The sequence below is a fragment of the Copidosoma floridanum genome, unplaced genomic scaffold (genome assembly GCF_036245765.1).
Source record: "Copidosoma floridanum isolate Cflo_tuat_1 unplaced genomic scaffold, Cflo_Japanese_pri ptg000029l, whole genome shotgun sequence".
Lineage (NCBI taxonomy): Eukaryota > Metazoa > Arthropoda > Insecta > Hymenoptera > Encyrtidae > Copidosoma > Copidosoma floridanum.
Window position 1 is genome coordinate 2,173,787 of NW_028321906.1, and position 549,421 is coordinate 2,723,207.

At 35.5% G+C, this 549,421-nt stretch overlaps 13 protein-coding genes, 1 long non-coding RNA gene and 1 other non-coding gene across 15 annotated transcripts; 6 read left to right on the plus strand and 9 right to left on the minus strand.

Moving 5' to 3' along the window:
- Positions 1-23,308: 23,308 nt before the first annotated feature.
- On the plus strand, positions 23,309-23,381 carry TRNAF-GAA (transfer RNA phenylalanine (anticodon GAA)). Its single transcript has one exon. It is a non-coding gene; the product is annotated as a tRNA-Phe (tRNA).
- A 32,870-nt stretch (positions 23,382-56,251) lies between these two features.
- On the plus strand, positions 56,252-419,414 carry LOC106644186 (protein trachealess). The gene is made up of 16 exons (XM_089596061.1): positions 56,252-56,332; positions 56,679-57,127; positions 103,362-103,394; positions 231,377-231,424; positions 242,974-243,003; positions 383,202-383,440; positions 401,275-401,351; positions 401,504-401,593; positions 406,083-406,275; positions 409,219-409,340; positions 409,664-409,857; positions 410,274-410,380; positions 413,035-413,182; positions 413,268-413,392; positions 416,237-416,613; positions 418,437-419,414. Exons 1-16 carry the CDS (start codon positions 56,252-56,254, stop codon positions 419,412-419,414), a joined length of 3,291 nt encoding a protein of 1,096 aa, XP_089452187.1.
- On the minus strand, positions 60,814-63,268 carry LOC106644190 (alpha-1,3-mannosyl-glycoprotein 4-beta-N-acetylglucosaminyltransferase B-like). The gene is made up of 6 exons (XM_014359591.2): positions 62,768-63,268; positions 62,483-62,529; positions 61,430-61,740; positions 61,226-61,356; positions 61,045-61,152; positions 60,814-60,981 (listed from the first exon to the last, which is right to left on the minus strand). Exons 1-6 carry the CDS (start codon positions 63,248-63,250, stop codon positions 60,964-60,966), a joined length of 1,098 nt encoding a protein of 365 aa, XP_014215077.2. The 5' UTR covers positions 63,251-63,268; the 3' UTR covers positions 60,814-60,963.
- LOC149373663 (uncharacterized) lies at positions 82,712-85,870 on the minus strand. The gene is made up of 3 exons (XR_016293330.1): positions 85,812-85,870; positions 83,069-83,113; positions 82,712-82,998 (listed from the first exon to the last, which is right to left on the minus strand). It is a non-coding gene; the product is annotated as an uncharacterized LOC149373663 (long non-coding RNA).
- Positions 129,935-131,621, minus strand: LOC149373664 (uncharacterized). The gene is made up of 3 exons (XM_089596000.1): positions 131,436-131,621; positions 130,784-131,354; positions 129,935-130,267 (listed from the first exon to the last, which is right to left on the minus strand). The coding sequence occupies exons 1-3, from the start codon at positions 131,506-131,508 to the stop codon at positions 130,051-130,053; spliced, it is 861 nt and encodes a 286-aa protein (XP_089452126.1). The 5' UTR covers positions 131,509-131,621; the 3' UTR covers positions 129,935-130,050.
- On the minus strand, positions 144,785-146,471 carry LOC149373665 (uncharacterized). The gene is made up of 3 exons (XM_089595999.1): positions 146,286-146,471; positions 145,634-146,204; positions 144,785-145,117 (listed from the first exon to the last, which is right to left on the minus strand). The coding sequence occupies exons 1-3, from the start codon at positions 146,356-146,358 to the stop codon at positions 144,901-144,903; spliced, it is 861 nt and encodes a 286-aa protein (XP_089452125.1). The 5' UTR covers positions 146,359-146,471; the 3' UTR covers positions 144,785-144,900.
- Positions 159,660-161,228, minus strand: LOC106644189 (uncharacterized). The gene is made up of 3 exons (XM_014359590.2): positions 161,160-161,228; positions 160,509-161,078; positions 159,660-159,992 (listed from the first exon to the last, which is right to left on the minus strand). Exons 2-3 carry the CDS (start codon positions 161,036-161,038, stop codon positions 159,776-159,778), a joined length of 747 nt encoding a protein of 248 aa, XP_014215076.2. The 5' UTR covers positions 161,039-161,078; positions 161,160-161,228; the 3' UTR covers positions 159,660-159,775.
- Positions 174,510-176,196, minus strand: LOC149373666 (uncharacterized). Its single transcript, XM_089596003.1, has 3 exons — positions 176,011-176,196; positions 175,359-175,929; positions 174,510-174,842 (listed from the first exon to the last, which is right to left on the minus strand). Exons 1-3 carry the CDS (start codon positions 176,081-176,083, stop codon positions 174,626-174,628), a joined length of 861 nt encoding a protein of 286 aa, XP_089452129.1. The 5' UTR covers positions 176,084-176,196; the 3' UTR covers positions 174,510-174,625.
- Positions 189,549-191,119, minus strand: LOC149373667 (uncharacterized). Its single transcript, XM_089596004.1, has 3 exons — positions 190,934-191,119; positions 190,282-190,852; positions 189,549-189,765 (listed from the first exon to the last, which is right to left on the minus strand). The coding sequence occupies exons 1-3, from the start codon at positions 191,004-191,006 to the stop codon at positions 189,549-189,551; spliced, it is 861 nt and encodes a 286-aa protein (XP_089452130.1). The 5' UTR covers positions 191,007-191,119.
- On the minus strand, positions 206,586-208,272 carry LOC149373668 (uncharacterized). The gene is made up of 3 exons (XM_089595998.1): positions 208,087-208,272; positions 207,435-208,005; positions 206,586-206,918 (listed from the first exon to the last, which is right to left on the minus strand). Exons 1-3 carry the CDS (start codon positions 208,157-208,159, stop codon positions 206,702-206,704), a joined length of 861 nt encoding a protein of 286 aa, XP_089452124.1. The 5' UTR covers positions 208,160-208,272; the 3' UTR covers positions 206,586-206,701.
- On the minus strand, positions 223,711-225,397 carry LOC149373669 (uncharacterized). Its single transcript, XM_089596002.1, has 3 exons — positions 225,212-225,397; positions 224,560-225,130; positions 223,711-224,043 (listed from the first exon to the last, which is right to left on the minus strand). Exons 1-3 carry the CDS (start codon positions 225,282-225,284, stop codon positions 223,827-223,829), a joined length of 861 nt encoding a protein of 286 aa, XP_089452128.1. The 5' UTR covers positions 225,285-225,397; the 3' UTR covers positions 223,711-223,826.
- Positions 419,415-467,025: 47,611 nt separating the features above from the next.
- LOC106644183 (uncharacterized) lies at positions 467,026-484,982 on the plus strand. The gene is made up of 6 exons (XM_023390984.2): positions 467,026-467,435; positions 475,291-475,423; positions 480,239-480,470; positions 481,044-481,517; positions 482,460-482,716; positions 483,797-484,982. Exons 1-6 carry the CDS (start codon positions 467,351-467,353, stop codon positions 484,623-484,625), a joined length of 2,010 nt encoding a protein of 669 aa, XP_023246752.2. The 5' UTR covers positions 467,026-467,350; the 3' UTR covers positions 484,626-484,982.
- A 26,900-nt stretch (positions 484,983-511,882) lies between these two features.
- On the plus strand, positions 511,883-513,351 carry LOC111643281 (regulator of chromosome condensation-like). The gene is made up of 4 exons (XM_089596063.1): positions 511,883-512,233; positions 512,339-512,702; positions 512,782-513,054; positions 513,136-513,351. The coding sequence occupies exons 1-4, from the start codon at positions 512,024-512,026 to the stop codon at positions 513,315-513,317; spliced, it is 1,029 nt and encodes a 342-aa protein (XP_089452189.1). The 5' UTR covers positions 511,883-512,023; the 3' UTR covers positions 513,318-513,351.
- A 5,097-nt stretch (positions 513,352-518,448) lies between these two features.
- LOC149373670 (uncharacterized) lies at positions 518,449-522,279 on the plus strand. Its single transcript, XM_089596064.1, has one exon. It carries the CDS (start codon positions 518,449-518,451, stop codon positions 522,277-522,279), a length of 3,831 nt encoding a protein of 1,276 aa, XP_089452190.1.
- Positions 522,280-522,947: 668 nt separating this feature from the next.
- On the plus strand, positions 522,948-529,991 carry LOC149373671 (uncharacterized). Its single transcript, XM_089596065.1, has 8 exons — positions 522,948-523,130; positions 527,411-527,503; positions 527,580-527,798; positions 527,996-528,375; positions 528,522-528,726; positions 528,823-529,344; positions 529,436-529,791; positions 529,877-529,991. Exons 1-8 carry the CDS (start codon positions 522,948-522,950, stop codon positions 529,989-529,991), a joined length of 2,073 nt encoding a protein of 690 aa, XP_089452191.1.
- The last annotated feature ends 19,430 nt before the right edge of the window (positions 529,992-549,421 follow it).

Here is a 549,421-nt window from a genome sequence, read left to right on the forward strand (position 1 = left end):
TGAGTTACTCCGAACACCTTAATCGAACAAATCTACTCCGTATCTCCATCAGATTCTACACTAACTTTGTACTTTGCTTTGTACTTTAATTTTTTTTCTTCAATTGCTAATTTTTTAGACTGCAATTGTAAAAAGGCATCTTGTCTGGTTAGCAGCTCCTGGTATCTACGTTTTTTTATAGATTCTTGTGATTCAGTAAGATTTATGTTGACTTTGGTTCGTTTAACTTTTTTATTTTGTACTTTGTCATGATTGCCATTTTACCTAAAAATCAATATAAAGAGAAGTAAAAAATGTATATTATTTTATTTAATAAAATTTATGACTTACTTATCTATAGAGTCATCCAAAAATTTCGTTGATTCCTCTTCATCTAAGGATTGCTCCCAATCTTGAGTAAGAAGATGAGAGGGATGGACTGCATGTTTCTTACCGAAAAGATCTTGTATTTTACTAGCAAGGAACATTAATGTACATAAGTAAAATTGTTAACATTTATTTTTAAATACTATTACAGTTGATTATATTCTTATACTTAAAAAAAGGAATGTCTATTCTTCCTCTTCCACTTTTTTTGGGCCCCTGGTTGTCAATTTTTTTTGTAATCTTTTTCCAATAATTTCGTTTTATTAGCAATTTTTTCATCAGAAACCATATAATTTTCTTGAATAAACGTTTCATGACTTGTTTTCTTGTACATTTTTTATTTACTCAATTTTCACTGATCACAAAGATGTTGATACTGGCCAAATAAGTTTAGCAACAGTTTTACGCTGTTATCTGTTCACTTGAAAATTTTAGACTACTCGAAGAAAGCTTGATCACCATCTGTTTGGTTGTTATTAGTTGTACTATATGTACTAGCTTGATTTGAATTCGTCACATCACTGAATACTGCAACTGGACTTGAAAGAGTTAACAACGACTCTGCAGCTTCCTGTCGTAGATTAGCCGGTTCAGAATTACAAAATGCAATTGGAGATTCTTCAACTCTGATCCAAGTCTCGGAATCAGTAGATATATTAGAAGCATTATTTTTTTTACATCCTAAAAGATTGATAGATCAGCATTTGATTTTAGAAAATTTTATTCTTTAAAGAGTACTGATATGTACCTACCCCTAGCAGGAGGGGGGTATACGTAAAAGCCCATCAGTTCAACTTCCCGATATTGAGAGAGACAATTATGTTTCAAAATTCGATCATCCTCAATATCATATCCACATTCGCCACAACGCAATTTCATTAGAGTCTATGGTGAATTCGTAAATGCTTAGCTAATTTCATTAATTGAAGCATAAAAAAAACACTTACCGTTTGTTTTTCCATTTTAGAAAAAACTTGGTAAAACTTTAAAACAAAAACTTTTTTGAGAAACTTTTTTTAAAAACACATATCAGCTTTTTCACCTCGTAACTATACTAGAGCTGTCGACAACCATTTTATAATTCGTTTTTATGAATCATTGATTACTATTAAAAATAATATAGGTAAGCTGGATCTTACACGGCTATCCACAGGCGGCCTGAGTCAAGTGCACTTGGAGCGTCCGGAGCGCTCGGAGCAAGAACGCGTGTTCGGGCTAGAGTTCGGAGCACTTCGAGCGCTCCAAGCACTCGGAACCTCTTAATCGAACAAATCTTCTGTTACAGGCAAAGCTTGCAACGCTTAATTTTGGCGTCCCTTCTTTAAAACCTTCAAAAGCATATTTGATTGATCAAAATAACTTGAAGCTTCCAACCAACTAATAAAACTAAAGTCTGTAACTTTTTTTTTAAAACTGTTAAACTATTCATTTTTTACTTTTAAATAAAACTGATGAAGTGATCAATCAGCAAAAATATCATCTTACCTCTTTTATAGAAGCCAATTCCATGCTTGTAAGACGATAGATTACTTAACTTGGTTGTCAAGGAAATCAAATCTTCATGCAAAATGAGTGGTTGGAAGTATTTACATTAAACTTGTCTCTAAATAGAATGGCTAGTACCGGCACTTAAGTGACATTATATCTAAACTGAACCCTAACAATAAGAATATATGCTTTATACAATCCAGTTCTTACTACGATCCAGGGCAAATAGCATTCTGTATGGTTGGATAGTGTTTGAAATACTTAATTTAAAAGCTATAGTTAGTAACAACTACTCCACATGAATACCTAATTTTAAAGTATAAAAATTGTTATGTATTTTAAGTATTGAATGACTGATTAAATACTTTTTAATGTTCTTTCTTCATTACATCATTTTTATATTTTAATGTACAATCTACCAAAGCTTGTACACAATGTCACTTAAGGGTTCATTTAGTTTTAAACTGACAGAATTACGAAAGATCAAACAATCGAGAAAACTGTAATGAAGAAATTGATTGTAGATTAAGAAGATACTTACATTAGCAGCAAAACAGAATAAAGCGAATTACTAGGCTTATGTTTGCACAATAAAAAGGGGTTGTACATATCCTGAGTTTGACTTAGATCCTGAAGACGACCAGATATGTAACATTTTTAGTGACTACGGCGTTTGACTCCATGTCGTTGATGAGTTAGGGTTCCCAGATTTGAGTTTAAACAATAAAGAGGAATATTTTGTGAAATGGAGTTACCTGTTCTTACTATTAATATTGAGATGAGTAATGTTCTAAACACACATAACTGTACAGAAACGAAACGATTGTGCTTATTACTTATTTTTTGTAACTTTCACGGTCTTGCAACATTTGTGCAATTGCTGCTTTGCCATGGTATAATATTTTATTCAACATTATTCCGTGGTTACAGAGAATAATTATATTTTATCTTCACTCTCACACTCTTATATAACAAAACAAAATAGTTAATATTTTCATTTAACATTCATTTGTTCGCTAAAAACGTTACAACAATTAATCAGGGTATGAAGGATAATTTACAATCATTGTAATGGACAAGTAAAGAAAAATAACGTTTGAACCAATGGAGTATCAGAAAAATCTTATGACTATGACTTATGAGCATGCCTCTATGACCAAGGAGAAATCGGTGACAAACCTAATAGGTAAGGATGAAAACGAAGAGTATCGTAACATGGAGTATGATGTACGGAATATGGAATTGAGACCATCAATTTCTCCAGACTTTCTTTAAATTTTACGATTAATATATTTTCATTGATATAACGTGTTATTAAAAGCAATATCTACAATTATTATTAAGATTATATTCTAAAAGTTATATCATTGTTATGAGAGTTAACTCATGTTTCTCATGGAGTTTTTGAATATCAATTTATGTGTAGAGCATAAAAGAATGATGAGAATCAAACTACTTCTCACTATATTTTAAATAATACATTAAATGTTTAAAAACAACTGTTGTAATAAAAGTTTACTCACGATTCTTATGGAGTTTTTAGATTGTTATTTATATGACAAAATTGATTTAAAAAAATAAAACATGAGTCTACAATGAGAGTACAACTACTTTTCATGGTTCTTCTTTCTTTCTCCTCTCACTTCATGAATGTATCTTTAATAAACAAAATAATTAAAAAGCCATGTGTGTAGTGAATGTCTTTTTTTAAATCAAAATTGTCAACGTTTTGTCCCTCTAAGAGGCCTCTTCAAGAAAAATTAACAGCCCCGCCTTAGTAGGTGGCTCTAGCAGTTCCCACAATTCATAATTAACATCCAAACTTCAACTTACATATTTATTCAGTAAATGTTTCAGCCACACTAAACAGACATATTTTCAAAGAATCTCTTCCCACCAAATATAAAAAAAAAAAAAAAGTCCCAAAAAGTACTATCTGTACCCCCTTTCGACACCTTCAATATAAAACAAAAGCATGTCTATGGGTCCCCATGGAGCCTGCATGCCCTTCATGGGGATAAATCCTAAGCGGTCTTTACGAACTATTTCTATACATGGACGGTATTGTAATATATGTGGTTTCATTCCAGAAACGTAAAAAGAAGTCAAGAAAATTACTAGGCCAATTAGGAATAGCAGGACCAATCTTCCAGCCAGACAAATGCATGTTCTCTAAAATAAAGGTCATTTACTTATGACTCATCATCTCAGAGAGAAAAGTCAGGCTGACTCTAAGAAGACTCGTGCAGTAGCTGAATTTTTCGTTCCTAAGACCGCAAAAAATATGAAACGATTTTTGTGATTAGTAGGTTATTATCATCGCTTTAATCTAGATTTTTACAAAATTGCAATTCCTTTGAATCTATTATCAAAGAAAAGTGCCTCATTTGTTTGTCTAAGTCCACAGACAACGCATTTGAAAAATTCAGGAAAAATCTTATGTGCTCAACCTCTTTTACAATATCCAGATTTTATGCGACTCTTGATTATAACTACCGACACCTTTGATCTTGCCCTAGGAGCCAGCTTAAGTCAGGGAGAAATTCGTAAAGACCTACCTATTGCTTACTCTTTGAGAAGTTTCAATTGCATACAAATCAAAGATGTGGCGTCTCACATCTCTCGCGCTTCAGGCTCCACTCGCCAGGTGGCCAAGCCCCTCATAGTTCGCTCCCGTCAAGTGGCAAAATTCCTGCACGATTACTATATAAGCGCGATCGAGATAGTCTAAGCCCACACCCCTTCTGTATCTAAGGCAGGGAGCACGTCATCAGCCTTACTGATGAGTCCTGGCGTGCTCTTGGGACGAAACACCTTTTTCTCTCTTATAGACGACCTCTTCGATTTCTATATTGGCGATCCTACCCTTCGAACCTGTACTCTCACGCATCTCCGCATCTTCCACGCCGGGTACACGCTAACGCAGCTAATCCCCACACGATTCGCTCATCGCACGAACCCATTCACGCACGACGGCAACTTGCCCCGCACCACACGATTGCGCTCATCGCACGAACTCGTTCACGCATGGCGGCCACGCGCCCCGCATCTCTCGCAACGAAGCGTGGAAGACCCGGAGATCCAACGAGACTTCTTCTTAACATCTTTCTCCCTCTCATGCCTTCACACCCTCGACTTTCATATCGTCACTTCCTCCTGGTAACACCATCGTCGTGACTAGGCGGGGAGTGATGTGGCGTCTCACAACTCTCGCGCTTCAGGCTCCACTCGCCAGGTGGCTAAGCCCCTCATAGTTCGCTTCCGTCAAGTGGCAAAATTCCCGCACGATTACTATATAAGCGCAATCGAGATAGTCTAAGCCCACACCCCTTCTGTGTCTAAGGCAGGGAGCACGTCATCAGCCTTACTGATGAGTCCTGGCGTGCTCTCGGGACGAAACACCTTTTTCTCTCTTATAGACGACTTCTTCGATTTCTATAAATATACTACTGTTGCAAAGTAATAATTGTAATACGTTCACCTACTAATTTTTTATCAAAGATTTTAATCTCAAAAACTACTCTTACACGAAGAGAGTAGCCGTGAAAGGCCGCGTCACGAGCGGTCGAATAAGGGCCGGGTGGAAGCGCCTTTTTCCTCTCACCAAACTTATTTTTAGTTCGAAAAAGAGGGAAGTAACGGAACGAGAGGACAAAAGTGGTTCTCTCGTAGACGGTTGGCCAGAAGTTAGAGTTCGAGATGAAATTTCATTTTTATCTCAAGAGAAAGCGCGATTCTCTTATTATAATTTGCCCTCGTTGATAATTTGAATAAGTGGGAGAACGTAAAATCGAATATCATAGTTCTGTTGTCATGTCAACGAAAATTAAATATGTTTTGTCTTTTTTTTTTTTTTTCTTTTTTTGCAATGCGAATGACTGCTGCGCTCTTTTTGTTCAGTTTTGTTTTGATTTTGCAAGCTGGAGCTATTAACTTTAAAAAACGTTTTTATCTGTTTAAAAGAAAAAAATTAAAATATCTTCTCATCCAAAAAAAAAATCGTCATTACCTTTCGATTTTAAGCTTCTTAAGTTGAAACAACTACTACCAAAAAAGAACTACTTACTATGGTTTTTACTGTGACACATTTGTTACCTTATTTATAAGAACAAAATTTCACCTTCGTAACTGAACTGAGACTCACGAATCGTGAGTAGCGCGTTGGAAAATCGAGTTACATGAATATGATTAAACTATCATTTATAAAGTGGGACAAATTAACTCCAATGCAAATGTACTCTTGCAAAAGTCAGTACCCCCGCCTACTCTTGATTGCCCCAAAGACACCCCATACAAAACTAAAATTGATGGGGCTTCCTACATCGACCCCACAACACCAATCCTTTTTGGCACTCCCACTGGAGAAACTTGACTTAACACACCCACCAACGAGACTACCACGGAAACAGACATTTTAGTAACAGGAAGACACTCAGACTACGAATGGTACGAATGTACAGCCAACTAGGATCAGGCCTCACCCACGCTTTGCAGTCAATAAACCCTATGATTTTCCCTACCTAAAAAAAAAGGTAGTCGTAATGCGGGATCGAACTCTAGCAAGCGAGACTAAACCAGTTTCCAACTACAAGGATCTGTTATGACCTCTACCTAGGGCAGTTAGCCCAGTGGCATGAGAATAGAAGGGCAGATCGTAGATGGTGGTGGGAATCAGGTTTGCAGAGAAAGAAAAGAAGAGGAGCTTATCTTGACCTTCGCTAAGGACAATTGCCCCTGTGGGATTGGGAAGAAAACGAGGATCGGAAGAATATAAGAAAAAGGAAATAGTGCCAGGAAGCCTATATAAAAAAAGAGATGATGCCAAATCGAAGCCATAGAAAAATTTTTGCTTAAAAGTCCGTAAAAGAGATAACTGGTACCAGGGAGCCCATATAAAAAAATGGTGCCAGAGTGCCCATAAACGAAAGAAATTGCGCCAGGGAGCCGACAAATAGTTTTGTATTTAATGAATAAACAATTATAAAGAATACATTACGTAAATAAGAAAAGTACAAAATATAGCTATTGCACGATATGCTGCCAGGCTTGCTAGTATGAAAGTACCCGGTTTCATCAAATCTTCCTATTATTTTGAATCAACTATCTACTCTAAAGAAACGATATATAATACTGGAAACCTAATTGTAAATCTACCTAATTTACCAGTAGCCCAATAAAAGAACTGAAAAGAAAAGAGGGAGCTGGCAAAAATGGTTGTAGCTCATCAGGATAAGGTGGAGACATAGAGGAAGTTTCAATTTTAATTTTAGAATTATCAATGCTGATTATTTTTTGTTCTTCCTTATTGTTTATAACTTACTAGTGTTGGAACCTCACCCTGCCCTTCCTTAAAAGATATTTTATTTAAAGAGTGACTCCAAAAATAGCTCGAAATTAGCCCGTTTTTGCAACCTCGAGAATTGTCCCAAATTGTTTATCAAATCATTGTTTATCGTTTCAACATTTACCTGGTAAATTTTTAAGAAGGGATCAGCTTTGGTTTATTAGACATAGGAGGTAGAAGATATTGAAATATTACTAATGACCGTATAAATCAGGTTTACAGTGAGTCTCACAAAATAAAATGTGTTTTTGCGTAGCTTACCAAACCACTATATTATTATGTTTTTTGGGTCGCTGATTCCGAATCCGAGGTCAGATGACCTTCTTAACGGATGGTTCAAGGTCATTTAGAGGTCAAATCTGAATGAATCGTAAAAAAACTCTGAAATCACCTTCAGATAAGTTTTCATAGTCACTGATCACGCATCTGAAGTCAGGTGTGCAAAATTTAATATGCCTAATCAATAATTTCATTTGGAAATAATCAGAACAAAATATTGTTTTAACGTCATAAACTACAAAGCTTTATTTTTCTATAGTTATAGAGACATTTAATATATCTGGGTTAGGAACCCTTATGACATTATATTGACCGTATCCCAAATACCATATAATAGTAGCAATGTGGCTGCAGCATCCAACTGTCCGTGAACCACTCTCACATGTGCAAAAATATTCGATGATAGCCAGTCTACCTCTCTTAGCTCGATCAACAAGTACAAAAATATAATGGCTTTCCACTTCTATAGCGAGATTTCATATGTGCTTTTACGAGCAATGGATCGATAACGTTCATGCCATACTTAGAAAAATCCAAGCCTGCAGTTCTATGTCTTGCATAAAGATTGAATTTCTGTACTAAAAATATATCTTCCGCCACATGTTCGGCGTAGTATGACATGGCATTTTTTAATTGATAAGGGCCTAGGCACACTTCATACATATCGTCCAATGAAAGCTGAGGGAACTGCATTAGCGAATTATTTCCTTCATTATCCAAAGAAGTGAAAGCAGTGTCATCGAATGGAACTTTTTGTTGAGAAAGATTAAGATAAGTGACAATTACTTTTAATTTATTCGGTACATTCAATCTTGATTTCATAGTTTCCCCAACATTTTCATATTCATCATCAGATAGAATTGGTTTGTGGAATAAATGAAGTAACGCGCATGCAATTAATAGGTAATCAAAGTCATAAGACAGTGTAGCATTTTGAGCTGATACAGCAAGCAACTTGAATTTTTTTTTAAGTCGCCCAAATACTTGCTCAATTATCCATCGCACCTTCGTAACAAACCTGGCTAGATTAGCTTCATACGTATCGTGTTCTTCAGTTTCAGGAATATATGCTCTAAGCTTTTTTTCATCTTTTAAAAAGTCCATTACATCTCTAAATCCATTATCGACTAAGACAACATCATTTTTATAAAGCATAAATTATGGCTCATCATATCTTTGAAAGCAATCATTCAAAATCTGTGCATCGTTATGGTTCGCGTTAAAAGGACCCAAGACAAATAGTATACATCCGTTTGGCGTGCATCCCACCATGGGTTTAACAAGTGGCAATTTCTTTTGTTCACTCCACAACTGCTTTTGACCAGCGAAGTTTTTTGATTTTTGAGCTATCCGATAAGTGGCATCAAAAATAATACAGCCCTCATCTTCAGGTATATCGAACAATTCTTTTGCCAATTGAGTATTATTAACTATTATGATCTCAAAGTAAGGGACCAAATTTTAAATTAAATCATTTCTTGCTTTTACTAAATGGTTAGAAATTGATGAAATACTTTGGTATCCAAAGAGATAAGCCAATTGTTCATGTGAAAGTGCAGTACGAATTTTACTCAAAAGAATAGCTACATCTTTTGATTCACAGTTCTTAGTGAATTCACATATTTTATTGAATTTATTCTTTTCAAATCCAAAAAAAGACTTAAAAGGCCCATCTGCCATAGTCTCAAGTGTATTGACATCGAATGTAATACCCACATTTTTATTTTGGTTCTGATAGTATTCGAACATGATATCGCTTACAAACTTTTGCTGCGTCGGTGATACTTCTTCAAATATTTGTTTTACTAAAGGTCAGTAATCGACATCATTGAAATGTTCAGAGCACATACGGGCATTAGGCTCAACAAAGAACTTATAATTCATTAAAAGGATCTCACGTTTATTGCTAGGAACAGCAATTAATTTTGATAGGTTCTTACACCCAAATGTACATCGATTATGAGAGTTTAAGCCTTTTCTATCAATGTACAGATCTGGCAACGTAGAGTAAGTTTGAATGCCAGAATTTCTTTGAACACAGTCGTAGCACAGTTGCATATTTTGCTGTCCATTGGAATTGTTTCTATAGCTTCAAGTTCTAGATTTCTAGTATTATGAATAGTTTTTAAATTATTGATAGCCAATAAATTCAGATTGTTGACACAAAAAAATTTTTCATCCTTTGATTTCTTTTTATGCTCACAGCCAAGACATGTCAAAGAGTAAGGCATTTTTTAAAATGAATCGTAGACTGCAAATAATGTAAAAACATATTGGAAAGATAAATTGAAAGGGTGATTATTTAATTACAATAAAAACACAAAAGTCTTTGACTATAGTACCTGTATGTATAGTTAATAGTTATTAGTAGTGTAATTTATACATGTTAACAGTTTAGCTTTAATTACTTTAATGTATCTCAGGAGCCCATAAGATCAACTCTCATATGATAAAAAATTATGGATCTTAATAAATACACATTTCTGTATAAAATTATTCTCAAAGTCAGATATAGAGAAGCTTAGACTCAAATTATTTGAAACACTAGTTATTGACTTAAACTCAAAAGAATTCTGAATAATAACATTAAGGTCTGTATACAGAAAATTGAAGAGGCGACTAAATAAATGTCAATGATAAAATTAAGTCTTGTACATAAAAAATCAACGAGTCACATTCCTCGACCAATGTAATATTCATTATAAATCAAGTTCATCTTGAGCTGTATTGATTGCAATCGTTTGCTTTTAATGAATCTATAATTAATTGTAAATTAGTATTATGTTCTATACACAATTGCGAAAGTTGCAGCCATGAGAATCAGTGTTGGAATCTAGTGTATTCTAGATTTGGGAATTTCATTCAGATTTGACCTTCAAATGACCTTAAACCATCCGTTAAGAAGGTCATCTGACCTCGGATTCGGAATCAGCAACCCAAAAAACATAATAATATACTGGTTTGGTAAGCTACGCGAAAACACATTTCATTTTGTGAGACTCACTGTAAACCTGATTTATACGGTCATTAGTAATATTTCAATATCTTCTACCTCCTATGTCTAAGGAACCAAAGCTGATCCCCTCTTAAAAATCTACCAGGTGAATGTTGAAACGATAAACAACGATTTGATAAACAATTTGGGACGATTCTCGGGGTTGCAAAAACGGGCTATTTTTGGAGTCACTCTTTTATTTTACAACTTGGTCGAGTAAAAGGGAAGAATTTCAAATAATTCATTCCCTTCTCTAAAAGAAGATTATTGCATTTAATTTATCTATTCAGCTGGGTCTTTAGAGTCTTACCTGTAGATCTATCACGTGGTAACAACCTTCCTAGAGGGCACTGGTAGAGCTTGGTTGTATCTAAACTGCCAAGAGGTAGTCTTCTCTTGCACTCATATTTGTGGCACAACCAGTATCTATAGTCCAGGGACATACCTCCCACCTGGAGGTAGATCATGCTCTCCTCAGTAAAGGGCTTCTACCTGGCATGATGCAGCCTTTCTTTTAGGTGTACCAGGCCACTGGGCTTGGCTGAGACCTCCAGGAGGTTGATCTGCAGGTCTGTCAGGTGGAAATGACCTTCGTAGATGGACTTGGCAGAGCCTGGTCGTGTCTGATCTGCCAGATAGGAGTCCCAGAGGGATGGGCGTAGTGATACGTCCACATTATGGGGTTGTACTTCACTGTGCATCTGCTGTTCAGCCTTTAGTGCGGGTGACCCCTTCGTGGGTGAGCATGCTCACTGGGTGCTGATCTTACCAGCTGATATACCTATGCAATCAAGTACTAGTTCTAGGGGGGCTGGTGTTTCAAATCTTGTAATTAGAATGAAGAAAGTGTAAATAGCCCAAGTGGAAATTACTCAAGTGAATGAGTACCAAAAAAAATAAAAACTAATAATAACAATTTATTAAGTCCAGATTTGAAAGTGTAATAAAGTTTTATAGATGTTATTATTAGTTAATTTTTTTCATCACATAGTAAATTTTGTTTTAGAAACATTTAAAAAGTAATAACTGGGGAGAACTTTTGTAATAAATTATAACTATCCTAAGTTTGGGTTTTTAGACTTACTAAGAAGTAATAGTTGATAATAATTATTTATAAGAAATTATTTTTATAGTATTATATTTAATATCGGAAAATAATTATAAGAAAACATAAATAATATAGTACATAACGCACCTAGTAAGCGAGCTTCAGAGTGTCGCAGATTTCACGTAAATCAACGTGGTTAATGTGAAATCTAGCGCATTTCTGAACCTCTGAACGTGGTGGGTATTCGCTCCGTGCATCAGGTTGGAGGGGATAAAAAAAACGACTGCAGCGCTGTAGGTGAGCAAAGTTGGCAAACCCGTACCCCCATAAATCGTACAGTAAGCGTTGTCTTATATGAGAAAAGATATTATTTCATTTAAAGTAATTAGTTGAGAAATTGAAGGCGGAAAAAAAATGTTATTTAGCCAAACCGGGTCCATAATACGGATAAATAATTTTGCTAGGCACTTCAAATCACCCGAAATTTTAAAAAATGGGTTATTAAATATCATCTGTCATATAGTACACAACACACATACTTATCTGTAATGTTGTATACGTGAGAGCAAGAACTCCAAGCAGTCGACATAGGCTGCCGCTAGCTGGATAATCTAAATCAGTGTTTACGTTTACAAAGTAACGAAATGCGTACGAGACAGTGCTGCGTTGTTAATTGCAGCAAAAAAGAAAAGCAGGGGGTGGTGCTGTATAAATTCCCAAGTAGACCCCACGAAACAAAACAGAAGGAGCTGTGGATTAGGGCAGTTAGGAGACAAAAGTTCGTACCTAACCTACGGAATTTTTTTTATTATTATTATTGATTATAAGTAAAATTATCATGAAAATTTTACAGTCCTGATGGCAGTTTGTGACAGCCTTCATCAAAGGATGCAATTTGTAGCTCCCACTTTATTGGCAATGCAAAATCAAACATTGAAAAAAGTCCCAGTTATGTTCCAACTATTTTTCCCGATATTTACGGAAAAAGGAAAATAGATAGTGATGCAGCCGTTGGGCGGTAATATTACTTTTTATTTTATTAGACTATATCTGTCTTACATACTAACTAATAATTTAATAATTAATGCTTAGATTCCAAAGATTTATGAAACGGCGACGCACAAGTATAGTAAATACTAAAGGTAGCGGTGGACCGAATGTAAGTCTTGATCGAGGTCTTGATACTATTGATATTGATGAGCCTAATGGAAGTAGTCATTTAGGCGTGGATACTGTAGTACCAATCAGTTTTGATTCCCAATATTGTCAAGTGGACTTCCTACCAGACATCAGTATTACAGAAAACACATTTGTTTATAATAGACTAGTGCACGATAATATATGTCACGCTGAAACTCAGACAGAGTTGTGTGTCCTCAAGCCGAAAATTTATTCAAGTGAAAAGAAGAAGTGTAATAAAAAGACCAACACACCAGTAAAAGAGTTTATCGATAATAGTGCAAGTTGTAATTTCGATAGTGACACTAAAACTGGATTTGTGGGAGTAGAAATAATTAAAAGCAATCAAGAAATGATTGATTTTGCAGGTGTGTCGTTAAATACTTTTAACCTATTTGTTGACAAACTATCTCCTACGGTTGAGCATTGCAAGGTATCGAAACAAAACAGAATGCTCATTTTTTTCACTAAATTAAAAATGCAGCGGATAAAGGTGTTTAACATACTAAATAAGATACCTACAAACTTATTTAAGTAAATTGATAACATCATTCATGTTTGCTGTATACTTGTTAATCTGCAGCCTCCTATAATAGCATCTCATATGGATTAACGTTATTTTATGAATTATTAATAATTTACTAACCCATGAAGGATTTTAATGATCCATCAAACATTTTAATAAAACGACTTTCATAACAATGACCAAATTATTTATTTGACACATTTATACCTACACAATATCTATGCTACACATAAATCACGTACATTGTCACACAAAGGATAAGCAATCTTTACATTTTTGTCGTACTTTTAGCTTTGGCTTGCATCAGGTACACGTTATTTCCTAACACAGTCTTTAAATTAATTTTCTCTAGTTTTTACTGTGACCCAGCTAAACTGAGTCCTTACCTGTAAGTATCAGAATATAGTACACAACTCACATGTTAAATAAGTTATTGGTAACATTTTTTTCTAATCAACAATTTTTGAAATTTTTCATGTTTAATCCATTAAAAGGCCTAATTTTTTTGCATACTCCAAATTGTTTTTGACTTAAGTACTTATGAACAGCTGGTAAATAATGTTTAAAGTAAAATCCTTCACAAACAGGAACTACTTCGCTTAAAAATTTTTCATCTCTGGTAATATTCACACAAACTGAGCCCATCGATGAGAATACATACAGATCACATGAACAAAGCCCTGTTACATAAATCTGAATTTGGCACTGAGTATAGTAAATGGAATTTCTATTCACTTCTATATTTCCTTTGTAAAATACTAAATAACTCACATTACATGATTGACTAGTTACATCAACTATGCACTCTTTTTCACAAGAAAAAGGACACTTGACTTCCACAATTTTTGAAATACAACCGTCCTTAGTTACTACACTATCAACACTGGCACACAACCATGGTTTGCTCTCACAAACCAGCAATCCCAGATGTTTTATATCAACTTGGAAGAATCTTTCGTATTCAGTTATTGCAGCTTTTTCATTAGCCTTGCCATATTTTATGGCAGGTGTCGTCAAAGATCCACGTGATGTTGTTATCATGTCTTGTACAAGAGACTCTTGTGTTTTTTTTTCAAAGATTTTATTTTGTGGACATCAGCACTAGCGGTTATTCTAATTTTCCTTGCCTCGAACCAACTTGGGCATTGCGATTGAGCTACAGTTTCTTTACACAACAATTTAATTTTATTTTTTGACATAACAATGTTATTTTCATAAAACGTAAATAAATCTTTTGAAATATTACAATTTCCATTTGTATATACTTGTGGCTCTTCTTGAAATATAAAAAAATTATCCAGACAAACATCTATAATATTATGTTCTATTGAAGTAAATACTATTTTTATCACAAAATTTATAATAGACATCATAAAATGTTTAGTTTTGTCTTTTTTCATTTCAAGAAAGCTTAATTTCATGATAGAATTATCTTTTAAATTTTCAAGAGTAAAACAGACTTTATCAACATCAGGTGTTTGCTGGGGAGGGGGAAACATTTCCTTAAAAAAACATCCCTTGGAGTATTTTTTACTCCCAAGTTGCTTTGGAGTGGGTTTTCCCCAATTTTTCTCAAAATCAGTTTTACTCAAGCTATCACTTGTATTGATAAAATGACCCCTAATCCGGCAACCAGTATATAAAAGGAAATCTCCTTTTATTTTTTACTTTTCAAAGAGCAAAAACCAGCCAAACTTGTTTATGAAAGTCACCTCAAAAAATTTTTTTTTTATTTTCTAGACACTTTACTGATAGTATAATGCATAAATAGAGTTCATAGTAGTACCTTAGGTAGCTTATAATATAGCTAAGGAATTTTACATAACTGTTGGTGAATCATGCAAAATTTGATAAAAATTCGAGAGTCTAGGCAAATTACTCATAAATTGACTATTATAAAAAAAATACTATTTGTGCTTTTAATTTGAGAAAAAAATCTTACATATCTATGTTTAACAATATAACAAATTATATGTCTTATTAGCTAATGAAGTTACATTTTTAAAGCATGATTGCTTATTTCGAACATATTTTAAAAATTTTTTTTCGTTGGTTTCTGACTTTTGCACATTACCTCTGTGAGAAAAACAGTTTGAATGTCGGGTTTTCCGGCCACTTTAATACTTTTTTTTTTTTTCTAGAAATTTCATATTTAGTGAGGAACTCTTAATTTTTTAGATTCTTCCTGAATACCATTAATCATATATGACCACAACCCAATCTCTAACTTTAAAGTCTCTACTCGATTGAAATGGTGTATTTCTATACCCTGTATCAATTTGATTTATATTCTAAAAATTATTATTATTTACAGCTCTTACAATTAGATGATGTTCACAGACAGATAAAAAATTATACATGAACACAACAAATAATGAAACGTCAGCTCTTTCTTCAAATTTGACCATAAAATTTGATGAATTTTCGCATTTTCGCATTTCCGTTCAGGGGTTTCAAATAATCAGGAATAACTTTATCTATTTTTAGTATTCCTTCTTCCTCCACTATAAAAGTATAAATTTGACTACCAGAAAAATGAATAAAACTAACTATGTCCTTATAAAGCACACAAAATATTCTGTCCAAAAGTAACGTAATCATTGCACATCTGTTTTACCATTCCGCCAATAGCGTCTGCAGCGCTTTTACCATGGCCAGCAGCTGTGAAATTCCAAGAAGCACTTTGTAAATTCAGTTCATTACAAAAGTATCTAAACAAATAATAATTAACTTAATTTTTATACTTAGTCATTGGACTATCCGATTAAAAATGAATTGTTTGTGAAATAAATTTTTTCAAGAACAGGCATTAATAAAGCCCATGCACGCTATGTTTGCATCGTGCCGTAAACAGTCAGACATTACAGAAAATGATTGAAAAGTCAAAGTGTTTTAATTATTTTTGTAATAATAACCTCCTGTTTGCAAAGACACTTGGTTTTTGGAAGCGCCAAAGTGTGCTGTTTGAATTTCATCGTTGTACTTGCAATTAAAATTCTGTGAAAAGTGTACTACTAAGGAAATTTCATACCAACATATCAACAACTAAAACTTTTTTTAAAGTAAAATTTTTCTTTGAACCATTGATTTTTTTGAGGTTAACGAAAAAGCAAAAGGTAGGTAGTGTACGAAAAAACACTTACAGCTGGGCTCACCTTCCCTACACAACTATACTGTGTATGTGTATTATAGAAATGGAAGACCTATTCCCCCATCGTCTGTAATCCAACTCGTGATATATGTCAACAAGCTGAGCACAGAGATCGTGCTACTTGGTATTCGGCTCGCGCTTTTCATTACCAGAGGCTCGTTTCCCGTATCTCCACTACTGCAAACAGCCTAAATCTACTCTTCTCTTTTACCCCTTACTTTCTTCATTCACCTTTTTTTCTCTCTCTTATATGCCTTTACTTTTGCATTTTTTCTATCATTTGCTAGCACGTTTTTTACAAATATTTTTTTCTCCTTTTCATCTGTGCCCTTTGCAAGCATTTTGAGATTTTTTTCTTATCTTTATTTTCTCTTTGACTAGTTTGTCGATCATTCTAATAATTAAATTTGATGATTTTTATAACGTGCACACCAATAATAAGCTTATTGTGATTTTTATGGACTTTAAAAACTTGGACTTAGTTTCATGCAATTACCAACAGTAATTTCATCTAAAAAAAAAAATAAAGTAAAATAACGCTACTACTCAGTCTTTCTAATGAATTACTGACGTTTTTAATACATGTCATCAATACACATAGGTTTTAATATTTTATTAGACGCAAAACAATCAGTTTACTAATACTCTTGTACATAATATATTATGTTTCGTTAATAATCAAAGTTAACAAGACTTACAAATAACTGAGCAAATTTATTTTTGAGTACTTTGGTCATTTTTGTAGTGTAGTCAGTATAGTGAACTGAAACTGCATTGTGAATAAGGTTAATTAACAAGCCATTGTTTGTTGTCATTTAATTAAAAAAAAAAAATTGTGTTAACTATCTGTTTTAAATTCTTCGCTCTTTTGATTCATGTTATTAATTTTTTAGTCCAAATAGAACAATCAGTCACAAAATCCATCGCTGTATATCTTCACTGCTTTATAATAATTTCAATTGTCTACTTATTTGAGTCATGTTTTATGTGTTATACTACTTGTTAATACAAAAAGATTCTAACATAATCATTAGAACTTAAATTTTTCATGAGATATCAATATACTGCAATTAGATATCAGTAATGTACTGATTTGGAAAGTGAAAGCAAGTCAAAAGTAAGTTAAGATCAGTAGGACTGGACTACTCAATAACTAATTGTTGAAGGACTGCCATACTAGTACAAGTGAAAAAGAATAAATTAACTTTATCCAAATATCCAAAGGAACTAAAGTAAATACTACAATTTTTCTTTATTTTATTGGACTTGTATTACTACGTGTACGTTTTGGTTACTATGTGTAAGCGAAATGAGAATGATGATACCAGCAGCAAGAGCATGATAAGGTTAACTCCAAGAAGTTTGCATATCGTGTGTGATAATAAAAAGAGAAATTAGGTCAGAAAAAAATAAGAATGGTTTATGATATTTTTTAAAACTGTATAGTTTTGAGAGTTCGCTTTGTTAACAAATATTATTATTAATGATAATGGTACATCAAAGTTGTTAAACTTATTTTTTATCCCAGCAATGTTTTTATATTGTACGAAATTTGGTTTATACATTTTATTTGATGCAATTTTTATTTCAATGCCTGATTAACATTACACGTTGTAATAACAAAAACTTTCAGATCACATAGTGTTTTACATAGACATTATTTATTATACGTCAAGATAAACTGTAAATTTTTTTTGTGTAAACAATGCAGCAATAAAACATTCCTTACCATATTAATATCCACACATCCACCCACCCACCTACCCACACACATACACATACGCGCTCGCGTATTATCAGAAACAGAAGAATCCAATAAGTTAAAGCAGCTGTGAAAAATGAGTTACGGCTTTTCATAAAGATTTCTCACACCTTGCACGCCAACATACATACACAATATCAAACTCTTGTCTTCTTCTCTTTCCATATGTTGGTGGTGTTCTCACGCATGTACGAATAAGTAGAATTTCGAAGACGAAGGATTCATGCAATATGTTTGCCCTGAGCCTGTTAATTCGATCTTTGTACCTTATCTGGTCCCCTTGTCTTCTTTGACGCTATGTGTAAATTGTGTTCTTCATAATATTTTTATTTATTTGAATTTGCTGGTAATATGTATAATTTAGGCTTTTCCATCATAAATAAATTTAATAACATTTTTTAATTTTCATTAAATATGCTTTAAATTACTAAGCTTTATAAATGTAATATTTACGTGGTGTAATATCTGTTTGAAAAAAACTTTTTTACCCTTTTTTTCTTTCTTGAAAATTTGTCCATCCGTAAGTGCAGCCCTGTCAATAAAAATTTTATTCATGTAGACACCTCGTTTGATCTACATGGAAGCTGTTATTTTAATAATGTACAATAGCTTAGAATAGTCAAAGTTTTACTTCTAACAATGTGGTTTGAAATCTCTTTTCTTGCAGTACAAAATAATTGAATAAGAGAGGGAGAAATTTTTCGTGGCAGGAAGTCTGAGTTCAAACTAATTTATTGATGTACAGGTGCTGTTGGAAAAAAGAAACATCCAATAGATATTATAATTGTTATTCTCATTAACATTCAATAAAAATTAATTTAAAAAACTACTAGATGTATTAAAAATTTACTAACTATATCAATAATATACTACTTTTTTTGAAAATTACATCGATTTGGTTTGTTAGTATTCAAGAGTATAAATTTTGATAAGACAATTATCATCATGAAAAAAAGTGTAAATAAAGTAGAACAAACAAAAAATTTGTGTATCAGAGGAATTGTAATGCAAGTAGCATAAATGTCATTACCAGAGTTATCTCATTAAACTTCGTTGAGAGGTTGTGTTCTCCATTTATTTTTGTTTTATAGTAACACGTTTGATTACTGGATTGCGGGTAAGGCCGTATGTATACGTATAGAGAATATTGCAGTGGTAATAGGTTAAGTTCTAAGGGGCTGCGGCGAAAGACTCTCGCACCTTTCTTTTTATATCCCCTCGTAAAAAAAACAGTAAAAACTCTTGGACGTGCGAGCTCCTTCCTATTCATGGTTCTTTTTTGCCTATTTTTTTCTGCAACTTTTGTCGACGCCTTATTTTCACAATACTTGATTCATGTGAGATCCTTTATATTTTTCATCATCTTATATCGTGTTAGAACTATTTTATCCCCCCCTCTCCTCTTTTGTATTTTTTTCCTTACTGTACAAATTGTCAAAAATATTTAAAGTAAATAAAAAAAAGAAGATCTTCAAACTACGAAAAATGTACAGAATTGAAAAGGAGTAAAAAAAACAATTTTTCAAACCTTTTATTTTTTAAACAAACTAAATACTAATTAATATGAATATTTACTATTTATTAATAGATCTGCTATTTATGAATTAATCGTTTACTAAAAATAATTTAATATGCAATAAAATGAATACCACAGTAATACGATAGTAAAAAAATTGATTCAGTAAGCACAAGGGTGATGAAAGGTTAAAAACAAAATTTTTTTATTATAATTGAAATCTCTTTATGAAATCAATTTTAAGTGTCACACAGAAGTCGTACAACAAAACAAATGAAGTTAAGGACAATTTGTATTCTTATCTCATTAATAATAAACTTACGCAGGAATTCCTTGTACCGTTTGTGACTAATTAAGGAGATACCTCAGCTATAGAGTACCAACCTAGAAATGTCTGAAAAATTTCACTAGAAAAATGTAACAATACTTCTCTACCAATCTTAGTGCTGTATAAATGTTTCGATGAGACGCGTAGGTGACGTATGACGTACGATCATAAGAGCAAACATGACATGAGTTTTTACTGGAAAGAAAATTGTATATGCTAATATCTCATTCTCAGATATTATAGACCGATATATTAATAATAATTTAAAAGGTATTGAAGATTTATTTGGAGAAGATTCCAAAGGAATCATTTGTGTAACCAAATCACAACATGATAAAAGCAGAATGAATACTTTTATGAAAGAATTATTTGACCGAATACTAGATTGATACGGAAGTAGTATTATATTAACACTCAAGTCTTCAACAGTCTGTAATTTTTTGTTCAAAAGTATTTTTTATGTAATCAAAATTATTTATAATTAATTAAATTATTATATCATTCAAGTGTTACTTAATAACGTGCTTATGACGAAAAAAAGAATTATGTTTTGCCAAGCCAAATTTTTTGGAGTTACGTTCGTATTTTCCGCCAACAGTGCCAACGCAACATGGCATCAAAAGTAACCTAATTCCGTGAATGTCATTAATAATTGATTGATCATTGAATTCAGCGGTGAGCTCATTGCTTTGCCATACTTTTTTCGTATGTTTATTTATATCCTTCCTAATTTTCATTAAGATCTGTTCGGTAACTTTCGAGATATTTATAAAAATGTTCATAATCTCCACTTTTTTCATAAGAGTGCATATTAAATTTTTCTCTTTAACTAACGAACCCAGGGCAACAAAAATTTAACGGTGTATTCTATATTTTTAAAGCATCAATTGTACAAAGTTTGAACGAAATCTATTCGGTAACTTCGTTGCTAAGGTACCTCCTTAAAACGAGCATTTGTACATTTGATGCTACTGTAACATATTTATTTTGATAGCAAATTATTGTTTATACGGGTTGGTATCAACATCTGTCTTTACTTTTGAACTGCCCTCACTCAATATAAGTTACGTAGGGGTGAGCTATCTTACTACACTGGTGTTATCGTATCGTTCTGAAAGTTCTAACCATACCTAGTCCTCGTGATTTTTTAATACACTTACTCACTCCATAGTCTGATTTTACATAAAATTACTATCGAACTGGGGGCTCTCTACTAAAGAAAAACTTAGTTCAGCTTATATGTACGTTATCTTGTTAACTATTTCTATAAGTATTATTTAAACATGATACAACAACGTTCTAGAGGTCCGTGGGTTCGATCCTCGGTAAACGTAGATTTTTCAAAAACTATTGGCATCAGAAAAAGTTCCCACATTACCACGACCATTTCGGGGCGGGTTTTTCCGTGGCACTTTTTCTGTCAGAGTGAATCCATGGGTTCAACGCATGGGAGGGTTGCTTGGCTCTGAGTACACATATATACAGTCTTCCCTTGCGTTGAGAGCACGAAACTGTAATACTGAATTCCAGCAAGAGCTTGCGTTTGGGCTACGAAATATGACATGTGACCAAGCCAACAAGCACATATTTATAGCTGCGAGGCAAGAGCCGCAATGGCCTAAATGCCTAGGCTTATATTATCTGAACTGAAAATCCAAGGAGCGTGACATGGGTGAATGCAAACCAGTGTTAGGATCTAGGTAGGGACTAGTGGATTTCGATACCAAGCACGCTGGGCATAGATTGTGTGATTGTCATTGCAAATGTATACAATACCAACTGTAGTAACGAAAAATTTATTCAACGAATGATTTACTACAATTAGTACGATATGAAAATTACTAATTACTGAAGATTTGTGACAGCAGGGAAGCGGATACCTGAGCACCACGACGTTCCACATATTTGCATAGATAGTAAAAGTAACTGAGTTGTTTTACTACCAATGGGCTTAAAGAAGTCGACATCTCGCATTGTCTACTATATTTATATAGTGTATTCAAGTTTATGCTTCGCAAACACGTGAGAAGGTGGGAGATAGGCAGATATGGGGAAAGTTTGAGTAAGAAGAGAGAGAGAGAGAGAGAGAGAGAGAGAGAGAGAGAGAGAAACGGATGGAAAGAGAAATACTCCAAAGAAATCGGACATGATACTTTATAGCATCGTGGTATAATTAATTTTTGAGTTGGTCAACTAAATGAGCAGAGTCAAGGATCTTATAGAATTCAGCTGTAAACTGAATTGAGATCTATCAGACTTGTTCATCCTTGATTAGCTCACTTGACGATCATATAGCGGCTCCATTACAAGCTTTGGTGCTTTATGGAAATGAGGATTTTAGGATAATCTGCTTATGATCAGCTTAAATTAGCTTTTTGAAAAAGCGTGAGATCATAACAAATTCTTAGTGTGATGTAGAACTTGCTGTCGTCTATAGGTATATTCCATTTATTCGAGCCTTTGTCTTTTCCTCACAACTTCTTAGCAATATTGCCCTATATTGGTTCTCCTTGTGCATGCATATTACGTACATTATATATGTAAGTGTGATTATTCTCTTACTCTCTGTTTGTTTTTCCTGCTATCTACTTAAAGACATACTACAGTTAGATTGCTATAGAAAAAATGAACGGTTACAATTTATACCTTTTTTAATATTTCAAAGAAATTGGCTGTAGTGGTTTTGCCATTTCTATTTATTATATTACTATAACGTTTTAGCCAGAACCGAACAACAGATCGTCCAAAGCTTTCATTAGGTACAACCTATAAGAACGAATAACAAATTTTATAGAATCAAAAATTTTACTCTTCTTATTATACAGTTTAAAAAATAACTGTTTGAGAATCATATTTTTTCGGAAAAAAGACATTTACCCATTTTATCCGTCTCTTGAATTAAAACATCGTACACGTACACCTTGGACTTACACAATTTTCTAGCAGTGCAGATTTTATTTTGCACTTAACCTACGGGCTTTGAGAAGTTAATAAAAAATTCTCTAAAGCACACGAACCCAACATCGTTATTACTAAATTCAAACACCAAAACATTACATACATTATTATTTAGTCTGTTAAGTAAAAAATATCTGTTTTCATTTTCTGTCAAAAAAAAAATTATTATTGAGACGTTTTGCCAGAATGTTTTTTACGATTATATTTTTAAATATGAAAGTTATGAAAAATATTAATTATATCCCTATTTTAAAAAAGAAGTAAATTATTCTTAAAGAAAAATGTTATGTTTAGCTTTACAGACGTTAAAAAATAACGTGTAGCGATCGTCCACTTTTGTACGTCTAATAGGTTACCCTACTCCGTCGGCCGAAATAGCTCAGTTGGGAGAGCGTTAGACTGAAGATCTAAAGGTCCCCGGTTCAATCCCGGGTTTCGGCATGAATACTTTTGATTTTGCTATCATTTCGTTTGTATTTATTCTGGTTATTAAAAAACGTTCAATTTCTGATACAGTTCAGAAAATGATAGAAATTATTTTATACTACGTACGTAAATGGCTCTCATAATTTTTGTAAACAATGTTTGTTTTGATTATTACCATCTATGCAAAATAATACATGACTAATATTGTCCCTTTGCAGGCATTGTGGCTATCTTGCTATTACTGCTTGCAATAATTAAATCACTGAGTTAGTATGGAGTATTATCATGCTAGTAAGCTATATGATATTCACAACAATGGCTTTAGCACTTCTCTTCTAGTACGTAAGGAAATGTTTGCAGTATTTTTAGTAAAGTATTATTTAAAATCCAACTACATTTACAAATACGTAGATACGCTTGTTATTCGGAGCCATCGATTAGTATGATATACTAAAATTTCGTTCGTACTTTTGAGAAGTCTCAGTTGTTTACTAGACTATTTTATGAAGGCGGTATTTAAACATCCATTTTTATCGAACATCGTAATCCTAAAAATCAATGCACTTATAATATTATAACTTTCTACTTTTTAAGCATGACTTATGTATTAGAGTGACTTACAATTTGTACTAGAAATAAATGTAACCTCCTATAAATAGTTCTTTACGTGTATAATAAAAATTTTGAACCAAGTATTTTCTGTACATACAATATATTGAGTTGTAACATAAATTAAATGTGTTTGTATTTCTTGTTGAAAGAAACTTCAGTATGTTTCCGATAAACTTGTAATTATAAAAGTTTTACTCAATATCTAGTTGATTTCATCACAAAAATTATGCTTTGATTATAAGAAAGGTATAATAAATTTTCTAAAATCAAGGTTATGTGATTACGATGTGTAACTCATTAATACAGAATAAAGTTTTTTTTACTGGATTACCATGACAGCCTACTGAAATAGTCACTGGGGCCACCCACTCACTACCTACGCGTTGAGATTCTTTGCTGACACCTAGTTACCATTTACCTAACCGATATCATACCTATTACATTATGGGCACAATGGGAATATCTCTGGTGAAGCAGTAGTCACATCTTTCCAGTTGAACTGGCACTCCCTACACCAATGGTGCATCGGATCTACTCATCACTGCAGTGTAATATTTTCCGAGAGAAGATTCCATATCTCAGGACCGTCCACTTTTTACTGGTAAAGCCGGCGCTCTCTGATAAAGCATCGTATCCAAGCTAATGAGCATCTCCGAAGAAGTTCCATGTTTTAGGGACTACTCCTCTCTGGTAAGGCTGGCGCACTTCCTTCCCAGCGCCTGGTATCGGATCCGCTAAACCATACCTATAATAGCACTAACTCTGTTTCGCATTTACTCAGGCCCAAAGACAAAGAAATTTAATTCAGAATGAGAATAATGTACTAATATTGTATCATTGGTCCAGACACCAGAGGAACAAAAAGATACCATTTGATATTGCAAGCGCGGCAGTGCTCAAGTACAGTACCTCATTACGAAAATATGATCTATATAGTTTTAAATTAAATTTCTTGTATGAAAGGATGTTGGTGTGTAAAGTATGATGTGAAGAGTGTAAATTCTTATTTAGTGGTTAAAAATCATATAGTGATGTAAGAGCACGTGATACTTTAAACTAATTTACTGTTTACTTTCATTTAATATAAGAAAGGGGTAAAGATCAGATCACACAGTGTTGAAGTATTTTTTTTTATGATTATATTTTCATTTTCTTACATCAATAACTGTGAGGTAAAGTTCCATGTCATTTCGAAAAAAGTGGTAAAATAGCAATCACAGAAATTGCAATGATTTAAGTGTTTTAATGAGGCCAACTGTTATAAGTATAAGATCGTATTTTAAAGTCCAATTTTGTGTGTTTAAGAATGGGCTATAAACATATGTCATGTACACACTTTTTTTCAATAATAAACGTCCTTTGAAAAAGCCAGCTGAGGGTCTCAGGACCCCCGGCAAAAGTGAAACTTCTAACTCAAATGTTATTAAACTCGATTTATATCGACACAGTCAAGATGAGCAGACAGTCCACCCAACTTTTTTCCAGTGTATCATTCTGATATTCACTAGACGTTCGTTTAATCTACAATTATACTTCCTTGTCTTGTTCGAGGATATCACTATGTGTAGATGTTTAGATATACGAACGCTTGTATATTATGATATCATTAGATCTTTATTAAATCTTAAAGCAGGTACACAGTCAAGAATCAAATGCTATATTACTAACATCACAAATCTAAATGTAGTCTTACCGGCTAATGACTAAGCCTCAGTCTCATGTTTAAATGATATTATGCTTATTTAGAAGGCACTGTTCCATCTTGTAATGGGTCCATAATTAAAGTTGAATAATCTAAGTATAAGCAAGCCCAAGTTATTACAAATCAAAGAAAAAAAAAAAATGTTCCGTTTAGTCTTGGAGCATTATACTGGCACAATCGTTTTCCATGTCCATAATTGGTCTATTATAAAATTTAAAACGTCTGAGAGTTTTCTGATCATCCCACAGCATTTTTGATTGCTCTCACTTTTCAATCCCCGGTCATAGACTTTTGACGTTAACCCATGACAAGTTCAATGAGCTGTGAAGCCTTCGTCCACGTCTGCTCCCTATAGGACTGTCTTAATCCAACAAGCTATGGAATCTCTAGGGACTGCTGTATAAGGAGCTTGAAACGATATCAGCAGTTGATTGACAGAGCTTCTGCATTCTGTAGTCTTTTCCAAATACACTTTCAAGGTATGTAAAATGCAAAGAGCCCTATTTTAGAAGAGGACGAAACAGACAAATGGCTGACAGACCCCAGGCCTAGAAGTTTTGCTGAGATCCAGCACCCTGATCTCGACCCGATTACTAAAAAATCTTATATTCTCGATCTTTACCAAGGCCAGTGTGTGAGTTCTGAATGCCGAGCCTAAAGCGAGTAGCATAGTCAGCTTATATGTCAGAGTTGGCAAGGATAACTTCTCCACTGAATTCCATTGCTCCAACTTCCTCAGCAAAATCCCCACATTCCATGTGGACGAGTATCTGGGAGCTGTAGGTCTGTTCCTGCATACTTCTTTAAAAAATCTAGACAAAACTTCCGTGCCCCTTCAACTTTCCGAATTAATTAGCAGCGATGCTGCTTTATAAGCCAATAATGTCTTGAATGCCACCCCTTTCTCGAATTGAATGGTCAGGAAGTCCAGCATCTCGCTAACCTTTGTCTAACACAAATTCAGCTCTCGAACCAAGCGAAAAATTCACTTCAATCGTACTAGAGCTCCATTGTTCTGCTTCCACGTGTCATCCACCAAAGATGCCAGCAGGATTTCTATAGTATCTTTTCCTAAGCCTCTAAATTCGTAGGCTCGCTGGATACAATCCCTGCCACCAGGATAAGATTTTCCGCCAGTGGGTGCTCCAACTTCCTGCAAGGAGAAAGTAATAATTCAGAAGACGGCTCCAATCGAATAAGTTTGCTGCATAGAAGGCGCTTATACAGCGTGATCAATATTGTACATAGTAGTTTTAAGATTATAAGTTATAAATCTATTGGCAATTGAACTGTAATGCGAACGCGGGTGCTGTATTAAAAGGTGAAATCTTTTTTTAATTTTTGTTGGTACTTAGATATCCAGTAGAAAACACAATCGCTTGCGTATTTTGCAGCTTCAAGCATTGATGGAGACAAGTTGCATCATTCAAACTGTCGGAAATTTAACAGCTTTTAAGTTTTAACTGCTTTCTCAACACTAACAGTTACAAAACACCAGGACATTTTTATTCGTTTTTTTTTAACCCTGTGCTAAATCACCATAGTACTGAAGAAGTTTCCTTGCTGCAGTCACACATCTCAAATTTTGCAACTGGTATAATAGTTGAATGCAATAATCAGTCAATTTTTCATCGGTGTGTCCATACTCAGTGAAAAGATTTCAGCCAATTTTTACTGGTAAATGTTTAAATATTTACTGAAATAGTAGCTATGAGAAATCGTTGCATGCATAACCTGAATTTAAAAGCTTACTGGAATCCATTCTTTCATGTGAATTTCAGGTAACGCGAACTAGATCATAAAAGTCAGCTGTTGTCTTGTGCCTCGCCTATTTATTGTATTCTATAAGATTGACTTATGTGAACAAACGGACATGAATCACGTAAAGATCACGTATGAAGAGACTTCGTATCATTTACCAACCAAAGAGAAGAAAATCAGCATACAAACGATCTCAGCATACTATCCTAATGCTACGGGATTAACTTACGAGGCTAAGGGGATTACTTATGGTGTTGAGAAATTTGGAGATTTTTTTGACTTACCACCAGGAATAGCAGAGTTTAATGTCGTATGCCACACGGAACTGTCTAAGCATTAGTAATTTATGTTCTTAAAAATGTTAAATTTACGCGTTATTTAAACTTCTTTCGTGTTACGTTTTGGGCAATGGCTTTTGTACCGAGGATACATGATGAACTATATCTAACGTGCTATTCCTTTATGTTGCGGACGTTCAGCAGTCACGCTTAGAATGTTTACAATTATAATAATTGATGTCAATTTGTTTTCAGACGTAAATAAATGTAAACATGCACCGGAAACTATGAGTATTATAAAGAAACATATGCAAACAAAGAAGAATAAATCCTTAAAAAAAGTGGTAAATTATTAGTTTGAATGTGTACAAATGTTAACATTTATTACATGTGCTAAGTAAAAATATAAAGATTATTTTACTAAAATTAATTTTAGGATGAAAGTCAAACAAAAGATGTCATTTTTGGTTGGAAACACGAAGGAGTGAACGATAAAAAATATAGACTTATGCCAAACGCATGGCACAGTAAAATCAAACTACAAGTGGACTTTCATTATATCTACACTGATATTCTGAAAATGTGTGTCAACGAATTACAAAATGAAGACAATATCGGTTACTTTAATGGAAGTAAGAAGTGCTAAGGAAATGACAAGGAACATTTTTTTGACGATTTCACTGATTCGTAAGGGTGCCCTTGCGATTTCTGGAGCTTTTCCCACAAGATTAAGGTATCCAATGGTCAGCTCAGATTGTACTTATTTACATTAAAAAAAATCGGTCATGTACCACAGAAAAATGAATTAGCTTCAATAGCACTGGCAAACTGCAATGTTAACCATCAAGGTTTCAAACACGGTATCCAAATGCAAAATGATGTAGTCGAGAACGGACTGACGGAAAAGAAAATTTAGTGGCCAAAAGTTTATGGGACGGTTTAAATTTGTCTGTTTCAATTGTTCAGAGAGATGATATTAATATTTCTGGTTTTGCAATTGGTGAAGGAGCGTTTATAAATGTTTATCAGTGTACTTGAAATCACACAGAAGTTGCTGTTAAGGTCATAAGACAGAATTTCAAAGAAAAATATCTGAAACGGGAAGTGTCGATTATGGATCGCATACGACATCCTAATATTGTAACTTTGTTAGCTGTTCATTCAGATGCAACTCATTCCTACTTTATTATGGAACATTTTGGCAAATGTAATTTAAGAGATGCAATATTTAAAAAGCTATTGAATTTTCCTAAAACTAACAAAGTTCATATGTCAATGCAAATGTGTTCTGCAGTATCGTATCTTCATAAATCCACACCACAGATTTTACATAAGGACATAAAATCAGAAAACGTCCTAGTCAGTGTTGACAATAAGATTAAAGTGTGCAACATGGGCCTCAGCCGGATTGAAGATCTGCCAAAATACTTATTAACAACAGCTGATATGCGACCTCGTGGGACTTTATTATACATGCCACCTGAGTTGAAACTTCATAAACAAAGCGCTACAACACATTCTGATGTATGGTCTCTAGGGTGCGTGATAGTCGAATTATTCACAGGGGACATGATTTGGCTTGACATGCGATTCGAAGTACTTGAAAACATCATGAAAAAGAAATTGGAGCCTGACATGCTTCAAGTACGTTTGCAGTTATGTTTATTTTTACAAATGTGTTTCAAATATCAACCCAGTGATAGAATATCTTCGTGTAAAATGTATAAAAAATTTCAAATTTATCTTGCGCAGTTAAAAGAAAACTGTAGTACTTAGTAATATTATCCTAATTTTTTTATCGTAATTCGTAATTTTTTTTTCATTCTAACGCGTTAACTATAGATAACTAGATATTACGCAATTAACTCCGAAAAAGTGTACTTACACAAATCAAAACTAATTTGGATAAATATTTTTGTAACAAAAAGAAAAAAAAACTATGCACATGTATAACAACGAATTTTAAACGAAATCGAAGGAGAGTGTGGTACATTAGATGTTAAAAGTACCTTGTTTTATTCATAAGTATCAATTTTCTTTAACTTAATTTTTACATCGTTACTTGTACGACGAACATCAACCACTATCGGTACATTAGGCGGTAATCATATAAAACAGAAAATAATGTAATGTGCTGGTGAATATTTTGTAAAATAAAAATGGTATTTACCTTGTCTGTACCACAAAAAAAAATAAAATTCTGTACTTAATATGTTTATTGCATTTACAGGTCCATACATTAAACATTGTTTATTACAAGCTTGTTTTCTCGCAGAAACGAAATCGTTGTAGACGTGTATGTTACGCGATAATTTTAACAAAATACTTCCTATAGTTATTCATGCTCTTGTTTTACAATCTCTGCTAATTGAAACCGTGAACTTGATCCACATACTTTCTTTTTTGGAGAGCGAACAAACAATTACAGTATTTATATTATCTCAGAGCTATAGTACAAGGTAGATATGCCGTACTATAATTCTAAAAAAAGGTGAAAAAATAGTTTCAGAGGGGATATGGAGAAAAAAAGTTATGCATGCACAGTGCTATCCACATTCTCCGTTAATTTGATGTACAATTCAATAGCTTCATCAACATCTTTTGGTACAGTTTCATCTGGAAAAGCTTCGTCAACCAAAGTTTTTAATTCAATATTTACCAACTCTGGTTTTACTGTGAATTTATCACGTAGCTCAAAAATTGTATCTCTATCGATTTGTTTTCGAAAATCATATGTACCCTTCTCTTCTGGTAGATAGAAAAGAATAATTGGCTTTCCGCTTACATGGTTTTGTTCCCTTTGTTGTCTGATATGATGCTCGTTCTATAACTGTTGAGTTAAAAATAACTCCTGTTCAATTAAAGTTCCGAAAGAGTATCGTAAACAGTTTTTATGAAATTCTGAGCCATCGAACAAATTGTCTTGTGCCATACATTTGAAAAGTTGAATGAAGAAATCGGCTAAATGTCGTCTCATCTGTCCCCAGTAAGATTCCATGCGCTGATTGTGTACGCTTTTTCCTTTATAATAACTTCTTTCTCCAAATACTGGGTCATCGTGATTTTGGCGTAAACAAACTTGATTCTTGGTATGCAGTTGTGATATAACACCGTATTTAAAAAATAATGAGCTGTTACCTGTGGATCATTATTTGTGTTCGCAACATTGAGCCACAAAAGATACCTGGAGTAACCATCGATACATCCATGTATCGCAAATCCAAACGGCTTCAACTTGTCGTAACCGTCTACATGCCAGATGTAATTGGGTCCAGGACTCAAGTACTCCCGGCGACGAAGACGGTTACGCAATCTGTAAGATAAGCCTTCAGGATGGGTGAGTGTCTTTTTTCCAAAAAACTATAACTCCGAACCGGTAATTTTTTAGAATTGTTTAATAAAGATGAAAATTTTATAGAAATGTCAAGTGTCAGAACACTTTATGTAATATAATCTTTATTTTTATATGAATATTTAAAACAACATTGTTTTCATAATATATATTTAATGAATTGTTAAAGTCAAAAAAACTATTATTTAAACAACTATTTTGACAGAAATGCTATAGTTTTGAAATTTTTCATTCACAATACTTATTCTTAGAAGGTTTATATTTGAGAAAAAAATTTTTACGGTAAGTGCAATCAAAAAAATTCCGTTTTTTTTTCGAAAAAAAAAAAGGAATTTCAAATCTTATAAGTTATAAAAATTTAATTGCACGAACTCACTTTTAAGTAAATTAATTATAAAGAATGGTTCACAATCAGAATATTAAAAAAAGTGATGATTCAGAACATATCATAATAAAGAATTTAAAAAATACGAAAGGTCAACATTCCGAATTATTCAAATGGATAACATACAACGTAGGGTTGCACACACTATTTATATGAATCATTATTTGCTAATTTTTTAAGCACTCATTGCTGCTAGGTATATGTATACATTTTTTAAAATTATTTTATTTTATTCATTTCTGATAGGTATATAAAATAATTCATCTTATAAAATAGTAATTTTTTTCATACAGTTCATGGCTACTTTTCTTTGAAATATTATACCTTACTTATCTTTCTCTCGTTAATTGTATACGATTTTGGAAGTTGATTTAAAAGAGTCCGAAAATTCGATGTTTTCAATGCTTAAAGCCATTTATTTGTAAAGAATAGCTGATTAAAAAATTCTAGAATAATTCACTGCATGTTATCAGCTTATATGTCTCGTCTGGCAAGGCTGGCGACACAGGTGGTGTGAGCAGTTGAACACAGGGCAAGGTATAGGTGTTAATAACCTAACTACTGCGCAGGCATTAATTACTGCTCACTCGACGGTAATTAAAAAAAAAAAAAAAAAAAAAAAAAAGACTGGAAAATTTGCGTGCTAAAATATTGTAACATGTTGAGTGACTCTTAACGAATCTATCAATTGATTGGTGTAATTGTACTGTGCAGTTTTATGAGCTTAATTGAAAATAAGTGTTAGCAACACTAGAGAAAAAGCAAAATAAAATGCAACTTGTACTTTTTTTTCAGCATCTCATTGCTCAGCCAAAATAAACATTGTTTAGTATTTACATAGAACGTAAAAATTACTCTCATTTTTTACAATGTCTTTATTCGTCCTTAAATATTCTAAGTATTGCCTAGCTTTTGAGTACTTTCAGCTCTACGTTTATCATTGTTACTTCCAGGACATGATAGTTTCATGAAAAGCTCTGCCCATCAGCCCTGCAGCCAATGCGATTCACTGTATATATAGGTATAGGAGTAATTCGCACTTTAACTAAACAATCCGCACTATTCTGTTTAGCTGAGTTTTATGTAATTTAGTAAAAATTTATAATAAATAATTAAATTTTATTTGTAGTTTTATTTCAAAATAGGTGTTATCAGATGCTTTTAAAAGACTTAAAAAAAATTTTTTTTTAGTAGAGTAACTGGAATATCTCAATAAATTTTATAGTCGCGATTAAACTTATTGCGTGAATTCAAACTTTGTCCCACAGCCCTCGCTATTGTGCATGATGACGTCAGAAGTGAAAATACCTTTCCGAGAGTGGTCAAAATCTAAACCAGTCGCCACTCTCACCAGAATTAAGGAACATTGTAAATTGTTAAAATTTGATTTTTTTGTTGTCATATTTCATTTTAGTGAACAGTTTTGTTGGTATTTAAAAAGTGCAATATATTCTTTTCTAAAAACCAGCCGCAACTTAGTATAATTGATAGAATATAAAAATTTGTTGACCCAAAATGCCATTTGCGGCAAGATTAAAACGCATCTTATATCAAAAAATCGATAAAAAAAATACAAAAAATCAAAACTAAGCCACAACTTTTCTCAATTATTTTTTTTTACAATAATTTATTTTAAAATTAAAGTTCCGGCAATTTTTGGATTTAATAAAGGTAAGAAATGACTTTTCCATACCGATCATCTAACGTTTATCTAAGGCTGCAGTCACATGGAGCACAATAGAGCGTGCAGGATAGAATTGTCCCCATAAGCGGCTGTGTTGAGTCTATTGCGCTGCAGGATAGCCCTATTGCGCAGCGCAATTGACGTAACACAGTCGCTTACGGGCCTGCACCATAATATCTGTAATGTTGGTGGACAACAGCTCTGTGCTTTGACAGTTTTGTGTTTATGTACACCCTTCGAACTTTCTGTGTCGGCAGATATAAAAAAACAAAACGTCAGTTTCAGTGCATGTAAGTGTACATCTGTCAAAAGTTGATAGAAGACTCTGAAAATTTTCAGAGCATTAATCTGTAGTGAAGTATAAAGTTATTTTTTCTCATCTGAGAAAAAGTGGTTATGCAAAGTGAAAATTTGATTATCCCATGTACTAAACATGGCTCCAAATCATCGGAGAAAGACCCGTGAAAAATTAAGTGCCTCTCAAAGATTTAACAATGGTCGAAGGTATCATGTAAGCCATCGTAGAAAACGGGGGAATGTGTTGTAAGTTTTTCCTTTTATCTTTTACAGTTTAACTTACGAAAGTGTGTCTTGATATTTTAATTTATTTGTTAATGTTTTATTAAAAAAAAAAAAAAAAAAAAATTTAAAAAAATTTTTTTTTTTGAAAGAGATAATCACTCTCCCCATACCTTATCAAAAAGCTAAGACTAGAGTCTGGCCAAACAAGCCTTTTATCAGCGCCAGGGCGTCGGCAGGCTCAAATATTTATATGTGTAATATCACGTATCTATTGTATAGTACTACAATAAAGGTTATAGTATGTTTGTGAAGCTAAAACTAGCCTCAAACCTATACAGCCTCACCAATAACCAATCGGGCCTGAGGGGTTAAAACCTGCTCCATCAAGTTCATCACAAATTGCATGACAAATATCTTCCAGCTTACCTTCTATAATATTTTTTTTTTTTCAAACCAACTATGTTCGAACAACGTTCAATACTACTAACTGATTTTTTGATCCCGTATTCCTTTTGTAACAAAGCACAAATCTGTTTGTTACTCAGATTCATATAAAAATATTTCTTTATAATATCATCCATTCTGCGGAAGAATCGAAATCTCTACATGTGTATCTACTGATTATTGACAGTAGACCTTTGATACCGACGATCATTTATTAAACACTGCAATTCATGACAACAACTACAATAAATTTCATTTTTAACACAGCTCTATGCATCTCAAAAAAAAAAAAAATGTTACCTCGTGAACTTTATGTGCGTAGAACTAGTCGAGTAGTCTACACATCAACAGAAGATGAACTGTACTCCAAATATCAGTGTACGTGCGGCTGCAATTATTTAGATGAGCCTAGACACCAATACATAGGCAAGGCACAAGACAACAGCTAAATTTTATGATCTCGTTAGCGTTACCTGAAATTCACCTCAAAGAATGGATTTCAGTAAGCTTTTAAATTCAAGTTATGCATGCAACAATTTCTCATAGCTACTATTTCAGTAAATATTTAAACATTTGCCAGTAAAAATTGGCTGAAATCTTTTCACTGAGTATGGACACACAGATAAAAAATCGACCGATTATTTAGCAGGCAGTAGAGAAGCTTGGCACGATGTAACCTGGCTTTATAAATTCTGGAGGCTGTGAAAAAGGCACGAGTATTACAGTAAGTTGAGTGCTGTAGTGTCAGTGATAACTACACTAAAAAACTTCTCACCTACAAAAAGTAGAATCTCGATGCTCGAATCCGCATTGTCGAAAAATATTATGGACGACAATATATCACTGTGCACCGCTAGACAACGATAGAGCAGTTAATAAAACTATCGTAGATTGTTGTCTTACAGAAGCTGAATTGGATTCATTCATACAGGAAGCTGCAAGAACATGAACGAATTCTACCTTACCGTAAACGTAAACTAAATATCCTCTTACCTAACAATTAAAATATCGTTGGTCAGATCCTGAATAAAAGTAGACTGTCTGTACCAGCAGCGTTGTGACACCGTCGAGTAGAAATAAAAAAATTGCATTCAACTATTATACTAGTTGCAAAATTTGAGATGTGAGACTGCAGCAAGGAAGCTTTTCCAGTACTATGGTGATATAGCACAGGGTAAAAAAAAACAAATAAAAACGTCCTGGTATTTTGTAACTGTTAGTGTTGAGAAAGCAGTTAAAACTTAAAAGCTGTTGAATTCCCGACAGTTTGAATGATGCAACTTGTCTCCATTAATGCTGGAAGCTGCAAAATAGGCAAGCGATTGTGTTTTCTACTGGATATCTAAGTACCAACAAAAATTAAAAAAAGATTTTACCTTTCAATACAGCATTCGCGTTCACATTACAGTTCAATAAGCCAACAGATTTTTAACTTATAACCTTAAAACTACTATGTACAATATTGATCACGCGGTAGGGCAGGATCAAGACAAAGAGAAAAGTGCAAAGAAGTATCTCGCCTGACCTTAATATTAAGTCATCGTCACGAGCCACGCTGAGAAAAGAGAAGTGTACACAAGAACTGCAAGGTGCAGCTAGCGCCACGGGTGAACAGTGAGTCATACGAGCTTCCGTACGCTTAAATTCCGGAAACCAGGACTGGGAAGACCACCAGGAAACCACCAGAATACCTCGAGATCTCTTTGCTCTGACTTTTCTCAAGATCTTAGTCACTAGAGCCATCGATGGAAAAGCCTACTATGATTAGGCACTCCATGGAACTGTAAGGGCGTTAATCGCCCATGCTCTCGGATCCCTTCCCAATGAACATCATTTTCAGCATTTAAAATTAACTTGGGATGCAAAAAGGTCGATAGAAGATGTACCGAACGAAATGCAAATTTCTTCGAACGCTACAGGTGAAAGTTCCCATTCAGTCTCCATTTTGCTTAACCTGGAGCACTCCTCTGCTGTGTTGTCCTTCAAAGCCACATACTCTAAAAAGACATAACATCTTCTCATCATGCACCAGAGCCAGAGATCCTTAGCTAGGCTGTGGAGATTCTGATGTCTGGTTTCTCCCATTTTGTTGATATACGCGAGGGCCAAAAACGCTGCTTTGATCTCTAGCCAATTTATATGCTTTTCTCTATCAGCTTCAAACCAAAAGCCATGAGCCTGACGATGACCACAAACGGCACTTCATCCCAATGAGGAGGCATCCGAGAAGACAACCAGATCGAACCAAAATTCTTTAATGCTGTTGTCAGATTTTAATCTTTGATCTAGCCACCATTGAATCTCCTCCTGGGCGTTCCTTGTCAAAGAGATTTGGAAACTCCTGTTAAAGCCTAGAGACAGTAAGGCCTCCGGTTTAAGGTTCTCTAAAGATTTATAGAATAAGCAATTGTACGCTACCGCTGAGCAGGCCGAGACCAGGAAGTCTATTGAACTCATCAGTTGTTCCAAGGAAAGAGACATAGTCTTTAAAATACCCTGAAGGTTATTGGTCAACTTGATCCTCTTATCCTCTGGTAATGAAATTTTAACCCCTCTGTATTTGTGCGCCTCGATCAGTAGTTCCTTTTAAGATAGCCCATAAAAATTGTTAGCCAATTTCGCTTCCCTTTTGAGATACAGCGTTTTTTCTTATTTTCAAGGGTTAGGTTGTCATAGTATACATATTAAGTACTTATGCACGTTGTTTTACGTACACTAATGCATACATATATACGTATAAAAGAATAAATACGAAAGGAGAACAATTTTTACTAAGTTTTTTTGAAGACTTGGAAGAAATCAAGCGACGTGTTGTGTTACATTTGATTTTCACAATGCAGCAGTAAGTATAGAGTACTATAGAAAGCAAATTTATATCTCTACTAGCAACCCCCCGTCTCGGCTTGGCCCGAGACTTACTAAATAAAACACCGTAGTGTGTTGACATGTATTGTAATGTGAAACATTTTCGGTTAGAAATTTTACACATATTCCTGATACACCTCAGAACAAAAATCTTCTTATTGAAAACATGTTTTTTTCGGAATCCATATAGTTTATTTCGTTAAATAATAAGGTATAAAAATTCAAAAAAATAATTATGCTGAAAAGTACCGTGCGTTCTTTATGCCATAAATTAATCGGTGGCCATAAGAAGCCGTTGATTTACAGTTTCTTCCGTGTAATTCACGAAAACGGCTATTTTTTAAAGCTGTTAAGATTTTAAACCCCCAAAAAATTTATATTAAAAAAAAATATTTTTTCTCATATCACACAACTTGATTACCAGAGCAACAAAGTCCTGGACATTAAACCCTGAATTTTTATTGCCACAAAAACACAAATACATTTTCTACTCATTAAAAAATCTGAAGTAGGATCTTTAAAGATTTCAGAGATTGCTGTAAGGGTTCAATGAAAAGCTGATCTCTCACGTAATGGACTCTTTAGTTGTCGATTTTGACGCTGCTGTTTTAATCTCGATAAATTGTCTGCGTCAGTTTCTTGACGCCTAAGTAAAATTGTATTTATTAGATACACTTGAAGTTTTTCTTCCAATTTACCCTCTTGCGACTTTAGGCATGCTTAAAATTTTTGTGACCCCTAAAAGCTGTTTTCTGTCAACTTTGTTAAGTTCTAATATATTTGTTGGCATGGTAAGGTAGTTCGACGTCCGATGGCCCTTAAAAGGACCAGTGAGCTGAATAAGTGAACTCCTTCTTGACTGAAGTTAGAGCAATCGTGACTGCCTGGATACCGCAAGGGTGATCTTCTCTGTCCTGCTGTTGAAGCCCCAGACTGATCGGGAGAAAAATTAATAAGTCCGAAGCTTTGGAGCTAGTTGCAGTGATCTTTCCCAATGTCATGTTCCCCATGTTCAGGATGGCCGTAGACCTAGGTCACTTGCCCATTAGAGAAGAGTGCCGTCAGTAACCAGGTTACCCAGCTGCATGACTATCATCTATATTTTTAATGCAACTCGATGAACTGCTGGTAGATGTCAGCGGAAATTTTTCGAGACGCTCTGGCCTATTATAACCATACTTGTTTAATTTTGTTGCAGGTAGCCTCAATTTTATGTCAACGCCGCCTAGTGGATCCTACTGAACTAAAGTGAAAAGCTGGCGTATTTTTGCAAAACTTTGTGGTTATTTATTGCTATTGTTATTAAATTTTTTAAGATAAAAACTATAATGAAACCACCTAGGAAGTGTCAAAAAAAAGAGTGCATAATTTTAGCAAAATTGGTTCAGTAGTTTTGGTGGTTAGCGTTTACAACGGTTGTAGCGACTTTGCTTTATATGTTAGTAAGATATATATATATATATATATATATATTATAGTGCTTTACGTGCTGGCTCCTATAGAGTGCACTACTGAGGGTATTTAGCACTTGGGAGAAGGAAGAGAAGAGGGGTTGGGGGCCTCCTATTACTGGGAGGGGGGTAGGGGGAAATTAGGCAATTATGCTGCAAGGAGATTGCCTAAGCTCTCCTCGAGGAGCATTGCGTAGTGAATAAGCACATGTGAAACTTCGCAGAGGTACTTGCTCGAAAAAGACGCACTCTGTCCGGGAATCGAACCGCGATCTCCCGGATGCCGATTCAGGACCTTGCCAACTGAGCCACCGCGCGCTTAATTCAAATACTTAGACAAAGCAACTGTGGTGCACATTTTTTCACGCAGGAATCGGGCCTGCATTCATGAGCACTTAAGTTTTCACGCATTTCCAAAGAAAAGCAAGAATTTACAAGAATAAAATTGTTATGGAAAGTTAGTGACAGTTTTTGTAAGAAAAAGACGCATGAAAGTATTAAAAATAGAGAAAGTAACTCTCAGCAGTAGAGTTTATTTTGATTATTCCATTGGCATCGACTTTTGTGTAGAAATGATAATGTAAAATAGTTAGTTAAAAATAAAGTTAAAGCATGTAAAGAATAGTGTAAAAATATATTGTTTCAGACAAAGTTAAAAAAAGATGGCTCTAAAGTACAGCCATTCCATCCTTGTATATTTCAAAGAGAAAAAAACAGTGTGGTGAAAATGGTTAAAAAAAAAAATAAAATAATGAAAGTCTGAAAAGTGATAGTGATTTTGAAAGTGATTATTCAGATTTTAAAGGATTCAGTACAGACAAAATGGGTTGTAGTGTATCATACAGTGTATTTTACGATAAGATTTTTAATGGTTACACTAGCAGCAGTATGATACTGATCCCTAGATGGATCCAATGGATTATAGAAATTCACCTACTATTAAAGACAGTTAGATAAGTTCACCGTACAACGTATCTATACTTGTTCAACGGGATACTGCTCCAATTCAACCAGAGTTGAGTGTGGTTGTATCGTATTAAATAAGTCGGGGCTGTTGTTTCAGAAAAGTACACAAGCACACTTGACATAAAGTATCTTTTTTGTATTCTGGAAGTTGAATTTCATTAAAGTCATTCTCTTTAACTGTCTTCAATTTAATGATATTTTCTGTTCTTTTATTTTTTATCAATAATACTGGTCATTCTCTTCATAAGTTGCTTGCACATAAAATGAACGTATAACTATGTTATATAATGTATATTTAAAAATTTGGTTGCAAGATTATAAAATTTTATTAAGATATTTTATACATTACTTGAATTTGGAAATGGAAATCACTTTTCCATTCTCATGAAGAATAGTACCCCACTTTAATAACCTTTGCCCCCGTTTTTAGACAGTATATGTATGTTTTTTAATGTTATAAGGACATATATACGTATCTTTATATTAATAAAAACTCTTGTTATTGAATCTTTATCAAACGTGTAATATATTCTTCAATTTTTTCTGAAAAAATTCTATTGTAAATCACGTAATTGTCAATGGCTTCTTTTACACTACGTGTGACAGACTATAAAAGACAACAGTGCTCTAATCGCCCTAATGCAGGACTTTTATAGACACCATCGTCTCCAAAAATATCAATACAATGTGCCTAGGAAAAAAACAAATACAAGAAACATCCCAAGCTCATGTATGAACGGAAATATAAAGTACCAAAGAAGCATTGAGGAAAAGAGAATGAGAAAGAGGCAATAAAAAAAATTGATGTGAGTACTGTGACATGTGCACACGTAATAGGACTGCGAATCAAGAATACTTGGTGTAAGTATATGTATACACACATACAAATATACACTCATCGTGTTCATCTTTCTATACTTGTTCATTCTTCTCACACACGAGTAAGGGAAAAAAATGCTGCAATCAGTGTAATGACTCCCTGAGTCTCGATTGATACAAACACGTGAGCCGACGACTATTCTTGCATCTCTCCTTTCTCTTTCTTTTTCGACGCAAAGGAACAAGATTGCAGGCAGAGGTCAAAGGTTTCAATCGATGTATTATTACGACTCGCACCTACTACAAAGGCACCGGAGCACCGGCATATTTATATAATCAAATTGTAATATATTTTTATCCTTTAAGATACTAACACAAGGACGGTAAAAAAAGCATGTCACCTTTTAACTTTTTTTTTAATGTACAAACGTGACTGACCTGGTGTCGATACTTTGCTTCTACAACATAAGATACAATAATGTAAAAATTATCTAGCCCGTATGGATTTCTATGAAGGGGGCATTGGCAGAAAAACTTTTTTTTTTTAATTTTTCATTTTTTTTTATTTTTTATTATTCCTTCCCTTTCCGGTAGATTAGTGTTCTAGAGCAGAATAACAAGCGTAGTTCTTAATGATTAAGCCATGAGCAGTATGAAAACATCGGTAAAGCTATGGATTAACAGGTGTTAAGAAATGGTCTTCTTTCCTAAAATAGACAAAAGTGGCACTTTCTCAAAATGTGACGGTAATTTATATATTAAAATATTATTTTTGTTAATGTTAATTTCAAACTTCCCGTGCAAATTCTTACAGTACAATCGCTTTTCCGACTTCAATGGGATCGCCACTGACGTTATCTACCCTTATTTGCATGGACTATGTTTATAAACCTACAAAAAAGTTAAAAATTTGACAAATTCTTTTTTGTGACTGTCTTTTTTTTTTGTGCAGTTGAAAAAATATTGAAATTGGTCATTAATGACCCATATAAACTAATAACATGGGTATAAAATAGCATAAATCTCATTTGTAAAAATCGTGAATCATGGAATATAATCAAATAATCATCATTCCCAACGTAAGCAACAATTGCACCCTCTTGGGCTGCCGTGGCAATTTGAATATTGAATTATTAATTTACCAACTGAACCATTATAATAGAAATAGGATTAATGATTATAACAAAGGTAATGAATATTTATAACAAGAGTAATAGTATACTTCCTATCTAGGGCAGAAAGTACATCTTGCGCGCCTGTAGGGCGCGATTATTGTATGTTTGTGCTTGAGTTAAGAATGATATTTTTTGTATCGAGGTCGCAAAGTGTAACTTTGTGCCCATAAGCACAGATTCTGCCTGCTAATTACTTGTCACTCTTTGGAGGGAACGAACTTTGGGTCTGACAGAGTCAGAATGTTTATTTCCACCCATGGGCAGAAAGTAATTAGCGGGTGGAAAGTGTCATCTACGGAGAAAGCACCGCGCTCGAGGGATGAAAATATTAGTAACAATAATACTTTTTCTCAGCTGTACAAAAGGTTTCCAAGAATTCAGGAGTCAATTTTCTTCTGTTTCAGAAATTCTAAGGAGTTGTAAGCATAAATGATAGCTGGATATAAAAGCACTAAGTCTGGTCGAGAAGAAAGTTAGTTACAGTTTACCTCAGATTTAACCTGAATTTTAATCTAGATTCAAACCACGGTAGCTTACAAAGCTTTGTCTGGCGTTTCCTCACCATGTCTATGGATGGTAAAACTCTGTATTATCTTTTATAACGAGTTACAGTAGTCCAAAGTTAATAACTGCTATTCTAAGTAAAGGTTCAAGGGCCTAGATATTATCTACAAGGCATTTTTTTGATACTGTATGTATAACATTAAATAACAAGACTTGAATATAATTATAAAGTAAAACAACGCAGTATTAATGAGAACAGAAAAAATTCTGAGCTCAGATAAAATTATTTGTTTTGTGGTTATAACCCTAACGAAGAGAAAAGATAATCGTATGTCAGTTTTTCAAATGAAACTACTGATATAAAACTTAAGCGGTTTTCATAATACGTGATTGATAATGATTATCATAAATAATTTGATGAACAGGATAACTAGAAATGTGAGGCTTCAGCCAAAAAGATGCTTTGATCCTGTAAAGGTGTTTGGTTCTGTATTTCGTAGAAGAGTGCATCATAAAAATTATATACTAAATATTAACAAAAATCTCATCATATTAGTATTAATTATTTATGCAGCCAGTCATAGTAGAAAAATATTCCTAGAAGAAATTGAATATATTTTTACACAATTTAACCTGTCCAAATTCGATTATTATTATATAATAGCAGGAGACTACAATGCGAGACACAAATATTGGGGTGATTTATACGCAAATTTGTGGGGTGCTTTTTTAAAAGAATAGTTTGATGCAAACACAATTAATTACAAACTCACTATCCTTCTGCCCACCAAATACACATTTGACAAGGGTTAATCCAAGCCCGATTTGTGTAAGATAGACTCGAGACTTGTGGTATCTAATTTCAATCTAATAATTCAACTATACCAGTAATCCAACTAACAACAAGCAAGTAATATTCGTAAAAACTATTTATACATTAATAAAACTCAAACAACTAAACCATAAAATGTCAGTGGAAGTTGATAAAGTTCCCAACATAGATCTTAAAAATCTTAATTTAAAATACATAATTAACCATACGATCATCATTAACAACGTCATAAATAACTCATATTACCCAAAAGCTTCAAAAATAAAAAAAATCGTCCCAATACTAAAAAAAAAGAAAAAATCTTATGGGCTTAAAAAGTCATAGACCCATAAGCCTGTTACCAAGCATAAGCAAAGTCTTTGAATCATCACTGCGAAACGATCAACTTAACCACTTATTTCTGTGAAAATGATAAAGTACAGCCAAAAAGTAATTTGAGTTTAAATTTAAAGATTCAACGGTTCATGCACTACATAAAGTTGTATCAGACATGTCTACTAATTTAAATAAGCACAATATCATAGCTGCCTGCCTAATCAGTATCAAATAAGCCTTTTACTTAATATGGATAAAAGGGTTAATTTTTTTAAATGATCTAGAAAAAAATTTCCAGAGCATTTAATTAACATCTTATCCAATCTGCCCTAAAACAGAGAGCTATACACAACAAACTTTGATAACAAAAGATCTAAACATGTCAATGCTCTCATATTCTTTAACATCTATGACAGTTGCTTAGACAAGCTATTTGACTTAAACCAAACATAAAAAATACGCTACTTTTTTGCGGATGATTTAATTGTATAGGTAAGTGCTGACACACCGGATGAAACAAAAAACACTCTTGAGTCACTAGTAAACAATATAAACAATTACTATACTTAATAGTTTCTAAAAGTCAATCCCTCCAAATGTGAGATCATTTTATTTAGACGAGACACAAAGTCGCCTAGCAAGCGGAAAAAGCTAATTGGAACGATTTCCAGATAGGAATCAAAAAGGATCCAAACGAACCACCAGTTATTTCGCACCAAAAATTTGTTACTTACCGAGGGGTCAAGTTAGACCATCTGATGCGCATGCCTGAACAGCCACCTTTTTGGCTCATCAAAATTAGCAAAGCTTTCTCGGCTCTGGGCAAGCTGTTCCACAATAAGCATTTAACCTCAAGAGTAAAATTCATTTGCTACATAATACTTATTTGGCCTATACTTACTCACATATTCTACTCAATCTGGTTTAATCAGAGTGCATCCAGTGTGGAAAGAAGAGTATTTGAAAGAAAATTCCGCAGAGTTTGTCTAAACACATATCGTAAATCTGAATATGAATACCAAAGATTCTTCTCAAACAAAATTTTATATGATAAGTGGGAAATACCTAGAATTGATATATTTATGTTAAAAATCATAAAAAACTATTACGTAAATTGTAACAAAATGCAAAACAACGAAATAATTGAAAAACAAATAATACACTTAGATATACCATATCTTGAAATCTGTGAGAAAAGTGGTATATCAGCACCTGAATCATTTATGCTGTTAGATAAATAAAAGTTAATCCAAAACGAAAACAATATACGTATAATAAACATTCCAGCGCTCAAGTACAGTACCTTATCATCCAAAAGAGATCTAAATGACAAGAATAAAGACAATATGAAGTACTGATAGTTATGCCAATAAATGTAAATAATAACTCAAAAAAACATATTTTGTACCTAGCATTTAAGCCCAGATTTTATGTAAAAAATAATTGTGTTAATGTCTGCTGGAGCGAAATGTTAGGTATGAAGTCTGTAAATTTATTTGCATGTAGTGAAGAATGAGTGCGTGATCCTTTTTTACTTCTAATAATAAAGGGGTGCAAGCCCAACTCATAAATCATCAAAGTGTTTTTCGAGGTAGATAATTTTTTCACCTTTATACATCAATAATTGTAAAGCAAAATGCCTTGTTCAATACTTATAAATGTTAACAAAAATTAATCACAGAAAGCAAAACGATTTCAATGCCTAAACAAAACCATCTATCATATAAAATTTGTATTGTAAAGTCCAATTTTGTACGTTTATGAATGCACTATAAACATAAGCCATGAATACTAATATTTGAATAATAAACGCTCTCTACAAAAAAAAAAAAAAAGTAGGCAAGTGCTCTTCCACTTTTCTCCACTTTTCTACGCCCGCAGAGTGCGCTTCCACGCAACAGTCCTAACGCTGCGTGCTGTGAGTTTAAGAAAATCTGTGGCCAATATCACACTATTGGCAGCACTGCTTAATTTTATCTGCTGGGTGCATGAGAGTAGAGGAGAGAGCTGGCGCCACTAGTCACTTTAACAATGTATCTTATCGACTTTGGAGGTCGATTCGTCAGTAACGGGCACTTTTATGTATTATCTTTCTTCCATAACATTTAAAATGGGCTTAAAGGGTAAAATGAGAGCGGCCAGTTGCACACCTGACCTATACACAGCAAAAACTCAACCATAAGAACATCTCGTAACGGATGAGCTGGAAAAAATGTGCATTTGAGCATTTTCCATGAGGGTTGAGATACACATGTCTTATTTCCATTATTTTCTGGCCCATATTTATTGGTAAAGCTATAAAATAAAATAAAAGAGGCTAAATAAAATCAAAATACATTAGGTGTATCGACAAAAAAAATTAATTTTTAATATTTCAAAATTCAAGCATGCTAATCTGAAGTAAATACTATCACGCTGCCGCGTTACTGGATTTCGTACTCGCAATTGTATTATAATTACCCATGCAATAATTTATACGTTCTCAATTCTGAAAATTGTTGTATTCTACTGTAAAACTATCGGTAGGTGATGAGTAAAAGTAAAATTTCTATATTCGTTGTCACACAGAAAACAGCTGTACTAAATATCAGCCAAGGTACTCAGCCTGATAAAAAAATAATAAAGAAATTTTTATAAGTATTAAAACTAAAATATTTTTTGAAAAATAATCCTGCGATTTCAAAATATCTCTGCGGTGCTGAAAAAAAAAAAAAAAACTAAAACGATTTCTAGAATTTCACGTCACGATTGTTGAAAAGTATCCCCTGCAAATTGAATATGACGAAGACAAAGGGTACACCTCACATCCTTTGGTAAGTTGTAAGAAAATTGCGTAAGGATCATCACAGGACGCAACAGAGTTGAACGGCGTGGCGGCGGTGGAATCAAAGGAAAAGACACGAGATATCCGTTCGATTACCTCTCAGCATTTGAGGGGGATGGGAGAAAGCAACAACAATAAGAAGAAAGGGACAATTGGTGGAGTCCTGGCTGAGCAAATTTCCCGCGCTCAACGTGAGAAGCTACAGCAAAGAAGAATGAGAAAAAAAAGACGGAGCAGATCCGTGCGTAATGGGCAAAGTTCGTTCTAATTCACAATTTACGAGGGACGACACTTGCCGGGGCTTGAAAAAAAGCAAGGGTGACTCTAAAGGAGTGAAGACAAGAGGTATTATTTTTATGGCTGGCAACCCCTCCGTACCTTCCACGTGGTAGCAAAATTTCGGGAGCTCTCGGCAAATGGGCCATATCGTTGTCCCCGTCGTCACACAACGACTTTGGTGGGGCTCATCTACCCGACTCCCGCGTCTCCTTATTCCTCACTCCTTTCTTACTTTACGTTTGTTTTAAATTTTATTCTGGGTTTGTGATTTTTGAGCTCTTGATATCTGCATTTTCTTTCGTCAAATGACTATTGTTTTTTTTTTTTATAAAGATTCATGTTATCACATCCATTTCCATCCAACAAATCAGCTATTGATAACATTCCTATGACAATATTTTCGAACAAACAGCGTAATTAACGTCCTGTTCATTAGAAAAATGAACGTAGGCAAAGTACTTTTTTGATTAAAATTTAACCCAACTTTTTTTAAATAATAGCAAAAGTAAATCAATCATTACAAGCGTATACATACATTTATCAATAGTGACTCATACCGTTCTGAATACACTTGTTAAAAAGATTGGGATGTTTTTTGATACTTATAATAACTAAAAGCAGTACATCCTTTAATTTATCATGTTTTGAATATGCAAGGGATAAAATTCATTAGTTATTGGATTACTATTAAAGGTTCGTAAGGTAATTATACTAATTTACTCTTGTTCAAGCCTCTGTGCTAAATGTATAGGTAATTAAGTCCTAAACAATAACGCTTAATGACAATATCAATCAGTTTTCGATACGTTACGTAAGAATTAATACGAGTAGTGACGGGTTATGACTCACGTCATACAACTAGTTTAATAAATCTTTAGTGATAATTTTGAATAGGATTTTATTGTTTGATTGAAAAAGAATGTTATATATTGATAATACATTAAAAATAAAAACATGGATAAGTATCGTTGAAATAACATTCAAAAACTTCATACCAACTTATGCCCTAAACGTATCACGAAACTGTATTAAAAGTATATTGATGTTATGTGTAGCTAACAACTTCATAAAAAAATAATTCAAGCAACTAAAGTTCTCTGAGTCGTACGTTGTTCAACAATAATTTACCTGCCAGAGTAGACACTTTTATGCATAATTCTAGTAAAGAAGAAAAAATTATTGGAGCGGTTCCTTTAAGAGTAGCGAAAAAATTCACTCCCTTAGCCGCTGTTGTTTTAACAAGCAACTGTGTGCAGCATAAGTAAAGTGGAGCGTATACCCCCGCGATCTTACCCCAGAGGAAAAGGGTTAAAACTGCTTTTGTTCTAGCTGTAAATTACCAAGAGGGCATTTTGATTAAATTTTTTATTGTAGCGCTGTTACAGCCAACCACCCAACGAGAAGGAGTGAAAAAAGTGAGGAAAGGAGAGTGCGTTCGCTTTAATATGGTGCGAGAATTTTTCTTTCGGGTGATTTAATGAGTTGTGGCGCTTTTATTTATGTTTCTTTTTTTGCGAGTGAACGTGATATCTTACACAGCTTGCTGAAAAGCTTGGAATTGCCATTTTTATCCGTTTTGAATCGGAATATTTTATTTTCTTAATTTGAAAGTTCTTAACATATTAAGTTATTGGAGTAAGCATAGGCTTTCTACAACGCTCCTAATATATTTTTTTTGACTAACTTTATTGTAGTGATGTATTTAAACCTTTTTTTTTTTTTTTTTTTTTTATTAATTAGCTTTTTCTAACTTCATAAGGAAGTGAATATAGATTACATTAAAGTATACCTATGACTAAGTATTAAGATTACATTAATTAAGATAGTTACACAGAAAAAAGCAAGCTTTAATATTTGGTTCTATTATAAGACTGTACACCATGTTAGGTAAATAAATATTTATCTGAGCAAGATTTTTTATGAGGTTTTGCCTATGATTATCATAAAAAGGACATTGCCATATTATATGATTCATATTTTCAGGTGCAAGATTACATTTACAAAGAGAATTAATAATAAAACCAACTGTTGACAGTGATTCTGCCAAATTTAAACGGTTTGCTCTGATTCTATTTATAGTTGTAATCAATTTGCTTGAAAATTTGTTATGCCAGAACCATGGTTTTAAGCTGTATGTATAAATATTTTCAAAGTAGTAAGCTACTTTATCTAGTCCGTAATGCTTGAGTGTGCTGTTAGTATCAGACAACATCCTACTTTAAAAAAACTTCACGCAAGTCCGTGTATGGCACAGGTATCTTCGATAACATCTAGAGTATTTATTGTAGTGATTAGCTAAGCAAAATCGTCAGTTCTTCTATTTTCCCAAATGCCAAAGTGAGAAAGACTCCAATAAAAAATAATCTCATGATTAAGATACTCAGTAGTATATTTGTACAATTTATCTTTTAGAGAAATTATGTAACTCTTAGTTTTCACAGTAATGTTGGGAGAGCTTAGTGCTTGAAGGGCACCAAGATAATCAGAGAAAATTGTGGAGTTGACAATAGTACTATTTACAATAATATCAAGCGCTTCATTTAAGGCACAACATTCGGCAAAATAAATTGACGCCAGTTTATCAATACTTTTAGTGACCGTTTGGTTGAGAGAGGGACAAAAAGCTGCAGACCCTACAAAATTGTTTACTTATATCCTACTGCCATCAAAGAAAATACAAGATAATTTAATATTACTGATAAATTCTGTGAACAAGGCACTAGAATTTTCGGTTTTTGTTAGTTTTTGTCCAAACTCAGATATAACTACTGGTTTATAAAAGATGGCTTGATAGATAATACAAAAAGGGTTAAAATTGGTGTCAAACAAAATGTATTTACCCATAATCCTTTCAATTTTAAGTTTGCGATGAGAGTATACTTTATAAAAGTTTTTTTGCTTTTTTACGTCTGGGACGCATGATTAGATAAAACTTTTAAGAGAAAAGTCCTAGATGGTTTTAGTACAGTTTTAATCTTTAAAAATTGATTAACAGTAGCAATAAATAAGCTCAAAGTTTTGCAAAAATATGCCAGCTTTTCACTTAAGTTCAGTAAAATCCGCTAGGTGGCGTCGACATAAAATTGAAGATACCTGCAACAAAACTAAACAAGTGTGGTTATAATAGGCCGGAGCGTCTAGAAAAATTTCCGCTGACATCTACCGGCAGTTCATCGAGTTGCATCGAGGATATAGATGATAGTCATGCAGCAGGATACCCTGTTAACTGACGGCACTCATCTCTAATGGGCAAGTGACCTAGGTCTACGTCCATCCTAAACTCTGAACATGGGGAACATGACATTGGGAAAGATCTCTACAACTAGCTCCAAATCTTCGGACTTATTAATTTTTCTTCCGATCAGTCTGGGGCTTCAACAGTAGGCCAGAGAAGATCACCCTGAGGTATCCAGACAGTCACGATTGCTCCTAACTTTAGTCAAGAAAAATTTTACTTAATCAGCTCACTGGTCCTTTTTAGAGCCATCGGACGTCGAACTACCTTGCCAACAAATATATTAGAACTTAACAAAGTTGACAAAAACAGCCTTTAGGGGTCACAAAAATTTTAAGCATGCCAAAAGTCGTAAGAGGGTGAATTGGAAGAAAAACTTCAAATGTATCTAATATTAGTACATTACGTACCTAGTTCGGAAAGGCTGAATTGACGAACCGAGAGGTTTACGGCCCGAGGCGAAGCCGAGGGCAGTAACGAGGTTCGTAAAGAAGCCTTGACGAACGAGGTTCGTATGCTATTTTACAGCCTGATAACCGAAAACCAAGCGTCGAAGGTGCAACTTTGAGGTTAGAAGGCTGTAAGTACAATTTCAGGCGTCAAGAAACTGACGCAGAAAATTTATCGAGATTGGAACAGCAACGTCAAAATCGACAAATAAAGAATCCATTACGTGAGAAATCAGCTTTTCATTGTACCCTCACAGCAAACTCTCAAATCTTTAAAGATCTAAATTCAGATTTTTAAATAAGTAGAAAATGTAATTTTGTTTTTGTGGTGATCAAAAATATAGAGATTAAGCTCCAGGACTTTGTTGCACTGGTAATAAAGTTTTGAGATAAGAAAAAAAAGTTTTTTTTTAATATATATTTTTTGTAAGTTTAAAATCTCAAGAGCTTTGAAAAAAAGCTTTTTTTGTCAGTTATACTGGAGAAACTACAAATAAACGGCTCCCTATAGCCAACGATTATATTATGGCCTAAAGAACGCACGGTACTTTTCAGCATACTTATATTCTGTTTAATTCTTACAGCTTATTATTTGACCAAATAAACTGTATGGATTCCGAACAAATATATTTTTAATAAGAAGATTTTTGTTCTGAGAAGTGTCAGGAATATATGTAAAATTTCTAACTGAAAATGTGTCACATTACATGTCAACACACTACGGTGTTCCATTTAGTAAGTCTCGGGCAAAGCTGAGACGGGGGGCTGCTAGAGGAAGATATTTATGGGTGTGCTTATTTTATACCCTAGAGCTATTCTTATGGCTGAATTTTTGATCTTTTGAATTTAATATTGATCTTTAAAAAATTTTATAAAATAAATAAAAAATCCATAGCCAATAATCGAGTGAACATAACTTCCATACAAAATAATTAAAACTTCGAGGTCTGACTCCCTCCAAGTGCCGCATAAAAATTTTATCTAATTTAGAGATTTAATACAGTTTTTTTTAAATCATTGCCCAAGATAGTCAAATTGTTAGAAATAGTTTTAATTAAGTTTTCTAAAATAGGCTTTACTCTCTTAACACACTAAAATTTAATGTACACAGCAATGTCCTCCGCAAATTGAGACACACATACATTTTTAGCTAGGTTAGTTGTTATTTTTGATACATAAATTATATACAAGAGAGGGCTTAAGAGGCCTCCTTGAGGAACACCTTTGTGGCATACACTGTTATCATTACCCGGACAGTCAGCATGGATGTATCTTTCTTGAGTCAGGAAATATTTAAACCTTGTTATTACGTAAATGATCTTATACGGTCGTTTTAGAAGTATACTTTTTTTTTATACTTAAATATCGAGTCATTGCGTATTATATGTCCAGTAGTCATGCTAAATAAAACATTTAATTACAAGTTTATTAACATAAAAAAAAAATTAATAAATAAAAATAAAAAGATAAAGCAGTTCAAAAGAAAGAGAATCATTATTTGTATATATTACAGCTTATTAGTCCAATATGCCACTATACTACTACAACGTAAATGTGTCTTGTAGTTTAGAAATTGTGAAGCAACCTTAGCTTTACTTGGAAATTAAAAAAAAATGTAACATAAGAAAGCTCAACTATGCTTAAATAAACGTTACTTAATATAAAGACTAATAGATATATAAAATAGATATGAACAAAATTATCCAAACATTCAGTTTTATCTGATGAGTGATTGGATTGTTTCTTGAGAAAACAAATGATACTAAAAAAAAAAAAAAAATAAAATAATAGGATAAAAATGTGCTACACCTGCATCGTAATGGAGTTGTTTATATAATTTAATATTCTAGTTTTATTTTGTTAACCTTAAAAAAATTAGAGAACCCTGTCATTAGAGAACAAGTAGTGTTTGCAGTACACATGACCGAGAAAAAGAGATGGACTAATGAGTACTTCTTCAAAACACTTTTTCGATTTGTATCTTATTTATCATAGGCAAGATGGTCATCAGTCACAAACAGTCATGGTAGATTAATAATAATTTCTAAGGTATTATAAGGTAATCATTTCTTAATTTCAATGAATATAGGGGAAATACTATGATTTAAATGAATTAGAAAACATACTCTAGTCAGTATACAGGTAGGTTAGTTACTAGGACATGGAAAAATGAGATTGTGTTAATCAGAGCCGTTTTGCCGTTGAAAACTTTTCTCCTTTATGAGTTAACGAAATAAGATACAAATTTTTGTGTCACCTTAAAATTAAACCTAGAAAGGAGTAAAAATTCTAGATTTATGAACCATAACCTCATTACATCAGAATCTCTTGAATGTAGTGAAGTCCATACACATCATTGTTGGTGGAAGTCACAATTAATAGAGATTAATTGACTAGAAGACAATGTGTTTATACTCAGCATAATCAACTGTAAATTGTGAATTGTAAAGAGAAAGAGAGATAAAATGGAGAAAGAGAAAGAGATTTTTTAGTTAATGTATGACGAATTATGTAAAGGTCTAAATGGCAAGTTAAAAATAAAATTTTTAACAAAATAGATTACACAAATATACTGTGTTATATCATAATAAATTAGGTATAGTATATCACAATAATGTTAAGAAAACAAGAAAGTGCAAAGTAGTTGATTTATTTAAACAAAACAAAAAGTCTCTTGGAAAATAAAATAATCAATGAAAATAAAGGTTTTGCTACAAATTGCCGCAAAAAATTTTTTAACTATTTAAAACAAAATAAATGTAAAAATTAATTACTTTTTAAATATACAATTTCAATAATGTATCTATTAAAGAAAAAACTAATAAAAAACGTAACAAAAGTGGCCAAGATTGTTGAGATAATCCTTGAAAATATGATCTAGTAAAAATACTAGTTCTCTATAGTCCACATCTTATATAATTAAGTGACTGCATCAACATTTGTATCAGAACAAAACTAAGACTATTTTATCTAATTATAAAAGGGAGATAGCGATTAGTATTGAATTGAAGGTTCGATTACATTGAATTAAATCTGAGATCTTACAAAATGTGCTGAAGTTAATTATAAGATTAGATGTCAAACTAACCTTTGGCGCGCCTCGCGCACCCTTTAAGGCTAATTTAAGCAAACTTGCGCTTAACTCTGTGGACGTCACCGCCTACTAATGCCGATTTAACCTTTACCATAAAAGATAGAGGCAATGAGTAATCACCTGTGGGGGGGGGGTAGGTTTAAATAAATGAGCACACTTGAAATAAATAGTAATGTTTTTTTTTTCCAGACTTATTCAACTTTATATTCATTCTTACATTAAACAAAATGTCAATACGATCAATATATTAGTAACTTATGTTCCCAGAGATGATCGTCAGAATCATAAAAAAGCCAGTAGTTTTACTTAGTATAATTAAAGAAATTAAGCAATCCAAGATAATTTGAAATTCATGCGTAAATATCAAAATGAATTTTCGATTCCAACTTGAAATTGCCAACACTAAGAATAATTTTGGCTGTATTCGCGAATCATGTTGTCTGACTCTAACCGAGCCTTTTGCAAACACAGCGTTTTGCATATAGAGGACGAGATGACTAAAAAAATTTTCGCACTGAAATTTCTCCTACACACACGTCTTAAAAATGGTTTACAAACCCTGTGGTTGATGATCTAGAGAATTTAATGGATAATGTCTTTCACTTCACGAAGCTCTCCCCGCAAAGAGGGGTTCTCGCGACTAAGCGATTCGACACGATTAATCGTCTACATGGAAAAGGTATCAATGCATCTATATTTATTTTATTGTTGGAAGCATTGAGTTTTATGGAAGGACTACTAGCTAAATAGTATTCAAGACCTACCAGATTTGCTGTACATATACGACTGTATCTGAGAGTATTACAGCTGTGTTGTTTGTGTACGTAGAACACCAGAATACGGACATTGGTAGTAGTAAATTTTGCAACACCGAAAAGATCTTTGTACAATTTGGCAAAGCATTTGTGATATCCCAATACTATATCGGTTACAAATTCACTTTATATTGAATTAAAGACAAGAAGGGAGAGGGAAAAATTTACAAAACATCCCCATGCGTAGTAGAAGAATAATTTAAAATTAAGCCATTCATTCTCTACGTGATTGGTTCATGCTGAGATGCACCAGGTAGTTACGATTTAATTCATGGATTACAAAAATAAATGGTTTCTGAATCATAACTAGAAAGATACTTTGTTGTTACAAAATGCATTTAAAATTATGAATTCATGAACAAATTTGGACAAGAAGTACAGTGTTAAATAAGAAAATGATGGTAATAACGCTAAAATGTATACATTTAGTACGTGACACAGTATCTTTTTACCACGATAAAATTAGATGTACTGCAAAGTAAAAAAAATTTAATGATCAATCGTTCAATACCATTTGTTAATTAAAAAAAACTACTTGTCGAAATATGTATGATTAAAAAATATTTTTAACAAGTGCGTGAAGTGCACCTTATCTGTATCCAGTACAAACAAAACACGAAAGGAGATGAAAGAGCCAGCAAGTTGCTCAACAAGTGTTTTTGGCTTAGGAAAGCCTGATGTTACAGTGTCACTTCACGGACTGCAGTGTATTACAGCTACAGCAGTATAGGCAGTAGAACCAGGAGAGGGTGTCACTGGTACTCCTCCCTCCTACAGGTATGGATATGGACTCGCTCTATTCTCTCCGAGCTCCCTCTTTTACCCTTCCTCCGACCAGAGCTTCTTCACGTAGAGGCAGAGACAACGCAATGCCTCCTCGTTTCTCACTCTTGTCACACAAGGGGTCAAGCTGAGTTCTCATGGAAATTTATTGAACGGGGTGCGCTCTCTGGTGCATTTGTTGCTTGTTTCTTTTTTTTTTTTTAGTTTCGACACAAATCATCTACTTATATCCAATTATGAGACTATTTTTGCAAATAGTCGTTTTCATACCTTCTTACCTTGTTTTTTACAATTGAATGTTAACACATACGATAATTCCTTAGTTAAGTGAAGATAAATTACGTTGACGAATGTTTTCATCTTGTACTATGCAGGAAAAAAAATTGATTCTTGTTTATTTGAGTGTAAAGACTCATGAAATTGTATAATGTACGAGCGCTTGATCGTTATTGACCATAGAAGTGAAAGTGTACCAATTGTGTCAGACATCAGATCTCGCAAACTCTCGACAAGTTGAATTTCAAGAAAATTACATGCAAGTTCAGCTTTCCGTATGCAAATTATTGTCATAGTTATTTTGCAAAGTGGTAAGGTAATATCAATATATTTATTATCGTAACAGAATTGGAATCCGGCGTCACTCATCATTTTAATCAAATAAACGGTAAGGATACCATGTCTGCCAATTATGCAACATGCATATTTTCTCCTTAATATGGACAGCTGGATTATTGTATGAATTTCTAGAAGCTCAGTTGGCCAACTTCATATTTAAGTTTTATATACTATTTATAATTTTCCTACTTAAAAATTCTTACAACTATATTAAATAACTCATCCTTGTGAGAAGTGGAGAATTGAAAATCTCTGATTTACTTAAATTAGGGATAAATTATAAATAATCAAGTATTAAAAGGTGCAGACAGTGTATTTTCGTAAAATTTTAAAATGAAATTGTGAAATTAGACATAATTGAAGTATAAAAATCATCTAAAATCAAATAACTTTGTAATCAGATTTTTGAAATCAAAAGTGCATATACATAAAAACATTATTTTTCAAAACATGATATACATTTTATTGTAGAATTTCAACTGAAAAACTTTTTTCTGCAAAACTTTTACAGATAGATATAAGCTTTTCAGTTTGAGTCAATGACCTGACACAGACATACTTACTGACAATCCTATGAAATGCACATGGCATAAAAGCTAAAAAATATTGTTTAGTTGAAAAACTAACGTTCAATCAATTTCACGCGATCCACTTATCAAGAAAAGTCGCAAGATCTCTTCAAACCCTCGTCGATTTCCTCCGGTGTCAGTCAGTGGTATCTATAACTCTCGAGGGTTCGCAGAGAGGGCTCGCTCAGCACCGCTGGCGCAGCATCCTCCACTCGGCTGTCTGCGTGCAAGTAATGCTCGGCGGTGGGTGGCGCGCGAATACGCGCGCGCGCCCTGCATCACGTGGTCGTCTCAATCCTCTTTCTCCATCTCTCTTTCTTCCCTCCCGAGAGCGTGCGAAGCGCGTACAGGTAGGTACGACGCGAAAGTGCGGATCAGAGGCTCCGCCCCCGCGAGCAACTCGTCCCCTGCAGCGTCGCCACCGCACTCACGCGGCCGTACCGGCATCATTCATGGCCGAGCCAAAGGCCGCGCCGCTCTCTCTCTCTCTCTCTCTTTCCTCTCGTTGCAGGCTCCCCCGCTCTTAGTTATCTGACGCAGTAGCTAGCTGTGGCGATGCTGCGGTACGACAGAGCGAGCGTGGATTCGCGAGGCGACGCGTGCGCGCAAAGTTCGGATCAGTGTCCAGTGCGATCGGTAAAGATCGGTATGTCCCCCGGTTGAGATTGTGTGGTTTTTCGGTGTCTAGTAAAGTGGTACTCGTCGATACTGCGTTTGTGATGAAAAAAGAGCAATGTTGATGTTTATCTATCCACGCGAGAGTTCGATCGGTATCGAAGCAGAGTGCCGTACGTTGGGGTTTAAAGAGTGACGTTGCCGATTCGAAGCGTGGCGTGGAAGTGTATATGAGAAGGGAAAAATAGTTGAAAAGTGTGTGCTCAAGGGTAAGCATTTTTAAATAGTGCCTTACACTGAGTAGTAAACCAGTTGAACCGATCTCTCTCGAAAAACGAGTTGATCGGCCGATATTTCCGGGTGGCAGTCAACCCCATCCGTGGTGGAGGGCTGGCTGATGCATCGGGGTGCGGATGGTGGCGTCGGTGCTAGAATCAGTGGATCTGGAGGGGTAGGTGGTACCAGTGGTGGGATTAGCAACAACCCAGCAGGAAGTACAGCTGTGGGTAGCCGATCTCTCAACCTCGAGCTCGATCATCACCACCACCACCCACACCACCACCACCATCATCATCATTACTCGCATCAATCGGGGGCGACGACGGTGGCTGCTGCAGCGATGACCGGCACCGGGTCGGCTGGTGCCTACTGGGGTGCCGTGCTTGCCGGTCATCACGCCGCTGCTGCCGCGGCGGGTATGATGCAGCCACCCCCTGGTGCCGATTACGGGCCAACGCCGGCGCATCATCCGGCTGCCCCCGGCCACCCCACCATGCCAATGGATCTACATGTGACGCAAGCCTTTCCCTACTACAGGTGCGCTCTTCGTCTTATTTTGCATTTGTTTGTGTGTGTGTGCTTTCTCCTTGTCCATAACTAAGAAAGAGGAAATGAATTACATCGTTTTTTTCGTTGTGATTTAGTCATTAAACCAACTATGAAATTAACGCTTTCGGCGAGCATTGATCTTTAATTATTCTAAGTGCATCGACACTGAAATTGTGAAAAACATATTTTTAATGGTATGATTCATTTTTTGAAAACAAAAGGATAGCAATTTGATATTTCTTTTTGGTAGACGTTGCAATATTAGTATTATCATGTAGCTTTGACATAGTGTTTTCCTGTTATCATTTTATATGTTGATAAATAATCCATACGAAATACCTACTCTTGAAAATCTTTTTCGTCCATTCAGTGAAAGATAATTAGGTGATGTTAAGAATTGTAATTGTTTACAAAATGATGTTGTCAAGTCAATAAAAAGTGATTCATGGTAACTTGAAAAGCAGCTCATATGAAAAGTTATGAGAAAAGAAGTAAAAATAAAAACTTAGTGTTTGAAAAAAGCTTGAAGTCTTTTGCAATTCGTTAACATCACTTGTCCATAGGCATCACAATAAGTAGAGGTCGATATTTTATCTACCTTAATCAGGCTGTAACTTTTGAATATTATACCTAGCTAAGCAAAATTGTGCTAATTAAGAATAAATGGATCGAAAAAATTTTACTTTGTCCAAGTGCATATCGGCAAATAATGGAATGTATACTATTTATAGTTGATCTACCTCGTTCTGTGATGAATCTAGAAAATATGAAAAAATTCTTCATCCATTTAAAAGTTTAAATAACTTTTGTTTAAAAATATTAAATTAAAACAGAAATAAAGTGACGTAACAAATATGCAGAAAGAGGAGTATATAAAGTCCATAACTTATCAAATTTCGAAAAGTTGTTAAAACAGCTATATACTTAATTTTAACAAAAAAAAACTATTAACTACTCAAAGTTGCTCCAGTATCTGGTAATTTATTACGCTGGGACAACAAGGCTGCAAACTTTACTTTTATCTCGATAGTACTAACATAATTATAGATGAATCATGACCAAAAAATTATGACATATAGTTGTCAAGCTTTATCGATTTTGTCAATTTTCGTTTAATTTTCATGAGAATCTCTATTAATTGAGAAAAAATTATGAACTGGAACTATACATCACATTATATTCTCAATAAATAACACTCTGTTACTAATATTTAAAAACCCAAAAATGTATTGCTCAGTACTTTTTTATCATCGCTCAAGAATATCCATATAAAATTTTAAGTCCAAATATTAAGTAGAAATAATTCTAAAATATTATCTCACCACGTCTTGTATCCCTGCTGTTATTGATTAACGTTTTCATAGCCTTATCTCTTGCTAACAAATATTACCGATCGTGCCATAAAATAATGGCGTCAACCATGTCACACCACCTAAAGACATAGTCAGGTTCAGTAACTATAATTTATTAAAGTCAACCAGCATCAGCCCTCTTAATTACCATCACTCACTTGCAATCCATATCATCATCCTAATAAGTTTTAAAGCGGACATGCGACCAATGTAATGTGTTGATCACCTCGAAAAATCGTCGGTTCACCACACGAACCAACACATCGTCTGATTATTCTAATAGAACGTCTCGAATATTAGCATGACAGTTCATTGAGTAAATCGTACTTGTCGCTCTATTTTTAGTCAACGGCAGCAGTTACTCCGACTACGGCGAAGCGCACACTTTGCCTCGTCCGGTTGTTTGCGGCTCTCTCTCCCTCTCTCTTTTACTCCTTTCTTTCTTTCTTTCCTTCTTTCTTCTTGATTTCACTCTGGCTACATTTACTTTTGACAGTTTCGACTGTTGTCAACTTGGATGGACAAATTTTATGAGAAACACTTGTTTGGCGTAGTTTTAAATTTAATTATTGCGGGAAATACACTCAAACAGTTGGAATCGGTATCTAGGGTTGGATCTTATTTTACCAATGGATATCTGACAATCAAATACTTATCTTAAGAAATGTATGTTTTTTTCGGTGAATGAGTTGGTATTAGGATATTTGTGAATATTAGTCATGTTTAATATTTTAGGGCCTAAGACCTTGTACAACGTAAGTGTCATTATTGTGAATATAAAAGGATGTTGATAATCATATAATTAGTGCGAATTGAAAACACACACATATCCTCTTGGATTTGTTAGTGGTTGTGATGGTTGCATCTGACAGTCGTCAAGTGGATGTTGTTTGCAAGATATGAGCTGAATGTTTTTTTCTTCCTTTAAATTCAATTTTTATTTCATCTCGTAGATGGGTGTAAGCTGTTGATGTGTGGTATTAAATATATGCATCATAGTAGATTATTGAGAATATATGAATTCTTTTCTTTACTACAAGATGTATAAGATCGTACTGTTAAACGAGTTTAGACCTTAACTCTTTATTTTTGACCGCTGCCCAATATTTACCCAGTTGTAACTTGAGGGGTACCATTTTACCTCATAACTTGAAAAAAAAAACAAAAAAAAAAAAGATTTAAAAAATGGACTTTAGTAACAAACGAAAAATTAAGTAAATAGCACTCGTAATCTCGTTTTTAAATTATTCCGAGCAGTAGCCACCACAAAATCCTATAAAATTAATCCAGAACTGTTAGTGATTGGAACTCGAAAATTTTAGTTGCAGGAGAAGTTTTTTTTTTACGGTGCCTTGTCTTGGGACATCTCACTTACTCAAATAATTAATAGTAAACAATTCTTTTTTACTTCTTGTATTCTTTAGAAAAAGTTTACAAATTTCAAGTAATACCTGATAATACTTAAAAATTTTTAGATTTTTCAAAATACATTTAATGTACTCTTGACATCGGCTTGACTTCACAAATATTTTTATCACTTGCTATTTCTTTGTATCATACTTCACGAATTTGCCAAATGAACAAATAAATCGTGATTAAAAAAGTATGTGAACACGTAATTCATTCGAGTCCTCAAAATAAAAAATCTCTTCCCTTAACTATCCTTACATCTTATACGATATTTTGTTGTTGCTCGAACACTTAAATCTCACTTAAACACACGTAACAGTAATCAACAAAAGATTCTACAAAAATAGCAATCACGCTCAAAATCTCGATATCTTCGTTCACTCAACATTTCGTTCGATACTAAATACACAACCAGTTGAGTGTAACAAATTGCAAAAGATACGTGATTCTCCGAGCTCATATACTACCAAGTCAGGACCAATGCGTTCGCAGACGGAATACAGAATACGTCCCAAACTGTCACAGAGGTCCAGCGAGGAACTTGGCTTGCACACGCGTCAGCTGACAAGTGTCAGCCACCCTGGGCTCAGAAAATGCGCGGGAAAAGGAGAGGAGGCATAGAAAAAAGGAGCAGAGAGGGGCGCATTATCATTCCTAGCTCGTGCGGGTTATTAGCATCCCGCTATCAATTATCCGAGCGCGTGCAGTACCGTCGCTCGTTTCCCCATCTTCTCTTTCGGCTCCGATCCCTCTGACATGCCGGCATGGCTTCCTTTTCTCCGATCTTCCTCCTTCGACTTATATGAGTTGCGGAGTCGCGTTTGATCGCACACACACACGTGTTTGCGCGCGCGCGTGCAATGTATTTATAAAACGAAGTCACAAGCCACTGCGATGCAGAGCCGACACTCTGTTTGCATGAGCAGCTTACGAATGGCCTGGATAATGAGTTGAAATGTTGAGTTGAGATGTTGATACTCGTGAATTTTACCTGGTAATTCACATTGGTCCTTTGGCTAACATCCGAGCTCCAGCCCATGAGTGACTATGATTGAGCCAGGTTCAGAGAAACTTTTTAGCCTGCAATTGTAATGAAATGTAAGATTATTGTCTTTCACGTATTATGGCAAAAAGTTAATTTACCTTTAATTTCTGTATTTTTCCTGATAACGAGGAATGAAGTCCAACGTGTTGAAACAGGGATGAGCTGTAGCTGAGCCATACTTTTTCCTTGGCTTCCTGACACTTTTTCTAAAGACATTAACATTTGTGAAAATAAGTGACTGAAACAAGTTCAATGATTATAGTGCAAGTTCTTACTCACCCCATCCATGTCGAAGGAACAAACTTTTACGGTTAAAAAGTAACTTATCAGCCAATCAACAGGCTGGTCATTGTAAAATATTGTAAAAAATTGAACCAACCACGGTAAGTCTGAGGTTTTGAACAACTTTCCTGCAGATTTATTTAATTATGAAATTATTTTGAAGCTGAGACGATACTAATTGCGATTGAATTTTTATCCTACCTATGAAACCTAGCTCGCAAAAATCAAGAATATACCAATCCTGCTTCATATTGGTTTTTTGTAAAGCGAAGGATTTCATTGTCCCGATATAATTTTTTTTAGATACTATGTCATCCTCCAATTGCAAATAAAAGCTTCCTTTTGTCTGAGCATACGACATTAGGAATGCAAAATCCAAGTTTTGCTTTGATCTCCACATGACCCGATTATGTGAATCTCCTAATGTATCGCGCACTTTCGAAATATCTGGATAATACGATGGATTAGGTGAAATCACTTCCAAAAGTCCTGATTTTAACTCGACCGGAAACCTGTACGACAAAATCGTATGATTCATGTTTATTGTAGATAGTAACTTGAAAGTTATATTTGTTTTTGTAGAGCTTTTATACAGAGTACATCAGAAATCTGTCTCTTGAGATGTAGGTACTTATTATTATCTTTACATAAAGAGAAAAAAATTAAACCAAATTTAAGTGTGGTTTAATTTTCAGTATTTCCGGATATTCTTCCCAACAAGTATATACTTAAAGAAAAACTGTTTACATTAATACGTTTGAAATATTCATGACTTGAGACGAATAAACGGTATAACATAATACAAAAATTAATTATTACAAGTAAAAAGTCATAACTGAAAAAAGTACGAAACATTTAAAGTTGGGAAGTTATTCTGGCTTTATTTACAGATATACACTCACTGAAACTAAAAAGTATTTAGTCATAAGCCGTACTTGTTGTAATGAATCACACGACTGAATTTTTCAATAGCAAACAATTTCAGTAATTTTTTAACTAACTAAAATCTACATTCAAGCAATAAACCATTTCTTGTTTTTTAATTAACACACTAATTTAATCGTTTTTAAACCATAATTGTAAAACTCCTAAAATTACTAGTTTTTTTTTTATATTCATACGATCACTATTTTAAGGTTTAATAGATTCGTCACAGATAAAATTACTTATTCACAGTTAATAAAAGCGTTAACATTAACCATAAACTGTTTGTTATACTGACAATTTAAGGCAATCATACTAATAATTACTTACTGTAGTTCTATTTCCTTTGCTACTCGTTTGACATATTTCTTGTCAGTCTAAAAAAAAATCAAAGTTTTAGGAAACACTTACAAGTCATATGCAATGAATTATAGTAATAACGTAAAAAAAGAGACTTAAACGAAAGGAATATTAACTATTTATCTACACTTTTTGTAAATTTTTGTAGATAATCCATTTAAGAAAATTGGTAAAATTGAGATATTAATATCATTTATGAAAGAAAAAAATTATTTTAAAAATGAAATAAAACATGAGAGTAATGTAAGAACTCACCTCAGCTATAAAAACTATTATAAGCGTGTCCGCCATTTCAGTAGAATTCATGTTACCCGTTAAATTTTTGAGAGTAGGAATCAAGTAATTCTCCTTGTCCCGTCTGACATGAGGTATCCCAAGCACCATGCTTGCACCCGACCTGCCGCTACTGTATATGAGGTTTGGTTGCAGAGAATTTCTATCTCCAAGCAAATGAGAAAAAAGACTGTATGCCGTGGGCAGCCTGATGTTATTCACATCGTGGTTAGAGTCGTTGGAAGAAATACGGGCTTCCAGCAGTTGGTGATTTACATTGATGAGATAATCCACTCGATACGTAAGCTGCTGTATGTTCCTATATAGGTCCTCTATCGTGACCTGCAGGTCAGGTTTGATGTTCAAAGACTTTAATGGTGATTTGTATTGGCTAAGCACAAAGTAGAGTACAAAGAAGCAGCCCAATATCACTATGCAATATTTCAATCCTACTATTAGATTCATCGCTGAGCTACCTTTTTCGTCGTCGTTCAAGCATCGACGTGGTTATTGCTTTGAAGCTCAACACTAACATGGTACATTTCTGACGATTTCTCAACATTAGGAAACTCACACTCATATTATCATCAGCGTTGAAAGCTATAACACGATTATGAGCTCTGAGTGGGGCTTTTACTATTTAGATTAGAAAACAATTAAGCCTACACTGGCGATTCAGCTGACTTTCTTATGCTTTTCGTACATGTGTTTGTAACTTTCCAATAGACAATACTGATGATGAAAAAAAAGTCAGGTAACAATCATAGTCATTTAATTATATTTCTTTTTCCTCAAATAATGTTTATGATATCGAGTCAACAATACTTAATACTGAAACTAATTAAAAATTTATTTTTAATTTAAAGCAGAGTTTAAGTATACTTACCTTGATACTTGCACGTCAAAATGACCATTTGTAGATGCTTTCGATTTTACATCTAATAATAAAATTATACTGTTTAATCATTTGTTGATATTTTTTGATAAATAAGTATAATGTAATAATACCACAGCAACCATAGTATTTTTTACCTCTCCATACGTTAACGAGCAAACACGGTGATTCCATTTAGCCTTCTAATAAAGTGTATAATAAATTAATCGTATGTGTGTTGAAATTTTTATTTGAAAATCAATCTTTGAAATAATTATAAAAATATATCGCTTTTATAGTTTCTACATTCCATTTAAAGCTATACTATCGATAAAATCATTTTGTCAAAGAAAATATAAGTTCTTAATCCAGATAAACTTGATAGTTAAATGATACTATAACGTTAATTTAATAAAATCGATACAAATAGACATTTTTTAGAAGTTAGTGATAAACGATACAAGTTTGCAAAGTAATATTTTTCATCAAAATTCATGAACGAGCAAGACATCATTTGAACTTTTAAAATAATTGTATATACTACTGCAAGTGAAAATTTCCAATTTTTCATACATACCATAAAATACAATAACTTTGTAGATCAGCGCAGTTCTAGAAGGTATCTAGTCTGTCTTGGTTTCACCACTGACCTAAAATCCGTTGGCATTCAGAGACCAAATGTGCAAAGCACCTCGAGACACTGCAGCAATAAATGTTGCACGATTCACTAATAAACATCACGAACGTGATGAAGATAGCAAAGAAATACGTGAGAGACCGCGTCTTTGAGAATTCGAGCCCACAATGCTGTACGCGTGAGGGCACGTGGAGTCCCTCGTTTGCATGCACCGAGAGGTACATATTATTATTTTCTCGGCTGATGAGAGGTATTACCGCTGAATTTCGGCCTCGAATTGAATCTTTATGAACGATAATTACGCCCGCGAGATTTCGGACGGACGAGTCGAGAAGGATGGGGAAAGAGGGTTTGGTACCTGTGGGTTTGTTTTCGGCAATTGCAGGGAGTGGCTCCTAAGGAATGTCGACTCTCATGATAATTGCAAATTTCATTAATTCAAAGGAGCCCTTGTGCGTTGGTAAGTGATTTTGCATTTCGTAATTTAAATGTTTATGTGTATACATTTATGGTCGATATAGCCAAGACCGAATGAGATAGTAAATTTTAGAGAAAATAATTTATTGACATAAACAGCATTCACTTTTTTCTTAGTTATTTTTCTATTTATGAGTTAAGAAATAAAATCGATTATTTTATAAGCAGATGGTTAATTTTAAAATTAATATACTTGGATTCATACTTATTATTTGTAACTTTAAATTATAGTACTAAATAGTTATTCAGTCAAGTAGTTTTTAATTTATTGTATCAAGTACACAATAAGTCTTTAAAAATGAGATGTAAGTTGATTTCCAAAAAACATGAAAATCTCTGATAATTATGCACCATTTTTCAATAATAAGTTTGACAAACCGAACTATGAGTTTGAAATTTCGAAGCTGATTTCTTATTTTAAAAAATCTTTAGATGATCGTCTACATTACGAGGAAAAAAATAATGTAACTTGTATACTCAATTAAAAAACGATTAGAAACTAGTGGATAAATATATGGATAAAAGATTGAACCAAGTTAATAGTTAAAAACTACAAGTTTTGTGTTTGATTGTTTTCCTAGAGTATTTATAATAAAAAAAATGTATAATCTATGTAATGTTTTCGTCTAAGTTCCAAATGATTTTTGTAGCTTGTAATGATTTCGTGACATTATAAAAGACAAGGTTTAAAACATAAAATTTTACGGTTTTAAGATTTACGACATTTTTATGCTACTTTATCGTAAATTGATAATTTTATCCTCTTTACTGAGCCAAAAACGGTTGTGTGGCTGTTCTCAAAAATCGTTTGCATCGTAAACAATCCATATAAAATCTTAGAGTACAATCTATAAAATATAAGAGGTGCACTTACTTAAAATATTTGTATTCATCAGTTAGTTTTTGAAAGATAATCGTATACGCCACAAGCTAATTATGTCTCGCTAAGATCTACAACTTGCTTCTATAACACACATGTGCAGTCAATCGTCGATATGTGAAATTTCAGCAAATAGATGTATCTATTTTTCTTCGCAATTTCACGTTAAAGTGTCTGACAATTGGTTTATCATAAGTACAAAATTATTTGTACAATTTGAGTTTTATCAGTTAAAAATTTGATTGTTTATATTAGAAATATAATTATGTACATTATTCACTAACAATGTAGCTCTTCATTCTGGCTTTTTACTATTAACACAAAAAATACGCATGTATGACCATCCAATAAAAAAGTACAAGAAATTAAACATACAAAAAAAGTACAGCAGACGAGCGAGCGATAAATAACGCTGAAGTGTATGTTTTTGTGACGTGAGCAGCGTCTCGCCTGCGACCGTGACAAGTCGAGGGCATTAGCTACGCTTGCCGTCGAAGTCTGATGGACGATACTGCAAAGCAGACAAGATATAGCTTTCCATTGGATTCGGCCTGCAGGGCTCTGATACTCCGCTGTGGACAAGCTTCAGGCTGCTACGCAAAGCTGTCCATTTTTAAACTGAATCCATAATGAGCGAACTCAGGAGCACTCTTTTTTAAGAGAAATAAGTAACTTGGTATGTGGGGTGATCAGTATTTTAAGAATAATAAAAATAACATTTTTGTAAAATATCTGTATGTACCTGTGTATTAGTGTAATTATAAAATAGAAATGTTGCTTAATTCAATTTTCTAAATAGTTGCGTGTAAGTTAGCATGAAAAAGCTTTCCTTTTCATTTGAAATCATCTCAATTAGTTTTGTCTTAATTTTGTAGTAATGAAAAACTATATCTTTTTTTTCTTAATTTGAAAATAATCTCTTATTACGTAATAATTTGATTACCTAATGAAATTAAATATTAAAAAAATAAAAGTAATATGAGGTGTTAGATTTACTGCAAATTTCTGGTAATTGCATCTGACAATTTTCAGAAAGTTAATTTTTTTTCTCGAAAAATCATTTTTTTAATCCTCATTTCCATGCATACTCTAAATCTTTGTTCTAATCACAGAGGAAATTTCATTACGACGAATTCTCTATATTGTATGTACTGCACAAGAATAAGTTTCCAATGCACAAACCGTACCCAGTCCCATTAGACAAATGAGTTCAAAATGAACGAATTCCAGTCATTATCCACCACACATGGTACATATACTTATACCCCGGTACCAAGCACCGCAATCTCACCATCCTGCGACCAAGCATAATTACCATTCAATCATATTATCCCCCTCAAGAAGAAAAAAAAAAAAACACCATTCCCCGCGACCGCAATCTTACCCCATGTATCTACAAAACCCAGCCAGAACTCCTCCAGCTCTTCCTACTTCCTCTGTGCGTACGCACTCACACAAACGAAAAACGGCAGGCTGGATGCCCCGCTCATGCCTCTTTTCGTTCCGTATACCTATCGGTGCCCACTCCACTCTCGGCGGCCTGCAATCAGAATTGATTATAGCCTGCCGAAAAGTCCGCCCGAGCCATACCCCCGCACAACCGCCTGTATTATAATATACGATTCGCCTCGCGGGCCCAGCTCTGCACATCGCGATCCACGCCTGGCTCTACCTGCATCCGCACACTTGTCTTTTTGCTCGCGCCTTTGAACCATGCTACTACCTACTGCTGCTGCGATCTCGGCTTGGGATCGCTGGTCGAGCCGATCTTTCCAGGTTGGATACATGGTGATCTGCTGGGCCGTGTATTAGACTCTAATGGCGGTGATAATTGCGAGGGTGGATGCAGTGGGTGCGATTATTTCGATTATGGAAAAAAGGGCTGAGGAGAAGGTGTATGGACTTTGGTGCATTAGAGAAAGTATGTATAAATCACATAAGTACGTTGCACTAGGGGTCGAGGTAAAAAATAATCACTAATGTGTGGATTTCTCGGATTCTATTAAATGTCTTCACGATCTAGTGCTAGTAAAATGTTTTATCAGAATACTGTCTTTAAATATCCAAATTTTATGAGACGTTCAGTCACATGTTGCAAACGAAAAAAACTCTTTTGACAAATTTATTCTTTTATTCTTATAATCGATTACTTGAAAACAACTATGATGGTTATACATGTCATGAGTACGGTGCAGCAATAAAACACTTTATTAGACCCACGAGATCTTTTTTTCAGGGAAGTTTTTAAAAAACCATTTTTCAACTACTAACTGTACGGAAAAAATTTTGTTTGTCCAACCAAAATTTGGTTGTGCAATGCACTACTAAATTTATTTGTCAACATAACAAAAAAAAATTATTGCTATAACTAGCTTATATTACTTATTATATATTATCTGTAATTAACTTATATGAAATTATTTTTAATAGTTTAGTTAGCAAAATTTTGGTCCTGTATGGTTATATCAAGCATATATCTAAGTAGAGATGTTATCAAGATCAAATGATTGGTAGGCTTACTTAACATAGTTCGAGTATTAATCTGTTCAATTTTCCGAGGTATATTTACTTTCTTACTACAAACAAGAACTGGGGCTTTACCTGTATTTTGGATGTCTCTATAAATACAAATAGTATTATCTAAAAATGTCTATGAAATATTCATAAATGACCGAATTAATGCCACAATATTCATTGAAACAGCTCTATCGAACCTTCTAAGCATCTTAAATACAAAAAAGTATAAGGTCATACCAACTCTTGTTACGTATTGACACGAATTTAGTTAACTATTGATTGTCCTACACGTTTGGAAAAAATTTTGCGTCTTCTTTTTTTTCAGAAACAACAAATTTTATTAATGACATTATAAGGACTACTGCACATTTATATGCGAAATTTAGCATAAATACAAATCGTTACTGATACGTTAAGCCTCTGCTCACTCTGACTTATGGAATGAAAATAAATAACATAGTTCAACAGTTACCATGAGAATATCACTGACTGACGACAATTTGGCTAATGATTTCTGATACTAAGGCATAAAAAATGTTATACTACTATCATTGGAGATAACTATAATTTATAAGTTATAATGAAAAATTAAAGTACATTGAATTACATAATATTTGTTTTTCAGTCTTAATATTTTAGCTCTGGATCACATATAATTGATCTAAAACTCAATGAAAATAGCAGTTTAAGTAAAATCATGATTATAGGACAATAATTATTGGAATTTGGAATTTCTATTAAGAAGCCAATGAGATTTAATTATGCCTTAGCTTTTACTCGTACTTGTTAAGAACATTATTTTGATTTTGATACTCGAAACTCGAACTAACATTTAAAAACTACAATCAATATCCATCAACTTTACTGTTCGTCACAACTTTTAAATAATGAAGCTCTACGAAGTAAAGTACTTGAGGTTTTTTTATCTTTTCCCTTAAAAGGACATACACAAGTTCTTGAGGCTTTCAGATTTGACGTTATCATTGTTAGTTAATGATGCGTAGCCTATCGATAAACTTGTTAATCGAATTATTTAAGCAAATTTAGCTCTAAATTTTAGATTACATTTATTCTCTTGATAGGAAATTATCATCACTTTAAAATCAGAAAAATACATATATATTCAAAACTGTACTGCTTATGATGGAAGATCAATAAGGCTGATTTTGATAAGTAATTGTCAGCTACGTGGGCTCACTTTTTCCCTGTATCTCTTAACATCTTGCATTGAAAAAAAAAACTTGTAAACCCAATGCAGCAGCTCTTGCGCGTAGGCTCAATAATCGAGCGTTCGATCAAAAGAAGCATGGAAAGATCCACATCGATTGGCCAGGCCCTAGCCTCTTGCGTTAACGTGCCATAAAGTCTCCGATAATTTGACAGTGATTTCGACCGAATGGTTTCTGCACGCCAAACTTTGCCAAGGAGGCGCTACGTACGCTCGTTAAGTTCTCAAAACGAGAAGCTCCTGCGATCTCTTTCTGCGCGATCGGCATCGCTCGGTCTTTTTTGTCCGCTTTCTTCGTTTTCTTTACCGCTTCATTCCTCCCGCTTACCACTTTTTCTTTCACGTGCTTTCTTTTGCTTATTTTCGGTATGCTGAGTTTTTTTTTTTTTTTTTTTTTTTTTTTTTAAGGCAACCTCTTCGCTTTAACGCTTTCTTCGAAAAGCCTGTTAAATGAGATTGGGTAATTTTGATCAAATTTGTATACAAGCATTCAAAAAAAAAATCCTGTGGTCATCAAACAACAAGTACACTTTACTCGAAATAATATGGGACGAGTGGCACTACAATTTATTGTAATTACTCCTAATAACATCGATTCATTATCAACACAGTTTTACAATGCGAAAAAAATGGATCTCGAAACAATCACGAATACACTTTGTCGCTAAATCATCAAGAACCCATCGCTCTAGTTAGTCGTTTACAACTATATTCCCAGAAAATCATCAATATTGTTTCAATACATCTTACAGAGTGTACCTCGTCACGAAAATACCGTTTCGTTGAAAACATCTCGAAAATCGGCTCCGTAATCAAAGACATTACACGGCCCCCTACGGCCCCCTATTTTTGTGCGGGGCCACTTAAACGCCGTTCAACCGATCGCATCCCCCTCCTCACACCCGCCCTCCATAAAAACAAAATATAAGCTTGAGCCGTGTTCTTTTTTGCTCGCGCATGCGTGCCTCGGGCGTTCGGGAGCACGAGCACATAAAATCTCCCCACAAGCGTCGTCGTCTTCTTACAACAGCACGTGCCAGAGGCGATGCAGCATACAAGTAGCAAGAAAAAACACAAGCACGCGAGCAACCTTTACCGTGGTCCTGATCGACGTTCTGCGCGTATATATGTGACCACGCGGCCGTCTCTTTTTCGTACTTGCAACGTTTTTGGCAGCTATGGCGGTTCTGTAAATCATTTGCTTCTTGTGTGTCGACTACCTGCAAAATCGCGCCTATCCAGAGAGAGAGGAGGCGATGGGTGTGACGTGCAATTTTCTCGCTTTGACAAACGTAGTAAACGCGCTGCGGTACGTCGGATGACAGACGTTCGTGAGCTGCGGGAATTTGGTAGTAGTTAAGGGTCATTTTTTTAAATCATGAAAGAAGCCGTTGGTGGAACGAGGCATGGAAGGTTCTTTGAGTTCTTGTTTGTATTTATATACGTGAAAAATAACCCTTTATATCGGCCCAACATGTTCAGTTCCAGCAATTGTAAAATAGCAACGTTTGATGAAATTCATAGCTGAAATGTAGTGATTTTTTTCTAAATTACCAAAATTTGATTTAGTGTAATTTAATTTTCTTCAGTGTTATACCTAACACTTTTTATTGTTTTCTGGAACCTTCTTAAATTGAAATCATAGTATTATCAATATGTTTTGGGTTACTTGATGAAAATCCATTTTGTAATTAAGTTGTTAATTGAAAGTAAGATCCATTTACTTATAAAAATCATTGTCAGTAAGCTTCCATAGTTCCCAAATTAAACGCCAGTAAAGATGCGTTTTCCAAGCAAGTTTCACGCACAGGTCATGCAAACTCAACCGTTACCAATAAACGCCTTGCCTCCGACAAGCTATTAATACTCGCACATACCAATGACTGCCCAAGAAAATCGACAAAGTAGCATTATAGATATCGACGATTGGGAAGCCAGTTCGCCGTACATGTAATACATAACGGTCGTAGCACCACTCGAGCTGCTTCGGTAATCTATTACCCCAGCGCACCCCAGCGCATGGGGAGGCGCGATGACCCAGCTTCCTCCTGCTCGAGAGTCTGTATAATCGCCTGCCACACACGCGATCGACCCGATCTGGGAGGTCTTGAACTCTTCGATTCACCCGCTCTTGAAAGTGTACGTACTCGTGCTCAGGTGCACGCTGCAATCAGTCATGTGAATAACGCGCGCAAGCAGCTAATGCAGCCCGTGCAGTGAGAGATTGCCGATCGCTCCGATCGGTCGGGATAGCTAAAGGATAGACGGCCTCAAACCGTATAGTTATGGGTGGTCAGAAACACCTCGATCTCACCTGGGCTCATGGATTAAGTTAGAAAGAAGTCATACGGCCAAATGATCCTGTAAAAGATTCTTAAAAAATTGATCTTTATCTGATCTCTCTTTGTTGATAGTTAGTTGGTAGAGAGGTGGATTTCCTCTCTTACTAATGCTTACTAATTAAAGATTTTGTTTTTTCCCTATTGGAATATTGTAGCATTTTTAGTTTGTAGACCAACTATTTTAATTCAGATCTCAGTTATCTTTACATTATCTCTATGATTCTACATATTTGTACTTCATATTCTAATATGCAGAGGGATGGATGTCGGAGTTTTCGTGATTAAAAAATTCCACTGTCTCAGTTTTCTACGGGTAAAATATAGTTACAACTCGGAAAACTTGATTTATCGATATTCATTTTCTAAAGTGTATTACCTCTCTCTTTCTCTCTTTTATTTGTACAGCCTCGTAAAAATCTCATACGGTACTAAATAATACAACGTAACGGTAGACATCGTTGAATTGACTTAATGGCCAGTCAACACCTTCCTTTACGCCGATCGTATGCTGTTAAGACCCACGTGGTAATTTCCCCCCGTAGCGGCGATCGTCCGTACAGGGACCCACTGCTTGTGCAACAGTACTCGAGAGCCGAGTGTCTTTTCCGTCAAACGTATACATTTACGCGATATGGGTGCAACCACACACGTCTTACGCAATTTTTACGAAAGCGCGTTAATATTGTTGGGCGCCTAATCAAGAAAAAAGGCACTATAGAGGGTTTACCCGTTTGCTTTGGCCTTGATTTCTCGACTATTATATGAAAAACGTGGAGAGATGAATCCTTTGTATGGAGACTCCTACTCCAGATGAGCTGAATGAAACAGAGGCTGGGGTTTATGGGCAACATTTTCTCTCGGGTTTTGTATATTTCGCCATCACTCGATTTGTCCACTTGCTGTAAAAGTTAGTAAGCAGCTCATAAGTAACGTAGGCGTGAAACGGCTTCCATTCGCGATGTTTGGCTCAACAACCAGTGTTTAGATCTCGCGGATAGACCTGAAAGCTAGGTGATTTGAGATTTTCATAGCCCTACAACAGGTGTTCTATTGGGAAATAACCATTGCTTTTCATCGCTGCGAAACGTTTATTGTTAACATCTATGAGTACGACTTTGCGTAAGAAGATTAAAAGAAGCAGTTTGGAAAAATCATCTAAAATAATTGCATGCTCGATAAAACGAGGCTTGACAAATCGACGTCTCGTTGATGTAAAAGCTCAAGTGAGAAAAAAAGTACATTGCAGTGAAGCGAAGGACAACGAGTGGATCGCAAAGTTAATGAAAAGAGTGGAGTGAATGTGCACTGAGCCAAGTGCAAAGTGCTATGAAAAAAAAAAAGGAGCAGGGGTGTGGAGTGGAGAAAAAAATAGCCCCACAGCCCCAGGGACGGAATGCGGGTCCACGTAGACAGCTTAGCATACTTTATTTGATTTTTTCGTATTGGATAATAGTCCCAGGTAATAGGGTACACGCGCGCGCGCGCGCGCTATGAGGAAATTCTGGCACCCTCGGCCTCCAAGGAAAAAGCGTGCACAGCCACTCGAAGACCCGACCGGCACTGCATTAACGAATTTACATTTTTTAAACGGGGGGCAGCCCTCTCTTTTTTTCCTCACCCCCACCCTCCATGCGTCTTACACCGGCTGCTGAGAAACGGTGTTTTGAAACTCAGAGGGTGATAACTTGCGAGCCATTTGTTTCCGCGCGGGGGAACGAAGCCTCATCCCCAGCAGAGGATCACGAGCGCGAGTTCGCGAGGAGCTCTGGCTTGCCATTCTTTCTCCGGAGCTCAAAAATTAAAAGGCCCGTGGCAATTAATACCAATTGCCGGAGGGAGGAAAGAAGCGTTCGTTAATTTGCGAGGGTGATCAGTGGCGAAGGCTCTCTCGGGGGCCCGGGTATTTGTCAGGATCAAGATTCGGCGTGTCTTTCGAGGTGAGGTGTCGCGGTTGATTTTTGGGGGCCGAGGGTTGTCTTTTTTATTCCTGTTAGACTTACAACCCAAGGACACTGAAGGGTGCTATTTTCGACTCTGGTTCAAGGTTGGGGAGGAATCTTCGGGAAATGGACTATTTATGGCTGCCATCTAATATTTATGATGCGCGCGTGGAGCCGGGTGGGGTGAAATATTTGGTTTGATTGTATGGTTTCTTTGATGTTGCGCAGTGAAGGTACGAGTATCTATAAGACGCTGTCGCATTTTGATTTGTAGAAAATGAGATTGAGATTCGTTCAATCCTTTTTGCTGCTAAGATAATGTTTGTCCTGTTGTGATGAGCTCCGTAGTGTTTTGGATGGAAACCCATTAAAGGCAAATTAACCAAACAACGTTCTCGGTGAGAAATGCATCTTAACCACATAAATCCAGTAGAATTTTTGGGTGTATTACAGATGTCGTAATAAATATACTTCAAAATAAATATGATTTTAGTCCTTTGTACAGTAAACACTTACACGAAGAATAAAAATACGAGGATGCTTGTAATTAATAATAACGACTAAATATTTTCACAGCATTTAAAACTGCGTATAATAGCAAGAAAACTCGACATTAAGACTATTAAATGAAAAAACAAGATACAGTGTAAGCATCAAGACCACTCAAAGTAAGGGCCACAATAGGTATATGCTCCTTGAACAATAAAAGGGAAATTTTATGTTTTAGGAACTTAATTAAAACAATAAACACGTGAATAGCTTATCTGTTCTTAAGATTATCAATTCAGCATGGTAGATACAATAAGTCATTTTAATCCCATTTTCAGTTGATTTCCCCATCATAAACCTTAATAAAAATCATTTTCAATTGACTTTTTTCAATTTATGACACTTTCCAATGAATACTAAGGTTTTGTCAAAGTCAAACACATGGTTCTAAGTACTTAAGTCCATAAGAAGTTAACCCAGAAGTCTCAGATGGATTCCTTACGTCACAGGTCTCTGAAATTCGAATCCTGAACTTACTATCACTGTTTTTAATATAGCAAACATTGAAAACCTTGGGTAGTAATACTCCATCGGTAGTATGTTAAATTTTATCATACTGGGGTAGAAAAAAAAATGGCAAAAAATACATCCTCGACTTATCAGCAACGCAAAGCGATCGAGTAGCAAAGTTTCGCTCGAGTCCAAACAACTTGCACGAAGCTCGGATGACAAATCGCCGGCAACAAACAAATAGACGTCATTTGTCAGAGCCAGCGAAATTATACAAATCAAAGAGGAGCGATTTATTAGGAGCCCGAGATAACATGCACATACATGCTCGATCGTAAATACAAGGGAGATGCTGTGTACCGCCGAGAGAGCCAATATACCCCGGAATCGAGCATATGCTTCATCTAATCACGCTGACTGTAGCGTACCATTATCAGATCGGGCGTCGGCGAAAAGGAAAAGAAGAAGGAGGAGAAGGGTGTCGAGGCATGAACCCGAAATAAAGAAATAGGAGGTTGTGTTGCCTCGAGAGAAGAAAAAGTGAGAGAGAGAGAGAGAGCGCCGGCTATACATATTTAATGAGTTGGCTCGACAGTAGGTACATATACACAGTCGTGGTGTGTCTCCGCGCGGTGTACGTACATGTATGCGTAGGTACGCGGGTAAGTAAGGAACTCCGGTGAAGAAGACTCCGCGGAATATTTTTATTCAAATTGTAAGGGTAACGGATGGTGGTGGGGAGGGGAGAATATCAAAGAAAAATACGCCGAGAGCGGCTTTCCCGCATGCATAAACGTATAATCCGCAGAAGCAGATGCTATATGTATATGTGTGTACTGTGGGAGAGGAGGGTGTCAGGGGGTGAGATAATGTACAAGCTTCAAAATCTGCCTCGCTCATTATTACTCCCCCCCCCCTCCATGACTACTCCCCCGATCGGTATTGGACTGTGCTGACGGTTTTCTTCTCTCCCTCGCCCCTCCCGCTGTAGTCTTTCTCGCGCGCGCAAAAACTATACGCTCTGCGGGGGTACGAGCACATGTACGTACATGTATTTACATTACGGACTCGAAGGCTGCGGTGGTCTTATCTCTTATCCGTGGGGGGAAAAGGGGGGCTGGGAGGATGCCAATCGAGTGATGTATGTTTCGTGGGGGGATCTCACGCAAAGTGGATCTTCTTTTCTCTCGCAGGCGGGAAGGTTCGATTCGCCTAATCGGAAGAGTAACAGGCACGAGGCTCTAGTGCTCTTTTATGATTCATGGGGACAATATTTTAATGAGGCGAGGCGGGACTTGGCTTCGATTACCTTACATGTGTATTCAACACCTGTTTGAGCGTTTTCGCTGGTATTTTTGTAATGGCTTGTACTGCAATTGTACTTTGTGATTTTTCGTGATAACCAGTAGCTACTGTACGATATTTTTACAATAAAAATCTATGGATGAAAGTAGGATAACATTTATTATGCGAATGTACTGATAACTATACATATTACGTTTATCAAAGCAATATTTCTAAAGTATCGTAGTATAAATAATGCATCCACCATCCGTATAAATATCTGTATTATAGACTCTTCGTAAATCAGCCTTTTCCAACATAACATGTTTACATACTAGTACGTGCATGTATGATTACGTTGTCCTGCATTCATAACTTATTTTTTTTACTTGAACGATAATGATGAGTGGTTTTTATTGAACAATTAAATACTTGAGAAGAAAAATGTTTATAAAAAAAATAATAGTACACTATTTTGTTCTACAAAACTAGGTATGCCAACGAATTTATATTGACTGAGAATCGTTGTCCATCAGTAAAATTGACATGAAGATAAATTTACTTACTCCATCTTAGGAAATATCTCATTCATTCATTTTCTAAGACTAATAAAGATTAATATACATATCAAATTTACAGTAAAATTCTTACTTTGACTACGATACTTATTATTTACTGTATTATTTCAAAATGTATGCATTGAGAACGTTTTTATGATAAAAAAAAAAAAAAAAAAAAAAACATTTTACATCACAGTTAAGGATGCACAAACTTCTCCTTACGAATGCAATCATAGGTACTTGAATGAACTTGTAAGAGAACTCACGCTACTCGCAAGATACCTATTTTTTTAAAATAAGGGAAAAAATAATAAACGGGTTACTTGTACCACGAATGTAACAGCATGTGAGAGAGTTACAAATCACAGCATCATTGTAACAGCATGTACAAGTACATATCATGCAGTAGTATGAGCCTCCAATAAATATAAAAACACATTAGTTAAAAAGAACGTCGAGATTCGAGTGCGTTCGCATTGGGGAATAATAATAGGGTAGGCGCGGTGCAGGAGGATTACGATGTCGCAGCTGCCTCGTATTTCACGTGAAATACAAACACGCGCTTTCTTTTGGGCTTTTGGCGATGCTGCGCGGAAAAAGATCTCGAGGTCTCGCGCTCTACAGCTTATTTTGCGTTTGTCGGGAATTGCCTCTTGTGAAGAATGATTTATTACAATTCGCGTCCTTAACTCATTTGCTATACTATAAGGTTCATTGATCGAATCGAGTACATATAAAAAATATATATACATATTTTTTTTTTCATTTTTCAAAGAAAACTGTCAATTATTTTGTTAATATGAGTTCATTAGTTTATAGTTAACGTCCAACAGTTGTATAATGAATAAGTTAAAATGTCTTTTATTAAAGTCTAAGTTATACATGTGTGTAAGTAAGTACAATTACAAACATACAAACCTATGTTTGACAACTGTAAGTGAATACAAATTTTTTTGTTCTTTCATACAAATTAATAATTTTCTTTGCAATTAAAAGCTACACCTGTTGGTAACTATCGTTTGAGAAACTTTTTGTGAACAAATTTTTTTTATCGAATGGAGGCTGTTGTTAGAGCACGTAAGAATAAATATGACGTACATAATCAATAAAATATTTCTGCGTGTGCATCTAATAACGATATAGATAGAAACACAACTTACTTTAGCATTTTAGTCACATCGGTGAAGGAATAGGCATTTTGAGAATTACATACTTGGATTTATGTAGGGACTTATCTGGGGATAAAACAAAATGTGCAAATATTCAAACTGACCCTCAACGTTTTCCTATTATATTTTGGGCTTGAGTATTTCGTGTCTGTACTTTGATAAGTAGCGGACGAATGACTCTAAATAGTAGCTTTAAATTTACTGTTTTTTGTATTAAATTGTGGCGGCAAAACATAAAATTAATCGCCCTTAATTATGAGGGTTACGGATTTTACGTTTACAATTACTTATCAGTATCCTAAGTGTCTATTATTTTGAAAGTCAAGAGAGAGAAAAAAAGAGAAAGCGAGGGAAGGAGATCGAGAGAGATATTAAGAATTTTCAATTATTGCTCAACAGAAGATCAGTAATAAGTATAATTATTATAACAAAGCTGTTATATTATAACTATTATTGCAGAAGAACGAAAGCCAATGCACAATTATAAAACGGAAACCGTAAAATGCCGTTGCGTAATAATAAGTACAAATAGTTATGTTTCCATTTAGACTATAAGAAAAAATACCTTCAACTACTATGATTGTACGACCAATGTTGTTATTTCAATATTTCTTTCCTCCCTGGAATGCACACTGAATCAACGAATAATCAAATAACACCAAAATGATGACAGAGGAGCAGCGGCCAGTATTTCCAAATTAAACACGAAAATTAAAAAATTGTGCAAAACCAACAGCGAAGTGAAAGCGATGATTAGCACCAGTCGATTTTTCACGAGCCATCGAGGCTCAAATATTTGCTCTGCTCGCCCAGCCGTACCTGATAAACAGAGAGACTTGACTTGACAGGCGCACCGAAAGTGAGCGAATGTCATAGATCTTGTTGGGAGGTGGCAAACAAGGTGGCGGCAAGCTGTACGTTAACTCTCGACGCAAGCCATGATTCAGGTATATTATTATTACATGCTGCTCACAGCGTTAAACTTGATTATAAAATTCATGCATGTGGTTTTTTATATTGAGCTTGTAATCATGCCTACCTATGGTAGGCTCATATGATACCAATTACCTTTATGTGGGCAAGTTGGACGTTTTCATTTCTTGATAGAAGGGCTGGCTAAGTATCTGTCTCCGTTAAAATTTAATTTCATGATTATACAGTGTTGATTTATAATGTTAATGGTAGTGATAAGTCACTAGTTAAACATAATAATTTATCACCTGATGTTATAGTATAGAATAGTAACTTCTATGCTGATGGAATACGATTATCCAAACTTCAACCGTATATTAATTTTATTTGATTCAATTGGTAGACATTACGATTAAAATACGCATTTTATGTGGAGAAAAAAAGCTTTATAAAAATGCGTTACCTAAGAACATAGTTGGAAAAAGACACTGGTCATATGGCATTTTGTACACGTGTAAGCAACGCAATATAATAACCATGCCTAAATCGAGATATTAAATAGGTTTCATAGCTAGCTAGAATGCGGTTCTAATTATTCGTATACATAGATATTCTGGAATGCTCAGTAGCACAATTGTAACCAAGAGGCAAAATTAATAAGGTCAAATGTAAGATGCGGGGGCGTCGAGAGGTCAAACAGCTCCAAACTTAGTAGAAGCTCATTACTACTTAGCACTAGCTATACACACAGACATTGCTGATCATTATTTATTTATTTTTTTACTTTTTTATTAGTCGATATCCGTATCATTTGCTTCAATTTTGATATTAATTTCTCACCTTTACATCATTTCATATCGTTTCATTAGTTCTAGTGTTTATTGCTTAGGCAGTTAGTTTTGCAGTCAATATCATAATACAGTGTGTTTAATGGTGCTTTTATTTAAGAAAGCTATTGACCATGTTTAAAATTAAAAAAAAAAAAAAATTAATACATCAGAGAAAAGAATTTCACCCATGAATCATGCATCAAGTAGCGTATTTGTAAGAATACTTAGAAGCAATTTTACGTAGTAGATTAACCCGAAACATCATGCACACAAAACTTTGAATATTTCTTAAGTATTTTTTCAACTTATTGAGTACTTTCATCTAGATCTCCTATCATAAAAGAATAATTATTACACTACTAAAGCTTTTTTATTCGTTGTATGTTTGGTTGAAACAAATTGAGTGGATTTTTTGGCAGAATTTTTCAATTACATTTCATTTCGTCGAAAATTAAGATGGAATAAGTTTACGATAAGAAAATAGTTGGGAGTAATAATATTTTGTTAGTTATATACTTTTTTATTAAAAAAAGTTTTTTTAATTATTGCTGATTTATTTATGTATACTTAATGATGTATTCACTCAATTTCTTCAAAAAAAAATTTGCAGAATTAGTGGCAACATAAATCCGTTAAAGCGCATTCAACATAACTAGTTAAAACATATTTTTAATGAAAATTGTGAAAAAACGGTCAAAGTCATTAAGTTTTATAATCTACACCCTCATAAAAACTTAATAGATGTTACATTAACTATTTTTCTTGCCATATGCAAATCATAAATCATTTTCATGCTTTATGTGACCAGTTGATATAGATATCAGGTTAAAACTTTGAAATTTCCCTATTAGGGTGAGATTACATGAAGTCTGGCAGTCTGCAGACTGGCAGAATCGCGCTAAGTTTAAAGTATGTTTCAATATCAATATTTAAAACCTGTTACGCAAGCAAAGAAATAATTATCGTAATACATTTGCATTTCTGTATTAACTAATATTTATGAAAAAAAAGGCGACAAAAAACGTTTTGTCACAGTTACATATTGTTATATGTATACCAGGTTACATCAGTGATCCTACTGACCGACTGTGCGATGTTAACATAAATCTATAAAAAAAGTTATAAAATAATATTTGACACGTTTTATTGAAAATGAAATTGATTGTAACTAAGCCTTTATTCTGTTATGACAATAATTACAATTTTTTCTTTATTTTACTAAATTATTCTGAGATGTTATAATTTAAACATAATTTAAACTTAGCGCGATTCTGCCAGTCTGCAGACTGCCAGACTCCATGTAATCTCACCCTTAACCATTACAACTGTAGAAAAACTCCTACGTAAATTTAAAGTTTTACAAGGTTTAAAATTAAAAATTTTTTTCATTTCTAAACCACTGTTAAATGAGTAAATGTCCTAAAGACGAAAAACATTACTAATAATATTCTAAGTGACTTGACTAGTGTTCATAAAAAAATGTCCAAAGAAAATGTTCAAGAGTACTGTCTCACAGCAAAAGAACTCAGAAAAGTCGGTTTTTAAAGATACGAAATTGTATGTAACATTATTAGGTAATGATTCTATCTTTAAAAAATGATGGCTCACGTGATGAAGCCTGTTTATTCGTCGCGTGATTGGCTGAGACTGATCAAGCGTGGGTAGATTTGAAAAAGAGATTTTTAAAAATCAGTGAAAAGTCATTTGTATAAAGAAAATAAATGTAATTAAATTTCGGGGATTGGCGCACGGAGCGCGCAGGGGGCGCAGCCCCCTATTAATTTAAAAAAGTGATTTTTTACCTGTAACACCTGTAATGGCAAAAAATTGTGTATTCATACATTCTTCCGATGCTTTATTAAAATTCTACAATACATCTGAGACTTAGGCTGCAGTCACATGGAGCGCAATAGAGCGAACAGGATAGGAATTTCTCCATAAGAAACTGTGTTAAGTCTATTGCGCTGCAGGATAGAGATAGACCTGTAGCGCGGTGCCACAGAATTAACACATTAGCTTATGGAGAAATTCCTATTCTGTTCGCTCTATTGTGCTCCACGTGACTCCAGCGTTAGTGTACCAAGCCATTTTTTGAAACATTGCTCTAGAATTTCTGATGGGGTTACATATAAAATTAATAATTTTACACGTATACATTTCAATGGCGTTATCATAATAGTTGGTAAAATTAAAAAAATTTTACCTTATATTCATTATAAACAGTTCAATTATTGTCTACAAAAATGATATGTAACTTGATAGAGTAAAAAATTGTACCATCTCAAATGTATGATGTTTAGACTGGATAAAAAAATTTTTAGTTTTACCGGATATTTGTGATCAGTGATCCAGTGAATTAAAAGGTATACATGCTGTAGCTTTATGAATAAAAATATAATTCTGTATGATTCTGGTATGAACAATAGAAAATTCATACTCCAAATCTAGTCAAATAAACCATGGACATTAAAAGTAGTATAATAATGACATGGAAAATAAATCACATAACATGCATGGAACTCGGATGGAGGTACAAATGTACAAATCGTGAATTTATTAATTTTGACTATTATTTAATATTAGTGACAAAAAAAACCTTGAAGTACTTAAACTAAAATTTTTTCTAACAATTTTCTAACTTCAATCACTCATCTGCAATAATCATAAAAAATTTTTCAAAAATAGCTACCTTATACATTATGAAATCACATCAGGAATGACAGAAACATTTCGTGTATTTATGTAAAGTTGAAGCGAAGCCAGATATTTATAAAAAAAATTGTATAGCCCCTCTGTGCCTTGGCCTTTCTGGATAATATCTGCCGGCGATTCTGTTGTCCTGGACGATAAGTGACTGGGAATGGTTTCCAGTGGGAACTAACCTTCTGACTAAGTCGTACCAGCACATGCCGACTGGTCCTCAGGAGAATTACTCTTCAAATGTTACGAAGCTAACCGGTGACTATTAAGCCATTGATGACTCTTTATTATTCAATGATGGGCTCAGGATTCACTGTTATATGATTGATGTTCTTAAAAAAATTTGTATAAAGCCATTGGAATGATGAGTAACTGTAGTTTTAACTGATGATTCAGATCTGCTAATGAAGATGTAAACAACAATCTGGATAATCCATGAAGTTTTATGATTAGGACAGCTGAATTAAATAGATTGAGACGACATACAAATAAAAGTTTGATCCTGTAATATTATATGGTTTCAAATAAATAGTCAGAAGTTAATTTATTGACTTTCTTTTAATCTTCAATTGTTTCATAAGCTTATCATTCATCACTTGGTAAGAAGATGAGTTTTCATAATTTGTAATAATTACAATGAAGATGTATGTGTGATGTTTGCATCATCAGCAGAGGAGGTTTGCGTAGAAGTGTTGCTATAATTTATTGGTTTCATCGTTACTTTTTCTTTAACCAGACGTGAACTGATGTTTTTATTACTGATTATTACTTCTTTTCTCATGTTTCTTTCATTTCCCAATAAATTAGCATACTCCCACCACGTATTTTTTTCCTTGTATTGTGGATAATTGTTATCAGAAGAACCTTAAAAAAAAAAAAATCAATTATACAGTATTTGTTACTGAGACAATCTAGATATTTATGACACACTTACAAGTATTTAGTTGGCTCACATATCTCAGGTTGGTAATGTTTGAATCTGAATAAAATAAAAATTATTAATTGGAATCTCCAAAAATAAAAATTTAAAGTTTTGATGTGTTACGTGGGTTTTGGGGTGTTTGTAAGGAAAAAGGCCCTCCATTACGTTATAACGTCTCTTTGTTACTTCGATGAGACTTATTGGTTTACTTTACGTTGACCCGAAAGAGAGTATTGATGTGATTGACGACGAATATGTCTGGTAAGATTGCAGTGGTTATAAGGGTAAAAAGTACTAAAGGATTCAAAATCAATGGATACAATAAAAACTGTTTTTCATCGGTAATATGCATCTAGAAATAAAAAATAGACCAAAACTAGGAAATCCAGAAAATTATTATGAAAACTCAGTCAAGCATTATAATATAGTCACGTTGCAATGTGTATACACTATAGATTGCATTTCCAAAGTATGCAGCATGCAGAGCTGTATACAGTATAAATTTCGTGAATCATGTACCCTACAGTTTGTTATGAGCTTGAAATTTGTTTAATATGAATTAAAGGTAATGTAAATTGAGTAGTATTTTTTTATATCAATTAATTATGCATGGGTAAACTTGGAATTTTTTAAAAATAATTTCCACCTTTGCAAATAGATAGTCTCTTCAGAACTTACTAACTACAAAAAATTTAGATATTCAATTGGTCTCAGTAACTTCCTTCTTTCTTCTTATCCCTCTGAGTTCTTGCTATCGAAGTATAGCTAGATTCGTTTGGATTTAATCAAATTACTATAATAATAAAGTTATGTTTAGAAAGAATAGACAAACTCATAAGCGGGAACAGAAAAATTTGATCAATTAAAAAAAATTTGATGCAACGCAGTACGCGTAGAAATGGTAGAATGCTCTCATTATCTCACATATGAGGATAAAAATAGTAGTTGTATATTATTCTAAATGATTTTCTGATCACCAGCCAATTTTATCATAATTGCTTATGTCACTATCATTTAATTGGTTTTATTTGTTGTCTCTCCGTTAGTAATTAAATTTCAAAGTTTAAAAGTTGAATGCTTAAGGTGCTTGTGCCCTAAAAATAACTTTTATAGATTTTCTTAAAAGTTTTTCTTTTGTTGGATGAAGCACTAATACAAACTTCCTCTAAATATAAATGAGTTGTACGTTTTATTTTCGACAAAAAATTCTCTAAAATACGGTAAAAACAGTTGTGCATTGTTGTCTAATAACGGGTACCTTGTAAAAAAAAGCTCTGGACTATTTTCAAAATTATTATCAGAAATATCAATTTTTTACAAAGTGTCCAGAAAGCTCGTAAATTTCCTTCCACGAGCAATTTATGTCGTCAAATCGTAAGCAATCGAGAATAGAGATCAATCTTATGATGTTGACAACTCTTAGTACATAAAAAATACAAATTGCCTCATAGAAACAGTAAATTTCTAAAAACTGTTATTGGATAGGCCAATTCTCAAGGGCAAAGCATCTTAATCTACATGTGGTCTTTATTTCTCTTTGTCTTTTGTTATCTTTAATCAGCCAAAGCATATTTTCTTCTAAATCTTTTTATAGCTAATTTTATCTAGTCTTACAATTTTTATTTAAAATATGCTATAAGCCATCTTCGAATGTTTATATATATTTATTACTCTTTTTTTTTAAAATATAATGCAACGTGCAAAAACGAATCAAAAGTTCAGCGAACCATAAATAAATGTCCCTTTATAACGTTTAGTTCTTAAAATATTCGTTCAGCCTAAATACAATGAAAAAATTTGAGCTCTTCTATCTTATCTTTTTCTAGATTAAACATTTTCATTAGGCATTTATATCAAAATACTTCTTTTTTTGCATGTGTGCATTGTAAAAGACTATCAGAATTAAGTGGTATCTATTAGGAAAGATGAAAAAAACTGTCTATCATGGTATCATAGTTGTTAGAGTGTTGGAAAAAATTTTAAAACAGCTATGGCAAAAAGTTAGAATAAATAAATATATAATTGTCAGATCTTCTCGTACCAAGCCTCCTAAAAATTATTCTAAAGATTTCTGAATTTTAAAAAGGCAACTGATTTACTGTAAGCAATTAATGAAGTATTTCGCCCGTTATATCTGTATTAACAATTGATTTTGCATGATAAGTTTGGTTCCTTCTTTACGATCCCCGATTTTCAAAATTTTAAATCAAATGTTTTAAACAAAATTAGGCAAAAGTTAAATTTCTGTTTTTTTGTATTAACTTTAAATTTTTAAACGAGAAATTTACATGTTACCTTGGGTTATAAGTACAATTTTTGTTTTTCAAGCAAATAATCCATGTTTGCATCAATAGTTATTGTATATCTATACATGCCTTTGCAAGTGCTTCTTGATAAGTGATTTGTAGCTATGAAGATTTTCTTAAATAGAAAAGCTACACAGTGTAAAGGAAAAAAAAGAGAAATTGGAAGAAGAATTCTAATATGTTTGTATTATCTAACAGATCTATACATTTGTTTAAATTAGATGTGGTGGAGTACTACACCAAGTTAACCAGCAACATCAGTCGAGCTTACAATACATTTTTTAAACTTTGTAAAGAAAGTTGGTTCTCAAAGAAATTTTAAAAGATAATTTCTATTAGAAAATAAAAAAGCCTAAATTGGTAGTACATTTTATTCAATAATTTACTTAATGCAGTTCTTAAATAAGAGATTCAAAGTATTTGCAATAAAATAATTTATTTTTACTAACCGTTGCCGTTATCCATACTTAAGATCTTCCAATTCTGTGTGGACAACTAGAAAAGGTAATATGTACTGACTGCTAGGCAGGCTATAATGTCGAATCGTCATTAAAATGGGTGACAGTGTTGAGCATGCGTGTTTTCCAAAGAAAGATACTAGTAATCTAAGACATTACTTAGTTAAATTCAAAAGTCTAATTTAAATGTTTCTTAACTCCAAAATTAGCCTAAATAATACAAATAAAATAAGACAAACACATTTAAAAGTATTTGTTTTTAATGTCGAAATTTGTACATTTATACTTTTTTTTTCGCGTATGTAATTTTATTAAAAAATTCACGTTTCTTTAATCATCAAACTTCTATTTCTTTTAAATGACAAAAAGTTACCAAAAATAAACATCATCTTGTACTAAACAAATATTTTTACATCCACGTTATTTTGGTAATTTCGAAAAATTTATTTTAACCATGCTGAGTAACATCCGGAACACTTGATAGCCTCACATCGCATACTACTTTTTGATAATTACAGAAATACACAGAAGTTTCAAAAATAGCTTAAGAGTCACAAGGTGTACAGATAGTGTAAAAAGAGTTATAGTAGTGCTAGTCAGATATAGTTGGTGTAAACATAAAAATACCGAAGAAAGCAGAATTCAACACAAAATGCAGACAAAAAGCTATTGACAAAAAGTCAGGTAATGAAGATTCATAAAATAAAGACAAAAACACAACTACGAGTGCTTAAAACAATAGAATGAACATGATTTAATAAATTGAGAATACTGGATTAGATACAGGGAAAAATACGCAAAGGTTGACTTTATTTTAATTTAGAATTATGCAACAGCATAGTATGTATAATAATAATTATTAATAACAATGATAATTATGTTCCAAACGTAAAAATGTACTTTTAGGCAGAGGTGCAAATACGTCCAAAGAGTACAGATAACAAGATAAGAGACGTGCAAAGTAATGCGAGAAGCATGTGGTTTTCAAAAAATTTAGTAATATCAATTTTAATTAATTTAAATACGACTGCAAGAGCTAGATCAAGGCAAAATAAGATGAAAAAAAATCATAAAATTAAAGTTACGGATACATAATTGTAGATACACAGATGCCGAGCCGGAAAAATAAAAAAAGACAACATCTTCAAAAGTATGATGTATATAAAAATATAATACTCAAAACTCAGGAGTATTGTCGTACTTGCAGTGAATAAGAAACAGTGAAAACTTTAGTGGAGTGCTTAGCCGGAATTTACGTAAACACAAATTTCACCACTTTCTTTATCTGTACTATCATTAGTACATGCATAGGCCAGAAAGTAAACTATAGCTATCGTTTGTGTGGCTTATAATTGCTAGCTAAACCAGAGGTGAGGCTGGCAAAGACACACAAGCGGTGGTAGTTTACTTTCTGGCTAATTCTTACTAACACAGAAAATACAAACTTTCAGTGAAGATGGACCAAAAAATATTACAACTGTCTAGGTGATGATGTTACTAAACAAAGCTGTAAGAAAAGTTTTGGATACCGTGTGAGTGTGTCATATATATTGGCATATCTACATGGAATTTTGATCTCGTTAGAATCAGTTCTGAGATGATTTGTGTTAGTACAACTGATTTTTAATGTTTGCTAACCAGCAGCAGGTTGAGATAGATTTGCCTTTTTCTTATAAGAATATTGAGAGCATCTAGGGCACACGAACAACTAACTTATTCGCTGTAACTATGAAATTGCAGCTTACTTTCCGGTGTGCAAGTGTTACAGTCATTTTTACAACAAAAAGCAGACATAAAGTGTCCCTGATTATGTTTTTGGCTATATACGCACTAATGAAATTCTCAAAGTTTCATTCTTAAAAAGGGAAGTTCATTACACTCCTGAAATGTTGCAATTTCTTAAATAAATATCAACTCGAAAGGATCTAGTGTGATAACTGGTTTTCTTTACTTACCAACCTTACATCCTTTATAGCCTTTGTCTTGTTTTCAAAGCGTCATGAGGCAGGTGAGTTTAGAGGAGGGAGGGTAGGCAAATCATAGGAATCAAGGCTAAAGTATATGTCTCTGTTAAGGTACTATTGTTGCCTTTCTCTGTAGTTATGAAGCTTTTGGTGGGTGTTTAAACTTAATTTTAACATTGCGTGAAATGAAGTACATTATTAAAAATGTTATCCTTTTTTTTTTTTTTACTAAACTTACCAAAGTACATAATTTTTATTGTTTGTTGTTTTCGAAGTCAAGTCACATATATAATAATTCAAATACTTGATTATAGGTTGGCTATATGTTATTTGATAAGATGTAAGAAGACGGTACTATTTTCTTATGAAATAATTGATTTTGATTTCTCAAACCTTAGATTTTTTTCAAGTTTTTAATTTTGTTTTTTTGTAGACACTAAATGAAATAAGATAATCAAAGTAAAATATTTGTATATTAACAATACGGCAAGACAGTGAAATTGTGCCAAATTGTTGCCTCTTATTTGATTAAAAATCCATAACTTGCAAGTTAAAGATTGCTAAATGGTTCGAAATAAATTAATGAACCAGTTACATGGTCACCACTTTGACAATTAAATCGAATAAAATTGAGAACTGCAGACTCAGAAGAAAAAGAAAAAAACAGTAGATCAAACTCTAAAAACTCACCCTTCATCGCAAACAAAATCTGAATCAACTTACAGATTAATTAAGTGCACCAGTTTTTCTACAAGCAAGCCATCGATAAGCATATCCTGCCGCATCTTACGTTTTTTCTCCCTCGACTAAAATGGTCTTCTCATACGCAGCCCCAAGTCTCAATGGCCCCTTTTAATTTGCTTTCAGTTCAACGGCAATTTCAATTGACGACCCAGCGGACGGGCAGGTATATCGAGCGCGTAATCGTTAATTTGTAGGGACTACAAATCGCGCGTGCGTTCGTGGAATTTGTGCTCGAAGATGTCGATCGTGCCTCTCTATTGTGACTTACCGATTTCTCGTGTTTTTGCCGAACGGGGAGACCAAACGATCGAAGGAGAGGATTGGGGGGTTCGAGGTAACGATGCTTCTTTCTATGCGCAGCTATACAGCTGCCTCCCAAGTTTTCCCGTACAAATTTTTTCATCGAAATGTTCAGAGTCGATTCATAAAGCTCGCATACATGAACCCACGCACACGGACGCACGTAAAGATGCGCATGAAAGCACGTATGTAAATGATTTAAGTAAACTGAACGATATTAATTTACACGCAAAAAAGAATCTTCCATGATCTTATGACGTTATAAGTTGTTATGCTAATTTTTTTGTATTCAATCTCAATTAATATACTTTTAATGAAATGTAATTTACAATAAGTATACAATGTGAGGACTGGACGCAATAATGAGTCTAGCATTTATTAAACCTTCAATTTATTGCCCACAGCGTCACTATTTTCATAACTGGCAAGCCAAACCACCTAAAAAAAAAGTATAGTTTTCCAAGTAAAAAGAAAGGATGATCTAAAAAATCCATACCCGTGGGATTGCCAATACACCATTATAGCTATCTTCGGTCATTCTTCAAACTTTTTTCATTAGTAATAAAATCCTTGAAGTAATAAAATTCATAGTTGTAAAGGTAACTGAAAACATCTGTACCAATGAAGCACGGACATGGCAAGCCGGGAGATCGACAAAAAAAAAAAAAAAAAAAACATATCTTGGTGCATTCAGCACCACTTATAGCTATACAACATACAACGACGTCAGGTACATGATATCTGTATACGCCGCGCATCAAAGTTGCGGGCGGGTGGTCCCATGGAGGGTGGGGGGCGTCCCTATGAATAATACACGCGCCAGGCACAATTAGCTCGCTCGTATCCAATTTAATCGACGAATTATCAACCCTTCGGGGAGACGCACCGCGGTCGCAGGCAGCTTCGTAATACAGTCCACGCCAGGCCCTTTTTGCCTCTCCGCAGCTCTGCTGCTCTCACGGAGCTGGACATCGTGCGTGGTAGTATACGATCTCTCTCTCTCGGTCTCTTTTTTTTCCACTCTCGCAGCAGGTAACCGAGCAACAGCAGGAGCGCTTTTCCCTTCGCTGTTTCTCGGCTGCTTTGCAAAAAGGACCCACGAGTGCTCTCCGCGAGAGAGGATGACCCGATGTAGGTGTGCCGATCATCTTTTTCTTTCCTTCTTTTCATTGGAAAGACATCTGAATGCTCTGGGGTACGCGTGTATGTGTGTGTGTGGCTGAGGCAGAAAAATTGTCAAACACGAGTCGAGTCATATGCTCGAGGAATATATTTCATATTTCTCTCGCGAGATGCGTATGGTGCCTGAAGTATACCCCACGCGAGAGAGAGGCTCTAGGGATTTTAGCTCGGATGTGAAAGAAATTCGCCCTGCTTGCCGCAGCCATTTATGGTTTTCGTAAGCGCAACGTCAACGTATGATTGATTTATTAGCTTCGCATTACTGCGATTTGCACTTATGTTTTTGTCCTCTTGCGAGATTATTTCGATTTTTATCAGTACCCGGTTGGAAAACGTATTTTGAGTTCTAAGCCAGCGAGACGTGCACGTGATACGCCAGGTCTTTCTCTTCATTTGATATGTATGATTGGTATAGCATCTTTGTGTAATATCTAGTAAACTTGAGTCATTGATATGAAATTTGTGTTTATTGGCAAGTCAACTAAATCTACGAAAAAAACCGATACCCCCGACGAGGACTTTACCCTTTTCCTAAGTCTGGACGAAAATTATACCCTTTTTTTCTAGCCCCGATGAAGATTATTCCATTTTCTCCAAGTCTGGACGAAGATGTTGACCTTTTCTGGAGCCCGGATGAAGGGAAATTTATTTAAGCTCACCCTAAATTTGTATTTATTATTAGCTATATTGGCTGCGTTCACAGCAGCGAGAGCTTACTAAAAGTCGAGGGGGTTAGCGTCTAGCACGTTTGCATGAACTAATAGTTCTTGGTATACTTTATAATAGCGAATTGGAGGCTCTATACCCCTTTCAGAGTTAGCACGTGGTGATTGCTCTGGAGGCTGATTGCATGTGTTAGTCTTCAAATTTCCACAGCTTTTCAAGCTAAATTTCTAACAGCTCAGCTCGCAGTTCGTCAAACATATTTATGTAGTGGTTTTTGTCCTCAGTTATTATAATAAACACTTTACAAAATCTTTTTAAAAAGCTCATTCTCTTTTTTTTTTCAAACATTTACTAAAACTCCAAACACTGAAGCCACTAGACCTGTTAAGAATAACGAAATAACGATAATGTGTTGTTTTTTTATGAAGGCGTCCGTAGATTCACATGTATGTGAATCTCAATATGAAGATATAAAACTTATAACTTAAACACTTGGACACAAGTATCGCGAAATCCTAAAATATTTGTTTTAGGGAAAGTGTAACACAAGAGAAGTCAGTAAATAATATTTGGATGTTTCTTTAACTTAGTTTTCGTCAGGACACGAAAAAAGGATACAGTTTCAGCCCAGACTCGGAAAAAATGGTCTGGTTTTCGTCCTGACTAGAAAAAAAGGGCATAGTCTTCGTCCAGACATGAGAAAAGGGCATAGTCTTCGTCTGGGACCAAAAAAGGGCATAGTTTTCCTCCAGATTAGAAAAAAGGGCATAGTCTTCGCCCGAGACGTTGAAAGGGCATAGTTTTCGTCCAGGACCAATCAGGGCATCTTCGTCTGATGCGTCGATTAATTTGAAATATCAAATTTTTCTTCGTTTCTTTTGTATCTCAGAATGATTAATCTGCATGATTTTGGAGTTTGACTTTATCATTGTAAGAGCTCTAAAAAAACACAGCGTACAGATTTTACGTACAATTTTTAAGAAATTTTGTATTAGCTCTTGCTCAAAATGTGTGCAGATAAAGAGGGCAATGCGTACCCTCAAGCTAATCAATGATTATAGGTAAACTGCTGATACATATTAAAGCTGTCTTGTTTTTTGACGGAACGAGTGCCCTTGCGAACGCCAACCTGATACTGTTTCTGGTGTTATATCCAAATAAATTTGAGAGAGAAGAACAAGAAGATACCACTTTTTGGGAGATGGAACGGACGAGAGGCGATGTACTGTAGGTATCAAAGATTGAAAGATCTGACTATGAACGGTACAATGTGACCGATCTTTTTGTGTAGCCAATGTGTAATTAAATGATGTTGTCTGCAATCTAAAAAAAAATGTTAATGTGCGGTTGAAATAAGAGATCCAAAATATGTTAGGAGACATTGAAGGTGTCAAAAAGCTTACTTGTTTGATGAAACATTCTAAATCAAAGTATTTTTCACACTTTATAAGTACTTCTCAGAAAATTCTAATAGTTTTTTGAAAAATGACATGAGAAACTTTTGGTTTTTATTAGGCCAAAGAATATTGAAAAATTTTGAAAAACGAAATTTTCAATCACGAATTAATTTATTAAAGAGATTGCAAACGTTGTAATAAATAAAAAAAAGAGGAAACATAGAAGTTTAGTACCTCAAAAAATTGTATGACAATCTGAAATATAATTTTCATTAACTACCGCTAAAGTTTGTTTCAATTGTTTTCAAATATATAGTGTATGATTTCTGCTGTTACTCGATTTTTCTTGACAAAAAAGTTCTAAATAGAACCTTTTTAATAATATTATTGTAACAATTGGGTACATCTTCACATGGGGCGCGTTATACAGAGAGAGTTTTAAATATTTTAAATGACATTTTACTTTTTTGACTACTTGTAGGAATATTTTCTTTATAATTAAAATTCATGATAAGGTTTTGTTTTAAATTGAAATACGCATCATGTGTTTCCTTTTACATATCAAAACGTTTTATAAGGTACCTTTAGGAAATCGTCATACTGAATCTAATTTAAGTCTTTACAGGTATTACTATAGTTAATGTTGATAATTTCTTATTAATATAATTATTACTATTATCTTGATTAGTATGATACAGATTCAGCGTGTTTATTATAATGTACAAAAATTTATATCGTAAATTTAAAAAGACTTATTTTAATTTATAAGACCTGAAAAGTTATTTTGATACCAATAATAGAAAACATACAAAAATAGTAAGTACATCTTTCAAGTTGAAAGTCATATGCTTATGTTTGATTAAAGATTAGTGTATTTTTTAGTTACCATTAATATCGTATCTAGGCTAATGTAACTTCCTCAAGATGGTATTAATTATGTTGTCAAACTATTTTGTCTGCTCTTTTTGGCACCTCGTCAACTAGAATAGAAAAAAATAGTCGTAGATAATTAAGAAATTCGTTACATTTGCAATAATGCACACAAAGTTTTTTATTTTAGTGTATACATTAGTAAACGAAACGTATTACTTACTTGTAGTAACGATAGGCCAGTTTAAAACTAGATGTTACAACTCCTATCACGTTAAGATAGTTCAAGAAGGATAAGTGTTCAGCTCTATATTGTACGTTCTAATAACCAGAGCCTTGGCCGTAGAGATAATACAATTAATTTTAAAATTAGCAAAACATGTTTAATTATTTTGTCCTTAACATTTAAATTTTTTTCTGTCATCAAAAATAAGCTTTACCCATTTTTTTATGCAATGTTGTTTGTGTGGTGTTCATTTTTAATGAAAAATTGTGTGTGTATAGCACTCTACCACATCAAAGAAGACGTAAAACATGCGTTACGGAGATTATTAAGATCAGTTTTAAATGATTTTCTGGTTGACATCACTTAAATGTTTGCGCACATGTGAATATGGTAATTGAAAACTTAATTCAATTTTGGAAATGTCCTTTCATTTTACAAACTTTTTCAATCATAGTATTATTCAAAGTAGCATGCTACGGTACTGCTGTTCTAAAAAGAAGTATTTAAGTTTAACAAAAAAATTTATGGAAACACAGTTGATGAAATTAATAAAATTTAAACACTTAAGAGTATAAAAGTAATCATCGAGAGTGTTGAAAAAGACCCTCATTTTAGAATTTTTTATTATACAAGATCATTTTCGATGTAAATCATTAGCTGTAGAAAAAATTGTAAAGAAGCGATGATCCAATCTGTGGCTGCACTTTTTCACGTGGTTTAGAAATTTCTAGGAAATTCATTCGTTGAAAGTCATTGCACTGAAACCTCCTGTTCCTCGTGTTTAGATCGACGAAGTTGAGCAAAAAAAACATTGTTACCAAACCTCTTTACGCCCCTCAGCTCGATAATTATCGTGCAATATGCAATACAATAGGTAATTTTTATGCACTAAATCATAATAGCCATGCACTTTCTCAACGAACGCTTTTTCTACGGCTTACGTGTACCGCTTGGTCGATCCAATCGGTCCATTTGCATCATGCGTCCGATAAAAAAAAGGCTGTATACAGTATTTGCCTGAGCACCGACACTCCGTATCCAAAGTGTCACATGATTTGGACACTACAGCAACGAAAAAAAAGGAGCGATACTGCGACCGTTGAGAAATACCCTTGTTCACGCCTTTCGCTTACACTCTTATATTAGTTTTTTGGGATATCCAAGCCTGAATGACTGCGGTCGCCGAGGTCTCACCTTTCTTTCATTTGCATATCTCCGCAGCGTCTTCGAGGAAGACTCATCACTGATTTTTTCTTCTAATTTGGTTTACTCCCAGTTACAGCTTAATGTCCCGAAGGACCCATAAAACTTTCTTATCAATCAACTGTTTTATGCCAAGCGAGGAATTTTCGAAAAAAATTTTGCAAGCCAAAAGGTTCAGCCATTGCAGCTCCAAATATTTGATAAATACTGAAGTAAGGAACTAGAGAAAGAGAGAGAGAGAGCAACGAGTATAATACTTAAGAGATGTCAATATTGTATTGTAAATTTCTCGTGAAAATGGCACATTTTTTAAAAAATATAAAAAAAATTTAACGACAATCAGGAAAACCGAAACAAGTTATTGTGAGTTTCAGAAAACGTGTAAGAATAGATCGTGCGCTCCCACCTGGTCGGTGTGTTGGTTCCGCCCTTCTATTCATTGAAAAGGCGAAGCGGCACGAGCTCCAGCATTCAAAAACGAATACGTCAAGCGGAGCGTGCAGCACTTCACATAAATCCGCAACGAAAGTTTCGTGCGCCACGTTACTAAGCATGTCGTCTTTAATTGAAATCCCGTGTTTTTTTCGCCAAACTCCAATCCGCTCCGATACTCTTATTTGCCATTCCGACCTCTCCCGTCGTCTGATCGACGTTTTTAGCGACTACAGCTTCCAGATTTCCGTTGAAAGTGTGACCGATACCTTTTCTCGGTAGCTGCACCACTGCCATGGCCGCGATAAGGAAAATAGTCAGCTATTCGTTCTCCACTTTCGTGAACGACACCACTGGAGCTCCCGAACACCCTCGATACCTTTTAACACTACCCATGTACATATATACCAAATGTAGTCTCTCACGCTATGAGTCGATTTTGGTACTCGTTTTGGTACCTCTGCCACTGCTTATTTGTGGGTGTACATGGGTAGCTTATTTCAGGTTGTATGTGGACGAGAAATTTATAACTATAATATTTAAGGAAGGTGTACAGCAAATTTTTCTAGCTTCACTCTTGTACCAATGGATGATGCTGTGAGGAACAGTCTGTGAAGATAAATGTAAGAGGATCGTAAGAGAAGGTCCTAGTATTTCTTCCACCTTAAAAATTACGGGGAAATCACAAAGTTTTCGTTAATTTTCAAAGAAGGCTTGGACAAAGAGTTAAATACAAATCTTGATCTTACATGACATACGTACTTACATGCAATGTATGCTTGCATAACGTTGACATGACATATTTTTGGACTAATAAGTAACCATATTTTTAAGCACATTCCCAATATTTTTTTAATATTGTTAACTTGGGGTAGTTAAATCTTAGCTGTGCAAGTCACATTAATAGCTTATTGTATTCGAATATTAACAAATAATATGCTCTGGTGTATAAGCAATATATTTTTAATTGAAAAAAGCAATCCACTAATAATACAACTTAACTTCGAGTGTCGTAATAACGGTTTGACTGCAGGATAATCTTACGTACACTTATGACAATCAATCAGCTGTATTCACTTCAGCCGAATCGTTACGTATACCAGACGTGCGCGTTAAGGACACGTAAGTATGCCGAAGACATTACTTGATCTTTAATTAGATGTGGCTGTTCCAACGTTGGCTATTACATCACATGTTACCTTCAGGGAGAGTCAAGCGTTGGAAGACACGTCTACACGTTTCAAAGTTGTGATTTGCTTCCATGGCTCACTTTGGTAACCATCCCGTTGCGACTATTGGAGGGTGAAAAATCCTTTAAAAATTAAGGTAATTCTTGTATGCATAAAGTAGGTTTGAGTAATTTGCCAAGTATAAGAAAGCGTTTGAGATTTTTCAAGGAAATAGGTAGTGTTAATGTTACATCACGTTCCCAAAATTCTCAAAGGTTTTTAAATGATCAAGACACCTTATGTTTTGGGGTTGTATACCGCTTTCAAAAGGATCTTTTGACAATAAAAAAAAAAAAAACCATTTTTCCTTGGTTTCAATCATTAAGGTTGTTGCCCCAAATTCCAATCATATAAAGAAATAAATTTGCATTTTTTCATTAATGTAAAAATTATATTTTTTCTCGCAAGCAGCTTCGATAACAATAATTATTATTCGTTGAATTTCATTACTCTTCTCACCTTACCGAAGAACCAACGAAGTATGTTTGTGCAGGATTAAACAAACTGCTTAGCCATAGATTTGCTCGAACGACGCGTTGAAAATACTTTTCAACCGCAAACGTTTTCCTAAATCATTAAAAGAAATCGATTAGCACTCTTTGAGAAAAAAGAAGTTGCATTTGAGGTACAGGCACGCATGTATATAATGTTATACATAAATACAATACAACGGGTACACACAGTGGCAGGGGTTCGAAACATCGATGAGCTACTGTTGCTACCGTACTAAGGAATGCCTGTCATCGCAAATCAGGGTTCGCCGGGCAAGAGAGAAAAAGAGGAGGCGAGCTGGAGGGAAAAAGAGTCTCTCTCGAGCGAACGGACAGGAAATAAAAGATCAGTCTCCCTCGAGAACGAGAGAAGAGCAAAACCGAGTGAATTACTCCTCTTCCTCCCACTCTATTTCACCCTTTCCCTCTCTCTCTCTCTCTGCTCTCCTTTGCGGATCATCAAAAACGAGAAGGCCAAGGAGAAGAAAGACGGAAAGAAAAGAACGAGAGCACGAGAGAGACCGAGCGTCCCTGTTTTGCGTCTTTTTCCTTATCGAACTATCTCCTCTCCCTCCCCCTCGCGCCCCTTTTTTTTTATTTAATAATTGGAACGCTCGGTATGCCAGCTATATCTGTTCCTCGAATCCACTTCCATTTGTGGACTATACTTGCACCACTTTGATGCAACGCGTGTGTGAGTGCATGGGTATTCGTATCCGTACAGTCGTTGACACGCAATTTACTGGAGACTAGAGGCTCGTGTGTATATTTGTTGGACTGACGCGCTCGCCTTGTTTTTTTTTTACTTCCCGTTTCTTATTGCTGACAAGGATCCAATGGACACATGGATTTAGAGTGGGAGCATAGATGCATTTGTCCAGTTCCTTTTTCAACGTCTCGGTTTTTCTGACTGGATAGTGCACGCGTGGGTAGCAAATATGTAACTGATAAGGTTTCGCAAGGGGTTGATTCAGTGATACGACATTTCTGCGTTACTTTTAAGTGCGTGTTTATTGGCAATTGATGAGCAATTTCAAGCAGAGATGAGGTTGATACTGTTTGTAAAATAGGTTTCATTGTAACTAGAAAACATCGGAATTATTAATACATGATGATTACTAAGATGATTGGTATTACCAAGTTGAACATTACACAAATGTCCTTGATAGACATAAGAATTATCAATAGGCAAGTTTTCATTCGTGTGAACCGAGAAAGCTTCATTGCTTTTTTTTATCATTGCTTCCGTTGTGTGGAATTCAAAAAGCGAGGATCTCCCTTTACTACGCAATCATCAATATTATCGTAATCTGTCATCAATCTCTGGAATGAGCCGTGAGCTTTGCATCGAAAACGTCCCTCCCACACCGCCTATACATTGTCGATCGCACTAAATCACAGTTGTCGCCACGCGCAGTTATTACGAATCGGCGTAACCACTGCGCGGCAATTTTGTCGAAATTTAACACATTTCTTTCAACGAGCATAGACACAGCTACGGGAGAGAGAGGCAATAGGAGATACAACCAAGAGACACACACGCTCTACGTGTCTTTGGCGTAAGTACAGTATACACACGCGATTGGGGTTGGAAGGGATGAGAGGCAGGTTGGCGGGGTGGGGATCAGACATTTCGCGCAGCCGGCGTTAAAGTCAAAGTTTAACTTTACACCGTGTCCCCCCCGTCTCCCAGGGGGGGAAGCATGTGGGTGTCTGTTGAGGGTGCGGGCCCGCGGAAAACGTGATCGCGCCATGTGTGATGCAAAGCGCGTCCGCCACGTATTATGAGTACTTGTAAAGCACGTAATCGCGCCATCCATACCCCGTATCCCACCCTCTCGCGTACACTCACACACACACACACACACTCGCGCAGCTTAAGGAGGAAAACTTTTGTGTTTTCAGGCATGGTGGGTACCAATGTCTTGTATAGTTGCGTAGGGACTTTCGTATCGGTTTCTGGATAGTGCAATAGTGGTGGCAGTGGTTGTAGTATCTGGTCAAGAATGTAGATAGGGATGAGGGGGGTGATGGGGTAATATCGGATCACTATATAGAATACTGAATCCTCCGCTCGTACGGCTTGAGTGTGGATTGTTGTAAAACATCTGTTGCGGATTGCGATTCCTGATATTATCCATTCTATAGCTAGGATGAAGTTTTTCTTTATGACAATGTTGTACCTTTTTTTTATTTGCTTTGGTTTTACTTTTGTCTCGAGGTCTATTGGACATGTACGTTGTTCGAGTATTGTATACAATGATACTTACATCTTCATTTTTTTCGATGAACTTTCTTCAGAACTTAAATAATATCCAACCACCCGGAGACTCTTAATTTTGGGTCAATGGCATCAAGGCAGTACACTATCGATACTGCACTAATCAACTGAGAACTTCACCTCAACGGAAATGCGTTAGTACATCTATATGCGTTGTATGTATGGATATAATATACCCGTGCATTTGACTTTTAAGTTTATTTATTTAATCGCAAATTGAAGATCTCACAGGTACCTGACAAGTATTTTGTGCTGACCAAAATCTAATTTACATTTTTACCGTCTTCTTCGTGAATTTTCATAAATATCTTGTTGATCACTTTTTTGAAGTACAAAATAAACCATCGTCTTCCGTAAGATTACTTGTTAAAATGATGAGCAGTAAAATGCCCATAACTTTTTCCCTACGCACTCTAGCTCCACAAAAATTTAACTACAACATTTTTGGGTACTCATAATCTAACATGTTTAATTTCATTCAAATCTCATAGGCCAATCAATGTACGACAGTATTACCTAAAATAATTGAAAACATTCCTTTTGATCAACGGCCAAAAAGTCTATAAAATTTCACTAAACTTTTGAACTTTTGACTGATCCAACTTTGATTATTTTCCAGACACGAGGAACAAAAGTTTTGAATATCCTATCCATACCTCCAAATGATAGTTTATTATTTCATAGTACTCCAAAAATCATTGTTTAACAATACCTAGCAAAAAAAAAGAACAACTGTGATGAGTGTCGGTTGTGATAAACGTATACCATGAGCTACAAGACACCTTAGAATCCCTCAACGACCAGAAAGCACGTTAACATCAAAATTAATTTGTACATGAAATAAGTTAAACATTCATCTAAATTTTTTGAAAAAACTCAACGAATACTCGCAAGACCTCAAAAAGCAAAAACTACCCGACTTCTCCACCTGACGCTGTCTCATACCCCACTACCGATGTACGGTCCTCGCGACTTCCTGAACGACATCCGCGTGGCGTTCCACGCGTGCAGATATGCCGCAGTAGTTTATTGCTCTTCGGTACATTGATTTAATGCGCTAGTAATTGGGCCGGCCACGCACTCCCAGCGATGGATGTTGGGCAAAGCCGGCCACTTGCGGGAGATTTTCACACGCACCCACGGACGTTTCCAGGCCAGCTGCAGCCGTTCGTTGAACAGAAGGAGCGGAGGGTAAGGAGGACTGGAGAGTTTATTGCCGGCTTTATTGCCGCGGAGGCGAGGCGTCTTACTCTCCTCCGGACTCTCGGCTGGACAATTATTAAAGTGCGGATCATCGCACCCTCGAGAGGTAGGTATGGTGCGCAGTGGAGGAGACGGACGTGGGATAACGGCCGCCGGGGATGTGCTTATACTATACATATACACGTTGCGTACCGCAGCGGCGCGACGCTGCTGGCTCGCTAATGTGTCTCAGTGATTTAATTAAAAGCTGTGTGTTTGTGTGCACGCGTTGGATAGCGCGTTGGGTCGGATCGATTCTGGAAGAATCATCGGGTTTTACACCCGCAATCAACTTGGATGTACATCCACAGGGAAGGAAGAAGCTTGGCGATTAACGATTGTTTTGGATAGGGGTGGTTTTATCTACTTTTTCTCGGTGTTGAAATGTCACTGACGAGGTCTTTTTTTCAGAATGATGGCTTGGTTACCGTTACTAAGAAATGCATACACTTGAAAATGTTTAACAATCCGCTTTTCAAATCAATTATTTGGCACTTTTTAAACCTCGTTCACTTCGTTAACTATAATACCAATCTTAGAAAAAACTTTGAGTTTTATTTTGATTTTGTAGCAAAACAACTGTTCTATAGTCCTTAAGTCTCAAGTAGACACTAAATGTACCTTGAAATAATTTCGTAAGCCCTATTGCTCCAAGTGTAGTTTTTAGTTATGTACGTAACTTTTTAGTCAAGGATCTTATCATGTACATCTTGTTTTCCCTTATGTGAATTTTTACTTCGCAAACTCCAGTCCAAGCACTTGGACCAATTCTACTAGTATTACAAAAACAATGAAACCTTCTTGTACGGATCAATCAAATTCAAAGTTGAAACGTGGAGAGCAAACATCCTTTGATTATTCACCAACTACCTAATTATCCATACCATAAAATAAGCAAAAAAAAAAAAAAAAAAATTTATTAAACAATATAACGAATGCAACGAAAATTCTCGTTAAAGAACAACCACGCATCCCCCTCTCTGCTGCTCATATTCAATTTAAAGGGTATCCCGATGAACCAAGGCACGCGGTGAGATATTTTTATGGGCCAAATGCTTGCCGCATCCAAGATATTATCCACGAGCAAGTAACAGCAGCGCTGCAGCAAAGAGCAGGAAAGACAATGGAGGACCGGGGGTAGGGGATGGTGGAAAGCCGGCGAGGAATGTTCCGAGCCTGTCGCAATATTTGGCTTTAAATCATGTCCCCGTCTATCTGGACCGTCTTGCGCTTCCTGCCCCCACTCACTCTTTCTCTCTCGCTCTCGGTCCTTCCTCTGACGCGCAACAGCGGTACGTGCGAGTATAGGTGATTCCGTCTCGCTTTTTCCCCCGCCACCCCCATCCTCGCCAACTTATGAACTTCTCGGCTGTACTGGCACGCTCAAAAAGCGAAAATTCGATGGCAGAAACGTGGCAGGGTATACTACAGTTGCGATCCTGACAGGGGGTGGGAATCGTGGGGCGCGAGTTTTTTTCGTAGATCTCTGTGCTCTATTTGCTCCCGCGTATGCGACAGCGACCCAAGTTGGCAAGAAAAAGGAGGAGGGTGGGGGTGGAGGGGAGCTCGTAAGTCATGATTAATGACATTTCGATTGTGCGCTCACGCCCGAGCGCCCACTTTTGACTTATTGTCCTCGTTGCGTAGCTGGGCGCTGCAGATGTATTTAGGGAAGAATAGGAAGTGGGAGAAAGTGAGCGAGAGAGAGTGGCATTGTATGTGCAGGATTTATTGCCGAATTTTCACGATGTACATTAATAATGAATTTAATTAGGTTTTTGGTGTGTGCGCGGGGGCGTTTGTGCGACGGGGGGTGACGGCTGGGTGACAAGATGGGACAAGTGCGAATATGCTGCGACTCGATTATTGGTATAGAAAGTATGTGGTAATAAAATTCAAATGAAGTTGTTCCACTAGACCAATGAAGATTTATGTTCGTAGATGTAGGACATTAAGGTATTTTAATGATTTTTTCGTTCCTTTGGACTAAGTCTGTTACAACGTACAGGTTGAGAAGATATCATTGTAGTACGTTTTTTTTTAAGTATAGGGTGGGTTGATAAACGAATTAAAGTTGGAATCACCTCGTAACTTACTTAATACCACTAGGTACACATGTATCTTCACAGAGAAAATTATTTAGTAAAATTTACTCAACCTAATTGAGTAAATCCTAGTAAAATTGGTATTGAATACAAATGAATCAAGTTGTTAAGCAAGTTTTGCTCAGTCTAGTTGAGTAAATTTCACTGACACCAAAGTTGAGTAAAATTTACATAAGTAGTTGGGTAACCGTTACAATGTAACTATACTTGTGTTTGTACATGATGCGTTGTCTGCAGTCAGCGAAGTTTGCATGAGCGTGAAACTTTTATTTAAGCGTTAGGGATTCATAATGAACAAAAGTTTTGTAAAAGACATGCTAAGATCATGGAAGCTTGAATTCTTAATGCTAACTTTGAAGGTAAGTAATCCAAGCTATTTAATTTAGCTTTAGCTTTCGAACGTATAAAAATGCAAAACCCTTGTATAGTATATTGCGATACGAGGCCAAAAAATTCAACTCAAGCATTTGTAAAAATTCTACTAAAAAGTTAAGTAAATTTTACTCAAGTCTATGTACAAATCTTACTCAACGTAGTTCACTCAACTACATTGAGTAACTATTACTCAACATTTAGTAGATTTTACTAAATGATTTTTCCAGTGATCAGCAGTTAAAAAAAAAAAGATTGTAAGCAAAAAGGCTAAAACTCTATTCCACGTAAAGTCTTATGCACAATCAAAGCTGAAAAATCAGAAGGCAATGTAGGATCGTTGACGATGTAGTGCCAATTTTTTCCCTCGCTCGACTAACAATACACATTCGCCCAAGAATGATCATCAAGCGGAAATCGGAGCTGCAAGAAAGCGTGCCAGAAGCTTCTCCCGTCCCCATTTCATGCCGTGATATAATGCACGCGCTCAAGCGCGAGATTAGGCTTACGCGCCGCGATTTACGAGCTCGATTTCATTCACAGCCGAGGCTCTTGCATAAAAGCTTTTCCCTGTAAGCTGAGGCTGGCTCTTCTGACGAGCTTTTGACACTTGGAGGGGCACATGGCAGTCACTGTATGTATATTAGGTTATGTGGGTGCTACAGTCAATTCACACTTGACCAACCGCATTGTGTGTGTAAGTGTGCGTATGATCATGGCTTTTACCCTCAGTTGCATTTGTCTGTGATGATCCTGTACAATGTAATTTCAGAAGATTCTGATTAATTTATTATCGATAACCACGACAAAATCATCAGTGTTATTTATATGTTTCAGGTATCGAGAAGATGCTCTGTGCTGGACGGATCGGTAAGTTTTTTCGCACGCTTTTTACAATGCCTCGTATATTTTGTGCATGTCATTAGAAAAAATAGAAAAACCGCCCAGAACGACTCAAGACGTGCGTCAAAACTCCCTCGTTTCACCGATTGCACTACAAGTTTTTTCCAATCACGTAACGATTGCCCGACTCTTTTGAAAATGTCCACCCACCGAGAAAATACTAGGAACTAATCATCCCCGTCAGCAGCAAGACAACCCTGACCAACAATTTTTTTCTTTAACTGCGATCGAAGAATAAATGCGATGTATTGCAGTTGCGTGAGGTTACAGCACTTTGCTACTGCTCCCTGACCAGTCCTGTGTTGGAAAACAATTTTTGGGTAACACGCCGCGTGTCCTACAAGCTAACATTGCAGTTGCGTTAATCCAACCATCGAGAGCATAATATAGGTTTCTATCCTCCAAAAATGTTTAAAGGGATTAATTTTAGACAACCTCACTCCATGGATTTTGAGAAATTAGATCAGAAAGATTCACGATTTTACACGAGCTCTTTTGGGTAGGTCATTGCGAATTGGTTGCCAAAGACACATTTTTAATTTGAACACAGTTAACCTTTTACAGAACTACATGATAAATAATTATATTAAACGTCGATGGGGTTAAGTTATGACTATCCATTTTATTTCCCGCGAACTTGGCTTCATTATCTTTAAGAATTATTAACTCGTATATATACATAATATAATGAGGTAGTCAAATCCAAAAGTAATCCAAAAGTCAATTATTCTTCTATTCGTAATTTGAACCGCAATAACCCCCTTCAGGACTCCTTCTTCCGCTGTCTGGCCTATTTGGATAATCATTGGCACGTACAGAAAAGCAAAAAACGTCTGGATTGCTGGGAGGATAGCTTAAGTGTAGAAGAACAAGATTTTTCTGTACATGAATTTTCTCTCTAGAAGTATTACAAATACTCTACTACGAATATTACAAATAAATGGCGCATCATTTGTATTGTTGTCAAGGTTGTTATTTTAGAAGTACTTACGCACTTGATATCGTAACACACTGATAGAAGGATTTGTTAGTAATTAACTTCGTACATTAAGATAACTGTTAACTTACGTACAATATGTATTCCGAAACCATACGTATTGTAATAGTTAAAATATCCATATTTTATTTCAATATTTTGCCATAATACAAATAATATTTTAACTGATAAATTGTGAGCTTCGATTACATTTTTGTAACGTAAAATAGAGGACTTCACGTAATCTTGTTGTATTGTCATATTGCATGATATATTGTATTAATGATATTAGAGTAGTAAAAGTATTAAATATGGCATGTTAACTATGAACATACCGTCTGTGTCAGTTAAAACTTAAAAAGTTATAACGAACATGTAAACTAATTTTTTTTTAACATACTTGTACGTAGATAGTAAACAAATCCTTCTCTCTTTCGTTTCTTGCATCAAAATGTTTTAAAGTGATTAGGCTCGAGCTACCTCGGTACCATAATTATAAGTCAATGTGCAATAATGAGTTAATCATTCTGTCTTTGGCAACGCAGTCGAAGTTTTTTCTGAAATCATGTGAATGATCTCTTGTACGCCGTCATTAATAGTTTTCATTGATCTATCTATCGTTACCGACGAAATTCTAACGTTACCGATCGAAAATCACAACTTTCCCCTTGCGTGTCCAAAACCAAGGGCAATATGCTGTTTAACCAAATCAGGTGCACAAGCAGAAACTAGGTTTTCATGACTGAAACTTTGCATGCCCAAATCGTATCAGCCTCGCAAAATCTGTTCAACTACTTCGAGCGAATATACTCGATGTACACGGGCGGGCATATGCGTTTGTGGACAACAGAACGACAAGAGCGAGAAAACCAGGTCTGCTGCCCATAACTACCTACTAGGGAAATCTTACTCACTCTACCTCTCCACCACTCAGCGGTGTCGAGGAAGCTCACTCCGAGGAGTGATTGATGGGGGTAGATTGACGTGGCGACGCAGTGTTCCATTGTTCAAAGCCGCGGTGGCAATACACCCGATGCACCTTTATTGGTAGGAGTGCAGCGCGCGAGACCAAGGGAGGACTGTTACTCTTGCGCGGACCACGTAAATCACAAGGGCTAAGCTGGCAGGGGGGCCGCGGGAGATGACTCGCCCGCGACGCGTGCACTTTCTCGAGAGATGCATGACGCAGATTCGTGGGAGGTACATGGCCTGCGCTGCTCCGAGTCTTGGGTGCAATTGTGAGTGCGGGGTGTTTCGCGCGCGTTTCGAAGAGGTCCAGAGGTGTCATCGAGCACTCGATACTCGATCGATTATCTATGCGGGTTCTTACTTGCGATTTATTGTTCACTAGTTTTTTTTGGGCACTTATTATTCATCTTGTACATAGGCTTGCGTTCGATTCGTACAAAAGTATTTCATAATTGGTCAAACGCGTGACGATGGTAACTCGTTCGTCTTGATAGAGTACTGTCAAATATTGTGACTTTATTTTCTTCTTTATGCCATAAATATTCCCCATTCGTATTTTTACTGGTGGCAGCCATAAATATTACTAGAAAAAAAAAAAATTTATTTGATCGAATCATGGATGAGCGTGAAAATCAATCTCGAGTGGATTTAATAAATGCTTGTATGAAGCAATAAACGTCAATAATGATCGATGGAGATAAATGACGCACACAGAATGAACGTAATTATGATACCTAAATTGAACCTGAAAATGTAAAAACATCAACGCTACCGGATGATTACGCGTCCGATAAAAAAGCGTTGTAACGGCAACTTATCACCCCGTTTGGAATACCAGTGTATGCAAAAACAGATAGATCGAGTGCCAAGCAATTTTGTTACACGAGCCAAAGGCACACCAAGGAGGACACTCGTCTCCTTAAATACCCTATTATCACGACCCGCGAGAAAAGAAGAAAAAAAAGTTGAGGAGGCGATAAAGCCTCTCTGCAGCTTTATAAAAATTCTTGGTGAAAAAACGCGCGATATTGCCCCAGAGAGATGGGAAAAAAAGTGCGCATGCACAGGGGGCGATGTAATTAATGGTGCAGTAGAACGGGAGGAGACGCGCGTATAGCCCCGCACTGCCGGGCGCAATTAACTATAAACGATCGGACGCTAATTGCAAACAGCCGAACCTCCCCTCCCTCTCCCCCAGCTGGGTGTACCAGTGCCTGTATAATTAATAAAGCCCTCTGACGTTATCAGGCCGCGATGCCGCTTGTCTTCGTCCTCTCCGTGCGGATCTCCGCACGATTCCTTTTCGTATCTCCAAAACTCGCTAAAAGGACCACCTTCCCTTTTTTTTTTCACGCGCTAGTGTACACTCTCGCTTTTCGCCTGTTTATCAACGTCGTCCAAAGATCCCGTCCCTTCCCTTTTCGCGTGTAATGAGTTGGAGCGACGAGAGTGCGAGGCGAGATAACGCCCGGGACGAAATTCAAATGAGCTTCTTGCCAAGGTGTCGGACCTTCGATGGGAGCGGTGTCGCTTCTACGGATGCGTTTTTCGGACTGTCGAGTGATTTATCTCGTTTGGGGGAAAAAAGTTGTTTTGAATATGTTTCAAGTTATTTTATTATGGTTTTATTTATACTGACACACTGTGGTTAAAAACCACATGATTTTGCTTTTATTTATTAGACAACAACAATGTACGTAGACTAATCCTTTTGAATTTTCAAGGAATTTATCTACATGCAACGAGTTTCAGCAGGGAAGGTATTTGAACGATATTCCAGAAAATTCCATTTTCCTACAATCTTTTCCGTAAGATCGGTTTTTTTTTTCCATCAACTCCCAAGTAGGGATCAACTTAGCTCTTGGGCCGATAGAATTAGGTCTTGGATGAAATTCTTTACAGTATCTCATATGGTTTATTCGAAGTGTTGGGTGGTAAGAAACACATCTTTAAAAAAGCGCCCATTTAAAATGCAGGCATCATTTTTTAATTAACGATTTTAAGAAAAAAAATGCTAAAAAATCGTATTTTTTAATTATATCTTTAATCCAATCTACAAATGCCATATTTTGTGGTACATACATATTTGTGCCGAATCAAAGTGCCGATGGTTTAGGAGAAAGAGAAAATCACAACGACAGTAGCCAGGAAAAAATGGAAGATGCCTCCCTTGCAAATTAGACCGGAATCCTCGATCGGCTGACCGACACGATTACCGAGAGTATCAATTGGGTTATTGGTCACTACATACCAGTCACGTCCATAGGAACTATGTTTTCCCGTTGCGCTGCAAAAACACGTGACGCGTATATAGCTATACACTGTCAAATATTCTCTGTACGATCTAAACACATGATAACAGAACATAGAACAAATTTTTTAGAATTACTTTGAAACACGAAATAAGTATCCAAACGCGACTGATAAATAACCACCATACTTCAATCGCAAGTTTAATGCAGATTCTGTTTACTAGATTAACGGCTGTACGACAGTATAATTTTCGTTGAAAAAACTGAAAATCTCCGAAGAGATGCAAAAAGAAAGTACAAGCTATACACATGGAGCGTGAACCCATCGTTGAATGATGTCAAAAAAAAATCATCCTCAACAGCTGATGCGATCCCGTAAGAAAATCCTATTGACTGAGTGTAAGTACTACTTCTAAAAAAACAATAAACAATGAAAAAAGTACAGCAAGAAGTAGCCTTCCCGTTCATAGGCCACGGTCGTAAGTTAATCCGTGTACGTATGTATATGTACACAAACCGGTGAAAAAAAAAGCCGACGAAGTAATCAAGCCGTGCGCATTTTTTGCCGTGAAAGAAGGGGAGTGGGTCGAGGGGCCCCCTCGCAAGCGTCCGATTTAACTGGATGTCGTTACTACCATACGCTCGGGTATTGTTGTCGTCAGCTGCATCGCTGCTCCCCCCCCCCCCCGAGGTCCGTCAGCATCATCGCCGTGTCCTGATACGACGCTATATTTATCGCATCGAATCGACCGGCCGGAGAGTCTGCCGGCCGGCACATTCCACCGCCACCGCCAGCGTAATGAGCGCGCTCTCCGCTGCCGTCCGTCTTTCCGTCCGCTTGTTGCTCCTCCGTCCTCCCGCTCTCCGATCCTCTTCTTCTTCTTCCTCTGGATCTGAGTTCTCGTCCACGCCACCTCATGCGCCCCTCTCCTGCTTCATCATCCCAGAGTTTTTCTGGAAGCTCGAACGTCTCATACTGGCAGCTTTTCGTTAGCTTGCACTGTTTCTGTGATAAATAACGATGGATTGTATAAATAGGTTGAAATGGTTTAGATCCATGTATTACGCTGTTAAGGATTGAACAAATAGAGTTTACCGGAACCATTGTTTGTTACTTATCTCCAGAAACTATGCTACTTATAACAATAGGTGATGAAGTCCGTAAGTTTGTAAGAGAGGACTGTTAATTACTTAATTTGTCGTCTCGGTCCATGAGTCTTGGCTGCTCTTGAGCTCCAGTGGTACCAGTCAATTAACAAGACTGCGAGGAAAATGATAGATTAAAACATTCAATACTATGGTAGTTGAATAGTCAATTGCGCAACAGATGCCTTCGAGAAATAAAAGTGCTGCGATTACACTGACCAAAACAGAAAAACACGAAGGAAAGGAGATAATGGATAACTGTTCCTCTTTGTAATATCTTTCGAGGGAGGCAGTCGCTTATCGATTCAAATCGCGTGCGCATCTCGCGTGCGTGCATGAATGAAGTCGCTCTCTACTCTCCACTAGAGGAAACGGGCAAACAGGTGAATCAGTCCGCTGAATGGGAGAGAGCTACCTGAAAGATTTGCTGTGTGATAACGTTCGTGAACACTTGAATTGGGTGTCTTCTTGCTTTTGTGATTGTAGTTGAATTCTCCTTTTAAAAAGTATGGTGGTTATCGGTTGTACAACCTTTTTGGGTACCTTAATAACAATGCGTAGTGCAAAGAGGTCAAGGAGTTTGGTGGCCTTTTTTAAGTATGAGTGGGCCCGCCAAAGTTCCTGATTTAGTGTTATCCTAAGTACTATTTTTTTTAACTAATTTTCTTATTATTTTAAAATTATTCATAGAAATAAATGAAATAATACTAAAGTTTTCAAAAAAGTAACTGTTAACCATAAGGAGGCCCTTGCGATCTGATACTACCTATTTTAAAAATATCATTCTTATTGGTTGAAATCATTTTTTCCACGATAACCTACATTTTACTAGATAAAATCTTAAAGATAAGGAATTTTTCTTCAAAATATTTATATTTCTGTAAAGAGAACATGCTGTTACAGTTGGACTATATACTTGTACAGCCAATGTATAACGTCTAGAAACACGGCTCCATAAGAGGAATGTTGTTGAGCCAACTTTGGTATCGAATATCTTGAAATTTCTTACGATAACGGACAACAATGCGAATGCCGTTAGATTTATGAAATTTTTTTTTTGCAAACAAAGTAATGTGAATCAGATGGCACTGCCATAACACATGATTTAAATCCTCAGCATATTCATTGCATTTGCATACAGGATCACTAAAAAGTTTGACATTGCCAAACAGTGCGCCATATTGTAATGATTATCACGATAACGATTAATTGCAGCAATAAATTGTATAGACAAATTTTAATTGTAGATCCTCGGAGTAGATTGACTAGGAAATAAGTCTTTAAAGTATTGTATACCCGTAATTCTACAAGCTTCTTGAATGTCTGAGATAGCACAGGCTTTGGCCTCTTCCTTGAACTGACATATAAAATCAGAACAGCGACAGCTGGATGATTTCGAAGGTATAGATGAGTAGCAGCCGTAACTGTCATGTCACCACTCTCATCTTCATAAATGACACTGTGTGGATAGAGAGATATACTACTAGGAACAATATTATTTTTATTAAAGTCAATGAGTACAGTTTCATCGAAAATGATTCTGAACCTCAAATTAGATAGATTATCACTTATACAAGTAACTGCCGTCTCAAAAGGAGTACAACCGTCATCCACAGACCGAGTGTCAACAAAAGCTACTATATCGTTCGCAAATCATCAAATGAGTACATGAATCTTGTATGCGTGATATGCTTGGGAAAACTGAGGACATTGCTTACACCACAAATTGAAGCAAGTGGGTCAAATAGAATATTGATATTGACATTGTCATAAGCAGACCAGACGTCCAGAAATTAAGGCATCAAAAACTTGATCGATCTGGTTTTAACGCTAGGCTCATTCGAACCAAGGCATGGTTTACATTTTTCTCAATGCCTCGAAATCTGAGAATGATGGTATTATTAGTCTCAACCTTTTTAGTTGCCTTTTTGAAATTGCCTAGAATCCTTTAAAGTTCGACGAGTTCTCTTCTCCGAAGACAGGCTGCAGAACTCCGACATTTTTGTGATTCAAGTCAACACTGGATTCAGATGATGGTAAACCTGTCTTCCTGGGAAGAATCTTGACAATAACGCAAAATTACGAGGATCATCTGCATAACTGAAAGTAAAGACCTCTATAATTTAAGAGGTTGCGTGGGTGTTGTTAGCGCAGAAAACACTAGACTCAGAATTGTTAGGAACTGGCTCTTCTCCTGAACATCGAAAGGGCTTGATTTGACAACGTGTTCTTTCTGCTTGCAGAAAATGTTTTAGATTTATAAGTTCTAAGATAAATCCGATAATTTGTGTCTTCGAAGACGACTTGGATAGAGTCAGGCAGAACATTTTCATCTTCTTCCTTAGTATAGCGTTATCTTCTGAATGACAAAATGTAACATCTACCAGGTTTGACTCATGTAGATAAGATCAGAGATGGGAATAACGGCACACCGCGTGTTTTAAGGGCTCACACTATCACTGACTTCATGTGAAATAACCGGATTGACAGTGTAAAGAACCACTTTTTTTATTTTTTCCTAGCAGAGGTTGGACTTTAACGAGGGCGCTATCTACTGGCATACTTTGGTTTGCAATAGAATAAACAGAAACTTCTCCTTCAAAAAAAGTATATCCTGTCACCACAGATTTTTCAAATAAAGTTAACTTCACGTGGATGAACAATATTTTCAACAATGTATTTATCGATTAAAACACCTTTAACAGCATCTTGAATGACAGCGTGATCTTTGGACGAGGGAATAACAGCACTGAAGAAGCTTTTCTTGATTTGAGATTGAGTGGAAAAACTTTGAGTTGGGTTAGGCGCAAGGCCATCCCGAAAACCAGTCATAACTCCCAGCTATGAGCCTCTACAGCAGCCGTATTCAGCCGTAGACAAGAAAGGAGTAAAGTATGCCCTTTCAAAACTTCCAGGAGCCCTCTTTCCGTTCGTACCCCTCTACAGCCCCACTGCAATGTATTTATGGATTCGTTCAGTTTTTACATTTTTTAGAAAATTATCATTTGTTTTTAGACGATGTATATGATTTCCTTAACAATTTCTAAGTTTAATAATGTTGTTATAAGAGCTTGTAGTAAAATGTTAGACTATATTATTGCAGTAGAAATAAAGTAAGCACGTTGTTTGTTTGTTTGTTTTTTTTTTTTTTTTTTTTTTTTTTTTTTTTTTTTTTTTTTTTTTTTTTTTTTTTTAATGTGTGAAAAGGAAAAATTTTTAAAAAATACACCCGGTTGGGGAATCCAAGGTAATGCCAGATTCATGTAAGTTTCTACTCACAAAATCTCACCTTTCCATATGGTGCTGGTTCGTTAGGACTACTCCTCCTAGAAGATAGAAGAGATCTGAGAGTAAGAAGAAAATGATAAAAAATAATGGAGAGCTTGTGAGACTAGCTCATTTTCAAAGTGATAAGGTGAGAGTTATTTTCACGTTTAATCCAGTTGCGTCCAGTTTTGGCTGATCCTCTACGTGACCAGACAGCCCTTATCAGGTGAATCTTGATGAACAATTTTTAATAAAAGTAGGAATAAAATTTTTACTTTTTAGACTAGCATAAATAACGATTGTTTGTGGCATATTTCTTTATAGCCAGCGCGAGCCAGCGTCCCGTGCAGTAAAACAATGTCATTAGTATGATTATTCATTCAGTACATTTACTTTAAATCTGAATCAGAAAATATTTACTGATTCGTCAGTTAAAATGAGGTTACTGTTTATCCTGGTTAAAATTTATCATGGTCGTTATTATTGTTATAACTATTGTTATTATTATAACGTATACTATTGATGCACAAAAGAATGACCTTGGATTTTTTCATCGACCAGTCGCGAATTTTTCCATATCTTATTTTCTATTCCAAGTTAGCAACATTAAATGATGCGGCAGTGGTACTAGATTTATTAAAAATCACTTCTACATATAAATTTTATCAGTGATTCTACTCCAGAGAATCAGCTCAAAGTACGATCTTTCGTTTTTTCAAACTGCAAGGAAAAACCTGTATTCTATCGTCGAATCATGCGAAACACCAAAAGTACAAATGTCACTGACGCAAACGCACGAAAAGTAAACACAAGTTTTTCTGTCGCACCCGAGATTTCAGCAAAAGCTGCCGTACCCAACTAAACTCTCGCATGTATCCGATTATCATAAATATGTTGTAACGCTCACCAGGAAAAAATGTCCGATCGATCGACACATCCAACATGTATACACGGGAGAGGCCACTGCACCCGCAAGACCCCAGCCCGTTTCTTACTCGAGACAACCAGCTCTCTTGCACCTCGGTCGCCCCTGCTCGCTCTCGTCATCACTGCTACGATCATCATCATCATCATCCAGTAGGTATCCATCCTCACCCGTACGGCAAAAAGCTCCGTCGCAATAATTTTCGAAAGGCCGGAATCGTTCAATCCTCTTCCCCTCACCGAGAACCGGGGGTGGAGTGGCCGGGACGCCTGCGCCGTGCAAAAAGGACGAGCGAAATCGAACGCACTGCAGGGAGGGGGGGGGAGAAAAAAGCGCGGTACCGCGAACGAAGCGGAATCCACTGGTCGAAGAAGGGGCCCTGGCAGCTTTGGCACATTCGTCGGATCGCGGGGATGCCGGCGCGAGCTATTAGAGAGCCGATGGGCCCCCGTTTTTCTCGATCCCCGCGGGCGCGCACGCACTTTTTCCGCGGAGAGAAAGGGACGAGCGAAAGGATAGTACGGAATTAATCAACGCTGGCCCGAGAGAAAGGAGGCACGCGTACAAAAAGGAACGAGGGAAGGGGACGGCTGTCGCGTGTTTACCGGACGAGCGGCTAATCTGCCGTTGGCCACGTGCGCGGGCTTTTTACGCTCGCATTTGGAGTCCGTCCGTGATGAGGGGCTCTCTCGCGTGTACTTCGCGCGCGCCGGACTCTCTTTTGCCAAAATTGCCGTGCGTCGAGAGATCCGTGTGCTCTTCCGTGTACTTGTATCTGTCTTTTTTCTTTCTCCGGCTTCGACCCTTTGCAATCAGTAAAACAAGGGGATGTACCTATGTATGCTTGCAAGAGTTACCTGTACAAATGTTTTTCACACAGGTGCTTTGTATTTTTGAAAAACGTTCGGCATCAGACGGTATGGGCAATGTACAATCAAATCAGATAAGGAGAGACATATGTGTTGCGACTGGTAAGCTGTACGTGCAGCGTGTGCAGGTATGTATCCATGTGGGGACACATGGTTGCGAAGTCGTTGGATTTGATAGATTGCCTGGAATAAATGAATTATTCGAATGTGTGTCAGCAAGCGTATTGCCGAGCGGCTCTTTACGACAATTGCCCGGTGCGCGCAGCAGTGGCGGCGTGCGCGGGACGGATCTCTCGAAATTCATCTTTTATTAATAGACTTGGGAAGGAAAGGCTTTTGAGGGCTGAGAGCAGGGGACGTTTTTTTCCATCGGCCGCTTATTAAATTTACATTTGAAATTTTTCATTGGGCGCTGTGAAAATTCATTGGGTAGCGATAAATTTTAATGGCAATCGGTTTTTGCTTCGGGTTTTTTCTGTCAGTTCACTGTTGTGGAAGCGAGTGAAGTTTTAGTACTTTCACACGATCTTTCGTGTATTAGCGATGGCATTGCCTTGGATTGGAAAGATAAAAGCTGTGCTTTGTTAACTAAATTGTGTCGTAAGATGGGTGTTTTAATTTATTTCTATAGATACTGCAGTTGTTAGTGTAGTATTGGATTAATGTATTTAGCCAACAATAAATAATTTTTGTTGTTCAGTTTGATATTTTATGACATTAGATTCAATGTTAGCTGTAGGAATATTAAAAATAGAAGCCTATGAATAAAGATAACTAACTCAAACATGTAAGTGACGTCATTCGTATATATCTGATCGTGCATTTATGATGACCTCGATGTTTCACCTAAAATTTGCAAATTTGGTGTATCACAGTACGTTTTGAATGGTTCCTAACTTTTTTACATGATTGTTCTAAATAAAAGAAATACTAGAATTTTCCTTAATAAAACACAAACTATGTAAAAAGAGCTAATTAAGGATGAATTTACGAAACAATACCAACAATACTTAAGATAACATGTTTTTTTTTTTTTTTATTGAAAGCATTTTGGTTTTATAAATTTTTTTTAAGGCTCATTTTAACTTAAAGTTAAAATATGTAATTGCTAATTATAAACTAAGCATAGTAACGTAAGCCTGCTGTCAAAATAGGAATTAAAATAAATCATAACCAAAAAACACAACTGAATGTTGATCAAAAAATTATGAGAAAACTTTGAGAAGATTTTGAAATTGTGTATTCTGTCTAAATTTTAAATCTTCATATTATTTAAAACAGGATTTGAGAATTTTTGAGAAATAGGCCCAAAAAAACGATTTTTTTGTAATTTGTGAAAAGACAGATGGTTAGAACTCAACGTAGCTTATTTTCTTTGTCTTGAAATTAGGCATCTTTTTGAACAACGTTACTTTTTTCGTTTAATTTGTCGTTTTTCGTCTTAACGCCAAAATCTATTTTGACCATTTTTACCATTTTTCTTATCCCTATATGCTGATATTTTAACGTGTCCTTTTTGACTTCCAGTGACACACTTTTGTAGATTGAGTCATTACCGAAAGATAAAAACTTTTTTATGATAAATATAAATATCTTTGAATGTTTTATAAAATTTTTAAAAATGGAACTAGATTACCTATAAGAAATATATTGGATTTCTTATGAATTGATCGATAAATTACTTGATGAGTGTGAAATAGTCAAACGTAGAGAGAAAATAATTGAAAATTATCTTAACTTCGCCAGTGCATTGTCTTTAACTGATATAGGCTTAGAAAAAGCTGTCTATCTGAAGGCTTCTTAACTCTGCTACTTACAACTCTATTTTTAATTGATATCGTTAAACATTCCACCTTGCAGTTACCGTTACTTACTTTTCCTTCTTTTAACTACTGCATTCCTTTTTTTTACAACTTTTCAATCACTCATGCTGTATTTTCGTTCATCATGAAAATACAGTTACCTCCCGCTAACTTTTAGATCAAACTGTACGCCGCGCGCATCCTGATAATTCCATAAGTGACATCGAGCTTTTTTTGCCCCTTGCAAATGCGATTGTTTTGACGAACGAAGCCACAGTTACCCCTCTCCCTTTCCCTTCTTTTTACAATTACCTCCTCCCCCTCGAAGAAGAGGACCACGAGCTCCAAGGTGGTCGTCCATACAGCGACATGTACAACGTACATACGTGCACTCGCACCGAACTGCACGAGACATTTTTCGAAATTAAAGCCACCATCGTGTGCGTGTTCACCGTTGGTGTATACATGCCCACAATGACAGACGGACGCATCAGTGCCCCGTGTTTTGTCGTACATCTGATCGCGTTCCGTCTCGTTCAACATTTCCTCCTTCCCCCTGTGCTCTTCCTTTTTTTCCCCCTGTTCCTCGTCCACGTACACTGGCACACGACACTTTGGCCCACACGAACGAGTCGCTGACGCGTGGATGCCTGATCTCGTTAAGCTGATTGATTTCTTTCGGCGAGGCAGCCATGATTCTTTAATTGATTTTAATGATAATTGACGAGCACCCGAATCGTCAGGTCAAAAGGGGGGGGGGAGTATATAATTGTTGTCGCCGGTTTCCGCTGCGGTACTCGCGCGTCTCGTTTGCTCATTTCTGCGTATCGGTGGAAACCTTGGAGTGAATGAGGCCCAAACTTTCAAGACCTAACTGTTCTTCAATTTCAGGACTACGTCCAAGGCAAACGTTATTATTTTTTTTTTACGCGTATTTCAAAGGAACGACATGGAAAGGATGTTGGTTTTTGTAGCAATAAAGTTTTACACCCGTGGAGAAGGGAAAAAAGGAAGGGAACATCGTTCCCATCGACGGGCTCAAATAAATCGAGCGAAGCATATGAGCGTGAAATATAAATTAAATCGCGATCCCGCGGTAAGGAAGCCGATGATGGCGATGAAAAAGCCAAAAGGAAGCTGAAAGAAGAGGAGGAGCCCAAGTCTCGTAACGACGTCGCGGAAGATGTATGTGCGCGCACACGGTGCGGGGCAGCAGTAGTACACCGCAGCAAGAAATTACGCCTGCGACAAATGCCAACAGTGTGTATATATAAATGTAGCCTCTCGATCTATGCTTAATGAATAAAAGGAGGAGGAGGAGGAGGAGGAGGTGGTGGGACAAAAAAAGCTCCGAGGAAGAATCCCAATCGCCAACAATGATCGAGCGCTGCGAATATACACAGCTCCTCTCTCCCCTCTGAGTGTTCACCGAAGCACTTGTCGCGCAGTGGTATCCTCCCGTGGTTTTGCTCTATTCCTATTCCGGGATGCGAAGACTAGGAAAAAAAAAAAAAAAAAAAAAAAAAATGGACTAGACAAGTACAAGGAGAGCACAGCAAAGCGCACTCGCCTTACGTACATGGAGATACGCCACGGGAGTGAAGACTCTGTGTTACTTGTAATTAGTAGGAATCGACTATTAATCCGCCGACGACGAGTTCGCGGCCGCGGAGGTTTTTACGGCCACGAGACTCGGACTTCCTTATCCGCGTACAAGGAAGCGCGTGTGCGTGTGGTGCGCGCTCCTCGTAGACAAGCTGCCGCCAGCGGAGAGGCCATACCTATATACCCTCGCTACTTATCTATGCTGTTGGGTATACCTGCTGGTGTATGTGCACCGGAACGTTGAGTCGCTCGAAGAAGTTCTCAGGTGTCGTGCGTGCGGTGATGAGCTTGGAATAGGAGTACGGTGCTGCACGGTTGCGTATCTCAGTTTCCTTTTTTTGCTGTTTAGGAGGAGTTCTTCTACTTTTTTTTCGTAGGCTTCAACGACCCGTGATTGAAAGAAACTGCGCTGAGAAATGGTTAGTTAGTTGGGTCGGTTAGTTGGCGGAGACGAAGGTTTTTTTGTCTATTCGTACGACGGTTCGATTGATTTCTCTTTTTGCTCGAGATGTGACCAAAAGCGTCGAATTGTCTTGTCAGGTAGCCTATTAAGAGTTGAATCGGGCAAACGAGATTCGCAAATAATACGCGTATTACATTGTTGGCTCCAGATGAAAACGATGGATTTACTATGGGTTGTATCAAGCAAGTGGCTAATTTCATACAAAACACTGAGCTTTGCTGTTAAAATTATTGCAAAAAATGCAATGTACGGTTGCTTAAAATCGTGGTAGCTCTTAGTTTAAAAAAATTCATTTGAGTTTTCTTTACATAATATAAATACTGTTTACTATTGAGCTTTTTTTAATGTATGTGTACCAAAAATTGCTGCTCTCAAAAAGAGAAAACAATGGAAAAATCGTATTATTCATTTGTATAACGTCGAATTTCGAATTTTTTTCCTTCAATTAAATTTTTTTATCTTAAACTATTTCGTTATGATATTAAGTAAATTCACCTATAAAATTTAAGGTGAATCAATAAAGAAAATCTTTTTAAGATTATTGAAACACATGTAAGGGAAGGTGGTCTAAAGCGGGTAGGCATTTGTGTGGCGGCACATGAAACGCGAGGGCCAAGGTGTGTATATGTCGAGGTTACTCGAGTACCCACAACTCCTACAAGTTTTTCTTAGTCCCAAACAAGCTGTAACACAACGGTATGGCGTAATCACAAGCAATTTGCAAAAAATTTATAATTTGATAAAAAAATTATTGGCACGTATTTTCTGAACAGTTAAGAACGAATATACTTATTGTATCATTAATTATTTTGCTTTGCTTATATAAAAACTTATGCTTGGACAAAGTGGGTAAGATGAGAGGGTTGCTTAGCAGGTATTCGATTTGCATCGATACCATTTGTTACATATTTTTTTTATTTTTTTTGTAGTCAATGAGTAAATGTGAGTGGAAAACAGAGCCATTTATGTCACGAATAAGACTTTTGCTTTAACGTTTTTCAAAATATTTTTTAGTATTTTCAAGTTCTCGATTTACCGATTCAATAGTAATTAAGGTCTAAATACAGCTATATTTTTATAAGCAAGTCTCTTAATCGGTTGAAAGGTGATCTAATTTTACCAAAGTTACCAATTAAATATTAAAAAAAATATATTTTCCTTTATTGTAGTGCCTACGTGCCTACCCGCTTTGTCTGAACGGATAACCCGCTTTAGCTCCCCCCCCCCCCTCTAGGGCAAATTGATTTTTTCAAGGACCTTTTTATTTTTAACGATAGATCAGAAATTAATAGACAATGATCCAACATTGCTTCTTTATTTCACAGTTCCATCTACTCTTTGTAAAAAAATATAATTTATAATTATCATCATACAAATACTTCATTTTCTGGGCCCTAAACATTTACATATGTGCTTTAGGCCAACTTCCCCTATGGTTACAACATGAGGTACTTCCATGGATAGACGTTCCCAAAAACTGGTATAAGCACTATTTAGGAATTGCTGGAACATACAATTTTCCATGTATTAGAGCTGAAAAAAAACTAAATCTTTGTTTCCTCACTAGTAGTCCTTTCATGCTTTTTTTCCCTCAAAAAAAACTAACTCTCAACAATCGTAACATTGACGTGTAACCCTGATTGAACCCATTAATAATTTACGATCCAGTAAAAACTTGTTCCCCGTATGAATGTCATGTAATATTTTTTATGGAAAACTCCGAAAAACATGTCCTGTTATAAAAGGCAGATAGCGATCAGAATCAAATTAAAGGTTCGACTATAACAAATTGAGCCTGAGATTTTATAAAACGTGCTGAAGTTAGTTGTCAAACTGAGGCTAGTAATACTTAAAAATGAAAAACGTTACTCTTTGTCTTAGTATGTCTAACTTATCTGGGTTCTTGGAGCTCTGCTTTTCTCGGTTCGAAATCGACGGTAGCCAAGTATCTCAGTTCAGCTTACCATCTAAACCAATCAGCCGCAATCAGCAAAAATTATGACTTTGTAGATTCGTTGTCGCAAAAATCTGATGTGTGAAGACAAGATACAGCTTTTTAAGAAATGATACTGTAAACTGAAGTAGAAAGTCTTTTATCATTTCTTTCATGTATGACTTATTATCACACTTCTTAAACCCTCCTGATGCAGCACATAATGTGGATGAAATCGGTCCCTTCAATATTTAAGTTTAAAAAATTCAGCATTACGTGTTTAACTTAACTTGATAAAGAAAAAATATTGGTGAAATTGTTACTACATTGAGTTGTTTTTTAGTGCTACAATCTCATGCCGAGTGTGATGCTGTTCTAAGATTCTCTACAGGTATTGCATACAACAATAAAATATATCATAATGAACACCATCCATCTATGCACTGACCGATAATCTAAATGCAAAACATCATTTAGTAACTCAAACTTTGGGCCGTTTTCAACTTTTTCCCGTGGCAACGAGCACTCCAATGATAAATCAGGTTTTTCCAGTTCACCTTCTTTTGATGATTATCGCGCTCCACGTGAGCAACTGCAGCGTTACATTTTTATCGTTTCGGCGCAAGCACTTTATGAACCAAGAGCCTTTTTGCCTCGTTACTTTGCTTTTGATTTCTGCTGATGTGAAAAACAAGGCAGGAGAGTTGCTTGGCCAATTCTTTTTCTTTTATCTCTCGTGTGGTGGCAAATCCCACGAGAGAGACTATCGTGACCCGAATGCGACTTGCGACAAAGAATTAATTTAAGTGCTCACGTGTGCCCACGGTTGTTAGAAACAAAACGCTGCGAATCGTGAGTTTTTTTTATTTTATCGGCTTGGTAAAAAGGGATCATGGCAAATATAATGTGCTTAAAGTGCTTGTAATTGATGAAGGGATGATTTGTAAAGAAAAAAACCATCAGGGTCCTGAAGAATGTTGCATTTTTCTCAAGGGGTACGAATATAGCAATTATTTTTTATATTCTCCAGTATACATGTACCAAAACCGATGCGTTTTCACAATGATCTCATTATCGTAGTTTAGCAAACACAACAATCACATGAATTACGATTGAAGGGGTTGTGCGAGACAAAGTCTCAATAAAAAAGTCCAAAGGTAATCAATGACTTTCGATGCCTGTACTTTTATGAAGGAGCACATTTTATAAAGAGCTTTGACAGTAAAGTAAAGTTTATTTCACCGAATGTATCGTCCAAAGCCTTTACTTAGTGCATAAAAGTTACTTGAAATGACTGGAAGATGTAGGTAAATATTAAGGACGATCTCCGGGTGTAGTAGTTTTCGTAAGAATTTGCTGAAATTGAAATATGTGTGAAATGAGAGTGTTATTTACACGTGTGCAAAATTTCAACAGGTGTTTCCTTACTAAATTGCGAACTGTTCACTTTTAAAGGTTGTCGATTTAACAGTGCAGTATATCTATAGCTATAATCTTGGCGAAAAAAACGCACACTTTCGAACATAACTTAATGAATTTTCGCAGTATTTTTCCAAAAAAATTGTATGTAATAAACAAATTCCTAAGGAAAAAAATGAGTACAAGTCTTATAGGCCTTTCCATATCAATTAATGAGTAACAATAATTTTAATAACACCTCATCTGGCCTCCGCCAAGAGAGAAGCAGACCCCCCAAGCAACTTGGCAACACTGCAATATCCTGTTACTTACTGAGTACAGAACAGTCAGACGACGGTCACGAAAAATGGCCCAACTCAAATTATCAAACAACTGATTTTCAATGTCAAGTACAATCATGAAATTTTGCAATACTGTAACATCACAAGGAGCGTCGTGAAAATTGGCAGAAAGTCTCTATTCGCTACGTGCACAAGCTGAAAAAGCGATCGCAGCAATACCTGTGCTAATATGTGAAACTAAACGATATATTTGTCTTCTGCTAGCAGACTGCTAAGCATTACTATCATTAGAAAGTTATGTGTTTATACATCGACAACCATTCTAAGGGTTAAATTTTTAATAAAATTATGAGTAGTATGTACATATTTTACTCATGCATGTTTATTTTAAAAACGCAATGAAATACATCGTATACTGTGTATTTCTTAGAGTTTTTAGCTGGGGCCTGATCCTCTAAGCGTATCGTATGAACGTGTGTACATACTGTGTGAACACGCCGGTATAGGGCTAACGGAGCTCTCTGATTGGTCAGAGGAGGTCTGTGTTGACTACATTGCAAACTAATAAGCATATCTCGTATCACACAGTACACACGGACATACTCAAGTGCTTATAGTGCTTGTAGTACAAATTTTGTCTTTAGTTATTCACATAGGATTGTACCACTTGACACATTGTATTAATTCGTGGTATAATAAACACAAAACCTTTCGTGTATCTATCGAGGTGCTGTGTTCCTATAGGTATCAAGTACATATCGCGAATATTGCCTTCTGCTGCGCCAGACCAATAGTTCTCGTTTTTTCCTTGGTGGCGCTGCTTCAAAATTATGCACGTAGCGAATACTTGCCTCGCGGCACCTAACCCTAACGGCCAGAGTACATATATTAGAGAGATCGGTGGCGAGATGTTGCAGTGTCGCCAAGTTTCTTATATGTCTGCGCATTGTCTGCTCATACAACGAAAAAGAGATTCTCAACTTACATCAATTTTGATTGAGAACCACTGGAACCGGAGATCGTCCTTAAAGCCATGAAATATTTTTGAATTACTTTGGCAGTTATTTATATGCTAGCAAATCATTTGAATAAGTCATCAGATTACGTCAAAATGCTTTTAAGCGTTTCTGTGACTTTTAAAGTTTTGTTAAGTACTCCTATGACTTCTAAAGCCAAATGGAAAGTTCCCCAAGATAATCTGGAAAAAAATTTTTAAACATGTAATGTCACTAAAAAATGTATTTTGGTTTTGAAACCGTAAAAAGTGTATAGAAAAGCTTTTTGTATTCATTTTTTTTGTCAGAGTAAAGAAAAAAATGGATAAAATAGGCTATAGAAATTAAGCTATAGAGGAAAAACAGAGTTCGATTGCTTTTTATTAGGTAATGGTAAAAGACAAGTATGATGATAAAATTAATAAATAAGATTGATACTGATGCATTGGCATTAAAGAAAAATACTTAAAAAAAGCTATGACAGCCCATCTTTTGAAGGATATTTTTATTTAAGTCAAAGTTAACAGCGTTGAACTGATATAAGACTGGAAGAAATTGGAAATGAAGAGTTTGTAGATATTTGTAACATTGAAAAGACTTTCACTCGATAAAAATAACATTTTTAAGTGACACATATAAGTTAAAAGACCAAATTTAAAACGTATTATTCAAAATCGAATTTACTTTAAGCATAAAACTTCATTACTTCTTTGTCTGTTTGGCGTATTACAACTTAAATGCGCATCCCATACAATTTAAAAGATGTATACACATACACTTTTTATATTATAGTGTACTGACCTCAAAGAGGTATTTCCATTGGTAAAATATGTATCTATGATAAGCTATGTATATTTTATGTATGTAGATGCAAAGGGTATTTTTGTTACAGAGTTCGGAATGTCTTATAATAATAAGTAATTAGATATAATAAAAGATTTTATCATAATTTAAAAGCTTAATATTTGTTTTTAACTTTTCTAGCACACATAACAATAAAAATATCAGAAACTTGTAAATGAAAATGAAAACTTTTATATGTATTGATCATTTAGATGTGTTTAAACAACTTATTCTTGTACGCATCGTTAAACAAGAATAAGTTGTTCAAAGACATCTAAATAACCATTACCTAAAACTGTTTTAAAAAAGGAAACATACAAGAAAGACAAATTTATATTCGAGATCAAATGAGTTATGACAATAACACTGTAACTAACTCTTAAAAATTGTGGACTGCGAAAGAATATTCTTGCTATCTGATGCAACAATAGTACATAATTTTAGCATATTTAAGTACTATGCATTTCAGAACCGTGAATGATTTAAATAATACTACCATACTGTTTTGTTACTAGTTAACGTAAGAACATCAAAAGAGATACCGCATAATTCAAGTATACGATTTATTAATATCTTAAGTGAAATGTGAAAACAGAGAACCACATTGATATTCATAATGACTACAAAGAAAGTGGATTGTGATTTTTAACTCTATAGCTTATATTCAGTTTTCGTTATTGTATTATTTAGCATTTTGTTATATGCACAAATATTATTTAACGATGAAATTATACGTAAACAATTAATGATACATTCAATCGAGAGCACAAGTTTTGGTAATAAATGTTAAAGTGTTAATTTTGAATAAGAAATGATTTATCTTTTGTCTTTCTAAAGACAATGATGCGATGGATATGTAAGTAAAGCAAGATGCGATAAACTCTGTTAATAGATAATTACAAAAATTTCTCAAAAAGTCATTATGCATATTTATCAGAAAATAGTATTTCACTTGTGGTAGGCTAGAGTCAGAAGAGTTTCTACGAAACTAAAAATATCCATTACTACATTAATAAATTAATAACGGTACCTTCCGCCTTGACAATGTTAACCACTCTGTAAAGTTATATTCAGTGTAGAAACATTTGCTTTTCACCGTCCTTACAACTATTCAATGGCATGGCTTATAATTTCTTACTACCCTAAAAAAACTTTTTTTGGTACGTAGCGTTTAGTATTCCATTATATTTTTTAATAAACTTGTATGTATATGTTTATTAGACATTCGTAGTATGAAGAAAGCATCGAAAAATACGTTTACAAATAATGAGAGCAAGGCAATGATTGTAGTTTCATGAAACTATAAGCAAATAAATTGTATGGAAAAGTCATAAGGATTGAGTTTACATTATAACTATTCAATATTGCAGTTAGTAACCTAGAAGTACAAGGTAAGCTTTTGTTTTAATAGTTTTGAAAATATTGTTTGATTCAAATTTGACATTTTGTTGTAAATTACATATCTATGCTGGTTTGATAAGAAATTTTTTAGACCACGTGATATTGAAAATTACAAGCAATCTGAAACATTCTTTTTTTTTAGCGTAAGTACAAAGTAGCTCGACAGTTTGTGCTTTCTGGCCACTGTTTCAGATTTGATAACATATACCAATTTAAATTTGTATAGAAGATAAACTTTATTGTTTGTTTCTAGACATACATCCAAATGCATTTTCTGAAGAATAAAATGTCTAATTTTCTCGAATTATTCTTACGCACATCCGCTTTTTCTAGAAAAGATATACGCCGGTCCTCTCATGGTTTTTTAAAATATAGTTACAGTTAAAAACATGAACTTACTTAAAACGTGCATTTTTGGACATGCTTCGCGTGCTTTAATTATTTTGTCATTCGATTTGATTTACGTTTACGAATATTTGTCTATTTCGTTATTCAATTGTTATATATATAATCGAACGAAATAAATTTCCAGCATTTACTGTCATATCGAGAGTAAAAAATAGTAGTTCTCCTACGAGTTTGAAAAGTCTCTGTTTGCGAACCGAGAAGTTTGCAGCCCGAGCCGAAGGCGAGGGACGTAACGAGGTTCGTAAAAGAGACTTTTCGAACGAGTTCCGGAAAACTGCTTTTTCGCCCGAGGAAGTACCAGCCTCCCAAAACCACCCGAGGGCGGAAAAAAAATTTTTTTGCTATGTATTAGTTGGATCCTTCCTTCAAACTAATAATTTTATCTACACTTTTTTAATTTTAAATACCATGATAAATACTTCAAGACCTTAGATAAGTAAAGTAATACATAAACTCTTTATCTTAGAGGCCCTATAATAATTTTAGGTAGTTCAATGCATTATTTTTTGAAAAATGTTATACATTTCAGGTTATGCACACTGAAACATTTTCATGATCAAGAAATGCGTAACTTTTCTCTCTCAATTGGCAATTGATTGCTTTGTATTTGGGCTAGATTAATTCCTCAAAGTACCAGCTTGAAGGCTCTTCTCGTTTTCTCGTTATTTTGGGTATAAACAGCTAGATAATTCGTTATTAACAATAAATAATTCATCATAATAAGGAAATCGGTAAAGTAGAAACTCTGGCCGATGTACTGAATGCCTTACTCTTACGTAAATATCGTATCAGAAACGTTTTTTTGAGAACCACATCAAGTTGTTAGACTGATTCTATATTTTAAATCTTGTCGAATATCAGCACTCTACTGTTTTCTTTAATTTTTTAACAGCCAAAAATATAGTTAATTGATCACCTAGATCAAAAAGTTAAATTCTCATTGCTTGCTAACAATGGAAAATTCTTTACTTGCCCATCTTATAGGTGTGTAACGTACCATTTTTTGCTGTCATAGTTACTATTCAACGGTAGTTTGATTGTCCACGAATACCATTAAAAAATTATAAAAGGAGGAGATTTCATCACCTGAAACCCGATTTTTACTTGTTTATTCTTCTTTTGGAGTAAATGGATTCGAGTATCTACTGAAAAATGCATATTTCTAAACTACATATCGCCACAAATACTCTGTTTTTTGGAACTTACGAATAAATGGCATCCTATCTTCTGGCCTTACACTTTTTGTAAAACATATTTGAAAGTTCTTCGATTAAGGAGGCTCCATCATGGAATGTAAAAAAACTTTGAATGATATATTTTTAAAGTTCAGATTACGCTAAATCCAATGGTATCCTCATCTTTGTGAGTTTGTCATCAAAATCCCGAGATAATTCAATTTTAAATTAGCACTTTTCGAGCTCACTTAACACAGCCTATTATGACGGAAGGCTTGAAGCAAAATTTTCATGATCAATTAAACTACTAAAATGGAATGTACAAGCAAAAAAAATACGTACCGTACAGCTGAGATTATCATCTTTAAAAATCGGGTGACTTAATAGGAGTTAGCAATGAAAAAGTTGATACAATAGCTAAAATATTATTTTTGTCTGCAGTTACATTTAGTGCGTGCAGTAACAAAAACTACCGGCCATATTTCTCTAGAGAGGGGAAGAAATAAAATATATTGTAGTATACAAGATAGAATAGCACGTAGGCTCAGTTAAAATGTGATAAAACCTCCTTACAACCTTGTCCAACTTTTCTAAGCTACTAAAAATAGATGAAATAAGCTACTAAAAAAAATGATAGAGTTTTCTTTGAAAAGAGTGAATTTCTAAAAATAGTGTAAGTTCTTCGCCTTTAAACATATTTTTAACAAAATTATTCGTTTTACATTGTTACATCTAGTTGTGAGTTCCGAAAAGTTAAAAATTTATTCAATTCTGTAAGTAAGAGCTACTCTTACCTTTAATAGGTTCAGTTTAAATAGAAACTATTTTTTTCTACCCAGTTTTTTTCTGACCTTCAAACGTTTACAGTGCCATTAGTGGCAAATATGGGATTTTCACCTGGTATACATCCAAGGTCGAGTACAAAGAGCTCCTTGGGCCCTGCTTTTACTATTTCTACACAAATATTTTTATTTAAACGAATAAAGTAAATGAAAATGCTTAGAAAATTTATGGGAAAATAAGTTTTTCACATACCTTTGTTTTAAGAAAATAATTTCATGAATCAGGTATAAATAACAAAATTAACATGTGTATCTTTATGTACAGAAGGTATTTTCTGATTAGCTTTTTGAGTTACAAAGTTCATTGCATTTTTTACGAAAGAATGTTTTAAAATTTTCAATATTTACTTTTCTCAAAAGAATATCCTATATTACTTCACCAGAAAGTAAAATTTTACTATTTCAGACATCAAAAGTATCTGAAATTTTAAAAAAATATGTCATTGATTTTTCACTGACCTTGTTTAGCATGATTCTTTAATACATCATATGCCATCACACTAACCACAAAAATCACAAACAACACAACAGGAATATTCATTATAAATTATAGAATTATGTTTCTAATTGCAGGTATAACATTTTTGCTTGGGTAGATAAAATAATCTTTAAGCCTTCAATGAGATAATCCAACTTAGTGAATACGCATGTTAAGAGGTAAAACAACGTATTTATTGCACTGCTTTTGTCGTCGTACTGCAATAGTAGGTTAGAATACCAAATTTAGTTTAGTAGAGTAGTAGTTTTTAACTTACAATATCTTTAAAAAAAAGTGTTTTTCTGACTTCTAACCTCAAAATAGCACCTTCGCCGCTTGATTTTGGGTTCTCAGGAGGAAAAATAGTATACGAAACTCGTTCGAAAAGGCTTCTTTACAAATCTCGTTATGGCCCTCATCTTTGGCTCGTACCGTAAACCTCCCGGTTCGACATCCGAAGCCTTTGCCAACTCGTATACGTAATATACTATTAACAAATCAATAAAATGGAAATAAAAAAAATAGAAAATGACTATTTATTAAAAATTTTATTCTTTAGCCGTAGTAGGTATCTAAGGAGAATGAAAACAATCATTTTAATGAATGTAGTTACAAAATACGATTGGTTGTGTACAAATGCCTAGTTATGCCCCTCACAAATCACCATATCTTATTTTTTTCAATTATATTGTAGTATGTTTTTTAGATTTTCTAACATAAAACATCTTATAATAACAATGAAAAACTGACTAAGTAACTTTCTTAGAAAAGTTGATCTTTCCGAATCGATAAAATTGGAGAATAAAAAAAAATAATGAATGAAACCTAAATCTTATTACTCAGCAACGGCAGGTATTTAAAATTAAAAAATTAAGCTACGGTTTATGAGAATCGGAAAGATAACTCTGAGATGTTACTTATTACATACTTGCACACGTACACACACATATGACTAATTTTAAAAAGCAAAATTATGTTAGATCATTTCAATATGTGAATTTTTATCCCTTACAAATCTTTTAGTATTAAAACAAAAAATATACGTTATCTTTTTATTTTTCTATTATTAGTAACTATTGCCACATTATTCACTCCTTTTTTTACCTTATGCCAAATAATTTAAGTAAGATTCGTAATTACTTTAAAGCAAGAATGTTGGTAGTAGTTTTTTCTTAAGGCACTGAATTATTAGAACGACCGTGCCAAAAGGTTGTCTGTTGTATCCAAAGAGACTTAATATTTTTAAATTTTTTATATTAAATTATTTATTAAAAAAACATATGGTTAATTTATAAGCTATATACTGTATGAACAAAAATTCAAGAAACAATGCAAACACTTTTATATCTTCTGTTTTGAGTGTAAAATAAATTTTGAACGTAAAATGAGGGTGATCTGAGTTAGTCACATGACGTATGTGTAGAAGAATATATTATAACGTTATCAAGTTCATCGACTAACTCTAGTAATTATAATCCAAATGAGCTAAAATTTTGTTCGTTACTTCGAGTTGGATGTCTAAGCTGATGGTTTGAATTTCGACCGTATTTTTGGTTCAGCGCTCTTAGACAAAAAACCAGTTTTTTGTGATAACTTTATTTATGTACATTTTATACGTCCACGTTTGTACCCAGATTTATATATCATTAAAATACAACTGTTTTGTTTTACACGTTTTTTTTCTAGATTGTGCAATCGCACATAACAATTGCAATAAAAATCATTAAAACAAAACTTTTTTATGATCTAAGTTTTTTTCAAAGTGCCTTCTTAACGATTAAATTAACAAATATCGTTTCAAAATGACAAAAAATCGATTATTTGCATCATTTAATTTTTGTACACTACATTTTTAGACAAAATATTTGATACAAAAATCATAGATTTTCTAAAAATGCACTTGTTTGTATTATTTGTAGTGTGATTATACAGTTAATAACGAAAAACGCTATTAAAGGGCTGAGAAAGCATGTTGTACTGCATGCAAGTTTATTATTTTAAATTTCGAGTAAGCATACATGTATGTTTAAACTCAGTGGTAAATAATAACATAATCATACAAAATTGGATACTGTTTTAATCTTGTTTTTTTTAAGTAACACCTTTGCTCTGACGCCTCGTGGATAGGTCATGCCTCAAACGCAAGAGGAAGTGTTTTGTATGCATTTAGCCGCTTTTGATCGCTGGCACGCGGAACACGCAGGAGGTGAAGCCACAATAATGTAGCACTCAAGATTGTAGTACATGTATAGGGCAGGCCCTTTAGCACTATAAAACATCTCCACTGTTTACAAATATACATTCCGGACAAATTTGGGTTGTACTGTAACTTTGTCAATAATAAAAAATTAATTTAATTAATTAATTTTTTCATTGCCAAATCTGTTATACACTCTGGCCTAGAAAAAAATATCTTATTCTTAAGAAAATACTTATTATTAATGAATTTGAAGGCCGTCTGTGGGATTTTAAGGAGAATATTGGCAAGATCAAAATTACTTTTTACTCTGTATCCCAGGATAAAAAAAAATTACTTAAAAAAAGTAGTCACTTTAAACGTTGCAAAGAATCGCGTTACGTTCTGTAAATGAAACTACCGAAAATTTTTGGCAACACATGTCGGTTATACCATTGTAATTGTTGTAGCTGCTGTACTTGTAGATGATCTAGTTTTATCGGCAGCTGCTGAAGCTGCTGGGGCTCTTGCATTAGCTGGGCAGGTGAATACACTTCTTGCTGGAGCTGTTGCATATGCCTTAGTTTCTCTGATTCAAGCTCATTCACTTTCAATCTACAATTAATCAAACAATTTAACGAAATTTTTTTTAATGCTCGTGTTTAAAAGTTGTAATTAAAAAATAAATAATGACTAGCTGTTATATTTTTGGCACTTGCAAAAATTTATCATCAAAATGGTAAGATGCTTGTCTGTGCATTTTGAAGTTAAATCAAATTTTCATTGCCAACTCTTGTCATGTAATCGTCTAATTGCTGTGCATTAAACGTCTAATGGCTGTGCATTAAGGCTGGACTTAATCCGGTGAATAATTTTTTTCTTAAAATGCGTAAGAATTCTAACTTGTATTCAATGTTTAAACTAGCTAAAACCTTTACTACGTAGTATTTAGGACAGTATTGAAAGTAAATTTTGTAGATATCTCTGTAAAATTAATACTTATCATATAGTACTGTAATAAACTGAATACAGAAAAAAATTTTCAAGCTGACCATTACTTTTATTTATATTTTCATCGATTTACTTCGTAGAAATTTTAACAATATAATAAATAATGAAATCTTGTATTACCTGGCATCGTTATAACAAGCAGATGGATTGTAGTAGACATCACTGGTTCGAGCCAAAGGCACCAAGGCTCCAGAGCTTATAGGATGCGGCATTCGTTTTAAAATTCCAAGCTGTTGAGTTGCCGGGATGTATGGATGCAGCGATGGTGTCTGCTGCATTTCACGAAAATGCAATGGCCGTCGGGGAATTAGTGATTGTTGTACGTGTTGATGGGGAGTAAACGTTTGCTGATACGGAGGCAATGGCTCTTGCGGTATGTGCGATGGCTGCTCATTTTGGAGCAATTTTTTAACACCGATAGCGCCCAACTGGCCGAGTGCTGCTGTGGATGGCAGCGATGTACTTTTTTTAGAAATGTTTTGGGTATCAGGGCAATTTTCGTTGTCTTTCTTGAACTTCATTCTGCGATTTTGAAACCATATTTTCACTTGAGGTTCCGTGAGTTTTAACTTTTGTGCCAAGTGAAATCGATGGAACCGGCTCAAATACTTGGTCGTCTCGAATACCTGTTCGAGAGTAGTTATCTGCATCGATGTAAATGCCGTCCTGCTTCTTTTTTTTTTATATTGGTCTGGAAATATTAAAACACACGTTTTGTACACCCTTAAAAACTTTTTTTAATGCAAAATAATTATGTGAATATTATATTTACTTTTCATTTCCGTATCTTGAGGCTTGGGCTCCTCAGCAACATCATCTAGCTGTTTTGAATTCTGAATCTCCATTTTGTCTAGGACGATAACTTTATATTCTAATTTTAATAAAATTATTCCAATTTGAAAGAGACACAGGGCTTCAACTGTCTTTGACGATTTAAAGATTTTCTATAGGTGATATGTTCACGATCACGATAATAGATTCTTACTGACACTTTAAATGTACAAGTTAGAATCGTGAGCTAACACTGAACTTATTTGTAACGCATGGACAAATGGTTTCAAACATACCATTCGTTACTTTCTACTGTGGAAGGGATTACAAGTCCATTAGCTGTTACTTTTTGGTAAGCACTTAATAGGCAGTGTTGTCGCCGATAAGTAAATTCTGTGAAAAATTTCTACTAATAATTAGCGTTGGAGATTATCTATGAGTATAACTGACGTGTACCGTATGGTGATTACTGTATGAATAATGACTTAAACGTCAGACTATATCGATATACGTCATTTATCAGATCCGTAGTGTTTGAGTTTCTGAATATTACAAATCTAAAAATTTAAAATTACTAACATATTCCAAAATACTTAGTACATTACATAAATTTTGCTGAACCTACTCTCACACATCACCAGGGCAAGCACTATAGGTCTTTGCCATGTTTGGATGCACACCAGGTGCGAACCCTATTTTTTCTAGTGAGAGTTCAGTAAACACTTTAAGTAGGAAAACATAATTTATGATGATTAATCAAAATCTCCTTATTTTTTTGCATTAGAGATAGAAAAAATCGATTTCTGATAAGATTTGACGAATATTTTTTCACCGCACTGATTGACATGAAAATATCGGTACAATCAATAGGTTAAAAATCTATTCCAACATTTTTGAGGTAATTGTTTCCAAGGGGTAATATAATTTTTTCAACATTTAATTTTTTATAACATGTTTGCAAAGTAAAAAAAATTTTCTTATTTTTCTTAACATTCCAGTTATTGAAAACCTCACAGTATTTACCGGTATTTACTGACAGTATAGTACATACATAAATGAGCTCTTGGCAGTATTTTAGGTAGCTTATAAAGCAGCTAACGAAGTTTACGTAATTTTTTGCTGAATCATGCAAAATTTAACCAAAATTAGTAAGTGTACTTAAATTATTCATAAGTCGACTTTTATAAGAACATATAACAAAAAATACTGTTTCCACGCAGTTCATTTAAAAAAAATTTTATGCTTCTATGTTTAGTGAGGTTACAAATTGTGTGTCCTACAAATTTTAGCTAATGATGTTTAATTTTTATATCTCAATCGTTTATTTAAAAAATATATTTTTGTAGTTTTTTTGTTCGTTTCTGAATTCACAGTGCCTGTATTGGAAAAACAGTTTGGATGGCAGACTTTTTCAGCCACTGTAATGTTTCTTTTCTTCATAAAAATTTTACATTTAGTAAAATATTGTTGATTTTTTAGATTCTTCCTTTAGCTTTTCTAGAAAAAAACCCAAACTAAAGAATATACAATGACAGGTGCGTGCTTGTTTGATGCTACACCGTGGCCACAGCATCCAGCCTCGTAGTACTTAAAAATTGTATACAGTAAGAACCGCACAAGTTTTAAACAGTCTATTTTAACAATATAATAAAATAACGAGAGTTCACTAAAATTTAAAGATCAGAATATAAAAAATGTTACGTTATTAGCTAAAATCTGTACGACATACAATTTGTGATCTCGCTAAACATAGAAACATATACTTTTTTTCTAAAATTAACTTCCGAAACAGTAGTTTATAATAAATTCTTATGATAACAGTCAGTTCATGAGTTATTTACATAGACTTCTAAATTTTCGTCAAATTTTGCATGATTCACCAACAATTACGTAAACTTTCTCTGCTGTTTTACTATCTACCTAAAATACTGCCAAGAGCATATTTTTATGCACTGTACTATCGGTAAATACTGTGAATCGGTGAAATAACTACTTCACCTATTGTTTGCACCGATATTTTTATGTCAACTAGTTGGATAGAAAATAGTTCGTCAAATCTTAGCGGAAATTGGTTTTTTCAGTTCTGATAAAAAAGAACTCATCGCATGTTCACAAGATTATTTATACTCATCAAGGACTCTAGAATGTAAAGAAAAATATGTTTATCAGGTGTGTTTTCTTAGAGAAATTAGGCTCATTGCTGCTCCTTGAAAAGTGAAAAATAAAAGGAGATTTCCACGTACACCAATGAAACACAGTATAATCAAAGGTCAGTCGAAAAAATTTTGCCTCATAAATGCCACCACAAGGCAAGATAATATAATTATGCAGAGTCATGATGTGTCATTGTGATTTGCTTGTGGCTGTACAATACATAGAAAATTAAACTGTGATATTTGTTTTGTTCTATACTTTCACAAATATCACAAACAGCTGTAAAAGACAAACGGAGGAGCGAGGTAGCACCAACGAGAGGATATAGAGATAGAAAGAGAGAGAGAAATACGATAAGATTATATTAGATTAGCTTTTTATTAATTACAAAGAGAGAGAGAGAGAGAGAGAAAGAGAAGTTACACGTGGAAGAAGGCGGTTTAGTTGCATTAATGAATCGAATACTGCATTACTTGAAGCAAGTTATAATTAGATGAAATATAGTGCAAATAAAAAATAAGAAACTCTTCAGCCCTACATAAATTAGCTGTCTGTATCGCTTATTTACCATAGGTTAATCAAATGTGTAACCACTTATCTGTTAAGTGCGGGTTAAAGTAGTATTACACTTCGGTTTCAAAAGTATTTTTTTATGATTTTACTTCAAGTATAATTATGATTACTTCTTTGTCTGTTTGGCGTATTACAACTCAAATGCGCATCCCATACAACTTAAGAGATGTATACACATACACTTTTTCTATTATAGTGTACTGACCTCAAAGAGGTATTTCCATTGGTAAAGTATGTATCTACTAGCAGCCCCCCGTCTCGGCTTCGCCCGAGACTTACTAAATAAAATACCGTAGTGTGTTGACATGTAATGTGAAACATTTTCAGTTAGAAATTTTACACATATTCCTGATACATCTCGGAACAAAAATCTTCTTATTAAAAACATATTTTTTCGGAATCCATATAGTTTATTTGGTCAAATGATAAGGTTATTGGGTTGTGAAAATTCAAAAAAATAATTATGCTGAAAAGTACCGTGCGTTCTTTATGCCATAAAATAATCGGTGGCCATAAGAAGCCGTTGATTTACAGTTTCTTCCGTGTAATTCACGAAAACGGCTATTTTTTAAAGCTGTTAAGATTTTAAACCCCCAAAAAATTTATATTAAAAAAAAATTTTTTTTTCTCATATCTCACAACTTTATTACCAGAGCAACAAAGTCCTGGACCTTAAACCCTACATTTTTATTGACACAAAAACACAAATACATTTTCTACTCATTAAAAAATCTGAAGTAGGATCTTTAAAGATTTCAGAGATTGCTGTGAGGGTACAATGAAAAGCTGATCTCTCACGTAATGGACTCTTTAGTTGTCGATTTTGACGCTGCCGTTTTAATCACGATAATTTTCTGCGTCAGTTTCTTGACGCCTAAGTAAAATTGTATTTATTAGATACACTTGAAGTTTTTCTTCCAATTCACCCTCTTGCGACTTTTGGCATGCTTAAAATTTTTGTGACCCCTAAAAGATGTTTTCTGTCAACTTTGTTAAGTTCTAATATATTTGTTGGCAAGGAAGTTCGACGTCCGATGGCCCTAAAAAAGACCGGTGAGCTTCTTAAGTTAACTCTTTCTTGACTGCAGTTAACAGCAATTGTGACTGCCTGGATACCTCAGGGTGATCTTCTCTGACTTGCTGTTGAAGACTCAGACTGATCGGGAGAAAAATTACAAAGTCTGAAGCTTTGGGGCTAGTTGTTGTGCTCTTTCCCAACGTCTCCCGGTATAACGTTAAAGACGTTAGTGTCTAAAGCACCTTTTTTATTGGCAGATTCAGTTGTTTTGGTGATCTTAGAAGGGGAGATTGGTTAGTGATACTTGTCCAGTGGAGGCTGTCCCGTTGGCTCAAGTTTTTTTTCCTACATAGCTGTTATAGGTTTGCTCAGAGCAGACCTTGGAGAGTATCAGTGATTCCTGGTTGAATGCTTAGAGTCGAGAGGGTAGTATAGGGTCGTCGGTCACCGGGTTTTCCAGCCTTGCGAAGAACAACTCGGCAGGTGACGTCTGCTAGTGAATGGCTGACTTGGTTTAATAGTGCCCGTCTTTAGTTAATGTAGTCTTTTAGTCGACGAATTGCTTCCGGAAATGGTAGTAAAAATGTATTTGTTGGCAAGGTAGTTTACACTTAGGTGGATCCTAAAAAGAACCGATGAAATTGATGGTTAAGTAGGGAACGTAAATACTTATAATGGCCCTAATAAGCGCCAGTGGTGAAACTTCCAGACTATTCTTTATTATTATTCCTGATGATAAGGAGCTGGCTACGGGTTGCTTGATTCTTACCCTGGGAGTCTCGATGTGCTGAGACAATGATGGAGGAAGGTACGCCGCTGACCAGAGAATATCTCGTCTCGGGTCGTTTTCCGGATAACCAACCGCTCATCGTTAGACGGAAACATGTGGGTAAGCGCGTTGGGGACACGACGACCAAGAAGGTAGCCGTTATGGCTGCCCATGCCCCTCAGAGCTGTTTTCCCTTGCTTACATTTGTAGCCAAAAATTCTCTAACTGCACCAGGTGGGATGGTGGGACTACCACACAACTTTGAAGAGTTGGTGCAGATTGTGCTCTGGCTATAGATATGTCTCCTGATATTGGGGCAGAGACGGCATCGGTTAAAATTAATTTTTTTTTTTTTATCGCACTTGTCGAGATTCAGGGTGAATGGACACCTAGGTCCCTTCCCCCTTAGAGAAAAGTGTCGCCCGTTACCGGGATTCCCAGCTGCAAGACTATCATCTCCATTCTCTATACAGCTCGTTGAACTGCCGAAGTTCGACTACAATCACTATCGAGACGCTCCGGCGTATTATAACCACACTTATTTAATTATGTTGCAGGTAGCTCCGATTTTATGTCGACGCCACCTAGCGGATTTTACTGAACTAAAGTGAAAAGCTGGCGTATTTTTGCAAAACTTTGAGCTCATTTATTGCTATTGTTATTAAATTTCTTAAGATAAAAACTATACTAAAACCATCTAGGAAATATCATGAATCAGTGTGCAAAATTTCAGCAAAATCGGTTTAGTGGTTTTCGCGGTTAGCGATTACAACGGTTTTAGCGACTTTGCTTTATATATTAGTAAGATGATAGGCTATGTATATTTTATGTATGTAGATGCAAAAAGTATTTTTGTTACAGAGTTAGGAATGTCTTATAATAATAAGTAATTAGATATAATAAAAGATTTTATCATAAATTAAAAACTTGATATTTGTTTTTAACTTTTCTAACACACATAACAATAAAAATATCAAAAGCTTATAAATGAAAATGAAAACTATTATATGTATTGGTCATTAAGATGTGTTTGAATAACTTATTCTTGTACGCATCGTTGAACAAGAATAAGTTGTTCAAACTCATCTTAATAACCATTACCTAAAACTGTTTTAAGAAAGGAAACATACAAGAAAGGAAAATTTATATTCGAGATCAAGTGAGTTATGACAATAACACTGTAACTAACTCTTAAAAATTGTGGACTGTGAAAGGATATTGTTGCTATCTGATGCAACAATAGTACATAATTTTAGCATATTTAAGTACTATGCATTTCAGAACCGTGAATGATTTAAATAATACTACCATACTGTTTTGTTACTAGTTAACGTAAGAACATCAAAAGAGATACCGCATAATTCAAGTATACGATTTATTAATATCTTAAGTGAAATGTGAAAACAGAGAACCACATTGATATTCATAATGACTACAAAGAAAGTGGACTGTGATTTTTAACTCTATAGCTTATATTCAGTTCTCGTTATTGTATTATTTAGCATTTTGTTTTATGCACAAATATTATTTTACGATAAAATTATACGTAAACAATTAATGATACAATCAATCGAGAGCACAAGTTTTGGTAATAAATGTTAAAGTGTTACTTTTGAATAAGAAATTATTTATCTTTTGTCTTTCTAAAGACAATGATGCGATGAATATGTAAGTAAAGCAAGAAGCGATAAGCTCTGTTAATAGATAATTACAAAAATTTCTCAAAAAGTCATTATGCATATTTATCAGAAAATAGTATTTCACTTGTGGTAGGCTAGAGTCAGAAGAGTTTCTACGAAACTAAAAATATCCATTACTACATTAATAAATTAATAACGGTACCTTCCGCCTTGACAATGTTAACCACTCTGTAAAGTTATATTCAGTGTAGAAACATTTGCTTTTCACCGTCCTTACAACTATTCAATGGCATGGCTTATAATTTCTTACTACCCTAAAAAAACCTTTTTTTGGTACGCAGCGTTTAGTATTCCATTATATTTTTTAATAAACTTGTATGTATATGTTTATTAGACATTCGTAGTATGAAGAAAGCATCGAAAAATACGTTTTCAAATAATGAGAGCAAGGCAATGATTGTAGTTTCATGAAACTATAAGCAAATAAATTGTATGGAAAAGTCATAAGGATTGAGTTTACATTATAACTATTCAATATTGCAGTTAGTAACCTAGAAGTACAAGGTAAGCTTTTGTTTTAATAGTTTTGAAAATATTGTTTGATTCAAATTTGACATTTTGTTGTAAATTACATATCTATGCTGGTAAGATAAGAAATTTTTTAGACCACGTGATACTGAAAATTACAAGCAATCTGAAACATTCTTTTTTTTTAGCGTGAGTACAAAGTAGCTCGACAGTTTGTGCTTTCTGGCCACTGTTTCAGATTTGATAACATATACCAATTTAAATTTGTATAAAAGAAAAACATTATTGTTTGTTTCTAGACATACATCCAAATGCATTTTCTGAAGAATAAAATGTCTAATTCTCTCGAATTATTCTTACGCACATCCGCTTTTTCTAAAAAAGATATACGCCGGTCCTCTCATGGTTTTTTAAAATATAGTTACAGTTAAAAATATGAACTTACTTAAAATGTGCATTTTTTGACATGCTTCGCGTGCTTTAATTATTTTGTCATTCGATTTGATTTACGTTTACGAATATTTGTCTATTTCGTTATTCAATTGTTATATATATAATCGAACAAAATAATTTTCCAGCATTTACTGTCATATCAAGAGTAAAAAATAGTAGTTCTCCTACGAGTTTGAAAAGTCTCTGTTTGCGAACCGAGAGGTTTGCGGCCCAAGCCGAAGGCGAGGGACGTAACGAGGTTTGTAAAGGAGACTTTTCGAACGAGTTTCGGAAAACTGCTTTTTCGCCCGAGGAAGTACCAGCCTCCCAAAACCACCCGAGGGCGGAAAAAAAATTTTTTTGCTATGTATTAGTTGGATCCTTCCTTCAAACTAATAATTTTATCTACACTTTTTTAATTTTAAATACCATGATGAATACTTCAAACCTTAGATAAGTAAAGTAATACATAAACTCTTTATTTTAGAGGCCCTATAATAATTTCAGGTAGTTCAATGCATTACTTTTTGAAAAATGTTATACATTTCAGGTTATGCACACTGAAACATTTTCATGATCAAGAAATGCGTAACTTTTCTCTCTCAATTAGCAATTGATTGCTTTGTATTTGGGCTAGATTAATTCCTCAAAGTACCAGCTTGAAGGCTCTTCTCGTTTTCTCGTAATTTTGGGTATAAACAGCTAGATAATTCGTTATTAACAATAAATAATTCATCATAATAAGGAAATCGGTAAAGTAGAAACTCTGGCCGATGTACTGAATGCCTTACTCTTACGTAAATATCGTATCAGAAACGTTTTTTTGAGAACCACATCAAGTTGTTAGACTGATTCTATATTTTAAATCTTGTCGAATATCAGCACTCTACTGTTTTTTTTAATTTTTTAACAGCCAAAAATATAGTTAATTGGTCACCTAGATCAAAAAGTTAAATTCTCATTGCTTGCTAACAATGGAAAATTCTTTACTTGCCCATCTTATAGGTGTGTAACGTACCATTTTTTGCTGTCATAGTTACTATTCAACGGTAGTTTGATTGTCCACGAATACCATTAAAAAATTATAAAAGGAGGAGATTTCATCACCTGAAACCCGATTTTTACTTGTTTATTCTCCTTTTGGAGTAAATGGATTCGAGTATCTACTGAAAAATGCATATTTCTAAACTACATATCGCCACAAATACTCTGTTTTTTGGAACTTACGAATAAATGGCATCCTATCTTCTGGCCTTACACTTTTTGTAAAACATATTTGAAAGTTCTTCGATTAAGGAGGCTCCATCATGGAATGTAAAAAAATTTTGAATGATATATTTTCAAAGTTCAGATTACGCTAAATCCAATGGTATCCTCATCTTTGTGAGTTTGTCATCAAAATCCCGAGATAATTCAATTTTAAATTAGCACTTTTCGAGCTCACTTAACACAGCCTATTATGACGGAAGGCTTGAAGCAAAATTTTCATGATCAATTAAACTACTAAAATGGAATGTACAAGCAAAAAAAATACGTACCGTACAGCTGAGATTATCATCTTTAAAAATCGGGTGACTTAATAGGAGTTAGCAATGAAAAAGTTGATACAATAGCTAAAATATTATTTTTGTCTGCAGTTACATTTAGTGCGTGCAGTAACAAATACTACCGGCCATATTTCTCTAGAGAGGGGAAGAAATAAAATATATTGTAGTATACAAGATAGAATAGCACGTAGGCTCAGTTGAAATGTGATAAAACCTCCTTACAACCTTGTCCAACTTTTCTAAGCTACTAAAAATAGATGAAATAAGCTACTAAAAAAAATGATAGAGTTTTCTTTGAAAAGAGTGAATTTCTAAAAATAGTGTAAGTTCTTCGCCTTTAAACATATTTTTAACAAAATTATTCGTTTTACATTGTTACATCTAGTTGTGAGTTCCGAAAAGTTAAAAATTTATTCAATTCTGTAAGTAAGAGCTACTCTTACCTTTAATAGGTTCAGTTTAAATAGAAACTATTTTTTTCTACCCAGTTTTTTTCTGACCTTCAAACGTTTACAGTGCCATTAGTGGCAAATATGGGATTTTCACCTGGTATACATCCAAGGTCGAGTACAAAGAGCTCCTTGGGCCCTGCTTTTACTATTTCTACACAAATATTTTTATTTAAACGAATAAAGTAAATGAAAATGCTTAGAAAACTTATGGGAAAATAAGTTTTTCACATACCTTTGTTTTAAGAAAATAATTTCATGAATCAGGTATAAATAACAAAATTAGCATGTGTATCTTTATGTACAGAAGGTATTTTCTGTTTAGCTTTTTGAGTTACAAAGTTCATTGCATTTTTTACAAAAGAATGATTTAAAAATTTCAATATTTACTTTTCTCAAAAGAATATCCTATATTACTTCACCAGAAAGTAAAATTATACTATTTCAGTCCTCAAAAGTATCTGAAATATTAAAAAAATATGTTTTTGAGTTTTCACTGACCTTGTTTAGCATGATTCTTTAATACATCATATACCATCATACTAACCACAAAAATCACAAACACCACAACAGGAATATTCATTATGAATTATAGAATTATGTTTCTAATTGCAGGTATAACATTTTTGCTTGGGTAGATGAAAAAATCTTTAAGCCTTCAATGAGATAATCCAACTTAGTGAATACGCATGTTAAGTGATAAAACAACGTATTTATTGCACTGCTTTTGTCGTCGTACTGCAATAGTAGGTTAGAATACCAAATTATCATCAGTAATAGCCACAATAGAGATATTCTGAATCAATCAGACTGCAGCTACAGTAATCTTCTACGGGTATCGTTAACAATTATGACCGAATGTAACAGGTTTTGTTTGTGCAATATATGCGATCAATCTTACAGAACAAACTTTCAACTCAAAGTGCACCAACCTGTCCATTCGAATGATAAATCCTATAGTTGTAGAGTATGTTTGAAAAATTTTATTCTAAAAGTACACCTTTTAGATCATGAACGAATCCACGAAGTTAAAAGACCCTTTACCTGCAAAGTGTGTTTCAAAGAGTTTAATAAAAAAAAATATTTTATGGAACACCACTATACTCATACTAATAGTAAGCCCTATGGTTGTAATATGTGTCCTAAAAGTTATATTCGAAAATTATATCTCACAGAGCATGAAAAAATTCATATTGGTAATGACCTTTACAGGTGCAACGAGTGTTCGAAAGGTTTTACGCGAAAAAACTATCTTGTAGATCACATGCGGATTCATACGGGGCAGAAGCCCTACAGTTGTAAATTATGTTTGGAAAGATTTAGTCAAAAAGGTCATCTGACAGTGCATAAAATAACTCACACAATTAATAACCTTTACAGTTGTAAAACTTGTACCAAAACTTACGGTCACAAATGCAGTCTTACAGTGCACGAGCGTACCCATACTGGTGTGAAGCTTCAAACTTGCAAATGGTGTTTGCAGAGTTTTACCCGAAAGAGTCATCTTGCAAGACATGAGCAAACCCACACGGGTATAAAACCCTATGAATGCTTTGAATGTACAAAAACCTTTGTTAATAAAAGTCATCTTCGCAAGCACATGGGGGTACCGCATATACACCACTGTACTCAGTGTGAACTAACTTTTGTCCGGAACAATGAGCTCAAGTAACATTTGAGCAATCAGCATTGATTTTTCACTTAAAAAAAAAAGCCTCAAGTAACTCTGGGTGACAAAATAATTTTTTAATACAAAAAGTTAAACCTGTGACATGATTTGCTTGAATATCATCTGTAAATAATTGTGTTGCCATTACGATGTGAAAATGTTACTATTCTTTTTGAAAAAATAAAAACTTTTGACAATTTATTGGCAACATACTCATGTATTTTTTGTGTACTCAACCTATTAATAATGTTGTTATATATTGAATTATAATAATTCTTTAACAATAAATAAATAAAATTATCTACCATCATACCAAATTTTCTAGAATTTTCTATAAATAAATCCTTTTTTGAAGAAAGTTTTGTGATCCTAATAAGTTTTTAACTTACAATATCTTTAAAAAAAAGTGTTTTTCTGACTTCTAACCTCAAAATAGCACCTTCGCCGCTAGATTTTGGGTTCTCAGGAGGAAAAATAGTATACGAAACTCGTTCGAAAAGGCTTCTTTACAAATCTCGTTATGGCCCTCATCTTTGGCTCGTACCGGAAACCTCCCGGTTCGACATTCGAAGCCTTTGCCAACTCGTATACGCAATATACTATTAACAAATCAATAAAATGGAAATAAAAATAATAGAAAATGACTATTTAATCAAAATTTTATTTTTTAGCCGTAGTAGGTATCTAAGGAGAATGAAAACAATCATTTTAATGAATGTAGTTACAAAATACGATTGGTTGTGTACAAATGCCTAGTTATGCCCCTCACAAATTACCATATCTTATTTTTTTCAATTATATTAAAGTATGTTTTTTAGATTTTCTAACATAAAACATCTTATAATAACAATGAAAGACTGACTAAGTAACTTTCTTAGAAAAGTTGATCTTTCCGAATCGATAAAATTGGAGAATAAAAAAAAATAATGAATGAAACCTAAATCTTATGACTCAGCAACGGCAGGTATTTAAAATTAAAAAATTAAGCTACGGTTTATGAGAATCGGAAAGATAACTCTGAGATGTTACTTATTACATACTTGCACACGTACACACACATATGACTAATTTTAAAAAGCAAAATTATGTTAGATCATTTCAATATGTGAATTTTTATCCCTTACAAATCTTTTAGTATTAAAACAAAAAATATACGTTATCTTTTTATTTTTCTATTATTAGTAACTATTGCCACATTATTCACTCCTTTTTTTACCTTATGCCAAATAATTTAAGTAAGATTCGTAATTACTTTACAGCAAGAATGTTGGTAGTAGTTTTTTCTTAAGGCACTGAATTATTAGAACGACCGTGCCAAAAGGTTGTCTGTTGTATCCAAAGAGACTTAATATTTTTAAATTTTTTATATTAAATTATTTATTAAAAAAACATATGGTTAATTTATAAGCTATATACTGTATGAACAAAAATTCAAGAAACAATGCAGACACTTTTATATCTTCTGTTTTGAGTGTAAAATAAATTTTGAACGTAAAATGAGGGTGATCTGAGTTAGTCACATGACGTATGTGTAGAAGAATATATTATAACGTTATCAAGTTCATCGACTAACTCTAGTAATTATAATCCAAATGAGCTAAAATTTTGTTCGTTACTTCGAGTTGGATGTCTAAGCTGATGGTTTGAATTTCGACCGTATTTTTGGTGCAGCGCTCTTAGACAAAAAACCAGTTTTTTGTGATAACTTTATTTATGTACATTTTATACGTTCACGTTTGTACCCAGATTTATATATCATTAAAATACAACTGTTTTGTTTTACACGTTTTTTTTTCTAGATTGTGCAATCGCACATAACAATTGCAATAAAAATCATTAAAATAAAACTTTTTTATGATCTAAGTTTTTTTCAAAGTGCCTTCTTAACGATTAAATTAACAAATATCGTTTCAAAATGACAAAAAATCGATTATTTGCATCATTTAATTTTTGTACACTACATTTTTAGACAAAATATTTGATACAAAAATTATAGATTTTCTAAAAATGCACTTGTTTGTATTATTTGTAGTGTGATTATACAGTTAATAACGAAAAACGCTATTAAAGGGCTGAAAAAGCATGTTGTACTGCATGCAAGTTTATTATTTTAAATTTCGAGTAAGCATACATGTATGTTTAAACTCAGTGGTAAATAATAACATAATCATACAAAATTGGATACTGTTTTAATCTTGTTTTTTTTAAGTAACACCTTTGCTCTGACGCCTCGTGGATAGGTCATGCCTCAAACGCAAGAGGAAGTGTTTTGTATGCATTTAGCCGCTTTTGATCGCTGGCACGCGGAACACGCAGGAGGTGAAGCCACAATAATGTAGCACTCAAGATTGTAGTACATGTATAGGGCAGGCCCCTTAGCACTATAAAACATCTCCACTGTTTACAAATATACATTCCGGACAAATTTGGGTTGTACTGTAACTTTGTCAATAATAAAAAATTAATTTAATTAATTAATTTTTTCATTGCCAAATCTGTTATACACTCTGGCCTAGAAAAAAATATCTTATTCTTAAGAAAATACTTATTATTAATGAATTTGAAGGCCGTCTGTGGGATTTTAAGGAGAATATTGGCAAGATCAAAATTACTTTTTACTCTGTATCCCAGGATAAAAAAAAATTACTTAAAAAAAGTAGTCACTTTAAACGTTGCAAAGAATCGCGTTACGTTCTGTAAATGAAACTACCGAAAATTTTTGGCAACACATGTCGGTTATACCATTGTAATTGTTGTAGCTGCTGTACTTGTAGATGATCTAGTTTTATCGGCAGCTGCTGAAGCTGCTGGGGCTCTTGCATTAGCTGGGCAGGTGAATACACTTCTTGCTGGAGCTGTTGCATATGCCTTAGTTTCTCTGATTCAAGCTCATTCACTTTCAATCTACAATTAATCAAACAATTTAACGAAATTTTTTTTAATGCTCGTGTTTAAAAGTTGTAATTAAAAAATAAATAATGACTAGCTGTTATATTTTTGGCACTTGCAAAAATTTATCATCAAAATGGTAAGATGCTTGTCTGTGCATTTTGAAGTTAAATCAAATTTTCATTGCCAACTCTTGTCATGTAATCGTCTAATTGCTGTGCATTAAACGTCTAATGGCTGTGCATTAAGGCTGGACTTAATCCGGTGAATAATTTTTTTCTTAAAATGCGTAAGAATTCTAACTTGTATTCAATGTTTAAACTAGCTAAAACCTTTACTACGTAGTATTTAGGACAGTATTGAAAGTAAATTTTGTAGATATCTCTGTAAAATTAATACTTATCATATAGTACTGTAATAAACTGAATACAGAAAAAAATTTTCAAGCTGACCATTACTTTTATTTATATTTTCATCGATTTACTTCGTAGAAATTTTAACAATATAATAAATAATGAAATCTTGTATTACCTGGCATCGTTATAACAAGCAGATGGATTGTAGTAGACATCACTGGTTCGAGCCAAAGGCACCAAGGCTCCAGAGCTTATAGGATGCGGCATTCGTTTTAAAATTCCAAGCTGTTGAGTTGCCGGGATGTATGGATGCAGCGATGGTGTCTGCTGCATTTCACGAAAATGCAATGGCCGTCGGGGAATTAGTGATTGTTGTACGTGTTGATGGGGAGTAAACGTTTGCTGATACGGAGGCAATGGCTCTTGCGGTATGTGCGATGGCTGCTCATTTTGGAGCAATTTTTTAACACCGATAGCGCCCAACTGGCCGAGTGCTGCTGTGGATGGCAGCGATGTACTTTTTTTAGAAATGTTTTGGGTATCAGGGCAATTTTCGTTGTCTTTCTTGAACTTCATTCTGCGATTTTGAAACCATATTTTCACTTGAGGTTCCGTGAGTTTTAACTTTTGTGCCAAGTGAAATCGATGGAACCGGCTCAAATACTTGGTCGTCTCGAATACCTGTTCGAGAGTAGTTATCTGCATCGATGTAAATGCCGTCCTGCTTCTTTTTTTTTTATATTGGTCTGGAAATATTAAAACACACGTTTTGTACACCCTTAAAAACTTTTTTTAATGCAAAATAATTATGTGAATATTATATTTACTTTTCATTTCCGTATCTTGAGGCTTGGGCTCCTCAGCAACATCATCTAGCTGTTTTGAATTCTGAATCTCCATTTTGTCTAGGACGATAACTTTATATTCTAATTTTAATAAAATTATTCCAATTTGAAAGAGACACAGGGCTTCAACTGTCTTTGACGATTTAAAGATTTTCTATAGGTGATATGTTCACGATCACGATAATAGATTCTTACTGACACTTTAAATGTACAAGTTAGAATCGTGAGCTAACACTGAACTTATTTGTAACGCATGGACAAATGGTTTCAAACATACCATTCGTTACTTTCTACTGTGGAAGGGATTACAAGTCCATTAGCTGTTACTTTTTGGTAAGCACTTAATAGGCAGTGTTGTCGCCGATAAGTAAATTCTGTGAAAAATTTCTACTAATAATTAGCGTTGGAGATTATCTATGAGTATAACTGACGTGTACCGTATGGTGATTACTGTATGAATAATGACTTAAACGTCAGACTATATCGATATACGTCATTTATCAGATCCGTAGTGTTTGAGTTTCTGAATATTACAAATCTAAAAATTTAAAATTACTAACATATTCCAAAATACTTAGTACATTACATAAATTTTGCTGAACCTACTCTCACACATCACCAGGGCAAGCACTATAGGTCTTTGCCATGTTTGGATGCACACCAGGTGCGAACCCTATTTTTTCTAGTGAGAGTTCAGTAAACACTTTAAGTAGGAAAACATAATTTATGATGATTAATCAAAATCTCCTTATTTTTTTGCATTAGAGATAGAAAAAATCGATTTCTGATAAGATTTGACGAATATTTTTTCACCGCACTGATTGACATGAAAATATCGGTACAATCAATAGGTTAAAAATCTATTCCAACATTTTTGAGGTAATTGTTTCCAAGGGGTAATATAATTTTTTCAACATTTCATTTTTTATAACATGTTTGCAAAGTAAAAAAAATTTTCTTATTTTTCTTAACATTCCAGTTATTGAAAACCTCACAGTATTTACCGGTATTTACTGACAGTATAGTACATACATAAATGAGCTCTTGGCAGTATTTTAGGTAGCTTATAAAGCAGCTAACGAAGTTTACGTAATTTTTTGCTGAATCATGCAAAATTTAACCAAAATTAGTAAGTGTACTTAAATTATTCATAAGTCGACTTTTATAAGAACATATAACAAAAAATACTGTTTCCACGCAGTTCATTTAAAAAAAATTTTATGCTTCTATGTTTAGTGAGGTTACAAATTGTGTGTCCTACAAATTTTAGCTAATGATGTTTAATTTTTATATCCTAATCGTTTATTTAAAAAATATATTTTTGTAGTTTTTTTGTTCGTTTCTGAATTCACAGTGCCTGTATTGGAAAAACAGTTTGGATGGCAGACTTTTTCAGCCACTGTAATGTTTCTTTTCTTCATAAAAATTTTACATTTAGTAAAATATTGTTGATTTTTTAGATTCTTCCTTTAGCTTTTCTAAAAAAAAACCCAAACTAAAGAATATACAATGACAGGTGCGTGCTTGTTTCATGCTACACCGTGGCCACAGCATCCAGCCTCGTAGTACTTAAAAATTGTATACAGTAAGAACCGCACAAGTTTTAAACAGTCTATTTTAACAATATAATAAAATAACGAGAGTTCACTAAAATTTAAAGATCAGAATATAAAAAATGTTACGTTATTAGCTAAAATCTGTACGACATACAATTTGTGATCTCGCTGAACATAGAAACATATACTTTTTTTCTAAAATTAACTTCCGAAACAGTAGTTTATAATAAATTCTTATGATAACAGTCAGTTCATGAGTTATTTACATAGACTTCTAAATTTTCGTCAAATTTTGCATGATTCACCAACAATTACGTAAACTTTCTCTGCTGTTTTACTATCTACCTAAAATACTGCCAAGAGCATATTTTTATGCACTGTACTATCGGTAAATACTGTGAATCGGTGAAATAACTACTTCACCTATTGTTTGCACCGATATTTTTATGTCAACTAGTTGGATAGAAAATAGTTCGTCAAATCTTAGCGGAAATTGGTTTTTTCAGTTCTGATAAAAAAGAACTCATCGCATGTTCACAAGATTATTTATACTCATCAAGGACTCTAGAATGTAAAGAAAAATATGTTTATCAGGTGTGTTTTCTTAGAGAAATTAGGCTCATTGCTGCTCCTTGAAAAGTGAAAAATAAAAGGAGATTTCCACGTACACCAATGAAACACAGTATAATCAAAGGTCAGTCGAAAAAATTTTGCCTCATAAATGCCACCACAAGGCAAGATAATATAATTATGCAGAGTCATGATGTGTCATTGTGATTTGCTTGTGGCTGTACAATACATAGAAAATTAAACTGTGATATTTGTTTTGTTCTATACTTTCACAAATATCACAAACAGCTGTAAAAGACAAACGGAGGAGCGAGGTAGCACCAACGAGAGGATATAGAGATAGAAAGAGAGAGAGAAATACGATAAGATTATATTAGATTAGCTTTTTATTAATTACAAAGAGAGAGAGAGAGAGAGAGAAAGAGAAGTTACACGTGGAAGAAGGCGGTTCAGTTGCATTAATGAATCGAATACTGCATTACTTGAAGCAAGTTATAATTAGATGAAATATAGTGCAAATAAAAAATAAGAAACTCTTCAGCCCTACATAAATTAGCTGTCTGTATCGCTTATTTACCATAGGTTAATCAAATGTGTAACCACTTATCTGTTAAGTGCGGGTTAAAGTAGTATTACACTTCGGTTTCAAAAGTATTTTTTTATGATTTTACTTCAAGTATAATTATGATTACTTCTTTGTCTGTTTGGCGTATTACAACTCAAATGCGCATCCCATACAACTTAAGAGATGTATACACATACACTTTTTCTATTATAGTGTACTGACCTCAAAGAGGTATTTCCATTGGTAAAGTATGTATCTACTAGCAGCCCCCCGTCTCGGCTTCGCCCGAGACTTACTAAATAAAATACCGTAGTGTGTTGACATGTAATGTGAAACATTTTCAGTTAGAAGGTTTACACATATTCCTGATACATCTCGGAACAAAAATCTTCTTATTAAAAACATATTTTTTCGGAATCCATATAGTTTATTTGGTCAAATGATAAGGTTATTGGGTTGTGAAAATTCAAAAAAATAATTATGCTGAAAAGTACCGTGCGTTCTTTATGCCATAAAATAATCGGTGGCCATAAGAAGCCGTTGATTTACAGTTTCTTCCGTGTAATTCACGAAAACGGCTATTTTTTAAAGCTGTTAAGATTTTAAACCCCCAAAAAATTTATATTAAAAAAAATTTTTTTTTCTCATATCTCACAACTTTATTACCAGAGCAACAAAGTCCTGGACCTTAAACCCTACATTTTTATTGACACAAAAACACAAATACATTTTCTACTCATTAAAAAATCTGAAGTAGGATCTTTAAAGATTTCAGAGATTGCTGTGAGGGTACAATGAAAAGCTGATCTCTCACGTAATGGACTCTTTAGTTGTCGATTTTGACGCTGCCGTTTTAATCACGATAATTTTCTGCGTCAGTTTCTTGACGCCTAAGTAAAATTGTATTTATTAGATACACTTGAAGTTTTTCTTCCAATTCACCCTCTTGCGACTTTTGGCATGCTTAAAATTTTTGTGACCCCTAGAAGATGTTTTCTGTCAACTTTGTTAAGTTCTAATATATTTGTTGGCAAGGAAGTTCGACGTCCGATGGCCCTAAAAAAGACCGGTGAGCTTCTTAAGTTAACTCTTTCTTGACTGCAGTTAACAGCAATTGTGACTGCCTGGATACCTCAGGGTGATCTTCTCTGACTTGCTGTTGAAGACTCAGACTGATCGGGAGAAAAATTACAAAGTCTGAAGCTTTGGGGCTAGTTGTTGTGCTCTTTCCCAACGTCTCCCGGTATAACGTTAAAGACGTTAGTGTCTAAAGCACCTTTTTTATTGGCAGATTCAGTTGTTTTGGTGATCTTAGAAGGGGAGATTGGTTAGTGATACTTGTCCAGTGGAGGCTGTCCCGTTGGCTCAAGTTTTTTTTCCTACATAGCTGTTATAGGTTTGCTCAGAGCAGACCTTGGAGAGTATCAGTGATTCCTGGTTGAATGCTTAGAGTCGAGAGGGTAGTATAGGGTCGTCGGTCACCGGGTTTTCCAGCCTTGCGAAGAACAACTCGGCAGGTGACGTCTGCTAGTGAATGGCTGACTTGGTTTAATAGTGCCCGTCTTTAGTTAATATAGTCTTTTAGTCGACGAATTGCTTCCGGAAATGGTAGTAAAAATGTATTTGTTGGCAAGGTAGTTTACACTTAGGTGGATCCTAAAAAGAACCGATGAAATTGATGGTTAAGTAGGGAACGTAAATACTTATAATGGCCCTAATAAGCGCCAGTGGTGAAACTTCCAGACTATTCTTTATTATTATTCCTGATGATGAGGAGCTGGCTACGGGTTGCTTGATTCTTACCCTGGGAGTCTCGATGTGCTGAGACAATGATGGAGGAAGGTACGCCGCTGACCAGAGAATATCTCGTCTCGGGTCGTTTTCCGGATAACCAACCGCTCATCGTTAGACGGGAACATGTGGGTAAGCGCGTTGGGGACACGACGACCAAGAAGGTAGCCGTTATGGCTGCCCATGCCCCTCAGAGCTGTTTTCCCTTGCTTACATTTGTAGCCAAAAATTCTCTAACTGCACCAGGTGGGATGGTGGGACTACCACACAACTTTGAAGAGTTGGTGCAGATTGTGCTCTGGCTATAGATATGTCTCCTGATATTGGGGCAGAGACGGCATCGGTTGAAATTAATTTTTTTTTTTTTTATCGCACTTGTCGAGATTCAGGGTGAATGGACACCTAGGTCCCTTCCCCCTTAGAGAAAAGTGTCGCCCGTTACCGGGATTCCCAGCTGCAAGACTATCATCTCCATTCTCTATACAGCTCGTTGAACTGCTGAAGTTCGACTACAATCACTATCGAGACGCTCCGGCGTATTATAACCACACTTATTTAATTATTTTGCAGGTAGCTCCGATTTTATGTCGACGCCACCTAGCGGATTTTACTGAACTAAAGTGAAAAGCTGGCGTATTTTTGCAAAACTTTGAGCTCATTTATTGCTATTGTTATTAAATTTCTTAAGATAAAAACTATACTAAAACCATCTAGGAAATATCATGAATCAGTGTGCAAAATTTCAGCAAAATCGGTTTAATGGTTTTCGCGGTTAGCGATTACAACGGTTTTAGCGGTTAGCGATTACAACGGTTTTAGCGACTTTGCTTTATATATTAGTAAGATGATAGGCTATGTATATTTTATTTATGTAGATGCAAAAAGTATTTTTGTATCAGAGTTAGGAATGTCTTATAATAATAAGTAATTAGATATAATAAAAGATTTTATCATAAATTAAAAACTTGATATTTGTTTTTAACTTTTCTAACACACATAACAATAAAAATATCAAAAGCTTATAAATGAAAATGAAAACTATTATATGTATTGGTCATTAAGATGTGTTTGAATAACTTATTCTTGTACGCATCGTTGAACAAGAATAAGTTGTTCAAACTCATCTTAATAACCATTACCTAAAACTGTTTTAAGAAAGGAAACATACAAGAAAGGAAAATTTATATTCGAGATCAAGTGAGTTATGACAATAACACTGTAACTAACTCTTAAAAATTGTGGACTGTGAAAGGATATTGTTGCTATCTGATGCAACAATAGTACATAATTTTAGCATATTTAAGTACTATGCATTTCAGAACCGTGAATGATTTAAATAATACTACCATACTGTTTTGTTACTAGTTAACGTAAGAACATCAAAAGAGATACCGCATAATTCAAGTATACGATTTATTAATATCTTAAGTGAAATGTGAAAACAGAGAACCACATTGATATTCATAATGACTACAAAGAAAGTGGACTGTGATTTTTAACTCTATAGCTTATATTCAGTTTTCGTTATTGTATTATTTAGCATTTTGTTTTATGCACAAATATTATTTTACGATAAAATTATACGTAAACAATTAATGATACAATCAATCGAGAGCACAAGTTTTGGTAATGAATGTTAAAGTGTTACTTTTGAATAAGAAATTATTTATCTTTTGTTTTCCTAAAGACAATGATGCGATGAATATGTAAGTAAAGCAAGAAGCGATAAGCTCTGTTAATAGATGATTACAAAAATTTCTCAAAAAGTCATTATGCATATTTATTAGAAAATAGTATTTCACTTGTGGTAGGCTAGAGTCAGAAGAGTTTCTACGAAACTAAGAATATCCATTACTACATTAATAAATTAATAACGGTACCTTCCGCCTTGACAATGTTAACCACTCTGTAAAGTTATATTCAGTGTAGAAACATTTGCTTTTCACCGTCCTTACAACTATTCAATGGCATGGCTTATAATTTCTTACTACCCTAAAAAAACCTTTTTTTGGTACGCAGCGTTTAGTATTCCATTATATTTTTTAATAAACTTGTATGTATATGTTTATTAGACATTCGTAGTATGAAGAAAGCATCGAAAAATACGTTTTCAAATAATGAGAGCAAGGCAATGATTGTAGTTTCATGAAACTATAAGCAAATAAATTGTATGGAAAAGTCATTAGGATTGAGTTTACATTATAACTATTCAATATTGCAGTTAGTAACCTAGAAGTACAAGGTAAGCTTTTGTTTTAATAGTTTTGAAAATATTGTTTGATTCAAATTTGACATTTTGTTGTAAATTACATATCTATGCTGGTAAGATAAGAAATTTTTTAGACCACGTGATACTGAAAATTACAAGCAATCTGAAACATTCTTTTTTTTTAGCGTGAGTACAAAGTAGCTCGACAGTTTGTGCTTTCTGGCCACTGTTTCAGATTTGATAACATATACCAATTTAAATTTGTATAAAAGAAAAACATTATTGTTTGTTTCTAGACATACATCCAAATGCATTTTCTGAAGAATAAAATGTCTAATTCTCTCGAATTATTCTTACGCACATCCGCTTTTTCTAAAAAAGATATACGCCGGTCCTCTCATGGTTTTTTAAAATATAGTTACAGTTAAAAATATGAACTTACTTAAAATGTGCATTTTTTGACATGCTTCGCGTGCTTTAATTATTTTGTCATTCGATTTGATTTACGTTTACGAATATTTGTCTATTTCGTTATTCAATTGTTATATATATAATCGAACAAAATAATTTTCCAGCATTTACTGTCATATCAAGAGTAAAAAATAGTAGTTCTCCTACGAGTTTGAAAAGTCTCTGTTTGCGAACCGAGAGGTTTGCGGCCCAAGCCGAAGGCGAGGGACGTAACGAGGTTTGTAAAGGAGACTTTTTGAACGAGTTCCGGAAAACTGCTTTTTCGCCCGAGGAAGTACCAGCCTCCCAAAACCACCCGAGGGCGGAAAAAAAATTTTTTTGCTATGTATTAGTTGGATCCTTCCTTCAAACTAATAATTTTATCTACACTTTTTTAATTTTAAATACCATGATAAATACTTCAAACCTTAGATAAGTAAAGTAATACATAAACTCTTTATTTTAGAGGCCCTATAATAATTTCAGGTAGTTCAATGCATTACTTTTTGAAAAATGTTATACATTTCAGGTTATGCACACTGAAACATTTTCATGATCAAGAAATGCGTAACTTTTCTCTCTCAATTAGCAATTGATTGCTTTGTATTTGGGCTAGATTAATTCCTCAAAGTTCCAGCTTGAAGGCTCTTCTCGTTTTCTCGTAATTTTGGGTATAAACAGCTAGATAATTCGTTATTAACAATAAATAATTCATCATAATAAGGAAATCGGTAAAGTAGAAACTCTGGCCGATGTACTGAATGCCTTACTCTTACGTAAATATCGTATCAGAAACGTTTTTTTGAGAACCACATCAAGTTGTTAGACTGATTCTATATTTTAAATCTTGTCGAATATCAGCACTCTACTGTTTTTTTTAATTTTTTAACAGCCAAAAATATAGTTAATTGGTCACCTAGATCAAAAAGTTAAATTCTCATTGCTTGCTAACAATGGAAAATTCTTTACTTGCCCATCTTATAGGTGTGTAACGTACCATTTTTTGCTGTCATAGTTACTATTCAACGGTAGTTTGATTGTCCACGAATAACATTAAAAAATTATAAAAGGAGGAGATTTCATCACCTGAAACCCGATTTTTACTTGTTTATTCTTCTTTTGGAGTAAATGGATTCGAGTATCTACTGAAAAATGCATATTTCTAAACTACATATCGCCACAAATACTCTGTTTTTTGGAACTTACGAATAAATGGCATCCTATCTTCTGGCCTTACACTTTTTGTAAAACATATTTGAAAGTTCTTCGATTAAGGAGGCTCCATCATGGAATGTAAAAAAACTTTGAATGATATATTTTCAAAGTTCAGATTACGCTAAATCCAATGGTATCCTCATCTTTGTGAGTTTGTCATCAAAATCCCGAGATAATTCAATTTTAAATTAGCACTTTTCGAGCTCACTTAACACAGCCTATTATGACGGAAGGCTTGAAGCAAAATTTTCATGATCAATTAAACTACTAAAATGGAATGTACAAGCAAAAAAAATACGTACCGTACAGCTGAGATTATCATCTTTAAAAATCGGGTGACTTAATAGGAGTTAGCAATGAAAAAGTTGATACAATAGCTAAAATATTATTTTTGTCTGCAGTTACATTTAGTGCGTGCAGTAACAAATACTACCGGCCATATTTCTCTAGAGAGGGGAAGAAATAAAATATATTGTAGTATACAAGATAGAATAGCACGTAGGCTCAGTTGAAATGTGATAAAACCTCCTTACAACCTTGTCCAACTTTTCTAAGCTACTAAAAATAGATGAAATAAGCTACTAAAAAAAATGATAGAGTTTTCTTTGAAAAGAGTGAATTTCTAAAAATAGTGTAAGTTCTTCGCCTTTAAACATATTTTTAACAAAATTATTCGTTTTACATTGTTACATCTAGTTGTGAGTTCCGAAAAGTTAAAAATTTATTCAATTCTGTAAGTAAGAGCTACTCTTACCTTTAATAGGTTCAGTTTAAATAGAAACTATTTTTTTCTACCCAGTTTTTTTCTGACCTTCAAACGTTTACAGTGCCATTAGTGGCAAATATGGGATTTTCACCTGGTATACATCCAAGGTCGAGTACAAAGAGCTCCTTGGGCCCTGCTTTTACTATTTCTACACAAATATTTTTATTTAAACGAATAAAGTAAATGAAAATGCTTAGAAAACTTATGGGAAAATAAGTTTTTCACATACCTTTGTTTTAAGAAAATAATTTCATGAATCAGGTATAAATAACAAAATTAGCATGTGTATCTTTATGTACAGAAGGTATTTTCTGTTTAGCTTTTTGAGTTACAAAGTTCATTGCATTTTTTACAAAAGAATGATTTAAAAATTTCAATATTTACTTTTCTCAAAAGAATATCCTATATTACTTCACCAGAAAGTAAAATTATACTATTTCAGTCCTCAAAAGTATCTGAAATATTAAAAAAATATGTTTTTGAGTTTTCACTGACCTTGTTTAGCATGATTCTTTAATACATCATATACCATCATACTAACCACAAAAATCACAAACACCACAACAGGAATATTCATTATGAATTATAGAATTATGTTTCTAATTGCAGGTATAACATTTTTGCTTGGGTAGATGAAAAAATCTTTAAGCCTTCAATGAGATAATCCAACTTAGTGAATACGCATGTTAAGTGATAAAACAACGTATTTATTGCACTGCTTTTGTCGTCGTACTGCAATAGTAGGTTAGAATACCAAATTATCATCAGTAATAGCCACAATAGAGATATTCTGAATCAATCAGACTGCAGCTACAGTAATCTTCTACGGGTATCGTTAACAATTATGACCGAATGTAACAGGTTTTGTTTGTGCAATATATGCGATCAATCTTACAGAACAAACTTTCAACTCAAAGTGCACCAACCTGTCCATTCGAATGATAAATCCTATAGTTGTAGAGTATGTTTGAAAAATTTTATTCTAAAAGTACACCTTTTAGATCATGAACGAATCCACGAAGTTAAAAGACCCTTTACCTGCAAAGTGTGTTTCAAAGAGTTTAATAAAAAAAAATATTTTATGGAACACCACTATACTCATACTAATAGTAAGCCCTATGGTTGTAATATGTGTCCTAAAAGTTATATTCGAAAATTATATCTCACAGAGCATGAAAAAATTCATATTGGTAATGACCTTTACAGGTGCAACGAGTGTTCGAAAGGTTTTACGCGAAAAAACTATCTTGTAGATCACATGCGGATTCATACGGGGCAGAAGCCCTACAGTTGTAAATTATGTTTGGAAAGATTTAGTCAAAAAGGTCATCTGACAGTGCATAAAATAACTCACACAATTAATAACCTTTACAGTTGTAAAACTTGTACCAAAACTTACGGTCACAAATGCAGTCTTACAGTGCACGAGCGTACCCATACTGGTGTGAAGCTTCAAACTTGCAAATGGTGTTTGCAGAGTTTTACCCGAAAGAGTCATCTTGCAAGACATGAGCAAACCCACACGGGTATAAAACCCTATAAATGCTTTGAATGTACAAAAACCTTTGTTAATAAAAGTCATCTTCGCAAGCACATGGGGGTACCGCATATACACCACTGTACTCAGTGTGAACTAACTTTTGTCCGGAACAATGAGCTCAAGTAACATTTGAGCAATCAGCATTGATTTTTCACTTAAAAAAAAAAGCCTCAAGTAACTCTGGGTGACAAAATAATTTTTTAATACAAAAAGTTAAACCTGTGACATGATTTGCTTGAATATCATCTGTAAATAATTGTGTTGCCATTACGATGTGAAAATGTTACTATTCTTTTTGAAAAAATAAAAACTTTTGACAATTTATTGGCAACATACTCATGTATTTTTTGTGTACTCAACCTATTAATAATGTTGTTATATATTGAATTATAATAATTCTTTAACAATAAATAAATAAAATTATCTACCATCATACCAAATTTTCTAGAATTTTCTATAAATAAATCCTTTTTTGAAGAAAGTTTTGTGATCCTAATAAGTTTTTAACTTACAATATCTTTAAAAAAAAGTGTTTTTCTGACTTCTAACCTCAAAATAGCACCTTCGCCGCTAGATTTTGGGTTCTCAGGAGGAAAAATAGTATACGAAACTCGTTCGAAAAGGCTTCTTTACAAATCTCGTTATGGCCCTCATCTTTGGCTCGTACCGGAAACCTCCCGGTTCGACATTCGAAGCCTTTGCCAACTCGTATACGCAATATACTATTAACAAATCAATAAAATGGAAATAAAAATAATAGAAAATGACTATTTAATCAAAATTTTATTTTTTAGCCGTAGTAGGTATCTAAGGAGAATGAAAACAATCATTTTAATGAATGAAGTTACAAAATACGATTGGTTGTGTACAAATGCCTAGTTATGCCCCTCACAAATTACCATATCTTATTTTTTTCAATTATATTAAAGTATGTTTTTTAGATTTTCTAACATAAAACATCTTATAATAACAATGAAAGACTGACTAAGTAACTTTCTTAGAAAAGTTGATCTTTCCGAATCGATAAAATTGGAGAATAAAAAAAAATAATGAATGAAACCTAAATCTTATTACTCAGCAACGGCAGGTATTTAAAATTAAAAAATTAAGCTACGGTTTATGAGAATCGGAAAGATAACTCTGAGATGTTACTTATTACATACTTGCACACGTACACACACATATGACTAATTTTAAAAAGCAAAATTATGTTAGATCATTTCAATATGTGAATTTTTATCCCTTACAAATCTTTTAGTATTAAAACAAAAAATATACGTTATCTTTTTATTTTTCTATTATTAGTAACTATTGCCACATTATTCACTCCTTTTTTTACCTTATGCCAAATAATTTAAGTAAGATTCGTAATTACTTTAAAGCAAGAATGTTGGTAGTAGTTTTTTCTTAAGGCACTGAATTATTAGAACGACCGTGCCAAAAGGTTGTCTGTTGTATCCAAAGAGACTTAATATTTTTAAATTTTTTATATTAAATTATTTATTAAAAAAACATATGGTTAATTTATAAGCTATATACTGTATGAACAAAAATTCAAGAAACAATGCAAACACTTTTATATCTTCTGTTTTGAGTGTAAAATAAATTTTGAACGTAAAATGAGGGTGATCTGAGTTAGTCACATGACGTATGTGTAGAAGAATATATTATAACGTTATCAAGTTCATCGACTAACTCTAGTAATTATAATCCAAATGAGCTAAAATTTTGTTCGTTACTTCGAGTTGGATGTCTAAGCTGATGGTTTGAATTTCGACCGTATTTTTGGTGCAGCGCTCTTAGACAAAAAACCAGTTTTTTGTGATAACTTTATTTATGTACATTTTATACGTTCACGTTTGTACCCAGATTTATATATCATTAAAATACAACTGTTTTGTTTTACACGTTTTTTTTTCTAGATTGTGCAATCGCACATAACAATTGCAATAAAAATCATTAAAATAAAACTTTTTTATGATCTAAGTTTTTTTCAAAGTGCCTTCTTAACGATTAAATTAACAAATATCGTTTCAAAATGACAAAAAATCGATTATTTGCATCATTTAATTTTTGTACACTACATTTTTAGACAAAATATTTGATACAAAAATTATAGATTTTCTAAAAATGCACTTGTTTGTATTATTTGTAGTGTGATTATACAGTTAATAACGAAAAACGCTATTAAAGGGCTGAAAAAGCATGTTGTACTGCATGCAAGTTTATTATTTTAAATTTCGAGTAAGCATACATGTATGTTTAAACTCAGTGGTAAATAATAACATAATCATACAAAATTGGATACTGTTTTAATCTTGTTTTTTTTAAGTAACACCTTTGCTCTGACGCCTCGTGGATAGGTCATGCCTCAAACGCAAGAGGAAGTGTTTTGTATGCATTTAGCCGCTTTTGATCGCTGGCACGCGGAACACGCAGGAGGTGAAGCCACAATAATGTAGCACTCAAGATTGTAGTACATGTATAGGGCAGGCCCCTTAGCACTATAAAACATCTCCACTGTTTACAAATATACATTCCGGACAAATTTGGGTTGTACTGTAACTTTGTCAATAATAAAAAATTAATTTAATTAATTAATTTTTTCATTGCCAAATCTGTTATACACTCTGGCCTAGAAAAAAATATCTTATTCTTAAGAAAATACTTATTATTAATGAATTTGAAGGCCGTCTGTGGGATTTTAAGGAGAATATTGGCAAGATCAAAATTACTTTTTACTCTGTATCCCAGGATAAAAAAAAATTACTTAAAAAAAGTAGTCACTTTAAACGTTGCAAAGAATCGCGTTACGTTCTGTAAATGAAACTACCGAAAATTTTTGGCAACACATGTCGGTTATACCATTGTAATTGTTGTAGCTGCTGTACTTGTAGATGATCTAGTTTTATCGGCAGCTGCTGAAGCTGCTGGGGCTCTTGCATTAGCTGGGCAGGTGAATACACTTCTTGCTGGAGCTGTTGCATATGCCTTAGTTTCTCTGATTCAAGCTCATTCACTTTCAATCTACAATTAATCAAACAATTTAACGAAATTTTTTTTAATGCTCGTGTTTAAAAGTTGTAATTAAAAAATAAATAATGACTAGCTGTTATATTTTTGGCACTTGCAAAAATTTATCATCAAAATGGTAAGATGCTTGTCTGTGCATTTTGAAGTTAAATCAAATTTTCATTGCCAACTCTTGTCATGTAATCGTCTAATTGCTGTGCATTAAACGTCTAATGGCTGTGCATTAAGGCTGGACTTAATCCGGTGAATAATTTTTTTCTTAAAATGCGTAAGAATTCTAACTTGTATTCAATGTTTAAACTAGCTAAAACCTTTACTACGTAGTATTTAGGACAGTATTGAAAGTAAATTTTGTAGATATCTCTGTAAAATTAATACTTATCATATAGTACTGTAATAAACTGAATACAGAAAAAAATTTTCAAGCTGACCATTACTTTTATTTATATTTTCATCGATTTACTTCGTAGAAATTTTAACAATATAATAAATAATGAAATCTTGTATTACCTGGCATCGTTATAACAAGCAGATGGATTGTAGTAGACATCACTGGTTCGAGCCAAAGGCACCAAGGCTCCAGAGCTTATAGGATGCGGCATTCGTTTTAAAATTCCAAGCTGTTGAGTTGCCGGGATGTATGGATGCAGCGATGGTGTCTGCTGCATTTCACGAAAATGCAATGGCCGTCGGGGAATTAGTGATTGTTGTACGTGTTGATGGGGAGTAAACGTTTGCTGATACGGAGGCAATGGCTCTTGCGGTATGTGCGATGGCTGCTCATTTTGGAGCAATTTTTTAACACCGATAGCGCCCAACTGGCCGAGTGCTGCTGTGGATGGCAGCGATGTACTTTTTTTAGAAATGTTTTGGGTATCAGGGCAATTTTCGTTGTCTTTCTTGAACTTCATTCTGCGATTTTGAAACCATATTTTCACTTGAGGTTCCGTGAGTTTTATTTTTTGTGCCAAGTGAAATCGATGGAACCGGCTCAAATACTTGGTCGTCTCGAATACCTGTTCGAGAGTAGTTATCTGCATCGATGTAAATGCCGTCCTGCTTCTTTTTTTTTATATTGGTCTGGAAATATTAAAACACACGTTTTGTACACCCTTAAAAACTTTTTTTAATGCAAAATAATTATGTGAATATTATATTTACTTTTCATTTCCGTATCTTGAGGCTTGGGCTCCTCAGCAACATCATCTAGCTGTTTTGAATTCTGAATCTCCATTTCGTCTAGGACGATAACTTTATATTCTAATTTTAATAAAATTATTCCAATTTGAAAGAGACACAGGGCTTCAACTGTCTTTGACGATTTAAAGATTTTCTATAGGTGATATGTTCACGATCACGATAATAGATTCTTACTGACACTTTAAATGTACAAGTTAGAATCGTGAGCTAACACTGAACTTATTTGTAACGCATGGACAAATGGTTTCAAACATACCATTCGTTACTTTCTACTGTGGAAGGGATTACAAGTCCATTAGCTGTTACTTTTTGGTAAGCACTTAATAGGCAGTGTTGTCGCCGATAAGTAAATTCTGTGAAAAATTTCTACTAATAATTAGCGTTGGAGATTATCTATGAGTATAACTGACGTGTACCGTATGGTGATTACTGTATGAATAATGACTTAAACGTCAGACTATATCGATATACGTCATTTATCAGATCCGTAGTGTTTGAGTTTCTGAATATTACAAATCTAAAAATTTAAAATTACTAACATATTCCAAAATACTTAGTACATTACATAAATTTTGCTGAACCTACTCTCACACATCACCAGGGCAAGCACTATAGGTCTTTGCCATGTTTGGATGCACACCAGGTGCGAACCCTATTTTTTCTAGTGAGAGTTCAGTAAACACTTTAAGTAGGAAAACATAATTTATGATGATTAATCAAAATCTCCTTATTTTTTTGCATTAGAGATAGAAAAAATCGATTTCTGATAAGATTTGACGAATATTTTTTCACCGCACTGATTGACATGAAAATATCGGTACAATCAATAGGTTAAAAATCTATTCCAACATTTTTGAGGTAATTGTTTCCAAGGGGTAATATAATTTTTTCAACATTTCATTTTTTATAACATGTTTGCAAAGTAAAAAAAATTTTCTTATTTTTCTTAACATTCCAGTTATTGAAAACCTCACAGTATTTACCGGTATTTACTGACAGTATAGTACATACATAAATGAGCTCTTGGCAGTATTTTAGGTAGCTTATAAAGCAGCTAACGAAGTTTACGTAATTTTTTGCTGAATCATGCAAAATTTAACCAAAATTAGTAAGTGTACTTAAATTATTCATAAGTCGACTTTTATAAGAACATATAACAAAAAATACTGTTTCCACGCAGTTCATTTAAAAAAAATTTTATGCTTCTATGTTTAGTGAGGTTACAAATTGTGTGTCCTACAAATTTTAGCTAATGATGTTTAATTTTTATATCCTAATCGTTTATTTAAAAAATATATTTTTGTAGTTTTTTTGTTCGTTTCTGAATTCACAGTGCCTGTATTGGAAAAACAGTTTGGATGGCAGACTTTTTCAGCCACTGTAATGTTTCTTTTCTTCATAAAAATTTTACATTTAGTAAAATATTGTTGATTTTTTAGATTCTTCCTTTAGCTTTTCTAGAAAAAAACCCAAACTAAAGAATATACAATGACAGGTGCGTGCTTGTTTGATGCTACACCGTGGCCACAGCATCCAGCCTCGTAGTACTTAAAAATTGTATACAGTAAGAACCGCACAAGTTTTAAACAGTCTATTTTAACAATATAATAAAATAACGAGAGTTCACTAAAATTTAAAGATCAGAATATAAAAAATGTTACGTTATTAGCTAAAATCTGTACGACATACAATTTGTGATCTCGCTGAACATAGAAACATATACTTTTTTTCTAAAATTAACTTCCGAAACAGTAGTTTATAATAAATTCTTATGATAACAGTCAGTTCATGAGTTATTTACATAGACTTCTAAATTTTCGTCAAATTTTGCATGATTCACCAACAATTACGTAAACTTTCTCTGCTGTTTTACTATCTACCTAAAATACTGCCAAGAGCATATTTTTATGCACTGTACTATCGGTAAATACTGTGAATCGGTGAAATAACTACTTCACCTATTGTTTGCACCGATATTTTTATGTCAACTAGTTGGATAGAAAATAGTTCGTCAAATCTTAGCGGAAATTGGTTTTTTCAGTTCTGATAAAAAAGAACTCATCGCATGTTCACAAGATTATTTATACTCATCAAGGACTCTAGAATGTAAAGAAAAATATGTTTATCAGGTGTGTTTTCTTAGAGAAATTAGGCTCATTGCTGCTCCTTGAAAAGTGAAAAATAAAAGGAGATTTCCACGTACACCAATGAAACACAGTATAATCAAAGGTCAGTCGAAAAAATTTTGCCTCATAAATGCCACCACAAGGCAAGATAATATAATTATGCAGAGTCATGATGTGTCATTGTGATTTGCTTGTGGCTGTACAATACATAGAAAATTAAACTGTGATATTTGTTTTGTTCTATACTTTCACAAATATCACAAACAGCTGTAAAAGACAAACGGAGGAGCGAGGTAGCACCAACGAGAGGATATAGAGATAGAAAGAGAGAGAGAAATACGATAAGATTATATTAGATTAGCTTTTTATTAATTACAAAGAGAGAGAGAGAGAGAGAGAAAGAGAAGTTACACGTGGAAGAAGGCGGTTCAGTTGCATTAATGAATCGAATACTGCATTACTTGAAGCAAGTTATAATTAGATGAAATATAGTGCAAATAAAAAATAAGAAACTCTTCAGCCCTACATAAATTAGCTGTCTGTATCGCTTATTTACCAAAGGTTAATCAAATGTGTAACCACTTATCTGTTAAGTGCGGGTTAAAGTAGTATTACACTTCGGTTTCAAAAGTATTTTTTTATGATTTTACTTCAAGTATAATTATGATTACTTCTTTGTCTGTTTGGCGTATTACAACTCAAATGCGCATCCCATACAACTTAAGAGATGTATACACATACACTTTTTCTATTATAGTGTACTGACCTCAAAGAGGTATTTCCATTGGTAAAATATGTATCTACTAGCAGCCCCCCGTCTCGGCTTCGCCCGAGACTTACTAAATAAAATACCGTAGTGTGTTGACATGTAATGTGAAACATTTTCAGTTAGAAATTTTACACATATTCCTGATACATCTCGGAACAAAAATCTTCTTATTAAAAACATATTTTTTCGGAATCCATATAGTTTATTTGGTCAAATGATAAGGTTATTGGGTTGTGAAAATTCAAAAAAATAATTATGCTGAAAAGTACCGTGCGTTCTTTATGCCATAAAATAATCGGTGGCCATAAGAAGCCGTTGATTTACAGTTTCTTCCGTGTAATTCACGAAAACGGCTATTTTTTAAAGCTGTTAAGATTTTAAACCCCCAAAAAATTTATATTAAAAAAAATTTTTTTTTCTCATATCTCACAACTTTATTACCAGAGCAACAAAGTCCTGGACCTTAAACCCTACATTTTTATTGACACAAAAACACAAATACATTTTCTACTCATTAAAAAATCTGAAGTAGGATCTTTAAAGATTTCAGAGATTGCTGTGAGGGTACAATGAAAAGCTGATCTCTCACGTAATGGACTCTTTAGTTGTCGATTTTGACGCTGCCGTTTTAATCACGATAATTTTCTGCGTCAGTTTCTTGACGCCTAAGTAAAATTGTATTTATTAGATACACTTGAAGTTTTTCTTCCAATTCACCCTCTTGCGACTTTTGGCATGCTTAAAATTTTTGTGACCCCTAGAAGATGTTTTCTGTCAACTTTGTTAAGTTCTAATATATTTGTTGGCAAGGAAGTTCGACGTCCGATGGCCCTAAAAAAGACCGGTGAGCTTCTTAAGTTAACTCTTTCTTGACTGCAGTTAACAGCAATTGTGACTGCCTGGATACCTCAGGGTGATCTTCTCTGACTTGCTGTTGAAGACTCAGACTGATCGGGAGAAAAATTACAAAGTCTGAAGCTTTGGAACTAGTTGTTGTGCTCTTTCCCAACGTCTCCCGGTATAACGTTAAAGACGTTAGTGTCTAAAGCACCTTTTTTATTGGCAGATTCAGTTGTTTTGGTGATCTTAGAAGGGGAGATTGGTTAGTGATACTTGTCCAGTGGAGGCTGTCCCGTTGGCTCAAGTTTTTTTTCCTACATAGCTGTTATAGGTTTGCTCAGAGCAGACCTTGGAGAGTATCAGTGATTCCTGGTTGAATGCTTAGAGTCGAGAGGGTAGTATAGGGTCGTCGGTCACCGGGTTTTCCAGCCTTGCGAAGAACAACTCGGCAGGTGACGTCTGCTAGTGAATGGCTGACTTGGTTTAATAGTGCCCGTCTTTAGTTAATATAGTCTTTTAGTCGACGAATTGCTTCCGGAAATGGTAGTAAAAATGTTTTTGTTGGCAAGGTAGTTTACACTTAGGTGGATCCTAAAAAGAACCGATGAAATTGATGGTTAAGTAGGGAACGTAAATACTTATAATGGCCCTAATAAGCGCCAGTGGTGAAACTTCCAGACTATTCTTTATTATTATTCCTGATGATGAGGAGCTGGCTACGGGTTGCTTGATTCTTACCCTGGGAGTCTCGATGTGCTGAGACAATGATGGAGGAAGGTACGCCGCTGACCAGAGAATATCTCGTCTCGGGTCGTTTTCCGGATAACCAACCGCTCATCGTTAGACGGGAACATGTGGGTAAGCGCGTTGGGGACACGACGACCAAGAAGGTAGCCGTTATGGCTGCCCATGCCCCTCAGAGCTGTTTTCCCTTGCTTACATTTGTAGCCAAAAATTCTCTAACTGCACCAGGTGGGATGGTGGGACTACCACACAACTTTGAAGAGTTGGTGCAGATTGTGCTCTGGCTATAGATATGTCTCCTGATATTGGGGCAGAGACGGCATCGGTTGAAATTAATTTTTTTTTTTTTTTATCGCACTTGTCGAGATTCAGGGTGAATGGACACCTAGGTCCCTTCCCCCTTAGAGAAAAGTGTCGCCCGTTACCGGGATTCCCAGCTGCAAGACTATCATCTCCATTCTCTAAACAGCTCGTTGAACTGCCGAAGTTCGACTACAATCACTATCGAGACGCTCCGGCGTATTATAACCACACTTATTTAATTATGTTGCAGGTAGCTCCGATTTTATGTCGACGCCACCTAGCGGATTTTACTGAACTAAAGTGAAAAGCTGGCGTATTTTTGCAAAACTTTGAGCTCATTTATTGCTATTGTTATTAAATTTCTTAAGATAAAAACTATACTAAAACCATCTAGGAAATATCATGAATCAGTGTGCAAAATTTCAGCAAAATCGGTTTAGTGGTTTTCGCGGTTAGCGATTACAACGGTTTTAGCGACTTTGCTTTATATATTAGTAAGATGATAGGCTATGTATATTTTATGTATGTAGATGCAAAAAGTATTTTTGTTACAGAGTTAGGAATGTCTTATAATAATAAGTAATTAGATATAATAAAAGATTTTATCATAAATTAAAAACTTGATATTTGTTTTTAACTTTTCTAACACACATAATAATAAAAATATCAAAAGCTTATAAATGAAAATGAAAACTATTATATGTATTGGTCATTAAGATGTGTTTGAATAACTTATTCTTGTACGCATCGTTGAACAAGAATAAGTTGTTCAAACTCATCTTAATAACCATTACCTAAAACTGTTTTAAGAAAGGAAACATACAAGAAAGGAAAATTTATATTCGAGATCAAGTGAGTTATGACAATAACACTGTAACTAACTCTTAAAAATTGTGGACTGTGAAAGGATATTGTTGCTATCTGATGCAACAATAGTACATAATTTTAGCATATTTAAGTACTATGCATTTCAGAACCGTGAATGATTTAAATAATACTACCATACTGTTTTGTTACTAGTTAACGTAAGAACATCAAAAGAGATACCGCATAATTCAAGTATACGATTTATTAATATCTTAAGTGAAATGTGAAAACAGAGAACCACATTGATATTCATAATGACTACAAAGAAAGTGGACTGTGATTTTTAACTCTATAGCTTATATTCAGTTTTCGTTATTGTATTATTTAGCATTTTGTTTTATGCACAAATATTATTTTACGATAAAATTATACGTAAACAATTAATGATACAATCAATCGAGAGCACAAGTTTTGGTAATAAATGTTAAAGTGTTACTTTTGAATAAGAAATTATTTATCTTTTGTCTTTCTAAAGACAATGATGCGATGAATATGTAAGTAAAGCAAGAAGCGATAAGCTCTGTTAATAGATAATTACAAAAATTTCTCAAAAAGTCATTATGCATATTTATCAGAAAATAGTATTTCACTTGTGGTAGGCTAGAGTCAGAAGAGTTTCTACGAAACTAAAAATATCCATTACTACATTAATAAATTAATAACGGTACCTTCCGCCTTGACAATGTTAACCACTCTGTAAAGTTATATTCAGTGTAGAAACATTTGCTTTTCACCGTCCTTACAACTATTCAATGGCATGGCTTATAATTTCTTACTACCCTAAAAAAACCTTTTTTTGGTACGCAGCGTTTAGTATTCCATTATATTTTTTAATAAACTTGTATGTATATGTTTATTAGACATTCGTAGTATGAAGAAAGCATCGAAAAATACGTTTTCAAATAATGAGAGCAAGGCAATGATTGTAGTTTCATGAAACTATAAGCAAATAAATTGTATGGAAAAGTCATAAGGATTGAGTTTACATTACAACTATTCAATATTGCAGTTAGTAACCTAGAAGTACAAGGTAAGCTTTTGTTTTAATAGTTTTGAAAATATTGTTTGATTCAAATTTGACATTTTGTTGTAAATTACATATCTATGCTGGTAAGATAAGAAATTTTTTAGACCACGTGATACTGAAAATTACAAGCAATCTGAAACATTCTTTTTTTTTAGCGTGAGTACAAAGTAGCTCGACAGTTTGTGCTTTCTGGCCACTGTTTCAGATTTGATAACATATACCAATTTAAATTTGTATAAAAGAAAAACATTATTGTTTGTTTCTAGACATACATCCAAATGCATTTTTTGAAGAATAAAATGTCTAATTCTCTCGAATTATTCTTACGCACATCCGCTTTTTCTAAAAAAGATATACGCCGGTCCTCTCATGGTTTTTTAAAATATAGTTACAGTTAAAAATATGAACTTACTTAAAATATGCATTTTTTGACATGCTTCGCGTGCTTTAATTATTTTGTCATTCGATTTGATTTACGTTTACGAATATTTGTCTATTTCGTTATTCAATTGTTATATATATAATCGAACAAAATAATTTTCCAGCATTTACTGTCATATCAAGAGTAAAAAATAGTAGTTCTCCTACGAGTTTGAAAAGTCTCTGTTTGCGAACCGAGAGGTTTGCGGCCCAAGCCGAAGGCGAGGGACGTAACGAGGTTTGTAAAGGAGACTTTTCGAACGAGTTCCGGAAAACTGCTTTTTCGCCCGAGGAAGTACCAGCCTCCCAAAACCACCCGAGGGCGGAAAAAAAATTTTTTTGCTATGTATTAGTTGGATCCTTCCTTCAAACTAATAATTTTATCTACACTTTTTTAATTTTAAATACCATGATAAATACTTCAAACCTTAGATAAGTAAAGTAATACATAAACTCTTTATTTTAGAGGCCCTATAATAATTTCAGGTAGTTCAATGCATTACTTTTTGAAAAATGTTATACATTTCAGGTTATGCACACTGAAACATTTTCATGATCAAGAAATGCGTAACTTTTCTCTCTCAATTAGCAATTGATTGCTTTGTATTTGGGCTAGATTAATTCCTCAAAGTACCAGCTTGAAGGCTCTTCTCGTTTTCTCGTAATTTTGGGTATAAACAGCTAGATAATTCGTTATTAACAATAAATAATTCATCATAATAAGGAAATCGGTAAAGTAGAAACTCTGGCCGATGTACTGAATGCCTTACTCTTACGTAAATATCGTATCAGAAACGTTTTTTTGAGAACCACATCAAGTTGTTAGACTGATTCTATATTTTAAATCTTGTCGAATATCAGCACTCTACTGTTTTTTTTAATTTTTTAACAGCCAAAAATATAGTTAATTGGTCACCTAGATCAAAAAGTTAAATTCTCATTGCTTGCTAACAATGGAAAATTCTTTACTTGCCCATCTTATAGGTGTGTAACGTACCATTTTTTGCTGTCATAGTTACTATTCAACGGTAGTTTGATTGTCCACGAATACCATTAAAAAATTATAAAAGGAGGAGATTTCATCACCTGAAACCCGATTTTTACTTGTTTATTCTTCTTTTGGAGTAAATGGATTCGAGTATCTACTGAAAAATGCATATTTCTAAACTACATATCGCCACAAATACTCTGTTTTTTGGAACTTACGAATAAATGGCATCCTATCTTCTGGCCTTACACTTTTTGTAAAACATATTTGAAAGTTCTTCGATTAAGGAGGCTCCATCATGGAATGTAAAAAAACTTTGAATGATATATTTTCAAAGTTCAGATTACGCTAAATCCAATGGTATCCTCATCTTTGTGAGTTTGTCATCAAAATCCCGAGATAATTCAATTTTAAATTAGCACTTTTCGAGCTCACTTAACACAGCCTATTATGACGGAAGGCTTGAAGCAAAATTTTCATGATCAATTAAACTACTAAAATGGAATGTACAAGCAAAAAAAATACGTACCGTACAGCTGAGATTATCATCTTTAAAAATCGGGTGACTTAATAGGAGTTAGCAATGAAAAAGTTGATACAATAGCTAAAATATTATTTTTGTCTGCAGTTACATTTAGTGCGTGCAGTAACAAATACTACCGGCCATATTTCTCTAGAGAGGGGAAGAAATAAAATATATTGTAGTATACAAGATAGAATAGCACGTAGGCTCAGTTGAAATGTGATAAAACCTCCTTACAACCTTGTCCAACTTTTCTAAGCTACTAAAAATAGATGAAATAAGCTACTAAAAAAAATGATAGAGTTTTCTTTGAAAAGAGTGAATTTCTAAAAATAGTGTAAGTTCTTCGCCTTTAAACATATTTTTAACAAAATTATTCGTTTTACATTGTTACATCTAGTTGTGAGTTCCGAAAAGTTAAAAATTTATTCAATTCTGTAAGTAAGAGCTACTCTTACCTTTAATAGGTTCAGTTTAAATAGAAACTATTTTTTTCTACCCAGTTTTTTTCTGACCTTCAAACGTTTACAGTGCCATTAGTGGCAAATATGGGATTTTCACCTGGTATACATCCAAGGTCGAGTACAAAGAGCTCCTTGGGCCCTGCTTTTACTATTTCTACACAAATATTTTTATTTAAACGAATAAAGTAAATGAAAATGCTTAGAAAACTTATGGGAAAATAAGTTTTTCACATACCTTTGTTTTAAGAAAATAATTTCATGAATCAGGTATAAATAACAAAATTAGCATGTGTATCTTTATGTACAGAAGGTATTTTCTGTTTAGCTTTTTGAGTTACAAAGTTCATTGCATTTTTTACAAAAGAATGATTTAAAAATTTCAATATTTACTTTTCTCAAAAGAATATCCTATATTACTTCACCAGAAAGTAAAATTATACTATTTCAGTCCTCAAAAGTATCTGAAATATTAAAAAAATATGTTTTTGAGTTTTCACTGACCTTGTTTAGCATGATTCTTTAATACATCATATACCATCATACTAACCACAAAAATCACAAACACCACAACAGGAATATTCATTATGAATTATAGAATTATGTTTCTAATTGCAGGTATAACATTTTTGCTTGGGTAGATGAAAAAATCTTTAAGCCTTCAATGAGATAATCCAACTTAGTGAATACGCATGTTAAGTGATAAAACAACGTATTTATTGCACTGCTTTTGTCGTCGTACTGCAATAGTAGGTTAGAATACCAAATTATCATCAGTAATAGCCACAATAGAGATATTCTGAATCAATCAGACTGCAGCTACAGTAATCTTCTACGGGTATCGTTAACAATTATGACCGAATGTAACAGGTTTTGTTTGTGCAATATATGCGATCAATCTTACAGAACAAACTTTCAACTCAAAGTGCACCAACCTGTCCATTCGAATGATAAATCCTATAGTTGTAGAGTATGTTTGAAAAATTTTATTCTAAAAGTACACCTTTTAGATCATGAACGAATCCACGAAGTTAAAAGACCCTTTACCTGCAAAGTGTGTTTCAAAGAGTTTAATAAAAAAAAATATTTTATGGAACACCACTATACTCATACTAATAGTAAGCCCTATGGTTGTAATATGTGTCCTAAAAGTTATATTCGAAAATTATATCTCACAGAGCATGAAAAAATTCATATTGGTAATGACCTTTACAGGTGCAACGAGTGTTCGAAAGGTTTTACGCGAAAAAACTATCTTGTAGATCACATGCGGATTCATACGGGGCAGAAGCCCTACAGTTGTAAATTATGTTTGGAAAGATTTAGTCAAAAAGGTCATCTGACAGTGCATAAAATAACTCACACAATTAATAACCTTTACAGTTGTAAAACTTGTACCAAAACTTACGGTCACAAATGCAGTCTTACAGTGCACGAGCGTACCCATACTGGTGTGAAGCTTCAAACTTGCAAATGGTGTTTGCAGAGTTTTACCCGAAAGAGTCATCTTGCAAGACATGAGCAAACCCACACGGGTATAAAACCCTATAAATGCTTTGAATGTACAAAAACCTTTGTTAATAAAAGTCATCTTCGCAAGCACATGGGGGTACCGCATATACACCACTGTACTCAGTGTGAACTAACTTTTGTCCGGAACAATGAGCTCAAGTAACATTTGAGCAATCAGCATTGATTTTTCACTTAAAAAAAAAAGCCTCAAGTAACTCTGGGTGACAAAATAATTTTTTAATACAAAAAGTTAAACCTGTGACATGATTTGCTTGAATATCATCTGTAAATAATTGTGTTGCCATTACGATGTGAAAATGTTACTATTCTTTTTGAAAAAATAAAAACTTTTGACAATTTATTGGCAACATACTCATGTATTTTTTGTGTACTCAACCTATTAATAATGTTGTTATATATTGAATTATAATAATTCTTTAACAATAAATAAATAAAATTATCTACCATCATACCAAATTTTCTAGAATTTTCTATAAATAAATCCTTTTTTGAAGAAAGTTTTGTGATCCTAATAAGTTTTTAACTTACAATATCTTTAAAAAAAAGTGTTTTTCTGACTTCTAACCTCAAAATAGCACCTTCGCCGCTAGATTTTGGGTTCTCAGGAGGAAAAATAGTATACGAAACTCGTTCGAAAAGGCTTCTTTACAAATCTCGTTATGGCCCTCATCTTTGGCTCGTACCGGAAACCTCCCGGTTCGACATTCGAAGCCTTTGCCAACTCGTATACGCAATATACTATTAACAAATCAATAAAATGGAAATAAAAATAATAGAAAATGACTATTTAATCAAAATTTTATTTTTTAGCCGTAGTAGGTATCTAAGGAGAATGAAAACAATCATTTTAATGAATGTAGTTACAAAATACGATTGGTTGTGTACAAATGCCTAGTTATGCCCCTCACAAATTACCATATCTTATTTTTTTCAATTATATTAAAGTATGTTTTTTAGATTTTCTAACATAAAACATCTTATAATAACAATGAAAGACTGACTAAGTAACTTTCTTAGAAAAGTTGATCTTTCCGAATCGATAAAATTGGAGAATAAAAAAAAATAATGAATGAAACCTAAATCTTATTACTCAGCAACGGCAGGTATTTAAAATTAAAAAATTAAGCTACGGTTTATGAGAATCGGAAAGATAACTCTGAGATGTTACTTATTACATACTTGCACACGTACACACACATATGACTAATTTTAAAAAGCAAAATTATGTTAGATCATTTCAATATGTGAATTTTTATCCCTTACAAATCTTTTAGTATTAAAACAAAAAATATACGTTATCTTTTTATTTTTCTATTATTAGTAACTATTGCCACATTATTCACTCCTTTTTTTACCTTATGCCAAATAATTTAAGTAAGATTCGTAATTACTTTAAAGCAAGAATGTTGGTAGTAGTTTTTTCTTAAGGCACTGAATTATTAGAACGACCGTGCCAAAAGGTTGTCTGTTGTATCCAAAGAGACTTAATATTTTTAAATTTTTTATATTAAATTATTTATTAAAAAAACATATGGTTAATTTATAAGCTATATACTGTATGAACAAAAATTCAAGAAACAATGCAGACACTTTTATATCTTCTGTTTTGAGTGTAAAATAAATTTTGAACGTAAAATGAGGGTGATCTGAGTTAGTCACATGACGTATGTGTAGAAGAATATATTATAACGTTATCAAGTTCATCGACTAACTCTAGTAATTATAATCCAAATGAGCTAAAATTTTGTTCGTTACTTCGAGTTGGATGTCTAAGCTGATGGTTTGAATTTCGACCGTATTTTTGGTGCAGCGCTCTTAGACAAAAAACCAGTTTTTTGTGATAACTTTATTTATGTACATTTTATACGTTCACGTTTGTACCCAGATTTATATATCATTAAAATACAACTGTTTTGTTTTACACGTTTTTTTTTCTAGATTGTGCAATCGCACATAACAATTGCAATAAAAATCATTAAAATAAAACTTTTTTATGATCTAAGTTTTTTTCAAAGTGCCTTCTTAACGATTAAATTAACAAATATCGTTTCAAAATGACAAAAAATCGATTATTTGCATCATTTAATTTTTGTACACTACATTTTTAGACAAAATATTTGATACAAAAATTATAGATTTTCTAAAAATGCACTTGTTTGTATTATTTGTAGTGTGATTATACAGTTAATAACGAAAAACGCTATTAAAGGGCTGAAAAAGCATGTTGTACTGCATGCAAGTTTATTATTTTAAATTTCGAGTAAGCATACATGTATGTTTAAACTCAGTGGTAAATAATAACATAATCATACAAAATTGGATACTGTTTTAATCTTGTTTTTTTTAAGTAACACCTTTGCTCTGACGCCTCGTGGATAGGTCATGCCTCAAACGCAAGAGGAAGTGTTTTGTATGCATTTAGCCGCTTTTGATCGCTGGCACGCGGAACACGCAGGAGGTGAAGCCACAATAATGTAGCACTCAAGATTGTAGTACATGTATAGGGCAGGCCCCTTAGCACTATAAAACATCTCCACTGTTTACAAATATACATTCCGGACAAATTTGGGTTGTACTGTAACTTTGTCAATAATAAAAAATTAATTTAATTAATTAATTTTTTCATTGCCAAATCTGTTATACACTCTGGCCTAGAAAAAAATATCTTATTCTTAAGAAAATACTTATTATTAATGAATTTGAAGGCCGTCTGTGGGATTTTAAGGAGAATATTGGCAAGATCAAAATTACTTTTTACTCTGTATCCCAGGATAAAAAAAAATTACTTAAAAAAAGTAGTCACTTTAAACGTTGCAAAGAATCGCGTTACGTTCTGTAAATGAAACTACCGAAAATTTTTGGCAACACATGTCGGTTATACCATTGTAATTGTTGTAGCTGCTGTACTTGTAGATGATCTAGTTTTATCGGCAGCTGCTGAAGCTGCTGGGGCTCTTGCATTAGCTGGGCAGGTGAATACACTTCTTGCTGGAGCTGTTGCATATGCCTTAGTTTCTCTGATTCAAGCTCATTCACTTTCAATCTACAATTAATCAAACAATTTAACGAAATTTTTTTTAATGCTCGTGTTTAAAAGTTGTAATTAAAAAATAAATAATGACTAGCTGTTATATTTTTGGCACTTGCAAAAATTTATCATCAAAATGGTAAGATGCTTGTCTGTGCATTTTGAAGTTAAATCAAATTTTCATTGCCAACTCTTGTCATGTAATCGTCTAATTGCTGTGCATTAAACGTCTAATGGCTGTGCATTAAGGCTGGACTTAATCCGGTGAATAATTTTTTTCTTAAAATGCGTAAGAATTCTAACTTGTATTCAATGTTTAAACTAGCTAAAACCTTTACTACGTAGTATTTAGGACAGTATTGAAAGTAAATTTTGTAGATATCTCTGTAAAATTAATACTTATCATATAGTACTGTAATAAACTGAATACAGAAAAAAATTTTCAAGCTGACCATTACTTTTATTTATATTTTCATCGATTTACTTCGTAGAAATTTTAACAATATAATAAATAATGAAATCTTGTATTACCTGGCATCGTTATAACAAGCAGATGGATTGTAGTAGACATCACTGGTTCGAGCCAAAGGCACCAAGGCTCCAGAGCTTATAGGATGCGGCATTCGTTTTAAAATTCCAAGCTGTTGAGTTGCCGGGATGTATGGATGCAGCGATGGTGTCTGCTGCATTTCACGAAAATGCAATGGCCGTCGGGGAATTAGTGATTGTTGTACGTGTTGATGGGGAGTAAACGTTTGCTGATACGGAGGCAATGGCTCTTGCGGTATGTGCGATGGCTGCTCATTTTGGAGCAATTTTTTAACACCGATAGCGCCCAACTGGCCGAGTGCTGCTGTGGATGGCAGCGATGTACTTTTTTTAGAAATGTTTTGGGTATCAGGGCAATTTTCGTTGTCTTTCTTGAACTTCATTCTGCGATTTTGAAACCATATTTTCACTTGAGGTTCCGTGAGTTTTATTTTTTGTGCCAAGTGAAATCGATGGAACCGGCTCAAATACTTGGTCGTCTCGAATACCTGTTCGAGAGTAGTTATCTGCATCGATGTAAATGCCGTCCTGCTTCTTTTTTTTTTATATTGGTCTGGAAATATTAAAACACACGTTTTGTACACCCTTAAAAACTTTTTTTAATGCAAAATAATTATGTGAATATTATATTTACTTTTCATTTCCGTATCTTGAGGCTTGGGCTCCTCAGCAACATCATCTAGCTGTTTTGAATTCTGAATCTCCATTTTGTCTAGGACGATAACTTTATATTCTAATTTTAATAAAATTATTCCAATTTGAAAGAGACACAGGGCTTCAACTGTCTTTGACGATTTAAAGATTTTCTATAGGTGATATGTTCACGATCACGATAATAGATTCTTACTGACACTTTAAATGTACAAGTTAGAATCGTGAGCTAACACTGAACTTATTTGTAACGCATGGACAAATGGTTTCAAACATACCATTCGTTACTTTCTACTGTGGAAGGGATTACAAGTCCATTAGCTGTTACTTTTTGGTAAGCACTTAATAGGCAGTGTTGTCGCCGATAAGTAAATTCTGTGAAAAATTTCTACTAATAATTAGCGTTGGAGATTATCTATGAGTATAACTGACGTGTACCGTATGGTGATTACTGTATGAATAATGACTTAAACGTCAGACTATATCGATATACGTCATTTATCAGATCCGTAGTGTTTGAGTTTCTGAATATTACAAATCTAAAAATTTAAAATTACTAACATATTCCAAAATACTTAGTACATTACATAAATTTTGCTGAACCTACTCTCACACATCACCAGGGCAAGCACTATAGGTCTTTGCCATGTTTGGATGCACACCAGGTGCGAACCCTATTTTTTCTAGTGAGAGTTCAGTAAACACTTTAAGTAGGAAAACATAATTTATGATGATTAATCAAAATCTCCTTATTTTTTTGCATTAGAGATAGAAAAAATCGATTTCTGATAAGATTTGACGAATATTTTTTCACCGCACTGATTGACATGAAAATATCGGTACAATCAATAGGTTAAAAATCTATTCCAACATTTTTGAGGTAATTGTTTCCAAGGGGTAATATAATTTTTTCAACATTTCATTTTTTATAACATGTTTGCAAAGTAAAAAAAATTTTCTTATTTTTCTTAACATTCCAGTTATTGAAAACCTCACAGTATTTACCGGTATTTACTGACAGTATAGTACATACATAAATGAGCTCTTGGCAGTATTTTAGGTAGCTTATAAAGCAGCTAACGAAGTTTACGTAATTTTTTGCTGAATCATGCAAAATTTAACCAAAATTAGTAAGTGTACTTAAATTATTCATAAGTCGACTTTTATAAGAACATATAACAAAAAATACTGTTTCCACGCAGTTCATTTAAAAAAAATTTTATGCTTCTATGTTTAGTGAGGTTACAAATTGTGTGTCCTACAAATTTTAGCTAATGATGTTTAATTTTTATATCCTAATCGTTTATTTAAAAAATATATTTTTGTAGTTTTTTTGTTCGTTTCTGAATTCACAGTGCCTGTATTGGAAAAACAGTTTGGATGGCAGACTTTTTCAGCCACTGTAATGTTTCTTTTCTTCATAAAAATTTTACATTTAGTAAAATATTGTTGATTTTTTAGATTCTTCCTTTAGCTTTTCTAGAAAAAAACCCAAACTAAAGAATATACAATGACAGGTGCGTGCTTGTTTGATGCTACACCGTGGCCACAGCATCCAGCCTCGTAGTACTTAAAAATTGTATACAGTAAGAACCGCACAAGTTTTAAACAGTCTATTTTAACAATATAATAAAATAACGAGAGTTCACTAAAATTTAAAGATCAGAATATAAAAAATGTTACGTTATTAGCTAAAATCTGTACGACATACAATTTGTGATCTCGCTGAACATAGAAACATATACTTTTTTTCTAAAATTAACTTCCGAAACAGTAGTTTATAATAAATTCTTATGATAACAGTCAGTTCATGAGTTATTTACATAGACTTCTAAATTTTCGTCAAATTTTGCATGATTCACCAACAATTACGTAAACTTTCTCTGCTGTTTTACTATCTACCTAAAATACTGCCAAGAGCATATTTTTATGCACTGTACTATCGGTAAATACTGTGAATCGGTGAAATAACTACTTCACCTATTGTTTGCACCGATATTTTTATGTCAACTAGTTGGATAGAAAATAGTTCGTCAAATCTTAGCGGAAATTGGTTTTTTCAGTTCTGATAAAAAAGAACTCATCGCATGTTCACAAGATTATTTATACTCATCAAGGACTCTAGAATGTAAAGAAAAATATGTTTATCAGGTGTGTTTTCTTAGAGAAATTAGGCTCATTGCTGCTCCTTGAAAAGTGAAAAATAAAAGGAGATTTCCACGTACACCAATGAAACACAGTATAATCAAAGGTCAGTCGAAAAAATTTTGCCTCATAAATGCCACCACAAGGCAAGATAATATAATTATGCAGAGTCATGATGTGTCATTGTGATTTGCTTGTGGCTGTACAATACATAGAAAATTAAACTGTGATATTTGTTTTGTTCTATACTTTCACAAATATCACAAACAGCTGTAAAAGACAAACGGAGGAGCGAGGTAGCACCAACGAGAGGATATAGAGATAGAAAGAGAGAGAGAAATACGATAAGATTATATTAGATTAGCTTTTTATTAATTACAAAGAGAGAGAGAGAGAGAGAGAAAGAGAAGTTACACGTGGAAGAAGGCGGTTCAGTTGCATTAATGAATCGAATACTGCATTACTTGAAGCAAGTTATAATTAGATGAAATATAGTGCAAATAAAAAATAAGAAACTCTTCAGCCCTACATAAATTAGCTGTCTGTATCGCTTATTTACCAAAGGTTAATCAAATGTGTAACCACTTATCTGTTAAGTGCGGGTTAAAGTAGTATTACACTTCGGTTTCAAAAGTATTTTTTTATGATTTTACTTCAAGTATAATTATGATTACTTCTTTGTCTGTTTGGCGTATTACAACTCAAATGCGCATCCCATACAACTTAAGAGATGTATACACATACACTTTTTCTATTATAGTGTACTGACCTCAAAGAGGTATTTCCATTGGTAAAATATGTATCTACTAGCAGCCCCCCGTCTCGGCTTCGCCCGAGACTTACTAAATAAAATACCGTAGTGTGTTGACATGTAATGTGAAACATTTTCAGTTAGAAATTTAACACATATTCCTGATACATCTCGGAACAAAAATCTTCTTATTAAAAACATATTTTTTCGGAATCCATATAGTTTATTTGGTCAAATGATAAGGTTATTGGGTTGTGAAAATTCAAAAAAATAATTATGCTGAAAAGTACCGTGCGTTCTTTATGCCATAAAATAATCGGTGGCCATAAGAAGCCGTTGATTTACAGTTTCTTCCGTGTAATTCACGAAAACGGCTATTTTTTAAAGCTGTTAAGATTTTAAACCCCCAAAAAATTTATATTAAAAAAAATTTTTTTTTCTCATATCTCACAACTTTATTACCAGAGCAACAAAGTCCTGGACCTTAAACCCTACATTTTTATTGACACAAAAACACAAATACATTTTCTACTCATTAAAAAATCTGAAGTAGGATCTTTAAAGATTTCAGAGATTGCTGTGAGGGTACAATGAAAAGCTGATCTCTCACGTAATGGACTCTTTAGTTGTCGATTTTGACGCTGCCGTTTTAATCACGATAATTTTCTGCGTCAGTTTCTTGACGCCTAAGTAAAATTGTATTTATTAGATACACTTGAAGTTTTTCTTCCAATTCACCCTCTTGCGACTTTTGGCATGCTTAAAATTTTTGTGACCCCTAGAAGATGTTTTCTGTCAACTTTGTTAAGTTCTAATATATTTGTTGGCAAGGAAGTTCGACGTCCGATGGCCCTAAAAAAGACCGGTGAGCTTCTTAAGTTAACTCTTTCTTGACTGCAGTTAACAGCAATTGTGACTGCCTGGATACCTCAGGGTGATCTTCTCTGACTTGCTGTTGAAGACTCAGACTGATCGGGAGAAAAATTACAAAGTCTGAAGCTTTGGAACTAGTTGTTGTGCTCTTTCCCAACGTCTCCCGGTATAACGTTAAAGACGTTAGTGTCTAAAGCACCTTTTTTATTGGCAGATTCAGTTGTTTTGGTGATCTTAGAAGGGGAGATTGGTTAGTGATACTTGTCCAGTGGAGGCTGTCCCGTTGGCTCAAGTTTTTTTTCCTACATAGCTGTTATAGGTTTGCTCAGAGCAGACCTTGGAGAGTATCAGTGATTCCTGGTTGAATGCTTAGAGTCGAGAGGGTAGTATAGGGTCGTCGGTCACCGGGTTTTCCAGCCTTGCGAAGAACAACTCGGCAGGTGACGTCTGCTAGTGAATGGCTGACTTGGTTTAATAGTGCCCGTCTTTAGTTAATATAGTCTTTTAGTCGACGAATTGCTTCCGGAAATGGTAGTAAAAATGTTTTTGTTGGCAAGGTAGTTTACACTTAGGTGGATCCTAAAAAGAACCGATGAAATTGATGGTTAAGTAGGGAACGTAAATACTTATAATGGCCCTAATAAGCGCCAGTGGTGAAACTTCCAGACTATTCTTTATTATTATTCCTGATGATGAGGAGCTGGCTACGGGTTGCTTGATTCTTACCCTGGGAGTCTCGATGTGCTGAGACAATGATGGAGGAAGGTACGCCGCTGACCAGAGAATATCTCGTCTCGGGTCGTTTTCCGGATAACCAACCGCTCATCGTTAGACGGGAACATGTGGGTAAGCGCGTTGGGGACACGACGACCAAGAAGGTAGCCGTTATGGCTGCCCATGCCCCTCAGAGCTGTTTTCCCTTGCTTACATTTGTAGCCAAAAATTCTCTAACTGCACCAGGTGGGATGGTGGGACTACCACACAACTTTGAAGAGTTGGTGCAGATTGTGCTCTGGCTATAGATATGTCTCCTGATATTGGGGCAGAGACGGCATCGGTTGAAATTAATTTTTTTTTTTTTATCGCACTTGTCGAGATTCAGGGTGAATGGACACCTAGGTCCCTTCCCCCTTAGAGAAAAGTGTCGCCCGTTACCGGGATTCCCAGCTGCAAGACTATCATCTCCATTCTCTATACAGCTCGTTGAACTGCTGAAGTTCGACTACAATCACTATCGAGACGCTCCGGCGTATTATAACCACACTTATTTAATTATGTTGCAGGTAGCTCCGATTTTATGTCGACGCCACCTAGCGGATTTTACTGAACTAAAGTGAAAAGCTGGCGTATTTTTGCAAAACTTTGAGCTCATTTATTGCTATTGTTATTAAATTTCTTAAGATAAAAACTATACTAAAACCATCTAGGAAATATCATGAATCAGTGTGCAAAATTTCAGCAAAATCGGTTTAATGGTTTTCGCGGTTAGCGATTACAACGGTTTTAGCGGTTAGCGATTACAACGGTTTTAGCGACTTTGCTTTATATATTAGTAAGATGATAGGCTATGTATATTTTATTTATGTAGATGCAAAAAGTATTTTTGTTACAGAGTTAGGAATGTCTTATAATAATAAGTAATTAGATATAATAAAAGATTTTATCATAAATTAAAAACTTGATATTTGTTTTTAACTTTTTTAACACACATAACAATAAAAATATCAAAAGCTTATAAATGAAAATGAAAACTATTATATGTATTGGTCATTAAGATGTGTTTGAATAACTTATTCTTGTACGCATCGTTGAACAAGAATAAGTTGTTCAAACTCATCTTAATAACCATTACCTAAAACTGTTTTAAGAAAGGAAACATACAAGAAAGGAAAATTTATATTCGAGATCAAGTGAGTTATGACAATAACACTGTAACTAACTCTTAAAAATTGTGGACTGTGAAAGGATATTGTTGCTATCTGATGCAACAATAGTACATAATTTTAGCATATTTAAGTACTATGCATTTCAGAACCGTGAATGATTTAAATAATACTACCATACTGTTTTGTTACTAGTTAACGTAAGAACATCAAAAGAGATACCGCATAATTCAAGTATACAATTTATTAATATCTTAAGTAAAATGTGAAAACAGAGAACCACATTGATATTCATAATGACTACAAAGTAAGTGGACTGTGATTTTTAACTCTATAGCTTATATTCAGTTTTCGTTATTGTATTATTTAGCATTTTGTTTTATGCACAAATATTATTTTACGATAAAATTATACGTAAACAATTAATGATACAATCAATCGAGAGCACAAGTTTTGGTAATGAATGTTAAAGTGTTACTTTTGAATAAGAAATTATTTATCTTTTGTTTTTCTAAAGACAATGATGCGATGAATATGTAAGTAAAGCAAAAAGCGATAAGCTCTGTTAATAGATGATTACAAAAATTTCTCAAAAAGTCATTATGCATATTTATTAGAAAATAGTATTTCACTTGTGGTAGGCTAGAGTCAGAAGAGTTTCTACGAAACTAAGAATATCCATTACTACATTAATAAATTAATAACGGTACCTTCCGCCTTGACAATGTTAACCACTCTGTAAAGTTATATTCAGTGTAGAAACATTTGCTTTTCACCGTCCTTACAACTATTCAATGGCATGGCTTATAATTTCTTACTACCCTAAAAAAACCTTTTTTTGGTACGCAGCGTTTAGTATTCCATTATATTTTTTAATAAACTTGTATGTATATGTTTATTAGACATTCGTAGTATGAAGAAAGCATCGAAAAATACGTTTTCAAATAATGAGAGCAAGGCAATGATTGTAGTTTCATGAAACTATAAGCAAATAAATTGTATGGAAAAGTCATAAGGATTGAGTTTACATTATAACTATTCAATATTGCAGTTAGTAACCTAGAAGTACAAGGTAAGCTTTTGTTTTAATAGTTTTGAAAATATTGTTTGATTCAAATTTGACATTTTGTTGTAAATTACATATCTATGCTGGTAAGATAAGAAATTTTTTAGACCACGTGATACTGAAAATTACAAGCAATCTGAAACATTCTTTTTTTTTAGCGTGAGTACAAAGTAGCTCGACAGTTTGTGCTTTCTGGCCACTGTTTCAGATTTGATAACATATACCAATTTAAATTTGTATAAAAGAAAAACATTATTGTTTGTTTCTAGACATACATCCAAATGCATTTTCTGAAGAATAAAATGTCTAATTCTCTCGAATTATTCTTACGCACATCCGCTTTTTCTAAAAAAGATATACGCCGGTCCTCTCATGGTTTTTTAAAATATAGTTACAGTTAAAAATATGAACTTACTTAAAATGTGCATTTTTTGACATGCTTCGCGTGCTTTAATTATTTTGTCATTCGATTTGATTTACGTTTACGAATATTTGTCTATTTCGTTATTCAATTGTTATATATATAATCGAACAAAATAATTTTCCAGCATTTACTGTCATATCAAGAGTAAAAAATAGTAGTTCTCCTACGAGTTTGAAAAGTCTCTGTTTGCGAACCGAGAGGTTTGCGGCCCAAGCCGAAGGCGAGGGACGTAACGAGGTTTGTAAAGGAGACTTTTCGAACGAGTTTCGGAAAACTGCTTTTTCGCCCGAGGAAGTACCAGCCTCCCAAAACCACCCGAGGGCGGAAAAAAAATTTTTTTGCTATGTATTAGTTGGATCCTTCCTTCAAACTAATAATTTTATTTACACTTTTTTAATTTTAAATACCATGATAAATACTTCAAACCTTAGATAAGTAAAGTAATACATAAACTCTTCATTTTAGAGGCCCTATAATAATTTCAGGTAGTTCAATGCATTACTTTTTGAAAAATGTTATACATTTCAGGTTATGCACACTGAAACATTTTCATGATCAAGAAATGCGTAACTTTTCTCTCTCAATTAGCAATTGATTGCTTTGTATTTGGGCTAGATTAATTCCTCAAAGTACCAGCTTGAAGGCTCTTCTCGTTTTCTCGTAATTTTGGGTATAAACAGCTAGATAATTCGTTATTAACAATAAATAATTCATCATAATAAGGAAATCGGTAAAGTAGAAACTCTGGCCGATGTACTGAATGCCTTACTCTTACGTAAATATCGTATCAGAAACGTTTTTTTGAGAACCACATCAAGTTGTTAGACTGATTCTATATTTTAAATCTTGTCGAATATCAGCACTCTACTGTTTTTTTTAATTTTTTAACAGCCAAAAATATAGTTAATTGGTCACCTAGATCAAAAAGTTAAATTCTCATTGCTTGCTAACAATGGAAAATTCTTTACTTGCCCATCTTATAGGTGTGTAACGTACCATTTTTTGCTGTCATAGTTACTATTCAACGGTAGTTTGATTGTCCACGAATACCATTAAAAAATTATAAAAGGAGGAGATTTCATCACCTGAAACCCGATTTTTACTTGTTTATTCTTCTTTTGGAGTAAATGGATTCGAGTATCTACTGAAAAATGCATATTTCTAAACTACATATCGCCACAAATACTCTGTTTTTTGGAACTTACGAATAAATGGCATCCTATCTTCTGGCCTTACACTTTTTGTAAAACATATTTGAAAGTTCTTCGATTAAGGAGGCTCCATCATGGAATGTAAAAAAACTTTGAATGATATATTTTCAAAGTTCAGATTACGCTAAATCCAATGGTATCCTCATCTTTGTGAGTTTGTCATCAAAATCCCGAGATAATTCAATTTTAAATTAGCACTTTTCGAGCTCACTTAACACAGCCTATTATGACGGAAGGCTTGAAGCAAAATTTTCATGATCAATTAAACTACTAAAATGGAATGTACAAGCAAAAAAAATACGTACCGTACAGCTGAGATTATCATCTTTAAAAATCGGGTGACTTAATAGGAGTTAGCAATGAAAAAGTTGATACAATAGCTAAAATATTATTTTTGTCTGCAGTTACATTTAGTGCGTGCAGTAACAAATACTACCGGCCATATTTCTCTAGAGAGGGGAAGAAATAAAATATATTGTAGTATACAAGATAGAATAGCACGTAGGCTCAGTTGAAATGTGATAAAACCTCCTTACAACCTTGTCCAACTTTTCTAAGCTACTAAAAATAGATGAAATAAGCTACTAAAAAAAATGATAGAGTTTTCTTTGAAAAGAGTGAATTTCTAAAAATAGTGTAAGTTCTTCGCCTTTAAACATATTTTTAACAAAATTATTCGTTTTACATTGTTACATCTAGTTGTGAGTTCCGAAAAGTTAAAAATTTATTCAATTCTGTAAGTAAGAGCTACTCTTACCTTTAATAGGTTCAGTTTAAATAGAAACTATTTTTTTCTACCCAGTTTTTTTCTGACCCTCAAACGTTTACAGTGCCATTAGTGGCAAATATGGGATTTTCACCTGGTATACATCCAAGGTCGAGTACAAAGAGCTCCTTGGGCCCTGCTTTTACTATTTCTACACAAATATTTTTATTTAAACGAATAAAGTAAATGAAAATGCTTAGAAAACTTATGGGAAAATAAGTTTTTCACATACCTTTGTTTTAAGAAAATAATTTCATGAATCAGGTATAAATAACAAAATTAGCATGTGTATCTTTATGTACAGAAGGTATTTTCTGTTTAGCTTTTTGAGTTACAAAGTTCATTGCATTTTTTACAAAAGAATGATTTAAAAATTTCAATATTTACTTTTCTCAAAAGAATATCCTATATTACTTCACCAGAAAGTAAAATTATACTATTTCAGTCCTCAAAAGTATCTGAAATATTAAAAAAATATGTTTTTGAGTTTTCACTGACCTTGTTTAGCATGATTCTTTAATACATCATATACCATCATACTAACCACAAAAATCACAAACACCACAACAGGAATATTCATTATGAATTATAGAATTATGTTTCTAATTGCAGGTATAACATTTTTGCTTGGGTAGATGAAAAAATCTTTAAGCCTTCAATGAGATAATCCAACTTAGTGAATACGCATGTTAAGTGATAAAACAACGTATTTATTGCACTGCTTTTGTCGTCGTACTGCAATAGTAGGTTAGAATACCAAATTATTATCAGTAATAGCCACAATAGAGATATTCTGAATCAATCAGACTGCAGCTACAGTAATCTTCTACGGGTATCGTTAACAATTATGACCGAATGTAACAGGTTTTGTTTGTGCAATATATGCGATCAATCTTACAGAACAAACTTTCAACTCAAAGTGCACCAACCTGTCCATTCGAATGATAAATCCTATAGTTGTAGAGTATGTTTGAAAAATTTTATTCTAAAAGTACACCTTTTAGATCATGAACGAATCCACGAAGTTAAAAGACCCTTTACCTGCAAAGTGTGTTTCAAAGAGTTTAATAAAAAAAAATATTTTATGGAACACCACTATACTCATACTAATAGTAAGCCCTATGGTTGTAATATGTGTCCTAAAAGTTATATTCGAAAATTATATCTCACAGAGCATGAAAAAATTCATATTGGTAATGACCTTTACAGGTGCAACGAGTGTTCGAAAGGTTTTACGCGAAAAAACTATCTTGTAGATCACATGCGGATTCATACGGGGCAGAAGCCCTACAGTTGTAAATTATGTTTGGAAAGATTTAGTCAAAAAGGTCATCTGACAGTGCATAAAATAACTCACACAATTAATAACCTTTACAGTTGCAAAACTTGTACCAAAACTTACGGTCACAAATGCAGTCTTACAGTGCACGAGCGTACCCATACTGGTGTGAAGCTTCAAACTTGCAAATGGTGTTTGCAGAGTTTTACCCGAAAGAGTCATCTTGCAAGACATGAGCAAACCCACACGGGTATAAAACCCTATGAATGCTTTGAATGTACAAAAACCTTTGTTAATAAAAGTCATCTTCGCAAGCACATGGGGGTACCGCATTTACACCACTGTACTCAGTGTGAACTAACTTTTGTCCGGAACAATGAGCTCAAGTAACATTTGAGCAATCAGCATTGATTTTTCACTTAAAAAAAAAAGCCTCAAGTAACTCTGGGTGACAAAATAATTTTTTAATACAAAAAGTTAAACCTGTGACATGATTTGCTTGAATATCATCTGTAAATAATTGTGTTGCCATTACGATGTGAAAATGTTACTATTCTTTTTGAAAAAATAAAAACTTTTGACAATTTATTGGCAACATACTCATGTATTTTTTGTGTACTCAACCTATTAATAATGTTGTTATATATTGAATTATAATAATTCTTTAACAATAAATAAATAAAATTATCTACCATCATACCAAATTTTCTAGAATTTTCTATAAATAAATCCTTTTTTGAAGAAAGTTTTGTGATCCTAATAAGTTTTTAACTTACAATATCTTTAAAAAAAAGTGTTTTTCTGACTTCTAACCTCAAAATAGCACCTTCGCCGCTAGATTTTGGGTTCTCAGGAGGAAAAATAGTATACGAAACTCGTTCGAAAAGGCTTCTTTACAAATCTCGTTATGGCCCTCATCTTTGGCTCGTACCGTAAACCTCCCGGTTCGACATTCGAAGCCTTTGCCAACTCGTATACGCAATATACTATTAACAAATCAATAAAATGGAAATAAAAATAATAGAAAATGACTATTTAATCAAAATTTTATTTTTTAGCCGTAGTAGGTATCTAAGGAGAATGAAAACAATCATTTTAATGAATGTAGTTACAAAATACGATTGGTTGTGTACAAATGCCTAGTTATGCCCCTCACAAATTACCATATCTTATTTTTTTCAATTATATTAAAGTATGTTTTTTAGATTTTCTAACATAAAACATCTTATAATAACAATGAAAGACTGACTAAGTAACTTTCTTAGAAAAGTTGATCTTTCCGAATCGATAAAATTGGAGAATAAAAAAAAATAATGAATGAAACCTAAATCTTATTACTCAGCAACGGCAGGTATTTAAAATTAAAAAATTAAGCTACGGTTTATGAGAATCGGAAAGATAACTCTGAGATGTTACTTATTACATACTTGCACACGTACACACACATATGACTAATTTTAAAAAGCAAAATTATGTTAGATCATTTCAATATGTGAATTTTTATCCCTTACAAATCTTTTAGTATTAAAACAAAAAATATACGTTATCTTTTTATTTTTCTATTATTAGTAACTATTGCCACATTATTCACTCCTTTTTTTACCTTATGCCAAATAATTTAAGTAAGATTCGTAATTACTTTAAAGCAAGAATGTTGGTAGTAGTTTTTTCTTAAGGCACTGAATTATTAGAACGACCGTGCCAAAAGGTTGTCTGTTGTATCCAAAGAGACTTAATATTTTTAAATTTTTTATATTAAATTATTTATTAAAAAAACATATGGTTAATTTATAAGCTATATACTGTAAGAACAAAAATTCAAGAAACAATGCAGACACTTTTATATCTTCTGTTTTGAGTGTAAAATAAATTTTGAACGTAAAATGAGGGTGATCTGAGTTAGTCACATGACGTATGTGTAGAAGAATATATTATAACGTTATCAAGTTCATCGACTAACTCTAGTAATTATAATCCAAATGAGCTAAAATTTTGTTCGTTACTTCGAGTTGGATGTCTAAGCTGATGGTTTGAATTTCGACCGTATTTTTGGTGCAGCGCTCTTAGACAAAAAACCAGTTTTTTGTGATAACTTTATTTATGTACATTTTATACGTTCACGTTTGTACCCAGATTTATATATCATTAAAATACAACTGTTTTGTTTTACACGTTTTTTTTTCTAGATTGTGCAATCGCACATAACAATTGCAATAAAAATCATTAAAATAAAACTTTTTTATGATCTAAGTTTTTTTCAAAGTGCCTTCTTAACGATTAAATTAACAAATATCGTTTCAAAATGACAAAAAATCGATTATTTGCATCATTTAATTTTTGTACACTACATTTTTAGACAAAATATTTGATACAAAAATTATAGATTTTCTAAAAATGCACTTGTTTGTATTATTTGTAGTGTGATTATACAGTTAATAACGAAAAACGCTATTAAAGGGCTGAAAAAGCATGTTGTACTGCATGCAAGTTTATTATTTTAAATTTCGAGTAAGCATACATGTATGTTTAAACTCAGTGGTAAATAATAACATAATCATACAAAATTGGATACTGTTTTAATCTTGTTTTTTTTAAGTAACACCTTTGCTCTGACGCCTCGTGGATAGGTCATGCCTCAAACGCAAGAGGAAGTGTTTTGTATGCATTTAGCCGCTTTTGATCGCTGGCACGCGGAACACGCAGGAGGTGAAGCCACAATAATGTAGCACTCAAGATTGTAGTACATGTATAGGGCAGGCCCTTTAGCACTATAAAACATCTCCACTGTTTACAAATATACATTCCGGACAAATTTGGGTTGTACTGTAACTTTGTCAATAATAAAAAATTAATTTAATTAATTAATTTTTTCATTGCCAAATCTGTTATACACTCTGGCCTAGAAAAAAATAATTTTCTTAAGTAATAATCTTATTCTATCTGATTATAATAAAATAATAATCTTATTCTTAAGAAAATACTTATTATTAATGAATTTGAAGGCCGTCTGTGGGATTTTATGGAGAATATTGGCAAGATCAAAATTACTTTTTACTCTGTATCCCAGGATAAAAAAAAATTACTTAAAAAAAGTAGTCACTTTAAACGTTGCAAAGAATCGCGTTACGTTCTGTAAATGAAACTACCGAAAATTTTTGGCAACACATGTCGGTTATACCATTGTAATTGTTGTAGCTGCTGTACTTGTAGATGATCTAGTTTTATCGGCAGCTGCTGAAGCTGCTGGGGCTCTTGCATTAGCTGGGCAGGTGAATACACTTCTTGCTGGAGCTGTTGCATATGCCTTAGTTTCTCTGATTCAAGCTCATTCACTTTCAATCTACAATTAATCAAACAATTTAACGAAATTTTTTTTAATGCTCGTGTTTAAAAGTTGTAATTAAAAAATAAATAATGACTAGCTGTTATATTTTTGGCACTTGCAAAAATTTATCATCAAAATGGTAAGATGCTTGTCTGTGCATTTTGAAGTTAAATCAAATTTTCATTGCCAACTCTTGTCATGTAATCGTCTAATTGCTGTGCATTAAACGTCTAATGGCTGTGCATTAAGGCTGGACTTAATCCGGTGAATAATTTTTTTCTTAAAATGCGTAAGAATTCTAACTTGTATTCAATGTTTAAACTAGCTAAAACCTTTACTACGTAGTATTTAGGACAGTATTGAAAGTAAATTTTGTAGATATCTCTGTAAAATTAATACTTATCATATAGTACTGTAATAAACTGAATACAGAAAAAAATTTTCAAGCTGACCATTACTTTTATTTATATTTTCATCGATTTACTTCGTAGAAATTTTAACAATATAATAAATAATGAAATCTTGTATTACCTGGCATCGTTATAACAAGCAGATGGATTGTAGTAGACATCACTGGTTCGAGCCAAAGGCACCAAGGCTCCAGAGCTTATAGGATGCGGCATTCGTTTTAAAATTCCAAGCTGTTGAGTTGCCGGGATGTATGGATGCAGCGATGGTGTCTGCTGCATTTCACGAAAATGCAATGGCCGTCGGGGAATTAGTGATTGTTGTACGTGTTGATGGGGAGTAAACGTTTGCTGATACGGAGGCAATGGCTCTTGCGGTATGTGCGATGGCTGCTCATTTTGGAGCAATTTTTTAACACCGATAGCGCCCAACTGGCCGAGTGCTGCTGTGGATGGCAGCGATGTACTTTTTTTAGAAATGTTTTGGGTATCAGGGCAATTTTCGTTGTCTTTCTTGAACTTCATTCTGCGATTTTGAAACCATATTTTCACTTGAGGTTCCGTGAGTTTTAACTTTTGTGCCAAGTGAAATCGATGGAACCGGCTCAAATACTTGGTCGTCTCGAATACCTGTTCGAGAGTAGTTATCTGCATCGATGTAAATGCCGTCCTGCTTCTTTTTTTTTTATATTGGTCTGGAAATATTAAAACACACGTTTTGTACACCCTTAAAAACTTTTTTTAATGCAAAATAATTATGTGAATATTATATTTACTTTTCATTTCCGTATCTTGAGGCTTGGGCTCCTCAGCAACATCATCTAGCTGTTTTGAATTCTGAATCTCCATTTTGTCTAGGACGATAACTTTATATTCTAATTTTAATAAAATTATTCCAATTTGAAAGAGACACAGGGCTTCAACTGTCTTTGACGATTTAAAGATTTTCTATAGGTGATATGTTCACGATCACGATAATAGATTCTTACTGACACTTTAAATGTACAAGTTAGAATCGTGAGCTAACACTGAACTTATTTGTAACGCATGGACAAATGGTTTCAAACATACCATTCGTTACTTTCTACTGTGGAAGGGATTACAAGTCCATTAGCTGTTACTTTTTGGTAAGCACTTAATAGGCAGTGTTGTCGCCGATAAGTAAATTCTGTGAAAAATTTCTACTAATAATTAGCGTTGGAGATTATCTATGAGTATAACTGACGTGTACCGTATGGTGATTACTGTATGAATAATGACTTAAACGTCAGACTATATCGATATACGTCATTTATCAGATCCGTAGTGTTTGAGTTTCTGAATATTACAAATCTAAAAATTTAAAATTACTAACATATTCCAAAATACTTAGTACATTACATAAATTTTGCTGAACCTACTCTCACACATCACCAGGGCAAGCACTATAGGTCTTTGCCATGTTTGGATGCACACCAGGTGCGAACCCTATTTTTTCTAGTGAGAGTTCAGTAAACACTTTAAGTAGGAAAACATAATTTATGATGATTAATCAAAATCTCCTTATTTTTTTGCATTAGAGATAGAAAAAATCGATTTCTGATAAGATTTGACGAATATTTTTTCACCGCACTGATTGACATGAAAATATCGGTACAATCAATAGGTTAAAAATCTATTCCAACATTTTTGAGGTAATTGTTTCCAAGGGGTAATATAATTTTTTCAACATTTAATTTTTTATAACATGTTTGCAAAGTAAAAAAAATTTTCTTATTTTTCTTAACATTCCAGTTATTGAAAACCTCACAGTATTTACCGGTATTTACTGACAGTATAGTACATACATAAATGAGCTCTTGGCAGTATTTTAGGTAGCTTATAAAGCAGCTAACGAAGTTTACGTAATTTTTTGCTGAATCATGCAAAATTTAACCAAAATTAGTAAGTGTACTTAAATTATTCATAAGTCGACTTTTATAAGAACATATAACAAAAAATACTGTTTCCACGCAGTTCATTTAAAAAAAATTTTATGCTTCTATGTTTAGTGAGGTTACAAATTGTGTGTCCTACAAATTTTAGCTAATGATGTTTAATTTTTATATCCTAATCGTTTATTTAAAAAATATATTTTTGTAGTTTTTTTGTTCGTTTCTGAATTCACAGTGCCTGTATTGGAAAAACAGTTTGGATGGCAGACTTTTTCAGCCACTGTAATGTTTCTTTTCTTCATAAAAATTTTACATTTAGTAAAATATTGTTGATTTTTTAGATTCTTCCTTTAGCTTTTCTAGAAAAAAACCCAAACTAAAGAATATACAATGACAGGTGCGTGCTTGTTTGATGCTACACCGTGGCCACAGCATCCAGCCTCGTAGTACTTAAAAATTGTATACAGTAAGAACCGCACAAGTTTTAAACAGTCTATTTTAACAATATAATAAAATAACGAGAGTTCACTAAAATTTAAAGATCAGAATATAAAAAATGTTACGTTATTAGCTAAAATCTGTACGACATACAATTTGTGATCTCGCTGAACATAGAAACATATACTTTTTTTCTAAAATTAACTTCCGAAACAGTAGTTTATAATAAATTCTTATGATAACAGTCAGTTCATGAGTTATTTACATAGACTTCTAAATTTTCGTCAAATTTTGCATGATTCACCAACAATTACGTAAACTTTCTCTGCTGTTTTACTATCTACCTAAAATACTGCCAAGAGCATATTTTTATGCACTGTACTATCGGTAAATACTGTGAATCGGTGAAATAACTACTTCACCTATTGTTTGCACCGATATTTTTATGTCAACTAGTTGGATAGAAAATAGTTCGTCAAATCTTAGCGGAAATTGGTTTTTTCAGTTCTGATAAAAAAGAACTCATCGCATGTTCACAAGATTATTTATACTCATCAAGGACTCTAGAATGTAAAGAAAAATATGTTTATCAGGTGTGTTTTCTTAGAGAAATTAGGCTCATTGCTGCTCCTTGAAAAGTGAAAAATAAAAGGAGATTTCCACGTACACCAATGAAACACAGTATAATCAAAGGTCAGTCGAAAAAATTTTGCCTCATAAATGCCACCACAAGGCAAGATAATATAATTATGCAGAGTCATGATGTGTCATTGTGATTTGCTTGTGGCTGTACAATACATAGAAAATTAAACTGTGATATTTGTTTTGTTCTATACTTTCACAAATATCACAAACAGCTGTAAAAGACAAACGGAGGAGCGAGGTAGCACCAACGAGAGGATATAGAGATAGAAAGAGAGAGAGAAATACGATAAGATTATATTAGATTAGCTTTTTATTAATTACAAAGAGAGAGAGAGAGAGAGAGAAAGAGAAGTTACACGTGGAAGAAGGCGGTTCAGTTGCATTAATGAATCGAATACTGCATTACTTGAAGCAAGTTATAATTAGATGAAATATAGTGCAAATAAAAAATAAGAAACTCTTCAGCCCTACATAAATTAGCTGTCTGTATCGCTTATTTACCATAGGTTAATCAAATGTGTAACCACTTATCTGTTAAGTGCGGGTTAAAGTAGTATTACACTTCGGTTTCAAAAGTATTTTTTTATGATTTTACTTCAAGTATAATTATGATTACTTCTTTGTCTGTTTGGCGTATTACAACTCAAATGCGCATCCCATACAACTTAAGAGATGTATACACATACACTTTTTCTATTATAGTATACTGACCTCAAAGAGGTATTTCCATTGGTAAAATATGTATCTACTAGCAGCCCCCCGTCTCGGCTTCGCCCGAGACTTACTAAATAAAATACCGTAGTGTGTTGACATGTAATGTGAAACATTTTCAGTTAGAAATTTTACACATATTCCTGATACATCTCGGAACAAAAATCTTCTTATTAAAAACATATTTTTTCGGAATCCATATAGTTTATTTGGTCAAATGATAAGGTTATTGGGTTGTGAAAATTCAAAAAAATAATTATGCTGAAAAGTACCGTGCGTTCTTTATGCCATAAAATAATCGGTGGCCATAAGAAGCCGTTGATTTACAGTTTCTTCCATGTAATTTACGAAAACGGCTATTTTTTAAAGCTGTTAAGATTTTAAACCCCCAAAAAATTTATATTAAAAAAAAATTTTTTTTTCTCATATCTCACAACTTTATTACCAGAGCAACAAAGTCCTGGACCTTAAACCCTACATTTTTATTGACACAAAAACACAAATACATTTTCTACTCATTAAAAAATCTGAAGTAGGATCTTTAAAGATTTCAGAGATTGCTGTGAGGGTACAATGAAAAGCTGATCTCTCACGTAATGGACTCTTTAGTTGTCGATTTTGACGCTGCCGTTTTAATCACGATAATTTTCTGCGTCAGTTTCTTGACGCCTAAGTAAAATTGTATTTATTAGATACACTTGAAGTTTTTCTTCCAATTCACCCTCTTGCGACTTTTGGCATGCTTAAAATTTTTGTGACCCCTAAAAGATGTTTTCTGTCAACTTTGTTAAGTTCTAATATATTTGTTGGCAAGGAAGTTCGACGTCCGATGGCCCTAAAAAAGACCGGTGAGCTTCTTAAGTTAACTCTTTCTTGACTGCAGTTAACAGCAATTGTGACTGCCTGGATACCTCAGGGTGATCTTCTCTGACTTGCTGTTGAAGACTCAGACTGATCGGGAGAAAAATTACAAAGTCTGAAGCTTTGGGGCTAGTTGTTGTGCTCTTTCCCAACGTCTCCCGGTATAACGTTAAAGACGTTAGTGTCTAAAGCACCTTTTTTATTGGCAGATTCAGTTGTTTTGGTGATCTTAGAAGGGGAGATTGGTTAGTGATACTTGTCCAGTGGAGGCTGTCCCGTTGGCTCAAGTTTTTTTTCCTACATAGCTGTTATAGGTTTGCTCAGAGCAGACTTTGGAGAGTATCAGTGATTCCTGGTTGAATGCTTAGAGTCGAGAGGGTAGTATAGGGTCGTCGGTCACCGGGTTTTCCAGCCTTGCGAAGAACAACTCGGCAGGTGACGTCTGCTAGTGAATGGCTGACTTGGTTTAATAGTGCCCGTCTTTAGTTAATATAGTCTTTTAGTCGACGAATTGCTTCCGGAAATGGTAGTAAAAATGTTTTTGTTGGCAAGGTAGTTTACACTTAGGTGGATCCTAAAAAGAACCGATGAAATTGATGGTTAAGTAGGGAACGTAAATACTTATAATGGCCCTAATAAGCGCCAGTGGTGAAACTTCCAGACTATTCTTTATTATTATTCCTGATGATGAGGAGCTGGCTACGGGTTGCTTGATTCTTACCCTGGGAGTCTCGATGTGCTGAGACAATGATGGAGGAAGGTACGCCGCTGACCAGAGAATATCTCGTCTCGGGTCGTTTTTCGGATAACCAACCGCTCATCGTTAGACGGGAACATGTGGGTAAGCGCGTTGGGGACACGACGACCAAGAAGGTAGCCGTTATGGCTGCCCATGCCCCTCAGAGCTGTTTTCCCTTGCTTACATTTGTAGCCAAAAATTCTCTAACTGCACCAGGTGGGATGGTGGGACTACCACACAACTTTGAAGAGTTGGTGCAGATTGTGCTCTGGCTATAGATATGTCTCCTGATATTGGGGCAGAGACGGCATCGGTTGAAATTAATTTTTTTTTTTTTTTATCGCACTTGTCGAGATTCAGGGTGAATGGACACCTAGGTCCCTTCCCCCTTAGAGAAAAGTGTCGCCCGTTACCGGGATTCCCAGCTGCAAGACTATCATCTCCATTCTCTATACAGCTCGTTGAACTGCTGAAGTTCGACTACAATCACTATCGAGACGCTCCGGCGTATTATAACCACACTTATTTAATTATGTTGCAGGTAGCTCCGATTTTATGTCGACGCCACCTAGCGGATTTTACTGAACTAAAGTGAAAAGCTGGCGTATTTTTGCAAAACTTTGAGCTCATTTATTGCTATTGTTATTAAATTTCTTAAGATAAAAACTATACTAAAACCATCTAGGAAATATCATGAATCAGTGTGCAAAATTTCAGCAAAATCGGTTTAATGGTTTTCGCGGTTAGCGATTACAACGGTTTTAGCGGTTAGCGATTACAACGGTTTTAGCGACTTTGCTTTATATATTAGTAAGATGATAGGCTATGTATATTTTATTTATGTAGATGCAAAAAGTATTTTTGTTACAGAGTTAGGAATGTCTTATAATAATAAGTAATTAGATATAATAAAAGATTTTATCATAAATTAAAAACTTGATATTTGTTTTTAACTTTTCTAACACACATAACAATAAAAATATCAAAAGCTTATAAATGAAAATGAAAACTATTATATGTATTGGTCATTAAGATGTGTTTGAATAACTTATTCTTGTACGCATCGTTGAACAAGAATAAGTTGTTCAAACTCATCTTAATAACCATTACCTAAAACTGTTTTAAGAAAGGAAACATACAAGAAAGGAAAATTTATATTCGAGATCAAGTGAGTTATGACAATAACACTGTAACTAACTCTTAAAAATTGTGGACTGTGAAAGGATATTGTTGCTATCTGATGCAACAATAGTACATAATTTTAGCATATTTAAGTACTATGCATTTCAGAACCGTGAATGATTTAAATAATACTACCATACTGTTTTGTTACTAGTTAACGTAAGAACATCAAAAGAGATACCGCATAATTCAAGTATACGATTTATTAATATCTTAAGTGAAATGTGAAAACAGAGAACCACATTGATATTCATAATGACTACAAAGAAAGTGGACTGTGATTTTTAACTCTATAGCTTATATTCAGTTTTCGTTATTGTATTATTTAGCATTTTGTTTTATGCACAAATATTATTTTACGATAAAATTATACGTAAACAATTAATGATTCAATCAATCGAGAGCACAAGTTTTGGTAATAAATGTTAAAGTGTTACTTTTGAATAAGAAATTATTTATCTTTTGTCTTTCTAAAGACAATGATGCGATGAATATGTAAGTAAAGCAAGAAGCGATAAGCTCTGTTAATAGATAATTACAAAAATTTCTCAAAAAAACATTATGCATATTTATCAGAAAATAGTATTTCACTTGTGGTAGGCTAGAGTCAGAAGAGTTTCTACGAAACTAAAAATATCCATTACTACATTAATAAATTAATAACGGTACCTTCCGCCTTGACAATGTTAACCACTCTGTAAAGTTATATTCAGTGTAGAAACATTTGCTTTTCACCGTCCTTACAACTATTCAATGGCATGGCTTATAATTTCTTACTACCCTAAAAAAACCTTTTTTTGGTACGCAGCGTTTAGTATTCCATTATATTTTTTAATAAACTTGTATGTATATGTTTATTAGACATTCGTAGTATGAAGAAAGCATCGAAAAATACGTTTTCAAATAATGAGAGCAAGGCAATGATTGTAGTTTCATGAAACTATAAGCAAATAAATTGTATGGAAAAGTCATAAGGATTGAGTTTACATTATAACTATTCAATATTGCAGTTAGTAACCTAGAAGTACAAGGTAAGCTTTTGTTTTAATAGTTTTGAAAATATTGTTTGATTCAAATTTGACATTTTGTTGTAAATAACATATCTATGCTGGTAAGATAAGAAATTTTTTAGACCACGTGATACTGAAAATTACAAGCAATCTGAAACATTCTTTTTTTTTAGCGTGAGTACAAAGTAGCTTGACAGTTTGTGCTTTCTGGCCACTGTTTCAGATTTGATAACATATACCAATTTAAATTTGTATAAAAGAAAAACATTATTGTTTGTTTCTAGACATACATCCAAATGCATTTTCTGAAGAATAAAATGTCTAATTCTCTCGAATTATTCTTACGCACATCCGCTTTTTCTAAAAAAGATATACGCCGGTCCTCTCATGGTTTTTTGAAATATAGTTACAGTTAAAAATATGAACTTACTTAAAATGTGCATTTTTTGACATGCTTCGCGTGCTTTAATTATTTTGTCATTCGATTTGATTTACGTTTACGAATATTTGTCTATTTCGTTATTCAATTGTTATATATATAATCGAACAAAATAATTTTCCAGCATTTACTGTCATATCAAGAGTAAAAAATAGTAGTTCTCCTACGAGTTTGAAAAGTCTCTGTTTGCGAACCGAGAGGTTTGCGGCCCAAGCCGAAGGCGAGGGACGTAACGAGGTTTGTAAAGGAGACTTTTCGAACGAGTTCCGGAAAACTGCTTTTTCGCCCGAGGAAGTACCAGCCTCCCAAAACCACCCGAGGGCGGAAAAAAAATTTTTTTGCTATGCATTAGTTGGATCCTTCCTTCAAACTAATAATTTTATCTACACTTTTTTAATTTTAAATACCATGATAAATACTTCAAACCTTAGATAAGTAAAGTAATACATAAACTCTTTATTTTAGAGGCCCTATAATAATTTCAGGTAGTTCAATGCATTACTTTTTGAAAAATGTTATACATTTCAGGTTATGCACACTGAAACATTTTCATGATCAAGAAATGCGTAACTTTTCTCTCTCAATTAGCAATTGATTGCTTTGTATTTGGGCTAGATTAATTCCTTAAAGTACCAGCTTGAAGGCTCTTCTCGTTTTCTCGTAATTTTGGGTATAAACAGCTAGATAATTCGTTATTAACAATAAATAATTCATCATAATAAGGAAATCGGTAAAGTAGAAACTCTGGCCGATGTACTGAATGCCTTACTCTTACGTAAATATCGTATCAGAAACGTTTTTTTGAGAACCACATCAAGTTGTTAGACTGATTCTATATTTTAAATCTTGTCGAATATCAGCACTCTACTGTTTTCTTTAATTTTTTAACAGCCAAAAATATAGTTAATTGTTCACCTAGATCAAAAAGTTAAATTCTCATTGCTTGCTAACAATGGAAAATTCTTTACTTGCCCATCTTATAGGTGTGTAACGTACCATTTTTTGCTGTCATAGTTACTATTCAACGGTAGTTTGATTGTCCACGAATACCATTAAAAAATTATAAAAGGAGGAGATTTCATCACCTGAAACCCGATTTTTACTTGTTTATTCTTCTTTTGGAGTAAATGGATTCGAGTATCTACTGAAAAATGCATATTTCTAAACTACATATCGCCACAAATACTCTGTTTTTTGGAACTTACGAATAAATGGCATCCTATCTTCTGGCCTTACACTTTTTGTAAAACATATTTGAAAGTTCTTCGATTAAGGAGGCTCCATCATGGAATGTAAAAAAACTTTGAATGATATATTTTCAAAGTTCAGATTACGCTAAATCCAATGGTATCCTCATCTTTGTGAGTTTGTCATCAAAATCCCGAGATAATTCAATTTTAAATTAGCACTTTTCGAGCTCACTTAACACAGCCTATTATGACGGAAGGCTTGAAGCAAAATTTTCATGATCAATTAAACTGCTAAAATGGAATGTACAAGCAAAAAAAATACGTACCGTACAGCTGAGATTATCATCTTTAAAAATCGGGTGACTTAATAGGAGTTAGCAATGAAAAAGTTGATACAATAGCTAAAATATTATTTTTGTCTGCAGTTACATTTAGTGCGTGCAGTAACAAATACTACCGGCCATATTTCTCTAGAGAGGGAAAGAAATAAAATATATTGTAGTATACAAGATAGAATAGCACGTAGGCTCAGTTGAAATGTGATAAAACCTCCTTACAACCTTGTCCAACTTTTCTAAGCTACTAAAAATAGATGAAATAAGCTACTTAAAAAAAATGATAGAGTTTTCTTTGAAAAGAGTGAATTTCTAAAAATAGTGTAAGTTCTTCGCCTTTAAACATATTTTTAACAAAATTATTCGTTTTACATTGTTACATCTAGTTGTGAGTTTCGACAAGTTAAAAATTTATTCAATTCTGTAAGTAAGAGCTACTCTTACCTTTAATAGGTTCAGTTTAAATAGAAACTATTTTTTTCTACCCAGTTTTTTTCTGACCTTCAAACGTTTACAGTGCCATTAGTGGCAAATATGGGATTTTCACCTGGTATACATCCAAGGTCGAGTACAAAGAGCTCCTTGGGCCCTGCTTTTACTATTTCTACACAAATATTTTTATTTAAACGAATAAAGTAAATGAAAATGCTTAGAAAACTTATGGGAAAATAAGTTTTTCACATACCTTTGTTTTAAGAAAATAATTTCATGAATCAGGTATAAATAACAAAATTAGCATGTGTATCTTTATGTACAGAAGGTATTTTCTGTTTAGCTTTTTGAGTTACAAAGTTCATTGCATTTTTTACAAAAGAATGATTTAAAAATTTCAATATTTACTTTTCTCAAAAGAATATCCTATATTACTTCACCAGAAAGTAAAATTATACTATTTCAGACCTCAAAAGTATCTGAAATATTAAAAAAATATGTTTTTGAGTTTTCACTGACCTTGTTTAGCATGATTCTTTAATACATCATATACCATCATACTAACCACAAAAATCACAAACACCACAACAGGAATATTCATTATGAATTATAGAATTATGTTTCTAATTGCAGGTATAACATTTTTGCTTGGGTAGATGAAAAAATCTTTAAGCCTTCAATGAGATAATCCAACTTAGTGAATACGCATGTTAAGTGATAAAACAACGTATTTATTGCACTGCTTTTGTCGCCGTACTGCAATAGTAGGTTAGAATACCAAATTATAATCAGTAATAGCCACAATAGAGATATTCTGAATCAATCAGACTGCAGCTACAGTAATCTTCTACGGGTATCGTTAACAATTATGACCGAATGTAACAGGTTTTGTTTGTGCAATATATGCGATCAATCTTACAGAACAAACTTTCAACTCAAAGTGCACCAACCTGTCCATTCGAATGATAAATCCTATAGTTGTAGAGTATGTTTGAAAAATTTTATTCTAAAAGTACACCTTTTAGATCATGAACGAATCCACGAAGTTAAAAGACCCTTTACCTGCAAAGTGTGTTTCAAAGAGTTTAATAAAAAAAAATATTTTATGGAACACCACTATACTCATACTAATAGTAAGCCCTATGGTTGTAATATGTGTCCTAAAAGTTATATTCGAAAATTATATCTCACAGAGCATGAAAAAATTCATATTGGTAATGACCTTTACAGGTGCAACGAGTGTTCGAAAGGTTTTACGCGAAAAAACTATCTTGTAGATCACATGCGGATTCATACGGGGCAGAAGCCCTACAGTTGTAAATTATGTTTGGAAAGATTTAGTCAAAAAGGTCATCTGACAGTGCATAAAATAACTCACACAATTAATAACCTTTACAGTTGTAAAACTTGTACCAAAACTTACGGTCACAAATGCAGTCTTACAGTGCACGAGCGTACCCATACTGGTGTGAAGCTTCAAACTTGCAAATGGTGTTTGCAGAGTTTTATCCGAAAGAGTCATCTTGCAAGACATGAGCAAACCCACATGGGTATAAAACCCTATGAATGCTTTGAATGTACAAAAACCTTTGTTAATAAAAGTCATCTTCGCAAGCACATGGGGGTACCGCATATACACCACTGTACTCAGTGTGAAATAACTTTTGTCCGGAACAATGAGCTCAAGTAACATTTGAGCAATCAGCATTGATTTTTCACTTAAAAAAAAAAGCCTCAAGTAACTCTGGGTGACAAAATAATTTTTTAATACAAAAAGTTAAACCTGTGACATGATTTGCTTGAATATCATCTGTAAATAATTGTGTTGCCATTACGATGTGAAAATGTTACTATTCTTTTTGAAAAAATAAAAACTTTTGACAATTTATTGGCAACATACTCATGTATTTTTTGTGTACTCAACCTATTAATAATGTTGTTATATATTGAACTAGCAGCCCCCCGTCTCGGCTTCGCCCGAGACTTACTAAATAAAACACCGTAGTGTGTTGACACGTAATGTAAAACATTTTTAGTTAAAAAATTTTACACATATTCCCGATACATCTCAGAACAAAAATCTTCTTATTAAAAACATATTTTTTCGGAATCCATATAGTTTATTTGGTCAAATAATAAGGTGTAAAAATTCAAAAAAATAATTATTCTGAAAAGTACTGTGCGTTCTTTATGCCATAAAATAATCGATGGCTATAAGAAGTTGTTGATTTGGTTTCTTCTGTGTAATTCACGAAAAGGGCTATTTTTTAAAGCTGTTAAGATTTAAAACCCCCAAAAAATTTATATTAAAAAAAAATTGTTTTTTCTCATATCTCACAATTTTATTACCAGAGCAACAAAGTCCTGGACCTTAAACCCAACATTTTTATTGCCACAAAAACACAAATACATTTTCTACTCATTAAAAAATCTGAAGTAGGATCTTTAAAGATTTCAGAGATTGCTGTGAGGGTACAATGAAAAGCTGATCTCTCGCGTAATGGACTCTTAAGTTGACGATTTTGACGCTGCTGTTTCAATCTCGATAAATTTTCTGCGTCAGTTTCTTGACGCCTCAAATTGTATTCATTAGATACATTTGAGGTTTTTTTTCCAATATACCCTTTTGCGACTATTGGTATGCTTACGACTTTTATGACCCCTAAAGGCTATTTTCAGTCAACTTTGTTAATTTTAATACATTTGTTGGCAAGGTAGTTCGACGTCCGATGGCCCTAAAAAAGACTGGTGAGCTTCTTAAGTTAACTCTTTTTTGACTGCAGTTAACAGCAATTGTGACTGCCTGGATACCTCAGGATGATCTTCTCTGGCTTACTGTTGAAGACCCAGACTGATTGGGAGAAAAATTACAAAGTCCGAAGCTTTGGGGCTAGTTGTAGTGCTCTTTCCCAACGTCTCCCGGTATAACGTCAAAGACGTTGGTGTCTAAAGCACCTTTTTTATTTTGCAGATTTAGTTGTTTTGGTGATCTTAGATGGGGAGATTGGTTAGTGATACTTGTCCAGTGGAGGCTGTCCCGTTGGCTCAAGTTTTTTTTTCCTTTATAGCTGTTATAGGTTTGCCCAGCGCAGACCTTGGAGAGGATCAGTGATTCCTGGTTGAATGCTTAGAGTCGAGAGGGTAGTATAGGGTCGACGGTCACCGGGTTTTCCAGCCTTGCGAAGAACAACTCCGCAGGTGACGTCTGCCAGTGAATAGCTGACTTGGTTTAATAGTGCCCGTCTTTAGTTAATATAGTCTTTTAGTTGACGAATCGCTTCCGGAAATGGTAATAAAAATGTATTTCTTGGCAAGGTAGTTTACACTAAGGTGGCCCCTAAAAAGAACCGATGAAATTGATGGTTAAGTAGGGAACGTAAATACTTATAATGGCCCTAAAAAGCGCCAGTGGTGAAACTTCCAGGCTATTCTTTATTATTATTCCTGATGATGAAGAGCTGGCTACGGGTTGCTTGATTCTTACCCTGGGAGTCTCGATGTACGGAGACTGTGATGGAGGGAGGTACGCCGCTGACCAAAGAATATCTCGTCTTCGGGTCGTTCCCCGGACAACCAACTGCTCAATTGCTCATCTTTAGACGGGAACATGTGGGTAAGCGCGTTGGGGACGCGACTACCAAGAAGGTAGCCGTTGTGGCTTCCCGTGCCCATTAGAGCTGTTTTTCCTTGCTTACATTTGAAGAGACACAAATTCTTTAACTACACCAGGTGGGATGGCAGAGACGGCATCGGTTGGAATTAATTTATTTTTCTTGATCGCACTCGTCGAGATTCAGGGTGAAGGGACACTTGGGTCCCTTCCCCCTTAGAGAAGAGTGTCGTCCGTAACCGGGATACCCAGCTGCAGGACTATCACCAGCATTCTCTACACAGCTTGATGAGCTGCCGAAGCTCGACTACAGATCTGACGATACGCTCCGGCGTATTATAACCACACTTATTTAATTATGTTGCAGGTAGCTTCGATTTTATGTCGACGCCACCTAGCGGATTTTACTGAACTAAAGTGAAAAGCTGGCGTATTTTTGCAAAACTTTGAGCTCATTTATTGCTATTGTTATTAAATTTTTTAAGATAAAAACTATACTAAAACCATCTAGGAAGTATCATGAATCAGTGTGCAAAATTTCAGCAAAATCGGTTCAGTAGTTTTCGCGGTTAGCGATTACAACGGTTTTAGCGACTTTGCTTTATATATTAGTAAGATTATAATAATTCTTTAACAATAAATAAATAAAATTATCTACCATCATACCAAATTTTCTAGAATTTTCTATAAATAAATCCTTTTTTGAAGAAAGTTTTGTGATCCTAATAAGTTTTTAACTTACAATATCTTTAAAAAAAAGTGTTTTTCTGACTTCTAACCTCAAAATAGCACCTTCGCCGCTAGATTTTGGGTTCTCAGGAGGAAAAATAGTATACGAAACTCGTTCGAAAAGGCTTCTTTACAAATCTCGTTATGGCCCTCATCTTTGGCTCGTACCGTAAACCTCCCGGTTCGACATTCGAAGCCTTTGCCAACTCGTATACGCAATATACTATTAACAAATCAATAAAATGGAAATAAAAATAATAGAAAATGACTATTTAATCAAAATTTTATTTTTTAGCCGTAGTAGGTATCTAAGGAGAATGAAAACAATCATTTTAATGAATGTAGTTACAAAATACGATTGGTTGTGTACAAATGCCTAGTTATGCCCCTCACAAATTACCATATCTTATTTTTTTCAATTATATTAAAGTATGTTTTTTAGATTTTCAACATAAAACATCTTATAATAACAATGAAAGACTGACTAAGTAACTTTCTTAGAAAAGTTGATCTTTCCGAATCGATAAAATTGGAGAATAAAAAAAAATAATGAATGAAACCTAAATCTTATTACTCAGCAACGGCAGGTATTTAAAATTAAAAAATTAAGCTACGGTTTATGAGAATCGGAAAGATAACTCTGAGATGTTACTTATTACATACTTGCACACGTACACACACATATGACTAATTTTAAAAAGCAAAATTATGTTAGATCATTTCAATATGTGAATTTTTATCCCTTACAAATCTTTTAGTATTAAAACAAAAAATATACGTTATCTTTTTATTTTTCTATTATTAGTAACTATTGCCACATTATTCACTCCTTTTTTTACCTTATGCCAAATAATTTAAGTAAGATTCGTAATTACTTTAAAGCAAGAATGTTGGTAGTAGTTTTTTCTTAAGGCACTGAATTATTAGAACGACCGTGCCAAAAGGTTGTCTGTTGTATCCAAAGAGACTTAATATTTTTAAATTTTTTATATTAAATTATTTATTAAAAAAACATATGGTTAATTTATAAGCTATATACTGTAAGAACAAAAATTCAAGAAACAATGCAGACACTTTTATATCTTCTGTTTTGAGTGTAAAATAAATTTTGAACGTAAAATGAGGGTGATCTGAGTTAGTCACATGACGTATGTGTAGAAGAATATATTATAACGTTATCAAGTTCATCGACTAACTCTAGTAATTATAATCCAAATGAGCTAAAATTTTGTTCGTTACTTCGAGTTGGATGTCTAAGCTGATGGTTTGAATTTCGACCGTATTTTTGGTGCAGCGCTCTTAGACAAAAAACCAGTTTTTTGTGATAACTTTATTTATGTACATTTTATACGTTCACGTTTGTACCCAGATTTATATATCATTAAAATACAACTGTTTTGTTTTACACGTTTTTTTTTCTAGATTGTGCAATCGCACATAACAATTGCAATAAAAATCATTAAAATAAAACTTTTTTATGATCTAAGTTTTTTTCAAAGTGCCTTCTTAACGATTAAATTAACAAATATCGTTTCAAAATGACAAAAAATCGATTATTTGCATCATTTAATTTTTGTACACTACATTTTTAGACAAAATATTTGATACAAAAATTATAGATTTTCTAAAAATGCACTTGTTTGTATTATTTGTAGTGTGATTATACAGTTAATAACGAAAAACGCTATTAAAGGGCTGAAAAAGCATGTTGTACTGCATGCAAGTTTATTATTTTAAATTTCGAGTAAGCATACATGTATGTTTAAACTCAGTGGTAAATAATAACATAATCATACAAAATTGGATACTGTTTTAATCTTGTTTTTTTTAAGTAACACCTTTGCTCTGACGCCTCGTGGATAGGTCATGCCTCAAACGCAAGAGGAAGTGTTTTGTATGCATTTAGCCGCTTTTGATCGCTGGCACGCGGAACACGCAGGAGGTGAAGCCACAATAATGTAGCACTCAAGATTGTAGTACATGTATAGGGCAGGCCCTTTAGCACTATAAAACATCTCCACTGTTTACAAATATACATTCCGGACAAATTTGGGTTGTACTGTAACTTTGTCAATAATAAAAAATTAATTTAATTAATTAATTTTTTCATTGCCAAATCTGTTATACACTCTGGCCTAGAAAAAAATATCTTATTCTTAAGAAAATACTTATTATTAATGAATTTGAAGGCCGTCTGTGGGATTTTAAGGAGAATATTGGCAAGATCAAAATTACTTTTTACTCTGTATCCCAGGATAAAAAAAAATTACTTAAAAAAAGTAGTCACTTTAAACGTTGCAAAGAATCGCGTTACGTTCTGTAAATGAAACTACCGAAAATTTTTGGCAACACATGTCGGTTATACCATTGTAATTGTTGTAGCTGCTGTACTTGTAGATGATCTAGTTTTATCGGCAGCTGCTGAAGCTGCTGGGGCTCTTGCATTAGCTGGGCAGGTGAATACACTTCTTGCTGGAGCTGTTGCATATGCCTTAGTTTCTCTGATTCAAGCTCATTCACTTTCAATCTACAATTAATCAAACAATTTAACGAAATTTTTTTTAATGCTCGTGTTTAAAAGTTGTAATTAAAAAATAAATAATGACTAGCTGTTATATTTTTGGCACTTGCAAAAATTTATCATCAAAATGGTAAGATGCTTGTCTGTGCATTTTGAAGTTAAATCAAATTTTCATTGCCAACTCTTGTCATGTAATCGTCTAATTGCTGTGCATTAAACGTCTAATGGCTGTGCATTAAGGCTGGACTTAATCCGGTGAATAATTTTTTTCTTAAAATGCGTAAGAATTCTAACTTGTATTCAATGTTTAAACTAGCTAAAACCTTTACTACGTAGTATTTAGGACAGTATTGAAAGTAAATTTTGTAGATATCTCTGTAAAATTAATACTTATCATATAGTACTGTAATAAACTGAATACAGAAAAAAATTTTCAAGCTGACCATTACTTTTATTTATATTTTCATCGATTTACTTCGTAGAAATTTTAACAATATAATAAATAATGAAATCTTGTATTACCTGGCATCGTTATAACAAGCAGATGGATTGTAGTAGACATCACTGGTTCGAGCCAAAGGCACCAAGGCTCCAGAGCTTATAGGATGCGGCATTCGTTTTAAAATTCCAAGCTGTTGAGTTGCCGGGATGTATGGATGCAGCGATGGTGTCTGCTGCATTTCACGAAAATGCAATGGCCGTCGGGGAATTAGTGATTGTTGTACGTGTTGATGGGGAGTAAACGTTTGCTGATACGGAGGCAATGGCTCTTGCGGTATGTGCGATGGCTGCTCATTTTGGAGCAATTTTTTAACACCGATAGCGCCCAACTGGCCGAGTGCTGCTGTGGATGGCAGCGATGTACTTTTTTTAGAAATGTTTTGGGTATCAGGGCAATTTTCGTTGTCTTTCTTGAACTTCATTCTGCGATTTTGAAACCATATTTTCACTTGAGGTTCCGTGAGTTTTAACTTTTGTGCCAAGTGAAATCGATGGAACCGGCTCAAATACTTGGTCGTCTCGAATACCTGTTCGAGAGTAGTTATCTGCATCGATGTAAATGCCGTCCTGCTTCTTTTTTTTTTATATTGGTCTGGAAATATTAAAACACACGTTTTGTACACCCTTAAAAACTTTTTTTAATGCAAAATAATTATGTGAATATTATATTTACTTTTCATTTCCGTATCTTGAGGCTTGGGCTCCTCAGCAACATCATCTAGCTGTTTTGAATTCTGAATCTCCATTTTGTCTAGGACGATAACTTTATATTCTAATTTTAATAAAATTATTCCAATTTGAAAGAGACACAGGGCTTCAACTGTCTTTGACGATTTAAAGATTTTCTATAGGTGATATGTTCACGATCACGATAATAGATTCTTACTGACACTTTAAATGTACAAGTTAGAATCGTGAGCTAACACTGAACTTATTTGTAACGCATGGACAAATGGTTTCAAACATACCATTCGTTACTTTCTACTGTGGAAGGGATTACAAGTCCATTAGCTGTTACTTTTTGGTAAGCACTTAATAGGCAGTGTTGTCGCCGATAAGTAAATTCTGTGAAAAATTTCTACTAATAATTAGCGTTGGAGATTATCTATGAGTATAACTGACGTGTACCGTATGGTGATTACTGTATGAATAATGACTTAAACGTCAGACTATATCGATATACGTCATTTATCAGATCCGTAGTGTTTGAGTTTCTGAATATTACAAATCTAAAAATTTAAAATTACTAACATATTCCAAAATACTTAGTACATTACATAAATTTTGCTGAACCTACTCTCACACATCACCAGGGCAAGCACTATAGGTCTTTGCCATGTTTGGATGCACACCAGGTGCGAACCCTATTTTTTCTAGTGAGAGTTCAGTAAACACTTTAAGTAGGAAAACATAATTTATGATGATTAATCAAAATCTCCTTATTTTTTTGCATTAGAGATAGAAAAAATCGATTTCTGATAAGATTTGACGAATATTTTTTCACCGCACTGATTGACATGAAAATATCGGTACAATCAATAGGTTAAAAATCTATTCCAACATTTTTGAGGTAATTGTTTCCAAGGGGTAATATAATTTTTTCAACATTTCATTTTTTATAACATGTTTGCAAAGTAAAAAAAATTTTCTTATTTTTCTTAACATTCCAGTTATTGAAAACCTCACAGTATTTACCGGTATTTACTGACAGTATAGTACATACATAAATGAGCTCTTGGCAGTATTTTAGGTAGCTTATAAAGCAGCTAACGAAGTTTACGTAATTTTTTGCTGAATCATGCAAAATTTAACCAAAATTAGTAAGTGTACTTAAATTATTCATAAGTCGACTTTTATAAGAACATATAACAAAAAATACTGTTTCCACGCAGTTCATTTAAAAAAAATTTTATGCTTCTATGTTTAGTAAGGTTACAAATTGTGTGTCCTACAAATTTTAGCTAATGATGTTTAATTTTTATATCTCAATCGTTTATTTAAAAAATATATTTTTGTAGTTTTTTTGTTCGTTTCTGAATTCACAGTGCCTGTATTGGAAAAACAGTTTGGATGGCAGACTTTTTCAGCCACTGTAATGTTTCTTTTCTTCATAAAAATTTTACATTTAGTAAAATATTGTTGATTTTTTAGATTCTTCCTTTAGCTTTTCTAGAAAAAAACCCAAACTAAAGAATATACAATGACAGGTGCGTGCTTGTTTGATGCTACACCGTGGCCACAGCATCCAGCCTCGTAGTACTTAAAAATTGTATACAGTAAGAACCGCACAAGTTTTAAACAGTCTATTTTAACAATATAATAAAATAACGAGAGTTCACTAAAATTTAAAGATCAGAATATAAAAAATGTTACGTTATTAGCTAAAATCTGTACGACATACAATTTGTGATCTCGCTGAACATAGAAACATATACTTTTTTTCTAAAATTAACTTCCGAAACAGTAGTTTATAATAAATTCTTATGATAACAGTCAGTTCATGAGTTATTTACATAGACTTCTAAATTTTCGTCAAATTTTGCATGATTCACCAACAATTACGTAAACTTTCTCTGCTGTTTTACTATCTACCTAAAATACTGCCAAGAGCATATTTTTATGCACTGTACTATCGGTAAATACTGTGAATCGGTGAAATAACTACTTCACCTATTGTTTGCACCGATATTTTTATGTCAACTAGTTGGATAGAAAATAGTTCGTCAAATCTTAGCGGAAATTGGTTTTTTCAGTTCTGATAAAAAAGAACTCATCGCATGTTCACAAGATTATTTATACTCATCAAGGACTCTAGAATGTAAAGAAAAATATGTTTATCAGGTGTGTTTTCTTAGAGAAATTAGGCTCATTGCTGCTCCTTGAAAAGTGAAAAATAAAAGGAGATTTCCACGTACACCAATGAAACACAGTATAATCAAAGGTCAGTCGAAAAAATTTTGCCTCATAAATGCCACCACAAGGCAAGATAATATAATTATGCAGAGTCATGATGTGTCATTGTGATTTGCTTGTGGCTGTACAATACATAGAAAATTAAACTGTGATATTTGTTTTGTTCTATACTTTCACAAATATCACAAACAGCTGTAAAAGACAAACGGAGGAGCGAGGTAGCACCAACGAGAGGATATAGAGATAGAAAGAGAGAGAGAAATACGATAAGATTATATTAGATTAGCTTTTTATTAATTACAAAGAGAGAGAGAGAGAGAGAGAAAGAGAAGTTACACGTGGAAGAAGGCGGTTCAGTTGCATTAATGAATCGAATACTGCATTACTTGAAGCAAGTTATAATTAGATGAAATATAGTGCAAATAAAAAATAAGAAACTCTTCAGCCCTACATAAATTAGCTGTCTGTATCGCTTATTTACCATAGGTTAATCAAATGTGTAACCACTTATCTGTTAAGTGCGGGTTAAAGTAGTATTACACTTCGGTTTCAAAAGTATTTTTTTATGATTTTACTTCAAGTATAATTATGATTACTTCTTTGTCTGTTTGGCGTATTACAACTCAAATGCGCATCCCATACAACTTAAGAGATGTATACACATACACTTTTTCTATTATAGTGTACTGACCTCAAAGAGGTATTTCCATTGGTAAAATATGTATCTACTAGCAGCCCCCCGTCTCGGCTTCGCCCAAGACTTACTAAATAAAATACCGTAGTGTGTTGACATGTAATGTGAAACATTTTCAGTTAGAAATTTTACACATATTCCTGATACATCTCGGAACAAAAATCTTCTTATTAAAAACATATTTTTTCGGAATCCATATAGTTTATTTGGTCAAATGATAAGGTTATTGGGTTGTGAAAATTCAAAAAAATAATTATGCTGAAAAGTACCGTGCGTTCTTTATGCCATAAAATAATCGGTGGCCATAAGAAGCCGTTGATTTACAGTTTCTTCCGTGTAATTCACGAAAACGGCTATTTTTTAAAGCTGTTAAGATTTTAAACCCCCAAAAAATTTATATTAAAAAAAAATTTTTTTTTCTCATATCTCACAACTTTATTACCAGAGCAACAAAGTCCTGGACCTTAAACCCTACATTTTTATTGACACAAAAACACAAATACATTTTCTACTCATTAAAAAATCTGAAGTAGGATCTTTAAAGATTTCAGAGATTGCTGTGAGGGTACAATGAAAAGCTGATCTCTCACGTAATGGACTCTTTAGTTGTCGATTTTGACGCTGCCGTTTCAATCACGATAATTTTCTGCGTCAGTTTCTTGACGCCTAAGTAAAATTGTATTTATTAGATACACTTGAAGTTTTTCTTCCAATTCACCCTCTTGCGACTTTTGGCATGCTTAAAATTTTTGTGACCCCTAAAAGATGTTTTCTGTCAACTTTGTTAAGTTCTAATATATTTGTTGGCAAGGAAGTTCGACGTCCGATTGCCCTAAAAAAGACCGGTGAGCTTCTTAAGTTAACTCTTTCTTGACTGCAGTTAACAGCAATTGTGACTGCCTGGATACCTCAGGGTGATCTTCTCTGACTTGCTGTTGAAGACTCAGACTGATCGGGAGAAAAATTACAAAGTCTGAAGCTTTGGGGCTAGTTGTTGTGCTCTTTACCAACGTCTCCCGGTATAACGTTAAAGACGTTAGTGTCTAAAGCACCTTTTTTATTGGCAGATTCAGTTGTTTTGGTGATCTTAGAAGGGGAGATTGGTTAGTGATACTTGTCCAGTGGAGGCTGTCCCGTTGGCTCAAGTTTTTTTTCCTACATAGCTGTTATAGGTTTGCTCAGAGCAGACCTTGGAGAGTATCAGTGATTCCTGGTTGAATGCTTAGAGTCGAGAGGGTAGTATAGGGTCGTCGGTCACCGGGTTTTCCAGCCTTGCGAAGAACAACTCGGCAGGTGACGTCTGCTAGTGAATGGCTGACTTGGTTTAATAGTGCCCGTCTTTAGTTAATATAGTCTTTTAGTCGACGAATTGCTTCCGGAAATGGTAGTAAAAATGTTTTTGTTGGCAAGGTAGTTTACACTTAGGTGGATCCTAAAAAGAACCGATGAAATTGATGGTTAAGTAGGGAACGTAAATACTTATAATGGCCCTAATAAGCGCCAGTGGTGAAACTTCCAGACTATTCTTTATTATTATTCCTGATGATGAGGAGCTGGCTACGGGTTGCTTGATTCTTACCCTGGGAGTCTCGATGTGCTGAGACAATGATGGAGGAAGGTACGCCGCTGACCAGAGAATATCTCGTCTCGGGTCGTTTTCCGGATAACCAACCGCTCATCGTTAGACGGGAACATGTGGGTAAGCGCGTTGGGGACACGACGACCAAGAAGGTAGCCGTTATGGCTGCCCATGCCCCTCAGAGCTGTTTTCCCTTGCTTACATTTGTAGCCAAAAATTCTCTAACTGCACCAGGTGGGATGGTGGGACTACCACACAACTTTGAAGAGTTGGTGCAGATTGTGCTCTGGCTATAGATATGTCTCCTGATATTGGGGCAGAGACGGCATCGGTTGAAATTAATTTTTTTTTTTTTATCGCACTTGTCGAGATTCAGGGTGAATGGACACCTAGGTCCCTTCCCCCTTAGAGAAAAGTGTCGCCCGTTACCGGGATTCCCAGCTGCAAGACTATCATCTCCATTCTCTATACAGCTCGTTGAACTGCCGAAGTTCGACTACAATCACTATCGAGACGCTCCGGCGTATTATAACCACACTTATTTAATTATGTTGCAGGTAGCTCCGATTTTATGTCGACGCCACCTAGCGGATTTTACTGAACTAAAGTGAAAAGCTGGCGTATTTTTGCAAAACTTTGAGCTCATTTATTGCTATTGTTATTAAATTTCTTAAGATAAAAACTATACTAAAACCATCTAGGAAATATCATGAATCAGTGAGCAAAATTTCAGCAAAATCGGTTTAGTGGTTTTCGCGGTTAGCGATTACAACGGTTTTAGCGACTTTGCTTTATTTATTAGTAAGATGATAGGCTATGTATATTTTATGTATGTAGATGCAAAAAGTATTTTTGTTACAGAGTTAGGAATGTCTTATAATAATAAGTAATTAGATATAATAAAAGATTTTATCATAAATTAAAAACTTGATATTTGTTTTTAACTTTTCTAACACACATAACAATAAAAATATCAAAAGCTTATAAATGAAAATGAAAACTATTATATGTATTGGTCATTAAGATGTGTTTGAATAACTTATTCTTGTACGCATCGTTGAACAAGAATAAGTTGTTCAAACTCATCTTAATAACCATTACCTAAAACTGTTTTAAGAAAGGAAACATACAAGAAAGGAAAATTTATATTCGAGATCAAGTGAGTTATGACAATAACACTGTAACTAACTCTTAAAAATTGTGGACTGTGAAAGGATATTGTTGCTATCTGATGCAACAATAGTACATAATTTTAGCATATTTAAGTACTATGCATTTCAGAACCGTGAATGATTTAAATAATACTACCATACTGTTTTGTTACTAGTTAACGTAAGAACATCAAAAGAGATACCGCATAATTCAAGTATACGATTTATTAATATCTTAAGTGAAATGTGAAAACAGAGAACCACATTGATATTCATAATGACTACAAAGAAAGTGGACTGTGATTTTTAACTCTATAGCTTATATTCAGTTTTCGTTATTGTATTATTTAGCATTTTGTTTTATGCACAAATATTATTTTACGATAAAATTATACGTAAACAATTAATGATACAATCAATCGAGAGCACAAGTTTTGGTAATAAATGTTAAAGTGTTACTTTTGAATAAGAAATTATTTATCTTTTGTCTTTCTAAAGACAATGATGCGATGAATATGTAAGTAAAGCAAGAAGCGATAAGCTCTGTTAATAGATAATTACAAAAATTTCTCAAAAAGTCATTATGCATATTTATCAGAAAATAGTATTTCACTTGTGGTAGGCTAGAGTCAGAAGAGTTTCTACGAAACTAAAAATATCCATTACTACATTAATAAATTAATAACGGTACCTTCCGCCTTGACAATGTTAACCACTCTGTCAAGTTATATTCAGTGTAGAAACATTTGCTTTTCACCGTCCTTACAACTATTCAATGGCATGGCTTATAATTTCTTACTACCCTAAAAAAACCTTTTTTTGGTACGCAGCGTTTAGTATTCCATTATATTTTTTAATAAACTTGTATGTATATGTTTATTAGACATTCGTAGTATGAAGAAAGCATCGAAAAATACGTTTTCAAATAATGAGAGCAAGGCAATGATTGTAGTTTCATGAAACTATAAGCAAATAAATTGTATGGAAAAGTCATAAGGATTGAGTTTACATTATAACTATTCAATATTGCAGTTAGTAACCTAGAAGTACAAGGTAAGCTTTTGTTTTAATAGTTTTGAAAATATTGTTTGATTCAAATTTGACATTTTGTTGTAAATTACATATCTATGCTGGTAAGATAAGAAATTTTTTAGACCACGTGATACTGAAAATTACAAGCAATCTGAAACATTCTTTTTTTTTAGCGTGAGTACAAAGTAGCTCGACAGTTTGTGCTTTCTGGCCACTGTTTCAGATTTGATAACATATACCAATTTAAATTTGTATAAAAGAAAAACATTATTGTTTGTTTCTAGACATACATCCAAATGCATTTTCTGAAGAATAAAATGTCTAATTCTCTCGAATTATTCTTACGCACATCCGCTTTTTCTAAAAAAGATATACGCCGGTCCTCTCATGGTTTTTTAAAATATAGTTACAGTTAAAAATATGAACTTACTTAAAATGTGCATTTTTGGACATGCTTCGCGTGCTTTAATTATTTTGTCATTGATTTGATTTACGTTTACGAATATTTGTCTATTTCGTTATTCAATTGTTATATATATAATCGAACAAAATAATTTTCCAGCATTTACTGTCATATCAAGAGTAAAAAATAGTAGTTCTCCTACGAGTTTGAAAAGTCTCTGTTTGCGAACCGAGAGGTTTGCGGCCCAAGCCGAAGGCGAGGGACGTAACGAGGTTTGTAAAGGAGACTTTTCGAACGAGTTCCGGAAAACTGCTTTTTCGCCCGAGGAAGTACCAGCCTCCCAAAACCACCCGAGGGCGGAAAAAAAATTTTTTTGCTATGCATTAGTTGGATCCTTCCTTCAAACTAATAATTTTATCTACACTTTTTTAATTTTAAATACCATGATAAATACTTCAAACCTTAGATAAGTAAAGTAATACATAAACTCTTTATTTTAGAGGCCCTATAATAATTTCAGGTAGTTCAATGCATTACTTTTTGAAAAATGTTATACATTTCAGGTTATGCACACTGAAACATTTTCATGATCAAGAAATGCGTAACTTTTCTCTCTCAATTAGCAATTGATTGCTTTGTATTTGGGCTAGATTAATTCCTCAAAGTACCAGCTTGAAGGCTCTTCTCGTTTTCTCGTAATTTTGGGTATAAACAGCTAGATAATTCGTTATTAACAATAAATAATTCATCATAATAAGGAAATCGGTAAAGTAGAAACTCTGGCCGATGTACTGAATGCCTTACTCTTACGTAAATATCGTATCAGAAACGTTTTTTTGAGAACCACATCAAGTTGTTAGACTGATTCTATATTTTAAATCTTGTCGAATATCAGCACTCTACTGTTTTCTTTAATTTTTTAACAGCCAAAAATATAGTTAATTGTTCACCTAGATCAAAAAGTTAAATTCTCATTGCTTGCTAACAATGGAAAATTCTTTACTTGCCCATCTTATAGGTGTGTAACGTACCATTTTTTGCTGTCATAGTTACTATTCAACGGTAGTTTGATTGTCCACGAATACCATTAAAAAATTATAAAAGGAGGAGATTTCATCACCTGAAACCCGATTTTTACTTGTTTATTCTTCTTTTGGAGTAAATGGATTCGAGTATCTACTGAAAAATGCATATTTCTAAACTACATATCGCCACAAATACTCTGTTTTTTGGAACTTACGAATAAATGGCATCCTATCTTCTGGCCTTACACTTTTTGTAAAACATATTTGAAAGTTCTTCGATTAAGGAGGCTCCATCATGGAATGTAAAAAAACTTTGAATGATATATTTTCAAAGTTCAGATTACGCTAAATCCAATGGTATCCTCATCTTTGTGAGTTTGTCATCAAAATCCCGAGATAATTCAATTTTAAATTAGCACTTTTCGAGCTCACTTAACACAGCCTATTATGACGGAAGGCTTGAAGCAAAATTTTCATGATCAATTAAACTGCTAAAATGGAATGTACAAGCAAAAAAAATACGTACCGTACAGCTGAGATTATCATCTTTAAAAATCGGGTGACTTAATAGGAGTTAGCAATGAAAAAGTTGATACAATAGCTAAAATATTATTTTTGTCTGCAGTTACATTTAGTGCGTGCAGTAACAAATACTACCGGCCATATTTCTCTAGAGAGGGAAAGAAATAAAATATATTGTAGTATACAAGATAGAATAGCACGTAGGCTCAGTTGAAATGTGATAAAACCTCCTTACAACCTTGTCCAACTTTTCTAAGCTACTGAAAATAGATAAAATAAGCTACTAAAAAAAATGATAGAGTTTTCTTTGAAAAGAGTGAATTTCTAAAAATAGTGTAAGTTCTTCGCCTTTAAACATATTTTTAACAAAATTATTCGTTTTACATTGTTACATCTAGTTGTGAGTTCCGAAAAGTTAAAAATTTATTCAATTCTGTAAGTAAGAGCTACTCTTACCTTTAATAGGTTCAGTTTAAATAGAAACTATTTTTTTCTACCCAGTTTTTTTCTGACCTTCAAACGTTTACAGTGCCATTAGTGGCAAATATGGGATTTTCACCTGGTATACATCCAAGGTCGAGTACAAAGAGCTCCTTGGGCCCTGCTTTTACTATTTCTACACAAATATTTGTATTTAAACGAATAAAGTAAATGAAAATGCTTAGAAAACTTATGGGAAAATAAGTTTTTCACATACCTTTGTTTTAAGAAAATAATTTCATGAATCAGGTATAAATAACAAAATTAGCATGTGTATCTTTATGTACAGAAGGTATTTTCTGTTTAGCTTTTTGAGTTACAAAGTTCATTGCATTTTTTACAAAAGAATGATTTAAAAATTTCAATATTCACTTTTCTCAAAAGAATATCCTATATTACTTCACCAGAAAGTAAAATTATACTATTTCAGACCTCAAAAGTATCTGAAATATTAAAAAAATATGTTTTTGAGTTTTCACTGACCTTGTTTAGCATGATTCTTTAATACATCATATACCATCATACTAACCACAAAAATCACAAACACCACAACAGGAATATTCATTATGAATTATAGAATTATGTTTCTAATTGCAGGTATAACATTTTTGCTTGGGTAGATGAAAAAATCTTTAAGCCTTCAATGAGATAATCCAACTTAGTGAATACGCATGTTAAGTGATAAAACAACGTATTTATTGCACTGCTTTTGTCGCCGTACTGCAATAGTAGGTTAGAATACCAAATTATAATCAGTAATAGCCACAATAGAGATATTCTGAATCAATCAGACTGCAGCTACAGTAATCTTCTACGGGTATCGTTAACAATTATGACCGAATGTAACAGGTTTTGTTTGTGCAATATATGCGATCAATCTTACAGAACAAACTTTCAACTCAAAGTGCACCAACCTGTCCATTCGAATGATAAATCCTATAGTTGTAGAGTATGTTTGAAAAATTTTATTCTAAAAGTACACCTTTTAGATCATGAACGAATCCACGAAGTTAAAAGACCCTTTACCTGCAAAGTGTGTTTCAAAGAGTTTAATAAAAAAAAATATTTTATGGAACACCACTATACTCATACTAATAGTAAGCCCTATGGTTGTAATATGTGTCCTAAAAGTTATATTCGAAAATTATATCTCACAGAGCATGAAAAAATTCATATTGGTAATGACCTTTACAGGTGCAACGAGTGTTCGAAAGGTTTTACGCGAAAAAACTATCTTGTAGATCACATGCGGATTCATACGGGGCAGAAGCCCTACAGTTGTAAATTATGTTTGGAAAGATTTAGTCAAAAAGGTCATCTGACAGTGCATAAAATAACTCACACAATTAATAACCTTTACAGTTGTAAAACTTGTACCAAAACTTACGGTCACAAATGCAGTCTTACAGTGCACGAGCGTACCCATACTGGTGTGAAGCTTCAAACTTGCAAATGGTGTTTGCAGAGTTTTATCCGAAAGAGTCATCTTGCAAGACATGAGCAAACCCACATGGGTATAAAACCCTATGAATGCTTTGAATGTACAAAAACCTTTGTTAATAAAAGTCATCTTCGCAAGCACATGGGGGTACCGCATATACACCACTGTACTCAGTGTGAAATAACTTTTGTCCGGAACAATGAGCTCAAGTAACATTTGAGCAATCAGCATTGATTTTTCACTTAAAAAAAAAAGCCTCAAGTAACTCTGGGTGACAAAATAATTTTTTAATACAAAAAGTTAAACCTGTGACATGATTTGCTTGAATATCATCTGTAAATAATTGTGTTGCCATTACGATGTGAAAATGTTACTATTCTTTTTGAAAAAATAAAAACTTTTGACAATTTATTGGCAACATACTCATGTATTTTTTGTGTACTCAACCTATTAATAATGTTGTTATATATTGAACTAGCAGCCCCCCGTCTCGGCTTCGCCCGAGACTTACTAAATAAAACACCGTAGTGTGTTGACACGTAATGTAAAACATTTTTAGTTAAAAAATTTTACACATATTCCCGATACATCTCAGAACAAAAATCTTCTTATTAAAAACATATTTTTTCGGAATCCATATAGTTTATTTGGTCAAATAATAAGGTGTAAAAATTCAAAAAAATAATTATTCTGAAAAGTACTGTGCGTTCTTTATGCCATAAAATAATCGATGGCTATAAGAAGTTGTTGATTTGGTTTCTTCTGTGTAATTCACGAAAAGGGCTATTTTTTAAAGCTGTTAAGATTTAAAACCCCCAAAAAATTTATATTAAAAAAAAATTGTTTTTTCTCATATCTCACAATTTTATTACCAGAGCAACAAAGTCCTGGACCTTAAACCCAACATTTTTATTGCCACAAAAACACAAATACATTTTCTACTCATTAAAAAATCTGAAGTAGGATCTTTAAAGATTTCAGAGATTGCTGTGAGGGTACAATGAAAAGCTGATCTCTCGCGTAATGGACTCTTAAGTTGACGATTTTGACGCTGCTGTTTCAATCTCGATAAATTTTCTGCGTCAGTTTCTTGACGCCTCAAATTGTATTCATTAGATACATTTGAGGTTTTTTTTCCAATATACCCTTTTGCGACTATTGGTATGCTTACGACTTTTATGACCCCTAAAGGCTATTTTCAGTCAACTTTGTTAATTTTAATACATTTGTTGGCAAGGTAGTTCGACGTCCGATGGCCCTAAAAAAGACTGGTGAGCTTCTTAAGTTAACTCTTTTTTGACTGCAGTTAACAGCAATTGTGACTGCCTGGATACCTCAGGATGATCTTCTCTGGCTTACTGTTGAAGACCCAGACTGATTGGGAGAAAAATTACAAAGTCCGAAGCTTTGGGGCTAGTTGTAGTGCTCTTTCCCAACGTCTCCCGGTATAACGTCAAAGACGTTGGTGTCTAAAGCACCTTTTTTATTTTGCAGATTTAGTTGTTTTGGTGATCTTAGATGGGGAGATTGGTTAGTGATACTTGTCCAGTGGAGGCTGTCCCGTTGGCTCAAGTTTTTTTTTCCTTTATAGCTGTTATAGGTTTGCCCAGCGCAGACCTTGGAGAGGATCAGTGATTCCTGGTTGAATGCTTAGAGTCGAGAGGGTAGTATAGGGTCGACGGTCACCGGGTTTTCCAGCCTTGCGAAGAACAACTCCGCAGGTGACGTCTGCCAGTGAATAGCTGACTTGGTTTAATAGTGCCCGTCTTTAGTTAATATAGTCTTTTAGTTGACGAATCGCTTCCGGAAATGGTAATAAAAATGTATTTCTTGGCAAGGTAGTTTACACTAAGGTGGCCCCTAAAAAGAACCGATGAAATTGATGGTTAAGTAGGGAACGTAAATACTTATAATGGCCCTAAAAAGCGCCAGTGGTGAAACTTCCAGGCTATTCTTTATTATTATTCCTGATGATGAAGAGCTGGCTACGGGTTGCTTGATTCTTACCCTGGGAGTCTCGATGTACGGAGACTGTGATGGAGGGAGGTACGCCGCTGACCAAAGAATATCTCGTCTTCGGGTCGTTCCCCGGACAACCAACTGCTCAATTGCTCATCTTTAGACGGGAACATGTGGGTAAGCGCGTTGGGGACGCGACTACCAAGAAGGTAGCCGTTGTGGCTTCCCGTGCCCATTAGAGCTGTTTTTCCTTGCTTACATTTGAAGAGACACAAATTCTTTAACTACACCAGGTGGGATGGCAGAGACGGCATCGGTTGGAATTAATTTATTTTTCTTGATCGCACTCGTCGAGATTCAGGGTGAAGGGACACTTGGGTCCCTTCCCCCTTAGAGAAGAGTGTCGTCCGTAACCGGGATACCCAGCTGCAGGACTATCACCAGCATTCTCTACACAGCTTGATGAGCTGCCGAAGCTCGACTACAGATCTGACGATACGCTCCGGCGTATTATAACCACACTTATTTAATTATGTTGCAGGTAGCTTCGATTTTATGTCGACGCCACCTAGCGGATTTTACTGAACTAAAGTGAAAAGCTGGCGTATTTTTGCAAAACTTTGAGCTCATTTATTGCTATTGTTATTAAATTTTTTAAGATAAAAACTATACTAAAACCATCTAGGAAGTATCATGAATCAGTGTGCAAAATTTCAGCAAAATCGGTTCAGTAGTTTTCGCGGTTAGCGATTACAACGGTTTTAGCGACTTTGCTTTATATATTAGTAAGATTATAATAATTCTTTAACAATAAATAAATAAAATTATCTACCATCATACCAAATTTTCTAGAATTTTCTATAAATAAATCCTTTTTTGAAGAAAGTTTTGTGATCCTAATAAGTTTTTAACTTACAATATCTTTAAAAAAAAGTGTTTTTCTGACTTCTAACCTCAAAATAGCACCTTCGCCGCTAGATTTTGGGTTCTCAGGAGGAAAAATAGTATACGAAACTCGTTCGAAAAGGCTTCTTTACAAATCTCGTTATGGCCCTCATCTTTGGCTCGTACCGTAAACCTCCCGGTTCGACATTCGAAGCCTTTGCCAACTCGTATACGCAATATACTATTAACAAATCAATAAAATGGAAATAAAAATAATAGAAAATGACTATTTAATCAAAATTTTATTTTTTAGCCGTAGTAGGTATCTAAGGAGAATGAAAACAATCATTTTAATGAATGTAGTTACAAAATACGATTGGTTGTGTACAAATGCCTAGTTATGCCCCTCACAAATTACCATATCTTATTTTTTTCAATTATATTAAAGTATGTTTTTTAGATTTTCTAACATAAAACATCTTATAATAACAATGAAAGACTGACTAAGTAACTTTCTTAGAAAAGTTGATCTTTCCGAATCGATAAAATTGGAGAATAAAAAAAAATAATGAATGAAACCTAAATCTTATTACTCAGCAACGGCAGGTATTTAAAATTAAAAAATTAAGCTACGGTTTATGAGAATCGGAAAGATAACTCTGAGATGTTACTTATTACATACTTGCACACGTACACACACATATGACTAATTTTAAAAAGCAAAATTATGTTAGATCATTTCAATATGTGAATTTTTATCCCTTACAAATCTTTTAGTATTAAAACAAAAAATATACGTTATCTTTTTATTTTTCTATTATTAGTAACTATTGCCACATTATTCACTCCTTTTTTTACCTTATGCCAAATAATTTAAGTAAGATTCGTAATTACTTTAAAGCAAGAATGTTGGTAGTAGTTTTTTCTTAAGGCACTGAATTATTAGAACGACCGTGCCAAAAGGTTGTCTGTTGTATCCAAAGAGACTTAATATTTTTAAATTTTTTATATTAAATTATTTATTAAAAAAACATATGGTTAATTTATAAGCTATATACTGTATGAACAAAAATTCAAGAAACAATGCAGACACTTTTATATCTTCTGTTTTGAGTGTAAAATAAATTTTGAACGTAAAATGAGGGTGATCTGAGTTAGTCACATGACGTATGTGTAGAAGAATATATTATAACGTTATCAAGTTCATCGACTAACTCTAGTAATTATAATCCAAATGAGCTAAAATTTTGTTCGTTACTTCGAGTTGGATGTCTAAGCTGATGGTTTGAATTTCGACCGTATTTTTGGTGCAGCGCTCTTAGACAAAAAACCAGTTTTTTGTGATAACTTTATTTATGTACATTTTATACGTTCACGTTTGTACCCAGATTTATATATCATTAAAATACAACTGTTTTGTTTTACACGTTTTTTTTTCTAGATTGTGCAATCGCACATAACAATTGCAATAAAAATCATTAAAATAAAACTTTTTTATGATCTAAGTTTTTTTCAAAGTGCCTTCTTAACGATTAAATTAACAAATATCGTTTCAAAATGACAAAAAATCGATTATTTGCATCATTTAATTTTTGTACACTACATTTTTAGACAAAATATTTGATACAAAAATTATAGATTTTCTAAAAATGCACTTGTTTGTATTATTTGTAGTGTGATTATACAGTTAATAACGAAAAACGCTATTAAAGGGCTGAAAAAGCATGTTGTACTGCATGCAAGTTTATTATTTTAAATTTCGAGTAAGCATACATGTATGTTTAAACTCAGTGGTAAATAATAACATAATCATACAAAATTGGATACTGTTTTAATCTTGTTTTTTTTAAGTAACACCTTTGCTCTGACGCCTCGTGGATAGGTCATGCCTCAAACGCAAGAGGAAGTGTTTTGTATGCATTTAGCCGCTTTTGATCGCTGGCACGCGGAACACGCAGGAGGTGAAGCCACAATAATGTAGCACTCAAGATTGTAGTACATGTATAGGGCAGGCCCTTTAGCACTATAAAACATCTCCACTGTTTACAAATATACATTCCGGACAAATTTGGGTTGTACTGTAACTTTGTCAATAATAAAAAATTAATTTAATTAATTAATTTTTTCATTGCCAAATCTGTTATACACTCTGGCCTAGAAAAAAATATCTTATTCTTAAGAAAATACTTATTATTAATGAATTTGAAGGCCGTCTGTGGGATTTTAAGGAGAATATTGGCAAGATCAAAATTACTTTTTACTCTGTATCCCAGGATAAAAAAAAATTACTTAAAAAAAGTAGTCACTTTAAACGTTGCAAAGAATCGCGTTACGTTCTGTAAATGAAACTACCGAAAATTTTTGGCAACACATGTCGGTTATACCATTGTAATTGTTGTAGCTGCTGTACTTGTAGATGATCTAGTTTTATCGGCAGCTGCTGAAGCTGCTGGGGCTCTTGCATTAGCTGGGCAGGTGAATACACTTCTTGCTGGAGCTGTTGCATATGCCTTAGTTTCTCTGATTCAAGCTCATTCACTTTCAATCTACAATTAATCAAACAATTTAACGAAATTTTTTTTAATGCTCGTGTTTAAAAGTTGTAATTAAAAAATAAATAATGACTAGCTGTTATATTTTTGGCACTTGCAAAAATTTATCATCAAAATGGTAAGATGCTTGTCTGTGCATTTTGAAGTTAAATCAAATTTTCATTGCCAACTCTTGTCATGTAATCGTCTAATTGCTGTGCATTAAACGTCTAATGGCTGTGCATTAAGGCTGGACTTAATCCGGTGAATAATTTTTTTCTTAAAATGCGTAAGAATTCTAACTTGTATTCAATGTTTAAACTAGCTAAAACCTTTACTACGTAGTATTTAGGACAGTATTGAAAGTAAATTTTGTAGATATCTCTGTAAAATTAATACTTATCATATAGTACTGTAATAAACTGAATACAGAAAAAAATTTTCAAGCTGACCATTACTTTTATTTATATTTTCATCGATTTACTTCGTAGAAATTTTAACAATATAATAAATAATGAAATCTTGTATTACCTGGCATCGTTATAACAAGCAGATGGATTGTAGTAGACATCACTGGTTCGAGCCAAAGGCACCAAGGCTCCAGAGCTTATAGGATGCGGCATTCGTTTTAAAATTCCAAGCTGTTGAGTTGCCGGGATGTATGGATGCAGCGATGGTGTCTGCTGCATTTCACGAAAATGCAATGGCCGTCGGGGAATTAGTGATTGTTGTACGTGTTGATGGGGAGTAAACGTTTGCTGATACGGAGGCAATGGCTCTTGCGGTATGTGCGATGGCTGCTCATTTTGGAGCAATTTTTTAACACCGATAGCGCCCAACTGGCCGAGTGCTGCTGTGGATGGCAGCGATGTACTTTTTTTAGAAATGTTTTGGGTATCAGGGCAATTTTCGTTGTCTTTCTTGAACTTCATTCTGCGATTTTGAAACCATATTTTCACTTGAGGTTCCGTGAGTTTTAACTTTTGTGCCAAGTGAAATCGATGGAACCGGCTCAAATACTTGGTCGTCTCGAATACCTGTTCGAGAGTAGTTATCTGCATCGATGTAAATGCCGTCCTGCTTCTTTTTTTTTTATATTGGTCTGGAAATATTAAAACACACGTTTTGTACACCCTTAAAAACTTTTTTTAATGCAAAATAATTATGTGAATATTATATTTACTTTTCATTTCCGTATCTTGAGGCTTGGGCTCCTCAGCAACATCATCTAGCTGTTTTGAATTCTGAATCTCCATTTTGTCTAGGACGATAACTTTATATTCTAATTTTAATAAAATTATTCCAATTTGAAAGAGACACAGGGCTTCAACTGTCTTTGACGATTTAAAGATTTTCTATAGGTGATATGTTCACGATCACGATAATAGATTCTTACTGACACTTTAAATGTACAAGTTAGAATCGTGAGCTAACACTGAACTTATTTGTAACGCATGGACAAATGGTTTCAAACATACCATTCGTTACTTTCTACTGTGGAAGGGATTACAAGTCCATTAGCTGTTACTTTTTGGTAAGCACTTAATAGGCAGTGTTGTCGCCGATAAGTAAATTCTGTGAAAAATTTCTACTAATAATTAGCGTTGGAGATTATCTATGAGTATAACTGACGTGTACCGTATGGTGATTACTGTATGAATAATGACTTAAACGTCAGACTATATCGATATACGTCATTTATCAGATCCGTAGTGTTTGAGTTTCTGAATATTACAAATCTAAAAATTTAAAATTACTAACATATTCCAAAATACTTAGTACATTACATAAATTTTGCTGAACCTACTCTCACACATCACCAGGGCAAGCACTATAGGTCTTTGCCATGTTTGGATGCACACCAGGTGCGAACCCTATTTTTTCTAGTGAGAGTTCAGTAAACACTTTAAGTAGGAAAACATAATTTATGATGATTAATCAAAATCTCCTTATTTTTCTGCATTAGAGATAGAAAAAATCGATTTCTGATAAGATTTGACGAATATTTTTTCACCGCACTGATTGACATGAAAATATCGGTACAATCAATAGGTTAAAAATCTATTCCAACATTTTTGAGGTAATTGTTTCCAAGGGGTAATATAATTTTTTCAACATTTCATTTTTTATAACATGTTTGCAAAGTAAAAAAAATTTTCTTATTTTTCTTAACATTCCAGTTATTGAAAACCTCACAGTATTTACCGGTATTTACTGACAGTATAGTACATACATAAATGAGCTCTTGGCAGTATTTTAGGTAGCTTATAAAGCAGCTAACGAAGTTTACGTAATTTTTTGCTGAATCATGCAAAATTTAACCAAAATTAGTAAGTGTACTTAAATTATTCATAAGTCGACTTTTATAAGAACATATAACAAAAAATACTGTTTCCACGCAGTTCATTTAAAAAAAATTTTATGCTTCTATGTTTAGTGAGGTTACAAATTGTGTGTCCTACAAATTTTAGATAAAGATGTTCAATTTTTATATCCTAATCGTTTATTTAAAAAATATATTTTTGTAGTTTTTTTGTTCGTTTCTGAATTCACAGTGCCTGTATTGGAAAAACAGTTTGGATGGCAGACTTTTTCAGCCACTGTAATGTTTCTTTTCTTCATAAAAATTTTACATTTAGTAAAATATTGTTGATTTTTTAGATTCTTCCTTTAGCTTTTCTAGAAAAAAACCCAAACTAAAGAATATACAATGACAGGTGCGTGCTTGTTTGATGCTACACCGTGGCCACAGCATCCAGCCTCGTAGTACTTAAAAATTGTATACAGTAAGAACCGCACAAGTTTTAAACAGTCTATTTTAACAATATAATAAAATAACGAGAGTTCACTAAAATTTAAAGATCAGAATATAAAAAATGTTACGTTATTAGCTAAAATCTGTACGACATACAATTTGTGATCTCGCTGAACATAGAAACATATACTTTTTTTCTAAAATTAACTTCCGAAACAGTAGTTTATAATAAATTCTTATGATAACAGTCAGTTCATGAGTTATTTACATAGACTTCTAAATTTTCGTCAAATTTTGCATGATTCACCAACAATTACGTAAACTTTCTCTGCTGTTTTACTATCTACCTAAAATACTGCCAAGAGCATATTTTTATGCACTGTACTATCGGTAAATACTGTGAATCGGTGAAATAACTACTTCACCTATTGTTTGCACCGATATTTTTATGTCAACTAGTTGGATAGAAAATAGTTCGTCAAATCTTAGCGGAAATTGGTTTTTTCAGTTCTGATAAAAAAGAACTCATCGCATGTTCACAAGATTATTTATACTCATCAAGGACTCTAGAATGTAAAGAAAAATATGTTTATCAGGTGTGTTTTCTTAGAGAAATTAGGCTCATTGCTGCTCCTTGAAAAGTGAAAAATAAAAGGAGATTTCCACGTACACCAATGAAACACAGTATAATCAAAGGTCAGTCGAAAAAATTTTGCCTCATAAATGCCACCACAAGGCAAGATAATATAATTATGCAGAGTCATGATGTGTCATTGTGATTTGCTTGTGGCTGTACAATACATAGAAAATTAAACTGTGATATTTGTTTTGTTCTATACTTTCACAAATATCACATACAGCTGTAAAAGACAAACGGAGGAGCGAGGTAGCACCAACGAGAGGATATAGAGATAGAAAGAGAGAGAGAAATACGATAAGATTATATTAGATTAGCTTTTTATTAATTACAAAGAGAGAGAGAGAGAGAGAGAAAGAGAAGTTACACGTGGAAGAAGGCGGTTCAGTTGCATTAATGAATCGAATACTGCATTACTTGAAGCAAGTTATAATTAGATGAAATATAGTGCAAATAAAAAATAAGAAACTCTTCAGCCCTACATAAATTAGCTGTCTGTATCGCTTATTTACCATAGGTTAATCGAATGTGTAACCACTTATCTGTTAAGTGTGGGTAAAGGTAGTATGACACTTCGGTTTCAAAAGTATTTTTTTATAATATCTTGATTTTTTTTTTAACAATGTATGTACATCAGGAAATCTACAAGAAATATACCGTTTTTATTGTCCACAAACGTAATGGAAAAAAATTTTTTGAGGCACACCTTTGAAATCGGGCTTATTAACTCGTAATGCCATGTACTATGAGAAAAAATTTTGCTCATGGGTTTTAGTGAGGGTACATAACACCCCTTTTCTGCGATCTACTTGTTAAAATTATATCCAAACATATTATCTCTATAAATATATATCTTAATGGCCGGAGTTCAAATTCCACTCTGGACAAAAATTTTCATTTAAAAACGTGGCTTTTTTCTTGATGGGATTCGAGCTTTAATTAACCTATCGATTAACACCTCACCGATTCTCCTACCGATATCTGACCAACGTATGGCTTTATACTATATGGTGTCAAAATAGCAATGTTTGAGCCCCTTAAGAGACTATGATGAACTAAAAACAGAACACATTCATATAGACATAATTTTAGCAAGTAAATAGCGGAAAAACGGTGTCACCCTTGCTGAAACACGTGTTCAAAATTTTTTCCTGGTAACATATGACAATAGGAATAAAATGAGCCCAGCTTTAAGGGTGTGTCGTAAAATATTGTTTCTTTTTTTCAATGGACAAAAACGGGATTTATTTTGTGGATTTTCTCATTAATACTTTTTAAAATATCTACTCTATGCGTACAATATTTAAATATAAGTTAATCGTAGTAAATAACCACATAATTTTTTCGCGGTGCATACCGTTTTTTGAAAGCCAAATAAGTAGTGCAAATGAAAACTCAAACTCGATCAACTAGGACGAAAATAGATAATTTTAAAAATCCGAGAACTGACACACATTTTTCTAAAATCGTGCCAACCGTACAGGTCCACAGTCCACAGTACACAACAATCTAGCCTCCGATAAATCCCCGTGAAAGAACTCCGTCGTCCTCTGCCTCGCTCCACCGCGCTCCCTTTTTCCATTAAATAAACCAAAACTCCAGGAAATTAAAACTCGAGCACTCCATCCCCTTCCTCCTCTTTCGGCTCCTTTACCTTCGCCGGTTAACAAATTCAACTCCCAGCGACATTAAAAATGCATCTCGCCAGCCGCTCGACTCCCCTCCTCGCCGAAGACGATCACTCGCCCTCTCCCGACTAATCGCCGAGAGATAATCTCGTCGGAGTCTCCCGATGATCTTTCCCTTTCTCTCCCGCTCTTGCTCTCGGCCACAGAAATCATTGGCTCGTACTTTATGAAGGGGAGGGCCTGCCGGCGCTGTACCTACGTACACGGTGTATATACCCACACGCGCGCGCCCCCGCGCAAGAGATACTGAGACTTTATTGGCGTCTCGGGGCTCAGCTCCGTGCGCAGCCCAAATGAAGATAGAGGGACCTTACCCTTCGCCTGTGACGCTGTAACGTGTGTGAAGATACTGTGGGGTCAGGGAGCTCTGCTCGTGTGGGCTTTTTTTCCTACCCGACGTTTAAGTACCGGCACGCGTGCCGCAAGTGTGTATATACACTGCTCGTATTCCTCTGCTGGTGAGAGTCGACTGTCCCCTTTTTTTAAAACTACACCATGTGCCAGACGAGTTGGAGGGTCGGCTCTCTTTTCGAACAAGCAAAAAGGGTTGACGTTTTTGAACTGATAATAGTTACTTACAAGCGGTATCACTGCTTTTTCGTAATGGCTTTCTCCCGGCTAATTTTCATAATTAATTCTTTTTTTTTTTTTTTTTGTATAATCAATCGTAAAAATTTTGGATGCAATAAAAGTAGACACTCGGTCAGTCATATGCCCGAGGACGTACTTGATAATCTCAAATTTTCTAAGGCATATCATCAATCATTACAGCGAGAACAGGGGAGACTATGACAGATAGTTTTGGAAGAAAAATTGGTCCGTGTAGAAAATCAGTTTTTAAAAATCTGATTTATTGTTTGGCAAAGGATGTTAGCCACGTCCGCTGACCTCCGAGAACCAAGTTTTGATAAAACTTTGAAATGTAGCTTCTGGCATCACAAAATGAAAAAGAGTACTTAAAGAATGTTAAGAACGGCAGTTCAGAGAAAATACTGTTTATTAAAAAATGAGTTTTTGTTATTACATCGAAAGTGACATTCTAGAATATCTGTAACTGCTTACAGGAAATGCGACAGTTGAAATTAAATTTTTTTTAATTAAAACACTTTGTATAAACTTTTATGTTACTCCAACCAAAGCTCTTTATGATCAACTGCAATTCAGTTGACAGTAGAAACATCGACATACTCAGAACCTAAGCTAAAATCAACAATACATTGTAGGTCGGTATCTATCAGATTGTTTAAGAATTACTATCTTAAATCAAAACATTAATGTACCTGCAGGTGATCCCAATACATGAAAGAGTCTAGTGACCAACAACCAACTATCTACCGTAGCGTTTGCCCGTATCTTGACAAAGGATAGTCAAATACCATTATTTAGGGATGTTCATATCCTTCGTGACATTATTTGTTAGAAAGCAAAAGGTCCAGCTTCATTCACAAATTGAGTAAAAGGTAGAGCAAGTAATCACCCCAAAGTACGCGTCCCACATACCTTATGCCGGAGCACCAACCGTATATCGGCACCAGTAGCACAACCACGTGCTTCAGCAGAGCGCAACATAGGCTCCTGTTCGTAACATACAAAAAAGGTATAGGCGCAGGCGCGCGTCTCTCCCTTCCAGTTTTCTTATCTCGCCCGCGACTCGTCTCCCTCATATACCGGCACCATCACGCGCGCGAAAAGGAAGTAGGCGCGCGTATTGTACCAAAGGGCGGGGAGTCCCCGAATTTTCCCCGCACGGGAGCAAAGGAGACAAAAAGACAGGCGGGGGCGAACGAATGTTTGGGCTGCGTGCGGTGGTGGTTGCAAGATCAACCCCCCGACAGCGAAAAGCCATACGGCATAGGCAGGCTCCTCGAGCAACAAGCCACTCGATCGCACGCGCTCCGCGAGTTGACGGGTCTTTGATGCGCAACAGATTTAAGCGTATGCAAAAAAAAACTTTTTTTTTCCGTCAAAGACTCATTTTTTGTGATCTCTGTGATATGGATGGACGTTTCATCCGGTGTTTTTTCTTCGAGTGTCGTTGGACGTGCGATCGGTGAAACTGCCGGTATAAGTCGCGGGAGTAGAACTTTAATCGTTGGACAATGTAGGGGTGGTTAGTGCACGCGATTTGCGAATAAAAATAGTTATAATGGACGTACAGTCTCTGGGCGGTATGTGGCAGGCGCCGAACTTTTACGCGGCTGGCGCGCATCCCGCGCTAGTGCAGCTGCGGGCCAACAGTAACGAACTACATAGCTGGTTTCATTCTAGGAAGCCGTCGATGGACGACGTTGGCAACCCAAACTCCGTCAACACTCGGTGAGTACATTGATTCCACTGATTTTTAAGTATCACTACTGCCATTACTTTCGAGCCTTATTCGTTAGTTTCATGAGTTGTCGAGTTAACGCCACATCTCGACGTTGAATGTGCGGAAAACCAGCATACAGCTACATAATCACACAAATGGAATCATCATTACAATAAGAAAATAAAAATAATCGGTTAACACTTTATGAATATAATAATCGAGATCTGGAAAGAGCTTTAAAAGCTCTGCTGACAGAGAGAACAGTTACGAGCTGTTGGACTTCATCATTTATTGTTTATCATAATTGAACTTTGTCAGTAAATTTTCTGGTTGTAATCGATTGTTGTTATAGTTGTACGAGATAAGTAAGAAGCCGTTAAAATTATTATGAAAGTTATTGATAAATTTAGCAAATCAAAGTGATATAGTGCCTAAACAAAGCTTATAGAACCCATAAAATCTCGTTAAAGCGATTTTAAAACGAAGCTCGTACTTGATCCTGCCTGCGCTTATTTTCTGATGAATTATATTTTGATTTGACTATTTTTTTTAATTGTAAAACTATTTCTTGATTACAAGCAAGTACCTTATTATAGTTGTATCTCCCATAAAAAATCTAATGCTACATAGCGTTGTGGATTTATTATGTAATGTATAAAGTTTGATTTCTGATTTTTAACCTAATGGCTAGCGCCTGTGTGAAATCACTATTTTCTTAACACGCTTATTTCAATCACGTTTAAATGGCTTAGAAGTTATATTGAAGATCCATTACCGTTACTATGTGAATTATTAATTTACAATACGGAGATAATAAATATACTTCAAAATGACCATCAAATGTTTCGAAAAGCATTTATTTTTTCAGGATTAGTTAAAACGTATGTTTTAATACTCATTCATGAAAACGCTATTTTATAGTTACTTGAATTGATTTTCGTTGTTTTTTTTTTTAGTACTATAAAACAAGCTGTCTGACTCATTCCCATTAAAGTAAGACTCATATTTTTTTTTTTTTTCTTACTAAGGGCATGTTAGATCGTGTCGAAAAATCGGTTAGGGCGTCCAAAAAAAATTGAAAAGTTTTTAACTTAATAATAGAAAAAGGTAAATCTGTTAAACTTGCCTGCTGCTAATGATAGTTATTTCTTTAAACATATGTTTTTATTATTCAAGTTCATATAACTTTTGCCTATTAACACTGACTACCGACGGTAGATCTGTAGCATAAACATATATGCACTTGTTGGTGATACAAAGGATGCGCCACGTGGACTTGCCACAAAAACGGTAGAATTTCATGAGAACCAATTAATGCAATACAAGTATTTTATCACAGAGAAATGTTAACACGCGTTAAAGGAAAAACATGATACACCGAAAAACAACCCTAACGGGAGCGTTCACAGTACGTTTGGTAATGACTGTCAGTTAAGGTTCCATGTCAAAGCGCTAAAAGAATGTCTTGGGGATTTTATGCTAAACATTTTGCATCTTTATTATGATTCGTAAATATGTATGAATTTTTGTGGTGAATCTGTTGTCGGTAGGGAGGAGGGTTGTAATATGTTATCATTCGATATTGAATTCTTCATTATTCTGATTGGATTGGCTTGAAACCAAATCTAATTCTGAACTTCTTGTGATAATTTTTTATTTTTCATTTCACTACATTTCTACCATAAAACCTTTGGTTTGAAAACGTAATTTTACTGAAATGGATACATCGACGTGATATGAGGATAAAAAGTCACAACAAAACAACAGTCAAAGTAAAAATTTTATAAATTATATTCTTAAATAATTCTAATTTATTGTTTTAATTCTGCAATAATAGAAAATCTCTTAGCAATTTTCAAAATATGTCTTTAGACTCAGTACCAAATAATAAGTATCTAGTCAATCAAATGAAATTTTGTCGTCTCAAAAAAGTTTTGAAAAATAATCCTCGAACTTTTTCGAAGACGCTGTCATATTACACATGTATTCTGGAAAAAAATTCCCTCTCGCAATTTGCATCCCTGAGTAGCGACAAATTCCGATAGACCAGCAAAAGTAGCAGCCCGAGATGTTTCTCCCGGCATGATCAAACCACCCGCTCAATGGTTACCGTGTGAGCCTTCCGCTTCGGCAAAAAAGAAAAAGCTGCTACGAGGGACTATGGAGTATAAAATCGCCTCGAAACGACGCGCATCTTATCGGGCACGATCGTATCAAGCCGCAGCAACTCCCCCGTCCTGTGCTCTCAACCCCATCCTGCTGTAAGTGTCTTCACGCCCGCCGAAAAATATCGGCAGCCCATCGAAAGTAAACCCTCTCCCCCTCTGAGTAACAATCGAAGCCCCTAATAGAATCACATTCATTCTTATTACCCGGCCTCGCTGGATTGCCGAGGTCAAGCGTCTTACTCCTCCTCCACTCCTTCCCTCACTTTTTTTTCATCTCGCATCCTTCTCCCTCGCTTACTCCCCCTCGCGTGCTCTTACCACCCTAGAACTGTTTTGCACTTCATTCATTAAATAATTTAATGTTTTATTCATGCCCCGAGCAATTTTGCTGTTTCTTCGGAATAACCTTTTTAATTTGTCGGCCCACCTCCGTTGGTTCCTTCACTTTTCTCTTACGTTTGCCCTGACTAATCAAGTCTGTTGTGTGGTACGCTCGAGACACCTGTTTCAAATTCAAACAAATGGACTTTTGGGTGTTCAAAATTTGACAACACCCTCCCAAATAGTGTTTATCTTTGGTAAAACTCAATGTTTTTACAAATCCTCCTCAAACAACATTCGTGCTCCGTATTGCCATGTAAATGCGTACTTCAACCAAATGCCATCCTTGAAAGGTTTTTTTCTGCCAAACTCCAATAATAATTCAAACTCGGCCGTTTGCCGTCTCTCTTGAAACAGACTTTCGCCAAACCGGTCGGTTCTTTTTATTCCTCCCTTAGCCATCGCGTCCTCCGATCCTGCGCCGGTTCCAGCTTTTACTCTATAGTCCCTTAGCCTTAAGCCTCCAGCTCCTTCCCTTCAGAAGGCAATCGCCCGCTATTCCCGGTATGAGAAAGCCCTGTGCCCTCGTACCGTCTCCCGCGCTGGTACGAGTCCTTCGCGCCGACGCGACTTATTTTTTGCGCTCGCTTGGACCATACGCTCCTCGTCTTCCTTCCGAGGACTTTGCGTTAAACCGAGAAACGGCCGAGTGGTTTATTGGGCGTAAACTTTTTTCCCGGCGATTTAATCTGATTACAAAAAGCCCTGGAGCCTCCGACCGAGCCCGAAATGCCTATGGAAATTCTCAACCAGATCGGGGGTGGAGGATGCGGTGTAGTTAAATGAGTTTTTGGTCGCTATCAGTGGAGTAGGACTGGGATGTTTTTACAAATGAGTTTTTTTTGTTCTTTCTATAGATTATCGAGTCTAGTAGCTTTGCCAATCAGTCCTCATTTTAATGTTGAGTCGAGATATATTTGGGACAATCAAGTGGTTATGGAGTCAGTTTGAGAAACAGACGAAGCTACTCGATGCTTGCTGACTTGAAATTTTAAATAACCAGAAATAATTATTTTTGTTGACATGCCTACAAAATAACTTGGTACCATATTTTCGAACTCTGTATCTATGAACCCGAAACACAAATTTGAATTTATTATTAATCGAATTTACTAGCAGTAATACGGTAACTAATAACTAACTCATTGTTCATTTGTTGATTGTAAAACTAAATTGAGTCGACTTCTATGATTTTCTTGGGTGAAAAATGCCAATAAATAGTAGAAGTTACTTTTTTAATAAAATATCAACTGTCAACAATTAATTATGTGGAATATGAGGATTTATTCTTTTAAGGATTTTAAGTTTTCTTTAATAAATATGTATCTTTTTTAATCCGTAACCTAATTAACTGAATGTCTTAGTGTTTTATTTAAAAAATAAGTACTGTCATACAGTTTTACCATTTTAAATAATTATTTAGGTCTGAATTTAGCGACGTATATAGAAACGTTAGGGCATTGCAAAGATTTATTTCAAAATCGGTTACGTATAGTACCCCCCTTTATTATCAGAAAGGAGAGATTACTCTCTATACTTAAGATGCTCTAGATTTTTCACGACTGATAACTGATTTATAGAGCACAAATGATTGCCATTGTGATAAAGTTTCAAAAATTCTTCCAAAAATTTTCATCCAACACACCAAACTTATTTGACCTTTTATTGTTGGAAAAAGGTGAATTTCATTGCGATTAAAATTGCTTGTTATAAGATATAACAGTAAAGTAGTATCATCATCAATATACTTGGTAAGTTTTTGATGAACTAACTGAATCGGAATTCAGTTGGCGCGATGTTTGGAAAAAAACAACAAACAATTGTTATGTTGAAATTGAAAACAGATGCGATTAAGGTAACGAAACGATGATTTTTATTACTCCTAGTAGGTTAAGTGTAAGGTTTGTCCCAACACTTTTTGCAATATAGAGGATGTATTTGCAATACTAATTACATGCAAATATAAAAGAAGAAATCATCGCAGTTCTCAAAATTACTCTTACAACTTTATCCCATGTACCCCAGTAAGAGCACGAATAAAATTAAAACAGCACGACTCCAGCTCCTCCTGGTGCTCGTGCAAAGGGAAAGAGTTGCTTGAAAAGGCTGCAGAGCAGAGAAGGTCTCGTCTTGATGCCTTAATTATCTCTTCGTTCGGGGACGCATTTACAAGCTAAAGACTTTCCTGGAGATCGGTAACTTCTCTCGACTAAAGATTTTTTTTCCTCTCTGTGGCTTCTCCTGAGTGCAAAAAGCCCGAAATTAAAATCAGCCTATTTCGTGGACTGAAATACGAAGGTGCGTTTGTTACGTGCATGGCGATTACCTTATTTGTTTGGAGGAGAAACAAAAAATTCATCGTTGCTTCAATGGATTTTGCAATAGTTGAAAAGTATCGCATTCAATAACTATTATTTTAACTGGTATTGTCAACCGATTGAGCAGAGGATTTTGATAAAATAAAATTTATTTTAAGCTGAAAGTGCTCTCGTTTTCAAGGTCCATAATACCAAGTGTTTCGTGATGATGAATTTTTGAGTGAAAAAATTGTATGTATCATCAATATGTAAGAGCTCATGATGATTATCGCTTTATCAGAGAGGAAGCTTTGTAATGGACAAAAGACTCAATTGAATCTTGGTTTATTTTTATATTTCTTGATTCCTGTCACCACTAACAAAATTTTAATTTCATTACTCATTTTTTTTCCTTATAATTTTATCGATCAACAAAAAGTAGTTTTTTTGAAACTGTCGACTTTGTTGCCTTTTCTCATCGTCGTAGTATGTACATATTTTATTGGAGAATCCGAAGGATCGTTGAATTTTTTTACAAATATTTATTCGGATCAGAGTTAATAGAAATATGATTTCTGAAAACTAGAGTAGCTTTTTAATTCGGTTTGTCGCATAGTTCACTCCTTGACTTTTATTGACAATATAGATGATTGTAATTAACATCAATTATTTTTATTCCAAAATAGTAATACACATTTCATACTAAGCTAAACATTACCAAATGATTATGATCATCGAACCATTGAACAATCACTATTCACGAAATCTATTACAACATGTTATCTGTTGGACTTACTTCCAACAATACCCACGATTTCGGACCCAAGATCTCAAAGCATGCTAATTCACGCTTATTAAACTATTGAGGAAGCATCGCTCAAGTTGCCAGCTTTTCGTAAGATGTACGTAAATGCACACCCACCAAGAAAGAAAGAACCGTCGTGCAACTAAAAAGACAAGAAAAGAGGCAAAAGAGTAAGTAGAAGATGAGATGGTAAAAAGAAAGAAGGGCCACACTCTTTAATTTGTCGTCGAGTTCTCGAGCGGGAGCAGAAGGAGAGTCTTGCCGGGTAATCGGCGTAATTTTATTCAAATTGGCCGATAGCTCGTTGTTTTATTGGCGCGGTGGCTCTTGTTCTCGCTGCCCTCGTACCAGCCTCAATGGGACGCGGTTTTAACGAGATCGAGGGGGTATTAGGTAAAAAGTGGCGCATATTATCTACCATCAGCCTCCTATTGCAGCTGCTGCACCGTGTGTCGTACCTTGTTTTTTTTTTTTTTTTTTTTTGTTTTTTTACTTTCGTCAAACGCCATTTATGCGTGGGTGGAATTTTCGACTCGATGGTCCAACTTTGGTCGGTACGACGTGGAACCCGTACATACCAGAGATGATAATGATTTAATCGACGGAAAAAATTGAAAACCAAAAGTTTTTAATGATTAATTTCGTGAAACTAGTTCGGGGAAGACCAACTACGCCTTTAGACCACACAAAACGCGAGATCGGCATAAATCTTCCTTAGGGTTTTCAATAATTGCACTCGGACCACCTTGTAAATCACGTTTAACTACTCCACAATCATTCATCAAAACATTCCGGGTACCTGTTAATTTAATATCCACGAGCTCCACGTGGATTCCCAATGTCGTTGGAATACCTCCCAGAACGGAGTACCAGCAGGATACTACGTACAAGCGAACGCACTCACGCTCGATATAATATATTACACGTTACTGCATGCATGTGCACACAGCGTGGATTGTAAGAATGCAACTTGAAACGGAACGGCCATTGAGCTCTCGTGAGTTATGTTTTTGATTCCAAAGGGGCAACAAGCACGCAGGTGTCACATGATTTAGTGGTGCCAATTTTTTTTTTTTTTTTTGCATTATCGTAGAAAAACAAAGTTTGCATGGGTCAAGACAATTTCAGGTCTGATTATATTAATTTTGGTAGGATTGTCAATGGAGCTACTTTTTTCTGGAACTTGTAACAACACAGCTCTTGCGCTGATCTCAAATCCATGTATATGGTTGAGAACATTTTTTTTTCCGCATTTAATTTTTTTCCATCTCTATAAGAAGTTGGTGATTTACTCCATCTCACACCAAACTACATCAATGCACACTCCCAATTCCACTGTTCATCAATGTTTGATGATGGATCTTTTATTAACACGTGCTCGAGTATTAAGCAGGGCGCGTACACGTGAGAAAAATCGGAAGTAGAGCAGTACAGCTAAAGGAACACGCAGAGCAAATTGGACCACATATACAGTGAGCTGAATCCTTAATAGCCCACTCCACTGGTGACGATATTGCAGAGTCCGGTGGTGCCCGATACACTTTACCTCTTCTCCGTGATCAAGCAAATCCTCCTGCCCTTTCCCTTTTTATCAGCACAACGTGCTCGTACTGAATACACTCAAGCCCATAAAGCCAAAAAAGCAACAAGACGTCAGTAGGTTGGTAGATACAAGATCGGAACGAAGATGAGAGGTACAACGAACGCGTGACGTCACGCCCCGAAACGTGCGGAAAGAGAGCCGAGCATCCTCCAGTACGAGGACTGGCAGCAGCTGGATCACGTGCGACCAGGAGCAGAACGTGCGCCCCTTCTCTTTCCCCTTCTCTTTTTGACTTGAACGCGGAATCGGCCTGACTGCGGACCTGATCTCGAAAACGCACCCCCACGTATACGCGCACACGTGAACGCGCGGGCGTGCGTTTTGTCGAGGCAAACTTGCTCTCTTTTACTGCAACCTGCACGTGCATCGTCGAGAGGGACTTAAGGGGATAAAATAAAATTCGTCCGTATAGGAGAGCGTAGGTATAGTGTGCAGGCACGCACGCCGAACGCACGCGCGGCTGGTGAACGCTTGTGGAATTGGAATTGGGTTTGCTCGCCCTGCCGCTTGTGCGGTGTTTGTTGGCTAATGTTTCAGGGCACGTGGGTCTAGATTTAGCTGATGTTTACTGAGCGAGGAGCTGACGGTCAAGATCAAATACATAAACGCATAGCCGATTATTGATACGGTAGATAAACAAGAGTTCAATTTCCCACTGATTACATTTACCGTGTGTTACATAATCAATTGTTCTGAACAGAAACATTTTAAAACAATTTTATGCAAGAGTACGAATAATGTCAATTGTACCAACAAATACTTTTTCTGTATTGGAAGAGTATAAAAATAAACTCGGAGTAGCTTTGGACTATAGAAAAAAGCTTTGGGCAACTCTCACCCCTACTTTGAAAGTAGGACTTGTTAGTAATTAGCTTCATATGTTAACTACTAACGTATAATATGTATCCCGCGTGGCGCCATCCGATGTAACGAAGGTTCAATTATTAACATGCCGTCAGTGTCAGTTAAAATTAAAAAACTTATAAAGAACATGCAAACTAATTTTCTGTCAACATATTTATACGTTCATGGTTAACAAATCCTTCTCTCAGTGACATGAACTAAGCTTTAGTAACACAGTGTAGCATGCTAATTTCTTATTTAGATAATTTTTTTCAATATTGCCACTGCAGTCACTTTAGTTAATTACTGATACCTATAACTTCCAATAAAGTGTCTAATCAACCACTTTTTTTCCTACGTTACGAAAACCTTTTATATGCTCTAACTTCATACGGAAGTTCAAACTTGAAAAAATTACTGGAAGTAAAGCATCCAAAATGGTATTTCTTGTCATCTGAAAAAAATTTCTCTATCCATGAAATACTTTTATGCAAAATTTAAAAAATTTGAGGAAGGACGTTGTAAAAAGTGCTTAGTCAAATTTTTTTGCAAGTTTTCGTTAACTTCTAGGGTGCTCCGCCGCTGCATTCTATGCGTGCACCGACCACTCTCCACATTTTATCAAGCATACTTAAGGAACTGTCAATAAATCACGCAGCTTTGTTTTTGACTATATTCTAATAATATCTTCCCCCCAGCCCATGAAGTCTACCATGAATTTCTAATCGACCCTAAGTAATTACTTACAGAACCTTAAGGGTCTCTTAATTTTATATTGTATTTATACTCGTTACTACGGATTGTGATACAATCAGAAAGTGCATTATCTTATGTTTTCTGTGCCAAATAACAGATGAATAACGCGCAAAATTACTGCAGAATGGGGTTGCTACCCTAGTGGACTTTAATTGAGACAGGAGACAAGGGTGATAGAAAGGCTATCTTATGAAAAGTGATAATTTGTGATTTATTGCAAAAAATAAGATGACTTGTAGAAAATGACGTCGTCAGAGGATGTTGAAGAACTTATTCTTAAAACCATTTCCAAAAACGTTTTGCTCATCTATTTGGCTAATATTTTAAGGCTCAAGTTCTCTGCTGATTTTTCAATGTTCTTGCAATTTATCGTACGTGAACTTTTTAAGTTCTCGATAACTAAAATCAAACTGTAACGATACTTTATCCAAATCATAATCTCCACTTTGGATGTAACTATTCACTTTTCCTAGCAAAAGATTTTTTGCAACAATACGTAGAGGTAACAAATCTGTTTAATCAACTAGCTTATGTCCTCGTAAAACAATACTTGTAGACCTTTTCGAAATATGTCATTGCAAAGATCTTTGGTATGAATTTAAAAAATATCTTTACAACAAATTATCAATCCACCTCAACTCACCCCAACTTATGTCAACTAACAATTAAAAGTTTTTAATTTGTTGTTGTCATCAACTCTAACACTGATGCATTAGGCTTCTTCATTAATGTTAGCCCGTGCGGAAGGGAAATAAACAAGTTGTAAGAATAATACTGTCAACTCTTTCGTGGTCAAGAAATCTGACACTACAAGTATACTTGTATATGTATGTTGTATTTGAGTATAAACTTTTATACAAATTGAGCGATTTCGATTCTTTACGTGATTATTATTGAGCCTTAGATGTATCTTTAAAAAAATTTTAATGTCAAATATTTCAATAATTTATAAGCTAAAACTCGTACGCTAAGCATGAATATACTTGAAACGATAAGAAAAAAAAATTTCAACGATCTACCAACCTCAAGTAAATACACAATTCATGCATACAGAAAACAACGTGGAGTTTGTGGCCCAGTTAATTTTTTTAATAAGTACTGCCTTATGCAGAGAACAACACTTAACGACAATTACTATTACGGGAAATTGAATCAGCCAAAGCGTTTATTTAAGAAGACCACTTTAAGGTCGACGCGTCAGCAGACGATTACCTAGTCAGAGCGTCATCTTTTCCAATCTTTAGTGCTTCAAGTAGGCCCGCCACCTCACCTTCTATTGTCTTCTTTGCTTATATAGTGAATATTCTTGAAACAATGGCCTAGCTTTTATTTTTTTCATACCACCAAATGTTTTATGTCTCCTTTAGTATGATGGAATGAGTTTTTGAAAAATCTACAAGTATAATTTGTATGAATCAATAATCAATATTGAAATGTTTCGTTTTTTATTATTTTTGTATCGAAAGACGTAACGGAATTCCATAAAATGAAAGATGTTCCTACTCTAATCTAGTCATAACTAGCGAAAGTATGAAAAAAGTCCTTGCATTGATGAAAAAAAAAAAAATATACCATAAGGCGTACTTATTTACTTGATTCTTACTGGGTAAAAAAAGGGGCAAAAAAGGCATGTTAATGGGAACACTTGTAAACTACACGCAACAGTAAGTTTATGTATTCTATTTTAAATTTAATCTACATTTGGTAAAATAGTCTAAATATGGTAAAATGAAGTACTTGAAACAACATAATTACAAGGTGGACTATTTATTGTTCAATTAAGATTTTTCTTAATTAGTATGGACTTTGGTTTTTTAAATTATACTATATAACGAAGCAAACAGGTTCACGTGATGTCCAGTGAGATAAAATTACCCCCTTGTAAGATTAGATTATACATTAAAAAAAGCTTAGACGCCTCACTATTTTTTTCAAACAAATTTCCAAAAAATGCAATTAAAAATGCTTTTTTCTTCGATTTGTCTCAAGTCTGCCCCTTACTCTGCAGGTTTTGGTGCGTTGGCTTATGCTGCACTGCAGAATCAGCTTGGTCATAGATGTCAAGAGTGTGTGAGTGGATGTGCGTATTGGTGGGTGTATGTGCCTATGTGTGCGATGACCAAAAGCGAAATTGCTTATTAAGGCTTTTTGGGAAAGGTCGATGATTCAAAGGGAGGAGGATGGCAAGCTCCACTGTCTCTCTTTCACTAGCTCCTCCCATAATGGTGAGGCCCGTCTTGAAATTATCCCCCGAAGATCTGCCTACCAAACAACCAACGCTGATAGTTGATTGTGCCCATCTGCAAAACCGTACAACTGCTCCGCATCCGACCTACCTTCTATACGTATAACACTGAATCGAAATAATCGACTAACTGCGCTGTACTACGTTACTTTATTTTTGGCATTTATTTCTGCTTGCTGCTTTCTGTATGATTTTTCCATTTTATTGTATTATTCAAACAATTGAGAAAAAAGATTTTGGTTGGTTTTAATTCTTCTAAGAAAAGTTATACGTCCGTTGTAAAAGTTTTTTTAGGCAACTTTACTTATTGATTTAGGTTTTAACTCAGATTTACCTAATCTAATATTCTTATAAATGTTATACACAGTTATTCGAATTGTATTAATAAAACAAATTATAAACATGCAATGAAAATTGTCAAGATATTTTTGAAGACAGTCAATTTTTGTTTTGTTGCAGATTTGACGAGAGGCACTACGCATTTGAAAGGTACTATTTGTTTTGTTTACTTAAAACTTATGCAAATTTTTGGTACTCTGTTCCTGTATGTATAAAATAAATAGGGGTAATGGAAAATGAAAACGAAATGTATCATTTGGTTAAAAAACTAAAAATTTTGAACTATACTTTTTTTGGTATTGTTGACGATAAAAAGTTGTATTATTGTTAAAAGTATTCATTCTTATGACATTTGGTATTCAAATCGACAAAAATTTTAACAATGCAGACCAAATTATAATACCAAATGTTAAAATGATTTTTCACGAGTAAATAAAAAAAAATCCATCATTCCTCGTATCTATTAAAGCAAATTGTGGTAAACACGACTTTGATTCATCATCAGTGCTGGTGCAACCTCAGCGATTATCTTACCATCTACATCGATCGTCCCTTAGACGCAATTATGTAAAACCGATAAACGCAAGAAAATAAGCGTCAGCTTCTCTCCTTCCTTCCCAAAAAAAATCTAAAGAACAACTACAACTCATGTATAGCAAGACTTTCTTTCAGAGTAAAAAAAGAAAAAGAAAAAAAAAAAAAAAAAGAGCACCGCGATTTCCAAACGCATCATCGCAGATCACAGAGAAGAAGGGGAAAGGTCCGTTGTATTTTAATGGGAGGGGGGGGACTAAATACTTTTGTTTTCCAAATGAGCGTGAGCTTCGGAGTTGCATTTTCGGAGGGTGAGGCTGCACGCCTCTCGATCTTATTACTTCCCTCTACGCTTTCTTCTTTTTTTCTTTTTTTTTTCATGTGCACTTTATTCTATGCTTCTCATTTCTTTTGCTCTCTTCCTTTCTCCTATAAAACTCATTTCGTCCAGATAATATGTGTCGGGGTGAGAGAGCTTTGGTTCAAAGACTTAAAAAAATTGTGCACCTCCCACGCACTTCTTTTCTTATGCCCTATTGGTTCCTACATTAAATTAATTTTTTATTTCTTCTGATACTATAAATATTTGTACTAAAAAAAAAAAAATATTCCTTACTTGCATAGATTTTCATACAGGAATTGTCTAAATAAGATTTTTTGGCAAAAGAAATAGAACTAAAAATGAGTACGTTAGAATTTACAAAAATTGGCATTTCCATTTTAACTATACATGTTACATTGTACACTGTACAATTGATTCAACGAAAAGTTTTAATAGTTCTTTAATAATCTATCTAAGATAAAAGCACCAGATATGCAAAGTTCCTTTTATATGGCCATTCAAAGAGATTCTAAGTATTTTGGTTTGTGGAGAAAAATATAGTGCGTCATATACATGTTTTTACCATCATTCTGATAATCTTTTATTAGACGCGTATAATTTCCAAGGTGTGCACAGTATTGAAGTGATCCAAGGGTATGGGCTGATATTGCAGCTCATCAATAAATTTTTGCTTCCTCACAGAACTGGAGCGCACATTAGTCGATTTTCTGAGATGGGGCGCACAGCATAGAAAAATAGGGGGGGGGGGTAAGCAGGAACGAGAAGCAAGGCGCATCCGATGGATGCTGCTTCTGAAAGGGAAAAAAAGGGCGCGCACACGGGGGCCTTTTAAAAGGCATTTCAAATCAGCGCGTCCCGAAAGAATCCCGTGACGCGGCGGATAAAGGAATTCTGCTTACTCTCTCTTTCCTCCTCCTCTCCTTTTGTACTCCTGTGCTCCTTCTCCTGTTCTTTTCATCTTACCCCCCTTTTTTTTCATTGAGGCATTCGATCACTCCTACGTCGTTCGAAAACCTATCGATGATCCTGCACTGAGACGCAGAACACGAGCAGTAAGTAATGTTGGGCAGTTACAAAAAACGATGTTCTCTAACTGTTGAACCGGTTGTCTTCCGCTTTTTGTCCTTGCCTGTAAAAGGCTGTCACGAAAAATCATTTCATCCCATGGCTCACATCGAAATGTCAATTTTCATTGGACAATGTGCACAAGATACGGTATCCATGAATGCAAATCTTTTTTTCAACTGATAATTAATATTTTTCAATATAATATTTCAAGGGGTTATTTCAAAATCAAATCACCATTTGAAAATTGACAAAACAGAGTGTAAGTTGGTGCGAAACGAAAATCGAAAGCAAAACAACGCCGTCTAGCAGCCCAGAGCCCCGTGAACGTAAGACGTACCCCCTAATCTCCGCCTGGAGCGTTGACGTGGTGACTTTGGACTCAATTTCCGCTAGCTTAGCGCTCGGCTGTACCTTTTGTGCCTCGTGATTTCAATTATCTTGATACGCATTCGATGAACGTTACAAGGAGCTTTGTTATCCGTAAGTGCAGGGTACACTCTGGTCTTGGCTTGGAAAACATACCTTATCTGATTTTGATGGGCACTGGTTTTATGCAGACAATGAGATGAATGAAATTTCGTTCGGATTTTTAATTAACTGCTATTATTCTACAATATTCTATTGTTTTGTACGGCAATTCACATGAGTTATTTCGTAAGTTTACCAATAAATCGCGGTGACGTTCATAAGAAGCTTATTTTGATAGCACTTTATGGTTTATACATTAGCATCTTACTCCTAGAGCTTGATTTTTCCGCAAATATTTAATGCGAACCAGTGTATGAGTATAGCAAGTTATGAATAAGGGGTCATTTATTTTGTAGATTTTGAGTAAATAGTTTATATTAAAAAATAAAAATGTAATTCTACAGTTACTTTTCATCAAAGGTCTGAGCTGTTTTAAATTAATGGCACAACTGGAATGAGAGCTATTGAATATCAATTTATATCTCCATGGGTTACATAATCTGTGGTTTTAGACCTGATGAAACCTACAGAGGTAGTAAAAATTCAAGCTAAAGTTTTTTTAATCGAACCAACTTTCTTCAAATTTCAAGCCGAACCGAACTTTTATTGTTATCTTCGATCGTACCTGAGGATATTTCTTTAAATCTTAGGTAACGAAAATCACCCCTCAAAGTATAATTTATATATGTGTTTTAAAGCCTGTGTTTATTACACTCCTAATTAATTTCGAGACTCACTCTATATTTCTTCGTTGTAAGAAACTTGGAGTTACACTTTATTTTCTCATAGAAATAATGGAACAATTTTGTAGCAACGGTAAAACAATAAACAAAAAACAACTTGAGACTAACAGGTCCGTGGATAGGAAATAAACTAAGCTTGGCTTACCCATGTCAAGATTATTTCGTTCTTTCATTTTGAAGCATCAAAGAGAAGGTTAATCCATACAATTAAATATTTATATTGCGCACCATAAGTAATGAAACAAGCATGGAATGTATAGATTGCAACAAAACATGTAAAGATTGGTACGGCAAAATAATTTTTTCATAGGTCCGCAACTCGAAGGAAGAAATACATCCCATAAATTAGAACCTCGATCGCCGAGCTTGAATCGAAAAAACGCATTGATTATCTTTCGTAGAGCCGCACTCAAGGGCGAGAGAATAAAAAAAAAGAAAACAACAGCAACGCGCGTAGGAGAGAAAGAGTCGAGGGGAGACGTGTGGGTGCACTCACCCCATCGAGTGAAAAAAAAAAGTCCCCCTCGCCCAAGTTTGACCAGGACACTTAGGAGGCAACAATAACCTTCCTAATCCAAGCCATACGCGCTCGTCCGTGCAACATTCATTCCCTCCCTTCCATATTTCTCCTTCGGCCGATGAAAAATGTAAAAATCCGGAAAAACCGTCGGCCCGTGACACTTCAATACATTTTAAATGCGTTCCGGCGCATTTGGACGGCTCTCTCTTTCTATACACGATAAGCGTAACGCCAGCCTTACCTCCTTGTGTGTCTCGCACCACCGTGGCCCCCCTCCCCCCTCGCTCGTGTCACTTCAGAAGAGAACAGAGAAAAAAAGGGAACAAGAGGCTGGCGGGAGTATAAAGGCCTCGCCCATCGCCCCATCCGATATTTTTGCGGCCAGTCTCGTTATTTATCGTCAGATTTATGGAATAAATGAGTGGCGCGAAGCGATTCCCGCAAAAACAGAGGCCACTCTGCCCCTGCCGCCAAGGTTTTTCTTCTCCCCTTCGCCCAGTGAGAAACGTCGAAATGCGCGTTAAAAGGGCGGGGGGCTGAAAAGCATTTTTTTCTTCCTTTTCTCGCTCCAATATTGATGATTGGCTCGAAAATTTAGGGTTTTCTCCGATATGAAGAGGTACATGTGGGCTCGACGCTGGATCTGGGCAAATTGGATTTTGAGACTTTTGTGGGGGGCTCAAACAGAGCACACGTGCTTTGTACACGCTTTCAATAAATGAGTAATGTATCCGAGAAGAAGAAGCTACCATTAGAGTGTTGTAGTTGTAAAAAGCTTGTAGTTTCTGATCGAATCTGGGATTTCAAGATACATAATATGCAAAAAGATAATCCATCACATACACGCAATTATTACCAAAATGCTCAACATTTTATCAGCACCTACGTCTATATGATAAAACTCTTGCGTACTGTACATCAGTTCAGGTTAATGTACAATTAACCCATTGCATCCTTAAATATATTTTTCTACCTCACAACTTACGGAAACGTCTTCTTACCACCAGCTTGCAAAGTATGGTGTAAGACAGAATAATTTACTTGAAAAAATTCATCGGATAAAACAGAAACTGTTAAAAAGACGCAATCGTAAGACTCAATTACGAAATGATCCAGAAGCATACCACAGTTCATTACCCCACATCTTGCCGTCAAGTCAATTGTGCGTTTAGATGTGCCAGGCTAATACCCAAAGTGTCGTGAGCCTTAAAAGCTTCATTAGCCTTAAAATTGCTGCCGCGTTAATTTAGGCATTTCTAGTCAGCATCACCTCGCTTCTCACAGCGATACCAACGGCAGTGGTAGAAGTCCGAATGACGCGCCCCTCCGATCAATCTAAGGAGCCTCACCCACCCGAAGAGAGAGAGGCAGCAAGAATATGGTCTCGAGTCGTCGTGTATGCATAACGAGGGCGAGAAGTTTCTAATCTGCATCGGCAGATTGCTCTGAGAATTGGGCACCAGCTACGCCCGACTTGGCCACCAACTGCCGATCCAACCTCTATCCCACGCGCGTCTTACGTGTAGATACACGGTGTACGTGGCGTGGCTCGTCACGGCCGACTCGATGAATACATTATGTTACTTTAATTGGCCGCTACTCCCTGGGCAATCGAACGCCGAACACTGATGGATAAGTCAAAGAAGCGGGGGCACGGGGGAGAGGATGGAAAAAATACCAGGAGGAGACGAGGGGGAGAGATAAGGAAATCAAGACTTATCTCGGCTGCGGATCGCGCGGCTTCTTATATTAGCTGGTGAGGAAATTAGATTTATATTGAGGCATTACTCGCTGTCGGGGATTCGATGCTATCTCGAGCACAGTGTTCTCATGGCGTGGGTATTCGTTTCGGCTAATGAGTTCGCTTATTGCTTTCGATGCAATTAATTAAGTGGTATGGCATCTTTTTTCTTCTAAGACATCATAAGTTTGAAAATCAATCAGTGGAACTTGAAATGAAATAAAGTTGTTTTTTAATCGATCATGCTGTCGAGGTTTTTGTCAAGATTTGGACGCAGTGAGGAGTTTCAACTTTTCCTTATCTGTACCATTGAAGTTTTAAATTATACAATGGAAAATCAAATTGTGAGTAATCAATTTGTATTCGATCAACTGAATTAAGTAGTTAAAAATATTTCATATCATAAGCATATTGGTGCAGTACAGCGTTGAATACACAGCAATCGTATTTGTAAACAAAACCAGAAAATCATGTTTCCACGATACCATTTTTTGTTTCCATTACTTTCAGAATAGTTTTATTGTGATTGGTATCATTTGCTCTTCTGAAACAATCCAGAATAAATCTTGTTCAATGAAGAATTCGCAGTCTCGTTGGCTAACGTATCTCACATTCAACTGTCTGCAACTGTTTTAGTGATCAAAAAATATAATGCATCATACACAATCCTGTCATCTTTTGTTTAAACAAGCTTTCATTTACTAAAACGTTTACTTTTACAAACTTTTCAAGTACATAAAATTCTTGTTGTAAGTAGAAAAAATCGAAGGCTTTTGTTTCTCCCTCTCAACATCAAATAAGATATACATTCTGTTAAAAACACTGAAGCAGTGAAATGCTCGTAAAAATAAGTATATATGCAGGAAAAATAACTATCTCACGGTATTTTAATTCGTACGAAAAAAAAAATCAAAGAGTACAAAATGAACGTCCAACTCAAATTGAAGCCAAAGTAAGATGAGCCCAATTCCACGAGATATTACAACCATCGTGAGGCTCGCAAAGCACGAGGCTACTTGTGAACCACACTCTCAACTTCGAGAAGTGCGAATAAATGGCAACCATTAAGTAGGGAAGTATAAAAGCTACTTACTCTGACCATTTCTGGTACGTAGCCCGCATCAGCTTGTCTCGTGGCGAGAGCGTATACACTTGACGGGAGGTGCGAGTTCAGAATAACTTCCCTCCCGTACCCGTTCGTTATTTTATAATTGTGCATCTTCGAAGCGCGAAATTACCAATTCGAAGTTCTAGCGGAAAATTTCAGGTTACTTGGCGTGTAATGAGGCTGCCTTTTGAGGAGCACGTGCACCGTTTGTGCGTCCATCAATGCGGTTTTAATTTATTTGGGTTCTTTTCATTTTCGATTAACCTTTGTTTGCCTGACCATCGTAATGCGAGTTTTCAATGCCAACGTGTTACTTTTCAGCTGTATTGAATTACGTACGAGTGTAGGTTCGATCTTGAACGATGCACATCAATGTACCTGCATGAAAATAAGACTACGAGCAGTCAGATATGGCTTTGAAAATATATTATATCTACAACACTACGTGTTGATGAAGAAAAAAAAAGTATAGGGATACATTTATCGGGATTGCCATGAAATCACTTAAAGCAAGAAAATGTAGTCAACGACGAAACAAAGATAATGTATGTTGTTTCAATAGAATGACCCCAAAAAAATATTTCACTTGATTAAAACAATAGGATAAAATCTGACAAAATCAAGCTCTTTGTATGCAGCGTCAATACCATCAGGGGTCTGAATTTCCTATTGAGCGCATGACGGGCTATGTCATAAAAGGAGTCCAAACAACGCTTACTGTTGCATCACACCCTTAAGCAATGATCTTTGGATAAGAATTAATAAGCCATTTCCAGAAAAGTACGGAGCCAATAATACACTCACAGAAATCCAGGCCACACTCGATGCGAGGATAAAAAACGAATAAAAGCTATATGAAAACGTCCAGAAAAGCACTTTTCCTTCATCGATTTTTTCATGCGTCCATACAAAAGTGCAAATCAGAGTGGAAAAGTGCACAAAAAAGAGGGAAATGAGAAACGTATAGCCGTAGACGAGGAGTAATCTACCGCCCTAGCCAAGGGATTACCAGGCGCGTCATGAGCCCGAGTTATGTCGTGTACAGGGGGGAGGAAAGTTTTTACGGCATTTTTATACCGTCTATGCGCGTGGACCTCGGCCGTTGCATTGTAATAAGATGACGCGCTCGTCTTTTTACGCGCTCGGTCGCTTTAACAAATTAAAGAATTGCCAACCATCGTCGGCTTGCGAGTGCACCTATTGTGCGTCGAGTCTGGAATTGCGCAAATAAGTACATGAACGATTGCACAGAAAGACTTGTATTGTTTAGATTGAAAACCTTTTTAAAAAGTCTGTATTTATAATATAATACATGTTAAAACAACGTTTTATTTATACATATAAAGTCAATGTAACATCCTCTTTGCTCAGTTTAGGTTTTGAAAATATTTTTTTTTATGTATGACAGGAAAATACTTGTCTTTACTTGTACTTTTCTCGGAAAAAAAACTAAACTATGTCAATAGAGATATTCAGAGTGGATAGTTAAGTAAAGACAAATAAATTTGAAATAAAATTTATACCTTTTTCGATGAAATATTGTATCGTAAAAAAAATCAAGAGCACTTATCCCAGTGAAATAGATGGTAACATTTCTAAAAGGAGCTAGATCAAGTTCTTAAACATTAGTGAAACCAAAGCCTATAGGCTATTCATTAAAATGGTCCAAATCCGGTCAATGTTAATGAAAATTAGTATTTGGATTTATAAGGTCTTTGTAAATTTAACTGCCTTATGTACTTACTTATCAAATACGATTAATTTAAGTCTTTAAATTTTTTTGTTACCCAATTTTGAGTCAAAAATTCTTAAAGTTGTGTAACATTGTAATCAACTGTAGACGAGATAACTTGGAGCGTCATTGAGAAAATGATCATGTCTTGATCAATGCAATGTGTGATAGTTGTTACACAGCGATGTAAATACAATTTATGCCATTTTTATCTCTGCTAACTCATCTTTAACCAAATACAAAAAAAAACGTCTAAAAATATTGGTGACGATGTTCCATTATATTTGGGTATAAAATGTCTATTTGCCAGAAAACTTCTTTCGTGCCTCTAGTACACTTGGTGTACATTATGTAGCAAAGTTGAACACAACTAGTATTCAGCACATAATAATCATGATTATTATTGTATTACACAACTTAAAGATTATTTACCGTTGCTGGTAATAGACATGAGGGGGCCAAAAAATATGTGTAGACTCTTCAAGTATACGTAAATGAAAAGAGCCATCTTACGAGACTCTGCGCACTGAGTTTGGTTGCTTTGTATTTACTTTGCACACTTGTATCTTCACATAATCGCACAAAAATGGGTGAAAGATGTAATCTTTGCGGATTGAGTGTTTAAAAAATAGTGCTCTGTAGATACGACGAAATTCAAATTTTTTGGACCACGTTTTTCATGGACTTTCTCATGTACCCTGCAAAGCCTCTGAATCTTTAACCATGGATGTCCTTGGGGGGACTAGATGCATAGACTTCTGTGGTTGGCTGTTCCGCTTCTTATTTTCCCTTCATTCCACGCGTATTCTCCTACTTCTGTCGCGAAAGAATAAAGAACGTTATTTATTCGTTCGTTCATTTCTTTTATTCCTTCCTTTTTTTTCCTTTCCCGGTCGTGCTCGTGCTTTTACGTAGCTCCGGGAAAATATGGACCGGGCACTCGGCGACCTCTTATGCTCGCAAGCTCTTAATAATTGAGTGCGAGATAACTCCATAAATTTGTCCCAGTGTTAAGTGCAACACAGGGTACGTAGTACGTACAACATCGGGCGATTGTCTTTGTATGGGAGCCTTGAAGTGTTAAGAATTTAACAAAATTTCTAAAAACATTTTTGGAAATCATACTAAAAAGAAGATCATTATCAAGATGTTTTGTACGTAGAAAGTGTTTTTCGTGCATTGGAACTCGATTATCATCAAAACAAAGATCCAATGTGAAACATCACGTCTCAGTCAAGGCAGTTAAATTGATAATATGATTACGGACGTTTGGGCTTGAGTAGATGTAAATCTTGTCAGCGGCGCATCGAGGACAGTGAGAACGGGAGACAAGACGAGGAATAACATCATTTTCAATTACCCACGAGACACACGTCTAACATCAGGGCGCGAGGCATCTCCGATGATTAAATGACGTAGTTCATTAACTGGCTCAAGTGACTCTTGCACCGCTGCCACATGGGACAAGCAAGTGTTGGTTGGAAAATTTAAAAACCTTTATTCCCTCCGCTCATGTGATTTAAGCTAATTTTACAGGTACTTTTGGAATCACTCAACCAAAGAAGAAATAATTGTTTTTCTAAAAGTACTTGATAAGTTGAACTCAAACGACTTATAATTTTCAATAATTTTTAATAATAAACCAACAATTGTATCTAGTCTCAACTTGAATTAAATACTTACAATCTCCTTGTCCCACTACATTTTTGAAAAGAACAAACGAATCGAATAATGTTACTCAAGATTACTCGTATTTTGATGTTGTAAAGTTTCCCAAACTTTCTCGATTCTGAGTTTTCATGAAAATAACCTTGTGGGATGCCATTCTTCGATTGAAACAAATGTACCAACATGATAACCGCTGTCCAATGATACTTCAAGTCCCAGCACGCTAAAAAATCTAAAGACACGAAATCTTTTTATTCATAGATAAAGAATATTCAAGAAATATTCTTAGTGATTTCCTTGTATTCCTTTATATCATCCTACCAGCCAGTCGATGGGAAATTCATAAGCGCACTTTTGCCAAATCTGGCAACGATCCTGGAATGAAAAAATTGGACGTTTGCATCCACTTCACCCACCAAAAGTAGCATCAACGATAGTTTTCCCACCAAAAGTCGGGAGACGCCGCGATTCTTTGTCCAAAGTAATCAGTCCAAACCACTAAACTCCACACCATTGACGGAACTTCACGCCCATGCAATTAAACCAAACACGCGTAAATATAACACAGCAGTGAAATCCGAGCAGCATAAAGCATACCTATATTAGTTAGCGACGGTTCAAGCCCGGCAAGCCAGTCCATCGGCTGTCGAACAGGTGCGCGCCATTGTGAAACATCGCGATCGCCGCTTAATTGCGCGGCTCGCCTGGAATGCCCTGCACGAGCAGTCCATACCCGCGGAACGTCGAACGCGCTAAACCTCGCGCGGAGGCAATTTACGCATCTCGAAGCGTCACGTTTTTTCCCCCGCGAACGCGTACACTCCGACGTGTGTTATCCTCGCGGACAAAATCAAAACGCGATAAATCAGCCAAGCTACCCCGGGCAAATTGACGTTTCGAGGAAAGGGAAAAACAAATGCCACGCGTTACGCACCTCGTGTTGGGGAGGGGGAAGACAGAAGTCACCGCGACGACAGCGCGATGCGTGCGCGAAAAAAGAAAGCCGAGAGCACACAAGAGCGTGACGAGGGGAGGGGCAAGCATATACGCTTGATTGATAGATTTGACTTTGATGGGCATGATTTATTTATCCTCGAGCTTGCGCAGCTCGTCCAGCGCTGTTTGCTCTTTCCACAAAACAACGATACCCTGCACTTCGTGAAAGCTCTCAAACGGGCGATGCACTCGTGTGGCGGTAATTAACCCGTCGCGCGATACTAGTAACTATAGTGAGAGCGTACATAGATGATAAATAGCAGTGAAGATCGGCCGAAGCGCAGAGCAAACATCTTACGGCTGGGATTCAAGTGTCGAGAGGAGGAAATGAGCCGTCGTAGGTGCGGGGATTGACGCGATGGACCAAGGAAAGTGCACTGGTGTGGGTGTAGAAGATACATCCATACACAGGGGTCTCTGCGGGCGACTCGTTACACCAGGCGTAGCTAGGACAAATAGAGTGGCCAGAGCCGAGGCTGGCTGACGCCGAGCGAGGCTGACAGTAATGGCAACTTTCGCTCGCGTGCCCGTACACACATGGGACAAACGAGACGAGAGAGACCGTCTTCTTGGCGTCACAGTCGAATGGACGAGCGGAACAAACGTGTGTTTGCGTACTTGCGAGGAGGGGAGGATGGGGTTGGAGGAATTAAATCAGCTCGTATAGCTTACTCGATGGGTCGCTCGCCCATAAATACGCTGCCTAAGGATGGGAGGGGGAAAAAAAGGCTTCGCTGTGATTGCGCTGGAGAGAGAAATGCAGAGGTATTTATCGACGAATAGAGATTGACGGATAGGACGGAAATTATCATTTATCCCCGTGCCGGTGTGGTGTGTGAGAAAAGCCCTCCGGCTGACGACTGGTTTCTTTTTTTTGCTGCTCCGTGTCTCTGTGTTGCGTTTATTATATCAACAACAATATGGCCCGAGGAGAGGTTTGAAAAAAACTTGGCTCGATCGCTTAGCGACTGTGCGATCGTTGCCCGCACGCAGGACTGCGGAGGGATTTTTCCAGAGAGATGTGTGCAAGGAGCCGGGCTCTAATTAATTGGACTCGTGCTGCGTATCATTTTTAGTTGCGGGCATAAAAACGGTGTGGCATATTAGTGGTTCTATTGACTTTGCCGTATTTATTCCACTCCCTTTTTTCTGATCTAGAAAAACCGCTCGAATCGTCGTATATGATCGATGTGACAAATGTTGGCTTGGTCGCTTTGTTTTTTTTTTTTTTTTTTTTTTTTCTACAAAGTACAATTAGTTGATATTCAATTAAACACGACCCAGTACTGTTTTCTCAATGGAACGTTCTTATATAGTGAAGCTACAATGTCCGACATCAAAAGTCATCTCCAGTTTGTCATTCGAGTCGAAATGGTGTTCTTGAGGAAAAATCGATAAATTTACCAATTCCTTGGCACACCAAAAATTGAGCTCGGCAATAAAAAAAAAGAGGAGAAGAAAAAACATGTTGATCCACTGGCATCGACTGTTGCCGGACTTGGAAGGGTCGCAAGTTTCCAAACTCGCAAGGAGGGACGCGCCGGAGAGCAGCTTAGGTACCGCGGATATTACTCCCCGAGTGGCCGCAAAACGAAGTTTGATCAAATTCCATGTACGCCGGACATAAAACTGACCTCCAGCCCGTGCGAGAAGGGGTCGGCATATATGTGCGCCCGGCACACCTCAACGTGAAGGAACGCTCCTCCTCCTCCTTGGTCTCCGGGCAGCTTTATGAGTCCCCGATAAATGATTCATCCCCTACTTGCGATACACCTCGCCGTGTACACGTGGGTACAGGCGCTGGACCGCAGTGTGGCTTCCATTATCATAATTATGGCCACAGAGGGGGGGAGGCGTCTCCCGAACTATTCCCTCAAGCTGCTCTACGTGTTTTTGTTGCGGTTGTTGTTGCTCGGACATGGGGGATGGGTGGGGAGGCCATAGAAGCGTAATGCAGGCCAAATGTACGTTTCGAGGACTGGATGATGGTGATGGAGGCCATCGACGCTGCTGATGGACTCTGGGGGCTCTCTTTCTCTCGCTCCTTGCGTTTTATGGCTCCTCTCGACTTTATATGCCTTTCTGGTGAACTATTGGGCTTGGCTTTTGAGTTTCGATACCAGGGACCGTGGTTAATAATTTTGCTCGCAATTTCAGTCTGACCCTTCAGTCATTCTGGCACTCGATTAAACGGGGTCACGTCAGTTTGGTTCTTCTTTTTTTTTTTACATAACAGGATTACATAAATCAATACATTTTTAACTTAGAGAAAGTTAAAAACAATTAATTTTCTTAATTAATATGCCAATTGAGCTTATTCGGAATCATTAAGAATTAAGCGGGCGAAAAAGAGTAACAGCAAAGCCCAGCAGTACCAAAAGGATTTTCATCAAAAAATTAAAATGTACTCATTCAGATAAGATAATAAGAGTTGAAAATATGAATAAAATCTCAAAAGGGGAGTCTATGGCTGCCTATGTAACTACGAGTTGTAAATCGTACGTAAAGAAAAATCACAGGTATGGATATCATTTTCCAATATTGATGTCAATTTCAAGATTGGTCCCTTCTTGCTGGAATCAATACAAAACGGAAATTCCAATTCGAAAAAAGGAGTTGTAAGATCAAAATGAGAAAACCTCAGCATTTAATTACTTCGAACATAGCTTCGTTATAAAAAAAATCGGATATTTAATGTATTGATAACTTAGCTCGCCAAGTGAAATAAAAGCGCACCATCCATGGGCATACAGTACTCAATCCATAAATATAAAAAAAAAAGAAGAAGAAAAGAACAAGGGCCGATGAGGGACCAAGTCCACCCTTCGAATAGAAGCTCTAAATGGCGCAATACATACGTATAAAAACACGGATAAAGGAGGGGACTGCGCGGCAGTATTTGATGTGGTATATTGTTTTCAATAAAGCATCACATCAATCAGACTTTGCGCTAGCCACAGCCGCAGAGAGCGAGTAGCGCAATGTGTCCGAAATGCGTCGAGTTCGAGAGAGAGAGAGAGAGAGAGTACCGTTCTAGGGATCGCCAGAACTGACCATCTTTTTTGCATAATGATCCCATGTGCGCTTAGATCTCTGTTTCCCTAATGTATGAAAGTAAGGTTCAAGACTGCGGCTCTGTCTCTCTCCCTCTCAAAGTTGAATTTGTGGGTTTCAGGTGCATATACAATATGTATAGCTAAAGAGGGATCTCAAGACCACTTCGGCCAGATGGAACGGTAACGGTTATACCTCCGTAACTGCGTCTACCGGTACATGGCACGGACACGGATGTAATGAGGGCAGTTTTGTTTCGTGCAATCGAGAAAAGTTTTATTCGAATGTACATGTGTACGCGGAATTGGTGCAACTGCTGCAATTGACAACTTCTGTCAGTGTATATATTGAGGTTGATGGGTCTTCTTTTTGAGTTTACCGCTAAACACAGCTAGGGTATACTAAAAGCTTGGATCTCTCTCATAAGTCGAAAAATAATTTAGAAAATTGTAAAAGAGCGTTACGGTAATGACGCACTAGTCATCACCGTAACGGTCCCATTTTGCGATTGTGAAGCCCGAAGTCGAAATTTTTGCGAACATCTTTTTGTTTTCTACCCTAGATGCTTTCCTACACTATAGTCATCAAGTAAATAATTTCAAATCCCTCCAAGATTAGGGGCGTTGTGGTAATAATCGCTTATTTAACCGGGAAAATGCTCTGTGTTTGCGACAACAGTATAAAAAGCCATAATCAAATTAACGGTATTCTCGTACACATCAGAATACAAAACAATTAATTTTAAGTGTCTAGAAATAAATCAGTTGGTCAAATTGAATCATTTGTGACACACAATTTAAAAGTGTAAAAAATAGGTTCCACGAATAAAACGTCCCATACTTAAAGAAAACAATTTGTTTGCCAGTTGTAAACTATTAAAAAAGGTGTTTGACCACAAACTTTTAAATAGTGCATCGTCAAAAAATAAAAAAAATCAAAGTCTAAGTGCTAGAAGCCACAGAAAATAAAATTTTAAAATGCTTCTCGTTACGGTAATGACATTTTGGCCTGTTTTTTCAATCTTACGGCCACGCAAAACATTTTTTCGATCTCCATAACGTATTTAGAAAAAATTGACTAAAGTACACCGTTTAAAGAAAATTCTGACCAGAAATAATTCAATCCATCGTTTTTAAACATAGGCTTCATGGAATGTCGCAGTTTTTGTGAAATGGCCCATGTGTACGAAGTGATACACCAAGTAAAATTTTTAACTTGTTTAATATTGTCGTTGGCAGTTTCGAAAGTATAAAATATATGTAGCATGACTAGTCTAATAAGGCATGTCTTTGCAACGCACTGCATACCTAACGATAATTTAGTCCACTATAACCCAACAATAAAAGTCGATGATACGCCACATGGAGTGTTAACGAAGCGTTATGCTCCATAAAATGTGTGTGCTCTGACCTTTCGTACGTGTACAACGATACGCGTATGTATATAAAAACGAGAAATCACAGGTACACCAAGTATACAGACATTGGATGAAAAGGCAAAACAAAAACGAAAAACCCTAATAACGGTAGTAAATTGCAAATTATGTTCGGCTAATTGATGTCTTCGGAAATTACAGACGATGTGGTGGTTCCAAGCACTAAGAGAGTACAAGATAGAGAGAGAGAGAGAAAGGAGGACGAAAGAAAAAACGATGGAAGCGAATAAAAATGAAAAAAACGAGAAAGAAAGAGGAGCACGAGATGAGAGGGGAGGGAGGAGCACATACCGTGGCACAGTAGGCTTGCGCGTAATTTAAATGTCAAAGGAAATTGTTTGATTATTTACTATGCAAATGAAATTGTTTAAGACGCAGCCCGAACGCCGTACCGCGGGAGGTGGAGAGGGTCTCCGGGATAATTCCACCGCGTTAATTGGATCAAGAAGTCGCATTGAGGAGCGATCTCTTCGCGAGCGCCTCCCTCCTCTTGTCCTCAATTACGTCTCTCGGGATTCCCTGAGCTATGAATATATACGTGTCCCAATAATTTTGCTCGCAGGCGATAGCTCTCTTTTTTTGGGCGTGTCAGTTCATGCATGCAATCTCTCTACCTTTGATAGTGCGTCGGTAGAATGGTTGCGTCAATACTTTCAATGGTAAGACGGAAGAAAAAAAATTGTATTATTCATCCCCAAACATCTTCACTTCCAAATCATTTTCTGGATAAGACTATGTATTGTCACCTTAATTCTCTTGATACATTTATGAGAGATATAACCAAAATGCTCTTAAATAGTATCCATAGATCGGGTAATAGTAGTACCAAGTATCACGTTCCATTTTGCACTGCAACAACCACCCAAAAATGAGACACTGTGTATCTCAAATGGATCATGCATCACTCGAGCCATAAAATTAAACGACACTATGGGAAATCATCTTGAATTAAAGCGAGAGCACAACAAGGGCCGGCGAAGGCTTGCGAACAAAGTTGTGACACTCATCATCCTAAGACATCTCTCGGCGTCTCTTGACAGTACAGTCCGGGCCACACGCGTACGGTGCAAGCGCAAGCCGGGCAATCTTGTCCAACATTATTCCAACTAAACTGTCATAAATGGGAGGAAATGAAAAGAGCTGCTTAATAGCTTGCGCATGCAAATCCACGAGGTGGCAGATTGGAGAGCCGGAGGGGACCGGAGAGACGATAGCGGCGGAAGTGCTGAAAACGGGGTGGGGGTCGGGCACGTCAGGCAGCTCTCTTTCGTGGCTCTTTGCCCGCCCTTGGGGAGAATGAAGAGCTAACAAGAAACTCGGCTCGAAAGGATTAGGCTCCCGTGGCACGAGACGATGATCTCCGAGTGGGCTTTCGGAGTGCTTTGAAAAATTGCGCCTCGTCCTGTTGTTTTCATTGCACGGCTTCGGCTTACGCTGAGATCAGAACATTGGGGTGAAATGTCATTACGAGCTAGGAATCGGGGATGTGCGAGAATGTCATCTTGTGAGCTTCTGCAATTTTTTTCCACCAAACACGCGCTTACTATTGCCACTGTAAAAAGTAATGAAGATTCCAATTACAATTAATCGCTTAGTGGTAGGTAAAAACTAATAATCACCTTTTCCGATGAAAAAACACGATTCCTCTTCTGGTGGGGCAGATGTGGAAACTCACGTCTTCGTAATAATAATATTCATGGAGGCATTACCGCCGGCTCGGCACTCTCTTTCGTCGCCCAGCTCGACTCGCTGATTAATGTCCCAACGTTCCAATAACCCTCGCATCCAGGGAGCGCAGCTTGCCACGCGTGAATGGAGCTCTCACGTTTATACGCGGAGCGTTCCTGCCGGCTCCTTCTGAGTGGGTTCTTTGCCTTTATCGCGATCGAGGAGAGTCCTTACGCTGTACTCCCATTTCTGTGCTCGGCGAAATGGCCCTTTCTCCGCTTGCGCGCCTCCGAGGAGCGGATCAGCTATGCCGATGGATATTCAAGGGCCATTTTCAATATCTTGATGTCTTTGCTCTCGTTTCACCTCCCCCCTTCTTCTCCGGTGATTCAGAATCGCGCTAAAAATCCCGGCGTCAAATCATCAGACGCCGACTATTGTGGGGATTTTTCTTTTTTCTTGCTGCTCTTTGAGAATACTCCCTTTTTTTCTTACTGAGCAGAAAAAGTCCCCGTGTACAATAGATGCACAGTTCCGCTGGTCTGTATTAAACTTCAATAACATCGAAGCACAAACGCAGGCAGCTTCTCAAATATTACAAATTACAACTGGAAACTATATTGCGATCGTCATATTTTAATAAAAAGTGATATTGCTTTCAGTTGAAAGTATTAAAATCTTGCGTCACTTGAAAATTATTTCAATTTTTTAATAATTCAAACGTAAGGTTTTTTACACAGTTGATACGTTTTTGGTGCAAGAAATCTGGTGGATATAATTTGTTTTCCAATTGATAGTTGTAACAGCTTCTTGTGTACATATCATATCGATAGTTTTCTATGGATTATTTATGTAGAATATTTTTTCTAAGATGAAAGAACTTGTTGAGTGTTATTATTTCTTGAAAATATTACTGAATGATGTACTATCGTAAACTCACTCAGGGTAGACTATTAATATGGATGATTCGTCTGGATTATATGCATGGATTGTTGATAGTTAATTTTGTGAAACGGAAAAAATAAACATGATTGTAAAAAAGTGCAGAATCATTAGTGAATTATTGGAAAAATATTTCTTATAATTAAATCATTTGAATTATTTCTGACAGTTGCGTATAATACAAAGTTTTGAAGGAATCTGGATCTGAATAAAAGACTTCATAGCAGAGTACGACTGAATTTTAATCAAGTATCGAGTGTGAATCTAGACCTCAACATATATGTATAGAAACTACGATACTTTCCATCAGACTCGTATTCTTATATCCCTGCTCACCAATCACTCCCGAACACCACAAGTACCCCAGCTTATAACATACGCTTCCACTGAGCACACACTCGCAACCTGCCTTGCATAGCGAAAAAAAAGAGAGAGACCCCACTTTGAGCATATGCTAATTCAAATCGAGCGAGGAGCCGGCATGAGCGCAGCAAGCGCGTGCAGCCCAAAAGTAACAGCAGCGCCCACCCGTGCAATATTTACAACTCATTCTCAATATTTCAAGCGGACCCGGGGCGCATTGCCTTATTTATGGACCGCGGCTTATGAATAACTCCAGCAAAGCGTCCCGCCACGCGCTCCCTTCCTCCTCCCCCTCTTTCTCACGGAGCGACTCCTTTTCTTAAGTGGGATTTATCGCGGGCGCTTTTCCAACCATTTCCCGCGGTCCTCTGTTCCCCGACCGTTTGTCCCACCCCCAACCCTCCACCATTTCAAAGAGCAACTTTGAGTCAATGGAGGTGTCCACAGCTAATTGTTTTCTTTAATTCGTTGTATACGTATACTGTAGACGTGCAGTACAAAAACGAAGAGTCTCGACACTTGCAAATGCGATTAAGGAAAGCCGAGCTGCGATTGATACTTTCAATGGCGATATTCCGATTGCCAGCTCCCTCTTTCGCACTTTGAAGTCACTCTGGTCCTTTTTTCCCGGTCTCCACTACCGGCGCGTATACGTATAAAGATGGCAAGTGCAATTAATTAGCCTCCCCTCGACTCCCAACGCCTTACATCGGCCGTTCGGCAATTAAGCGCGCAATTATAGAATTTTGGGGCGTGGCCAAGCGCTGCTTCGATATTTACGATATCGAGCGATGTAGGAAAAGAGAGGGAGGGAGCTGAAGTTGAAGGTGCCCGCGAAGAGTAAACGAAGAGGAAAAAAAAGAAAAAAAAAAACACGATACGTGTTAATCCACACCCGCGGGATGTTACAGAAAATGCGCGGGAAAATAAAAAGCGAGAAGGAGAAAATCGAGGGCGTGGGGAATAATGTATATATGCATGAGTAGGAGGAATCGAAGGAGCCCGAGTGCCACCGCTCCCTTATTGCAACGTTTTTAATTACAGTGAAATGGCGCGAAATTTTTTGTTCTCCCCCCAACGTTGCCTCAATTCTTCGTCTTCGCAACCCCCCTCCCTCGATTCTCTCTCCTAATTAAACGTTGGCGAGGCACGCCGAGTCCCCTGTATATACACCGGCGAGACTTTTATTTTCCGCTCCGCCAGAGAGTTATCGGACCTCGTATTTTTGTTGCTATCATTGCAGAACGAGGGGGAGGGGGGGTGGGACGATCGGCCGATATCGAGAATTTTCTTACCCCCCCGCTTGGGACCTCCTATCTTGGGTCGAGAGCCGTTTTACATTTCGTGTTTGTTCAACTGGATATTTATGGCTTCGTTACCTCACGCTTGTAATACCAATGTTTTCGAATGAATTTTCTTGATGATTTTTCTTTCCCCTCCCCCCCCCCGCTTGTCTTACACGAGCTTCGGTTCGTTAACGCAGCTGGGTGATTTATTTTTATCTGTTCCTTAATAGAGTTACGGTTACGTTAATAGTTTACATCGGCAATATTTTCATTTAACATACCAATGAAATTAATATGAGCTTTTCATGATGCCTCAATCAAACAGCTTTTGATATCCATACCATTTTTTCTTCAGGTTAAAAAAAAAAAAAAAAAAAAAACAAGTTAGTGACAACAAACGATTTTTATACGTAATAGCTAGCAGTTTTATTTCGGGAAAAATGACGCAAAATCTGATTTCAAAAGATAATTTAGTCCTGGTGGTGATATGATTCACGTCCTATCTGAAATCAGGAAGGTCATCCCCCAAAGCGTCTCTCTCGTTTCTGCTCCGATCTTTTGTCGGTCCTACCAAAAAACACAAGCCGATTCTCGCGATTCCAACAGGTAGACACTGCCAGACTGAAAAAGTTGCACACACCTGTGGCTTTCACTTCTACTTACGTATACATGTGTACACGCACATTCACACCAAAATACCGGCTTGTGGTGGCTGCTGCTTCTCTTTCGAAGTGCAGTTCCGCCGATTTCCGAGAAACCTTTCGATGCTCGTGTCTTGCGTTATGATGTAGCGGTTCGTGTAAAAACGATAAAGGCGTCGCGATCAAACTTTGTATTACACGTATACATCATTTTTTTGTGGTTTCATCATTAAAAGCTATAATAACAATCATCATGAATCATGAAATCTTTATGATAAAACTTGCTGACATTGTTGAAAATATAATTTTTGTGTTTTTGAGAATTCATCCCGTGTAGCGATAATTTTGCACGTAAACGATATTATAAATTGAAAAAATTTTTAAGGTTGCAATAAATTTAAATTAAATTTATGGTCTTACAAGAAGAAAAGTTTTTATGATTTCTACACTCCTTTCCTGTATTTACTCTTTTATAATTACCAAGCATGTTGTACTTTATCTTTATTACTGTCCAATATTATTTTTCTTATCTAAAGCACAATGTTTTGGCCTTGATATTAAAATTTTTTTCTCACCCTCGTTTTCTTCTTTAAATAATGACGCTGCCTACTACTGATCCAAGACATTGCACCATTCGAACAAAGCACCTCGGTACATGGTGAGAAAATATATATTATATGAGTTACTCGTTTGAAAAAGTAATAAGAATACGTTTTTAGAAACATTTAAGGACCACAATCCACTCAGTCTCTTAATAGATTGGCACACACCATTAAAAGTTCCTCGTAGGGGATTATCTGTAATGTAATTATGCTCATTAAAACGTGGTGCATTTCAGTAACTCCTACAACTCGAAGGATGAAGAAAACGAAGCAAACACCCTTCGTAAAATTGTTTGATCTCGCCATAATAAAAGTACATATATTATGCACTTAGTCTCACATTCACAACAATTACACAGATAATAGGCATACTTCCAGCACTTGAACGCCACTCTCCTAAAGTGCTCCAAAGAAGTGCTCTCCACCTCGAGTGGAACTTTCGAGGTGCTCCCCAAAAACCAGTCAGTTGGAGAATTTATTTTTCCACTCCCTTCCTTTTCAGTATATCCTTCAGAGACGCAAGCTTACGCTCATCTTGAGACTCAACTTCAAGATCTTCCTCACTCACTCATTCCTTTTCCCTCTCCTATCTCCAGAAGTTGTTTGACGAGCATTGCCGAAGAGGTCAATATTTGATCTGCCCCGTGGCCTACGAACTCCAAGGACTATATAGCTGCGCACACAATCATCGACGGACCCATGCGGTGCTTGGGAAGAGAAATAGCACAGGCAACGAAACAAGATAAAGATATCGAAGGCAATATTTATGCGGAATATCACAAGCTGGATCCTAGAGTTTGTCTCGGTTATATACCAAATGGACAAGTGAACTGCACCAAATAATGGATTATGCTTCTCTTGACGACTTCAATAATTATAGACGTATCTATGATACTTGAATTTCAAGTGGACAGTAAAAAGTAAATGATCTATACGTGGCCATAAATGGGAAATGACATTGAATGAGACAAATCATGACCAAGTAGGAGTATCCTTATAAATAGAACAGCAGTAGTAGTTGAAATTGGCTTGTGATTGAGAGATTACGATCTGAAAGGAAAAGCTTAGTACCCATCACGACATTGATGTTTCAATAAACGGCAACTATTTCAAAGCCATCACTCGAACGCATGCAATAGCCAAAGCAAAAGGGCTAATGGAGTCAACGTGAGAAAACAAAGTACCAAAAAGACAAAAAAAAAGAGTCGCGGTAAGGTTTATCTTAAATTTATTCTCGACACGCGTATGTATAAATTCGTAATGTGCAATAAGTCTAGTTCACGCAAGTCGCGTGCCAGTACCGCCAATTTTCCCTTTCCCTAAACACCAACGCGGAATATGAGCGAACGGGCATAAAACCAGCCACGGGTTTACGAGCTCATATAAGCGCTTTCAGCGCACCCCACGACTTTACTCTTTTATTGCAAATAACGTACACATGCACTGTTACATGTATATGCTTTTTTTACACTTTATGGACGTTTTCCATCTTTAAACAGTGAGGTTTCAAAGGAAAGCTTCGAGATCTTTTGTATTGTAAGCCACTATTTTGTGTAGCCGTATGTTTTCGCGGTGGTGAATTTTCAAGTGGTAGTTTGGATCTTTTTTTTCAAGGGATCGTTAGTTTCTATGTATTAGAATTTACACTCAACGCAACCGGGATACGTACTCGAAATTTTTAAATGACCACATATTTAAAGTAACAATCTTGCCATAAAATCGTGATTTTATTTCAAAACGCATTGTTAGTGGGTTTTTAAAAAGTTGATATGAACTTCCATAAATTTAAAGTATGTCCACGTGTAACAACAAACCAGCTGTACTTTATAGAGCATCAAAGTAAGCACTATTGTAAAATCTTTAACGTCATCTTTATAGTGCAAGACTAAGTTCTAATCGAAAATACAGGATCCATCCCCTAGAGTGATCGATGGCTTAGTCATAAGAAATCGACGAAAATTTTCAACAGTTTTTTCTCGAGCTTTTTCATTGGAAAAAGTACTCATAATGCCCAAAGTGTTGCTACTCATTCCAATTTTTAGGGTTATTGTTTTTTTTCCGGTATTTTCTGGACTCAGAAGACTAATCCCTTTCCGGATGGGTCTACAGCATGCATGTCTAGCTAGGTTGAGCTAGATCACTACGTTTCTGCTGGCAGCAATAATTCTCCAATGAGAGTAACTAGCAACTTGTCATCCCTATCAAAAGTCGGATCATGCATAAAAACGACCAAATTAATTCTTTGATTTTTCGGCTGGACATCTTTGACTCCTCTCTTTTCTCTTCTCTATTGTTTCCTGCCTCAAAGGACTAAGCCTTCGTGGTTAAACAAAGAGGTAACTTTTAAAAGAGCACCTCTATTCTCCTATTAGAATAAAAAAAAGGTGGGCGTAAAAAAATGTAATCTTCCATCATAACGATGTCGTTCGTGTAGAACTACATAGAGTATGCAACGTGATGATGTATGGTATGTCTGCAAGCAAATGTAGCCGATCTCATCACTAAGTAATAGCTGTTTGTGTCACGTGTCTCTTATTCCTACTTGTTTTTTTACCTCTATTTTTTTCTTCTTTCTTACACAACTTGTGTCACTCAAAAACGCGCACCTTGTTAGCAGCAGATACGGATTCACATTTTACTTGTAAAAATCAACAATCAAAAAGCTTTTTTGTGTATCTGTACTGATTATTATTACTTTTCTATTTAATGCACGCAAATTTTAGAAGAGGATGTAGATCGTATAAGCTGTTGGTTACTGCCAACCAATAATCGTAGATAAGATCGAAAGGATGATGGTACTCAACTAATGGGTCATTTCTTTGAAATTTGATTAGATGTTAATAGATTTTGTGTTTAAAAGTGGTAAGGACTAGGAATTTTTACAGTTTGTCCCTTCAGAGGAGATTAATGAGACATGTCGCGAGAGACACTGATTGTTGACAATTATATTGTTCATTACCATAGAATGTCGTATTTGCAAAAGATTTGTAAAAAGTTTCACTTGGACAGCTAGTTTTAATTTCCTAAGCCAACAAACACATGAACAAATGTTTTGGATAAATAATCACAGAATAAATTTTAGGTTTTTATTAGCCCCAATTTTATTTTTAACTCTGATTATCTCTGTCTCGGCAATCAACAAACAAACCGACTGCATCGCTATACGACGCAGCCTTACAACGCAACGCAACACATGTGCCAACGTTTGTATCAAAGTATTATCTGGATCTTAGTATTTTACATTCAAACTTTTGTCTTCCGTCCTGTCTACGAGCGATTCGACGCTGATAAGTCAAGGGTCCTAGACTCAAAGGAACGTACCGAAAGTAACCGGTTTTAAAAACAGCTTCTTTTTGTTTTTTCAAAAAACTCAGAATTACATAAAAATCCGAAGGAGTAAGTACTTTTGATGGACTGTTTTTTTTTTTTTGACAGTCAATTGTTCAAGTTGGCACTTTTTTAAAAACTAGTATGACAAAGTGGACAAAAGTGCAAAACTGACGTGGCTTTTATGTAAAATCTTCAATGTTAGCCAGTTACTGTTGTGTTTCATAATTTTTTTAATGCCAAAGGCATTTCTGTCTCAGTTGAAGAAAAAAAACCGTACATGACACCTTTAACGATGTTATAAACAAAAAAAAAAAAAAAACAAGAAAATGTGTAAATTTTTTCTAGAATGTTTCGAAGGTCATGTGACATCGTACGACTTTTTGTTTAAAAGTTCATAGTCTTTAGGATTCTCAATTGGAAATTTTTAAGCATTGACCGCAAAAGTGAGTATTTGTAATACTCGATGATCCTTAAAGTTTTATAATTCAAATATTTCTGACTACGGAAGGATCTGATCATCGCATTTTTTTCAAAACAGTAGAATCAAGATAAGAATACAAATAACAATTGCTAAAATTAATTGAAATTCAAAGCTGTACGACGGGGAAATACGTTCATGCTATTAAAAAAATAAAATTAACTCCAAAAATTACTTTGACTCCTACAACATATTATGACGAGTCAATAATTACGACTACTATTTGAGTATTTAATTATAAAAAAAGTAAATAAGGCACATCAGCAATATCTGGTAGTAAAAATATTTAATGCTGCAGAAATGCACACAGAGACTGACCAAGTCCTTCGTGCGATGTTTGCTCTTTTTTACACTTCTTTTTCTGTCTTGGTTTTTTTTTTTTCTCTTTCCTGAAGGTGCGTCTTTTTCCGTCCATCCACGTGACTTTTGCTAAAGCAGACGTCAGCACAGATATGATCTTTTACTGTGTACGCCGCCGCCAACGCGTCTCAGGTTACAGTCAGTCCACGCATCCCCCTCTTCATCCCACCATTTTTTGTTTTTTGGTCCCTCGTTTTCGCAGTTTATTCGACGAACATTATGCGACGGTCCATTGTTTTGGCAATAAAGTTCCGAAAGAGTTGTATGGTAATATGGTAAACTCGCAACTCTTACGACAGTCAGTAACAACATGAAATGCCTAATTATTGTAACTCCAATACACAAACCATGACCATTAGATTTTCATAAAAGTGTTCTGTTGTTAAAAAACTACTTGACAAGCTCTAGCCTTATCTGATTCAGCTCAAATGGGTTTCGTCGCCAACTCCATCAACCATTTTGGAAAAAATACGTAACTTGACGCATCGAGAGTAAAATCCGTAATGACTGAATCACAATGATTTTCCAATGGTCACCCTCGTCCCCCCATGCAGCCGTGCACGGGTGTCAGCGAAATAGAAAACACGACCAACTCCTGCCACACTTCGAGTTTGACCGGGCTCGCGCGCACAGACGCGTCCATCATTCATTCACGAAGTGACTGTCAAACAAATAGGCTCTTGCGTACAACGCGTGTACTTACAAGCGCAGCTCGGCGATGGGAGGAAAGAGCTAGACTTGAGCGACGGGACAACTATACGCGTGCGACTCTTTGCTAACGGTAGACAGAAAGAAAAGACCACTCGACTCTCGGCGTGGCTGCACACGCCACCGGTGCGTAAGTGGTAGCCGTGAGGAAGGAAAAACAAGTGCCTTAAACGACGCACCCGGGTACTCGCTTTTCCCGGTATTTCTCCCATTGCGGGGCACTGCCGCGCACCTTTTCTTCTTCTTCTCCTACTTGCTTTTAATTACCTGCGCATGATCTTAACGCTTGTCCCGAGGTTTTACGCAACGTCGTCAATATACGTACCTATTCGTATACTGACTTGTGCTGGACATCTGGTGACTTTCTGTTTTTCGTACTTTCTAGAGAAAAACCCTGTACGAAAATTTTATTTTATTTTGTCCAGTGCATCATTTTACAAATGATGAATATCCACACGATGGAAAATTTACTTTTGATGATGAGACCCATGGAGAACAGCGGCATCAACTGACTGATGAATGACCAATGATCACAACCCTCGAATAAATCATAAACTCGTAAGACAAGTGTAAAGATTTTTCTTTTAATTTTTCTAAAAGCGAGTTTTATTCCAGCCTTTGAAAAAGTATCTTTTCAAAGGGCTTTTGAGCCTCAAATCTTTCGTTTGTACGTGTAGGCTCAGATACGCGCACGAAGATCCGAACGGATTTCAGGGCCGTTTGGCGAATACTTTAGGGAAAGAAATTACTTAATAAATATAATCTTGTTCTATAGTATAAACATATTATCACTTGTAGTATTAATTTGTTGATTTTAAATAAAAGTAGTCGATTGTGTAAAAACAGCAATCAATATTGTCATGGTAACGAGTTTAATTATAAAAAAAGACATGTTATAGATTTTTAGTCAGTTGACCGACCACGGCTTATTCAGAAGTTAAACCTTCGTTTTATTGTTCCATCTGATTAGTAAGTTGAGTTAAAATTATTTAATTTATCCTTTATATTTTCATCATCTCATTGTAAAAGTGAATGAGCAATTACTGTGGACTAGGGCTCAATTTTTCAGACATCATTTGACCAAGTTATCCATGCTCATATATAAATTGGCAAAGAAGTTTTTCAATCCTAAACAACCATGAGATAACGTTTCCTTAAAAATACACATGATAAAACAAAACGAATCAGTATAGATGTATAACGTAGGTCAACTAATTTATAGTCGATGGTAATAACAACAACCAATTACGTGAGAATGGTCACTGAACGTCCAATCATAAATTAAAAGAGTCGAAACACGAATGTAAGGGCTATAAAAAACATCCTTTAGAAAGTATGGAAAAAGAAAAAGAGCCGAAACTGAAGTTATATACATTACAGGCCAAGGTATGAGTACACACGGAAGGCTGACCACAGATGAGTTTTACGAGTTTGTCCCAAAGCCACGAATTGTTTTCCCCACACTCGTATACGGCAAGCGAGCTATTGCTATATGGGTGTCCCACGAGAGTCAGCCAGTACGTCTAACCCCTCCTCCCTCTATTTCCCTCATCATAATTGATTATACGCTAGTTATTAATAACACCCGTTACGCTTGCGTTTTACGGGGGTCTTGTACGCGTTATGGGCTTTCCATTGCGTACTTACAAGTGGCGCGTGTACCTTTAATACCGGACTGGCTAGCCAAGGGTGGTCGTCTTGGTGATACACAAAGAGAACATCAGAGTTAGCTTCTATGTGTTTGCATCCGTAAGCATGACAAAATTTTAACGGCTTTGCAGCATGTTATGACAAACATTTTTTATGCCTAACCAGGTGCACATCCCTTGTCTTATCAGCAGATGAGGTAGCTGCTGAGTTTTTCGTGATCGAAGACATTTACATCATTTTTAGTTCATCTCAAAATGAAAATCATAATCACTATCTCAACCTTTGGAATATCATCCATAGCTTCTAAAGCAAACGTTCCCGCTTAGCAGACAAAAGTATTAACTTTTATCATACTCTGATGGGAAGTTCGCGTTTTCGTGCTGATTTGCGGTTGAAAAAACTATGTGTAGTATGTGCGTTCAAGTACTGTGCTATTACACCTCTCAGCTTTTGTTGCATACAGTAACGTGTTACTTTTATTTATTTATTTATTTTTTTTTTTTTAAACAATGACGTACTTTGACATACAAAATAACGATTTATTGGGTTGAGTATTAATTTTGCAATGGAAAAAAATATCCTATGAATAATACATGTGTTTTGTATAAATTTTTTTTTTTTTTTACGCTGATTCAGATTACTGTATAGACCGGATAGATTGCTATAGTTGACAGAACTATGGGACTGACGGAACTCCAAACACTCATTCAACAACCTTTTTATCTGCAATCTGAGCATATAGTTAGAAATGTAATGTGTAAGATTGATAATTTCATCGGTATGTAGAAAAATTGAGTACCTCGTATAATAATTTTTTATTTTACGCAATAAGTGAATGATTATCACATGAGCATAATTGCTATACGTATACTACACTTATTCGCTGTGTGAAGTAATCTAAAAGAGCACCACCTGAACGGCAACAAAAGGCGATGCTACGGATAACACGAATATACAGCCTCTTACGTGCTGCAAACTTTTTTAATTATTTTTTGTAGTTTTAATGCACTTTTGATGCATAAAGTATGGATTTTTAGTGTTAAAAATTTTATGCTATTCGAATGATTTGTATGCTATTGTATGAATCGGTATAGTATTGTTATAGTATTAATAGTAAAAAGAATAGTAATAATCATAGTAATAATATTAATAATTAATAATCATATATAATGTCGGGAATAATTACCATTTGTAATAAATATATGATATAAGTAAATATAAAAACTGACTTTAATAATTGAAATTAATTTTTTTACAAAATTTTTGTTGTCCAACCTTTGAGTAAAAATAGTTAATAAATAAAATATATTTTAAAAAGTAATTGAAAAAGTTGTAAAATATGCTGAAAATTAATAAAAAAATTACTCTTACCATAAAAAATGACCAAATGGACAAAAAAAATGGATTGATGAAATATCTAGTGACTAAGTGCTACAGAAATCAAAAAAGTTACTGTAACTATCAAGTTCTGTAGTTTAAATACAGTTAATCCTAAGCCTATTGATTCAAATATTATTTTGATCACTACATTATTATGTCAGTAGGTAAATTCTCATTTTACTTAATTATAGTTAAATGTGACAGCTGCTTATCTGCTAAAACCTAATAACACCTTGTACAGTAAGATTAAACTAATTTTAGTAAGTAAACAGTTTTGAAACATTTGTAAGCTTTGTATAGAAAATACAAACACACTTTTTTCAAACAGACTCTTTTTCTTTATTAAAATACAAAAGGAAAATTAAACAAATCTTACCTTGATTTTTTGTAAAGAACTGATTTATTTTAGAAAGAAGTTTCTTTATTGTAATATAAATGTGATATATCTACGACCCAGAATACAGATGGCTTGTAGACGATTATAAGGCAGACAGATTTGTATCACTAATTTTTTTTTATTATTTAAGCAAAATTTTTCTCATGTAACGGTATAGAGGAAGGTCAGAGTTTTGGGGACGCTAGTTGTTAATTTACTGACGATCGTTAGAAGAGCTATCTCTGGATTGTATTAGCATCAGTGGTTACGAATGGATGTTCGTATCTAGTTTTGTGTCACTGCTAGTGAAGGGATGTGTATCCCAGTTAAGCTTACATTTGTTACCAGATAATTTGATCGTTACGATCCTTTCGTATTTATAATTGAGTTTTGTATAAGCCGTACAACTTTTAAAATTTGTGTCTCAACACCAACCTTTTTATACAGAGGTAGACGCTGCTTACTTTCAATACATGATCCACTAGAGGAATTCGGAAAAATTTGCTTGGATTTACCGGAACACACATAAAAACAAAATTGAACGTAATTTTTATTTTAGAATTGAGTAAGCAAGAAGATTTTTGATTAATACTTTTTCTGTACTTCTTTATTAATAAGACTGTAAATAAACTTGATTACCTTTACCAATACGTATACAGTAAGAAATTTATGAAGGATTACGATCCTGCAGCTTCACGTAATAAAATAATACTCCTAATAATTAGATCTTACCTATTTGCTGGATGCAAGTCATTGCAAACACGAGTACAGAATTTAGTGATCGCTTATACTTTTCCTATATACATTTTGTTTTTGTATTCAAATATTCTTTCGGTGATTCTGAAAAAATTGCACGATATGCTCAAAACATTGTATAAAAGATGGACATGACTATTGAAAAGCGAATATTTAAAAATACTTAAATCACCATGGATGTGGTTTCTGTGTCAGAATGAAAGAGAGACTGCTCATGTAATCATAAAAACACACTTTCCGGCTGATTCTTAAAATTCTTCGCATCAAAGGGCACTTTAAAAATGTACGAGGTACCGTAGCAAAACGATAAAATAAACAGGGAAGGGGTAAAATTCCAAGTCCAAGCATATAGCTGATGTAGTAGCCAGCCTCGCGGTGCGGAAGAAGTTAAGGTAACAGAGAATCGGCAGTAGCCGTCCAGCCGGCCTCGACACACGCGGGCGAGAGGAGAGAAAATGATAGCGACTGGCTGATTGAGGCTACACGTAGTAATGAACACACAGATGTGGCCGCGCAGCGCAAGGAATTGGGTAGAACGCGAGTGCGCGGGGCGAAGCGAGCGAGAGGGGTTGGAAATGAAATTTCAGAATGTAACTGCGTGTCGGGGCAGACCGAGCGTCGGACCGGCCGACACGTGCATTAATAAGTACACAGAAAGAGGAAGAGCCCATACAGTACGGCGCTGGTAAATGGGCATCACCTATCCCCATGTCCGTGGGAAATAGAAAGCATACGGGAACCTCTCCTTCCCCCTCTTTCTCCGGCAAATCTGAATCTGGGCTTACGTGCGGCGTATACCGCGCACACGCGTGATTACGTCGGGGGATTATGCGCATGATAAATGAAGCATGGCTCGCAAGCCATCAAGTGTAATTCATACCTCGCTTGTATGTGTGTACATTAGAGAAGCGAAGCTAGGTCTGTACGTTATGTGGATTTTTTTTTGAGGTGGGATACAGGATCATAATAACGTATTAGTTGCAGCTTAATAATCTTAGTCCTTTCATCGTGCGCGGATGATTTGAATGACAAAGTATATTTCCGTATAGGCTTTATATTATTATATGGAAATAGGTAGATATTTGGATGCGCATAATCCCCGGATCGTGAGCAAAGAGTCAGAGCTGATAAAGACGTTGGTGCGCGTGAGTATGGATTATTTGATTATACTGTAGTTTTGCTTTTGCGCATGATAGGGGGAGGTGAGGCATCTACTTTACTGTTGCGGTGGATGACGTGACAGGAAGATTGTAAGGTTACCTAATCTATAATTTCACCTTAGGTTTAAATACATAGGTATAGTATGGGATATTTTCATACGTCCAATTCCGTCAACTAGTTGATCTAAGAGTAGCTTTGGCGTAACTCTGACAATAGAAAAAAGCTTTTCTAGTAAATTAACATTTTTAGATCTTATGATATTCACACAAATATAAGCTAAAACAATTCTCAATGTATGTTTTTAAAAGTTGTATAATTATCTAAAATTTGAATTGCTAAGTCAAATAATTACATTTATGTTCACGGAGTACGTAGAATTTTGGAAGCTTTCAATAGTTTATTTGTACAATATAGTATACTATACACATCACATTGTGTCATACTCTTGAAATTATTTCACTTTTTATCTATTCTTTGTGCTGTTACAACTCATATATTTGCTACTTAATTCACTGTCACAAACACGGACATAATTATAATAACTTGAATACCACATATGTTAATGATAACAATAATTTATGTTAAAGTATCTGAAATTGAAAATGTAAACAGAAAAATTTAAATTTTGTTTTGCAAATGTCGTTACCTAAATTTACCGAAGAACTTTAACTGTAATTAATAATTGTCAAACTACTATTGATCAAATTTATGAATAGTTATAGTTTCTAAAAAAAAAAAACTTCAACTAAGTGCTAATTGACGTAAAAAATTCATTTTGCCACTCAAAGTGACCCAAACAGCCATGAACATGCTTAACTTTCAACTCGATAACCAGAGTACCCAACAAATCATCGTTTTCGCGCCCAGCAGGATGCAATTTCTCGCCGCGCTAGCGAGCAAGCACGTGAGAATCACCTTCCAAAAATATCGCCGAAAAAATTATCATCTTAATATCCAGAAAAATAAGAAACTGGCCCCGTTCGCTCGCTCGTAAGGTAGTCGTAACGCAAGACAATAATTACCCAGGACACCAGCATGGGTGCGCACGAGGTGATGCCCGCACGCGTGCGCCAACTTCGGAGATTTAAATGCTCGCTCAAATACGTGCATGTACACACGGGCAAGAAGAGTGAGACACACGCGTGTATATATGTTTGGACCCCAACGCTGCCCCGATGCATATTATTACCAAGAGCGAGCGAAGGCCGACCTCTCGAGGTTGCGCTACCCTAATGACGGTCCGATCATCTCCCGCGCTTGTTTATGGGTTGTGCCCCCTCCCATCCTCCGCTTCGCCTCGGTCTCTCGTGCACGTAATTAATTTGAGCACCAAAGTGCAATATCCCCCTTTCCTCCCCGGTCTGCTCTCTTGAATATTACACGGACGAAAAATCGAACGGCGCATTATCGAGCGATCGATATACGCGTTACGGGAGGCAGGCGATCGCTCTCTGTCGACTCGAGCCGACGCGCGCGCGCGAGGGAACTGATTTATATCTTTCAGCGGAAAGACCTGGTAATGGAGTGTGTAAGCATGCCCTTTTTATCGTGTTTTTTTTTCTTCCTTTCTTTTATGGGTGGGAACCAGGCGCTTTTCACTAAAAAAGTTAATTGTGATGGTGCGGTGTACTCATTACGAAGCCAGTTCACCGTTTATGACACTTTTATTTATGGAAATGGCATATTTTATTCAATCGCTTATTTTGATGGTTGGCTTCGGTTAACCGATTTGTAAAAGAATTAAGGTTATTTTTATGGTTAAAATTTCTGTAAATTACAGGTACTATGACACATTTGGTAATAATGACCTCGAAATTATGGTAATTTTTTTCGTGGAGAACGTTTGATGGCGAAGAAGTTGTTAGTGATAAAAAAATTAACAATTGTTTATAATGATATTTATAATGATCCAGAGCAAACAGTTACATATACGATCATCAAAACAACTTTTTTAAAAATGAATATAGAAAACGTAGAATTTCTAAATCAAGTGCCAATTGTGGACATAATCAACTATCTAACAAATCTTGTAACAAGCGGTACCGTTAAATACTATCGTACACAATTTCAAGGTTTAGGAATAATACAGACAATTTCCTCATGTACGGGTAGTGTCCATATTGCACTTTAAAACAACTTTCTCACTTTGTAAATGTCATGGCATCCTCATTTTCTTGCGTCTCCTTATAAAAAAAGTGACTATGGATAATATTTCTACCTACTCCATACTCACTTTTTGTTGATTAGTTATTAATGAGATCTATTTAAATACAGCGTCATTCTTAGAACTTCCTATATAAACAAAGAAAAGTATGCGTTACAAGTCACACTAATTAACTCGTGAAATGTCGTCTAACTGACTAGATCTAGTAAAAAACAATCCGAAATAAGGAATTTCTTCGCGATTTTCTCTGGAGTCTATCGAGTTTTAAAAAAAAGTCCTACATCTGATAAAACTATCTACACTCATATTTTGAGGTAACAATTTTTCTTTAAGATCAATAGAACAAAAAGTATTATTTTTTTAGCAATGAACAAATCCGAAAAGAATTAGCTATGATCAAATACACATTTAAGAGTTAACTTTAAATGAGACCCAACATTTTTATCCATTAAAAACATTGTTAAGATTCTGTAAGCAAAGTATCACATAAGTATTCCCAAAACTTTAAAATTTTATCAACCTACTCAATCCCTTTTCACAGTCCTTCAAAATCGTATTTGCAAAACAGGATGAGCAAGGATGAGCAACATTATATTGTCAGTGTACCACAGTAAAATTGTAATCTATTTCTGACACTACTAAGGATGAGTGATGAGGGCAAATCAGTTTCCAATGAGACTATGTCAAATGAGCCTATTGAGTAGAGGTACTACTAATGAGTAAGATTGTGGAACTTTTTTAAAAAATTAATTTTATTTCTAAAAAATCTCTTAAACTGTAATATGATTTTGTCATGATAGAATTTAGCATATTAAAAAAAACCCATATCGAATGACTGTGGATATAAATTTATTAACAAGATTATTAATCTCGAAAAGCATTCAACGGTACAAATATTAATCAATCCATCGGCTCAAGAAATGTGGTAGGAAATTAAAGAGCACGTGAAGACCAGAGGCATGTATAAAATTTTTTCTCTGTAGAAGGTGGTTTCTTCGATAAGATAACGATGTAACTATTACGGAAAACTTGGCTTTTATGAAACTTGCTAGTATTCAAAAGATAAAAGGTGAAAATCATCAAAAAATTTAGAGCATGTTAATTCAGTGCTCCAGTTTCCAATAATTTAGAATTTCAAAAAAGTCAAAAATGTACGTATTTACAGTAGTTCTTAACATATTTTAAGACTACGTTATCAACTTTTAACTCTTTATGTTTCAACAACAATTTGGTGGAACAGCTTTTCAATTCATTCAGACGAAGAAAGACATGTACAAGACATTACATATAGAACTTGAAACGGTTGATTCACTTTTTGGTTTCTTTACAGTTTACTTCGGTTCTTATTTAAAAAAAGATACAATTTGTATCAATTTGATATATGCTTAATCAAGTTGTGAAGATATTTTACAACATGGAAGCTTTTTTAACATATATTTCCTGTGCCATCTATGTTAATCTCTCCACTCTTGAATTACTGTATCTTATGAACTATGCGGACAAAAAATCTGAAAACTTCAACGTACTTGTATATTCGTGATAAATAACCGACTTGCTTTTCACAACACAGTTAATCGGCTAGTTATCCGTAAAAACCACTTTAATGTATACAGTGTGCATCACATACATGTGAAACAACCAACAAGTGGAAAAATGTTTGTAGCCCAGTAGTTATACAAACACACGTATACGAAAGTTCGTTAGCGAACGAGCGAGACTTTTTGGAAGAGTTACTCCGAGTGAGCCAAAGTAGGTACCCAACCCGCGAAGCAAGGGTGAATGGGAAAGTTCCAAACAACTTCAGGAACATTAGAGCCCTCAAAACAAGGGACATTAACGAAAACTTGACTTTTGGCTCGACTTGCCGAAAGACGCGGCTCTCCCCTCATCCTTTCCCTAACGCGAAACGACTTGGATGCATACAAAAGACTACTTTCACCACCGCGTTTAATTGTGGTTTACTCTTCTAATGTAGTCTCGCACCTCATGGTCAATTAGCATGCATCTCTGCTATTATGATAATCATTGTTGTAGTGCGCTGACACTCGAAGAGAATGGAAGTACATCGCAGGTAAGAGCTTTGCACTAAGTATAATGATAATGTTTGAATATTTATCAGTCATTTTATTCAAAATAACAGACGGACTTTAGAATAAGTGGCATTTTACCGTTTTGATCCACCAGTTCGTTACTGAATTTGTAGTGATCAATGAAGCAAGAGAGTTTTTTCACAGAAAATAGAATTGATAGATTCGAGGGATTTTAAAACAGATTGTAAAATTTTGGTACAATTTATTTACAACTCAAAGAAAAAAAAATGAACATTTCGACAAAATTTAGAGGCAAACGAGAACATTTTCTGTTTATCTCCTTAAATTTCCATCAACGGTACTCAAAATGTGCTCACCTTTTTTTATGGTAGTCAAAATAGGAAATATTGAAATTGTTTTCTGTCACGTGACATTTTGAAAAAAAAAAAAAGTTTATTCATTTCCGTAAGCTTTCAAGTTTTGTTATGTTTAAGAAAAAATCGCTATTTGCAACCGTTTTATTAAAAAGAACAGCTGCACATTCTAGAAGCTCAGAACATTAATTTCAATTTATTTCAGTTAGGATGGATAGAAATTTAACTGCAGAAATGATAAATTAAATGCGGGCCTTACTCCTTACTATTTAAAACGTGATTGGTTAACTTCTGTCTTTGCAATTCTGGTTCATTCTAATAGAATTTTGAATGGAATCAAATTTTTTTGTATTAAAGGAATGTTGCTAGATTTTCCCCTCATAGTTATTATATAACACTTTACTCTGATACATAAATAGGTTTTATCAATTATTGTAGCAACAGTATCAACCATCTGTTACAACAAACAGTAATTCATCTAACGACTACGACCCCAGGCATAATTTTTGACATCATAAAACAATCATAATAACTCATGCCTGGAATTCCCAATTCGAGCGTTTCAAGTTTCATTTTCACGAAAGAAGTTGTGCACTCGAGAAAAATGCGCGGATGAATAGCAGCGATACACCCAAGGAAGACGTGATATTCGCAACCAAGAGAGTAGCACCGAGCAAGGAAAACGCGACGGAACGACTCCCACAGGAGTGATTTTGCAATTAAGCCCCTATAATTCCAAAAGCCACTCTGAATAATCTTTTTCCAGCTGTACGTCTCTTCTTTCTCCCTCCAACATTCCGTCTCAGTCCGTCTCTTTGTCTTCCTCGTACACGTGTGGGACGCACGCATACGTGTAAGCGGATAATTACGTTGTATAGCCACCTCACTCCTCGTCTCGAATTACAAGATTAGGAGATACACTTTGGTAACTTTGGACCAAACCAGCTCTCCCAAGAGACGCTGCTTTAATTTACGTCACACGAATAGACGTGGGAAATAATAAGCCACGATCTCTAAAAGTATCGTTACTTCTGTATTGAATGTTTGCACGATTGAGTTGTTTCATTTGTAATCGTCTTTACGATACACGTACTGGGTGTACACAAGGCACTGGCCATCCTAGGCACCAATACGAAATCAATAAACCGCAGTAATAACAATTTGACAAGTGACAAGTATACTAGAAACAATGAAATTTCTTTTTTTATTTCCAGGTAAGTGATCTTGTAAAGACCAATCATTCGAGCGCGGTGAGTTTTTTTTTCAAATTCTTGATGAAGATAAAAATTGTGAAACAAAATAAGCGAGTGAAAACATTATGAGCCGCAAAGCTTCCCTCTGAGCATTAGCTGGTTAAACGAGACGGAGAGACCTTTCAATCGTGGTATCACCATCCACAGCGGAGGCACGCGAGTCGGATAAAGCCTATCGAAGCTCAGGCGTAATAAAATCCCAAATGAAATCGAACCCTCTTACACGTGTGATCTCGGCGGTGGCGTAAGCATCACCTCTGAGATACAAAAGAGAGACCACGGATTGCCTCCGTAATAGGAAAAACGAAATGGACATCAGGAGAGGGAGATCGTGCACGGCTGCGAACGCAGCCACGAAACGCGGCAGTGCAACGTCGGTTTAAGGGGTAATGATATGGATAGTCGTATTGCGGTTGAATGTACACACACGTGCACGCGGACCTATCCACCTGGCTGTAGAGGACTCTTGGTAGGGTACAACGCGCCTGCACACCACGTGTAGACACGGTCCAGCCAAACGTCGTCCAGTGGAGCGAGAAGACGTATATGTACGTAGGGGTGAGGGGAGAGCGAAAGAGCCGCCCCTGTAATCTCAATTGAAGGCTATTTTCTCACCGCTCTGATGATGCGCTGCTCTGATGATGCCTCGGCATGTACATCCTCATAGGATCGTTTCTCTCTCTCTCTCTCTCTCGCTTTGCCATGCGATGCAGCAGCGCTAGAGTTTCGGAGCATCGGGCGCTCGCCTCGCTTGGCCGGCGCGCAGAAAATAAGTATAGAAGATGATGGACGCTCCGAGTAATTCCCTCTAATAATTGAAATATACCCATGCGGGGGGAAGGGGTGGAAAAGAGTGGGAGGAGGGGGGAAGGCCGGCACTTTCTTGGCCCTGTCAGTGTATGCATGTACGTGTAAAGAAATATGCGAGGTTGTATGTGTGAGGAATACCTATACACGTGTATGAAGATTCGTCCGCACTGTTGATGCCTTTTTTTTTCCTGAGTTAATTCATCGCAGTTTTCTGGAGCGCGAGCGAGCAAGTAGTGGCGAAGCGTCGTTTTTGACAAGTTTTTCCTTCTTGCGATCTCAAATGTCTGTTAAATTGGATTTCTTAGGTACTTACACCGAACCCAGATGTTACGGTATTTAGTTTTAAATTTTCTGAATCATCGTCAGGTGAATTGAATTTCCAATGAATCGTAAAAACATAATAATATTAGTACTATTAGCTGCGTTAGATGTATGAGTAAGGACCTAAAAATAGGCTCAGTGACAATGTTCGTTTGTGTCCGTGTCCATCAAATTATCGTGGAGTGAAACAGTGATCTAGCCTTGATAAATGTCAATCTCGCTCTCTATCTCTATCAGCAGACTGGGTGCAGCTGTGCCATTTTTTACTTCAAAACCCGTAACTTGGAAAGTATAGTACTTAGCGGGATGAAAATTGCTAGATGTGATAGATTCAGTATTCCTCTACATGTATGCACGAAAGTTTTCACTTAATGTACGACCGTTTGCACGAACGAGCTGATTAAAAAAAAAAAAAAATGACCACAACCCAGAGGAGGTTGTGCCAGTCATTGTTCAAAAGTAACATTACTGGAAGAGAAGTGTCAACTGGAAACCCCCTTTAAAAAACTCGAAAATACGATTATTGTTTTTGTAGGTATCTTAGAATTATGATTCAAACGGGATTATCTTTTTGAAGAGTTATATTATCAGGCATGGTATGTACATTATCGATTTTTGTAAATTAAATTACTTCAAAAAACCTTTAAAAAACAGGTATATTTGAAAGTTATAAATAAATGGAACAACTTTTTAATTCCTTATCTGTCAGGTTCGTGACTAGATTCATTGTAAAACTGAAATTCTTTTCCAAACTTCAAAAAAACAAAAAAAAATTACTCTAGGTTACTTGGGTACGAAGAAAAATTCTTTTTCCACTGACCGTCATTTCGTCAAAAAACAACATTTTTCTACCAAATTTGTTCTTTACTCATCAAACCGTTGTTTTGTATTGTCTTCCAAACTAGCAACTTTTTTTTCGTTTGAGATCGATAATTAACATGTTACGACACTATTAACTGTACACGCCTACTCGTTGATTTTGGTCACCAACCATTCAAATCGCATCAACAGAAAAAAATGCATTATCTCAGCCACTTTTCATCATAGGACGATCATTTTTTTTATTAAGGGTGGTGAACATCTACCTAAAACCTTCATTTCTCTACCTGGAAATTTTTTGTATACAGTAACCATTGTTGTTTCGTTATAGCTGTACAGGTATTCCCAAAAATTCCTCAGAAAAGAAAATTTGATGATTTTTTTGATGAAAGGATTGTGACCCTTGCAGTGACGTATGGTAAAATAAGTGACGCAACGAGGCGAGTGAAAGCTATGATGATTGTTCCAACGCAAAGATACCCGCAACGTGACAAGAGAAAATCATCCCGAAAAAAGGTCATAAGAGTACAACACACACAGTATAGTGAGACAGTTCGACAGTCAAAAGACCGGCAAGGGGATCTGTTAATGAGGCAGTCCGATGTACGCGAGTCACGATGGGCAAACGCGCCAAAGTTTGGGGCGAAGGGGGAGGGAAGTTGGGGGTGGAGAGAGAGAGAGAGAGTGGGCGCACGCGGAAGGCCGTATGTGCACCGACGCCGCTTACACGTATATAGGCAGTATGTGCAAGCTCCGCGCAGAGGAGACGACGGTGGCAATATGCCACCGACCATACATCACGATGGTAGGGCGCGAGAGCCCGACAAACTAGGGAAACCTGACCAGAAATATTATGTCATTTATATGGTAATACATCGGAATCCCGTCATTTAGGTACTTCGATGATTAATGTCAGCGACAAGACAGAGCCAGCTGGTAACCCCTCCCCCTCGACCCTGCCACCGCCTCGCCCCTCTCCGTGTCACTTCTTGGCCTACTGTTTGCGATACCCGAAAATTCGTGTTGGCTCCGTTTGGCCTGGAAATACTCAGCCACTTTTTTTTATCTCGAGTACCATTTTCTTTGGTTTACGTGACAAAATTTGTTGACAGGCCATCTCAGGTTTTGTGCCTTTCATTTTGGATGGACTCAACGTTGCGTAATTGGGAATAGTTTTTGGTTACAGCTGGTCCTTGTTCTCGGTGTAAATTGTACTGTGATTTTTATTTTAATTTGAAGTGACGAGAAACAAAAAATTTAGAATGGCCCGACTCCTGTGAACATTTCCGAAAAGGTAAACACCCTTAGGAACACGAGTAAGGAAAAACAAGTAAACACTGCGAGCCGGTGTTTGGAAAACAAGCTCGTGCGTCTTTTTTTGTACATTTGCCGGGTCCCTATTAAGCCACTCGGAGGGAGGGAAAGAAAAGTTATTTTCGATAAAGTTCGAAAAAAGTTGCAGCTCGATAAACGACGGGGTGTGCCCGCCTGGTGCAAACTTATCTTCCTTCTCTTGTTCCCGCTCAAACTTTTATCCTAGGGCTGACGGTATGTATCCAGGCTTCTCTATATATATGTTACCGAGGAGTCATTGGTATGCGGAGAACGCACCGAGCGTCGCGGCACTTTGCCGAATGTGAATGCGAAAAAATGCGAACTTAATATATAAGGCCTTAGAAGCGGCACGGGCTTTTGTCGTTTTCCGCGCGAAACGCGGACCGCCGGGGAAGACTCTTTCTGTTGCTCCTTGAATTCCGGCCCAGCCGACCAGAGGACAATGATCCATTCATAGTTTTTACGAGCTTTTCACCCACCACCTTGCCTCGTTTAATATCGGCTCTCTGTGTTCACTACCATCTTACTCTTCTCGAGGTAGGCGTACAGTGCTTAGCAAAAATGATACCCCCGATTGGTTGGAAAATCTCAAACAGTACAGTAGCTATCCAAGCACATACATTATTATGTTTACCTTACGTATATTACGTAAAACCTCACCTTTTTTAAGACGCACCCTTTTCGTGGCCACTGTAGTAGCAAATAATATACCTAATCCTACGAAATGTGTACAAGATAAGTACTGCTACTAATTAGCTGCACTGATCTTGAGTCGTATATTTCAAGTGCTTTGTAATTTGATATTTTTTCTCAATTCTTTTTGTAAAGTGCAGCAAACGAGTAACAGATTCATTTTCTTCGCTTGATTGAAGATTAAGTTGATTTTCACTTATTTACATCTTAATGGTAGAAAATATTGTCCTAGTAAACAGTAGTGTCTAAAAATAATATCTCTCACCAACAGTTTGAAAGTGACATTTCATCACTCCATTCTTAAGATCAGTATTTATTTAGTGGTTCAGGTATCAGGCACCAGTGGCCTAAAATGTCCAGTGAATATAAAATCACTAGTTTATCCATAAAACGAGTTGATAAAACAAGTGTTTGTATAACAAAATTCAGTTTTGATATTTTTCTATCATCATGTCTGAGTTCTGGTATCAATATGCTAACTTTGAATTCACACTAACAAATACTTTATCAGCCATTTTAAAACGTTTTTTGATATCAAGTGTATTATAACAACACTAGATAAAATTAGTCAATACAAAAAAGTGTATTTTTAGAATATCTATAATTTTTGTATGAGACACTTGGTCTAAAAGTGTGCTGTTAAAAAGTTAGATGGTGTAAAATGATTTTTTGGCTATTTTGAAACGATATTTATCGATTTAGTTGTTAATAAGGTACTTTAGAAAAAACTTCACTGTACAACAAAGTTTTATTTTTATGAGCTCTTCAACTTATATACTTAATACTCTGTTGTAGAATTTGAATTTATTTTCGTAGCAGGCCAAAAACGTTATTTTCACTGTTTTTGTGTCTGAATTGCGATTTACAGCAAAGTGTCATACAAAAAAGTTGTATTTCAATAATGTCTACATCTTCGTCGTTGAATGCGAACGTGTAAAATGCATGTGAAAAAAGTTATCGCCAAAAGACTGTTTTTTTTTTTTTGTCTCGGAGCTCTGCACTAAAAATACTGTTAAAATTTTTTCCTTTGATAAAATTTTTCAAAATTTAAACCATCAGCTTAGACATCTAACTCGAAGTCACCAACAAAATTTCAGTCCATTTGGATTACAATTACTTGAGTTAGTTCATAAACTTGATAACGTAAATTCATACTTTCACACGTACAGTATGTGACATACTCGGATCACCCTCGTACAACGTTAATAATTTGTTTTATATTAGAAATAGACGATTTATAAATGGTTACACTTTTTGTTCTAACAAAATTATAAGGCACTCCCATACATAGTTCGTGCCTAAAAAAAAAAGAAAAATTGTGATGCAAACTCACCTGACAGATTATTGAATCCTAACAAAATTTAACGGGGCAAGTTTTGTTGATGAAGTCTTATTGGATCACAAGTTTTAACATTCATCAAAACTTTTTGAACGACCAAGTTTATCTCTCGGCCCCGAATTTCGCTGCCACCCGACGGTTAAAAGAAGAACAACTCGGCCGAAGATGCGCTCGTAAGTCGGTACGTCAGGATCCCCGGTTGTCGGCGACCACAAGAAAAGTTCCAACACGACTGGAATACTAATGAATCTTTACACTTGTTATGCTCCTCGTAGTGGCATCTGCTTTTATTATAGAAAAAAAATTGAACTGAACTTTGGTTCGTATTGGCTTCTTGAATTTAATTTTTTTGTTATCAAACATTTCATGTATTCAATAAAATATTTTGAATTTTCGTGAATTAAGTTTTGAGTTTATAATGTTTAAAAGTTAAAGTAAAAAATTTATAAAATAAAGTTAATGACGGTATTAAAATTTTTTTATAGTTTTTCCGATTCAACATGTACACTGCAAGCATATATTTTAATCACTTAGAAATAGAGATTCGTGATTTAAACGTCTACCGTAGAAATACTATGAATGAAACTACCGATCTTCAAAAAGGAGAAATCAAATATTTATAGTGAAAAATATTGTACACATAACTCAATTTAATAATCAGTTTAAAAATAAGGCATTTAATATAGCTTAAAAACTAAAATCGTACTAAGGATTTTCTAATCATACTACCAAATAATATTGTTATAATTAAACTTACAAAGAATCAGAAGAAAAATGGGTGTAATAACTTATTCAACGTTTAGGACATATTAAAATAATTAAGGAAGCAAGAAACAATGATCAAGAATTTCTGAACTTAACTCAAATTTATCTGTTTTATTTGGTTTTGTCGTTATGCACCAAGTAAACTTTTTTTATGTACATAATTTAATTTTTATATAAAATTCGATTGAAAGACATTCATACGTAACATGTATTTACTCACTAACTTTTATTTGTGGCTTCGAAACTAAGCGAACTTTTAAAAATCAAACTATTATTGAAAAACCGAGACATTAAAGTCACCAATTTCAACATAACAACAAGCAATGTCAGACACGCCATAATATTGATCTTTCCAGCACAATAGAGTTCCAAAGAGGAGAATCCTCGAAATTCAATGAGAAAGCACTAAAAATTCCATCGAACGAGCGAATAACGCGCGTGTCGCCAGTCAGAGCCGGAGCACCGATAATACTTTCTTTATTCCGCGAGCGCAATGGCCGACATTCTGTGCCTGGCCTTTCAACTCTCAGCAAGCGAAACGTTACTTGAGTGCAAAGTGGTAAAAACATGTTTTTTTAACTTTATGTTACACACTCCTACGCTGCTTGCCTTTTCGTATTTCATGGACTTTCACGACTCAGCTAAGAATTTTTAAAGGCCACTTGAATTTCATTGTGCAGATTTTTCACTCAAAGATATACGTGTAAATAAACAATTAGTTGTTTTTTACGTAAATTTTCAGTAAAAACAAGACTTTTTAAGTTTTTCACACTAAACTAAAACTGATTTCTTACATGTTACTCACTTTTAAATTCTTTTCTGCTTAAAAACTAGAAATATTCCCTATTAGAATTATCCAAGTATAATGTGCTGTTTTAAACGAGTTAGAAAAAATATTTAAAATAATTTTTACCGTCATTCATAATATGATCATATTGTGTGCTTTCAAACTTAAGTAAAACTTTTAGTATGTTTTTAGTATTTTTCAGTATTTTTAATGTCAATGGCTCTTTTTTTTACCATTTGTTATATTAACTTGTAAATCTGCATGCAAATTTTTAAACTTTCCATAGTCAAACTCATAAAAATGCATTGTGCCGTAACTAAATTGACATACTTTAACAGCACACAAATTATTTTTTTTACATGCACATTTAGCATATAATCCAATAAAGTTATAAGTTCTCATTTTGATTGATATCGTTTGATAACGGTTAATAATTGATATTTGTTGGGACTAATATGTCCCGAATTTCCAGAACTTTCTATCGTTAGTTTTTTTCCTATCAGTAAAACTCTGTTGGATTTATATGTATTCTTCCCCAAACATAAGTAAAAAAACTAAAGCTTGCCATAAAAGCTTATGTTCAATTTTTGACTTCATTACTTTTTAGACCGGTAAACTGAGGAATAAAAAATGCTGGAAGAATTCATGCTAACTTCTGACATTGCAATTTGAATATAGTTCCAAAGGCCATTTCGATTTAATTTTACTACTATTTTTAAGGAAATATTATCATCTCGTAGCCTAACGTATAATAATAACGATTATATATTCTTCTCCAAAAGATTGCCAAAGAAATGACATAAAGTTACAGTTTTAAACACGCAAAGATTTTTTTTATTTAGTATATTTATTTACTTGACTAAAAGAATCTCTATTACATGATATGCAAATTCAAAATAAAATACTCCAATAAATAACTATTTACAAAAAATATTATAAAATATATTGTAAATAGCTCCTGACGTGTTATGCCCAGTAAAGTACTAGCAAATGGAAAGTTTCTCATTGTAAGTAAAGTAGAATGTAGCAATTAGTCGTAACGAAAAACCAATAAGTGATTGGTGTTTGTGTAGAAAAAATTTAAGGACCTCCAAGAACCTATTCTAAAAACCGTTTTGGTTCGCTTTTTTAAAAAAATAATTTAAAATTCTCATAAAGGTCTAGCAACTACATTGTAGAATAATTGAGATTCTGATTTTTTTTATAATTTTGTGGAAACATTTTTTCCTTTTTTTTTTTGAAACGAATGAAAAGTATAAAGACCTACACTCATTCATCCTAAATCTTCTAAGATCTTCGTTTCCATAAAACTGCAAACAACAGAGAATTTTGCCAAGTAAGAGTTTAGAAATGTATCAAAAAAGTTCATGAGGACCAATAAAAATCCTTTCACGCATACATATTTGGAAGTAGCTCAATGATTCGAGCGCATTAAAGGAAATCGTTTGGAAAACACATGTAACATTAGTTCAAGACCGTCACCTTAAAATGGGGATTACGAGGCACACGCATATCGACAGATGGGGTGAAGTTTCTTGTTCTCCTGTCTTTTCTTTTTTAACATCTCCAACGCTAGGTTTTAAAATCCCTCGAGGGTGAGAAGCTGTGTACGCATGTACGCATGTGTATATGTATACATATTCCGCGAGTGGGACAACTTTAAAAGGCTATTACGTAGGATGTCCCAATAGGAGGGTGCATCTGTTTTTTGTGTCACGTTGGCTTGTAGGGATAAAGTCTCGACATTCGCTTAGTAGTCCCTAGTGTCATCGGTACAAGTTATGTATGTGGATTATCGTGTGCGTCCTAAAGTCTATTGTTGGACTTAAATGATCATAACTTTTTTTTTTTTGTATCTTACACTAATTGTTTAAATTTTCAAAACGTTGGTGACTAAATAATATTATTTATGTGTTTACTAAGTCACGAGATTTTTATTGATGATTACCATAAAGCTCATTCAGAAGTACAAAAATAATACTGGGGACCTAATTTAGAACAATCTTACATTTTATAAGTTTCTAAGCTCTATGAAGTTCTTTAATTTATATTTGATTTGATCACACAACCATATTCTTAAGAAATGTATAGGAAGTTACAAAAGTTTGATCTTTAAATTATGATTGATGATGCCAGAAGATTAAAACATTCCATCATTAGTTTGAAAATTTTAAAAGGAACAAAGAAAGTAATGGGCATCTTATAAATTTATTACATATGCTTCAAACAGACGTCACTAGAAAGTTGAAAAATGGTACTTATTTAATTTTTTTACTAATTATTATAAATCGTACTTCAACAAAAGGAATGAAACACTATGTATATTTTTTGCTTAAGATTGAATGCATGATCAATTAACATTACTCAGAAAAATGATAGGGTAGATCTTAAGAATAACAAAAATAACAGCTGTTTAAGTATTTATCTTTCATATATCACAGAACAGAAAGTAAGGCATTTTGAATGATTAAAAAAATTTGAATTAACTAGGGGACTGCACCCCCTGTGCGCTCCACGCGTCAACCCCTGAAATTTAATCAAACATTTATTTTCTATATTTTTAAAGAAAAATACAATAATTATATCTTTGTCGTAACACGCAATATTATAATCTTTGTCAAACTACAAATTTAAATGACTTTTCACTGATTTTTCAAATCTACCCATACTTGATCAGTCTCAGCCAATCACACGACGAATAAACAGACTGCATCACGTGACCCATTGTTTTTTAAAGATAGGATACTATCGTTCACTACAAAAAAAACTGTTATATAAATTTGTACGACATTGACAGCAGATTGGAATCTCAATAAATATATTAAGGGTCTAATAAAAAAGTTATTGAGATAATTATAAAACTATAATTGTTGTTTATGTCTCGTTTGACATGAGCTTTGTCTAATGTAGACTTATTTTTGTGGAACAATACATTTTCACCCTGAATTGCTACTTATTTAACGCTGAATTTTTTCTACAAAATATTAAGTACTAGAAATTGGGGCTGCAACTATCACGCAATCACTAACTAATCTTGTTTGGCATTTACTTATTGCTTCTTTTGATGTATATTATACCTACAAAATGTTACATGTATATGAGATTTACATTTATCTTTTTTCTATTAAAATCTAAGACATACACTTATGATGTAATTTTTATTTTAACTAATACAAAAACGTCATTTTTCACAAGCTATTAATTAAAAAATGAATTTTTTTCAATACGTTCCCACCTTTGTCCACACGATCGTGATAAAAATAGAATTAAGAAAGTCACTTTCATGCATAAGTTCACTGATAAGTTAAGTTGTACTTGAATTTACGAAGACAATTTGATTCTCGCATTACTACCTCAAAAATCAGAAAATAATAAGGTACAACAAACTATTATAAAACAAAGGCAAGAAATGTACCTAAAAAAAAAAAAATTCACTCAAAGAGACTTTTGATCAAGAGAAACACCGCGCTAGCCAGAGTTCCTCGTTGGAGTCAAAAAAAGCCTCGCAAGTAAGAGGGGAAAAACGAAGAGGGTCCTCCGCTCGACTTTTGCGGCTGCGATTTGCATTTAAATGAAGCCTCCCGCCGAAAAGTTGACGACTGCGCGACTCTTCCGTCGTACGCTTTGCAAACCAACATGCCATCGTACGTCACGTGCCATACACACGTGGAAAAAAAAAACTGGAACGTACCTCGTAGCTGGCGAATTCAATAAATTTCTTTCAGTACGTGATACACTATTATATATACTTTGTAAGTTCAGTGAAAATAAAGATTAATCGTACAACAAATAACCGTACAAGGATTGGGAAAACCCCTTTTTCTTTATTAAATAAACATCTTTTACCATCTAGGGATGAATAGAAATTGTTTTTTTTTATTTACAAGTACGAACCCTTTATGATTCCGTATGTTTTTCATTTTCGTTGTTTTTGACGAGAGTTTTTTTTTTATATGTGTATATTTTCATGAGACAAGAAATTACTAAGAAAGATTAATGCGTTCTGGAAAAGAGAGACCCGTTTTTACGGTCCACTATATTTTCTGCAAGCGTTTTGTGAGCTTCTTTCGAAAAATCTGATCGTAGTGCATGCGTTCTGTTAAGGAGCTTTGGGAGAAAAGTTCAAGATGTAGAATTGTGCCAAAAAAAAATAATTTATGCTTTTTTGGAGCATATTAGAAGTGCACATAAATTTTTTCAGATTTTTTACCTGGGAAATTTTCAAGAAAACAAGTATGAAATATTGACAGTTTAACACGGTCTCTTATGAGAGAACAAGATTAAGTTACCTTTTAATTAAAAATTAAGGTACATTCTACGTGTGTTACATGAAAAAAAAAAAAAAAAAGTTTTTATACACACCTTAGCACAAAAGGAAGATACTTAGTAAAAAAAATCACGACTCACCAAGCATTTTTCACAAATATAATCAGTTACAGTCATACAGATTCAAGTTCGTCGAATGCAAGAGGAGGTGCGTGGTAAAGGGGCACATCTGCGCGGGCAGGGGGGACCCCCCATTTCACGCCTCTCTGTATGATACTCCCAAAACCTCCTTAAATTAATTGCTTGCAGTCTTGCAACTCACAAAATCTTTTCAAATCGCAATACATTAAGTTTATTTTTTTTAGTAAAACATATTTACTGACACTTTGCTGAAAACTGTCAAATACTTTTTATTTAGTCAAAAAAAAATCATTTTGTATATTGCTGAGATAGTTACAGTCCGTCCATTGATTAAGGTTACGTATGCTCGTACCTATACGCGGCTAATTATGAAATTCCTTCTTTCTTAAGTATTTTTCATACAATACCAAGTAATTTTGGTACAAATAGAGACTCTTTTGAAAATACATCAAAATTTATGTAAAAAATGTATTGTGCAAAAAAATTTGTGTGATACAAATGATAAAAATACACAACTGTGAGTTATTTACTCCAAAATAAGGTTGTGGCTACCGTCTCCAGAAGTTACAGTGAACTGATAGAGATATAATGGCAAAAATATTAATAAGTAAAGATAAAAAACATTTGAACGTAGTATTCTTCATTTATTATCATAATGTAAATCTTCATTAATAAGAAACCAATGGTATTACACATTCAAATGCGAGCTATTCGATTAGAAATTTCTCATGAAGACCGAAAATATTTTTATACATACTTTTAGAAGAAATGTTGTTTTTGTGCGAATGTGTCAAGAAGTATAGAAATTTTAAGGTTAAATTAAAAAAATTATATAAACGTTTGATAGCACGCTATTTAACATACATTTTACTCACACAGGCCGGTACAATGTATGAACCAAAAAAATATAATTTACTAACTAATTCGTATTTATTGATATTAATACTAATACGAGATTACATTTTTATTTTGTATCCATTATTTTTGTGCCTAAAGACTTAATCTATTGCGCATTGCACGTAGTTTTTATTTTTAACACGCTTTTATTAGCTTCACTTGTAACTATAACTGTGTATGTAAGAAAATCTTGGAATCTTAAGGGGGCTCCAGCGGGAGGAGTTAGGAGGTCACAGGTAGCTTAATTGATAGGTAAAAACACGCTGATTCCAACGGTGTCCTGATTTACCCCTCTAACCCTGGAAAATTTTGAGATATTTGCTCTCAAAGTTCGTACATTATACATAGCCTCTCATAGAGCAACGTAAAAACATCGGTATTTTCTAACAATAATTGAGGAGTTACATGTCAGGACTGTAACTGTTTTATAGAAAAACATCTCAGCTTTCAGATGGTACCTTCAAAAATATAGGTAACCCTGGAAATATTTGAGATATTTTGTAAAGTATTGATCAAGTCATTGAATTAGCAGGGTCATGACGGGATGCCATCTTGTTGTTTGTAAGGCGCGCGCTTTTGAATATTTCAGAATTACACTGCAAGTACTTACATAAGTTTCATGTAATTTGTAACTGTTTTTTAATCGTGTTCTCCTATGGATTACTTACACATATTTTTTTTTTTAAATAAAATAGAACATTGAAAAATTTTAACTGCAATTATTTTTTATTTTATCAAAAATTGCGTCAATAATTTTTTTATTTGAAATAACTCTTACTTTATTATTTACACTCATAGATAATAATGAGGTGATGCCATTTGTAGGATCTTTTTTATATGCATCTACTAATACTTCTATTGATATCAATTCTTTGGCCATTTTATAAATTATCTTATCATTAATAATACATTTTAATACAATTAATTTTTGTTTGTTATCATCAATTACTTTTTTATTTCTTTTTTGCTGTTGCAAAATCATTTCAGCATCCTGCAAATCTTGATGACTCTGATCTTACAGTGATGTGTGATTTCTTTCATTTTTTATAACACAAAAAAACTAATTCTAAATAAAACGCTCTGTATGTGACAGAAGCTGCTGTTTGTTTACCATAGGTACGGACACATCATATATATAGATGATGGTGCTCGCTTTACTCGCTTATATATACACGTATATATAGATATATACTCACAGAAGTGATACCAACTAACCGAATAGTTTTCGGGTTGGTACCAGTGCTCGCTGGAGCCCCCTTAATTTGACCCACTTCCCGGTCGTCGATTAGAATGAAATTTTGCACACGCTCTGAGTTCTGATGACAATACATGACTAGCTAAGAAACGTTATTACAAATCCAATATGGCGGCCTCCCCAAGATAGCGGACTGGCTGTTTGAAATCCACCCCCATGATATAGGTATCAAATGAAAGGGTTTGCTGAAAATAACGTGAAATGACATTTTCTTACCAAACGAATGTCAATCAACAAGGTTCGACGAGAGGAATACAAAGATTGGACTTTAAGTCTATGAGATCCCATCTTAGTCAAGGTAGGATACGCGCCGTGGGCTGAATGGTATGAAAAATCATGTCAAGATAAAAAATATCATGTCGCTAGCATCACCTTAGGGCACCAGGTGCAATCCTATTGTAATTAGCCTTGCCCCCCTACATGGACCTCTGGGGGGGGGGGTCGATCGTCTATAAGACTTTGAAGTATAAAATAAAAATAATAGTTTAAAAAACTTAAAAACACGCTTTTAACACGCACTCAAAATTACAAAATAATTCGGACATTTAGTTTGATGACTCAAGAGTTTTCCCTTTGCCAAATCTTCATTAGATCGCAGATAATCATAAACAATTTCAGTTTGTGATGAACGATAAATAATTACCTATGCGAAATCGAAGCGTGGAGCGTTTTGTCCGAAAATAGTAAAGATTACATAAACACTCCACGCTTTCTTTCATAATAAACCTTGGTAAATATTTAATAAAGATGATTATACTTGTAACCATTTCACATAGGTAATTATTTATCGTTCATCATGAACTGAAATTGTTTATGTTTACCGGCGATCTAATGAAGATTTGGCAAAGGGAAAACTCTTGAGTCATCAAACTAAATGTCCGAATTATTTTGTAATTTTTAGTACGTGCTAAAAGCGTATTTTTTATTTTTTTAAACTATTGCTTGTAAATTGATTCTTCTTTCTTTTTTTTTTTCTTCTTTTCTATGACATTTGTACATACATATAATATATGTAATCATCTTTATTCAATTCTTTAATTTACCTTAGTTATAGAGTAATAGTTTCTTGCATTAACTTTTTTTAGTGCTTCATTAGTTCTATGGTTTTGTTTGTTAATTATGTTTAGATTCACAGGCAACTCATTGTATAGTTTTATGGCTGCAATGTCACTATTTTCAGTGCTAACTGTTTTCAACATTTTTGGTAATTGTATAAGTTTTCGTCTGGTTATGCTTTACGAAATATACATTTTAAATAAAACTTTTTTTCTAAAAAAACAAAAAATACTCAAAATGAGTACGTATCTTCTATGATAAAAGTCATCTCATTGTTTATTGTCTCAGGTTTCATCTGCTACTCACAGTTCACTAATACGTGTGATATTAAAAAGGCTGAGAGAAAGATTTTTTCTGGTTATTATAATATAAAAACTGGTAATTTATCGAAATATATGGTAGAAGCACTTTATAAGAAAAAGAAATATATATATATATGTATATATATTTCTTTGCACCCAAAAAATACATTTATGTTTCACGGGAAAAAGAAGTGTCCTACTTTAAGTATAGACAATTTGAAAATCTCTAAATTTATTGTAATCCACAAAAACCACACGGCATTATTCATTCTGAATTCAAACTACTGAAAAATGAGCACTCGTACGTTACCTGTTGATCTTCCGCCTCTATTGTTATAAAAAATGATGTGAAAGATCTAGAAAAGTCAAAAACTCAGACACAACATATGCCCGTTATTATTCAAGCGTCTTTAAGGTGTCATCCTCGTGATTTTCCGAGATTTCCCGTCGATCAAATCCTCCCGTAAAATTCGTCTCGCGTCAAAAATCGTACCCCCACCCCTCCCACCATTCCACCCTCTTACTACACTCAAAAGGACTCCCCTACTCTCTCTGCCCCGTGTACGCATTCTCCGGTACAAATCCAGTTTCGATTATGCTACCTAATGGGCGTATTATGCAACGCCGATTGCCCTACGGGCTCCACAATATTATATTCATACACCACGTAGGCCCTTAGCTCTATATTCTTGGGGTAACGCTTGTTCCCTTTTTTCCTTCCATCTCGTGTCTCAGAGCTTTCCTCAGTTCGGCTCCCTCCCTCTTCTTGCTTTGTTTTTTTTTTTCCTTTTTAGTTTGTTGTTTGATGGAAGAAGGATTTGTGTCGACTCCCTAATTTATGAAGACGGATTCTTTCGCTGATCCACGAAGCTTTCCAGAATACGTATACACGAAAGTCCGTGTAATGAGCTATCGAAAGCAAACGATAGCCAAAAATTATCATAATTGACGGAAAAGCTTATTGCGTTGGTCTTTGGGTATTCGTCTTGAATGCAAACTGAATATCAATCCATTCGTGTAATGCGCGGTTTTCGAAGAACTTGTGGTTTGAAGATTATATTGCATAATAACAAGAGATTTATCGTTGATCAAAATATTTATGCCAAGATTTTTTTGTTGTGTGTAGTACAGTTAGCTAACGCATAATATGTTAAATTCATCAATGAAAATATTGATATTGCTTTTGTTATAAACGTGTGTTTCTTTTATTATTATTTCACGAAAACAGTTCAATTATAAAAATATCAATCAAAAACCTATAGAATATTTTATAGTGAGAGAAAATAAAGTAATTAAATAATACAATTTATAAAAATACTCACCCACTGGGATCTTATGGACCTTTTTATGTTTCAAATCATTTAACTTCTATTTTGCTGTGGATGTCATTTATCCAAATAATTACGTATAATTTAACCGAACACACAACGTCTGGCTCACAAGGTGTCAAGACGTTGCCTCAAAAAAAGTTCGTATTTAAAAATCGAAGACAAAAACAGTACATATTTCGTGGGTTTCCTTATATGTATATATGATATAATTATTTGTAGGGGGGGGGGCATTTCACATAACCTTTCATGTCCCCCCACAGACCCCCAGACGATTTTTCTGGTTTTTTGAAAATCACAGGGGCCTGTCACTTTTATATAGCACCACTGTGAAGAACCACTTTAATTACGGTGATTGCATCGGTAGTACATAAAGCTTTTCGTGACTTATCCATTATACTTTGCTAGAGTAAAAAAAGGTGCAGTGCAAAGCGAATTTGGTGGAGATTTAGAAAACTGACTAAAAGAAAATATTTTAAAAATAACTCAGGCCTGTAAATTAGTAACAATCCTTTTTTTAAATTGTTATACAATTTTGTATCTGGAATACATTGTTCTACTTGAATACGACATCTTTTTAATCGTTTGATTCAAAATAACAATACAGTCAGTAGAGCATAACCTCTGTAAGCACGAGTTTGTGTGAGGAAAATTCATTTATTTTTCACGTTTAGCATTAATAGTTTCTCTCAGCAAACTTCACCACACCACGTCCATCGGCTCCCACCATTTTAACCGTTTTTATCCTTTTTTTCAACATGTAGCTCCTCTGCATCATACTTTTTTCCCCACCTCCTCTGTTAAATCGAAAACGAAGCACACACTCGCGTGTTTAACGGTGTAGCGCATTCTAGTTCGTGGCGCGCTCTATAAATTCGCACGTGGGTGGAATGGTAACCACGTTTGCTTCACTGCTGTGGCCCCAAACTGATTGGAATGAAATTCCTATTTACATTTCGGCTTTCCAGTCACGATGCACCGAGCCAAGGGGGCGAGAGGGAGAAAGAGAGAGAGAGAACGTATTTACGAACGGTCAGTCTTTGATGGATTTCTGATGAAATTTTCAATTTTTTCTCGATTTTTTTCGGGAGTTGGGGATTCGTCCATCACAATGTCAATATATTTTTAAACACTTTTTTTTTTTTCTTTATACCTAGGACGTGTTGGGTACGAAGAGCCCATGCACTTCCGTTCGGTTTAAGGTGGCTCCAGTGGCCTCAATGTTAAAATTATAAATAATCCAACCGAGGTTAATAAAATTGAATTATATTCTTTGAATTCCCATCTTTCTATTCGTATAAAAAAAAATGAAGGTTGACGATGAAAATTGTAAGAAATCATGCTTACAAAATCGTAGTTTTAAGACGGGTTAGATAGGAAATGCAAGCTTACGCGATATACAACCTACTGCTGCACTTATATAAATAACCCGTAAGGTGTAAAAAACATACTATCTTGTATATATTATTACGCAGTTTTCGATAACATGAGAAAAGTGTCTTGTTATCGAACAAAATCTTTAAATAATCGGAGACTAAGTATACAGTTGCTAGTGCAAGTCAGCTCTCAGCTGTCTGCATTCTGCAGAGTACATATATATAGGTATAACTACTCTTGAACTTAGGAGCGTACCGTAACAGTTCATCAATTAGAGCACCATAAAACTTTTTTGTTTTTTTATATTTACTCACTAAAGTAACAGATAAAATGTAGAATATGGATTACAACAGTCTCTACGATAATTTTATACCATATTTTGAAGAAAATAATAATTAATTTTTAGTCTCCCCATTTTGATACGGCACTAGGCGCTGGAGCCATCTTAACGCTGTTGTGTCGTGAATAAGAACTATTTTAACAAGAGAATTCAGGGAACACATTACTGTTGATAAATTCCATTAGATTACATATTTTGCTCGTTTAGTTTTAGTTTCTGTAAACGCTGATTCTTCAACTTCTGTTTAACTCTAACTATATACATTATTTACTATTATTAAAAAACTTTCAGCGTGAAGTTAAATAAATAAAATTAACTATGTTCCATATTCAGCTGGAGTCAAGCTCCATAATGTAAAGTATTTATCAATAGCCATAAAAAACAGATTCTTTATTAAACACAGTTTGTTATTACGGACATGGCTTGGCAAAGTTAAAACAGCTCCTGTGAAGTAATATGTCAGCACTTAAATGACTACAACAGTGCACCTGATAGTAGCGATTTATACAGTTACTTTTGGTAGGGCGGTATAATGACTGAGTTGTCAGCGAAACCTCACGCAAATTCTTATTTAGTTGCTTTAAGTTCTGATAGAATAACTATCATAAAACAATTAATTAGGAGGTCATCCCCGTACTTCATCTACGAGAAGACTCCCAAGGTTCTTGTTACACAGTTCGTAAATACAAAATATTTACTAGCAATATTATTGTGAATCCATTTACATTCTCTGTTTTTAACTTCAATCTACCCAAAAACTGAGAAAGTAGCACAGCAAAGTCACCACTTATGTATTAAAAATAACTGATCTGCTTGAGTATAAAATCCATGAATTAAAAGAAATTAAAAACAGTTTTTTTCAGTTAAAAATAATTCAGTGCAATCCAAGGTTTTTTTCAATTATCCTTGTTTCTTTCCAACCACACTCGTGGGATGTTAGTTTAAGGGTGTCGTACGAAATCTCACGTTTCTTCGACAAACGCATTCGCATTACATACACAGCGCACATGGAGCCCCATGGATATATTCTCCTACGGCGAGCAAAGCAGAAAATTCAGGCGAGATAAGAGCCTAGCGCGCCCAGCTCGAAGAGGTAAAGTTACGAGCTGCTCTTTAGCGTCTAATTACGATCTGGTGTGTAATGTAACCAGCGCTCCGTTCGTTATCCCTGCGCGCGTACACGTGTATCTAATGAAACGCAAGGGTTGTTGCTTCTCGAGATCTACATAAATGTGGAGGAATGGTGTTTTTTTATTATTCTTTACCTCAACTCTCGTAAAAAATAAATTTAATGTTGACGTGAGTACAGAAAATTAATAAAATGTTCATGAGGAAATACACGATGAATAAGGAGTACAACCACAGAAAATATATAGTCTTGATTTGGCAGATTCAACACTTTTTTGTTGCGAAAATTCTTCTCCACTTCTCACAAGGAATATTTGTTATATGTTTATTACAAGTTTTTTTCGATGATAGCGTTAGTATCTCTTAGACAATTTTCTATTACGCCAGTATAGACAATTTTAGAATTTAAAATGTTTTTAAACGTCTGATGCAATAATGAGACTCTCAACCATGAACTTTGAGGTAAATTTCCGAAGAAAGTGCCAATATCGACAGTAGTCTTTACTGCCAATTCCAAAAAAAATGAAAAACGTTTCATTGCACCAAACGGCTTAATTGAAAGCGTCTAAGTACGCATAACGTAATATTTATATTAGGTCGGTAGGAGAGAGTTGTAATAAAGCGAGTTAAATCAAGAGCGAGATTAAATCAATTCCCGCTTATCTCTGGGGTTTCCTCTCTCGCCTATGATTTTACTTTGGGTATGTATATTTACGTACGTCCAGAGCTTGGGATGAGAATCCCTCCGGTTATTACGTACGCTACATTAAGATAAGACCGATTTTCAGGGAGTGTATGTACACTGGCTTGGCTTATTGTATTTTATGCCTCATGAGCGCTGCGACGTTCTTGTGTACATGTAAAAGAGTCGTGCACTTGTGCAAATTTCAAATTCGATGTGTGCAAGCTTATTGACTGGAAAGTCATGCACGAGAGATCGTTTATTGTGATTTTTTGTTGTTTTCGTGGAGTGTGTTTGGTTACATAATTTTTTTAAATGTATTTTTTTTCCTGATTGATGACATTTAATTTGATGCATGCTTTATTTTTTCGTGATTTATTGGATCAAACAAAGTTGTTTCGAGTAAACGTGGCTCGTGATTCCTGTGTATTTTGAAATCACGGGATCTCCGAAGTTGTTTTATGCTTCACGCTTACTACGTACATTATTAGCAGATTTATGAGTAAGGTATATCAGATTTGGAGACCTACTGTAAAGCTTTTATAGATAAAGTAAATCGAACTAAATATTTTAATAAGCCCCTTTGACACTGTTATCACAAATATTGTCAGATGCTAGTACAGCATCGATAACACAGCAGGTACAGAGATTTTATGAAATTTTTTACAGAACTAGCATGAATAATGTATCGATTGTTTCAGAAAAAGGCTAGTAAGTAAGAAGCCGAATTATTTATCTGCTTAGGTATACACAAACATGCTGCTCTACTGAATCCAGCCTAGATTTTTATACACCATTTCATTGTTAATTAACTAATAATACAGTCTAAACATCGTAAGGGATGATCCTGAGTCATTTACTATACACATGGATGATTTTATATTCGATAACAAGTTTGATCAAGTATATTCACGAGTTCAACATTATCTTCCTTTTTTGCTGAAAAAGTTGTGGTGATTACGTAATAAATTTATAGCTGATTTTTTAAGGTAATTACATGTAATTTTGTATGTCAAGTATTTTTTGATAATTTTGACAATTTCAATTTAATTGTAACTTTGATCGAGTTGAAATTTTGGATACAAAGAAAAATAGAAATAAATGCTTGATTTTAAAAAAGCTTATTTTATGTACTAATTGTACGATGCATTGGAAAAAAAATAGTTATCCTATATAAATGCACGTTTCATAAGAAATCGATCAACTTTTAGCTGCTTGCTGATGGGTGTACGCCGTGTCCTAATGGTTGTTGCTTATTTTGGATTTATCTAACAAGAGAGATAGACTCACCTCCAACCATTTGTCAATTTATAAGTTTTCTTACTACTAGTCAATTTTATATTGAGAATAATGTCTTTATTTATTTTACATTTTACATACAGTGTTTTTGTCATGATAAGTTGACCTTGATTTTATCTGTGTAAGGTATTTAATGAGCATCCTTGTTAATTGTATTTATTTTGTTTCCTCATAAAGACTTATGAGAGCAATGTACCGATACTACCAACGTATCACACATGATGGATGTGTATTAATTTATACAAATTTTTGCATTCAAATACATTTCAAATTAACTAATGTCTTATCCATTTCCAGTTAAATTTTGTATTTTTTCTCAAATAACGTATGAAGGGTGGAATTTGCAATACGGATATAATATGATGTGTAATATTATGTAATGTTATGACTTATTTAAAAAATTTGAATTCTCATTTATCTTATCGGTTTTAATTTATTATCATTCACTGTTTTCAAAACTTTGAGACATTCCTCCAATAATAACAATGTAATGCGTTTGTATCCATGAAATCAAGTTCAGAGCTTTTGTCAACAATATTACTGTCCCTCGAAAGTAGGAGACCAGGAGATTTGGACAGTTTTTGAAAAGTAAAATATTTATGGATAAAAATAAAATAAGGAATGTAAGAAACTAATTTTAAAGTTATAAACGGGCAGAAACGATAATTTGCACATAAGCAATGCAAGCAAGTTCTTGATTAGTAATAGTTAAAATTATGTATTTGTTTACAAGTGTCAGAGGCTGAAAAAAGGGCAGTGATACAACCAAATACAAACTCCTTAACTGCTAATGACTTTTTTTTTAATGACAAATATTGTTAACAGTAATATAAATATAAAAGCAAAGTCTCAAATTAAAGTTAATGCCATTATTGTAACCCTTGCTCTAATGTTTATTCAGATGATACCCAGAGCTGCATAATAATGCGATTAAATTTGTAAATCAGAAGGCTGTATTTGTCAAAAAAGTGTGGTGTGTGGTTAGTAATTATTTCTGATCCTCCAAAATCACATAAAAATTAGGATGTCATGAAGAAAAATTTTGAAGACATTATTAAAGTAGAAGAATTTTAAATTTTTCGTTGCCAAAACAAATCAGTTTCACATTAAAATAATACTCTTCAATCGTGACGTCACTTATCTTCCATGAAGTAAATCGCAATAGTTACGTCAGCTCGTAACGTGAAATTCATCAATCAGTCAATGGAAATTTCCAACTCTTGTCTCATATCTTGAGCTAAAATTGTCCACTCCCTACCGATTCAGCCATGACGTCGAAAGCTGTCTTTTCATTTGAAGAGCGATCCCGAATTAATTCGAAAAAACGAACCTGATTAGAATCGAAAGTCCAACATTTGCAAAGTGACGCAGCACACGTCCCTCCCTCTATATACGTTAGGTCACACGACTTTTTCGAATTTCCCTGCTCGGCCAGCCCAATGTTGTATTCCGCGGACGTGCTCGACCCTAATACACTTGAATTACGAGCATCTTTACGCGCAGCGATCATTCCCGAAAAAAAGTACGACTCACCAGAATGAGAAGCCCAAAAAAAGGACAGTTGGCATAGATCAAGGGTCAGCTGGGCGTCCGAGTGTAAAGGTATTCCAATCGAGAGCAGGGGGCACAGTGGGCACTCAACCGTCCACGCGAGCAGTATACGTTGGCAGTCCCCCGGGAGCCAGCTGGGCAAGCGGGAAGCTCCTCTTCTTTCCACGCTTTGGGGAAGGAGTGGCAGTCCTTAAAGGAAAAGTCGGGGCACGGGCCCTCGTGGCCCCTAGGGTGGATGTAGGTGTACAGCGAGGGAGGAGGCGCGACACCTCATTTCCTTATCTTTAACAGGCCGTTACTTCTGTAGTCGCGCGCCCGCGCGTCTGTTCCCTTCCTCCTCCTCATCCTCCTCCATCTTCATTTCTTTCTCGGGAGCAGGTCTCCCTTTTATCTCCAGCCGAAAAAGGAACCGCTGCTGGGCTCCCTCTCTCTCTCTTTTGCTTTTATCGTTTTGAATAAGGACCACGAGGTGTATAAGGATGACACCGGACGGACGAGGAGAAAGCGATGGGGTTTCATTATTTATGGAGTCGTCTTGCAAGAGTGGGCGCTTGTACCTCGTTATTTCTGGTCTTACGATTCTCCGTATCACGTATACCTACGTATTTGGGCACTAATTTTACCACTGTTACCTTCGCACAGATACAATTACTATCTTGAATTCGTTTAAAGCCTTCGACCACTCTGACATTGAAAGTATCATTTTGTGTTGTGCATGCGTTAAAACAAGCTTCTCCTCCATCCGTTGTCCAATGCAATGGTATCAAACTATTTCAGACGAGTCTTTGATACAACGTTTCACTCTGATACCAATCGTCAATCAGTAAAGCCTGAAAATCAAACTAATGTCCAGCCAAGCGATCCTACTACCCGCGTCCATCTCGAACCCACTGAGAAAGTCAGTAGGACGAAGCCCCAAAGTTCATATTTGCAAGGAAAAATCACTCGTTGCCCAGAGTACTCCCCCTCCAATAGAGGGTAGTGGGTGCACTCGTGTGAGAAAACGGGCGCGAGATGTGCCAGAAAGGAACCGTGTGTCCATCCATATAAGCAGATCGTATCCTTTCCCTGACTTTCTCATCAGCATATAGAGTGCATGGCCCGACAGTGTGTGTATACCTACCCAGAGTCAACACACACGGAAAAGCTCGGCCTTTTCTGAAATAAACTCGCGGCACGTATGCGCGTGCAGATCCGCAGCACCGAAGATCATCAGTCAGCCAAAGAAACTCATACCATGCACACGTACGGGGAGGCCGTGATGTCCATTTGGCATCCGGGACATGGATCCAAGCGCCGGCCAATAACCCAGTCCAACCCCAACCCCGCTTATTCCGCCCTTATAAGAGTACATACATGTGCAAATCCATGAAAAATATTTTACAGGTTTTTAAAATTTAATTTTAATTTTTTAAGAGTTACTTCTCTGCAACTTATACTTTTGCCAACAAGTGACTTTAATCTTTTGAGAAAATCGTTCAGGCTTCAGAAAGTTTTTTAGTGTTTTCCATGTTGACCTGGAAAAAAATTTTATTCCATTTAATCTCAAGATCTCTTTTCTGAGACCTTACGACCCGTTCTTACAGTTTGCACAAGAGATTCTCGATCTTTAAGCGAAAGACTTGAAGGTGTGAAAAAAGATCTGTACGGGGCTTGGAATGGAAAATTGTCATGGGGACGAATACTTATCCTAATCAAAAAAGAAACTGTGTACTACAGAATTGAGATTAGAGGTTTGTTTTTGTACCTTATCTAGGGACTAGACAAAAGGAACAATAATTTCTCAAACCTTTTGCTTCATCAGATAATGTAGTTTTCTGGATTGAATGGTGGTACTGTAATGTCCTTCGATAAATAGCCAAGTTTCGAGATTATAAATGTATAAAATGTAGGAAAGAGTTGATGTTTTCATACGAATTTGCAATGAATCGAATGTTTATTACAAAAACACGACTGAGCCCCTGCTGGATTTTCTAGACTCGAAAGAGCCATTTTTCGCAGAACTTTTCCTGTAGGTATAACAGGGGAGAAAAAGTCTCGAGGTCCACGCGTGAAAAATGATCGGCGCTTCCTCTCTTTCCCCGGCCTCTCCAAATTGCTCGCTTACATGATAAATATACGGCCGACGATGGCAAGCGGCTTGCTCTTTCATGCGCGTTCCTTGTATCTTTGCCTGTATGCCTTTTTTTTTACACCCCGTCCCCGACGGGCTTTTGCGGACCGGGCATCTCTCTGTTTCCCCGCCTTGCTCTCGTCTTTGCTCTTGAGATATCCGATAGCGTGGGTCTACGGACTACTGACTACATTTTTCTTGCGCTGAAGCGTGGAAGGTTCTTTCTTTCAAGTTTCAAAGAGACGATGGGTCGATCAAGCTTCTACTTTTTGTTACTTTATAATATACATCATGTGGTGGTAGAAATTGGCATTGTGTACAAGGAAATCCTTTGGGTTTTAGTTGCCAATCGTGATATTATACGTGACACATATAACCAAGAAAAACCTTACGTTACCTGAACACGTCTTAGTTACAAACATTTGCATCCTAAAATAAGTATTTTATCTGTGAATATTCATTTCAGAAAAAGAAACGATCAAATTCATCAGATTTGCATGTACAAGCCACTCTGTTTTATCAAATTACTTTTTAGCTTAGTCAGATCCTCTCATAAGAACACTCAATACGTTTTGAAAAAAAAATTTCGACAGCATTTTCTTTGATCCTTACATCGTAATTTTGTACATTCATGACGATTGTATGGACTCTTATAATAGAAGGTTACAGACTATAGCTAATTTTTGTACATTGGCATCACTTTTCGAGCTTTAGATAGACAAAAATTATCAATAAAGCTCTTTCCTTATTAGGGTATGCCATTCGATTTATTAAACAGAAATCTGCCTAACAAAAAATTTAAATTATCTAGTTAAATTGTTTTTATCATATCGTAAAACACTTGACTGACATTTTGTCGAATATCTGAATGAATCAAAACCTGACATTCTTGTGTCATAACATAAAAGTGTGTAACATGATAAGATGGGTTTCTGATGATCAGCCTTATCTAGCATAACGAAATGTAGAGAAATAATCTTGATGTTCATGTAAAATTAGTACAATATTTTCATTCGACAGAGTTACAGGATACTTTTAAAACTCAAGCTACTATCTTTTATCATTAGGTACCAAAAATCCCCTTAAAAAATCATTACATACTCTGGTTTTCACAGGCCCCGAGATGAATTTGAATTTCATACTTTTTTTATACATTTTTTATTGTGTAGCGTACAAATAGTTGTAATTTAATAATTTTGTTGAATAATTTATAAGACATAAAAATCTGATATGCTCATTTAATATAATCTATTTTTTTTTGTGTTTCAGGTGAGTGATAAATACTGGACATTGCACAATTGAATTCGCTTGTTAACAAAGATTTTTGGAGTACGTATTGAAAGTTGACTTATTTAAAACTCTAATTAAAAAAGTATTTGTGAAAAATAGGGTTGTTATAAAGTTTAAAGAATCAAAGCTTGTTGATAACACTTAAGCATTTTATTAAATTTACTTAAACAAATCAATATTAGGAAATAGAGTTAAATTAAAGGAACTTAGTCTCTAGTACTGGTTATTTTTTTACTGATTTTATGATCGTTGTTCACTGAAAAATTTTATGCGAGCAAGAGGAGGGTCAGTTGCGGCGGTAGTCCAGGAGAAATTGGCTAATAAAAATAGTCTGTGGATAAGAAGAAAATTAAAATAAGTTATTTTTACCAATTATAAATAAAAATTACCAATATTGAGTTAAAAACTTAAATCTTAATATACTGCATATGGGATTAAAACTAACTTAAAAGCGCTAACTAATTAACTTTTTCATAAGTAATAATCCTATAAATACTAATTTTTTGCTCACGTATACACTAACTTTTATGCTTTTCAACGGACAATAAGTCATTTTGAGGTTATTGAAGTAAAAAAAGGTTAATTTTTGTATGTATACACATTAAAGTCTCAAAATCCTGAATTGAAACATACTGTTTGTTGTCCTTTCACATCTTCAAATTAGAAATTATGTCAGTGACATAATTTACAATGACTTCCTGAAAATTTAATCGAGAGTATAATTAAAGGTTTCATTTTGCAGAATTTACCTGACCAATAATTATTTTATCGTGTCTGCGGTTAGTTGAGACTCGTTTTAATTAATAGCGTAAGATTTCTAACATATGTTAAGTGTCCCATTACTTAGGCTCTGTTAAAACACCAGAACTTGACTTTCAGTATCAGTGAAGTATCACACACATATATTTTTTTTTAATTAATCCACTAGCTTTACTACCATCAACGTAAAAAAAAAATATTCAAAAAAATGTTTATTATTATTTCTTAATCATTGATAATTTTTTAAAAAGTATTTACAATAAAAACTCAAAGTTTCATTAATTTATTATAGGTATGTAAGATGTTAAAATACAAATAAAAATTGTAAATGATAAGTCATAACACTTCAAGTTTTTTTTATATCTAATGCATCAAGTGAGATGTAATATTTTTGTAACCACAACCACAAGAGGCATGAATTCAACTTGAGCGCATAGACCAGTGGGCTCTGTCACAATGAAGTATTAAGTCTCTGAACAAAAATGACTTGCAATGAACATGAATTAATTTTATTGTTAATAAATAGAGTTCATCGTGGTACAAAGTCTTATTACTTCTCCAATAAAACATTTAGTACACAAAGAGAGAGAGCCTACAGCTTCAAGAGTCAATAAGCGTGAAAAAAAGACTATCAGTTTCCAAGATCATATTTTAAATCGTCCCCTCAGTGGACCCATCACGATCCTCTCTACCAATTCCTCTCCTAGCTAATCTAGTTCAGTCCACCCTTCGAGCATACATGTATATATGCCTTGACTAAAATGAAAACGCAGATGGAAAGGCGAAAAAACAAGGGGGATCGGCATTCCGAAAGTTTCAACGTTTACAGATACACACGAGTGGGGCGGGCGCGCGTGTGCACACGTGTTGGCTGACCCACCCCCTGACCAGTACGGAGATGCCGAAAGACGATTTATAGTATCGCAAGTGTGCTTATGCGGCAGCGCGTGTTTCCTGTCAATTTGCGCGGGCCGATTTAACATTTAGAATTCCATCAATCAATGTAGTACGCCTTTGCGCTACATATATATAGCTGCTATGTCCCTCACCTTCATCGCACCTATATGATGGATGCTGAATCTTGGGTCATTTTTTGAAGATAGGAGGATGAAAACGAGTCTATCGGACTCAATTGTTCATTGCGTACCACTTTTTTTTATATGAACAATGATATGAACGTTAGTAGCGTATCAACAAACTGTTAAACTTTGTATTAAATTATTTACAATAAAAACCATGGACTCGTTTTGTATTTTGGTAAAGACTACCACTTATTAAATGTCTCTTCTTCCAAATATTATATTTTAAAAATTAACTGATATGAGAGTTTCTTTATTTAAGATACTTTAAAACCTTGAAATGATTTATAGATGTATTATAATGGTTTGCTTTTTAAAAAGACTTTATAAGAATATAGGAACACATCCTTGTTTGCAAAAATTTTTATTGGTGAAAGTATTTGTGGATTTTGTTAATTTTATTAAAATTCCATCTCATGAGTCATTATTCTTTCTGTTTCAAAAGGCAATAATTTCAATGAAGTACGATTGAACTTGTGTTATCCAGCAAGAGCGCATAATTTTAAAAACTCGCGATATCAGGGAATCCGAGGATATCGAGATCACCGCGCGGAGAAGCGCAGGACCGAAGTTATTACGAAGTAGATTATTCCTCGCGACAAATTGAACCCGCAGCGCTTGAAATTCAGACCCCGTCCTCCGAGCAGAGACTCTAAGTACGTAATTTTCTATAGAAAGTCCTTCGATGATTTGCATCTAAATTGCGGCAACACGCAATCTTGAATCTCCCTCTCTCTGGCTTCCCCCATCTCGAGGTAGAAAGACGCATCGCTGCACCACTATTTTCTTTTTCCCTCCCTCTTTACCTTTTTTTGTTCTTTCCAGGCCCAACGATAAATAAAAAAAGCCGCGTTTTCTCGTCGTCCCTTACTCTCAAGCCAAGACACAAAAAGAAACACATCATGGCCGAGAGTGAGAGCGAGAGTGTATCGACAGCCGAAATCTTGGCGCCCACCTTTCTCCGAAGCCTTGACAATAAAGACGAACTGCTTTTGCGAGGAAGAAAGCTAACTATTTCGCTCCAGCGCTGGACATCCTGCGGGGCGGCTAGCGCCTCTTTTTTTTCACTCAACTCCCAACCCCGTCCCAGACCTTGACTGCGTCAAGTTTAGCCTTCTGCCATTGTCCTGCTGTCTTTTTTACGGTTTTACAGTTTCATGTGCTCCACTATAAGGTGTACAGTTAAGCTGAACAAAAAAAAATGCAACACGAGGCTCTTGAGATAGCCATAAAAACGTGCAAGGCAAAATCGTAAAAAAGTAATGCAATAAGTTATATCGGATAACCAGATGAATTGTATTTGCTTATCATTAACGACTGTTTTTGAAAAATAAACTCATCTGTTGAAAATGCAATCGTTGATAAATAATCATATCAAATGATCGTTTTGTTTAATTAAGCGTGAACGGGGCACTGTATGAGACTAAACATCACTCTGGCTTTGCCCTTGGTATCAAAGCAAACATCAAATATTGTTGGATGTAAATACATTTGCTTATCTCATGCATTGACGGTTATGAAGAATTCTTAGTGAGCTTTTGTTACAAAAATCTTGAGATGGTTTGTTCCTTGAGTGATTGGAGCCTGAATCTACGAAATCAACTATGAGGGTATTCAGAAAGTATTTAATAAAACATTACATAATATTCTTTGAAATACCAGTTTAAGTCGTCAAGTGGATGTATGAAAAAAAGTTTGCTGAAAGTTTTTGTTTTGAAGTGGATTCTGACTAATATGTTTCTTAGATGCTTTTTATAAAAAATTAAAAAAAAAAAAATTTCACTTGTTAGAAGTAAATTAGGTAATGAAGAGTAGAAATCTCATGCACTTTTAAACAAATTGGCACGAGCTAATCGATAAAAATTGTATGTAACCAGACTTGCTTCAAATATACTAACGGAAACGCAAGTATAGTGACATTTTCTTATTTAAAATCATCAGCAAATATAGACTGTGGGTGCTTAAAAATTATTTGCAGATTCAATAATCTTTTATAGAAGCTCGAGTTTATCATAATCTACAAATTCATGTTTGTATACTTGTTCTGTAAACAATATTTGTAAGTTATATATATATATATACCATCAACTATATTAAAATCTGTTTTGATGGTCCAATCTTTGGTTGAGGAGTCATGGATAAATCACCTTTAAATATAAAAACGAAAATATTATTATTGAAAATCCAAAGACAAAATGTTGGAAAAAAAGCGAAATAAATAAGTATACGAGTATAAGAATATCTCTATATGCTACTAACAAGGGATGTAAAAAAGAGATAAAAAAGTTGTAGCCTGTCCAAAGGGTAGCCCAACCTGGCCTCTATCGAGATTGAAAGACAAGTGTCGTACACGGCACGTGGCGGATTTCACGATCGCGCGCTCAAGTCCCAGCAGCAGATAATTATCGGCAGCTCTTCACCGTTCGCCCTCTGCCTCTTGCTTTTTTATTTTGTTTTCTGACTCGAACGGGACTTCTGTGCTTCCTCATCCAGGGCCAGCGAGCCTTTGTGAAAAGAAAAGCAGGCAGAGCTCTGTTTTTATGGCTCCACTACTTCCTTTCACTTTCGTTGTCGATGCATTGGAGATACGATGAAAGCCACAGATTAGGGAGAAAAGGAGGTAACCGAGAAGTCGAAACGTGACATCAGCCAACAGAAGGATAAAGTGCTTCATTGTATTGAGACTCACGGGGAGCACAAAGACTTGGTCTACTTTGAAAATGTCGATACATCTTTAACGCTAACGATGCGTGGGTCCTCCTTAAGCAGAGTATCTCTTTCACACTGCGTTAATTACAACACCACACCCAATGCCTTGACCCCCCCAGCTCCTATCGTTTCAGGTGGCTTCCTTGACTTACAACTTCATTTGAGAACGTCAAGATATACCAACGATGTATACTGATTTGTAGTGGCTTAAAACAAGCTTTTCAGAGGTTTTTTTCTTTTCATCGTATAGGGTTTTCATGTTTTTTCTGTTGCATACAAAAATTAAAAATTTAGCATTTTCACTCTTGAATCATTAAGAAATATGTATAAATATATGAATAAAAGGATTGAGAGTATGATTTCCGTTCTCTTCTTGTCGAGGGATCCACGTAACTAACATGGATGTTCGTAATTTGGGGCGTTCAGCGAATTGAATTTCCCAATTTTGGAAAATGTCTTGAAAGAAATCAGCGAACGAGGATTTCCGTTCCAGGTAGACTTTCAGGGGGCGCTCGTCGATTCAACCATCCGATTACCATGAATTTCGGTAGTTTTCGGCCGGGGATCGCGGAGGAAGGAATAAATTTCGTGGCACGTAGCACGATCAGGTGCACGAATCGACCGAGACGGGAAAGGTGCGCGCACCTACGATCAAGATTAGAAGGAAAGTTTGTCGAGACAAAGCGCTAACAAACGATAAAGGAGGAAAGTATCCAGATGAGATAAGGCGATCGGAGCTGTGAGGGCACGCATGCGTGACTCGAGAGTTGTAGGACTTAATCAAGCACGGCACGCAATAATAAAACGCGGGAAGTTACGAGTTTCGAGTCCATCGGTAATAACGTGTATCTACAAGAGGTTGTGCTGGAAGCACAGATGATTCTGTAACGACCGCACGACATCGTGGGCTGACTACTTTATTTTTCATCCGAAAAGCCAAAAAAAAAACTATACTTTGTAATTTTCTCAATTTATCTGTATCAGTAGTTTTGTCACTTGAGTATTGCTGCGCATTATAAAAAATAGCTCGCAAATGCTTATACCGTTAATTCGACCCATATACGTGTGGCGTCTTCGGTCGTTGACGCAGGAAGAAGCAAATGAATAATTAACACTTCTTCTGTAGCAACCAAGGAACACCGTGTCTTATTCTATTTGTAGCATATGTAACGTTACTCTTTTCCATCGGTCGAAGCTCAACTTATGATCGATACGTCAATACAGCATTATTGAGTACAAAGTAGTAAAAGTGCTTATGGATTGAAATAAAGGCTTATGAATCATCCATTATAATTTTCAAGTTATTAACAACAGCCCATTAAATAACTAATAACATAAATAAATACTTTTTATCGTTGGTTAGTCACTGATATTTAAATCATTTTGATGTCCTAAAAGATATCCCTTCTTTATTAGGTATCACCTCTTAATTTTAAAGGTAAATATATGAAACTCTACATGGGTTGACCAGTTTCATATAGAAATTATTTTACCTAGTTCAAAAATTTTCATAGGTGCAGGATATGAACACGAATCTGAGATTATGCAAATCATCCATTAACTATAGGTAGTCAAAGTGACCACGTCGATGGTAAATTTCATTTATATTACTAACACGTTAACGTAATTTTAATATGGTAAGTACGTGGGATAACAATAAAGATTATTAAAAAGTTATGGAAATTTGCGAAGTTATAATTATGTTGATCTCATGTTCATGAGTTAATAAATCATATAAAATAAATTGTACAACTACAAGTGTTATTAGCTATCCTTACCACTCAGTATCATCACTACACAGTGCTGTCTGTAGCCTTGTTGAAAGTAACGATAACTCTCTTACCATAGATATTTATAGCATGCGTATTGCAAACAGAAGTTAGAATACAAGTTAAATGCAGAGTACATAGTGTTTCTGAGACACAGCATGAGTATCTCTAGAAGCATAAAAATTATCAAGTTAAAAAAACAGCTGACAGTACGTACTGCTGTAAAAAAAGAGAGTTTAGTTTTTCTCTGTCAAAAACTTCAATTAATCATTAACTTTTAAAATAAAAAAATAAACATTTTTCACTTATTTTTGTCAAACGACTCATTTTAGCGTCAAATATATTTTATTTAAAAAGCAAAGATAAGCAAATGCTACGGGAGGAAAAACGAGATGGTTAAAAATTAACTGAGTTATTGTTGAGAGATTCATCTTTTCTCGTTTTTGGTATACAAGCACTTCAGAAAAAGGTACATCGTGATATCTTTACCAGCGATGATTGGGACATGTAGCCGCAAAAAGAAAGAAAGAAATGTATCAGTAGAGTCAATCTATACCAGTGCAGTTGGAGAAAAGTCCAAAAGTCAAACATCTCCTTAAAGCGTTGATATCTTTCTTTTTTTTTTCAAAGTAAAGGGAGGACAGTTAGGAGAGAAGAAATAAGGTAAGGTGTCTGTAAGTCTTGAACTGTTAGCTGTAAAACCCAAGGTCAGGGGACTTTTGGGCAAAATAGAGGAACTGACCCTCGCTATAAGGGTGACAGGTTGTCAAGGTCAGGAGAGTATATTTCTTGCGGTGAGTGGAGACATATAGCTTGTTGTAAAAGTGTATACGCTCATTCGAAACTAGACATGTACTTATACACACACAGGTAGCGTGGTCTCTCTGAAATTTCACTGTAGTCGACCGAATGCCGTGGCCAGGGTGCTTTATTGTGCCAGCTGGATAGTAGGGTATCTGTAACAATTTGTGTGCCTTAAACAAAGCTCCTGTGATTAAATTTACATCACAAACAAACTAGAACGTTTTGTTTTTATGAAATTACAGATACATGACGTTAACATAAAAAAATGAACGATACTTTGATATTAACACTTTTTCTACACCACGTAGGGAATAAAAGTGTTAGTAAATTTTTGTATTTCTGTGCCTCCAATTTCTGTTCTCTTCTAAAACAAATATTATTTGAATTAATAACTAAATAATATTGGACCGTTATTTTCATAACAATATTGACTGAATATGATAGTAAATCAATCGAGTAACCGTTTCTCCATCTTTAACAGTTTTTTAGCAAACTCTGGGTACGTTTTGCTTTTTACCATTTTATTGAAATTTCACAATGATACAATGTTTATGTAATACCAATTTAGAGATCACCTAGTTATGGAACCCTGTTATCGGGGGGGTCTGAAATATAATGATATTACGAACCACACTTTTAAAAATAAACCGAATCATTGAGTACTTTAACCTGTAAAAAACCAAAATTTGCTAACAAACAACACTATGTTATTTAATTACATAATGATGACTGAGATCCTTGATAATGTGGACATCCATTCCTAAAGTAGATCGTATAAGACCTTGGATAACGAGTGATAACTTCAGTGATTCACGACAGGGCTAGTACAATTTTTCTGTATTTTTCAATGAACCATGCAAACAGTATAAACAAGTACCTCTCTCATCGGGATGGGAGATGTTCGAGGATCGAGTCAAGTTCCAACAGATTTTTTGATGCAATCATACAATCACAGGATATTGAGGTACTGTAGCGGGGTAGTACTTAAGAATTTGCGGTGTGAGATGAGAGAAGATGCGGTTTGCGGCTAAATGGTTCAATGATCAAACTAAAGAGTTTCAAAACAGTACACTTATTCAATTCTCGGTTTTTAAATTATGCATACCTTCACGGATCATAATTTAATGAAAAATGTTGAAAATTTTAAAGCATATGAATTAATGCAAAAACTTTGAATATTTATAATGTTTGGTTCAACCTATTTTAAATGATCTTGTAGTTCAAGATATCGTAAAAAGATTTAGATAAAATTATACATCAAGATTACAAAACCGATTTAAAAAAAAAAAAAAAAAACAGTTTTGATTCATAAGATAAAGTCAACCTATCATCGTTCCACAAGTCAAGAGAAACTTTACTCTTATATGAAAGAATCATTGTATTCTTTAGTCTTATTTTAATATTACATAAAGTTGATTTGAATTATTCATAAGTTAAAGGAAGCCATGCATAAGTCGTTGAATGACTCAATAAAAAATCAACAACCATAACATCTTCATTTGATGTATCATTACGATACTTATCATGGAAATTGAGGTTTAGAAGCAAAATTGTACATTACATTTTTAACATACAAAAAAACGAGTAAAAAGAAGATAGAAAAACTACAGGTAAAACTGTCCATTTCCATTTATCGATTAGATAAAATCGTTTCAATCTTTGTAGCAGCATTCGTAATGGACTGAGAATAGTCACAAGTATCAAATTCTTATTAAGTCATACGCACCGCCACAGGCTGCCGTCAAGTCACAATTTTTTTTTTTTTTTTTTTTTTTTTTTTCATAAAAATTGTTTTTACAATCGTAACTTTAAATTGCAGCTGAAATTATTTCAGTCAGTTTTTATATTTTTCAAAAAATACAGAATGATGATGAAAAGGAAACGAATGGGGAAGGAAAAAAAGAAATTGTATACCAATACAAACCTAGAGAACCATACTCTGAAGTATAAAAACTGTGATGTACGGAATATACTAGAAAAAAAAAAGAAGAAAAACGAGTGACCACACGGTTAATAAAAAGGAGGAAGCAGAAGTAACAAAGAAAGGAGACAAAAGAGAGGAAAGGGAGCTGCCATCGGTGACGATCTAAGGACGCCCTGCACACGCGCGCTCGCGAGTTATAATGGAGATGATCTTATCCCCCGTTCGTGCGCCAAACGACAAACCGAGCATCTTGTTCGAGTTGAATGAAAAACATGTTCACGTGCGCACGCGCTTTGTATTTTTGTTTCCCTTTTCAGTCGTCGTCGCAGACTGATTCGAGGGATGGTGAGAAAGTTGATGGGATACACCGTGTTGCCACCCTTTTACCTGTGAACTAGGAAAAAGATAAGGACATAGGAAAGGTACTATCATGGTTACGTAAATCAAGAAAACGTGACCTACAAGGAAGTTTTACTTTTTCCATCGCTGTGACTTTCCTATTCATTTCCTCTGATGTGTAGATCTCCCGGTTTTTTTTCCTTTTACGAGACATATTATCTTTTGTAGAAGTAATTTTTTTTTTTTTTTTTTTTTTTTAAGATACAAGAAGAAGCAAACTTTTGAATCAAGGATTGTGAAAATGAACTAAGATTAAGTAAAGGAAACATGAATCTGAAAAGGGTATTTTATTTTGTTGTTTTTACTGTTGTTGTAGATTAGATTTTGCATTTATAATCTCAACAAAATAAAGTTACTTTTTTTGTGTTCAGAATCATAGAAGATAACGGAAAAAAGGAGGCTGTTCCACGGAAAGTGGAGTTGTCTTAGATTTTTTGACAGTTGCGCGAGCCATTTTTTACGGCTTTATTCCGATGCCCCACAAAAACAATAATTCACCAATTATCTCAACTGATCTTCACCCTTGGGATGAGGAGGAGGAAGAGGAGAAAAAAAAAAACAAGGGAAGGAAAGAAGAAAAGGGAATGAACAAACGGACGCTCTGACGGCCCGTTATTTCCAGCAAAAACCGTAAAGTGGAGAGAGTGTTTGTGGAAAGAAAGGTGCACCTACCCCAAGTGAAAACTCTTGGGGCAAGGGCAGTGTGTGCATTATGAGCATACGAGCAGTGGTAAGAGGTAGAGAAAGGTGTCGTGAAATGTGCGATAGTTTTAGCGACCGAAAAAAAAACATGCTGTTTCTGTTGACCGGCTGCCTCCAAAGACTTATATGTATACGATTTACGAGCTACGGAAGACTGTAAATATTCGAGGCTCTCGAGCTGGTATGGTTTTCTGTATTTTGATCTTGTCCCGCTCTATTTTTTCCAATGAGAACAATCATCGTCTTTATCTTTTATTGTATTCTGAGAATTAAGTTCACTGTACTTGTAATAATAACCCGAGTGGCGAAAAATTATTCCTGTTTCCTACAGTAAAATATTTTACTAGCGAAGAGTTATTAATTTCGATCCAACCTTTTTATGATACAGAGAATTAATTTGCGTTTTAAATCAATAATGGTCACAGATTCAATTGGATATGACTAAATATTTCTTTATTCATTGATAATAAACAAATCATGTATAAGTATTAGTTAGGGAAAAAAGGTAGATACAATAACAAGTGTTGGACTTAACTAAACGAAGTGTACTAGCCAAATTGAGCGAAAAAGTAGTTTTAGGTTGTAAAAAAATCTTTAGAATGGCGTGTTTTTCATTTTATATCAGATTTGTAGTTATGAGAAAAATTTTAAAAAATGGAAAAATAAAGTTTTTACATATTTTTAATGATTTTATTAAAAATATGATCACAATGTCAAAGATACATTGGATATTCCTAAATTTCGTAAGACACAATGTTTATTAACCACTTAAGGGCTATTGCAATAATTTTATAGTTAAATTTTTAAAGGTAGAAGTTTATTACCCGAAACAAGGGGAGAAACGATAGAAGTTTAAAAAAAATGCATGAAAACCATTAACTTCATTTTTTATAATAAGCGTGATTTTATTTCAATGATCTCATTACAAATTTTTGAAACTCAACTGATTACAAGAGTAATAAGGCTATTAGACACATTTCAACGTGTATTTCATAATATTATTTTTGGAGCACTTACATTACACTGTAAACGAGTAACTGATGCGTGCTGCATACTTTAACTCAACTTTGAGAATATCATTGAAAATCATCCATTGTAAAGAATAATTTAGGGTATTTCTTCTTTGTGAGGTTAGTATTCAAGGAGGCTCCCTCGTGACAGTTCCCGAACCAAGACCAGATGAATTTAATAGTTAAAAATCTACTGAATCCAATGAAATAATTATTTATATCGCTTACCCTGCGAAATTTCGAGACATTATTAATTTAATGTAGCGCTTTCTAACACGTATTCTTACGGTGGAGCTCGCACACGCGATGAAAACAACTTAAAAACTCGAATAAATCAACAGTTCCCATAATAAAAGCGCACACGTTTTGTAGAAAGAAAACCTCCTCGTAAATGTTACCCTGGAAAATTTCGAAATGTTTTTTAAAAAATTCATCAAGACTTTGTATTTCCACTGGTTAGCCTAGTTTAGTTAAAATGATTTTTATTGGCATAAAACATATGTTACACAGCCAGAATACAGAGCGAGTAAAATACATAGCATACGTGGAGTAATATACTTCGAATTTACAGTTCAGTTATGGGTTTACAGAGTGCGGGTTTCTTAAATCGTATTTAAAAGGAGCTTTGTTTATATACTAATTGTTCGATGGTGATTTTTACAAACTGTCAATCAAATTCTGTGCTCAGATAATTTTAAGTACTGTATTATTTTAGACTGTTGTATGTTTTAAATGTAGATGTCTATGTTCATAATAAAGTCTGAGATAATGTGTGCTGTTATAATATTTAGGTTGGAGAGTAGTGATGCTATGGAGAAGGGGCCAGGACCTCGGGTTTCATGTAGTCTGCGAAGCATTATTTTCCTTTCGTCTTCGAAGAGTTCGCATTGCCAAAAGATGTGTTCCGGAGTGTCCTGATCCCTTCCACATTAACATTTATCACTATTAACTATTTTGTATTTATACAGTTAGTGATTTAGTGAAGTGTGGTTGCTCCTTAGTCTGTTTATTGCGGTTATTGCTCTTCTAGGAATATTGAATTTATTGAACCACGGATTTTTTGATTCAGTGAAGTAGTTACAAAAATATTGCACTCCTTTTTCTGTGCTCTGGTCTAAGAATTGATTTTTATTGTTATTATCACAGATTATTTTGTATTTAGATACTAAGTCGGAGTACGGAATGTCGACCACCGCCAGGGCACCACTCGTGGCAGCCGTTTTTGCCATCGTATCGGCATTCTCATTTCCAGCTATTCCCACGTGCGATGGGATCCAAAAGAGCTTGACTTGGATGTTCTTTTCTTTTAGTGCTAATAGTATGCCTTTTAGCTGGACCAGCAAGGGGGACTCCCAGTCGAGACCGCGTAAGAAGCTCAAGGCTTCCAGGGCACTCCTGGAGTCCGAGAAGACTCTAAACCCTCTATCCTCGAAAGGATTAAGATTTGACCACTCGAGGATTCCCTCAAGAGCACTCATAATCGCCAGACACTCAGCCGTATAAATAGAAGCCATATTCGAAATTTTTTTTGCTGTCCTAAAGTATTCTAGTTGGCTCCAGACCGCAAAACCGACGGCGCACCCGCCGTCGTCGAGCGATCTAGACCCATCAGTATATATGTCAATGAACTGAGTTTCACAGTTTTGAAAGGTGTTTTTAAAATGAATCACTGGGCTTGGAGAAGCTCCGATTTTTTTGCCATAATTTAGGTCGATATCGAAATTTGTGAAGTTGGTCCAGTATGAAGTTAAGAATTTTTGGTATTTGTTGTGTTGTATGATAAGGCCGTTTTCTGGCCAGGATTTCCCGTAGCAGGTGATTAAGAGAGACTTTTCAAAGTTGTGTTTGTGCAGTGGGTGCTCTGCGATTTCATGCGTTGATTCTATGCTGTCTATTATAATGTTGTTCCTATAGGACAATTGTTTCAAGATGTATTTATAGCATAAAAATTCGATTCTATGGGTAAGATATGGAACTTTTGATTCGGCTGTGAGTACGTTTATGGGGGTACTACTTTGGTAGCCGAGGGCCAGCCTCACGGCTGTATTCTGAATTTTTTGCAAAGAGCTCCTATGAGTGACCTTGATTGGTGAAATTAAAAAACTAGCATACTCCAGTTTAGACCGAATCATAGATTTATATAGCATCAGGAGTATCTCGGGGTCCGATCCCCAGTACACGCCTCTAAGACATTTTAGAATACTGATCGGGAGTATGCAATTATCCTTTAGGTATTTTATATGAGCTCCCCAATTTAGCTGTTTATCAAAATGCACCCCCAGAAATTTTACCTCCTTAGATGGGTATATTTCGTAGTTGTTTATTTTTACCGAGTATTCAAGTAGTTTTTTATGTTTTTCGCGCTAAAAATCATAAGTTTGCATTTACCTGGTTCGAGGATTAAGTTTTTGTAGTTTAATGCTTGGTGTAGCTCATTTATTTTCAATTGAAAGAGTGAGACTAATTGTTTAGCGTCATTACTTGAAGCGTATATTACAAAGTCATCTGCAAATTTGAGCAGCTTAAAAGGACCGTTTATGAGTTGGTCCAAAAAGTTAGTATATATTGTAAAGAGTAGGGGGCTTGAGATACAGCCCTGGGGAAGGCCTATGGTGACATTGTGAGAGGAGTTGTTGTTTGGAAGATTTATAGGGACTATCTGTCTTTTGTAAGTTAGCATTTTGAAAAATTTTAGATATTCTGGTGGTAAATTGAGGTCTGCGAGATCCCCCAGGAGCAGATCTGGGATCACGCTGTCGAACGCTCCCTTTATGTCAAGGAAAAGAGCCACAAGCTTCTCTCCCCTGAAAAAGCTTTGGTGTATGTCGTTTGTCAATATAGTGAGGTTGTCTATGCATGATTTTCCCTTGCGGAAACCAAACTGGGTCTTTGATAGAAGGTCATTGTGTTCCAGGTACCATGTTAAACGGTAGTTTACAAGTTTTTCAAAGATTTTGAGGAGGCTGGAAGCCAGAGCAATTGGTCGTGCTTTGTTATTTTTCTTTGGAATGAACATTATTAAATACTCCCTCCACTCTTTTGGGTAAATCCCTAGGTGGATGAAGTCGTTAAATACGTCCAATATGACTCTTTTAATGCATTCTGGTAAAACCTTTATGATACCGTATGTAATCTTGTCAGCCCCGGGTGCTGAGTCCGGTTTGGTTGACTCGATTGCCGAGGTTAATTCCTCAAACCTAAAAGGTTCTCTCAAGAGTGAAGACTCGTTGGTTTGTACATGGTCATAGTCCCCGATTTCAAAAGCCTCGTGTGAGAGTTTTTTACTCTGGCACAGGCTTGAGAAGCAATTATTTGCATTTGTAAGGAAGGATTTGTTATCTTCTGAAAAATTTGGCCTATTTAAGCCATTTTTAAAGATTTTAATCTTTTTCCATACGGCCGAAATTGGCGTGGTTCTGTTAATTGATTCACAGAAGCCTCTAAAAGAAGATTTTTTGGTTTCCTTTATGGTCTTCCTGGTCTCCGCAAGTATCCTCTTATAATTGACAAACGAGTTCAAGTCACATTTGTATTTCAAAGACTTGTATGTCGCTCTGCGCACTCTCAAGGCCTTCTCGCAGTCCCCGTTCCACCAGAGGTTGTGTGGTTTTTTTGGTATACTATTTTCTTTGGTCTTATAGGGCTGATGGTTGTTGAGGTTTGACAGTTTATGTTTGTTGGAGGATTCTACTATGGTTTGATTGATGAAATTAGTTAACAATTGGTATCTTGAAATAGCATTTAGGTTTGTAAAGTTTAAATTTGTAAAAGTAGAATTTGAATCGTTTAATTTATCGGTGAATTCTTGCCAGTTTAATTTGCTTAGATTATGTTTATATTTTAATTTGTATGTGTGCACGGGTGATGCGTTAATATTGATCTCAATTGGGAAGTGGTTACTTCCCCAGGGGTCGTCTAAGACTGACCAATTAGTAGACAGCGCGAGATTCATTGATATAAAAGAGAGGTCTATGCACGAGTATTTTAAAGTATTTCCGTGGAAGTAAAAGTGGGTGTGATCTGAGTTATTCAGGATAAAGAGCTCCTCCAAGTCCAGGTTGTCGACGAGTGTCCGGCCATTAGCGCACGTTTTTTCACTTCCCCAAAGGGGGTGGTGTGAATTAAAGTCGCCGAGGATCAGAGCCCCCCCCCCCGTGTCCAGTGGCCACAGCGGAGAGACCCGATATCTCTTCGGGGGATAAGTTTTTACCTTGGGTGGGTGGCCTGTAGCAGGCGACAATCAGCACCTCTCCAAGGGTCGTGTCGACCAGGATAGATTCGATTTCCAAGCTGCTGGTGTTAATGTTTAAGTTAATACGGCTGAAAACGAGGGTGTCCCTGACGAAGATCGCCACTCCACCCCCAGTCTTGTCCTCTCTGTCGTTCCTAGCGACATTAAAATTTTTTAAGTTAAAATTTTCTTTATGAGTAAGCCATGTTTCAACGATTACAATAATGTCATAGTTTTCTGCATATTTGTTAAGATCTAGCTTATTTCTAATACTTCTAGCGTTCCATTGGCAAATTTTTAAATTATTATCCATTTTAAGTAAAATAAGTGAAAACTAACTTAGGTATTTCAAAGTAAAGGTAAATGTATGAGAATATATTCTATTTAGTGTATCCGTTAGAAATAAGCAATCAGATTTTGTATTCTTATCGAGCCTATTTGTTACCTTTCTTGTTTTTATTTTTCGTTACCCATTTTTCTAGTCTTTCTTCTTCCGTTTTTTGAATTATTTTTCCTATTAGTTCGGCAGCGGTGGTTGTTCCAGGCGGCTTATTGGGGTGTTGAAGAGGTCCCGGTTGTTCCTGATGATGATGCTGGAGACTTGCAGATGTTTTGTTTGCCTGTGGTGTGGCATGCGGTCGGGGGTCTCCTTGGCGTTTGTCAGCGGCGGTTGGATCGGTGCACGCCTCACTTTCCACATCTCCGTAGAACTTGATATTCCTCTCTTTGTACTCAGTTGTTTTTGTGTGACCTTTTCCCTTTTTGTGCTCGGAGACTAGCGTCTTGTATTCTTCGGCTATTTGGCTGTAGAGTTTTACATTTTTGTTTTCTTTTAGAGCCGGGAAGTTCTCCTTTGAATTGATAGGTGGGTGGGCAGGCTTTGGCATGATAATATTCTTTGCCTCTACAAAGGATAGGTTGTGATATGCCATGATTGTGTTTATCCTCAAGTGCTTTTCGTAGATTTCGCAGGTTTTATCTGTGCTTCTGTGATTTCCCGCGCAATTTATGCATTTCAAGGTTTTCTTATCGCAACAATTTTCTTGTTCCACCTCGCCGCAAACGTTGCAGATTTTTCTCGCTTTGCAGGTTTTTGTCGTGTGGCCGTACCTTAGGCAATTGTAACACTGCATAGGCCTGGATACGTATGGAGTTATATACGTTTTAACGTTAAAAATATAGATTTCTGTGGGTAAAGTTTGGCCGTCAAAAGTTATGATAATCGAGCGGCTGGGAATCCATTTATCTTCTTCTGATGTAGGATTGGGGTTCCTTCTATTTAATCTAGAGACAGAAGAAATTTTGATTTCCGACTTGCACGCTTCTAGAATCTGTTGGTCGGTCAGATCGGTTGGTATATTTCTGGCGATAGCCTTTCTTTGTTTACGAAATCCCGGTATAAAGGTCTCGAGGTTGTGTTGTTGAATTTCTCTGTCGAGTAGCAGTTTGTTTGCTTCCGTTAGGTTTTTAAATATCACTTCGACCTTAAACTTGTCTTTTCTTTTGATGACGTCAATCGACTTATACTTTAGGAATAAGATACTGCCTACCTTATACGGGCTTAACTCCGAGTCGTCCTTTCGAATTTTTCTTAGCCATACACCGTACGGACCACTGTTATTGCCTTTGTATAGGTCGGTGGTGTTTTGTTTTTCTTGCGATTCTGGTTTGGTTTCAAACGTAGTCGCGGCACTGGTTGGGCATTCGGTCAATTTGCCGTCTTTTACAGTAGGTGTTGTTATTGATGCTTTCACCGAGATTCGATTGATGGCAGAAAGAGCCCTTTTGCGTTCTGTAGTTTCCCTTTCAGTCTCCTGAAGGCCGGCGCCGGAGAGTTTCCTCTTGTTGTTGGGGGTATCCACCTCCATGCTGTCGTTTGTATACTGTTTTAATTTCGCTGTAGGCGGATGTGGTGCCATTTTTAGCGAGCCTCCCGTAAAAACGGGGGCTAGAGTGTAATATGATCTTCCTTGCAGAGCAGGTGCGGCAGTATACAACGGGTGGCAACAGGGATATTGCTCCCAGCCCAGGACGACCGGAAGCGTTGGCGAGTTGAAGATCTTACGACAACGTACAGAAAAGGCAACCTTATGACGGAGCTATACGTAACAACGTCCTACCACGGTCGAAGTTAACACCCGACTCCTACTGTAAATTGTCTGGTTAGCCTATGTTCTCTTGCGTCAGTGATGCCATCTGTACTTAAGTTTGCGAGCAAACTTGTGACCTACGACGTGGGTTGGCATTTCTGCACGAGAGAGCCTCCTTAAAAGGAATATGTTTGTGCAAGTTTCAAAAGTGTAAAACAATTTTTTTAATTTTTGTAAACCGAGTTATCATATCACAAGAAGATCGTAGAGTCATAAAGTTATCTATTGAGGCCATTTTATATGAAACATTGACAAATATAACTAAAAAATTGTCGCTTTAGCTACCTTTTAACTACTTTTTGACTATTAACTTTTTAGTTACATTGCAAAAAAGTTATTAAGAAATTTAAAAAATTCTATTTTTACTGGTTTTTCTGATTTTTCTCGAAAACGACACATCTAATCCTAATTTGACGCTCGTAATTCCATTGGTTCCTTAACCCACATTTTTTTACTTAAACTGCCTAAGGTTTGCGTTAAACAATTACTTTTAAACTGAAGAAATACTTTTTTTCTGAAAATTTTTGAAGTCACCTCTGACATTGAATAGCCGGAGAAAACACAATTTTTCTTGTATTGTTCTCTTCTGAATCTACATTTTTATTTTCATGGCGATTTTGACAAGTATAATATTAGGCTTCGGTAGGTTAGTTGGAATAGAGTCTGAGCTAATCAAATAGGTTCTATTTTAATTAATTTCGTTTTTTTTGGTCAAAGTCCCGGAGTAAAGGTTTGGGCTTAATTAAAAACTTGCACATTTTCGTTCCCTTGCCCTTCACTGTCAACCGTTTAGGCTTAACAAATTCTAACGACGATAATCTCGCGAACTGTGTCCAACCGACACGAGCTCCTTGGCTCGAAAAGACTACTGGTAAAATATGGTATAAATCAACCTTCGCTCTTTTTAATTTATTTATAATACATCAACCGTACCTCTGACGGCAGATCCTGTAATCGACAGTTCGGGGAAAGCTCCTGCCTTTGCACAACCAGCGCGACACGAGGAATCGAACGTCAAAATGTCATTCATGCGCGCATCGTGTTTAATATACAAAGGATCCACTGATTGCGTGAGCGCGTACCCATACGCAAACGTACAAACAAATCGGGAGACCGGCGTCTTTGTTGGAATGTCAAAGCCACGCGACATTGATATTCTCGGCCAGGTGCCACCAGGACGCGCACCCACGCTCTCTCTCTCTCTTACCCGAAATTTGTATCCTTGCGGGCTGCATGCTAATAAACGCACGGTGTCGTGTATACCGAGGGAGAGTTTATACATAGATTTGTCCTCTCCCATGCAGTGAAGTCGGGCTCTTGCCTTCAAGTGGCATCGGAGGATGGTCATAAACTCCGTCTCTGTTTTTACGGCGCATCCGGTTGTCAACGGTGTGTCGTATTGGATCATCGCACTTTTAACAATTGGATGAGTTCGTGTGAGTGGTGCTAGTACTTGCCAGATAGTTAATCTCAAGGAGGTACCGAGAAAAACTGCTAGTTTTTGTTTGTTCATAGTTTTATCTACGTATACATATTGGCTACATGTGGGCTGATTACCTCTCTCATTACCTGCACATCTTACAGATTAAAGAAATGAATCTGATTGTTTGCCGATGATATCCATTTACTATATCCTAGTTCAGAAGCTTACTTCTGATAACCTATACAGCATTGAATTCATCTGTACTGTTCGTACTTTAAGATTTTACTTATGTTGTGGAAAAAATCGAAAAAGCGCATTGTTTGTTCAATTAGTCTGATTGACATTCGCCATCTCTTAACTGACTTATCAGGAGTAAGAGAACGTATGTTGGAAAAATTTTAGCCCGATTTCGTTGTCATAACTACTGTTACTACATAAATATGTTATCGTAGATTGATTTCAAAATGTAATTTTTTTTTAAATGTAAGAAAAATGTGTATTAAAAGTAGAGGTAAATTTCATTTACGTGCTTTACGAATGAAAACTTTAAAAAAAATATTAAGATTAAGTTGAAACACTCATCGTTCTTTTCGAAAGATATTCAGATACCCAATGTTTATTGACTAACATTACACAACTAACAGCTGGAAAATAATTGCTTGCAGTGAGATCCAGATGAAGAGAGCAAATGGAGTGAATGATGTGTTTCATGTCAAACGGAGAGAACGAACTTTATGAAGGTCTCATCTTGAAAGAACATTTAAATTTAATTATTTAAAAAAATTATTTTATACACTTTTTTGACTTTGATAATTTTGAGTTAACTTTTTTCAACCAATGTTTGAAATTGATACAACTTTTTTATTTTTGCAAGCCACCTAATTTTTTTTTTTAACATTTTCAACATTCTAAGAATTCTTTCAACATTCTTAAGATTCAAGGTTCAACATCGGACGAAAGCACCACACCACGATTCTTTCAAGCAAATTTTTTTTTTCCATTTGCACAATGTTATACAGTGCATCGTACCTACTTCGTAAGGTATTGCAAAGTAGAGTAACAAGGTTGCCAAATCCCTTTCATTTTTAGTAAAAGTCACCTTTCATCCCAGTATTCTTTCTTCTTGATGTTTTGGGCTTAGATCAGTTTCTGTTTATAGCAAGAACTTGTTAATTTAAAATAAAACAATTTAATTACAAAATTCTATAATGACAATCGAAAGTAAACTTCCTGTCATAAGTAACATAATCTCGTATCTTCCATACCAAATATTTTATTTTGTTATTACTTATTTTTAAGCTTGAATCAACTTAGTTACATAACATATGCTTAAATAAAAGCACCCTTTGAGTTAGCGAAAGAGAAGTATGTAATGAGCTTAAACTTGGACGTCAATTAATTCTCATAGCTTACTGAAACAAAAGTTATGTAAAAAAAATAAAGTACATGAGAAGAGCTATGGCTCATATTAGATACAACTGACTATTGTAGCTTGTGTACTTGTGTCTTTAATCAAAACAATTTTAAAAAAATGCCACAAGAAACTCATAGTTTAATAATATTTTACTTTCTTTTAAAACATTTTTATTATGATATCCCTTACGGATTTTCAAATATCTGGTTTTAAAAATATTGTTGTCACCCTTAATAGAAAAAATGTACTTACCTACTAAGTGTATAATAAATTGTTTATTTTATTTAATAGTTTTCATGGCTTCTTACAAACTAAAATATATAATACGATTTTGGCTGATCCTATAATATTCAAGTTACTAAGATAAAAATTGTTTAGTATGGGGATTATTCATCCAACATAATATTGGAAGAAACACTAACATTTTAATGTTAGAACAGTGTTATGACAATGACCTGAAACCACCAATGGAAATATAAAATGATGCAACTTTTAATGGTAGGAAGTTACTGCAACACTTATGAAAGTTCTCATATCCGATTGCTTACGCAAGCTAAGGTCAATTGCTCTTTTGTGATAAATCATTCACCTTATAACATACGACAAGTGCGATAATCAAATTACATTCGTTGTAATTTTCTGAACGATTATTAAAGTTAATGAACTTGACTTTTTAAGATAACATCATATTTTCTGATGAAGTACTACTTTTTGAGTATAAAAAGTTTGCTCAACTACCTTGCAAAGTCAGTCATTGAGGAACTCAAAAAGATTGTTGACCACAACGACAAAGATGTTTCTTATAACTCTTGTGGCTGTTTGCTGCACAGCACTAGGTAATCATTACAAATTCTATACTAAATCTCATCTTTTAATTAGAAAATATTTTTATGTGTATAAACCTATTGAAACAACTTAATCCTTAATAACACTTTTTAGTAAATGGAACTCCGATAAGCAACGATCTATTTGTCAGCTCGAAAAATGTTGGCAATGTAAGTGCCCACAGTAATAAACCAGAAAACGAAGAAAAATTTGACGAAACGGATCTTAGTGAAAGACTGGCTGTACGCTCAGAGTTGGTAGCAGCTGGAGAATTTCCTTACATGGTATCGATTCAAATAAATGGTCAGCATTACTGTGGTGGTGCCCTGATCAGTGAAAAGCACGTTTTAACAGCAGGACATTGTGTCTATGAGTACGTACAAAATCCTTTCACAAATAACTTACGAAAAATCACAGTAGAGGTTGGCAGTACACGAATTGGCTCGGGAAGAACATACAAAGTAGACAGTCTAACGTGCACGAAGCATTTCACGACTCAAGACATTTCTGAATACTTCATTCCCAATGACATTGCTATAATTACAGTGAGTGTAAAAATGTAGTTTATCTTCATGATGTCTAATAAATAGTCATGATTTAATACAAACGTTCTGTACAGCTTGCTGAAGACGTTGCCGGTAGTGAGTACGTAAAAATTATCAAGCTACCGCCGGCAAACTTTGAACTTCCAGTAGGTACAGAGGTGGTTATCAGTGGTTATGGCAGTTCCCAGTTCAGAGGCCCTCCATCACTCGTGATGAAAAAAACAAAGTTGCACACCATTTCTTTACAAGAATGCAATCAATTTTACAGAAATATGGGATCAAAAATTACGAACCATCACTTATGTACAAAACGTGATGTTGGATACGGGACTTGTGGAGTAAGTTAAAAAGTGTACAAGGCATATTGAACCTTGAGTTTTCATTACAAAAAGATTGCATACACAGGATACAAATCCAAATAATATGTATAAAGTATTCAAAATATAACCGTCAGTATTGTCCCACAGGGTGACAGTGGTAGTCCATTGATATACAACAGACAGGTTATTGGTATTGTATCTGGAGGCAGTGGCCGCTGCGGTATCGGTGATCCGGACGTTTTTACCAAAGTGTCTCATTACCTACCGTTCATTCACTATGAAATGGGAAATCGCGACCCTGCAACCATTAAAGCGATAGAAAAAATTAATTACGAGCACTTGCAAATGAATCATGGATTTAACTAAGCAGCTCGTTGTTTTTATTAATGTGGATAAGATGGCTTATGCCTGTTATGCTACCTGCTTCAAAGTATTTTGTTGACTATTCACTAAAAGCCTATCGTTAATGTGAATCTCATACGTAACATTTCTTGCTAAGTTTTAAGAATCTGTAAGAATAAATTGTTGATTGTAGTATTAACTTGATAAGTCTTTTATTTTACGACCAATTATGATAGTTTCCGAAATTGAAAAAAATTTAATATCGCAGAACTAAATGAACTCAGAGTTGACTCATAGTCATAACAGATTTCAACATTAGCTGATAACATGGCCATCCATTGTTTTACAGAAGAGCTCTGAATTTGAATACCATAAAAAATATGACCATTTTTATTAAAACTACTAGTTTCTTTGGGTAAAAAACTTGAACTTAAATTTAAATTGTACAGAGTATATTACAGAAATTAATTAAGGTATACTTGTGTACTAAAATGTGTGTGAAATCAAGTTTGTTTACTAAAGTAAATAGAATACTAGAGATATCTAAATAAAGTAAACGTTTGGTTCTTACCCATAACATAATTTTATCGAAGTTTAAAATTTAAAAAAAAAAAAAAAAAAAAAATTTCTAAACTTTAAGAAACTATGCTTTTCAACCGTGCATTTACTTAAAAAAACAAAATATTAGTTCTATAATCCAAAAATAGCCCAACATTATCGAAAAATTAGTTTTTAGCCTAATAAGGAAAAAGTTTACATTTTGAAAAAAATGTAGAGTATAAAAGAGATTTGAAGATTAAAAATAGGACTCTAAATTTTTTTCTGTAGTATTTTAATATTTTAGAGAAGTAAGATCATTTAGATTACCTAAAAAGCTATTTCGAAGTATAAACCGTTTGTATTTAACACTTAACAACTAAATGTTTATCACAACAGTCTTATGTTTTCTGATGTAAAATTTTTTTGATGGCATTATATTCATCAGGTGACCGACAAAAATCGTTAAAAATAGGACAAACTAGCTTTGAAATGTAGCTTTTGATCTAACAATTTAAGTTATAAGATCTAGTACGAAACTTGGAAGTATTCAACATTATGTTGTCAAAAAGACAAGAAAGCAAAGATAACAAGCCCTTTGTTACAGGGTACATACAGTGTTTTAGCTATATGCTACTATTTTTAGCTATTCAGAATTTGTTTGTATATCATTAGTACAAATATACATGATTTTTTTTTTTAAGATACCACAAACAAATATTATCTATAGAAAAGAGTACCCATTATTTCTTATGTTTAATTATTGAAAATACCACTGAAATATTTTTACCATCACCTAACATTCAAACTCTAATCATAAAATCTGGAAAAAGTCTAATGAAGGTATGCTGCCATATAAATTTTAATTGAAATAATATGAAATTTTTAAAATTTAAAGTTATTATTATTTTTATATTGTTAGTAATTCTTTATTTTCTTAAAAATAATTAAATTACATTAAATAGCGTTATAACTATATATTATATTTTTTGAAGCCAAAAGAGTTTTCGAGATAGTTTTAGATAGTTTTGATAAGATGGACAAAAAAAAGCAAAAAACACCAAATACTAGTCAACTATTTTCCAACTATTTTCAACCAGTAATTGCTTACAAACATTTAGTTAATCAATGCAAGAGTACTTGTATAAGTAATAATCACATCGATTGGAAATGGTAGTTTTCCTACGAGTTTGAAAAGTCTCTGTTTGCAAACCGAGAGGTTTGCGGCCCGAGCCGAAGGTGAGGGATGTAACGAGGTTTGTAAAGGAGACTTTTCGAACGAGTTCCGGAAAACTGCTTTTTCGTCCGAGGAAGTACCAGCCTCCCAAAGCCACCCGAGGGCGGAAAAGCTATTTTACTACCTCGGGGCGTTTTTCGTGACATTTGGACGTTTACAGTGTCCTTAAAAAGATAAAATAGCATACGTCATACAATCGCCATTCACCAGGAGCTACCCTACAATCTCTCGTCTAGGACAGCAAAATAGCCCTATTGATGATAGAGCTTGTGTGACGTAAACTACTTTTCTTAAAATCATAAAAAATATCATCTTCATCACATAAGAAATTTAACCGCATGATGGCTCGTGTGGATTCAATTTTTACTTTGATTTTCAACGTAAGATTTTTGATTTGGGCTGCAATAAAGATATTTTGATGAGTAGGTATTCAACTGAGAAACCAAACTTGGGAGATAATAAACGTAAAAATTACTCATTCAAAGTGTACTTGCACATATACGAACCATTTGAATACCATACTCCTGCATGGTTTACGTGGCGACCCCATAATAATATGATTATTTTAAAATGAATGTACAAAACCTCATACGGTGCATACGAATATTAATTTTTAATGGCTACAGAGATATTGTGAACCTATCCAACCAAAAGTATATAAAACAAATAACATTAAAATCTTTCAGACAAAAAGACAAGGTAACATTTTATCTGTGGCTCAAATCGTCGTTGCACTTACAAGGAAATGGGTATTAGTAAAGTATGGCTAGGTGTACGTAAAAAGACTGAAACAAAAGAAATTCACAAGTATTCCTTAGAAAAGTAATCAACACAAAAAAAACATAACTAAGTCATGGAAAATTGTATCTTTTAAATATCAAAGTAGTTCTACAAAGTGTTGGACACAAAAGCAAGGTTCTGAAAATTTTTTAGGTGCATCACATTACCTTTTCAAGCAGAAATACATTAGTCGATTTGTTACTCAGCAACTAAGAAAATAACAATTTAGGAATTATAAAATATACAAAATTCCAAATACTACACTGTATGATTCTTTTGATCTCATGAAGGCTAAATAATATAATTGTTTTGATTACCTGTTTCAGTGCACTTTACGCAATAACTATCATATAAATTAATTTTTTAAATTTTAATATTAATCTCAATTTATTTATCTAATACTTTTAAGCATGGAAGAGCCTTAATAACTCAGAAGAACATCTGTATCAATTTAAATATTATTCGAATACGCAGTAATTTACTGCAGTTTTGACCCACTAGGTTCTATTGTATTAGATTCTACGAATACCCGATGGTACGAATACCCGAAATTAGTTCTATTTGTGTTTGAATACATTAACTCTAGTTCACTTTTATAATAATTTTACTGCCCTAGCTAATAAAATTAATGAATTGATATGAAGCAAAATATTGAAATATTATGCAGTTTTTTGCTTTATAGAATAAAGTAAACCATGAAACAAAACAAAACAAAAACTTACTTAATCGTATGTTCAGAGATACTTAAGTTAAAAAAATATTTTCATCACGAAAGCAGACAGAATCTTTTATTTATTTATTTTTTTCTTTGGCCTTGAGTAATACTAGCAGTTAAGAATACAAAACGTGTTATTAAATTTAAAATCAAAACAACGTATCGACAAAATAATGTGGATCATTCAACTCAACATTTCATAACGATCACTTCATGCATGAAGAGGCAGTGTCAGCCACATATAAAAACCTTGCCAAGCATAGTAAAAGTATTCGTCAGTGTTCGGGTGAAGGTGATTGTGCCTCGGCAAAAATGAAGACATTGAAAATTCTTCTGGCCCTTTGCTGCATAGTACTGAGTAATTAGTCATTACATACTTTTTTATTTAAATAATTAATTTATCAGTGTATTAAAATAAATTTTTTTCTAAGAAATACTTCTCTTTGAAATAAGTTGACGCAAAATTTATCTTCTATAAGGTTATGGAAATTCGATCAACAGTAATGGTACATACACTCGGAAAAGTACTGATCAAGTAGTTGCTGACAAAAATCAATTTGAAAGTGCAGTGCAAATAAATGAAACTGACCTTCAGCCAAGGTTAGGAGTACGTTCAGATTTAGTGTCACCTGGAGAGTTTCCATACATGGTTTCGATTCAGTCGAACGGTTGGCATGTCTGTGGCGGTGCTCTGGTCAGTTCACAACACGTTCTCACAGCGGGTCATTGTATATACAACTTTATAACTGGTGGGGGCTCGTACGGAAAAGAACTTACAGTAGAGGTTGGCAGCGTAATGATTGGTTCCGGTATGTCTTTCAGAGTAAAAAGGCTAGCTTGTGCGGAACATTCCGTTCATAATGGCCCTCACAGTCATTGGCCTGATGATATTGCCATGATCACTGTAAGTAGACAAAGTATTTTTTTAAAGAAAAAAATTAATAAACAAGTGATATGTAACGTAAAACAAATGTGTCCCACAGCTTCTAAATCATGTTACCTTTAACAACTATATCAAGTTCATACGACTTCCGCCACCGTATTTCGAACTTCCGGTAGGTACGGAGGTGGTTATTTCTGGGTTTGGGGCTAACCGGCGAAAATCTGCTCCGTCACGGGTCATGAGGAAAACAGTGTTATTTACTACGGCTTTACAAAACTGTAATAATTTTTACAACCGACGAATTACAAATCGTCAACTTTGCACTATACGTGAAAGTGGATTCGGAACTTGTGAGGTTAGTTAAAATACCTGAAACATTATGTTATTAATTACTTATTTTGTTTTAAGATATTAACACCTTGTTGAATACTACTTTCATCGTGATTATACTAACAGCAATAATAAATTCTTCTCAACAGGGTGACAGTGGTGGTCCGTTGATGCATAATAGACGAATAGTTGGTGTTGTATCTGGAGGTGGTCCACACTGTTGCGTAGGCAACCCAGATGTTTTTGTTAGTGTTTCTTATTTCTTACCATTTATAGAATACGAAATGGGTATTCGTAATACGTACGAATTGAATTCGATACCAATTATTTTCCGGGATATGATTAATCAAAGAGTCGGAAGATACAATTAGTTAGTTTAAGTTTGTACAAAGCAATGTTTCGAAATATGGTACTGTTACAATATTTTTTAAGTTTATAGATGGAAATAAATGTATATGAATGACTAAAAAATATATTCCAGACCAACAAGTTTGAGAAAAAAAAAATCTGTGTTTTTTCTTTCCATTTGAAAAACGAGGCATAATGAGCTCGTAGATCATAGCTATGTCACTTGCCAAAGTTTAATATATTCATATAAAAATAAAGATTATCTTATATAAAGTGTTCTGACACTTGACATTTCTATAAAATTTTCATCTTTATTAAACAATTCTAAAAAATTACCGGTTCGGAGTGATAATTTTTCGGAAAAAAGACACCCACCCATCTTAGAGTATTATTGTCTTATTCTCGAAAAATCTCACAAAACTTATCGACGTGGTTTTAACAAATCCTAATCATGATTTATCTTAATCTTGTCTTCAACTCTTGGTTTAAGTATTAACTTTAAACTATGTAAATATATTTTCTTAACACTGTTGTTTATTCAAGATGGATTTATAAACAATTTTTAACTTAAAAATGTTTTAAATATTCAAAAATAAATGTTTTTCTTATAATTTTATCGTATTCCTTGGACATTAAATTTTATCTTATTTGATACATACTTATATTTTACTGTTACTCAAATTTTTATTTTTGGACGAGATCACTTAATATTCGATTACTATTCGATATAAAATAAGATAAATATAAAATTTGATTTTTTTAAAACTTTGCATTTAATTTGTGTACCGTACTAGTTGATGGAACTGCGAGAGGGTTGGTATCATTGTATTGAAATCGTTCGAAAAATTTTTTAAATATAAAAACATAACCATTATTATCCTTAAAAAATCAATAAATATTCAAAACAAGATAAAGTACAATACTTCAAAAATCGAAGCTGAGACTGGTGAAAGAGAAAGTCGGCTTCTTAAATTACCAGAGACTTAAACTACGGACAATCCAATTGTTAATGATCAATCGAACGAAAAAGTTGTTTGTTAAAATACGCTTTCTCTATCTAACTAATGAACTTATAGAAAAGGTTGGTGTTTGTCCACAATGAAGGGAAAAAATGATTCAAGTTAAAAATCGATTTCTCTTCCTAGATATTTGAGTCTGTCGTAAAAAGTTGTTAAAGCATGATTGGGAATGCGATTGCATTTATTACATCTCCCTAATCTTAGACCTGTGATGTAAGGTTAACGTCCGTATTGTGAAACAACGGCCCAATTGATGAGACCTTTTACTGTAATTTGTATTAAAATTATAATTTAATGTTGAAGGTTGTAAAAAAAATTTACGTAAAATCATACGTATATCAGCAATAAGTACGTTTTATTTAGAAAGTCGTAGTTGGTATGAATTAAAGAAAACAATTGTTGATTGCAGTTCGGCAATTGTGCTTATAGTAGATCATAGGAAACAGACGATGCGTTGACTTTCAGAACTTTCAATTTTTTCTTAATTGTGATTAATTTTTCATGAAGTTACAGTTTTTTTTTAAGTACTTAGATATTACAGACTATTATCGTAAATGAAAATTAACATTTTTAATGCAGATTTTTTTTATAATTATGTTTTATAATACGTACATCCAAAATTTGAATGTCCCGGTTAATGGAGCAGCGATTTGCGTGTACCATATTTACGTACACTTTGAATGTATGCCTATGGCTCAGAAAGTGAAACAAAGCAAAATCATCAGTTTTTACTTGTAATTAATGAGTTCTATTACTTTTAAGTCAGGAGAGTGTAGATAAATCATTTTGAAGTTGTTGGAACTGTTATCCGCATTGATAGTAAGTTAATTATTGTCATGTAGTAAAAATTCGGAAATATAAGCTCAAAAAGCTAGCTTTCAAAAGTTACTGTATGATCATTTTATGAATAGAAATTATGTATTGATTGTAGGTTAATATTGCAAAATGAAAAGCAAAAAAGAGCGAAAAATACAGACAATAAGACAAAAAAAAAGTAGCTCACAATGGTGTATAAAAAGTTTCAAGATAGAAAAATATCAACAAAAAAACAAAGTTAGTTGTTGGTGCAAGAGCTAAAAACTTTGTGAAAAGGAAAAAAAATGAGGAAAATATAAAAAAAGCCGTTGAAGCATACGAAAATTCTGGTTTTTCTTTGAGAAAGGTAGCTTCAGCATATAGCGTACCTGCAATCGAAGTAAGTTTAATGATATTCATATTTTTAAAGGCATTAAAAATTACGTTATTGAAAAAATATCTTACACAGGTTCTCGTACTGTTTTATCATAAATATTTACTCTGACAACCAAGTACTTACCTAAAATGAAAAGAATACAAGTAGAAGCTTCAGGAAAGCCAAAACCTCCTTCAGCCGCCTGTTCCAATGAATGGTGGAAGCAACAAATAAAGAAGAAAGAAGAGCAACGGAAAAAAAGAAGAAAAAAAGTTGAAATAAAAGCAACTACAAGAAGAGAAAAAACAAACAGAACAATCCAAGAAACAGCTGCAAGAACAAATTAAAAACATACAAAAAGAGATTAAAAAAGAAACGTAGGATTTAACAAGATAGTTTAATTTTTGTTCTCTCTATACTGTTTTTTTTATTCAAAAGTTAATCTGCGGCATGGTAGAAGTTATTTATCTAAATATAAATGTTACTGTTACTAAACGATAAGTCAAGTAATAAATATTGTTTTTTTATAACAATCACAATTAATTTGATTCCTGACAATCACTCTAAAGTTGTACTTTTGAAGTACAATACAAAAATAGTAAGTTTTACAATACAAGCCATTATCTTCAAGTTAAATAATTTTTTAAACAGTAAAAGGTCGAATAAAATGGTTTTCTATATGTCTCAGAAACTGGGACAGACTGTGTGAAACAACTGGGCCATGCTATTTTTTGGTGTGCCATTAATTGGGACTTCAAATTTTACTCAATAATTTTTATCACAATAGTTTTCCTGGCATTATTTATGCACAAAAATTAATTTACTATATCTAACACATATATTTAACATGATAACACACAAAATTTAACTTTTAAATAGATTATTAAGTTTTAAATGACTAATTTAACAGAGTGATACTTTCGAACCTGTTTAACAATACAGACGTTTACCTTAAAATCTATAGGTTCTGATTCTAAAATTTGTATTAAAGAATCAAGAAACGCGAGTAATTTAAAAAACTATTTAAACTCTATCTAAAGAAATACATTTCTGTCAATACAATAAATACACAATCAATGAAAGTGGAGCTAAACTCTACGAAAAAAATAATAAAAAGCTTATGGACTTTAAGGCCGTTTATCGCAGTAATTCTACCACGCATTAAAAGTGAGACAAGATGTTTATGTTATGTAATGATAGAGAACTATCTCTAATTTTTATCTGAATATTGCTTGTATTGGAAAAGATAGCTAAGATTTCTGTTAAGCATTTATTTTAAGAAAGTTATAGGACCGTTTGCAGAACCTAATGAAAGAGTTGAATAATAGAGTTGCTGGCTTATGTAAATTCATGATCCAAAACTTTGTCAAAACTATATGCTTGGGAATAAAATATGTATGCTAAAAGATTCTTGACCTAATCATTAGTAACTTCACACTTTTTAAATGTTTTTTCATATTATTCTCGTATAAAATATAAGACTGTAATAGCTGAAGGTGGGATCTAAACAAATCCCATGGAAGATGACGAGGAGAATTAAAAAGCACGAAAAATGAGCCCCTTTGCGGAAAACGTTGGTACGTTATTAAAAATATTATTCATAAACTAACAAAAGAATAAAATGTAATAACAATACACAAGCTATCATTTGTTTATTATCAGTCATGTTATAAATATGACTCACAATGGTAGTTTTTGTTATGAGAGCTTCGCCACCAGGACTATGACTGTACTAAAAAAAAAATCTAGTAAAATCTAACAACCAAAATGTGGTAAAAATGATAAAAATTACGAACTGACTCTTCAATCAGTTAACTACATCACTCTGATAAATTAAACTATTTTTTTTATTTGTACTTACAGCAGCCAGTGCCCAAAGTCTGTGTCAACACGTATATATCTATATACACTATTTATGTAGATTTACGTTTTAGTTTTTTCAATGAATATAAATGTTGTTAGATGTGTTTCCTTATCAGAATACTATTTTCTATTGACTTACTCCTGGATATGTGGAACTTGAAGTTTTTAAAACACAAATTTATTTTTTGATGGAAAATTTTTTGTTGTATCTACTTAAGACGTTGGAAGTGGAAATAGTTATTCTTTTCCATTAAATACTATTGTGCTGATATTCTTACTATTTGATAAACATAAAAATGTTTTCTGAATCTCCTAGTAGCTTCATTAATCTTCCGCTGCTACAAGAAACTTCACATTTATTTAACACATAACTTTGAAGATTTTATGAAAATACGATTCCTTAAAAGCAGTTGTAAAATTAAAGTTATCCAATATATTAAAAATAACTTACAGGGCTGCTCAAACTGTAATTCATTTATTAAAAGAATGTGGTTATCACTGAGGAAGATAAAGAGCTTTTTTTAACTTCTCCTTGAATAATACTTTCAATTATGTACACACAGCACATTATTCGAATTGAATTCGTTATGTAATACAGAACACGTAACGCAGATTACTTCAATCGATTTCTGTAAACAATACGTTATGCTACGAAAAATAAAAATTTGCTACATATTAAAAGCCGGCAAAGCGTCTTTGGAGTTATCAGTCACTAATTGAAGGGAGGTGGTTCTGTAACTTGGGGACAATGGAGTTTCTTACAACTCTTCTGGCTTTTTGCTGCATAGTGTTTTGTAATTACTTATTAAATAATTCATTTTCGTTGTACGATATATTTGCTCGTATATAAGTATAGAAATAACATTTACATCTCTACATTACAATGAGTTCATCTTAATTTTTGTCTTCTAAGGTAATGGAACTCCAATCCTTAGTAATGTAACTTTGAATCTACAAAAAACTGATAAAGTGATTACCCACAACCAATGGGATAATACAGTGCAATTTGATGAAACGGACCTCAACGAAAGGTTAGGAATCCGTTCGGATGTAGCGTCACTAGGGGAATTCCCATTCATGGTTTCCATTCAGGTTAACGGTCGTCATTATTGTGGAGGTTCTCTGGTCAGTTCACAACACGTTCTCACAGCGGGTCATTGTGTGTACCGCTTCATTAACAACTCTCGTATTGATGAGAGTAAGCTCACAATAGAAGTTGGTAGTATTATTATTGGCTCTGGTATATCATACAAGTGGAAGAGGTTGGCCTGTACGGAACATTCCATGCATGAAACTCCTAATAAATTTTGGCCTGATGATATCGCTATGATCACTGTAAGTATACAAATGATCCATATTCTCGTTCATTATGTTCACGATATTGCCGTCCATATCTGTATAATGCGAAAATTTTGTAACAAGTGTATGACTATTAGACAGAAGTTGACTACTTTTTTTAAATGGGTTTAAATGATTATTTTGTAAGCAATGCAAGGTAACGTTAAGATGGATCTAGTTGTATTAACACTTTTTTTGTTTCATAGCTTTTAGATAATGTTACTTTTAGCGAATACGTGAAGTACATCCGACTCCCACCACCTCATTTTGATCTCCCAGTCGGTACGAAGGTTACTATTCCTGGCTATGGCTCTCATCATCGAAAAGCTCCTACGTCATCGGTCATGAAAAAAACATTTTTGTATACCACTACTAATCAAGACTGTGATGATTTTTTTCAACGAAAAATCAGAAGCCGTCAAATCTGTGTTATACGTGGAAAAGGATACGGAACTTGTGGGGTTTGTACAAATACTTAGAAACATTAAAGATGAATTTGCTTAATGAATTATTTTTCTTGAACATCATACACACTACTGATTTTTGCATAAATGAGTGGGTAAAACAATTTCCTTCTTTTTTTTGCAACAGGGTGACAGTGGTGGTCCATTGGTGTACAATAAACAGGTAGTTGGCGTTGTATCTGGAGGTTCTCCGATGTGTTGCATAGGAAAACCAGATGTGTTCGTCAATGTCTCCTATTTTCTACCATTTATCGAATACGAAATGGGTATCCGTAGTACATACGACCTAGATTCAGTAAGAATTATTTATCGCGACTCTGTAAATCGTAGCTTCGGAAAATTTACAAAAGTTGTTTAGTTTAAAATGACACTTACAAGACATATGTATAGCTATAATTAGTTGTCTAGAAATAAGTAGTTTTTTAAATGCTGATCTTACAGTTTTTAAAACATATATTTTCAATATTTAAAGTACCTTCAAAGTATGATACACTGGTTAGCAATCAGATTAATAGTTATTTATGAACTGTCAAAAACAAAAGTGATATTATTTTTTTAATTAGTACTAAAATACCTTTATAATTTGTAGAATTTTAGCTTATGTTTTATTAAACTCGGCACCAACAACATCTTGACAATCATTGTAACAATACAAGTGATATTTAAAAAACGTTGTTTCTTACATTTTTTTGTTACCCAAAGAGAAGCCTGACAGTGATTAGTATTAATTTTATTATTTTGTGAAGAGATTTATTTTACAACATCAGTAAGTATTCGTAAGAGAATCACAGTAAAACAGGTTGAAAAAAAATCTTATTGCAAACGTAAAGTACTTAATGTTCAAGCTATTTGTTGCCGACATAAAATTTTTGTAAGTGACCCTAATTGGGAAGAAAATGTAACAGTATGCTAAGTAGAAGCCAAAATATAAAAGTTCTTTGACAAGAGCCATTGATAAGCTATAATTTGTCGTTTCTCATTAATTTGAAATGAAAAGTTTCTATGCAGAAGGAACATTCATCTTCACAATTTTTTTTTTCAATCAAAGTAGTACATTAACATTTTGACATACTTTTCATTCTTAAAAGATAAATGTTTAATAGCTAGCCATAACTTTGATATTTTGTTTCAAGAAACAAAGCCATGTTATTTAACATTAAAAAAAACCTTATTTATTCCAAAGGGCCGTAGGATTACTTTTTTTTTTAAATTCACAAAAAAGTCCAACCGTTTTTATTTAAAAGGCGATAAAACCTTCAATTAGCAACTGAATCGAATTGTTTTGTTTATTCTTTCATACTACCATAAAAAATATTAATTTGTTGTAAATATCCCATAAACAAAAGATCTCAAATACATCTTTTCACATACAAAATTAATAATATCTGGTCACTGTTAAATCGTTGTCTGCTTTGAGAAATAAAAAAAAAAATTTAATAAAAAAGTTGTCACTTAGAAAACATAAGGTACTCATTCTGAAAATCTCTAAGAAAGGTATAAATTTGAAAATTGTATAATAAACGCACTATCATACGTTATCACCTCTCCATTCACTTCAGAAAAGAAGAAAAGCAATAAAAGTACTGTACATCGCGGGACAATCAAGAAGCTCGAGTTGAAGAGTAAAGTCGCGATGGATACAGCAATGAAAGCAAAATTAGGTTCTCGCGTATGGTGATACATTGACGCTCTTATTTTGCCTATGAACCGTAATAAAGCACTGTTTCGACTCATTCAGTTTTATGTTTTCTCTGCACGTACAAGTGCTAAGAAAATCTATTATGCAATAAGGTTTTCGTTTTATGTACGTTGAGAGAAAAAATAATAAAAGTTACTGTACTAGAATTTCAATTTAATACAGTTGACTCTATACTTTCTCAACAATAATTTTCATTATTTGAAACAGTAAGTTTTACTGAGAAGATAACGATTTTTACTGTTAGTATAACAGAAATTCCTGCCCAGAATGGAAAAAATTAGGATGCCAAAAGTAAATAGTAGATTACGGTACAAGGCCTGAAAGTTGTATTTCCGGGTGTGCGATGGTTTGACGGCCGAGGCGAAGCCGAGGCCGTCAAATCGCACTCCAGTGAATACAACTTTCGGGCCGTGTGTCGTATAGTACTTTTCTTCATTCCCCCCTCGAATAGTTCATTTAATAATTGTTCAATTAATAAATATGTAGTGTGTTGGCTGCTAGTATACATACATCTATACTTTTTACTTTCGGTGATGGCGCCCGCAGGGCGCTCTAGCGGCCACCTACAGCAGCTTTCGGGAAATTATCATCTGAGCATTCTGAGCGCGCTCTTCTGCAATTGTGGTCGGGGCCCGCCCGACATTTGCAAAGCCGAGGCGAAGCCGAGGTTTTGGTGGTCAGGGCGGGCCTCGACTACAAATGCATTAAAAAATAAAATGACATGTAAATAATTTTAGTACAAAAAATACACATAAAGGAACATTTTACTAACTTTTTCAATTTTTAAGCATTATTTTTATAGTACAATAAAATATTGTTCAACAATAACGAGTAATTTAAGTATTTGTTATTATTAAATATTATTGATACGATTTATCTCATTTAATCACATTATCAATCATTTACATTGATTTTTTTATTTATTTTTTTATAAATGATTTATTTTTATAAAAGTGACTTATTGACTAGTAGTAACAATAAGAACTTGAATAAAAACACTTTTTAAGAATTTAACAGTCTTCGAAATCTACCTTAGAAAAATTTGTATTTCAATATTAAGAAATATTGTGTTCATCAGGAGGTACGTTGAAAGTACAGTGGTTAAATGTACAATCTTTGAATGTTACATCATGACTAGGTATTCTTTGAACTTGATTACTTTCTTCGAGAACCTTCTGTTTTTTATTCGAAGATGGTCCATTACTAGTAAGATTCTCTTTTTCATGGCAAAATTTTACTTTCACCGGTGGCTTCGAATAAAATCTTATATCTTCCACAGACTGTCTTTTATTACTAGAGTTATTTAAAACTAATTTTTGGTTGTTCGCAGTAAAAAATTGTACTTCATTGTTATCTAAAATAATTATAAATAATAATTTATAGTTTTTTTATATTTAAGCTTTACTTTTAAAATTGACAGTAATTTTGTATTTAATACTCACATTGCTCGTTATCCAAATCCTTCATAGACAACTCATTTTCAAAATCATCCCAATTTAAGTCGAAATTGGTTGTCATATCATTGGATGTTAAATTTATTGCTGCTATTGATTTTGTTGTTGCTGTTGCTGCTGGTGATTTTATTGTTGTTACTGATGATGCTGATGTTATTGTTGCTGTTGCTGCTGATTGTTTTACTGCTGCTGTTGATGTTATTGTTGCTGCTGGTGCTGACGTTATAGTTGCTGGTGCTGATGTTGTAGTTGCTGCTGCTTTGTAGGTTATACCTTTAAAAATCTTTTCTCTGTTGCACAAAGAATTTTCAATATAACCTTGGGCAATATTATCTGAACGCCATCTTCCCAATTGTTTGACTGTTTGCATATTAGCACCAGATTCTGAAAGTAGCGTTGCAGATGTCCTTCTCAGGCTGTGGCCTGTATATTTTTCTGGGTGATCCAAGCCGAGATATGATGCTATAACTCCTGGTGTAGCAAAAATTTTGTGTTTGCCTACTGCTTGTCGAGTGCATTTTTCATTTTGATACTGTAGAAAGAATTTGGTGTCTTGGAAATTCATGGGTCTTAGTGAAATGTACTTTTTTACTGCATCGTAGTATAAGTTTCCAATTACAAATTCTCCTGGATAGTCATTTTTATATATATATATATATATATATATATATATATATATATATATATATATATAATTGTTACCTTTGACAATAGATGTGTGTGATTTGGAGCTTCCGATAGGAATCGCACAATGTGTTCCCATTTAAATACAGAAGCTTTCTTAGGCTGGTAACCTTTACCAAGATTTTTGAGTAGATTTTTCAATTTTTGAAAATTGGATATGTCACAATTTTCATACGTGTTTAGAGTTGATCGTAACATGCTCCATACGCTCCATAAAGTTGGTGGTTTGACTTTACTCTTCATCTCGTTAAAATAAACAATCAAATTGTTTTCAATAGAGCTGGACAAGAAAGATTCATTGTTTTTTTTCCAATTGTTAAAAGTGTTATACACTAGCAAATATCTTTCAAAAGACTTCTTTGGTAGTGATGCTGTTTGCACAATTTTGGTAGCTTCAACGTCAAAATTATTTAAAACCTCCTCTTCTTCAAACGAGTCGTCAGATGAAGACATTTTGATCTACAACATACACGTTGGAACAAATGTACTTACTACAATAATGAGAAAGCGAATTACAGCAGTATTTTGTCGTTTACTTACACACGTTTGAGGTTATGTAAGCAATTAAAATTTTGGACGGTAAAAATCGGCACAAATATGAAAGAGAGAGGGAACCATTGAAATCATTGAATACTGGACTCCGGACAATTCAAATCGGCAAACGAGCAGCCAAAACAGGGATACTTCTCAGTAGTGCACTAGAGGACGTAGCGGCTATTTCGATGGCGATTGGCACTTACGGCAGTCAAACAGTGCGATGCTTGCGCTGTCGCTGTCGGTACTGCAGTCAACAGTCAATCAGAGCCTCGAAACCAAAAAAGTTGAGGCTCAGCAGTGCAAAAATGATACTGCTTCGAAGGGGGGACGCATGGCTCGAAAGCAAAACTTTCGAGGGGGGGGTGAAGAAAAAGTCTATAGACAGCGGAGTGACAACAGATTATCGTCCTATCTTAATAATTATCATGGTAGTGGCAGTTATCAACTAAAATAAGATGTTTGATACAAATAACTCACTGAACTGTACGTAACTGGAATTTTCATGCTTGAAATATACAATCTCTGAAGGAGATAATAAGTGTTCTCATGACTTTCTTTTAGTAGTACTTACAATTATTTAAACAAAGAATTTCATCCAAACTGAGCTTAATTAGCAAAATGATATCAAGCAAACAATAAAGACTTTTTGATTTCACTTTTCGTGACAATGATTTGTACCGCAAAAAAGTAACATATGCTGTGTATAAAAAGCTTGAAGAGCAGTATTCAAGTATCAGTTATCAAGTGGGTCTTGAGCAATAATGAAGACTCATGCTACTCTACTGGCTTTTTGCTGTATAGTATTAAGTAATTGATCATTACATAGTTTAAAAATATTATGTCACTCTCTTATCTGAGAGGCAATAACAAAATCTTACTCTCGAATTAATTTATTTTCAATGTATTTCATAAGGTAACGGAAATCCAATTGTTAGTAATGCCACCTTTAACTCACAAAGTACCGAAGACATGATCGTCAGCAATAACTATTTAGAAAATCAAGAAAAACTTGCTGAAACAGACCTTCAGCAGAGGTTAGGAGCACGTTCGGCCTTAGCATCACTTGGAGAATTTCCATACATGGTTTCAATTCAGATGAATGGTAGGCATTTCTGTGGTGGTGCTCTGCTAAGCTCAAAACACGTCGTCACAGCAGGTCATTGTACGTATGACTATATCGTCGATCCTCTTCCTCTCGGAAACAAGCTTACAGTAGAGGTTGGTAGCACAGTTATTGGTTCTGGTAGGTCATACGAGGTGGAAAAGCTAGCCTGCGCGGAACATTCCATTTATGTGTTGTCTGATACTCTTTGGCCAGATGATATTGCTGTCATCACTGTAAGTAAATAAAATTATAGTTTTTTAATCAAACTGAAGAATCAGTGTAACTTGTTGTATATTACTTCTACAGCTCCAAGATGATGTTGCTTTTAGCAAGTATGTACAACCAATCCAGCTTCCACCAGCTAATTTTGAACTTCCAGAAGGAAAGGAAGTAACTATTCCTGGTTATGGTGCTATGCATCATAGAGCTACCATATCGCGAGTCCTGAAAAAAACAGTATTACTTACTACCTCAATTCATAATTGCAATGCTTACTATACACGACATATTAGAAACCGCCAAGTCTGCACCATACGAGAAACCGGATACGGAACTTGTGAGGTGAGTTAGAATACTATGTAACACAATACATTATTTTATCTTCAGTAATTTTGCATACATTTGATTTCAACATATTGTTGATAGAGTAAGAAAAAAGTTTATTTTTCAACCATTTTTTCTAGGGTGATAGTGGCAGTCCATTGACGCACAACGGATGGCTAGTCGGGATTGTGTCTGGAGGTGGTGAACACTGTGCTGTGGGTGATCCAGATGTCTTTGTCAATGTTTCTTATTTTCTACCGTTTATACTATACGAAATGGGTCTTCATAATAAATATGACTTGGATTCGACAATCATGTTTCGGAATACTATAAGTGACAGATTTGGAATGTATAAGAAATATGGTTAGACTATTATGCTTGTTGGAAGGAATTTGTACATAGCGATACTTATAAATAAGTAGTTTTTATATTGCTAAGACACAGTTTTTGAGATGTTACTTTATTAATTAATAACCAGGTTTACTAAGATACCGTAGACTGGAATATGGCTCTTCTTTTGATTCCTATTTAAGGTGACTTATCACGAAATTAACGACCTTAACTATGAACGAAGCATATAGAGGATTCGTACTTCGATAGGAAACGAATCACCTCGTAAATATCATTATTAATTCTTATAAAAAAACTCATTGCAGAGTATTTTCTATTTCATAAACTAGGAAAGGAAAAGTTTCCAGTCCTACGAAACCTATTGAGTACTTCCCATAAAAACAGGAAAGATTATCAAAAATCACATTTTCTTTATTGTTTAATACTGTTTTTTATGACTATTATTTTGTTAAACTATTGGTAAAAGCTTGACAAAACCAAAGATTTTTTTTTTTGATCGAAAACTTTGTCAATTTTCTTAATAATTAAAGTTTTTTCTGAAAAAGCCCTCTTTTTGTAAGATCATTCATATTGGAAAGCAATTTATCCATCTTGACTTGTACTCCTATGTAAACGTAAAATAAAGTGAAATATGTCAAAAATAATCTGTACAAAAAGTCTATTTTTTTTTAACTTAATGAAAGTAACATGTGCAAAACCTCGAAGTTATTTTTTACGATAACTTCTACAACATGCAGGCTTCCTGTGCCTACCGGCAACTTTACTTACTTATTGACGATGATTATCCATTGCACCGAATCGTATGGCAGATAAATAAAATTGTTGAAGAAGTACTAAAAGTTTATTAATAGCATGCTAAGATCATTAAATTTTATTTATGTACAAAATTATCACAGTGGCTTATAGTTGCAGTTTCATCAATCGGGAACGTTGAGCAGTATCAGCCACAGTTAGCATTTAGATGGGCAACCATTCAAGTCTTGTCGTTTACCTTAACTTTTGATTACTTTACTGTGAGGAAATTACTTTACTCCATCCAGAATTAACTGGATCTAAAATATTCTGAAGTTTATGAAAAATATATGAATTCGAATAGTTTGTATTTGTAGTACACATTGTATACATAAAAAACAGGTTTAGAAAAAAAAAGACAAATTCCATGCCAGTAATTCACTATCTTACGATGAAACCATGAAACATTGAACTAAAAAAATTTTTTTTTAAAGAAACAATTGAGAGCATTAATAGAATAAGTAATAACTACTGTTATAAAATGGATAATTTACAATTACACCGATATTAAAATTTATTTTGAATTTACAAGCTGCTATCAAAATCAAAAAACGGTGGAATTAACTGAACGTCCATTAAAATAAGTAGTGAATTATTATTCAGAAAAGACAGAGAAATATTATGATTAAGAAATCGTGTGAGCTTACTAATAAGTTATTTAAAAACGTAATTTGGTATGTATTATTTAGTTTAAAGAATATTTGTGACATTTTTAGATTTATGTACATCGGGCAAAAAAGTTTCTTAAATAATTTATAAAAAATTTATTATATCCTTTAAAATGACAAGTATCAGGAGACAACGCCTATCATCATTTAAAGTAGGAGAAGAGGCTTCCTGCTTTAATCCATCTAAAATGTATACAAGTAAATTCTGCTTAACTTCTGGGGTGCATTTCAGTGAAATCTAGGAAGCAACTTTCAGGTTCTAGAATTCAGAGCGTAACCATAGTACGAAACTAAGATTATTAATAATTACTTACAAATAACAATTTTAACGCTTAAGTTTCCTAATTTACTAATAAAAAATTTAAATAAAAGAAAAAAATTTTTTTTGAGTTAAAAACTTTTTTTGCGGACGTGAAGGATTCTTACTTGCTTAAAATATTTCATTAAAAATAAATTTTTGCATGACTGCTCATGTTACAGACATATGCTTTCACATATTGATTTCTACCATGTTGAGCATGCAAACGTGCCAGCTCATATGCTCAGTCGATTGAAAGGTTATGTTATTTGTGTGAATTATGACATTTTTGTAAGCTGAAGCAATTGACTTACTACTAAAGTATCTTAATTAATATTTTATTATTATTTATACTCGATTAAGATAACTATACAAGTTTATTTTTTTTAATAATCAATTAAAAATTTTACTTTACACTATAGTGACATTATGGGCACTAGAAACTGTCAGTTGGGACTTCACAAAAATGAACATGTTTGCTAATTTTTTCTATGGTTCTATCATCTATTGTACTTGATTGAATAAATTATAGCTATCTTTTATTATTCTAGGTCAGTTTTAGTTTGATGATAAATTATTAAATGCCATTATAGTATAAACAGGGACTTTGTTTCTGTTTCCCTTTTATTACTCAAACATATCAAAAAAGGTTGAAAAATTTGTCATGTAAATGGTGAGATCTTAGTAAATGAAAGTATCATAAATACAATGACAAAAAGACTTTTTTTTTGTTCCAATTTGAAGCTTCTCAAGAATTTTAACCGAATGATGTCATTTATACATAACCTCGAAAAATAAATTTTTTAGTTTTTCCACTTTACGTTTAAATCAAAATATAACTGTACTAAACCATTTCTGAGGGAAACCTAGCCCCCTAGTGTCGACTCAACTTTAGGTTGGCTCATTAGCTTGGCACGGCATACTTGAAATGGAAAGATAGACGTGTAGTCTACACTCACTCGTATAGCCTAACCACGCCTCCATGTTACATCTTCATTATATAGCAACATTTTAAATTGTAAGCTGCAATTTTCTTTGTCAAATATGGTTAGTGTGGTTATACTGGAAAATGTTTTCAATGATCAAAGACAAAACGTAAATGAAAATCGCTAACTTTACCCACCTTCACATGCTCTTTTGCAAAGTATGTTGGGTAAATGTAAAAGTCTGACGTTCTGAGTACGTGAAAAATAATTTAGTCAAGTAAGATACCGATTCATTGAGCTTTGAACATACTGTATCCGTTTATTTTTCATACTAAAAGTACACAAACATAAATAAAACTTGTAAGTTGTAAAAAGTAAGCTTCATACATATAAATTATTGCTGCTTCAGCGTTGATTAACTCTCGGAAATTTATTATTAACGAATAATTTAACTTCTCTTAACCTTATTATATGATATAATATCAGATACATAACCTTATCTTATTTTAAACCATCCAAGCATATGATTTAAATTGAGTTTGTCATTTTTTATAAAGCAACTAATGCTGAAAATTCAGTTCAACTGTTGTGATAAAACCTTACGCTACGAAGACATAACATTTGAATTAAATAAAAAACTGCCATAGCTTATTTATAGTATTAGTCAATTAACCAATTAGAAGATTTAACATCTCAGCTGTAATGAAGACTCGTGAAATTCTTCTTTTCTTCTGCTGCATATTATTCAGTAATTATAGCATTAATAATTTTTTAAATATATAAAATTATATGAAAAATTGTATTGTTGTATAAGTGTATCTTTCCATTTCCATCTAAGGTAATGAAACTCCAGTTCTTAGCAATGCTCAATTTGATTCACGAACCGATGAAGAAGCAATTATGGGCAATAACCATTTAGATAACCATCCACTAAGACTTGGTGAAACACATCTTCACCAGAGATTGGGGAAACGATCAGAGTTTGTACGACCTGGAGAATTTCCGTACATGGTTTCGGTTCAGATCAACGGAAGACATTTTTGTGGTGGTGGTCTGCTCAGTTCAAAGCACGTTCTCACTGCGGGTCACTGTGTTTACGACTACGTTAAAAATCTTCATATGAATAAAACAGAGGTAACAGTGGAAGTTGGCAGTGCAAGTATTGGATCTGGAAGATCATACAAAGTGAAAAGACTAGCTTGCACCAAAAATTCTGTGTTCAGGCTTTCCGATACCGTTTGGCCAGATGATATCGCTATGATAACTGTAAGTACATAAACTATCAATTTTTTTAAAAAAACCAAGGATTTAGGGATACTCATTATAAATATGAGTACTTCTGCCTGCAGCTTCAAGATGACGTTATTTTAAATAAAAATGTCAAATTCATCCGACTTCCACCAGCTTCTTTTGAACTTCCTGTTGGCACAAAGGTAGTCGTTACGGGTTACGGTGCTTTCCGTCGAAAAGATCCTACATCGAGAGGCATGAGGAAAACAGAACTATACATAACCTCTATTCAAAAGTGTGACGATTTTTATGATCGACGCATTACTTACCGTCAAATATGTACCGTACGGGACCCAGGATATGGGACTTGCGAGGTGAGTGAGCACACCTGGTAACATAATAAATAAGTTTATCAATTAAAAAGCTTTCTTTTGTAATTTACATATCTCTAATTACTATGCAGAAATAGAAATAAAAAGCACTTATTTTTCCCAACAGGGTGACAGTGGTAGCCCATTAATGTACAATAGTCAGATAGTCGGCGTTGTATCTGGAGGTGGTCCACACTGCAGCGTAGGTAACCCGGATGTTTTTGTCAATGTCTCCTATTTTCTACCATTTATAAAGTATGAAATGAGTCTTGGTAATACATACGGCTTGGATTAGATCATAACCATGTTCTTTGGATATCGGAAGTTGCTGCTGCGAGAATTATGACAAAGTATTGCAGTTTAATGGTTATTGTTGCGAAATGTTTGTATACATTGCTGTCTAGAAATAAGTCGTTGTTTGAAAATATTTATTTGTTAATGTTTGAAAATTTACGTATGAATAAATGGTACATTGGAAGTTTTTTACACCCAAAAAACTTTCCTTATTAAATAATATTAACACTCTTCTTCTGATAGATAATATTTACTAGAGTATTTTTAACTTACTAAAATTATTATTTTATAACTGAAAATCATTTGATACTACTTAATTTACTTTTTAAGTTTCTTGAAAACTTTGGACAAACGGTAGGTATAATTTAGATTTTTATTTAGTAATATTTGACGCATCTAAGTTTATACCTTTTACATTTACATTTACTCTAATGCGCATAACTCGCAATAACTAGTGCTTTCAACGTAGCAAAAATGTGTACACGACTGCGCTACGTTTAGAACACGAGTTATCGAGAGTTTGTCCATTAGGCTGGAGAAAACAATTTTACTTTTAGTTTATTATTTGAATTACAATAAATTCTTCGAATTCCTAGCAAATTGGCGTCCCACATGTATTGGCTTTGTCGTTAAAATCCTACTTATGGTATTGTTACCAAAACTAAAACAGTTTTTTTATAATAGTATTCTTTCAAAAGTTTATGTTAAGGTATTCATAACTATAAAGTGATTATAGAGGATTCCTTACTAAGAAGAAGTATAACAAGTACACAACGACCCAGTTATAACACAACACAAGGTAACTTTTGTACATTTTAATAAAAACTTCTTATCAAAAAACTATTTATAAATAAATAAAGAAAAAAAATCTGAAGATAAAAGAGCGCGTATCCAAAATTTACCAAAAAATCTGCTCAAACGGCTCACACCTCGAATCTGTCTCGTCACCTGTTCAGCCAGACAAAAACCTGCCCAACAGCAACCAAACAGCAGCTATAGGTACTAGGTAGCGAATAAGCAAGCAAGAGATAAACCAATCGCCGTAACCCGATCCCGTATGGTAATGCCGGCTCGCCCCAAGCGTGCACGCTAGAGAAACAATGTTTAGCTCCCCGCTTCACCATCCATCGTGCGAGTGGCCGTATTGTCATTTTAATGGGGCTTATTTGATTTTAAAGTTTAACAAATGTCGACACGAGAGACACTAGCTCGACCCCCATCCCCCTTTTTCCAGCAGGAAGAAGAATCGAGAAAGGGACCTTGGAAGGGGAAAGGCTTTGATTGTCCCTGTCCCTCAGCTTGGTTTTACCCCACACGTTCCACCACCCTGTTATTTGGCTCCCCACGTGACGATTGCGACGACGTGCGTGCCATCTCTCGCTGTGCGGTACTGCGCACACACACGCCCCACGCTTGCTCTCTTTGCGTGCAATTTTTTTAAATAGAATTTAAAAGATTTCGGACGCTCGCAGGTGGTTTTTCACCCAGTGTTTGAATTAATTTTTCGAAAAAACACCGAGACGTGTCTATTAAAGACAGGCTTTTTTGCTAGCCATCGCGAGAAAAAGACTAAAAATTTAAGTCTTACGGAAAAATGTATCAATTTTCCGTGAATGAATAACCCATAACGGCTACAATGAATAAATTTTAGATGCCAGGAGATGAAGCATCGTTCCTTCGTCAAATGCATAAGTCTCTTTGTTCGTTGGCGAAAACAGAATAAACCGAAGGGGGAAAAAAAAAAGAAAGAAAGTAACGATAAAGCTGAAAGAAAAACATTTGGATAGTCTCTCTATACACTCGAATAAAATGAGTATCAGCGTGTTATGAGGAGACGCGTGGCTCGTCTATGGTGCTTGATTGGCCGCAAAGGGGGTGAAATAGGCTAAAAGGGAAGGAAGCGAGGGTGAAAGCCCAAAAAAGGATACTTGCGCGTATGTGCGTGCGTGTGAGCGACGAGATCGTACCAGTGAACGCGTATCCAGTAAATAGAGTCTAATCAACTGTGAGTCTCGTCCAGATCGGCCAGATTCTGGTCCAGAAATTCACCCACGCTCGCACCCGACCCTCGATCGCTTTTTCCCTTTTTCGACCAAACCCCTTGCGCCTCCGCCAAGTCAGCCTTATTTTCATCTTCTTTGCTGAACGCAGTCGTATCGACAGTAGTGGACGACGAGTAAACTTTATTTTTCCCTCTTCACGTGTCAGCTCGCTTCTTTCTTCTATTAGCTCTCTTCTCCCAAGCCTTTATTGTTGCTGTCGATTCGCTTTAAGCATGATTATTATCTTACCTTCAGAGATACATTTGAATACTTTCAATACTATTTAGACACGTGAAATTTAAAAGATGGTGTTCATGTTGCCATCGGAGAAAAGCAAACAGGTTATCCCCTTTAAAACCATGAAATAGTCAGAATCGGTGACTCCGAGAAATCTTTAAATTGTTATCCTTTCAATTCAAATAAAAAATAAAAAAATTAATGTAGTAAAGCTTTGTGGATTCAAAAAACCAACCGTTTGTCTTTTTTTTTGATTTAATAATGATGTACAACGTAGAAAGAAGACAAAACATAAATTTTTAAGAGATATTATGAGAGAGCAAGAGGGGAGGGTAGTATTGGTTTTTTTAATTTACAGGTCGACTGTTTGAATCTTTCGTCGTAACTTTCACCTTGAAATATATACAGGGTGGCAAGAAACCGTTAGAGATATAACATGAAGCCTCAGCACTTACACTAGTTCCAGGAATGGAAAAAAAAAGTACATTTATAGAGCAAAACGTCTATAGGCATCGCATTTTAGAGGAGACCAGATCGCTATACGCTCCATGTGTACTCTATAAAATCGAGCATTCTGGCAAGACTCACCAATAGATTCGCCTATTTAATCCCACATCGATTCCGAGATCGATTCTCTAAAATCAACTCTACTATTTTACAACCGTGATAAAAAAATAAAACTCTCCGTGAATAGGATCGCTATTTCTATTATTTCTGTGCTTAGTGCAGTCGAAGTGACCGTACCTACAGTTTTAAATATGTAACTTTTGCGTTACCTCCTCTGGGACTTGTAAGGGAAAAATTACCATATTTTCTTGCAGGTAATCGAAAAATTTAATGTTCTCGTCGTGGATTCCACCTTCACTTTGAGCTTTTCCTCACTTTTCCAGTAATTTTAATTGAGGTGATCATGTCGGCGTGAGTACTTGTCTGTACATTATCTTATGTTTTTAACATTTTGTATAATCAGGAGTTAAAATTACTGGGATCATAATAACTATAGATTCTGCGTATAGTATCTTGATCATTAAAAATCAATCGCATCTATGATAATGCAATAAATGAATTACAATTTATCAAATAACGCAAGTGTTATGATAATACAACTATGGTCGAGACATCAATCACTATTACTCACTTTACTGGATCATCGTAAATGTTGATCCTTCTCTTTGCTTTTGAATTCAAAAATGTAAACAAATATGACATTTTCGGTTATTGCCATTCACATAGTTTCCTTAATTAACATCGTAACGTATGAGCCAATTGCAACAAAAAATGCAAATAAGTTCTCATGAGTTGTAAAAATTTTTACTATTCTGGTATCTGATAGCGTCAACACACAGCGAGTAGCACCGTCCTCAGAGTGTACGTGCTAAGCTTTTATTCAACTTGAGTAGCAATTTACATCCAGAATGGAATGCCGCACTCTCTTTTCTTGATGCGTTATATGTACTATGTTGATGAGATACATCTGGAGCAAGGTAGTAACTTACTTCAATATATAGACTTAAATAAATAATTAATATCATTATTTCAGTGATTTTCATGAGCTGCATATTTTGTTTTAACACACATTTAAGAAGCGTAATTGCATGTGAACAGGATAGAAAGACGTAGGAGGACGTGACACTTCATGGTTGGACATTTAGTGACGAGTGTAACAAATTTATTGGAATAAAATCATACAGGCATCACGAATAGTAATTTTAGCACAAACTTTCTAAATTAATAACAGTTTTTCAAAGAAACTCTTATCTTTGAGATATAATCTTGATGTAAGTTGTACCCTTAGTATGAAGGTACTACCCTTAGCGACATTTTTGGTGAAAAATAAACTTGAACAACTATTTTACATCGAGCCCAAGATAATTAAGGCAAAGTTAATTTTCAATAAAAAGTTCATCTTTTCAATCATTAAAATTTAAAAACCGTTGTCAAATTTGTTCTTTAAACATAACATAATATTATAATAGTCGCGATACTTGTGCTTTTTGAACTAATAGCAACTGAGATTGTATACATTTCATTAACTTGGTCATGCAGGTGTCTGAATTTCTGTGTTTAGTTAAAGTACTCAAATATGACTTGATTGTATAATTGATGCAACTATCGAATAGTATTTGGAATACCTTAATGTTTAGAATGACTTAATTGTTAAGGAAATGTTGTTTTAACGAAAATTAGGATGAAGAACATCCAAAAACAATGAAGAAATGTTGCAGTAGAGGAAATTAACTGTAAGCTGTATTAGTTCATTACTTATGCAACCATTGCACTTACTTTAGTGTGATAAAATTTAAGTTATCTGTAAGTATAACTTAATATTGGGTATGTACCTTTCGACAATGATTGCAAGTTGCAACAGCCAAGGCAATCAAGTACTGATAATGTTATAATTATAAAATTACAATGTTTATAAAATTTACTATAAAGTTATAATATTCAATGATAATTAAATTATTCATGTTCTCGTGTATTCAGGTAATGCTTGTGACTTTGTATGGACTGATGTTGTTTCAGATGAGATTAATTGATTGTAAATAAAATACGGAGCTAATGAGAATTACCGTGTACACTTTTTAAATGCACTGCTTGAACTTGTTAATTTAATTTGTACGTAGTTTACAAAAGATAACGGTGGAGTGGGATAAGTCGGTTTTTAATCGTCAGTGCCCATGCACCAAACTGTTTATTTTGTTTTTTTTTTTTTTTTTCTCGAGGGAAAAGAATGTGACCGGGTGGGGTAGGGGAAAAAAGTTGGAGCTAGAAAACAATTATCAAGGTGACACGTTGTTGCGTTCGACGCAGCCGGGGAGGGTAAAAAAAAAAAAAAAAAAAATTACGGTAATATCAGAAAGAAGGAGAGAAACGCGCGCCCTCGTCTCTCCCGCTTTCCCTCCTCGTCCCCCAGGCGCTGCATAATTATTTACGCGAGCGGCTTTTTTTCCTTCCTTCTGCTCGCGAATGTTTCAATATGTTCGGGATGGAGGAAAGAAAAAAAAAAAAAGGAATACGATCATACATCAACGTCTCGTTCCAGTCGTCTAATGTGTTTTCGCGCGTGTAATTTTTTTTCCGTCACTCGCCGTCGGGCGCATTAGTAACGAGATAATACGGTTCGGCTGCGTTGCGTAGGCAAATTCATCAGGTATGACGATTGGATTTATCGTCGGCACTGACGATTTCGGACACGAGTTTCGTGCCGTCGGGGAAAATCATTCATCATTCGAGGGGTTCATCAATATGTATCGGAGCTGAACACTTCGATGATAATCAAACATTGGAATAATGATGATCGATTGTTTCGTTGATTGATACGCGCCTTTGCCGAATCCAAACTAATTGAACGTGTAGCAATAACACCAAATATTGAAACATTTAACCAAATTGATATTTAACTAAATGAAATGAAAAAATTAATATCGAGAAATTATTGATCTTTCATGTTTTTTCAGAGAACAACAGTTTTTCCCAAAAGTCATCGTCATCGTGATCAAAGTATCGAGAAAATCGGTTAGTAGACTTTGAAAAATCGTTCGCATCGATAGAAAAAGCAAGTAATGAAATAAGAGGTTGGAGGCGTGTCTAGCTTCGATAATTTTCCTCAAAGCCATCCCGGAGAGTCGAGGCTCTCTTATTACGGCGACTCGAGTCCCTACGTCTTCCGAGAGTATTTATTTCGCTCCGCAGTGCGATAATTCATCCGCTTGTTGTTATTTATCTCAAGCGCGACTTGCGTACCTCAACTACGGGGGTGGGGAGTGGGATAAGAATGGAAGGGAAAAAAAAGGAGAAGCAACGAAAAGAGAAGGGGGCTTTTCCGCACCCTCGAGCGGCAAAATACCGGAGGGGGAAGCTCGAAGGAGGAAGCCCGAGGTGCCGAGAGACGAAGAAAAATTTGAAGAGACAGATAGAGGGTGGGAGGGGGAGGTAATGACACAGGAAAATTTGCGCGCACTTGATTATCATGATTGTTCAATGTTCGGGCGAGCCCTCAAATAACTCCGTTTATCGTTGCTCTCGGCTCCCTTTTTTCGTGCGCGCGGTGCAACACGCCTTCCCGTATAGACACTGAAACGCTACTCTGTAAAGTGATAAAGTATAGAGATGAGGAAAGAAAATCATAAGGCACAGAGTTAATTAAACGGAACGATAACGGAGGAATAAAGTTTCTTGTCCATCGAGGGATATAATTTCATACCAAATTGAGCATCGCATGCAGAGGAACTTTATACACGCGGGAGAACTGAACTACCTATATTTGCCAATGCTAATCTCATATTTTTCATCTTGCCAGGAGCTACTGTTGCATACTTTATCTGCATTAGGCGAATATAGGTACGATTCAGTGAACAGTTATATGAACACGTATGAAAATACTGCGTTTGACAAAAAAATGAAAAGTAAGTTTTCCCATCGATGAAGACTTTCTCTTCTTATTCACATATAATAGGAATCAACTAGTTGTTTCGACGAAAGGTATTCAATGTTCAATATGAATGTACTACCAATGGTACAGTTTTGCTGTTGATTTGATATTGCAGTACACTTGAATGGTACACGCATTAAAACGCATAGTAAATGCATAAATATATTTTAGTGTACCTCGCATTATCTCTGTTGTAATTCATTGTAAAGATCAAGGATCATGATTTATCGCAGCTCAGAGACTGTTGAACCAAACTTTAACATAAGAGTCAACTGAAGCCAAGTGCGAGTACACAAACACTTGGACTATATGGTGCTAAGATACAAGTGGACAACCACGCGATGAAAATTCATGCGTATTTACAAAGCCGTGCAATACGCTCGGCACTTAAAGTCGGAGCAATCTCAATAATATCTCGATCGCTTCATCCCTCCCTGCAGCGTAAAATAATTCCCCCCTTGCTCCCTGGTTGCACCCATTAAAGAGAGGCTCGTACACAGGCGAGGCAAATCGTTACCCAGATTCAAATCTCACCCCTTTTCGACGGCCATGCATCAGCGCGCCTGCCCTTTGTACGGCCGTAATAGCTCCTCCACGTGCCTCGAGGGCTTAGCGTCTCAAAACTACACGACTAACTCTTGTCCCCGGGTATAAGGACCCATAAAACCCTCCCCCAAACCACCTCCCGCGAACGAAGCGATAAGAGTTATCTGGCCGCTTTAATTGAAAGTTAATTGGTCCGGCAGTTAGTCGTGTGCTTAGGTGCCTGTGTGTGCCCGCTCGTGCATATAGACCCACACACCTTTTCCGTAAGGGGGAGTTTTGCGAGGTGAGACCGTGTACGTTGCCTCAAGGATGAGAGCAATTTAGGGAAACGCTGTTGCTGCATCTCGCGGCTTGTACATGCGTTATCGTCGCGATTGGAGTACATTTGTTACCTTAAGCTACCAAGTTCATCTGATTATATGCTGTGAGCGGAAATTTCATGTTGCTTGGCAGATTATCGGGACTTTGTGTCCATGTATCGTTTTCGATACAAATATAAGATGGAAGAATGAACGGCAGTGCTCGTTGCGTGATTTTCAAAGTTTTTATCGACTGACATGAGGGTCATCTGTTAACATATATCCGTAGTGGGGGGAACGTTTTAAGTCATACTTCGAAATTCTTTCCAATGCACGCTTTGTATAAGAAACAAAATTTTCTCTCATGATTATTAGTGCGATTTGCAAAATAGTTTTTCCTAATTTTCGTTCGATTACTGTCTACAAGATATTTGTTCTGAATAATGAAGAATGAAAACATTGTATAATTCACGGTTTTTAAGCTTTTCCTCTAGTTTAGTTAGAAATAACTATCGGATCGGTCAGAAGGTATTATCTTGGTGTTTTCTTAATTTTATATCATGCTAATTATCTCACATACGGATCTATCGCACTCCTATGCAAACAAAAGGCCAATCATTTAGACACTATAAGATAATCCTATTAAATATTCCTATACTTGGACCTGTATGTGTGCATAGGTGAAACGCGTAAAGAAAGGGAGGGAGGAAGTAGGCGAACACTTTATGTACCAGCACGGGGCGTGGGGTGGAGAGCTCACCTCCTCCTTTACTTTTGGCGTATGTACATATCGAAGCGGTGCCCGCGTGGGTGCGCAACCCCACGTGCAGGTAATAAACTGGTTCTCGTAGCTCGTTTAATTTCGAGGTCCCTCTGGGATGGGACCACACCTCTGATCTTTACCTTCGGACTAGCGCTCTCTTGCTAAGTCTCTGTATGCGTAAATATACTATATTTGTGTTGGGCAGAAAAAATCGTAGAAAGAGACAGTGCACCTCTTAATGGCTTATTTTGATTTGTTCTTGCGATTGCCATCGTAAGGAGGAACCTTGACGATAACGCTGGTTAAATATTCTAAGGGATATGCACGTACTAGCGATGAATATTGATTACCTAAGTGTAATATTCAAGTTGTAAAGAAACCTTTTTTTTTCACGTAATCTATGGTTTGCTCGTTTAGTTCATTTGTGATGCTATCGATGCAAAAATTTGATTTTTCTCGCGCTTAAAGGCACTGGAGAAAGTAATTAAAACAACGATGGCTTCCAAATTTCTAAGAAATATATATATATGCAAGTTACTACTGCAACTTTACGCCACTTTTTTACACTACAACACTTTTTTTTAAATTTTTTCTAAAGTAAAAGCACTCCTATCACTATTTTATAACACGAAAATAGTTAACCAGCACGTGATTGCATTTTTAAACAGTAGCTATTCTGTTTTATCTAAATTCCATACTCTTGGTGCATGTATCTCCCACTGAAGTTAACACGTTTCAATTATAAATTTACCAGTGAAGAAGAACGTGGTGTTTTCCGTGAAACCTTGTCCACGAAAGTCCACATTTCTGGCCATATCCAAATATATAAAGTTGTCAACTTAGAGACGCATAAAAACAGCCGAGCCTGAGCCTCAGTGGTAACAAAACCAAGAGTCGTAGATTTTCAGGTGAAGCAAAAAGTAAACGAGCGGCAATGGAAAAGAAGCTAAAAAACAAAAAAAAAATTGGAAAAACCAAGAAGTGAGAGCGAGGGCTACGAAAAAAAGGCAAAGAACCGAGGCGGAGAAGGAGGAAGAAAGGCAGAAGAAAGGAGGGAAAGAAAGCCAGCGGTTACTTAGAAACGTATACACATCCGCGTGCGCGTACACGATACGTAGATGGATGCACTGCAGCCCATCCATATGTATGATTATGAAGATGGAGTTATCACCGTCAGAAGCCAAGAAAAATAAAGGAAAAAATAAAACGGGGGGAAAGGGGGGGGGCAAGGAAGAGACGGAGAAAGAAAGAGGAAAGCGTCATAGCAGCGAAGCAAAGAGAAAAAGGGCAAAGAGCGCCGAGGGGGCGAGGGAGGGCCTACTTGTGCATTACGCTCACGTGCAACGATACAATAAGGATTCCTTCGTATCGGGGGATGCATGCTAAGTAATCGCGCGCGGGCCTCTCTGCGTATACAGATATATATGTACGTGCTCCTTCGTGGCACTGCAACCGTACAACAACGTCGACGACGGACGAATTGTCGCTGGCTCACACACTCGGACTTTTCTTCTTCCCCCCTCTCGCCGCGTTTCTTTTTTTTTCCAAGTCTTTCACAGGTGTGACACACGTGTGCACGATGCGGTTACGCTTGCTCATCATATGTACCTACCTATACGAGTGCGAGAGTGAATGCTCGGTGGTGGTGTTGCACGTGAAAACGTGTGCACAGCCTCGGATGATAAGCCGAGGGGGGTATCTTGATGCAGGAGATGCGAGATAATTATGGGGCCACTGACGATTTTGAATATTAATGGTGGTGTTGCTGAGTGCTCTCGTGTGTTGTTATTCTCGTTGTTGGATCGCTCGGGGGAGCGATGATTTTGTTGCCTTGCGAGATAAGTTGAACAAAGTACGGAGGAGCCTGGAAAAACCATCGCGCGATGTACCTGTATACATCGTGATGGCGTCCTTCTTTCATTCATGTACTTTGTCTAGTTTATCAACAGCTGAATGCGTCTTATCCCCAGTGACCAACGAGTTTTTGGAATTTTACTACATTACGTCATAGAATTATGATAAAAGAAATCGAAAAACAAGTTGAATCAACAATACTAGTAACATTAATTATTTATGTTAGTTTCTTCACTTTTTTTCGTATTAGTCAGTATGAAAATTGAAGATCTTATTATTAAAAATAGAATTTATTTTGCTTTCGACTCATAGACTTTACTTGTATTAACTTTTATAATTGAATGCAACGTATTTTAGATCTCATAATAGAAAACATCAACAATACGTTGTCTAAAATACAGTTTGTTTTATTGCAGGTAATAGAAATCTTGATGGTCTTCATTTTCTCAATCTTTTTGGCCAAGTTGAAACAAGTTGTTTTAATAATAAATTTTGTAAATAAGATTATAGTTTACTCTGAACGTTGTGCAAGACAATTTACAAGTTTCTATAGGTAAAACTTAATGTCATTTCAGTCTAAATGCTGTACTCAAATTCTTATATGAAGCCGAATGTCACACTTTTTCAGGAATACTGTCATGCAAGAAAATGTATAATTTATTAAACGTACGTTTGATAAAATGTCAAAAATTAGACTTTAAGACATGAATTATAACTTTTGACAATTTGGCTAAATATCAGCATCCCCTATTATATTATTTTTTCATACAATACAATACGAAATTGCACGCCAAAAGATGAATAGATGTAGATTCACGCATACATACATTTATACATCTATGGAGACTCTTATTTAATCATAATATTTTCTGTACATCTACAGAAAAAGGGTTGAACTAACTATAGTTGTTTATAATTATGATAGATACTATTACATTCCAATCGATCCCAGTGCAAAGTAATACATGCATCCCCCGCTGATAATATTGTACAATAATCAATGGAAAGGTATAGCAACCATCAGAGCAGGAGCCTAATTGCGTGCTTCGATACACGCAAGGTGGTTCGAGATTGAGTGTCACACAACCAACGCGGGGCATGCGTGGGGGACGTTTGTTACACCTTCGTCAAATTTTATTATGCATGTGACCATCACGCAATTGGACCCCAGAATGTATCTCTGTAAAATGCGAGCATCAAAAGTTAAAATCCATTGAAAAAAGCCTCTGAAAACCCATGAAAACTCGAGCCCATTATTTACAGCGCACACCAGGAATGACAACAACCCTTGCGCGGCGCACCTATTAATAACCACATCGGACGAGAGGTGCAGTACAATCGCTAATACGCGCGTGCTCGTATCTCGAGTCGTGACCGCGAGCAGTAAACGATCGATTGTAAATCGGTACAACGATGATTTTAAACACATGCAATGCACCGATTGTACGCGCCTACACATGTATATTATACATATACTTGCGGGGGGGAGGAGTTACGTAACTAAAGGTGGTTGTGCATCGCTAAGAAGTCTCGGGAGGGAAAGACCGGCGTTATTGCACACGTTCATGTACCTACGGCTTTGTATACCTAATGGAGCTTGTGCGACCGATTGAAAACGCGCGCGCGATCGGCTGCGCTGTGTACATGCTTAATCTCACTCGGGACGTATTAACGAGATTTTCGTGTGCACAGTGTTTTACGGTGGGCACGAGCTGTGACGTGTGATGAGCATTGTGCTTCTGGTACTCATACTTGCGAACGCGTACTTCCTTTGACTGGCTCGCAAACACGTGTAAGGGAGAAAATGATGCTTGAGTTATTTAGTCATCTGTTGACGTTGACAGGTGATTAATTCGAGTTTTTTTTTCATTTTCCAAGCCATACTAAGAGATATAACTATACAATTGCCGTTTCCGAGCTACTAAGTATACCAATGTCTCGTCATCAAGACATTTTTTTGAATCAAGCTACAGTTTTTTATGTTTTGAGGTAATACAGTTATTCAACATTGACTGCAAGTTGTTTCATTCATTTTCATTAAGTGGTCCGCACTACTGAGCTTCTAGATGACAAATATGTAAAGTTGACTCACTTATTAAAATTGTTCAAAGTCACGTTTCATGTAATTATGATCACGTTGACGTCGAGTCGGATAACTTCGCGATATCGAGATGATATACATTAAGAACTTGTATACACAAAACACGGATAAATTTTTGTAACTGGTTCTTTTGTAAGTTCACCAACCCTTGATGATGAGATTGAAAATTGTTCCGTGTAGCAGTTTCCTGTTTGAAAAAAGTCCAATCAGCCCAACTCGTATCGCATTGTCACAGGAGCTACACAGACGTACAACTATACGTAGTGCCTCGCGTGGGAAAAAATACGGGTTGCACGAAAATAGAGTTACGCAGCTTTATCATCGGCAGCACCATGAATAAAACATCGGACACTCCCTGCAGGGTAATGACAATTAATAAAACGAACCTTTGGACAAATGACTCTCGTGGCCGTAAAAAAGACGAGGGAAGACTGAAAAAGGAGAAAAAAGCCTCTATACACCCACGTTCTTACGGATCTCTTGTCATGGGCGTGGGTTGTAAGGGAAGAGGAGGTGCTTTTTCGATGCCAAGAGGAAAGTAATACCTACAAAGCCCATGCAATGATTATTTCAAAACATCACTGGCTTAAAAAATATATAGTGGCTACGTGGTTACAAAAATAGACGTCATGGTTCTGCGCTCACCACGACTACAAGACTACACGTCACTGTTTTTGCCCTCCTGCACTTGAAAACCGGTGACCACGTCCTACCTTGTATTCTAAAGTTTTGCTACGATTTTTTATTTTCAATGATCTTTTTTTTGGCTTACCTTTATTCCTGGAGATTTTGTTTTTGAAGGCTGCATTTCTTCGATTGAGTTGAGATGTTTCATTGTTTAAAGGTTCTTTATTTCAGGATTAGGATTTTCATGTGGTACGAATAATTTTTATGAACCTTCGCCTCGTCATAACAAACCATAGCGTTAAAACCCATGTATAAGATGTAATGGAATTATTTATTTCAATTAGTTACAAAAAGAAAAGTTGTAAATTCTCTGCACCTTTAAGAAAAATGTGGACTTTTGTTTTTCAGTTTGGTAAGTATATAGTATGACAATAATTTTTGCCCCACGATTTAAATATTACAAATAATTCTTGTAATACCAAAGTTAATACAACAACAGACGTTTTAAACTACACGCTATCTTGTTGATGCAAATGTATTCTTACTATTCGTTAATGTCAACTATTCATGAACTTACAGTACCGTCTTGATGTATATCTTGAAAACAACACAATGAATTATAATAAAGAGTTTATGTCTACTGATGATTCTTAATAATTCTCATTAGATGACTATAAAAATGTTTGCTAATCGTTTGTTAGCTAAGCTCTTAGTCATTTGAATAAGCTTGAATATTACGTACAAGTAAAGCATATCACAGTCAAAAAACAACACGCAGTCACACATTTTCAAAAGTTATACTGTAATATTTATTTTTGAGTTTTAAGCCTAGCCTATATGTTACTTTTAAAACATTTTACTTAATAATACGTGTTCAACATTTTTTAACAAAAAAACGTATGCATACAATGTACTTATTCCATTGTAATCCAAATTTAAAAAAATCGAAGAGATTTTTGTATGACAGAAGGAGGAATTAAAACTAAGATTCAAATAAAAATACTTGTACTCAAGAGAGAGTCTTAAAAAAAGTAAAATTAAAAATAATTTTCTTTATTTCTGCGGCTCTCTCAACATTGTTTTACTGATGCACCATTTCTCTGAATATCAAATTATAAAAGAAATGTTTCCTTATGGTTAGAAAAGTTTGTTTGTTAAGTATTAAAGGAAAACATATTATTTTATAAAGACAAATATTAATGACATGTACTTTATTTCCAAATTTCCACATAGTAAAAGAAAATGTTTGTATTAAATGATCTCATAGGGTCATATACTGAATGAATAGCACGTCTATCATACTTTAAATTTTACATCTCTAAATGGAAACCACCAAATCAAGAAATATTTTTCTTACGTTTGGATTAATCTCACTCTTAACTTTGATTTAGGCTCGACAAAATTACATTACTGCTCACTGTAGCTCAACTTTTAGCGCAGATACCTAAGTTTCTGTATATTACAATTAGCCGTCATTGGTATGAAGATCAACAAAATCGTTATAAAAGTATTTTTGTACCTTCGTAATGGGTCAAAAAAAAATGTCTTTGAAGGTTCCATTAAGAGGGTTTCAGTGGAAGGAGTTAAGAGGTCGTAGGTAGTTTAACTGATAGATAATAAACCACTGAATCAGCGGTGTCTTTATTTACCCCTCTATCCGTGGAAAATTTCGAGATAATTGCTTTGAAAGTTCGCACATTATACACACCCTCTTATGGAGTAACATAAATACAGCCTTATTTTATAACCATAATGTAGGAGTTACATATTAAGACAGTAACTGCTTTATGGAAAAAAATCTCAGCATTCAGATGGTACCTTGCAAAATATAGGTAACCTTGAAAAAATTTGAGATATTCAGTAAAGTATTCATCAAGTCATTGTATTCGACTTGTATTAACGTACAGTTTTTACAGTTACACATATACATATACGATAGTGCTCGCACATATACCTGCAGCAGTGATACCAACTGACACAATTATTTCTGGGTTGGTACCAGTGCTCGATGGAGTCCCCTTAAACCTTCATCATTGAAAGACAACCAGTCTCCTTGTCAATTTCAACTTTCTTACTCAACTTTTCTGGTTCCTGAAATGATTCAGGATACTTTATACTGTAAACACCCAACTTCGTCATTATTCGGAGTTTGAAAAGGTTTTCTAACTACTTAGACTCGAAACGAAAAACCCAGCCAAGTGAAATGACTTTATGATGATCAAATTAATGGTGCTAATGTCCATTGAGCAAAAAATTCATTGCTATTACGTATCGATATGTAGGTAAAACCCGTCGCCACGAAGCTTCAAGATCAAGTTTGAGCTTCAGCCGCAAAGTAAGTGCAGGGCACAGACGAGCATTCATACGTTCAACCCATTGGCATTCACTTATTTTCCAGAAGCCAATCTCGTACGTCAAGAGCAAACATCGGCACAACTAGCGTACGCGCGTACGCACACCTGCGTCACATTCCTGTTTACGATGGCGCTAACAACACACTTGCCAGCGTATCCTCTTCGACAAGTGTATATCTATACGTGGCAAGTGGGAGGAGTCTTTCAAGCAACCTCAGCCCCCTCCGTATTCCTCTCCTTGTTCATCCCTCCCACTCTTCCTCCTCCGCCGGCGCACGACAACGAGAGTCAATCCGGCAACTGAGGACGACTCTACCCCCCCCCCACCACCTCCGCCGCAAGCCGTGACCAACGCCAGGGCTTAGCAATACAGGAGCGCTAACGACCCTCCTCAGCGCATCAGCTCGACGACGTCGACGATGATGATACGTGAGTGGCGCCCATCGAGGGGAGGGGAGGCCAAAGACCGTACGGCCCACGTGACCGGCATCCGAACGTGCCTATTGGCCGCCGGCGCCCTTGGCCCGCCCGCCCGCTCGCCAGGAGGGCCACGCGTCCTATCCTCTTTCTCTCTCTCCCGTCGCGTCTCGTTTTATCCCGGTATACGGGCACCTACACATCTTGTCTATCCGTTCTCTGCCCCGTGCTCGCGCGCACCCCCACACGGTTCTCCGCGTGCGCGCGGCCAGACAGGGAAAAGAGAGCAAGAGAAAAGTGTGCCATGACTACGAGTCGAGCCCAGCAGGTACAGTCCCATCCATGCAGTCTAGTCGCGCACGACCTCGAGCAACGAGCAGCGGCGGGGTTTCGACGCGCGTGTTACAACCCCCCCCCACCTTACACCCCCCTAACAACCCCCCCCTTCTAATATCTCTCTCGTCATCGTTGCTGATGTTTCGAGCAGGTGTTGGTGGTGGTGGTGGTGCAGCGCGTTGCGCAGAACTGTGGTATTTGGCTGTACTAGTTGTTTAGTGGTGGTTTGTGGTGCTTTGTGATGCGGAACTGATTGGTATTCGGTTCCAATTTGTTTTTTGTTTGTTTTTTCTTTATTGTTATTATTATTGTTTTCTTTTTTTTTTTTTTTTTCTTTTTTTTTCATTAATTATATTTTACCTGGAATTTCGGGTGAAATTTTAAAGGATCCAACTAAGGTTTGGAGAGACGATCGCGGGGTGCCGGACAATGGAGATAGACGTCGATCGGGCGTGCGTACCGATAATTCGTCAAGTGCGCGCTTGCTTGTTTTGTTGATTTTGTGCCGATAGAGACATTGTGTGAGAATAAATAAATAACAGTATAGGGGGAGGAAAAAGAGGAGACTCGGTGAGTAGTGTTAGAAGAGGATAATGTTGCCGTATCAAGTGGCAATGGATTACGGGGGATTTCAACGTCAGAGCCCGGTGGGCGTCGGCGTGGCCGGTGCCCACCACCAAGGCACGGCCGGACCGCTCAACATCAACCCCGCGTTCACGCACTCCTGGTTCGTACCGGCGGACCTCTGTGTCCCGTACAAACAGAGTCAGGGTCCTCTCCTCGAGCCAGGGCATGTTATGTTTATATCTTTCTACATATTTTTTAACATTGTTAACATTGTCATTTCATTTACGGGCCATTTTTCTATCTTTTTTAATGGTCCGTTATTTGCGTGTCAGTGTAAACCGATAAATGATGCATTTTGGATAAAACTATAAGAAAACATTCAAATCTATAACTTTTGTCATTTTGACACCTACAACGAAACATTATTAGTCTTATACAATAAATATTGTACAACAAAAAATAAACTATTATTAATATTAACTTTATTATCATATAAAAAAAATTTTAGATTGACATTTTTTTTTAAACACATGGTTTAATTGCTAATTTTTTTTTTTTAATCATATAATTACCGAGGAATTAGGAAAATTCATTTGTGGAACTATTAAGGTTTTCTAACCGTAATAAGAGCTTTTGTCCTTTTGAATATTTATTTGTATTTCAAACGATCAATGAATAATTAGAATTAAGCTGATCATTTTTATAATTTGGGGAAGCGCGTTTACACGAATGTGTCTACATATTTGATAGATCCATTTACCAAAGGGACATTCCTACAATAAGAAGTAAAAATCTCCCCCTCCATCTAGTAAGCCAACAAACTCGTAACTTTGTAAGGAATAAAAAGCTGTTGTTGCAAAAGTCCGACTCAAAAACTTGACATTAGGGTTTTTCACAGTAACAACAATCTGAGTACAATAACCACCCTGATACAATTTATCAAACCATTGACTTAATGTTACCATGTGAAATATGTAAGAGTTTTTTCGTCTTTTCTACGTTAAATATTCATAGTCAATGTTTACGAGGATTTAAATGATGATTTTTCAAATTTAATTGTGATGATCCAAATTAAAAATGAGGCGCAAAGTTCGTGTAACCCTTCACTTATGAGAAGTAAGGTAGCAAAAACCCGGTGTCCCGTAATTTGCTTTTTAAATAAATTTGAACTTTATATGGTCTTACTTAAAAAATTACTAAACGAGTTTACTAAACTTTTTTTTATATTCCTGTGGAAAAATTAAGGCCATTATTGGCTGTTTAAACTAGAAAACCAGAAATTTTTACTTTTATTTTTACGCAATCCAATAACAACAACCGAAGAGGAAAATATTAAAGCTTACACTTTTATTTTCAGTATTTTAATCATCATGAGTGACATTAAATTAACAAGAGGCATCCATACAAAGATGCAAATAAAAAAGCAACACAATGAGATATGAATTGACAAGCACATCTGACGTCACTATCAAATCCAATTAGACCGAACACTAGAATCTTTATGCAAAGGCCTTCAATTTCAATTTCAATGATGTATGGTTACATAAACAATTAAATTGAAAGAAAGAACGGTTTAATTTCCATTGGCCGAGTACACAAGAATAATCCAAATAAATATACAAATGTGTGACATTTATAAAGACAAGTTCTTCCTTTGCAATTTAATGTTACGTTTTTTTACTAGACTTATTATCTCTTCTGTCTTGTGTAGCCTTTTATCGATGTGTTGAATATTTATTCATAAATCTGTTTGGATCTTGCATTGGAGTTTTATTATAACACTTCGATAGTATCAATATTTTTTTGTTTTTGTTAAGGACCTGTTTGCAAAATAGCAAATTTTATGATTACTTTTTTTTGCCAAAGTATCGATACATACTATTGTACCCTTTTTTTTGGACTTTGGAATGGATGGCTTACCTGTTCATTGCATGCGTTTGTACTTTACTGAAAAATATTCGGGTATTGTCATCAACCAATGAAACGCCGTCCAAAAAGATTAGCTTCATTGTTCATGCAACAAAAGTATTACAAGTTATTCAGCGAAAATATGTCAAGGAAAACGCCACATGCACTTGATCAAAGACGCAATTTCCAGCGCACTTAAAAAGAAAATCGTACATAGCGGCACAAATGATAAGCACGAAGAAAGACCCAGCAAAAAACTGTATATGATGCGCTGCAATCGTGACCTGAAAATCTGGTGGAGTGGAGGGAGCACCATCCAATAAATCCTTATCCTTATCAAACAACGTGGCCGTACAGGCTTATCACTTGGTCCAAGAGAAAAAAACGGACGATTAAATTAATACAACGAGACCCCAAGAGAGGGAGGAAGAAAAAAAAGGAAAACAGCTTGGGCTGCAGGTTTTCGACGGCAACAATGGTGCGTACAAGTCCCAGGAGAGCTCCGTCACCGGAGCAAGTGGATAATGGGGCGCGCCGATGGCTGACAATAGGGCCGAGAACGTGAATTTCCCTAGCCCTGCGCCTTTCGTCCGCCCTCCTCTTGTACGTGACACATACTCGCGAGCGAGCGCGTGTGGGCGAGAAAAGAGGCGGTTGGGCCGCTGCAGGGGCGAGAAAAGAGAGCACGTCACGCCGGGCTCGTAAAGTCTAGGTGTGGTGTTTGGGTCCTCACTGGACGCGCTGCCGCTGACGGAGCAGCCCAGGGAGCCGTCGACACCTCTTTTCATCCCGTAACTCTCTCTCTTCATCTGCTTGTTTTATGAGGTATCGTTCTCTCTCTTTTGTTCTCAGACTCAGTTCTTTTTTTTTTCTTCGGGTTTCTGGCTTGGTGTGGACACTCGATTACGACTGGTCGTTTTTTCAGAGATCGTCAACTGCCACTGGCATTGGGCTCGTCCAGAGAATGGACGTTGGGTGTTTTATGATGATGGAAAAGTGCGCTCTTTTTGCTCCTTAACGGGTCTCGCACTCCATCTTTTTGGACTAGGATCGGAAGTGAGATTTTTAGAATTGCAGAAACTTTGTATCGTCTTCATCTTTTGAAATTTCTTTTTTGAGTATAAGGATAATAACTTTTGTTTGCATACCGATAGTTTGGTTGATGGATTCATGATTCGGTAGTCCACACAGTTTTGGCTCTACTCCGTTAGAGTTGAGGAAAAATTTAAAGTTCAAGAAAATAATTTTGAAATAGGTCTAAAAAAAGAATGTCTTGAAATAAGGTTAATGGTTTCTTTACTTTACGAAAAATATCAGCTTTTAACAAGTCAATATTCCTATTGTAAAAGGATATCATCTTGTTCTGGGGAAGTATTTACCTGGTACTATTTTAGCAATTTTTTTCTTAGTTCTAAGACATTTTGTTCTCTTAGTGAGTGTATGATCCTTAATAGACATTTGGATTTATTACAAATTAAAGTCTTTAAGCGATGGACTTAATGTTACATAATTCTTTTTGTTTGTTTTTTCTTTATTTAAATTTTAAATCTGTGTGTAAAATTTTCTGGTAATGTTATGGAACTGATAAATTTCAATTTATAAAGTCTACGTGTATAGAGTCTTACCAAACATTCAGAAAAGAAAGATATTCTTCTGTAGTTCTTATCCTGGCTACGTGCAATAAGTTCCAGGTATAAATAGGGTTCTATGTGTAAACCTATTCCAATTACTTTGGCTGCCTTAAAATGTCATCGTATTCAACTTGCTAGTATGGAACACAACTATAACAATATGCTTAAAAAATTACAAAATATACTCTAAGGCATAGTTTTCGGGAGTTGAACCCAAGAGGCCAAGTGAACTGACAAGTTGGCAATAAATGATGCATTTTTTTTTTACGTGAATTCAAAAAGTATTAAAATAAACTAACGGTTCTGTTTTCTATTTTTTGTTTCTTTTAACATATCCTTGAAAAAAAAAACCATATCTCTAGTGCTATTCCTTAATTTTCATTTGGAGTATTATTGCGTACTTATAAATAAAATTTAAGCACTAAAACTACTTCAAAGATACATATATAAATATCCAAGTTTTTAACTGCTTGCCTTGATTTCAAAACAAGATAACGAGAGTTTCTCAACAGAACTAGATTTTTTGATGTACTTGTAGCATAAAACATGTTCTTAGATACTTAATTTAATAAGTACAGTGACCCAAAACTATGACAGTGTCCTTGCCAGCTCACTAAATGTTACTTTCAGCTAAACTTGTCCAGAATGTTTGTACTTTTTAAATTACTTGTTTATAAACAAGAAAAGAGTCGTAAATTCCTGGAGGAGTGATACAATAATGAGTTGAGAAAATAATTTATTTCTTCAATTACATCTAGGTATATAGGATACCTGACACAGTTATAGGCGGAATTGACAATAGTTACCACTAGATATTAATCCATGTGCTCATTGTGTTGATAATATGACACAAAAAAATAACCAACCGTTATGGATACAAAATACTAGAGAAACTTTACAAAAATTGTTATTTTCTTCAAATTACTAGATAAAAAAACTCGATAGACTAACTGTTTTAAGATTTATATGTAATTATGTGACTTTGAACCTCCTTGTGTTAATTGAAGTACAAAAGATATTGAGTAGCCCGAAACATTACTTCTCTTTTTTATCAATTTCAACTTGAGTTAAAAGCAAAAAAAAGATGAAAATGACCCCAAGATGGTAACTATCTCGTGTACCATGCCTTTGATTGCAATATCCTTCTACTGAGAAATCAATAAGTGTTCTTGTGAGAGTAATCGAATATTACACAAATCAATGGACAAACTCAAAATAACTGTGTTACAGGTACAAGGATTTCCTTGCAATAGTGCCATTTACCCTAATTTCCCAGGAGTTTTATCAAGAATATGTATGTATAACAGTTCAAATCAACGTAACCAACGTTATTCAACAATATTCATTAAAGATGTATTCTTGTCAGACAAATCTGGAAGTTGATTTTTAAAATTATTAAAAAGATCACTTAGCTATAAACAAATGTCAATTACTTTAAAGTTGTTAGATATCTGAAGGACTTGAGTATCAATCTACATCTTTATTCGTATTGATGGTATGTTTAAACCACGTCGTATTTGCAGTCATAATGAAATTGAAAAAAGGCCATCTCAGGACATTTTCTACGGGAACAAATGCGAGCATGATGCCAATAAACCTCATCCTGACCGACAATTGAAGGCAGAAGGAGAGTGAGATCAGTGACCGCGCGACTCTACCTGCCTCTCTCTCCCGCTTACCTATTCTCAACGAGGAATAAGTCGCGATTGTAGGTACGAACTCACGTTCCCGGAAGTCAATGGACACACAGCAAGCAGAGAGTCAACGCACAATTGTCCGGATGCGCGACGTCGGACGGTGAGGAGACATTGGACGTGAGAGTCGCTTCTCCCTTGGCAGGGCGCACATGCAAGTCTCTTTCTCGAGGAAGAAGAAAGAAAAAAAAAAAAAAAAAGGAGAGAAAGGAAGAGAGTCCGTTCACCAAAAGTTCTCAGGCTTGCTCGTTGTTCCGCGCATCGGGAAGCTCATCACGTAGACCTTAAGCCCTCCCTTATCTAAGCGTCATCGTGAGCCACCTCCTCCGCCTCTCTTTCTGTTTCTGCACCACCTTGGTGTTGCTTCTTTTCTTTCCTTTCGCCTCCTCTTCCTTTTCTCAAGACGTACTCATCCTTGTCCATCTATCTCGGTGTAATGTACATGTGTATGAAAACGCGACCACGAATGCACCAGCGACTTAGTGACTCACGTGGACCTGCACCGAGAGAGAATCACCGTTTCTTCACTTTTCACGAGGATTTTGGACCGCCGACGTTCGCGAAGCTTGAATCATACTTTGGAATCCCTGCTTTGCCGTTTTTTCGTTGTTGTGTTGTGACAGTTTCACCTTACGTTAACGAATATTCGTACACGATATGAATGCTGTTCAAAGTCATTGCTTCCCTTTTTTTATGGAATGAAGCATTTTTACATTTCGGATATCTGGGGGCCATTATATCGATGAAGCCATTGAATATCGTACTGCTTGATGTTGTTGTGTGAAAAAAAATTACCGTTCGCATGATTCTTTGTACCGTTATTTTCTTAAGCTCTGATGTATCCATGTATGCTTTGTGTGCTTTACTGCCACATCTTTAACTTATTTTTTCTTTCTAATCGAAAAAAAAGTATTTTTTTACAACATACTCTCCAGACTTGTTCAATAATTTATAAAATGCGGTCTTCATGAAAAATGGCATCTAAAAATAATCCTATGAAAAATCGCAATGTGACTAGTTTGTATGCGAAGGAATTTTGGAAGTGAAATTTTATACTTCTACGTTCAAATAGAAACTAGGGCGCCGTTATCACCTCGCAAAGTGACACGACTGGCCCATGCGACATACTTACTTTAATGTTACAAAAAAATATATATGATCTGGTTTGCGAGACACCTAGTTTAAGTGATAAAAAAGCGAGGAACCTTCAATAATCCAGTTTTTTGTGAGTTGCATGTACCTCCACATTTAAATAAAACAACTAACCTTTTTCAACATATGAAAACATAAGCTCCATCATCGCAAGAGCTTGTTTTTTTACGTCTGCTTGACCAAGAATAAAACAGTTTGGGAAACAAAAAAGTTATAGTACAGAAGAGGGATTAAGTTCACTTAAAAGTTGATGTTTCATTATTTTATGCGGTAAAGTTGTTGAGTTTGAAAAAAAAAATTTTCACTTTCAAGCCACTAGCAAGAAGTCAAAGGAACGCCAGTTTTTATTCAACCAGTCGACCTGTTGAGAGACCCGTGGTGAAGAAGGTAAGCGAGACCCCTCTCCAAAGCTCGTGGCAAAAAAGGCAAGGAAGGTAGAAAGAAGTTTGTCGGCAGTGTGGCCGAGGAAGACTCGTGATGACGCCCAGATAAAGGAGAGTTTAAGGCTCCTTACGAGGCTCTTCCTTATCTCAGCGTTAGTCACGGACTTTTATTCGTCATTGTGCCGGCCGTTTCCTCTCATTCTTAATTCGCCATTACTTCCCCTACCCCTGCCGCGCGGCGTTGCCGCTCCATTCATGAAATCTTAAAATAAACCTCGTGTTTCTTCAGGCAAGAAAAAAACTCTGTGAGTACCTACAACTTTTCTTACGGGATGAAAATTGTACGTTACATGGATCGGCCTCTCGAGGAGGCTAATGGCGAGCGATTTTGGTTAATTACACGCTTCACTGGCGAGTAATTGTATAACACCTCACTGGCTAGCCTCAATCCAGCCAACCAAGACACGCCAGGTCGTCGAGTTAATGAGTCGTCTCTACCCGTTTTTTCCTCAAAAATTGGATTAATCGGCTCAATTACGTGCCTTCAAGCTCCGTTGGTGCTGGTTTCAGTGGTTTACAGCATCTCCTGCTCTCATGTTTACGAGCGAGCGCAAAAAGTGACGCGCGTAACTGTAAATTAGACATAATTAGAGTACGACTTGTTAATTCTTCGTGTTGTCGCGGAATGCAGTTGCATCGGTGAGAATTTTTTTCGACAAACCACCAGGAAACAACCGTCGCTCCAAATGAAGTGGAGAAAAAAAGTAGGAGCCGTATCGGTACAACGATTGGCCGAAAGGAGGGAAAAAAAGGGTAAGGGATGAAATAGAGGGTCACAAATCAGCGAGCCACAAAAGAGTAAGAAAACTCAAGTTTCCACGGGCGTCCGATCGAAGCACCTTCAAGCCCTTGGGTGTAAACAAGCACCAATACCCTTTCCTCTCCCACGCCCCTGGTAACGCAGTATCAATTCTCGGAAATCTCAAACTCAAGGGGCCCCTTTAAAAAGCAGCCACCCCTTTCCTTGCAAACAGCCTTGCACCCTCATCTTCCCTTTCAAAAGAAGAGGAAGAGGAAGAAAGGAGCCTCGACTCGATCGCCTACTTTCCCTCTCTTGCAGGGCTTGTGCGAGGATTCGATCGCTCGCGGGAGAAATTATAATGCGCGGAGAGACGCCCTAATTCAATTAAGCCATTCAGTTGTCCGACCACTGTGCTACCACCACCTGAGGGCACGTATTCTCTCACTTTCCCCTGCCTGATACCCCCTCCCTTCTCCCCACTCCTCGGTCCAGTTATGGTCAGCGCGTTACGTGTGTACCTACAAGAAGGGGGGGAGAAAAAACGTGAGCTGGAAAAAGCCCAAACGCACAAGTACGTGTGTGAAAGTGTACAGTGGGCAGCGATCATCCCCCTTTTTCCTCCGCTGTTGCGTACTTATAGTTCGCTCGTGCAAGGTCCCCGGAGAGCCGTAGCATGCCGCCCTTACGGTACAATGCTCCTAATGTTACGGCTCCGGTTTCGACATAATTCCCCCCCTCCCTTATCGCCTTTCTTTTCTGTTCGAGTGCCCCTCTCCTTTTCTTTTCAGGACTTCTTTCTTTTTCTCTGTCATTCACGCTCCCGTGGCGTATCGGACCAATGATGCCCCACTGCAGGTTCGAGTCCAAGCTGCATGGTAAAAAGGCTCCGGTGTTTGGTGGACGAATCTCATGTGTCAAAAAGGGATCAAGGGAGGATGGTGTTTCCAACTTCGGGGATTATCATCGTGGGCTAATTTTCGTTATTTTTTTGTAAAGATCCACTTAAATACGTACATCCATGTATACCTTTTCTTCTCGTTGTCCATACTTCACTAGGAGAAATTAGGTTGGAGTAGTGCCTGGCGAAAGCCAAGATTCGTCTTTGACGACAACAGCCAACCTAGCGATCCTGTGATATCGTCTCGTTTCCGGGCCGCGAGCAATTCAGGACCTTCAAAGAGCCGTCTTTGCTGCCAGCCGTTGAACGTGGTTGGCAAACTAATCGCTATAGGTACCGAAAAGCGCTTCCTTACGCCCATACAAAGAACACGTATACGTGTTCTTGCGGATTTGGATTTGAAGTGGAAGATACGAGATAAACTGAGCTATAGAAGATGAGCGTGGTTCAAGTTACTTCAGGTTACTCGACTGCAGTTCATTATTTAGCTTGTAGTTGAGCTATTATATTTAAGTCTAATATGTGGCTTAGAATGCTTGTGATTCTTTATACCAACGAGCACAATGAATTTATACCAACGAACATAATGGGTCGTTGAAGAAAGGTGATTCGAAATTTTCCAAGATCCATACCACATGTGACACTGGAAAGTAATTCCTAAATAGTCTCGTGAATCACAACGGTCACGTATAAATAATTCCCCTCTTCGTTTCATGATCAAGCACCACACTGTCCGTTGAAACTTTAATGGTTTCACACTTTGCTCGCGCTATCCATCGATTCGTGCGGATAAGCAAGTCCGACCTTTCAATCCCTCCATCCGAAGGAAAACTAACGAAAGTACAAGAGGGTGGAATAAAAACAGAGAAACAGTCGATACTGGCTGCTATTAGGCGTAACCGCATTTTTTCGCTCAAACTCAAGGGCGAGAGCTCCGAAATCGGGGGGACAAGAAGAAAAAAACTGGCTCCGAAGGTAGAGAGACGGAATTGTGAGATCCGAAGGCGTCGAGCGATAACCTCGTCATGGTCCTCTGCTGAATTATTGATGTCCGAAGGGTAGCGCTCATTGGCAGTCCCAAACGTCTTGGTGGATCTTTTTGCGTGCGATATCTGTTTGATGGACTCTCAACTGGATGGAAACATTGTGGGAAAAAGTTGTAAAACATTGTTCGAATGGACTTGTCAAATCGCTATGTCATTCAAACTATCAAATTTGACAAATGTCACTGAACTTCAACGCATCATACACCAGAGTACCGAAACCAAATCGTGATAATCCTACTCTGCTAGCTTAAGTTCATTAGCTAAAGCCATTAACATCAGATGATTAGCTTGAATATTTTATAAATAGTTGGCCCACATAAGTTTATCATGTTGCATCACCATATTTTGTAAATCACTCAGTATATTTCGATAATAAACAATGTATTTACCAGTAGACAGTAAAAGTTTACAAGTACTCGACAGAAACTTGGTAATAAAAAGTTTAGGAATCACATTTAAATGTAAGGCCTCTTTATAAAGAAAAACAACACAAAAAAAAAGGAACAAGTGGACACGTGTCAAAGTGAGAAAGGCAAGTGAGAACAGTTGTGTGAGAAGGAGGATAAGAGAGGGTGAGGCATCGACGCGAGACCCCACGGGACCTAAGGCACGCGTACGGGACGCGGCGCCCAATTTCAACCAATTTGACCGAAAGTCGGGCTTAATTTTATTTTCACGCGCCTCTGCAGATGCCCACCTCACGTGTATGCCTATGTACACGTACATCCTTGAGATCGTCTTACCTCGCATCCTCCTCATCCTTCTTTCCTCGTCTTTTTTTTCCGCTTACCTCTGGGGAGAAGAAATTTTCTCTGGTCTATGTGGACTTGGAAAGAGACCGAACACGATGAAAGGAATCGACCATTTGTGTATAGCAGTCTTTCATGTAGGTGTATCCTTTACAATTCTTTTTTTTTTCGATACGTTCATCCTTTAATATCGTCCCGATAGGTGCAACAACTTTCAAGGATATTTATTTATTTTGAGAGACTAATACTAGAATATAAATGTGAAATCAGCATGAAGATAGAACCACTATATACACAAACATCGGGTGACGTTTCATTATCGGGAAAAAAAACTGTACGTGTCATAAAGCTCCACAATTTGCAGCTCTAAAGAGCGAAGTAGCCCCAAAATCGTAAACCGCCTCCCGCGTAATGGTGTAACAGTCATCCCCGAAAAACAAGGCAGCGCGAGCACGACATCCCCTCCCGAGAAACGCCTCGGCCCATTCGAAACCGAAAGCATTTATGACTCTTCTCCCGAGAGCTGGTGAATCCTTATCGCCTCGGGTCGGCTTTTCGGAGATTTGCGTTGAGTGTACGCGCGCCGGTGCGACAGACTCTCGCGGCTAGCTACCACCCGCGCTCCCGAGGGAGACATTTCAATCAGGAGCCAGCCAACTGTGTACCACCACTGCCGCGTTTCCATCGTCTTTCTCCTCCTTCTTCCCTTTCTCGGTCTTTCTCTTCGACGTCCTTTTTTTCTGCTGAATCGCTGAAATTAATCCAAGCGAGCGGCGAGATTTAGAGCCTCTCGCGCAATCGAGATCATTTGAGGAACCTCTTTTTTTAACTGTCAATCTTTGCTATGAGCCTATGCTGAGATACTTTAAAACTGAGAATAGTCCAGCTGATTTTCGCATTTGTAAAAGAGACCTATCTTCTTTCTATTGAAGGATGTTTCATTAAAGTACTATTGAAAATTCACCAACTGCATGGTAAAAGTAGCACGGATAATAACGTTGTTTTTTCGAGACAAACAATGAGGGATGCATGGTGTAAAGCTCAGTATGTAGGGCACGTGTTCTAAAACATTTATTCTTGTATATGTACGGTGGTAACGATGGTCGTCGACTTTGTATCGACAGTATCAATACACACATGAGCTTTTTTTGCAGATTGACAGATACTTCAATTTATATAGATTTTGAAATAAATAGAAAATATAAAATACGTGAGATCATATAATAAACAGAATACTTCATACTTATAGTATATAGTATATTCCAAGGTATATTCATAGTTATGAAAGTACTAGGTACGTTATTGGCAATCATTGATTATTTAGTCATTCGATTTGATTTATATTTATCAATTTTAATATGTACCGAACAAAATAACTTTCCTGCATTTTTTATCATGTCAAACATAAGAAAAATTAATTTCCTTGCTATATATTACTTGGATCCTTTCTTCAAACTGATAAGTGTATCAAAAATCTTTTTATTTTAGATACCATAACAAATACTTTAAATAATATTAAACTCCAGATGATTTTGATAACGCTCACTAATTTTTTATTTTAATTATCAGTTTGATTTAACAAAATTGATATTTTAAATAATTCTTTCCAATAAACCCTTTGATCCATGTAAACCCAAACATGTCAATTATTTAGTAATCTTCAAAATATATTTTTTAAAACTTATTTTCAAATTCACCCATCTTGAGTCTCGTCCAATCACAGAACGAATAAAAAGGCTTGCGTCAGGTGACAATCAATCCTTTAAGATAGGACATAGCAAAACTCTAAAAATCTTATTCATATTAGTTTTCACTATTAGTACTGAACAAATTAAAAATAAAATTAAAATAAAAGAAAAGTTATTCCTACTTACACAGTACTTCCTATGAGTACTTTCCGTATGAGCAGTATGAGCATCAGAACTGCTAAGAAAGCGAAAAGTGCACTGGCTGGATGCCTATACATAAAGGAGAGTAAAAGAAAGCGAGAGAGTAGGTACGAGGGAAAGTGGCTTTCATTGTCCCACGGGGAGTTCTAGCTTCGGGAACGTAAATTCGGCTGGGGACACTTTTTCTATGTGTGTATGTGCGTGTGAAAGTGTGTGTGGTGTGTGTGCGTCAGTGTGTACACCGCTTATTTCTTTCCACCTTCCACCCTTCCGTCCGACTTTTTCACTGTACTTTCCTCTCATTCTCGTCGATCTCCTGCCAGTTTTACGGCTTGTCATTTCAGTCCGACTAACTCGCTTTTTTCTTCCTTCGATTCCCCAATATGCCTCAGGTCGTTGCCGTTGATTTGATTGCCTGCGAGGGATTAACAACAATAAAACTTTTTCTAGAACATTCGGCTGTCTGTTTAATTACTGCCAATTCTCTTGTTTGTAATTATGGTTGAAACTTTTTGCGAGGCTTGGTTTGTGGTTTAATCCTTGAAAAAATTGAAAGGTAAACTCGTCCATATCGTCCTTATGACTTTTGATTTTTTTAAAGCTATTCCTATCATAATAACTCTGACGTAAAATTATTCAAAATAGTAACAAGTTTAACGAATTTTAATTTAAAATGTTAAAAAATGCTATATTTCAATATAAAGTAACAAACATCTCAAGTGTGCCCTGCGATATTTCAGTTTTTTTTTTTCTAATGGACCGAAAGATCCTTATTTCTTAAAAAACTTTTTACTACTTATAACGTTGCATCAAATCGAAGGAAAAATGATCTTTTTTTTTAAATATCAGCAAGGCTTAAACTAAGTTACCCGCCAAATGCCAAAATTTTATTTGTACATTCCCATGAAGTTTTTTTTTCTTTTAGAAATGGAGCAAGAGAGCACGTTTTTAAGTTTGAATTTCCAGCACCACAAAATTAAAAATCTAAATGAAAAACATCGTCACCGTTGTTTGATATCATAAGCAGTCAACAACATGTTCTCATCAAAATAGTAATCAGCAAGTCGTACTGCGCGAGCGTAAATAAGATCATCCTCTCTTTCTCCCCCTTGTGCTTATCAGCCTCTCGATCAACGCCATACACCCATCTCTTTCTCCCTCTAACCTTCTTCCCCCCATGCAACATTTCCTTAATCTTTTTCTCTCTCTGCTCAACCCTTTGGTACCTCCTCGTCTGCCCACCCGCACGCTCATACTCCAAAAGATTCCCATGACGCTCGGCAAGAAAAGGTAGTAGCCCTGGCGCCTCTTCTTTACGACTTTTGTCCTGCGCTCCGCGGCTAATGGCCGACGCGCTCTCCCGAAAACCTTGTCTCTCGTCTCAAGACGACGACTGCGCCGTTTTACAGTCGTTAAGCGTAATGAGCCACCAATAAAAACCCATCTTGTTTTTAACCCTTTTTTGGTGAGGGGGCTAAGAAAATGGCACGTTTAATCGTTTCTGCTTCGTTGGCTTTTGAGCTGCTTTTTTCTCGTCTTCCACCTCAATTCTACATTCAAGCACCGCAGGACAAACGAGACGCCGGGGATCTCTTTATCCGAGCCAAGTGAGAAGAGTAGCGATGGTCCCTACGTCTTTTGGGCCACTATTCGTCACAGTGATTTATTCTTAATGCTCCGCGTGCTTTTTGAAATCTTCAACTTTTAATCGAACATTGGGTCATGATGGCTTTTTTACTTCAATCGTAAAAAGTTTCTAATGTCCCTGAATTGCGGTTTAAAACCGTCTGTTCTTCAGAGATCCCATAACAACTACAAAGATATGTTCCTGAAGATACGTGAAAAAAAATGGATATAAATCACAGATTTGTACAATTTTCTCATCGTTAAGTGGTTAGAGAAAACTGTTCCCTCGTACAATTATAAGGTTATTATTTTACGCCAAGTAAAATCCTAAGTAAGCTTAATAGCATCGATTTCAACCTAAAATCTTCTGCTTTGTCATCTTATCCAATTGGTCAACTACAAAGATTTATTTCTCAAGAGCTTACACTCTTCAGTCTAATAATCATTCCATTACAAAACTAAACTATACATAAATAAAATTCAACTTCTGAAAAAAAGTTTAACGATAGAGTATATGGTATAGAACTATTTCAGAAGCCATTCAATGGTACCCCTGCCCTTGCCACCTGTTAATATGGGATTGTTCTCTATATATATTATGTTCTAACAAAAAACATCAATGTATATACAATAATACCGTACGGCACAAGTCTGTTACCACTGTACCGGTGATGTCTGCCTGATGGAAAAGAGGGGCGCAGCTTGTCGTCCATTGGCCCGGTAAACTTACAGCTCGCGGCAAAACCGGAAGTGCGGCCGCGAAAGAGGCGTGGCTGGCTCCCCCACCTCCGGCCTCCCCTCCTGCCCGCGCTTGCATTTTCGATCGGATGTATGATGCACACCTCGAGCTTATGCTATACGCGGCATAAACCACCTTTCCCTCACTGAGGGTTTGCTATCTGCTTGTACACGCGTGTGTGGTACTACATGGGGACCGTGGGACGTGCGCAGGGTTCTGTGGTAAATTGAATAATGCATGCGGGTGCGTGTACCATAGCTGTTTAGAGGTTCGTGTGGATAATACCCTGAGAGAGCCAGTACCTAACGGCACGCCTACCTTTGCGCTGTAGGTACTACTGCACTGCATATACCTACTAGTTGCTTACGATTTTTTAGCGCCTCGTGATTGTTTGGGCTATCAGGTAATTTTTATCACCTTTGTCCAAAAAACCGAAACTCTTTAATCGGCCCAAAAACTATAATGGACAATTTTACTTTCCAAAGTCGACAAAAGTATATGCTACAATGATAGGCATGAAGTATGACAATGTGATAAAAGTTTCGTGGTGTGTTCTATTGACTTCTTTACGCACGAGTTGCTGTACTCACAAGTATATTGATTGAAGACTGTTTTAAGCCGATATTTGATGCTTCAAGATTAAATTGGTTACTTGGTTATAATTTTTAACTCGAGGTTATAATAGAAATATAAGTTTATAGTTACATGAACACTGATTACAATCTAGTTGTGAAGTAATTAACCAAGGCATAGTTGTAATGAAGGATAGTAGGGATAGAAAGTTGAGGGCACCGTATTAATTTGTGTGTTATCTTGTAGATGAGTGAGCCCAAACGTGAGACATGCATATTGAGATAGGCCATAGGGCTACTTGTTTTAAAAACCTCTGTGAAGTGCACTTCTCACATGAAATAATCTCGTTTGCCCTTTTATGAACCAAATAACTAAAGCATTTGTTCTGTGAAGGAGAAGTAATGACTAAAACAAATGGATGATCGATTGTGTTTGGATGAAATCGAGAGTCAAACTTTGTATCAATCTCAATGGTAAAAAAGACTTGAAGATAGTCTTAGTTATGTGCTTTTATTTTTATTGACTATAAGTACTGTTTTGGGCATCATACAAGGCAGGATAAGATTAGTAAGTAAATAAAACATTGCCATGCTTTAAAAAAAAAAAAAATTAACATCTTTGTGTGATGCATAATCTACCCAATCTTACAGCTCTTTCAAAGCTTCATATAACATAATATAACACGAATAAAACAGAAACTATGAATAAACAATATTGATACTCAGTTAAGACAAAGTATGTTAAAATTTATACTCATGAGTGATCCAACCCAATTCGAATTAACTCTTGAGTTATATCATGGAGGGCCAAATAATTGACTGCAAATATGAGTAATGGATTCCGTGGACCAAAATGTTGATGACCTTTTTTTTTTAAATTCAAATGTAAAAAATCTGCTTTTTTTACATCATTATAAACATTAAAATAAGAGCGTGTCAAATTATAGCATTTTTAAAAATTATAGCAAAAAATGTCAGTTTTCCTAAAAAAAATAAAGTTGTGTAAACTGCACATTTGACTTTGATGACTTAACACATTTATTATGACCATACGAAATTTTTTCTTATTGTACAAATGAATCATCTTAAATTTTCTGAAATAAAAGAATACCTACACTAATATTTTTTCAAGTCAATCCTAACAAAATGTGTTCACACATCAAGGCAAAAATAAAATGTTTGTTGCGAAACTTTAGTTGTAGGAAATTTTTTACACTTCTACATGCGAAAATTTCACATCTAGTTTTAACGCACAATATTAATGAAAATAACAGAAAAGTGAAATTATTTATTTATATCCAAGCTGTACTTGGTGAAATTATTCGTATAACACCTAGGCTGCAACTCTAAGGTATTCAAACACAATTTTGTTACAATTAAAATTTTTGAACTCACCTCAAAGATGCGTTTACACTTGATTATAACTGACTTGTTGTAAAAACTCTGTTTTAATGTTGTATTGAAAAATTTCAAGCAATACCATTGCAGTTGAATTTGTACGACTTTAATAAAATTTATCTATAAAAAAAATACAAGAGTACTCTACAGTGAAACATGTAAGAGTACTCTACAGTTATTTTTGCAGGTTTCTTTCATCCAGGACACACTTAATAATATGTGTAAAAGTCATAGTCGGAATAATATCAATCAAAGTAACTAAAAGCTCGTTAACCAATACAAAAAAAAAAAAAAAATTAATCACACTCACTTCCAGATTTCGAAACCAATAATCAATGATCATAAAATCATCTTCAAACTATTCGTGCAGCAACCAAAAACACCAAATCTTATCTTTTTTTCGTGTTTTATTTTGCAGTGTTCTCGAGCTGCGAAAAGAAAAGAGCAGGGACGCAGCGAGGTCACGACGGGGCAAGGAGAACTTTGAGTTCTACGAGCTGGCAAAGATGCTACCCCTGCCCCCAGCCATAACATCCCAGTTGGACAAGGCTTCGATCATAAGGCTCACGATATCGTATCTCAAATTACGGGACTTCTCAGGTCACGGCGATCCTCCGTGGGGTCGCGACTTACCACCACCCAACAAATCCGTCAAAGGTGAGTTAACATCTGAAATAATCCATCTTCAATTCTAGCCTAGATCCTTGTGGTGTTTGTACACCAGAATACCATTAGACTCAAAGTATAGTACCATAGTTTTTAAAATTCAATACATTTCATAAAATATGATTATGACGTCGGTAGTGGAGAGTCATATCAAAAGTACATTCCATCCCTGTAAACATGAGGTATACCTACAGTAGAACCAATCGTCCTTATGAATCCACTGCGAGAGCGAGGGATGGGGAAAACAACAAAGGCACGAGACAAGACGTCACATTTCTTCCCTCAAGTAATCCCCTCTCAAACACATCCATCGAGCCCAGACCCGAATCCAACCTACGGCTAACTAAATCAAGCTAGAACAACATGTACGTACGTAATGCAGAAGCGAAGGGAAGGAAAAAAAGGACTCTGTCGCTAAAAAAATGCGCACTCACGTGGACGGATGGAATCAACGCGAGGGGCGGTGCAGAGCGACGGAGCAAGGAGGCGATTGTCTCCCAACTGTCTGTCAGTCCGAAACTTGTGCCGCACATGCTCGTCAACTCGAGTGCGAGCAAACCAAATTATTCTGTAAATGGCAAATGTATACGTATACGCGTCGCGTGTATCGACGCGAGGAGCTAGGAGGTTTGGGTTCCGACTGTACGTCACGCTAATAACTTACCATTCGGGAATTTTTCTCGCATGTGCGCAGTACGAGGTATCGAATTCTCTTTACTCTTCATCCAGCTCTCTTTTATCTCTGTGAACAATCTACCTTCCAAAGACTCGTTTTGGTGCTTCCCTCTTTCTAAAATGTAATATACGCGATTGACGCAAATTCAAATCACGGACGTCAATATAATTTTTCCAAGTAGTTTAATCGTGATTACCCGAATGGTAAAAATTATGCGCTTCATCGTTTTATTGCACGGTTAACGTGTCATTGACACGATGAAGGATGACAGCAGTAGTTTGTTTCTGCAAATATTCCTTTCGCTAATCCATAGACGCTTGAAGCAGTTTTTGTGATGTAGCAAGAGTTTTTAATCAAGTATAGATACAATCATAATAATATATGCATGTAGTAATATTAATTCACCTTTTCTTCCACTTCTGATGTTGCAATAAGTCAGACCTCTAGCTAGTGTATGGCAGGGACGAATCACCGCATGGTAATTCTCATTTGTTCGTCTGTCGTAAGCGCGAACGTAAGCCAGTAACTAAACAGAGGTAATGTATTTTATTGCGCACAGTAGCCAAGGCTCGACGAAACTTAGACGACGTGGCTTTAATCGACGATGCGGCTGGAATTTTTACCTTTGACGTTGGAGTTGAGGCTGGAAATAAGTGACGGCGCGATTACGAAAGACTGTGGGGACGTACGCTAGAGCTATTTTTTTGATTAGCTAATGTGTGCTACGAATTTGAAAATCAGTAAAAAAAAAGTAGATACATGAGTATAAATAACTCCCTAACAAAGGATACACCTGTTGGATCAAGTTCGGCCATATCTTAGGGATCTGTTGTTACGGAAACGTTGACCTTGAAAAGACCTGTAAATAAAAATATATATTTTGTTAGTTGATGTTTAAATGCTATTTATAAAATAAAAATTTTGAAAAAGTTTAACCAGCACTTTGCCATTGGCTTCTTAAAGATATCAATACCAGCTCTAACAATTAAAGAGGTTCTCCTTACTTTGATACTAATGTGATCTTCATTAATTAATGTTCATAAGAAGATAAATGTTTCTATGTAGTAGAAAGTATTTCTAAAGTCACTTTATTTTACGTCACAATCCTCTAAATATTCATGAAAATCTACTTGAAACTTACATTTCATTACTTGATAGTTATAAAATTACTTGTTCATTTAACTATTCTGCTGGAGCAGTAGACAAATTAAATTATGAGCACGTGTTATGCCGTAATATTTTATTATAATTACGAACAGTCAGTGTCACAGGCACATTCAAAAGACCTTCAAGTGAAGCTTAAATAAATTTCCTTCAACTCATCAATGACAGCTATCTAATCAAAGGGTTCGATTGCAAAAAAAAAATCTTTGTCAACTCGTTCCACTCAAACTTCATTCAAAAATCACAGCCAAAATTACTTTTGTTTCCAGTTACAGCTCATCTATTTGAATGCAGCAAATTAGCAAGGAAATTGAAAAACTATAGTCTTTTAACTGTGATCTCATTTATTTTTTATTTAAATTTTACATGGCTTTTGGACTTTGAAGATTTAACATCGTCACAAGAAATAACCAGTTCATAACTGAATTCTGCCAATTAAATACATTTCCTTAGCTTGAAAGTCTCTTAGGATTACTTAAAAGGAATGTTATTTCAGTAAAGTATCCCTAGTTGATTGTACGGATCCGTGTTGATACATTTTACAATTTGATTTTAAGGTGATCTCCGAAATTGAAAGAAAATGTAGTTTTAGCATTTTAATGCAAAATTAAGTTTATTTAGCCCACGATTTGTTGTTTATCATTGATCTGTCAGTCAAACAAGTTCTCTAGACGAGTTGACAAGTATTTGAACTTTCAAAGATGTTTCATTGCTATGTTAATTTGAAGACCAACACAACACTTCTGATTTATTTGTAATTTCTAAGTTCCCAATGTCTTACTTCCCCCGTATAAAACCCACCCTGCTACAAATGGTAACGCACCCAATCGAGAACTCCGTCGAAAAAAAACTCTGAAATTCCATCGCAAGGAACACCGATCGTTCAACTACAGACACGATTCCGTAAAGTCACGAGTGCAGAGCGAAAAAACGAGCAGCGTCAAGTTTACACGCGCGTGAAAAAAAAGTCGAAGAAGTGGCCGTAGCAACGGCACGCAGTCCCGACCCTGGCGTGCTCCTGACGTGTTCATCGCGCGCAACAGCGATCGGATATCGCGTACACGAAAAGACATCGGCCGCTATAGACGCGCGGGTACGCCGTTTCGCATCTGCTGCTGAAGCCGCGCTGATGGATCAGACTCTCTCGCTGTAATGTGTATGGTGTACGGTAACAATGAAGTCCTTACCGGAGTAGCCGTATACTTTTCATCCGAGCTAGAGATCGAGCGGCTCGTCGGTCCAGCGTGACTGCGATAAGCCTCGGGAATTGCTCGATCGAGCGTGATCTTGCTCGAACGGGTGAATATACTGCACGGGAAGGGCGAAAATTTACGCGGTCCCGAGCTGTAAACAAGCTGCGTAAGCGCGGACGTGGAGATATTTACGCCGACAGCAAGAGAGAGAATTGCGCGGAGATCGGCAGCGATACATAGTAATGGAAAATTGTCGCCAATCATCGAAGGATACGATCTCTCGTGGAGAACGGACTTTCGACTTGACTGGGCGCTCTTATTCATTCTCTCTCCTCCTCTTGTATTTTCGTGGTTCATTTGACGAAAGTAGGGGCAGTGCCGTTGCCGGACACACAATGGACCCCGAAGTCGATCGACCGGAAGGCTTTGGCGTTGCTTCGGGTGTTACAACTATGTAGGGGCTGTACGCGTGTCTGTGTGGGGTGGAATTCTTGAAATTTCAGCAGGTCAGGTTCACGTGATTAATGGATTCTTCACGCTGATTTGGCATGTTTACGGATTATTGGACCAATGCCGAAACGATCGATTTGAAAAACTGGCTCTGTAAGGCGAATAGATTGCACGTAATGTTTATCAAAAATTGTCTATTCGTAATGGTAGACGCAATTTCAAAGTGACACATTATTTATGTTTTGGTACTTCTGGTTTCAATACTATACCTGTACACAAATGACATCTTTAGTTTTATTTTAATAGGTAAATAAAATACTTACTGTTGTGTCAATTGGAATTGGTATTAGTCTATTTACTAAAAAAATCTGAATAGAAACTTAGATTAAAACAAGCAAAGCGTTGATAAAGTTGTAATTCATTATATTAGGCAACCAAAAAGGCTCATATAGTCTTTTTTCAAATACAAATAGACCAACGCCAAGAAAACTTATATCTAATTACGACCCGAAAAGTAGGAGTTGAAACAATTACTAAAGTTGACTAAATCCTGTTCTTTATTCATGATATAAGAAAAGAAATGAAACAAAATAACAAACTTACGAGCTAATCACACGTGAATTCACGTACACACCCGTACAAAACCGAAATGTCAAATCTGGCACGCGTCAGCTTCCCTTGGTCTGTAAACCGCAAAACCCACCGCAACATGGAAATTCGCGACAATCAAAGAGGTCTCCCTCTCACCCTCTGGGTTAATATTTACCGAGAGAAGAGCAAACGAGACAGAGATCGGGATAGGCTCGTCTCGGTCTCGTGTGCGTACATCTGCCTCTACCCACATGTAAATCTAATCACGGCCACCCCAACATGCCTCGCGCCACCGCACCACTACTGCGCAACTTGGTCGTCCCTTCGTCTCTCTCCCTCGCCCTCTCCCCCTCCTCTCGTAGTCTGTAACTAAACTAACGCAATCGAGTTAGACGCTCGCTCGCTCGTTCTTGGCTCACACGTGTGCACATACGTACGTATACGTTGATTGTTGTGCGGGTCGGAGCTTCTCGTCAAAGTAAATCCAGCCAACTTCTTCCTCTTCTTTTGGTCTTTACCTACGCCAGCTGATGAAAAAAAATGAGGAAGGACTTGTACCTACCCCTCAGCTTACCATACATATTCTTCCTCCGCTCTGTTCTTTCATTTTGAAAATAAGAATCATTACGTCCTGAACAATTGGGTCTTCGCATTTTTCTGCTACGCTATTGTTATTTAACAATTATTTCTCACAAGAATATATGTTTTTGGCTCTCATGTGTTATTTTAAGGAACAACAGTTGAAAAAACTCTGCTTTTTTCAGTCCGTGACTTAAAAGTATGCACTTGTAGGAGAATACTCTTTCAAAGCAAATAATCCTGACTATCTAAAAATTGCACTAACGTCTCCATACATCTTGTATAGCGAAAGCGTACGACAACAGAAAGTAGTTGCTAAGGTGGATGTCCCGTTACTCGCTCACTTACACAGACGGAACGTCACAATATTCACTCACTTTTTCTCTTTTGTAAGCCTTCATTATATTTTTAATTGGATATACAAGTACATTTTTATTGAAAAATTAATCTTTTAGTGTCTGAATAACTACCCGTTTTATCTATGTTTTGAAAATTAATATGGGATATATCAGCCAAATGATCGACAATTGGGATATCACCGAGTACTGGGACATCGATCTTAAATCCGGTGTATAATGTAATTGCACTCATGGATCAGAAATTGAGTCAAATGTTTCGAAATAAATACTTTTGGGGCAAACCTTGGAATTAGACACGTTGGTGGAAACTCAATCAGGTAGCATTTTCTAGTTTTTATATCACCTAAATTGAGAAACCTCTTACGACTTTGATAAATGAAAAGAGTCTAGGTGTAGTACGTAGAATGAATAAGCTCCAACCTGTGGCCTAAGGGCAGCTTCATCAAATAGCCACAACGAAAGATGACTAAACATCCATACATCACCACCCCAACAGGTCAAACCGTTCCGTCAATCTTGGGTATCCCGAAAAATCAAAACGTGAACTACAATACACAGAGCTCATCGCTTCATGGGAGTATAAAGAGAGCAAACTTGAAAACTTTTTCTTCGGGGACGACGATCTCCCACTGATCTCCGACAAGCAGACTGGGGAGTATAGCGAGACAACCAACTCAGGGGGAAAGGAGCCAGAGTTTAACCAGAGTTTAAACCAGTGTTTAAACTTAGTTGGCTAGTTAACGGCAGCACGAGGGTAGGAGGTTGAAGCAGATCGCGGGGCAAGGCAGTGGTCCTCATTCGCAGGGGTCTTTGGCCTATTATGCTCACAAACACTATACTTGAGGAATTTTCTGCCTGACTGGCGTTTCCGGTTGTCGTTGTCCGACGTCATGGACGATGGAGAAACAAGAGCTGCAGCTATTGTGCAATACCTCCAAAGGAAAGATAAAGGAGAAAGAGCGACGGATTTGCGAGCCACTGGCTGGGTGGACTCCGCACCCTCGGTGAGCCATGCCTAATGAAATACAAGTAGAGAAAGAGAGCTAGCTCGGGGGGAGAAGCTCACAGTGGATTAGAGCCCGAGAGGGATGCTACACCTGACTAATTAAGTAGCGCCTAATTAGATCATCGTCACCAATACCACGATCGTGACTATCTTCTTTTCCCTCTGGCCCCCACGCCATGTCACAATCAACGCCTCGTTAGCGTCTTTCTGTTTGCCCGATGCAAATAGTACGCCAGTCTCGGGTTTTCAACGGGATGCTCTCTCTCTTCCAAGGAATTTATAATCAGCGGATGTTACATTCTTCGGCTGAATATCAAATATGATTAAGAACGCAAGCTCAACCAGATCCACCTAATGCTCATTGAATTTAGATAGAGTCGAGCTTGGAAATGCCCTGTTGCGCTGTTGACTGACAGTTCAAGGGCAGAATTTCGTATGATTGACGTGAGATTTTTTATGATCCGTTTTGTAATCATGTCAGGTGATACAAGTGATTCTTGCTATAAGATAATTCAGATAAAAAGGTGGGCAGGGACTAATGTTTTTGTTTGAATGTATAAAAAAGTTTGGCTGACGTTTATGTTGATACATCTTAATGTGGTAGGTTTTTTTATGCGTGATTATTCTTTTGTTTGATAAAAAACGCGATTTATACCTAGTGATGTAGGAAATGTGAAAATAGTGTGTATTCCACTTGGCATCCCAGTGTAGATCAGTCACTTGAATATTCAATCGTATGAGAAATCTTTTAGAATCAAGTCCTCGGATTCAATGGAAGACAAAGTCTACCTATGTACATAATGAAATATCGAAATGACAGACATATCAATCAACTTCAGCTAGTGACAATAAGGGCCTAATTGCATCTTCGGAAAGAGGATCGCCAAAGCGGGAGCGCGAAGGGGATAGAAAGGGTGCAGTGGTGCGTTGTAAAATCAGTAGGGTTTAGTACCGAGTGTGTAATATATGTAAGGGGTGACGATGAAAGCGTGTTTCTTTTTCGGAGCGGACGCTGAAGTACCGCTTTATTGGCCCATCAATGGAAACCAGTGTAAAGTCACCCCACCGACCCCGTCCATCGCCTCAAGCTGCACATCGATAATTCACTTTTTACGGTTTATTTTATGGTTTTTTATGGCATCGACGATGGCTAGGAGCGTTTCATATTGGTTGTCGCCAAAAGTAGCCATGGATCTGTGTAGCTTTATTGAGCTTCAGTATTTGATATATTTTAATTTCATGAACTCATTATGAAAAATTAGTAGATTCCTGGATTAGGCAGATACAACGTAACAGTGAATTTTTCTATGAATTTTCTATGATGAGCCACAGAATATGAAAAGAGTTGGTTAATATTTGCATTAATGTTAGTACAAATACTTTTGTAAGCATTATTCAAAAGCAAGACTCGTTTTTTTATGCAGCATTATTAGAAATAATATCGACATAAGTTGATTTAACAACAAGGCAATCATCTAGAGTACATATATCTCTAATTAGTCATACGCAGATTTTTATGTCAATAAACTATAGAGTAGGACTTTTTCATAGAAAACGAATGGCTTATAATATGTGAGGGACTTGAATAGAAAGTCTCTGTATGTTACTATGAAAACCAATCGACCCAAAATTTTTAATACCATAAAAATGTGTATTTTTTACCCATAAATATGTTTACATAAAATATATGGTAACAATAAGTTTATAAAAAGAGAAATTTAATTATATTTGCAGTAGTCTTATGAAGTTCTTTACTTGATAACAAAAGATTACAATTGTTCAAAATTAAACTAACGTTTGAAGACACAAGGTAATTAAAGAATAGATAAGAGATACTTCTTGAAGGATAAGATTCAGTAAACCAATTGTACATTAGTTTCTTACTGTCAATCTCAATAGTTGTATCTTAAAAATGGATGCCTTCACTAAATTATGCTTCAAGCTATACTTGGTAAAGTGATATTTATTATTTAGGATTTCCAGAACAGTACTGGACTCTTCATAAGTAATTAGAGTAAAATACTTGAGAACAAACTGTATTGTCCAACGATATTTTAATGTTCATTAATTATGATAATCACAACTACAATGTTGGAAATGATTGTAGCTTGTGTACGAAAGTTTGTTAATGCTTAGGACAAAAAGCTGTATGCACGTTGCTTAGATGCATGCACACAGTCCAGTTAGTGTTTAGTGAAGTGCCCAAGAGTGTCCAGAATAGTATTTTTTTTATCTCAGGCAAGTAACTATTTAAATTTTTTACTTGGTGTAATGAAAAACGATTTATGATAACTAGGCTGTATCAATCGATGGATCCTCTTGGTTAATTTTCTTGGTTTCTTCACTTTGTATTTATTGATTCCTACTTTGCATGAAAACGCATATAATCAGAAAAGCCGAACTCTAATATTTATTTCACGATAATTTAAAGTTGAATTCTTAAACTGATGTGTATAAAACTCTGATCTCGCTCTTTTGACAGAGTTGAGTTGACGTTGAGCTGATGATGGAATTGGTCCGACTGTGCAATCCACCCAATAAATCTCTCAAGCAAACCATGTCCGAATCGATATTTCACCAAAGCACAACTCGTCTATCTCTTGATGCGTTATCTACCAAGAAGTAAAAAAAAAAAAAAAAAATAGATCCATGTGAATACACCAGAAGAAGAGTCAAGACAGCGTTAAATTTGCTAGACTCGCTGGATGATCCACGTGACTAGCCGTAGAAAAAGCTGGGTAGGTGAGAGAGAAGGACGAAAGCAGGGAGAGAGGGAATGGGAGAAGCGTATGGCTTTATGGCAGCGAGCGATTAATCTTCATACGGGGTCGCGCGGCCGTCGTATTAGGCTCGGCAGTTGGATCTTTCCCCCCGGGGGAGCTCGATATAACGCGTTTTCCTGGGAGAGGAGGGAAAATAAGGAACAAATTTTCTTCCTCTCGATTTCTCAACCTTCACCTGTTCTTCCGACGTGTGCGCTCACCCTCCCACACCCCAAGGGACTGTTATTAATAAAAGCAATCGATTACGATAACGAGATAACTACCGAGAGCTCGATAAATCGATTATGTGCTGCTCACGGAAGAACGAAACTGCACGGTGTACTCACGTGTGGATGATTGGGCTAATATTTCAAGGTGTCGTTAAAACGTTTTGTCTCAGAGCGAACTATTGATATGGATCGATAAATACTTTTCTTCGGGCTGTTGTTGCAACGTTTGTACTTTTGAAGGGATGACGCATTGTGTTAAATCAATTTTCCAGTTGATTGTGTTAGTTCAGGGAAAATTATAGTTACTTTGAACAATCAATGATTCCCAGCTTCGAGAGTACAGCAATTTTTCTCATTGGTACACTGAGAGAGAAGAATAATAAAAATTACCATTCCGCGCAGTAAATCGAATGCAAATTAAAAAAAAAAAAAAGGGAAAAGTTGTTATTTTTAATAGTAAAAACTATCGTTTTTTTAACTAAAATTACGATTCGAAAAGTAAAAATTATGGTTGGAACTGTAAAAATTTCGACACGGGAAAGTAAAATTCACTAACCGATTCTTTTAAGGTTTATTGTTCCATCATAGTGATTTTTTACTGTTCTAACCATGATTTTTACTATTTAAACTATAATTTTTACTGTTAAAACAAAATTTTTACTGTTGAAAATAATAATTTATTCCTTTTTCGACATCTTACATCCAATTTACTAAGCGGACTAGTATCTGTTGCTGGGATTTTTCTGCAATTTTGATTATTAGTGAAGCTCAACTGTATGAGAAACAATATTCAAAAAACGGCCAACTCAGCAAGATATCGTGTAAAAAAGCTAGAGAGTTGGATGGCCAAGTTATCCCTTAAACAATGGCTCACGATATGGAGTAACAACCACTAAACTTTTCATGACAAATGCAGCATCCTGGTGCTGTCTCATCCAAGAGCAAACCACATAAAACACGACCCCAACGACCGTGGCGAGAAAAAGTGATTTTTTACTAGCCGTTTGCTCGAGCTGAAAAACGCCCGAATCCTCAACAATGCACGCGTACGATCACACAGCGCCCATAAACACACCGTGTACGAACGTCCGAAAAGGGAGGAAGGAGCATGGGAGATAAAAGTATATTTCATCTCGCAGAAAATTGCCGGGAGGCAGCTTGGCGACGGTAATCGGTGGCAACCGGCTATCGCGTGCCCCAGCAGAGCCCCGCGGCCATCGTAGCAGTGCGATGGTGTTGCTGCTGCTTAGCTCACGGTGCAGAGACACAAAAAATTCAGCTATTTTTCATTAAATCAGTCGGAGAGACAGGCAATGGCAGGGGGGGATGGGGCGATATTACATTATACTCCTCGTGCCCCACCCGACTCCTCCCCTTTTTCTACCCAGTTTTTTTCCTTCCGAGCTGCGGCGTGTGTATCTTGTGGTGTACTGTCGGAGTAATGTCCATATACGCAGTGACAAAACGGGGAAAAAAGATTGAATCAAGATTTCCGGGGCTATTCTTCGTTTGATTCGCATCTCTCTTTCTATCAATTTAATATCTGTAATATCAATGATTTTTTTTCCATACTAATCCTCGATACATTTCGCAGTTGAAGCAATGACGCTAATTTTTGATGAGAAAATGTTGAAAACGTTCCGATCAAATGTCGCAAATCCACTGTTCCAAACTTTCCAACGAAAACCATAGATGGACGACTTGGGTGTGAACGAATTATCCTTGCTAGCGATGAGGGTCCACGTGATATTTCATCGAAACATCAAAAGGCCTAATGGTCACCGTAATAGACCAACATTATGCACATTGCTCCCAACGCGCACCAGCTTCACCAATGAGCAACTGGCATTGTAACGATCTCGGCCAGTGCATTGTAGCGACACCTCATCACCTCTCCATCCATACATCACACCTACGGAGCCCCCACGTCTTGTCCCATAACAAATACCTTAAACGCCGGCGACGACGACTGTACGACATATTTATTCAGTGCAGGCCATAAAGCTCGCAATATTCGATAGATCCGTCCTCTGTCCCGATTAAGCGAGCCATATGTTTGCCGGGAAGGAATCCCCATTCCACGCCTCTCTCAACACCGTTACACGCATACCCCGAGCCCATAATGTAATGTCTTCATTCTCATGCGAGCCGGCGACGTTAATGACACACCCCGTGACACGCGTTTATTATTATGATCGTCCTCGTTGGGTATACACGCGCCCTTCCTTGCCCCATGATACGGCGTGTATATACATAAATACGTGGAAGCCCCCGCGGACGCTTAGGCTCCTAATATTCCTAATATTCCCCTGCAGAGAGGAAAGTTCGAATGGGGGAAATGGTTGGTGGCAGCTAGTAATGTCGTAAATTGACACCGAGATGATGAAGCGTCGGGACGAGATGTCTTTCTCTGTTGCTTCTTCCAGCTTGGATCTTTTGTATATGGCAGACGCGTGCGGGACTGACTTTTGGGTTCGGGTATGCCACTGTGTATATACCGTACTGCTCTCTCACGTGTTTTTATTGTCAAGGTTTAGAAGATCATTTCTTAATCCATTCGTTTGGTTTTTTGTTTTGGCTCAGGTTATATTAATAATTGTACGACAGCACTGACATACTTGTGCATTTTTTTACCACTGATAGCAGGTCTAAGATTGCCCTGCTGTATACATTACTGTAAAACAGTAATTTATGTGCACTGTCACTTCTAAGGAGGTTCTTGCTAATTGATTTCTGAGAGGCGTGATGGAAATCACTCATTACTATTATCCCTTTTCAGATGTTGACTTGAGTGATTATGTTAGTTGATTACATTCCTAGTAGACGTGCTTTTGTGTCTGATTAGGGCCGAGTCATTATTTAGTCACTTATTTCTTATTGCACACATAAACGTTGATTATTTCTTATGTTTTAATATTATTGTGATTTTACCCTCGATTGGAAACTGACCTTGAGTATTTACAACTCGATAAACTGCTATGTAACGACTTTCGTTTGTTATGCGCTCATTTTACTATTCTTATGACACATTATCATGTAGAACCTGGCTAAGTAGACTAAGTCATTTAGTAACCCAGATAACAAACCCACGTAAGTTTTTACTTCTACAGTATTTTTTCCAAACGGCTCTTATACTGATGTGGTTCGATGTGAGAGAACTAGGTCAATGACTATTCCATCAACTGATAAACAATAACCATTCGACGGTATCTCAATGCCCCTGTCAAAATGAAGACGTATTAGTGTACAGTCCCAAAATACAACAAACATAGCGGTATCCCAACCGTCCCCGATATTGACAGAACAAAGAGCTACATGTTTGTTACTTGTCATAAGGCTTCGTCTACCTCGGCTTAATAAGTTAAATAATTTGATTTTGTCGTATGAAAAGGATGACTAGAAAAATATCATTAAATACCTATTCCAATTAATCGTTTATCATAAAAGGACATAATTGTTTAACCATAATGCGATAACGGCCTTAAAATTGTAGGAAATGTCCCCAACTTTTTGTGGTGAAAAATAAGTTTTGTATTTTTACAACGTTCAGCTGCATGTAACTAATGTACCAGTTTGTTGTCAAACAGTATAAACAAGTCACTAAGCAAACATACAGTAGTTTTACTATTAATTAAAAGTATAAAATTTTATTATTAAAAATAAAAATCATAATAAAATAGCTAAGTCACTCACCTTAAACGTTGTGATCCATATTGTAGGATGACATTGTTTCTCTATTTACATTTGAAGAGCTGCTTAAGTAATCTAGAAAATGTGTTATATAGATAAGAAAAAACAATTGTTGATATTTAAAGAATATTGTCATAAGTACTTCAAACTATCACTTTATAGTTTTTAGAGCAGCGTTTTACAATGTCTTTGAAGTTTTATATACCATAAGAATTGCTTACATAACTGAATTAACTCTTACGTCTATAAGAAAAAAAACTTTAGTGATCCAAAATAAATAGAAACTTATTGTAAGCGGTAAGGGCCTTAGATACTATGTTATGCACCAAAACATTATTTATTTTTCAATAGTTTTCAAAAATTTGATAGTCGTATCAAACTGACGTATTTTTTAAGCTCAACTTCAATCTTATTGGTCTTTGTTTGCTTAGATTATTATAATAATTATTCTGATAATTTCATTATGATAATGCTACATCTGTGCAATAGTTTTGTTAGCCTACGATCATAAAAGTGACGGAGAAAATTTGTTTGTACATCTCCGACCACTAATTTTTTAATCGCATTTTATATTTGCCAAAGTCAGAGCATGCTTTTGCTGAAATTAAAAGAGAACAGATATTCAGATAAACTGGTTTCTTCAAAGTCCTTACATACTTTTTATTGATCAGATCTTAGTTGATACTTATGTGAAACACCTCTTCACTTTCCGAAAGGTCATGAGAATAGATCACCATATTCATCTTGTTTGGTATTAATTATAAGAGTTCAATTAAGAAAACTACTGTGACTCCCTACACTTTTCTTCATGAATTTGGTATGCGTAGACTCAACGAAAGTATCAAGTGCATGTAGCTTTTTGACAATAAAAATCTCATGCATAATAATCAGATTGTGTAAGTGAGTCTTTAACTACAAGTCATTTTTCTAAAACAAGTCCATCGTAGCAAAAGAAGCTCACTTGACGTTCAGTATCAAAAAGACATGAGCGCAAAATTCCTCCCAGAACAATCGGTAACACACTCGCCAAGATTCATCCACGATTATCACAACTCAAAGGCGTAATTCCAGGGGTAATAGTGGTAATAATAATTTATGATAACTGCAGCCTCCAGTCCGCAGTATCAAGAGTACAGTGCCAGTAGAGCTAGCAGTGGCCCCCCACCAGTATTTATTGATTTTCACGCTCGATGTATAAGTCTGCAGGTCTCAGATGGCTGGTACGCTGCTGCAGCGCTCCCACCCTCACGCCCATAGGTATGTAGAAGGTACACAGGCGAAGGAGAAAAGAAATAAGCCAAGGCACACATCGAATGGCCGTTTTTCTATCTTCTCAAAATAAATACCTTTGAGTTACGAGGACAGACAAGAAGGGCAAGGAGTGCCCTCGTGATGGGTGTGGGTGGATACAAAACACACCAAACGTATTTATGAAAATATTGTGATAACTTTTTTTTTCCCCGCCTACTGGAGACTCGCGCTGAAAGAAGCTGCAGTGCGGAAGATTTATAGGGCGACGGGAAAAGGGTGAGGTGAGGGCAAGGAAAAGCTTGACCGGCGCTCGACACAATGGCCCCACCACCCGGGGGCTCTGCTCGCCCAGACTCCGCACACCGCCTCGAGCCTTTTTTCCCCCTTTTTCTCTTTCGCACCCGGTCGGTGGGTGATATTACTGCGAGGCGGTGTTTTTTTTTCTCACACTCGAGCTTCTTGAGCCTTGCTAATTTACCGGGTCGAGGAAAAGGGCTCTGATAATTAGACTCCTCTGGTCGAGGGTTCGGGTGATGCTCCAACTTTGCCGATAACTTTTTCTTTTCTCGCGCCCAAGAGTACGTTGCCGTACATCATCGTACTATAAATTTTACACTTGATCCAATGAGAAAACTATTCCGTCAATGAACTCGGTTTTCCATGGATGTGGAGTACTGATTTTCCTCAACGATCTATTATTTCGCCAATCATCTCATCCACATCCCCTAGTGATATCCAGCACACATGGAACACGGAAGAGTCGAGGAGAAAACTCATTTCTTATAATCTCGTTAGCCAAAAGAAGTATGCTAAGAACAGGAGCTTACCAATACTGTATGCCTTTCTTTCTCTTTTTCCGGCCACATACACCTACGCACATGGGAGGGTTGCAAAAGCATTCAATAAGAAAGACCAGCAGTCGATAGCCCAATACGGAATGGAACTTGGATTAAAGGGACGGGGATGATTTCGAGCCCCCAACCGTGGGCGCCCGAACCCTTTTTTTCTCGCAGCTGAGAACCTGCATGTATATATACACGAAATACCCAGATAGAGGAGCCCCTCGTTCGGCAAACAGTCCACGCGCCCACGTATACACTCGTGCACGCGTACGTGTGTTTTTCCCGCTCCTTAGCGGAGGTAATAATAATTCCGCCCTCCCAGAGAGCCGATACCAAGATCCCCCTGATGAGAGACTTAGGAAAAGGACTCGATCAAACTCGTCCGCGTTGCTGTAACCGTGTACTGCTGTCGACGAGTTCCTAATCTAGGTGCGCGTAGAGAGCTGGGCTGAATTTCCCCCACGCGCTTTTCTCTCGCGTTTATGGTTCTCCTGTCTCACTTGTTACCCGGGGTAGTTGACGTTGGTGTGGACGAGGGGTCAGTTTAGATAGTTCTGCAGGCGATATGGGTATTTGGTTGTATTGACCGCTGGGCTAATCCCAACGGACTTTGTGTTTACGCACTTGACCGGCCGAGCCTTTGTTCGTCCTGGACGCGTGGGAGTACAGTCCTACTCGTCAGTATTGGGTGTTTTCTCGTTTTTCCTTTCCATAGGTTTTCCCATCCGTAGACATTCGAGAGAATCGTTATTTCTAAAAAAGTTGGATCAGTTTGAGGGTTGTCAATTACTTTTGGTGAATCCTATATTACAAAAGTAGTGGGATCCCCCATAAACCTTTGCCAACCTTGGATATTTTTTCATCAATACTGTTGCAGCTTATAAGAAGTATTGTTTCATTCAAACAAATGATTTTGCAACATTAGTTTTAGCATACCCAAGCTCAGAAAAGGGTTTTGGTGGATCTCACACCTTTTTCAGAATAGAATGTGAATACTTTGGAATGTGATTCGTATAAGAGTAAAAACTGTATTCATTTCTTTGGCTTTCTTTAATTGATAGTGCATCAATTATTTCTATGACTTATTAAGAAACAATTTGACTAAATACAAACAATGTTCGATCCTTTGGAGTATATTTAACTTGGATGAACGAGTGAAAAACTTTAACGCCTAATCTCCTCTAACTGTGTACTTAGAATCATATGAATATAATGCGCCTATAATATTGTGCCTATTAATGATATGGTGATTTTATAACAAAGTACATATGTAAATGTTCTAATGAGTGACTATCTTCAGATATTGAAAACGTTAGTTGGTCGGGGGTAATGCAGCATTTTTTGTTTATGTATACATCGTATATAAGTGATTTTACGAGGCCATACTTGTCCAAGTTTTTTGTACAAATCTTGACTAATATTAAAAATATCGAATGGTCGTAAAATACACATTGTATAGCATATGTTTGGTATTTCTCAAGTAAAAGTATTGTAAATAGTTTGTATATCAACTCGATGAAGTTTTTCTCAAAAAAAATTTGTATATTAATTGTATACTAATTATATATAACTTACATACATTTCTTAAACAATACTGAATATGTTATTAAAGACTAAAAACTTATAGATATCTCATTTTTTTATAGTTACAAGGGTAATACATAACTTATAAACTGTGCGTCATGTTTTGCAGCTAATAATACATTGTTTTTTAAAAAAAAGAAAAACTTCAACATATGTTGCCGTCCTTTTGATGCTGAATTTATTAAATTTTTTTTTCCTTGAAATCATTTTTTTCAGTTTTTATTGGTTAAAAAGTATTTATAGTCCTTAAGACAAATTTTTTCTTTTTTTTTATATTTTCTAAGGAAATGACGGGAAATAACGTGAATATAGCAAGTCACTTTCACTGGCACAACATTGTGAGACAAATGAATTCCTTAGTGTTTATTTACAAAACTTTAGTGAAGTAACTACACTAATATACTTGCGAGTAATTACACTTATTTAGTTATTTATAAATGAAAACCATAATATTGCACCTATAATATTTTATTTGGCTTCATAGAATAGTTATTCTTTTTTTTGGACAATGACACATTTCTGAGGCTTAAACTTTTTTCTCAATGAATATTATACCATAAATTATAATATTTTTCATTTTAGTACTATGACTGACGCAGAAAAATTCTACAACTTCTATTTCTTTTCCTTCAAAAATTTCATTCGTTGGTTTTCCCAAAATTATGTGTCTGAAAAAATATGTATGTTTTTCAAACAATGAAAACGAAAAAAAAAATGAAGGTTAAAAAAATTCAATAAATTTAGTATCCAAATTACGGCAACTTATGTTCAAGTTTTCTTCGTTTGAAAAATAATGTATTGTCAGCTGTAAAACATGACGCATAACTTATAAGTTACGTATTATTCTGGGAACTATAAAAAAATGAATTATCCATAAACTTTTTATGCTTGCTGATGTTTGCAGTATTGTTTCAAAAACGTCTATACGTTATACACAATTTATATACAATTAATATACAATTAGTATACAAACAATATAGAATCATTTTTGGGGGAAGACTTGATCCAGTTTGTATAAAAGCTGTATGTATACAATACTTTTACTTAAAAATTTGTTCATTGATTGAGAAAATTTAAAAGACCAACGTAGACGTACGAATAGTGTAAGCATACTCTTTTGCGACTTATACCTGCATGTGTCATGACGCACTACTTGACTACAATTGAAGAAGAACAGGAATAACTCTTCCAACTTTTACTATCCTTTATGAGTTAAAATCATCTCGAAGAAGAAGACAGCTTCATGAGGTTTCGGTGGTAAAAGTAGCCAATATGGAGGAATACATTCTTATCGAGCCAGGGCTACTTTTTTACTAAAAATGAAAAATTATCTTTACGGCACAAAATATCGCTGCCTTTAGGATAAAAGAACATGTATCTTATTGTAACCCACTTTTTACAAAATTTCGTTATCGTCCTATTAAACGACGATCAATACTTTGTTGCAGGTGCAAATCGAGTCAGGTCACCAGCATCGCTCGCGCTGGACATGTTCGAGCAACACCAAGGCACCCACATACTGCAGGTAAGAGAGACGCAGACCTGCATTGAATTAGTATTCTCCCGTTACATGTCACTTTTATGTAAATAAACAGTTATCTTCAAACTTTAGTTTTGCAAATTAAAAAACTAATGTATACTAATTGTGAAACCTTGTTTTTTTCTTGTGAATTCTAGTCGCTTGACGGCTTCGCGATGGCTGTTGCGGCTGACGGACGATTCCTGTACATTTCCGAGACGGTATCCATTTACCTCGGTCTCTCGCAGGTGAGAATTTCTTTGATTCGACTTACCGTACCATTGCAATACTCGAAACGTAAGAAACTAAGGTAACTCCATTTGGAAAAAAAGGTACTCCAAAAAGCACGTAACACATCATTATCGGTTCTGCTAGCTTAAGCTACTCGAACCGGCAATTTGAGTAATAGGAAAAAAAAAACTTAGGGCCAGAGAAGACGAAAATCGCGAGACGACAGAAAAGTAGGGAAATGTTAGTGCTGAGGAAGCACACAGTAGAAAGAGTAGAGTAAAAAAAAGGGCTCAAACGAAACAGAAAAAAAAAAAAAGACAGGGAAAACGAGTACTCTTGGTACAACGCAAAGATGGACACACGCGTGAAATCGTCAGTAAAAGGTGGCTAGGAGAGAAATAGAAACTATAGTCTTCCTCTTTTCTCTGTTGGTTGGCGAGGAGTAGCCGTAGGTATGGGGACAGAAGGAGGAAGAAGTCTCGGGCTATAGGTGATGAGAAGCACCAGGAGCATCGGGTGTAGGCGATGGTAGAAGGAGAAGGAGGAGGTCAAGGGAGGAGAGGCTCGCTGCTGGCGGCCATACTGGCAGAACGAGAGAGAGAGAGAGAGAGAGAGAGAGAGGGCGAGCCGGTAAAAGCTGGGAGGAAGGGCGGGTATAGAAAGGGAGGTATGGCGGAGGGGTGAGACAGAGGTGGAGGAGGTGGAGGGCGAGTCCAGGGGGTGGATGAGGTAGTGGGTGGGTGCACTCCACGATGCCGCTCACGTAGTCTCTGCACGGCGGCGTGTTCGCCATTCCTAATGCCCCGTCGCTACTGCCAAGAACGGAGGTGGACTCACCAGTGTGGGTAACACAGAAGAGGGAAATAGAAATACGCGCACGTGTGTGGGTATACGTACACATGACGGGAGGGAAGGAGAAGTAGGAAAACGGTACCAGAGAGGGAGAGAGAGAGAGGAGCTGCTGGGAGTCGCGGCAGGGCAATCAATAGGGTGTTTCGGGAAATCCAGAAACTGCTTCCACGGTGCCCGAGCACGCGAACATGGCTGCATGTGCTCTGCTCTTCCGATTTCCAGGGGCGCACCTTTGATTTTCCTACTCGTGGAGTGGAGAAATGCAAAATTTCAATTCCTTCGAAGAATGGCTGGAGGGGCCGGAGTCGATTGGTTAATTGCTCGGGGGACCTTTTTAGCAACATGACTATTGTTTTGAGCCATCGGGGCTTCTCTTTTTTCATGTAGTGTTCTAATCTTGCATCAAGTGGCTTACTAACAAAGCATCACAGGATTTAAATTGTTTCCACTCCTGTGTCGACTCCCACAGAAAAAAATCCCAGTACTTGATCAAACTCGTTACTCAAGTAGTCAAATCCTCCGATTGCTCGTGTAAAATCCGACTTGGTAATGAAAAAACAAGAGTTACGATCACCGATTGGTATAAAGTATTCGAGTCGCGAGCCTAAGCACGAGAAGATGGACGCGCCATCGAGACGGGCTCCTGTATTGTGGATGCCATCCCACCGGATCCACGCAAGTAGCCGACGGAGTCCCACGGCAAGATCTACGAATCGCCTCATTGTTTTCTAGTGTTTTTTTTTTTTTTAGAAACCTTTCACTTGGTTTTTCTTGGTGCTTGCTGTCATTTGGGATAGCTACGTAGAGCGCACGTGATTTTCGTCACGTGTGACTACGTATGAGTAAATTAACTTGCACACGGCAAAAGAAAGTTTACGGTGGGCCATCAAGAAACTAAATTAAGTTAACTCTGAATGAAGACTTGGAGACTCTAGAATTTTCGAGTCTTATTGTACCTCATTGTGCGTCCATATCTCATCGACAAAATTGTAAAATTGTCATTGGTTTATTTTCGCAAAAGACGAGGGGTATCAAGGATTCAACGACCAGACGATATAAGACGAAAAAAAAAAATCTATAGCGCACCGCAGCCCATTTACCGTGGGTTATCTTTATATCCAATGGATCATTAACCAAGCACTTCCGTTCGCTCAAAGTGACTAGTTTTTTTCCACACCCCATGAAAGATCCCGCCACGTTCAAGGGGCTTTCAGCGGGTGCATAAAAAGAAGAGCCATTCCTTGGATCCTTGTAGTACCTCATAACTGATTAAAGAGCGTTACAAGCCAGCAGCTTACCCTCACTCGAGTACGTATAGACTCTTGCCTGCGCGGAACTCGCGAGCCACTGCATCCGTCGGATGGTAGAAACGAGGTGCGTATATACGGCGCATAAAAACTCTTTACTACTCCAAAACCATAATCGACGCTCCACCTCGATAGCCCAGAAGTGCTAATAGATTCGACGATAATCTTACAAAAGTGGGTGAAACGACGGTCACTCAAAGTAGGGGATCCCATGAAAAGTAAAAAAAAAACCATCCGACGGAACTGCGCCGGTCCGACGGCCGCGTGGACACGGATTTTGCGGCCATTGTGTAATGACACCGGCCGACACGTTTTCGCGCGATAAGTCGACCCCGATTCTCTTTGTCGCACGTCAACAGGCCTCTTCGCGATGCATGGCGTCCATCGGGACAACTCGTGTCCGTGTGCGTGTATCAAAAGTCGTTGGGTAAGATTTTTTTTTTTTTCAATCGCTCTACGAGCTAGTATGCTTACGTGAGTGTGCGCCACGTGAATTGAGAAACAATGAGCATCGTTTTTATGGCCGCATCGCTGTGAAATTTGCATCCGAAAGAGACCTCGACGAGAAATCGTACGGGGGAATCCCGCCGATCGAACCGAAGAGACTCGATTTCAATACCAGACACCTTTTTTCTCCAACGCGATGGCAGAGCTAACGGAGCAAGCAAGAGAAATCATATTATATTGTGCGCGTCGTGAGTACGCTGTCTAATGCCTGCGTGGCCGATCGAATCAATCCATCCCAAAGCGGCTAGCCTCGATTTTTATTAGCTCCGACTACGCCCCGTCCTCCTTATGTATTCTTGGCGCGTGGGCGTTCGCTTCTAGGAATCTATCCTACGTACGTGGGTGTGTGTAACGTGTACGTGGGTTTGTGAGGTCATACGATTCGTCGAGAGATGCTTTGCGTGTACAACTGAACGCTTGATTGTGTGTGGGACTAAGACCATCAGCGAGGATGTGTCCCTCACCTGCGATAGGGATAATCGAGTGGAGCCTCGAAAACGAGTGCACGTTTTTCGAGTAAACGATTTTTTACACGTTGGTCTTTTGGTGTCACATAATCGTACCTGTATACGGATGCTATCAACATTCACAAAACATCTTTGAATCTCTGAGGTAGTGAACAAAGTTTTATGTTTAACGAATTTTTTTACAAATACTTTAATTTCAAGGGTTATTTTAGTTCTTTTGTTTACCATTATTGGCCAATTTCATGTATAAGATTGCATATTTTACACTTACCGCATGGCACAAAAAGTTATAGTCTATAGTACGCCACAATGTGCCACTTCTATTTTTTCCTTTGAGGGCGCAAAGTAAGGTCATATTGTGTCTGGTTAATGGTTCATTGAATAAAAGAGTTTAACTGTATAGGTAGTTCGGTACTTTGGTATGAAAGTAAAATACTTATCAAAGAAAATCAGCCTGAAACAAACGGTTTTTTTGTTTTTTTAATCGACGACGATCCGAACGAAATCATGAAATACTCTCACACTTAATTCACTGAAGATAAGTAAGTGCCACTATAGGACCTCAAACTTCAATATTGTACCATAAAAATTTAGATTTTTGTAAATGAACAACTTTGTCCCATCTACAGAAGTTGGTATTTGTCTGAGTACATCTCTCTATTTCAATGATATGATACATAAAAGGGAAAATTTTAAATACGCTAGTACTAAGAAACAATTCCATTGCTATTCTAACACAGGTATAAGGTTTGACGAAAAAAAAACTTTAGTATTGGGGAGTACCTGACCAGTAGAAAAAAAGAAGGGAGGAGAAGCGAGTAAGCTACTAATTTTTCAGACGTATATTTATCCATTGCAATATAATGATCCAAGATGTTTATTGACGAGTCTGAAGTTTCGAGCGCCCGCCCAGAGCGATTAAGGACTAAAAAATTGTATGGACCATTAATATAACTGCAAAAGAAGTAACAAACGTGACAAAATTATTTTATTGCTTTTGAGCTGGAAAGACGAGACCAAACGTCATTTTAGTCGTTTAATTTTTTTTTTAGTTTGTCAAAAATACTCTGGGCAAGTGTCCGAAACTTCAGACGTGTTTATTGACGGTACAAGTTTAGGACCTGGACAATACTTGATTTTTTTTCCTCCATACGTTCTTAACTCGACATCTGTGATCAGATTTTAATATACTTTGATTGCTCGACATTGTGCTTTATTAATCATTGAAACGTTATCGCAACGAATTCTAATGTAGTACGCAGAAAAAGCTTTTCTTACATCAAGTATGGGCTACGCGCATAAAGTATCAACTATACACGATGGTATTGATGTATACGATGTATAAAAAAATTTCGAAATTTCTGTGACTCCAGGTCGAAATGACGGGCTCAAGCGTATTCGACTACGTTCACCAGCACGACCATGCAGAAGTTGCGGATCAGCTTGGCCTCGGCTTGGCAAGCTCGTCCTCGTCGTCGGGGCCACACTCGTCGAGTTCGGGTCTAGCATCACCGAGCAGTGGCGCCTCCGAGGATCACGGGTCGTCGTCGACTGCCAATCCAGACGGTATTTCATTACCTTACTTTTTCTAGTAACATATAGTATAATAATTAAACGAAACGATGACAAACGCAGGCTTGTCTTGGGCCTTTTCAAGCTATTTTTGATGTATTTATGGACAAAGGAATGTTCGATGCAAACTGTAGAGGGGTGCTTTAAAGTTTTTTAGGGATTTGAAAAAATACATTTCTTATTTACTAAGTAGGCTTAGAAATTTTTACGATTTTTTTTATTGCAAATTTTGTGCCTCGTGTCACACATTTAATTATAAGCGGATAAATTGTAAGGTGTACGTAGACAAGCAACGATACTTTTTTGGTAGACAACCCAAGTAGAAATGAAACCTGAGGTCCCTAATACTCCATTTAAAATATCGTAAATGTTAGATCAAATGAGGTCTCGCTTGGACGTTGGTGAAATATTTTTAATCAAAATGTTATCAATAACTGGGTTTATTAATAATAATTAAAAACTGTTGCTTTGTTTCACAATTCATTTTTCACTCTAAATGAGGCTGATAGCTGTTTCGGCAGTTACGCCATTGTCAAAAGTTCCACATTATACTGAACGGAGTGCGAAACTTGTTAGTTTTCAAATACGCTGTCAGTATTTTTAGCCTACCTCAATAATTGTTAGGGGCTTTCTCAATGCTTGATATAGTTCTGATCCAATTTTATCGCAAGCGTATACCGGTATTATCATGCTAAATGAACAGTATGTTTTGGAGCCCCACATGTAGTATATGTTTGTAAAAATTCTTATTGAGAAAGTTGCAACTGGGAATATGGATTATGGAAAGCCTTGATATTCATAACCACTCGTTAAACAGCAGTGGACAAGCACACGGATGAGATTAGATCACTTTATCTTTGACGTATTGTAATTTTTATCCAATTCCATTATCTAAATAAACACGTCTACCTCGTACACGAAACAAAACCTTGAATTTTCGTTGCAAGACCTTAACTTACTAGAAAAAAAAAAAATAAATAAATAAATAAACACCGTCAGACATCTTAATCCATCCACATTCCGTCTTCTCGAAACACCACGCAACCCTCACCTTCTCGCCGTCAGCACTTCAGTGGCATATACTCTCCCGGCATCAGCGAACCCAGACCACGTCGTGGACGACCTCGGTACTCCCAACACCTGTCTCTCCCTCTCCTGTATCCACAAGGTCGTCGCGAGCAAATCTCGCGGAGAACACCCTCTCCCACGTGCGCGAGAGCCAGAACAGTAGATAGCAGAACGTGACGAGTGGCTCATTTCCCCCGGCCCGGGAAACCACGATCGGTCCAAGCGCGAGAACGTGACGACGACTGCTGCCCACGGTGCGAATCGGCCTCGTTTCGTTTTCGGTCACGCCCTGTTACGCGCGTGCACGCGAGAAAGGTGGCGTAGACTGTGTGTTCGAGCCGATCGAGAGTCCGGAAAAAGGGGGTCTGCGCTCTCCCTTCCTCGGTAACTCGTCCACGTGAATGAACGTGTAACCTGGAAAGCGTGACCAAGGAATAGCCAGTGTGCTCCTGCAGTTGGTCAAGTCGAGGAGGGAGGCCAGTGCACGCACACGCCACGGCTCAACAATGGTGTATTCCCTATAGTTCCGGGGAGAGAAAGATGATCACGTGGCGGGAAAGAAGGAGAGCAGAGAGGAGGTATACGCGAATCGGTGGAGGTGCGGCTACGTGCTGGTGGCGTCGGACGTGCTGCTGGAGGTGCGCCGAAGGTGGGTTCGGCACCCACCCGGGGCAGAATGGGGGAGACGAGGAGTCCGTGACGGGGGTTGAAAATAGTCGGCTCGCGGCCTTATGTTCCATCCCTTGGCTCGTTCATGGTCGTCGTTCGGATGGGGTCGTCGCACCTACGCTCGGCCTCACGTGGAAGCCGCACGGGAAGCGGGTGGTCTACGTGGACAAGCGTGCCAACCGAGAGGGTGGATGACGGGAGTGGCAAAGGGGAAGGGGGTGGTCGCATAAGGTATGCAACCCCCGCGGTATTCCCCAATTGTTATTCCGCGCGAGACGGCCGGCAGCGAGCTTTCGCTCTTTCCCTTTTCCCCCCCGGCCCAGTTCAGCCCCCCCCATCCCTGCCCCGAGTGCCGGTATCCACGTGTCGCGTACGTGTATACGTGCACGGAAAAGAGCTGGTTGGTACGGCCCGGATGGATAAAGCTGTTGTACGATGGCCGGGAGTCACGGCTTGGGTAGACGTGCGTCGCTGGCTCGTTTGTTCGCGACGGGGGAAGGGGTCGCGTGCACGCCTGGGGTTCACGTACGGGGCAGACAATGGTCAGACAGTTTGGGTTGTTGGTGGATGCTCGGCCTGGACCAGGTGACCATCTTTATTGATCATTGGGTCGTCTTAGGTCGTGCGTTGAGAATCCAAACACATCGGGGTGCATCTATCCATGCAATGAAGATAGCTCACGTAACAAATATCATTAGATATATTCGATGTGATGTACTATCACTGTAAATCCAAGCGTGTTTAATTACACGTTTAAAGTATGTAGTTGAAATTTTTTATTTTTTTTATTAAATATATTGTGGTGGCATGGATAAGAATTTAATGAACAACCAAACCTATGATGCACCAACTATTCAACCAGTTTCACTAAGCTGGACACTTGGGAAGAACCAACGTAGGAAAGCTGTGGAGGAAAAAAAGTTGGCTGTCACAGATTGAACACGCTTAAAAGTGTGTAGAGTCTATGACAGAAAGTTTTACTCTCTGCTTCTTTGTATGTGTCTATCGTAATAAAAAAAAACAGTTTAGTTTAATAAAATAGGTGAATTAGTTTACGAATTATCGATTTTGATTTTATCAGCTTGCCTTTTTCCATTGAAAATTATTGTTTTCTTTTTTTATAAATACACTGAGTTTTTTTTTCTTAAAAGTAGCATGAAATAAAAATATCGCCGTGCATCGGTGGATTTGTAATTGCAGTTTCGTCAGTGATGTCATTAACGGCCAGCGGAACGTACAAGGGCTTCGACCGAGCCTTTTGCGTGCGCATGAAGTCGACGTTGACAAAGAGAGGCTGCCACTTCAAGTCTTCCGGCTACCGAGTAAGTACTTAGTGAAAAGTGGCTTGTGCCTCCACCTGTAATATGTACATTATCCCGAGCCGTCCACCATCGCCCGTGGCGTGTGCTAGAGTTCAAGTGGACTAGACGCACTTGTCGCCTTCGACGAGTTTGCTTTTGCACTTGAGGAGTGGAGGGATTATCTCGGATTCCTTCCCAGTCACTCGAGAGTTTTAACGATTTTCGCTGCAAATCTTACATTCCCACAACACTCCTTTTCCATGATAATGAATGAATCAACAATTAAGTGAATATACGGTAGTATTGTGAAGAGCGAAAATAAATATACAATTATTTCTGTGCAGGTCGTGCTGCTGCTCTGTCGACTGAGGCCACAGTACACGTTCAGCCACACGAGGAAATCATCACCACCGCTCATGGGGATGGTCGGCCTAGCGATAGCGCTTCCGCCACCAAGTGTACACGAAATCAGGCTCGAGGCCGACATGTTTGTCACGCGCATCAGTTTCGATTTCCGGATAGCGCATTGTGAACCAAAGTGAGTGTACGGTTATAGATTATGCGTATGGGCGCGCACCTCTACATTGTACATCCGTCCACTGTGTCCCGTAAGATATTACCTGCATGGGTTAGCTCACTGCAACTTGGTTTTACGCGCCATATCTTTGGTTGACTTTTTTTTACCACCTTTTTTTCTTCATTACTTAGATTTGCGTATGATATATAAAAACGAATGATTTTCATGTCTGTATTTTTAAATGATTTCTAAAATTGACACAATCTCTAAGATGCACGTATTCCTGCGCCATCGCACCAGTTCTTTAGTTACGACACCCGCAAACTCCACCGAGTGGGTTACTCTAAACTTAACTTAATCCTAATGAGTCTACGAGTCTGCTGATTTTTACTTAGAGTATAAAACGCAGAAGTACATAAGCAATGTCGTTGTTGCAGGGTATCCGAGCTATTGGACTACACAGCGGACGAGCTGACGGGGAAGAACCTGTACACCCTCTGCCATGGAGAGGACGCGAATCGCCTTCGGAAATCCCACATGGATCGTAAGTATATGACCAAAGATGTGAGAAATGTATGGAACTATACGAGTCCTGTGAAAAAATGGACCTTCGATTCTCATAAATTGGCAGAATTCCACGGGCAACGCAACGTGAGACATCCCAGCGATAAATCCGCGTATTTGATTTTTTTCAATAAAACGACATCGGGCGAGAGCGCGCTTGCATCGAACAAGGCGTGGGCACGACAACCAGGCTGAAATCGAAAAAAAGGGGGGAAAAAAGCCCCAAACGCGCGTTGTCGTCGAACGTATCTGCCATAAAGCACAGACGCCACAACTCCTGCCTCCCTCCTCCTCTCACACACATATGAGCGCATGCAGGCGGCGGTAGTACACATTGCTTCCCGCATTTGCACCCAAACGCGCCCACATGGACGCGGAGAGGCTTCGATATACGTGCCGTGGCAACGACAACGGCGACGGTGTACGGCGTAGCATCAGCAGCGTTGTCGACGGGATTAGGTAGTTGGTATGCAGAGCGGGTCGGCGTACGCCGGATGCGGCATCTCTAGCGAGTTGTTGCCCTCCCTTCGGTACCCTCCCCCAGCTCCGGCGCTATTGCACTTTTCCCTCGCTTTATGATGTACACCTTGCGGGTGTTGTGTATGCGAGGGACGTGCAAAAAAGGGCCCATAGCGCAAGAGCCTCCGATGATGGAGCTGTGTCTGTCATCGAGGGAGCGGGGGGTGAGGGGGAAAAGATGGATAGCTCGAGAAGACGACGTATGGTCCTTTGAAGGATGATGAAAAGGGAATTTTTCGTCGTCGTGATGTTGGTTGTGGTGGAAGAATGCTTCACTGTTTCCCATCGCGTCGATTGGTTCTTTAATGATAGGGTACAATTGAGCGAAGAATGAAAATTGTCGGAGATTGAGTGCGCGAGTACGGAGAGAAGCAAGGCCTTGCAAAATGTAATCTAAATTACGCATTAACTCGGTGATTGGAGTTCTCTTAGATTTTTTTTTTGTGATTTCAGACTCGAGTGATAGAAACGATTGCAATGATAAATTAATATCGAATCTGGTGATGTTGCTAATATTTACATGTATTGTATTAGAATAAAAAATGTAAGCAGGTAGAAAAATATTATGTGAGCTCGTAAAATGAGTTGATACTCGTTCGTTATGGGCGCGATAATGTATCAATGACAGATCAATACTGCTTTTGAATGCTGTGCCAAGTTACAGTTCAGTATTGATTGGATCTTCTATCTAATTATCAAAATAATATCTTATTGTAATTTGTCATCTTAATGTTAATCAAGTTTTTTTTGGATTTTTTTTAACAATTAGATATTTTATTAATATATAGTATAGCTATTTGATTAAGAACTTTTTACCTCACCGGAAGAAAAACTACATTAAGTTATTGGCACAAAGCTTCTAGCTGCATATTTCTTTATACTGTTCATTGTTAAATGATATCACTGATTACAAGCATAAAAAAATTTTAAAATATGAATTATGAAAAAATGTGTATAAAAAATCCTGAAATAACTTCATCAATCTACATACGTAAGCAAATATCCACGTACACACAGACATTTTTTTATTTTCTACCCAATTACGTTTCTTCGTAAAAATTTGTATGATCCTTTCGGTTCTATGACATAAACCATTTTTTCAAAATCCATAAAAAGCTGGAAAACACGTTTAAAAGAACATTTTGGAAAAATCGATAAACTCCTAATCAAAAGAGCACGATAGCAAACCAAAATATTTTCTCTCGCGATAAGAATCTCAAGAATGTCGTATTCAATTTAAATTGATCTTGAGAATGCTGGGATACGACTAACTACAGACAGACCTTTTTACCAGAGTAACAACTTCTAATAAACTAATTCATCTTTTAAAAAAAAAAAACGATTGATAAAAGTAGCGGAAATTTATCAGTTTTTAAAAATTTTAAAAACCTGACAATAACAATGCAACTTAAAAAATCCTTCAAAAACGAAAGCACAAATATCGTTCCGATGTAAACGAAGTGAGCCATTGCCGTCGTCAGTCAAAGGCGGTTTAACGTGCGGTGGGGGCAAGAATAGGTGGTCTTGCGCCTCTCATCCCTTTCACCTCACCTTTATCTATCTTCGTCTCTCACTCCTTTCACCTATTTGTCTCTCCCTCTCTCCCCACCTCATACATCTTACTTTCTCCTGGTTAGGTCTCTCCTCCCTGTATAGTTGTCTCTACCTCCTTTTTCATCTCCCTCTCCCTCTCTACCCATGTCCCTTTTCCTCCGTCCACATTCTATGCTGAACATACGCATACATCGCCACTCGATTGCGCGTGTCCACACCCTCGTCATTTACTACCTCACTCGCTCATTCGACGGAAGTCTACGCCCTTTTCCTCCTCTCCTTCCATAGTTTTCCTTTTCATTCTCCTCCTCTCACTTCTCGTCCCTTGTTTTATCTTCTCTGTTCTTCGCAACGTCAATGCTCGTCGGGATGCACGACACGTTCCATTGCTTTTTATTAAATTGACGATGATGTAAAGTTTTTGCGTGAAAAACTTCTCCTCGAGTCCATCACTTTCCATCTAGGACTTGATCTATTTTGCAATAAAAATAGAAGTAAACGTCATTGTAGAATAGACAAAAACTTTAGTAGTCAAAATTCATTTGTTTTTGTTTTTTTCAGTGATACACAAAGGGCAAGTATTGACGCACTATTATCGACTTATGAACAAAAGCGGCGGCTACACGTGGCTCCAGACTTGCGCGACGGTCGTTTGCAACTCGAAAAACGCCGAAGAACAGAATATTATCTGCGTCAACTACGTCATAAGGTTCGTACCAATTTGTAAAATTTGTGACAAAAGATACAATTTTGATGATTAACACAAAAGTTTGTCTTATTGCGTGTAATTACAGCGGTCGCGAGTATGCGAACTTGATCATGGACTGTTGCCAACTCGAGGACAGTGTGATGGGCGTCAAGCGAGAAGACGCGGCTGGTAACGATCCTGAAAACGGTTCGCCCGACGCTGACAGAGGAGGTGAGATTCTGTTAGATTCAGTCTTTGTTCTCGTTAGCCTTGTCTTTTGATTTATCTTTTGTATGTCTTTGGTTATTTATCAGTAACATTACAACGTTAGTTTATTTGTGTTATGAAATTTTATTTAAAATTTTTAGTGTATTTATCAATATGCGAAGCTCCTTTAATTGTTTCGTATAAAAAAACACCTTCATTCCAAAGATTTTCAATCGCCTTCTATTTCTTGTTCTCATACATTCACAACAAAGACGCTGATTAACTATGCCGATCCATCATTGCGGTCGCAAGTATTGTTAGTCAAAGGAAAGGAGGAAATGGGTCGATGACACCCTAAACTCGCAATGGTAGCTTTTTATCCCCCATTAGGTTTTGAAGCAGCGGTAGCCTGTTATAAATGAAATCAAATCAAATAACATTCCTGTACAAGTCATGGAAAAAAACTTGTTTACTTAACTATTTAATGTTTACTCTAACTATTTCAATCATTGAAAACAGTAGTTATGTTAACTACATATTTGGTTACAATGACCAAAAAGACCATTAGGAATTGCTAAAAAGAGAATACATAAATGCTTAGTTTAAAAACAATTAATTTGCACTTATTTGATTTATCTATGCTAATTGAGTAGCTGTAATTCACAAGTTGAGTGTAAAGAACAAAGAATGTAACAAAAGCTTTTTTTTATCCAACATTTATTTGCCGTAATCATTTATTGGAATATTTAAATATACATTCAAAAAATAAAGTGCTTTTTATGCATAAAATGGTTAAAAAATGAGACTCAGTGGTATCACGGTTAAGTTTTGACGGGTGTTCTAGTTACAGCAACTATTTTTTTTATTGCATGAACCAAATTTTTTATCCGTGTACAAACTATACAGGCTTCATGTCAGTTTTTAAAAGAAAAAGTCCAATTGTCTCTAAAAAAGCAGGACGATAACTTCCATTATCACCTAATCGGAATAAACTTTGACACTAATTAGCAGCACCTATGAGGGCCACTATTTTTCCTTAGTACCTGTGACGTGTAATGGAATACCCATGAACACATCTTACTACAGAAAAATTTAACATGACTTGAAAACACCTGCACAAGGGACAAATAAAAAGTCTCGAAGCACAGCTGCCTTCTGAGTTTTCGAGTCATCCACAATGACCATATACGACTAAGTATGAAAAATATCGCGTCTTTCATCTCGATGAACGAGACGGAGACGAGAGACATTGATCTACGACAGATACTACAATGGAAGAGGACACTGACGCACCTACGAATGGACGATGCTTTCAACGTACATGAAAACCATGACTTCTCTTTCCACGACCCGCATCTAGCATGTACAGTTTTCTAGTTTGCTTTTTGTGATAAATACGTACTTATTTGTTTCTTTTTTTTTTTTTTTATGTGGATTCAGTGGTGCCTTGTAAAGGTAGTCATATGGGTCGCTTTCGTTTGAAGATACACACGTTGTTCTATTAAAAAAAAAGATAAATAAGCGGCAAAGAAAAAAAATAGTACATTTCATACCAAACGCGTATTTCCTTCAACCTGAGACGACAAACGAAGAAATTTCAAAAATTTCTTCAAGGATCATTTGTAGAGTTATTTCTTTCCCTACAGGTGTACGTAAAATTAAATAGGTATTTAGCTAATTTTTTAATCTCGTAGGATATCCTAATTTTGTAATAGTACAAAGGATTTCGTCACGTTTATTAATAACAACTTTTTTCTGCAGCCAAGTTAGCCTAATTAAGTTATATCTGAAATTATAGGTGAATTCGTTTCACACGTGTGTATAAAAAATGTACAAGCATACATCACCCTATGAAACACTATTCATACATTATTTAGTGATATAAATTATACTTGTATTATTATACATCTACCACTTTAAGACAGCCTAGATACAGTCAAGCAATAGATACATTTTTTTTCTTCTAATTACGTACGTTTTGAAATATGGACAGTAACGATCTAGCTTAATTTTAATCACCATCAAGTCATGGTATTAAAAATGAATAAGATTTTACTACACACAATTTTGAATTTTAAGTCAGCATTATTACCATCCTGGAATAACTGAAATGAGTTGCAAGTTTTTCCATACCATAAAGTATATGTAGCATCTATTTGGAATGTAATCCAATATCTGTTGTTTTTTAATGCCCTCAAAATTAAAAAAGCCTCTTTCAACCTATAATTTATTTCTGGAGTTAGAATGTGTACGTCCAATGAAATGATGTTGATGAAGTTAAGCAGACTACAAAAGTGTTGTACAAGTTATATTTGACACAAATGTCTTTTTGATAATATACAAATCTTGAGTATTTCCATCTTATGTAAACTATTATCATACACTCATTTTTAATACGAAAATACAAAAAAAAATAATGTAATTTTGATATTTAACCTTTATAATTTTTTAAATTACACAAAATTTTTAGCTGCTACACATCTACATTAGTTCCTATGTTCTACTTCTAATAGTTGTTAAACTACACAACAGTTAAAAGTTTGGTATACCTTAGAAAATAATACAAATTAAATGTCATAATAACATAAATTGTATGTATTTTTTTACTTAGAAAAACATATTGTTAATCACGAGTCAATTTTTTTTAATGTAAATTACACAAAACTTGTTGAGACCGTTTAATTTTAAACTGAATTTTTTTTTTAGCAAACTTTGAAGAAATGCATTTCACGTAATAATAAAAAAGTTAACTAAGGATAAAAATACCATTCAACTATGATTAAAAAAAGAAAAAAAAAATTTCTACACCTTCGCGAATTCGCTACCCGTTACTTGGCTCAAACTGATTCAGTCCCTTGTTTCCAGAAGGCAGGAGCAGTGGAGGGCCCACACACCAACATCCTGAGCACTCGCACCGATCGCCTCACGACGACAGGGACGAGGCCCGGGGCTCCGAGACGGACAGAGGTGGTCGTCACCACGACAACATCGTAGCCCATCTACAGCAGCAGCCCCCAGAGCCCCAAACGCCGAAGCTGCAGCAGCGAGGGCGCAAGAGAAAAGTCGCGGCTGTGCCGGTGGCCCCTCCTGTGGTGGAGGACAGCAGCTCGAACGAGGACGACGACGACGAAGAGACGGGAATGAAAAACGTGACGACCAACGGACGGAGTCACGCCCTTAGTCCCGCCTCGTCTAGTCATTCAGTGCCCGCGAACGACCAGATGCTGAGGACAGGCAGTCCAAAGGTGAGCCACGGGGGGATTTTGCAGTGGCTTACACTTTTTGATCTTGGATGGAAAGACGAAAGGGCTTTGCAAGGGCTCTAATTTTTTGCTATGAACTGTGAAACAACATTTGTGGCAAAAACTGAGCGTCTCCATCCGTACACTTTTACAACGCCCACTTGATTAATTTTTAACGCTTCAAGTTTCTTTTTCGAACCTTTTAAATATTTTTACTTTTGTTTTCTAGTTTTGAATAATCTACTATGAAGTGCTTGAATTAATTGCTTAGAGGTTTCATAAGGACATGCATAAAATTTTTACTCAAAGTCTGTGGCAAAAGTTGGATATTCAGTTGTTAATATTATAAAACAGTTGAATTAACAGTTTACGAGATATCGTCGTAGAAATAATTTCGTGGATTACTCAGTTACGTTTCGCGATGTCAAATTGAAATATTCTTCGTCAAAGTAGCACTACAAAGCACAAATTTACAGAATCAGTTACAAGTATTATCTCACAGTGGTTTTGAAATACAAGTCTACTTAGCTTTGATTTGCTATGTTACTCCACACATATAATATACAATCGTCATTTCTTTCACCTCTCAAATTATTAATAAATCAATGATTAAGATAGCAATGGGGACATCTTACTTCATACAGCTTTTGAACCATTAGGTTACAGTTAAAAATAAACGAAGTTAGTTTTCCGGAGTGCCGAATGAGTAAAGGCTAGGTATCGTATTTAAATTTAAACTAATTAAATTTAAGTTTATCACTCTAGTTGACATGCGAAAAAATTGCTATAATTGTTCGATAAATGTTGTGTATACATTAATATTGGCTAAATTTTTTATTACCTAATATAGTATATATATATATATATATATATATATATATATATATATATATATATATATATATATATATATATGTAAGTAGTACCTCCAAGAACCTTCTGTGTACCAAAACAGCTTCTATAGCTTCGAAAAAAGAATATTAAATTGAGCACTGCCAATTTTGTATCTGATTGTTCTTCTGATTTTTTGCAAAGGCGTCTGTGAAAAAATTACTTTTAAACTGACCTAACACAACAAAAATCTTTAAATTGATTCTTCAGCTACGAAGTATCTCTCTCCTAAGCAAATTAAGAGATATAGGAACATAATCGATTGGTGAAAAGTGTACATTTTATTACAAAAAAAAAAATTATTTTGCAAGCTCTATTCAAATAAAGATATTATGCTGTTTCATGTATTAAAATTTTAATTAAAAATTATTGTTAGTAAGCCTTAGTTCTATACTTAGGATTGTGAACATGAAATTCTGAAACCTAAATGAATTGAATTAAAACAAATCCATCATTGTTTTATCTATTTCTATAAATTAAAGAAAATTTTTAATTAATGGATGATTGAAGAAAACAAATGAACGAAAATTTCTCAAACTACTTTTAGCATAATAGCGATAATATAGGTAATTTAAGAATGTGTCACTCTCACGTATTCCTGATGAGTGTAACCGTAAATTCTGGTTTAACTGATGTGTAACAGTAACATTTTCTGATTACTCGATTTAAGTTAACTCACTATGAAGGAATCGAGGGGAGCTCATTTCTGTTCACCTACAACACGAAATTTTCATGTTAAAATCTCATGTAAAATCAGTGCTTATTCATACATGCATTATACAGTACAGTAAACGTAATAGACAAGTGTGAATAATTAAGATATTTAATACAATTTATCCATCCGTGCTTATTGTAGTGAATGAATAGTCCGATGTAAAAAAAAACCCTTATTCAAACATTTGCTAAGCCATTTATTTCACATCTAAATCTTACAGGTACGTCGAACGGACGAATTGACCGAAGCGCACCATGGTGGGACAACAAACACCGGAGGTGCATCCGTGAAGGACCTCGAGCAAGCCATGTCAAAGCACCTGCCCGGTGCCACTGGCCTGACAAAGCCCGACTCCCCAGTGATCCACCAACCCACGGACTTTAGCACGGATGCCCTCCTCAAGCAGCAGCAACAAAAGTCAACGATCCAATGGATTGGCGCTCACCACCATCTAGGCCATCTGAGTCCCCAGCAGTCGTCCACCAGCCTACCAGCATCGGCGCTGCTCAGGCAGCTATACGCTAACCGCGAGAGCGTCATCCGAGCCAACGTGCACGGAATAACCTCAGGTGGCAATGGACCACCCGGCAGAACACCCTCTGCCGGTGGCTACTACCCCGAGAACCCCCAGACTGGTCCTCTACCGACGCCACCTGGCTCCGAGGGCTCGTCAAACTACAGCGACCACCAGTTCGTATTGTCGGCCCACAATCAAAAGCTTGGCGCTGGAACCGACGCTTTCACGAACCTCGTGTCCTCGTACACGGCAACAGCTGGATACGCGGTCGACTACCACTCGGCCATGACCCCACCCTCGTCAGTCTCGCCTCGTGACAAGCAGCAACAGCAGCACCAACATCAACACCAGCAGCAACAACAGCAACAACAGCAGCAACACCAGCAGCACCAGCAGCAGCAACAGCAGCAACAGTTGGGAGTTAACAGTTACGAGGCGTCGGTTTACGGGGATCCAGTGCTGCGGCATCAGTATGAACCGGCCCAACCGCTACCCCTGAAGCCACAGGTCTACTCCGCCGTGCACCCCAGCGCTCTGGATGCGGCCGCGGCGTACGCTACGGCTAGCTTGGCCACCGAGCAGACGCAGTTCTACCATCACCCGGCAGCCGGTCCAGGATTCCACTTGTACCATCCGGCCAACAAAACGGCCACCAACGGCTGGTATAGTTCTGCTTTGTAGTGTCGAGGTTGAGCTCATGGACAATTGCGTACTTAAATCACGAGGATCGATTATTTCAGTTATCATGGTGCGGGTGCGCGACGGCCAAAGTTAGAGGCTAGCAAACACTCGTCGAAGATAATCCAGGAAAGCGCTCAAGCGTTGCGTGGAGCCTTCTGACATTGAGAGCATATCATTACATTGTTTTAAGTTGTTTTTCGGCAGTGACCCCAGCGTTATGTTGGATGCGCCGGAGCTATCGTGACTGTAGAGGTTTTATGTTTTTCGCCAAAGTTGAAACTCATGGAATGAGCGAAATGACACTTATGTGAAACTATTTACATGGACCTAAGAGGTCGTTGGAGTTCACGAAGCGGAATCGTGGAATTATACATAGGTTTGGGACGAATGTGCATTAATCCTTTTTTTTCTGTTCACTTAACTTATTTATCATTAACCAGTGATCGATTTGCGAAATCTATTTCAATTGACTTGTCTTTGACACGGGTAATGTTTAATAGTGTTGTTACTTAGAAATCTTTTTTTTCTGATGTGTTACTAATTGACGAAGAAAAATTTTTCACAAAATCTTTTGTACCTTTTTTCTGGGTTGTAGAGTTGGAAAAAGTCCTCATTTACTTGAGAAAATGTATTCATTCCATGATGTTTACTTATTATTATTCAGCAAATAATATAATATATTGTGAATACATAGCCCATCCTAATTCCTGTAAAAATTGTGTTGATCCATGGTGGTGTACTATAAATTGATAAACATGAAAAATGTAAATATTATTCTAAAGACGACTCTTTAATTTTTTTAAGCCTCCGATTATATTTAGTAAGAGTATCAAGTACTAAAAATAAGATTTTAGTGTTGCTTAATCATAGTAAATAATAAAAAATGAAATACTCTCTTATACATTGTTTTACCACGAAAATGAAGACGTTAAATTTTCAACGGTTAAAAACTTTACGTGTCATTGCGTAGTTTTGTAAGTTTATCGCTGGTTATTTATCGAATCGAACTGATGCAGTTATTAGATAAATATTTTTGTTTATTATACATGTATTGAGACACATTGTCGAATGAGATGCGTAGGATTATTTACAGTTATGCTTGAACGAACGATGTCAGAGTGACGTTATGTATATATCAGAGTTCGATTCAACGATGACTCGGAAATAACCACATAAAGACTCGATTACGTTGAATGAATGATTTTGATGAAAAAACAGATCCAATACCCATACCCTTGTATAAAGTAACGAAATGTAATATTTGTGGTGTAACGTCAGATGGGTGAGCGTACGTTGATCTACATGTAACATGCTTGTGCTAACGTTATGACCCACTCCACTGTTCGCAATCATATCATGTTAGAAGAAATGCCGGCTTATTTAAAAAAAAGGTCATAGGCAACGTAATAGCCAAATGGCAATTTTATTATTAAAAACAAAACGACGAACAACAGTTATTTCCTGATGTACATATTTTAACCTTGAGATAACACATGTAGTAAGTAAATACTAAAATAGTTACTCAGGTCCATAGGCTTTTACTGATGATATTAGCCTGACGTATTATGTGATTATCTCATGACTAAAAAAAAAAAAAAATTAATAATTGCTTAAGAAAAACTAGAATCAAGATCATTGATTGTATAAGTGTGCAATAAAAATGGGTGTGGATACTGCGGAAACATATGCAATCCGAGAGAACTTTCTATAACGAAATCTGTCTTCTGAACTTTTTAAGTTCTTGGACGCACTGTGTTGTACAGTTTTTAGCACTACGTATATCCATAAATGGTAATATAATACGCGTATCTAATCGATCAGCGATTTCTAACTACCTGTTTATTTGTAAACAGAAAAGACAAACGACTAAATACATATTGTGAAGGTATAAAGCTGCGTTTGACTACAGTACATAAGATAATCGAAGTGGTGATTTATCATCGATTTTTCGATTGCAAAAAAAATTACACGAGAAAGCTAATGTAAAAACGCATGGAAAACTCTTTGTGTGTGTGTGTGTATGCAATCATGAAAAAACATGCGTGTGACGTGTGATATATCGCAAAGATAAATACTATACATTTTGAATATAAACCATGTAATTCTAAGTTAAAAGTTGATCCAAGCGACAAAAGAACGTAAAATCGAATGAATTTGAGATGGACACTTATAAACGTGGAAATTTGATTTGATTAGGCGCTGTAGGTGTTATATTGCAATTTTTTTGTTGATTTAGCTGTACAGATTTACTTTACGAATGTTATAACTGTAAATTGAGTACGTAAGATAAAAAATAACTGTATGAATACGCAGCTATCGTCGTTATTATAGCAAAACATATCATTTTCTGCGTTCAAATTTCTTGTTTCTTTAAAAATTAACAAATTGATAATGTTATTTACAAGTAAATAAATTTATCAAAACGATAAAAAAATTATCAGTGAATATATATACCTACCTATCTTCTTCTATCTATACATGACTTTTCGGGACGCAGCCTGTTATCATTTGTTTTCTTTTGTAACGCATTAAAAATCTACACAATACATGGATTTTATATGAAAATGGAACAAAAACTTAAGTGTTTCTATATAATTACTCCTTTCCTCCTCAAAGATAATAAAAATAAAAATTTATGCGAGTTGTAAGGATTTTCATTCATGCAAATATTTGAACCTCATTGCGTTTAAGTAATTAAGGATATTTATGCGTGACTCTTAGATCAACATACCTTACAAGAGTATTGGCATTATGCCTCTACCACGTGACCTTAGTATATACATGACTAATATAGAGGAGAAATAACACAGATCTTATGGGAGGAATCTTGTTTTTATTTTTTTTCGCACTTAAAAAGATATTGAGCATCAGCAGCAGTAGCGCAGCAGCAGCAACAGCTGAAACAAACAGCTCAAAGTAGGGTTAAACGGCACTCCGTATACGTTCAAAACGCTGTTTCAACCTTCATGAACGAATTCATCAAAGGAAAAAAATAACTACGTAACTCTCATTATGTCAGTAACATGGAATTAACAACCTTTTTAAGCTCAATATCTTTTTAAGTGCGAAAAAAAATAAAAACAAGATTCCTCCCATAAGACCTGTGTTATTTTCCCTCTACATTAGTCATATACATACTGAGGTCACGTGGTAGAGGCATAATCCCAATTCATACGTAGTTAAAAGTTGTAAGAATTTTGCGAAAATAATACGCAGAATCTGGTAAAAACTTTTTCAACAGAATATTACCGTAGCTTTTACACGCGTGACCACAATGTTTAATATGAGAATAAGATAGTGTAAATAGAACTAAAATCTTCTTCTCGATTCTACGAAAACGATGTACGTCTTCATTCCGTATAAAATTCCATTTACTTCACAGAGCTCCTAAAAATTAAATAAAAACGCTCAGTCTTCTGAATTACTTGACAATTTGTATAAAAATTTGACTACCGTGAGACTTCTCAAAAATAGATAACATAGTAAAAGAACAGTTAAGTTTAGAAAACACGCTGATGAAACGCTTAAGGCAACCTTGAAAGCAGAACCTGCTTCAGCGTAATATCGTAACATGGGAGGTCAAACTCCACTAACAGGCTTTGAATTGTGGAATTCATGATCTGCAACGAGATTTCATATGATAACAAGTGCGTCGTTTCGTACACTTTATGTCTAGTAGACCACTCGCTATACCAGTTTAACTGTAACAATATCCAGTAGCTCAATACGATTGATGCTTCATTTTAAATATATCGTATATTAGCGGTTAAGAAAATTGAACAGCTAGTTAAGTTAGTTGAGTTTTTTAGCCTTAAAATATTAAAACATAGATAATGCTATATAAGTTATACCATTTCTCTGCTTGATGATTTTGAAATTTGGTAGTACACAGAGGTAAATGTAACACCGGCAAGCCCTACTGCACCTAATAACATCGTTGACGGCTTTGTCAAATATTTAGATTAGTCACCCTGTTGAATATTTGTAATACAAAAAATTTTGTGCATCATTTTTACAATATAATGTGGCTATGGGTTGGTCAATATAAAAACTTAACTTGAATTTTTAATTTTTTATATTTCTAAATAAAAGTTAAAAAATGATTTTACGAAATACAGCATCTTTAGAAAATAAGTAAAGATGTTCGAAAACGTTAAACAAACTTATCGGTCATGACTCAAAATAAATTTTTTTTTTCGGAAAAATGTAATAGTCTATCAGATAATATGAAAATCTTTATCTTAGTAAGCTTCAAAGTCTTGATTTCTACAATATCAAGTTCTGTAACACACCGTTTTAGAGTTTTTACATCTGTCAGAGTACTCTATGACTTCCACTATGGATTTATGGAACACAAGTCGTTGGATTATTTGATGAAGTCTTATATATATAGTTATTTAAGAGCCATTTAAGAATAAACTATCAGTATACAGCAGAAAAACACAACTTAAAGAATAAGTTTTGAGCTTGAGTCCCGAAAAAAAAAAGGAATGATTTAGGGGTAAATGGGGGTATTATTGCTATTTTTTTAGTGGTTAGCTTTAAACGATTGTCTATGAAATTAAGTGCGTCAAATCGTTGGGATTTTTTTTTTTATCATAAATGTTGAACTCAAAAACTATTGAATTCCCCTTTTATAAATGTATTAACTCATGAATATCGATTTAAAAAGAGGTTTTAAAGTTCAGTTACCAATGCTGGTATTATTGCGGGCCTGTATGTATTATTGTGCACGTACTATTGTGGTCAATTTCAATGCTAAATCAACCGGGTATCCGCAATAATACCACCATAGTGAAAGAGGTTATGTGTGCACCAGTTATTGTGGACGTGATTTTTTGTTATACAAATGTGAAGTTTTTAAGGCTATTTTTGAACTGAAGTTCAATGAATTAGATACTCTATAGATTGATTTGATAATTTCAAGTATTTACTATCCATAACTCATCTATGACGGGGTCATTTTTCATATTAGCCCGAAAAATACTGAAACTCGACTTGATGTAAAATTTGAGGTTTTAGGCTCGTTTTAATGCCCCGTGTACACTAAGGGTACTTTAATTCGTTCCGCGGGAAATTCAAAAAGTTTTTAAAAAATTTTGAGCACCCCTGGATGTATGATAAAGTAGATAGTGGAATACCTACCTCATATGATAAAACAGATTTCTAAACAGGGTTGGTACTGCTTTGGAGCAGAAAATAGGGTGATTGTTTGTTTTCTCTCTTACTGTCACTAATTTCTTATGCCTAATTTTAAAAAACAAAACTTGGGATTGTGTAAAAGACAACTATTAATAGTGTAAAGCTATCCAACGACGGCCACTGTTATTACTGCAGACTATGTGCACAGCAACATGTATTTATGTTTCATTGTAACCTGAAATGAGTTATTGTCCATTTTTTAATTAAGTAAAGTTACTTGTGTTTTATTTACTATTTAATAAGTTATTATTAATTTTTCAATTACATTCACTAAAGTAAGAAAAGTTACTTGTGAGAGAAGCAGCTATTTATTTTCTTGAAGTGGCAGTTTAAGTGTGGAGTTATTGAAGCAGTAATTGTCAACTGGAGCATCAGATAAGTATAAAAAATATATTTTTTTCTATTATTACTGTTGGTGTAAGATAAATTTCTTTGTAAAAAATTTGCTTTCTATAGGAACCAACACTCTATTAACTAGCAGGATATCAATGTTTTCAAGCTGACCTTTAAAGTGAGAAAATTTCAGTCGATTATGGAATTTGAATTAGCTGTCCAGAGATGAAACTATGGGATTACTTTATTCAGGATTATAATCATGGTAACGCTGACCTTCCAATCACTCATCTGCATAAATTACTACCATACATGCTGCCCCAGAGAGTATACGTAATCAACCAAAGTCCAAGATGCCATGTCAGTGAAGAAATAGTGAGACATGTTGGGTATATAAGCTTCGACTAAGTCCAAAAGTGAGAAGGTGATTCTCGATACTGTGGTTTACATGTGTCCTATTTATGAGCTGTTTTTTGGGTAATAAGTCTGGAATATTAATGTATTTAATTTAACTTATATTCTCAATGTTATTTATTAAGTTCAAAAATTTTGTACTCCTGAATTGACTGATTTTAAATATTTAAGTGAAAACAAAGAAAATAATATTGAAATGAACTAAAATTTGGTTTGTTTACAGCTATGCTACTGTACAATACATATTTACAAGTATGTAACTTTAATATTTTGTATAGCTGCATCTGGCAATAATATTAAAATGAACTAAAAACAAATGGCATACTCAGACATCCTAATATACAATAGGAACAAGAGTACATTACAATAATGATAATAAAAATATTAATAATAATAAATGTTCACTTTTTTAGAGATACTTCATTTGGGATGATACACTACTGGATCTGATTGTCTATAGCTGACTAACTTGATGTATAATCTGAAAGGAGACAGAAAATTTGGTTGAATTTACAAAATTTTACGTAACTGTTGGTTTATTTTATTATTTTTATTACGTTGGCTTTTTTCATGGTATTGTAATATTAAGCCATCCATCTTCATGGTGTGCAATGAAACGTAAAAAGCTTAGGTATTGTAGAATATCTTTATTCCGATTAGTCAGGTAATTAATCGTCCACCTGCCGCTATGTATTATCCTTTGGATCTTGCTGTATTGTTTTCTCAGCAACAAGTATATGCGCTGTACTTTAGCAACCGTAACTGAAATTTTCACAATGATGTCACTTGTCATGCCGGTACACTAACAAAATTAATAAATTAATAGTTACCGTCTTCTTGTAGAAGGTTTGGGATGGCACGCACAACTATTTCCCGTATTTCTCGGAAAGCTTCGGCTCTAAGTCGTTTGTTAGCATAATGGCAATGTGTCCTGGTATACAAAAAAACTCGATTGCGAACCTCCTCAGCAACAACTATTTCGATCGAATTCATCTTGAAATGAACAGAAAAATGGCAGTAAAACGCACGTGCTCATCTATTAAAATCAAATGAATTAATGCCTTGTTTTGACACGTGTTAGTCTATCCTTGCACTCCCTTACTGTATCCTCTTAATGAGCCGAGAACAGCGCCCTAATGATACAGACAGTTATAAAATGTTACTTATTGGATGTTTTGATACGAAACAGCGCTATTGTGCCAAATACCGAAAGTAAAAAAAGCCTGAGTTCCGCAAACACTATCAGACTGTTAGTTAATCAGTAAAGAGATTATTATAAGTTTCAAGTTTTTATAAAAAATATAAAAACATAGTTTAAAATGCCATTCGTCCCCACAAATAATAATTTACATCAGATGCGTACTTTGATAAATACTGGTCGTACAAATTATGACATATCAAGATACTTTGATTGTTCTGAAAGGTGTATTTCGAAGAGGCGAAGGCGGTTTTTGGCAGAGGAGCATGGCGGTGACGAAGCGGTTGACTTGAGGAAGCACAATCAACGTCCCATGAAAATTCCAGATAATGATCTAGATCAAATTGTTGGATTTATAAGAGACAATTCTTTCTATCCAACGAGACGAGTGATTAAAGAGCTCGAATTAAATGTCCATGTAAGGACGGTCAGAAGATCATTAAAAAAAAGAACTGACATCCGCTTCCGCCGGTCTGTCTCAAAATGTCCCCTGGTAGAACGAGATCGCAATTTGAGACTACAGTATGCACAAACATACATCAATCGAACATTTGAAGAATGGAGACGTACAATTTTCATCGACGAAAAAGTTTTTTCAACCTCCAAAGACGGTACTATTCACTAAGTATCTTTAATGATAAAACAATTTTTTTTTTTTATGAATTATTTGTAAATCCTTTGTAGGTCGATTGGGTCAGTGGAGACCTCCAAATTCTCGTTTTGAATCACAGTATGTAAGGCCGAATAAACATAGTGGTCGAAGAACCAAGGCATTCTGGGGGTGGGTATCCGGTGATGGACCTGGTGATTTGGTTGAAGTTATTAGACGCCTAAATGCACAGCAATACGTCGATATATTGCAAAACTACATGTTACCGTCTGTCACAACAAGGTACCCAGGCAATGATGTCATCTTCATTGTCGAAGATAATAGCCCTGTACACACAGCTGCAATTGTTAGAGAGTGGTATGCCAATCATCCTAATCTGATTAGATTGCCTCACCCACCAAAGTCCCCTGACTTAAATTACATTGAAAATGTATGGGCAATAATGGTAAAGGATTGGGAGCCAGAGCAAGCCAGACATGATGACCAGCTTATTAATAGAATCACCACGTCCTGGATGGCCCTAGCAAATAAAGTACCTTATTTTCAACAATTAAGTGATTCCATGCCCCGAAGGCTGCAAAGCGTTATAGATGCCAGAGGCAGCTATACAAAATATTGAAGTTACATACTTGTAAATATGTATTGTACAGTAGCATAGCTGTAAACAAACCAAATTTTAGTTCATTTCAATATTATTTTCTTTGTTTTCACTTAAATATTTAAAATCAGTCAATTCAGGAGTACAAAATTTTTGAACTTAATAAATAACATTGAGAATATAAGTTGAATTAAATACATTAATATTCCAGAATTATTACCCAAAAAACAGCTCATAAATAGGACACATGTAAACCACAGTATCGAGAATCACCTTTTCACTTTTGGACTTAGTCGGAGCTTGTATATCCCACATGTCTCACTATTTCTTCACTAACATGGCATCTTGGACTTTGGTTGATTACGTATACTCTCTGGGGCAGCATGTATGGTAGTAACTTATGCAGATGAGTGATTTGAAGGTCAGCGTTACCACACTGGAAAAAAGTTGGGCGCCCTGCGCCACCGAATACAGTCACGCCGTGCACTCACTTTCTTCGTCGCGCCGCATGCCTGTTTTGGGCACGCGGCGCACCCAAAGTACCTGGCGCGCGGGACAACTAAAATTTAGATCTAGCAGCAGCGCATCTAAATTTTAGTTGTCCCGCGCGCCAGGTACTTTGGGTGCGCCGCGCGCCCAAAACAGGCATGCGGCGTGACCAAGAAAGTGAGTGTACGGCGTGACTGTATTCGGTGGCGCAGGGCGCCCAACTTTTTTCCAGTGCATGATTATAATTCTGAATAAAGTAATCCCATAGTTTCATCTCTGGACAGCTAATTCAAATTCCATAATCGACTGAAATTTTCTCACTTTAAAGGTCAGCTTGAAAACATTGATATCCTGCTAGTTAATAGAGTGTTGGTTCCTACAGAAAGCAAATTTTTTACAAAGAAATTTATCTTACACCAACAGTAATAATAGAAAAAAATATATTTCTTATACTTATCTGATGCTCCAGTTGACAATTACTGCTTCAATAACTCCACACTTAAACTGCCACTCCAAGAAAATAAATCGTTGTATAGCTTTGCACTATTAATAGTTGTCTTTTACACAATCCCAAGTTTTGTTTTTTAAAATTAGGCATAAGAAATTAGTGACAGTAAGAGAGAAAACAAACAATCACCCTATTTTCTGCTCCAAAGCAGTACCAACCTTGTTTAGAAATCTGTTTTATCATATGAGGTAGGTATTCCACTATCTACTTTATCATACATCCAGGGGTGCTCAAAATTTTTTTAAAACTTTTTGAATTTCCCGCGGAACGAATTAAAGTACCCTTAGTGTACGTGTAATTGTGTTTCGTTACGTTTCATGCGAGGAAAAAGAAGAGGACGACAGAGACATGTAGCCAGTGAGACGAGCAAAGAGAAGCGCAAGCGGAAAAAGCGGGAATAATAAGAAGGAATGTGCAATTAAAGGACTATAAGAAGTGGTGTTAACGTTAGTACTGTGTGCGCAGAGATGTATACATGTGTACATTCTAGTGTGAATCGATAGGTTGGTGGAAAAATAGATGAGTTGACGGACTGTAGCGATTATTGTTATTATTGATTGTATTTTGTATGTGTCCTTTTGTACAATTGTAATGCGCTGGAAATATAGGGAGTTTGTGTATATACGTGTAGTTAAGTAGAAGAGCGAGACGTGTGCGAGCTGAGTCGTATGAGAGAAGTAGGGGAAAAAAAGAGATAGAAAAGATTTCGAGGCAGTAGGACGCGAGCAGCGAGACTGAGAGGACTCCTTGACGTGTCTTCATGAGGGAAGGATGTAGAGCGTGTGCGCCATCGAGACGTCGTTCAACCTACGCCCGTCACCAGCTCTTGGTGATCTACGGGAGGCATCATCTGCAGCCTGGCTAAAGACTACGCAATCACGATGAGCAGGATGGCAGTGGGTGACATCGCGAGGACACGACGCTGACAACTTCCTGGAGATGGTGGCCTGGAGGTATTTCGCGTAGTGCGTGGTAAGCGACTAGTGGGAAAGTGAGGGAGAGGGACATAGTATGTGGCGCTGAAGTGAGGTTGTGCAAGATGTCGACTGTCCGATGCGGTAGGGCGTAATACACGTGTGTATTCGAAGCAAAGCGTTGTCTGAGTCTCGGCAGCGGCGAGAGGTCGACTGTTAGCTGCGGTAGGACGTAATACGTGTGTGTATTCGAAGCGAAGCGTTGTCTGAGTCTCGGGAGTCAGCGAGAAGTTGACTATCCGCTGCGGTAGAACGTAATGCGTGTGGATATTCGAAGCGAAGCGTTGTCTGAGTCTCGGGAGTCGGCGAGAGGTTGACTATCCGCTGCGGTAGAACGTAATGCGTGTGGGTATTCGAAGTGAAGTGTTGTCCGAGTCTTGGCAGTCGGCGAGGGGCCGGCTGACCGTTGCGGTAGGACGTAGTAGAGTTCATGTGTGTGTGTGAGTATTTGCAGCGTTGTCTGAGACTCGGTAAACCAGCTGGTGAAGCCGCCGGTAGGACACCCTGTGGACCAAGAGAGGATGCGTGGTGTATGTCCTCGTCATTGGGTTGATGCGTGAGGTAGCTCGTGATCGAAGGCGATTCGTTGTAGCCAAGTGCTTTCATGATTGAACCGGGTTGTCGTAATCTTAGAGCGAGCCATTTTCTAGGTCGAGTGCGGAAACTTTGGGTGTGTGCGTGTACGTGTAGGTGTAGGTAGGTGTTCGAATGCGGGGTATAAGAGCAAAGGTGTGTGAGTGTACTGTGAATTGTGAGTTAGCGCCGAAGGTAGCATCGATCCTTTAGAAGTGTTCATCCTTTGTAAATGAAATAAAGAGTAGTCTAATAGTGAAATCCTTGTTAGTGTATTTATTTGTACGAATGTGAGATATTCACATCCTGATCATTTCCCTCGGGGACTGTCCACCTCCCGACGGATAGTCCGCGGTGGGGCCTCCTCTAGGTAAGAGTCTACATCGGGAGAGCAGAGCGGAGCCAAGACAAGGCGTTCAAGAGGGTATTGGGTCGTAGATTTTGTTTGTTTCAGGTGTTGTACGGGATCGAAGACTTTAGTGCGTTGTATCGGGACGGCTTCGCGTCGACGTGAAAACGTCGATTCGTTGCCGAAAATGCAACGTTACACATCAGTTCAATTAAAATATACGTGTTATTCGAGTATTACTTACAATAATACCCTCGTTTACCCCTATGCAGAATAGAATATGAATAATTAAGTCACCACTAGAAGTGCTTCTGTTGTAGCCAAAAGTGTGCATGGTTATTGTGAGAATCAATAAATGTAAAAAACTGGTTGGATATTGGAGTCCTGACGTACAAGTTGGTGACTGGAGTAACGCCATTTTTTCCAGAGCCGATCAAAAAACGTTACAGCACGGTGATAACGATTCTTAAGTCTGAGCCATCATATCCGAAAACGATGAATAAAAATCTTGAGACCTTCATTACGTACTTGCTAGTCAAAAATCTAGACTACCGACTAGGAAATGGGCCAAAAAATGCTAAGAAGCTGAAAAAGCACAAATTTTTTAAATGTTTTAGCTTTGACTGGGAGAAACTGGTAAAGAGTGAGGTGCCAACAACATGAGCGTCCTCGGATATAACTGCAAAATTTTGAGGAATACCTTCAGGGTAAGCGTTGTCACTTGAGTTACTTACCTCTACCTATACATATTTGTATGACTACAAAATAAAAAGCCAGTGGATAGTAGGTGCTTGGGTACTCAAGTATAAAGTTATACTTACATAGAATTATATGGCAAACAAAATAAATATGAGTGTAAAAATACCTTTTATGAAACAATATTGTGTACAAAGGTGGTGCAATCATCGTATTAATAAATATACCTACGTTGATTAGGTATAGTTTTAATTAAAATTTTAATATTAAATAAATTAACAACTATAAACAATATATTAGGGCACAATACAATATTAACAACTAACGGCCCCCCGTCTCGGCTTCGCCCGAGACTTACTAAATAAAACACCGTAGTGTGTTGACATGTAATGTGAAATATTTTCAGTTAGAAATTTTACACATATTCCTGGTACATCTCAGAACAAAAATCTTCTTATTAAAAACATATTTTTTTCGGAATCCATATAGTTTATTTGGTCAAATGATAAGGTGTAAAAATTCAAAAAAATAATAATGCTGAAAAGTACCGTGCGTTTTTTATGTCATTAAATAATCGGTGGCCATAAGAAGCCGTTGATTAACAGTTTCTCCCGTGTAGTTTACAAAAAAGGCTAATTTTAAAAGCTGTTAAAATTTTAAACCCCCAAAAAATTTATATTAAAAAAAATTTTTTTTCTCGTATCTCACAACTTTATTACCAGAGCAACAAAGTCCTGGACCTTAAACCCGACATTTTAATTGCCACAAAAACACAAATACATTTTCTACTCATTAAAAAATCTGAAGTAGGATCTTTAAAGATTTCAGAGATTGCTGTGAGGGTACAATGAAAAGCTGATCTTTCACGTAATGGACTCTGTAGTTGTCGATTTTGATGCGGCTGTTTCAATCTCGATAAATTTTCTGCGTCAGTTTCTTGACGCCTAAATAAAATTGTAGTTATTAGATACACTTGAAGTTTTTCTTCCAATTCACCCTCTTGCGACTTTTGGCATACTTAAAATTTTTGTGACCCCTAAAGGCTGTTCTCTGTCAACTTTGTTAAGTTCAAATGTATTTGTTGGTAAGGTAGTTCGACGTCCGATGGCCCTAAAAAAGTCCGGTGAGCTTCTTAAGTTAACTCTTTTTTGACTGCAGTTAACAGCAATTGTAACTGCCTGGATACCTCAGGGTGATCTTTTCTGGCTTGCTGTTGAAGACTCAGACTGATAAGGAGAAAAATTACAAAGTCCGAAGCTTTGGGGCTAGTTGTAGTGCTCTTTTTCAACGTCTCCCGGTATAACGTCGAAGACGTTGGTGTTTAAAGCACCTTTTTTATTTGCAGATTCAGATGTTTTGGTGATCTTAGATGGGGAGATTGGTTAATGATACTTGTTCAGAGGAGGCTGTCCCGTTGGCTCAAGTTTTTTTTCCTTTATAGCTGTTATAGGTTTGCCCAGCGCAGACCTTGGAGAGGATCAGTGATTCCTGATTAAATGCTTATAGTTGAGAGGGTAATATATGGTAATCGATCGCCAGGGTTTCCAGCCTTGCGAAGAACAACTCCACTCGTGACGTCTGCCATCGAATGACTGACTTGGTTTAATAGTGGCCGTCTTTAGTTAATATAGTCTTTTAGTCGATGAATCGCTTCCGAAAATGGTAGTAAAAATGAATTTCTTGGCAAGGTAGTTTACACTTAGGTGGTCCCTATAAAGAACCGATGAGATTGATGGTCAAGTAGAGAACGTAAATACTTGTAATGGCCTGAAACAACACCAGTGGTGATGCTTCCACCTATTCTTTATTATTATTCCTGATGATGAAGAGCTGGCTATACGGGTAGTTTGATTCTTATCTAGAAGTCTCTATGTACGGAGAGTGTGATGGAGGGAGGTACGCCGCTGATCTAAGAATATCTCGTCTTCGGGTCGTTCCCCGGATAACCAACCGCTCATCGTTAGACGGAAACATGAGGGTACGTGCGTTGGGGATGCGACCACTAAGAAGGTTGCCGTTGTGGCTGCCTGTGGCCCGTGCCCCTCAGAGCTGTTTTCCTTGGCTTACATTTGTAGCCGAAAATTCTCTGAATGCACGAGGTGGGATGGTGGATGGTGGGACTGCCACATATCTCTGAAGAGTTAGAGTAGATTGGGCTCTGGCTAGATATTTCTCCTGGTATTATGCCAGAGACGTCGTCGGTTAAAATGATCTTTTTTCCGCACTCATCGAGATTCAGGATGTATGTAGACCTAGGTCTTTTCTTCCTTGGAGAAGAGTGTCGTCCGTAACCGGGATATCCAGCTGAACGACTATCATCTACATTCTCCATGCAGCTCGTTGAACTGCCGGAGGATGACTGCATCAGCTTTCAAGAGGCTCTGGCGTATTATAACCACATTTATTTAAATCTGTTGCAGGTAGCCTCGATTTTCTGTCGACGTCACCTAGCGGATCCTACTGAACTAAAGTGAAAAGCTGGCGTATTTTAAAATTAAAATTAAGCTGGCAATTTTATTATTTATTCATTTAATTTACAACTAAACAAAATAAATTCATACGCAGTAAATGAAAGTTTAGACAAGCGTAATTGTTACGAACTATGCCATTAAAAGCAAGAATCAGAATCCTCATATTGAGATCGGTCATGGCAGAGCAGGTAAGGACCTTCGGCTAGAGTACAAAAGGTTGAAGATTCTGAATCTCTTGAGAGACTTTTATTTTTTAAGAATTGGTTAAAAAAAATACGATTCATACAATTCAAAATGTGTAGTGTGGTGTGGTAATAATTATGTGGTGTAGAGGGGACTGGAAGTACGTCACAGGCGCGGAGCTGAAGGGGGGAGAATCACGTAAAATCCACTTTCGTCAAACTTTTTCTCAAGGCCAAACTCTGAAATCGTTAATTTACCCTCACGCATAAAGTGCCTATAGAAGTATAAGTTCAAAAATGATTGGCTTTTTACGAGGCTACACCTGCAAACCACCTCTATCAAGTAATCACTTGCTGGACAACTGCTCACATACAGTCTCAAATAAAAACCTAGACCTACGAAAACTAGCTACATCGTCAAAATACTGGCCAAACTCGACAACCAGTACAGGAATGAGATTGATATGCTAAGTACTTGTCAGGGTCACCCCAACGTAGTCAAATTAGTTGAAGTGCTCGATGATAGCAACTCTAGGACTGCTAAGACATCGATCTGCAATTTAAAAAAGTGACACTCAAGAAGTTAAGTTACATGTGCAGTGAAGAAACTCGATTAAATTACGTACCAAGGATTCATAGCGGTTTGTCTAGTGAAACAATCACCTTATTCTGAATCACGGCCATTCGGGACACATTGTTTAACCCATTATACATATATGAGGTGAAAAAATTTTCCGTTTAGCTGAAAAAAACCACACAAAGATTTTGTTTGATTTTAAAATGTATTTAATTACATAGATTTATGAATCTTACTATGTGTTCACCGTAGGTAATTGGTCGGAAAGATTAAAATCAATTATTGTCACAAGACTCAGAGAAGACAGCTAATTTTGATTTATTAGAGAAGTAGGAATAAAGAAAAGATAACATTTACTTCATTAGCACAGTAAATTTGGCACTACAAATATTTCTACTATATAAGAACTTTGTAGTAATTAAAAAAGTTTAACAAAACAAACTGAGGAAACTAAATTTTCGAAAAACTACGTCAATTTAATAACAGCCGTGTAATACGTTTCTTTGAGACCTATTTGTTCCTTATTAAAATTGTTTGAACTAGATGTTAACTTTTTTTTTTTTTTTTTTTTTAAAACCGGATTTTTTGAAATCTAAGAATTCTTGAGGCTAAAAGAAATTAGAGGATCAATAAATAAAACATTCCATTCTTTTTATTATTTTTTCAACATAAAAACATAATTTGTTTTTTAGTAATAAGCATACTATCGGATTTCGTAAGTAAATGAAACTTATTTTATTATGACACAAATGGAAAGATTTACAGTTCTTTATGACATGACAGAGCAAGAGTAAAAATTAAGCCCAGATCGATGGGGCACATTATTTGTTACTTGCTAGATCAGTTTCTAAAATAATCATACAATACTTTGGCTCTTGAGTCATTGGGCGAAGTAGATATTAAACCTCCAGAAAATCATTTGTCAACGTCACCATTTTGATAAAATAAGCTTAAAAAAGTTGTTTTTTTTTTTTAAACCTGTATATTTCAGAACTTTTTTTTTTTTTTATCTGAGTATAATAACGTTACAGATATTACTATTGATAAAAAAAAATCCTTTATTTTTGTTTTTCGTTAGAAGTCTGAGTTTTTCCAAAACCGTGTGAAACGTGGGAAGAGATATGATGGAGTTCATAGTATAATCGTATACTTTAACAACTTGTACTAATGTTTCGTGAAACTTTATACGCTGTTGAAGAATTTATACCTACGTTATTTTGTAGTAATAAATGTTATATTAGGAGTGGGAATGCATATATTACCATGGTTTGCTAAAATAAAACAAGAGAATCAATTTGACCGTGTCCTTTAATGACGAGGTGACCAAGGTAACTGCACCATCTTAATTACTATATTAACAACAGAAAAAAAACTTGACTGTTTTTATAATGTTTAAAATCAGTTTGGCCAGGATCCAATTAGTTGAGCAAATTGTTTATAATATATTTTTTACAATTCTCAATTGAAAATCAGAATAAGTATTGTTCTAACAGTCTTTAATAACAAATCTACCATGTATATCCTATACTAAACATTAGAGAAGAGTATAATCAGTGTTGGTACCAACATCTGAATCGCTACATACATATTTATAATAAGTTCTGTTTTCTTTAAATAATTTTTATTTTCTTATATCGAATCAGCTACAAGACTATATCTAATTTTAAAATAATCAGAAAAAGGCTTCAGTTTGAAAATATTGAATATTTTAAAACTAAGAAAATGTAACACTGCATTAACTAACGAAATATTTTCGAAACTCTTAAAAAAAATTATGTAATAAATGCTTTCATAATGTATCACTGCTATGCTGAAGACGCTCTTCACACACATTTATTTTTCATGAAATGATTCATCGAGTTGTTCCTCAACATTCGTTGTTAGATAACATATTGGCACATTTGGAAGCTGGTAAGTCATTGGTCCTTTGTTTAAAACTTTTTTCATTCCTGGATGAATTGAATATTGATATTCAATGAAATAATGAAAGCAAGTCTTTCCTTGATGATTAGTAATGTACAGATTTGCTCCATTCTTTATCAGTGATTTAACCAAAGGAACATTATTATTTCTTACAGCATGTATCAACGGAGTATTACCATACTTATCAGCATCATTGATCAAAGCTCCACTTTTGATAAGTATGCTGGCTAGAGAAATGTTATTGTTTTTTACAGCATAAATTAACGGTGTCAATCCTTTATTATTTTTAATGTTGACTAAAGCTCCAGCGTCGATGAGCATGATTGCCACAGGAATATTATTTCTTTGCACAACATACGTCAACGGCATATCACCCCGTTTATCTGCAATGTTGAGTTGAATCTCACTATCAATCAGCATTTCAATAATGGCTTCAGATACTGCAAAAAATGGATATTATTATATCTAAGACACGTTTTGAAAATTAAATATTATTTTTTAAATAATTGTTTTTTTACAGAAACAATGATCTTGAATACAATAAGTAAAATAAAATATACGTCTCAATATTAATACTATTTTAAAGTTCATTAATTACGGCCTCAATTGAGTTCGAATGGGGGCTTAAGAACTTATACCCTACATAGAAGTTACGTGTTCACATAGCTCATTTTAATTTACTGTTGAATATAATGTATTCTGCTGGAAATTAATTAACTTGGTCTCGATTTTTACAGTAAACTCACAATTGTTTGATAAAAGCAATTAGCTGTTAAGATATTAGGAATTTTTCAATCTTATATGGAACGACACACAACTTTTTTAACTTAGAAATTTTTTAAACATGTGTAATGTCTACATGCTCACTAAAAGAGATTAATTTAATCTGGATAAATTAAGGAAATATTGAAAATATTTGTAAAAAGTTAACTTTTGAAAGCATTTAAGTACTAATTGATTCAATACAAGTGAAACAATTTAAAGCTAATTCAACACTTTTTATACTTCTTTTATATTGAAATATGACGAAAAAAAACAGTGTATTTGTTAAAACTAGAGCTTATACAGTTTACTTAAAAAACTAAGATCATATTAAATTTTCGAGCGATTCAAAATTTAATGAGCATCTAAATTTGATTTTTGAATGTCATTACAAAATCATAATTTTTTTTTAAATACAAAATTACCTGATTTCTTCAATGCAATCCACAAAGGAGTGTCACCATTGTGATTTAAAACGTTGATATCAACCTTTTTGTTCAATAGAAATCTTACAACATCTGCATTGTTACACGCTACTGCAATTGAAAGAGGTGTGTTCCCCCGGGAATCTTGTGCATTAATATCATATCCATCTTTTATCAAGCGTTCCATCACAACTGTGCTTTCATTTCTGATGATATGTCTGGAAAACATTTCCTTGTTTGTTGCTTCATAGTAGGGTTTGATATCTTTTTTAAGTATAACTGAATATCTGTCTAAAAATTTCCATAGTATTTCGAAAACTGGTGAGAACTGCAAGATACAAACAAATCTAGATAAAAAAGGATTCAAAGTATGTGAAAGGTAAGAAACTTGATTAGTAGTAAAAAAATCTTCTCAATATGTTACAAATGAATTGAAAGATATTCTGGATACAGCAGGGATACAATGTTGCAAGAAAATGTACATTAACAGTGAATAAATTACTCAAAAGCAGTCATAAGTAAGTAGGTTAAGACACATCTACTAAACATGTTTCATTTCAAAAAAAAGTTTTTCAATTAGAATTTACTATTCAAGTAACGCTTTTTAAGCAGCAAAAGTTTTAATAGCCTTTTTTCAAGGACACCTAACTTACAACTGTTTTATTAAGTCGTCGATGTACAACATTTACATTTTTTTAAATCAAAACTAATCAATGATACATCAACATTTAATTGCATGTGAACATAACATGATTTCCGCAGCTGGAACACCAGTGTTAAAAGAATTTTTACTCTACTTTGACAATTATATTTGAAAGTTACATTCGTTACACAGAATAAGTTACATTAATTGTAAAAAAACTGGATACTCTTAACTATTTATATAATGATAATCACTAAGAAATTAAACACGAGTATAGACGTTTGAGGTGATGTTAGTACCATATTTAGAAGATCAAGTATTTAGATAAATTTTGTCCCACAAACTTTGTCTCGCTTTCATGAATTCTTATCAGGTCATTAGAACTTGCCTACTATGGATTCAAATGCATATAAAGACGCAATGGCTGGAGAACAGAAAATATGTTTAGATTCAAGTACAAGTTTGTCAGACAAGTTAAAATTACGGGAAAGGAAAAAGTCAAGCAATCAAGTAGATGGTTTTTTGTTCAGCTATAATATCTAGGGTATTTACTTTGAGCGCAATTCCGAAATCGGGCCCCCACTGGGCACTTTAAGAACGATTGGTTGTGATTAGAAAAGGACATTACTATGAATTGATTTCCATATGCTTGTACGGAAGTGACGTTTAAGGGTTGGCCATCTGGTGAATGGAAGCCGGAAGCTCGATTTCATAATAATTACCTTTTCTTATTACGACCAATCGTTCTCAAAGTGCCCAGTGGGGGCGCGATTTCGGAATTGCGCTCAAAGCGAACAGAGAATTATCAACATACATTTTCTAGATTGGAAAATTTTTTATAATTTTTATTAAAAGTGATTTTAAGACAATGTAACTTTTCTCATTGAAAGTAATTTTAAGACAAAGTTACTGCGCATTTTTTAGCCAAGCAGTTTTTTCATAAATCTATTTAAAAATCATAGCTCTTTAACGTGGCAGTCAAGCATAAATTATTTTAAATATAAAATGGATTTGGATGGATACGATTTGGGAACTATCTATTACAGACAACTTATAAAAATATGCAAGTTAAAGTTTTTCTTTTTAATGTATGCATGTATTTATAACTGCTTCAAATTGTTTACACTACACAAGTAGTTATACATGTATATAAAAAAATACCTTTGGCATGGTTAAAAACTTCAGAAACGTTTGTAGTAAACTATTTTACAGTAATAATTTAATTTACTCTTTAGAGTTATAAAAGTTACAGCTGTAGAACACACACAATACTAAATATATTAAATCGTTTGACAAGACAGACAACTACTGCCTTATTGAAAGATAATGACTGATAAGTTAACGAGCCAAGTATCATAAGTCACGCATGACGTAGAAAGTGAAGTAGTAATTGTGTTATATCAATGCAATAGGAATTGTTAGCGACGGAAAAGGCACGTTTCTTTGACGTGTTGAGAGAGTTATATGCATATTTTCTTGTTCAAAACAAATTTTTAATATGAACACATAAATGGCAAGGATAAGAAAGCTGTACTTACAACAGTGCATGTAGTTAAGATCATTAGTAGGCATATAAAAAATATTCTCTTCCCACTGAAGCACTAATAATAGTTTCAGAATTTTCAATAAAAGATTACACCTATTGTGAAAATCGAAGAGTTTAAATTAGTTTTTTAATATCTACAAGATACAAAAATAAGAACATTTAATTACGAAAATTTTTATGAAAACAATGTCTTGATAACATATTTAAATATATATGGTTTAGTTATTGTTTCGGATAGATCAAGCTTATATTTTTTAAGTGAAGTATGTGAAAGTTTGTCTGTCATGTATGTGTAGTGAAGTACGAAAAATGTGTTCGAATGAAAATGATGAGCGTTGTCATGTCATAAAGATGTTGTTGATTTTGGTTAAAAAACGTTTAGTTTTGCCACCAACTTCAAGAGTCTGGGTCACATTTTTCTTTGGCAGCAATAAATATTTTTAAAATTCGATAATTTCCCAAAGATGTTTCTTTCTTTGCGCGACGCTGATTTTGTCAGCTACATTTTGGTGCCGAAACTCGGGAATTATGGTTGTATCCAGAACTCGCGCAAGAGAGAACATGAGAAAAAGAAAGCAAGCGGCTCCAGAGAACACTTCAAGAACATAGCACTGAAGCAACAATGACAGCAGCGACTGCAACAGTGATCGTGACAGGAAAAGCAGCAGCATCGTCGGTATAGAAGACGAGCCACCACCACCAACTCCTACATGGTTTCATGCGCCATACCGTTTGCCGTCACCTCGTCACCCTACTTAATCGCTGCACGGCAGTGCGTTCGCTCACGCCACCTCCTTCATTTCCTGATCCTGTTAAGTGGTAGTGCGTTCGCGCACACCGTCCCCTCGTCGTCCATCTCCTTATTTTCCTGATTTTTCTAAGCAACTGTGCGCTTGTGCATGTTGCGTTCTTTTCCTGCAAGTAATATACCTGCAGCTGCATTCAGGTCGTACACACCACGTTGGTCATCTTTATTGTGCAAAAGTATAATAGTGGGACAAGCGTGCGAGTAACATTGTTACCCGACTATGTAAAGGTGCAATGTATTGTATTGCATCTTCTTCATCATTAAGTTACATATCGGTAACATAATTACCTTTTTTCAAGCGACTTTAAAAAAAAAAAATGTTCTGCTACCGTCACGTTTTGAATATTCATAATAGAATTAGAGTACTGTACACATTGTAATCTTGAGTGGGTGCATCTAGTTCAAACGGATATTTAAATTAAAATTTATTATCTATGAGCATGAATCAGATTTGCTTCAGGTGTGATAGTCTCGTCAGCCGTGTCACTGACTGGTGATCCACCGTGAACATGGTTGGTAAACGCATGGCGGGAGAGTCCGGGCCAGTCAGTGGTCACGTGATACAGGATACCGGGTTCGCGACGGCTGCGGAGCGCACCCCGAGCGGTGAAGGACCCGGATATCTATTCTGGGATCGACCCAGATCGCGACACAGAGATGAGCTTCTCGAACAGTGAAGGTCTGAGAGTGCTGGCGAGACGAAGCCTATCGTAACGGAGGTTGAGATTTCCTTGGTGGGAAGCTGTATAAGTTGACCTCATGCAAGCAACGTCTTCTCTTGTAGGTTTAGCACATCAGTTATTGATATTATCGAGATCTTCAAAATTGTCTGTTATTTGATTTTACTACTTCTAGTTGTCAATTCAGTATAGTTTAGAACAAACATTCATTATAAGGTGTAGATTACTTAGGACATGAGATAAACATATGAATGCACATGGAGTTTGAATGCGCGTTTTTGCAGTATGAGTAATACGGTTGTGACACATTTAGTAGTAACAAAAGGGCATGTTTTTATTATTGTATCTTTGACGAATCATAGTCAGAATCTTCCAGAAGTCGTTTATTGCAGCTAATAAAAAAAATGGGTTCTCTTTCTTGAATTTCTCAAACTTAGACTTTTGTAATCACAATCTTCCAGAACTATCTCAATTCAAATCATTTTTTCAAGAGAAGTTTTCTTTTATTTCGATGGGTTGTTTCTGTTAGTACGATAAAATTTAAAAAATATATGAAAGTAGTTCGAGCATGCATATATCTGTGGCTTCCCAGACAAACCGAACAACTCCATTTTTTTTTAAATTGAGTTAGAACCGGAAAACATATCCTTTTTTAGTGTACATTTGTCCAAACAAACTTTTGAAATGATCCAAGTTACTAGTTTCCCATAATTAGCACGAAACCTAATCGATTAACTGGTATTTTCCCAGCCCAACCGATTAAGTCACTTTAATCCCAGCACAATCAAATAAATAACATACAAAAATCGTTGCTGTTGCTGCAGCTAATATTGATGATTTTAAGTGCACAAATCATAGAAAAACATTTTATTTAGTAATTGTCATATCTGTCATTGTATTAGAAGAAATTCAATCTAAATATGTGGCTTTAATGAATAATTAACGAAAGTCCTCGTACGGTATGAATACGTACGGTATATGCTACTCGCAGCACACTAGGACTGTTATAAGAGAGAAAAACAAGTAGTGAGACGTCAAGTTTTCACTGGAATATATTATAAGGATAAAGGTAATGCATTATTGGACTTCAATAGCGAAACAGCCAAATATTCATAAAATATTACTACATGGGTGCTAATGTCGGGACCATGTAGTAGAAAAACTTACTCCTCTCGCAGGGGTCAAAAATACATCACCTCGTATGAATTACTTTGGTGATTGGCACCCTAGATTAGTTAAAATCCCTGCAATTGCAGTCTGAGCCTTGTTTCCTACGAAAATTAATCTGACTCAAATTTTTCTGTATGTTATTTTAAACGAGAAAAAATGAATCGTGCTACTTTTCGTCAGGATTATAGTTTTGTTCGCAGAACTGTACGAAGTACTATAGTGCTATCTTGGAGTAAATATTCTACTACTCGATAACAACTAATTGGTGAGCAATCATGGCATAAATCCTCGTGGTTAAATACGTTATTTTGTTGAGTATTCACACATTTGAATAATCGAATAAGTTCTATGTTCCCCTCCTAACCAACTAACTCCAAAAGCCACTCGTAGCAAAGAAGCCCATTGCAGTTTTTAATCACCCATGTAAAATTATAAAGTCTTGTGTTACTACCTAAAGTTAGGCACAGCAAGAAATGTACAGTTTTTTTACTATCAAAAAGTAGTGTTTCAATCTTTAAAGCTGTTTTTGTCGAAAATCACAAAAATTGAGTTAATCGGTTTGTCCGGGAAGCCACAGATATTATATATGAGTGATATATTTATACAGCTTTGCCAGGAGTAATGATACTTTTTAAGTTTTCGTCTACTACTTTAGAATATGATAAATAATATGAATGATTACAAATAATTCGTTAGTTTTTCAATCATTTGTAAGAAATTATTGATAACCACGTGTTTGTCATACAGTTAATAACTAAAAAATTTTTAATCAAACAAAAGATAATACGAGAGACTTATTTCATAACTAATTTTTTGTAGATATTTTTTATTTGTATTATTTTCATGAAAAAGTATAACTGAAATAGATCTATGAATGTTAAAAATTTGAATTTTGCGTGGTGCTGCATAAAACGCGGGCTCATTGCGGTGTTGCGTACACAACCTGATTTGACTGATTTTAACACTTCTTTTGATGGTACTTTTTATTTTGTTCGTGAAGATGCGTAAATCAAAATTTCATAACAAACTTGGTTATTTCAACTATAAGTCAGTAGTTTTTTGTTCATATCTTTTCACGAAATCAACAGATATACCGGTAGATAAATGCCAATCTGCCACAAGAGGTCATGTTAAATGTGTAATTTTCAACAATATTTTTCTTGTCCTTTTTTCGTGAACGTGGTATAAAATTTTGAAGGACTGTTCATCGTGAAATTATGAATATGTACTGCAAGTTTCATTCAATTCTGTTCACAAACGTTTTACGCTCGAACCACCTGAATTCATTTTTTGTAAAGATTTCATAAGTTGCCAATACATACAAAAATATATTAATTTAGTTTATGACTACAATAAAATTTTCTGCACGCGTAAGTGCATAACCACAAAATAATGTCCAAAGAGTGACAGAAAAAAAGCTCAAAACTGAGTTATTGTTGAACTTACCTTCTTTCGTAGAAATATAACGTTTCTTTGACATTTTCAGGGTGAATAGCACAACATAATCATGAGGTAAAACTCGCATTTTCTGCCTGTTAGAAAAGTATTTTGGCATAATCTGCGTGGAAATTGCCTTTTAAGCCGTACACGAGAGCAACAAACACGTAAATTGTAGCAAAATACTTTTTTATGAGCAGATAATGAAAGTTTTCCCCTGCGATATGAATGTTAACTAATTGAACACTATTCTTTAAAAAAAAATTTCTATGATTGTACAAAAAGGGTTAAACTACGTTAACCTTTAAGGATCTTATTAAGCTGTACAAAATCTTTCATTTTTGCGGTTTATTAGATGCTTTCGATAAATTTTTTATTTTTATTTATTATTAATTCAATCTATTTTTTTTAAATGTGAATCTGCGTTTTGCATACTCTTATTGATTGTTGGTAAGTAAGGTCACATGGTGCCTGTTAATAGGAAGTTAACTACATTATCCTACAAGGGTATGAAATTTATCTTCTTTACCTTCACAGGAATAAAAATAATGAATCGATTTTTTTTAACCAATGCTGTTCCTAAAAAAAATTAGTGAATGGATGTCATATGGATAAAAAAAATAATATCATTTTTTCATCGAAATAATATAACTTCGACAAATGAAGACATTTCAAATACAAAAGATATTCTGGCAACAGAAGTATGTAATCAATTTTCCATCGATTTAATAACAGTTCTAAAAAGTTTTTGTTGGATTCTGTACAATAATTATTAATAAAATTTCACTCAAGCAATGATTACCATCAGAAACGTATAAGTTGATGGCAACATAAAGATGCATCTGAGCGTACTATTGAATTAGCTTAGTATCATCAGCTAATAAAAAAGTTATGTTGTGTCTCTACGTTTCCAACACATGCATTCTCATGACAAGTGATGCTTTATAAAAAATAAATAGAATTTCCAAGATAGATTGTGCATTAACAACTATACAAGTATAGGTATATTATTAGGATTCTATTGTTTTCTATATTTCGTGTTTAATCGTACATATAGGACCTTCTTTAACTAACCAAACACCTTTCTGATCTATCCATCGTAAGTTTAGCTAAGATTTTTTTTTGTTTTGCGTATTGAAAAAAAAGGAAACGAATTTTCTCATTTTAATTATTTTTATTTATTTTATTTTGATAGTAAAATAGTTAACTGTAATAAAAAAAATTGTCTTACAAAACATAAACAAAAAATTCATGTTGTTACAACAATTAAATCTGTTTTTAACAATCGTCCTTACCTTTTATCTTGTATCGAGTTTTTTTTCTTTGTTTTTTTTTTTTGGGAAAAATAATTATTATTATAGGAAATATACGCACGAATTCTATCGGAAGCCTTATTTTTTGCTCCTCACCTTCTTATTCTTATTAATTAAGTTTAACATTTACTTGCTAACCATACGGATGAAGTGTTTTTTTATAAAAAAATTCTTACAATGTTTTTCTTTTCATGAAATAAAAATTGTTTTGCTTCCAATTCTTTAAGATAAATTGAAACTATTTAATAACACTTTAACATGTCTTATACAGTTATAGCTTTTCGGAAACGCGTTAATAAATGTTTCTTTTTTTTATAATTCATATTGGTTGAATATTGACACATATTTGATAGAGCTTCAGAATCACAACTGAACAACTTTTTTCAGCGTGTGGATTGAATTATTTACTCCTTGTAGACTAGCTTTAGCAGCACGTCGTTTCAATGCCCTACCTGTTCTGTCACATGGACCTTTACTATATAAGGTTAAAAAACAGTGTTACTCAGTTACTATTTTAAAAACATTTACATGAGTTACATTTTGTAAAAAATTTGTTGTTGTCATATTATACTCCGCATACACCATTAAAAAAATAAAGTATCTTCTCTACGTATTTTATATTTATTTTGATAAATTCTACGAATTTTTTTTTAAGAAATAAACAGGTCTTCGTTGTCATTTTCTTAACATATTGAAAATAGATGTATTCTCATTGGTCATGTGGTTATTATTTCAATTAATGTATACCTACAACAGAATTCGGAATCATGACAGCATAGTTTTCAGAAAAATCATTAAATATAATGCATTTATTTTTCATTAACTTTTTTTGTTATTATTTAGTACACTAATCAGTCCTAAGGATACACTTACTTATAGTATTACAGTATTTAATAGAAGAATTATATGTATACATGTCAGCTATTAACAAAATAGTGATTATCCTTATGTTAAAATGTAAGGTTTGCGAATGTCAAAATGCTTTACCGTTTTTTTTTTTTTTTATTTTATCTGTAAGCCTAGTTCCAAAAATAATGTTTATCGCAAGAATAAAATATATTTTTACAAAAGTTGTAAATAAAATTTATATTAAATTATATTTTGGATGCATTATGTGCTGCTCTCAACTTCAAAACAGGCCAAAAATATTAACTCTGCATAAGTATAATGGTAGCAGTACATGCTACATGTTAAAGTTTATGAGCATTACTGCTAAAGCTGAATACTCGCACGGAAACATTCACCCTTGGCCAATATTTGTTTTTCTTTTTCTTATTTTATAGTGATCTAAGAAATATGGTACTCTTATTTATGTATTAGACGATAAAAAATGTACAGTCGTTTATATTATTTTGTCAAGAAACGCTAAAGTGTTATTTTAAATTCTGTGCCCACGATTTCTTGCATTAGATTTCAAAAGGTGTTCATATTATAACATTGGTTAGAACTAAAAGCTGTTAACATCCCAAGTTTCATTAAAATTTTCCCAATAGTTCTGGTGTGAGTCGGCAGTGATCATTGGCAGATAGTTGAAAAATCATTTACACAGTGCATTTACACCGATAAATAGACAATTAAGTATTAGAGAGTAAAAAAATGGGAACGAAGCTCTAAACAACAAAATTATAGCACAAAAAAAATTGTATTGCATACCAATTATAAACAAGAATTATTTTTCTTTTATGTTTAACTATAAAATTACAAAATACCTTGTGTTTAGAAAAAAAAAACATCCAAGCTAGAACGAACAGCTGCACCACACATAATATGTAGAAGTACTAAAGGTACATTACGCACAAAAGATGCTGACAGATTAGTCTAAAAGGATTCCTGAGCTCGTGAAAAGCAATGTCTTTCAGCGATATTATTGAAACGAAACAATCTTAATAGTATTACCCGCTTGCCTTAACCCATTTGCTCCAAGGAAAGGAAGAGAAAAACTCTGGAAGGTATCGTATTTTTCATTAATACAAAAGGCTTATAACAAAAAACGTGATTAATATTTTTATTTAAAAGGAGCATGGGAAGGTATAAAAAAATGTTAACTTACTTGGCTGCATTGGTTTTGAATTTTTTCCCCCTCTTTCGTAGTCTTGCATTCTTCTCTGGTATTCGCAGAATTAAGAAAAAATTAAACTATTACTGAAAAAGTGTTTGATTATATAATTATCAATAAAAATATTCTGCTTGCCATTTGACAGTTTTTGTTTATTTCTTAAGATACTGCAAATTATTGAATTTTAAAGTTGTACATATATTGTTACATAGATTTATTTTGTATTACAGTTCATACAGAGCATATTATTTTTCATACACATCACCTTCATGTTGTCCACAATTTAAGTGTACTCTTTTTTCTCAAAATTATTTTTTGTTGTGCAAATTCATTTCTCGGAATCATAGATTCTTTTCCCGACGAGAACTCATGGAAAAAAATCTGACCGAAAATCGAACCCAAGACCCTTTGAACGGTGTTATTTCCGAGGCTAGCATGTAGCATGCTAACCACTGAGCGAGCCTAATGTCTTTGCTGCCTCCTTTCGCTGTCTTTTGATTTTCAATAATTTTTCTTTTATTAACGTTGCTGCTTACCCCTTTTGCCTTTTTTTTCTATCATTGTTCATTGTCCCTCCTTTTTATCATAACTCCTGCTGTTTCTATTACTACTTTGCTTTCTTTCAGCATTTTCTACCCTATTCGTATTTGTTACAACATTTATAATCTATGATGCAATCACTATCCTTCTTCTACTCTAATCTTCGTATACTAATCGATCCACCTGTTTTGCTATGAATCTTTTTAGCTACTTATGATAATCACAATATACGCGTGAATCACTTTTTTGATTTTTGTTGTTGTTAAAGATAGTGCATCCTTGCATTTTTCTGGAACAAATATGTTGACTTATTTATTTTTTCATTTTCCTTATTACTTTGTCATTTGCTCACAATCTTCTTATCTGACCTATCTTGCCCCTCATTTATCTTGAGGTTAATACAACGGTACATCTCGAAAGCTTTTTTATCGAGAGGATTTGGATTCTGTCTAAAAAAGACAGAAGTTTGATACATTTCGTTCTAATAATTTTAATTTTAGAAATATTTTCTACTACAGCGTTAACAGTTCTTCAGTATTTCTTACAACTATTATCTTGGCATAATTTGCCAGTTTTTTTCAGTCTATTTTGAAAGTACACAATAAGTATGATTTTTTGTCTCACCTTGAAAAACTGTGGACCATCCAAAAACAGAAATGGTAAATTTTTACCTTTACCACTAAACATGATTAAACATAGTACATCACACAACTAGTGTGAAAGGGACACAATATATACACGCAAGTATATACTGATGCTATAACTATTAAGCACAAAAGCCAAATGCCTGTTGTCACTTTCAATATAAAATGTGAAATTATTGTCTTTGTCATAAGATTTCTTTCCACGTTTTTTTATTAGGATGTGATATGTTGCTTGTTGGGTGTCGCTTGATCTATGAAATTGCCAGTGTACAAATACGAATTTGGTAATTATAACTAAATTAACCTTTGTTTTGGTATTTGGCCTTCAGTATTTATACCAACTGGTTGATGTGTGCATTTTCTGTTAAGGTAACGAATAGGTTTTGTCTACTTACATTACAGTAAACGTCAAAACGTAACGAAAAATGCCCCACGGTAGAGAAAAAATATTTGGTCGGCCAACAGAGCTACATTATTTTTCTCAAATATTCTTGACGAACCAAAAAAGTAACAACAATAGCACATACGAAGAAAATTGACATTATATTTATTTATATCAAGTTTCTCTGTGTTGCCATTTTAAGGAAGGACTTTTTTTAGGAAAACTGTTTCTCATTTCTCAGATCCATAATGAGCTACGTGATGTATATGCAGTATTTGAAGATGACGGCTAAACTTCTGAAAACATTTTTCTGTTTTTCTGGTTATTATATGTATGTTTGGCTAACGTAAGGTGCCTTTGTAAGTAGAATCAAAGTAATGGGAAAAGATAGAAATTTAATTTTTAATGATTTTAATCAAGCGAAATAATTCAAGCCAACTCAAGTTCTAAAATACCAATAGAAATTCTACTTCATGGCAAAATACATTTTTTAGACCACATGTGATTTAAGCATCTGATAAAAAAAAAGGAATTTTTACGATCTAAATTAATTTTAAATTATAGTTAGCAGCAAAATGTAGTGGCATATAACTAGATATACTGAAGAACTTGATCTTAGGAAAACATTTATGTTTTCCTAACAAAACTTTACTCTTCAAAAGTTAAGCTATAGCACATACTGTACAGCTTATGTTAAACTCAGATAAACCAATGTAGTAAGTACCAGTCACCTAATAAGATGTCTCTCAATCGTTGGATGTCACGAATTTTTATTCACGCCTTGTGCTGTTTATCCATGGATGTAACAAATCTTGATTTGTTTTTTATTATTATTTGCCAAAGTCTCTCTAACTGTTCGTACGAATCGTTATTGCAACTTGCTTTTATAAAATTTACTTAATAGGTGCAAAAAACTGAAAAAACGTCTAATCGACACAGCCTCTGGAAAGTAAAGCCCGAGTGGAAACTGAGTGGCCCTGGCGCCTTCTGAGCTAAATATATTATTAAGTAACATTTTCGTTAAATTTTTCGTAATACTATAGCTATTTCAACGTAACACAACGAAGGTTGATTCACAATAAGCTTTTGTCGGTAAAGGCTATGATTATCCCGTAAATTCAGGCATATAAACTGCAATGCAAAACTTTCTTGAAATTCGTATTTTTTAAACCAAAATAATACTTCTTTATAACATTTCCTGTAATCCTTATGAAGCGTAAGTCAAACTTACAGCTTCACTAAATGATAGATTTCAAAATACCTTTGCAGTAAAAACTGTTTACTCGCTTTTTCTGCTGTACATATTTTTCTCACAGATTTGAATAAGTTAAAAGTAAGTACAAAAGTAGGTGCAGAAGGATAAGAAAAAAAGGCAAAGTAAGGAGGGGAGCAGGCAATTGGTGCGTGAATAAGACACAGCGCCAGCGTATTAAAAATTCAGTTGAATACTGTGACACATACAGAGACCAACACGCATTCTATAAACGATATCCTATTAGAAAAGAGGTACAAAAATCGAGTGATCGAGCGATCTAGAAGAAGGGAGACGATGAATGTCTGGTGTGGATCACAGGCGCTTACTTGTTCCCTTAGGGGCGATTTCAATTCTTCGTCCTATTTTACTCCATGCCTGGGCTATTGCTCAATTCTTTGTATGTATATGTACGTGTTTAGATGTGTGGGAGAACGGGCAGCTGTCTATTCATTGCTCTACTCCAGAATATCGTCCTTTCTTTTTCTCGAGTTGGGATCACGTTCCCTCAGCCACACATGTATGTATGTTCATGAACGCATGCACACGCGGTGTATATATGTATATCAGTATTCCGAACAAGACGCACAACTTCTCAATTCCAGCGATGCGAAAGATAAAGTAGGAGAAAGGGAAAAAGAAGAGGAAGAAGGTGCACGATTGGCAAGAGCCACGCGTCACAAATCTTTCGTGGAGTGCAAGAAGAGGGAGAACATGTGAGAGAAAATGAGAGAGTGCAGCCGCTGGTGCGCGAAGCCACAGCTACCGGGTTCTATACCGCAGAGTCAAACCTCGGGAAGTCCACCGACAATGGGGATGGAGGGCCTCGCTCTTTCTCTCGCTTATTTTTTTTCTTTTTCTCCCTTTACTCCGTCTTCTATCCGGTGAGATACACAACAACAATGGAAAATCGTCTCTTCTTCTTTTTTTCAAGAAGAAAATAGAAGAAGAAAAACGACGCTGGGTGGATCCTCCCCAGAAGCGGCAAATTTTGGTTTTCCTGTGAATCGTTTGTTTTCTGCTTCGTAAACTGGGTAAACAAGGATTGTTGATCGTGTTACATTGGGAAATTTTTTTGTTGCAATGAACTGCAATATAGTTTTTTTGGAATTTCTAATAAAATATTCACAAATTGCTATTTAGTATTAAGTATAAAAAATCTCCTACACTAACAATCACGTATCGATATGTGAAATTATATTAACCTCGCTTCCAATAATATGACGACACAAATAGCCAGTGTGACCCAAAAGAGTCCTATCACCGATCGAGAAGAAAAAGAAAATGATTGAAATATTTTAGTACTCGTTTTTTTTGTTCTGTACTCTAAGTTTTAACACGTGCTCAAAATCGTTGCATTCGTACGACAGAAGCAAGTATTTGACATCAGCTATTTTGCGAAACAATTCAATAATAACGACAATTTTCAGAAAATACTAACGTTTTATTAAACTGGATATAGGCCAGTAGGCAAAGCCTAAAAAATGGTCAGTAAAGAATTTTCTGCTGCTACAACTGTAATTGTTCACAATAAATGGTAAAATAGTTTTGGGCACAATACTGCTGGTTTTTATTGTTATTAAAAAAATAGTTGGAATGAACTGGAATTTTTCTGCAAATTCCGCTTCGTATTTTTTTAAAATTTGTATTTGAAAAATAACTATAGATAATTAGTTAATAAATTAATTATCTATAGACTGGTACTGGTTGAATTATCTTGAACCGATTTCTCGCTAAGTAACTGTGAAAAATATGTCATTAAAAAATTCAGTTTTGCAACACTATTAACTGTGACATTTTTCAATAAAAATTTCTCAAAATTAGGAATTAAATACCTTTGGAAGGACCTTTAACGATACACAACAAATTTTTCTTATCGTTGAAAATGATGTTACAAAACGATTGTTAATTTAAAAATTTATTTAGCTGCCCTTAACCTCACAGTATTGCTAGATCCAAATTTTAAAATAAGTTCTATTATGCATACTAAGAAGTTTAATACGAGAAAAAAATGATGTTGCTAAATTGAATTTTTAGATAGTCAAATTATAAACAAACAATCTATTGTTTTTTTTTTTTACATACGACATCCCAAAATAAAGTCATAAACCAAATTCAAAGAAAAAAATTCGGTCGATTCTAATTATTTGCTTGAATTATTTGCTTCTTACTACAATGCAATACAAAATTTTTAACCATTATCATAGCTGTCAGTTGTAGGAAAATAATAGTAACTAAAAAGTGTAGTGCTAGAAAGGGGCACTTTATAAGATAGAATAAAACTCTTTTATAAATTGTGCTATTTTACATTTATGGATAGTTCTAAATTTCACAATTGCACTAAAAAAAGACAGGAATTTTTTGATTTATTATCCTATTTTAATTTTTAAAAGCTTGTACTCTTTGGATAACACAATATGACGTTACCATGGTGAATTTTGAAAATTAATCAATGCATAATGACACATATGCAATTGTTTACTGCAAGAATTCTTGAAATCGCGAAAAGCTGATATTTTTTTAAAAACTATTGTATCTCACTTAGTACACACCGAAAATTTTTAAAATTTGTCCATGGTGACTATACGTTACATTGCACAAAGAGTGGAACAAGCTTTAAAAAATTAAAGTTGGAAAAATACTACAAATATTCATGTCTTTTATGAGTGTAAATTTAAGGATTATACTCAAATAAAATAAGTATAATGAGCTAGCGACCTCCCATCTCGGCTTCGCCCGAGACTTAGTAAATGGAACACCGTAGTGTGTTGATATGTAATGTGAAATATTTTCAGTTAGAAATTTTACACATATTCCTGATACATCTCAGAAAAAAATATTCTTATTAAAAACATATTTGTTCGGAATCTTTCTTGAGTAAAGTTTCCAGAAAACGTAACTGACTGGATTCCTCAGGGTGATATTCTCTGGCCTGCTGTTGTAGCACCAGACTGATCATTTAATGGTATTTATACGATTTGTAGAAATCTCCCAATTTTTTGGATACAAAAGATTACATTAAGATAAACCTATCGAATTTTCTTATAGACCTCCTAGTTGGTTTTTCAATATGTTTACAAAGAGGGGCTGAAGTGTGCGTAAAAGCACATATGTGAGTACATACTTACACGTGAGTAAAACAATTGCTAGCTTTACAGCACACATTAGCGTTCCTCTCACTTCTCTGAACTTTTCCCTCACTAACTATGTGAAGAACGTCCTTAAGTCAAATATAACTTAAATCACGAATGAAAAAGTTGTAAAAGAATAAAACACAATGAAAAATAATGATTATATTTGTACAGTACAACAACATTTTTTTTTTAATTTTTGAAAATTTTGAAAAATATGAAAAAATGTGTAAGCAATTATTTATTTACTGTAAAAGTAACAAATTAAATATATAGGAATAAATATTTATTAATAAATTGGAAAGGGGCTCTGCTAAAGTATACTAATTTTCAAGTTTTCTGAAAAAATATTTAAAACAAAATTATTCTCAATTTTATTAATTAAATAAAATAATTTATGTAAAAATTATTTATGACATAATTAATAAGTAAACTAAATTAAAAAATATACATTAAATAAGAATTTACAAAAAAAAAGTTACGAACTGCACCATAAGATGCAGCAATCGCATTTCATGTATTGGGCATGTTCGTAGCAGAGTGGGTAAGGGCCAAAACTTGTGTACAGACGGTCCGGGGTTTAACTCTCTTTGGAAACTGTTTTTTTTTTAGAATTGATTGAAAGAAATAAAATTCATGAAATTGTATTCATTAATGTGTAGCGTGGTAATGTGATGTGGCATCATGTGATGTAGAGGAAACTGGAAGTACGTCATGAGGGGCAGGGTGAAGGAGGAGAATCAAGCAAAATTCACTTCCATCACACTTTTTCTCAAGGTTAAAATCTGAAACCGTTGATTTACTCCGTAAGGCAGAACGCACCTATAGAAGTATAACTTTAAAAATTAAAGTAAACAATTACTGTTAAAAGAAAATTTGACTCTGTTAGGTATTTTCTCTTCACGAATACAACTATTCTCATATTGGCCACAAAGATAACTTTTATTTAACTTGTGTTGGTGAAGCAGTAATAATAATTATTTATTGTCAATGGCAGGTTTTTAGGAAAAGCATCAAGTTAAAGTTCTTTTGCTATTAACAGGTCTTTTTTTTTTTGCATCGAATCTTGCGTCATTGAAGGCAAAGTACCCCATTGTTCACTTTTATTTCGAAATAAAAACAGATAGATAACAATTATGTTACGTCACAAGTAAAACAAGTTAAAATGAACAAAATGATACTCAGGATTATAAATTGATTTTTTCTTAAGGCCCAACTTTCCCGGTTGAGCATCGAATAACTGCCGGCTCATCGTTCAAAGGGCCGCCCTGAAATTAATGATCATAAAACAAGCCAAGTCTCCTGATACAATATAATAGACCATCCAGCTGATGGTGCACCGTTGCCCCTTGAAAACGATAACGGGATGAATAATGGTAGCATCGGTAAATCAGCATCAATCACTTAGGTGCCGGTCACAAGTCGAGAGAGAAAACAGAGGACAGAAAAATCAGGGTCCCCGAGTGTATGGATGAAAGTTAAGTGGCCGAAGGCTCGGAAAAACGAAAAAATATGGGTGCCATTAAGCATAAAAGGAGACAAGCTTGGCCCACTCCCCCCCCCCCTTCTAACTCACTGCTCCCGTCTTGCGAAAAACTGGAGAAAACCGAGAGGCGCCTTTGCGCTTAGAAAAACTCGACTCATGGATGACAACCATAACGACGAAAAAAAATATACAACAGGCGCCCACTGCAGGGTTGGAAATAAAGAGAGAACGAAAGAGAGAGAGAGAGAGAGCAGTAATGATGACATGCTGATCATCTCGCTTTCCTCCGCCTCTGCAGCGGAGCACGAAGACGTACACCTCTCCTCGAACATACTTCTCTAGAAAAACGCGAGAGAGAGAAAAAGAGGCAGCCCAGAAAAGAGGATGGAAGGTTCCTCCAACACCACCAGCCTCTGCCCTATATTTAACAAAAAAAAAGGATCAGCTGGGACGCACACACTCAGTCCCTGAGGCGTTTAATCGGGGGAGGTACTGGAGCACGGCGTACCTGATGTTAGGTTTTTTCGTATTCTCCCAGGCCATGGGGATCACGAGCGAGGTGACATGCCGGCCGGTGCAGGACGTGTTTTGGAATCAATGCTTTTTCCCACTCCCGTAAAACGTAGGGCCTCGCATGGGCATTGTCACTCTTCACCGGCAGTATTACATCGGACTACGGCTACTGGGCCCCGTTTCAAATATTGATCTCTGCCTCTGAAGCAACAAAAACAGGGAAAGATAGAGAGAGAGAGAGAGAGAAGAAGAGATCGCTACCGTTTGATATTACGCCAGCGCGTAGCCGGCCTGCGGGCCTACTAATGAATGCTAAACGGCTCCACCGCCTTTTATCTTATTTACGGCGAGCCGTCCTTAAGCCTCCGGTTCTTTTTCTCTCTTTTTCCCCTCGGTCCGTCTCTTTTTTTTTCTTTTTTTTTTTTCCTTCGGTGCCGCTTCGCTCCAGTGAGTTAAATTAAAACGTGTAAGTATTACCAGCGTGCACGCATTGACAATGTTACATTTTCTTTCTTTTTGTTTTGCTTTATCGGGGGTGGAGTGCAATTTTTGCACGCCTCGGCAACGGGTATACAGTCTTTGGAAGCGAGGACACGCGTGCTTCTTTTTTACGCGAGTGTTGCAAACGCCAAGAGAGAAACAATAACGCGCACAATTATCGCGGTGTGTGTATCGGGGAATAACGCGTCGAATAAAATTTCGCTGGAAAACGTGAGAGGCCGAATCGGCGTCCTTTTTGGTATTTTTCAGAAAACTAAATTTACCAAAGTTACAGCCTCCTTAAGTTTCTTTACGGCCTTATTCCATTCCTAAACTTCAAAGGAGGCCGACGCCGATGCCGACGCGGCCGGAGTTAAAGCCGCAAAAGTTTTATAATCCCCTCCGACCCCCCCCCCCAACCCGCTGTAACTCCTCCTCGGCTCTTCCGTACCCCGCCATATCTCTCTTACAACTTTTTAAGTATCACGAAAAATATCCCCAGAGTTAATATAAAGGACGGCTACTGTGAGCTATCCAAGCGATTTTAAACTTCAATGCCGTGATGTGGGTTTTATTGTTTGAAGGCTTTGCGCGTCGACGCGGCACGGAATGACTTGGAAATGTTGAAAAGCATTTTTTGATTGTCCTTTTTTTTATTTGCAATTTAATTGTTCGAGCATGTAATTACGTTGCGTTTGCGACGGAGTTACGATTTCGATAAAATTTTACGCTTATCGTTTCGCGTAAATAACTTTTATCGGTGGATTACCAAAATTTGTTTCTTCCAACGTATCAAAATTTCGAAAACACATGATATTACATAAAAATTTAAGTCATTGATTATGGTTTTATCTCGTGGTTGAACATAATACCTTATATGTTTTTACACATCTCAAGAAAAAACTGCTACAATAGAATATCCAAATACATAGATTCACACTTGATTTAATTATTTCTGAAGCTAAAAAGTTTAAGTGACTGATCCTTCAAACGAAATCAAGATCCATCGTTTAAACTACTCTATAAATTTTTATGAGTGACTTTTTACTTTTAATAAGTGAATACCCGTCCACTTATTCAGAAAAAAAAAATTCTGCTGATATAAAGTTGATTAGATCTCTTATTATAGCAAGAGACAAATTTATGCTTGATAAAAAAAAAGTGCCTCAATAGAGAGAAAAATGACTATTTAAAGAAAACCATTTATTTTCTAGTTACATAAATTAGTACTTGATATTAACTGTTTTATCTTAAAGTATAAAGTTTTTTTTTAATAAAAATAAGGTGTCGAAGTACTAAATATTGGATGTGTTACTAACTTCAACTTTGTCCATACCACTCAACCTCGAAATACCGTTTTTTTCAAGAAAATATGGATTGTTATTTTGGTAGACACGTGCTCTTTTTTGCTGTATATCTCCCTTCGTATTAACTTTTATTAATGTCTAGTATAGAATGAAAAAATTGTACTTTAAATTATTCGATTTCTGTAACTACGGTCGGAAAAATTGATATGAACCAATTAAGATGGTTCTTTCATTAAATGATTAATAACATGACAGAATTTAATGACAGAATAACATGAAATTTTGAGGAATCATTTATTAAGTTACAATACACGACCCCTTAAAATTTTAGAGTAGTCTGACGAATATAAATGCAAGGAAATGATAAATGATACTGAACATTATTAAGTAAAAAAATGACACAATAAAGCTAACGTAATACGAAACACACTGCCATCTTGATATATGTTCACCGACTTAATCAAAAGATATTAAAATAAACACAGGTGTTCAGTTTTGTACCTGAATATTTGCCGACAAACCTTTTCTAAATTCAAATTGCGTCACGTTTGTTATTCTTGTATTAAAGTTGAAGTAATTTTCCGATTATACGCCTTTATCATCGCGTACATTTGCAATGCCCAAGAGACCGTTTTACCTTTACTCTTGTACCTTTATTTATCAATGTACTAGAATTTCTACTTTAACTTTTGTCTCTATAAATATTGCTCTGCGAGCATAGTAAGTTAGTTAGCGCGCCGCGGCGGCAGAGAAAGCTTCTCTCCGCTTGCCTTCACTTGAGCACATTTTCATAATTTAAGCACTGTAAATATATTGTAAATATTTTTATTGCACATTTGCGTTATATTTATTTTCCGCCGTAAACCACTTCCACCTCTACACGACTGAACTGGATTGGGAGCAGCATAAATCCCCTTCCCTCGTGAACAACAGGCATACATTTTTGTTTCCTTATATGTTGAAAGCATAGGTAAGCATCCACTGCTGGTATTTTGAGGTGAAGCGCGAATTTTACATAATAATTTCTACGAACTTTCATATAGGATATTATGATCTTAAATTTTGAATCACTACTCAATTTGCCTCAATAAACAATATTAACAAATAATCGCTTAAAATTTAAGCAGTATTAATATTATAAATATCATTTTGATAGTTGCACTTTTGACTCGGTAGTCATGAAAGAATTACCTTAAGTCTCTGCCCTTTGGTTAAAATAAATTATTAATTAATCAATCAGTATCTATTTCTGTATATTTTCTTATATTTTATACAAGAATCAATCTATCTTTTCCTATAAATCTCCTTATGAATTATTAGAGTTTTACTACGCCACAAAAATCCAAACCAAGAAAACAAGTCTTCTTTCCATTTTCCCATTTAGATCGAGATTCCTAATATTTTGTTACATGGTTTCAAGTTTTTTATGTCTTTATCTGTTCTTGTTTTTCCGGAACAATATTACATTTTATAATACAAAGTTAATGGTGATTTACTTTTTTTAATTCTAAAAATTGTATATGGTTTATTTTCGATGTATATACAATATCTTGTGTGATGCATTTATGGTATATTCCGTTTTATTGGATAGTTTTTTGTTACATCCGTGTGATTCAAGTGAATTCTATAATATTAATTCTTGAATTCTTAACCATTTGTTTTTGTCTCGTCTGTATTTAATTCATTAGGTAAGATTGCTACTTACAGGCCATATAGTACATACCTAAACTAGTGGCTGTGTATGACATAGTGTAGTACTTTTTTGTATTTTTTTTTTTATTATATGGCTCTTACATCTTAATATTTTAACGAATGTTGGGTTAAATCTGTTTAGAAGAACTTCGTTAACTGCTGAAAAGATAAGTTGTATTTTAATTTTTACCCCAATTTATTCTGATTACATAACATTTGTCACTAATTTTATGAAGTCTTCGGTATGACGTGTTTTTAAGGGTGAAATAACGATGTGTTTGGTGAAGTGATCTTCTAAAATATATAGATATTTTTTGTCGATCTAGATTTTTTGAAGCCTCTAAAAGTATGTATTGACACTATCATAAACGAGTTTTTTCAACACTTTTGAATGTGAGATGAAATTAAATTTTCCTTATCCTCTTGATCTATTTTTCACACATATCTTGCTGACCTTACAAATTTTCATTGTTTTTGGTGTAGCATAACGAAAACTAATTTTTTCAGTTATCCAATTCCTGTATTATTTATATAAATACTGTCATGTATGTTTTTGTGGTTTTTGAACATCATTTTTAATATAAAAAAATATAATTTGATTTCTTTATTTCTATAAAAAACTTTAATTTTATTATTTCATTTTATTTTAAATCACACTTGTATTCATTTTCTCTTTAATTTTCGATTATATCTTCTTATTTATTTATTCCTTTATTTTAACATTTTTTATATTTTTCTACTATATGAATACTGATACTGAATTTCTACTCAGACAACCTTTTCTATATTTTTTTATACTGTATTTGTTTTGTTCTGAAATTAAATTAAGATTAAAGACATGTTAATGTACCTTATTTTTCGTTAGTTCTAGCTTTTATTTCCTAATTCTCTAGAGATTTTTTATTCGACTAGACAGCAAACTGACTTTTAATGAGCAAATATTGTCTCAGTCTCTTTCATTGACAGAAACTTGAAAAATATATTTTTGTTGTTACATAAAGTTACTTATTTTATCAGTTTAAAAAATGTACAATAAGTTTTCCCTTATATCTTGTCTAGCCCATGGCCAAAATAAGTAATACTCATCATAATAATATCCAGTTGATAATAAAAATTAATAATATACAAATTAAATTTTTTAATAACTAGAAAATTGTTTTGTACTTGAACAAAAGGGTTTTACAAAAATTAAAAATTAGTAGAAGATTACGACTATCACTTATTAAAAAATATAATATCTGATTCTCTGTGTATGTCAATTATAATAAACTTAAAAAAAATCACAGTTATTTAACAATTACTATAAAATATATTATTATATGTATATCAGCCCACACTTTCCTCGATAAATGATTTTAAATTCAATGTGTTTATTTAAATTTATAGTCACGAAGAAAGCTTGCATATTTTTTTTTTTCACTTTATAACATCTAAAATTACATTTTTTATTCTGGTATCTTCCATAAAAATTGGTATAGCAAGAGCTGCTACTTAGAAAAAAATAGAAAAAGTCACTTTACTAAAGACGTTGAAAGATAAACATAAACAAGTTGAATGAACTGTTGTTTCAACTTATGTAAAATATTTCGAATAAAAGAATTAAAAACGAAAAAATTTACTAAGAAAGTGATACGTAAGTTGTAGTAGCGTATTTATAAATTAAATAAAATTCAACTATAAATTTTGTCAGGCTTAACTTAATCGTTGATTATAAAATTATTCGAAAATTTTTAACTATTTAGGTAAGTATGACACCATCAAACATTGTTCAATATAAATATACTGTCAACACTTATGGACATGATGAGCCGTGAGCAATATTTTATATAGAAATTGTTGAAAGATAGTGCTGTAAACAGAAATATCTTAATATCTGACAGAAGTAAAAAAGTGTTTTGTATATTGAAAGTATCAAGTAAATTGTTTTTAAAAAAAGCTGGTGCGCCAAAAAAAATTGACACAGATTTTTGTCAATAAAAACCCATTTTCATGCACATAAGTTTTGCGAATACAGCAAGTTACAAAGAATTTTGTATATTTGTGATACTGCTTTCCCTGAAAAAATCAGGTAAGAGAGTAGGATGGACACGAGCTTAAAAAAAAATCAAATTAGACAAAAATATTTACGTTTAATTCTCTTAATTAAGTTGAATCAAGAAAAATGCACTCGTTCGTATAACGAAGCAAAACTCATTTTTTAAGATTTATTCTTTCCTTCAACTCTTGTCTGTACCAAAACACAGTGGAAAAGACATCGTCTCTAACAATCAAACCTTTTTTTAAATTTCGTCCATTTGTTATGAGTAAAAAAAAGCCACATACAACCCCAATCAAGTATTCATTCAGTTTTGGCAATTGTCCACTTTTTTTTCATCTTCTCACCAACGTTCAGTCTCCAAAAACTGATTATTCCAGATACATGAAACGTCACAAGGCATCCTTGCATTGAGGAAAAACAAACACGTGTACATCGGCAGTTATCCAACAGAATGGGCTCAATAACGCAGCGAGAACTGACGTGAGGATAAACACAACTCCGCGAACAGAGCATTAGCCGAGACAACACAGGCCCCCCTCTACATCCCAGCACCATCGATACGTGCATGTGTAATGTACGACCATCGGCATTCCGGCGAGATAAAAAACACTGCTGTCTCGGCTTTATCGTTCTCGATGGAGGTAGCTTAGCTGCCTGCGCATTAAAATTCTCCAAATGCCCGTGTCTGAGAGCCGGAAGTCTGTGTGGCTCTACTCCACTTGGGGGAGGGAAAAAATGTTGGAAACGAAATTGCATCAACGATAACAATAAAGTATGTGTGCACAGCGGACTCCGACCTCCGACGTGGGTCATCTGGGTGCATATGCATGCATCCACCCTTGGGCACACCTACACGTGCCCGTACATATGTTTGTCATCCATTAACAGGCTCCAGTAGTGACAACGACATAGAGCGAGAGAGCCCGTCGTAATCGAGGGCCAAGATCGAACCCCCCCCCCCTCTAGTGTACGTATACGAAAACAAAGTAGTGTGTACATGGTAAAAGTGAAGCGCGTCGCGTTCCCTCTTCACGTGCAGGACCCCGACCACTATCTCGCCCCGTCATCGCGAAAACGTTTGGTGTCAGCGAGGCCTCCATCTGGTAAACAAACGTATACGCGCCGTCCACCTCGGGACCGTCTCCGTCTGGCGACGGAAGTGTGTGTCTCCTCTCCGATACTCTCGAAGCGTATATATATATAGCTGACGCTCCCCTGTCGAGTTATCAGAAACTTCAAGGGGAGGCTTTTCCTTGACCGCCACATCGAGGTCCGTCACTGTATGGCTAGACTGGTGGACTTTTGGCCGAGACAACAAAAAAAAAAAAAAAAGGAGGCCAGAGAGACGAAGAAAGAGTAATGGTCGTCTCTCTCTGGTCTTCTCCCTCGAGTTTGGAGCCACCGCGGGGGTTATTATAAATCTAAGTGGCTAAAAACGCGCTGGAGGGACCCTCGCAGCATGATTCGACCTTTAAAACTGACTCCGACTGTGCCCTGGGTGGCGAGTGGGAGCTCGTTTCACCAGAAACAAAAAAAAAGGGAATGAAAAGAGAAACTAGGCAAGGAAGGAGACACTGCGACGTTTTTGTAGGAGATGCGATGTATCCTATATGTATATATACGTAACATTGCGTCTGCAAGCTTACTCGGTGAATTTGAAGACGCTTCTTTCCTGCTGCACGTGTGACGGCTTCTGGTCCCTCTTTTTTTTTATGTCCCTCGTCTGTCCGAGTTCGACTCAGGGTGAGACATTTCTTTCTTCCATTCCTTTTTTTTTTTTTTTTTCCTCGGTCAATTTGAGGCTCGTTTTCCCACAGGCGTGCGGTTCTGTTTTGTGCTTGCTTCGCTCCTAGATTTCCGCTCTACTGCGATTTATGGGAATCAATTCTGGTCGAATTGAGGGAATAAATGAGATTCAAAGTTTATTGTGACAGCCCTTTTGACACTACTTTTCTCTTACCTTTCAAAAAGCTCTCTGTGCGTAGAATTCTAACTTCTAAGATTATCACGCAGTCAGCACTACAGATCCCAAGCTTTTTTTGTATAGTCTAAAAGTACACTTATTTAAAAGATTTTTTCAGAGCTATAATTTATCGTGACAATACTCTTAAAAATTTTAAGGAATTACTGAGTCATTTTTGCTCCAAGACAAGCGGAAAATTATGAATTTCTTCTAAAAGTAAACTTGAAGAACACATGAACTAATAAATATTAACTTCATCAGTATAACAAGAAAAGTTCAGCAATCATTCTTCACTGTCTATTTTCAATTTTTATTTGTAAGCTCATTTCTCCTCCTTTTCTTTCTTTGACACTTTGAATACTCCTTATTGAAGATATAGTAATACATGCACTTGCAACGATGGTTGTCCTATATACTCGTAAAATACTTAACTGAGGTTTACATACTCCACTGTGTATTTTTACAATTTATTTTCAAGGGTTTAATTTAGCTTTCAGTTAATGGTTGCGATCCAATGATACACAATAATATTAACATTTCATATTTCATTTCTATCCTCTACGTGTATACAATTATTTTGTAAAATGAAGTCTACAAAAACTTAAATGTTTCTTACGATTTTTCAATACAAATGATTTTAAAATCAATATTAAAATCGAAAATCTTAGAAAGAAGTTTTGTCTGATGTTTCTCTGAAACAATAAGAGCTTATCGGTCAAACGTGAAAGTAACTCAGCTCCTATTTTCATATTACATAAAACTTGGTAAATTTTACAAAAACAGGACTTAAACTTTTATAACATCTGAAAGTATTTCAAAAAATTCGGGCTTTTATTTATTTTTGGAGCTTAGATGATGGGAATTACGTCATTAGAGTTTTTTTTCTTCTAGTTTTAGACGTTGTTCTACGACACAACTTACGGTATGTTGTGTATAGAAAATGTTAATTTGATCCATTAACTCATTTCCATAAAAACTCTACACAATTAAATTCAAAAAGTATCGATTAAAAGGTTTCCTTTACGTATATATATATACAGGTAATCATGATTTATCACCTATGCATACAAGATTTGAAACATAGTTGACATTTGTTTTTAGCAGTGACTGGTTTACAAATTACAGTAAACTTGGTTTTCCAGTATACGTTAACAGTGGGACTGATGTAGTTTATTGTGAAATACTGTTTCAGCACAAATTTTTTATCCATCTGTTGAATTATTTAATTAATTTCCAAACTGCGTAGTATTTTTTAGAAAAATATGAAAAAAAGACGAACCAAGTGTATCGTATCGGCCATTAAAACTTTTCACTAACTCATCAACAGTCCTGAGACAGGTATTTATTTATCACAGCTAGAAAATCTTAATCAAGTTATGATTTCAAGAGTATAATTTTTTTGACGTTGACTGACTGTATACAAAATTATGAAAAATTATAAAAAATTATATTGAAACATTGGAAGATATATAAGATTACAAACTTAATTATGGTATCTTTATGTACATTTAATAATGGGGATTTTAATAACACTAAAATCAATAAAATCAGCTGTATACCTTGTATTGTAATTCAATCGGTGAAAATTTTTTTTTGTATTTTTTGTTTTTTAGCAGTACGCTTACATAATAAAACTACAATGTCACTTTAAAAAATAGCTTAACCATTTCACAAATAGTAATAAAAAAATAAAATTAACGAATAAAAATTCCAACCGATTGTTTGTATTAAAGTGAGGTCTACTAAAAAGGCAGCCGATGAAAATTTCAGTAAAAAAACAGCTAACCCAAAATCGCGATAAAGTATTGCCAATCACGGTCAAAATTTGAAAAAAAACCGCTATTGATCTGATTAACAAATTTTTCATTCTAATTTCAAGTCACTTGTTCTTCACTGCGATTTTTACATGGTTGTTTCTGTAACTTTTTACTTCCAAATGACTGTCCTAATCATTCACTGACCTAAGACTTTCAAAATCTCTATCAAATTACTTCGAGAGCCTCTCTGCACACTCAGCACACTCAGACAGACTCAATTTTTCCTCAAGTTAATCTATAGACTCAAAAAAGTCAAATAAGTTTCCAAGAGCGTGTATTTGCAATTCGATCATTCACTCGTGCATCCCAAAGATATCACCCTGAAATTCGGAACATCCGTACCGACAGCATCAGCTTATATTATAACAAACATCAAAACTACTTTAATAACTGCAGCTTGCGTTCCCATAAACATATTCGTGTTCAACTCACCGCAACGACTTTTTGCGTCACAAGCCCCAGCGTCCACAGCTAGAGCGGCTATCACACGTGAGTACATAAACATACCTACAAAGTGAGCGGCGCAACGGAGCGCCATAAGCGGCTTTATTAACTTCCTGCGTCGTAAACACGTACATCCCCGAAAATGGGCACGAATCCGTGGATCTGCTCACAAGTGAGTTTTTTTTTTTTTTTTTTTTTTTTTTTTGTCCACTTAACGTCACACTTGTAAACCCCCTTGCGAGAAGCGCGGACGTGTCGTGCCCAGAAGTAAGAAATAATTGAAGCGTAAATTATGCTAGCAAAAGAGAGCGAGGGGCTCGTACGTGTATAAATAATCATGATGTGGCATCGCGAGGCGCAAATTAATAAGCCTTCGCGCTAAACAGTCGAGAGGCTTTTTATGCGTCGACTTCCTTTTACGTTGGCGTTTAAGTACCCGGGCGAGGGGTTCACGGGTGTATCTTCTGTCTGCGTTTTACTGCCGTGCGTACTTTATTATGCATACACAAGTTACACGATTCGTTATGCGAATTTAAAGACTTTTCCATACGTATCTCCCTCGTTTGTGCGTACTAGGTAAAACTTGTCGGTTGTAAGAATTTGATAATAGCTCTGATGTGAATCCACGTGAGCTGTTGCGCGACTGAAACTAAGGGTTTTAGTGAAACATAGAGTGTCACGCGATTACAGGTTTACCGAGAACAACCAGGGAATGATGCAAGTTTCAAAAAGCAATTCCTCGGGGCTCGATAAGTCAGAATTTTTATGGGAGTGGAGTTTCCTCCCACACTTTGACGCATCCAACATCCGGATGTCCGTGAGAAAATCACAAGGAAATACCCGGTATCACCCAAAAGATATAACGCTTATCTTATCCAAAGTACACTCGGACAGCGCTCTAGAGAGCTGAGGCGCTACCGCGTCCTTATCCCTCTCTCTTCTACTCCCGTCGTATCGTAAATCTTCCGCAAACAAGAGGAAAAAAGGCCATTGATCCAAAATTTCGTTAAGAAATCGTCTCGCGACGTGTCTCGTGAATACTCGTAGATCCCACCCCCCGACAAAAATCTAGGACCGCAAATAAACTTGTACCCTGAAACCCCTTTTCGGTGCTTATTACACGGATAGGTGTATATCGGTAGGGTTACCCCAGCGGGCCAAAACAAACACGGGTCGACGGATATAAAACAGGAGAGCAAAAAAAGCCCCCCCCCCTCCCCCAATGCAAACAAGCTCCTAAAAAGCGGCAAATTTGTACCCCCTGCAGTGGACCGGGGAGTATATCAAAATTCCAAATTCACCTCGAAACCACAGAGATACGCTATAATATCCAGATGAACGAGGAGGAGAAGGTCGAAATGAAGGATGGATCGGGGGTATGGGAGTGAGGGGGAGGGGGGTCGTTACATAAATCTAAACCCACGTGGACACCCCTCGCTTAGCAGGATCTCCCTCTCTCTCGAAAGGATCTCTTTCGTCCAGCACGTATAGATGGTACGTATCCACACAGGCTCGAATGAGGAACTTTTGGTTTTCGGGGCCCAGAGGCCCATAACGCATCACCTATACCCGTGCAAGTAACAGTGCGCCAAGCGAACGGGCGGCAATGAGAGATACACACCGGAGAAGGAGAAGGGAAAATCAGGAGAGAGAGAGAGAGAGAGAGAGAGACTGGTGGTAGTGGGGGTAGGCGAGGCTATATAGGCTAGAGGATGGGTAGCCCGAGGGACGAGTCTCGTGGCGATCGCAGTGGCGTAAGGACGCGCGCTCGCGAGCACCCATACATAGGTATAGCCGTCATCATCGCCGAGTGTGTGTACAGAAAGAGAGAGAGAGAGGTAGAGAGCGCGGCGGAGAATAAACGCGGGCGCGCGAACGTGCTGTGCGCTCCTTTTGACTTGAAACGCGCCGCGCGCGCCTTACAATCTCGGCTCCTTTGCTCGGGCTCTTTTTTTTTTTTCTCTCTCTCTTCCTCCTCTCCTCGTCATAGTCGGGGTATTTTTTCTTCTTTTTGACGGATAAACACGCGGTGCCGCGCTTCGCTAACGGGGAAAGCGGCGAGGACGATCGCGTTGATGACGATGACGGCGATCGGTATGGCAGTGGCGGCACATCGGCACGGAGCTGTTTTCCGTGCTGTCGGTCAGAAGTGGATTTGACTGTTTTTGTTCGTTTTCGTCGACTTTGTTGCTGCCGGCTGGGCGTTCCGGTTTCGCTTTTGCGGCTACTGTTGTCGCCAGCGCTACCGGCTCCGAGGAAGAGGAGAGTTGTTTTTTTTCCTCCCCTCCGTCATCGAGCTGCGACCGGAAGATGGGAATCGCCGGCCGTAAAATGACCGAGCGAGGTTGCGATAGTCTCCTGATCGTGGTCTTGTTGCTCCTGACGCTTGTCAATGGTGAGTTTTTTCCCTTTGGTTTTAATTTGCTCCCCTTCTTTTTGCCCCCTAGTTCACGGTTGTCCATCTCAGAATCTGCGACGTGTCGCGATTTTCTTTGAAGAGTTTACTGTGCAAAGTTACTTAGGTTTCATTGGAATGCTTTTCCTCGGGACGGAGTTGTGGTAAATCAAGGTGGCTCGATGAATTTGCGTAATTTCATTTTATAATGTCAGGAGGAAAAAAAATATATGCTCTATTGAAAGAATCGGTTTTTAGAGTATTGTGCCGATTTCAAAAGCTCAACTAATCTGCCAAGTTTTTTATTTTAATCTTATTTTAGTTCCACAAAGCTTTTTTAATCCTTTGATTGATTCTGAATAGGAGCCTCACAAAAAAAAAATTTTTAAGTCAAGCACAACTGTTTACTCAAAAGCGCAACTTTTCACACAATTTTTATTATTTTTTCGGAAACATTTTAAAAAATCATCAAAAAAGCAAAAGCGAGGTCCAGCTAAAAATTATTTTAATTGAATTAACACTTTATCTGTATTGTCTGCATAGACTATTACGTATAAGAATCGTAGCAATTCATTTTACTTGTGATTTTGTATTAAATAAAAAAAACTCGTAAAACCATAAAGCCAACTCGTCTTCGTCATCTGGATAGGTATAAGATCCTCTTATTTATGTACCTTCGTTACAAAAACATTCCTAAAAATACTTACTTGATTAGATCTTACAAAAAAAAAAAAAAAATCAAAACAGTCCTCTCAATGCACGTTTGCGTATGTCTTATGGGTATACCAGATGATTCGCGTCCTATCGGAGCTCATACCATATCAATAAGAGCAACAAACTATGCACCCCTGTTTTTCTTTTTCTTGTAAAGTAATCGCGATGCATTAATCGTTACTCGCAAAACACCCTTCCAACAACCCAACACAGCTGTATCGTTGTCACGGTACAAAAACAAAAGTTGCAGTAAAAATCGCCGACAAACAGCCAAAAAAGCGGCTCAGCCTCGTATTTTTTTTTTTTTTTTTTTTTTTTTTTTTTCATCAACGCACGCGTACAATGAAACCTTTAGCTGCTGCATAACTTCACGCGCTCGTTGACGCCTCGCCAAGTTAAAAATGCGTATAGGTGATAGGTATGTACACACCAACACGCGTGTAATATATTATGTATTTGTATTAGAAGCCACGGGCTCTCCCGAGCATGTACCGATCATGCGAGAAAACACGCACCGTCTGATCATCGCGATCGTACGCACGGGCATGACACACGCACCTTTCTCCCAAGGGGTATCGGTCATAAATCCACGAGAGAGGGACACAATGGCACTTAAAGAAAATCGGTAGAAGCGATGGAAAAGCGCAAGACCCTCCGATGGAGGAGAGCGAGAGAGTCAGCTGTACACGGACTGTATGGAAAAAAAAAGAAACCATCGCCGAGAGATGTAGAAAGCCCCGTAACAGATACGTGTACGTTCGAGAGCCTTGGGAAAAAGCGCACCGTTATACAGAGTCATTTTCCATCGGTGACTGCACGGCCGGCTGCGTGTCTATATATATATATACGTAAGGCTCTTTTCCGAGTTGCAGTGCTTTAGTATGGCAATGGTATATATACGTACATAAGAACTCTGTTGAGCGTCGATGCTCTTGGCGAGGGGAATCTCTCATCCATCACTCCAAGGGTAATGAATGGTGTGCTATGCTTACGAACCTGCGTTGGACCATCGCACAAACGAGGATGAGTTGTGGGATAAAATTTTTTTTTTTTTTTCCACCTAAAGAGAAGAAAATGCTTTGATATACATCAATTGTCAAATTTATGGTGCCTTTTGTACTTCAGTGACGAATGCAACGGTGAGGCAGAGCTTTATTTTGGGTGGAAATATTTATGTGAAAATGATTGTAGCTAAGCATACAGCCACGTATACACATAACATGTCGGAAACGTCGCATTACGCGGATAAAGATCGGTAATCCAATCGGTAACGCCGAGATTGATTTGCGTCCTGGCAAAGAATGAGTGACAAATTTAACAACTGTCGTAGTTTAATTAATGAAAAATAGTTATTAAAGTATGATTATTTTGGGAAAAAGAAGAAAACCGTAATAGTAAACGATCAAAGTTCTTTTTCCTACCTCGGGCGTTTTTGAGAGGCTGTTGTGCCCTCGGTAAGAAAAATAGCATTCGCCACATAAGCTTCATTCCTCCGGGGCAACCTTACGAACCCTCGGGCCGCAAAATAGCCCCAGGACAAAAACTACCATTTCCTCCTTCAGTAGGGGTATCAAGTACCTACGTACCAGACTTGGGTACCTACTGACGTTTTAAAAATTTTCTTAAAATATAATTGTTTGTTAAAAAAAGTCAAAAAAGTGTTTAACAAAGAATCTTTGAAATACTTTGCAACGAAATTTGATATCTGAAATATATTGCACTGATCTGGTAGAGAAAAACTGTTTCTCGGTATTGTATTGAGAAAAAAGTGACGAGTAAAAAAACATTTCTTGGGCGCAAATGATACACCTTATTTGATAAAAAAAGAAAAATTTTCTTCCAAGTACTTATCAATCCATAAAACCATTGTGTCCAAGTCTCCCTGTACCAAAATCCTCATGTTACTGCAGCGCCCGATTACTTACGTTCTCTCCGCTGTCCAGCACTTTACTCGCGCGCCGCTATCGACCCAGAGCCACGTGGGCTGTACGGCTGTCGTATAATGGCACGCCACAGCCATCCGCCTTGAACTTTCGCCGCCGATTTCAAGTTCCCCGATACACCACGTTCCCTCTTATCTATCCGCCGTTGTCGCAGTATAACACCGCCATATCTTGAGGTCGATCTGCGCCTCTTCGCCCAACGCTCTCTCCCTCTTCGCACTGAATTTTAATTCCGTAGTTTACGAACCTTCGGGGCATCGCGGATTTTTTCCTACGAATCGCAGGTCTCCGCTGAGCAGTCGTTTTGTTCCCATTTTATATACACCAACGTGAGATTACGATCGATCCTCGTGGACATGCGTGCTCGCGAGTCGATGTTTTGCTTTAACGACGCACCCGAGCCGTTTGGTTAGAAAAGTTTGCGCCGCTTTTTCTGGAAAGGCGTCCCAAACTACAGTGTCAGTACGGTGGATGGACGGGTTCTTAGTTTTTTCTCGTCATTTTTGTCGATCGAGGACTTTTTCAAGTGACATGGAGTTCTAGTCGGCACAAAAAGGTCTGAACGTGCCGAGGGACGACTTTTGATCTTTTGTGGCAAAGTATTTCCGTGGAACGAAAGAACCCGCGAATGATCGGTTACAAGATCGGTATCATGGAAATTTTGATGTTTTCTAAAATTAACACGTGATCCTTCTTTTTGAAAAAAAAAAAAAAAAAAAAAAAAAAAGTAAATTAGAGCGTAGCACTACGCACTTCCTTTTCAATTTGCACAAGTATCGTGTCTAAAAAAAAAGGAAAAAAATGTCCTCTCCTAATCTCGCGGCAACCGGTGGCACACCGACGTTGAGAAAGAAAGACGAGAGGCCATTAAATCTCGAATGATGAACAAGCCAGGCACTTTTCGGCACCGCCTCCGCGTTTTTCGGGACATTCCTTGTGCACCTCGAACATGCGCGGAGCACCCCCTCGACACCGTATATCCATCTCCACGCCGTGTATCGTTCCATTTTTCCTCCACCCGCCAACTGACAAAACTCGTCGCAGAACCCGAGCAATGGGCACCATATGGGCACCGTATACGAGAAGCACATGTTTGCCAGCCAAAACAAGGCGACAATCTCGAGTGTCCTCCCCCCCCTTTTTTTTTCTTTTCTCTCGATTCTCCGTCTTTTTTTCCCTAAAAGAAAGAAGCCCCTGCTGCAGCGTTTTTTGCGCCCGACCGAGCTAACGATGGTCCTCTTGGATGCTGCTGGCGTCGCAGACGTTTAGCGCTTAATGTGCCGGGTGTCATGTGCGCCACGAATTTTTGCACTTTTCGGGGGCCCACATGGCGCCGAAACGGAGAAGCTGCCCATCGTTTCTTCTTCTTTCTCCTTTTTCTTGCTTCGGGGTATGGGTACTCTCGTTGCGTAATCTTGAATTTCGGGCGTCCAAAATTGCAAGAAAACAAATATGCCCCGTCAGGGGATTGGGTTTCCCCTATGGTAAATCGAGGAGCGTCTTTCAACCGGGAAATCACCGAGGGTATCTGTTTACCCGTGAGGGAGGCCGAATCGACCGCCCAATTAGACGGTTCTCCGAGTGGCTCAAAAAACACGGGAAATCTTGAAAAATAACAACAACCAACGCTGGATTTTGCCTGATCCGACCAGGGAGCAAACACTCGACGATTTTCCTCGGTAGCAGCCGAAGGATAATATTTACCCTCCCCGGCTCCTGGGCCCCGCAGCCATCGAATGAACGTAATGAATCGAAAACTTACGCTCGTGGTTCCTTTGTAATCGCCTTCCGACCTTTGCCACAAGCAAAGAGCACCGAATCGCGCAATTACACCGCGACAAAGCGGCCCTATTTTCTCAGGTGAAAATCCCTCGGCGCTCCATTTTTCACTCGGACAATGCCGCAGTTCTCGAATCCACTAATACCGTTGTCTCGGCGGTCTTTTGTTCTCCACTACCGGCTTGTTGTACAATATGTGTACACACATACACACACGGGCGATGGAGGGAGAAGAAAGTGTACCGCAAGATTTTTCGAGATCGATCACTTGGACGTATCCCGTGGTCGATTCGATACGAAAGCCATTAAGGGGGGGGGTGATTTCTGTCGGTGAAGGTATATATGTGTATGGACAATGGGCACAATAGATCGATCTGGCCGGTGCGGGTGAAAAACAACGCTCCGGGGAGCGGAGAAAACAACGGGGCCGCCCATTGGATTCGCTTTTGGAGGCTTGTGTGAAACGTTGACACGAGGGCTTGGGTTTTTTAAAAACGGTTGTTGGTTTGGAAAAACAATACGCATGAATTAGTGTTGTCGTTTCACAAAGGTACAATATTCTCAAGGAAAAATTGGGATTTCCGAGATTCGGTATGTTTAGGTATTTTCTCTATACGATTGTATGACGTGAATAAGCTGCTACCGTCAAATAACATATCTACAAATTAAATATCGTATACCGTGATTTAGTAATAATTTAACGAAAATTGAAAAAGTTGCTTATAATTTTTGTCAGCGTTAAAAAAAAAAAAAAGGTTAAGTGACATAAAACGTGGAAACCGCGCCAGGCAGACATCGTAAGTGCACTTACCCTTTTTTCACATGAACACCGGCTTGGATTCCAAAGTAGAAAAAGGGTAAGCCCCATGGAATAAGCTGTATTTTTGCACTTACCCTTTTTTTACGAGAAAATTGAATACAAGAAAGATCATACCATATTTATATAAAAAACAGTTTTTCTGCGGTCCAATACTCAAATTATCATGAATTTTTGAAGACACTTAGTTTTCATTGAGTTTCCCAGCTCATCTCTCATGTCACTTATACCTTTTTTCCGTTGAACGGCAGACTGGGACTTCTCAGGCTTCATTTTCGTTAAAGCTGTTGTAGTTGGGTATTTAGAACAATATACCCTCTAAATTGAAAATGTGAAACTATAATACCCTCATAAAAATTTTTACGATGGCACCTTATTACGCCACGTAAAAATAAATTTTATCCCTGCATTGAGAAAAACAGCATAAGCAATGAAAAAAACAATTGATAAAGAATCACGTAATTTACTTTCATAGAAAGTAAACGACGCATAATTTTTCCTAGATTTTTTTCTTTGCTTACTACCACGTGCGATACCCATTTATTAAGAAGAAACTAATCTATGTTTTTAAAAAGTTACGAATTTCATACTTAAAATACTCTAAAATGTAAAAAAAAACGATGTTTGAAATTTTGGGCTCATTTGTTCGAACAATTTATACGAACGATTGATTTTCTTACATTTATAAAAATGTAAAAAACAACGTTGTAAAGTACAACGGAATGTAATGTTTCAGCAAAATTGCAAATTACGTATTGATCAAATGAGTAAAATCCACAGTCTTGTCACCAATTGAGATAATGCATTTTTAGGCAGTGCATCCTGCCACGAAATGATCAAAAGCGAGTAACTTTGAATTATTGTGACACGAGGCAACGCAAAACCCTCGTGTACGGACAACAGGGCACCATATTGTGCCCAATGCCACGGCGAGCGTGAAAATCTTACGATTGCCGGAAAAGCTCGTCGTCCCCCACGGACAGACCCGCCCCTCGAGAGTCGGAAAAACGTCCAATCTGCGAATGTAAGCGCACTGTCAAAACTCTCTTTTCTTCCGTGAACGCCGACAAAAAACACACAAAGACGGCCTCGGCACTAATTGATTATCCCATATGCCTCGGCAGCAAGTGCGAGGACGGGACACAAAAAAAGGGAGCCGAAACGGTCTCTGGGGAACATTCAGGGATTTCACGAACAACAAAAAAGAGGAGCGTCGATTTTCCGAGAGTAGGGTGAGGGGAGCTCGACTCTTCTGGCGCGAAAATGCGAAAAATCGGTATAGGCAGAGCAGTTCACGTGGGGAAAACAACGCACAAAGGACCGAGTGACACGGAAAAGTGCACGAGGTTGACGTGGGCAGAAAAAGGAATAAAGGATGCACAAGGGGGTAGGGTAAGGCAGACGGAGAAGGTCGATCGGCACGATGATCCAACGCACATGTATATGTATATTCATGGTGCCCACTAAGCATCACGTGGAAGGGGCATATGTATACATGTATCTGCGGGTGGATCTTTCGGGAGTCCTAAATCAGGGACTGCGAGAGGGGGGGGGGGAAGAGGGCAGAACCGGTAGCCCAGCGGGTGGGCACCTAATATGTACACATTTATACCTGCGCTCTCTCTCTCTCTCTCTCTCTGCCGCTTAACCCTCCTAGTTTGCTCCACTACTCTACTCCACTTTGTAAGCTTGTCCATCGACTCGCACAAACGCTGCTGTCTCGTATGTTTGTGCGGACGTACATCCTTATTTCTTTTTGCTCCTGGCAGTGCTGTCAAACTGCTGTCTCGATACCGAGCTCTCGCTGCACTCTTTTACAGCACATGTATGTATATATAGTTGAGCCCAATGGGGAGGGCTGCCGAAGAAATGCGCAGGTTGAATCGTTTAGTCACTGATCCTCTCTGCTTTGGCTGGAAGGGGGGGGGCGATCCCTCGCACACTCCCGCGATTTGAATTATGGCCGTGAGATTGTGTCGTTTGATTGCGTTTCTGGGATTTTAATTTGCCCCTATCTCTTTTGGACTCTCAGCTTTTTCCTCCAACTGTGCCGGGTATAAATTATTGCCGGGCTTTACAGTGAATTTGTCATCTCAAGGGAATGATGCATGGCTGCAAGCCGTATACCTCCGTGTACTTACGTGTTGGGCAATAATTCTCTTGCCCCTTTTCGTTACACTTCTTTCAGAAAACGTGCAAGAGCGAATCGGTTTTTAAAATTTATTTGTAATAACTGTTTACAATCCTGTAACCCCTATCACCCCTTGCACCATAAAACCTATTGTTTTATTTATTTATTATTATTTTTTTGTCAACTAAAATAACAACCCTTCAATTTGTGTGGTGTTGTTGTTGCAATTTAATCAACTGAATTTTCAACTAGTAAAACAACTGGAGCAATAATTTTCCACTCTGTAATCGGTATGCTGTCGAAAACCGAGTACTTACCTTCCATCGTCTCCCTCCCAGTAAAAACTCACCGTACGTTACAACTGAAAATCAAACTTAAACATTGAGCTCAAAAAGTTTTGTAATAACTTTTCTCGACTGAACGTTCCTCGCGAATATCATTGTTCATTCGTGTAAATTTTTCTGTTTCTAGAAATCTCGGCCCTCTGGGATGCAAACGAGGAGGACCAGTGTGACGTAGCCATCAGGGAAATCGTCAACGAGGACAGAGCGACGATAGTGGACGAGACGGCCTTCAGATTACACGCAACTTGGATATCGCAAGAGTAAGTTTAATATTATTAACTTTTTTTTTTTTGACATCCACGCGTCGATGTTTGTAGCGAGCACCTGGCAAAGGCGCGTGCCGCAGCAACTGTGCAAACGTGTACTTAATGCGTTCGGAGTAAAATTACTTTTATTGGATTATTCATGACACCGTAAACTCAAGAAAATACCCGGATCTTATGACGCGTCCACATACTCGAACAGACGGCAAATTTTACTGACTTTTTTTTCATATATTTAAACATGAAAAAATTTAGCATCATATGTTATGAAAAATCGGTTTAAAAAGAATTTTGAATAAGTGATGACGCAATTAGAGTTTTGCATAAAAAATTATATTTAGTCCGTCTTGTATAATTTTGAAAATTTATCAACACGTGTTTTTTTTTTTTTTTTTAATTTTACAAGATATCGCCCCTTGGCTATAGATATACTTCTTGTGTATGAGACGTCTTAATAACAGATGCGAAAAACAGACATTTTGATTTTTTACTATAACTTGAGTAAAAATAAACATTTTTTCTTGAAACTTTCAGGAATACTTGGTTTTGGTATTGTGTAGACAAGGTTACATTTTAAGCGAATTTAATATAACTGTTTATAAGTTATTTGAGGTTATACGTATGTTCGGCACTTTTTTCAAAAGGCTGTATCTTTAAAAGTTTTAAATCGTCTTTAATTTTTCTGGGCTCACTTTTTTCGTGCATAATTGTAGAATATACACGTGTCATATATATACGTCACAACTTCATATGTATATAATATTTTTTTGTAACTTTTAAAATACCACAGTTTTTAGATACCATATCTTTTTTAATTTTTATTTTTAAGAAAAAAGAGAAGTAGGTGTCGATTATTTTTTTAAATCATACAAAACGGACCAAATAGAATTTTTCATGCAAAACCTTATACGTATGAAAGCTGCATTTTTAAATTAATATTAGTGATTGACCTTATATGAGTATCTGTAAGTTTAAAACATAGTAGTCGGGATAATATGTACTGATAATGCATTTTGAGTGGAAATTAATATTTATCGATGATAAAAACTTTAAAAGAAAAAAAGAATAAATGTTACTATTATCAAAATATCTCATGATCTTACATGTATTGGAGAGTTATTGTCTTGTATACATGGAGATCTGTTATACGATGTAACTGCGGGTATCAATAAAGTTTGGTGCATCAAACGACACTTCATATTCGTGCAATTAATTCCAATAACACTCGAGTAAGCGTCGATGATCTCTTCAACTGGAACGAATTGACAAGACGTAACCGACACTCGAGTCGATGCAAGTGATTTTTAGCAAACGATTCCCTTAATCAGACACAAGATGTTTTGCTCCTCTTTTTTTCCAATCAGCGAAACGACTCTCGAATGGCCCATTTGCGCGCAGTATTGTTCAATGAAGCTGATAAATTAAACGAAACAGCTCTCCAAACAAGTAAAGAAAATCGCAAATCAACCCATTAGATTTTCGGAGAAAGCTCTATCCGTCACTCCAAAAAAACTATATGGCCATAAAAAAAGGCTCACCTTTCGCACCTTCTTATCGCCGAGCCAGTCTATAAAAAGACAAAAACCTGCAAATGAACGAATCACCTCACGTTCCCAGCGAAAGAAAGACAAAAGAAGGTACTTCCACGACATTTGCATGTACGAAGTGAATCGCCGAGAACGAGCCTACCGGACTTTAGTACGCGCATTGTCATTTGACGCGCGTTTCGCGCTTCGCACTTGCGCATGCAAAACAATGAGTCCTGTTCTTTACACTTTCACGCCACGATTTCTCGCCTCCGTCTACATTTGCATCATTTTAGACGTGATCGTTACGTATGTTACGCGTTTGAAGGAAATATAATGAAACGAAACTTTTGATAAAGAGGTGTCTTTCAATCGAATCGAGCAGATATTAGTATTGAAGTAAGGAGGACGGGAGAGAGAAGAAGTATGAGCATGTAAAAATAAACATACGTGTATGGTTTGAATTGTCAGAGTATTTGAATGTGCGTTAAACTTGCGAATGTTAATTGGAATGATCAGTGATGGTGTGCAGTATACACGAGCGAATGAGTATTTTATATGGACAATTGGAATCGAATGGGCGCATCAGATCGTGTCGATTGATTTGCGATGCCACGTACGATTGAAAGAGAGAAAGATATCCCCTCTAAAAGCAATTTTTTTTTTTTTTCTGTCTCTCGTACATTACACGCAAACACGCAGTGTGTATACTTATTTGTTCGAGTGGCAAAATGAATGGACTAAGTATCACCACCACTTGAGTTTCTTCGACTTTCTTTCTCCCAATAGTGGAGAGTCTATTAAAATCAGGTAATAGTTGTGGAGGTATACTTCCAAGACAATACTTATTCATCTGAAAATGACACGATAAATTCAAGAAAGCCCACTTTATTGAAAACAGATGGAGCCCCTTGGAGTTTTAAAGGATATAGTCATACTTGTTTGTAATTTCATGATGAAATGATTTATTACAATTTTTTTTTTTTTTTTCATTGTTTATGACAAAATCGACAGAAAATGTTTCAAGTCGTCAATCAAGAATCAACTTCACGACTTTTTTTCTCCAGCATGACGAAGTTTACTAAAAAATATTGATGTTTCTTAACATATTAAAAAACTGGAGACTCCTAACTAGAATATTTTTTGTGGAACTTGTCGTGTATGGATGAATTTATCCGTTCGTCATCTTTTCGACGATGCCTGGCTTGCCGTCAATGTATTTTAAAAGCCTAAGGGTCTTTAAGTATACCTGCCGCTGTTACACGTCGTTATATTCCAATGGAGTTAAAACGGCGGTGTGCCGCCTTTGAAGAAAAGGCTATTAATGAGCGTTACGATTCATATAAATATTTCATTTAAAGTATCATTACGTTATTTTTTTTGGCTTTCATATACGCGCCGACGACGACGACGATGATGTACACCGGTTCTCCTCGCGCTCCTATTTTTTTCCTTCGTACACGTATCGTCTCGTAAATTATAATCAGATGTAAAATACATTTACGTTGTTTATTAGAGCTGTTTCACGTATGTATACTTCTGTAATCGACTCATACACATTCTTTTAGAAAATCTCACACAACTATAGAAGATCCTTCTGATTCTGGAAAAAAAAGGTTTTTTATTTCAAGTGTTTTAAATTTCGTAAGATCACAGCATGTGACGGGAAAGAGAGAGAGAGGAGGGAGGGGAAATAAAAACCAATTTTCCCAGAAAGTTTTCCAACAAACGCTCCGAGAAACCAAAACAACGACCCATCCCAAAAAAGTCCTTGCTCACTTGCTTCTCCGACACCACCTAGCCTTAGTACTCCCATGTGTCGGGGCAGGGCTTAGAAAACGAAAAGAGAGCGTCCATTCTCGCTCGTTTGGTACTTGTTGAATGGACGCAAAGTACTTCAGCTGGTCCAGGTATAAGGAAAAAAAATAAGAAGAAAAAAAAGAAACAACCTCCTCCTCCTCCTTCTTTTTCTCTTCCTTTCTATGCTCACGTACTTCGATGCTATTTTCCTATCAGGTATACGTGTATAAACACAGCACATAAGAACAAAAAAAAAAAAAAAAAAAAAAAAAAAAAACGAAAGGGAGGGAGCGACACAATGGAAGCTCGGCTCTGACACGTGAAGCTGTAGGCCCTTTCCTCGAAAAGCGTGCATTTTCATCGTCACGAATGGGAATGACGCCTACCGAACAATAATCCTCGACCGAGGCACCTCGGAGCGCGCTAACCCGCTTTTCTCCCGTCTCTTTTTAGTTTGCCCCTCTTTGTTCTTTTTCCCCAGCGTCGATCGTTTGAAACGAGAGCGTGTTCGGGAAAACTGTCTATCTTCTCTCTCCCTTTTTTTTTTTTTTTTTTTTTTTTTTTTTTTTTTTTTTTTTTTTTTTTTTTTTTTTTTTTTTTTTTTATGTAACGAGTTTGTCCATGACGCGTGTCTATCACTCCCAGACTAAGTAGAACCGAAATAATGCACAGGTACATTCTGTTGCACGTGATGGATGGTTTTTTGCTGTCCTTGCATTCTCGTTCCTCTTTTTCTTTCTCGACAATACACAGTGTAACCGGTGACGAAGATTTTTTTGTCGATCCTCATTCCGTACCTGTAGGCGCCGACTACTCCGTAGGAATGAAAGTCGTAAAGATACGTTTTTAGATTACGTTTATTCAGGAGATTGAATGCGGTTGTGTCACAGTATATTTGCATAAATATTTTGTTAAGCCTTTGACGATCAATCGATAAGAAGTGGAATGGGTAAGGGAATTGAAGAGAAGCATCGGAAGATGATACGCTTAGAAGTCGATATGGATTGGGTTGCACATTCTACTACTGGTATCAGTCACTTATTGATTTTCCAAACGCGTATTGAACGGCCCATGAGTCGAATAATGTAGAATAAATAAAATATCAAATCTTTGTAGAACCACTACAAAAAAATTCTCTTTAGGATTTCATTTGTCTCCGTATGCGCTTTAGACATAGTAAAAGTATGTTTCCAATGGTGACAGTATTATGACAATTTAAATTAATTTCAAAGCAATATGTAATCAAACTGTGTCTGTTATTTATTGATACTAGTCTTGTATATTTATCTCGATATGTCACTATTTATAGAAAATATACCATTTTTAATATCCATGGCTCATTTGTTTAATCTGATATTTTTCCTGTGGTGTGTTAGACTTCATTGTTCTGTATTGTGACGATTCCCGTAACATTTGAAGTTGAGCGAATCGAGCACGCGTTTGAGAAATATCGGAGATAACGTAATTGTTTTCCTTGTCGTTGCAGATGCGAGATCCGCACGGGTCCGGAGTACGTGATCCGCAAGTACACGTTCTTCGAGAACGGCACCTTCCTGCTAATGCGTCATTACTACGCCGAGGAGTCGTGCAGCATAGCCACGCACACAGTGACGGCCCGAGGCGTCATCAAGATCCTTGGCAACTCTCTGGTGACTCCAGGCGCCACCGAGGCGCGTTATCAGCTGGACACCGTTCACGTCTCGCCGCTCAATCGCCAGGTAAGATGCCGCTGCTCCTCGACGGCAGCTTTTTGCATGATTACCTGTATTTTTCTCTTCTACCTCTGCCTAACGGGTACGTAGTGATGAACATTACTCCCATTTGTGGACGCAGATTTTGACTTAAATCTAATTTCGGATATATGCTCATTTGTGAGTCTTTGTTGCCGGCAACTCATTTGTTTTCTTTATATTACTTCAGTTTAATCGAGTCCAGGGGATTATACTCCTTTACATTTGTTATTCAAGTACGCGTTTTAACAAAGTGCAACAGATGTTCTCCAACTGGGGAACTAGAAACGCCACTCGTATTTCAAGCAGTTGGACCGAAAAATGCCATGGCCTCAGTCAAGCCCAACTCGTCCCCTTAGTCTCCCCCGACGGCAATCATTAAGCCTTTTTTCTCGTAAAACGTATACCTGTGCTAGACGATGGAGAATAGAAAAACAATATTCCCGTCTCTTTCTTCATCTAATGCGACCCTCCCGACACAATGAAAATGCAACCTCACGAGTATTAATAATCTTCATCCCTTTTCTCTCCATTGTGAACGAAAAAAAAAAAAAAAAACAGGTCGCTCACAAACTAGGTCACCGCGTGAACGTGTCGTGCGGGCCTCAGTCGCGTTGGCGTCCTTATTCGGCTCAGCTGGTTTACGAGCGCGCACCTGAACGCTCGTCCTGGTCGGCAGCTGGCCAAGGACCGCGGTACAACTCGTTCCTGGCCCACCAGCAACAGCAGCAGCAACACGCCCACCACCACCTTCACCACCAGCATGGCCATCACCAGGACCAAGGACTGCCCATTAGCGGTGGACTGTTGCGCAGCAAGAGCGTTGACTGCTTGGAGCCGTTGAACATTGATTTTAACGAGCTCCGGCTGATCAGGGTGCAAAGGAGGCCAACTGGATTCAGGTCGGCCAGCCTCGGGAAAAGTGAAAAACCGAGGATCGAACTGTTCCTGGGAAGTCTGCCACCCGATCACGTGTCCAAGAGGTCGCACAGGCCCACCTCGTTGCAACCCACCGCGCTGCTCAGGACCGATACTGTAAGTTTACTTTTTTTTACCTTTAATTCATTCAAATTGAAAGATATTTATTTGAACTGTCAATTTTAACCACTTTAACTAGTATAAGGAATGATCTACTACTTCCACTACATACTCAAATGAAGAAGACTGTTTTTTTTTCTACTAATCCAATAGTTCGGAAAAGTTGGTAGGTTCTTTGAGAACATCGTACAACCTGGTAGTCTAAGATAATATTATTCCACGCCTACCGATCCCTTTACCCACACATATTCCTTCGCCACTCTGAAATAGTAGAAGGGCCCATATGGCATGGTTGATCTATACTAAAACACCTTGTACAACAGCAGTGTTTTTAACCGTGAGAGTTTTTAGAAAAGTCTGTCCTGTAGTTCTTACTTTACGTACGATTTTTTCTTCAAAAACCAATAGATTTTTTATCTTGCTACAAAAAGAGTACATTAGTGTTCAGATACAATTCGACTTTTTTGTGCTATTACAATTACTAGAGTCTAAATAAACGGTTGATATTGGAGTTACTCTCTAAGATTAGAAAGTTTATTTTTATTTTGTCCATCTCCACTTGAATTATAAGTAGATCAAAACTTATGGAAGATCATAATCACTTTTAGATGTAAGAGACTGTACCGAACCACAAATCTGACATGCCAATAAATTATTCGTATCACTTCATCTGTACTTGGAAAAACTTATTTATGAGTTTAGGAGAGATGCTTGTCTGGAGAAAATGAATAATGACAGTCATGCTGGACAGGTTCATTAATCTTTTCATTCTAGCCGTCTATACTTTTGTCAGTGTCACTTTCAAGTATAAATGGATGGCTCTTTTTGTTGGCATCGATTAACAATTGTCATACGCTCAAATTTCAATAGACAAATCATTCAATCACAGCAGTGAAATTTTTCTAATGAAAATTTATCGAACCTTTTTTTTATTTTTAGATACATAATTGCCCCATTTGTGGTGCCATTTTTCGTGGTACGGAAAACAGTCCCCCCCTTTTACACGAGGTCGTGGCTCTTCCTGCACTCCTCGGTGGTTCCTGGATAAGTCCGATATGCGAAAGCCATCCAGGTGGTGTCTGGCTACGCCGTCAACTACGAATCTTTGCTGGCGATAAGTTGTGGACCGGACGCTGGGACTACTTCAGCGACTCGCGCTGCAGCTTCTACCTTTATGGCATCACCGCAGCGGGCAGGTACATGATATTAAATAAAGTTACATAACTCATAGAAAAAGCACATAATTATCTATTGGGTTATCTGTTGATTTTATCGTGTACGGACTTGTATTGTACATTGTCTTAGTTTCGAAAGTCTATCTCATCTTTCTTGAATCATTTTTAAATCTTCTTATATGTCATTCATCTATTTGTATTATTATTCGTTACTGTAACTTTAGAGTCCTACGGCAATTCTGCTCAGTTACTTTGTATCCACATCCTCTAATTTTCGTTTTTCGGATCTACATCTTTGTTTTTTTGTCTCTATTTTCATCGTTTGTCTTTTTTTTCTATAACAGTTTTAAGTGTCTTTTTCTCTTAAATTTCGCTTCATTAAGTCAGTTGTTGCCGTTATATTTAAACTGTTAACGTTACATGCTTCAGTCTTCGTATCCCTTTCTTTTTCATCTGAGGTTATCCCATCTAATGGTAATTTTCTCTTTACTATACGTTTTCACCAAGTTTATGTTTCAAAATTTTTGTTTCAATCCTATCTTTTGATTTTCGTTTACATAACTACATTATTTTTATCTTAAACCATTTCTTAGTTTAGGTTTCTATCTTGGGTTCCCTATATCCTTCAAAGTACGTTCATGTCTTTACTGCTATGTCCGTTAAGTCTTCAAAATTTTAAAATATTTTTTTTTATATCTTCGTACCCAAATATCAATTAAATAAGTTAAATTTTTATTTGCGAGCCATTCAGCTCCATAATTGTCTTTGATATGTTTCTTTATTTTGAGCTATAACTTCGCTTCCGAATATCATTATTTATCTTAAATCCCTGATTTCGTAGAAAAAATCTTTAGTGCTACAATTTTCTGTTTAACGTAATTATTAGTTTATCGTAAAAAGGACAACTTTTTACTGTGTTAACTGTTTTGAAAAAATTATCTACTATCTCGTTAAATAAACAGAAAATTACTTTATAGTCGTGAAATAGTTGGAATATTTTATTAATATGCTAAAATATAGTTTACAAAACCATTAAAAAAATAAAATTTACATTTGATTCAACAGTAACTTTACACGCACAAAAATCCCTGTTTGTTGCAGCTATGTACAACGCGCTCGCCGCCACCGTAGGCACGATGCCAGTGTCATAGACGAGACCGGCTTGATTGATGACAAGCTGTTGACGAGGGAAAGGCGGCAAGCTCTTGAAACGACACCCAGCCAGAGTGACAGCAGATCTGGCCGACCGGAGAAACTCGATGCGATAACGGGAACCGTACCACTTTCGGTGACAGGCGGGAGCTCAGAGCTGTCTAGGGACAATAGGCGAAAGCGCAGTCTCGACGAGGTCGAGTACTACCGTCACCTGCTCCAGAGCGTCCAACCCTCGATGGCTGAGTCGCTAGCTGCCGTCCTACGCGGCAACCAACGCCGGGAGGAAACGACGCGCAAGCCCTTGCCCTCGCCCGCCCCAACCGGTACGACCGAGCTGGATCTGCACGTGGCCGAGAGCCTCCTGATCGCCGGCGACGTAGCTTTGGCTAAACGGTGCGGCGCGAATCTTCCCGAGGGGCCACCACCTAAGAATCTCAGGATGTCAAACTGGCCGTCCAGCTGCGTCCCCCACTCTCTGGAATCGCCATCAACTTTGGGTCTGCGGGCAAGGATCAGCGTCGACTGGTACGGACAGTACTCCTTGCTGCTTGGCAGCAGGGACAAACACCTGTGGGATGCCCCGCTGATGCAGTGTGGTCCGACGAGTATGAGGAATCCACAGCTGAGGCTGCATCTACGCCGTAGCGTAGGACTGAGATTCGGGATTCTCTTTGGTAACTCGAGTGCCTCAATCAGTGGGACGAATAATGTCTGGACGATACTGTTGATGGGACAGGTGGTTCTTGCGTGGATTGGTTACAGTGTGGTGCGGTGAACGTAAAGGACAATAGAGAGCAGTGGAACTCTAAACGATGAGAACATAAAGTGCGACGGATGCATTACGTACAGCGTGCCTTAGCCAAATAGGTATCGGCGAGTGATAAATTATTTGATTCCATGATGTTTTATTAAATTATAATGTCATGTGGGAACTCAAAGTATTTATCTGTCTTGAAACGTTTTTAATTTGAATTAAACAATTCTCACCCGTTGCACACTTAGATGTTTAATGAAACCGTGCGATCACAGTGAGCCTTACTTAACGCATACGGTTTTGTAGGAGTTAAACGAGAGAATTGTTATTATCTTGTATCCAAATGAAGTCTCGCGTAGTTTTGTACAGCATATAGATAAACGCAAAGTTAGATATAATTAAATAAATCATATCGTCCTTACTAGTGAGTCTTTAAATACTCCAAACTACACTGCAATGTACCGTTAAAATTTTAAGCATCGAATCATAAGAGATAGGCGTTCACATTGGTTCACGCTCATCTTTCTAAAACTAATTTTCCGAACAAGCTTTTCTACGAATGATTAACTTTACCCAGAACCATTTCCTAACGGCTGTTCAATGGACCCCGCTATCACAGTAACATCCTTATTTATAAGATTAGTACGCGGATTTTTCAGCCGAAAAAAGACCAAGTAAAAACTTAGATCTCAAGAAATCGAATCTAATTACTGTGGTCGTATAATCCAACGAATTTTTTATACTTACTGCAAAAAAATTGTAACTTATGTAGATAGTTTGAAGAAAAAATCATTCGTCACATGCGACTTGGCGCTCTATTTCTCTATCTTTCATTCTCTTACTTTCTCACTAGCAACCTGTAAATATGTATATACCTTCGAAGCATTAACTAGTACGACACAGTGGTCGTCGTAATCGTTTGCAAGAGTAGATTAGAACAAATTTATAAAACCAGATTTGATGATAGGGACGAACGTTAACCAGTGACCTTTAAAACTTAAGCGGCAGAGGGGATTGGAAAAAAGATTGGTAAGAGATAATTAGATAATGAAAACGAAAGAGAGAGAGGCATACAAAGCAGGTGGTAACTTTGACTTTTTCCAACTTAATCTTTCTTGGACGGTTTTTTTCTTGTGCTTGCGAGACTTGGTCTGTAAATACAAAAAAAATATACGCAGCAAAAGCAAGAAAGAAGTGTGGTAGTGGCAAAAAATATTTAAATTACTATTTGCTGACCTTTTCTCTAAGCAATTACTGCGTCGACATAAAATTCTTTGGAAGAAATGAAACCATATTTATAGCGATAAACGATGGTTTTGTGTAATGAAGAGGACGAGTGACTTTAAAGAATCACATAATTATCGTTAAGTTATTCGCCAGAACTATACGCAACAAGGGAAGGGCACAAAAAGAAAAGGAGGCATTGTACCATGAGCATTTTTAGTCAAGCAGTACCGGCAGTCTAATACAAAAAAGTGATGATTAATTGAGTGTCTTTTCCTTGCGAGCTGCCCAAGACTACAAAAATCGCACGTAACAGTGTAAATGTAATTATAAAATCTAATTATAAAATCATTCCTTGAAATCATACAATCACAAAAGTATACAAAAAGTTACATTACGTTGTTGTGTCCGAATAATAAAAAAATAACGAGGCTAAACACGAATTTGTTATTTTTCTAAGCTGTACGAAATAAGATACATGTAAATTTGTACAAGACGACTTTAGTTTCTTGATCATTGTTTTCTGTCATTCGTAAACACAACGTGAGCAAGAGGCACTGCATGCTTGTATGCTTTGTAAATAAAAAGAGTGAAGAAAGTGCTATCCAAAACGTTTTATTTTAAGCTCCGTATCTAATAAGTTAGTTACACAGATGGTATATTGTGAACGGCAATTGACCGTAACAAATGTACGTAACGTACGCCTTGTTTAAAAAAATTTAGTAAAAACTATTTCAATGTCGGAGCGTGTGTTATTTTTATTAGTTGTTGTTGATAACCTCATTATTTACATAACTTCTCTTAAAGCTATACCGAACGAAATATAATAAAACTTATAATGAAAGCTCTGATACGCATTATCCACTTCTAGACCAAGAGACACTTACGTGGATTATGATGATTCACGTTTATGGGAGCTGTTTTTTTTTTGCTCAGCTTAAATTCATACTTGATATTACTTTGCAAAGTATCGATCAAAACGATTTTAGTCCTCTGCACTTCTGCGACCGTGGATTGTATATGATATTTTTATGCTTCAATGGTTGGGAATTTTCACTTTCAAATGCGTTGTTGCAAAAAAATTTTCATTAAACATATATGATATTAAAGTTTAAAAAAAAAAACTTATATTTCTTATACACCTTAGGCTTTTATTTGTTATAACATTTTTCGGTACATCAATGTAGGTGTGTTACCAGTGTGTTGAAACGACCTCCTCTTAATAATGACGTAACGGTTATGTGCAACAATTCATTTACATTTTTTTTCTGTATTTTACAAACTACAGTTATCAGGAAATGACATAAGTATCGTAAATTAAGGTTAAGTCAACATGCAAGGATCTTACCTCAACAATGTATGCTCTAATCCTTATCACAGCTACACACAGGACAGAGCCCTAACAGTAGTTGTATTCCTACATCATGTTGTTATTTTTGTTGAATTGGCTATATAAGTCTTCTATATTACTCAGTATTCACTACAGAGTTTCCCTACAAAGTAAGGCAATTAAAATACGCTTAGTTTGTTATTTTAATTTATCAGAACTTTAGTTCAGTGCATAAAGCTCTCCGTAGCCCCTAGATTCTCCTCTCAAGTTTAAAAGCCCCCATAACCCCCCCCCCTTCACTTTCACAACCCAATATTTTTTATTTATGATTAAATAATATGTATCTTTTAAATGATTACGTTAAAGACATACATTTTTTCATGCAGGTCAAAAGGCAAATGTATTGACTTTATACCTATAAGTAATAAACATTATTGGTATGAAATTCAATTGTTTTAATTTTTTTTAAATAATAATATAACACTCGTGAAATGTTTGACAAAGTACATATAATTCAATTACATGGTATAACTGCATTCTCAATGATATCAAAATATTACATCAAAATATGACAGTAATAATTGTGATAGTCATCGCCACTATCGTTGATTGCACTTCTCATAGAGATCTGTAATACTCAAAAATAGTATAAATTACTTGAGTATGGAAAACTAAACACTTTGAAAAATATTAGTATCAATACCTTGATACTTCTAAAAAAGAAGTGTTGTCTGATTTCGTGGTATCAGCATTTATATAAGATGTCAACATGAACAAAATTTGACTACAATACAAAATATTTGTTAATAAACAAGCAGCTTACGCATTCAGCCGGAGCGATTGCAAACATACCTCGGCACCGTTTTGCAAGTGTTCTCGGGACCGTTGATTGTCTGGAAGTAAATGCACACCAGTGATAAAAATTGCTATTTAAAGATTTTTAATAACTTAATCAACATTTTAAAAAAATTTTTATTCACTATTTATGAATCATCATCGATTTCTGTTTGTAAACGTTAGATTTTAGTTATTGAATAATGGTAAGACCACGTATTTTTTTAAAATCTTTTTCGTCAGTTCAATCTAACTCAGAGCATTTTCCAGCAACTGAACATAACGCTTTTTTGCACCTTTTCAAGTATTCTAAATTCAATGCGGTTCTGCGAAACAAAATAGTAAAATCTGCTCCTGATTTGGATAAATCGACTTACTTCATAATAAAAGAGCTGACCATCAAATTGAATTTGCTTTTACAAAGATCTATGTCCCATTTAAAGGTGGTTTTGGGACATGGATGTGCAGAATTAAATTGTATATCAATAAAAAGTACTAAATTAATACAATACCAATCAGGTGTTTTTTTATTCTTGCGTTGAATGCGAGAGGTTTTAGAGGAGGTCCAACTATATGATTCTGAGACACCAAAAAACTTTTTTTATTAAAAAAATTTCTTCTTGGTACTTAACATTAAAGCACCTCAAGTCTTCTTGCGTCCAGAGCACCTCCTCGTGGACCAGCTAAACCCCTGGATGCAAATTACGCCGTCATGGCGAAAAGATTAAAAGATTCGATGCGTTGTGATGCCTCTGGAGTCCGCCCTGAAGGGGAAGAGATGCAAGCGGCAAATGCATTAGGAGGAAGTGGTCAGCTTCTGGTGCGGGAACATCCTGAAAGAACTACTGGCCTTAGCAAAAAACTTATTTGTTTTTCTTGTGGAATAAATCTCAAAAGAAATAAAGAACGTTTTCGAACATATACTCTTTGTGGTTCTGAAGTAAACGAAGGAGCCTATGATTATTTTCAAAAGCTTCCATCCAGTAGCAGTCGTTCCTTAAGTAAAAATGATTCCGTATGTCAGAAATGTTGGCAGACATTTATTCAAAATAGATAGCCCAAAAATAACGATAATATTAAAATATAATCTACCTAAGAAAGCTTTGAAGAAACAAAAGATCTTATCAGACTCGACATGTCAAGAGCATCTAGTACACAATCTCAATGCGTTTTCGGCTGTCATTCAGGACGGTTCCGGGTATCGCAGCCGAAAAGAACGCAAGTATTAAAAGATTTTTAATTTTACATCCCTCAAGATACAAGAGTCTGTTCTGATCACAATAACTTTCACTGGACAGAGGTTCCTTGAGAATCAGGAAACATTTTTGCACCAGCTAAAATAACTGATATGGTTAATCTATTGAGAGGAATCATCAATACAGAAAGAAAACACATTATCAATTTCGGTTTTTTTCAAGATCTAGATGATGTGATTATAAAGCACCATACTGGTTTAGCAAAAGATCAATTTAAATATTTATTAGCACAGCTGCCTTCTCTCAGCAAAACAGAAAAGCGTCATCCAGAGACATATCTAGCAAAATATTTAAGTAAACTAAAAAACGGTCATACGGATGATCAACTGACACATACATTTGTGAATGGATCACGATACATAGCACAAAACCTATTAAATAAAGCTAGAGTTGCTATTGAAAAAAACTTTACTTTTTACTTTAACACGTTTAGGATTTGAAAACACGAACAGAGAAAAAATAGCTGATTATCGAACAGTTTTGTCTCGGAACTTATTATTAGATGAAAATAGTTCTAGCTAATCAAAATGATGCAGATATATTGAAAACTATTTTAAATAATATGCCCGAGGTTATGTCTAAATTCCAAAGAGGCAATGGTTTCGTGGTAGACCGAAGATTTCGTGACGCCGTTTCGTATTTGCAGAATAAAGGATTCATTGTAAGAATGTCTGAACTGGTACAAAGTAGCGAAAATCAGTTAAATGACTTAAATGCGAATCGTTCCCGCATTGTCTCTAAGATCAGATACGTCGTGGAGACGATTAACGGACTTAAAGACTTGTTTTCAATACTTTGACCTTGATTGGCATACAAAAATGTTGCCACACTTAATGCAGGACTTACAAAATGCTACAGCAATTTATAATGAATTCTATGTTAGATGCATCTCGGATGTTAACGATGCTCAAAGTATATCTGAGTTGATGTTGTCTAATGTGAACCAAAAGAACATCTTAGGACAAATTGTTAAAAAAAACTAATCTTAATCGCAAGTTAAAACAGTTTTGCTTAATCACTGATGAAGTATCGACAGATTTTTCTGTTTTTTCAGAGGAAGATGTTTATTTAATAGCTTTGGGACGCTACCAACTAAAAGAAGCCGAATCGTATTACGGTGGACACGTAGCTTCTGATGGTAGATTTAGAATTGAAATATGTACAAAAACTATCAAATTGATTTTGCTTCTTATGGGTTGACGTTAGTAGATCCATTCTTAATTAAAGGAAAAATACAGTCTCGACATATCAATAAAACGGAATACTATGTTTATGTGTCAGCAGAAAAAAAAACTTAGTAAGTAAAGATTTAATAAAAGGTTACTATTGTAGTTGTAAAAATGGTGCGCGAACAATCGGTATATGTGTTCAAGTTATTACTATAATCTGGTTTTGAGGGTATGCAAAACATCGTTATTGTTGTATGTTTCATTCTGTATTTATGTCTTTGTAATTAATAGCTGTTAGTTTATATAAGTTTACCTTTTCATTTATATTCCCGTGTATACGTTCTAATCGACCGAGAAATACAGAGGGTTTCTCGGCCACAGGTACGAAGCACGAGGGTAGTTGATAGTGCTATCTCTGGGGCCATTTTTCTCCCCCTGTTTTTTCAGAGAGATAAAAGGTGCTACGCAGTGTTCGATTAGTGTTTCTAACACAGGTTTTTAGCCATTTTGGAGTGTATATACGGTGATTTACTGTTCTTTTTTGATTTTTGGTTACCATGTTTGTTTCGACATAGGGACGTTCTTTTACAAACCGAATGCATTTCTGACCGACACATTTTAAATTTAGCTAAAACTTTTTTTGCGGGTTCTATATCGAAAAAAAAAGAGATACGTGTTAGAGGATTTTTTTTTATTTTCAATAATTTAAAAAATAAACAAGATCGAATATTCGTGAATTTGATGATTTTTCGATAATAGCCTATTTTTCGAAAATTCATAACTCTGGTTCTATTTGCGCTAAAAAAACAATTTTTTATTTTCATTTTGAAAGTAAAAAAAAGCTTCAGAAAAAAATACTTACAAAACAAATTGTTAAAAAATTTAAATTGTTATTAACAATCTAAATGTTTAAATCGGTTTTGAATAGTGACCCTACCCGTGAATCAACTTTTTAATATTTTCATTGTATTCTGATTAAAATTTTCTATCGAATATGCTTTTAAAAACGTTGGAGAAGTAATTTTTACTGTGAAAAAAAAAATTAATTAATTTAGCACTATACGTCACATCGACACGTGGGTCAGATTCTACGGCTCATATTCTTGTTTTTATCGCCGTTTATCTCTTAAATACAAGTAAGTATTTCATTTTTTTTAATTATAAGACATATTTTATAAGCCAAGAAGATAGGAAAGAATATAAAAAATACATAAATATAAATAAATAAAAAACGTTCTTGAAAATGAATTATTTTTTATTCAGATTTCGATAATGCATTAGTTCATAAGAACAAAATTTGAAATATAATAATAAATACAATATTTAATAATAAGACAATGTTCACATTTTCTGTTTGAAAATTTTTACAATATCCTTTTTTTCATAAAAGTAAAACTGTTTTGCTTCAAATTGTAAAAAAGTCGAATTAATACAAAGATATTTTAAAGTTCCTTTTAATGTTAAAGCTATTTGGAAACGTTCTGACAATTGTTTTTCTTTCAATTTGTATTCATTAATTGTCAAATAACAACACGTTATATTCGGCAATGCTTCTGTTGCCCAGTCGAATAATTCTTTTTATGTACGGATAGGGTTATTTACCCTTTGCAGGCTAGCTCTAGCTGCAAAACTTTTTTAAGTACCCTCAAGTCCATCACATGGCCTTTTTCCATGTGAGTCAGAAAAAAGTGCTACTCAGCTGATAATTTAAAATCTTTTTAGTGGTGTAAAAGGTTAAGAAAATTTTTTTAATTTTTTTACTGTCTTGAAAAAAATATCGAAAAAGTTCAACATATAATGTTCTTAAAAAGAACTTGATTTTTTTTCAGCGTTATTTAACATTTTCTAATTTTTGCCAATACCTCCTCAATCATTATAGCAGTTATTTTAACTTTTTAATTTTGGTAATTGGTCTTCATACCCTGCAGATTAGGTTTGTGCCCACGGACGGAAAAGTACTATTCCGCCCTCGGGTGGTTTTGGGAGGCTGGTACTTCCTCGGGCAAAAAAGCAGTTTTCCGATACTCGTTCGAAAAGTCTTCTTTACAAACCTCGTTACATACCTCACCTTCGGCTCGGGCCGCAAACCTCTCGGTTCGCAAGCAAAGACTTTTCGAACTCGTAGAAAAACTACTATTGCGTCACACTTTGCCAGAAACCGATATTTTATAATGTATTTTATTTAATAATGTATTTTATTTTAGTCTTAGCTCGGTTGGTCAAAATGGAAGTCCAAGTTCTCATAGGTTCGGGCGCATTAGTAGACTGTTGATTCAAATCTTGGTCAAGGGTTAACTTGCCCATTAAAAATTTTTTTTCAGAGTTATTTTAGGCTTAAATTACTTCTCACGCTTAACTGCTGGCCTCAGAGACCACCTCGATGTCAGCTACATGGGTGTCTGGTAGGTGCACTACTAGTTAAGGATGCGTTAGGATTAATAAAAAACGTAAAAAGGGTTTGATGTTAAATATTAGTTAAGAAAAATGAGACCAGGATCATAGATTTATTTGTAGGGTAAATAAAACATTGGAAAAGGGGTTACTAGTTAATATTAGAATCAACGCCCACCACCCAGAGGTGGTAGACGGTGCACATGAAAATTCCTCAAGTTTTGGTCTATTTTGTCGTAGCGAAAAAAACAAGTTTGTTTTATAATTATTTATCAAAACTTTTTTGTTTCTTAAAGAGAATTTTATATTTATATTCAAAAAATGATACGTTCAAATTTCACTGGATAGTGGAACACGTAATTTAACTCATGATATTATTAAAACCTAATTAAAAAAGGTTGGATTTCACACTAATTTTATTTACAACATATATTTGTTGCGATTCTGATAGATGCTATAAATTGATATTTCTTAGCTTTAAAATTAACTTGTTATTCCTTCCTTCGAAAACATTGTTTTTTCTTGTACGAAAAAATCAAGGACAATTTAAATGACATTTCATCAAACCACTCAATTTTTTCCAAATTTAAAACAAGTGATACCATTAATGCATGTCGTGAAAAAGTACTCTCTGTCACAAGCGGAACCAGATATTAATGCTGACGCTTTAGTGGACACCCCAAACATATATTCACCATTTTTACATGCAACAAGTAATGACAACATTGAAATTTCTAATAGACGAAACAAATGGGGTCTTTACTTCTTGAACGAACAATTTATTTGGATCAAACACATTTTTTTTCCCATCATACAGAAAAATATGAAAAATTCATTATTCATTTATTTTTAATAAATATTGAAGGAGATAAGATGACAAAGATAAACTGGTTGAAAGTTTCAGGTTACTAGAACCAGGTAAGAAGTGTAATGCACTTATTACTGACATGATTCGTTATTTTAAGAACAAAATTTTACTTCTGAATCTTTTTTTTCAATCTAATGTACTATAATTTAGTTAAAATTGACACAACCTGACATTTGTATAGGATTTCATCCCACTTTAAAATTCCTGAATAGAAAAATTTGTTTCGAGTTGTTTTACAGCCTGTATATAATTAAATTAGTATAAAAAGTTATTTTTTTGATATTCAACGATCGTTTTTCACCTTTACACTTAAACTGGGTCCTCAGTAGTAAAAGTTGAGTTTGCATCTCATACACTCTAACCAGGGCAAACGTGCAAGTCTATAAGCAGTTCTTTGAGCCCTAATTCACAGTGTCTTTCAGGTTTCAGGACATTTATCACCTAGTACAAGATCTACTTAGTTACCTTAGACATTTTTTGTTTACAATGCAAATTAAATTAAATCAAAATCTATGTAGATGTTCGAAATCAGTACTTAAGTAAGGGGTCAGATAGAAACTGAAATATGACAGTATAAAATATTGCTTAAAATGAATTTCCTTTTTGTATACGTCCAACTTTTTCGCGTTGGTCCAGAATATACAGCAAAGTGAAGGAAAAATAGGTAGTCTCGTAGCCAGGTAGGGTCAGTTTAAATACAAAATTTGTATCACTGTCAGAAGATTAATACTTAGATAAATATAAATTTTTTGCACATTTCTATCACATATTTTTTATATTGCAAATCATAATGAACATATTGATGCCATAAGATCGCCGATAGTGATTGAAAAGTATATGTATAAAAATACCTTTTATTTTGGTTTTTCATAAAAATGATCGTCCATATAATAACAAATTATAGGGAATAAAAATATGAGTACTATCCAGTAGCGTACAAGAATGTAGTATTTTTCTAATAAATTATTCATGTTTTTGTATTATAGAGTTAAAAAACAGTATGTAGGGAAAACAACTGGACAAATGCTTATGATTATTACCATTTGTGTTATACAAGATCAAGAACATAAAAGACAGCTTGGGTTACTAGAAGTAGTTTTGCAAAACCCACTGTTTAATTATAGAGAATTTTACACCCATATTAAGAATCAAAATTTTAATATTTGTATAACTAATGAAGGAAAAAATGCAAAGTCTGGCTACAATCATGAAAAGCCCTTAATGTCTTTACTTTAAGTTTATACAGGCGTTCACACACTGACAAAAAAATTTCCCAAGAGGATTACCAAGAAAACCATATTATCAGTGTAACGGTTGATGATAACAAATTCATTTAGAAGCTTGTGAAAGTCTACAGCCATATATACTAAAGCTATAGTCGTATCGTGTTTTCGAGGCTGCATTCAGCAATGCTTTGTCTAGTTAAGTGTTAAATAATCGTCGGGTGAAACAAATAACATGATATCGCTTTTCCCCAAACAGAAATTTTTTAGTAACTACATCACTCACCTGACAAAGCCACCAATTTGTTTGCTGTAGTCAGGTGATGAAATTTCATTTGGCTGCTCATAGGCGACCAATCACCTATTAACAACGAACAATGACGTGGTGAATTGAGACAGTGATGTCGTGTTATTTTTCTCACACTCACGACAAATTTTAACTTGACTCCACCCCACGTGGCATTACTGTGGCAAGAGACCAGCTTTGGACTTCAGTGTTAGTACTGCCTCGCTCAGAGCAACTAAAATTTATTTGAACTACTTAGAAGTGTATTCGCAGCTCAACTTTGAAACTTCAAAAGGCATCTTTGAAGAGTAAGTGTAAGCCAGTTTTTTCATTTCATTAACTATTAGTAATGCATATATGCCTTTTTTCTTTCCTTTATAAACTTAATTATTATTAAATGATCCTGTATTTTTTGTTTTGATTTACAGTGCAGCCGGAAAAAAAAGTTGGAAGAAAACGACCCGCTAATGTCGAATTGCAGGATAAAACCAGAGCCGTAAAACGAGTTTTTATGCAGACTGATGGTAAGTACAGGTTATTATAATATTTAATTAAGTTGATGTTCTAACTTTATTGAACAAAAGTCTTTTGCGTATTTTCAATAGTCCTAAATTTCTAAATGTTTTATCATTGGTTGGTATCTGAAGAATATGCTTCTAAATATTTAATAATTTGTTAGTGTCTAAAATTGAATAATTTAAAAACAAAATTTATATCAGTGTTAGAAGATTCACACTTGAATAAATTATCAAGTTACTGTTATCAAGTCACTGTACAAATAAATACCTTTTAGTACCTTAGGGGTTTTTTTTTCTTTAACATTCGGACGTAAAGTGCGCCCTCAATAGAAAAAATAGGCTTTCGCACCTGGTGAGCATCAATAAAAGCAATCACAAGGAGTCCCTCAGGGCTGGCGATATGTGCCACCAGGTACAAAAACTACCATTTCATTTTGCTTTTTCATAGAAAAAGCTTTGTTATACACAAAAATTACGTAATACCAGCGAAACTATGAGTCAGTATGTGTCTGTGTCTTATGGATCATAATTTTCTAGAGTAAGTTGCATTAAAAAGTGCCTTTAGCTTTAGTATTATTTCTATCAAATATGGGATTCAAATATATAGATAAGCTGTTGGTGGATACTATGTTAGTGAACTTCGCTAACTATGATTTATTTTAAGAGCTCCTAGAGAACGTAGTACAGTAGTAAGTCAGTTTGATATGAGAGTTTTTAAAAAATTATTTCGAAAAAATTGAAATTTTTTACAATGTTTCAAGAAGATTGCTGTAAGGGAGAATGTAAAAGCACATATCGTCACGTTGTTGCTCAACACAAAATAAAAATTTAGCACATTCGTAATGAGTGTTTCAAAAAAAACCTTTAATTAAAAGATGATTTTTTCAAATTACCAACGTCTGAAAACAGAATATTATACTTGTGAAACTTGTGCAAGGATAAGATTTTTTTTTAATTTTACTAATCTGTTTTTCAAAATTGATGTGTTTTCGAGACTGCACTTAGCAATGCTTTGTTTAGTTAAGTATGAATTAATCGTCAGTTGAAACAGATAACGAGACAACATGATATCGCTTTTCCCAAAATATTAATTAAAAGTAATTATGTCACTTATACTTTTAGGAAAATAGCATTTCTTCATATTTATTTTTATAAGTGATATACTATTCATATTAAAAAGTACTGGATGTAGTCAAAGTCTGCACTATAGAGCAATGGTGTACCTACTATAATTATTCTACAAGAGTAACTTACACCAGTACATTTTCCACGCATTAACATTATACTACCAGCTACTTCGTGATGTTTACAGTTCTTTAATGTATGCTAGATATATTTTTAGAAATCGTTCAAAGTTATGTCAGAAGCACTTGCGCCCTTTATTTTTCTTTAACCTAATTTTAACGTACAACCGAACAAAGTAACTTTTCTGCATTTTGTATCATGTCAAAATTAAAAAGAATTATTTTTTTTTATCTATTATTCTGATTCTTTCTTCAAACTGATGATTGTATCAACAATTTCCTAATTTTAGATACCATACTAAACACTTAAGGATCTTATTTTTATAAAGTAATATAGTAATTCCAAAAATGACAGTTGAATTTAAGAGTGCGAACAAATCAAATAGTACCCAGCTCCAGATAATTTTAACAACGCTAACTAATTTTTTAAGTTAATTATTACTCTGATTTAACAAAATCGATACTTGAAATAATTCTTTCCAATAACCATATGCTGTATGTAAATCCATAGTTATTAATTAATTAGTTATCTTACATTATTAGTATATTACTCACCTAGGGAGTAAAAACAAAGAATGTCTCAGATTGCAGGCAATTGACGCCCGAGACGAAGCCGAGGGCGATAATCATGCGATCTAAGGAATTCTTTGTTTCCTCCCGTGGGTGGGTTGTAAGTATACGATTTTTCATCAATCCTGCGCCGAGAGACGGGATTTTCGTTCCGCGAAGTGGGACAAAAGTTCCTACTTTCAGCGCAGTATGATGAAAAAAATTTTAATTATTTTAAATATTAGCTTTTGAAACTATATTTTTTTAAACTCGTTTTCAAATTCCCCAGCTCTTCATAATTGTCGTCCAATTATAGAACGAATAAAAATGTTTCAGTTATGTGGCATTCGATCTTTAAGATGGAACTAATAATTACTTCCTAAGAAATACAGCAATTTAAAAATTACTAATGCATGAAGCTATTCTTTTGTAATTGCCTACTTTATCAAAAATATAGCATACAAAATACCTTTGTCCTAAAATAATTTTCAGATTAAATTAGTAATAATTTAAATAGTGGCATCATTTCACAACTTCATAGACCAGTACAATTAAATGTTAGGAGGTTCATTCAGACCGAAAAGTCCTAACGTTTTTCTTTTTTTCATCTCATCGTAATAGTGTTTTAAGTAATATATATTATTTGAAACGAAAGAGCTGGAAGTCAAATTAGTTATGAACAATTCAGAGCCTGAAATCGGACTTTCTTTACTTTTCATTAAACATTCAAAAAATTATGGGTCGTACAAAAAAACGTTTTATCTAAAAGTTGTAGCCTACTTAGGTCTCTAAATTTTAAAAAATAAAGGATACGCTACAACCAATAAATAAGTTGCAAATTAAATAATAACACGAAATTCTGCGAAATATTTTTTATTAAATATCTACTGTTGCAAGTTAGTTAGGATGACCAAACTTTACAAATGTTACTCTAAACATATAAAAATAGCATTTCAAAAATCAAACCCATCCGCCCAATACTTCATAAACAATTCAATCTGCAATTAAAAAAAGGCAAAAAGTTAGATTGTTTATACAAGTTTTTTAGGCGATCTCCAATGACTGTCATTAAATTTACACAGTCAAATGATCATATATTTTGATAATCAGAAAAAATTATGTTTTTTTAAAAATAACCGTTTATTTCACTATGAATACGGTTTTAGGCTTTATTAATAACGAAATAATTTATTTAAATATTTGAGTATTGATTAAAATTGTATTGCATAGCTAGAACTTCTCCGCAAATTTAATAAGAAAGTGCCCTACAAACAATACAAATAAAGTGACGGTTTACAAAAAAAATCACTGTGGCTTTTTATACTGACATTTAGACGTGGAACTTTACCATAGTGAGGTCGAAATGTTATACTTTTCAATGATGACACTTAAAACACTGTACGACTTTCTATTTTGTTGTTGCAATGAAATTAAGTACAGCGTTACTCCGTACCATGCTAGATTACGCAATAATCCATTATTTATTTCCATCTTATTTAGTTAATAGGACAGTTATTTTTTCTCTGATTATTTTTCTCCATCTGGATTAGTTTTTTTTTTTTCATACACATCGTGTAATTGTTGATTTTTTACTATGGACGAGTTAACTTAACCATATTGATTCCATTGAATTAACCCAATTACTTTTAATCTCTAACGTGATATGTCTTGCTAAGGAGGTTCAAAAAATAATATATACTGTTCCTAGCGTAACCTTTACACTATAAAAAACATAATCGTCAACAGAGAATAAGTTCTTTGTTTCGTCATTAGCAACAGTTTTTCTTGAAATTAAATTGAACTTTACGATTTTTTGTTCCATGCTAGTTTTGTCTTTGTTCTTGTGGTTGTCATAGTGTCACTTACTGTGACTACGGTTTACCATATTAAATCGTTTGTTTATGTGATATGAATTTGTTTACTCGAGGAAAAATAATTCAAGGTATTGTTAATTCTAACTGTCCGACGGCACGGTACGTTTACACCGTAGAGCCGGACACTGTTTTCCTTATTGTCAGATGTCACGGTAACATTACACCATACCTACTAACGAGGAGATCTACAGCGTTTAGGATAAATAAAAAACAAGTGGCTATATTTATGCAAAACACTGTGTCTTACATGTAAAGCATGACGAATCCTAAAGGTACCAAAGCAAAAAAATTCATTTTAATAACAAAATCCTATTGAGTATTAGTTTATTATCATATCAAACTGAGTATTAGTATCAAAATACTAACTTTAAATTCAAACTAAAAATTGCTTTTACAGCCATTTTAAAAGTTTTTTGATATTAAGTATCTTTATAACAATATTATAAGTGAAATTGTTCAGAACAAAAAATTGTATTTCAAGAAGATCTACAATTTTCATGTTAAATACTTGATCTAAAAATGTGCTGTTGGAAAGTTACATGGTGTAAAATGGTTTTTTGACTTTTTTAAAACGATGTCCATCGATTCACTCGTTAATACGGCACTTAAGAAAACACTTACTGCAGAAAAAAAGATTATTTTCATGAGTCCTACAACTTTTGTACTTGACATTTTGTTGTAGAATTTGAATTTATTCTGTAAAAGGGCGAAAACGTTATTTTCGTTGTTTTGATGTATATTTTATTGTATAAAGTATCCACACTGCAATTTTCAGCAAAGTGCATGATACAAAAAAGTTGTATTACAACGAAATCTACATCTTCATGTTTGAACGCAAACGTGTAAAATGAATGTGAAAAAAGTTATCGCCAAAAGACTGTTTTTTTGTCTCGGAGCTCTGCACTAAAAATTATTTAAAAGTTTTCTTTTAATGAAACTGATCTAAACCTAAACCTAAACCATTAGCTTAGGCATTCAAATCGAAGTAACGAATAAGATTGCAACTAATTTAGATCAAAATTACTTGAGTTAATAAAAAAACTCGATGACGCTCACACATCCTTCCACACAAACACTATTTGACCAAATCAGGTCACCCTAATACTAAGTTAAAAATTTTTTTTATACTAAAAATAGACAATTCATGAATGGTTACACTATTTGCTTTAAAAAAATTACAAGGCACTCCCACAGATTGGTAGTGCAAACATTAAACATACGTAAAACATTGAGTATGTTGGATGCAAAAGGGAGTACTTGGTAAAGGGGGCCAAGCTGCGCTGGCAGGGTGCTCTTCTTCCTCACCCCTTTGAATGATACTCCTGAGCTTCCTTAACCTACTAGAACAGTTTTTGTGTGCAGCGCTAGGATGACTTAGAATAAATGTGGCTCCGGAGGTGTTTTTGGCTTACGTCTCGGTAAAACTGCGCGTTTGACTTGCGCAATTACGCACCTAATCCTAAGGGCCTAAGACGATTGTTTAATGTTTATAGCCCTTTTGCTGTTGATAAATATCTAATATCTGTATGCGTTTTAACGATAATTAAGTATTAAATCTGTACCTATAAATTTGAATTTTCAACTATAATAATTTATAAAACAAATTTTATAAGCACTTAATCAAAATATTAAAGAAATTAAAAAAACAAAATACTTTAATAATTTATAGGACTTTTCCTAAATTAAGTTCAGAATGAGAGAAAATGAGAATAAATGAGTTCTTCCAACAGAAAAAGAAATAAAAAGTTTCTCCAAATTAAAAAAAAAAATTAAACGAAACGTGGAAATTTTGAAAGTGAATTAAATAATAATGGTAACAGTGGTGGTAAACAAAACATTTATTATTTTATTATTTATTATTTATTATTTTACACAAGTTTGGAGTTAAATATGAAAGTTAAAAGAATTTATAAGGGGATTTAATACTCAGAAGACAATTTATACAATAAGCAGGGCAAATTTACTCTACATGTTTACTTCTTAGTTTTATACGGTTGAGCAGTACGTTTTACCCAAGGGCAGAATTAACTATGTATACTGAGCGCGCGGTGGCTCAGTCGGCTAGGTCGTGGATTGACACGCGGGAGACCGTGGTTCGATTCCCGGCCAGTGCGACTTATCGGGCAAGTACCTCTGTGATTCTTCATATGTGCTTTTTCACCACGCAATGCTCCTTGAGGAGGGTTTAGGCGACCTCCTCGCAGCATAATTGCCTAATTTCCCCCTACCCCCCTCCCAGTAATGGCAGGCCTCCCATCCCTCTTCCCTTCCTTCTCCAAAGTGCTAAGTGCCCATAGTAGTGCCCTTATTGAAGGAGCCGGACGTAGAGCACTATAATATAAAAAAAAAAAAAAACTATATATACTCAATATCCACACCACCCATGTAAGAAAAAATCTTATTCACGATATTTGTGTTGCACACAGCATAAAAAATACTTTTCATATTAATTTTTATCATATAAAGGCTTAACTATATTTCATTAACGTGTGAATAAATATCGTTTACATTAAATTATGAAATGTTAAACGGCATTACGTTAGAAAAATGTAAAATGTCTTACAAAAAGCCCGTTTATGTGGCTTATGTACACAACCGACGATATGTACGTAACTAACGTTTGTAAGATTGTATCGCATGATTCTGGACTTACCCGTACAGTACATTATGATCGTTTGATTCTATTCTATGAGGTTTTACAAAGAAACAAGGACAACAATTTTTCAGAACGAGTATTTAGTACTTCCACATTTTAAATCAACTTTTTAGTTTTATTAGTATCAGAACAACTGTGACTAATCATTTATCGCATATAGTGGAGTTTATTTTGCTGTAGTAGTCGCAACAAAGTTTTTGATTTGCTCACAAACTTTAATCCTACAGTTTTATCTTAATACTTTCTTTAAAGTCCTTTTACTTTAGAAGATAAAATTTAAAAAATTTTAAAACCAAAGTACAAGATCAAGAAATTCCCAGAAAAGTACTGTCACGTACCATATGCTGGGCATATCAGACTGATTCACCCTAGTAACAACAAGCCAACGCTAGTAAAGGATACCAATACGGGGAACGAGCTTATATAAGGCCCTGCGAGACACGAATCGGGGCACTCGAGCGTCTTTTAGGCAAGAGACCGAACGATAAGTAGAAAACACCGCGCGAAACACACACGCCTCTGCCTTCAAGAAGCTAATAAATAATTGACCAACGAGTTGAGTTCTTTTCGTGACGCACTTCCTTACCAGCTCCTTTATTCTACGTAACAGTACCGTGAAATCATAATTGTGTAAATTTGGAGAAGTTGCAAATCAAGCTAGATTAATATTTAATACTTTTCTTCTGATTTTTTTTCAAGTTAAGTCCATGACCCTATATTTTAAAGAATTCAATAGATTCTTTGTAAAAAAATACACAAGAACCATTTTTAATTTTTGAGATTAATCAAAGATTTTCGCAGATATAGTTGATTTTGTGACCACTGTCCATAAAAGTAGATGTTAAATTGGTGAATTTTTAGAAGTGATTTGCGAAAAAATTAAGTTGTTAACCCCAGTATTTTCTTATCGCAAATGAATTTGGTATACTTTATTGATATAATTTCAGAATTTCGGAGGTTTTGATCAACCTGATAAATCGCCCAAGCCACCTTAATTTAGTTAGGTTCATCAAAGAAAAAAAATAACCAAAAAATCGTAACTTTTTCTTGGTATGACAGTGGTTAAGTTTTGTATCATGTTGTCATGACAAACGTGTCTTTGCAAATGTTACACACGTCTTTAAGTTATTCAATAAATAAATGATCGTCTAAATTACTGCACAATAAATATGTTTCTCGTGTAATGTTTCTAATATTCAAAATTACATGACATCTGACTGTTTACAATACTTGGGCATAATTTCTTGACTGACAGTAGAACATGGCTTTTTTCATCAGATGCAATCATTAGAAATGACTGAACAAGTATGAATTATACTATTTGACGTACAATATGCAATATAAAGATGAATTCTAAATAATTATATTGGAAAATATAACTCAATTATAAAAAAAATTTTTGTATTTACTTTTCTTGCATAAAAAACGTGTGGGTGGTCAAATTTTCGGTAAATATATATACATGACTTACAAAGTAACTTTGTTTTATACACATTTCTTACAATGATGAAAAATACACTAAATTTCTACTAAATTTGAATGGAGAAACGGTATGACAAAATCTTTTTGATCATTTGGCAGCTTGTAAACTAATTAATCTATCATTTTTAATTTTTAGGGCTGCCATAAGACAAGACAATACGATATTTTTAGCATTTCATTATCGTTATCGACAAATACTCACACATCAAGTCTTGCCTTGTTCTCGAGTTTTTCTTGTGCATGTGATCTTGATATTGTCTTTTCTTGTAAAAGATCTCGTTCAAAAAATCTTGATCTTGTCTTAAAATATCCATAGTTTTAATATTTTATAAATTAAAATTATAATAGATGAAAAAAGTACGCTACAGTAAGATAAATAAAAGGTATCGGTAAATAAATAAATAAAGAATGTAGTTCTAACACAAATTTAAAGATACATTTATTTTCATAAATATTTTAGATCTGACATATATATTGCAACATCGATTCTTATAAATGTAGTAACATCTTATATTTAGATGACTGGATTATTTGTGATATCAAATTAAATATTATTACACCTAATAATTTATTGAAATTTTTAAAGTAACGACAAAATATATTTTTATATTGGAGAAATTTAAGTTTTGTTATTAGTTTCCTACAACGGTACTTTGCTAATTTTTTGTTTAAATTCGCTTTTTATCCAGGAGATACACCGTATGACTCGAACAGAAACATAGCTTAAAGAACATCGTTTTACTGTGACAAGATCAGAGGCTGCATAAAACAGCCGCTCAACTGGAACTGAACTTGGCATAATGGCAAGAAAATCTCTGGCCATCTTTGATAAAATAGGAATTCACTCTTGTTTCACTTCTTTTAACTATTGTAACATAGGATTTTTCGCGGGAACCCTGAGCCTGTCACAGTAGTTATTAATTTCGATTTTCTAATTTCACTGTTATCTATTTTAACAGAGTACACTGACCTTAAATCTAAGTAGTTATTTTTCGGTTCGTTTGTTGCAGTATAATTTTGAATAAAATTTTTCGTATACACATTATAATAGTCTTTTTTGTAAATGGTTTCAGATTTTTGTAAAGCTACTTTTTTTAACTTTTTACTCCACGCAGTTTCATCGAAACCCTTATACTTATGACACGTTTCCAAAATTAAACAAACAATATACATCCAGTTACATTTGCGATAATGCTTAGCTAACTTATCCAAACCAGATTGGAAATTATCGCAGTTGCCTGCTGAAAGTATTATAAATAAGATACTAAGTCCTGTAAGAAATCCCAATCAGAATTGCTTAAGTGATACTCTTGAAATTCTAAAACATTCATAAGAATCATATTTATAGCTAATTTTAGGTGTAGCGCAGTGTCGATGAGATCGCTTGTGCTATTCCATGTATAGCTCTAACATCTAAAGTCGGTTTAACGTATTTTATGTTTAAATCTCTGCATGAATTTTTTAATTTCATATTCAAGGTTTTATTCCGACGAATTTTTTTGATCAAACATCTTAATTTACAAATAATATTTTTGGAATTTTTTTTTACATTTATTTTCTCTTCATCATTACTTAAATCATTAATATTCACATCAGACTCTTTCACTTCAAAATTGTTTAGTATAGAAGATTTTGTTGGACAATCTGGACAATAAAAAGCACTGCCTTTTATCATAAACGTTTTTCCAGACAGGTATATATCATTACTCTTTAGTTTATTAGTAAAGTAAATTTTTTCGATTTTAATAATTTGTTTTTTTTTGTAAATCCAACGTTATCTAGTGGCTTGTTTGTGATAAAAAAAAAATTAAACAGTTAAGCTGCTCGATTATTATGTTATCGGTGAATTTTTTGTGCTGCAATATTTAAAAAGCTTTTGAGTCTATAAAAATATTTTGTAAATGCTGCTATAAACTAATACTTACTTGTGCCCATGGTCTATTTGCACTATTTATGTCATTTTTAAATTTTTCTAATTTATTTTCGAAGCAAAACGCTAAAATGTCCGATAACGGGAAATTTATGTATTCGACATCGTCAGCTATAGTAGCATCAAACTGCACATGTTAAAAGTTATAACTTCTTGCCCAAAAATTTTAGCGATGGGTTTAACAAAAATTTTTGAATATATTCTTACGTGATTTAAGTATTTGTCATACAATTCGTGACAGTTGAAGATTCTAGTTGAAACAAGTAATAATAAAAAAGTTTTATAAAGCTCGATTGGTAAGAGATCTTTTAACACAACCGATCCACAATACATAAAAAGAAAATCTGAATTCACACGCATTCCACGTTCCTCGTTCACCTAAAGAACACGTAGCTCTCTAGAATTCGCGAGGTACCTGGGGCTACCAATATTACAAAAGTGGCCAGATAATCTTAATAATATTTCACGATCTAGTTTGTTTTTTTCTCGAGTCTCAAGTTTCTAATAATTTTTTCGTGACTCCAATACGACAGAGATACATGAAGTCCAAGACAAAATGGTAAATCATGTCGACTTGAGAAATTGTTTTCAATGGAGAAATACCTATACAATTTTAACGGTCCTGATTGTCATGAAATTATTTATCTGTCCTAAGGGGTTTTTCTAAATAAGGAATTATAACTTTTTTTTTATAGTAAATACCTCTTTCAATGCAGTGCTCGCAACTCGAACAATCACAATGGTTTTTAATACATTTAATTAAAGATCTAGCCGGACGGTAACAGACAAAACACATGATGACAACTTAAAAATGCTTTATTTATCTCATTTCAGTTAGTAAGTTCATCGCATAATATTTCCGTGAATTTTAAAAAATGTGATCCAATTGACTAAGGTTTTCCGAAATTTTATTGTACAGCTATAGGAAATAGATACTCTGCATACAATAGGTCAGAATTCTTTTGAACTGGATTTGAATAACAGCAATCCATCCATATTAAATTGTATTTTTACCGCTTTGTTCAGATGTAACTGAGGTTTGATGATTTTTTTTAGTTGATTTGTCATTCCATAGTATGCCATTTGTGACATATCATTTTTGTTTGACATATCAAATTTGAAAATTTCTATTTTGCTTTGCTTCTTTTTTCTTAAGCAAGGTCTTATGCGAAAGAGGTAGTAAAGGTAAAAGCTATTTAATTCGCTTAATAAAAGTCTATCTGAGTGGGTGGAGAATTGTATTTCAATGCTAAATTCCTTAGAACTTTTGCAATCTTACAATCCGAATTTTGTGAAAGGTTTACTTGATTATGATTATTTAGTCCTTCATTAGAATTATTCTCAATTTTTGACAGCATTATCATTTGGTTCTTTAATTGGAAAGAGAGGCCTCGTAGCCTTCTAAGCAAGGGAGTCAAAGTTAGAGTGCCAGGTCTCTCTTCTAGCTGCAACATAAAACCTTGGTTTTAGGGCGGCATATGAATCTTCGCTGTCCTTGTTTATGATACCGATGTCCCAGAGAAAGAGACAGGTAGTCGCTTCAAGTCACATATTGTGATTCTCCCATGTAGTGCTAGCGTTAGGCTTGGTGACTGCGGCGCGGGCGACGGTACGGGATGTGCTGCGTAGCAAGCTCCCAGAAAATTACCTACTTAATGCGCGAGTGCGCTTGATATTTATGAGCACCTAATTTTAAACTTACATTGTAACAAACAAACAAAAATGAGTCTATTTTTATGTAGTTATATGACCGATGGTCACAATACATGTAACCGTATACTAAGAAGACTTCGCCCATCGATTTTCTTTCTTGTTTTTAAAAACTTAACTCTGCCGATTTTTCAAATTTCTTAAACATCATGGCATTAATAAAATAAACTTAAGACCAGCTCTTTATACAAAAAATACCAATATTATTTTAAAGATCGCTTATCACACCGGCATTACCTGGTTACGTGACATACAACTATCTCACTTAAAAATATTGGGTGATGAAGTTGCTACTGTTCAAGTAACCTGTATTTTTTATAAACAATTCCTAGTTGATAAAGAAGAAGCCAACTTAAAATCCGAGTTGAAAAAGCAGTTAACTCAGATTTGGCTTCGAAAAGTAGTCAATTCAGGTTCGGGTTAAAACAAAGATTTTTCAAAAATCCAATGTTTCAGAAACATAATATAGTATGTTACTATAATAGAGCGTACTATACTTATTAAATTATGTGCTTTACAAGCCTGGTGTGATAAGACGGAATTCTATGATTAGACTGTAGATATAATTTATTTTAAATGTTGTTGAAAAAAATTTTAAACTAATTTTTTTTTCATTTTTAAACGTCATATTAAATGAACAATTGATTCCAACTACAAGCGATACTTTTTTATGAACTTGAGTATAAAAAGTTGTTATAGTTTTTAATTTTTTCCTAATCAGTAAACACATTAATTCTATGTAAACACGGCGTACTATTTTACAACATCTATAAAAACGGAAATATTCTTGTACAAAAGTAATAAGGTATATTATACACCACAACTTTATATTTTTGAAAGGATATTTACGTATACGTACGTTCACATACAACATTGATCATATTTCTTTTACATTTTCTCTCCCTGCTCTTATGATCATAGTAGAATAGTTTTTTAGTACCTAGTTTTGTAATGTTAATTAAATTATTACTTGGAAGATATTCCATTAAACGTAATCAAGAATGAATAGTCTCGTATAGAGACCACGATAAAATTTTTTGTGATTCAATTCGAAAAAATTGTCTGGCAAAATGTTTTGAAATTTTGTGAGGTGATTTATCTAGAATTAAAGTGTGATTACTGCAAGTTTCATACATACATAAACTATTTGAAATCTGCAATACGTCAATTTTACGATGTTAATGTAAGATTTAAAAAAAAAGTTTCTAAATGTTTCTACGTCTTACTTGATAATTAAGTTTCACAGATTAAAATTATTCCTTTTTACTAAATTTAAAGTAATAATTTTTAAATGTATAAGACTTGGAATAAGTATTATGCATTATTAATAAATAGTTTCCAGTCATTTGAATATGTACGTTAAACATATTAATCATTAGTATTAGGATTCTATTGAAAATGTGAAATCTTACTCGTAAAAAATAGATACTTTGTATGAGTTATTTACATCTGTAAAAATGTTTACAAAAAACGTTAAGTCTATTAAAAAAATGAAGAAGACACTGTAATAACAGTCGTTAATTGACCAGACATCTGATAACAGAGTTTTTGGTTTTTTCTATTTTATAAATATTTTTCAATGTCACATGTTTTAATCAATCATTTACTAATAAAACTTTTTCTTTCTATTGAATGTGATTGATTTTTCAAATTTCAATTACTTTAGGAACAATTTGAGTAAATAAGTAAGAGCTTGACCCATATGAAGTACTTTTTGTTTGTTTGTTTGTTGATAACAGTTATTATTGTTTTTTTTTCTACGTCTTTTAATGTAACGTCCAGAAATGACTTCCTTACTATACCAATATTTTTGAAATAGTGGTGTACTATCGGGTCTTTGTCTTCTAATTTAAACTCATTTTTCTTTAATTCACTGAAATCTACTGAAACATCCTTTTCCGTAAACAGCTGCCATCGTTTTGCCCGATTGAGCACTCCGATTAGTGTAAATGTAGGGTACAGTTATATAACTTGTAAGCAAAAAAGCGAACTCTAAAAAACAATATTCAGTTTAGCATTTCTTTCTTCGTTATGTAACAATGGTTTTCGTCATTTTACTGTCTCCTGCTTTTATGTGAGAACACATATCAAATTTATTTTAATCCCTAACCATCTCTTATGGAAGATTTACTTATTTTATCTTAAGGAAAAGTCAAGGTACTTCAGAAGATATTTCTATTTAACATTATGGCTTACAATTTTTATTGTTCTTGAACTAATTATTTCAAAGCGTAAAAGTGACAATATCTACTGAAAATAAGCTATAGTCTTAAAGTAAATAATACATTATTCATCAAGTTGTACATGAAGAATACCTTGCATATTGTAACAAATGTCTGGATACCAAAAAATCCTAAAGAAAATTAGTCAAAAAGTGAAAAGTAGTATAATTTAGATTATTAATTGTCAAGATTTCGTGTACATTGTCTAGCCATTTGCAGACAATCGAAAATTTATTAGATGTAGTAGTAGGTACTTACACAACACGGTGATGGTTGCTCGTAGCTGTTATCGATACTACGTAGAAATGACATATCTGCTGTAGCATAAAATTAAGATAGAAAAGTTCAACCAATGTTGACGTTTAAAATAAAAACAAAAACTTAAATAAATTTGATATGCTCTGTTTATTCTGTGCTCAGGCTCTACCTCACGATGCACAAATGTAGGGATTGGCACTGAACAACCACATCCTAAAAAAGTAAAAGAGAAATGTCCACAGCGTACTTTTTCTAACGTTTCCAGACGGTAGGGCCATCCTATATACGGCTTCTTATAAAACTGTATGCATTGTGAAAGGACTCCATATTTTTAAAGATCAATTACAAATCATAGTTTTTATTAATAATCAGCACTATCGTATTCTACACCCGGTATATAATTTTATTGATAAAAATTTCTGTTATACTTTCGATCAAAACACAAAGAAATTTAAAAATATTTTCTGCACACCCCCGCCGAAAGTGCTTCATGCCTGACCTGCTTCAAAACAGGTAATCAGCTCTTTTGGTGAGGGTAGACAGAAAAATAGTATACGCACCACGTTCGGAGGTTAAGAAATAACCTAGATTTTTCTATTTAAACATACACATATCAAATGTACTAGCCAAAAATTACAAAAAAACTCACCTTATTGTGTGCTCTATTACCCTGTCGCACACGGGATTCTACCCAGACCCAAGACTAGTTTACGTTTTATTGGTTTTATCAATATCTAATCAAAAGTTTTTGTGCACTATGACTTATAATATACATAATACATGATATCTTAAATGACGTAGTGAAAATACCTCATTGGGTGTAAATACCTGATTTCAATTGTAATACAATACTTACATATCAGTGTGCCTGTTACAACATATTACACTTAAGTTCTTTATCCTACATATGCTGTGATCACTTTGGCTAGTTGAATAAAAATATAAATAGTACCAACCACAAGATAAATTGTTAGTGACTGATTAAATAACACGGAATTTTACAAATCTTTGTACTCAACTTGCTTCAAATTTTCAAATGATTCCTGTGTGCCTTAAAATTGTTAAATTATATGACGTTCTGTTGGAACTATTTATTCTACTTTTTAAGGTTTTCTTAGATAAAATAAACTTTAAGCATAACTCTAAAGAACAATAAAAAAAAACGATATACGAAAAACTCGGATATTTGCAATACCGTTTGCCTAAGAAATTATCAAGAAATTCAAGCACATAGGTGTAATTCTACTTGATTTAATCCCGTAATTTTCACTCGGATTGAAAATAATTAACATAACTTAAAACAAGAATTTTTTAAAATTGTTGAGAATACAATCTATTTGAGGGAAAAAAAAGAATGCATGTGGTGAGCCATGAATATTAAATTTTCATTCAGATTTTCTAACAAGGAATTTTATTTTACGATTCATACAACGAATTTTATTGTACACATGAGAAGAAACGAAAAGTCTAGACGAACAAATACTTAAACATATTTACAAATTATGTGGTAAGGAATTATACTCACCCTATATTCGCAACTCAACAACGATAATCTCCCACGTTCTTCAAAATTGTAATTGTTTTTTGTATTTTTCACACTTACATTGATATAAGACAGTATTGTGCCTTAAAAGAGCTTACAATCAGTATAAAAAATTACGAGTAGATTACAGTTGCTCTTTAAAAAACTATGTTATAAGTTTATTGTCATCGTTCAACTGGCTCAATGACATAGCTTCGAAAGGTCTTTCGCAATTGTGTAAACTTCTGTATTCACTAGATAATTTATTTTTTAAACCTATTACCATACACATATGCTACTTTTATTGCTTTATTATTCATTCAAGTATAAATAAATAACCCTTTGTTTATCTATTTCTCAACAGTGCCACCGAAAAAAAAAGTCACACTTAAACGAAAGTCTTCAGTACCGCAAGACAAGTCAGCCATACCCGTAAAACGGGCTAGGACTTGTAAAAAAAAGCAAGAAATATTGGAGATTGAGGGTACGTGAATTCTAGTTTTTTGCACATTTTGAACCATATCGCAGGATTTTTTTGTGGTTGCCATAATATCGTAGATGCAGTTTTTCACACAATTTTCTAGATCGAACTAATGTAAAAAGTTACAAGTTAATCAAACATTATAAGCCCATAAATCTGTCCCGTGAAATTAATGACGAACAAAAATCTAGTACTCCCCAGATAATGATAATTCACATTTTTTAGATCCAGTAGCTAAAGAGATTCGCCGACAAGGGAGCACTTGTGGTGCGACACTTACATGTGGCCAAGGGGACACTGGCCAGCTGGGACTAGGAGAGGAAGTCCTAGAAAAAACAAGATTCACGGAAGTCTCGCAATTAACAGATGTAATTTCCATTGCTGGAGGAGGCATGCATAACATAATCCTCACCAAAGATGGTCGCGTTGCAACTTTTGGTTGCAACGACGAAGGGGCATTGGGTAGAGACACTACAGAGTGTGGAGAATCTACCCCGGGATTTGTAGAGTTACCTGCGCGGGCTTTACAAGTAACCGCGGGTGATTCCCATAGTGCCGCTCTCCTTGAAGATGGGAGGGTTTATTGTTGGGGAGCATTTCGGGTAAGAGAAAGCTTGTTAATTTATAATGAAAAAAAACTAAGAACTAATAATTCAGGTAGCAGTAATAAGCATTTTAATCAATTGTCACATGATTTCACTTTGTAGGATTCGCATGGAACATTAGGGCTGGTGACGAGAAAAAAAGAAGAGACTCCGACTAACATACTTCCAAATAAAAAATTTCTGAAAATATCATCTGGTTCGGACCATCTTGTGCTACTCGATAACACTGGGACAGTGTTTACACTGGGATGTGCTGAGCAGGGCCAGCTCGGCAGAGTTTCCATAAGAAAAGTGGATCGATACACAAGACGAGGAAAGGACCAACTCCTCACCCCAGAGAAAGTCCACTTTAACATAAAAAAGAATATCAGTATTAAAAACATCTGGGCTGGAAGCTTTTCCACGTTTGCTGAAGCAGGGAATGGCGACCTGTACGTGTGCGGACTTAATAATTATAACCAGATCGGTATGTTAGTTTTTATAAGAAAATTTTTAAAATAAATGTTTGACCTGATTCGAATAACTTATTTTCCATTTAATTTTAGGACTCACAGGATGTGATAGAACCTTACACCCTAAGGTTTCGAACACATTCAGCAGACACAGATGGATGCAAATCAGCTCAGGTCAGCATCACACTGTTGCTGTGAATGATAAAGGACGAGTTTATACAATTGGGCGTAAGGAATACGGAAGATTAGGCCTTGGGAGCCTATGCGAGGATGCTCAGGAGCTGATGCCAGTGCCCAAGCTGGAAAACTTAAAGTGCATTGACGTGGCAGCTGGTACTGCACAGTCGTTTGCCGTCACAAATACTGGTAAGTCTAATTATAGTATGCGAAATAAAAATTAATGTCTACAATATACGATAACGAATTAATCTCGACAATTTTTTTCAGGAACACTCTATGCCTGGGGCATGGGCTCGGAAGGTCAGTTAGGAACTGGTAAAGAGGAAGATATATACGAGCCTGAATTAATTAATTCAAAACACGTCAAAGATGCATTCGTCCTCCAGGTATCTGGAGGAGGGCAGCACACGATTGTTTTAGTAAAAAAACCACATTCCTCGTTAATATAATGGTATGCTGCCCTTCATCTGATACCTGAAGAAACTTGTTACACTAGAATATGTATAACAATGATTTTAAGTTTTCTGTTAGTAATAGTGTAAGATTTCAGTGATTAGTCACATCGAGGTGTTAAGTTATAATTTTATTATGTTTTATTGTTTTAAATATATCTTTGTAAGCTCAACTATTTTAAGCTTACTCTCTCACATTTATTTTGTCGTGTAGGGTTTTTCATGCGTAGTTTTTGTATCTTCATATTATTTGTCTGAGGTTATCCTTTCTAATATTAATTTTTTCTTAACATATGTTTACTAAGCTTATGTTTTAAAATGTTTGTAGATTTTATCTTTTGGTTTTTAAATACATAACTTTGTACTGTACTTATAGCTTTCCAGTTTTATTTGTTTTTCTACTCTGTAGTCTATCATATCCTTGAGTCCTTGAGGTATTTAATTTGCTTACAAACTTGTCTAATTATTGAGGAAAACATTCTTTTATTATTCATAGAAAGCCAGGTTTCACAAGTTACACATTTTTTATGCAAATATTTAACGGGTTGTAAAGAGATTCCATTTAAGAATCAACGTCCATTTTTACCATACCAATTTCTTTTTAGACGTAGAACATGATGTCATATTAATTAGCAGTATAAATCCTTTTTCAATGTATTCAAACTTTAATCTCTAGATTTGGTGGGAACCTGTAACTTCCGACCAGTTTATCTTTGCTATCTCATCTTTTTTATCATTTAAAAATTAATAAATAAATAATGAATTCTTGATTTTTATTTATCAGTGGTAAAAAAAAATTTGTTGGACCCCAACTGAATGTTTGTCCAAGAAGTAAGAAATCAAAGTTCTTCACCATTAAAAAACTGCTAAACTAATTAAATTTTTAGATTTTTAAAACCTAAATTAAAATATTATTTTAAAAAGGAGTACTTTATGATACTATACGATATTTCATACTGTCGAGATTTTTTTAAAGCACTGCGTTTTAAAAAATGGAGAGGTGTAAGGATACAAAACTGTGTTGTAATTGTTTAAGACAAAGGTATTCTTGTCACGATTTTTAAAAATAATCCGTGACAGCTATGCTCCAGCCATCATCATATACTTTCACATTCCAACAAAAATTTGAGTCGGTTGCAAAATATTTCTCAATCATCTTCCCGGAAAGTCAGAGTTAGCAAAGCTAGGAAACATGTGAGCGCCAGATCAGAAGTTCAGAATTATGATTAAAATCAATAATGTTAGTAAGAATAGTACCTTAATTCGTGATTGATTTAAAAAATCTAAAATTGATTCACACTTCCATGAAAGAAAGCCAACACGGCCCAACAGTGACCCAACACCGGTAGGTACCCATTATTGACAATACTGCTCGCCAATACTGATCCGTAGTTGTATGGTTGTTAAAATGATCATATTGGTCCAAAATTTACCATGCAGTACAATTTATAACTGGATTAATTTTAAAAACAGTATTTTCTCTAATTTTTGTCTATTTTCTTCCCTGCTTTTGTACAGACGTTTTTGTAAATAAGTGTTGAATACGAAAGAATTTTTCCAGTTTTACGTAAACAAACTTGGGTTATTTTTTTCACTTCTCTTTCTTCCCGTTGTAAGACGAAAATTGCAATGCACGATCATATGGCACAATTACTGCAAAGAATTCAATAGAATTATTTGTTTAAATCACTGGAATATCTTTGAAAATATATGCTATATATGAATTTGTATGTCCCGCACAAAGCATGACTTTAGGCTACAAATAATTAAAAACAAATGACATGTAGGATCTCTTGAGGTTAAAATTATTTTTTTTTCTCTAAGTATTGACTAAGTATCGACAACGTATATGGCTAGTACATGGCAGCTACTATTATTTGACAGAACCGGCTAACAGTCCAGGACCAATACAGTTTTTGAGAATTCGGTCCAATATGATCATTTCGACATTGGAGGGAGTATTGACCAACGCCTTGCATACAATTATCAGTTTGTCGGTGCTTCACAGTAATTCGGCCGTATTGTCAGCCTGGGCAATTTTTTTATGAGCTATTTGAGACAAAGGATTTACAGTAACAGTAATTAATTCAGAAATTGTTAGAGAAATGGGACCTGAAAAAACACTTACCAATAGTATTTTAAAGGGAGCTCGTTTCATGATTTTTTAGTGCGATGTTTTTTTAATGTTTACAATTTGACTTTTTTTGGTACAATATCTTGTAACGGTACAGTCACATATTCTTTTTTTGGCAAAAATCTAAAATGATGCTAAAAAAATATATATCCACCAGTAGTCAATACAGAACATAAAATCAAATAATGTAAGATCTAAAAAATACTTTGCTTAAATACTTGTAAAGACAGGAATGTACGACATGTGTTTTCCACCAAACAAATATTCAGATGCACTATCTTGTTTGCTAAAAAAACGAAAGTAAAATCCTACTAAAAGGCTGATGCCAAGTAAGCCGCTGAATAGTATATAGTCTGTACACCCAAATGTTAATTGCAGTATACTGTTGCCAAACGTAGGCAATGAAGTACTCATTGTTGTATTCATTTTCTTCTTTTCTTTATTTTCTAACTTGTGATAAGTAAATTTCAAATACCACAGTTTAAAGAAACGCTCATTTTCATAGCTGCTTCCATGCTACGAGTTATTTTCATTAGGGGTATACAGTAAAATCAAAACTGTAATCTGAAACATTTATCAAAATGTTGCAACTACACTTGGCATTAAATTAGCGTCTGCAGTTAAACTTACGGGTTTTTGTATGAAAAATAATTTGTATTTTAAAACGTTTCAGTTTACTTCAACATTCACGTAATGGGTGTTTTCCGCAATCGTCACCAGCAAGTAATTTAAGGTTGCGCTCTACGCTACCATCAGGTCGATAAGTTAACTACCTTGAATTAACTGGCGCTCTGTTCCGTAATCTGGCCAGTTAAAATAGCAGACGACAGTCAACAGCGATGAAGTCTTCACTTTTTTCTCGACTTTCACGTCGTCTGCTGTTTTAACTTGCAGATTACGAAATATATTTGTTGTCTTGTTGACTTACTGATCTGACAGTCACGTACAGAGCGCAAATTTAAATTACTTGCTGTTGACGACGATTGCGGAAAACACCCCAAGCGGCGTTACCACCACGACCTATACGTAACTTAACAGCCTCTGATTTTATCATTCTGGTAAAGAGAGCACGGTGTAAGATGTACTTGAAGTTATGTGTAGTAATTAAAGAAATTACTACTAAGTAATGCCATATGGTCTGTGAGTTTTTCGGCCGCGAAGGCGCTGGCTGCGCGGTCGTGTCCTGCCGAGTCCTCCCCCCCGCGCCCCGATCGCTCTCTCCGCCAAGGCGCTCGGTGCTGCGCGCTACCATCAATCGTGCTCGAGTCGACCGCCAAGCAAGACGTGTGAGCCGCCACTCGCTCAACAAGAAGAAGAAGAGAGAAGAGGAGAACAAAGGAGACTCGACGCGACGTAAATGTGTTTATTTGCTGCCTCGCAGCCTGTGTACGTTCCACTATAAATAAAGAGTATTTTTCCACAAAACATTGGTCCTTCGAGCCGGATCCCGTTGAAGTGAGGCGACCGGCGACCAGCGGAGACGCAGCAGGACAGGACGACCAGCTTCTTAACGTAATGTCAGACGACGGCTGGACGAGCCTGTACGGCTCCCAGAGCGCCCTCGCAGACGTTGTCACGCAGTTTGCGCTCGACGTGGACCGGATCGAAGCCTGGAGCCTGGGGCTTGTGGACGTGAGGCTAGAGCTTCTCCAGGGCTACTGGCATGATTTCCAGTCGAACCACGTGAGGTTGCTGGACGGCCCGCCGCCGGAGAAGCGGGGCCTCCTGGATCGATTGTACCCGCGAGTGGAGGCCAGCTACATCACCGCAAGGGCGCGCCTCTACGACGCGAGGCTGTCAATGGCGCCCCTCCCACCGCCCACCGACGGTAATCCTGCTCCTCCACCGAGCTCAGGGCCTACTCGTGGCCCTCGCCTGCCCCGGATCAGCATTCCCAACTTCTCCGGCAAGCGAGAGGACTGGGAAAGCTTCCGAGACCTCTTTCGCGCCCTCATCCACGAGGACAGCCATCTCACGAACGTCGAACGGCTCTTCTACTTAAAATCACTTGTCCAGGGGGACGCCAAAACGACGCTCGAGGCCATCCAGATCGCTGACGCAAACTACGAGACCGCTTGGGCCCTGTTGGAGGCACGGTTCGAGCACCGCCGCATTCTCGTACACGACCACATCACGGCGCTTCGCAACATTAAACCGTTGCGAGAGGAGTCGGCTCGAGGTTTGCAGGGTCTGTTGGACACGTTGGGCCGCCATCGAGATCAGCTGCGCACTCTGGGCCGTCCGGTGGCGGAGTAGGACGACTGGTTCGTTTCCTCTGCACTGACGGGGATGGACTCCTCGACGCGGCGCGCATGGGAGGACGAGCTTGAGCGACTCGAGGTCGCAAATTCGGACGCCGGGCGCACCCTGGCAACCTTCGACACCCTGGCCGGCTTCCTGCGTCGGCGATGCCGGGCTCTGAGCTCCGTGGAGGCCTCCCATCCTGCACGCCAGTCCGCCGTGCCCGGTGCGCGTCCGGCGGTCCCTGCCTCGGCCGGCCGTACCTATCGTACTCTTGCGACAGGTGGCACGGTGTCGGCCTGCCCGGCTTGCCAGGGGTCTCACTACCTGGGCCACTGCGCACAGTTTCACGGTCTTGAGCCGCGCGCTCGGAGAGATCTGGTTTACCAGGCGAGACTGTGCTTCAACTGTCTTCGGTCCGGCCATGCTGTAAAGGCTTGTCCCTCACGCTCGGTCTGTCAGCACTGCCGCGAGCCACACCACAGTTCTCTGCATGACAGCAGCCGGCGCCGCGGGTCAGAGCCCGCTGTTGAACCCACGCCACCGAAGCTTCCGAAAGCGGATCCAGCGGCCGTGCCCACTGCCGGTCCGCCATCCGATGAGGCGTCACGGTCCTGACTGGCAGTGTTGCCGACCGCGCTTGTCCGCCTGAGCGGGCCTCTTGGCCGGACTGTGACGGTCCGGGCCCTCCTGGATTCGTGCTCCGAGGTCACCATTGCTTCCACCAGCCTCGCTCGTCAACTCAACGCTCCGATGGAACTCGCCGAGTTCAACATTTCGGGCGTCGGCGGCGACCCGGGCGTCCGCTCGAGGGCTCGTGCTCGACTTTGGCTTCACCTCAGGGAGAGCGAGCCACCGACCACGCTGATGGCTCTCTGCCTCCCGCGGCTCGGGATTGTTTCCCCACGCGCGCCCCTGCACCCCGCTGTCGCTCGGCGCTGGCTCGACCTCGAGCCGCTGGCGGACTCCAAATTCGACACGCCACACGTGATCGACCTCCTCCTCGGTGTGGACGTCTACCATCGCTTGCTGGAGCCTGGCCAGATTCAGCGTGACGACCTTGTAGCTCAGGCCACTGTCTTTGGTTGGGTCTTTATTGGGCAGGCCGCCGGCCTAGACATGCCGCACGCCTCACCGAACGTCTGTCTGACATCTCAGGCCGACTCGCCTCCTCCTTGGCATCTTGAGCTGGCATCCCTGCTGCAGCGCTTCTGGGAACTCGAGGACGTTCCACAGGCCCACCGGCAGGCCCCCGACGACGTCGAATGTGAACGCAGCTTCGCTGACCATGGCCGGGCTGAGGACGGGCGCTACGTCGTGCGCCTGCCTCTAAAGCAAGGGGGCTTGCAGCTCCTCGGTGATAGTTGTCAGAGCGCTCTGGCCTCGTTGACTGCGCTGCAGCGCCGGCTACAGAGAGCCCCCGAGATGGCCGTCGAATACACCAAGTTTATGGCCGATTATCTCGCTTTGGGTCACATGAGGCCTCTCACTAGCGCTCAGTTGGCCGGGTCGTCCCACCCCGCTCATTACATCCAGCATCATGGCATATGGCAGCATAGCGACCAGGGCCGAAAGCTGCGCGTTGTCTTTAACGCTTCACATCCAACTTCGAGCGGCTGCAGTCTAAACGATGTCCTCCACGCCGGGCCCCGACTTCAAACGGCCTTACCTCACGTGTTACTGCGCTGGCGCCGACATCGTATCGCCTTCTGCAGCGACGTTCAAATGATGTTCCGCCAGATCTGGATCGATGACCGAGACGTCGACTTGCAGCGGATCGTTTGGAGCGCGGACCCTCGAGAGCCGCCCACGCACTACCAGTTGCTCACTGTCACATACGGCGCGTCGTGCTCTCCGTATCTTTCCCTACGCACCATCCAGCAGCTGTGCGAGGACGAGGGCTCCCGTTGGCCCGATGCGGTGCCCGTTGTTATGCGCGACCGCTACGTCGATGACATTCTCTCTGGAGCCGATAGTCTCGACACTGCGCGACACCTCCGTGACCAGTTGATCGGCCTCATGCAAGCTGGCGGTTTTCCGCTCCGGAAGTGGGTCGCGAGCACACCAGAGCTACTCGAGGATCTTCCGCCCGATGTTCGCTTGCGCCCCGCCTGGGATCAGCTCGGCGCTGAGGGCCTTGTTAGCGAGCTGGGCGTTGGTTGGGATCCCCCGGTCGATCGCCTTCGCCTGACTCCGGTCGTCGTGCAACGCCAGACTACGAAGAGGACCATGCTCGCGGCGCTTGCAAGCGTCTTCGACCCATGTGGTTGGCTTGCGCCAATCACTTTGAACGCGAAATTGCTGCTGCAGGATCTTTGGCGGGCTCACCTCGACTGGGACGAAACAGTACCATCGTCCATGGTCCGGCGCTGGATGGACTTTGTGGCTGAGCTCCAAGTCATCTCCGGCTTCTCTCTTCCCCGATGGATCGGTGTCTCGCCAGCGTCCGACCTTCATCTGCACGTGTTCGCTGACGCCAGCCGGCGGGCGATGGCCGCCGTAGTGTACTCGCGGTTGGAGCGCCCGGGCGAGCCGGCTTCCTGCTACATCCTTTTGGCTCGCTCAAAGCTTGCCCTCATTCGCTCACTCAGGCCAGTCTCCGAGCCTGTCGCACGGATGACGATTCCTCGCCTTGAGCTCAGAGCCGCTCTACTCGGTGCAAAGCTGCTCCGATCAACCGCGGATGAGCTGGATGTCCCTGATGATCGCTGCCACGCCTGGAGCGACTCTCAGATTGTTCTGCAGTGGCTCCGTTCCTCCCAGCCAACCAATAATGTGCTCGTCGACAACTACGTGGCCCAGCTTCAAGAAATATTCTCTCCGAGCATCTGGCGGCACGTCCCGACGGCGTCAAATCCGGCGGATCTGGCCACTCGGAGCGCCGACATGTCAGGTCTCCGCCATCAGCCTTTGTGGTGGCACGGGCCCTCCTGGCTGGTTCGTGACATCGGGTTATGGCCCCCGGAGCCCGTATCCCGACCAGCGCCGGCTCTCATCAGTTGCTGCACCGTTCAACCGTCCAGCTTCGACCGGCTTGAGCAATTCTCCAGTCTCCACGTCCTAACGCAATTGCTCGTTCGTGTGCGGCGGTGGATTCGTCGCCGTCTCCATCGCGAGCCCGCTCTCCCCGTGCTCTCGCCACCAACGCCGACCGAGCTCCACGCCGCTTTCCTGGCTTGTGTCCGTCTGAGTCAAGCTCCAGCATTCGAGGCGGAGGTTATTCGACTGCAAAGGGGTGAGCAGTTACCAAAAACAAGCCCACTCACGGCCCTCTCTCCATTCTTGGATGCCGATGGGATCTTGCGCGTCAGCGGGCGGCTCGCACATTCGTCGCTGACCTATGAGGAGAAGCATCCGCCAATTGTCCCCGGTTCCTCTCCTCTGGCTCGGCTCATCATCGCCCGGGCGCACTCCAGAGCCCTCCACGGTGGCTTCCGGCTTACTAGCGCATATGTGCACCGGCAGGCATGGATTGTCGGTGGCAGGACACGAATCAAGGCCCACCTGCGCCGTTGCATCGTCTGCGCCCGGCTGCAAGCGCGGGCATCCACCCAGCTTATGGCCCCTCTACCAGCCTCCCGGGTCACTCCTTGTCGAGCCTTCGGTCGCACTGGGGTTGATTACGCGGGCCCTTTCCACGTGCTCGCTTCGCGCGGACGAGGCGTCCGGACCACCAAAGGATATATTGCGGTCTTTGTGTGCTTGACGACGAAGGCGTTGCACCTCGAGCTCGTTGGCGATCTCTCAACGGCCTCTTTTCTCGGCGCTCTCACCCGTTTTTCCGGTCGCCGTGGACGCCCGGCCGAGCTGTGGAGTGATAACGCCACTTGCTTCCGACGGGCCGACCTCGAGCTGCGCGAAGCTCTTCAGGACGCGGAGATTGACTGGGCGCTTGTTGCTGGAACGCTCGCCGATCAAGGTGTTTCGTGGCAGTTCATCCCGCCTGGGGCGCCTCATCTTGGTGGTCTTTGGGAGTCGGGTGTCAAGTCGGTCAAGGGCCACCTCCGACGCGTCATGGGCTCTCGGCACCTGACCTACGAGGAGTTTTCGACTGTTCTCATTGGCATCGAGATGGTCTTGAACAGTAGACCGCTCACTCCTCTCTCCAACGACTTGGGAGACCTTGATGTCCTCACTCCGGGCCATTTCCTTATCGGCGCCCCTCTTGATGCCGTCATCCAGGCTGGGCCCCCATCGGAAAGGCTGGACACTCTCGCTCATTGGGACCTCGTCAGGGCGATTCGAGCTCAGTTTTGGTCTCGCTGGAGTCGAGAGTACCTGAACACACTCCAGCAGCGACCGAAGTGGCGTACCCCTCGCCGGAACTTCGCCGTGGGTGACACCGTGGTTCTTCTCGACTCAACTCTACTTCGGACGGATGGGCGCTGGCCTCTTGGCCGCATCACCCACGTTCATCCAGGACCCGATGGTCTCGTCCGTGCGGCCACTCTGAAAACAGCCACCGGGGAGTACCTGCGGCCCGTCGCCAAGCTTGCATTGCTTCCGGTCCCAGATCTCGCTGAGACGCCGCCGTCGGCGACTGTTTCATCTGATGCCCAGACTCCTTCGGCGGGCGGCGTTTGATTGTCGCTCCGGGAGCAAGGCGGGCGGTATGTGAGTTTTTCGGCCGCGAAGGCGCTGGCTGCGCGGTCGTGTCCTGCCGAGTCCTCCCCCCCGCGCCCCGATCGCTCTCTCCGCCAAGGCGCTCGGTGCTGCGCGCTACCATCAATCGTGCTCGAGTCGACCGCCAAGCAAGACGTGTGAGCCGCCACTCGCCCAACAAGAAGAAGAAGAGAGAAGAGGAGAACAAAGGAGACTCGACGCGACGTAAATGTGTTTATTTGCTGCCTCGCAGCCTGTGTACGTTCCACTATAAATAAAGAGTATTTTTCCACAAAACATGGTCGATTTTATTAAACCGTATGAATATCTCTATTTTGAGAGGTCGACTTTTAAGTGAAAAATAAATTATAAACTTGCCGCAAACAGCATAAACCACGTCAACTTTTTATTATCTATCTATTAGATTAGATGCGGCTGGTTTGCAATTATCAAAATGACTTTGCTGTAAATAGCAATAGTTTATGGCGATCAAGTGATGCCATGATAAGAGAGAAAAGATTGTGTGATGTTTCGTCCCGGGAGCACGCCAGGACTCATCAGTAAGGCTGATGACATGCTCCCTGCCTTAGACACCTATATTGGTGGGGGTACCCTAGCTCAATCTTAAACGCCCTTATAAATTAACCAACATGAAAATCCGGGCACTTGCGAGTAGGTTAACTTCAATGGTTGGACCCCTAGCGGATGGTTGGAGAAAGACGGAGAGCAGTAGTGACCATGTGGTAGTGAGGGTTCCCACACACACTCCCCTTCCAGTTACGACGCCGGAATGGCCGGATGAAGGAGTTGTGACGATATGTGAGAAGTACGCGGTAACGTGTGTATGACGTGTGAGATGTGGTGTATTAACAGAAGGCAAGATAGGGGAGAAAGAAGTTGATAGGGTAGATCTCTGAATCCTCCACGCTCTTGTAGAGTCCTAGAGAGAGGCGAGCAGAAGCTCTAGCCACGACCGAGACCAGAGGTCATATCGGAGAAAGAGAGGAAGGAAGCTAGTTGCTGTCCCGAGGCGTAGAGAATACGTAGATGCTATTAGAAAGTTGCATATGTTCGAATTTTCGGGGTCACCAATATGGCGATCGAGTGATGCCATGATAAGAAAGAAAAGATTGTGTGATGTTTCGTCCCGGAAGCACGCCAGGACTCATCAGTAAGGCTGATGACGTGCTCCCTGCCTTAGACACCTTTATTGGTGGGGGTACCCTAGCTCAATCTTAAACGCCCTTATAAATTAACCAACATGAAAATCCGGGCACTTGCGAGTAGGTTAACTTCAATGGTTGGACCCCTAGCGAATGGTTGGAGAAAGACGGAGAGCAGTAGTGACCATGCGGTAGTGAGGGTCCCCACAAGTTATTTGGATCAGCGCCATCTAGCGGTCTTAATTTTTTGGCCAAAAGTGGCTCCTAAAATTCTCAATCAGAGCATTCTAGATTAAAGCCATTTAGTCTATTACAAACCAGCCGCAACTCATGATGAAGTTATAAAATAGTAAAATAACAATACCTGTGTTTTAGGCGGCAAGTAATCAATCTAATTTATACCAAAAAATCGACCTGCTATGTGATTGTACTTTTAAAGATAAATTTTGAAGCATAAGATAGATATTAAACTTGCCGCCAAAGACACACGTATCGTTATTTTTTTATTTTATAGCTTTACTATAAAATGCGGCTGGTTTATAATTGACTAAATGGCTCAAATCCTGAATGCTCTGATTGAGAATTTTAGGAGCCACTTTTGACCAAAAAATGAAGACCGCTAGATGGCGCTGATCCAAAATAATTATGGCTACTTACAGTAAAGTCACTTTATCAGTTATAAACCAGCCGCAAATAATTTTATGAATAGACGATAAATAGTTGACATTTTTTGTGCTACTTGCGGCAAGTTTCTACATCAATATACTACATATTTTATATGGCTCATAAAATCGACAATATTTACAAAATTACAACACTCTTGACCTTTACCATTAACTCATGTAAGCACAAATTAATCAGTCCATTAAAGAGACAACCGAAGAAAAATGGCCTGAAAAAGAAGCACAGTCACACGAAAAGTGATCAGAGAAGGTTGGGTTCTTTGTTCACTTATAACACTTAAAATTTACATCTCTGTAATAAATGTATTTTTCAATTAGTGAGATCCGATGCTCCATTCCAGGAGACTCTTCGTGTGGCTGCTTCTTTTTAAGACCTTTTTTCTTTTCAGTTGTCTCTTTTCGACTGATTAATTTACGTGTATATTTGATCGTGATTCACGATTTCTGTAACACAAATTTTGTTATGTACATATTATATAAGTTAACTGTTTATTGGAAATCTAAAGATTAAGGGCTGTTCTTTCATTAGTTAATAGTAAAAGGTCAAGAGTATTGTAATTTTATAAATATTGTCGATTTTATGAGCAATACAACATAAGTAGAATATTGATAGTTTTGGAGGTCGATTTTCAGGTAAAAGATAAATTGTAAAGCAATCTAAATTATGTGAGATCCAATGCTCCATTTTTAGAAGACTTCCTGTGTAACTGAACTTCTTTTTTAAACTTTTTTTTTTTAGTTGTCTCTTTTGGACGTATTACTTTACGTATCTATTTAATCATTGTTCAAGATTTCTGTAACACAAATCTGGGTATGTACATATTATATAAGTTAGCTGTTTATTTAAACTGGAAAGTTATAGGGCTGTGCTTCTGCGAGTTAATGATAAAAGGTCTAAAGTATTTTAATTTTGTAAATATGGTAGATTTTATGAGCCGTATAAGATAAGTGGAATATTTATACTTTTTTGGGTCCATTTACAGGTAAAAGACATATTGTAAACTTGCCGCAAGTAGCACAAAAAATGTCAACTATTCATCGTCTATTTATAAAATTATTTGCGGCTGGTTTATAACTAATAAAGTGACTTTACTGTGAGTAGCAATAATTATTTTGTATCAGCGCCATCTAGCGGTCTTTATTTTTTGGTCAAAAGTGGCTCCTAAAATTCTCAATCAGAGCATTCAAAATTAAAGCCATTTAGTCAATTATAAACCAGCCGCAACTTATAGTAAAGCTATTAAATATAAAAATAACAATACGTGTGTTTTTGGCGGCAAGTTAACAATCCATCTTATGCTTGAAAATTTATCTTCAAAAGTACAAACACATAGCAGGTCGAATTTTTGGTAGAAAATGGATTGTTAACTTGCCGCCTAAAACACGTAAATTGTTATTTTTATATTTTATAGCTTCATCATAAGTTGCGGCTGGTTTGTAATAGACTAAATGGCTCTAATTCAGAATGCTCTGATTGAGAATTTTAGGAGCCACTTTTGGCCAAAAAATTAAGACCGCTAGATGGCGCTGATCCAAATAACTATTGCCATTTACAGCAAAGTCACTTTGATAATTACAAACCAGCCGCATCTAATTTATAGATAGATAATAAAACGTTGACGTGGTTTATGCTGTTTGCGGCAAGTTTACAATCTATTTTTTACTTAAAAGTTGACCTCTAAAAATAGAGATATTCATATGGTTCAATAATATCGACCATATGGCATTACTTAGTAGTAATTTCTTTAATTACTTAACATAACTTCAAGTACATCTTACACCGTGCTCTCTTTACCAGAATGATAAAATCAGAGGCTGTAAAGTTATACGTATAGGTCGTGGTGGTAACGCCGCTTGGGGTGTTTTCCGCAATCGTCGTCAACAGGATCCGTACCATATAACTTTTTTTAGCTTTGCGGGCCTATGTTATAACATAGGCCGATGTACAGAAAAATAATTATATGGTACGGTCCCAGCAAGTAATTTAAATTTGCGCTCTGTACGTTACCGTCAGGTCAGTAAGTCAACAAATATATTCTGTAATCTGCAAGTTAAAACAGCAGACGACGTGAAAGTCGATAAAAAAGTGAAGATTTCATCGCTGTTGACTGTCGTCTGCTATTTTAACTGGCCAGATTACGGAACAGAGCGCCAGTTAATTCAAGGTATTTAACTTATCGACCTGATGGTAGCGTAGAGCGCAACCTTAGATGAGGGAAATTTTTATTGGGAGCCCGATAATTTTTACTGGACGTAATGGTAAAAATTGTTAAGGTTAGGTAAAAAGTCCGGAGTGACGACCTAGTCCCACGTTTACCGTTCTGAACGGTAATTTTTATGGGCATTTACTATAAGATTTATAAAAAATTTCTCTCAATGCACGCTTGTTGTAGATTGGTGTGAGTGACCGAGTCGCGTATATTGTTTTTTACAAAGGGCGCAACGTGCAATTTTGCGCCCGTGAGCACACTTTGCGCCCAGTAAATCACTTTGGGCCCTAGGTCAGAAAAGTATGTTGGGCCTGGAGGGTGCATAAAACTTTTCTGCCCTTGGGCCCAAAGTGATTCCAAGGGTGCAAAGCGGCAGTCGCACTTTGGGCCCTTGGTAAGAAAAACATTATACGCGACTCGGACACTAACATACAACAATCGCGTTCTTCGAGCGCTTATGTTTGCACTTTGTGCCCTAGTGACGTAATGTACCATAAAAATTTTACAAATGTACTAAAAATAAAGGCAGAAGCGAAAAAATGGTCACATATTGGATTATCGACTTGAATATTGACTTTAATAAATGTTAATGGCAAGAAGATGATAATAATGTAGGAATAAATTGGAATTCTTATGGAAAGAAATTCGTTACTTTTAATACTTACGAAATTATATTTGAGCCCGTAACGCTCCTATTTAAAAAACAATAAATAAAAGAACTCGTCGTAAAAGTTTTTCAAGTACGGATCTCGCAGGTTCCAAAAAATTTTTAATTTTCATGGTCACGGACGATACAAAAAAAAATTTTTATTATTAAAAACCCGTTTCGAGCGTTTGTATACATTTCGTCCCTTGAAATATGCCGATTCTCGTTGAATGACTTATATACATATATGTATGTACATCCTATGCGTTATAGAGTTGCTTGTATTGTGTATTCTACACAAGAAAAAACAGCCACAAATCACCTTCACCACCTCCACCAAAAAAATAAGTTAAAAAATGCAATTACCCCGTTGTCATTATCTACTTCTTCAACTTTTTTTTAACTCCGTAGGTCGTCAAATGCTTAAAAAGAGGCACTAATGAGAAAGTGGCCATAAAAATTCTGAAAAACCATCCATTGTACATTCAGCAGGGTCAAATCAAGGTGAGTATGCACCATAAACTCTTACATACAAGTATGGCTTGAAGTAAACTTATTGTATTTTTTTTCAATTCCACAGATCTCCAACCTGTTACGTCTCAATAAAGAAAATGCGGATCAGTTTAACATCGTACGTGCCTACGAATTCTTTCAGCACAAATCGCACCCCTGCTTAGTATTTGAGATTCTGGAACAGAGTCTTTATGACTTTATGGAGCAACATCGATTCTCGCCTTTGTCACTCGAGTGCATTAGGCCGATTCTCCAGCAGGTTCTTACGGCGTTGCTCAAACTCAAAGTAAGTGAAATTTTATTTTTTCTTTTTTTTTTTTGTTTCGGGAACTATTTGTTCGAATTTTTTTTAAATAAGAAATTTTTTTATTTACGTTCACGTAATGACAGTCAAGTATACCAGTAAGAGCTAGTTGCACGATAATTTAAAAATAAAATTAAACAAGTTAACACAAATAAACAAAATAACTGCCAATCTTACAGCAACTGGGTTTGATCCACACGGACCTGAAGCCGGACAACATTATGCTGGTTGACCCCATCCGACAGCCCTACCGTATCAAAGTGATCGACTTCGGCTCGGCCTGTCACATATCCATGGCCGTCTGTAATAGTTACGTCCAGACACGATACTACCGTGCCCCAGAGATTATACTTGGTCTTCCATTTTCCGAGGCTATTGACATGTGGTCGCTCGGCTGCGTCGTCGCTGAGCTATTCATGGGTTGGCCTCTTTACCCCGGTAGTTCAGAGTACGACCAGATTCGCTACATTAGCCAGACTCAAGGCCTGCAAACCGAAGAAATGCTCAACAATGCTAGCAAAACAAGCAAGTTCTTCTGTCGGGATGCAGATGGGATGTACTTTTTAAATAAAACTGACACTGCCGATCGTAAGTGTTTTTTATTATTCGCATTTTCGTCTTTCCACTCGCTTTTTATGACAGTAGTTCCTAATTAAACCTCGGATTTTCATATGTTGGCATTGTTTTTGTTCTTTTAGGCACGTGTTCGTTTTGGCGTCTCAAAACTCCCAATAAATACGAAGCCGAAACTAGCGTTAAACCCAAAGAAAACAGAACGTACATCTTTGATTCTCTCGACGACATTGGTTACGTTACTACAGATCATGAAGAAGGCCAATGTTTTGCCGAAAAGGCCGATCGCCAAGAGTTTATTGATCTACTCAAGAGGATGCTCACGATGGACTGGGTAGTAAAATTTAATTGAACGAATAATTTCTCTTTGCAAGAACAAAATGCACTTTTGACGTAGCAAAATTGAATTTACAATTGTCATTTCATTTGCCAGGAGTGCCGTACAACACCAGACAAAGCCTTGAACCCTGCCTTCGTCACCCTGACCCACCTCGTCAAGAACCGTACCAGTGACTTGACAAACAGTTTGCCGTACCACCAACCCACTCCCGCACCTCAGCCAGCACTGTCATCCGTCATGGCAAACTTGCACGAGCCGACGTCCAACAGCACCATTGGTAACAACCAAGTGCAGCGTCTGGTACTCCAATACCGAACTACGCAGCCTGGCTACAATGACCTTTATGAGATGTACAGGTCCAACAATGGTTGCCAAACCACCCAGTATTATAGCTCGTCTATCAGCTCGATCGGAGGCCAAAGTGGGGTCCACGACTTCCCGCAACAACTGGTGCAGGATATTCTATGCCCACAACCTGGCTATCAGATCATGCCCAGCCTGACCAAGCACGTCATTTTGGCCCAGCCTCCCTGGGCCCCACAGACGCAACTACAGATACAGCCTTCCATCATTTCGCAGCAGGCGATGGTGACCGATCGGCAGAAGCTTTTGGCGGTAAGTACTACTACTGCTCCTATACTCAGTATTCTTGTACATTCGATCGTAATACATAGCTCTGCTTTTGTTTTGGTGTGAAAATCCACAGAACGTGGTGCAAACACCCTATCCCGATGATGGCAGGCAGATGGCCACAATCGTGCATCCCTGGAAAGAAATACTTAGCCAGCACAATGCTATTCAACAGTTGTGGACTCCATCGTTGCAGTCGATACTGGCATCACAATCTTTGGCTACCTTGACATCGCACCATGACCATCACTCATTGTCTTTGTCCTCATCTTCGTTGTCATCAAGCGAACACCACCTGCAACAGCAAAATGATCATCGAGTTGAAGGGCTGCATGGCAGACAGCAAAAAATCATGATTTACGACACGCCTTCACCTGGGGCGTCTGTCATTAATATCAGCAGCGACGACGACGACGAGTTCCAGGAAAAAGGGTTAATATACTGCACAGCTATTTGAACATTTAATCGGTTAATGTTACAAGGATCTCGCTTATTTCATTCTTTTGTTGTTTTACAGTACTGAATCGACATCAAGAGCGGTATACAGAATTCAGACCCAACATGATCAGTCAACAACCCAACATGCTCGACCCATGAAGTACATGCCTGAGCCCCAGCACCATATCAAGTAAGCATTATTTTCTGTTTTTTTTTTTTTTTCTTTTAATAACGATGTATTTTGTATGCCTTTTTTAAATGTAACTTTACAATTTTTTTTTTTTATTTATTATTTTTTTTGTAAGTCTGGCTGCTCCTTTTAATTAAAAAAGAAACGTCCTTTGGCGGAGTTTAATGTGATGAATGAGTCAACGAAACGACAAAAGTTGGCAGTTGCTGCTGTCAGTGAGGTGCAGCACCGATGCCACGAGCATAAGAAGAAACAGCAACAACTTAACCCCGTGAAGAAGCGCGTGAAAGAGAACATGCCCCCAAGGAACAGTGGCTGGGGTGAACTACAATACTCACCCCTGTCAACGACTCAGTCTCCATTGCCATCGTCGTTGTTATGGCAGTCGTCGTTACAGCCGATACAATCCTCGGCATCTTTGACGTCACACCAAAACCATCACTCGTTGTCTTCATCTTCATCTTCATTATCCTCGAGTAAACACCATCTTTACCAGCAGAACGAGCATCCAGCCGAGGGCTTGTATGGCTGGCAGCAAATGATCACAATTTACGACACTCCTTCACCTGCAGCCTCCGTTATTATTTTCAGCAGCGATGACGATGATGAGAACAAGTCCCCAAAAAATGGGGTGGTATCTAAATTTACCAAGTGCATGATATTCACGGACAACAACAAAGAGATCAGTTCTAAGAACCGTCGGATCCACCACTCACAGAAGGTATTTTGCCCGCAGCCATCAATCCTGCTGACCCAACGCCAGCAGCAGCAGCAGACGACCCTGGATATAAAGCAGGTGCCTCGGCCATTATATCATAACAAGTGAGGATTTTTTTTTTTTTTTTGTAATGATACATTTAGTATGTTTTTTCACGTTGTTTTTTGTATTTTTTTATAGTTCTAGCTACAATTTACAATTGCAAAGGAAGCGTCCGTTGACAAAAATGCAGTCCGAGTGCAATTTGATGAATATCCCGACGAAACGACGAAAGTTGGCAGATGCTGCTGCCAGCGAGATGCACAGTAACGGGGTACTGTGACAAGCTTGAGTGCCATGGCATGGGTACCTGCTATCGCAAACATAACAGCTTCAAGCGTTTGCATTGATAAATTTTGTGATTTTTCTGACTAGTCTGAACATGACAACCAAGTTAATTGTCATTTCGAGTAACTAGTCACTTGTGATTTATTTTAGAATTTTTGCTAATGTTTGTCTGACGAGTGCCAGTGTGAATCTCTTTTTTATGTTGAGAATGTTTAGATAATTAAATTTGTATAACTTTTTTATGGCTTTTGTAAATAAACATTTTTATGATTTTATAAAGAAAAGCATTTGTTGTATGTTCTCAAAAATCTCAGGATTTTTGGAACAAACCAATCCCAAATTTTAATAGAAGGTTAGTTGCAAATTTTAATGTGTCATAGGCTATTAAAATTAGCAATAACTTTAATGAAAGAAGTTTTATGTTAGTTAAATTTTTTAATGTTACTTTACAATGAGTCCGCCGCACCCGCTATCGATTTTATGACTTTATGTTCATAAGTAAACGTTTGTAGTCTGGCAATGCCATCCTTTTGTTTTTTTATTTTGTTTGTCTGTGTCGATTCAATTCTCCTAAATCTAACCTTAAGCTTTCGTGCTTTGCTCCAATTTTAAAAGTTTTAAACCTATATTTTGAACCTATATAATCTAGAAACCCATAGACTATTTCACCCCCCCCCTCCCTATAGTTAGAATACTTTGTAAGATTTAGATATCTTTTAATGCAATCATCTATACCGAGTATGTACTCAACAATTTGGATATCACAAATCTCTATGACTTGGGTTTATATAATCCACAAAGTATAAAACATTATACCAAACTTTAGTATACTTCGTGTAAGTCCTAAACTTTTTACTTAAACTATTATTTACACTGTTTTTGAAAGTAAAAATTTTAACAAACTCACTTATTCTTACGAACCAATTATTTTATGGCTAAAGGAGAAAGAGAGAAAAAGGGAGAGCTGTTTATCAGAACGTAAAAATTATATATATAGATTTATCTTCCTATATTATATAGTTAACTCAGTGGGGCATTCCACACAAACCCCCCACCGCTCCTTATTTTCTATAAGCATTTGTATTGTATAATTATGATAGAGCCAAGTACACTCAAATTGAATAGTCCATAATTTCCTGATCCTTAACTGCAAACAATTACGCACATCGTGTGGTACATCATCATCCCATAACGGCGAAATTCGGTAACGAAAAATCTTACATAGGACACTTATACATAACAAGGACTGGAGTACAGTCGATAAGAAGGACTTCAAGAGTAAATCTTAGAAACATAAAATTAATTCACTTAATAAAAATTCGTGACATGACTCTGAAACCTACAACTATGAATTACATAATTAAAAAAACTATACAGTCAGAGAGTATAGAATAAAGATCTATTCCATATTTTTTTATATAGCTCCGAAATCCCATAATAGTTCTAGCGCTAGAGCTCCTCCCATCGGTGAAATAAAATAACCCTACCAAAACTATGTAATATATTATATAGTTTCTGTCGCTAAATACAAAAAATTTTGTTCAGTCATTACGAAAAGTGGTACAACTTATTTAAAAATTGAATGTTTAAACATATAGAGAAAAATTATAAAATTCAATCTTAAAAATGTTTATTTGTAGAATATGGCTCAAAATTAGAAAAAGAGCCCATGTAATGCGTTATGTGAAAAAAATCAGCCAATTAAAAGTCATTTAATTTACGTATGTTGTGTCATTAATAAGTTTTTTAATAATATTTTAAATCCATTAAGATGGAAAATTTTTTCTGAGCCCCCAACGATAACATAAAATCATAACAAGATACAATTACAACTATTATCATAATGTTATACGACTATTAACGAATTATATTTTTCTTCTTTTGTATAGTGCGTATTAGGGTACTTTATCATTTAATTTAATTCGTTTCTAATTGACTGCTAATGAGAATTTTTATCATAAATGTTTCATTTTAGCTTGAAAATTTCTTTTTCACAATCCTTGGCTCATTTTTAACGAAACACTATTTAGGATATATGTAACTAAACCTCTTAGTCTTAGAATAAAACGATGCTGGATTACGAAAAAATAATATTTATTAAAAATTTTGAACTACGTATTATTTAGGGTAACTGCACTATTTTCAACCCACCTGGGCTCAAATTTTATCTTAAGATGTGGACTTTCAGATAAAAGAAGATTTATAATAATCTGCAGCTTGGTAACCGCGGTATTGTTGATTAACGCAGGGTCGTTGTTAGACTCTCGTGTACCGTAGATCATCAGCCCAAGAAAATTAAGTCAAATTAGTGCAATGTAATAATTTTCACTTTATAAACGGAAAAACATTATTGTTATCATGATTGCGTTATTTTAAACAGAAAATTTCTCTTGATGACTTTTTCGATTAGATTCATATTTAAAGCTCAACCAAAGAAGCTCACCTAAATTTGAATTGATGCTTATGCTTGGTTAAAAAAAAATTTTTTTAATATAGTATAGACAATACAAACCAGCAAGGTCGAGTTGTATAAAAGTTAAAGAAGTGTACTTTACTATGTATGATTGTTCAAACGAAATGATTTGTATTTTTGCCATAACAGAAACCAAAAAGGTTTCCTTTAACTAAAAAAGTTAAAAGGGAAAAAAAAATTTTCAAATGACGATCATAAGGGTAGTTTGAGTAGTATACCCATTGTCTGTACGTTAGTACGAAAACGTGTAGCTTGACTGTACCCTTTGATTTCACTAAACATATTTTGCTAAAAGAAAGTGAAAAAAAAGTGACAAATATTGATTTACTTTCACAATGTAGCGATTTTCAAGCCATCGATTTATCTACTTAATGGCTGGGACAGAATTCGGCTATAATTAAAGGAGACACAACTTGACCATAAGATAAAAATTACCGAGGACTTAACGCAACCATAGAAGTCATTAATAATCTATTAACGTATGCTTGTCTTAATGACTATACTACGGTGTTATCACTGGTTATCACTGAACATCGCCATGATGGAAATTGGCAACGTTAGATAATTAAATTACAATTACGGAGTAATTAACAATACGATGACGTTGAAAATTTCACTTTTGGTACGATTTGCTTACAGTATGTGGGTACAAGTCATATTATTTCATTAGCTATTGAAATTGTGAAAGGTTAACACCAGAAAGAGTTTTGTGCCATCCATTCTATTTCATCGCTACAATTATCATAACAGTAACCAGTTCTTACCTGGAAAATCTAGTGCCATGAAAAACAGCAAAAAAGAAGTCATCAACAACAACAACAAGAAGAACAATTGCCACGGAGCTGGCTCAAATCGTCCGAAGAACGGAGTTTATCAGCTGGTCCAGCACGAGTCGCTCCACTCGTTGACCACCGAATACGAGGTCCTCGAATTTCTTGGACAGGGCACTTTTGGACAGGTAAGTGCTGTAGTATTTTGATAAATATGTATGGGTTATTCGGAAACCGTCTATTTTGTGTACAACGTCGCGTCAAAAGATATCGATCTGAAAATGTTTAAATAATCAAGAAATGCTTTTTGCTGACGAGACAACAAAATTCAGTGTATGAAATAATAATGCCTTAGATTAAGACATAACAAAGGGGCTTAATTAGCGTTACGAGCCCGTGTCTTGCTCAAAAATGTATTGTTTTGACGACACCTAGAAGAAAAATACGGATTTTTTCAATTTTTCTACGGCGTGTGATCTTAAAGTTGCTAATATAAACGAAAAAAATTGTATTAAAAAATTGGATAGTGTTTAAGGAGGTTCAGAAAAAAAATGCAAGATGTTAGTTACGCTGAAAAAAATTCCGACTTTTTCTAGAACATTATCTTTGCGTATGAATTTTTTTAAAGTTTTTTCTAAACGTATTTTCCAGAAAAAAAGTCATTTAATTCTAAAACTTAACGTAGACTCTCTCACATATTAAATAACCGTTTAAATAAATCAATACTTTTTCTAAAAAATTTATTTTAGTTAAAAATAAGCTGTCTTTTAAAAAAGAATAAACGAATCAAAATCATACGGAAAATCTTCAAAAAAGTTACGTTTAATAAAACTCAATTAGTGACCCCCATAAAATATCTCAAGAGTACATATAATACTGTCTTGTCTTGGCTTCTATTTCATAAGACAATAGTCGAGTCTAGACATGATTTAAACAGTCAAGAAAACACCAAGATAAATTTCTTAAGAGTGTTGGTCTTGACAATATTTTTTTTTTTTTTTTTTTCAAGCAATTTTAATCTCTAATCTAGATTATTTTGCTTCTTGACAAAATTTTTGTACATTTTTGTGTAATATAAAATAAATGTAATAATTAGCAAATTATTTAATTGAAACTGCTTTGCTGTTTATTTGCAAGCATGAAAACGGACCTTTTAACACTGTAACTTAAATTCGTTCTTAGTATAAATATTAAATTATAAAGTTCTAAAACTGGCGCCCAACAAAAATTCCCCTCACGACTCACGAGCCTAAGTTCACTGTAGGTAAAACAGAGACCAAAATTAACGTATTATTTTGTTGTCAGTACAAGATGCGACAAAAAATGTTTTTATTTTTACTACTTGATTGTAAGTAGTACGCTATCACTGTTGTTATTTTTTTTTGTTGAATATTTTTTTTTTTTAATAATTTTATATTGATGTAATTGGTTGGACATTGTACCGTTATAAATACATATTTCTTTACAATAATTGAAATGTATCAGTTAAATTTATTTAAAGATTTTTAATTCGATTTGACATTGCAAGTGGACTGTCCGATATACATAATATTTTTAAAGAATGTATATACTATAAATGCATAATACTATAACAATTTTATTGCTTCAAATACAATGCGATTTGACTACGGTCTCTTTTTTACCTACAGTGAACATTCGCTCGTGAGTCAATAAGTAACTGAAGCAAAAAATTGCAGGAATCGGATGTTTTAATCTTTATTTCAAAAAATCCATCGCTAGGTTCACGCATACGATACGATAGCTTGTACAGCAGACAACGTGAAACACGACAAAAATATTTAAGCTCGAGTCATGAAAACTAACATTACTTCAAATAACACTTAGAGAAAAACAGGTTTTCAATGTATTAACAAAAAGTAGTACAATTCACTCACTTTTACAAAAATTAATTAGGCTCCCGGCATTTTTATTCAATGCAGTAAAATTAATTAAAAAAAAAAATCTAACAGGAATCTCAATTCTTAGTATCTCGTACTTCATCGATTTTCTTTGCTAAAATGAAATCATGTTATCCTTTGCCTGATACTTTAAAGACCTCCGGATCTTTTACATACTTGGAGTTGATTAGAATGAGTTTAGAGACATTTTCTTCTTCCTCAGTCCCAAGTTGTCCCTCTGAACCCATTTTTCAGACATGAAGTTTTCCTAAAATAGCATTGTCAAGATCATTGATCGTCGTCTATTTTATGACATTAATTTTTATTTTATACACTATCATTAGTCAAAACTTCTGAGTAGTTACCTATATCAGTAACTGCAGTAGACAACGCGATACCAGCTACGTCTACGCAGTTTACATTATCCAGCATTGGCACAGCACTAAGTTCAGTTGCGTCGCCGCAGATAGTACCTAGGTCTAACCATCCCATTTTCTTTGCTTCCAATCACGTACACTTGTCCCTTCTCATCTACCGTAATAGTGTAATGCTGCCTCGAGCTACTTTGAATCCATTTGTGTCCACTAAACATGTGCGAAATCTTAAGGTATAAAGTTTTTTCACATCCTTTGAGACCTGAAATTAAGTAAAAAATAGGTGATTCAAATTATATCAAACATTTATTCTAAGAATTTTATTATAGAAATTAACATACCGATCTGGTTGTAATTGTTAAGTCAAAAAAACATATGAGTCACCATTTTCTGCTTCGGCGGAAGTGGCATAGCTGCCAGCCCAAATATTTTAAATATTTTCTTTTTTATTTCAATGTTAACTTGGTCTGAGAATGAAGATGGTCTTTTTCCAATCCAGTATGTCGATCAACTTTTCTTTCTGATAATCTGCCGAGCTGGCCCTGCTCAGCACAGCCAGACGTAAATACTTTTCCCGTGTTGTCGAGGAGCACCAGATGGTCCGACCCGGATGCAATCCTTAAAAATTTTTTATTCGGAAGTACTTTGACTGGAGTACATTCCTTTTTTCTCTTAATCAATCCTAAGGTTCCATGTTAATGCTACAAAGTTAAATCATGTGACTACATGTGACAACTTATTACAATACTTACTACTACTACTACTACCTACGGTATTAATTCTTGATTTTTTGCATTTTAAAGAAAGCTTTCTCTTACCCGGATTATGTTGTGCATTCCTCCACCAGCCAGGGCAATCGTATTTGTCAATTGCTATAATCGTACTACAATATGCTATCATAAATTAAGATTTCCGCCTATTGTATCAGGGTAATTTTTCTGAGTTTTATAACCTTTACTGTGTATCAAGATGCCTATTCCAAAAAAGTCAACTGATGATAGACGTACATTTACCAACACTGAATAAATTGACGTATTTTATATAACTTTTAATACTAGTTTATACAAATAAAAAATCAGCTGCCTTGTAAAATTTTTGTTATTTAACAGTTAATTGTTATTTTATGAATTTTCACCGAGTGTTTTCGAAAAAAAAAATTATTTAGTTTTTTGTGTGATTTTTTTTTATTCGTTTATTTAAAAATTTTAATTCAATGGAATTGTAGTTTCAATACAAATTAGAAACTAAAATCTATAAAAGTATACGTAAACTCATAGAAAAGAATGATTTTATTTCTGGAAAATACGTCTGGAAGAAAATATCGAAAAAGTTCAACATATAATGTTCTTTAAAAAAACTTTTTTTTCAGCGTTATTTAACATTTTCTAATTTTTGCCGGAACCTCCTTAATCATTATAGCAGTTATTTTAACTTTTTAATTTTGGTAATTGGTCTCCATACCCTGCAGATTTGGTTTGTGCCCACGGACGAAAAAGTTCTTTTCCACCCTCAGGTGGTTTTGGGAGGCTGGTACTTCCTCGGGCAAAAAATCAGTTTCCCGATACTTGTTCGAAAAGTTTTCTTTACAAACCTCATTACGGACCTCACCTTCGGCTCGGGCCGCAAACCTCTCGGTTCGCAAGCAAAGACTTTTCGAACTCGTAGAAAAACTACTATTGCGTCACACTTTGCCAGAAACCGATATTTTATAATGTATTTTATTTAATAATGTATTTTATTTTAGTCTTAGCTCGGTCGGTCAAGATGGAAGTCCAAGTTCTCTTAGGTTCGGGCGCATTAGTAGACTGTTGATTCAAATCTTGGTCAAGGGTTAACTTGCCCATTAAAAATTTTTTTTCAGAGTTATTTTAGGCTTAGATTACTTCTTACGCTTTACTGCTGGCCTCAGAGACCACCTCGATGTCAGCTACATGGGTGTCTGGTAGGTGCACTACTAGTTAAGGATACGTTAGGATTAATAAAAAACGTAAAAGGGGTTTGATGTCAAATATTAGTTAAGAAAAATGAGACCAGGATCATAGATTTATCTGTAGAGTAAATAAAACATTGGAAAAGGGGTTACTAGTTAATATTAGGATCAACACCCACCACCCATAGGTGGTAGACGGTGCACATGAAAATTCCTCAAGTTCTGGTCTATTTTGTCGTAGCGAAAAAAACAAGTTTGTTTTATAATTATTTATTAAAACTTTTTTGTTTCTTAAAGAGAATTTTATATTTATATTCAAAAAATGATACGTTCAAATTTCACTGGATAGTGAAACACGTAATTTAACTCATGATATTATTAAAATCCAATTAAAAAAGGTTGGATTTCACACTAAATTTATTTACAACATAAATTTGTTGCAATTCTTATAGATGCTATAAATTGATATTTCTTAGCTTTAAAATTAACTTGATATTCCTTCCTTCAAAAACATTGTTTTTTCTTGTACGAAAAAATCAAGGACAATTTAAATGACATTTCATCAAACCACTCAATTTTTTCTAAATTTAAAACAAGTGATACCATTAATGCATGTCGTGAAAAAGTACTCTATGTCACAAGCGGGACCGGATATTAATGCTGACGCTTTAGTGGACACCCCAAACATATATTCACCATTTTTACATGCAACAAGTAATGACAACATTGAAATTTCTAATAGACGAAACAATTGGGGTCTTTACTTCTTGAACGAATAATTTGTTTGGGTCAAACAAATTTTTTTTCCCACCATACAGAAAAATATGAAAAATTCATTATTCATTTATTTTTAATGAATGTTAAAGGAGGTAAGATGACAAAGATAAACTGGTTGAAAGTTTCAGGTTACTAAAACCAGGTTAGAAGTGTAATGCACTTATTACTGACATGGGCAAGGTGTTTGCCTTGCTAATCGATATGACACCATGTTTTAACCTCTGATTAGAAAGTAGTATGAAAAAAATTAGTAATGATTGTTTAAGGAAATGAAGAAACTATACGTTATTTTAAAAACAAAATTTTACTTCTGTATCTTTTTTTTCAATCTAATGTACTATAATTTAGTTAAAATTGACACAACCTGACATTTGTATAGGATTTTATCCCACTTTAAAATTCCTGAATAGAAAAATTTATTTCGAGTTGTTTTACAGCCTGTATATAATTGAATTAGTATAAAAAGTTATTTTTTTGATATTAAACGATCGTTTTTCACCTTTACACTTAAACTAGGCCCTCAGTAGTAAAAGTTGAGTTTGCATCTCATACACTCAAACCAGGGCAAACGTGCAAGTCTATAAGCAGTTCTTTGAGCCCTAATTCACAGTGTCTTTCAGGTTTCAGGACATTTATCACCTAGTACAAAATCTACTTAGTTACCTTAGACATTTTTTGTTTACAATGCAAATTAAATTAAATCAAAATCTATGTAGATGTTCGAAATCAGTACTTAAGTAAGAAGTCAGATAGAAACTGAAATATGACAGTATAAAATATTGCTTAAAATGAATTTCCTTTTTGTATACGTCCAACTTTTTCGCGTTGTTCCAGAATATACAGCAAAGTGAAGGAAAAATAGGTAGTCTCATAGCCAGGTAGGGTCAGTTTAAATACAAAATTTGTATCACTGTCAGAAGATTAATACTTAGATAAATAGAAATTTTTTGCACATTTCTATCACATATTTTTTATATTGCAAATCATAATGAACATATTGATGCCATAAGATCGCCGATAGTGATTGAAAAGTAAATGTATAAAAATACCTTTTATTTTGGTTTTTCATAAAAATGATCGTCCATATAATAACAAATTATAGGAAATAAAAATATAAGTACTATCCAGTAGCGTACAAGAATGTAGTATTTTTCTAATAAATTATTTATGTTTTTGTATTATAGAGTTAAAAAAAAGTATGTAGGAAAAACAACTGGACAAATGCTTATTATTATTACCATATGTGTTATACAAGATCAAGAACATAAAAGACAGCTTGGGTTACTAGAAGTAGTTTTGCAAGACCCACTGTTTAATTATAGAGAATTTAACCCCCATATTAGGAATTAAAATTTTAATATTTGTATAACTAATGAAGGAAAAAATGCAGAGTCTGGCTACAATCATAAAAAGCCCTTAATGTCTTTACTTTAAGTTTATACAGTCGTTCGCACACTGACAAAAAAATTTCTCAAGAGGATTACCAAGAAAACCATATTATCAGTGTAACGGTTGATGATAACAAATTCATTTAGAAGCTTGTGAAAGTCTACAGCCATATATACTAAAGCTATAGTCGTATCGTGTTTTCGAGGCTGCATTCAGCAATGCTTTGTCTAGTTAAGTGTTAAATAATCATCAGTTGAAACAAATAACACGATATCGCTTTTTCCCAAGCAGAAATTTTTTAGTAACTACATCACTCACCTGACAAAGCCACCAATTTGTTTGCTGTAGTCAGGTGATGAAATTTCATTTGGCTGCTCCTAGGCGACTAATCACCTATTAACAACGAACAATGACGTAGTGAATTGAGACAGTAATGTCGTGTTATTTTTCTCACACTCACGACAAATTTTAACTTGACTCCACCCCACGTGGCATTACTGTGGCAAGAGACCAGCTTTGGACTTCAGTGTTAGTAGTGCCTCGCTCAGAGCAACTAAAATTTATTTGAACTACTTTGAAGTGTATTCGCAGCTTAACTTTGAAATTTCAAAAGGCATCTTTAAAGAGTAAGTGTAAACCAGTTTTTTTATTTTATTAACTATTAGTAATGCATATATGCCTTTTTTCTTTCTTTTATAAACTTAATTATTATTAAATGATCCTGTATTTTTTGTTTTGATTTACAGTGCAGCCGGAAAAAAAAGTTGGAAGAAAACGGCCCGCTAATGTCGAATTGCAGGATGAAACCAGAGCCGTAAAACGAGTTTTCATGCAGACTGATGGTAAGTACAGGTTATTATAATATTTAATTAAGTTGATGTTCTAACTTTGATGAACAAAAGTCTTTTGCGTATTTTCAAGAGCCCCAAATTTCTAAATGTTTTATCATTGGTTGGTATCTGAAAAATATGCTTCTAAATATTTAATAATTTGTTAGTGTCTAAAATTCAATAATTTAAAAACAAAATTTATATCAGTGTTAGGAGATTCACACTTGAATAAATTATCAAGTTACTGTTATCAAGTCACTGTACAAATAAATACCTTTTAGTACCTTAGCGGTTTTTTTTTCTTTAACATTCGGACGTTAAGTGCGCCCTCAATAGAAAAAATAGGCTTTTGCACCTAGTGAGCATCCAATAGAAGCAATCACAAGGAGTCCCTCAGGGCTGGCAATATGTGCCACCAGGTACAAAAACTACCATTTCATTTTGCTTTTTTATAGAAAAAGCTTTGTTATACACAAAAATCACGTGATACAAGCGAAACTTTGAGTCAGTGTGTGTCTGTGTCTTATGGATCATAATTTTCTAGAGTAAGTTGCATTAAAAAGTGCCTTTAGCTTTAGTATTATTTCTATCAAATATGAGATTTAAATAAATAGATAAGCTGTTGTTAAATACTATGTTAGTTAACTTCGCTAACTATGATTTATTTTAAGAGCTCCTAGAGAACGTAGTACAGTAGTAAGTCAGTTTGATATGAGAGTTTTTTGAAATTATTCCGAAAAAATTGAAATTTTTTACAATGTTTCAAGAAGATTGCTGTAAGGAAGAATGTAAAAGCATATATCATCACGTTGTTGCTCAACACAAAATAAAAATTTAGCACATTCGTAATAAGTGTTTTGAAAAATACCTATAATTAAAAGATGATTTTTTTAAATTACCAACGTCTGAAAACAGAATATTATACTTGTGAAACTTGTGCAAGGATAAGATTTTTTTTTTAATTTTACTAATCTGTTTTTCAAAATTGATGTGTTTTCGAGACTGCACTTAGCAATGCTTTGTTTAGTTTAGTATGAATTAATCGTCAGTTGAAACAGATAACGAGACAACATGATATCGCTTTTTCCAAAATATTAATTAAAAGTAATTATGTCACTTATACTTTTAGGAAAATAGCATTTCTTCATATTTATTTTTATAAGTGATATACTATTCATATTAAAAAGTACTGGATATAGTCAAAGTCTGCACTATAGAGCAATGGTGTACCTACTATAATTATTCTACAAGAGTAACTTACACCAGTACATTTTCCACGCATTAACATTATACTACCAGCTACTTCGTGATGTTTACAGTTCTTTAATGTATGCTAGATATATTTTTAGAAATCGTTCAAAGTTATGTCAGAAGCACTTGCGCCCTTTATTTTTCTTTTACTTAATTTTAACGTACAACCGAACAAAGTAACTTTTCTGCATTTTGTATCATGTCAAAATTAAAAAGAATTATTTTTTTCTATCTATTATTCTGATTCTTTCTTCAAACTGATGATTTTATCAACAATTTCCTGATTTTAGATACCATTCTAAACACTTAGAAATCTTAACTTTACAAAGTAATATAGTAATTCCAAAAATGACATTTAAATTTAAGAGTGCAAACAAATCAAATAGTACCCAGCTCCAGATAATTTTAACAACGCTAACTAATTTTTTAAGTTAATTATTACTCTGATTTAACAAAATCGATACTTAAAATAATTCTTTCCAATAACCATATGCTGTGTGTAAATCCATAGTTATTAATTAATTAGTTATCTAACATTATTAGTATATTACTCACCTAGGGAGGAAAAACAAAGAATGTCTCAGATTGCAGGCAATTGACGCCCGAGACGAAGCCGAGGGCGATAATCATGCGATCTAAGGAATTCTTTGTTTCCTCCCGTAGGTGGGTTGTAAGTATACGATTTTTCATCAATCCTGCGCCGAGAGACGGGATTTTCGTTCCGCGAAGTGGGACAAAAAATCCTACTTTCAGCGCAGTATGATGAAAAAAATTTTAATTATTTCAAATATTAGCTTTTGAAACTATATTTTTTTAAACTCGTTTTTAAATTCCCCAGCTCTTCATAAGTGTCGTCCAATTACAGAACGAATAAAAATGTTTCAGTTATGTGGCATTCGATCTTTAAGATGGGACTAATAATTACTTCCTAAGAAATACAGCAATTTAAAAATTACTAATGCATAAAGCTATTCTTCTGTGATTGCCTACTTTATCAAAAATATAGCATACAGAATACCTTTGTCCTAAAATAATTTTCAGATTAAATTATGCACTACTAAAGACATTTAAACATTTAAATACGCCATGTGATTGACTAGTTTTGAGAAGCGAATTGATTGGGATATTTGAAGGTAATTAATATTTATTAACAAATAAACTTGCTGTCAAGCCGGTGTCTTAGTTCAACAACGTTTCATGTCTTTTTTCTTTATTTAACGACTTTTAATAGTTTTAGTACAAATAAAGCTAAATCTTTTACTTCCACCACACACCACAACATTTTATATTTTTCATTAATGATTGATTGCTATAGGCGTATTTACAATCACACGATCTTCCCCGCTCACCCCCCTTCTTCCCTTCGAGTCATTCGTTATTATTATCAGCATGGCATGGTTAAGGATTTGACTATCAGCTGCCTAGACCCACGATGCTATCACAGTTGTTAGAATATATGAAAAAAATCTTATAGATTTTCGACGTATTAACTTACTACTAGCGCCGCCCTAGCGGCTGGACAAAGAACCCAACTAAGCTGCCAGATGTGTTTTTAAAATTGAAACGGGATCAACTCAGAAAAAGGTATTTAATTTCAATCTGTGATTCAAAGAATTACGTAGGTGATGGAAAAAAAAAATTAATTGAAGGAAAAAACGTTGTAATTGCTAATCATGTATAATTTTGTGGTGTAATCTTTAAGACTGTGAACAAAACCCAAATAATATCAACTGTTTCAAAATCCATACATTTGTTTGGGGCTTCTCACATAATCATTATTCATTAAGCTAGAGAAATAAAATTTAAAAAATTAAAACTGTGTCATTAATATGCAGTAATAAAATTTTTCAAGTGCTATTTTGTAAAACTGTGTTGCCCCATATCGTGAATTTTCTAAACTTTTTTATCATGTTCTTATTAATATTTTAAAGATTTTTCTAGAATAATGTAACTTTCTAAAGTTAATGAGGTCAATTATCTATATAGAATCTATATAGAAAATATAGAATTAAAAAAAGCTCCCATTAAACAATTTAATTATGATTGTTATTTACCTTTTAAATAGTGGCATCATTTCACAACTTCATAGACCAGTACAATTAAATGTTAGGAGGTTCATTCAGACCGAAAAGTCCTAACGTTTTTCTTTTTTTCATCTCATCGTAATAGTGTTTTAAGTAATTTATATTATTTGAAACAAAAGAGCTGGAAGTCAAATTAGTTATGAACAATTCAGAGCCTGAAATCAGACTTTCTTTACTTTTCATTAAACATTCAAAAAATTATGGGTCGTACAAAAAAACGTTTTATCTAAAAGTTGTAGCCTACTTAGGTCTCTAAATTTAAAAAAAAAAAGGATACGCTACAAGTAATAAATAAGTTGCAAATTGAATAATAACACGAAATTCTGCGAAATTTTTGTTATTAAATATCTACTGTCGCAAGTTAGTTAGGATGACCAAACTTTACAAATGTTACTCTAAACATATAAAAATAGCATTTCAAAAATCAAACTCATCCACCCAATACTTCATAAACAATTCAATCTGCAATTAAAAAAAAGCAAAAAGTTGGATTGTTTGTACAAGTTTTTAAGGCGATCTCAAATGACTGTCATTAAATTTACACAGTCAAATGATCATATATTTTAATAATCAGAAAAAATTATGTTTTTTTAAAAATAACCGTTTATTTCACTATGAATACGGTCTTAGGCTTTATTAATAACGGAATAATTTATTTAAATGTTTGAGTATTGATTAAAATTGTATTGCATAGCTAGAACTTTTCCGCAAATTTAATAAGAAAGTGCCCTACAAACAATACAAATAAAGTGACGGTTTACAAAAAAAATCACTGTGGCTTTTTATACTGACATTTAGACGTGGAACTTTACCATAGTGAGGTTGAAATGTTATCCTTTTTAATGATGACACTTAACACACTGTACGACTTTCTATTTTGTTGTTGCAATGAAATTAAGTACAGCGTTACTTCGTACCATGCTAGATTACGCAATAATCCATTATTTATTTCCAAAATATTGAGTTAATAGGACAGTTATTTTTTCTCTGAATATTTTTCTCCATCTTAATTAGTTTTTTTTTTTTCATACACATCGTGTAATTGTTGATACTTTACTATGGACGAGTTAACTTAACCATATTGATTTCATTGAATTAACCCAATTACTTTTAATCTCTAACGTGATATGTCTTGCTAAGAAGGTTCAAAAAATAATATATACTGTTCCTAGCGTAACCTTTACACTATGAAAAACATAATCGTCAACAGAGAATAAGTTCTTTGTTTCGTCATTAGCAACAGTTTTTCTTGAAATTAAATTGAACTTCACGATTTTTTGTTCCATGCTAGATTTGTCTTTGTTCTTGTGGTTGTCATAGTGTCACTTACTGTGACTACGGTTTACCATATTAAATCGTTTGTTTATGTGATATGAATTTGTTTACTCGAGGAAGAATAATTCAAGGTATTGTTAATTCTAACTGTCCGACGGCACGGTACGTTTACACCGTAGAGCCGGACACTGTTTTCCTTATTGTCAGATGTCACGGTAACATTACACTATACCCACTAACGAGGAGATCTACAGCGTTTAGGATAAATAAAAAACAAGTGGCTATATTTATGCAAAACACTGTGTCTTGCATGTAAAGCATGACGAATCCTCAAGGTACCAAAGCAAAAAAATTCATTTTAATAACAAAATCCTATTGAGTATTACTTCATTGTCATTTCCAACTGAGTATTAGTATCAAAATACTAACTTTAAATTCAAACTAAAAATTGCTTTTACAGCCATTTTAAAAGTTTTTTGAAATTAAGTATCTTTATAACAATATTATAAGTGAAATTGTTCAGAACAAAAAATTGTATTTCAAGAAGATCTACAATTTTCATATTAGATACTTGATCTAAAAATGTGCTGTTGGAAAGTTACATGGTGTAGAATGGTTTTTTGACTATTTTAAAACGATGTCCATCGATTTACTCGTTAATACGGCACTTAAAAAAACACTTACTGCAAAAAAAAAAATTATTTTCATGAGTCCTACAACTTTTCTACTTGACAATTTGTTGTAGAATTTGAATTTATTCTGTGAAGGGGCGAAAACGTTATTTTCGTTGTTTTGATGTATATTTTATTGTATAAAGTATCCACACTGCAATTTGGAGCAAAGTGCATGATACAAAAAAGTTGTATTACAACGAAATCTACATCTTCATGTTTGAACGCAAACGTGTAAAATGTATGTGAAAAAAGTTATCGCCAAAAGACTGTTTTTTTGTCTCGGAGCTCTGCACTAAAAATTATTTAAAAGTTTTCTTTTAATGAAACTGATCTAAACCTAAACCTAAACCATTAGCTTAGGCATTCAAATCGAAGTAACGAATAAGATTGCAACTAATTTAGATCACAATTACTTGAGTTAATCAAAAAACTCGATGACGCTCACATATCCTTCCACACAAACACTATGTGACCAAATCAGGTCACCCTAATACTAAGTTAAAAATTTTTTTTATACTAAAAATAGACAATTCATGAATGGTTACACTATTTGCTCTAAAAAAATTACAAGGCACTCCCATAGATTGGTAGTGCAAACATCAAACATACGTAAAACATTGAGTATGTTGGATGCAAAAGGGAGTACTTGGTAAAGGGGGCCAAGCTGCGCTGGCAGGGTGCTCTTCTTTCTCACCCCTTTGAATGATACTCCTGAGCTTCCTTAACCTACTAGAACAGTTTTTGTGTGCAGCGCTAGGATGACTTAGAATAAATGTGGCTCCGGAGGTGTTTTTGGCTTACGTCTCGGTAAAACTGCGCGTTTGACTTGCGCAATTACGCACCTAATCCTAAGGGCCTAAGACGATTGTTTGATGTTTATAGCCCTTTTGCTGTTAATAAATAATTATTTTGTGAGACGATTTTTGCTATTTAAATATAACAGAAGATGATAAATATATAATTATATTTATTTATGTATATTCATACCAGATAAGGTTTTTCTTTACCAAGTGAATGATAAGAATAAATCATAATTTCCTGATTTAACATAGAGATATAAGAATATCTCTACCTCATATCTAATATCTGTATGCGTTTTAACGATGATTAAGTATTAAATCTGTACCTATAAATTTGAATTTTCAACTATAATAATTTATAAAACAAATTTAATAAGCACTTAATCAAAATATTAAAGAAATTAAAAGAACAAAATACTGTAATAATTTATAGGACTTTTCCTAAATTAAGTTCAGAATGAGAGAAAATGAGAATAAATGAGTTCTTACAACAGAAAAAGAAATAAAAAGTTTTTCCAAATTAAAAAAAAAAATTAAAAGAAACGTAGAAATTTTGAAAGTGAATTAAATAATAATGGTAACAGTGGTGGTAAACAAAACATTTATTATTTTATTATTTATTATTTATTATTTCACACAAGTTTAGAGTTAAATATGAAAGTTAAAAGAATTTATAAGGGGATTTAATACTCAGAAGACAATTTATACAATACGCAGGGCAAATTTACTCTACATGTTTACTTCTTAGTTTTATACGGTTGAGCAGTACGTTTTACCCAAGGGCAGAATTAACTATGTATACTGAGCGCGCGGTGGCTCAGTCGGCTAGGTCGTGGATTGACACGCGGGAGACCGTGGTTCGATTCCCGGCCAGTGCGACTTATCGGGCAAGTACCTCTGTGATTTTTCACATGTGCTTTTTCGCCACGCAATGCTCCTTGAGGAGGGTTTAGGCGACCTCCTCGCAGCATCATTGCCTAATTTCCTTCTACCCCCCTCCCAGTAATGGCAGGCCTCCCATCCCTCTTCCCTTCCTTCTCCAAAGTGCTAAGTGCCCATAGTAGTGCCCTTATTAAAGGAGCTGGACGTAGAGCACTATAATATAAAAAAAAAAAAAACTATATATACTCAATATTCACACCACCCATGTAAGAAAAAATCTTATTCACGATATTTGTGTTGCACACAGCATAAAAAATACTTTTCATATTAATTTTTATCATATAAAGGCTTAACTATATTTCATTAACGTGTGAATAAATATCGTTTACATTAAATTACGAAATGTTAAATGGCATTACGTTAGAAAAATGTAAAATGTCCTACAAAAAGCCCGTTTAAGGGGCTTATGTACACAACCGACGATATGTACGTAACTAACGTTTGTAAAATTGTATCGCATGATTCTATACTTACTCGTACAGTACATTATGATCGTTTGATTCTATTCTATGAGGTTTTACAAAGAAACGAGGACAACAATTTTTCAGAACGAGTATTTAGTACTTCCACATTTCAAATCAACTTTTTAGTTTTATTAGTATCAGAACAACTGTGACTAATCAATTATCGCATATAGTGGAGTTAATTTTGCTGTAGTAATCGCAACAAAGTTTTTGATTTGCTCGAAAACTTTAATCCTACAGTTTGATCCTAATACTTTCTTTAGAGTCCTTTTACTTTAGAATATAAAATTTAAAAAATTTTAAAACCAAAGTACAAGATCAAGAAATTCCCAGAAAAGTACTGTCACGTACCATATGCTGGGCATATCATACTGATTCACCCTAGTAACAACAAGCCAACGCTAGTAAAGGATACCAATACGGGGAACGAGCTTATATAAGGCCCTGCGAGACACGAA

Bases quoted from the DNA above. Each gene is read 5' to 3' on its own strand.
- LOC106644186 (XM_089596061.1), top strand. From the start codon at position 56,252: ATGCTGCGGTACGACAGAGCGAGCGTGGATTCGCGAGGCGACGCGTGC. The intron at 103,395-231,376 runs GTAAGTTTTTTC...GTTTCATTCTAG, and splicing joins GCTCTGTGCTGGACGGATCG to GAAGCCGTCGATGGACGACG. The intron at 409,341-409,663 runs GTAAGTACTTAG...ATTTCTGTGCAG, and splicing joins TCAAGTCTTCCGGCTACCGA to GTCGTGCTGCTGCTCTGTCG.
- LOC149373666 (XM_089596003.1), bottom strand. From the start codon at position 176,083: ATGGAGATTCAGAATTCAAAACAGCTAGATGATGTTGCTGAGGAGCCC. The intron at 175,930-176,010 runs GTAAATATAATA...TAATATTTCCAG, and splicing joins TCAAGATACGGAAATGAAAA to ACCAATATAAAAAAAAAAGA. The intron at 174,843-175,358 runs GTAATACAAGAT...GATTAATTGTAG, and splicing joins GCTTGTTATAACGATGCCAG to ATTGAAAGTGAATGAGCTTG.
- LOC106644190 (XM_014359591.2), bottom strand. From the start codon at position 63,250: ATGAATCTAATAGTAGGATTGAAATATTGCATAGTGATATTGGGCTGC. The intron at 62,530-62,767 runs GTGAGTTCTTAC...ATTTTTTTTTAG, and splicing joins TAATAGTTTTTATAGCTGAG to ACTGACAAGAAATATGTCAA. The intron at 61,357-61,429 runs GTAGGATAAAAA...ATAAATCTGCAG, and splicing joins TTGCGAGCTAGGTTTCATAG to GAAAGTTGTTCAAAACCTCA.
- LOC149373669 (XM_089596002.1), bottom strand. From the start codon at position 225,284: ATGGAGATTCAGAATTCAAAACAGCTAGATGATGTTGCTGAGGAGCCC. The intron at 225,131-225,211 runs GTAAATATAATA...TAATATTTCCAG, and splicing joins TCAAGATACGGAAATGAAAA to ACCAATATAAAAAAAAAAGA. The intron at 224,044-224,559 runs GTAATACAAGAT...GATTAATTGTAG, and splicing joins GCTTGTTATAACGATGCCAG to ATTGAAAGTGAATGAGCTTG.
- LOC149373664 (XM_089596000.1), bottom strand. From the start codon at position 131,508: ATGGAGATTCAGAATTCAAAACAGCTAGATGATGTTGCTGAGGAGCCC. The intron at 131,355-131,435 runs GTAAATATAATA...TAATATTTCCAG, and splicing joins TCAAGATACGGAAATGAAAA to ACCAATATAAAAAAAAAAGA. The intron at 130,268-130,783 runs GTAATACAAGAT...GATTAATTGTAG, and splicing joins GCTTGTTATAACGATGCCAG to ATTGAAAGTGAATGAGCTTG.
- LOC106644189 (XM_014359590.2), bottom strand. From the start codon at position 161,038: ATGCAGATAACTACTCTCGAACAGGTATTCGAGACGACCAAGTATTTG. The intron at 159,993-160,508 runs GTAATACAAGAT...GATTAATTGTAG, and splicing joins GCTTGTTATAACGATGCCAG to ATTGAAAGTGAATGAGCTTG.
- LOC149373665 (XM_089595999.1), bottom strand. From the start codon at position 146,358: ATGGAGATTCAGAATTCAAAACAGCTAGATGATGTTGCTGAGGAGCCC. The intron at 146,205-146,285 runs GTAAATATAATA...TAATATTTCCAG, and splicing joins TCAAGATACGGAAATGAAAA to ACCAATATAAAAAAAAAAGA. The intron at 145,118-145,633 runs GTAATACAAGAT...GATTAATTGTAG, and splicing joins GCTTGTTATAACGATGCCAG to ATTGAAAGTGAATGAGCTTG.
- LOC149373668 (XM_089595998.1), bottom strand. From the start codon at position 208,159: ATGGAGATTCAGAATTCAAAACAGCTAGATGATGTTGCTGAGGAGCCC. The intron at 208,006-208,086 runs GTAAATATAATA...TAATATTTCCAG, and splicing joins TCAAGATACGGAAATGAAAA to ACCAATATAAAAAAAAAAGA. The intron at 206,919-207,434 runs GTAATACAAGAT...GATTAATTGTAG, and splicing joins GCTTGTTATAACGATGCCAG to ATTGAAAGTGAATGAGCTTG.
- LOC106644183 (XM_023390984.2), top strand. From the start codon at position 467,351: ATGGGAATCGCCGGCCGTAAAATGACCGAGCGAGGTTGCGATAGTCTC. The intron at 467,436-475,290 runs GTGAGTTTTTTC...TTCTGTTTCTAG, and splicing joins GCTCCTGACGCTTGTCAATG to AAATCTCGGCCCTCTGGGAT. The intron at 482,717-483,796 runs GTACATGATATT...TGTTTGTTGCAG, and splicing joins GGCATCACCGCAGCGGGCAG to CTATGTACAACGCGCTCGCC.
- LOC111643281 (XM_089596063.1), top strand. From the start codon at position 512,024: ATGCATAACATAATCCTCACCAAAGATGGTCGCGTTGCAACTTTTGGT. The intron at 512,703-512,781 runs GTATGTTAGTTT...ATTTAATTTTAG, and splicing joins TAATAATTATAACCAGATCG to GACTCACAGGATGTGATAGA. The intron at 513,055-513,135 runs GTAAGTCTAATT...AATTTTTTTCAG, and splicing joins GTTTGCCGTCACAAATACTG to GAACACTCTATGCCTGGGGC.
- LOC149373671 (XM_089596065.1), top strand. From the start codon at position 522,948: ATGAAAATCCGGGCACTTGCGAGTAGGTTAACTTCAATGGTTGGACCC. The intron at 527,799-527,995 runs GTAAGTGAAATT...CCAATCTTACAG, and splicing joins CGGCGTTGCTCAAACTCAAA to CAACTGGGTTTGATCCACAC. The intron at 528,376-528,521 runs CTTTTTAAATAA...TTTAGGCACGTG, and splicing joins CGGGATGCAGATGGGATGTA to TTCGTTTTGGCGTCTCAAAA.
- LOC149373667 (XM_089596004.1), bottom strand. From the start codon at position 191,006: ATGGAGATTCAGAATTCAAAACAGCTAGATGATGTTGCTGAGGAGCCC. The intron at 190,853-190,933 runs GTAAATATAATA...TAATATTTCCAG, and splicing joins TCAAGATACGGAAATGAAAA to ACCAATATAAAAAAAAAAGA. The intron at 189,766-190,281 runs GTAATACAAGAT...GATTAATTGTAG, and splicing joins GCTTGTTATAACGATGCCAG to ATTGAAAGTGAATGAGCTTG.
- LOC149373670 (XM_089596064.1), top strand. From the start codon at position 518,449: ATGGAACTCGCCGAGTTCAACATTTCGGGCGTCGGCGGCGACCCGGGC.